Here is a 559,050-nt window from a genome sequence, read left to right as displayed (position 1 = left end):
ATAAGCTCGATAAAATGTACCTCGGCGGGGCAGGACAGAGAGAAAAACACGAGAAACGTTGCCACGACATTCGAGTTAACGGCATCGCAAGCGAGGAGCACGATACGATTTACCGTACATCTCCCACGTATGATCGGCGCGGGAGAACTCGCGCACAGAACGACGCGCCAGAAAAACACGATTGAAACTTTCGCTCGTGTGGTCACGATCAAAATTCTCCAAACTCATAATAACGTCGCGAGTTTGCCGGATCATTGCCGAGTTTATAGCGGGGCATTCTTGGGTTTTCAAGCGGACGACGAGCGCGCGGCCATCCTTACTCTGTACGCTAACAGCTCGCAGTCTGAATAGGAAACTTTTACCGTAGGAAATCCTGCGATCGACTTTCGACGGGCACCTATTTTTTTACTTTCTTTTTCTTCCCTTTCTTTCCTCTGAAGCGACACGGTGGGCGGATAGAATTGACGTGCTTCATAAAGTTTTTATGACCTATCCGGAGGAAGTTCCTTCCTTTCGTTCTCTCTTTCCTTCCTTCCTTCCCCCCGTTCCCTCTTTCTTTCCTCCCTTCCTTCTTTCCTCCCTCGTATGCTGTTTATACGTAGGTGGCTTTTTACGAAAATTATTTTGGCAAAAGACTCTCGCGTCTGATATGTAAACGTTGTAAATTCATGTTCGTCATTCGTTGTCGTTTGTTAGCAGCCTTACCGCACCCCGTTTCCCCATGCGAGCGCGCGAGCACAGATCGCGGGGATTTCGAATTTTCATTGCATATCATGAAGAAAGAAGAAATTAATTCTCAAGATAAAGCTCTCGCATATTTGATAACACGTTAATACGATCGAACACGTTGTTCTTTTTTACCAATACGTTCGCGGAACACACGATTTATTTGCACGAAGCTCGAGCGACATTCCTACAAACGACATCGTCGGAAATCTGATAACTCGCGGCTGAATGTTCACATCTAAAATTACAGGCACGCTCGCTGCAGACATTCCGCTCGTCGATACGCTCGACCTAACCGACTCATCTTTTTGGGGGTGTTCCACGAGAGGGAGGATGCGATATAAAAAGAATCACTGGCCCGTGACAAAAGTAACCGGCATCTAAGAGCTCTGATTGTGTCCATCAGAGCCCCCACGAATCATACGTTCGTTTCTTCTCCCTCGTCAACCCCCGAGAAAGTCATGAAACCATGGAAGGCTTTTCAAACGAGTACTTTGGAAGCAAAAATGCGCTCCAGCATGAGTAAAAATCATGCATATTCTTTCTATTATTTCTCTGCTAAAGGGAAATTTAACAAACTCTGACATATCGATAATGTAAAAAATCAAATTTGTTACATTCTTCATTTGTTGTCTGCGGTGAAATCGTAAAATCCACGAAATATTTTATTCTTGACAAGAAAGAGATAGAGAGAGAGAGAGAGAGAAAGAGAGAGAGAGAGAAAGAGAGAGAGAGAGAGAGAGAGAGAGAGAGAATTATCATTGTTATATTAATAAACTTTATATATATCACAAATGCATTTCCCGTTCATTCATTAATTACGTTAGAATTATTGTTTTTCCACGAAACTACCTCAGCTCTTTCAATTTAATCAAGAGGCACGGTAGTGCCTCGCGCCAAGTTCAAGCGCAACGAAGTTGTGTCCGAACGACGCGAGGCATACCGTATACATACCTATATTACGCGAAACTACGAGTTGGAACGAGGTGAGATATTCATATCTTAACAATGGCTAAACCGATCAAGGTTTTTTAATGCCAATCGATTCGGCCTTAAAAAATAGGAAAAAAGCCTTAAAAAATAAGATAAAAAGTGTCCTTGTGTTTTTTGTGTACGTTGTCTCTAAATGTAGATATTTTAAAATAAAGTCCAAATCGCGAAAAATTTCGATTCAGTAAGAAAGTAAAAAACGTTAGACCGCAGAGGAGAAGGGATTTGTGCATCTCACTTTTCCGATACCAGAGGCGTTATAAGCGCGCCGAAGAAGCAGCGAATGCGAGTGAGCAAGCGATAGAGAGTAAGAGAGAGAAGAATATTGCTAGAATACAGGAGTAGAAATGTGCGAGAAAGAGAAAGAGAGCGAGAGAGAGTTGTGCCCAAGAGAGAGACACACACAGAGAGAGAGAGAGAGAGAGAGAGAGAAGCCAAGACTTTTTGCATTAAATATTTTTTATTGCATTGTTATCATAACTAATTTATTATAATAACAAATAAAATAACCATAAAACTCAGTGTTCTAGTAAATAATGAAGACACCGTTTTTGAAGTACCGGAAGTACTGTGTATCCTCGGGAGTTTTCGATACATTTATCTTCAGATTGCAAATCGCTCTCATTTGCAGAGTTGATGTTGAGTAGAGTTTTTCAGTTGATGCTATTGTTTGGTTATAACATTTTTTTGTAGAACAGTTTTGCAGAGTTTTGTTTATAGTATTCAATAGAAGAATTTATTGTTAGACATATAAGTTTTACTTGTACAAACTTATTACTTGTATAACGAAAATAATAAATTACATTGCCCAAAGATACACGCTCAGGTGCGGTACAATGCACAGTACTAAAAGCGTAAACATTGCCGTTTATATCATTTCTTTCGTAAAGTAGTGTTGTAGAGTTTTATTATGGTTATAAATTTTACTTGTAAAATTTTATGATACATATATAATTTGAAAAAAAAATAATTTGAAATTTCTAAAAATAACAATACATGTTGCGCGTGTACTTGGCGCCTCTTTTTACCTGTTTGTTTAAAAGATAAGTTTTACACAACGTTACGGGCTCTCTGAGACGCGTCCCGGCGGGACAAGGTCGCGCGACTTTGAAAACAACATGATCATAAGTACGCAATTGCCGCGACCGTTTCCATTCTTGTTTACGCCGCGGCGGCGGACGGATCGGCGGATCGCCGCGCGTAATAATTTCCGAATTTTCACGCTCGATCACAGTGTACGCGCGCGTGTAACGTGTAATATTCGTGCGTGTGTGTGTGTGTGTGTGCATGACGATCCGGAGCATCTTGAGCAATAGCAATGTTTCATGGTCTTTAAAGGTAAACTTTTTTATTGGTCAACTTGGTTAAGTTGAAGAAGTTAATTTGTAGTCTCGAGTCTTCGTACTCTTGATGCGGGCCGCATTTGTTGCTGTAATACTAATGAGGAAACTCGTCTTTTGTCACAGATCTGCTGGAGTTTGCAGCCACGCGATAGCGGTTATCGGGACGCAGTTTCGACGAACGCCGATGCCGCACCGGAGGATCCGGTTCGGGCCGAGCAGAGTCGGCTTGAAGGTGAGGTTCATCGATCGTTTGTACATTTCTTCTTGATTTATTGCGATCGAAAACCGAGCCGATTGGAATAAAAGCCGTTGAATTACAATGGCAAAGGGTCAACGTTTGTATCTGCGCGCGCGCGCTTCCGCGAATTGAACTCAACCTAATCTAACTTTTAACCTAACGGTTTAACTAACGAAATTATATTTCTTGTTACAGATCGGCAGCAGAACGCGGCTGACTCTGGCTGCTGTGTATCGGTGAGTCAGAGAAAAAAGACATTTTTATGGTGATGGGTGTTTGCGATATCTCGAGAAAATCAATGCGATTTAATTATACTTTTCTCACACACGTTGCTTGAAATAATCAGGAGATCGTGTCTTTCAATGACCGTATTATACAACAGAATCTTTAAGATATAATATATATTTTTCTCTTTTATATTTATTCTGAATCATTAGAATATACAAATATAAATGCTTTAGTTTGTTATTATATTGAAATCAAGATATGGAATTATTTGCTGCGATTCAATCAATATAACTCCTGCTTCAAGTAGTGGGTAATGTTAAAATTTGATCAGAATTACGCCATCGTACGTGAAATTCACCATTATTTATCTTATTTGGCTTGATAAATTTTATGTCTGTCGAGTTTATTAATTTTCCACATTTTTCACACGTGTCAGAAGCGATAATATTTCATCTGAAATTACCGATAAATTCGGTACGCGCGTTTATTTACATTACAACTTGGTCCTTACGAAACAAGATGTGCGTTTCTTTCGAGTTACCGTTCGCGGAACAAAACATTTTCGTTTTTTCTCTCTTGTCTAAACGTCGTAATTTTCATTCGCGATTGATTCCACGTGAATCCTCGTGCTCACGTGAATCGCGTCTCACGTATATGTTCTCGGAGCGTTGCAATTTATCGTGTTTACTTCTTTTTGGAATAAAAATCTCATCTCTTGAACGCGACCATATACGCGCTTCTTTGTCTCGCCTTCCTTTTTCTTTCTTTTCCTTAAATCCCTTCGGAATTAATGAAAGAGAAAAGATAAACAAAGAGAAAGAAAAAGCTTCACAAAATATTGTGAAGAAAGAAACTTGTCCTGAATGCTGAGGAGACTAAACATTGGACGGATGTAGAGTCACAGGAATCAACGAAAGTCGGTGAGTGTGCAGATCAAACGCTCAGAAAGCGTCATGTTTTATAATGCATGCTCATATATAAATCGCATTGGTTTTCGGCCAGAGATAATAAGAAATAGTGCGCGATAATATTTGCGCGTTCATATCTATCTATAGTTTAATGAAAATATGAATTGCGAGAAGCACTGTTTGCTTCCTCTCTAATCATTGCGGAAATATTTATTCTGCGAAAAATTATACGCGGAACCTTGAGAGTGATAATCGATAAGATATATATTTGACGAATGAAAAACCATACTGATTACACTGAAGCTGGCTTTCTTTTGCAACACTTTATACGAGTATTAATCTGATATTTTGTGCATAATATTTATGCGCAGTGTCAATTGAAAAAAATTTAACGAATCACTGCTGCGGCAGTCTCTTCCTCGATATACACCGACATACTTTTTCTCTTGCCAAATTTTATATGAATCAAGAGACACGACAGTCTCGTGCCAAATATATTATAATAACAGCAGCTTTACGAGAGATGCTACCGTATATCCGTTACAACATTGAGAACGCTCTTCTAGATAAAAATTAATGTAATTTTTAAACAAGTTGATTTTGTTCGGAAATGTGGATAGCAGCAAAACAGTATGAATTTTTCTGATTAATTTATAGTGTGTACCTGTATAAAAATTTAAGTAAATATTAATATTAGTGACCGATTGTCTTGCCGATTGCAATATCCTTGACAATATATATTGTATCAGGGTTATTAAAATCGGATAAGTAAAATATATTAATTATTCATAATTTAACGTAATAAATAATTATATGATATGTGGATATATATTCAATTTGCTACAACTAATATACTCATAAATTTATAAAAAGATGCTAAACCATTATCAGATATATTTTTACGTCATTTGCTAAATATTGCATTATATTAAAATACTTTATCGAAGATCTTTCATTTGCTCTTCGTAAAATTTAATTACGGATGCCAGAACAAACTGAGAAGTATATTAACGCGAGAAATGAAAAATAATAAAATACCGTCACGGCTTCGCATAAATTACGTCTTGCCGGTAAAACACGACGCAGCATACGTCGCGGCGCGGGCGGTACCGTTGCAAAACAACACTCACGAATAATTGCAATTTGATTTAGAAATAACGACGATTCGGCCATATTTGCCTAATTATCGGGTTAAAGTGCACGCCACCGCGTATTATTATTAAATCAATCGGACGTGCGCACGTCGAAATAAGCGCGCAGTGATACCTTGTCATTTGTGATTTACTCTGCGAGCCATCTGGAATTTCATTAATACGAATGCAGCGGCAAATACGCCGCGCGCGCGATGCGGATGCCGGACGACGGGGTGACAAATATTTTTCAGCGCGGCGGAGCGAATGAGTGGGCGGATGATCGCGAAACGATGATCGAAAAATATGTCGACGACAGCGGTGGCAGCGGCGGCGCGTTTCACGCGAGACGTGTTCATTTACGTCGCGATAATAAGGGTGAAACTCGGTGGTCTAGCTGTGACAGTTCCAGCAGATAGCGGAATATGTTTGTGGATACAACTGATATACAGTGTGTGTGTACACGCTTCGGCCGTTGTCGCTATACACATCGACCACGGACTTCTTTACAGGAAGGAAGGCAGGAAGGAGGGCAATAGGGTTGCCACAGAGTCGCCTTATCAGCGGTTTATGTGGTACGACGTGGCATGGACTACCTCGGGGCGATTTCTATATGAACGGTCCTTGTATGAGCATATACGTGGCATATACTATCGTATATAGATACGTGTATATATATGTAAGCTCTCCGCCCATTTAACTCCCGATATATAAAGTTCCCGATATCGTCGAATAAATCAGCGCTCTGATAAAGCGCAGATCGACCGGCATTTCTTTTCGTCCCGACGTCGGAGCACGTCGCGAGTACGTTACATTATTTATTTAATTAGCCGATACATCGCCGCCGGACATCTCGAATCCACGGCGCGTTTTATGCTTGTTCTATGATTCTAAAGCAAAGAAGGGTAAAGGATACGCGTCCTATGTTTGCGCGCGCACGTCTCTGGAACGGATAAGATTAATTGAATAAATTCCCAAGCTTGTTCAAGAGAAATCGATAGCGCGACGTGCGAAATTTTCCAAAATCACGACCTATTACTGATTGTCCGATGACGAGACATTTACTGCAGGATTTCTAGCTGCAAAAGTGACAAAAGATTTCTAGCTGAAATGCGACATTTCTGCTAGATTACGCAACGAATTGTGCTCGAAACACAGTCGCGCTCTGCACACAATGTTCGTCTACGCTTTGAAATGCATCGACTTTTATGCATTAACCATAAACTGAGATAGCGTCAGTTATTGTTATCGTGACCTGCTCGGGATGAACAGAAATAAGTCCCGATGGGGTAATCAGTTTAATATGCTCCCGATGAGACGTGCGAATTTTATTTCTTGGGCGACGTGACTTGAGACCTCGTTGCATGCGCGTTCTCTCTTTTCTTCCGATAAATATTATTCGGGTGAGAATGAAACATTTCCGGTCGTAAACAGGCAAACTAAAAACATACGACCACTGTGTCGTACGCCAAACGTGTAGCAAGGAACAGTGTCGTGGAAACCATCGGTCTGACAGGCTCGGTGTCGAATTATACGCGCACGATGCTCACAGCACTTAGCAGAGCACGGTTTATCCTCTCGTCCGCGTCCGTATCACCGATCGGCGAAACCGATCCCCGTAATTTCCGACTCACGGCGTCATAACGTCACCGCAAACGTGCGTTCAATTTGTCCGCCGGCGCGCCAGCGGGGCGAGTATACGGGGCGCAATATCGGACGGCTTCTCTCTCTCTCTCTCTCTCTCTCTCTCTCTCTCTCTCTCTCCCCTCCGCACCCCCCCTCTCTCTCTCTCTCTCTCTCACCTCTCTCGTCACCGACGCGCGCTACCGATTTCATCCCGCACGAGGTATTACCATTTCCGATGTTTCCGTTGTGACGAGACGGGTTCTCGTTATTATCGTCGCTTAACGGGGTGCCGGCGTTATTTTAGCCGCCCCTCCCGACTTCGAGCCAAGCCGCGGCGTTGGGTCATGTCTATCGAACTGAGTCACGTGTCCCCTCCGATTCCCTTCTCCTTTTGGCTGCTCTCGCCCTCCCCCCCCCCGTCCCCGAACATTTCGGCACAAAGGGCTAAACGCCGATGAATACCTTTTCTCATCGTTGGACCATAAGGGAGCATACAGTCCGAGACCGATATGGTCGCCGAGGCATCGAACGGGCAGTATATTATTAACGGCTCGAATGGCTCCGCAACGATGGCCCCGGGGGGATTGGCGCTCGGATGAGAAAGCAATCGAACCGGTGGCGGCGGCGGCGGCGGCGGCGGCGGCGGCGGCGGCGGCGGCGGCGGCGGCGGCGGCGGCGGCGCAACGTCCACCGGCGTCGCGGCGCTTCTCCCACATATCGGGGGAAGTAGGCCGTAAATTTCGCGACCTTATTCAAGCCGACGGTGGAACAGAGCGAGACCGGCGAGACGTGGAATGGCAGGACGATGCGCGTTCTTTCACGAGACGCTGACTCTTCCTCCTCGGCTCCTACGTACCGTGGAGAGACATCGACGGCCACCGATGCGAAAGGGAACACACGGCCAGATCGATCGGTAGCGCCGGTATAACGATTCGTTCTTAACGCTATCCGCGATCTTGGGCGCCGTTACGATAGGTTACGACGGAGTCGAGAGGCCAGAAGGCCGCGATGTGTATCGCGAGGAGGTGTATAGGAAATCGATTTCTCTCCTAAAGTTTCAAGTCGGTACGAGGAATAGAATAAAAGATGCAACGACGACTGATCGTTTGATATTGTCGTACGATTTAGAGAAATTATATCCATCGGGCGGATTAATAACGCTTAAGTGACGAGGAAACGACTCGGGCGAAGTTCTTCTCGCTTCGCAAGATTCGTGACGAGTGACATACTCTCAGGATCGATCATCGTTGCCGAAACAACAATTCGTTCGTTCGTGATGCTACCCACGATTTCTAGCTACGACACGCTTCGACGAGGCGAACTCCGCGACGCGTATCGCGAGGGAGGGACATGGAAAATCGATTTCTCTTCTAAAATTCCGACCCGAGGAAAATGCGGTGATTGCTACGATGAATGATTGATTAATATTTGTTATCGCGTAATTTACAAGAATGAAGAAACGTGGATCGAGCGGATTAATGATGCAAATCACGAGTGAGCAATTGGCGAACGAATCCTTCCGGTTCTACCGAGAAAATCGCGACGAAACCGGATCGCTCGCCGCTGTTTCGCGGCTAGCGACCCGAATAAGTGGTCGCGCGGCCGATTCGATCTAATCGAAATTATTTTCGCCGACACGGCGGGCTACCTGAATCGAAGTGTAGAATAGGATTTAATCGCGCGAGTATCTTAATCGGTGCAGTCGGCAAGCAGACAAATAGTGGCCACAGGCTATTGGCTGGCGGGCTTGCGGCAAAGCTCCGATATAACTCAGGCCACCTGATAGTTTCATTACTACAGTAAATTTGCCGGCCGTGGTGAGCCCCTTATACGTTCTGCATCGTATATGTATGAGTGTGTGCTAAACGGCGAATACGAGAGAGAGAGAGAGAGAGAGAGAGAGAGAGAGAGAGAGAGAAAGAGATAGAGAGAAAAATAGGAACACACAGGTGGAAAGAAAAGTGCTAAAGGATAGTTTGCACTGTTCGACGAGTCGCGGTGGTGGAGGGTCGAGATGTATCAGGATCGGCTACGATCAGTAGAAAGTTTGGTTGGGAGAGCCATTCCATTTGTTCTGGAAAAGGCGAGCACACGAGAAACGCGAGTTTGCGGCAGCCAAGCGCGCACTACGAGAGAGGTAGCCAGTTAGATGATAATCTTACGACTCGCGAATTGACTGACGCGTATTCCGATCGATGCGGGGGGGATGGACATGTCTCGAGATTCATTGCGGTAATGCCACAGCTTGGGTATCGAGTAAAACTATCGGGTTGAACTATCGGTTGATTATCTGTCGCGACATGTATTTCCACAATTTTGTCACATGTGTCCTCGAAAGATCAAATTTGCACTATCGCGCGATAGACGAGGAGAGAGAAGCTCGCCGCTTTATCTCACGTTTCACGCTCGCAAGAACTTTCGCAGGGTGAGAACGTGCGCCCGCGTACTCCGAGCCGGGGAGAGCGCCGGCTCTCGCCTCGAAAACGCAGAAAGTGTTAATTCGCAGAGCGCGCGCGTGCGTTTGATGTGCCCTTTGAAGCGCTCAGAGCGTAGGGACCACTCATTTTCCAATTTATCCCGGAGATCCCTCCGATGTGCGCGAGCGCACCTCTCTCACGCACTTCTCGCCCGTGATATAACCGCGATATATAGATATAATACCCGTTGGACCGTCCGTTTGATGTGGCTCGGCCCGGCTCAGCCGGCTTCTCCGCCGGCACTCCACGTCGCTGGGAAATGCTAAAAAACTTTGAGCCCGGCTCCGAAACTCGAGATAACGCTTTACTTAGGGACGAGTCCGCGAGAAAGCGCGCGCGCGGACCCGCTTTTAGCGCGCCTATTCGTGCCGCGCCGACGCGCGGTACGAGGATAAGGCTAAGCGCGCGCGCGCGCGGAAAGTTTATGAAAATATGAATGCCCAGGGTTTATTTTTATTAGAGAACTCCCCGCCCACCTCCCTCCCTCCTCGCCTCGCCCCCGTCCCTGCCGCATGCGTCCTCGCTCATTCGCTCGCACGCATGGGGGGATCCCCTTGCAAGTCATCCTCGCGAGCGGAAGGGTGCGCTTTTCCATCAGAAAATACTCCACCTTTTGATGTTCGAAGCCACTTCGCCTCGGCGAATGACATTACGCGAATAGGGGTAATACGCCGCATTCCAACCGGCATTTCAACATCCTCGTTCACCACCTTCGGCCTCATACGTCGAAGTGCCTCGTGTATGCGCGACCTCTCTCATTCCACCAACGCCGTCGGCGCCGCCGCCGCCGCCGCCGCCACCGCCGCCGCCGGTGCACCCTCGCGTCAAAAAGTCGCGAGCACCGACAACCCTCGACGTTCGCGAGCTAACGCGTTCTCACGTCGCAACTCTCTCTCTCTCTCTCTCTCTCTCTCTCTCTCTCTCTTTCTCTCGCACACACACACACACACACACACTATATTCCCCGTTTACCCGCCACGTACGTGGCCGATTAAGTAACAAGCGCGTACGATGTTTCCTCTTGCGGCATGTTTTCGCACTCGTACTCGCGCGCATCCTCTTGACCCGAATACTCGCTGTTACGTCTCGATGTGTGGAGAACGTTATCACGCGATGAGCTCTTCCACGGGTTGCTTACTTTACGGGTTGTATCTCGCTTTATGCAGCCCGCTGTATTATGCATATCTGCATCTTCCACGCCGACTGCAAAAGTTGCATTTTTGCAAGATCACTCGTATGAATCGTGGCCGCAAAAGGTAGGGAGATGGGACAAAAAGAGAGACCCTGTTGTTACTTTTATTTGGCAACACTTAGTCCCTCCCCTCACGACGAGATGAAGGCACTTTCATACGCAGCTGAGATTACGCACGCACATCGAAAACGCGAAAATACGGACGATCGTAGGAACGCGAGCGAGAGCAGCGGGGAGGTAACATATGTCCTTAAATTCACCGATCCCGCAGCCGTCGCGAGAAAAGTTGACCGCGCCGCGCTAGTTTTCTCCATTAAAAGCGCGCGGTGCTGTATTTCATAAAGATTTTAATGAAAGCACGTAATAAACGCCTGTGAAACGCTCCGGCGCGGCGCGCCGCGGCGCGCCGCGCCGACGAGAGAGATTTATTTTATGGCTCTACTTTTCGACAACGACGCTAAATTCATTACCGCGAGCACTTGAACACACGACCGCGGCCAATCGTCGGAATTATTAACGAAATTTCGTGTAATTCACGAGACCGCGAGGGCCGACTTAATCAGGATCCATTGATCGGCGGTGCGTGCGCGCGCGCGCGTGCGCATGCCGTGATCGATGCATTGTTCGCGGAAATAATAATACTATATATCACACCGCGGTAATAATATTAACCTATTAATATTACCGCACTTGACCTGATACGGCCTAAAATGGGGGACAATATTGTCGGGTAAAATTAACGATCCGCTTATTCATTAGCACCGATCGGATTGTGTCGCCGTTGGGGCGTTGTTAAAACAACGTTATTTGGCAATTTTGTAATCTTCGTATATAACGCGGGCGCGAACGGGGATCGGGGGACAGGGCCGGCAGGGTTTTAATAACTAACGATACCGATGAAAATCCGACACCGGTGAGTGTGTCAGTTGGCGCGTTTTAGCGGGAATCTCAATATTAATCGAAACTAATTATGCGACTTAATCAAAGTTCGAATAAACTTACGTGGCAGCTGTGACGTCGTGCGTAACTCCGTCTGAAGTTACACCGTCTCGTCTACGCGAAGAGTACAAGTTAGAATAATCCGCGTAACGGTGTAAGGCAAGACGTGGCGCAATTGGACGTATGTCAGTTGCAAACGATGTTTCCGAGGAGGAAGGAAAACGGATAGAACGGATAAGAGAAATTCCTACGGATAAGAACTGAGAAATCCCTCAAATTAATGTCTCCGTATGAATGAGAGGCGACAAACGCGCAACTTGCACCGGCACGCTTGGTTTGCGTGAACAAAATCTGATATTATCCATTGCTTGTGTCTGAACGCAACAATACACCCGTGCATTTGTCCTCGTTCGTTTACAGGGGATTTAAAATTGTGAAATTTTTCGTATCGCACGAGATCGGTACACGGAAAACGATACGCTTCTCTCTCCCCCTTCCATATCTATCTTTCTCTTTCATTTAATTTAATTTAGCAGTTCAATCTTAGAAGGAAATCAATGAGCGAAATGGTTCTCGCGAAATCCAAACATGCGCGTGCATGTGAAATTAAACAAAGCGTATGAAATTAAACAAAGCATCTCTCGGCCCGCTTTCGTTCCGCCGTTCGCCGCATTTCATTGATTCCCCGTTATATTTCGCTGCGTGTGCGTAAACATCACTCTCGTGCCGATAACAAAAATACCAAAACACATTTGCAATCTTGATTAATCGCTCAAACAGCACGTCGACAAGCTGTGTGTTACGGCATTTGCGGTTTACTTTCTGCCGATAAAACGATTACGAATGTTGGCAAATTAACGGAAATTGTGGCGACTCGGTATACCGTGTAAAAAGAGCAGTGTCGAAGAGCGAAAGAACTTCTAATACGTTCGGTCATTCATGCTCCGCTGGTTCTCCAACTTTTTACTTAGACTCTCACGAAGACAGCGTAAAAGCGAGTCGTAAAAAAGTTGAAGCAATCATGTTTATACGACATAAATGCAAATTTAACTTGGCCCCTTCCCTCCCTCCCTCCCTCCCCCCTCGCCGGCCTCACATAAAAGCTATATCACGCGATGTGTGTGCGACGGGATGATGATATTTCAAAACGGAGGCTCGAAACAATCCTCCGATAATCCGACACGGCGACTAACGCATGGCATTGCGCGAGCGAGATCATTTCTAAGTGGAATAACGTACGTGCGAACGATTGTACTGACCGATTAAGCAATAACGTAATTAGAAATTTACAGCACATTACTTACAGTCGCTACTCAGTGATATGATGATGAGATAGTGATTGATAATTATCGACAAGCGCGATTAATTCCCATTTGGAAACTGCTCGTCTCGTGGCATTACAGTGTGAAATAAATCAATTAACGTATATATATATATATGTAAATCTCTCTCTCTCTCTCTCTCTCTCTCTCGGTCCTGAGATAATTCATACGAAACAGCTTATACTGAACGGCTCGCGAAATGAGGTTGAAAATTGTGTCTTCTACGGCTCGGCATGCATTATCAACTTCATTAACGTAAGAATATTATAACGGCTTCATTTGTGTACAAAGTACTCTCTTGCGCGTATTATCAGTATGTAAAGTATAAAAACTGAAGATGTCAAAACTCTCACAAATGTAGGTAAACTTTAGCATCCATGTCATCTATCTCTTTCTCTCATCTTTCGTGGAGTGTCACATCATTATAAATGCCGCTCCGCTCTTGCCGTTCCAGCTGATACCGCTTAGCATAACGTCACGAAACATGAAATTGGAAATGTAAAACGAATTACACCTGCCGATGTAATATACACCGACATCGATCGCGTGTCGCGCCAACGAACCACTGATTGTGAGACAGCCAAACGAAACCGCAGACGATCGCACTCGGCGCGCGTACCGTGCGCGTTTTCCCGATACGCGTACTGTTTTCCACCTAAGAACAGCGTTTAAAATCCCCGAGCGCTCCCCTCGACGACGTCGTTTCAATGAGTGGCCGGTGAGGCCGACGCGGCAGCCGAGCTCATCAGTTCCTCGAGACGCGCAGACCGCGTCTACGGCCGTTAAAAAGAATAGTCGAAATGAAAGGAATCTGCGTCGTCTACGGGAAGACATTCAGCCTGCCTTAATGACGTCCGCGGAAAAGGTGCTCTTAGCCGGAGCGGCGATGTACTACCGGTCTGTGAAACGTCAAAGGAAATTTCACACTCCGCGATATTCCCGTGTCCCTCGTAAAGATACACACGAGAAACCGCGTCGCGCGCGCTCGCGTCGATTCGCTCCACGCGCGCAATAAGAACATTCTTACGGTTTCCTCCGTTGTTTCGCCAGTTCGAAGAGTGTCCCCCGTCTCGTCAGCGTTCCCTCATGCCGATCGATCACCGACGGCGCGGGCGGCGCGTCCGTCTCGGGGACATGATGAAGCGGCCGGTGCGAGTTTCCGCGATGAGTCGCGTCGCGTTAATGAGCGAGACGATTTTAATTTGAGCAAACAGTACCGCGGATTATGTCACATTTGTCGGCCGTTATCGAACAACACGCCACTTCCGTGAACTCCATGGAGGCGGACGCAGTAAAATATTCATGTACACGGCAACAATGTTACGTATGTATCATTGATAACAAGCGTGTTCTGTTTCTCTGTTCCTATTAGACGTGTGTCATACTGTGCAATATGTAGAATATCGTTATACTCGTGATATATATGCGAAACACAACGGTCGCCGCCCCGCTCGCTGTCTCTCTCTCTCTCTCTCTCTCTCTCTCTCTCTCTCTCTCTCGGCTGCCAAACATTATACATCGCGCGCTAACACGTAATATTACGGTGCCCGTAGCGAGCGGGCAAAGTAAGAATTATCTATTTGCGAATTATTCGCACGCGTGCAATGAAATTAAACGTGCATCGCGCGCCGCGATTCAATGGGGAGGATTGTGTTAAGCGCGACAAAAGCGCGGTCGGCGCCGTAAACAACGTAAATTTTGCTCGTGACAACGCGATTACGCGCGACGTCACGTCGCGTTTATCCCTACGAAGGGATACGATTAAATCGCGCGGGAGAGTGGAGGCAGGGAAAAAAAACGAGTTGGCGCGCGCGCGCGCGCGCGCGCGAGCTATTTTGTACTCGCTATCGCTACATCAGATAGGTCGGAACTTTTTGGGAAAACGTATGGCCACTGGAACACATATCTGACGATATTCGAAAAAGCAGTGCACGCGTCACGCGGCGCGTGGTATCACGTGGAGTTCAACATAGATAGCAGCGTAGCAGAAGTAGAGTGCTTAGAGATGGGCACGTCTCCTCTCGCGCGAACCCCGACGCTTGTTCGAGATATTTGGACTTTATCCGAAGGCGCGAGCACCTTTCCCCGGTTGTCGTGATCTTGCATGTACAGTGCGCGAGTGCGAGCCAAAGTCTCGAGCTTTCTCGCCGCAGCTCGCCCCGTATCATCCTTCGTCCTTCGCGACACCGCTCCCCCCTTTACCCACATACGAGTTTGCTCACGTATCTCGGTAGTCCTATTACCCCGATTTCTTTGCTTTTCGACGCGATACATCATCGAAGTGGCTTTTCACCCCGTCTACCCGCCCCCGTTCGGATCGTCTTTGGCACGTACGCGCTCCTTCTGCGCCGTCACTCGCCTCACCGCCCTTGCCCATTATAAACGTTCGTTTCACCTTCGTCGGCTTCCTTCGGACACGGCTACACACACACACACTTCTAATCGCGCACAAGAGCGCACGATCCGTGTGTGTGTGTGTGTGTGTGTACGGACGCGATGTAAGCGCGCTTGTGGGTGTTCCTTTGACGTTGGACGCGAAATTAAGGTCCGTGTACTTCCGTGTACTTCCGAGACGTGTAAGATCGAGTCGTAAGAATGGAAGCGCTATACGGCAGTTTAATGACCGTGATTGTTTACGTCTCACATAGCGGAGAGGAACAGTACAGCCCAAGTATATTTTACTCGTGACGTTACTCGTGCGATCGCGAATGAAAAAGAAGAAAAAAGGGAAATTCATCGCACATGTGACGATACGTTGAACGACGGAATTGTATTAGATTTCTTCCCGGTCTATCAAAGAATTATTATTGATCTAAGAGATCTGACAGATGGTTCGCACGGGGATTTTTATCATCGATCACGATAATTTATCTGGGCTGCATCTGGGCATCACGCTCGGGATTTGTTCCGTTTGAACGAAATATCTCGGCCTCGATAACGAATTCGTCTTTCCCCCAACAGCGTGTTCCGCCGGTCGGCGTTAATCGCTATACTTCGCATTCACGTGGAATTCTCAGCACACAGTATCTTGCGGTAGATTCTCCCCGGAGATTGTGGTTCAGCTCACAGATGGAGCGGGGAGTTGCGGTGCTCTCTCCCGGCGCGGACCTGCCATTAGAGAAACATCGTGGCCTGGCATTATTAGTATGCATATTGGGTTTTTCTATCGGTCTCCGCCAATGGTCTCATGATTTTTTGATGCAACGGATCACGTAACCGTAACCCTCGGCGCGCAGGCATCGCGTCGTTAATTTAATAACGGCCGACCTTCAAAGTTCCCGGGTAAAGATCCGATTATAGATCCATCGCGTTCGGAACTTCTAAATTGCAACCGCCCGTAAGCGTAAGATTGTTCGGAGTCTCGGCAATGTTAAATAGACGCATATACGAAGCGCAGATTACTAAACTTTTAATAACACTACCAATAGGAAAATAACGAGGGGAATTTCTCGCGCATAAATCCATTGTCCGGCGCAAGTCAATTATTACACCTCGCCTGTATTCCGCAACGTTGACGGACAATGAACGAAAGGATCGGAGTCGACCTGTTCGACGCGCCGCTGATTCACGCTGATGAAAAAGAAAAACAAAAAACAATTACGTTCGCTATTTCTTGAATAGTCGGCGGGAGATTTCAGGCAACCCTTGCAGCGCGCAAGTTGCAAGTTCCAACGGCCTTCCAACAGGAAGGTCAAGGGTTGAAGGGGCGATGAATGGGGTGCGATTAAACTCGGTCGCTCGTCACGTAATCAGTTAGCGGAATCCTTCGCCACATGAAGCGACTTCAATATATTTATGGAGATTACAATCGATCGGATGTTAACAGCGACGAAAACCGAAATTAACGATTATCCTGGTGGCTGGAAAATTGGCTCGTCTGACGAAAAGTTAGCGTGGCACATGAAAGGCTGGGTATGTTCGGCAGTAACCTTTGATCCGTGAACTATGCGGCTATGTCATACCGCTTCAGCGGTTACGCGGAAAGTAATTTAGTTAAACCATCCCATATGCGCAATAAAACGACTCTCCCGTGCATGTACAGTATGCGTCATATCACAGGGGGCGTAAGGTCCTAAAATTCTATAAGCGTGCAACGGTGCGTAGCCCAACAATTTTTGCTCAACTACGTGCATAAGCTCACGCGGAATTTTATCGTATTTTACGGTTAACCTATTTCATATTGTGCCACCAGGAGCAATCTGTAATAATGCAAATTAAATTACTACGGTCGTAGTCGTAGGCGGGCTTGAAACGGATCCGAGTAATTACTCAAACGAGAATGTATAGCAAAACGTCCGAGAACAACGATGCGTGCAACCGGAGCATTAGATCTTGCAAGTTACTCGATAACAGATTCCAGGTATTAGAGATCGCAGTGAAGAACGATGTCTCATGCAAAGCACTACCGATAGAACTTCTTTCAATGCGTCTTGCAAATGATTTGATCAGAAAGATTTTCGACGGGAACAAAATCCCCGAACTATGAATCATTGATGGTTATATAAGTAATTGATGTTGAATGCCAAGAGATCGAATACATTACGAATTCGCTCAAGACAGTCTGTCTCCGCGTGTATCGTTTATTATATTACCAAGAACGTACACGCGTTTCCCGCTGTGTGCTCTAGAAAGCAGAAGGAGCGAGGAAGGGGGATAAAATTGTCCTTCGCTCGACACGCGCTACAAGCATTAAGTTCCACGGGTGCATAATTCATTGTACGCGATAGGACACTGACAGGTTTCAAGTTTCCGATACACACACGAAATTTATGTGTGCATTTGTTGGACACTTTGGGAACACGCGTTGGGACCGGAGGATCCTGTGTGAAGCGCGAAGGACGCTGTTATGTGACACGCCGCGAGAAAATTGGCCGTAGTCTCTTTCGCTCTCTCACCCACGTATAAAAGTTTCTTTATGCAAATATCGCGGGTCGCCGCAAGATTGACGACAACTTACATCGCCACGCCGAAACTTCGCGCTGTTCTTGCCGAAGGGACAAAGACGCGAGCGCGCGTCCGTGATATCACGAAGGCAGGTATTTCACCGCCACGTGGAACTTGAGCTATTCGAGTTATTTATCCTAAAGATTGCAAAGTATGCTTAAGGAGGAAACGCATCGCTTACTAATCGATACTACGAATTCGAGTCAAAGCAGCATCCGAAACGCGGAGCAGGACGCAATTCGGAATTTTAAACGGTGATTATTTACACGTGTATGGCGAATAAAATCATAAACGTATTTTCATGATTTATTGTAAGAAATTTCAATAAATGTGCAAAATTCATTTATTTCGTATCGTTTATCAAAAATCTGATGGAGTAAAATTTCGTGAATATTTCGTTTCAAAGTTGCAAAATTGACCATATCAGAGAGAGAGAGAGAGAGAGAGAGAGAGAGAGAGAGAGAGAGAGAAAGAGAAAGCGATATATGTAGAATTAATATCGCATTACACTAAAGAGAATGAAATAAAGTACGCGATAAGATTGATACGTCATTAAAAAGCAACCGCAATATAGTTAGTATAATTAAATTATAAGTTAGTATAATTGCGCGATGCAATATTCGCGACTCTACTCGAGTCGTTTCTCGTTGCAGGGAGAATTTCGATATAGCACGAAATATCGTCACTGTTTTACGAGTCCGGGGCAGAGGGGCAGGGCGTGTTTTCTCAAATTTTCATCCTACCGGTTGGACGGTATTACATTGTATAAGCGGGATGCAGGTATCGCTTGCGTTTAAGTGCGCAATTGTAGCTTTTCGATTTCATTTACGAAGAAATGCCTTAGTGGGTAAGCCGGATGATGGTAACAGTAGGTATGGCAATTTCGAGCCCTGCCTTCCCCGCCGCGGCATCGGTGGACGTAAAGAAGTGTTAGCCCCGCAACCAATGTTGTTCACGGTTCAATACATCTTATCGACTTTACCTCGTATCCCATCTACGTGGAAAAACTCTCATTCTTTCTCTCCGTCATGCCTCACCTCGTTCTTCCTTACCTCCGTCCGCGTCCATCCGTCCGTCTGTCTGCTCCCTTCCCGGCTTCCCCCGCACCCTCGCTGCCGCGCCGCCGTCCTTTTTCCACCTTCTCGAGATTATTTTTGTCTACGGCTTTAAATCTTCGCTCGGTACTTTCAAATAAAGTTTACGGTAGCGCCGGAGTTGATTTATATCGAGGAAAAGGAGGAGACGGAGAGAGGAGAGTATAGGAGAGTATAGCCGCGTTTTCGCGCGACCACGCGGTCGGACGCGAGAGAGCGCAATGCGCTCGTATTGCGCGCGCCTTTGAATTGTAGTCGCACTCTGCACACACACGCACACACACACACACCCTGAACACCCCAGGGTGATTTCATAGACTCCGTTGTGCGCGCGATATTAGTCGCGACGTCGCATTTACACTCGTTCCTGGACCGCGGAATCCTCGCGCAAGATTACGCTGGCGGTGGCTTGCGCCGCCGTCGCCACCGCCGCTTCTTCTTCTTTCCGGAAAACCGCGCATTTATCCAGCTTAGATCGCGGCCACGTCGGAGAAAACGTTCGACAATTCGCAATTGTCCCACAGGTCGTTTCTTTCTACCACGCGACGCGGCGCGTGATAAGATATACAAGCGGCCGCCGGTGGCGGTTCAAGCGACGGTAACAGGATTTTCAAGATCTCCGCTGTTTGACGAACACATGAGCGTCCGAGCAGCATGCACGTCGTCTTGGCAAATATTGACGAGTAATTGCCGTGGACACTCTTCATGTACGTGCGGTAATGCCGCAGAGTGCTTTGAGCCGTCATTAGCGGCATGTAGTCTGAAAAGAGCGATATTCTATCGAACAACACGAATATTGAGCCAATCGGAAAGTTCCGTTCAATTCTTGATAGGTGACGTCAGATATATGTATAATACAAATAATAATGCTAATAACAATCTGCTACCCGAGTAGAAACTTATCCCATGGTTCTGATCAGCTTAACCTCATTTGGACATCAGGTCCCAATAAGGTAATACTATCGAGTCCTAGTGAGTCATATAACGTAGCGTGGATATCAGGACCTTAGTAAGGATTCATAGTCAAGTCCTTATTGAGTTACCTTATGGAATCCTTATTACGTTTCTTTTTCCAGTTATGGCTCCTGATTACTCGCCACGGCTATATTTGGATGATGACATTAGAAATAAGAAATGACACGCTGAGAATTCTTTCATGTTATTTCCAAATAAAAGGATATTTGTATGAAATAATATTTTAGATCGCTCGCATGCTTGTAAAATGTTTCGGAAAAGAAACATCAAATGAATATCATAAGATCATAAAGTATCACAAGGTGACAAGACATAGAGTAGTGTTAAAGAGAAAAGTTGCATGTCACGTTAATTATTTATTGACTGCTAAAAAAAGGATAGTTTCTATAGCATTTTACAAATATATTCAAGTGATCTGAAGTGTTTTTTCAATGCAAACATCTCTATATTTGGAAATGACACACAAAAGTTGTTTTGTTAAAACTTGATAATGCGAATCATATTAGATACAATGAATAAGATCCCGACAAGGACCTGATTCACTGAACCATATTATATCATACATTAGGTTGATACATTAAGTGGACCTAATGTGGACCTAATCATTATAACCTTATAAAGATCTTCCTTACTCGTTTTGTCGTTAGGATATTATAAGAACTGACTTACTTAGGATTACCTTTCATTCACTCTATTAGGTCCTTGTCAATGTTAGGTGAACCTGATCAAAATTTCTAATCGGGTACCGAAACGATCGTCGTAACGATGGCGCGTGCTTGTTGGACGAATGATTCTACCGAATGAGTGCAATAAAATCAAATTAACCCTCTTGACTTGTAACATTGCAATCGAGTAGAAGAAATTCATCACAGTTCTTCTGTATTCTACTTATTCACTCGGCCGCGACAACTCGCGATCCCTCGTATCGAACCGCGAATCACACATCGGATAATGTCGAACGGTTAATCGTCGCGCCGGGATGAAGAAAGGATTCTGAAAGAAAATTCGCCGGTTTTTGCTAAAAGCCGCTACTGCCATTTGCCGAGGTTGTGCGGCACGCCTCGCGATGAATCGCGCCCCGATGCACCTGACTGCTCTCGTCAGTGAAATTGGCCTGCATTTAGGTGCGCGCCGCGCTCGACCTCCGTCTCCGAAGTAAACTGCGAATCTGGCTCCGCCGTGCGCCGGCGAGACCTGGCTGCGAAGTCTTATCGTAAGGTGTACACCCCATGAAACAAACGGGAGAGATACACCGACTAGTCTACCGTAAACTATTACGCGGTGACTGCACCCTCGTTACTGTCACCGCGGTTACAGATAGAGGAAGAACTATCTTGATTTATTGATTCTCCGCTTAATTCCTGTTTCCTTCTCATTGCCTCCCCGAGATCGCCTCCATTTCACGCGCGAGAAAGCGTTAATTGCTCGCGAGCGTGCGCCTCCATAAAAAAGTGAGCTCCCACGCGTAATTAGTCGCGCTTAAAGCGTTTCGTGCACGAGAGCTTGTGAGCGAGAGAGGCAAATTCACTTTCTCCCTCTCCCTCCCTCTCTCTCTCTCTCTCTCTCTCTCTCTCTCTCTCTCTCATTCTCTCAATACCGAGTATATTGCCGAGCTAATTGTCGCGCTTTCCGAGGCGAGATTACAGATTGACGTTTCCGCATTGTACGAAACTGTGACTTTTATCCGCATTTCGAGCAAGAGAGAAAGGGAAGAGAGGCGCGGGGGGGAAGACAGGAGGGACAAATTGAGCGATCAACGACGCGTTCGCGCGCACTCGCGCACGCCACGTTACATACGCGTGTTTGATAATATAAATCGTTTGTTTATCGGCGGTATACTCGCGACGGCGCGCGGCGTGCGATTAAAGTTCCGTTTGAAAGCCAACGTCCGTCATCCGTAATTTATTCGTTGCGTTGCATCGGGGCGCGATTGATGTAACGGCTCAGGCGTGCAACAATGTTGTTTGGACAACCGCGATGTCATTCCGATCGTACGTACGTCTCGCTAATACCTCTGAATCTCTGTAATGTGGGATTTTACAACGCGTATCCAGGTGCGAGCCAACGACGCGGTGCGCATCTGGCGGCGGACCACGTGTTCACCTGCACACGCTTAATGCTCGAATGGCGTGCCTGCGAAACTGCGAGAGCGAGAACGAGGGGGAGGGGGAGAGAGAGAGAGAGAGAGAGAGAGAGCACAGCGAGATCTCCGACGTGGGTGCGAACTTACACGCCGGTTAGGCGAACGCGCGATGGATCCTGCACATGATTCCGACACGAGCACCGGGCGATTTATACGCGATCGGAAAGGAGAGCCCCCAACTTTCCCGTGGGCCAATTAATCTTGCTATATAACACGCGCGCGCACCGAACAAATCTAATTTGCTGCAACGTACTCGAACTGCGCGCGTGCCTAAACCGGCCGTTCGTGCTGCGAAATTACATCTCGCGTCGCTGCGACGCGGCCGGGGCCGGGCTACACGCTGAAAATGTGGAAAAGTCGATTTTCGTCGCTTCATGCATATTCCAAAAGCCGTGCTTGTCCGACGCCAGATGTACAGGACGCGGCGACATATGGCTCGGAAGTAAGCTAAACTTGATAAGCGATGATAAAATGCACTCGTCCCTAATGAAAATCCGAAGCGGCCGCCGCATGGAGAGCGCGTTTCCGTGCGCAGGCAAAAGATAATAAGAGCAAGCTGCGAGGGAGAAGGCGAAATCCACGCAAATACTAACGCGATTCCCTCTTTACGGCGCATCGAAATAAGGAGAGAGCGATTCTCGAAATTCCGCGAGAGAGATCTGTCGTCCCTCTCGCTTCCTTTCTCGCGCGCATTTGATCACGCGACAATTCCGTCGGGTATCATATAGGTCGCTATCGAACACGCGCCGCTCGTGCGAGAAGTCATATAAAGACAAATAAAAAGACATCCCCCGCCGTGATTATCGACGCCCGCGAGCGAAATCTGCGGGCGGAATGCTAAGAGGACTCGCGCCCTTTGCGGAAAGCGTGTAACGCGACTGGATTCCGAAATCTTCGGGGTGAAGGGATCGTTTCGTATTCCACATAGCGAAGATGTAAATTTCCTCGCGGCGCGGTGCCTTCGCGCGCGCCGATCGGGCGAAAGACAAGCCCGACGACGACGACGTCCGTCCCTCCCCGCCCTCTGACGTTTCTTATTCCCATCCCCCGCGCACGCCCGGCAGTAACTTCCTTAAGGTATTTCGCTCGTGTTTTCAATATGTAGGCATTGCAGTATTTTCCCAAGTTACGGGCAAACTTTTCACTTAAGTTCCTTCATTTAGTCGGCCGCGGCAGTATATTGGTTCGGCAAGTTGTGCTGGTCGAACTTCCGGGTTCCACCATGCCCCCTCCCCCCTCCTTCCTGTTCGTCCTTCCTTCTTTCCCTCTTTTCTTCCTGCCTTCCATCCTTCCTTCCGTCCGACCGACCGACCGACCGTCCGTCCGTCCGTTCATCCGTTCGTTCGTTTGCTACCGGAGTTTGTATTTACTTACGCGCGAGCGGAGAAAATGTTTTACCTCGACGGCATAAACACTCGCGAAATTTACGTCTCTTGCGTTTCTTAGCCGTCCGTTGCGTGCAATTGAGGAAAATAACCGCGGCACGAGACATGCGCGCGCTGGGATATCCGGGAAACTTCGGTTCTCGAGTCGAGCAGCGCCGAAGAGCGGAACTGCGCGGAAAGAGCGAATTCTTTGTGCGCCGCGACGTGAGCACGGCTATTCCACGAGCGCGCATACTCGCGCCACTTCGAATTAATTACGAAACTTCCATAATTATAAGTTGTAATTTATATTATTTCCGCGAGAGAAGTGTAGCTTAGCTGCTGTAATTGTATCATGTCCGCGGACTGAATTCTTTGGAATCGCGCTCGTGCGATGTATATATATAATTTTAATCTCGCACATTAATTATAATCTCGCACATTAATTGTAATCCCGCACATTAATTATAATCTCGCACATGATCTATTTGTCGACACTCGCTCTATCCGTTCGATCGTGACTGACGGTCTAAGTAAATTTCTCGATTGAAATGTCTGTTCGAATCCGTACAAGCTCATATCGAGAAACGACGCGATTAATTAGGGGAAGTTATTGCCTCCCTCTAGAGCATGTTTGTCTTTCATGGCGATTCTCCAACGATTGTTCCTCAACGTGAAAATCAGGCGTTTTAAAACACGAAGAGACAATCCCCAGCGGATATGAAACGCGTGATCCTTAGCATCCAATTACAAAGCGGGTCACGGGGACACACAAGATACAACTTTAATGCACAATTCAAGTAGATCTCGCCCCGAGATCTCACGGTCAGCGCTTCATTTTTGTGGCGCGTCCTTTGAAAGGCCTCGCAGAGTGTGCGATACGCGCGTCTCGTAATGCGTGTACATTGGCATTTACATGAATATGACTCGCGTATGAATATGCACGCGCTCTAGTGCGTTTTAGTTTACGTTATCCATCTATGATACCGATGCACATCACACAGCAGACGCGCACACGTTGCGGTATTGCCATATGACCGAGCATCGAATCAGTCCAATGTTCGTAACGCATTTTGCGCGAATAACGATGCGGCCGCGGCAGAAACCGAGTCGAAATCTCGCTCCTGCATAAATATCGCTAATTTGGCCGGTCTCGAGTTAAAACACCACTCGGGCTCTTGTTTTTTTCACGTTGAAGCTTCAACAGGGACCTTTTTAATTAACACGCTACATTTTCGAGAAACGAATATTTCAAATTATTTATATAACATTCTTGTTTACATATTACAGGGTGCTAAATTTCAAACGTAACAGGTAAAGAATCTCGAAAACTATGGAAGATATTAAAAAAAGATATTAAAACACGTGTTCCATGATTTCGAAGGGGAAAGAGAATGGCGCATTATCAGTTTTTTTATTTGGAGGCTATTCTCAAGGTCGGTTGAAGGTCAACTTAATTTTTTTAAATGGAAAGCCCAATTTTTTATTATATCTTCCTTTTCTAGCAATTCATTTTAACAACTTTTGTCTGAAACATTTTTTTATTTGCCTAAATATTTAATATTTTTTGAAATATTTAAGGAAAACTTGGTAGCTTTTTCAACATTTAACTTACGATACCTCGCTGACTATTCGAAAGAAAAAATAGTAATGAGACTATCTTACTTTATTCACTATTAAGAATATGTTACTTTAATAATTCCCAAACTCTTGTTAACCTATCGACCCTTGGAAATTTCAAAATTATTAAATTAATACCCTTTCCCTTTCGAAATCATGAAACACGTGTTTTACCTTTTCTTAATATCTTTCATAGTTTCCGAGATTTTTTACCTGTTCTATCTTTGAAATTTAGCACCCTGTGTATATCAACATTCCATTTTCCCTTAATCCTTAGTTTGAATCTCAATAAGCAACATGCCAATTACGTCACTTACTCACGCGCAGATTCATTATACGCGCGATAAGGAAACACAAAATAATTATTGTAAACAAATAATAGAATTAACGTGGATAACAATCAAAATTCTGCTTCCTGAACCTCGAGGTTTTAATGAATAAAACAAGCCTAGCGGGATCCGATGTACAGGACGCGATAGCCCCGTTGCAGCGGGGTGACACAGCGGAAACCACGGATTCTTCGGCCGTCCCACCCTCTCGCGCGCTCATCTCTACTTCCTCGACTTCACTGCCCACGACATTTCGCGCGGCACACCGTCAGCTTCCTGCCGACCTACTTCCGACCGACGCTTGCGTGTACATGTGTACGCACGTGTACGCGCGTCTGTGCGTGTGTGTCGCATTGCGATCCTGACGCTTGCACGGGAAACGCGTGAAATACCTGGCGGTGGCCACTGACGTGCTTCGAACACCGCAGAATCTCGGGGCGAGGAGACACGGGCGATTCACGAAAGCGACGGCCGAAGCGGGACCGAAGCGGCGCAGCGCGTTTACGGCGCGCAGGGCTCTCTCTCTCTCTCTCTCTCTCTCAGGGCGATATTCCGCGGACAAGTATGCGCGCCCATAAACGTCGCAACTTTCCTTATTTACGGCCGGGCCGAGCGGCGTAACTTAGCCGCAGCTACTTTTCGCCGATGTATTTATTTGTTATTTCGCGGCACCGCGCGGCTAACTGGGACGGTCGCGCATGTAACTACCTACACTCGCGCGACTTGTATCGTACGCTCTCGCACGTACGCTGCGGCTCAAAGACGGTTATTTACCGAGGCCCACGGGCTGCGACGGGCCGCGACGTTAGCCGGCCGTTTCGCGAGCGAGCCGGCAATAAATACGCGTAATGATATGAAACGGGACGTTCTCCTTCCGGTCATGCGAGCAGCGCCGCCGCCGCCACCGCCACCGCCTGTCTTACCCCCGTCTGCGCGGGGACGGTGTCTTCCGAGGAGACGGTCTTTTCCCCGTTGTCGTAGGAAGGAGAGACAGCGCGCGCTCCGGATGCGGGCTCGTTCGCGGTGCGAACGTGGCGTGCAAAATTCCAATTTTCCTGGTACCCGGCTCTTGATATTCAGCGCGGCTCCATTGAGCAGTGAGGAAAACTTTCTCCAGAAAGGAGTGAAGGAAGGCTGCGGGTCCAACCGCGCTAACCATACGAAAGGGGGATAAAGACAGCACGCGCGATATTATGCAGCTTCTCGTGCAGCCGAATTCTCTGATGACGGAGGAATTAGCGTTTCGATTTCGTGCGAGTATACACGCGATTAGACGCTGGGAAATGTAATAATAAACAGATTGTGAGGGGTGGTAGAAGTTTGTTGTCTCATTTGCCTGTGAATCTTCGCGGGGTTGTTTGATATTTGCTCATTGCACGTTTCTCAGCAGTATGTAACATATTTATAGTGAATAGTTTGTCGACGAATTGGGAACAATCGAACAGCCTTGTGAATAATGTTCAACAAAATTTTGATGCTAATGTAAAATTCAAATTTTTCGGCTCGGTTTACGTTAACACAGATGCATTTAAATTGACGACAAGTTATCAAAATGTAAGTGTAGAATTTGCATGTTCTTTCTTTTGCTCGTTATTTATAGAGATCTTTCGACTGTTAAGCGGAACAAGTTGAGACCTGAAAAGTGACTTTATGATTCATACGAGCCTTAATTGTGCCGTAAATTTGCGATATGAAACGTAAACACAAGTAATGAACCGGGTCCTGTTCGCCATTAAATGAGCATTTGCGAATATTGCGTGCGATACTCCGTTATACGAGAAAGGAGGTCGCTGTCCGTTACAATGCAACAATATATCTAAATTCAAAATACACCTGAGATATATACAGAGTGTTTCAAAATTATAGATAAAGTTTAAACTGGATTGATAAAAATCCCGGAAAATAAACAAGAAAATCTTAATAAGCACAACATCGCAAACTAGTAATTTCCGAGAGATTTTCGGGCATGCCTTGGATTAATAATCTCCAAGAATGCTCAGAGTATTAATGATATATTAACAATATGTGCGAAATTCAATATATACAACATACACATCTAATATTATTTTCTACTTTCTGAAAATGTCCACAAAAACGGATTAAAGATAAATATCCAAAAATATTGAAGTTAAACGAAAGTTCTTCTCCTCATCAGTATTATTCTCCTTTATAACTTTACTTTACACTAATCAGGAACAGAACACTGAAGCTTCAAAAAATTACCAAAGCGAGCCGAGTTTCTCAAATTTCTATTACGGAGATTAGTGTCCGCATCAACCCGAAGACTATTGATCTTCCCCGTCACGAGAATCCAATCGCACCAATCGATCCTCACTTTAAAGTAAGACGATTTTCCCGCCACACCAGCGCGAGTCTTAGCTTTACAACGGTCTTCACTTGAAGTCGCTACGACGTCTACAAGTGAAGGTATCGACAATTGTATCGAGCCGCGTTCTCGATCGAGTCTCGGCGCTCCTGAATGAGGTCGGCGGCATGTTATCGAGTATCGATACGCATGAGTGGATGCGTTGTCGCATTCCGCTGCCGCATTTCCAGACGCGTTTCTAGGAAAGCTGTCTGAGAGATGCGCCTTGCGGCCTTGCCCCCACCACCGTACTCTAAATGTCAACACACACGTTCGACCACGTGGTACACATCACCCACTACAGAATGCGCTAGCGTATACTACTAGCATAGTATACACAGTAACGACACTCTCCAAATTTTGCGTCTCCAAATACGAACTGTACATGCGCAGTTGTGTTACCTAACCAATAGCGTTACAGACATTTTTTTCTGTCTCACTTTCTTGCAGAAAAAATATACCATGTCTCACTCTAACTTATTGCTCTTGTAGTTCAGCAGTGCAGCTAAAAAGTGCAGACCATCTTCCCGTCACAATTGTTAATTTCGATTTCTGCTTTCTCTTTCTATCTTTTCCTCTCTCTCTCTCTTTCTATATATATATATATATATATATATTAAATGATATAGAGTACGATTCATTAAATGTTGCAGATGCTTTGAACACCGTTCAACATAGCCTACCTTTTAGCGTTCAAAGCGTTTGTAGTCTCAAGTAGACCCTGCTCGCTATTGGTTAGGTAACAAGGTTGCGCATGTGCAATTCATTTTTGAAGACGCTAATATCAAAGGTGCCGACAGAGAGTGTCGCTACTGAGTGTGTACTGTGCTACTAACGTGTATGCCGAAATTAAAGGACTTTGCATGTAAAAAAGCGTTAACCATAATTTTAGTAGTTTCCAATGTATACAATTAAATAGAGTAACGCAAGTGAAATTCCGTCTTAAAGTTACGGTTACGGAATTTCACTTGCGTTACTCTATTTAATTGTATGTGTTGGAAACTACTAAAATTACGGTTACGGTTAACGCTTTTTTACGTGCAAAGAACTGTTACTCGCGAACAAAAGGTCGTAGAAACGTAGAAAAAACAAATCTTCTCTTAGTGCACGGTCTCGCACGTGCTTGTGCCACATTTTTATCGCTTCTATCAAGAAAACTATTGTAATCGTGAAAGATTTCGGTGAAAAATTCTTCGCGCGACGGAACAGCCTGGATACCTCAATCGGACAATCTTCTATCTATTTCCTGTAAGGTAATTCGTTATCACAATTTTCTCTCGTACGATCGCGCTTACTGACAAGAACTTGTTTTAACGTTTCCTAAATGCCGCTGTTAGTTGAAAATACCATCAAATGCGCGGAGAACTTTTCACAGCGAAATGAAAAGCTACTAAATGTTCCGAATATGATTAGCTCATGAATGTACGTTTATTAGGACTTTTCATTTATCTTTGCATATTCAGTTAGCTAATTAAACTCGCAATACTAAAGTACGCTGTGTAAACAGACTTTATAACAGAAATTGCAATTAATTGCGGGCTCTGTCACTGTACCAGCAGAGTATATAAAGTAAATAGTGCAATAACTAGTTCGGCGGGGAAGCATATGTTATAAATACAGCAGTAGATATATATATACATTGTCTTCACAAACCGATATTAAATAATTAGGGATATTTACGTATTTAAATTAATTATTATAATATAGCCGAGTCGGTCACAATCAATCAATTACAATTACCCTGTCGCTGTGTGCAAACAAGCAGAACTGCTGATTTGATATGCAAAGTGGAAGACCTATAAATAGAGGAGAAGCGATACGATGACAAAATTATGCTATTTCGTTTAAATAATAAATAATGCGAAATGTACATGCGCCGACGGAAAACATACGTGCAGTCGCATAAATTAATGTATTCTCAACGACAGTGTCATCCAGAATCTTCCAGGGGACTTTCCGAAATCGAAAATCTTTCTCAACGTGTGTGCGGCACGTCTTCGAAATAGAAAAGTTTCGATTCTCGCTCGTGAAAAATCTTTTAGAAATCCCGCAAGAAACTTTCACCTCCGTTCTCAACTACTCGCTGAATATTTTTCAAACGTTCCGAATATGCTCTCCTAATGCAAGCAGCTATTCCTATCTAAAGTTTAACTCTCGTCCATAATTACATTCGTAATTATATCGATCTAACATCTGTGTATCAATGTCTAATGAATTAGATCTAAAATCAACGTGTGTCAGCCAAACGCAACCGGATGTCAGAGCTCATAGACTTCCGGCACTGGCCGCTTCACGCAGACGGGCTGCTTACAGCCCGAAAGAACGGGCCGTATCAAGTTTCTTTACGAGCCGCGCATCCTCCTATATACGCGAGCAATGAATATTCTATTACTTCCCTACGGAAATCTCGGGCTATAATCCGGCGCTTCCGCGTAGACGCTTGATTCCAATTTGATGAATTATTCGTACGGACGACTAAGACTCACCGTGGTGAAATCCTATTCGATGAATAATATCGGTAATGCGGACGGCCGGCACGGAAAGTGGATCGTCGGGGCGCGCGAGCGCCCGCCGCTTATCGCCATTAAACTTCGCGGCGCGAATTCTTGAGTATGAGAAAGGCGAGAAGTTAAGGGTGTAATCGCTGTTTAGTCAGCTCACCGCGGGAGATTATCCGCTCGTTATCGCGTTATCCGCCGCGCCGTCGCGCCATCACGTTCCTATGGCGCGCTTCCCGCGGACGAGATGAGCCGAAAGGAAAACCGGCGTTTACGTTGACGAACCTTTTCGCGAGATAACATTGTGTCTGTTTCGCGCAGCGGCGCGGCGGGGGGGGGGGGGGCCGAAAGAGAAAAAAGGTCGTCATTTATTATATCCGGTCTACGTCGAGAATATTCTCATTGCGCGGATATTGTATCAGCCTTCGGCCGGTGATACATATTTCCTCTTATGCTATCTTTCCATTCGATCCCGCTAGCGTGTTCCGCGAAACACGAACGCGACGTTCTAATATCTCAAATAATTGGAGACGCGACGTAAATAAACAAATCGGGTGTATCAATTATGACGTACCGTGAATGTGATATTTCGAATGAGTACATGTCGTAGTCGATGTCGTAATATTACGATATATTGTGTATCACCGTTGATTAATATTATTATTGTCTAATGATATCAAATATACGATATTTATTTGATAGACGGATTGATAGACGTTTAATTGGACGCAGAAGGAACGACAGGTAGATTTATAATGTAGAAATTCAGCGCTCTCCGACGGTAAAGTTCGGTGAAATGTAAAATTAGTAAAACGGTCGTCTTATCAATCGAAGAGACGTTTCTCGATCGCGCGCGCGTTCGTTTCATGAATCTGTAACAATAGAAGAGTCTACCGTTCGTCATTATCGCCTCATTAGCGCTTCTCCGGGATCCCGACTGAGTTTCAAAGTAGATCAGAGCAATTAAAATTTAATATCTCTTTCCTTTTTTTCTCTCGTACGCACGTAACGTCGCGTCGAGGGAGAGAGAAAAAGAGAGCGCAAGAGATCTCTCTTATTCCCCTAATTTCGAAGAAGCTGCGATGTGAAAACGAATACGTCCGTACACACCGCGCCTCATTACTCCGCTGGCTTATTCTCGTGTGAGAGAGAGAGAGAGAGAGAGAGAGAGAGAGAGAGAAAGAAGCATTCCCCGTGAATAAGAACTGAGCGTTTTCGCGACGCAATGCGACGCGACGCGGTTTCTGCTTCATTAAAAATATCCCGCGTTAAAGCAATATCGGTATAACGAAAGAGACTTCAAGTACGAGTCTCGCGGGCGTCCAGGATTATCTCTCGCCGGGAACAAGAATGAAACACGCGTGACTCGTGATGGGAAACTCGTTAATAAAGTACAAAGGGGAGGAACGCGACGCGCGGAAGCTTTAGTCGCGCGAGGAGGGAAACGGTCGTCACTGGCGTGGCTTAATGAGGGTCACTGTCTACGATCGATTCGTCCGTGACGGACTGAAATCGGCAGGACACGACGAAGCAGCGGTGACGGCGGACGGATTAGCATACACACAGCGGTAGCTCACGGCACCGGGACGTCCGAAACGTCATCTCGACGAGATGCACAGCCGCCGTCAATTTGCGCGCTGCCACACGAGTACACACAGAGTGCACTTCCACGCGGGCTCTCCTACGGCGCTCTACGTCCGCTCTTCCAATAATAACATGTTTATCGAACGATGATGCGACTATTAAGCCGAACGTAGGGTTCAGGTAATTATGCGGCGGCCTATCAGGAGGGAAGCACGGCTCGCTTAACATCATAGATATCGATGAGGTGTGCCTCTATCTTCCTCCTCCTCCTCCTCCTTCTCCTCCTTCTCCTCCTTCTCCTCCTCCCCCGGCTCACCTCCACCTAACCGACTTCTACGCTGTCGCTGTGTGTACGCGGATCTGGGCCACCCAATTACACGCTCATCTATGATCCGGGATCCAGGAGACGTACAAATTGATCTGTCCAGGAAGCAGGATCGCGAGTCTCCCACTCAGCGGCGCAGGGCTACGGTACGGTGCCGGCGATATCGGCCGCGAATTGAGAAAAGAGGGAGAGGGCATCTGTGTACATGTGCGCGCGAGAGAGAGAGAGAGAGAGAGAGAGAGAGACTCTCTGTGCCATGCAGCACCGACCGGTGCAGCGACCGCGCGACCTCTTGAAAGCGGAAATTACGGATACTGCGGATATCCCCCAATTTAACAGCCATCGTATAATGCGATACGTCTTCCCGGCAATTGCCGAGATATACCGCGACAGTGGGGTGTAATCGGTCGTTTTCGGAGCCTGAAGCGTTGGACCGCAGGCCGTTCTATTTCCCTTTCTAATCAAGGAGGAGAACGCAACGCGCACACTCGAATGTGTCCCTTTTCGCTCGGCGAAGTGTTCTTTTCAGCTCTTCGGAATTTGCATGAGATCTTCTCGCGATGTATCATGTGAAAGAGAGCTATGCATCTCTCTGTCGTGCTGCTAAGCATAACGCTGTAGTGGGAGCGTAGTTAGCCTCGGTTTGCTCTTGGTGTCGATACCGCGGCCGCGGACAAACGACGATCTCCATTAGAGCGAATGACAAACAGCTCGACCGCGATCGTAAATAAGCGTCGAGATCGCGACTTGTCTTGATCTATACAATACGATCTTTATGACGAATCCGAGACCCTTCGAATTATTACAAGCGAACGTGAAAGCGAGTGAAAAGGGAGGAGAGCGGGCGGGGGAGGGGGGGAGGCTCTTCGATTACCTCGCTAATCGGTCTGCCGTAATTTCCGAGGATCAATCATCCTCGTTCGTTTGTCGCTGTGCCCAGACTGTGTTAGGTGCTTCAACCCCGATTAAATGGTGTTTGTCGCGCGTCAATCATCGCTACAGTTCTCAGACGCAAACGATCAAGACAAGTCGCGATCTCGACGCTTATTTACGATCGCGGTCGAGCTGTTTGTCATTCGCTCTAATGGAAATCGTCGTTTGTCCGCGGCCGCGGTATCGACACCAAGAGCAAACCGAGGCTAACTACGTCCCCACTACAGCGTTATGCTTAGCAGCACGGCAGAGATGCATAGCTCTCCGTCAAGTTTGCACTTACATAGTTGATTAACTTATACGCCCCCGCGTCCAGTTTGTGATCTTGGCCCGTCGTCAACAAAGCCGGGCTTCTGTTTTCAGGTTCGAGCTGGTCGGTCAGCCGTTGATTCAGAAACAGTTTGTTTGTCGACTGCAGCTTCGAATCGGCGGGATACGAGGGAGGAGGGGGTAGGGGTAAGAGGGGAAAAGGTTCGATTCGAGGTATTTGCCATGGATAGTTTCCCAAAGAGCGGCTTTCGCGGCATCGGGGCGAGAGTTGGCTGCTTCCCACGCCTCGCAACGCTTTCGCAATCGTCGATCGCGCCCAAACGAGATGCTGCTCGCGTAAGCGCCCGAAAGTTTTTAACCCCCCTCGTCGCTAACCCGACTGTCGCTTCGTGTTTCGTTCTGATTTATGACGGCTGAATGCGTCTACGTCGTCACCGTGATTGTTCCGGTGCCTGCAGCGAGGACACTCGCAATGATCGGCCGAGTACAAACGGATACGTCGATGAAAAACGGGATGTGTCGGGAAATCGGTAGGAAGATGGAATTTTCCGGGTTTCTCGTCCAACACGTCAAACACTACGCTGTGAAATATTTGCATTGAGTCCTACTGAGCGAAAGGTTCGGAAACTCGCGTGTTCGTAATGACGAAAATTTCATCGATGACAGATACCAGAGGTGCTTATGGCTGATACCTATGGCTAATTCCAAGCATTAATGAACACGCGCGCTGTTATTCTCGATTTGAGAAACCGACGCCGCTCGCGTGACCAAGCAGCGAACATGGAAAGATCTTATCGTAATTTCGCTGCCGTTAATGCCATTGTATATCTTTGGTAATATTGATGCAAGGACAGATAACTGATGTTCTCTAATAAAAATAAAAGTTACAACGCGCATTAGCATGTTACAACGCTTCTACTTTCCTTTTCCATATGTTTATTCGCATATCGAATGCCATAAAAACTACACGCAACGGTCGGAATGAAATCTAAATCCTTTCCAAGTCATTTCTCGCACTGTCAAGATATACAAACTTTGCGCAGTGATTTCTTTCACCGGCAATTAATGCGATTTATATGTAAGTGTGCACTATGAGTATCAACAAACCAAATAAATCGCATTTATTTTGCATGAAAATGTACGTCACACCACAGAAAGCCACCATCGTAAAATTTATTTTTGACTCACCGAAATACCGGCCACTCAAGATCGACCACGTTCTGAGACAAAAAATATTATGTCGCCGATTAGATAGGAAATACTAACGTGCCAAAAAAAAAAAAGAATACGCGTGTGTGTATACGATCATGAATTAACGATTTTTACGCACTTGGACAATTATGTCTCAGTTTTGAATTACAAAAGGATCAACAGCAGAGAAATTTAAAATAAAACTACCTCCGAGCCGATCCTGCTCGGCTTGGACCAAATCCTCCGAGACGGCATCCATTAAAACTGCATCTTCAGCAACCGCAACGGGCATGCGACTGCAAGCTCCATTAAACCTGAAACAGAAATCAAATTTTCGAATTCGTTGCATGAAGAAACATAAATTTCAAGAACAGAGAGGCTCGAGACTGTATATTTCTTTTTTAAAAATAATATAGATTAAAACTAAAAACTATGTGATTTTCAGTCGGTGAGGTCTGCTCGAAAGCATCGTTACGTTATTTTCTCATTGTATGTAGACATTTCTTCTATCGTATATCATATTAATATTATATATTATTTAACAATACTTTTAACTTGTCTTTGACATTCAATTAAGGTGAAACAAGCGTAAAAAGATTTATATTTCTATTTTCTCAATTTTCGTCTTGAAAAAAAATTTAGGTAGAGAATTTTTACTAAGAAGTATTCCATAACATTTGCTCCATTGTTATTCTACTTATGTATAAATGTATATATATATATATATATATGTTATTTTACTTATATTATCACACAATTGTTCATTGATACTAGTGCTGCGTACATCATTATGTACGCAGCACTAGTATCGTAATTTCTCTCGATTTGTCGAAGTATAAAGTAAATTTGAATGCAAAGCACACCACTCGGAAAAGCTCTTGAATAGTGTCTGACTTGCATATCAAACAAGCCGATAATTTAATTATTTTTAAGTACTTAATGGAAGCTTGAAATGCTACCATTACCAAATGGACTCGCCTGTTATATTTTGCATATCAAAGGAAAACTTTGGTCGTTTCGTAAAGTTGCTACCATATTTATCGGCGAAATTTCTTCTGAAATTTTATTAAAGTCTCTCTCTCTCTCTCTCTCTCTCTCTCTCTCTCTCTCTCTCTCTCTCTCTCTCTCTCTCTCTCTCTCTCTCTCTCTCTCTCTCTCTCTCTCTCTCTCTCTCTCTCTCTCTCCCCCTTTCTCTCTCAACATTACTAATGTACCGATCAATTTATGACTTTCAGATTACTATCAATCTCTATATTTGTATAACGAATTATTCCGCATTTATGAGGACCAACATCGTCGAGTCCGCGACCGATCAAAGTGACGCGCACATGTGGAATAATTTCTCACTCCAGCTCGGAACAACATTTCGCTTCGACTGCACGGCATTATTAACTAAAAGAGTAAATATTTTCAATGTTGTCGACGAGATCCGGTTCTACACGCGCTGACCGTGTCTCGCATTCGCGACTCGAGCCACTCAAGCGTCGTGTCGCGCGTCGTTTAGAAAACATGCTATCGCTCGCTTCCTGACTTTCGGTATTAATAAGAAGCAAGAAGCTAATGAATTAATAAGGTCTCAAGTTTGCCGGAGCACAGGAGTCGAGTCTCCTTCTCGACACCTACCTACCTACCTACCTACCGCGGCAACGTACACGTACCGCTCGACCGACTTCGTAGCCGGCGTATACCGGCGGAAACACGACCGCAGTATGACATGCAGCACCGTGCTTGCGCGAGTCTAGGGTAGGTGGGAAGCGCACCTACCGCGTGCGAAACGACGAGACTTGGCTGCTGCCGTAGCAGAGGTCTCGGCAAGTTTCCCATTATAGTCTCCCTTAACTGGTACTAGCTCTCCTTCTCTCCGCCAACGATGGTCGACTCACCCCGCCTCACCTCGGTTGCCTCTCCACGGCTCCGCGCCTGGGCTCCTCGCCCTCATCGCCCCAACCTCTCGCCTAAAGTACCGCACACCTTCGGTGGTAAGCTATGAGCTCGAACTATTCCATCGTTACCGCTATAGTTTAGTTAAACGTGCCCTTTCGCCCTGGCTGGCTCGCCCGTGGCTCGCTATCCCTCTCGTTCCGCGTCACGGTCTCACCTCGCTTCCTTCCTCCATCGTTCACCCCTTCTGCCCTCTCCCTTCATTCTCTCTTTCTCTCTCTCTCTCTCTCTCCCCCCTCCTCTCTCTCTCTCTCTCTCTCTCTCTCTCTCTCTCTCTCTCTCTCTCTCTCCCTCTCTCTCTCTCTCTCTCTTTCTGCGCGTCTCTCGGACCTAAGTCCACAACATGCAAATTTGACCCTCGCCGAATTTGCTCAAACCAGCCAATCTTCGTTGTTCGGCAAACTGCGGCAACGGGCCGAACGACAGACGGAGAGACGGCTGCCTCCGTTGCAGTCGGCTTCGTCAGGATCGACTTGGAATTTCGAGGACGCGCCGCCGAATTAGGCGAATTCGATTAAATCGGATTCGTGTAAACAGCCACACCGTACGGTGGAAAGTTTGGCGCGAGCTTGATGTAGCTGCACGCGACGCGCGTAGAGCCACCGCGGGCGGTTTCCCGTGGAGGAGCGGGAGGGGACTTCGAAGCAGGTGCATGTGGCTTTGGCGACGTTTCCGGTTGGATCTTGCCTTAGCGCGAACTTAATTAAGATTTTGCTATAACGCGTAAGTAAATGTTGCTCAAACGTAACTATTAATTGGAGGGAGCTTTGTGTACCGTCCGTGATAGTCGTTGGTTGGCTGAATTTGGGTGCTCGTTGCTAAAACGAGAGACGTCAGAGCTGTCGCGAGAGGTCGCGAATGATAGTGTATTTAGAATTGACCCTTATCGCGGTGTTGCAGTACAATACGAAGAACTCGATGACTGAAAATTATCTTATATTCCAGTCCCGCCAATCTAATCAAGACGCATTATCATTCAATGATATATATATTCTCTCTCTCTCTCTCTCTCTCTCTCTCTCTCGCGCGCGCGCGCGGTACATACCTCTATTATCCTTAATATAGAGGATGTAGAATTACAATTTCAACGAGAGTATTGAAATACCTCGTATCTACTGTAATAATAATGTAATAATAGACGACTTGTATTACACGAAGAAATTAGATTATCTCTTATACTGTCTAAATAAATGATATTAGCCAACTTTAGGAGCTGATGAAACCTGTCTCCGGATAAAATTATTAAACGAGATTGCTGAATTCCCAGCCGGAAATTAGGGTCAGATTTTCCGCGGGAGAAAGGAGACAAAATCGGGCAATCTACGCGCAACGCCAATCCAACACGGAGATTACGCGCGGATGAGGTAACGTCGGCAGACTGACAAAATAGATTCGGGATAGACAGGGAGAGATACGAGGATTAAACATTACCCTTGCCGCTTCCTCCTCCTTCCTCCTCCTTCGCACAATGCTCGGAAAGAATAAAAATGGCGAGACGTAACGAATGCAAGACCGTCTCAAAGAGAGACGTAATTCGTCAGCACGATGTGTAATGGGGAGCGCGAGATACAATCTCCCCGTTATCTTCTTAATTAGTTTCATTTCGTAACCTCCGCGGAACTCCTCTGCAACGTTTGACAAATGACGTGGGGGGCTTCTTCTTACCGGAGGGATCTTACGTCTTGCCTATCCGATCGCGCCGGATAACATTTTTAATTAAGCAACGTTCTCGCGCAACGAGCACGCTCGGCGGCAGGGGATTTATCTCACCATATGATATCGGTAGGGGGAAGGAAGCTTGATAACGATAAGATTTCACCGGATAATAATTCCGCGTTGGAGGCGCGCCAAGTGAATTAATGCCAGCTCATAGGCGTGGCGATAGAATCCACCGTGAAAACCGGAGAGTCAAGCCAATAGCAAAGCCGCGAACGTTCTTCACGCGACGAAATCCATGGCGTCGAGAAATGTCGAGAAGCGAGAACGTCAAAGGGATTGACGTTCGTTCGTTCGTCCGAACTCGCGACGACGACGTTGCAAGCTCGCCGACACGCGGCCATTAAACATCGCTATTGTCGAAAGGGTAGTCCGAGCAACGGCAAATATCGTGGACACACGCACCATCGTGGTTTAAACAACACATGTCGCAACACGATTATATTCTCCGGGGCATAAAGCGGCCTGATCATTATTCAAATCCACATTGCCCTTGCGCGAAAGCAACGCTAGGCGGGTACAGTCCGCGGCTGTCTCTCTCGTTCCCGCGTGACATATACACACACACGCACACACACTTCTCATATCGCAGACAGATCAAAATCGTCCCGGACGGACTGACGGCTACGAGGCGAACAGCTGTAAATAGGTCGGGAAAGTTCCGAGCCGCTTCGCGCAACACTCTCCGTGGAGGATCCGTGGCGGGGACCGGAGGCGCCGATCTTCAAATATACATGGATAGACTTCGTATTGGATTTCCCCAGCGAGCGAAAGAAGCGGCCGCCGTCGACGACGCTCCTTCTTGCGCGCGCGAATAAGAAGGACTCCCCTTTGCTGGTACGCGCCGCTCCGCGCTTGTCCCTCGCGGAGAGAGACGCGAGGCTAGGCAAAAGGCAGCCCGGTAGCTGCTTACCCGGTACGCTTCTCGCGTACGTGATACGGATCTCCAGCGAGCCCTCGAAAATTCGCACCGGATATAGAAATATCCTGAATTGCAAAATATAGACGCTCGCGCGCGATCGCGCGCGGCGTCGCGAGCGAGGCGCGTGACTGTCGAGCGCGTCCTCCCGTACTCGCGGGGGAAGCGGCGAGCGGGATCCCGGGATCCCGGGCGATTGAATGATTTAACCCCTTCGATTCGGCGCGCGCGACGGATCACCTGGATTATGTAGCGTTCGCGATAGTCGCGCTCACAGTCTCCCTGACGGGGGGGGGGAGGAAATCCGAGGCGACGAGCGGATCGCGTCCCTCGAGGGAGGGCCGGTCTCTCCTTTCGTTCGGCTTCCTGCAAAATTCCGTGACTCGGCTTACTTACGTCGACGGTGAAGACTACGAAGGGCCGACGACGTGTAGCGCTTCTTGCAGGAGTGCTACTCAAACGGATCTTCTTCGCGGCGCGTATGAGAGTCGCTAATTCGCGTTGAACAAGAAAGAAGAGTGATTCGAATAGGAATTTCTCGAGTGGAATTCACAGCTATCGGCTAGCCAAATGAACTCCCGCGAGACGCGAGCGTATGCGACTTTGTGCGTAGATATTTTTCACGCTTCGAACAGCATACGATTATTTAGATAACGAGAACGAACATTTTTTATCTCCGTGGCAAAAAATGGAAAATAACAACTGCGAAGCGGCAACTCCGCTGCCTCGCTGATATTTCTCCGCCGCTTCGCGCGTCGTGTGCTGCGTCGCGAAAGAAAATCATCGCTTATACTTATCGCTCCTCTCCGATTCTAGAAAAATGAATGCTGCTGGCGCGCGCGAGACGTTCTTAAATCATTAACTTTACAGGACTGTACAGGGATAAAGCGGGGCGCTTAGCGGTCGTCGATAATGCCGGCGCTGAGACGCGTATCCCTTAGCCTGTGGAAACGGTTTGCCATCTTCTCGTCGACCTTCTTCTTCTGCTCCGCACCCTGTGATTCTCATACCCTCTCGCCATTTCTTTCCCTTCCTCGCGCTCGGCCTGTCCCTGTCTAGCTGGCCGGGTTCTTACGAAGCTACGGGAACCTCGCCGTTCGCAAATCCCTTTCCTTGCCCCGGCGGAGCAAGAAATGCAACTCTCCTTGGGGAATTAATTGCGCCGTAAAACGTAGATTCAAATCCGCGCTTCAAAGGAGAGGAGAAACGAGAGTGTGAGAGACAGAGACAGAGAGAGGGAGAGAAAGAGAAAGGGGAGGGGGAGAGAGCGAAAGAGAGGCAGATAGCGGCGCCGTTTCCTTTTCTTCCATCGTCCGAAAGGTTTTCCCAAGATGGTTCTCATCTCGGCTGCAATCAGTGTCGTAAATTGCTTGCAATCGGCCCTGCAATTAATTCCGGCTCATCCTCGGGGATTTATTATTCTCAATAATACTATAATATTCTTAGGTGGTGGTACAAGTCTCTCTCGTTTTCGCTCTGCGTCATTCTTTATACCGTTTAGACGGAGACAGAGTATTGTTGCGTGCGATTTCACGTCACACGTCGCTCTCGCGCTTCACGCGAGAAATTTACACATAACACTTATTCTTTAATTATATTATCCTGTACGGATCACGAACAGGAAACAATCTCGATTCAGCTAGCGCTTTAAATTTACGTGTACACATACACACACACACACACACATATACATATATAATTGTATATTCAAACGATTGATAATTACTTGGCGCAAGAGCCGACATTTTGTAACAAAGTCGAAAAAAAAAGCAACAACTGATTTTTTTTCGAAAAAACACATTAACGAGGCTAAGGAAGTACTTGCAATATCAGAATCTTCAAACTTGCAAGATATTCCGTCAACTTCTGGAAAAGTGATGATTAAAAAGATGTATTATATCTGAGGAGAAATGTATGGTTTGTAAGAAAAGTGGCAATCTCGTACACACGTTTCATACCATTATGTTTCCTTTTCTCACAAAATCTACATTAAGAATGAATCGACCAACAAGAAGTTCAAAAGCACGTTTTTTACGTACTTACCGCATCCTTTACAATGATAAATGACTGAGATCGACAGTTATTTAGTCAGATTTATAAACATCAGAAAAAGAATTACAATTAATAAAACTGATTTGTATCTTGTTACTACTGCTCTATCATGCTGAAGTGTTAATTCTATTTATCTTTTGTGAAAATCACATCTTGAGATATCATGTCCATAGCGTATGAATTGATGATGCAGAAATGCTTTTTTGTATATTATATACCACGCCTATAAAGATTTCGGAACAGAAAAGCTACTTTTGATTTCCAGAAACATAAAAAAAGTACGCGAAAACCATGTTACTGGTCTTATTCAAACGAGGATATTTTCAAGGTCAGTCTAAAGCGCTAGGTTAACTTTTACATATATTCCACATCATACGTATGCATAATTTTTGAAAAAGTTTCATAGCCGAAATTGATTAATAACTCAGAGAAATATGACGAGTTCTGAATCAAAATGTAACAAATCGAGAATCTTCAAACTGCTCTATCTTCGATTCTGATTGACCGATCGAAAAATAGATTTCAAAGGGTTGTGAGATACGTTAATAAGTAATAATTTCTCACAGTATCAAGCCAATCGAAGAGCCCGAAAAGCAGCCGTATTGACACCCATCTTTTTTTCCTGAATGTCATCCGTTGAACTAAACAGAAAGTTGTAACTATCAAATACCTTCTTCTTTTAAGTTTTGTAGCCGATTATTGTAACTACTTTGAAGATATGTGTCTGCGTTATATATGTGTGTGTGTGTGTGTGTGTGTGTGTGTGTGTGTGTGTGTACGTGTGATATACGTGTGGTGTAAAGGCCATCTATCTTACCGAGGTGTACCGCTAAAATTGTAATCTTATCCCGGAAATAATGTTTTTATCCTTTCGCCCTGCGTAATAAACCGCGCGTAACTGAATTCACGGCTATTACGTTGTATTCCATACTGTCGACCGCTTTGGCGCAGATTTTAATCTCGCCTTAGATTCCCTTGTTACAAGAAGCAAGTGCCGCGGCGAAAACGATATATTATAATACAATACGGTGAAATATATATAACATTCATGACGGATCAAACAGCCAGTCCTCGCCTAGTTCTCTGTGGAAAAACACGCAATCTATTTACGACAATCTGCTGCCGTTTATAAGGCGAACAGAATACATTTTCAACAACGTGCATGACGTGCGACGATCGAGTGAAGCGAGTTCTTCTCGGCTTACGACAATATATACGTGACCTGTGACTCGCATATAAAATAACTCGCTATAACGAACAACATCGTAAGAAGGATAAAATGTCCCGCGAGCGCGTGACTTTTAAACGATTCGCGATCGGACTACACGTATGCGTCTTTTTGTAGCGGTATAAAAAGGACACTTAACACTTTCATAACCATGCTTATCGCGGGCGAATTTTCGCTCGCTGTCGGCAGATTTCGAGAGCTCACTTGGACCGTGCCTAAAAAGTCGAACGTTTCCCTTTGTCGTACTTAAGTTCGTAAATTTATTTCTTTATACTCTTCATGATGTTATGTTAGTGTTTATAGACTGTTATTATGAATAAATATTTTGCTATAATCGCTGGCAGAATGAAAAGTCACGCATGTATTAATGCGGCCGCGAAACGTTAAGAGCAAAAGATAATAAAATGATTTATCGTTTTCTTTTAAATCATATTTTTTTTAAATCGTATTTCGAGAAAACATAATATCATTATGCCCTCGTAGAACGATTAATGTATGTGCTAAATCATAGAAAATCACAATAAATAAGTAATTTTCTTCAGCTTTTTAAATTATCATTTATTCCTCTTGCATGTTTTACTTTTTATTGACTAGTATTCATAAGTAATGTCTTTTAAAACACTCATACGGCTCTGTTGTGATTAGTTTACGACATCTTAAAATTGTACTTAAGACAATCTTAAATAATAAGAATCAACTATGAACAATACCGGGATTTGACCTTCTTCCGTGTTATATTGCTTAAATAATGAAAAGTTAATAAAATAAGTACTGCCTTTATTTCTTACGTAATAAACGAATAAAAAGTTGTCTGATTGCACAATATTATATAAAAATAAAAACAAATGTAAATAATAATATGCTTTGCGAGTTGTGAAATCCCGGTTTCATTGTTTACAATTGATATTATTTAAGATTGTCCTAAGTACAGTCTTAAGATGTCGTAAACTAATCACAACAAAGCCGTGAGCGTCTTAAAAGACATTATAAATACTAGTCACTAAGTACAGGCGAGTGAGGCGCACGCGCCGACCTTGAGCGTTATATAACCAAAAGCGCTTATTCATTAACTTTAACACGCTCTTGTGCAAAAACTACTTCCCAGACGTAATTTTGCCAAAGGAAAAAATTGTTTAGCATAAAATATCATGTCCTGTACTCCGAATGTGAGAATTTCGGATCACCTAGTATAAATCGTATATTTTTACTGTCAAAGTGATAAAAATGAAAGTATGTTAACCCGATATGTTAGTATACTCAAACTCTATAACTCTATAAAAATAATAATTATATACATAATTGTAAATATTTATTATTATTTAAGTATATTTAATCTAAAACTTGCGCACATAAAAATAATCATGAAATATTAAGTGTTAAACACAAATAAGTAACATAAATAAATTTAAATAACAAAATTTTATATTACATACATACGCAAAGCATACAAAATATGTCTGCATAGGTAATACTTGTTTCTCCGGTCTTTTATTCAATAGAAGCTATTATGTGACCACGATATTCATATATCTAGATTTATAATTTCTTTAACATTTTTCAACATACAAAGAGAACAAAATTCCTTGACCGGAGTTCTATGATAATTTAATCTATTGCTGATAAACTTTTTGTCCTTTATTGGTACGCTTAACCGATATCTTTCGGTACAGTTAAGCTAAACGAAATCTTCTAACACTGTATATACAGCTCTGCCGTTGCACGAACGTACCGAAAAATAACAATATAATTGACTTAATTAGTGAAACTGGTATTCGAGATATTAAAATAAGTCAACAAACTGCTACCTAGTGACGACCATCGATCGGCTGATTCTTCAATGTAACCTAAAAAAGAATGATTCTAGTGACATTTTTTACCATAAACGACTGTTTAACGAAAAACAATTATAATAACATCTCGTCTAAAATGTTGGTAAATAGGAAACTTATTATACCAGCAAGACATAGAAAAAGATTTAATGATATTCACTAGATGACACGAGATGTATACCAATGTTCAAGCGAAGCATGACAAAGCCTATATAGCAAGACAGGCCTAATAAATAAATTCATTCATTCGCGCACAGTTCATTTGAACACAATGTTATTCCACGTACTCAGTATATTCGGTATATTGGTGTTTGAATTTTGTGCAGCAGAAAAACTCCATCTTCGTAAATATCCTATCTAGCAATTTTCAGTGTTTTAATAAGTTTTAATTCAGTGTAATAATTTATTTGTAGCCGTATTATATTAGCTATATTATCTTCCATATTATATGCTGCATTATTTTCCTATTCAACTTATTTTATTTCACTTTTACTTTCACGCAGCTGTGTCCACATGTGAACGTAATACAACCGACTACTCTTCCTGCTTAAAACATGCGATTCAAGAAGCTTGGCCACTTTTTGTAAAAGGTATGCCTCGAAAACATTATAATTGTATCTTAATTTTTATTAAACAGTTTACCCTGCACTTTACATATACTGTTGCATATGTAGTTCTGATAACGACACATACAATTACTTGTTTGTATTATATTTGTATATGTGTGTGCATATAGTTTAGATTATATTTATGAAATATTTATTTTGATAGGTCTTCCGTCTGAATTCGAATTCCCTCCTTTGGACCCACTTCTTTTTGAATATCAAGATGCTGAATTTGATAATGATTATATACAAGGAAAAATAAGTGTGTTTAATATCACTATCAAGGGCATGTCAGCAGCACGTTTCGTAGCGGTGAGACCACATTTCTACGATAAGACCGACTTTCGTTTAAAGATTATGTTACGTATACCAACTATTACTCTATATGGTAAATACAAAGCACATGGTACTTTGGGAGGCTTTCTTATGACCGAAGAAGGTATGAAAATGATTACAAATAAATTAAATTTAGACATGGGCTATTATTTGTATGATATATTCTTGTTTAAGATTAATAAGGATTATTTATATTAATTAAGGCTTTCATATAAATATATTGCAACATATAGTTAAACATCGATTTACAATATAAGATTATTATATACAAGTATTAATATTCCATAATCTTGTTATAGCAAATAATTCACATTTCATTAATTATTTTGTGTTTACTTTTCTTTTCTATCATTGATCTTATCGTTAAGAGATATTAAGATTTTATATTTATATCGTTATTATAATTACGGCAGGAAAGTTGAACATTTCCCTAGAAAATCTCAAAATAACATGGGATATATCAGGACCCGTAAAAGATGATACGTGGATTATAAACCAATTTTTCTTAAATACATTACTTCAAAAGCTTAAGATAAAATTGGATGACGGAAACAACCGAGAAATGAGTGAGTAATTGTTCATGTACTTATTCTAGTATAATGAATTAATCGATATTATTTTTAATAGATTTATTTTGATATCGAATGAAAAGCTTATTCATTTAAGTTCATATTTTTGTCACGGAGATAAATTGAAGAGAGAAAGAGAGAGAGAAAGAGAGAGAGAGAGAGAGAGAGAGAGAGAGAGAGAGAGAGAGAGAGAGAGAGAGAGAGAGAGAGAGAGAGAGGGAGAGAGGGAGAGAGAGAGAGAGAGAGAGAGAGAGAGAGAGAGAGAGAGAGAGAGAGAGAGAGAGAGACAGACAGACAAACGTAATTTATTGCAAAATTAATCTTTGATCTTAAGAGACTGATTTTGAAAATTAAAAATTCACGTTTGCAAAATAAGCTTCCATTGATTCTTCTTTGAAGAACCTTCTTCAAAGATTCTTTCTTTTAAATATTTTTCCTAAGTTTTCATGGATTCCGATTTGTTTCTTCTTTTATTTGGAAACATTATAACACGATTGTGAATTTCCTATTATACAGATGATTTAATCACGCTGTTCATAAATGAATTCTGGCCGCTGTTATACCGCAGAGTGATAATACCAATTGCGGGACCGTATTGGAACTCTTATTGTAGCAACTTGTCCAACCGCCTTTTTTCAAAGCTTTCCTTCTCGGAAATATTTCCATAGAATTCAATCATTCGATTAAATATTGAGTAACGGAATCCTGTATACAAAACAAAAAGCGCAGTTAATGTTAATGTAAGCACAAGAGATACAAGGTTAAAGGGAATTTATATTACATATAACCGAAATCTTGTAAGTACTTTGCATGTCACGTCTACATTTTCTACACTCAAAGCGTCGCTACGTGCACGTCTTAAATAAAAATGTAAAAAAATTACAATAAAAGTTTATGAGAAGAGTTAAGCAAAATTTTTATTGTTATAGGCATAGCTTTGTCATTGTACAAACATACTTAACAATAATAACGCGATTAATGTGTGTTATTTCATATTGTGTAATTGATCTCACCTATGCTAGTGTGTATAAAAAATAGCACTTAATAAATAATGAATTTGATATTTAACATATTAAATACTGAATAATATACTAAATTTAATATACTAAAACAAACGTACTGTTCAGGTAATAACCATAAACTCAGCGGCTTTTCAATCATGATTGTTGACTTCAAAAGATAGCAACTAGTAGTGCATGTAGCAATAAAAATCTTTAATGTAATGAGGGCTTTAGTTTTATGCTTTGCATCTATCACACATTTTTCTTCTCTTACTATAGAAATATAATGAAGTAAAAGAGTAAATACGAATGTAAGTATATTTAATAAGTACAATGTTCCAAACGCAATAAAAATATTGAGATATACGTAATTTTATGTTTGTAATCTTATGTTAACTGTGCGCTAAGTAAAGATAATCGAAACGAAATAGTGCATTATTATATTATTACACTATAAAAGAACTGTGTTTAATTAACAAACTAATACCTACGTGTGCTTAATATGACCATGACATATCAGCGTTGGACGCGCTTCGTTCACCGTCTTATACGTCTTATAAAGAACTGAGACTAGAAAAAACTGCATATACGTTTTACAAGGCGACGAGCGAGGCGCGTTCACGCAATATGTCACAATCACAGTCAGTATCAATACTGGTTTGTCAGTCAGACACAATTTTTTATCCGATTGTCTGTTGAATTTCAGTTTAGGATTAGTTCATAATGTCGTTTCTAAGATATAGGCCTAAATATTTCGTAATTATTTCATAATTATTCTCGAGATACTTTGTATGTATGTCGCATGTGTATTTTTTAAATTCGAAACGTTGCTACGTGCACGTCTAAAAAAAATATATAAAAAATTGCAACGAAAGTTTATGAGAATAACTGAGGAAAACCTTTAATGCTGAAGACACAGCTCTGTCGTTGCACAAACGTATTTAACGATAATAGCGCGATTAACATGTGTTATTTCATGTTGTGTAACTATATTAGTGTGTATGAAAAACAGCATTTAATAAATTAATGAATTTGATATTTAACACTCTGAAACAAACGTACGGATCACGTAATAACCAGAAACTCATCAGCTTTTCAATCCTAATTATTGATTTCAAAAAATAATAACCTGCAAGTAATAACTAGTAGTGCATGTAGCAATAAAAATCTTTAATGTAAAACGGGCTTTAGTTTTATGCTTTGCATCTCTCATACATTCTTCTTCTCTTACTGTAGGAATATAGTGAAGTGATAGAGTAAATATGTATGTAAATATATTTAATAAGTACAATGTAAGTATATTGTGTTCCAAACACAATAAAAATATTGAGATATACATGGTTTTATGTTAGCTGCGCTCTATGTAAAAATAGTCGAAACGAAACCAAACAGCTATTACACTAAAGAAACTGTGTTTAATTAACAAACTAATACTGATGCTTACTGTGACCATGACATACTAGCGTTGGACGTGTCTCGTTCACCGTTTTATAAACCGTCTTATAAAAAACTGAGGCTAGAAGAAAATGCGCTCACGCAATGTGGTACGATCACAGTCAGTATGAATGAACTTGTTAATTTTTAGAAATTTCAAAATCATCAAATTAACAAAAATCAGGGCACTATTGTAACAATATATTCTTGAGAATAAATAGAGCAAAAAAGTCTAGTGTCACTTTTCCTTCTGACAAATAATTAGCGAGATATCGTGAGTTAAATATTGAAAAAGTTATCAAGTTTTCCTTAAATATCTCAAAAAATATTAAGTAAATAAAAAGATATTTCAGACAAAAGTTGTTCAAATTAATTGCTAGAAAAAGATGATGTAATAAAAAATTGGGGTGTCCATTTAAGATTTTTATAATATGTTGATCTTGACTGGACTTTCCAAGGTTATCTCAAGATCAAATTCATAGCGTCAGTAAATAGATCCTTTGAAGCCCTACAACTTTGTCTGAAACATTTTTCTCTAAAATGTCGCGTTAACGAAAAAATCGGATGATCCGGGTGGTTTGAAACACCCGGTATATTAGACATAGAATATATCTAGAATCATGTTTTTAAGTTGCTAATACTATTTATTAGCATTTAAAGTAGTTACCTTTGATCAAGGATAACAACAATTAAATTACAACGTATGTTGAAGGACTGGTTTTATGCTATATACACTTCATATAGTTTTTTATCCAGAATTCAAACGACCACAGTGCAAAGATAACGCAATAAAATAAGTCCGACTTAATCCAAAGATTGACATCGTCTATTGGAATTTGAAATAAATTTGCGAACTTTATATATTATTTACGGATATATACCTAAATGTCGATATTGTCTTGAAAAAGATAAATATATTTTGACGCCAAGTAAAAAAAATTTATATTTCTTTTCTTTGTTACTTTGTTGCTGTTCTTTTTTGCATATAAGTAAATATAAATGCATGAATAATATTTTCCTTTTAGCTCTTTACATTGCCATTTAATGTATCAATTTATCTATACCGGAAAATACGTCATATAACAGAAAACTTTTGATAAATGAATTAGTCATAATTCGCGGATAATAAATATACTTCGTTATATCGAGCGATTTTATCAATAATGCGTAGCGAATGATAGTAACACGCATCTTAGCATATTGCTCACTCACTTAATCTCGAAGTTTTCCTTTCGAAAAATATTCTCACAACTTTCGATCGTTTAATGAAACATTAAGAAACATGATGAGTAACTAAATATCTAATCGCATCCCGTGATTCAAAATATCTTTCGTCACATTATACTAATCCTTAGTGATAAAATTGCCAGTAAAATTTTGTCGCAAATTATAAATCATATTAAATAAGTTTTAGCAATATAAACTACATCATTGGATTTTTATCTGTGTGCCAATTGTACGTATATATAATATATTTTTTAAATTAATGAATATATATTGAGATTATAAAAAATATAATTAATATAAATGTATACACAATTGCAAATATAATTAACTAGACGCGTTCAATTTCAATCTTTTATGATATAAAAATTGTTATGACATTATTATTTAATTATGATTTACAATTTCCCCGGAATTTTGTGCGTCCAATATATTTATCTACCGCAATAAAATTATCATTTTTATTAATATCACGGAATTGTGATACGTCATTATTTTTATATAATATTGTTAATATTTCATTATTTTTTTTTATTTTTTCTTTTATCTGCTACCGCATTTAAATCAGATATTGTCATTATCAGATTAAACAAGTTTTCAAGAATTTAATAACTACATCGCCAGAAGTTATATAAAGCCAGGCTAGATCTATAATCGATCAGACTACTAGAAAGTTTCCTCGAGTGACAAGATGGTGTTGCGTGCGCTTAGTGTATTCAGCATCGTAGTGTTTGCATTATGTGTGGCAGAAAAACTCAATCTTCGTAAGTCTTTTTTGACTATTTTCCGTGTTTTAATGATAACCTTATCGTAATGTTTGAGAATAAACGAAGAGATAAATTCTTACTTTCAACACCGAAGCTACATTATATTTATTTGAAAATAACTCATTTTATTCTGCCTTCATCTCTACGCAGCTGTGCCCATTTGCAAACGCGAAGAAACTAACTACACTACTTGCTTACTACGTGCGATCAAAAAAAGCTGGCCGCTTTTTATAAAAGGTATACTTTAAAATAGATCTTATCCTTTTTGTAGTCATAATTTTTATCGACTCTATGTGTTAGCGTTATAACATACAAATGTATATGTAATTCTGAGAACGAAATGTGTAATTATTATTCAGTGTAACAATTTGATATAAACTTCAATAAATATGCAAATCAATGAAATTTTCTCTAAGCCGAACGAAAAGTTCAAAGTTTTGCAATCAAGCCAATAAAATTTTGAGATTAACATGTATGGCAATGTTACTCGACTTATCATAACAGGTCTTCCTGCTGAATTTGACTTTCCTCCTTTGGATCCATACTTTCACGAATATCAAAAAGGTGTATTTGATAGTGGTATAATATATGGAGAAGTAATCGTGTCAAATATGACTGCAACGGGTTTAAGAAAGACACGTTTCTTGGCTATAAGACCACAGTTCAGCGATGACGCTTTTCGTTTGGAGGCCGACTTGTACATGCCAGAATTATTCTGTGAAGGTACTTGCGAAGCACAAGGTAATATAGGTGGATTTCGGATGGGTGGCAAAGGTATGAAAATAAATTTTTATTTTATCCTTACATTTAAACTAGATTTGTACGTTGACAATTGCTTTGTCGAGTATATCACTGTATAAAGTGGAAAATGATTATTTTCCGCTGTACAATTTGAATATGAAATATGTTAATTGAGACAGTTGAATAATATTATAATATTGTAATATGTCACAAAATCACCCATAAAATATAAAAATTATTGTGTATGCATGGTTTTATTAGAACATAATTTACAAATGGATTGTTACCGTAGTATCTTTAATTTTTAATCTTTAATTTCAATTATTAATGTAGTATCTTTAATTTTATAACTGTTACTCTTTTATCATTGATTTCATCATTGGAAAATATTACAATGTTATACTTATATTATTGGTTATATTTATATTATCATTATACTGATATTATCGTTATTTATACGAAATATCGTTATTTATAGGAAATTTTAACTTAACCATAGGAGGTATCGAATCATTATGGGTTATATCAGGACCCGTAGAGAATGATACATGGATAATAAATCATTTTAATATATTTCCGAAACCTAAAAGCATGAAGATATACATAAATAACTTATTTGAAGGCAATCGAGAATTGAGTAAGTAATTATTTAAATATAGCATCACCTTTCTAATAACTTTTATACAGCGACAATATAATGGTTTGAATGAAAGCATTTGATTTAATATAATTATTGATGAAGATTTATCTAGATTGCGAAAATAACATCGATTTTTTATAAATTGCACCTAGTTAATTAAATTCTTTTCTACTTATTTTTATAATTTCTATTTCTCCATTTTTATTTTTTATATTTTCATTTAAAACAATGCTGGGAGATAAGTGCCCAGTTCGGTTAGATTTCGGAAATGATGTCTACTTTCCCCTTACTATTCGGCTTGACGGCCGAACCGCCGATCATGTGCGACAACTGTGTTCAGGAGCGTTCGCGTATGAAAAATACGCTGGGATCGTATTTTCTGATTGAACTGTCATTAGAATAAAGCCATATGTTTCATCTTTATCAATTTTTAGTGGAGTAAGCTTACTGGGGAAACTACTTAAAAAGAAACGCATCAACAATAGTACCTCACGAGTGATGTAGAAATCTATTCTCAAAATTTTAATAACGTTTTGGTGGAAAGTACAATTCCAGCGTATTTTTCATATGCAAACGCTCCTGAAAACAAAGTTGTCGCGCTTGCTCTGCGGCTCGGCCGTCAAACCGAGAGCAGTAGGGAAAGGAAAGTAAGCGTCTCCGAAATCTAGCCGAACTGGGCACTTATCCTCCAGCACTGATATAAAATAACACAGAAAAAAAATAAATTGTCCGCAAAATTATTAATATTAATGCATTAAAAAATATAATTTATTCTCATCTTATTAAGATGATTACTAAATATTTTATACTTAAAACGTATTTCTATGTCGCTGTATTTACTGTATGTAGGATAGCTACTGGATAAAAAGCTTCAAGTTACTCGTTTTATTGCCACTGATTAGCATTCGTAGTGACTTTTTTCAAGGCTAGTGACATCAGACTGATGACATATGCCAGGAATGGTTGATTCATGTTACATATGTATATTCTTCATACATTATTCATTCGAAATATATACAGGATACATATAGAAGTACATAACAAATACAGATATACAATGCAGTAGCTTAATTAATAAAAAAAATTAATTAGTTGCTTATTAGAATTTAAGATAGAGAAGAAATTGCAAAATCTAATACACTATCTACGAATATGCACACGAGATGCGGAAATCATCCTTAACAAAATAAATAAACAAATACGCAGATGAATTAAATTCAGGAAAAAATTTTGCAATGTGCATTAACTTTTTAAAGTCACTTATATTAACTTTAGAAAAACTCCTGTTTAGTGGACCCACCTCTGTGATGACCTTGTCTGTTAGATATATCATCAAGGAGACCCTCCTGAGTCACAATCAAAAGGTTTCAGCCATCGCTCATTATTTATTAAAAAGTTATTAGCAAAAAAAGTTGCACGAATGTAACGTAATTTTTCGAAAGTGTACATATAGAAATGTAGGAACCAGTACATATAAGCGGGAGAGAGGCTTCGCCCCTCCCCCGCACCCACTCCTGGAATAAATTTTAACCTAACTTAACTTATTGCATCTTTATGTGAAAAGATTTCCTTAAAACCTACAACACCAAATTGTATGCAGATATAATATGTTAAATTGGGTCAGATGATAAATCTTAAGAGAACTTGTTCAACAATGTCCAAAAATATATAAAAATGCAATAAGTTAGGTTAAGTTAGGATTTATTCGGGGAGGGGGTGCGGGGGAGGGGCGAAACCCCTCTCCCGCTTATATGTACTGTTTCCTACATTTCTATATATACACTGTGTTTGGATTAACTGTATGGAAAAATTTATGAAGCTTCATTTGTTCATAACTTTGTTATAAACAATGAGCGCGGGTTAAAACTTTCAGAACATTACTCATTACAAAACAAAATATTACAGAACCTTGATAACATATGTGAAAATTATTGACATCGGGAGGTGGTCCCTATTTCTGCATAATTACCAAACAAAATTTTTGCTACTACAAAGAACAAAGATGAAGTTGTAGGTCGGTAGTACGATGAATATATCCATGTATAGGACATGTATAGGAGCATGTTCTCATTCCTTAAGTATGTACACAGTGTCGAAAAATTACATTTTATTTATGAGACTTTTTTTGTTAATTATTTTTTAATAAACAATGAGCGACGGCTAAAACCTTTTGATTGTGACTCAGGATAGTCTCCTTGATAATATATCTAACAGACAAGGTCATCGGAGGTGGGTCCCCTAAACAGGAGTTTTATCTTAACTTTTTTAAGAGTAGTTATATGGACCGACGTTGTGTGGATTTCTTTCATGATACTAACTTTACTTAAGAATTGCCGAAATGCCCAAGGTAGAATGAACAATCCCTGTTTTTAATAAATTTATATAATAACATTATGTATAATTATATAATTATATACATATATTTATTTAATAATATATATTTATATAATATCATTTTTAAATTAAGTAAGCAACATATTCTTTTTTAAGTCCCTGTTTCCTGCATGATAATAGATATGTAGAGAGTGAAAAAAACTTCAACTATGGCGAAGCCAATCACTTCGAAAGTTATAATATTAAACATTTTATAAAGTTACAAAACAAATTTCTATTAATTGTTTCTCTTTCATATATTTTTCCTCAATCGTTATTACTGAGATTTTATGTATCGATTTATGTATCGATTTGTTTTTCTCCTTATGGAATATATCATGATAAAAAAATTTCTATTTGCAGATGAAATTGCCACAGATTTCGTGAATGAATACTGGCCGGCGCTATATCGTATAATGTTGCCAATAGTGGCAGAGGGATGGGATGAATATTTTAAAGATTTAGTCGGAGGCTTGTTAGCAAAACTATCATTCTCGCAAATATTTCCGTAGAATATGAACATTCAATAAAACATTAAAAAAAGGAAATTGAATTTACGCACAAAATTAGAGGCATATTTAATGTTGTATGCAGAAAAGCTATAACAAGAATTAAAAGATAGCAAGAAATTTATATTAAATGCAACTGATAATTCTCTGACACTTTATGCACATAAAGTTGCGTGCAATTCTTTGTGATATGCAGTATTAGCATCCTCAATTCCTAAAAAAAAAAAGAGGAAAACAGAGATTTGTGTAAAACCATGTTATAAAAAATTGCCCGCATTTTTTCATTCTAGAGACTTCTGGTTCTACTAACTGTTTGTATTTTTTATTTAACATTGACGGTGGGATGAATAAAAATTTTACATTGTGTCGTCACCTTTAAAAAATGTGTGCGTAAATTCGATCGAATTTATTTATTTAATAGTTAGAAATATATCATAGAAATATATTTCAATATGCCACCCTTTATTCGTGAAAAGCGCAAAGTGCCTTGCTGTTAAAATGATTGTAAATACAAATATATGTCTCTATATATATGACATAACCTATTTTAGATCGCATTTTGTACATGCGTCTCGCGAATTCCTTCTCTATATTATATATATTTTGTAAGCATTTGGTAGTAGCAAAAATAACAATACAAGCTTGGCACGTTTCATTCGTTAATCTGTAACATTAATTTCGTAAATGGCTTCTTTCACAATTCTCCTGTATTCTCCTTGGAAGGTCTTTGATTTACAACTTCAACAGGACACGGACTTCAATTACGTAAATTCGCTTTGCCAACTCTTTCCTTTAATTTCGCGAAATGGAGTCACCTCGAAGATAAGGATTAAGATTATTGATCCTGCAACTTCACTGTCTGCGGAAGAGTGTCACGTCCGAGATGTCGTGTTTGTCGTACCTACCTACACGCGCCCGCGTTACTTACTTTTTCCTCGTAAGGATTAATTGGTCGCAAACACGGAGATCACGCTGGAACTTTGTTCGTTCAATTTACGCTCGAAATCCGACGATGTGTACAGACGCGGACGGTCCTGCAATTTTCAACCGCGACAGGAAATCAAGATCTCTGTCGGGTGCAGCTCCTCGTTCCGTACACGCGTGGACACGCCGGCCCGCGTATCTTCCTTGGAAGCGAACCCGGAAGAATGAGGATCGAAAGAACGTGGAGCGAGAGAGAGAGAGAGAGAGAGAGAGGGAGAGGGAGAGGGAGAGGGAGAGAGAGAGAGAGAGAGAGAGAGAGAGAGAGAGAGAGAGAGAGAGAGAGAACGAAACGATGAGCGTGGCGAAGACTGAGGGAGAAATGAAGAGGCGCGGAATTTGTTGCGGACGGAAGTCAGCAGAAGGAGAAAGTTGAAATACGCGCCGAGAGCGCGAGAAGTTGTCAAACTTTTGCATCAGGGAATTCTTTCCGGGGCTCCCCCGGAATATCCGTAATAAAGTTATAAACTTTTAGGAAGGGCCAACGCCACCTTCGTTATATAACTGCTGCTCGCCCTCAGTTTCCTCTCGCGGAGCACAACGACCGAACTAAATTTCGTCCCGTTCGAGTACTGGTGACTGAATCTATGACCCGGTACGCAACTTTCCGCGCGCGGCTCTCCCTCCCTCCCTTCCTTCCCGTTTTCCCTCGTTTTCCTCTTTTTCGGAAGAAGGGGAGGGGGAGTGGTTATTTTTGCGCGAACTAGTGCGTGTCCGGTTAAATCACGCGATGAATTCGCCGGTACCGTGGTAAATAACCTACCTACCAATTCGCGGGAGCGATGTACGCACGCACGTACGTAAGCGGCAGATCGGCGCGATAATGGGATAGGTCTGAATTAGCGTCACATGGCCTGTTTTTTAGCGCGCAGCAGTTTTACCGTTTTTACCGTTTTTCCGACCGAATCCAATTGGACAACATCGCCGACATCCCCACTCGAGCGGGTTATTTCAATCAACAAATTGAATTCTGTCTATGCCGATTAGAACGAGCTAGAGACTCACCGACGATAAACAACGTGTACTCTTGCTAATTACTGCGCGTGCAAGAACACACGTTCCTCCGTGAAAATACACGCTGATGCGGCGACAAAGGCAACGGCACGACCGAGTCATTTACATAAGTCATCGATTCCGCGGCAATTTGTGCGTGCGGCGTTCCTTCGAATAACGCGTGTTTCTCACAGTGTTTGTCTATCCCGCTTGATCGGAAATGTCACAAGAGCACTCATTAGACCGTTGATTAATCTAATAATCATAACCCAAATTCACATTTCGCAAGCACAGCGCCTACGATCAACACGAGTGATCAGACGAGAGATTGCGAGAATCTCAACGGCGTACGTAAGACAGCCTTCTTATTAGACAGAACTATCGTACTGAACTTTCGACTGCCTGTCGATTTCGCGCGATAAATACCGAGATTATAACATTTCTCGACTAATGAAGATGTTTCGTGTGCAGCCGTTGAGGCGGTGGCGCATGATAATCACCTTTCTGAGCGCGATTTAGGTACCTGGTAATTATTCAATTTTGCAACACGCCGCACTTTTGAAGGCCGCACTTCCGAAAATCTACGCCGTGATTTTATCGTCCCTATCTTCACTAAATTGCCACATCAGCGCGGTGATGCTTATGTGACTTGTGTAAAGGCTATTGCACAACTCACGCGCGCGCGATCTTCATTTGAATAACACGTCTCTGAAGAGACAAATTCTTCATATTCAAACGTCTGGCAGTGTTGTAACAATTTTTAAATGAGCAAGTTGCTCGAAGCTGCACGTTTGTGAGAAAATTTCAGGCGAATACGCACGAGTTCTTTTTTAGGTTTATAAAATCCGCCTATACGCGTAAGTTTACATATGAATGTGTGTATATGCGCGCGTGTGTTTAATGTGTATTTGTGCGGAGATATAAATTTTCCGTTGGAAGTTAGCGTGTTATCATAAACTTTTACGCGCAACCTCGTGACTTGGCGCTTTATAGGCCTGGAATGCTCGAAAAGAGCGGCAGTTTTAGTGGAAATCACACAGCGGCTCCCAGCCATGTGCAGAAACCGGTATGTACACTATATATATATGTATATATATATGTATATATATATATATATATATATACGCACAAAGTTACAAATTTCCGCGCGAACGGCAACCCACTGCCATCAATTTTCACGGGCGACTGGGCGACTTCAAATTTTAAGGTTCTCCGAAAGTGACTGGTCGTCAGCAAAAACCCGCGCAACTTGACTCGTCGGTCCAGAGGTGTACAGCTCCGCGAAATTACGATGCTAGCTCATCGATTATCGCATCGCGGGAGTTGGACTTCTCCGACGAGAGAGCGACTTGGCGGAGGAACCACAAATCGATTCACAGCAAGTCTATTCGACGTATACGCGTTTTCACATGTACAAACATATCTAAGTGAAATACTCGTTTAAATCCGTACAAACCAGCTGTGATTTGTCCTTCAGGAAATTAAAAGTCAATGTTACAAGCGGAGCGCAGTGCTCGACAAGAGCTAACGAAAACCATCAAATTCCGCCACACAACTGAATGAATCACGAATGCGGGACTACTCGTAGAGAGAAAGGGAAACAGAAAGAGTGAGGGGTGGGGGGAGAAGGGCTCATATTAATACTCGCTACGCGTGACGAGACGCAATTAATTCGCAATACGAGCAATTAATTTAGAGTGATTTTCTCCGCACGGCAAGGGCTCCGTATTACATGATCCATCACCTAGTGCGAGGCAAAATAAGGCAGGAACGCGTAGCAGGGAAATATGAAAAAGACGAGAGAGAGAGAGAGAGAGAGAGAGAGAGAGAGAGAGAAGAAGAAGGGAAGGGAAGAATACAGGCAGAAGACTCCATATTTTCCTTCATCGGACACAGCGAGCCGAAACGCAGAGGTGTGCACGCCGACGAGAACATCGATCGCGTGTGTCTTCGCCCGGCGAAGTCGGTAGACGCGTGAATCTCAATTTGCCGGCTAGTCCCCGCGGACACACGGACGCCGCCTCCACGTGTTCGCCGACATTTACATAAGGCACAGACGAGACGATGCGCGGTTCCATCCGTAGCGACTCGATGGTTACCTATCCACTCTTCGAAGGATTAACCTGATAGCACAGATAGCGAGAGCAATCGAAATCCACGCGTATGTGTGTCCGCTCTCTAAGAGCGCTTATAACCGTCGATCTTATACGTTCGACGCGGCATTACGTTTTATCTCAGGATGCGGATTTCCAACTGGCATACGCGTGTTTCACTCGATGTTTGTTTCATTTCGATGACGCGGCTTTCGCTTGGCGAAATTTGTAAGAATAAAACAATGGAAATCGGAGCGAATCGTATAGAACAAATTTGGGAGATCCTCAAGATCCAGCGAAGCGATCAGTTGAGGCAAAGAAGCGGCGGATTTAATTGATTGCAAAGATATTCCGATGATAAGCGTCGCGAGGATTGCGCGGTCACTGGTAATCCTTAGCGAAACTTTCGATAGAAGTACATCGATATCACTATTACTGCGAAAAATTTCAAATCGAGAAGAGTAGTAGCCCGCGGGGGCGTATATGCTACATGTAACATCTGTTCGTTCTTCGCTTCCGCGTCGTCGAATGACATCAACTGCTCACGCTCTAAAGTAGCCAACTGATCACTGACCTAATCTTCTTCGATCTCACCGCGATCGGGCCGTCGTCGTGTTCACGATGATCTCGACTTCTCTTCGTTTCCTCGCGCTTTTATTTGCTTGGGACGGCAGTTAAAGAGCTACACGGAGAGAGGGATACCGACGACGCGTTCGCTCGTAACGGTTGGGCGTGGTAACGTCACGAAAGCTTCGTCGACACGGCATGGCTAATTAATCAAGCTTTTATGGTCGTCGTCCAGTTGAATTCTCAACCGCCGTCCTGTTTGCCGCTGTTCCTTCTCTCTTTCTCTCCCCCTTTCTCTTTCATTCCTTCTCTGTCTTTTTCTCTCCCTCTTTCTCTCCCTCTCTCCCTATCCCTCTTTCGCCCCCCCCTCTCTCTCTCTCTCTCTCTCTCTCTCTCTCTCATTCTCCGTTTCACTCCTTTGACGCTCCACCGATTCATCTCGCTCTCAGACGCACGCTTGACCTCTCACGAACCATCGGCTGAAGAAGGACGGAGAACATGGCCGTTTACCTTTGTACCATTCGTCGGGCCGCTCGTGCGTGATCCGGTAACCGCATAAATTATTCATGCCGCGATTAATGCGGTTAAATGTTTAGGTACTCCGTTATTCTTTCACTTTAGCACGTCGCGCCTCCGTGGGCGCGAAGCGAGGATTACCACGGGCCGCCGCCTCGCGCAAACAAATTTTCGCGAGGAACCGTCCCGACGCGGCGCACCCGCCGACGCAGCGACGTCCCTAATTGGTGCTAATTAGGCGGTTGTACGTTAAACGTACGGGCGTCGGGGTCGCGCTTTCTACGGCGCCGCACGCCAGGAGGAAAGCGCCGATGCGCTCGCTTCGCGTACTACGTTTTCAATGTACGCGCAAATGGCACCAAGAGATCTGCGTTAATTAGTCGGATAGATTTTCGCAGGACGATGAGTAGGATGCGTGGCCTATGAACTTAGTGTATTTTTACTCGGCATCAATGTCAGTGCGATATCAATTCTTTTCCCCTCCCGACGACCAAGCGTCGCAGAGGTTTTAAATTAGCTACATGAGAGACGTTAATATCACATTCCTATCGGTCGTGGTTTCCTTTCCCTTTTTCATAGGTCGATCGCGTTCGTCTAGATACGTGATTCTCAGTTGACGAAGAATGACCGATTTTACATGGGACGCGCGGTATACACACACACACACACACACATATATCAATCCCTCGCTATTACAAATCATCGTACAGCCTCGATGTTCCACGAGGTATCTCGGAAGACGCGGATGATATACATAAGCGCAAACAGCTATGTGAGCGCGGGATAGATGGGCTGCACGTTGTGGCAGGGATATTCTCAGGAAATTCACCATTTTTAAGCTTATCCGCGGTACTTATTTCTCGGGAGATACGGGAGGCCCAGGATTTCATCCTGGCAGCAGCGAGCGGAAGGATACAAAACGAGCGCGAGGCCGCTGGTGTAAAGGATGGACGTGTTTTCTAGCCGCAAGAACGAGATACGTTCCTGGAAAATCAGTGACCGCTTTAGTACGATGCAAACGCGATTATCCCGCCGCCCTTTGCCACGATAAAATGATGCCACGAGCAAATCAACTATCGATTCCGTTGTTACGCGACTTTTATCGCGATTTGGCTCCTCGTTTTGTTGTCGCAGAGGAGCAGCTTCGATCGGCGAATGAATATCCAGTTTATGCTTGACATAATTTCCCATTCTTTATAAGCGACAATGTTAACGCAGTTACACTTCACTTGAAAATATGCTCAGATATGCGTGTAAAAATTTAACCGATATTTCGATATACATTAATCTCATTTCATCTCAATCATTATGCGCTTAAAGTCCGTGACGTATTACCCGAACGTCGAATGTTCGACGCACAAATGATATTGCGTCTAATGATATCTGTATTGATTTCGTAATTTAGAAATGCGAAATTAATGAGGAAATTTGGCGAATATGGCATATACATACATCCTCGTCCCTGCACACTTTCTAATAAAAAGATTTATGGAGACGATCTTTTTATCTCGAATAAGTATCGTGCATATATAACAACAGAGAAAGGTGTCTCATAACTCCTTTGTGTTTTACTGCAATCCGTCCATAAATTAGTCAAGGGTGAAGGAGTGCCACTTAACCAGCGACAATAATTCTTCGCTGCGCGAGCCGGGTGGAACAGGCGATATACGCCCCTCCCCCCCTCCCCCGTGAGGGATGACGGCGCAATTTTCTGACGAAGGAGATTTCGATGATTTGTCCCAGGATAGCTTGTTGCGGATATTTCAGCAGGGGCCAAACGTAAGTGTAGCATAATAAGAGGAAAACGGCAATTGCGATATCAACTGCAACGCTACGGTTTATTCGCTAAGCACGTTAATTACCGCTGCGATACGTCGTCATTTTATTTCGCATTTCGTTTCAGCGTCATTGCACGAAAACGCGCATAACAGCATTTTTGCACATAACCGTGTCGGGCAAAATGCGTCCGTTGCTGCCGCTTCCGAGGGCTTCCGTGTGCCGCACTATCGAAATTGTCCGTACGTGCAAAATTGCGATCTTGGGCGACTCGAAGGTCGTAAAAATCTGCCATTGTAAAAATTAGGATCGCCCAAGGGCGTGCTGCGAAGGCGTTGGTGCGTTTATGTGGATTCCGGAGACGCCAACGGTTGTAAACGGCTTACGGTTTCGAAGAGTGGACAGCGGTTCTTTGGGGAATCGCGTACGCCCGGTGATAAATCGGACTTGCAGGGGCTCGTTGGTTGCGACCGCAATGACTAATTTATCGGAATTTCGAGTCGCCGCTTTTTCCAGCGCAATTATTATCATACTCGACTCGCAATTGCGAGGCGAGCCAAGAAATTACGCGCGTCCACATGTGCGCGTCGTTCTTAATGCGAGGATTGTGTACCGCGCTACGTCGTATGTACGTTATTAACATTGCAAAACAGTACAACGGCTAAACGGAGGAGGGACAATTAGTATAATGAATAAGAAAGCATGCGATGAAAGCGGCGTCTTTCACGTTTGATATGTCTGTCTACACGGAGCCTAGATTAAATTTCTCGCGCATTGACATTGCGACAAAGCGGATATATCATTGTGCAAGGTATAACGTTGCTCTGAATGGCGCGTACTCGCAAAGAACATTCCGCAAGAGACGTCTGAATATTCACATATCATCCTCTTTTCGCTATCGTAGCTTTTATTTGCGCTCCACATTTTCCTTTATACCGTTACGAGCAGTTCCGGGAAGAACACAGCACTAAATCATAGAACAGCGAAACTGATGAAACGCACTTCGAAATGTGACCCCGGGGAGAAGCGAGACGACCCGGGACTCGGCTCGAATCGATATTCCCGATATAATGCGCAACGTGCAACGGGAAGATCGCTCGATATTTATATAAGAATTTTCCATTTGCAAGCATTCATTATGTCAATCTTTTTGCGTGTGTGTGTGTGTGTGTGTGTGTGTGTGTGCTGCAGCCGCGACGCACACAGGCGCTTTTACTAAATAATAATGCTGTAATAACCAGCGCATGCGGTGCATTTACCCTCGTAACGCGGTCATTACCGTCACTCTATTCTATTAATCTATGTAATTACAATTTAAAAAAATATATGGGCTTTAATGCCACGCCTAATACGAGTGGGCCCAACCGAGCGCAAATTTTAATAAATTGAATTGTCACTGAGGTAGAAATTATGTGGTAAATTGCGGCGCGGTAGATGCATTTAGTAATGGCTGAAAAATCTATTTAAAGCCAATATCGAGAGAGAGAGAGAGAGAGAGAGAGAAAGAGATGAACCGACTAAAATTTATACCGACTAATTTTTATAAAGTGTGTAAAAATAATTTTAAATCAAATCACAGGCTATAAGGAGGATTAAGGAGGATTAAGATTAAAAAGCACACTACAGAAAAGTCAAAATTCATCGGCGAGAATAAATATTTTCCGGCAAGTAAGAGATAATAGAGCAAGTTTAAATGAGCGAATTAGAGAGCGCGTCGTCAATAAAGAACTCGACTCACCGGCCAATTTAACGAACCCACGGTTACTCTTCGCCTCAACAGAAATATCTTGCGCCCTGGCAAGGTGCAACCGATTATAAAGTAGGAATAAAATCAAAGGATGAAGCGCTTTCGTGAGTACCGCACGCGAACCGGTTACCCAGCTCCGAATTATCTTTAGACTAATTAGAAGACGTCAGTAACACTAGCCGCTAATCGAGTAAGTCTCTAATCTCATTCAACCCGCTCCCGAACGGTTTGACCTTCATGGACACGAGGACGAGGAGAGTGGCTCGATCGAGGACCGGGACACAATCAAGTCCCGAAGTGTCCCGAATGAAGAAACATTTCGAAACAATACGAAATCATCGTCGTTGTTACGTCGGCTACGATGACTATGAGCGTCCGAGTATTCTGCGGACGTAATCTGCACGTCGTCATCGTCGTCGTCGTTCTTGGTTTTACGTTCTCTATCGATTCGCCAGAACAAACGCATTAACCGCGAACCGCGAACTGTCTGGTCTCAAAGGAGCAATGTGGCTACCGCACTCTACTAATGCAAAGCCCTCCGCTGTCCCGACTCTCTCCCTCTCTCTCTCTCTCTCTCTCTCTCTCTCTCTCTCTCTCTCTCTCTCTCTCTCTTTCTCCCTCTTTCTTCGTCTGTCGCGCGTACGCGCAACTCCTCCGTGTTCCCTTTTCCGGGCCCTTTCTCCCCGCCGGCCGCGCACGGTCCCTTGCACTTCATCGAGGGCTCGCGGCTCCTAAATTTCCTACCCTTTAGTAATAATATATCTGTCCCTTGGGTGTCGCTGAGGAGTCCACCTCATCCTCCCCGAGACCCCACGTGCGACCATTATCTTATATATAACCAAGCCCGGGCGAGTTTCCTTCCGAGCAATCCTCGGCCCGGCATCGCGCTGGCGTATCTTCGGACACCGCGGGCGTATCTTTAAGATTGCATACCCCCGGAAACGAGCTCGTGCCGGCGTGCCTTTATGCCTATCGTACACAACCACGACGGTCCTCTCTGAAAGATTTATCAGCCGATGCGCGAACAGAGTCGGGAGGCACGCTAGAAGCAGGCGAGGTGAAGCGTGAGAGAGAGAGAGAGAGAGAGAGAGAGAGAGAGAGAGAGAGAGAGAAAGAGACACGGACGAACGGCAAAAGAGGCAGAGGGGGTGAGTCAACAATGAAGGAACGAGGAGAAATCTCTAAATTGATTGAACGCTTTGCGACAGGACGTTAAGGGTGTTCGGCTTCTTGGAACTCGCGCTTGGGCTACTCGAGCTTCATTGTATCTTATCGTTTACAGAATGGGACACTCGGTACTCTTCAAGCTATTAACCGGCTCTGCCGGCGGGAACGATCTCGGCCGAGGATTCAGGAATTGGTTTATCGCTTTATTCGCGTATTGTGTATGTGTGCGTCGATATAATAGCGCTATAAGGATTCGAGAACCGCGGGGAGTTCAATGTTTATTACTACGAATAAACAGCGTGCGAATATCACTTGTCGAATTTACGAGTGTTATGCGAATTCGCTCAAGGCCGTTCTCGCGAGGTCAGGTAAAGTGTTCGTAAGAATCGCGTTGTGAGATGCCAGTTTAAAGCTGAATAGTTTCATAGAGATAAGCTGATCTCGCAAGATTCTATCGATTTCCTATTTGCGACAGGTGCGACGAAAGTCTCTCGTTGCATCGAAAACAATCGGCGTCCCTTTTTCTTTTTCTCTTTTTTTCTTTTTTTTTCTAGAAATAACCGCCGGCTGTTTGCACGTTAGTGATGTTGACAAAAGGAATATGTGTGACAATTCGCAACGCCCGCAGTGCAAGCACAACCGCTGGATCTTTCTGCGTCTCGCCGCGACCCGAGGATCCCCCCTGGGAAAGATCGGGAGTTAGAAAGTGTTCTTGAATTCATCCCTGACACGTCAGGTTGGAGACATGAAGGGTTGGCTAAGTGAGAAATGTAGCGACTTTGCGGAACATGCGATCGAAAGAGACTCTTTCTCACGTCCCGAAGACCCGGCGGCGCGGCAGAATGCACAAAAGCCGCGGACGTCTGATGTGTGCGCCCTTTTCTCTTTTGTTAACTATCCTCTCGGAGAAGACACCGCCGTTGGTGTGGTCTCGCTGGAAATTCTCTTGAGTTCCAAAGAGAATAAAAGGACGCGCGTCGCAAATGGAAAAGTCATTCCCCGCCACGCGCGGCGCAGCTCAGTACATATTCTCCGCTCTATAATTTAATACTCTATTAATAATAGAACTCGAACAGTGTTGGGGAGAGGGGGAGGGATGATATCGGCGACATGGAATAAACATGAAATTTATTTATCGTTTGCCGGCACACGATGGGGTATGCACATATTTTAATGCGTCATTTAAAAGCACTTGTTGACGCGGACATTCTACTCGCATTCCCCGCTTTTTGTTCGGACGAGTTTTAATTACACGGCGAGCTTTGGCGTTGGCCAATTTTCATTAAGCGAAGTTACTTACTAACCTGAACTTACATGCGTTCCTGCAAAAAAGTTAAGCACCTTCCCCGAGCTCCAAGTAGATTCACACTTTTTCTGAGCCGCTGCATTTTTCTGGGCAAGGATACAACCTTCGCCCGCGGTTACGTTAGCAGCGAGGACTTTGTTTAGTGCACGTTTGCGGTTTTATCTTCCATAAATTAAATTAAAACACTCCCGGCTTGGCGTCATCTTTTTTCACCAGCGTAGGAGAGGTGGAGGAGGGAAGGACGATGCTTTCCGTAAACATTTCCGCTTGTTATCGTAGAATTACGTAACCTTACGCGTTGCTACTACGATAAAATACGCATGAAAATAGCGTTGGATATGCGTGCTATTTTTTTCTCAATATGTAATTCAATGAGTTGTTCATGAGTTGTTGTTTGTTTGCGAATTTTCGAGAAATATTTTTACAAGATACACGTCGCAATATCGTTCGCAAATTGCAATCGTCGAAACAAAAACTCCGACGATCGTCGCATTCGATTAATGTATTTACAATTATTACTTGTAATTAGTGATCTTGTTATCCGTGAAACTAATTGGAATGCGCCGTGCCCAAATTATTCAGCAGTTAATGACACGTATATCGATTTTCCTGTTAATTACTCTCGCTACTATTCATTTTCCTCGGGATCCTTTTTCTCTCTCTGTATTACACACGCGCATTGATTTAGTTATAACATCAGGATAAAAATTTCTAATCTAATTGTATTACTTCTCTATGTATGGAGCTTCTCCCGCTGCTGGAGGCTGCTATTATGTGACCAAATATGCGGTGTAATGCGGTTGGTCCCGCCATAGAGTACGAAACTATGCGACTGTCGGCGGATACTGCAAATTGTGCGGATTACTTTCACAAATTATGCGGAATTCGCAGACTTCCGCGTTTCACAGGTTCGATCGCGCACGGATACCTGCTTGCACTTTCGACCGCTCTTTCGAAACGAGTTTATTCGAGGCTCGCCTTATTCTTTCCCAACTTCATCTCTAAGGTCATGTTGCATCGTTAGTCATCGTTAGCCAATGTGATACAGAGAGGATTGCGTACGTCTTTCAATTGTCGAGAAGTTTAGATCCAGCGGTAATGATTTGTAAGCCATTAGTTTTCGTTATAAAATGAAAGAGAAATAGATCGACTTTCTGCGAGTGTGTGTGTGTTATCTCTTAAATCCCGATGTACCTCTGAATGATTACCGAAAATTCACACCACCAAGCGCGCGTAACGAATATATTTGAAAGATAAAAAGTGAAGATATTTGTCATAGAGGCGGCATGAAATCGATACTGAATGTGAACTGTGTAAAGGGAGAAACGATGGTATATTACACTTATCGAGAGAGGAAGCTTAAGATTGAAATTGCTATTTAAGTACTGTCATATGGGCTTACTTTATCTTCTAGCAGGGGTAACTTTGCACGATAGTAGAGCGGAAACTTCTACGATTAGTTTACGCCACTCTCTTTCTCTCTCTCTCTCTCTCTTTCTCAGAAAGTAATTTATAAACTATAATTTCAACATCCACACAGGAAACTTAGTTATTCATTACCTTGTTAAACATTAAATGATTCTAAAATAATTTTTTATTATAGTGCAAAATTGCCTTCGCAGTGAGTGAGTAAAGTAATCGCGTATAAAGATAATCTTTTACCAGCGCGAAACGCGCACCACGATAAAGTGAGAGCGCGAAAATTACTTTCTCATTACGGATTTCCAGATCAATCGTTTCTCTCACAGTCCCAAGCATTTCAAGATTTATGAATTAACGTTTAATCGGTCTCAAGCGATATCATCGATATCCTCGCGGTAGGATACGAGGTAAAAGTTGCCTCGATTTATCAAGCCCCATTACGCACATCTACAAAGAAAAAAAACACACTGCTCTACGGTTCATTCAGTATTCCGACTGTAGATATATTTATTGGCTACGTCTGCCGTGTGTGAATCCACTAGATCCCACGGTATTAATAAATTAGCGATGCGGCTTGACATGAAACGCTCGGGGTTCGTTCGCAGTCTCAACGAACCTTCCCAATAAACATGAAATGCCGCATCGCTTCGCATGTAGTTAAAAAAGATATTAATGGGTAAACTCTGTATAATTAATCTCTCCCGCGGCCTCCAAACGAGTTCGGAGCCCGCCTGTGAGACCGTAAACAAGTGCTTCGTAGATGTTGAAACGGCGCTCTTCCGGCGCATTAATGATCGAGAATTAGCTCTGAGCACGTTAACGATCGACAAATGGTGGAAGCAGTTCTCGTGATTTAGTTGTTATAGCGCGAACGGCATTATTCCCGACAGTTAATGTAAGAGTACATTCATGCCACGTAGTAAGGCAAACCAGTCTGTTCCTGCTGGTAATTGTACGTCATAGAACGCGTAATAGATCGATGAGGAAAGGAGGTGAGGCAGAATGGTATCATCCGGAGTGTTAAATGGAATTCAAGTTAGTGTTGTCTGAGACTCCGGAGGAGCATAGGAGGTATATAGCACTCTCTGCATAATCTTATATATTTCGTCTCCTGAAGATTTCGAGCTGCGCTCGAAGTGAGATCGAGGGAGAGGGGGGAGAGAGAGAGAGAGAGAGAGAGAGAGAGAGAGAGAGAGAGAGAGAAGGGAAAAGGAAGAGAGCAAAGGAGCAGAGAAACCAATGTTATTAGTAACAAAACGGTTGAATCGTTCAATTGTAATTACGACGAGCCAGCGCGAATCAAAGGACTTAATTATGATTAATTATTTCCAGTCGAAACGGTAAATCTATAAAAGTAGGCACATTCTGAAAGGATGTTAGCTTTTCGGAAGAACACGCATCTTATGTAGCGCGAGGTGAGGCGGACGCGTCTCGACGATCTGACGACGATTTCATTCGGCGTCGCATCGAAGCGTGCAGACAATCAAGACGAGGCGAGTGGCGCGATTTGATGCGCGCGTCACCTGTCGGGTAAGTATACACGCCGGAACATTCGTAAAGAGACTCGTGATACTAGCGACAGCCGCTCGACGTCACCAGACGAGGACGAGGGGGAAAAAGGGGCGTTTCCGACGAAAAGTTTGGCAAGGCCCCAATTTTCTTTTGACCTAACGGTACAGCGCTCCTGAGGGTAGCACGCGGTAATTAGCGGGAAATGTAATTACAGGCATTTAATTAAAACGAGTCGCCGTCGTCGTCGTCGTCGTCGTCGTCGTCGTCGTAGTCGCGCGCGAGACGCACTCTTCCCTGGCTGTTGCAAGCCCTTAGAGTCAATAGCCCAAATTTCACTATTTTTCCGGGCTTCCTTTTTCTCAGGAGGGTAAGCGATATCCTCAGACTCGACGTCGAGTCTTTAATTATGCGTCTACGGACCGTTCCTTTTACTCTTGTTTAAGCGGGTTTGAGGGTTACGCCGAGGGTTGCGCGGGAAAAAGAAAAGCGCGCTCTGCCTGCGCCGTCGGTGCCAATTCGAATTTATGTCGCTGCTGTGCGAAAAGTAGCGATCGTTACTTTCATCTCGACGCTTCTGCTCAATCTAAACGAAAGCTAGGAGCAAGGGGGCGAGTGATCGTTACGGCTGCCTCTTTCTAGTAGTTTCGCGCGAAAATCCGTAAGAATCTAGATATATATTTCAGAGCGCGGCCGATACGAATGGAGAGAGCTACTTTTTGGACTAAACGAATATTTCATATTCGCTCTTGTGTAAAAAGTACGCATCGGTTTTACGAGAAATATTTCTCGAAAATTTTTTACATCGAAATCAATCTCTCGTTGTTAAGACAGAAGAGAGATCGCTGAATTTCCGCGCTTAATTGTCAAAGTTAAATGTACCATTCGTTTAGAATTGGTTTCTCTATCACGTGTTACATAAGACGCAATTACCCGCCAATCATAAGATCTTTTCAGCTGCAGTATAACTGAAAACATCAATATATCTCGATTTTTAGCTATTTAATTCTGTTTAAGGTTCCATTTGCAATAAGTCATCATTGGGCGAGCAATATTGCGAACGTTTTTACGAATGCTCTCGAATGGCAGGATACTAGGCAGGATAATCACGACATTGTACTGAAAATGTGGAGAATTCTCTTTGTTTTCGAGAGAGTTTGTAAAAATTCTTGATTAATTGCTTAACGAAAATGCGATATCCGCAATCGCGATAAACACACGGTGACACAACAGCGTTACGTTGAAACGTGCGGCGCATTGCGCTTCTCTCGTGCTACCTGATAACGAAGCGAAATAATTGTGTCATGAAGAAATGCAGAAGGCAACGCTACACGTCAGACGCTTACGCGTATAACGCATCTCAGCAAGATCATCTCGTCATGCAGCAGCAAGATCGCAAGAAATGCTTCTTGAAACATTTGTCAAGCTGGCGTCCCAGATAATGAGACGCGAGCGTCGCGAGGTAGAAGTTAAACGTTTATACAATTATTCCAGATCCAGCAGGTAGCAACACCTCGTCGAATTTGTGACAAGTTCGGAGACGGGCGCTGGCACGCGGCTCGCGCTCGTAGCAAAGAGCAAGGAGAAACGGCCGGGGGGGGGAGAAAACGGAGTATGTAACACTCCAATTAAGCTGAGGCATCAGTCCACGATGTCTAGAGTACGAAGCTTGACAATGAAGCTCTCATGATGCTGGATGCCGTAACAAGTTGTAACGGTATAATGCCGGTGAGCGAATGCGGGTTCGCCGAAAGTTTCTCGAATTTTCCCACGAGCTTCTCTACTTGCTCGCGTAGCATCGGGGCTGGTGTTAACGCGTATTAATGTGAAACATACACACAACTAGTTACAGAGTAGCAACAATGTGTTAAAGATTTCATAACGTGTTATTTATGAGCGCGAATTAATATCGCTTTCTCCTTTCAGACAGTTCCAGACGAAAAGTACGAACTTGCATTTGTTTGCAGGAGAGGAGCACTTTGCAACTCTCGTCCCTTGCTTTTGAGGCAAACTGAATATATTATAGTACTTTAGATTGCGGTAGTTTAATGAAAGCGATTAGTTATGCCGCGTATTCAACAGGAATCAATAGTGACGTTCAGAAACAGAAAAATACTGTTGAAAATACCGAAAAGTTCAAAAACGTTGTGCCGATTCTGGTATGACTTGTATTAATTGATTGATTGATTGATTGATTGATTGACGTATGATATTAAAAGACGACAATAAATAATTAATAATTATGCGGTTTCGATGTTAAACTGACAAATATTTCAAGGAACCTTTTCCCAAAGAAGCAACAGTACTGTGAAAACAATTTGTAATATATAATAATAATAATAATAATAGCGAAGAGAAGAGGGGAACGATTCCAATATTTGAAGTAGATTATCGAAGATATCAGTCCCTTTCGAAATTAACGACGAGAAATCTACTGCTGCTTTAAACATGATATTCCCAAGAAAAGCGTAATCATGGTTAAACTCAATCAACAAATCATCTCACGTTGCGCTGAAATAAATTGCGCACCCGAATACCTTTATCTTATCAAACGTGCGCATTGCTGAAAAAAGGGATATTACGGAAATATTATTTCAGAAGGAATATTTCTCCGGCACCGGTTTAAACGATTGAAGAATCAATATCCGGTCCTCCTTTTATTGGGTGTCAGCGTAGTCTTCCGTCTGAAAGAATATCGACGGGCTCTCCGTACCACGTAAAATAAACTGTTTTTTAGTGATTCGTTTCGAGGATTAACGCTCCGTTAGTCACGACGGATAAAACGACGAGCGGCTCCGCCGCGACGAAATTCCTGAAAGAAGTCCTCAGGACGGACTCTCAAAGCGAAGCGAGTCCGTCGCTCTCTCTCTCTCTCTCTCTCTCTCTCTCTCTCGGTTGAGGCTCTCTCCTCCATTATTTTCTCCCCTCTGTCTCTTCCCCTCTGCCGTCCCTCTTTTACCGCCTGCCTCGTTCCCTCTTGTTCCCCCTTATCCCTCCCTCCCGCCGCCGTTCTCCATCTACCCCCGTTTTCTCTTTACGCGTTACCTCGCTTGCGAAAGTTTCGATCTTGGGTGCTTCACCCCTTTTAATACGATTACCAGCCGATGCGAGGCCGCTCGCGTTGCGCTCCAAGAGCCCGAGTTCGCAGAGACCGTAGCAGCATCCGCCTCAAACACGGCGCAACGCGCCGCCCTGGAATTCATTTCGGTTATAGGGCAATTCCGCGAGTCGTTGGCAATTTACGAAAACTCGCCGCTTCCCGCGCTCGACGCGTCATGGCGCCCGCGCCGCGCCGCGCCGCGCCGCACCGCACCGCGCCGACCGACCGATCCGCACCTGACGCAGATCTGACAAAAAGTTGCGTGGGGAAGCTCGCGAGCGCTATTGCTCGTCGGATTATTCGACGGCGCCTTATTTATGCTCGCGTGCTTATATATAGGTGAGTTTCCGTACATATGAAATGATCCTCTCTGTGCGACTTTGGGTTACCTCGAGATCCCGAAGAATGTCGTGTCCTCTTTCTTTTCTGAATCGGTTTGCGAAAAAGAGGAGAGGGACTTCTAGACGACGCGATCTTTTCCCAAGTACCTACGTACTTAGCATTCCAAGTTCGAGAGTGAGTGGGAGGAGGGCCAAGCACCGGATCTCTTGCTCGCAAATAAATGTATAATTCAAATGATGGACCTGCGAGCGGATTAATAATTGAAGGATTTGACAAGCGAGCGTAATAATATATATGCAGCGTAATAACGTATAGTGTCTAATGACGCCGCGAGAGGCCGCGCACCTGGTCGATCTTTCGTTAATCCGATCGATGCTCGCGGAAACGGCCAACGCGGAAAAGGCGGTCTCGTGGCGGTCTCATATCCGCATACTGGAAACCAATAACTTTTGTTTACCTCCGCGAAGTATTACTTTATTACACCTCGGCAGCCCGATTTTACTATCCGCCGCGACTTTTATTGCCGCGGAAGGTCGCGTTCGATTCCGGAGTCAAAGTTATACGTGGGTATCTCGAGAACAAGCAATCGCGGATCGCACAAACTACCTTCGGATCGCGGGGAGAGCGGGGCTCCGCGGTCTCTTAAAAATGCAGATCCCCCCGATCGGGGTTGCAACGGAGGCAGTGCGTCGCGCGCGCAAACGACACACGATTACGCAGCCGCCCGCGTTTTAGGTGTCTCAGCGACGGCGGGCAAGTTTGATTGCCGGCGGCTGCAATTTGCGCGGGACGTCAAGATCGCGAAGACTGCCGTCGCGAGAACGGCTCGATACGGTGCGGGGAACGCGCTCGAGATCCCGAGATGCGTCGCGCGCTCCGCGAAAAACTCGGCGAGAAAAGTTTTTATTTCGGCGGCCGCGAAATCGACTTTCTCCCCGTCGTCGCGTTCTCGCGTCAGCGCCGGCTCGACGACGCCCGTCGTTTTCCATCCCGTCGTAGCCGACGTCGTCTTTACCATCCCGCACGCCGTAAAACAATGTCGACGTACGAATCCGCGAAAGAGGTTTACGAACTTCCGAGCGCTCACGAAAGTACGTTATTCCCGACGAATGGAAACGTGTCAGGCGCCACCACCGCGACGCGTCGCGCAATATTTCGTCGTGTGTAATCGCCCCCTGATTTATAGAACACATCTGTGGGAGATGCGTTTCATAAGCATCCTGATTTACCGGCGATCTGACCTGATTTATCGACTTCCTCTCCGTGTCTCCTCTGGGTGATCTTAAGTTACGTTTGCGCTCGCAAGTGAAACACTCGTATAAGCATCCCCTCTTTGAATGTCGACAACCAAACCGCGGCTCACAGCAATAAATACCCACTTTTTACATGTACGTCTTGTTAAAGCTCGAGGAATATGCTCCTGCAATCGGCTCGATCTATTCTGCCTCTGCCTGATACATCACTAAAGCTTATATGTATAATATAGTCTCCCGTGTGTTATATTATGCATGTTGCTGTGTATATTATACACATCCGCTTGTATCCCTTTTCTTTCGTATGCGTTTAAATATAAAAACATCGGATATTTTTACAAGCGAAATCGTGTTTACATTACGAGTTGCGTCGAATCTCGTGAACGTGGTGAACCGGCTTAATATAATCTGTCCATGTGGGCCCATCGTATCAATTAGCGAGATGCATTAATTATTCATGTGTGTACCCGTGCCGTGCCGGGCCCGTGATCGGGCTTCGGTGGCGAGGAGTTTACAGATGCATATTTTTTAATTCTTCCAAGACTGGTTTAGTGAAAGTAGAGAAAGAAAGAACACGAAAGTCGACGATATATTTACGAGGTGTTCATAATATGTGTCCTGGGTTCCATCTGCAGTGAAAAGAATTAATCTAATTAAACGAATACATTAAACGAATCTGAAGTTTTTATTGCTCGAAATAAGCTGCGCGAGCAGAGCGGTCTCCTGTCGCTAATACTGATATGGCGAAATCTTCTCGAAATTCCGCAGGAAAACGTGCTCGTGCTGCCGGAAGAAAAAGCTTTTCTTGTATCTTCTTGCATCGCATGCCGCTGCATACACTAACTTCTGGGTAGTAACGGTAAATGCAAGAAGGAACTAGTCCGTGGCGAGGGTAACAAGGACCGTATAGCCACAGAATTTTCCATAAAGCTGTCGGCGTGCGTTTCTCTCGTGGTCGCGCTTCCGAAGCTCACGCTCGTAGAGCGGTAGCGAGGTAAAAAAGAAACGAGAGAAACAAAGAGAGAGAGAGAGAGAGAGAGAGAGAGAGAGAGAGAGAAGGGGGAGAGAGGGGAGAGGGAGAAAAGAAAAAAAGGAACAACAAAAATGCAGTATTTATAAAGAATCCTAACGACTCCGTAATTAGTGTAATTACCGCCGGTGCCGTGTCTTGCGCGGTCTTAATGCTCGCGTCACTCGAAATACTCTCCGTAATTCCTTCTAATGTATCTGCCGGCGAAAAAGGGACGGAAGCAGGGAGCCCCTCGGCCCAGCAGTCGCGCGAAGTAAGGAGAGAGGACCTACGGCGCTGCGACATTGCCTGCAGTATCTAGATCGAAGCTGTGCCGGTTGCGAACGAAGTAGGATCCTCCTCAACGATTGCCAGCGAGAACGGATTACCTCTAATCTCTGACATTAGCTCCCGCTCTGCATCGACCGTACTTCGCGAACGTGAGCGCGCGCGCGCGCGCTCTTACGAGAATATGTCTCCATTTACTTTCTGCTCTTTTTCTCGGCAGCTCGCTCGCGAATACCCGAATAAAAAGGATGACGCGGATAAATCTTGACGTTGCTTGCCAGCGGGCTGCCAGTGGAAATCTTTGGGAAACTGCTAATTATGAGAGGGGACTTGGCCAGCGGCTAAATACACACGTCTGGTTAATCGGATGTGACAGCCGTTGGGTCCACGAGGTTAAGGGAAAATACATTCGTCCGTGTTTATTTTCGTTCGAGCACAAATCGATATAAACGTATCGATCGTACGTAGTAGATTTTCAGTATTCGACGACTAGACGTTGCTACGAAATTAGAAATTAAAGAACTCGTCAACGCGTCCTAATTTTCTTATTCATTCGATTTATAAATCAACGAGAGCCGCGCTGAATATTTTAATGATTTCAGCAGAAAGCTGTTCGCACACGGAATTATACGGTTTCTCTCCTCCGGTGACATCTCTATTTTCTACTTCCATAAAAGTGAATTGAGAGCGGCGAACAATACGTCATCGGCTGAGTTAATACCCGCCTGCGCTTTGAACTATGCACGCTCAGCGGGAATATTGGATCCCTCAGTGCGGTAAGTCCAATTAATTCTCAAGTAAGGAAATTAGGACTACGACTGTGAAATGGCGCCCGGTTCTCACAACGCGCTCAACGAGACGTTGCTAATTGTCGCCGTATGGTTACCGATTTATCGCCCCGGACGAACGCGCTGCCGACATCTAAACTGTAAGTAAAAGGGCAATTACCGGTTGACCGCGGCAAATAAAGCAACTAGAAAGGAGTTAAACGCAGGTGGTTGTTATGGTGTTAGGTAACGCGCGTCGCCGCGGATTCAAGTGTGTATCGCCGCACGAGTGTATTGTTGCTTTCCGCCGGAATAATCGCACGGAGATTACGAAGCAATTTCTGAAAGAAAATCTTGCTTTCGTCGTTTTGTACATTTATAAAGAACTTGACGACGGATGTTCTTTGACGGAGTTACATCGCGCGTTCAATGACTCGAAATCAATCAAATGGCTTGAATATAAGATCTTACTTACGAAAGTAAATGCGTTATTACGTACAGAGATATACACGTAATTCGTTAATTTCTAGAACCGTCGCTACAACGAAAAAAGATTCTTCATCGAAGGATCAAAATGATCGTAATTTTGTATCCTTTTATTTCTTTATCGCAAGCGCAGTGTCCGATAAGATTGTACGATCTGAGGCATGTCCGTGAAACAGTCTCGCGCTCTATATGTGCATCGGACCGTTGTATGCTGGACGTTGACAATAATCGTGATACGTGGAAGTGACATTTCCAGATATCCAGTAAAAATATCATTGATGATAACAACGCTACAAGTGCAGTTCAATTAACAGAACTTGCTATCAAGACCGACAATGAAACGCGCTAACAAACGCGCGGACAGGAACGTTATTTTAACTTGAGCTCGCGCCGACGAATATACATTCGTTATAAATCTCATTTTATTTTTACAAGTCCACACGTTCCTGACTTATATCACATACTAGTATGTATAATTGCACGTATAAATCACCGAATTACTTTCGCGCAAGTATTAAGAAATCCGGAGCCGTGTTAATTATACAAATTTTAGACATGATCTGTGTTAAAAAGTGGATGCTATCCGAGTTGCTTATGCATATTCCGCGCAACGGATTCGCCCGGTCAAACTCAACTTTCCAGCGACTTCCAGCGCTGAATGTGGTCAGTTACGTCAGAATTTTGGGAATTTAGAAGGGGATCTGTGTAGTCCAGATCAGAGGGCGTGTTACAGCGACTATCCAGTGAAAGTAGTTTCATGAGTATAAAAACCGTGAAATCGATGACACCGAGCACACTCAGGCTTACATCTTCTCATACTACGTTCGCTATGAAGACGTTTCTAGTGAGTAGTGAAGTTTCTCGACGCGAATCCCCTGATAAACGGCGCAAAGCCACGAGTGCCGTGTGAAATTTGAGCGCGAGATCGTCGCGACGACCGAGTCGCGATACTAGATTGAAAAGCGCAGTTGTGTACAACCGTTCAACTCGGACAGTTGAACTATTCCATTATATCGCATCTGTTCCTTCTTCTCTCTTCATCGGCAGATAAAGCCGATCGTAACGCGCTTGAGCGGTTGCTCCATTTTGACTGCAACACGTACATTTTTATTTAATCTTTCTACCTTGTTTGCACATTGATTTTTTAGTTAATCCTTTAACGGTTTCAAATATTTGCACCAAGTACACATATCGGTGTACACTTGCTCGGGCAAGCGCTTGTTACAGGTCACGGGGCGGCGCGATTGTCCCGGATTAAACTTCAACACAACTGTGCGAAGCGGTCGCGGCTATTTTTGCGACAACACGCGCATTATCCACACACTTTCTTCCTCCGTCGATAAACGACTAACGACGCGTCTGTTCATCTCTAGGTTTTGCTGCTGGCCGTCTCCGTGCTCGCCGGAGATGCACCAGCAACGGAGAAGAAACACGCTAAACGCGGCCTCCTGCACGGCGCGGGATCGATATACGCGGGTGGATACGCGTCGGGCATCATCGGCCATGGATACGGATACGGTCACGGGATCGGCCACGGGATCGGAGGCGGCGGACTCTTACACCATGGTGGTATCGGCGACATCCATCTGGGCTACGGACACGGTTACGGCCACGGGTACGGCCACGGGTACGGCCACGGGTACGGCCACGGGTACGGCCATAACTACGGCCACGGCTACGGCCACGGCTACGGCCACGGCTACGGCCACGGCTACGGCCACGGCTACGGCCACGACTACGGCCATGGCTATTACCACCACCCGCATACGCACGTGGTGAATCGCGTGGTGCCGGTGCCGGTGCCGGTGCCCCATCCCGTCCCGGTAACGCGCAAGGTGCCCGTGCCAGTGCCGCATCCAGTGCCCGTGGAGGTAAAACGCCCCGTGCCCGTTCCGGTGCCTCATCCGGTGCCGGTGATCGTCACCAAGGCTATACCCGTGAGTGTGCCGCGTCCGGTCCCGGTGCCGGTACCCCACCCTGTCCACGTGCCCCATCCAGTCCCGCAACCGATTCCGGTCCCGCAACCAATTCCGGTGCCAATCCACGCGCACGCGCCCATCCACGTGCCGGCCCCCTTGCCTCTGCATCTGCCGCCGGTAGCTGGTCACGGACTATCGATCCACGACTCGTACCCCGGTCCGTTGGGTCATGAAGCCATCGCACCGATCGATGCCGGCATCCACGGCGGCCACGAGATCGGCGCTATCGCGCACGGCGAGCATGCCCACGCTTTCGCCGGTTCAGACATCCACCTGAACGCTCACGCCGAGTCTGAGGGATACTCGTATCCAGTACCAGCGAAGAAATTCCTTTAAGTCGCGTCGAGAGATTTGCCGTTTTGCGAGCGACGTCTTGATTCGCACGCCGACGCGATACATCTGCCGTTTTCGAATTTTCCCGGATATAACGCGGCTGGCTCATAGCCGCTCATGCCGCATATATTTGTCCCGCGTTTCACTTGATATTTATATGGATTCTCGCACGCAGCGGCGCGGGCGACGGCGACGACTGCTGCTGCTGTTGCAACGGCAGCGGAATGTCCGCGAGGTCTCGAGGCCTCGATTAAAATTCCACCTAAAACCGCAACGAAACGAAAGGGATAATGCGCGCGCGCGCGCGCATACACACATCTACACGCATACACACGAACACACGAACACACACACACACACACACACACACATGCGCGCGCGCATATATATATGTATATGTTTACTTTCGCGCGCTCAACGGTGACGAAGGAAAGAAAGAGTGATGCGTTTCGAGGGCGTGAAAGTAACGCGATACGAAGTCCAGGGAGATGAATAATCTCTTGCGGGACGTGTGATGCGGGGGGGAGATGCGAAATACGAGAATCTATTGAATACTTCCTGTTATGGTAATACAGCGTATAAGCGGGAGAGAACCGCTAACAATTTTCTCAAGATGTATCGCTTGCACGTTTACAGCTGAATTGCGTTCCCGGCGCGGCGGAATGATACGATCATACGCGCGAAATTGTTTGTAACTGTATTTATTCGTCTATTGAGGCGCGTAAAGATGTACAAAAGAGAGAGCCTATTCGCACCGCTCATTAGAGAAATTCTACAATTCGTGAAAGTGAAAATAAAGCCCGGATTTTGTCCGATTTTGTTAATTTAAGATTGCCCATTGATTTAATCGACCCACACTCGTGCCTCCGACACAATATATCCCTTTCGAGTCGAATCTTCTCATAAAGAGGTAATAAAGAGGTTCACGCGATGCGAACCTGCGAGTTCGAGATACGCGAGTAGATTTACCCCGATTCGAAAGTGATTAAAGTTGCTGCCTCCTTACCCGCATCGCATCCCAAATTGCCGAAACTTTGACCTTGTGCTTTAGCACACAACCACATAACCGTTTCGCACCGCCCTCGGCTGTGATCTCGGCTCTACGCTGGGCTGGGATGCCCGATTCTGCCCGATGCCGTCCCTAACTCGCATTACGCACTCAGACGAGTCGTACGGAAAAAAGGGGGATGAAAAAATCGCGAAGCAATTGAATAACCGAGGAACGAAGAAGTAAGCGCGAAATGCAATACAGCATGGGAAAGAAATTATTTCAAACTGGATATATATATATATCGTTTACTATTTGTGCAAAGTACAGAATATGCTTGCGTTTCGTACTTTCATCGTTTGGAATAAACGCACCCATTTCTGTTTTCCGCTAAAATTGTTTCAACTCCAACTTCACTCATATAATCCCCTATCATATCGCTTGTTTTACTTTCCCCTTTTATCGAGCCACGCCACGCCACGCCACGCGAGTCGAAATTAATTCAGATTACCTCGATTCAACCGCACGCACGCGGCGCTTGCGGACGCTAGCGTTCTATCGACAGTGTCTTCATGTTTAGCAAACCTCTCCTGCGTCTCGCATAGAAAAACCTGGCAGGTTGTATACTTTTTCAGTTGCCTACCGTCATCTTCGTAATGGTATCTCTCTAGTCGTAGAAGACGTACGTGCCTCGCTCACGGCGCAGAATCCTACCCTCCGAATCCGAGGTAAGCTATTAGACCGGCCTGACGTATATAGGGTCTCTCAAAATCACTGTATCTTAATAACAAAGTGTAAACAGCTGTTCCAGATACGTGCCAATAATTTTGCTTTCCGAGGCCGAGACAACATAGGTCAGTCTGTGATCATCGAAGATCTTTTCACAGAGCAAGATTGCGCGAGACGTGGCGCGTCATCAAGAAATGAAAAATAACTTAAATTAAAGGAAAATTGTCGAGATACCTGACAATGGAATTAGATACAGTTGAGAGATTAATTATAATTCATGGTGAAATTTCTAGGAGAACAGTCCCCTCGCAAGCGTGAGAGCTCAACAAGGATAATGTAATTGAAACACGCAATTTTGATACATCCTGTACACTTGGCTACGTACAAGCACGCCGCACGTGTGCACGCAGGTTTCCCTAGAAAGCTCCACATGCTCTGCAAACACACCCGCATGTACTTATGTACGTATGTATGCGCTTTCCTCTTCCCTTCCTAGCGGAAAACCGGCAGTCACGCACTATTTTACGACTTTCGTCGGGCCTCTGAATTAACCCGAGCTTTTCCGGGTACAAGGACGGTCCTTTATGCATCCCGTCCAGAAATGAAGTGCATCCCTCCTACCTACAGCCAGGGTTACGGTGTCGTTAAACCCCCGTTCCTGATATCACCTCGAAGTCCGTTTCTTACGATTTCCAGTAAAGTAGCTCAGTTACGGAAATATGAAGATACCGCGAACTCACCACACGGAGCTGCATCGACGAAGTTAACCAACGCGACGTCCCAATTAAGTCTTTCCCATCTTTAAGTAATTTCAAAACAAACCCCACGTAGTTTTATGTCGAATAATGAATAACGCGGCAACCGCTTTCCGTCGGTTTTGTAATTATTGCAGAAGTCCGCCATCTCATTCTCTTCCCTCCAGCTGGTAGACGTTCCGTTGCACGATAGTACACGAGAAATTTATACACGAAACCGCTTGAATATTGAGCGACCTACTTCGCGATGGAACTTGTTGAACACTACACACAGATTTATAATTAACGCCCGTATACGTATGCTCATTTAAGTAATAATTAATAGAAGCAAAAGTAAAACGCGCTAACAATAAAAGAATATCATCCTCGCGTGCAACTGTAACGACTGCAACATTATTTAATTACCGGAGCGACAGCCTCGGTGAATCCAAAACGCGTGGAGCGCAGCGGGAATGGAAGCTAATTGTGAGCATTTATCTAATGTGAAGGATTTACCGACGATGTAAATTTATTCGCGAGACCCTCGCTTAATTACGCAGATTCCAAGGCATCGCTCGCCAGCGCCCTTTGCTGCGTAAGGCGCAGCCGGGAAAAACAGAAATTAGTCTCGTGTTACGAACTGTCGGGATATTCGCAGCAAGTAACGTTTTCATAGAACGGGCCTCTCGCTATCATTATCATTTATTGCTCGCTCTTTACGATCCGTTATTAAACGTATCCTAGAGCGCGGAATTCTTTTCATGGGCCACGCTTTATAGTACGCTCTTAGATACATGCCGAATAGGGCCACCGTACTTGCTGTTTACGCAAGTTTACGAGCGCCTTGAACGATAAATGTCACGAAATTATTCGAGAGTGGGCGAAGGAAAAACGCGCTAGCGCTTTCCTCTCTCTCTCTCTCTCTCTCTCTCTCTCTCTCTCTCTCTCTCTCTCTCTCTCTTCTTTTCTTTTGGGATGAAATATTGGGGCGGAGCGATAAATCGCGCATTCGCATTCGCGGAGCGCGAGTCGCGTAATGTAGCAGAACGGAGCCGAAAAATTGTCGTCGCGACAATACCGCGCCGTTGCAATCTGGACCCGGCAAGTCGCGGCACCGTAAAGCGTTAATGACACGAGATGGGAACGACTCGTCTAGCGACGGTGAATCACCGTGAAATACGGCGAGCGTCGTCTATTTAATTACAATATCGTAACCTACCTACCTATCCACCTACCAACCCAACGTCCACCTGGCAGCGCGAACGAGCGAACACGAGATCGGACTGCGACACGAAGCGAAGCGCGTGTCAGAATCTTTTCCCTTGGATTTTATATCGGCAGTTAACGCGGCTGATATATGCGCATAACGCTTATAAAGCTATGCGCACTGCTGTTTTTTTTTCGAAACGGCTGTCCGCCTTAAGCTCGACCGGCTCGTTCGGGTTTTATGTTTGGGGCGCGAACCCGCTATTTACGATGGCTATTTCGCAGCATCAGGTCGCGGCGTTTTCTTCCTCGGTTGCAGTCAAACGAATCGGCAGTTAACGTCGATATTTTTGAGCACTTTGGCTACTCGACCTCGGCTAGCGGAAATTTACTCTCTCTCTCTCTCTCTCTCTCTCTCCCCCCCCTCTCTCTCTCTCTCTCTCTTCTCCTCTCTCTCCCTCTTTGTCTCTCTCTCTCTCTCTCTCTCTCTCTTTTTTTCCTCCTTTTTTTTTATACCGCGACGTCGACCTCTCAGAAGCGGCGGATCACCGCTACTCGCAGCAACAACGACAGCGCGAAGCCGCAGTTCTGGTTGCAGCATCGCAGGCTGTGTTCGGCCGTCGATACGGCTCGCCGCGAACAGGAAGCGCTGTTTTATTGGTTGTTTTGAAACGGTAAAACACGCCGTAAACACGCCGTCACTGTACTCGTAAACAATGAAACGGCGTCCGTATGAAAGTTACAGGATTAAATGCCAGACGGAGTATCGATTAGAATTTATATCGTTATACCGGTACGGAATATTGTGCCGGCGACGTGAAGATGATATATCGTCCTCCGTCCTCTCTGCAAAAACAATGAAGCGGAGGACGAATGGCAAGGGCGTTTCGCGAGTTATTTTCTATCCAATTTTGGAGCTACGCTAAAAAATCGTATATACGTCGCGACTTGTGCCGGAGGACGATGACATATAATAATGTTCCAAGTTGTTTCGGTATTCATCCTCCTTTCTTGCCTCCTTCTCTCAGTTAATAACGGCAATAATGTCGCAACTTATGGTAAATGATACCAACTATTATAATTTTGCAAACACGGATGTATAATACTAAAGTACCTCAGTATCTATTAGTTACTTCGCTACATTCAAGTCGAAAAGTTTCGCAAAGATTCACAAGCGTCTTGCATAATAAATGATTCGACATACCTAAGAATCACGTATGCGCTGCTGACCGTGTCCTCTGCTGCATCTTCTGTCCCGATGAGGGTTAAGTTAGGTTAGGTTAGGTCCTGCTCCCGCGACTTCTCCGAATATTCCACCGCGATACTGACACTGACACTGACGCTAAACCTCACACTCGCGTAGATACGACGATTCGATAAAAAGATGCAAATGCTAATTAGCGCGATATCAACGAGAGTTTGATTAGATATAATGAGTCTATGGGAGTGATATCTAACCGCACCGCATACTTGTGTTACGCGTCGCGATATGTGTCTGATTCATCGGTTCAATATGTAATAAGGTATTCGGTACTCATTCGGGAACATAACTCGTATACGCGCGACGTTAGAGAATACCAGATCAATCGACAAAACGAGCCAAGTCTTAGATTAATCGGTAACATCGTTACTTACTACCCTGAGTGGCCGCCAAACCAAAACTACGAACACTTTTGAAAATATTCGGTTCTGACCATCAGGGCCGTTACACATGTGGTACTTATCAGGGGCGTAACACGCGTGGTGCTTAAAAAAGTGCCCGAGTGAAAATTTAAAATCTATCACTCTTGTCCTCTACAAGACTCCTTCCTCTTTATTCCCTCCAAATTGTCACAAGTCCTATTCAGAGATTTTCTACACCACTAAAAAGTAAAAAAAAAATTATGGAAAAAGAAGTAATGTTATATCGTATTATTTATCTACATTAATTTTTTTAATATCGGCTTATAGTATACATAATCTCTTCGTATTTAAATAAGCTACATAAATAATAAATTGCGGTTAAGAAATTGAGAATAAAGATCAAACGTGGATGAAATATTGTGATATTAAACAATTTCAAAACAGGTCTTTTTTACACTCCTCCCCTCTCAACATGGAGAAAACAATGTGATTTGTGATATCAAAGAACAACAGTTTACATACAATATTATATCTCGAAATTCTTCACTCAGATATGGTAGAAATTGCAATGTTAATGCAAAACCAAATTTTCGTATACTTTCTCTCATTTGAGGATTCGTGTCGTATTTAACGCAAGATCCTTTACCGATATATAGGTGCAAATTACAAATTCATGGTGGCGTCATGTCTTGTCAACGCACCGATTATAGATAAGGCAAGTACCTAACCAGCGTCCGACAAGACCCTACGTTTATCCTACTCTGTATGCGGTAACCGTTCTCGCTCGGAGGTCATGCTTTATCATACTCAGCGGACAGTCGTCGGAATGCTAATCTTCCATACCCTTATTCATAGAATTAATGACTCGTTAATGACTAATGTTGCAATTTGATTTATGCTATTATTCGCGCCGGCGCGGACGCGGGCGCGGGCGCGGGGGTAAATTCTTTCATAAATAACGGAAACGACATTTACAGCCGCGGAACGAACGTAAAATATTATTGCAACGCGACATATAACAACTCCAATCTCTTTTTTGTCCCGACAACACTCTCTCACATGTGCTGATTACATTCGACAACCGTTATTAAAATATTTGTGGGTCATGATAATGCATCTGACTGCATGTCCGGCGGCTACGCGAAATTTTCGTTGTGCGAGTAAAATATTTTAATAGGATCCATCATTTGTGCCAATTGACATTAACAACGAATTGAAAGAGACTGTTAAAATTCGCCATAATTTTCTTCGGCCGTTATAATCAGGAATATCCGAATATATCTCTGAGAATTTTATTATACGGTTATAAATATTTCGGTCGCGTAAAAGAGCTGACGAATGATGAAAATATCTCGCGGCTCCATAATAATTCGCGGAGTATCGCGGAAACGAGTTAATATATTGACAGGTGACTCGTCTTCCGATCTCATCCCTCTGCTTCGAAAGCAAATTACTCGACCAAAGCGAGGAAATAGCGAGGGTTGCATTGAAAGGGTCCTTCCTGTCCACGACACGCGATGTCATATCACGTTATTGAGAGCTACTTGTCACTCCCTGCTTTGCCGTCACGGCAGGACGGGTACGTCCATGCCGATCATTCAATTAATTCGGACCTCACGCACATATCGGTGATCATATCGTTCGTAAGCTTCTAGCGCGACTAGCATTGTCATTTAACGGAGATTTTACGAAATAGTGCTCGCCATCGGTTTTCCTGTGTTCATGCCGTTTTAAAAACCGCATCGCAATATATATTTTATGCAAATCGTTGGAAACTTAACGCAATATATATTTGTTAATTCCTTATTCATTTCTATAATTGGTATTTACGGGAGGTATCATATATACGTATTACGTTACTAGTACGACAGCGTGAGAGACTAAAAGTTTCACCGGACGAAATCTTTATAAGCGTGATGATTTGATGTAACATAATACAATAATATTATAACATAATATAAAAGAGCGTCGCGCAAAAATATCTCAACGAAACGTTTCCATTTTTCTCACCACTAGGCACCGTCACTCGAAAAACGCGCTCTACCGCGCACTGTTGATTTCTAAGTCTCTTTTGTTCTGGAGAATCATGCGACCGGCCCTTTGATCATGAATGAACAATTATCTTAGATAGTGCTCCGGCCTTTTATGTTATTCAATATGCGAGTGTGTTCCCATCGTCGCCTTACATATCGATGCTTTCAAGGGAAGCTGCCCTCCGAGGATACTCGACGACTGCCTAGAAAAGGGGAAGAAGTGACCATCCACATGTGGGTCCTCGAACTATCGTCGCTTCTATCGCATTGCACAGTCCGACGCGGTCCAATTTTGTTCGAGCGTAATATAATAGCACGGAGCTAACGTGCCGGCCATTTGAGTGGCAGCGTGTTGCAGATTATTGGCCTCGTGGGTCACGGGCTTCACGCCATTGCCGTTAGGTGTTCATTTATAAATGCCACAATCTCTGACAAAGGCACTGATTACGATCCTCACGGGTAGTCATCGAATACTGACTCTTCTTCAACAACCGTAGTGCTTTCCTAGTGCGATCACGAGAGTGTTCGCAGTGACAGAGAGTCAACGCGAGTTCTCCTGCGAGTTCTTCTTTTCGCGCGCTGTTATAACAAAAATTAACGCCGTGTTAAATAGTGTTACGAGCATTCGTCAAACTCTGCAGCCGGACAATGTTATTCTCTCTGTTTTGGTTTAAATTGCGCACCGTCCCTAACGGTTGTTTACCAATGTACACATGTTCACGCTCGCGGTCTTCCTTCGAATTAATTATTCTTAATTAATTAATCTGGGTCTAAACGTCGAGCAATTTATTTGAACGACTCGTTTACATTCTGTGTGTTACTTTCATTGTATCATATCGCAAAGAGATAGTAATCCATGAGACATATATTAATTTCGTGATGACGCGCATTGAAAGTACAAACGCGCACGCGTGAAGATACGCGGTATAATTATTTTCGAAGTTAAATGGACAAGAGTTATCGCAAAATTAAGCAACTCCCTCGTCGCTGTTCGTTATCGCTTATTCTATTAATCACGCGCGAAGGTTTATTGCTCTCTGTGAATCCTCGTATCTATTCTCTCGCGAGTTTGATCTATTCCCGAGTCTTTTCTCTCATTTTCACGTATTATCATTCATAAATTACATTGGCAAACATTTTTATACTTTTATCGCCCAGATGCGCTCATCGCTTGCTCTACTTTACACAGCGTACTGACTTATTCATTTTTTCATTCTCGGCTGCTCATTCCGAGGAATTATTATCTCCACACATCACATTGTGAAAGTTTATATATTATAATTGTGTATAATTCCCCGAATGTTATTACACTCGTTTTATGCATTTTCATTATGCTTATGCGCGTGATGCAAATATTATTACACGAGTTATTTAAGCTGCATTTTTGTGTAGTATTTATGTACGTATTACGATATAATTAAATATACTAAAGATTAATTATCCTTATCGCGCGTCTTATTATTCTGAATATACACATATGTATATATATATATATATATATATATATATATACAATAACAATGAACAAAAATACATACGAGATATATCTAATATGCTAATTTCATTCTGTTAAATTGCCATCAACTTAGTCTCAAACGTTCCTCGGTCGTCATTCGCGATCCTACAGAGTTAGGAGAAATTTGCATCAGAAGGACGACATTAAAACGCTTCTCTCCGTTAAAACATCTCTTCCGAACGTCAACAAGAGCCCGGGGGCGCCCGGCATTGTTATCTGAACGTAAAAGTATATCAGACGAGGGAAATAGAATCTCCAGGATGAGACAAGCGCTGACGCGAGTCTTCCCATTCGGAATTGAGATAAAGTGCCCTCTGTGAGTTCCACCATCTCAAATTTCGCGGAGAAAGATCCGACGTAACGGGTGCAGGTCAGGTTTTCCGAGTCCCGATATGCGCCGCATCGCTCCATCCGAGAGACCGGTCCATCCTAACGACTGTTGCATTCTGATGCAGCGGCGCGTCGTCCGCCGCCGGTACTGTCGCCCGCTAGCCGACGACATCGCACGTTGCGCGAGTAGTGGGTGATCTCGGGAATGTGGCGATGGTGGGGGAAAGACTAGACTAGCTGCGGCGCGGCGGCGGTGGCGGCGCGGCGGTGGCAGCGGCAGCGGCGGTGGGGGAAGCTCGTGAAAAGCAGACGAGTGGGGTTCCCTCTGGTGAGTGTCTCGTGTCAGTTGAGCCGTGTGCCGCGTCGTGGTAGGTCGTGTGGTAGTGTTGCGTCTCGCGTTGTCTCGCCGTATACATCGACGATGACGTCTTCCTTGTGACTATGAGCGATTCGCGCTCCTGACGAGGACCATCGGGCACGTCGTACACCCGTCGTCGCCATCGTCGTGTCGTCGGCGTCGTCGGCGCCGTTTTTCCCTCGACCGGGGGGAACGCCGGTCGCGTTGTACGTGTGCCGCGGTGGTGCGTGTACGACGGTGCGTGGACTTTACTCGCTCGTCATCAGCCTTTTCTTCACTCGGACGCACACCGGCCGGTCGTGGTGCGCCGGTGAATCGTGTGAGACGCAAACTTCCGCGACGCTCGCCGTCGCTGTTGTCTCGATCGAACGCGAACGGAGACCGGTGCAAGTCGAGACGTGCAAGTCGGAGCAAGTTTTCGTATACGACGTGAACTTTGCCGATTGTCGTGTCACTGTCTCGATAAGAAGCGCGTGCGCGCGCGCGCGCGCGCGCGTGTGTGTGTGTGTGTGTGATTGGTTAGAGAGACGCGCACCGTTGGTACGTGTTTACGACGTGACTCGTTGTTCTGTGTGAAAACTGATTATCAGCAATTCGAAAGTGATCGCAAAGCGAAGCGTCTTCCTGTTGCGGAACCGCCGTATTTTTCGACCAGTGTTCCGATCGATTTGTACATCTCGGGCGTCCTTGCGCAAGGGGAAACTTCAACGCGTGGAATAGCCGGTGGTGTGGCGTCGCGCGAGTGACTGTACAAGATTCTGCGTGCAGTAGGTCAGGCTGCGTTTCTCGGAATCGGACGCCATTTCCGAGAAGTCGGCCGAGTTACGTTCCTGGAATCGGCTCGCCGTGCTGCGTTTCGGGAGCGAATAGTCGCGCTTCAGCCGGTGAGTTACACTTCACCTAATCGTCGCGACCTGTTCTCGGTGCAATATTTGTCAGAGACGAGAATAACTAAAATCGCGCTCTCGTCAATCCGTCGTCATGGATATCAAGTTGATGTGATAGTGAACACGAACACGTCGTCGCGAGTTTCAAGGTCCCCCCCGAAGGTGACGATCGGTCGTGGGATCGCGCTCGCCGCCCGACTACATAACCGAGTTTTGTGCTGCCCGACGACGCTGCTCGAGGTACACCCTCGCGGAGATTTCGGTGTCGATTTCGATCTGGCGTTAACCTTGCCACAACCGTCTTCCATCTGACGCGCTCTACAGCCGCTGAAGAAAAAAGCCCGTCGTTCGCGAAGTCGAGCGCGCGCGCGCATCATTCTTAAACCTGCAACGTGGACCGCCACGAGATCTGCCCTCCGCCGGATCTCTCGAGTTTCTCGAAACGGACAAGACTGGCAGGTCATCTCCGTAGCTCGTCGTCACCGCGTAGTGCGCGCAACGACACGTCTTGCGGAAATTGCGCCCCGTTTTCTCATCGATCATCGATCTCTCGCGACCCTGTCGCCGTCGACGACGACGACGCCGACGACGACGACGCCGACGACGCCGACATTGCTCGCAACGACTGACGATCTCTCGCGAACGTGCGGTAAAACGAGGTCGTTCTGTCCTTTTCTCTCCTTCAAGTACATTTCGTCAAGATCGTCGCCAGTTCGCGTGTCAATCTCGGAGCTTCATTTCTCTTCGCGTAAATAGACACTGTAAAGCCGGAATAAGTGATGCAGATCTGAGTGGCAGCGTGCCGGATTCGGTCCTACGAGGTACATCCGAAGGGTGCAGCGCACAAAGGACCCGGAGCGCGTCCGGATTTATCGAGATACGCTCGAGGCGGCTGCTGTCGTGTGGCGCGTTTGCTGGGAAGAGCCGAGTGGTCGTTCTAAATTTTTCCCCCAGATCTTCCGTCGCATATCCGTATTTCTTTCTCTCTCTCTTTCTCTCTCTCTCTCTCTCTCTCTCTCGCGCTCTCGCTCTCTCTCTCTCTCTCTCTCGCTCTCTCTCTCTCTCTCTCTCTCTCTCTCTCTCTCTTTCTCTCTCTCTCTGTGTCTCTCTCTTTCTTCCTCCCGCTCTCGCACCGCGTGAAATAGAACAAGATTCGACCGGTCGTTTGCCCTGCAGCTCGTCACGGCTGCTGCTCCGCCTTCGCATTTACCCGAGGATCTGTACGCTCGGAAACGGACGAGAGAGAAGCGCTATAAAAACTGAGACATCGACCGGACGATCGTATCAGCGGCGACAAGCGTCGGTTCTCCGACTCGAATCGTCCCCTCCCGTACTCGTACATCTCGTAATGAGCCGAAGAGCGGTACATGTCAAACGGCGAACGTGACCGCCGCAAATCGCCGCTCTCGCCGCGCCGCCGCCGCGTGTCCCAGGGTCGTCGGTCCCGAGGCGACGCTCGTTAAAGACCGCAGTCGATTGTGCGCGCCAAGAGCCGAGAATGTCGCGCTAAAGAAGCATAGGTCCGATTTATTCGAAACGGCGAAACGCTCCAGCCTGGATCGGACTTTGGACGATTCGCGCGCGCGCGCGCGCGCCTCGATGGATGTTGTTACGTCGTGTGGAAGGTGGCCTCGCGGGATGGTAGGTGGAAGGTAGCTGCCAGGAACGGCGGATAAAGGAACGCACGCGGAATCGTCGAACGCGAGGAGCTGTGGGGAGAGAGAGAGAGAGAGAGAGAGAGAGAGAGAGAGAGAGGGAGAGAGAGAGGGAGAGAGAGAGAGAGCGAGAGAGAAACGAGAGGTGAAAAAAGGCAGCGCAGAATAACGAGGTGGGAGAAGGGAAGGAAGGACGGGCGCGTGTGTGCGAGCGAAGAAAAGAAAGAGTCGAAGAAGCGCGGGCGGGGGCGTAGCCGGGCCTACGCGAGCGCAACGAGATAGAAGAAGAAAGAAAGAGAGAGAGAGAGCGAGCCGAGATGACCATGGCGAGCAACATCGTGGTCGAGTGGCTGCGGTCGCTCCCCCTCGGCCAGTACTCGGAGTCATTCATCGACAACGGCTACGACGACCTTGAGATCTGCAAACAGATCGGCGATCCGGATCTCGACGCGATCGGCGTCTTCAATCAGACGCACCGCGCCCGCTTATTGCAATCGGTAAAGACCCTGCGCGAAGAGGGTGCCGCGAGTGTATATTTCACGCTGGAGGAGACGACCGACTGCATCAATTGCGACAATGTCAGCTCCAAGTCGTCGAGAACGTCGTCCGAGAGACCACCCAGCGATAAGGAAGTGCAACGCGCGTCGCCCACGGCCAGCTCTTCCAGCGGCGGTCAGGAACTGACGAAGTTCGCGGACGAGTACGAGGAGGGCAAGGCCGAGCTGGTGAGAATTCCCAGGATGCAGCTGAGGATGTTGCTGCAAGAGAAGCTACGACACGACGGCATCAGGCTGGCCTGTCAGCCGTACACCACATCGGTGAGTCGATTTACTTTAGTGAGAAATTCCGTTGTGACGTTGTGGAATATCTCGAAGATAGGAGATCTCTAGCCACTGCTGAATATTGTGTAGCACAATTCAACCGCGAACTGCGATTCGAATTTTAGTTTCGCGTTAACTAAGGGAAAATTGATTCAGTAGAGAATAATTACGATTGCAATGGGAGAAAAAAAATATTACAATTTCAAACACGAGAATTTAAAGCAGCAATCCAATTCGTGGAAAATTATTAATTTAATTTCATGATTCAGAAATTTATAGTTCGCGTAATGAAAACACAATACGAAATTGCTGCCAGAGTTTGGAAATGTATATTGATAAAGCATGAAGTATTTATTAATAAATTGAAAAGTCTTTATTAATAAATTTAATAATAAATTATATAATAAATAATAAATATAATCAATTCGTCATCACTAGTATTTTATCGAAAGCATTTTCAAAAATACTTTATTGACAGTTTATAGCGTTAACTAGATATTATTTAATTGAACCTATTCTAATTTTCATAAATTATTTTAATTATGAGCAAAACATAGTACGTCCCCTTCCCCCGAGAGCCCCTTTAAGAGTTAACATATTTAAATGTATTAAACATGCGTGCACATTAAGTTTATAATATGATCTAAAGCAAACAATATAAATTATATAAATTAAATTACATATATTACGCCACGTTAATAACGAGAATAATATGCAAGTTTTATCGCGAACATGTCAAAATTAATATCGTACAAACGATACGTTTTCTCGTATAAAATGTACTTTTTGCGGTGCTCAAGCGCTGATTATACATCTTTTTCTATTGTTATCTCCCTTTTTTCAAACGATAAGATTACGCACTGCGTAATCACATACCAAGTTTTCGACCGGATAACATTGTCCGCTCTTACCTGACACCGACGTCGGTGATATGTTGTCAACATTATACGCTCCCATTTTCCTCACGTCATTCCCGTCGGCATGCACGCATCACCTTTAATACATTACGATACGTGACGCGATTAGCCACGACAATACTACTCGAATTATCGGGCCATCGAGCAGGCACTCAGGTGTGCCAGCCGCGCGAGGGGGGTACCTGAGACGGAGATAATGCTGAAAACTCACAGCCCTCACGTGGCACACGCCCTACGAGCGTAGATAATCCCCTGATTCATTATTTCGTTGCATTAGCCACCAGCTCGAGATAAGAACAAGCGCGCGGTGTTTTACCATACACGTTCTTATCCTCTTTGGTCTCACCGGTAACGCTACCGGTCATACGTTATGTCTTCACTTTTCCTACGCGCTTGAAATAATTTTCTTGAGAATCTTAACACCCCCCCCCCCCTCCCGCCGTACGGTGTTCTGATTTACGTAAGAAAAGAATTTAGCCGGCATCGCCTTGTAAATATATACGTGAAATTATGAATATCGGCGCACATTTTACGCCATTTATATCATCTCACTTATTACTGCACGCGCGAGAACAGGTATTGTTTGCCGTGACTAAATTTACTTGTGGCTGGTATCCGCAACACTGGTGCCGACACTGTTTTTCCGCTCATTGGCCGTTATATCCACAACGTGTTTATACACATGCATTTCGGTCGATGGGTGAATTCGGTTATCGTTGATTTATTTGCGTAGTGTGCAGCAATAAGCACGCGGCGATATTCCTTATTCAAAGTACAAGCGAGTTTTCTTGACTTGTTCTTGAGTTGTCGAAATGCGAAATAACTTTTAAACTAAGAAACTGCTGAAGAAAGATGCAGCATTTTGATTTGAGACGTGATTTTAATTAATATAAAAGATGCTTTGTGCTGCAATCTTGCAACTTCGCGAAAACATGACATTACTAATTTTACTTTTGACGGGAGAAATATTGGTTTAGAAAGTTTTCATCATTACTACAACTTGTCATTTCAACAGGCTTTTTTAAGGTTCTTTAAGTTACGCCGGGATGCAATTAACTTTATAACTGAAAATTACAACTGATTGCAAGAGGAGGTGTTTTTTAGGAAATCGCACTTTGAAGATGTGAAATATCTTGTCTCGAGGCGTAATTTAATTACTATGAAATATGCTACATGTATAATATCGCGGTCTTGAAACAGCATGATTTACTCACGGACGGAGGAAAATCCAGTTTGAAAAATTCTTTTCCCTTCACCGTTATCACAACTTGTTGTTTCTTTTCAACTTACGCTTAGCTACGACGTCTCGTTTTCGCTTCGTTCCTTACTTACGTGTCAGCGATATAGCGTAAATTTACACAAACGCGCCTTTGCTTTTTTGATCTCCGACCCGGTTAGATCTGCGGTCTCAAAAGGGAAATTTCCGCGAAAGTCGGCCTAATTGAGATACGCGAATGCCTAAGATTGAGTTCCCTATGAGACGTTTCGCAGGTTGGAAGACGTTTTCTCCGGGAAACTTTCGCGTACGTTGTCGCGAGCGAGAGAGGTAAGGTCCGGGATAAGTACCGCACGGAGGAAAGTACTCGACTCGCGGCGCGCTTAACAAGTACGTACGTTCTTAACACGACTCAGTCGTCCGACGGAGTTTTCGATTTCCCGGCAACTTCGTCGACGGAGTTTAATATATCCGCAAGTAGAATGCCGAGTTCTGTGTGCCGAGTGTGTGCGTGTTCGTTCGTTCGTTCGTTCGTTCGTTCGTTCGTTCGTTCGTTCGTTCGTTCGTTCGTTCGTTCGTTCGTTCGTTCGTAAGCAAGCAAGCGTGTGCTTTTAAAACGCGCGACGACTTGCGAGCGAACCGGATCGCGACCGGATCGATCCGTCGATCGCTGAATCGACGAGAGAGATGCGTCGAAAGGAATATTCCTGTTGAAGCCGAAGTCTGATACACACGCAGAATTAGTGGTGGGTTTAGTCAGGACTGAGTGTGACGTTGAGTTCGGAATAGACTCCTTGAATTTATCGCAAAAGAAAGAGAGAAAGTAAGAGAGAGGGAGAGAGAGAGAGAGAGAGAGAGAGAGAGAGAGAGAGCCAGCTGCACACACGTTGGAGCATCTTGCCTTCGTTGTATTTTCGTTTACGATGCAAGAACCAGATCGAGATGGAGAATTTAACGATTCGCGGGCATACAGCTCTTTCTCTCGCGCAAGCTCACCTGCCTCAAAGTTATTTCATTTTTTATGTCCCCCCCTCCCCTCCGTCTTTTCACGGCAGGGAGAGAGCGATGTACGCGTCGAAGCGGTGCGTATGAAAGCTTCGTTTAATGCCTATAACTTTTGGAACGCGTTTTCGTACATAAAGAATAATATGAGACGCGTGTCGGCTGGAACTTACATAAATTGAGGATTTTTAGTGCGAAATTTTGCGTCGTTATATATCCTGGCGGGGTGTGTATATGCACACACATGTGTGTTTCTCCTTACACTGGGGATTAAAATTTCAATAAATTTTTCCGTACAAATTCGCGAATACGACATGAATCATTCATGTTTGCTGCAGCATAGGACATGCATACTTCGCATTTTTGCCGCTAAACTTGGTTCGATCCGCGTGGAATCCTTTATCCGCAACGTACTTCGTTATTCGACGCGCAGCGAGTCGCGTCCGTGTGCGATTAATTGGACATTGGGAATGAAACAAGCCGAGTGACAAGTTCGAGAATGATTAGTCATCCGCTCGTTATCAGAGTTATAAAGCCGCCACGCTTAATCGTTCTGGAAACAAGTTTCAAGCTCCGCTTTATCGATGATAAGTCGAGGTACACGTTCGTAGCGGTTCTCTCTCTCTCTCTCTCTCTTCCCCTCTTCCTGTGCATTTCGTTAATTAACCGCACAACGACGCGAATGCAGACGAAAAGATAAATAATCGGTGTTCGGATGTGTAGATTGTTTTTATCGCATAGATAAGTTTGACGTTTCTTACACTCGAGCCGCAATGTTATAAAACGACGTTTATCGACAACGTTCATCATCGTCCTCGCTAAGACTAATTCTTATTTCTCGTGCTTGTTTTTTCTACGATTCAGTATCAGGCATGTCGCTAAAGAGACGATCGATTTTTCGCGACGATGAAATGCTTTGTAATGAAAATACCAAGAGAATAACGTAGAAGCAGATTGAACGTATTCACTAAGCGGGACATCCGTCATTTTATGTGAAAAAACCATGCAAATAAAAGACAACGATGCTGCAAATGAAAATCGAGCCATTTGCCATTGGTCGCGTATCCGAAGAATACGAGCGGGAACTATTCAGGAATGAACACAACGATTTATCGTAGCTGACCAATGCAAATTGTCGTGGCACAGCCGAGAAAACGATAACAGAATTCGCAAAGTCATCTCGTTTAGTGATGCGGTATTAACGTGCTCGGAAGTTTCATCTTTGCGTGCACTTATTGCGAACGCGTCGCTCTTACGCGAAACTTGGCTGTGAGAAAAATGCAGACACATATCGTAATCGCGCAAAAGGCATATGTATGCGCCGCGTATATCTCTACAACATTCGGAACTATTAACCTCCTTAATATCAACGATGTTTCCCGCGCGAATCGTTTCGGCAAACAACATAGTATGGGACTAACAAGTGTTCCGTTAAAACAATTCTACAAAATAATTTTGTTTACAAAAGTTTCTCATACTGACTGCAAATTGACGCGTAACCGGAGCCGGCCATTTGGAATGCATCGTTCGAATTCGCGGGCACACGTCGTGGTTTTTATTTTCACGTATCGTCGATGTCCATTCAAATTAGTTGGCGAACTTTAATTTATTCCCCACGCGGTGGAACGAACGGAACGGCATGATCTCGCAGAAATACCGACTGTAAACGGTAAACGATCTATCAACATTTGACGACGAAAGTTGTATCGCAGAACAGACATCCTCGTTTGACGACTTTGCGCAAAGTTGTTACAGCCTTGTTGTAGATTATGAAAAAATTACGCATACATCTAAATCGCTCGATTTTTACTTGCTTACGTTTATAGCGAAATTGTTGCACTTTCCCCGACACGTATCAGTAATTGAATTAAAAATTGTTAAAAGTTGTACCTCAAGAATCGGATTTTACGAATTTTACTTGGCGTTATAATTGAGTTGTAAAAAGCTCTACGGTGCATTGAATGTTCATACGTACGCTAGCAGATAATTTTGGATTTTTCTGAGTAAATACCGAGCGAGAAGTTGCCAAAATTAATTCACTCAAAACAACTGACAACTCAATTACTACGGGTTTCCGTTAGCTGTTACACGCGGGAAACGATTGTCGCGACATTTTTAGTTCCACGCCTCGTAAATAGGAGAAAACGCTTGTACATGTACATATTATAGAAAATTTGTCCATTCCAAGCTGGTCTTTGACGGCTTAATAGAAATTTAATATTGAGGCTTAATTGTGTGAGGATATTGAATGTTATGTGCTTTTTATCGGGAAGAGATTATAATGAGTGTTGAGAACTAGATAAAATTTTAGCCAAGAATAAAATTCATTTCGCACTTGTCGTATAATATGTAGCGAGAAAATGTGATAATACACTGTTATATTTTTGTAACTTTAAACGATTTATCAGACAGTTCCAATGCAATTTATATCAATACAAATTTTCCTCTTCCCACGAATGCACGAATCGCGTTCTCGTGGACGTAAAAAAAAAAAAAGAACGGTACATGCGTTATTACTCTGAAACACAGGTTGTAGTATGTATTTTGCTTGATATCGCGGCTGATCGATCGAGCAACTACACGAAAACTGCAAATTGAGGTGGAGAGAAGTTTCCACGAGTTACAAGGAGGGTCACATCGGGCACACGATTATTCATGCGTACCGATTCATTTATGAACTTTCGGGTGGACCCGAAATGATGCTCGCTTTCATTTACGGTCCCGTGTACCAATAAGCGCGAGTGCACTTTCCATCCTGTTTGTGAAATTTTAATGCGGTTGATTCAGCGGTACAGGTCAAACGTCGAAATTTCCCGTCCCCCAACTTCACTCCCCGGGATACAACTCGCACCTGATGCGATTCCGCCGGAAAGCCATGTTGAAGAAAGTAAGAGGAAAAATAATACGTAATTGTCAACTCTTAATAAGCATTCCTTTCCGAGAGGAATGTTGATGTCTATTAATTCAAAGGAGATATTGAAAACAGATTTTACAATCCATGCGGTATGTTTAATGGAAAGATAACACGCGCGGAAAGATAACGCGAGCGAGTGTGAGGGAGAGAAAGAGAGAAAGGGGAGGGGAAGAGAAAAGCACAGATTCTAAAATTTTTCGATTTGAAATTTTAAATATTCTCAACATAAAAATTCTGAATTACATTATGCAAACTTATCTTGTAATCGTAACTCTGCTCGTCAGAGATCAGCAGCGGCAGCTGGACCGAGTCGCAGCGCGAACAGGGTTTTTTACAATTTTCCATCTCGCGTTTCGTAAATTCCCCTAGTTTTCGACCGCGTACGGCTTGCAAACGCCCAAAGGCGATTTATTTTATAACCAGCGGTGAATATAAATTTCAGAAAGCCCCGCGAATAATCGCTGCAAACCAAAACCGCGCGCTCGTGTTTTCGACGAGACGACCGTACGGACCGGCGGACGCGATTCGTCCTGTCCGGATCCGAAACTATCGTGCGTCGTCGCTCTATCGTCTCTCTCTCTCTCTCTCTCTCTCTCTCTCTCTCTCTCTCTCTCTCTCTCTCGCCTCTGGCACGATCAACATATATGAATAACACGATTACACAACTGACGACCGTCTCCGCGGTCGGGCACATTGCGAACTTTATGCGCCCATATGTTACCCTCTTTTCTCGCAGAGAGCACGTACGCATGCCAGCAAATGACCGAAAAATAAAAAAATAATCTCCTGATTCTCTCAGAGCACGGTGGTCCGGTCGTCACCTGCGCCTTTCAGCCCCTCGGCCTCGACAGCGAGAGCTCATTCGCTCTGTCTCTCTCTCTCTCTCTCCCTCTCTCTCTCCCCCTCTCTCCCTCTCTCTCTCTCTCCCTCTCTCTCTCTCTCTCTCTCTCTCTCTCTCTCTCTCTCTCTCTCTCTCTCTCTCTCTCTCTCTCACTCTCTTTCTCTCACTTTCATTCTCACTCTCTCCCTCTCTCTCTCTCTCTCTCTCTCGCCCGGATACTCTTTCTCGCGGACACACACGTGTGCACGCGAGATTCGCGCGTTCGAGTATGTCGACCGTTGTCGAAAATGATATTTCCTATCACGGGACTGGACGTGCACTTTTGTATTTATTGACACAATACCGATTCGCGGTCACGCATTCGCTCGTTCGCTCGCGCGCACACGCGGAAGGTCCGATTTGTTCGGCGCCTCGGCCGGTACGTATCTCGCCAATCAACATTCCAAGCATAGAGACTACGTAGCCAATTACGGTACCCGCGATACAATCGCCGCTACTATGCGCGCCTATTTATCCGTATGGCCCGTTGGAACGCGGCCCGCGACAGTGCAAGCAACACCTCGCGAAAATTGCACGCGCGCTGCATCACGCGTGCTACGCCCGTTTGTCGAGTTCCATGAAAAACGCATCGTTCTCTCTCTCTCTCTCTCTCTCTCTCTCTCTCTCTCTCTGTCTCTCTCTGTCTGTCTGTCTGTCTGTCTGTTTCTTTCTTTCGCGCACGATCGGCGTTTCATCCTGCAACTTTTCGTTCTTTTTTCCCTTTCGTCCCTCCCCTTTACTGCTGTCTTTTTAAGCCTACCGCTCATTACTCGCCGAACTTTCACGTAATCGTTCGCGGAACAGCTGACTACTACTGGCGATAGCTCTCAATTTGAAAGATATAATCTACATTAAACAAACTCTTATGGAAAACACGAGCCTGTTTTGCGATTTTATTAGGCTAATTGGGTAAAGCGGCTAAGAGAGGAACTCTTTGACGTGTGGAGCTTGTATGCAATATTCTCTCGTATATTAAATCACGCGTTTCTCTCGGCAATGTATTTCGCAACTAAATAAATTAGTAGCAAAATACGCTGTTATATTTTAAAGTTCTCTTTGCGGCAAAATCGGATTAATTCTTAAACGCAGCTCTTGTCGCTAATTTGAAAAGAGAACGTTAATCTCTTTATTTTCAACGTGCTTATTTTTAACACGATGTTCCTACACGCAGTTACTCTCAATGGTTTACTTTCCGCGGTTTTATTCGTCAGTTGTGTGATACACGATTAATTTGGCGAAATAAAATTGCGTCATCTTTTTCCTCGATATCGAGATTCGTATTTAACTGGTAGCTAATAAAAAAAAATGAAGATGCGACAAACGCGTGTATTTCTGATCGATATGAAGAACTGCGTCTGAAGATATCCACGTATCTATATAATTTTCATTGCGCACTCTGTACGCGACATATAAATCGCTGTATAAAAGCAACTGACCCAGATCAAACGTTCCGTAACGAAGTGAACAAGACGTACGTTCGTAAATTTACAATTTTTATATCCACACGTTTGCACCGGTGAATGTGTTATCTCGTTATCAAATTGTCATCGCTTGGATGATTTGAACGATCGAATATTACGCGTGTGTGAAGTTGGCACATTTTTAAAATTTTAAAGAAACAACGATAGTTTTAATAGTTTTTTATGGTTCTAGAATTCCTGATAGAAAATAAAAAGAGTTCCGCATTTCTAATAGCAAAAAATAGCAAATGAAAAGTGCTGATCATTTCTAGCGCATTTTTCAATATATACCGACAGAGTTCTACGTAAGTTCTAATAACTATGATCGTATTTAGGCGGAGTTCCAGTGGCTATTCTTTAAATAATTTTTTAATTTTCGGACTTAGCACGACACTATATACATCATAATTAACCAAAACAGAGGCGGATATAAGCATACAATTTTGAAAATTTTCGATATATCAAGGTTGATGATTTCCTACAATATAAACTCGTGTAGAACTGTCGATATATATCGAAAAATGCGCTAGAAATGATCAGCACGACACTTTCTCTCCGTAATCGATGCTAGGTACAATATACATTGTTTATGTAAATAACGTGATTATTGAAATTTTGTTTATTTTAATGACATACAGAAATGGAACTCGATCAGAACTAACGGGAACACTTGCCGAAAAGCAGTGATATTTATTGATTTCTTATAGATTAGAGGAGCAAGTGTCGTGCTAGATTCGCGAAGTTGGCACGACAATTTTTCATTTGCTATTTCATTTGGTATTAGAAACGCGGAACTCTTTTTATTCTCTATCAGGAACTCTAGAATTATAAAAAGTGCTATTAGAACTATCATTGTTTCTTTAAAATTAAAAGAATGTCGTGCTGAACTTCGCAGACACTATTACGCCGATACTTTGAGTGAAATATCTCTGACATCTGGTACAATTGACAAGCGCCATGCTAACAGGTTCTTATTAAAGATCTCAAAGAAACATTATCTCGGTGGAAATATGCTAACCGACTCTCGCTCTTGCGTTGATCTTAATGTTTAACAGGATCTCCCTTCATTTCTATTCTGAATCGTAGTCTATCGATTTGAATCTCAAGTCGCCGGTGAGTGTCGATTGACGTCTGATTTCCATTCCGAACTCGAGGGGAAAAAGGCATCGAGTTTGAGAGATTGGAAAAAAGAGGAGAATATGGAGCGGCACATTTTTGCGCTCAGACCGACAGCGTCGCTCTCTCGTTTTCCAAATCGTTAGAGAGGAGGGGGGCATTATGCGGTGAAGAAACACGTGCCGGTGGAATGTGACCGGGTTAAATATCCAGCGCTCTCGTATGACGCGTCGCATTTCCGCGTGTTTCCAGCTCGACCTTGCCGCGCGCGCCCGATAGTTTCGAAGAGTTTCGTAAGCGCGTCATAAAGCGATCGAACAGCGCCTCTTCATCCTCGTGGTGTCTCTGACTCGTCTGGCGAATTTCCCTTATTCACGTCCACGGGAATGGTCGTTATTCCGCCGGCAGCCGCGCGTGCTACTCTTTTACGTCGATGAGAGTTGAATTGCGCCAACTTCGATCGTAACCCGCTTTCATCCGCGTCGCATTCTCTCTGTTCCTCGTGATAACGGACGGACGGGATCGGGCAATGTACACGCGCTGGGAAACGATCTCGCGATCTCGCGGAACTTCTCGCTGCATAAATATTTACCTCGTCCGACCGATCGCGAGCGAGGAGTCCCGAAGGCCGCGCGAATCGTCGAATTATCTATCTGCGCGCGCGCGCGCGCGCGCTGCGCTTTTTCAAAGTCGTTAATTATTCAGACGCAATTTGAGCCCCGGGTTTCCGTTTCTTACAGGCTGCGGGCACGAGAAGGTACCATCTTATATTTCCATAAACGCAAACACGAAGACGGGCGTTAGCTAAATAGCGGTGCTTCTTCTCGCTGTTGAAACGATACGTTTGGGAAATTAGGGAAAAGATTGCTCTCCTCACCAAAAATCCACGCTCCATTATACCCCTCTTTATGATTCTTTCCAAGTCCCGTTGCCGTTATTCACTTAACAGATGGCTCCTGATTACAGACCTACGTAAAACACACACAAAGTTTAACTCTTCGGATTCGAGACGGTAGCATCGGTAGTATCAACTGTTCGGAGACAAAAGCTCAAATCAATTAAATTCAATTAAATCGTCCGCGTCGCTGAAAAACGATCGGGTGGACTTTGATCGGTTTGCTAATAGAATAATTAATTTCCCTTCGATTAACGCGATCCCCCCCCCCCCCCCTCGGAACGTTAGTCCAGCGGCGGCTCCACTTCGGCACTCGGATGTACGGTACGTACTCGCTCGCGTCTCTGCGCCTCCGTGTTTCTCATTTTCGCTCAAACTTGTCGTCGGGCGCACGACGTACAAGCGAGGTTACATGCTGCGCGTCTAAGTCGATGTTTGATATTTCGAGACAGACACTGGACGTAGTGAGCGAGCGAGCGAGCGAGCGACCTTCCCACTCTCGCGGTATACTAACTATAGCGTATCGGTGGTAATAGCCTTTAAATATTTGAACGAATGTTCAATCGATATACCTGTCCTGTCCCTTGGCCGAGCGCGTCGCCGCTCTTTCCCGAGCCTTGTGCGTTCACTGTGTTCCATTCCCTTCTAACCCATTCCTTTCCACCTAGCGGTCGGGCCTCCCGAGCACGTTTTCATGAAATATCGAACACGTGGAATGAGATTCTCTTATTCCGTAAGGGGAATAGAGCCGCGGAGAAAAAGTGACGAAGCGAGAGAGAGAGAGAGAGAGGGAGAGGGGGGGAGAGAGAGAGAGAGCGCGGTGTAGTCGGGTTAGAACCTGCGGACAAGTGAGGGTGCAGTGGCGCACGGTGGCGGCAGGGAGGGAGAGATGTGGAGGGGAAGAAACGAGAGTGCAGGTCGAAGCGGCAGATATTACATGTCGCTCGCGACGACGCGGTCGTATGATTGATACAAGACGGTTACGCCGGCGCGCGGGTGCGTAGCGCGTAGCCGTGCTGCTCTACGTCGTAGCGGTGTGTGTACATAGCGTGCGATTATTATTTAAATTTTCACGATAGCGCACGCCTGGCGGACTTTCAACAGCCGGCGCCGCGATCGCCCATCGAGATTGCCTCCTAGTGAATATTTATTAAACGCGTCTATTTGTTAATCGTTATTTCGCGCCGCTTCCAACGCGCGGCAGTGAGACAGAGCGAGGAGCAGCTTATCGTCGCGAGGGGCTTTTTCTCGCCACCATCTCGCCGCCCCGTGGCGGCGGATCTCATCGTTCCCTCGCAAACAGAACGTCAGGTCTGAAGATGTAATCAAGGAGAGTCTGAGACGAACGTCGCGGCCCGAGCATCGAGTGTATGAACACGGAATTTATGGTTCTCGCGGCAACCATCATTAATAATCCCACCTTTGTCTCTCTGTCTTCAGCTTCTTCCTTTTCCTATTCGTCGTCGACGCGATCCATCTCTACCTCTCTTTCTCTCGAGCTCTTACCCTCTTTCTCTTCCTCTTAGCGCGTATTGACGTGACGCCAAGATTCCGTCTCTCGATATTAGCGCGTTCATACATTTCGCTGCTTCTCCCGACCCCTTCGGAACTCGACGAAAACGATACGTGCACGCGCGAGTGAACGAACGAACGAACGAACGAACGAACGAACGAACGAACGAACGAGCGAGCGAGCGAACGCTGCCCTTGCAGAGAGGAGGCGAGTTTGGAGTGGCATTAATGAAGAGACATCGTCGCGACTCGTTGTGATAAAGCGAGGAGCCGTTAGCGTCGCTTTTAATTAAGCTCCCGCTTTAACGCGCCAATTATGAGAGCGAAGAATTTATACGCGTTTAACCTGAAATTACCGAGTAGCTGTGACATCGATTACGCTAGGATGCATCTACTAGGTGCCAGGCGCAGTCTTCCTCAGCGGAACGCTGCAACGCGCTTCGTATTCGCATCAAGAAAGTCGCGTCTGGCTCGAGAGTGTACAACTGTACGCGTGCACGTTTCAATCATTCGTCTCTCTGAGTCGCTCGTCGCCATGCAATCGTCGTCTTGCCGACGAGCAAGACGGTAGATGAATTACTAGTTAATCAACACGCTCTGTCGATCGTGGATTGAGATATATATCTTACCGGATGCCGCTATGATGAATGATACCGCCGAATTTCGTGTTAATTATCGTGAATAAAATGTGCTCGTGAAGTTTTAAATAAAAAAAGATATATATACAGAGTGTCCCATTTTAAGGGACCCACTCAAATATCCCAGAAACACTGCGTTAAATCGAAAAATGCAAAAGTCGTTTAGCTTGAAGGGGGAACATTGGACAGCGATAGCATTTTGTTCATTATAAATGGCGCCACTTTCGAGATACTCACTGATTGTCAATTTTCTTAAGTGGAAATCCCAGTTTTTTATTACATCATCTTTCTCTACCAATTAATTTGAACAACTTTTGTCTGAAACATTTTTTTATTTGCTTAATGTATTTTGAGATATTTAAGGAAAACTTGGTAGCTTTTCCAACATTTACCTTACGATATTTCACTAACTATTCGTCGAAACGATTCGTCGAAAGAAAAAATAGTATTGGGCTTTTTTACTTTATTTACTATCAAGAATATATTACTATAATAATAGTGCCCTAACTTTTTTTATTAACTTACCGATCTTTGGAAATTTCAAAATTATTAAATTAATAAAAGTTAGGGCAGTATTATAGTAGTATATTCTTGATTTCTATTTAAGAAAATTGATAATCAGTGAATATCACGAAAATGGCGCCATCTATAAACAAAATGCTATCGCTGTCCTATGTCCCCTTCAAGCTAAACAACTTTTGCATTTTTCGATTTAACGCAGTCTTTCTGGGATATTTGAGTGGGTCCTTTAAAATGGGACACCCTGCATACGTATAAAGTCTTACAGTTGAAACACGCACGTAAAATATTGGCTTTCACTCGCTTCGGAAATCTTCTTCGAAGGATCGCTTTTTCCTACTTTTCCAAATTCCAAAAACATTTCCGACGTTTTGTAAAAGCAGTTGCAGTTTTTAACAAAAACAAATGTCCTTTTGTTAAAATGGATGGCGGTCGCAATAGGTGGGAATTCTTTCCGCTGTCCGCGTTTATACATACCTTCCGTCTTCGTATTTCGTAGCGAGATATCGTGTACTTGTAATATTGCATTAGCTATGATGTCATATGTATATCCCGTAGAGAAAGAAAAGGGAATGAAATGTGTGTCCGTGACGAGTATGGAATTACAGACAGGACGGGGCCGTGCGTCGTATATATATATATATATATTTATCAAGCGCACAATCGCGACATAGCAGCAACAGCGAAATATCCACCGCGGGTGTTCACATATCGAACACGATCTGTGACGGTCGTGCACCGTCACTTCCGTCTCCGTTTCTCGGTCTCGATTTCGCCTGGTCGTGCATCGCGCTTGTCACTTGACTCCGCTGTCTATTTGTTTCGATTCAATTTGTCCTTACGCCTCCTTCGCTACCCACACGCGCTCCGTCGCGAAGCGGATTAAGCAAGCAAACAGATTCAGTATCCGACTCGAAACTTCGCGTCTACGTGCGCAATTCCGTGGACAATCGAGTCAATGAGATATTTATCGTCTTCGTAACACACGTAGCGATATACCGCGTCAACTCTGGATATTCAATAGGAACGCACGAAAAAGAATTACTCTCGGTTGTCAAGTTCGATTTTAGTGTCGATTACATTCACGACGTGCGTTAAATCCAGCTCGGGCGCGGAGCGCGATTTCCTAGTACGAGCGCTCGCCGGCTACGTAGTGGTGGTTTGTTGCGCAACGTAAAATGAGACATAAATCATTTGAAAATCCTAGATAAAATACTATCGGCTTATTGACGCACTTGTACGTCGATCGAGCCTTTAAGATTAGCCGGCGCGCGCACCGCGTTCCGCAAAAACTCATAAATCATATCCGCGATATATCGCGGCAAGCGAAAAAAAGAGCTCGGCCGAAAAGCAGCGCTTTGTAAACTCTCTCGTTATAAACGCGCGTGCGTTGCGCTGGCAGTTCTCCTAATTTTCCGGACGGCTGGTTCCATCGATAACAGTCGCTATTAATTAGCTTACTGCATTTTCACGCGCCGTAATTTGCAGCAATCGAGCGACGCACTTTGTATCTCGTCTCTCTCTCGCGCGCGCGCGCGCGCCAGCGCGTGTATCCCGCTGACATTAATAACGGTGCAGTTCATTCGAGGAGGCCATTAGTCGCTGTCTCTTGGAGCACTAAGCCACTGCGCCAAACCGAGGGATAGTTGGCGGCGGCGGCGGCGGAGTCTGTCCCAAAGTCGCGAGAGCCTGCTTCGTTACGAGCGGATACACGCGGGATGGGATTTTCCTTTCTCGAGGATTTCACCGACTCCTTCCTCCCCCTCCTCCGTCGTTCCTCCCTGCCGTTCTCATCCCCTCGACGTTGTCTTGTTCACCACTGCCCTCTCCTCCCTCCTTCGCGACTCTGTGTACAAGCCGCGTCGTGCTAGCTGCCGCTCCCGAACTTTTCGAAGACGAGGGGTTCGAGTCTCGATTAAGGCTGACTATATAGGTATACACGTTAGGCTCGGCGTTTCTGAGCAGTAAGTAATCCCCCCCACCCCCCCACCCGCCATTCTCCCTGCCTGGCCGGGATTTTGAAGATACAGGAAATGTCCCGCAATGTTGGATTGACCTCCTATGCTCTCTCTCTCTCTCTCTCTCTCTCTCCCCCTGTGGGAACGTCATTTCCAGCGCGAAGGAATCGCGACAGGCTGTGAGAGCCGTCGAGAGAACGCAGCCGATGGCGAATGAACTGTGAATGCGTGCGATATTACGTGTTAGTCACGTTTAAACGTTTCCTTCCCCGTGTCTAACGCTCGCATTTGATTATTAGACGGGGACTTGATGATCGAAGCGTGAAACATTGCCCGAGAAGGATAAAAGTGATAGAGCACGAGATGCAAAGAGGACGACTCGAGGCGGGAAGACACCAGCGTAGGCTCCGCTTGGAAACCGGCGAACGCTTCGGGCGGGTTTAGGCAGAGAGCTCACGTTAATTCCGCGACGCGTCGTTATTACTTATACTTTGGCCCCCGCCTACCTCCGACAGACGAGCTTCATGCTCGATTACTCGGCGCATCGTTGCTTAAGCCGGGTCGATGCATCGGCGGAGGCCCCGCACGCGCGCGCGCCACTAGCAAAATCCACCCCGCTATCTATCTTTCCGCCGCGTACGTGCCAACAATTTGCACGCTCCGCAAATTGGGCAGACTGCTTACAGAGTTGTAGTTTATTACGCAGGGCCCACTTGAGAACTTCGCTTACCTCTTCGGGAGAACAGCGGTGTAAGCGAGCGCGGGGCGGGAGGGCGCGGGAAGGTAAGCGAGTTGCAGCGGCAGAGAGAAAGAGAGGAGAAGAGGAGAGGTTGCCGCGGCGCGCCGTCGACGGGGCGTTTATTTACCGGGCCCGGTGTTTTGCCGATGTGCACTCGAGGCGCATTACGTAGCGTTACGCATTTTCCATCGACGGCAAGAAAGAAGAGCCTCGAATGACCAATGAGAGAGAGAGAGAGAGAGAGAGAGAGAGAGAGAGAGAGAGAGAGACAGAGTGCGCGCTCGTTCTCGCTCGTTTGTTCCCCGCGCCCGTTCCGTTCCCTCCGTATCTCGTAACTCGACCGCGTTCTCTCCGGCCGGCTCCGGCATCGCTCACCCTTCTGGTCTCCTCCTGCACACACACGCTGCACCCACTGCACCCCCTGGTCTCTCTGCACACCGGTGCAATCAACGTGCGCACGTCTTGTCTCGTACCTACCCCCGTACACATACACATACACGTGTGTACACGTGTACATGCACGCGTGTACACACGAGTATGCAGTCGCGCTCGGACTCGCGCTGGCGGAGCCAGCAGTTAAGTAGACGCATTACCGCGCGCGCAGTATTCCCTCGCCGGGCCTCCAACGGGCTGGCATGGCACGCAACGCATGCCGCGCGCGCGCGCTATCTGGCCAGCATTAAGGACTCGCTGGGCTGTATTACGACCGCCGGGTAATAAACATGTTTAATTGCAACGCTAATGGCGGAGTAGGGGTCGCGGCAGCGAAGGGGGCAGGGGTGGCATAGCGAGGCGAAAGTGCCCGAGCGCGCAGGAACAACCCTTAGCACCACGGTCTAAAGCCATTCCGGCGCTCTAGCTTGCTGTGGCGCGCACAATACCACCGTTGATGTCGGCGCAACTCCCGAAAGGAATGGAAGAAAGGAGCGGAGAGGAGAGACGAGACGAAGCGAGGCGAGGCGAGGCGAGGTGGTGAGGTGAGCGAGCCACCGATAATCGATTACGCCGATGATTGGCCGGGGTAGAAAATGCGAAGCGCGATCGATTCGAGCGCGCGGTGCGCCTAAGAGCGCCGCGCCGCTTTGCATACCAGCTCAGTTTCTGTTATCGACGTTTATTACTCACCGGAGGCGTCCGCTGATACGGTATTGTGGCCGGCTGGCTGACTAGCTGACTGCTTGTGCCTGGCTGACTGGCTTGTTGTCGATCGGCAGTCTACGGTATTTTGCGTACTACTCGCGCGTTAGATATCGCCCGTCTTCCTCATTTCGTCTCGTCCGTGTCTCTCTCTCTCTCTCTCTCGCGCGCGCGCGCGCGCGCGCGGAGCATTGCCGAATAGATTACTACGCTTGTCTATCCGTGATAGACTCATCGATCGATTAAGCACTCGGTGGTAATATTCGCCGCGAAGCACCTCCGAATGCGGGAAATCGAATGGTTATCGTCGCGTCAAATATTGTGACAAGCAACGAACGTATTTACGAAAACGTTCGTCCTTTGATTCCATTGTACGGGCTGATTGTCGCGCAGTTCTTTTGATTTTTCTTTGCCTTCCTTTGTAAGCGCACACTCTCGTCCGGTATTTTAATCATTTGGTAAAGGGAGACGCGTGCGTGCGTGCGTGTCGAATTTAAGCGAGATCGAGCGGAAGCGGCGGAAACTTTTCCCTTGGCATCGCGTCGATTCCCGCCGTTAATTAATATAGCCGGCGCGCGGAGGATTGAAAATTCGATTAATCCGCCGCCACCGCCACCTGACGTTGATATATAACGGCCGGGTATCAACACGCGATAATTTATGTCGCGTTACAAGTATCGTAACATCTACTCGCGCCGGGGCGACGCATTATGCGACTCATTTTGATCGGCGGCGATAACGCACCGGGCTCTCCGGTCACGCCGCAGCACAAATTCGTCTTTTCTTCGGGCTCGAAAGAAACGCGACTTCAAGTGATTCCGCGTCATAGTGTTATCGCGTCCGGTATATCGGTGGCGTCGCGCACCCCAGGGCGATAAAATCGTCGGCAGGTCTGTCGCTCTTATCAGCCCCGACCGATCGATCGTTGGAGGGTGGCGCGCGCGCGCGCGCGCGCGGGTCACCGCTACGAGTCTCGGACTACGACGGCACGAAACAAAGGCATAGTCTCGTTACCGGGGATTTAGCAACGCCGACGGAAGCAAAAAGCTTGGCGGCTTGATGCCGGCTAGCTGGCTGGCTGGCTGGCTGGCTGGCTGGTCGGCTGGTCGAAATTCTTCGGGGCCGAGCGAGAAATTGCGAATTAGGGTGCGATCGCACGCCGAGGGCTGCTCTCTCGGTGCCGGGAACGCGCCACGCGCTCGGAAACACGTTACGCGGGAGATATCGTTTGATAATTTTGTCGTTACTTCCAATATCTCGTGTAATGCGCATCGCGGCGGTGCTCGTTAATTTCGATACGTTCAAAAAGTTTTCATGCTTAACAGGCGAAAAAAAGAGAGCAAGGCGAGAAGAAATCCAGCGGCTCGGTCGTGTTCTCTCTCTCTCTCTCTCTCTCTCTCTCTCGCAGAATTTTACTCGGAGCAATGCTTATTCGCCAGCAATTGAGAGCAGCGACAGATTTGCTGGCCGTTTTAACGGCACTGCTCAAAGGCCGTGCTCGCGAAATGGATCTTCAAATGAATTTTCGGATATCGGAGTGGCCGACCTAATCGAGTAGCGTCGGCAACCGAAAATCTAGGTATCGGATATTCAACTCGGGCGTTAATTCAGCAAGCGGCCCGAATATTCGAGCGGACGCATTCGCATCGAGAATTCGCGTATCCCATCTCGGCGCGTGAATCCGACAAAATTAGATAATTCACATGCCAAGCATGGGTCTGAAACGTAATGGTCCGTAATGACATAGTCTAACCGCGTGTGTTAATGTTTGAGATGTTCCAGCATATTATAATGCGTTGATTCAACCGATATATAATTTTCGTCCGTCGTTCTCTCTCGTGTGCCACACGAGATAAAATATTTGCCACTGGCGATTAATAAACGGCACACAATACCTCACCTCGTCTGATTCTCATTTCGCGATTAAGAGCGACGTTCTCATCGCAGCAATCGGATAACATAATTCGTAGAGCTCTCTCTCTCTCTCTCTCTCTCTCTCTCTCTCTCTCTCTCTCTCTCTCTCTCTCATTAGAAGAAAAGAACATTTCTCCCACAAAATGTACGTTGCAACTGACGAGCCCGTTGTGTGTCGCATTTGCTCAATTAGCGTAGTAGCATCGTAGCAAATCCTCCAGCTCGCTCATTACGATCTCGACTCTGTTTGCGCATCTCGATACGTCGTTTGAGGAAGCACAGTTTGAGGGACAACGTGGGGAACGAGCGCGAACATATCTAACGCGACTCGAATCATACACGCGATGTATGTCGAGTTAATAGAATCGTCGGTACCGCCGACGTTGCAGCGTGCGGGCGCAATCTTGACGTATGTCCTCCGCGCGACTCGAGCGGAACAAACATCGTCGTGTGGACACGAGACATATCGCAACTCCGAGCACCGCTGCTTGAGCAAAGTGTCACGAAATTTCGACCGGTGCTGCGGGCCGTTCCACGCCGCGAAAGGCATAACGGCCGTATTATACGCGGGGCGGGTTGGCAGGTAGCAGCGTATAAGGACCGCCGTAAGTCAGGAATCTTTAATGCTGTCCCGTTAGCCGCACGACCGGCATGAGTTATTACCGTTTCCGGGTGTGCCGGGCGCGAGGCATGCGATATATCAGCCGCCTCGAACTCCGCTTTGCCACCGTGCGGAAAGAGTCACCGAAAAAGAGTCTCGAGACTCCGTTCAGCCGCTCCGCTCTCCCTCCCCCCTTGCCGTCGCCGGCAAGACAGAGACACCCCCTTCGAGGCCGCCAACCCTCGAGCCGAGAACGGAAGCCGTCAACCCGCGCGAAGTGCCCGCGCGCCGTGGTACACCTGGGCGTAGCCAGATCTCCCCCGATTTGCGAACGAGGCAGATTTACTTCCGGCCGCCAGCTAGAAAAATGGTGCGGCTTTACCGCGCCGCGCCGCGCCGCGTCGCGCTGCGCCGCGTCGTCTTTATCGCCCGCGACGACGAACTCGGGGAGACGAAGCGAGGCTATTACCTGACTTCCGGCGCGCGAGAGCCTCGAGGTGTCTGATTACTTCCGAGAGCTCCCCGTTCTCCGTTGAATCTCGTCGTCATCGTTGTCGTCGTCGTCGCCGCCGCCGCCGCCGTCGCCGCTAGCTCTCTCGCGCGACGTTTATCGTCGTGTTCTCTTTCTTCCTCTTTTTTCTTTTTTCTTTTTTTTTTTTCTTTTTCTTTCTCTTCTTTCTTCCTCCCATTTTCTTTTATTATTAGCGAGCGCGTCGGCGAGAAGGCGTTAGATAGAAGGCGATATTACTTTGTAATAGCGGTAGCGGCGACTTAGTAACAATGGCACCGGCAATGATCGTAAGATCTCGTTTCGATCGATTCCGTTAACGTACGGCGCGCAGCTACGGGTTCTCTCTGTCTCCTCTCTGCAGGCAACCGGTGGCTCGATTATATTCACAGCGCTCGCTATATCGCGCTCGCCGTTCTCCACGCTCTTTTTACTCCCGCGGACGGTTGACAAAAAATGGTCGATCCGTTTCGCAGTCGCACCACGCCGACAAACATTGTATATCTCGCGCGAGAAGTAACGCACCGTAAACACCGGCGCACCCTTTGTGACGCGAAAAAGGGGGCTTTCACGAGACGAATCGCGTCACGTCGTATTAATTATCGCCGACGGATAAATTTAATGATCGCGTTTCTGCAGCGACGATTGAAACTCTCTCGTGGTGTTTCTTCAACAATTTTCGCGTCATTCCAGATTATTCCACGATAGCGTGTCGCGCTCGGGCCGATTACTCTTGACTCGTCCTGTCAAATCTCTCCCGATCTTTCTTCACTCGCGGCCTGTTCATACAGGTGAATTCTCTAAACAACCAACGCCTACAAATTATTTTTCACGAATGTATCGCTCGACTGTTAATTGCGACATGACAATTGAGAGAGAGAGAGAGAGAGAGAGAGAGAGAGAGAGAGAGAGAATACACAAACCGTCGGCGCAGGAACACGGCATGTATCTCGCACAGCCGGGCGGTACTACATAAATTAATATGAAGTCTGCGAGGTCACTCTTAAATTTCTGGTCAAGAGAGCTTTCGTGGAGCAACATGAAATTTTAATGACGCGGCAGATGGTATAATGGCGGAGTGGAGCATTAAATTTCTTCAACGTCCAGTCGAGACCATATATTTCTTTGAAGCAGCATCAGTACTGTAGAATCATATAATGCAGCATGCTGAGCAGAACGACCGGTGCTCGTGACGCGTCGCTATATCACAAGACTCACACGCGGTTGGTTGATGTTCATTGTGCGTATAAAGAAGACGCATGGTCCATTTGAAACTGCAAAGTTCGCACGCGTTGGATATCAAAGAAGTTAGGAATTACTCGCCGTCTGTCTAACGGCACACGCTTTCCCCTCGGTCTTCTTCCTCTCCCACCCCCCACCCCCCCCCCACCGCGCACCCACGTAGAGCCGCGGTGTAACCGCGTCGTCCCAAGTTGCGAGCATGACTCCGCTTTATCTATCATAAGCCACCACGTAGTTTTAGAACTATGCAGTGAAATCGATTGTCTGCCGGTCTCTAATAAATTCCGGTCATTTCGCCCGCGTCGAACAGTCGGCAGCAGTTCGTGTGTCCAAAATATCCGTCTTCTTCCGGATCCTTGCAAAATTTCCGCGGCCAAAGTGCAACCTCGCGAATACCCGGAGTGTTCCTCCTCGCACGCGAGAAAAAAGCAAGGGAGAAAGAGATCTCTCTCCTCTCTAATGAATATGGACGCGCTACGCGGCGCGGCGCGGCGCGTTGTTGCGCGTTAGACTTTTCGGACTTCGGTGTTACCGACTTCGGTGTTACGGGTATCGGCAAATCGTCGGGATAAATTCTCCCGATGTTACCCTCCTCGATCGACAGGGCCGCATTATCCGCTGCTTTCCTCCGACAGTGGCTCCGAAAAATCCTAACCCGGATTTACGCCGGGAGGTTTCCCAGACTACAAAGCTGCCCCGTCGGGAGCGGCGTGCACACACAGCAGCCGGGCGTTCTGCGCGCCCTATTCTTTGCCTTAGAAAGCACGCGCGCGCCGGTATACCCAAAGGCACGATTATTTCTCGTGAAACGCTTTCACATTTCCTGGAGCGAATTGGCGACGGCGCGGTTAGCACGGGCGATACGACGTAACGGGAATAACCAATTAACGACGCAGGGGTCGATGGGATCATTCTGCGAAAACGAGGGAAGGACTGCGTCGCGTCGCGTCGCGTCGCGTCGAGCTGTGCTCGCTACGGGCGACAATCGGACGAAAGCACACCCTTTTCACGCCGCTTTTCGACCAATAGATTTTGCACAACGAGTGTCAGCGTACGGGGGGGACACGTATCGTCGGGTCGCTGATATTTTGCTAGATCTGTTTATAATTTTTTACGATTTCTTGAATCTCGTCTGAACGTCCAAATTTTTCAGCTTATTAACGTCGACGTTAATAATCGGGATTATTAATAATTTCGATTTCATTCGAATATTAGAGATGGATTTCGCTCTCGACTGTATTCTTTTTCTCTCTCTCTCTCTCTCTCTCTCTCTCTCTCTCTCTCTCTGCTTATAAATTAAAACGGAGAGCACCAAGAAGAACGAATCCAACTCTAATATTCAAGAGAGCTCGGATAATTAAGCTTAAAACATCAGCGTTCGTACAGAGGCGAAACCAAAAGCTTAAAAGCTAAATAGAGAACGAGGGCCGTCTCGCATCATCCATTTAGAGTTCCAAGGCTTTTAATCGGCCGGAATCCCTTTTGCTTCTGAATCGACGATTCCCCGGGCTCTATTAACGCCTCGTCGCTCGAACAAACGGCATTCTTCTTAGTCCAGCCTCCGCTGTATCTGCAGTCGGGAGAAAGTACCCGCTATGCCCGGGGCGCGATCCGTATGAACGCGTACAGGTGGGGCGCGTCCGTTCCGCGGCAGGTGTTGATTGCGCTTACGGCAACAGAAGGGAGAAAGCCGGAGGAGGCCGGTTTCGCGCGGGTATTGTGCCCGCGCGAGGAGACGGTAATGGCCCTTTAACCTGTAACCCCAAGTAATTACGGAGTTAACCGATGCAAATTACAATAATTTGCGCCAAGGAAGTGGCCGCCCTTACCCGCCCGCCTTAACCCCATCCTGCGCCTCACTTTCCAACCCCGCGCGTGGCCGGTCGTTCGTTTCGGCGCTAGTCGTTAAGCAAGTCGCTTCCGACGCGGTTGAACCCGTTATCTGTATTTTTTACGTCGCTTAAAGCTTCAGCCGTCGTTGGCGCGCGCGCGCGCGCGCGCGCGGATGCAAGTGCGCGAGTAAAGCGTGAGCACGAGCGATCGCCGCGAATGTACTCGCCGTATTTTTATCGTATTTTATCGTACGCCATAGAGAACCGTCGTCGTCGTCGTCGTCGTCGCCGCCGCGGCGTTTGACGTCGCTATTATCGACGTGCGAGTGCGATATCACGCCGATGATACAGTAAAACGTTTATCGACTGCCGACACTTGTCGTTCGTCGTTCGATGGCATGAGTGGCGAAATACCTTACTTAAGAGTGCACGGAATTTATGTTTAGAACGCGAGAGTACCGCGAAACTTTCGTCGAGACGTGTCGCTCTCTCGGTCGTCTCGCCTTCGGGAGAGAGCCTGACGACACGGACGGCGTCGCCGCGACTCTCGCTGGATTTATTTTTATCCGCTGTATCGAATGAAGACGTAAAGTGGATAATGTAATCGTACATATTTCAACGCGTACTCCATATATTGCACCCCCCCCTCGCCTCGTGCATATAGCGTGTCGATGTAATAATTATGTACATGCGAGAGAGCCGGGGTCGAGATACGATACACGGCCCACGATTTCTCGATGCCTATCGCGGCAAAAATGGCCGGGATAACACGAACGTTAATCGTAAAGTACTATACGATAGTAACCGTCGCGACTGGAAGAAAGAGAGAGAGAGAGAGAGAGAGAGAGAGGAAGAGGGAGAGAAAGGGGAGGGGAGAACACTCGCGGAAATAATTTATCGGGGCGATAAGGATGCATTTAATGACCGGTATCTCTCAGCATGCGGCGCGCGCAGTGTGTATGTTTTATAGAAATTTAATACCACGTACGCGCGAATGCGCGTTTTCGTGCTTGCGATACGCTCGAGCGACGCAATTGATATCGTTTGTACGTATTCTACGCCCAATTATTTCTACCTCCGACAATCGGCCGTTTGGTTGCGTCACGCACGCTCGTGGATACCGGTATGGCGAGCGAGCGAGCGAGCGAGCGCTCGGCGATTCCATCCCGATAACGCGTCTTTAAAGGCGATAATTCGCGGGGCTGTCTCCTCGCGAATGGCGCATTCGCGTGGATGCGATACGCGCCCTCTGAAACAATGGCCCAATACATCTGCCCCGTTTGCGGAGATACTTTTCTGCCGTTTCCCGCCGGTTACTTAGCATGCGCGATATCACGCATACGTACCGTAATAAATCGCCTTTTATAGCCCCGGCGTGTATGTAGCGCCGCGCGATACAGCTTCCAGCGACGCGCCGATATGCGAAAAATGTTTGCTAAATAGTTTGTTAGATCGATCGTAATGTCGGTGAGAACGAACGAGCGAGCGAGCGAGCGAGCGAGCGAGCGCGATATTGCCGGACTGCGGAGCGCGCGCGGCAAGAATTTATATATTTTTCTATTCGGATTCCGCCGCGTATATCGGCCGGACGCTGTTGTGTGTGTGGCATTGATAATTCCACAATGGCCGCGATCGGGGAACTCGTCCTTCTCTCTCGATGCTCTCCTGCGGCCCGCGAGAGTGCACGGTCAATGGAGAGAGTCGGGGCTGAGTCGTGACGCACGGGGATGCTCTTGGAAGCTTCGGCAAAGTGTGCTTACCGGCACCTTTCGGGAGAACGCGATTCTGAGCATCGTCTTTGTTAGCGCGAACGATCGGTAACGTTGTTGAAAATTGCGATGCCTTATTAGACAAGTAAACCTCTCGGAGAAGGTGGGTGGATTCGAGGCGGGGACGAGAACGCGGGACGACGTTGGGGATTACCCGCAATCTCAGCGGCGTTCGATCGCGTCGAGGTGGGATACAATTTGAGAGACGGCAAGACCGCCGCCGATCGTTTCTGCGATCGGCCGCGTCGCGACGATTCCTACGTCAGTGCCTTTCGCGCGCGTCTCTCGACCTCGAGGAGCTGCGCGGCAGAAAATGACATCACGTTTGATATGCGGCACGTACCGCGCGCGGTGCGACGCGACGCGACGCGACGCGACGCGACGACGCGCCTGCTGGAAGCAAAGTTTTCCAATGGCATGTGTCGAGAGGCAGGTTCCCGTCCCGATGGTTATGCAAAGGGTCTCGTCCTCGTGGGCGAAGGGGAGGACCCCGATCGCGCGCTATGACAAATGACAAACCCGTCAAGAATAGGGGCTCGGCGCGGTGCTGACGAGGGATGAAACGAGGCAAAGGGAGGGGAAGGTCCCGGTCGGTGTAAAGGTCGCGTCCCGAATTTCGCGCGGGGTGTCGGGACCCGAACGCGTATCGGATGTTGTTTAAACTTTGCGGTTTACCTGCCCGTTGAACTTTACGCTCGCTGCTGCAACGCGGCGGTGGACCGAAAGCGGCAGCGGCGGCGGCGGCGACGGCGGAGAGAAGGGCGCGGTAAAAGGGGATGCGCCGGGTCAACGGAGGTAATTAGCGTACACGCTGGAATATAAATCATGCCGGAAGGGGGCCGCGAGGCACCGGCAGACCGTTTATTAATTTGTAATTGCGAGCCCTCGACGTATAGCTTTCCGAAAATTGCAGGTCTTGCCGCCGCGCGGCTGCTCATTGCTACTACGGAGATTTAGCGCTAACTAGATACTTTCTTCCGGTCCACCGTCCTTGTCTTCATGCTTCTGTATGTGTGTGTGTGTGTAATATCGAAGCAACTATCGGTTGCTCCTATGTTGCTGCTTTCGCACGGTTCCGTGAGGGCCTTTGTGGTTACCCGTCGATCTCGTTCCCATGTCGTGAGTGCGCGCTGCGCTCCATCATCGACGACGTTTAACCGAGTCGTTCGAACGTGACGACTTTCATGCTTCCTGATTGTTACATTGGACATGCCGCGGTGCCCAATGATGAGACAAAGGGAAAGATTGCGGATGAAGCCGCAACAATCCGGCGCACGACTCCCTTAACTCCTTTTCCGTTAATTGCGCGGAGCTGGAGACGCGCGTGTTGCTCAACAAAGGAGACATACGCTATACCGACGGCATATTGTAATACGCACAACGCACAATTCGAGGGGGGAAGGTTAGGTTGAGGTTTGGCGTAATGAATACTCGATAAATATTCGAAATTAATGCCGCTTTGTCCGCCTTTAGCTGTAATTGCTCTCTTCGAGATCGATCACATCCGTTACTCGATCTAAGACGCCTCTCTACGTGTCTCGTCTCGTCACGACTCTTTGTCCGCCGTTATTTTATCCTCGCGTCGCGTCAACAGCTCCGTGTCCCGACACTTTTGCCACGCGTTAAATCGCCCGTTAATCACGCGTCATCCGCGTCTCTCGCCGGTGAGACTTTCGCTCAGGCGAACAGCCCCATTAATACGCCTGCAATGACATTCGCACGTCAATACGAGCGTCCCCCATAACAGTAGAACCCCTCTACACAATGTAGGTTCGCGCTTAGCTCGAAACGCGCGACTCAATAACGCCAATTAGCCGCCGACGTCACGTAATTAATTGCGTCCCGTGTATGCAGCGCGTATCTAAGACACGCCGCCGTGTACGTTCGAGAAGGGGGGGGGGAGGGTGACGTTGAAAAGGTAGAGGTAAAGCTGGTATTAATTTCCACGTGAGAGAGTTGAACGGTCGAAACCAAGCTCGCGAACGAACGCGCGGAGAGTCCCCTTATCGTCCCCTTATCGTGCCCGGCCATTCGAGCAAACGAGGGTCCGCGATGAGTTTTGGAAACGAGGTCGCGCTAGGAGAACGCTATTAGCCCATCTGTCTTCCTTGCTAATGATTGCACGACCACGTGACGCTGCGCAGTTTCGACACCGGGCCAACCTTGCACGATCTACTCATCGTTTATTTCCGGAATTGACGGACTCTCCTTTATCCCGCCCTCCTCCTCCTCTCTGACCTTCTCTCTCTCTCTCTCTCTCTCTCCCTCTCTCTCTCTCTCTCTCTCGCCGTGGATGTCGATCCATCTGATAGAATTAATAGACATTGGAATCGGGCAAACTTTGCCACTTACCGGCCGAGGGCTTCGCGATCGGTTCCCCGTGTTTCTTCCCGTGGCTTCTTCGCCCGTTATATAATCTATCAGCTTTCCACACGACAGTTCTGACCTGCCTCAAGTCCCCTACGTGGAAGCCTCACCCCTTCTGCGCGAAGACGACCTACCATAATTTATCGGTCCACGTGATGGAACCTAGACTAGACGGAGGAGTTTCCATCTATCATTATCGTGAAACGAAGCCGTCTCTTTCGTGCCTTCGTTCATCTTCCTCGTCCAGTCTCTCTCTCTCTCTCTCTCTCCCCCCCCTCTCCCTCTCTCTCGCGCGGACGCGCAAGAAAGCGCCTCTCGTCGCTGGTCTCTCGGCATCGATCTCGCGGGCTTCGCTCTCTCGATGTGCTCTCGCGCTCGCGTCTGCGACCGTTCGTCGACTGTTCTTGTTGGGTATCTTTGGCAAGAGAGAGAGAGGGAGAGAGGGAGAGAGAGAGAGAGAGAGAGAGAGAGAGAGAGAGAGAGAGAGAGAATATGTCCCGCGTTTGTTCGCGGTCACTTTCAGCGAAGCGCGTAGAACAGAAAACTTTGGCGAACGCCGGCGGTATAGTTCCTATTTGCCTTCCGCGATGAGCGCCACGATGCAGGTTTGATGATACGCGCAAATAAAGCGGCATGACTGCACGTGGGTAGAACACACGGTGCAAACATACGTTCGCGAAAATTGAAGCTCCGCTCGTTCTGTGCACGCATGCAGAAAGCACGTTTGCGTTGCTGCTACGAGCGCCGAGAGATTAGAGAATCTCCCCGATTAAATGTGAGGAACTTGCGTTCCCGCAGGGCGTAGAAGGCGTGGATGCGAAAATAGTGCAGCCTTCCGTAAGGGATTGAACCTTTACCGTGAATTTACCGTCTCGACTTCTTCATTGCTATTGTAACCGATGCCGAAATGGAGATTCGTATCGCTCCTCACCGCGAGTATCAATATTGACATTGTTATCGGACCGGCAAACTGTGCATTACATCGCCGGCAGCGCAGCAATACGCGCGATATACGCCACGCTATCACCATTGCGTTATTACCGCGACGACATATAAACACATCTCTATCAAGGTCTCTATTGAGAAATTAGGAAACGTGCGAGTGAATGGATAACGAGCCGGTGGTTGCGCATAGGTATAGAGAGCGCCGTGAAAGGTCCTTCCACCGGCGCGGCGCACCGTACGCCGTAATTATCGAGGGTTCGCACTAAGATGGTAAACGATGTCGATTGCTACCCGGGCCCTGACCAACAGTTATGTCGATAACGACAGTTTGAGCGTCGTTCCGCGTCGCCCGCCGAGACCGCGCCGCGTCGCGTCGCGTCGCGTCGCGCCGCGTCGCGTACGATAACGCGTACGAAATGGGATCGAGAAATTTAATTAAGGACCAGCATAATTTCTCACCGGCTCTCATACCGCCGTTAACGACCACCACCTCCACCTCTTTCGCCCGGCACTCTCGCCCCTTTTTATTATTTGTCGGCGTATCAGCGCAAACGACTCTCTGCGAAAGTGTCGCCAGCAGCAGCAGCAGCAGCAGCGGCAAAGTCGACGACGTCTCTTCTTCTTCTTCTTCTTCTTCTTCTTCCTCTTCTTTTCCTCCTTCTCTTTCTCTTCCTCCTCCTCCTCCTCCTCCTCCTCCTCTTCTTCTTCCCTCTTCTTTTACTCCGTCCAGACTTCATCGAGCCGCGTCTACCCGGCTTTAAAATCGCTCACGCCCTTAATTTCGTTAGCAGCGCTCGCTCGTCACGTTATGTCGCGATAACCGCGGGTCAGCTGGTTTAATGACTCGCCGCGGGAAGACGCCGGTTATCGTTAAAGCGTCATCGTCTCGTGATACTCCGGTTACCGCTCCCCACCACCCATGGTGCATCTCTTTCTGTCTCACCGGAGGAGGTCAGAGATATATCCTCGGCCATGAGATATCGTGCCTGCTGGTTCTCGTTGTTCTCGGTAATGACCCGAGCGCGCGACGACGAACCGTCGTCGTCGTGTCGAACGGCTCGTGGCTGCTGCAGAAGCGTTCTTTAACGCTGACGCTTTATTTAGAATGCGCGCGCGCGTGGTGAGGGTAGCATAGCGCAGCGTGACCGAGACTCACGAGAAAGTGGGATGGAAAGCGACAAAGGGAAAGAAATAAAGGGACAATCGGGCCGAGGAGAGAGTAGTTTTGTTTGCACGAAAGTACTCTTGTAACGCCGTGTGCGCCTTGGATGATAACGTTCGCCACGCGAAATCGTAACGAATAAAGGGCACTTGGCGCACACAATGGCGGCGCGTGTATCGCCAGCATGATGCGGGGAGTTTACGGTATGTTGCTATTGTTAGAGAGAGAGAGAGAGAGAGAGAGAGAGAGAACCCGGCTGGAAAATATCCCGCTTATGGAGACGCGCATCGTTCATCTCAATCGTCGGCTTACCGTATGTTAAGTAGCCGCTTCCACTCAGGCGAGTGCGCTTTGCATCCAAATGCACTTCCCATTTCTTCGTTTAGTGTCACTTAGCGCTCCTGCTCCGCGTATGACTCATCACGAAGCCGCGCTATCGCGCGCGCGCCGCCGCCGCCGCCATCGCTCTTCGTTTTCTCCGCGCTGCCGCGCACTTTCTCTCGAATCTTTGCATTACCGTGGCCCGCACCGACACGGATACATTAATCGCCGCTGACACCGCGCGCGCAACATGCCTTTACATAATTTTAGCAGCGTGGTAATTGCGATCGCGCGGACATACATCGCGGCGCGCTACTGAAACGGCGTCCGCGCCATGACACATGTGCATTAAGTTACATCGCAATTTCTCGCTAATGCAGCCGCGGCCGATAGTCGCCGGCTGCATTATTTTTCGCGTTATCGTCGCCACTCGTTCGGATTTCCCGCACACGGCACACGGCAAGCGGCTCCGCGCGCTTAGATCACTCGTCCGAGATAACTCGCTATCGATCAGACGCCCGAGTATTTTCGCCTTCAACATCTGTGCGACATGACGTGGCTGAGATAGATAGCGTTTGTCTTGGCATTAGGCTAATTGTGAAATCGATTGCTGTTTTACACACAGCGTGCGACCGCACGCACGCCATTTCGCTGATCAAATTTTTCCAGCGGCCGTATAAGGGCAAGGCGACGCGCGCCGCAGCAGCTCACACTCGAGACTCCAGGCTCATCGTTGTGAATCTTGTAGCTATAAAACGCCGCGCATTATCCTTAATAGATTTCTCAGAAACGACGACGCGTATAAAAAGTCGAGTTTCTTATCCGATTGTTTATGCTCGCGCTCTGCGCGCATCATTTTTGCTTCGATCGGCGTGCTTTCTCAACTGAGATAATCGCCCGGGATAATATCGAAGAAGAGGAGAGTATCCTTACATAACACAAAGGGATTAGCAAACGTCTCTGCTTCCCCAGAGGTATAATTCAGAGCCGAAAGATCATCACCCGAAAGATTACCGTTACGTTTCCTCCGTGGCTCGTTTGATGCCGATAACTTTAATAACCGTGCGATATATTTAGTGGACGCGGGTACCCCTTACGTTTGGATAGGTCATCGAAATTAATGTCGGCTTTCCATTATGCTCCTTGAGATTAGTCTCTCCAGTTCAATCTAAACGTGACGTAAGCACGGGCAGCGCATTACGAAAGGTTATTCGCGGTTAAGCCTCGCTTATCAACGGGGTAGAAGGGATGATGCGCGCAGGCGTTGATTTACGATCACGCGTACGACCTTTCAGGCGTGACTCGGGGCAAGAGAGAGAGAGAGAGAGAGAGAGAGAGAAGGGAGGGGGAGGGAGAGGAAGAAAGTTGTTGCATTCTATGATCAAGTGCCTAGGGGTCGCGCGTACAGCGACGCAGGTGCAGGGTAACAGCTTGCTCGCTTCTTAGGTACACTGGACAGATGCTACAGGTATGCAGCCGGCTGCCTCATCAAAGACCACCACTTGCATTATGACTGCATCATACTCGGGAATTACTTTCCCAAACTAGCGCTTACTCGTCCTTTTGCTCGCCGCGAACGACAGAACTTTTTTTCTCGGCAACATTTCGTCCGTTCCGAGCTAATCAATATCTCTGAATGCAGGCCGCTCGCAACTCGTCGAAACCTTTCAGTTTTTTATATCGACTATTCTTATCCTCTTTTTTTTTTTTTTTTTTTCTTATTGGTCCTTCCGCTACAAATCTGACGCGGTAAAAATCGTTACCTGCTATCGTTTTGCTGGGGATGTGGAAAAATAATTTCTTAAGAATTATCTTTTTTTAATTCTTAATTTCAATAAGCACGCATTATTTACATCATCCAACCGCTAATAAATTATCTAAGTGGTCAGCGTATTGGGTAATTTAATAAAGATTAGTAGGAATAAATGGGGGCAGAGAAAATTACGCACTTTCTTCTTTCATCAATCTCCATTATTATGTTCTATTAGTATTAGAAATTTTGTTAAGATTTAAATAAAAATTTAAAATTTAAAAAGGTGAAACAAGATATCAAGTCTCATTGTGTCGAGTGCCGCCAATATTCTTGCGTCTTGCAATCCATGTTGGAGTCAGCCTCTCCTGGTCGCCATTGTAGTACGGGACTCACGTCAATGACACCACTCGAAAGTACGAATCGACGATCGTGTAATCGCGCGTGTAACCTAATAATTTCGCATCTCGTACAGTCCACGTTGTTTCGTACGTCGATACGGAATGTTTTTAAGAAATTCTGACTTTTCGGCTACCGTATGTGCGCGCGATATTGTTGACGGACGACGCCGGCTAATGTTTCGCCCGACGAGAGGTGACTTTGTCCTTCCCGAGTGTGGCTCGAGCCAACGAACGGTACACATCTCGCGACGTTGAATCCGTGTATTGTTGTTGTCTCGCGTATGTACAATTTCCGTTGGAAATTTTGACTTTTCGCCTGCCGTATATGCGCGACATTGTTGACGGGCGACGTCGGTTAATGTTTGGCCCGACGAGGTGACTTTGTCCTTCTCCAGTGTGGCTCGAGCCAACGAACGATACACATCTCGCGACGTTGATCCGTGTATCGGTGTGTCTCGCGTCTCTACACAATTTCCGTTGGATGACCAAAATATTTCGCCGGCTCTCTCGAACTATTGGATTGGCAACTAAGTGATTGCGGATTTTGTCGACAGATGGATTTTACACTTTTTTTTGTTTCGTTAACGTGTTCAAAGTACCTAACCTATATTTTTTTCTTATTGTTTGGACTTCTACCTTTCATTTAGTACAAAAATTATATCGATTAGTTGTTTAGTTTGTTGTTTTTATCCCAATTTAAAAATGGAAGAGCAAGACGTGCACTTGAGACATATTTTATTGTATTATTTCCGAAAAGGCAAGAACGCGTCGCAAGCACACAAGAAGTTATGTGCCGTATATGGGAATGAAGCCTTGAAAGAAAGGCAGTGTCAAAATTGGTTTGCCAGATTTCGTTCTGGTGATTTTTCACAGAAAAATGCTCAACGATCTGGCCGTCCGGTTGAAGTCGATGAGACCCGTATCAAGGCCATTATCGATTCAGATCGTCATGGCACAACACGTGATATTGCAGAGAAGCTCAACGCATGTATCGCATACATGCATTGAAAAAAATTTAAAAGAGCAAATTTTGAATTTTGAATTTTCATTCTTATTTAAAATCCGCAATCACTTAGTTGCCAACCCAATATTTAATTGGCGGAGATTCTCGTCACTATCGCGTTTGTTAACACGCGTTTCTCCGTGATCGTGTCGTAACCGTGCGAGTGTCAGTGGAGTGTCCAGTGGATGTCTGAAAGCACGGATCAGAGCAGCCAGGAGCAGGACACTGGGTGGATCGGCCAGGACGCAGGATGCGGCCGGCGATATATCTCCAGGTGTGTAAAATTATTTATTATACGAGACCGTCTCCGGTTTCAACGGATGCGTCGAAATCTAGAATCTTCGCTCGAAAGCTTTCTTTCTTTTAAATATCCAGATCTTATTGGAATTTCCAACATCGTGATAATTAGGATATAAATCATCAATCATACGAGTTGCAATAACCGTTTGCAGCGTCTAGATAGAACAATAGCCTACATAGCAAAATATATTTCGAAACTTTTCGTTAGTCCTCCGAAAGGTCTGACGGTATTTGACGGATTAACGTATGAAGCAGAATTTCGACTCCGGCTGTCACTCCACAGCTGACTCGCCGAGCGAGTCGAGCGATACGGATGAATAATCCGCCTCTCTATCTTATCCGCGCACAAAGTCACGAGCGACGTCATTTCGTTCCATACCGCATGGTGGTCGATAGCTTCTTCTTTGAAGCGTGTGCGTGTCAAGACCTCGTTTCCGAAGCGTGTCGATTCTCCGCGGAGCCGTTCAAGGTCGCGCGAAAAGAGAGACCAGGGACGAGATCGTGTCGCCCACCAAGGCTGCGCCGAGGCGATACAAATGGTCGTTCTTCTTTCAATATCCGAGTCACTTAATCGGAACAGATCGACAAAGTGCAATCAGCCGTTTGACGTTCGTGACCAATGGTGTTCTTTCGTCGACCGTACAAGGCGTGGAGTTTCCATATGAAAGCAAAAAACAAGAAAAGAGACGAGCGCGCGCGCGCGCTCGTCTGCAGACGCGACACGGTGTTCGCTTTATCTGCTCTTTCGCGCGCGCATCAACCTTCGCGCATCGTCATAAATCCGTGAACGTGAAATTGAAAGTATCGAAAAGTATCGCGGGTGAAGGACGATCGTTTATCGTTAATATTTCAAACATTCCTCTCGCATTTTTATCGCGATATTTAAGCACCGGCAGCACAGCAACAGGCGCAAAATTCCAAATATAGATTTAATCTCTGTTTAGTCCCACCAGCTGTGGACATGAATCTTTCTTAACAGCGCGCAACGTGTAAGATTTATTACATCGAGCCGCACAATTTTTATTCAGCCCGTACATTAAAACCGCACATTATATTCGCGCTCAGCGCGAGGCAATTCTATCCTTCTTTAAATCGCGCCTATTGGTACATGTTTCATCATTCCACATCTCCGCGGAACGGTACTCTCTTTCCCGCTCTCTTTCTCACTCTCCACAAGGCAATTTTGCCTCCCACGAAAATATTCATGGCGCCAAACGTTATGTCATTCCATCTCACTACACGCATCGTTTTATGTTGTAATTTCCATAATTGAATTAACTTCCGCGAGAGATAAGCGAAGCCGCTTGTCCGTTCTTCTTTTCCATTTATATCGTCGCAGCGGACCATCTTCTGTAATATCGCATATCCATGTTCTATCACTATGCTCGGTTAAATTGTACTCTCAACGGTCCTTACAATTTAATAACTTTTAACCGTTCGCTTTAACGTACGTCTGTCCTCTCTCGGGATTTTTAATCCCTTAACTCCTCTTTGAGCCGCGAATTTTTCCTTTTAACCGATTTCTATAAAACTTTGTATCCAGGGGTTTTCTGGGTCGCTGATCACGAATCCGTTAGAATCTGTTGCCAGATTTTCGAAATTCAAAATGGCGAATCCAATATGGCGGATGTAAAATTCAAAATTCAACCAATTTCCGTGAAACTGGCGTTTGAGAAATTTGGATTTTTTTTTAATTCTCGTTGCGCTGCATGGAATCTCAGCCATCGTGAATTTTGAAAATCTGACGATGGATTCGTATAATCAGCGACCCAAGAAAACCCTGGATACACCTAGTTTCACGGAAATTGGTTGAATTTTTAATTTTATGTTCGCTCGCGCCATATTTTGGCTTCGCCATTTTGAATTTCTAAAATCCGACAACGGATTCGTAATCAGCGCGCCCCAAAATATTCCTGCGTATCATTTCCCAGATAAAAATAGTGAATTCTTCGCCTTGCCACACATTTATTCTTAAAAACATTTTGTGTTTACTTATTTATTATTAGCAATAATAAATTTAAAGAATTTATAAATAATCACAATTATTTTACCAGTTAGGGTCTTGAGAAGCTAGAAAATATAATTGCTAAGAAATCGATCGTTAAAACTGCTCATAAAATATACAAAACTGACGGGGTACAGGGTGGGAGTATCTGGGTGTCGGCCTGCGCCACAAAGGATTAAAAGGAGAAATGTAGTGAGAGAAGAAAGCAGAAAGAATTCGAAAGTACGAAATATTAAGGCCACCGCGCGTAAAAATCCCGATCGCGCCGGAGCGAACGTTACACTTAATCTCAATTGGCTGCATCATCATCATCATCATCATCATCATCATCATTATCGTCATCATCTTCATTCTTATTGCAATCTCATTAATAGCCGCCAGGTGTCGAACGATAAAAACGTCATAAGAGTCTTACGTCAGGCAGGTGAGAACGAAACACCGGAAGAGACCCTTTCGAGGGGCCCGCACGTGCGTAAGTGTTCGGGATGAACCGCGTCTCATTGCGGTTCTCGAAAACACCTGAGTCGCGAAACTGTCAGTCAGGTGCATTAGTCACGTCTAGAAGGAATGCCGCAAGCAGTGACCGAGTAATCTCGGAACTGCCTTTGTCCAGGCATGCTCTTTGTTCAGGATAAACTGAATACAGTCCGTCTCTCCGATGTCTCGCTCCACCGGGCAGCGTGACGACATTATTATTTTTCCGATATTTCATTGATATCGAAAGATATATGACAATGACAGTGCGGTCTCTTCTTCGGAAGATTCAAGTCGCGGAATAAACGACGCCCGATGCGACGTGAAGATTAAGTATCCTTATCTCATATATAAATTGCTCTGATAATACGCGGGAACTCGCGCGTCAGTCGAGGATAATTCAATATGCGGAGCAAACTTTCTTCCTTCTTAATTAATGTCGCTTCTTTCTCGGAGCGCTTGAGGCAAAAACGTCGCAGTGAACATAAAAAATTTCGCGTCGGAATACGCTCGGCGAGTTAATCCAACGGGAAGAGGAACCGTTGCGGGAAATGCACGGGCGGCGCATTAGTTTATAACGCGGCGCGGTGATTTGTGCCGTTTCGCGAACGAAATTTCTTTCCTTCGAAGGCTGCAAACGATGTGCCGGGCGATGGTAAAAAAAAAAAACGCAGGCGCGCAATTGTAAATGTCGGGAAGAATTGTCGGAGGTGAGAAAATTTCAACTGCAAAATACAACTTCTAACGACGTATTTGGGACCCGGAGACCGGCGCTCTCTTACTCTTTCCCCTCCTTTTCCTCCTCCTCCTCCTCCTCCTCCTCCTCCTCCTCCTCCCCCCCCCTTTTCTCGCGTGTACAGACTGACCCGTTTCCCTACGGCTGAAACTTCACTTCGCCGAGCGCGCGATGCAAAGTTCCCGTCTTACAATAGCACGTTGCTTCCCGGCATTTGAATAAAGACCAGGATTAAAGTCCGACCTTAATTCCAAACTGCAGCCAGGACGAAGTCACGGACGACGACCGCGCTCGCGCTCGCTCGCTCGCTCGTCCTCCGCAATAAGAGGCCTCGGCGCGCGCTCGTGCGATTCGCTGCGCTTCGGGCTCGTACGAGCGCACGAGCCCCCGCGCATGTAATAATTAAAATTCGCGAATTATACTTATTAAAATTAATGCCGGTGCATTTGCAACAAAGTATACAACCTCGTTCAGTCCGGCGGTGTGCGTTACTTTACGTTACTTCACGACTCGCACCCACCGTATAATTTTTCCCTTCCGTTCTTGTTCTCTTTTTTATCAACGCGATACCCCGCGTTGATGCAGAGGCGGATTGCGTGTCGCGCGAGGATAGTTGGAGGGTTAAGAGGCTTTACTCGCCGGTACGAGAGACCGACGAAGGGAGCGAGGGAGCGAGGGCGCGAAAGCACCGGCTCCAAAGACACGTGCATAAGGAGTACAGTACGAGTGGCGGCGAGTAGGAGGCGGGAGAAAGAGAGAAAAAGAAAGAAAGAAGGTAAAAGAAAGCTCTCGCGTGCGAGAGCCTCGGGGACCACGTCGGATCACACTAATTAAATCATACCCGGTGCCACCCAGCTAACGCTAAGCCCTTCCGTGTATGTTCGCGCGCGCGCGCGCGTTTCTATCCGTTCCGTGTCTCATCGGCGACACGAATTTGTGCAAACACAACTCGCCGCGCGACAGATGGAAGTGTCCGGGCCGGGCCAAGCAACGTCCCATGGGAAATTGTCCGGCTATCATTACAGCCGCAGTAAGACAAGCGAGTTTATTGAGTAGCCTTCGAAGGCCTGAAATTACCATCGTCATCGACGAGAGAGAAGCGCGGCGCTGCAGTCAAAAAGGAAAAAGGGTGGAAGGTTAGCGGGGGGGGGGGCAGGGCAAGGGGAAGGAGTATATACTTTATTCGTCGCCGCGCTTCTCCATGCGTTCGCGTCGTTCTGACTTTTTTAATTAAAACGTCGCTGCAGGTAGCGCGGTTGAACGACCCGTGCATCCGCTCTCGCCTTTTCCTCCGGGCGTTGCAGTTGGCTAAAATCGAGTAACCCAAATTAATTAGTTTTAATAATTCATGAATCACATTTGACTCGCACTCGCGCTCGCTCGCTCGCTCGCTCGCCTGAGCGAGCGAGCGAGCGCGCGAACGAACGACAGCAGCCGGTTTGCTTCGTTTCTACGAGTAAATAACACGCGGACCGTGGACCACTCCGGAACATTTTTCTCTTGATTAAGCATTCATATCGCAAAGCGAGTGATGCTCACCTTCCTCTGTCTCGTCTCGTCCTTTCTCTCTCCCTCTCTTTCCCTCCCCCCTCCCCCCCCTCCCTCTCTCTCTCTCTCTCTCTCTCTCTCTCTGCACCTTCGCGTCCACTGTCGTCTCATCTCGCCTCGCGCCGCTTCCCTCGCTCTATAAGCACGTTTAACATTTGGTACTCTTCTGGCGTGGAGTTTTAATGGGATCGGAGTCGCGGACGACCTCGAGCGGCAAGGTAACATGAGAAAAACTAATCCCTTGAAAATCCTACTGCAGTGTAGTCCGAGAATTACGCGGTCAACGAAGCGTGCCGGACGCGCACTCCACTCGTATTTCCATTCAACGGCGGAGCGCCGGTTCCAATTACGGACGCAATTGCACGCGCCAATTCGTGTTAAAAGGACTCTCGTCTCTCGCCAAATCGACGATGTAATCAAGATGTGTATCCGTTCCTGGACACTTCTCCTCTCAGGAGAGGACAAACGAGACGAGGCGTATTATCGGTGCTCTAATATCGAACGTCGTTTTACACGACGTCGCAATGCGAAGATTAATCGGGATCCCGAATACATGATATTAGCGCGTATCTCGCGCTCCGTTGTGGAAAGAAGGAAGCCGAAGAAATCTCTGCGACCCTCGTTAGCGGGGTAGTAATATGAATATTTATCTTAATACTTACTTGTGTAAGTTCAAGATAGCATCGGCGCACGCGTAAAAATGCGCATGAGAAATATACGCGGATATTTATCAGGCGCTGAGCTATCGCCGCCGGGACATTTAATTTTCTCTCGCGGAGAGGAAAAAGGAGCGTGATATATTCGCATGTTCTTACAGATACATTCTTACGATATGCACGAACAGTGCTTCCTCGCGCGAATACGTGTATGTACTCCGCGTAAAAAGACACGCGCGCGCGTTCTGCGACCTTATCCCGAAATATCAACGTCACGAGGCGCAACTCGCTAGGCACGCGCGGTTGATGCCGAAAGACTCGAGGCAGTCGCGATATATATCGTTTAGCACAGCCCGGCGGTCTGTCCGCGCGGATGTGTACGTGCGTATACGTACAGCTGAGAATGTCAAGACGCGCGGCGGTATTACGCGCGAGGCATCGGGGGATTCGGTGACCTGGCGTGAAATGTCTACCGTCAGCGACGTGCGCGAGGAACGCGCAAGAAAGCGCGTGCGGGGGGTGAACGGCGGCGAGTGCGCAGAAAGCTGAAGATATAAAACGCGCAACAACGATGCAGAACGAAGGTGATACGCTGGACAGATAGGGGGACGATAGAAAGCAAATGGAAGGAAAATGAAGGATCGAGAAAGGGAGTGAACTTGAGACACGCGTCGAATAAGCGTCGTGATATAAGAGTAAGATGTACGCAGGAAGCGCGTGTATTCGGAGATTTCCGATGCCATTTGGTGCGATTGGATAAAAGTGAAGCCTTGGGCAAAATTACAACTATTTCAAGCCACTCGAGGGAAATCAGATCGAGTCGTACAGCCGAGCACAACATTCTCCCGCTTTGTGTCGCGAATGCTCGCAAAATACGATGCGCGTTTCTAATCACGGAATTCCACGACGCAGCCATCGGCCGATATGTACCGTCGCGGTGCTATCAACTTTTATGCTCCGCGACGTGAACTTAATTGCCACGAGGACACGCTTTCCACGCATCGCCGCCGAAAGACGATCGATCCTGCGGCGATGCCTCGTCTCGTCTCGTCTCGTCTCGTCTCGTCTCGTCTCTCCGGGCTCGCCTCGCTGGAATGCCCCGTGCGGGAACGTCCAAGGCGCAATATTGTTTCTTTCGACGTTTTAATTGCCTTCCAGCAGATCCCTGCAGCCAATCTGCGGTGGAATCCACGGGCCCGTCCAGCGTCGTGCCATCGGCGGTAACGTCCAGGCCAGGCCACGGTATCCGGCCGCGCTAAATTCCACCTGCAAACTCGCCTGCCCCCGGCGTCTCTCTCACTCGCGATACACGTGGCCCGACCGCGTTCGCCCCGCTTATCCCTAAGCGGCTCTTTAATTGGTCGAGGGACTCCTTTGTAATCCGCTGCGCGTACTTCCTCGTGGAACTTGCCGCGGCCGTTTCGACACGGGCGTTCCCCCTTCGCTCCGGTTTCTTTTCTACCTAACATCCTCCTCCTTCTTCTTCTCCTCCTCCTCCTCATCTTCCTCGTCATCGTGCACCAGGTCCCTTTCGGGCCTCCGCGAGGCTGTGTGCTCGTCTCTCGGACGCGCGCACGGTATGCGAGGAGCGGGAGAGACCGCGTGAGAAAGAGCGGCGCGCGATCCCGTGACGCCGCGTTAGCGCTGCAAACTTTGAGTACCGTACCGTGTAGGGGCTCCTATTACGGCTGATGCGATTCCGTTATATTTCTTAACCCTCTCACGGTGAGGACGAGGGAAAAGTTTAGATGGAAAGCCGTTGGCGTCGACTCCGCTAACGGGTTGCCCCGTTGAAAGCCGACCGGGGTAATTAGCGTAAGCTGCAAAAGTCGTACCGTAAAGAAGCCAAGCGCGCGCCCGCGTGCAGGTTTTTGGCCGACGAATCTTGCGGCTCAGTTTTTCAGCGGCGTCCCAACTCGATCGAATCTGCATAATTTTATTACTTGGACTTTTTCGCGCCGGGACTCGCGGGAGCCGGGCGGGTTCCTGTTGTTTATGAATACAATATATAATCTAATGGTGCGTATTTTCCGAGCGGAGCACAGCGACGTGTTGTGCTAAATAGAGGACGGTCTGAAAGTTTCCCGCGTTACTCCGCGCGCGTACAAGTATGGCGCTGATCGTTTGAGCTCGTGAGTCCAAAGCCGTAGAGAGACATTCCGTGGGAATTCATTAAAGAAAACGCGCAGAGCGCCCCGCGATCGCTGAGATTGACACGCGGAATAAGCACTCCGCCTTGCGCGCGCCTTGCACCGCCTCTCGCAATACATCAAACCGAAGGAGAACCCGATCGAGAAATCCGTGCCGCTCTCCTCGGCTTGAGCAATGTTTCCTTATCTTATTGGATAAGCCAGCGCGTCACGGGCAACTTATTCGCTGATTCATTTCGCTCGATAGCAGCGACTGCGAGTTTCTCCCCAGAAACCGGCACGTCGCACGTGACGATACGCACGCTGCATTTCGCGAAAGCGCCGGTCACGCGCACCGTCCTTTCGCCCTGAGTGTCACGCTAACGTCTCACGTGCCCTTAGCTCCTGATTTCCTCTTTCTGCCGAGGATGAGTAGTCGCCGCCGCCATCGTCGTTTTCGCCTCCGTCGTCGCAATTCCTCCTCACGTTCGCGATCGGGTCCAGCCGCAAACCTTTCCAGCCTCGAAGCCTCTCGGGGTCCCCCTTGGTCGTTGCACGCGGCGCTCGACTTGCTCGCGAATAAATCACGAGGCCTAAGGAATCTCGCTCGCGATCTCGCCTTAATGCAAACCGTCCCTCGCCTACCCTCTCTGCCTCCTTGGTACTCTTTCTCCCCCTCCACCTCGCCGTCTACCGTCCGTCGTCCTCTCGCTTCTCTCAGCGATTCTCTCTCTCTCTCTCTCTCTTCTCTTCTCTTCTCTTCTCTTCTCTTCTCTTCTCTTCTCTTCTCTTCTCTCGCGACGCCCGGACGCGCCGTCTATATTTCAGCAGTCGGCTGGGAAAGAAAGATAAGGTGCTAATGTCAGATACTATTTCAATATAACTGCGTATTCGTCGTCGCGTGGTTAGGAAGCCGAGGAGCGGGACGGGCCGCGGGGAAAAACGAGACACCCAGCGACGGAAAGCTCTATATCGTGGTCTCGGAGTTCGCCACCGGCGAATGCGCGCGTTTCTTCGCTACCGTAAATGGGGACGCTATGCCGAGGTGGGCGAGCGGAGACGACGATATCAGGTTTTGCGCGTGTACGCATCGCCGTTGTCCCCGTCGCCCGCGTTCCTCTCCTTCTCTCTTGTCCTCGTCCTCCATCTTTTTTTCTTCTTCTTCTTCTTCTTCTTCTTCTGCTGTTACTTCTTCTTCGTCGTTGTCGTCTTCTACTTCTTCACATGTTCTTTCTCTTCTCTCTCTCTCTCTCTCTCTCTCTCTCTCTTCTCTTCTTCTTCCCCTTCACTTCTTCTTTCACCTTCGTCTTCTCTTCTTTTTCCTTTTTTCCTCGTTCGCTGCCCTCCCGAGTGTGTTCCCTTCGACTCGTTTCTCACGCTCGCCGTGAGTAGGCCGATCGGAACATCGGCCGATTCGCGGCCCTCCTTCGTATACCTACTCGTATTCCCGATCTACTTCGCCACGCGAAGGGTGGGGATGGGGGCGGGTGGGAGAAGAGCCGGACTTAAGCCCGTTAAATGGAATTAATAAGCTTTACTATGCATGCACCAGCCCGTGAAATACGATACCGGCTGGCGGGCTCGTTAGGACAACGGGGGAAGGCTTTGTGCCTTCAAGGCTAAACCCCCTTACCCTCTGCATCGCTCCCCATCCCTTCCCGTCTATTCTATCCTCACGCATGCCCACCTTTCTCAATGCGCACGGATGACCGTAATTTCACCTGCATCGCCTATTAACTTTGATGATTACTCGTCTTACCCGCGTATTATTAATATAATTTCTTCCTCATGCTCGAATGGTGGCGCGCAGTGAGGGTGAGTGTTAGCCAGAGAGGGAGAAGACGAAACTCGTAGCCAACTAGTTTTAGCGCAGAGGGTGCGAGAGAGAGAGAGAGAGAGAGAAATGTTTTGTGGGACCGATGGATAGCGCTTAATCAGAATTCGAATGTGAAATAATTCACGAATGGTTCGGGACGAGAGGCTTTGTTTGCGTCTCGAAGGCTGCGTCTTCAAGGCTGCGCCCTGTAAAAAGTCCTCCCTTGTCGGTTCCTACCTCCTCGTCGTTTTCCGAGCTCACGCATGCCATTTTAACACGCGCGCGCGCGCACACACACAGTTGACCGTAATTTCACTCGTATTGCTTATTAAAGTTAACGATCGCTTTCCTTATCCGCGTAATTTCTTACGTTATATTCGGATGGCTGTGAGAAATCAAATTTATGTCGACTAATTTTATGCGGCGCGCAGAATGGAATATCTCGCAGCGGACGATAATAATCAAGCAACACGCGAATGTGAAATAATTCGCCGGGTATGCCAGTTGGGATGTTTGTGGAAAGGCTTTGTATCTCCGAGGGAGAGGAGGAGAGAGAGAGAGAGAGAGAGAGAGAGAGAGAGAGAGAGAGAGAGAGAAAAGTTGAATCCTCCTCCGCCCTTGTCTCGGTGTATTTCCCTCTCTCTCTTTCTCTCCTCCGCTCCCTTCTCGTACCTTCCCTTCTCAATGCGTACAGATGGCCATAATTTCACCCGCATAGCCTATTAACGTTGATAACTACTCTCTCCTTACCTACATTAATTACTTTTCTTATTCTCGTGTAGTCGCGAGGAACGAAATTTACGTCGACTGGTTTTATGTGGCGTGGGAAGGGAGAATATTCCACGGTAGACTATAACAATCAATCACCCGGCGAGCGTCAAATAATCCGTGAAATATCTCTGACGCTATTGGAATTCTGTTAAAAATGAAAGAAAGACAAAGGACGAACACACTCACACTCGCACGCACGATGTCAGAAAATTTCGCCGTTTCCCGAAGCCCAACTAGTGCTCACGACGTGTATTTCGCACCTTCGTGACTGTTTCGTCGTGACAGTTCTTCGACAGCATCGATCGTCTCGGTCGTCAATGAAAACTGCACGCGCTCACCCAACACACACATAAAATGGAGAGAATCGCGTTCCACTCGTCGTAAAATTCCGCGCGCACGGAATCACAGAACGCGCGCGCTTCCTCTCTTATCCCGTTCTGTTAAGCCGAACGGGGGATTCTCCTTTAACGGAGTCGAATCGATTTCAGAAAGAAGCCGCGGGAGCACGAGTCAAGTACGAGGCAGGCACGCCAGTGATTCGCATTACCGCGAGATTACAGTCCGAACAAATGTCTTTTGAGTCTAAACCAGCTTAGAAAGTTTTCTCATTCCATAGCGCGCACCGCGCGAACTTCCTCCGGCTTCCCAGCCCGTCCGAGTTTCATTCGCTATGCAGTCGGCGTATTTCAGTTATCCGCGTGACTTCGAGACGGTACCGACCGACATCAGGCCGACGTCCGTCGATTGGTAGGGCAGGGGAGGGAGGGGGTCGAGCCCCCGCGAATTTTCGTGCCGTCCTTCCTTCGGAAAAGCCAGAAACCCGAGCGAACTTCAGCCGCGAATTCACGCAACCCCGTCGAAACGCCGGCGGCGCCGCCGACGACGACGACGACGACGACGACGACGACGACGACGACGACGGTGGCGGTGACGGTGGCGACGACGGCGGCGGCGGCGGCGGCTTCGGAAGTTCGCTCGCGCCCACGATTCAAAGTCACGTCGCGATCCCATCTCGCCCGAGAGAGACGAATCGTTTTCTGAGCTTTTTGCGCTCCCGCCTCACCTCGTCTCGCCTCGCCTTGATCTCTCGTTCTCCCCAGTCCCCGTTACCCTGCCCCTCCGTCCCGGCTTTTTATCGTTCCCCCGCGCATTTCTGCGCTCTTCGCTGTTCCCCCGATCGCTCTGCTCCCCGTCAGACTCCGCCGGCAAACCCGTAGACCCCGCAAAGTTTTTCTGCGGTCTCCCGTTCGCTCGCGTTTGCGATTCGTGCCGCGATTTGGCGCGCCGTCGCGGAAATAAAAAAAGGGGGGAGGGAACGAGGCGTATGAAAATATACCGGGCGAAAATAAGGCGATTCCTAGCGGCGGATGCGAAGTGGAGTCACCGCCGCGATAAGACGGATCGATAAACGCGCGAGGATATCGGTGTTTTCGCATGTACCAGCGCGAGCGAGCGAGCGTCCGAGTTTACGCGACTTTTCCGCTCGAAAAATCGTTCCGCAGCTGCGAAAAGATACGGGCGGATATCAAGACGCCGGCGACAGCGGGGAACGGTAAGGCATAATATTTCGGCGTTCCTAGTTCGTGTTTTTGTTGTTTCAGGTCGCAACGGTGGAACACGCGCGTCATTTTGGAGCGAGCACTCACTGCTGTTTGCTGCTCGACTTCAATGGCGGACTTTTTTCATTTACCCCTTTCCTTCGCGATGCGTATCTGCAACTTTGCAGCGTGAGCGAGAACGTACCAGCGAGATAGCCCCTGGCTATCTGATATGGTTTCTTCGTCGAACTCTCTTCTTCTTCTTCTTCTTCGAACATCTGAGATCGCGACGTTGCTTTCCAAATATTCAAGCGACAGGGATAAAAGATATCCCCCCCGCCCTCTCTCTCTCTCTCGCTGCTTCTGGCGTTTCATTCTTTTCATCTCGCGTGTATAATTCCATCCGGCCGTCTGTCTGCACGCTCGTCGGTGCAACGAACTTTGCTCCGATAATGACAGAACGCGCGACGCTTGCAACGCGCAGCGATATGGAATTGTGTAAGGGATACCTTGTCACGTTGAAATACGCTGCGATGCAGCTCGTAAATCCGCGTCACATCGGCAATATTTTGTTTTCCAATGGCTATGATTTAAACAGAAGGAATCTGAATCTACACGATTTTTTTCGGTAAACTCTGTAAATTTTTGAACTGGCTCTCGCGCGCATGCATAAATCCTCGTCGTTTATACAGGTGCGGGCGCGCACGCGCTCGTAGAAGCAGCGGCGCTTCGTCTATTTCGTCTGTTTCCAACGCGCAAAAACATTTAACCCGATAGATTACAAGCTTCTCCTGCGTAAAAATACATGGAAGGAGCGCGCGATAAAGATAAGCGCGGGGAAGGATGGTAACATCGCAAAAATACGGCTGCTGATTCCCGCTCGCCGCTACCTCGCTCGATACTATCGGCCGCCGCGGCCCGCTCGCGCGATTATATCATTTGCATTTCCAGCACCAAGCTGTGTCTTAAGCCGCAGCCGTGAGATTATTTTTAGTATATCTGGGTATATCGACCGAATAATATCGGGATTACCGGGCGGCGAAGTTTTATGCGGGTATGGAGAGTTATTGCTTCTCGTAGTTGGAAAGTCAATTTAACAAAAACGAGAACGCATACGGCGAAATGCAATACAAAATAAAATCGCTCGCTATATTTTTAGGATCGGAAATATACCGTTTAATTCGCCACGGTTTCGCCGAAGGTTAATTGGTCGACCGTAATTGTAATTTAACTCGCTATTAGAAGTCAAAATCGCTCGTGGCGACGAAACTATTTTCAACGTTGACTTTTCGACTCTGTGGACCCGCCATGTGGAAAATCATTGACACTTGATTTACGCTTTTTCAACAAACGAACCGCGGCGAGGTGGTGGTAACAGGGGGATGATGACGAGAGGAGAGAAGGAGCTGCACATACACTTTAGATAGCTATTATCTAGCGTGTTCCACGCTTTCGCGCGCCACCGTGCGAATACCGTCGTCCTCGCGCATGGCGATACGCATCACCGTCGCGATTTAATCCCGACTGCGAGAGATGCGGCCCCGCGTGTGTAATCGGATCTTTCGTGCATCTTCCATGTGTTTCCACCGCGGCTAAGAGGAGGAGGGGTATATCGTGCCGGTGGACCGTTTGCCGAACCCGATAACCCTTTCAACGAATCGAAAGACTTAATCAGTTGTCCGTGCAGGTGCGGACCAGATACGGGCGCTTCGTTTACGATACCGAATCCGACTTAAAACTCGCTTTAAGCCTTTAATGCGAGACAATGCAAGGCGCGCGCGCGCGCGCGCGAGAGCGAGCGAGCGAGCGAGCGAGCGGCTCGTGCGGATGGGAGAGAAGGAGGGAAGGAGCAAAAGAAGAAGAAGAAGAAAGAAAGAAAGAAGCGGCCCCCGCTACGTGGCCACCAATAACAAATAACTCGGATTCTGGTTATTTTGCATACTCGAATAATCAGGTATCCCTCCTTTCGTCCTCCTCTCGTCGCCGGTCTCCCGGTTGTAGCGCTGCCGCGACGCCGGCTGGCTCTCGAAGCCGACTCTCGCTCGCACGCTCCTCCCTGGAGCCGGCGCATCTCGCTTCGCTTGGCAAGTTACCAGAAATTTATTTGCTTGCCAACGAACTCGTCTAAGTCCATTGATTCCTCCTCCGAAGCTTCTTCGAGCCTCGAGAAGAGATTTACCTACCCGCGGCTTACTCGAAGTTGCTTTTGATGTTGCTGCTATCGATCGCTGCCTCGCCGCCGGATGACCTCCAAAGCGAATCCAGCGCTCTCGCGATAGTAATCCTACCTTTATCGTGAATATCACCAGCTTCAATAGCTTCATAGCCCGAGAACGTCCAACGTCGGTCTATGGCCTACGGATTGTAAATAGACGGTAAATAGAAAACACGTTAGCTTTACAGGCTACTTACTACGTGCTCTCGGCCTTTTGCCATGTGTGGAATGAAGATACATAGAGAGCGGCCGGTGCTCCAATTACATAAATTATCGCATCTTGCACAGTTGGGGAGACAGTTGGGAGACGCAGGATCGGATTTTTGCGAAGAATATACCGGAGTGGTTCGCGATCGCGTTACGCGGATTATTAACTCGATTGATTTCCGAGGATTTTAAACTGAAATACTTCGCCAGTAAATTACATGCAATTCGGTGTCAATTTGATTCATTTTATTACTGCATAATGTCGACAAGAAATTGATAATTGCGTACAACTGCGGTAACCCGTTGCTACAAATTTAGTAGCAACAACGTAAAGCCGAGTTCTCGAACGATTTGTAATTTCTCTTTCGACTCCGCTTTTGTGTATGTGTGCGTAGCTGTACATGACGTGAAATAATTTAATTAGCGGATAGCTGAAGCGCGAAGATTGATCTCGCGCACCTCTTTGGCGCTTAATAAAGCGTAGAAATAAAAGCTCGTAAAGTCATTTATCGGCGAAATAAATCTCTATTTCTGATAACTCGAGACGTTTTTTGTTATATGTACGAGCGAGACGCTCTCTCTCTCTCTCTCTCTCTCTCTCTCTCTCTCTCTCTCTCTCTCTCTCTCTCTCTCTCTACAGCGGTATCGATCGATGTCACAAGACTGAGGTGATTCTTTCTTCGCGTGTGCCGCGAGTAACGAGACGGACTGTAATCGGACGAGGCTATGACGATAGTGTCATAAAGTTATCATCGGACGCGAGCTGGGATATCTTTGCGAGAACTTTAAAATGAAATAATTTCAACTTCTCAATGCTCCTCGTCCTGACGTGTTCCCCAACGTTGTCATCAAATATAGAAGCACATTGAGATTATGAAAACACTGTACTACGTGTCACTGTACTCAGAGACTCGCAAGAGTCTCTCCGTCGCGCTTAATCTAATTAATTAATTCTTTCCCGCCACTATTGGGACAAGTTCGAGTGACTTGGCAGCGAACAGCGACTGCGCGTCGCGAAATTTTACAGTTCATTCCCAATAAGATCATTAATTATTCGCAGCTCTCTGTCGTTTTCATAATGCGCGCGAGAGTCACGAACATAATCGATCGCTTGATCGATGAAGTAACGGCGACGAATTCTCGCGAACGATCTCGTCTCGCACTAGGCGTTTCTGCCGTTAAGAATTTTATTTTATTATCTCCTCTCTCTCTCTCTCTCTCCGGAATTTCCAACGAACGCGAGACTAGACCGTGTTCTCATCACGATACGTTGCCCCCCGTGTTTCCCCCGAATAGAATAAAAGCGCCCGGCTCTCTGACGATCCACATTTTCGAAGCAGGCGCGCGCGGTCGAAAACACGAACACGGTGCACATTCCCGTTCCCACGCGATTACTCGTGCCGCGCGACTAAGCGTCCGCTGCTAATTACGTTGACAACACACGCACCGGCGCTCGCGAATTTATACGAATTGTAATTAAAATTTCGTTTCGAAGCGAAGCGACGCGTAATAGCCGCGGATCCGGTATCGCCGCGCGGCGCGCTTTCGCGGCCCTTTTTTAACCCGACGTGGAGCCGTCGTGCCGACGCGGCGGCAGCTGCCGACGCGAACTAATTAAGCTCTCGTTTAGCCGCAAACACGAGCGGCGCTTCGAGCGATTACTCGGCCCGTTCTGACATTTCGCTCCGTGGAATTTCTCGAATTATCGTTCGGTCTCCCTTCGCTCGATTGTACGCTCTCGCGCTGCGACTTCCGCCGTTACTTCTCGCCGAGCCGCACGCTACCACCTCCTGCTCGGCGATGATCAAAACGATTGGAGAGCTGGAATTGTGTATCTGTTGTCTCGATGCGCTCGTGCGTTATCGCGATGGTTTCGCGTAAAAATTGCAGTCTCGAACATGGAATATCGTAACGTGTTTATAAATTGCGCGTACTCGGAGAGAGAGAGAGGGAGAGAGAGAGAGAGAGAGAGAGAGGGAGAGAGAGAGCTCGGTCGAACGATATTTAACCGTCGCAACATTACGGGATAGAATAGTAAATGGGAATGCGCGGGGTGGCCGTTAATGATCTATTACGATAAACCGCTTATTACGGCTCTCCGAATGGGAATCGATATCCTTCTTTGTCGAGCTTGCAAACTCTCTCCCGATTCCAAATGTGCGCGGTGCGTCTCTCGTACAAATTGCTGAGGCGGAAGAGACCCTTCATGGCGTAGACACACGCCTACACGGCGTGTGTGTGTGTTTGATCGGCCGGCGTCGATACATCGATACGTTTCGCTTGCGCAGACGTAAGCGAACGACACATCGGCATTTTGCAGCGAACAGGTGTGGGTGGGTACGTTTGCTTTTCTGATATTACGAGCCGATGTACCGACAAAACGCGCGCGACACGGGGCTTTGATATTACCGTTTTAAGACGCGGGCGTGCGCGCGGTGCGTCTCTCGCTACCGTCGCATGGAATAATAATGGAATTGGCTCTCTCTTAAACGCGCGACGTTCTCGAGAGATAAACAAAAGAGAGAAGATACGTGTATGTCGAGAACGTCGCTTTATTAACATCAGCGTCTTCCCTCAGGAGCACGACGACGGCAACACCTCGGCATCGGGACGATTTAACTCGTGCGAGGACATCATGTCCATCTCCTTTCCTCTTCTCTCCTGCGACGCGTCAACGCGCGTCGTCCCGAGAATCGTGTCATCGCGAGCGAAAAGGAATGCCAAATCCGCGCTAGTAGCCTCTCTCTCTCTATCTCTCTCTCGTGCGCTCAAAAGGGAGTTTACATCGTCGGGAGCTTATTATGCCGCGCGCCTTTCTTAAAGTGTCAAAACACAAACTGCCGAGTCCCAATGGAACGACGAGTCGTAATGAGATTAACGTTTCCGCGCGCAGCTAGGGCCGGGCAAGGGGGCGAGGGGGAAGGAAAAGGGAGTCCTGGGAGGCTGCGGGTTGTGCGGGACTGCTCCGAGGAGGAGATCGTGCGGGTCCCGGGGCTTTTTGACAACGATAAATAATCGGATCAGGAGCGCGATCGGGGACTTTGTGAGTCATTCTCGCCGACGGCCGCCGTCGCGGCCGGGGACAATCGGCCGCGCCCGGGCCATTGTGCGCCCCAGAGTCGCTCTTCCTTCTCGTAGTATTCTCGCCCCGATTGCGATCCCGCTGCCTACTGCGCTCGGGGAAATAATAATGAAGCCGCACGTGTCCCGATCTATCTGTGACTTGGGCGAACTTGGTCAGGGGGAGCTCTCTCTCTCTCTCTCTCTCTCTCTCTCTCTCTCTCTCTCTCTCTCTCTCTCTCTCTCTCTCTCTCTCTCTCGATCGAGAATGATCGCGCCGCGCGCGCGCGCGCGCTTTCGGTCTAATTGCGCGCGTCTATTTATCGCGTGCCAATTAGACGCTGTTGGCGTCATATCTCGTTTTCCTGTCGAGTGCGCGCACGCTGCGATTATATCGACGTCGAGCGACGAACGTTCGGCTCATTAAGACGCGAAGAGTCCCTCGTAATCCGCCGTGTGGCGGTGCCTGAGAGAAGACTCAAGACTGGCCGGGCCGAGCGCGAAACTCGAGGCGAGCGGCCGCGAGGAAATATTAACTGGATGGAGTGAATTAAATAGCGCAGTCGCAGCGCTATTAATTGCCCACGATCTGATTGCGGCGTAATTAATCGCGCGCGGCTCAACCGCGAGATACCATCTACCGAGCATGCGTGCATACGCACGCGTGTGCTTCTTATCGTTTAACGCGCGCGCGCGCGCAACGGAAACTCGCTCGAAAGCGCCGCCGAGCCGCGCACGGGAGTGTTATTTTTTCTCGGGAAAGAGAGAGAGAGAGAGCGCGAAGACATAAAATTTTACTCGATAATCAAGCGAGGGAACTCGTTTTTCCTCCCGTCGCGTCGCTTATAACTTTGGCACAAGTAGCGGCATTTCTCTGATTATAAATCCGGGGGTCTCGAATAAAAGAGAAAAGTCCGCAGACGAGACCAAAGACGAGTGCCCTGTGTGTAGCTCGTAAGCTAAATAAATTCGCACTTCCAAGTTCATCGATTCCGCGGAGGAGGAGAGTTTGTTTTTAGTACAAATGTAAAAAGTCAAGCTCGCGACGAGCAAGAGAGAGACCGTGTGACGAGGAGGGGAGGGGGAGTATCGTCGCGGCGCGGCCGGGGCCTCCTCGACGGAATCTCGTGACTCTAGCCGGTTAAATTTCGCCCAAGACATTTCGCCCGCGAAGAGAGAAGTTCACGGCTACTTCATCGCGGCGGCCGAAGAGAGTCGCACACGCGGCATTACCTCGTGTAATCGCGAATAAGTCCCGCGCGTTCTCCGAGGGAGAAAACGGGGCTTATCTCCGTAGATAAATCGGGCGTTAAGAGCCGAGCTGAGCGAGCGCGCTTACGTTAATGCATTTATTATCTCTTTTCACGTGGTCGAGTCGCCGTTGTCGCGATCAGCCCCGATTAATCGGCGCGATCGCATATCGCGCGTGTATCCGCTTTATCGTCGGGAGCGTCGCCCCGCGTGCTCTCTCTCTCTCTCTCTCTCTCTCTCTCTCTCGGCACTTGTGGAAGCAAGTGCTGCTGATGTCGCCGCACGCGCTTGATGCTCACGCCGGATTGTTATGTCTCCGTAGACAATAGACCGCGCGCGGGTCGAGTGCGAATTATCTATTTGGGTCGTTGTCGCTGGTGCACGCGTGCGCACCCGAGACTGTGCCGACATCGCGCGCGCTTTCAGCGGATATCGCTGTGTGTTGCGATGGATTCCATTAAATAGAAAGCGCTTCGCTTCAATCAACCGACCGACCGATCGGCTGATACGCGCGTCCTGGGAACGTTTATACAAAACGTCTGAATTGATTATTAATGCGAGTAAAAATCCACTCCATCTCCCGCATCGACGACAGAGAGGGAGAGAGAGAGAGAGAGAGAGAGAGAGAGAGAGAGAGAGAGAGAGAGAGAATCTTTCTCGTGGAGAACGGCTCTCCTCTCGGCGCCCGACGCGAGCGCAATTGCGTGTTTTTTTATATATATAAATATTTCTCCGACGCGCGCGTGCCGTTGATTGAAAGCAAAGGGCACTTGAGCGAGTTTAACGCGATTGCTGCTTTGTTTCAGCCGACACCGCTCCTACTAGCGCGCGCGGTGCTGACGTACATTCCGTTAGTATGAGTCGCGGATTACACGGGCTTTCGTTTTCTCTCATTCCTACGGAATTGAATGTTTTTCCACTGAAAACGAGTTCCCCCTCCGAATTACACGCGCGTATTAATATGCGCGTTTACTCTTTCATTCGCGCGCGCGCGCGCGCGCGTGCGTTGTTTTCTTACGCGGGCTCGCGCGCGGCTCGCTGTGTATTTACATATTAATTTGAATTTATTAACATTTTCGCGGCCACCGACGTATTTTTACATATTACATATTTGTTTTGCTGACAGCTAGGAATCATACAGGTGTTTCAACGTGTTTGCGTTGTTACGCGCCGGTCGCTTATTCGTGCGCTCCGCCGGCGCGCGCGCGCGTTTGCACCTATAAGAGCCGGCAAATGCTCACTGATTATCGTGCATTTGCATTTTAATTGAATTGCATTTATGCAAAGCAAGTCGATACTTACGCACGGACGAAAGCCAAGTGATTATAAAATTGTTAAGCCAAGTACAAAGCACGACAAGCTCGCTCCACAAATATTTGATCGGGAATAATTGCACACTCGCTCGCGAATAGTTTAGACGCATTCCCGGGTAGAATTCACTGGCGAAGAATTTCCTTGCTGTGAGTCTCGCAGGAATGTTCTCATCTCTCTCTCTCTCTCCGAGAGCTGAACGTTAAAAAAATTTAATAACAATGCGCAACAATATGGACGCGTTTAAGAGCGACGAGACGCGATAAAGTTATCGCGGCCGAGGCGTCGAACGACAAGTCCCTCTTCCTTTCATCTTTTTTATCTCTCTGTCTCTTTCCGTCTCCTTCTATCGTTTCTATCTCTCTATTTTGCGTTCTTTCTTACTATCTTCTTATCCGTCAATCTTTTCCTCCCTCTTCTCCTGCTTCCTTTCTCTTTCTCTTTCCATCCTTCCTGTGGCGTAGACTCTCTGCGGGACTATTATTTACCTAACTGCCGATGATATTTGTATCGAACTTTGTTCTTCGGCAAAGATCGGGCTTCTTTGCGAAGTACGATAATTCGAGGAAAGCGCACGAGTTATTATATCTCGGCTGCTTTTCCCCACGCGCACGACGAACAGCGACGCGTGTCGGCGTCGACGAGATAACCGAGGGCTCGCATGCTACATGCCGTCGTTATCGTCGTCATCATCATCATCATCACCACCACCACCACCACCACCACCACCACCACCACCACCACCACCACCACCGTCATCATCCCGCGATCCTTATCAAGTCGCGACCATTGGCGGAACGATTTATCTTCGACCCTCGCCGTTACTCGCGCGTCACGTGCTACATAAATGTCAGCGCTGTAACGGCGTCGTCGTATCACCACTGATATCTCGTAAAATGTACCGTGGCTTTCGCCCGTGCTTCAAAAAGAGCTATATGTCCGTCGTATTGTGCGGGATATTCGCGGCGTGCGGGACGCGAACCGATCCCCGCTATCGCGGATCGGCCTGCTCGACGCACTCGCGGTATAGCGCCGAGGGAAGCGCGCGCGGGGGAGGTGGAGATAGAGGAAACTGGCTGCGTGCGTGCGTGCGTGCGTGCGTGCGTGCATTCGTGCGTACGTACGCGCGAGGACCGAGGGGTTGGCAGACGCACAGCAGCAGCAGCAGCAGCAGCAGCAGCAGCAGCGTCGACGACGAGAAGGAAGGTAGGAGGGGAAGGGAACGCGATGCGAGGTTATATGGGGTGTCGTCGAATCGTCGCGTCAGTGCTGCGTGTTTTAATTTGACGTCACTCAGCGCGTCAGTTCCATCTGGTGTTGCGAGGACTCTCCTCGCCTCTCGTCTCGTCCACGACACGCCAGTCACCGGGATTTAATATCAAACCACCCCGCACGCGTTCTCTCTCGCTGGTGCGAGCTCTTTCTGCTCTCCCTCCCTCCCTCCCCCCTACCCTCCTATCCCCCGGTCCTCCGCCCTCCGCAACCGTGTGTGCTCCCTTCGAGGAACCCGTCGGTGGATTTTCCACTCGTGCGAACTGATGACGCGCGTTAGTCGCCGCCGTCCGGTAAGTCGGAGCGCATAATCGCCTATCCCGAAGGGTCGAATGTCCCGGAGAAGGTACGATTGTCTCCTTTGTGTCGTATTGTCCTGGGTAAAATCAAGCGCCCTTGTTTGGGAATTGGTCGGTCCGAATTGCTCGCTAAACGACGACCGGTGTCGTCGAGACACACGGAGGGGGCGGGGGGGGTGTCTCGACGAGAATAATGCAAAGCGCGGCGAGCGCGCGTGCTTCGTCCTTCGCCTTCGTCAGACAGACAGAGAGAGAGAGAGAGAGAGGGGGGGGCAGCGGGGGAGGGGAGAGTTACATCGGAAAGCACGCGGGTCGAAAATTGTATCTGGTAATTTCGGTGCACGTTGCAAAACGGACAACCGGCTCCAACGCTGGGACGCAATTAACCCACTCTCATAATTACTTCGTCACGTTCGGCGCTCGGTCTCGCTCGGGTTTGCTGCGAAAAATTGCTGCGTGCGCGGCGATGGCAGAGTAATTTGCCGCGTGGCCGCCTGCCGAAAAATTCGTTGGCGGCCTCTGTAAGTGCGCAAACGTGTGCGAGAGCGTTTGCACAGCTGGGCGACGAGGAATTCGACTGATTAATTAATCGCGAAACATAATGTAAACATAAAGCCTGCCGCGCGTCAGGCAAAATCTGGACTCTAATAGAATGCCGCTGTTTTCCCCGTCGCGTCGGCGGATTGTTGGATCCAGCAAGAACTCGTGAGACCATTACGGAGACACGAAGCGCGGCTCGGCTGTGTGCCCCTTTTTTCTCGTCCACCCGAACGATAGTGTATTAAGTACCGATAAACCGACTCGTGACGCGCGCGCGCGCGCGATAGTTTGAATTTCGGGGAAAAAAGGGCAGTTGACGCCGGGCGATAGCGGTGACGTGGCAGTTGTACATTTCGATGGAATCGCGCGCGTCGAATGCTCCTCTCTCTCTCTCTCTCTCTCTCTCTCTCTCGCGCGCGCGCGCGCGATCCCCTCGGACTCGCGTAGTCCACAGTCGAATTGGCTCAAATGCCTCGCAGTTTTCGCTCCTCGCACTCGTGTTTGCCCACGTGCGGATCGAACGGGAGCTGCGAATGACGAACGTGTAGAACGCATCGTGATCGGGAACGTATCGTTGATACGCGCGCGCGCTGTTACGGACGCGAGTCCGTGAATGCGCGATGTGATATTAAATGTACGGAGTGAAGCGGATTTCTATTCAGAATTCTGCAATGCTTCAGTCGCGGTGGGTGGTACACCCCTTAGGAAACGCCTAAAAACCGTATCACACTAGCGACTCGCGCGGTTGCGACTGCGACTGCGATTTCTTGCTTTCCAATCACACTTGCGATTGGATTGAAGTCGCGGCTGCTGCTAAATACCGTTAACATACAATCCCGGAGAAGGGGTTTACATTCTACGAAATCTACTAAATAATAGTCTATCTCCTTATTAAATTGTTTTGACGTTTAAACAAAAATATGTAACACATAAAACAACACTAGATATAATCTTATTCTCAATGATCACCGACTTCTACATACTATTAAATAAATGTGATTATGACGAGCGCGTCACGTGATTATACGGAGCTCTGTGATTGGCTAGTGTGACACACACACACCTAATGCGACTAACGAACTTACGACTGGTTAAAGTATACTGGTGAGGCGTATGGATCCCTTTTTATTTTCCATGGCAAGTTGGATGATTCTTCTTAACAGAATGTAAAAGAGTGTAATTTTCAGAGTCCAGAGAAGCTAAGGTTCTCATTTAGAATGTTTACACCGCTTACCGCTAGATGTTTATATAATATATACCCGAATACGAATGCGAGTCTTGACTCTCGGAGCAGAGAGGGGAGGTTATCAAAAGACGAACAAATTGCGCGATAAAGGTTTCAAGACCTTGGGTTGCGGTACGTAAGGCGGTCGTGCTCTTATTCAGAGGCGCTTCTATTTTCGCTTGCACGGCATTTTTCACCTTGTCGTCACCAGACCAGACCAGACACGAGCAAAAATGCCTCGCGTTCTCACGCGTGGCAACCGCCGCTCCGTTTTATCCCCGGAGAGACGCGGCATGCGAGCGGAGAAGAGGGAAAGAGAAAGAGAGAGAGAGAGAGGACAGAGAAAGACAGGAAGCGAGGGAGAAAAGGAGAGAACGAGCGCACGAGGAAGGGGGATTATTATTTATATCGGGGTTAAGCCGAATTCGCGCGCGCGCGGGTTCTAAGCTCTTAAGGTAACCAAACCCCAGGATGTCCGAGTCGTCGCACCGCCGCGCGTACTACGTCCTCGTCGTCTTTTCTTCCACTTGAAGCGCCGTCGCCTCTTTTGCTCGAGCGATTCGCGTGGAGACGCGTAATGCGAGGCTTCTGAGAAAGTAAAGTCGCTAGCAGAGAGAGTAGCTTCTCTCTTCTCCTCCTTTCTGGAGAATATAAAGATGCGCCGCGGTCTATTCGCGAACACGGCCTCGAGTGTCTTCCCGCAAAAGACGTGCGCACGCGCGCGTATGTGTCATCGTACCGCGACGTCGGAGCAAAGCGCGCCACGCGTTCGCAGCATCGTCTAGCCGTCGTCTAGCCGTCGTCTCGCTAAGCTCCTCTTGAAAAGCAAAAAGCGTCGCGCAGCGATCGCTGAGCCGTCTGCGTCGGCGTACACTCTCGGCCGCGTCACTTAATTAGTCGCTTCGAGGACTTGACGATCGCTCCTCATTAAGTCATGTGTGTCTGTGTGTGAGTGTGTGTGTGTGTGTGTGTGTGTGTGTATATATACACTGTGGCACCCAATATATATATTGTGGCATATATATACATATATATATATGCCACAAATAGAGGAGAGAAATGAAAGAAGAGGGAGGTGGAGAAAGGGAGGAGAAATATATCGTGTCGTTAATTACACGTCCCCGCGACCTCGACCACGGTAGCTTTAAAAGCGACGAAACTCGCGTATAGACGGATTTAATTTGCGCGAAAACGATTCGCCTCATTTATCGCATTGCCGCGATACCGCGCGAAATAACGCTACCGCCCGACTATACGACAATCTCGCGCCGTAACGTAGCGGTCGTGATGCGAGAGAGAGAGAGAGAGAGAGAGAGAGAGAGAGAGGAGAGCGAAGGAAAAAAGAGGAGGAGAACTCGCGCGTACAGATCCGACTCGTAAAAATCTTCCGAATCCAGACGCTCCAACCGGACGCGCGCCGCGCTTCCTTTCTTCCTCTTCGTCTTCTTCGCCCGGAGTGCGTGCCACCCACATTAATATACGTACATACGAACCAGCACATACGTACGTACGTGTGTGTGTATACATGTCGAAGCCGAAGCGTGCTCGAAGTCGAAGTCGAGCGATGCAACGGGATACCGCTGGATGCACTCTTATGCAACGACATACGTGGACCGGCTCGGTGCAGGGCGTCCATAAAACGTGGGTGGCAAACGAGCAGCGGGTGGGTCAGGGTTGAGGGACGGGAGGCCGGACGGCCGTAACGAATGAAGTGCGCCGCTGTAAAAATGTGGTTTTATAGAAGCAGCTTCGCATAAGGTAGGTCCAAGTAACCGAGACGACGGACCGCGCGCGCGCGCGCGCGCGGCGTCGTCCGAGGGAGCAGGCCGAGCGTGGTGAGCTGCGCGCGTGCAGCTAGAGAGGCACTCGCAGGCCGAGCTGCACCGGTGCGATCCCGGAGGAAAGAGGGCGGCAGGAAACTACAGCGCGACGGGGAGGGCCGGGAGAGACACCCGTTGTGGGTGCGCCCGTAAAAAGGAACATCATGCACGCGCCTGCACGTCGTAATATCTGGGCTCTCGTGCTCTCTCGTCCATACACTCGGCCGCAGCAGCTCTTTTTATTCCGTCAGCCTTATCCTCGACGCGCCGCGCAGCGCAACGCCGTCGTCGTCGTCGTCGTCGTCGTCTCGCCGTCAGTACCTTCGTCTCCTCCTTCTCCCCCTCCTCCTCCTCCTCCTCCTGCTCCTCCTTCTCCTCTCCTTTGCGGCCTTTTTGCCACGTCTTGACTCTGTAAACCCGCCATAAAGCCCTGACGACAGGCTGGAATCCCCGGCGTCACGATTTCGCCGGGCGATATCGATCACGATCCTCGGGAGCGGAGAGCAAGTGGCTGATCGCCACGTCGCGATTATACACTACCGCTATTTTTGACGCTCCCGACACGGACGTGTCCGCCGCCGCGGCAGCCGTCGTCGCGGGATCGCCGCTGTTCCGCTCGATTCCCCTCGACGACCACGGGGGAACGCACTCCGGGCCTCCGACGCGCGTTTAAATACGGCGGCGTCTTATCGGCAAACACGAGCGCAAATAAATTCATCGCCGGCGCGGGCGGGCGGGCTTGGAAATAGCGCGCAGCTCCGGACGCCTCTGCACCGCATCTTCTTCTTCTTCTTCTTCGCCTTCACCGACCGAGCCGACGTCCGCTGAGAAAACATGCATCCACTGTTACCGTAGCGCTCCGCCGCGCCGCGCGCGTCCACCGTGCTATTGTTAATTCCGCGATATCGGGCGGAACTGATTCGCAGCGCGGCTGAAAGAGGCGCGTACGAAGAGCGCGCGGGCAAGAGCGACTTTTCCATCGCGCGAGATCTCTCCGTTTCAGTGACGCGAATGACGCGTCACTGAAGGCAAACGCGGAGATAACGCGGGCAAGTTTCGATTGTGGCGGCTAATTCAGGTAGTTTCGTTATTAGTCTCATACGCTTCTGTATCGGTATTCTTGCAACGTATTTGCGAGTCAGTTACACTGAGAGAAAAGTATATGACATTTGGAACTGTAATGACAGTTCAGTAACTTATTTTTAAAAAATTAAAAAATTAAAAAATTAAATTAAAAAATTATAGTCCGAAATATCATATTTACTATATTTTATTTATTATATGTATAGTAAGTATTAGCATAATATCGGTAACAATTACGATATAGGCATAGTATAACCAACCATATAATATTTTTAATAAAAATTATAGTAAGTTAAACGAAAATTCTTGTATGGATACAAATATAAAATGGTAGGTAAAGTAACTCTTTTATATAGTCAATATTACCTGAACATTTGCTAAATGATGACTGAGATGTAACTATATGAATATCAAATCACACTATATTTGTGAACGAGAAATTACCGTATATGTGGTAAAAGTAACTAAACAATTATTTAAGACAATCATCAAGACAATATATATATTTGTGTTTGTTCTACCATATTTTGCAGGTTCCACGAACTATAAAAATATGGTTGACGCCAAAATGAAGTATAAAATATAGCGAGATTATAGTTAATTCAACTATATTTTCAGTGTGCTAAATTATTCGTGGCTCTCGGTCCGACTCTTACACGACTGTATTTTCGATGGTATTCGTCGATCGGGGTTGGTTGGCTTCATCAATATATTATCTCGTATTATCGACTTTCCGAGCCATGAACGCAACTGTGCGCTATTTTCCAAGAGGTCGGCAACGAGGACCGTGCCGCATTTGCCTCTCGTTTATGCACACGGAGCCCGATATGCCTCCGACAGCTGCCGTATATCCACTCTTTGCACTGTTCCAATCGCGCCTTGTTCGGCAATTGACACGCGAGTCGATGCTACGCGCGGATAGACGCGGGCCCCGTGAATAATTCAAACGCGACTTCGCGAGAGCGTTTCGTCGCGGTTTCTCGAGTCTCGTCCGCGCGAATCGGAGCCCGCTTTTGCCAACAACAACAACAACAACGCAGCAAAGCGGCGGCAGAGGGGGGGCCCGTTGTTTGCGATCGCGATGGCCGCTCGTCTACATTGTTGAAATAATCGCGCGCGCCCGCCCGGCGGCAATTCGCGTCTCGGGCTTTGTACCGGCACGGTAAGTCAATTAACAAAGTTTTGTTGCCAGTCGCGCTAACAATAACGTGATCGATTATCGTTCTGACGGAAGCGCGGCGGAATCGCGCCGCGTCGTAATGCGCCAGAAAAATTACCCGCGAGATCGTGTAACTGAATCGTGCGCGCGTTCATCGCGAGTGTTTACGGTAAATCGAGGGGATCGAGGCGGTCGCGCAATACGCGCGCTCGTTTTACGAATACATGAACGCGCGCAGCGGACTCTCCCCCCCCCCTCTTTCTCTCTCTCTCTCTCTCTCTCTCTGTGCATGGATGTGTGAAAAATGTATGAACGCGTTTCCTAGACGAGAGAACGCGCGCATTGTAAACGGAAACTAGGATGGAAAATGTTATATATTTATAGGATGATTACCGACGGCACAAAACGCGACTAATTCCCCGTCATCGCGACAGCGTGTGTCGTTATCAAAAGTTGCGCGCAATTTCCATTATTATCGTAATTTCTGCGGCGAATTTCGCGGCGCAAACGCGTGGCATGGCGTGCGATTTAATGCATGCTTCCTCGCGCTTTCACGCTTTACCGCTAATAATACAGAATTTATCCGTGGTTCAATGATGTATGGTTTCTGAAATGGGCGACTTGTTGCTATGAATAACCGTCGCTTGGACTTGCTTGTATGGATATTACATCCGCATTAGCGGATATATTTAATAGAAGCGCGACGTGATGAGAGAGAGAGAGAGAGAGAGAGAGAGAGAGAGAGAGAGAATGCAGAGAGATACCAAGCGGCAAGAAACACATATTTCCATGATCCTCGAGGAGCGCGCCGCGCCGATCGGCGAACCGGCTTGGCTCGGGACGAAAACGCGCCGCTGAATTTGGACGCGCGCACGCGTGTCCACACGAAACAATGGCTGCGGTGGCGTTCAGCGGAACAAAGTGATCAGTGAGCGCTTAGTGATTATTGTCTGCGACTGGAGCGCATTCGTTCAGATTCTTCATAGACCCACAAGTATTTACCAATCAGGAGCAACGAATCGCTAAGCGCTCACTGATCATTTTGTTCTTCTGCGCGCAGCCAATGTCGCTCGAGTCTCACAATTTCGCTCGCTCGTCGTAAGCCGCATGATTCAACGGTAGCGAGCCGCGCCGTTGAAAACGGCGTCTGCGCGGCGGCGCTTTGTCTCGGACGGACTCTGCGGCGAAACTTAATTTCGCGCTACAATGGATTCATTATGGCGCGCCGCTGTATCTGCCGCGCGGCTCTCTCTCTCTCTCTCGTGCGCGGATATATTCGCACGTTACGCGCGCGATAAGACGCGCGTACACGCGCAAATGCACATTCGCCAAAGGAGGGCCGAGGTGCGCGACTTCCGTGTGTTTCGCGCGCGGCCCGCAATATCGGATGACCTACCACCTATTATATTGGTGGCAAATCAATTGCGATCGCCCGGCGCGCGAGCGACTGTGAGAGATACGCTCGGCCCGGCCACTTTGCGCGTTACGCGAGGCACGTTTGTTACGACACGTGTTACTCGCAGGTTCTAGGCGTCGGTCGTACGTACATACGTACGTACGTATGTACGTACGTACGTAAACCGCTCGTGCGGCAAACGTGCGTATAATTACGCGTTCAGGGGGAATTTGAATAACCCGCACTTACCTGGCCGCACACAGCCACGAATTTCCACACACGTAATGAGACGTGTGTAACGCACACAAAGCGCGCGCGGCCACAGAGTAAACGGGATGGCGCCGTGCAATTAATCGCGGTACCTATTAATGCAGACTCGCCGCATTTATTGACACGTCCGTTCTAAAACGTGGCGCTCATGACGCCGCGCGACGCGTCTCTCTCCTCATCGGCTCGCTGTCGCGTTATCGCGTTTTCGCGACGTGCGCGGGTGTTTCAGTTTCGCACTATTGTTGCGAGCGCAATATCGTTGTTATACGTATATCTCGCCGATCGCGGAAGATTGAAGAAAGCCGCGGTAAAAAGGAAAACAGGTGACGTTTGGTTGTTTGTGCGCTTCTTTCGTCGAGTGGTTTTGCGGTCTTCGATGTCTAACAATCGTGGCTACCGCGTGTAAGAATAATGAACGTCTGGGAACTTGGCGGAAATTAGTGTATTCGTAATCGTCGGGTCTCGTTAGGGCTCTTAGATGGCACTAGTTTTCAAGTAACATTGTCATCGGGGAAACAGATCGCCGAAGTTTCAGCAGTTGTTCGGTAAATAAATTATCAACTCCGAATGTACGGAAGTTGGCTGACGTTTGCAGCAAACATACGCTTTTGATATCATGTTTGTACATATACTTGAATTCTTCCCTTTCTCTCCTTCTTTTCCTGTTTTGTCCGAAGTTTCCGACCTGCCCGCGTCGTCACTACTTACATCGACAATATATTTTTGTCCGACGCGCGCTCTCCGTGTCGTTCGGTGAAAAAATTGTTGAGAATGTTTTCACGGACAATGACATTCATGCGATGGCCGACAGCGCGACGCGCGATATTCGCTTTATGCCAGCGCAAATAAAAGATCAATCGCGACGGGAATATTTTTTATTATGACCGTCAGGTATGTATATTGTCGACGATCAGACGGCCGGTATTTTAATTTACTCGCTGCTCTAGTATACGCGACGAGTCGATTAACGTCAATAAAACTACCGCGCTCTCATTGTCTTTCCCCTATTTTTCGCTCGATGAAATGCGAATCGAGCTTTATCACTTTGACCGGAATGCGTGGATAAGTGCTTAGGAAATGCATAATTAACCGTATATAATTTAAGCGTGAAAGCCGCTGTGAAATATCATATATCCTTTGTGTGTGACCAAAGCGTTATTATAAAATTATTCGCCAAATTATACAATTTAATAAACCAGCCCCAAACGCTTCCAAATTTCATATATTAATACGGTAATCCATTTTTTGTTGCAGGTGAGTACTACCAGTTTGTACCCCTTGACTTTGGTTGCTCCGCTTTTGACTTGTGCAGGCGAACGCTGTTCGTCGGTGAGTGATGTAGAAAAAATATTTTAAATATTTCAGACTATCTGTCCCTTTTCGCGAAAATTAAACTTTGACCGTGATATCAGAGAGAAAGATATGCCGCATACTTTTGTACTCTTGACAAGTGCGAGTAATGATGGATCCCGCGTAAATCGTGAAAACGAAGAGGAAGACATCGAGATGAAAAGAGATCATAGACGTCTTATTTTTTTTCTCGCCGAAACAGATCACAGCCTCCTTCTCATAGCGATTTTAGCCGAGAATTAAACAATGAAGTCGTTAAGCGCTAGCGGGCTAGAATTATCGAATAGGATAGCAGATTCATGACAACATTTGCCGTGTTCGATCTTCTCGCGAGGCTTACGAGAAATTCGCGTGTCTAGCTTATCGAGTTTCTGTCTAATTATCATTTCTCTTTTTTCTCTTTCCCCTCCCCCCTCTCTCTCTCTCTCTCTCCCTCCTCGTTCTCTTTCCCCGTTCCCCCACCCCCCACCGAATTTCTCTCGACGCACGAGAGATTTTATAGTCGCTGTTTTTCAAGGGAATAACCGTGAACGTGAAATACGTAGAAGTAGGGTCGCGATAGAGGGCTTCATATTTTACGGTTTGTCGGTATACGTGCGGTATCACTCACGCGCGCGAGCCCGTCGTCATTCTACTTGCCCAACGAGCGAAGCCTTATCGGCCACGGATCAGTCTCGCAAGGTTTAATTAATATTCATGACTCACTCGCAAAGGACACTGCATTTAATGTACGTTTGATTGGAAACGGTCTGTACGACCAGAGACGAGCTTGCGCCGTGTCAAACGTCAAACATCCGTGCGGAACGTTCCGTGGATTATCATCCTGCGTGAATTATGCATCTCGCCTTGCGAATAGCGGCGAGATCGCGACAAATACTCCGGCGAGTTTGTTATAATCCTTTATTTCAGTAATTCGCTGACTCGCGCGATGGAATCGATTGAGCCCGTCTATTTTTAACGCCGGTCCACTATTACTTCCCGTTGAATCTATTTGCAGATTTTTCTTACTCGTCGCTGTACGAAACTGTTGTTGGCGTTATCAAGAGTGAAAAAATACCCGGACACCGCGCGAGGAAACATTCCAATCTTTTAATGTGTATTTGTTTGTTCGAGTCGACACGGCAGCATTTGGTTGCGCTCGTCATTCTCCACGATAATTCTAAACAGTTCCTCGGAGCTGCATCTCGCGGAACGCGAGTTTTGGTTTCTGCGGAAGCTCGCTAGACTTCTACGCGATATTTCGCAAGGGAAATTACCATCGTACGTATTTGCGAGATTCCTGAATTTTGCAGTAGCCCGTGATACGCGCTCCGCGCAATGATGCGCGTATCAAGATCTCGGGAGTGTTTTAGTTCCCGGCCATCACAAAGGGTGCATTTCTGATGGGATCGCGCGGTACGATGCGTGTCGGTGGAACTCGCCGACTCGTAAAAATTATGTTCGCCGTGAAGAAAGGAAAAGGTCGAGAAGTCGAAGGAAGATATATCCGAGTGTCTCTCTCGTTCGAGAGAATGACGAAGCGTCTGAGAAATACAACAGAATTATTTATCTTGATAGAGACAGCTATTTCCTCTTGATATTTCTTCGATCTAAACATTTTGTCGATATCACGTTGTAACTCGAAAGCTCGCCGGAGACACGAGAATCCCTCTCTTCCTTCCCACCTTGAACTGTCACTTTCATTTTGGCGCACGATTGTCGAATTTTCGGTCAGTGGAGCTTCACTGCGGGATATCCGCGCTTCGATCGGGCAGCCGGCGTTTTCCTCCGAAATGCACATACGTGGGAAAACCATATCGCTTCGAGGTTGGCTTATATCGAGTCACATATCGCGGCACATGTGACCGCACACCGCGGATCAAAGAGTTTTTATCGCGCGTTCGAGGGAAGAGGGAAAAGCGAGAAAGTATAGTAGAGTAGAGGCACGACATCCACTTGATGGGATATTTTAGGACGACCGCTTTTACTAAATATTCCAGTGCAGAGAGCTGTAAAAGCCAGCACACAATGGATGGCTTTCTGTATCCTAAGATATACGTCTCTCGCAAGGTATACGTGTCTCTCTAATAGTTCAGCTTGCTTAAAAATTACTCAGTAATTTCAACGTTAAACGACCACGTTCCGCCCACTTTCAATCGATAAGAAATTTTGGGTTTAGGTAAAATGTGCCTCCGCAAACGCACGATTATAAAATACACAATCGAATTGGAGCAAATTCGCGATCCGTGTTTGAACAAGATCCAGCGTGAAATTTAATACGTTAATTGTTTATGAATAAATTACAAATGTAAATAGTAATTCTCATGTGTGCGTGATGCGCTAGTACGATGGCACATGTGTGGGAGATAAATAAATAGAACGTATCTCTCCCGAGTATTAAAATTCGATGGTCGTTCGACATTCCGCCGGACTCGAAGAGGGCATACCGTACGGTTCATTGTTTCGATGCTTCTTTTTCTTCATCGGTCACGTTAATCTCGACGGAAATCGTGAGGTTGACGCAGAGGCAAAATTTCAAGTCGACAGGGATGACAGGCGTAAAATTCGCGCGAGGGGGTCAACAACGCGTTTCCGTGGCGTTGGCCAAAGCGCCGGGGAGCGGTCGTTTGCGTGGAGTCAATCGAGCGAAATCTATTACACGACGTCATTCGACACGCTTGACTTCGATAGAAGAATCGCGGCCGCTATGTAACCCCTCGTAACGTGCAACGATTGCCGCGGTTAAGAGGCGGAGTGCATTCGTGAGGAGGTCGTCGTCGAGGATACTCCGATTGCCTCTTCTTAATATACCCCGATAGACCGCTGCTACGGTCTCTCTCAGAAGCGGGAGATCGCGCAAAGACTTCGTAGCCGCGATATCCTTCATGCACAGAGCTCGATCTCCATTTAACGGGACGGCAATTTAAACAGGAATCTCTTGAATTCATAATAACGCGATCTCTTTCGTTATGCAGATGCGCGGAGGATATCGTCATACCCTTTACCTGCGCAAATTTCTCGGCGAACTTGGTCCCTTCTCGTTAAGAAATCAAGAAGCCATGTCGGCTGCGCCTATTTTTACACCCGTTTACAGTCCGCGGTTTAATATCGGATATCTGGGTGAACTTGTACATCAGTATTTGAACTTTTGAGGTCGGTATTCGAACTCTTTCTTTTCGTCTCGAGTTAACGAAAATCGAAAAGCGAGCTGCTACATATTCGTATTTATGCTTAGCTGGTATTTAAAGACTCGGGTCTCGAGAAGAGAGACCAACTGTGTTTTCAGTGTCGTGTTGTATTTTGGGAAATTTATCGGAGCGGGATAATTAATTATCGTTATTATATCGCGCGCACAAGTAATTAAAAAGAGGAGACAGAGGGAGAGCTCCTGTAAATCCGAACGTAGTTACGCAGGGGTGCGCATGTGGGGGGGATCGTACGAAGTGAATTTTTTTAGATTTAACTCGATATTCGCGCGGTTGAAAAATTAGCCGAGCGCGATCCGCGCTCTACGAATAATATAAATTTCTTGCTTAGCTGAGGCGTTAAACCAGTTTTCACGCCTGAAACGAGCTTTAATTAAAGAGCGCTCGCCGTATAAATGCAGCTACATCATATTTTTTGAATGTGCCTTCGGGTATTAGGTATTACGTAACTCGCAATCCAGTTTATTTCGTTCGCGCGAGAACTGCCGCAGACGCGGACGCTATGTGTGTGTGTGTGTGTGTGTGTGTGTGTGTGTGTATTACTTTTTTATTTATTTGCTCTGCCCCTCCCCTCTAACTCACTCAGTGCCGGGCACGAGAAACGGGTAGTTGGCGACGGTAGTTTATCGAGAAGGCTTCGCTGAGAGAGAAAGAGAGCGAGCCTAGAACCGCGGCTAGAGCTTAAGGGGTTCTCGAAAAACGATGAGCTGTCGAAAAAGCGTGACCGGTTCGTTACGCGGATTATTACGCCGCTGCATCTCCCACTCGGACTAGCTGACTTCTCTCTCTCTCTCTCTCTCTCTCTCTCTCTCTCTCTCTCTCTCTCTCTCTCTCTCTCTCTCTCTCTCTCTCTCTCTCTCTCTCTCTTCTCGGTTTCGCTTTATTGTCGGCAGCAACGCGTTTCTATGTTGCTCACCGAGTCGAGTGCACGAAGCATCGGTCGATTCGCTGTACTTGGGTTGCGCGCCGCCGCCGCCGCAGCCCGTCGTATTCTTTTAATTTGTACGTCATGCATCAACGTCAGCCCACTCGGCCATCCGGCCCAGCTGCTGCTGCTGATTCTGCCGTTGTCGCTGCTTCTTGCCGATGGAGGCTGCTGCCCTCCTCGGCTCCTCGTCGTGTTCGCCTACTCGTCGTGCGCGTCTCTTCGCGCCGGATGGACCGGCCGGCCGGTTAGCCCGCATGCCATCCTAATAACGGGACCGGCCAGGGCTAACGACACGATTCTGGATCCATCGCGCCGGGCGACGTATCGCGAACCGATCCAGAACGTCGTTCACGAAAGACCGGAATTTTCGCCCGGCTCGAGGATCGAGGACGAGTGGTCTCGTTGCTGCACGCGCGTGCCGCTCGCGTAATCTAGAATTTAAGCGCGTCACGACGTAGTAACGCTGCCGCTTGCTGGGAATATGTAACGTGCTACTGCGAATATCAAATGTGTCGTTGAGTCCTCCTCGACTGTTTCTCAGCATTCGCGCTTTCTTTCCCTTTTGTTCTCTTTTTCTTTTTTTTTTCTTTTTTTTTTTTTTTCTCAATTATGGACAAGCGGCACGCGCCACCTCGGCTCGGAAAATGTAGCGCGGATTTGGATTTGGGTCGGCTAATATAATCCGTGACGGAGTCGCTGAAATACCGAATGCGCGAGAATGTTTGAAATATTTGTGTGTATATTTGTGAGAGAGCAGCTCTGGTGGAAGCTACAAGAGAGAGAGAGAGAGAGAGAGAGAGAGAGAGTGGGAGAGATCCACCGGAATAGATACGTACTCATCTAAGATTGAAAGATGAAACGGGTAGAATCTCCTGACTTATGAGCATCGAGAATGATTTCGACCGTTCAGTTCGAGAAGCTTCTCTCTCGCTTCTCGTGTTACAAAGCGGAGCAGACAGCGGCGATCCCGCCGAATCGCCACGTTGACGGGAAATCCTGTCAATGGGGAATAAAACGGATAAGCTGCGGGGGGTTAATTACGTTGGCGGATACGAATAACCGGGGGCATGAGGCATATGTTGGGATTATTCAATCAATGATACAGCACTAGCGAGCGCTAGCTGTAATTAGCAAGCGCTTCTAATCGGGCCGTTCTATCCCGATACGCGTTATTACACGTCATCGTGGTGTGAACAGGTTGTTGTAACGATCGGGTAATTAGTGAATTGGCTATGAACGTGCAATCGGTCAAAAGGCTTACGCGGCTTACGAAAGGGTCGCGTCAAGGGGAGATGTTTTATTACGGGAATGGGATAATACGTGAGAGAATACGCGCGAGATGTTTTATCAGGAAAGAGAAGGGTGTGAACACACCCTTTGTATTTAATCAAAGGTAACGCTGTCGTTGCTCGCCGACCGCTCGACAAGGTCGAGAAGCGCTCGAATGACAATATGACGTTCTTCATTTCAAGCATTTTTTTTTTTATTTCTTCGGAGAAGTGGAATATTCAGTCGTTTCTGAAAAATAAGAAACTGTACGATCGTGTTCAGCGAGTGTTGGAAAGTTTCGTTAGTTTCATTTCGTGCAATCGTGCGTAACATAGAATCACGATCGATGGATGAAGGATCAAGCGCGTTGCGATGAATGCGTTTCGCAACGAGGCTACACATTTGCCAAATTAATTTTCGACGTTGTTTAACGGACGAATTATCGTTCAGCTGGAAGAGTCGAGCAGAGGGGGAGAGAGAGAGAGAGAGAGAGAGAGAGAGAGAGAGAGAGAGAGAGAGAGAGAGAGAGAGAGAGAGAGAGAGAGAGAGGGGTGAGAAAAGAAGAGAGAGCGGAGCGGGCGAAGAAAATTTCAAGCAATTTCTTCGGGGGAACGAGGTAATCGCGTTATTGGCTGTTGAAAGGGACGTCGGCGCGGCGACGACGAAAACGACGGAGTCGGCGAAGATGACGGCACGGCTCGACGGACCGCCGAGAAACTCATTAGACGCATCATGCTTCGCGGACGCCGGGAATAATGCGGTGGCACCGCGACTGGTTTTTGTTAACCTGCCTTGGCACTTAAATAATGGGAAATAAAACGACAATGTGGCCTGAGAGAACCCATAAAATATGCCGTACTCCTCTTGCTTCGAAGAGAGTCCTCCATCCCATCTTCTCTGTCTCTCTTCTTGCTGTTTCTCTCTTACAAACACACACACACACACACGCACACTTTCTCTCTCTCTCTCTCTCGCACTCTTTGTCTCTCGTTCTTTCTCTACCGCAGCCACTCTACCCATACCTTTGTCCTCTTCATATCTCTCCCTCTCTTTCTCTCTCTCTCTCTCTCTCTCTCTCTCTCTCTCTCGCTCGGTCTCCGAAGAAGCCTACTCTGGCCAGCGCTGACCGACCACGCGGGTGGCACTCTGCGGTCCTCTCGATAGTTCTCGACCGCAAACCGATACGAAATCGACGGCTACTTTCCGTTTTCGCAGGATTGTATCGATATTGCAAATCGAATATGAAATGCAGCGGATCGACGTAACGGTAACTCGCTTTATCCGTCGCGAACTTATGACTATCGATCAACAATCCGCGTTTAATTCGTACGATGTCCACGGTGCTGTCGATACGAATTCGCGCGCAATTTCTTCGCCGTAGTCGGGAAACGTTGTGTATTTCATAGATATCCTCGAGCGATTTACCTGCGGTAAATCAGTTTCAGGTCATTGCAAAATTAGACGTTATCGTATGAAATTTTCACGAGCATCGACGCCACTCAACTCATCGAAACGCAAAAACCAAAGTTCATCGGATGACGCGACGTCATCCGTTTCCTCGTCGGACTGCCGTTATTGTTTTCCCAATGCTTTTTTGTTCAGCGGATTCGCGAACGCCGGCGAGATCGAATACTCCGTGGCGTATTGCGCCGCTAGATTCTCTCACCGATGCGAAATTTAACTTCGACGACACAATGCTCTGTGATCTTCAGTATCTTTCATTTTTATACGATATAGAATATCCGTTTCTACAATAGTAGCCCACGGTACGGGCTCGCCGCTGCGTGAAATACGAACGTAAACGACCGTTACGCGAGCCCGTGCGTCTCGTCGTTTCCTGAATTTCCCCGGATGTCCGCCGGTTCTCCACCGTCCATCCATCTTTTCAGTACCATCAAGATAATCGATTGGTTCGTTTTCCGCGAAGCTCAGGACTCCTCGCCCTTTTGTATCCCCTTCGCTGCATTAAAACGACTTTACCGTAGGATACCCTTGAACCGAAGCCGCACCGCGTTACCGTTGCCACGTACATTTTCTTTTCGGATATTTTACTTATAAATTCATTTATTTAAATATACTATTTAAGTGTAGTATTTAAGTAATGTATTGTGTTGTTTTGTTTGACGCGCCGGAGATTTTTCAAAAGTTGTGTCTCATGTAGAAGTAAATTTCACACGAGACGAGAAAATGGTAGAATAAATGATAAAGTGACATTTTCAAGAGAGCAGAACGAAGATAATTGGATGGCTGTACGAACTGTACGCTACGCTGTTAGAGATGGCCCTGTGACATAAAACGTGCGACACAAATTGATTCTGCGTCGAATGGTGACAGAAAATCGAATTCTCGAAAAAGTGGAGGTATGGCCTTTTCCATACAACTGATTCAATTCTTCCGCTACGGTAGGTAGATAGGTAGAGCCGAATTTGACACCGGCGCCGATATTTTGCGAAGTAAATGTCGGAATCGATACGCGACTGTACGGTAAACACTTTCCCATTTGTAGATTTACAACTTTACAATTTTATAGATTATTGGCGCGCTGTAAAATACCAGAAAGCAGGGAGGTGATATCCCTTCTTTCTTGTCACTTCTAACTCGTCAGCATTAACTGCAATCTCTTTGCTCGTCGACGTTGAACTACTATAACAAGTAGTAATTAGCACAATCAGATCGCAGTGATTGAATATTAAGGGGATGCCAGAGTGAATGACGAACTCCGATGGAAACCTAGACTCAAAAACACGCCACACAGCCCGCTAACATTGAGATATAACTTACAAAAAATACATATTACTTTGAACAACAACTTCAATTAATATCTTATAGCCAAATATGAAAATCTTAATGCACTTTTTTCTTAATACATGGAAAGATATATTTGAAAATATTTTTAACAATTGATATTTCCACTGTTATTAATTATAGTGACGTTTCACTTTTGCATTCCGTTTTATTAATTAATCCTCAATGGCAAAAGAAAGTCTACGCGTTATATAGATGTGTAAGAACATCCTCTTCGAAGCCTCCACGATTACAGAAACGAAGACGCGGTGCTTCTAAGAAACAAGGTTTGCTCGGTGAATTCCTTATCGCTAAGTTGAGCGAGGTCAGTGCCACGCGCTCGCTTCCACTACATCGTAACCGAAGCGAGAAAGCAGAATACATTCTCATCTGAACCACATGGTCACATACATTTGCTTTTCGTGACATTTGTCGCTCGAATCGTTATTCAAATCCCGATTATACGTAAAGCTATATTGATGCCACAGTTTAAGGAAATTCAATCATATCGTCATTAAATTAAATCCCTAATATTTCCATCACATATATTTGATGTCTCGTTAATTGCACGTACCTAGATCGCTCTTAACTTTTCAGAATTCATAGTTCCGTAATGCGTAATATTAGGTCGATACGGTTTGCAAAAATCTTAATTGTTTTGTGTCTGGATTAATATCTTATCACGCGTATTTCGTTAATTATTACTTTGACTTGTCAGTTCTACATCTGTCGTATGTCAACCTTTCTGAGCCTATAACTCCATAATACGTTAGATTAATACAATTGGATAGATTTTAATTATTTCGAGTTTAGATTAACATCTTATTATTCATACTTGGTTGATTTATATTTGATAGCGCGTCATTTTTGCGTCGATCAATTTTAACGTTTTGTAGCTCATAGCGTTTACAACGCGTAACATTACGTCGACGAATGTTGCACGGATCTTGGTTTCATTTTGATTCTCTGTTCACAGAATGGAAATTCATTTTTCATCCTTATACGTATTTAAACGTATTTAACATGTTATAATTATACGCAATGTGTCGGTAGATTTGCAAAAATTAATAATTACTCCATCGCGAAAGATTTCAGCTAATGCATCCTCTTGGATGGTGTAAATACTTTTCCTTTTTCAGAATCTTGTCTTTTCGTACTCGTCCTTACGGTCATGCCGCAACATGATGCAACTCGTCTTCCCGTTTTATTGTTTCACATTCTTGATTCCATCTAGATATTTTGTGACGTTCGCGCCGTTCGCGCCGCGCATTAGCAGCCGGCTGGTATCCGAGGTCTCGTTCAAATGCCCGAAAAATATAAACGAAGGCGGGACGTGTACGCATTTGAATTCCGTAGGATGCTGGTGTGTGATGAATAACGCACACGTTTCTTAAACCCCGCGGGATTCTAGCGGATCCCTAATTCCAAGAGTACACACGCACGACTCTCCAGAGATCTCGAGTTTCTACCAAGAGTGGAATTTATGGCGCGACGCCGCACTTGGTTTTTTACCTTAATTGATCGCCGCTTCCTCGTTCTCAATCGATCGCTGGCGCGTGGCTGATGATCTTTCCACCGCATTCCGCGGCAGTCTGGTCCGCTCCCGCCTCGCTCACGCTATTTACGGACCAGCGCGTATAACAGCGCGTCAACGTCGCTCTTTCAAAGGCGCGACGTATAAAGCGACGTTGTTTAATTCGACAAGATTTGCAAATGGAAAAATAATAGAGCAAAGCCCGCGATATTCGCGAGGGGCTAATTCGATTTGGTTCTTTATCTGTTATCTCTCAGCGTGACGTAAAATATACACGCGTGCACTTTAAAATTCCGTAATACTGACAGGCGGCAGCGAGGATTAAGTTAACGTTATTATCCCGGCGGGCTCGCGTTCGGTGCTCTTTGAGCGGCGCTCACATGTACGCTCGCATCTTCACGAGCGTAGCTGTCACTCAGCTTCGTTATTTTTCGCGAAAAGAATGTCAGGCGCCGCGCCGAGGCTCTCTGTGGGCACCCAGGAGGGTTCGGGAAACGCGCGGCAGGTATTAAACATTTCCCCGCCAATATTTGAATTGTCGTTTGCGGAAGCAATCCAACGAGTTAATCGCCCGGCAGTATTTGCACTCGCGGATCAAACGTGGCTGCTTCCGCCCGCGCCTAAAAATAAACGTGCGACTTGCCGCGCGCCGCGCGCTGTCTCCGCGCCGTAATATTTGCACGCCGCGGACGATATACGATATACCTGAAAGGTGGTCTGAAAAGTTCTCGACCCGACACATACATGGCATTAGAAACTGTCAAACTATTATCGTATCGGAAAGTGGCTGATCCCTGATACAAACCCATGTAAAATTTTATTCGATCTGTCAGATCATTCGAGTAGTAGCACCAGTTGAAAGAAACTTTGTGCAAGATGGGTGCCGCATTTGCTAACAATTGACTAAAAACGTGTTCGAATGCGCATTTCTCAAGCGTGTTCGGATCGTTTCAAGCAAAATGCAAATAATGGATTTCAAGCGTCGTTTCTGTTGATGAAACTTTTGGATCCATCACTATACACCGGAGCGAAAGGAACCTTCCGGAATCGCACTTTAATCATCAATGATGATTATTGAATTACTGGAAAAACGTTGGAATAAATGTATTGAAGTTTCAGAAGATTACATTGAAAAATAAAACATACTTCACGGCAAAAGAAATTTTCTTTCACTGTTAGGCCGAGAACTTTTCAGACCGCCCTCGTATTTATCGCGCGTACTCGCGGCACGGTTATCTCAAACCGCAATTACGGCGCGACACTGCGTAATTCGCGCATGGTCATTCTTCTTGTCTCTTCTCCCTCCCTCTCTGTCTCTGTTTCTCTCTCTCTCTCTCTCTCTCTCTCTCTCTCTCTCTCTCTCTGTCCCGCTCTGTGCGCCGCTGCCTTTGTCTTGTTCTCGCTCTCTTTCTCGCTGTCCATCTCTTTCTCTGTTTCGCGCGCGCGTCTTGTTCCAGCCACTTTTTTTTCTTGTATGCGTAATAGCCTTTACGCTCCTATAATTGCGCTGGCAAGCCGATAGAGCGGAGGTACCCGTAATCACAATGGCGCTGTCGCGGAGAGCTAGCGACCAGACGAAGACCCTTTCATTAAGGTACAAGCGGGTCTTCTCTTTGACCCGCCGTACCGACCGCGCAAGAAGAGTCCCGCGTCTCTATTCTCCTCCTTTCTCTACAAAAGGAATTAAGGAGTTTATCCCGAGGACCGGGAATAACGGCGGCGGCGGCGGTGTCGGGAGGGTCAGTCGCACTGCGACAATACGGCCGAGAGCGAGAATCGAGAGCGCGACGCGGCGCGGCGCGACGGAAAGAGCAACCGCGGCCAGTCGCATTGTGGTTGACAAAAAAAAAGTGATTTCAATTTTCCAACGAATACTTTCGCCGCTCTGGTGCCGGCGGGCGCCGGCTGGTTGCGCCGCACGTGCGATGTGCATCGTGGAGAACAGGTCGCGCGCGCCGCGCCGTCAGCGTTGGCCTGTGTCGGGGAAACGTCAGGTTCGATATTAACGATCGGGAAAGGATAGACGAGCGGTGTTACTTGGTGGAATCACTATGTCGAATGTTCTTCATTCGGCTTGACGAATGCCCGCCAGTGCCGGAGGCACTGATATATATATATATATATATCCGCTGCCAGAGTATTATCGTACGCAAGAAGCGATCGAGTGGTAAGGGATATCTTTCGCGAGCTCTCAAATGTCGTGTCGATGAAGCTTCCGCACAATTTTATTTCGCTTTTCATTTCGTGTTCGAGCCGATAGCCTTACTTTGCTTCTCGCGCGTTTACGCCGCCTCAGTGGGCGGCGATATTTCATGGTTCTCATGGTTAGTGACGTATCGGATGACTCTTCCGAACGCATGGAATATTGGTTTCCCGAGAAGCAGCCGCGTTACTGATGCTCCCACGAGAACCGCGAGAAAATGTAGATGCTCCTCTAAAATAGTCTCTCTCAGCCGGCGCGCCGCGACACTCCCGTTTCGAAACACGAGTATTGTCCTGAGAATAAGTTACGTTACGCTTCGTATGTTTTTAAAAATAGAGGAACGCGTATCTGAGCGAGTGCTGTATATCCTATACTTTGCCGGCTGATGGCGTAGAGAATTGAATACCCGGACTTTCACTGGATCAGTAATTCATGAAATTATTCATGAGAGAACTTTGTTTATTCCGCGCCAAGAACCAGGAAGAACTTTCGGCATCGTCGCCTCTTAACCGACGCGTAATAAGCAAAGCACGATAATCTTCGTCTATTGAAATAGTCATTTTTCTGCTTTTAACGGGAAATCATACAATTGCATTATACAACTGCGAGCTTATATTTACTACGATCAAGTTGACAACATCGTGATTGAATCAGTCTACCAATTGTATCACAAAGAGCCTTGCTTATTTTTTTTCCTTTCTTTTTCATTATCAAGTATTAGCTGCCACGCGGCGCGTCACCCAAACAGAATGAATGCGGAAAATTGCGCCTGTCCCTGTACACTTTTAATCTGGCTTGATAAACTCGTTTCGTAACCAGGCGAGATATAAAAAGCATCCGTTTCTCCATTCCGCTGTGGCGTGGTTCGATGGCTCGCGATTTCGTTGGGGAAAAAAAAAAAAATACAAAAAAAAGGATAAAAAGCATTAAAAGGTCCCTTCACGTACAGACCCTCTTGATGAACCGAAATCAAAAACGGATTAAAGCCCGTTGAATTAACCGAACGATACCAGCGACTGACGCGAATTTTCTACAGGAAAAATCAATCCGTGCCGGCAAACCCGTAAAAGACTCCCTCCCTCCCTCCCTCTCTCTCTCTCTCTCTCCCTTCACCCTATTCCTCTTTCTCTCTCGCGTGCTCCCAGAGTTTTTATTTAAAACGGGATTCCACGAGCGATCCATAATGGCGGAGTTCTGCTCGTTTATCTAAATCCTCTCACGATGGATAGACGGTTGCTAGCCCCTCGCGAGCGACCGCCACGAATGACCACCACAAATGACCACTGTGACTGGGTCGCGTGGATCAAGCTCGGGGATGGATGGCGTGGATGGCGAGGATCCGCCAAGACCCCACCAAGTTCACCTATTCCCTTCGAAGTACCGGGATTCTCCTCCCTAAATGGCTTTCTGTACACGAGACCGTGCCGAATAACCTCGTCCTTTCGCCTCGTACCTTCGTAACCCTCCGCCGGTATATTATTGTCCTGTATAACGTCCGCGCGCCTGTCCACATGCACGCGTCCGTAACGCGAATGTATGCATAGTTGCAACATTGCTGCGCGGCGTGCTGCGGCTTCGTGTTATCGATGCGCGAACTCGCGCGAAAGTGTACGCCGAGCCAGCCGTCGCGCACCGAGACACCACGTGACTCCCGTTGTACGTATAAAGACAGCCCGGAACATAAACCCCTTTAGCGAGTGTGCATCATTCGCGCATAGACAGACGTTCCATTGCACGAACGTGTATGTGCGGTATACATACGACGATACCCCATTCGACCCATATCCCCCCGCGCGCGCGCGCGCGCGCTGGCTCCTCCGCGGAGAGGAGGTGTGCCGCCGTAAAGTTAACGGTGTACGCGAGTAAATTTATAAACGGCGCACACGTGGCCGTATATGTGTGCGTGAGAATATATGTGCGCGTAGAAACCGTGCGAAGTTGCGCCGTTGCGTTATTCTCTCTCTCTCTCGCTCTCTCTCTCTCCCCCCCTCTCTTTCTCTTGAACAAGGTAGTTTGCGCGCCGAAGGAGCTGGCGAGAGTCAGCCAGCTTCGGAGACCAAACGTCATTTCGGAAGACCCTGACTCTCCATTATGTATAATAGAGCATATCTCGGCTCCCCGCTCAGACGTTGTTTGTTCTCTGATGTGTTTCGGCCAACGGAATGCCGTCGCTTACCGTTCCGCATTTCGCGTTTCGCGAGCGCACTTCGTTTCGCCTCGCGGTGTTTATACGACGTCGCCGACGGTGGAGCGGTCGAGCGATCGTCATGGTCCTGGTTGTCATCTACCTGCTGGAACGTGATCGAGAAGAGAGCGGGAGAGAGAGAGAGAGAGAGAGAGAGAGAGAGAGAGAGAGAGAGAGAGAGAGAGAGGGAAAGAAAGAGAAAGAATAGTTTCATCTTCGTCGCTTAAAACGCTGCTATTCCACGTTCTTGGCCGCCTCCCCGGCAATGCAATCCGATTCATTTTTTAGCGGAACAATCCGTAAAGGCGGCCGGAGCTTTTAGTGCGCTTTCCGCTCCACCTTCGGGCATTACCTTATTAGTTTTTTCAAGTTTCCGCGAGACTTTTGGTCCGCTCTTTGTGCGCGGTATAAAGCCGGCTGGCCGGTTCGGCAGTAGCGGAAGCCACGAGGCGCGCGGGAACGTTTGTGTGCTTTTTGGATAATTGACAAGCGCGAAAGAGCGCGAATTAAGCTAAGGAGATTGTATAATTCTCGAAAGTAGCGCGCCGCGCGCACGTCTAGTTGCTCGGCTTTATCGCGTTCTCTCACCTTCAATAGGTCAAACGCACGAGCCGGGAATTTCGTAGTGACTTTTTTCCACGCGAATCCCGGGAGTCCCGGATTTTGCTTCCCGGATTAGACCGGCGAATTCTGTAGCATTTGAAGAACCGAGGGAGAGTCTCGAGGCACGACACTGCCGAACTTTTGACAGTGTTGACGCGGAATTAATGCAGAACCGAACTATCGCGAGTCGGGAGAACTCCACACAGCACGCCTCGCCGGTCTCTCAATATTTGATGCCGAATATTTTCCGATAATTAAGCGCGCAATGAAACTTGCGATGAAACAAAGATTATCCGAAATTAATCGAGGAACAATATTTCGCCGGCTGTCGTCCGCAATCCGAAGGCGAAGGTCACCACGTAAACCCCGCGATTTCCGATCGAACGACTAAAAGTCCCTCGTAAAATTTCTCACCCGTGTCGGCTTTACTCGCTCTCTCGGTTCTCTCGCGCCGCGACTATCTGTAACGTACTTCAAACACGACGGTGCGTTCATGAATTTTTCCAAGCGGAATGCATTTTATTTGTCACTATCGCCACCGCGGGGGTCTATTTATTATCGGAGATACTCGCACTGCGACGGTCGTATCGGGAATGTTAATAGAACAACGTTCCTCCTATCAGAAGAGCAATTTTCCGGTCGATCGACTTTTCTCGCCGCCACCGCATTCGTCGCCCCCGATGAAAGACGCGTCGTCGTCTTTTCACGCGTATCGCAATTATAGCGACACGCTTATCGAGTCAATTAGAGCGGGGCGCGCGCGACTCCCCTTTGTTCGAGACGGCTGATTCGTCCGGCTCGATTTTTGCCGTGAAATTCCGATCGGTCGCCTCGCCCCCCCCCCCCTTCTTCTCTACCGATGTGTCGTATCTGCTGGCAGGATGTAACGGTACGGCAGCACGATGGCGGCAGTTTCTTTCCAGCCGATGACACGTCTACCCCCTCGAAACAAAATGATTCGCGCCAGTGGAGAAGGCCCGGACGTTTCGCAGAAATCAATAGTTACGGCAAGGACCGACGAGCGCACGAGGGATCGCGCGCGCAGCCCTTTTGCCTTGGCGTTCTATCCGGGTTCCGGAAAAGTTAGTCCGAACAATTGCGGCGTGTGAAAAGCGCTAAAATGTGGGAAACATTTAGTTCGCCCGATGGGCGGGGAGCGGCGATATCGAGCAGCACGTTGACAAATTTACAATAGTACGTGGAATTTCGAATTCCGGCGCCCTATCGACTTTGCCCGCCCACACGTAGGTACGTCTCTCGTAAAAGGAAATGCCTGCATTGAAAAAGCTTTGCGGTCACGCCGGTATGCGAGGCGCTGTGCGTGCAACGTATAAAAGTGAAAGCACCGGAACTCTCGATAATTAAAAGCGAATGACCCCTCGCCCGGTCGTTTACGAACTCTGACAAAAAAAAAAAAGGGGGAAAAAGAGAAACGAGAAAAACGGGAAGGGAAGACAAAAAGCACAAATGAACGTTTGCGCGATATATTAAATACCTCGCGTACGCACCGAGCGTTCTCCGGCGTGTGCGATTATATTTTATAATCGCCTTAAAAACCGATTGTCGTTGGGGGCTGATTTTCCGCCGATTTTCGACCATGTGCCAGCGCGTGTCGTGTTCTTATTTATGACAAAACGATCCTCAACGAATGACATTGTGAAATTTTCATTGTTTTGTAACGCACATGGACTTGTGTATGTGTGCGAGTAGCGTGTGTATCCGCGTGCGTTTTTCTACAAGTCGTAATAGAAAATTCTTATAACTAGAAAACGCGTTCTTTCTCCGCTAAGCTCACGTTTCGTCTCGAGTAGTTTCTCCGAGCATGCAAGAAACCCGCGAGAGATTTACTTCATTAAAAGATTAGTATAGTTTCTCACTCTCATTTTTATGCCCCTTCAGTGAGACACAATTGATGATGTTTAAACTTTCCCAACCGCCGTCCGAACTTTATGCACGAAGAAAAACTGGACGGATCTTTAATTAAACTTGCTCAAACGACGAGAAATGCCACGAGCATTAAAATGCGATACAGCGCGTAAAAACCCTTAAGTCAGCCATACGTCCCATACGTGCAAATCTGTGTCGAAGAATAAAAAATCCAAAAGCGCGCGCGTCATCGCGGATTATCCGATGGAAACTTTATACGTGCGGCTTATCTGCATATTTTAGTCACATTTCGTCACCTTCCTTTCTCGCTAAATACGGACCATGCCGAGTCCCATTTGCCCGATTTACATACAAAATGGCTGCTCCGCCACGAGGAATCGGATAGTTCGTTAATAATACTTGAAGCGCAACCGACACAAGTCACGATCTTCGTGTGAAAAACTCGTATTCGTAGTCGTACGCGTTCTAAAACGCGACAGGCGGCATCCACTGTACACTGCACTGCCGGAGCATTCCTCCAATTACCCTCTTGCACTCCCTTGCACCCCCGCGCGCGCCGTTCGTTTCCTTGCTCGATCAAGTTCCGCGCGGTTAATAGTTCACATAACGCTCGCTAATGAATGCATCAGCCGGTCAAATTCACGCACTCGCGATCGTTTGTCCCGGCAGTGTGTGTGTGTGAGTGTGTATGTGTGTGTGTAGTGGCCATAGAGTCGTGGCAGTTCTCAGCAAGCGACATCACAATGGCGAAAGGCGTAGGTACGGACGTGTTCGCGTATCGTCGCCGTGAGGACCACACCGGCTGGATCCTATCCGCGTTTAGTTTCTCTTATTGAAAGCGACGCGACGGAAGGTAAGCCACGGAACATGTGTTTCTCTCGGGTCGCCGGACATCTGAATACAATGTCGACGGGACATAAATTTTTCAGCATAAATTAAAAGCCTGGAGGGAGCCCGGGCGGACTCGAGCGCCCACCTCGCTCGCTCGCCGTGGCTCCAACGTGTACTCAAGAAATAATTGTCATCCGAGTAGAGAGTCGACCCACCTCTATCCGCCTCTTCCTCTGTAGACATGTCGTCTGTTGCCGCTGTCTGTCTCCGTCCGCCCCACCGTGGCGGTGGGGAGCCTCTTTTCCCCTCTCGCCGCTCCGACGGAGGATGCGAGCGATGCGCGGTAAAAGCGCCCTTTTCGTCTCCGTCCAACTCCTCTACCCGGCCGGGCCGCCCTTGCCGCACTTGGAGCCCTTCCTCCTCTTCTCCCTTTCGTCGTAGGTGCGCGTCGCCGAGGCGAACAGCCGGCGCGCACCTACTACGTGGTGGTCTTCGAGGTGTGACTGCGCCTTAATTTATGCCGCGCGTCTACTTAGGCGCCACTAATTAATGCTACCGGCTTTCCAGCCGCTGCGCTGTTGAAGCAGCGGCTAGATAGGCTCCCTCGAGGGGGTGTCGCGTGCGCCAACGTGCGCGCTCCCGTCGTTATTCTCGAGTGTTTGGTCGACGCGTCTCGCCCTCCGATCTCGTCGGCGGACGTCGCGGACGTCGCGACGAGATATCTGCCGCTTCTCAGTTCACTGCAGCGGAACTTCGCTCGGTCGAGGCTTTCGCTTCGCCTGCCCGCCGTCGTCGTGGAGCCTGCGAGTAATCGAGAGATGACGCACCTGGCGCACCTTGCACATCGAGACGCACCTACACCCACGTCGCCGCTTGCGCGAAATCGAGCAGGTAGCGAGCGAGGTAGCGCGCCGCGCGCGCTCGCTTTCATTACGAACGACATCTGGCATTTGCACCTGTTGCCGTAATGCGATTCAGGCCATCGCCCTTGCCACCTCTTCCTTCGCCCTCCAAGATGATTATTACGTTAAGGTTGAAAATTCAAAGGACATCCCGATCGCGCTGTTCCGCGTCGCGTCGGGGCGCGTTCACGCCGCGTCAACGCCGGCTTTTTTCGCCGCCGCGTGTATCGACGTTCACCGAGATTCGGCGAAATTGCATAATTGCGCGACGCGGGCCGCGCTGGCTGGGGTCTGGGAGAGCGAGAGGGAGAATGGCGCGGCGCCGAGCGGGCGTGGAGAGGGGGGATGATTTTTAAGCGCGGACTAGACGCGACGGCCGCGGACAAATATGCTTATCGATAAATACGAACGGCGGATAGCGGCCGGAATTTCGATGCACCCCCGCGCATCGGCGCGGAATAAAATTCTTCTCTCTGGCGCGCGATCTGCATTTTCGCGGATCCGCGACATAAACGCGGCGCGGCGGGCGGGCGGACGAGTCCGCTATTTCCCACCGCTTTTCGACACGCCGCGCTGAAATTCTGGCCGGAAAAATCGGATTTTTTTCCTCGGCTCTTTCCGCTTCTGTTATTTGATTCGCGCCGCGCGCGCGCGCGCGCGACGTGGCCGTTTTCGGCGGGCGTGAGAAGGCAACGGTGTGGCTGACGGCAGGCAAGGCCAAATCCGTGCGCGCGTACTATGCTTTATTACAATAACTTTCTCCGGAAATGGATATATATGGAGACTGGCAGGCGAGCTAAATCCACGAGGAGAAATTCTACGCAACTCCCTGCGCCAACTCTCTTTCCCTCTCTCCCTCTTTCTTTCTCTCTTGGGATACGCACGGCGTATACGCACCCTCGCGCATTATACCGTGCTGAGAGAGGGTGGAACAAAATTCTTCTTCGTCCGTGACGGAAGATTTCGGATGATGCTTTCTGGCACGGAGGCACGGAGGCGGCGGGCGTGCGCGTGTAGCGCCAGCGAGAGTATTACCGCGTTTTAATATTTACCAACGTTACGATATGTTAGGAGCTCCGTAAATATCGTTGCGTCTAAGAGAGACGATATCTCACAGCGACCATCTTTTGCCTCGGAGAGCGCAGCACGATGCAAAAGGGATATGGATGCTTTACCGCCTGGCTTCTTACGTGTAAATTATTAGTGATTGATATCGCCAAATTTCATACGCGAGAAAAAAATGCTTGACACCTTCCCAAAGTGTGATTTCTTATGTTTCTTCTCGTTGTTGCGCTCGCGCGCATATTCCGACGTGTTTCGCTAAAATTTACCATTACACCGCAGCGTATTATCCTCCCTGCGCTTCGTCGCTCTTCGTTCTCGCAGAGAACTCAACTCAGCGGAACAAGCAAGTCACGAGACTGCGTCTCGCGCAGGATACGCCGTCGCAAAAACGTAAAATCAACGCTCTCGCTCTCTCGCCGAGGGCAGAACGCGCGATTAGATAAATCTACGGTGTGACGCGGTGCGCGTATTCCGAAGTGGAATATTCGTCCGTGGAGTCGAGGGGAGGATTCCGGCCGACCACCAGGCGCGCGTCCTCGAATCTCTCTCCCTGGGAAAATCTTTTAGCTGCTCATCGGGAGTTTCGTGTTATTCCTTCCAAGAAAAACAACGAGAGCGCGGAGGCGGCGGCGGCGGCGGCGGCGGCGGCGGCGGCGGCGGCGGTGGCGGCGAGGTGGTCGTTTCCCGCGATGGCAAGTCGCGCGTACGAACATGTTTTGCGAATGCTAGCCCCGTCCGTAGGATTTCAATAACCATTCCATAAATAGCTCGCGGGATTTCGCGGCCCCTTCGCTCGAAAACTCTCGGTTCTTTCTCGCCCCCGTCGCCCCCCGCCTGCGTCTTTCACGTGCGTCCCCTTCCCGCCGCGGGCTTTCGCGTCTCCCTTCTTCCTCCACGTCGACGTCCTCTGCCATTCTGGCAGTGCGCCCATGTAAATGAAAACAAATACTTTCCCCGCGCGCGAGCGCCGCTTTTATTGCCTCCTTGATGCATGCCTTTATAAGCGGAACGAATGGTTATTACTCGGCCAACTAGGTCTATACATATATGCGCGCGACGCGCGCGTTTATACGGCGGGAGTTCGCATGCCGCGACGACTTCATCACGTGGCGCGTCCGCGTTTTCGCGGCTCCGCGCGGCGAATTTGCCGTCCCGGAGCTGCTTTCTCACGATAAGCTCCACCGCTGCTGCCACTGCGAAAGTACGATATCGATCGAGATAGTTGGCGACGCTATCAACGAGCGGTCGAGCGCAAGTAAATTTTCTATCGCGATAAACGGTGCAGAAGTCCATCGATAATGTCATTCTTCGTTTAAAAGCGCGTTTATTTATAACTGCATAATTGTTTCACAATCGCCTGCTGTCGGAAGCTGTACACGGGCAGTAGATAAATTTTCTACACCGCGACGAATCTACTTCCTCTGTCCGCTGATAAATTAATTCTTCACTCGGGATTCACTCGCGGATTTATAACTGCACGATCATTTTACAATCGTCTGTTGTTGAGAATGTTGTGTATAGAACATATCGCTGTGTACACCAGGAGAAAAAGTTTTGTGTCTCTAACAAAAAAACTGTTGAAGTTGAAGCATTTTTTAATAGCAACCAAATATCTTGTTTTATATAACAAAATATATTTAGTTGTCTCAACTAAACTTTGTTCTCCGAACCCAAATGATTTTGTTCTTAGACTTTGTATATAAAAATGAAGCGTTTTAGTAATTTCATTCATAAAAATTACATAATAACGAAATATTATTTTACATAAACTAAAATAATACCCAATGGATACTCTTTTGTCTTTCCGTGCGCTAAAATTTAGATTTTATATATTAAGAAAAAATTGTAGTGTTTTTAACAAAATTCATTTAAAGTTAAAGCTTTTTGGTTGCTATAACAAAAGTATTACGTTATACGAACAAACCGTATATCAAACAAGATATTTGTTTGCAGGAACTAAACAGTTTTGTTGAGTATATTTTAACCAAATATTTTGTTGTTACAACAAAATTTTGGTTCACGCAACAATGCATTTTTCCTACCGTGAGCTATATTTTTTATATATCACCCGTTTCTCTCGGCAGGGTTTGTATCTTCAATATATATTATACATAATATATCAAGTTTGCTCTATAATATATTTGTATTATATAGACGCAGATTTTTAACGCAGGCACCGGTACCGAGATACCGCGCTTGCACTTGATACAATAAGCCATTAGCCTTCTCGTACGAGGTAGAGTAGTCGGGTCGAGTTAATGTCGAAGCGCCGAATAAAATTTTATTGGAAAGTGTGCGGAACAGAATGTGAGATATATATGGACCAGGGCTGCGGAGGCATGCCCTTCTCTCTCTCTCTCTCTCTCTCTCTCTCTCTCTCTCTCTCTCTCTCTCTCTCTCTCTCTCTCTCTCTCTCTCTCTCTCTCTCTCTCTCTCTCTCTCTCTCTCTCTCTCTCTCTCTCTCTCTCTCTCTCTCTCTCTCTCTCTCTCTCTTTCTCCCCCCCAATTTTCCTGTAGTTTTATGTACGTCTCGGTACATTAGACTAGAATGGCCCTCCTCGATCGAAAATTTCAAGTTACAAACGGGACGTCCGAGAGAAGCCGACGGGCGAGAGAAGGAGCGTATTTACGAATACGAAATCGTGATGTCGCGGCCCCGCGTAAGGTCGCGCGTCCCTTACTCCGATTGTTCCCTTCGTCTCGCAACTGATTATGCCACTCTGTTTATTATCTGATTTGTTGGGTAGCGATTATGCCGGTCTGACCTCAGACGTCAAAGCCTTTAACCGCGAACAATCCTCTCTCAGTCGCTGTACTGTTTGATGTTTGATCCTTTGCAGTTGGCTGCCTCAACGCATATGCTTTGAGGGTCCCTGCTTCTAAATTCCAATTAACGACGCAGGCTCGGGTGCAGGATAATTTGTTACACAGCACAGGGACTCCTAAATTACTCGTTGCGACGATGTTCGGGAAATCGCCGCGACTTGGAAAATCCCCACTTGGGGAAAATCTCGGCGACTCGCCGTGGTTTTTCGCGATCCTCTGTCCTCTGTAAGTCGTGGAATATTTTCGAAAAATCGGAACCCTTGATAATGCAGCTTCTCTTGGAAAATAAAACGGATGGCGGTACAAAGCTTCACAAATACCGCGATATTACTGCATTAACCTTAGATCGTATTTCTTTTGGTACAACAATACCGCCCGCGCCGCCGTGCCTTCGAATGCATTCGATCGCGCGGTAGATGGTTTCTCCATTATTCAATGTATCATCGAGCGCGAATAATAAAATATTATGATATTATATTGATATTTCGCTAATCTGTTTTTGCTCTCGGTATTTTCAGGTTTCCCTCGCCCTCCCCCATCTCTTCATGTATTATTCTTTGCTCGAGTCAGGATTAACGGGCTTCCTTTTTCTCACTAAAAAACCGATCAGACGTTACTTTATCAGAACTTGTTTGCATCCTGTTTCAAAGGACTTTAGAATATTTTTAAAGCTGCTTCCACTCTTCCGCTATGAATGAAAATTTCATTATAAACTCTCAACGTCAGCTAAAAATCAATTAAAGCGCAAGTCTCCCGACTCTCTATTCTTCGTCCCTCCGCCCAGTGATTCATAAAAGTGTCAAGACGCTTAATCGCTCATAATTCGCGAGCTGCCGGTACCGCGATATCTCGCGTCGGGCAGAATCAATTCCATCTCGATCGGCGGGCCCGCAGGCGAAAGAACCGGCCGGGACAACCGCATACATCACACGATTGTGTAATACGCGGGCAACAATAACCGTCGGAAGAAGCGGGCAACCACTTCTATAAGTGGATTCCACCTCCCGCACACCCCGAAGTAAACCTGGGGGTAGCTCGCTCGTTTCGAATCGTTCGAGCCGAACTGTATCCGCGAGTATCCCGCATAAACAGAGAAGAGAGAGAGAGAGAGAGTGTGGAGTGGGTAGGAGCGGGGGGGAGGGGGAGAGAGAGGGGAAGAAGAAGAGCTCGGAAGAAGTAAAGCGCGGAAGAAACACGGCGCGACCCGACATTTTGTATGCCGCGCGACAGCGGCGCGGAGGAGGTGGCGGGCGAGCATATTTAGTGCATTGTCCCATTTCGCAAAGCCTCCTCCCTCGTAAAGTAATGTTACGCGGACGCTTGTCGAGACGAGGCGCGGTGCGCGCTCGTGGTCGAATAGGGTCGGCAAGGGGGCTAAATTACGACGACGTACGTTATATCTCCGACGGTTGCGAACGCGTCGGGGAGAGCAGCTCGCGCGGCGCCTCTGGACTTCAAAATTGTTGCGCGCTATCGCCGCTACCATTTACCGCGTCGTTGTCGCGGTTAAGAAATAACGCGAGCCTGCGGGCTGTGCGCGCTGCCGAGCGCACTCACCTCCTTATCTCCTCCCTATCTCTCTCTTTGCACTTTGCAATTGCGGCCGATGCGTCGCGTCGGCACGCACGAAGCCGCACATCCGACAGCCTTTCGCCGATGGTCCATCATACCTCTCGCGGAGGTCATCAAATCATCTCGGCAGCCGCGTCGAGACGCTCTTGTCGAGGGCGTACATGAAGATAGAGAGAATTGCAGCGTAAGCTTTTGTTTTGCTCCACTTTCCCGGATTTGTGAGCGCGCGCGCGCGCGCGCATGGTATGTTGCAAAAAATGGACGAGATCGACCACGAGAAGCGCGAGTGAAAGAAAAGAGAAGAGCCACCGCGCTTCTTCTCAGACCACATCGCGCGCACACTTGCAATCGGGCACCGCGATCGAGAGCCCGTGAATAAGCGCGCGAAGAATAATGGGACACGATAGGCGATGTGTAGCGCGATAACAATTTATTACGGGACAGAAGGAGACCACATTTTGTCGGAGTTTTACGGTAAATTTCTGTCACGCGTCTCTCCTTTGTTTCACACCGGTTCATAGTTACGGGCTTTTGTTCCGCGGATCAACCGCAGATGTTTTTGCCCTGAAAAAAGAAAAATGAAAAAAAAATAAAAAATAAAAAAAAACAGTGATGTTTAATGCTTTTGTTTTTGATGAATTTTTATTTGACAGAGTGATAGCGCTGACCCGCTCCCCCCGCGCGGGTATTATTTTCCTCGCTCGCAGTCTATTCAGCGCGAGCTCCCACCTTCGGTCGATCCAATTTTTACTATCTACTCGCGTGATGTTTGATCAACAACAATAGACGCGCATTTTTTCCGGGGTAATCATCTATTAGTGACGTAGTCTATGCGAATCCACGTGTGGAACCGATAGAATCAACGAAGATCTCGATGTTTTTACAACAGCACTTGCGATGCCCGGCGAATCGTGATCGCCGCCTGAGCTGAGCTGACTCTACAATTACAGAGGCAGAGGAATATTCCGATTGATTTTATCGATGAATAATCAGTGATTAAAACTCGACGCGATATCGACGTTATTTCATACTCGCGGATGCTTTTATTCGTATATACTAGATCGTATTTTCTTTTCTTTTCTATATCTTTTTTGTTGTTAACTCTGCACATGCATAAAAAACACTGCGAACGCAGTTACCGTTCTCCTCGTGTCCTTGTTATATTACGTTACCATACATTACGTCACTATTTATGCCGAGTGACATCAACGAGATACATATACCCTCTGCGACACACACACACACACACACACACACACACACATACTCCTGGACGCCGAAACTCAATACCACGAGCGGGCGCGTAACCCTTCATATACTTTATATTTGCTTCTTGTTAGCGACTGGATTGGAACAGGAGTATATCTGTCAACCTCTCAAAAATTCCCACCGCGTTGTACGTTACTCCGACCGGTGCTCTGTTACCTCGGTGGCGGTTCTCTTTTTCACGAAGACACCGAAAATACAGGCGAGCAGATAAACGCAAATCGGAAATGAAGGTCGATCGCCAGAGATTTCGACATTCTATCTCATGCGCGACATTTGGAGCATTTATCCGGGTCCACAACGCGTCTCTAACATGTTTTTCCTGATCCGCGTACTTTCGTTCTTCGACATATTGACGAACGTCGACCGTATGATGTACAGCGGGGGAGTGTTGTTTTTACGGTAATATGTCCGAAAGCTCTCCCGCCCTCATCCCCTGCTTATTAAATGAACCGGCCGACGCTTCGACTGATTTCTACCGTCTCGCTGCGGAGCGAGCCTCATCGTCGCGCTATGTACGTCGCGAGCCGAACGAATACGAATTAATCGATTAAATAAACTGCGAAAAATGAGGAGAATCTAATTTGACCTAAGCACTATCGTGGATCCGACGTGTTCGCGGAACTTTCATTGGATTTTCCCGCATGTCCGCCTTTCTGCCGTTCCTCATCTCGCCTTCTGTGTTCTCTCCTCTCTCTCTCTCTCTCGCTTTTTTATTTTCCTTGAACTCAATTTTTAATATCGCTCCACCCTGAGCTGGTTTATACATATGTATGAAGAGATTTTAATGTTCTTCCGACGTGCGGCCCGTCGACGCGGCACACCAACATTATTGCACCTAACGCGCTTCGGTCCGATGCACGTGGCGCATCTGTCCTCTCTTTCTTTCTCTCTTCTGAAGATCCCACGAGTACTTCTATATATCGTGTGCCCCTCGATCCCCTCTGCCGCCCACACTTGACTATCGTGGTCTCCCCTCGACTTTATTATACCGTAGCTAGCGTAGATTGAAAACTGATCTCCTGATGGAACCGGCGACGAAGCTGCCACTTTCTGAATAATTAATGAACGATATCTCTCCGGTATTTCGAAAGAAAGGAGCACGTCACGGGCGTGCGGGGCGAGCCTTGAAAAGTTCCGAGAGATGACGATAAGTAACAATCTCAGCAGGGCACGAGAATGCGATGCCCTGCTTCTCGCTTCTTCTCTCACAGCACTCACTCGGAATGGTTCCTTTCGCTGGCTAAGAAACGCGCGGGCTGTAAAGAACATAGCGTGGGGCGATTGCTCTTGAGTCATCGGTTTTTACAACGTACCTTTTAATCTTAATTTATCTCCAGGCTGACCGTCGCTCTGTGCATCGCACAGATATTCTCCTTGGCGTGCGCACGCAACACGTTCACAAGTCCGTCTGAAAACTCGCGGAAGTTTATTCGCGCGATCCTCCAACTCGGTAAATAGGACAAGAAAGGTAGAAAGAGAAAGGGAAAAGGAAAACGACAGTGTATGAGCGAAAGCAAAACGACCGAAGCCCCGTGTCGGAATTTGCGCGCGAACGCGCGCTGTCGACTTAAAAATCGCGTGACTTCTCAGCGACTCCTTCGCAGTTTAGATCGCACTTGATTCTTCGTTCGATCATCGATATCTCTCTCGCGAATCGATTGATCTCGCGTACGGATCAGTCTCTAAAAACGACCAAGTGTTTATTCTAACCAGTTCGCAACAAAGCGTGAGTAGTATTCTTGCGCTCCATTTATATCACGCACTCGTGAAGAATGCAGCGAAATGGAGAAACGCAAAATATTTTTTACATTACTTATCTCGTGCAGCGTGTTTCGCCTGTAGCAGCATTCAACCAAGTTAAACCAACTGTGGCATGTGTCACTCGGGCTGATATAGTTATAAATCATAGCAGCGCAGTAACTTTATGAGATGTAGCGGTATGCGAGAGATATACACGTGTACTGACCATGTTCTATAATATTGCATACCTAACGATATGTAGTTTCGTATGCAAATTTTCATGCGTACGTGGCGGCGCGGAGATGAAAATTCCGAGTTTGGAATTTATACATTACGAGCGCTCAACAGCTGGGAAAATTACTTCCTGCGGGAGAGAGGCCAACAGCTATTTTGAATTGATTAATTTAAAAATTCAGTTCGCGAGACGAATAATCAAATCGCGATTAAGCTGCTGCTATCCACGATAGATTTGCTCTCTTCCCTGCTCTTCATCGTTCGTATCCGTTATTTCTTTGTTTTCTTCACGGAAAACAGCCGGAACACAGCCGGTGCTAAAATGCTAACGAAATAAAAGTAGCCCTATATTCCTCCCCGTCGCTTCGTCGCAACGTCCTAACGCGACGTGAACGGAAATCTATCGCGGCCAGACTGTGTGTAAGTTACCGCATCTCCACCTTCATCGGCTCGTTGAAGTATAATCTATCGTAGAGGGATGAAACAGAGAGAGAGAGAGAGAGAGAGAGAGAGAGAGAGAGAGAGACAGAAGACGCGGCGAGTATAGAGAAGTGCATTCTCGGACGAAGTATCTGCCGCGGGAAAAGCGCGGCAGCGACGGCAACGTGAAAAAGCGACTGCGTTGAAGGTACGGAATTTGCGGGACGGTTAAGCGGTGTCACGCGACGCGTAATTTACGCGGCGACATAAGTCGTCGGCTATTATGTAATTAGCGGTGAATCTGGTAATGCGCCGCGCGTCGTCCCATGGTCAGTCCAATTCCTGAGCCGCGAACCAATCGCATTAATGCCGCGCGCTGCGGCGGTGCCGTGTACTCCATCCGCATGGCGGGGTTTCAGCTCGTCCTAGCTGAAGATATTTAAATGGTTAACCAGCTACCTGGCGAGCTAGCCGGTTCTCGAGCTCTGCGCGCCGCCGCGCAGTCGTCCTCCCTTCGACGTGCCCCGACGTGGATCGATGTCGGATCCTGGCGGCGATCCTCTCGCGTCGCTGAATTCGCCGGATTCGTTAATATTTCATTCCTTCGCTTCTGGTCAACGATAAAGAATCACAAATTCACTCCACGATCCTTCCTATCCTCCTATCCGGCTCGCCGCCGCCGCCGCCGTCGCTACGCATCCGCGCGCCATCCTCTCGCACATCGCTCTATCTCCTCTTCTCGTCTTTCCTCTCAGGAAGCTTCCTTCACGGCAGCTAACACTTCTTCCCTCCTTCTCCGTTTCTCCTCCGCTTTCCGATCGTACAACGCCGCGGCATCCCTCTGTACATCCCCTCCGGTTTTCTCGCGCGCAGACGATTTATTGGATTCTCATTGGCCGAGCATGCCTCCGCGAGAGCGCCGTCTAATTCGAATCGCTTCCGACGCACGAACGGGCGCCAGGATTAATCGCTTTCATGAACAGGTGGATGCGGTTGCCGCCGAAGCTACCTCAAACTCGACCGCGCTCCTTTCTCTCTCTCTCTCTCTCTCTCTCTCTCTTCTTCCAGCGTGACCACCGCGTCGTGTCGCTTCGTTTCACCTCGCGTCGCCTCGTCTCATCGTCCTCGGTCGTTTCGATGGAATTGTCGACACGTTTATTGGCCAAGTCGCGACAGCTCGTATTGTATCAGGAAAAAACCGATCACCCTGATGCACCGGAAAAACGCATCTGCAGCAAAACTGCGCGCTGTACAATTGAAAAGCGTCGGGTGATTTGTTGCGCTCGATGGCGCGCGGTGGTGTAGTCTCGGGGGGAATAATCTTTTTTTATTATAACGTAATCGCCGGGGTATTCGTCGCGGGATTGTTTCTCTCTCTCTCTCTCGACGCGCGATCTGAATCGATCTCCGGGATATCAGCCTGTTGTTTGTGCCACCTCGGCAGAGATATAATGGGTTTTTTTCTTCCTTCTTTTAATGATTCTTAATATTCCGCGACTCTTAATGAAGGACCGGTGAATTGACACGATTCGCCAGCGACGTTTTGTTGGCAGCCGCGTTTCGGCGATTCTCAAGCGCGTGAGAGCGCTCGTCGTCGTCGTCGTCGCCGTCGCCGCCGCCGCCGCCGCATTATCCGCGATTCTGAATTCTGTCAAACGCACTTAGCGGCACGCATTTAACGGATCTATTATCTCTTGTCTTGAGGAAATAACTCCGTTTATTATAGTTCCCATTAGAGCCGTTTCCGTGCGTGTTAGCGCGATGTGCCGCACAATGGATGTTCTTCGCCAGGCGCGGCGCGCGCGATAGCGCTCGGAACACAAAGGATCCTTCAACTCTTTTCCGCTCCCGAGCGCGCGGTAGCTCACCGTGTTCTTATGCAACGCCAGGAATTACAAAGGATAGCTGATGAACTTGAATACGGTCTGCCGTCTTCCCTCTCCGGGTCTCCCTTCCGTCCGCCCTCTCCCACCCTCCCACCTGCCCGCCCGCCCGCCTTCGTCGCGCGTAGTAGAAATAGTGACGCAGAGGCGCGCGCGTCACCCCTTATCTCCTCTTAATGACGTAGAACTTAATTGGTGCAGCACTCAACACTCTCGAATTTATAGAGATCCCCGTTGGTGTCGTCATTAATATGATGCATTACCCGTTCCGTCCCGTCTCAGACTTCTCCACTTCAACTTGGCGCAACTCCACTTCATTCCACTCTGCTCCGCGGCGTATATACGGGGTGTCGTCGGACTATTTGTCGTCGCGCCTTTTTGCGCGAAATTATATACGATCGATTCTGAATCCGTCACCGTCGTTGTCGTGTGACGAATCGCGAGTACGGACGTCGCGAACGAAAGATTCCTAGCGAATTATACCCTCGAAGCGAAATTAACGAGAGCTTCTTCAAGCTCTCGTTAATTTCGCTCCAACAGGAAAATCGAAAGGAAACGATCAACGCGTTACAAGGTCTGATATTTTGGAATATTTTAGAATATTTTACAAGTAACGAAGAAAGTAACAATTCTTTCTTTTTTCTTTTAATGTTTTAATGTTAATTCCGAGTTTGTCGGAAAATCTGTATAGGATGAAAATCATGTTCGGGAGGAAGTTCGCCGGTAATTCTGGGACACCGGGTATAGCCATTGGTGTCTACTCGCGACCCTCGTTTACAATGAGAACACGATCTCTCTGGAAGGTTGTCTCACTACCAATCGTGTCACCCTGTTCGTATGACCCCTTGTCAAAGGGTTTATTCCTCGGTGTCGGCAGGTATATAGTATGTAGTATGACACAGGTCAATTCAAGTCACGTCTGGCTCCATCCAGAATAAAGTGTGTGGACATTAATACAATAATAGGGGTGACAGAGAGAGAGAGAGAGAGAGAGAGAGAGAGAGAGAGAGAGGGAGATTTGAAAATTGTGTATACACAGATACTTGGCGGAGAACATTAGAGGTGCGAAAAAATGAAATTGGAAACATACTCGACGAGATTAGGTGTCGTGAGTATTATAATAGCAAAATTACAGCGTCAAATTATGCACGGTGAAAATTGCGCGCCACAGCCAAGTATCCTTACACTTTACAGAAACAAACGTGCTACGTGGAATTGCGAAACACTATCTCATGATAGTAAAATCTCTCTCTCTCTCTCTCTCTCTCTCTCTCACAATGTGTCTGCGAAATAAGGGAAGAACAGAAAGTCGGGCGAGATAAGTCGCAAGGAAATGAGATCGGTGTGTGAATTAAGTTTTTCGACTTGTCGTAATTCCTAAACTTTTAAATCTACGCCTCGATAAATCCTCGAAACTTTAGCGAGGATGTACTGTCGCGAGGACGGTGCTGGAAAAAGTCGAAACTTTCCTACGCTCTCGGGAATTATGAGGAATTAAGAATTTAGACTCGAGAATTTCGGCACTAACCTGTTTACGTTCAACGAGAACGGAATACGCAGGATCAGAAGCCGCGGCAAGAACAGACACGGCGATTTTTACAGCAGCGACAAAACGATCGCGCATCGCTAGACGACGCGCGGGAGTGACAGCCTTGAGAGCGCGACGTTAAAAATGGCTTGAAGCATTTGAAAATATTTAACCGATGCACGCGCTATATTTTCTCCCTGAGCTACATTGTTTATTAATTCGGAGAATTTACGTTATCTCCCACGGCCGGGAATATTTGATAAACATTTCATATCCTCGAAATTCGTGTCGGGATAAATAGGTCGCTTAATGGGAATTCGCTTCAGTCGATAATATGCATTAATATGTCGACCGTTATTTGAGTTGATTCACACTCGCGATTGCATCATATCGTTCAAACCCGTTCTCTATCGATTTGGCAAAAGCCGTCTAGATGCGCGCACTGTAGCCAGATTTGCGGTCTACCACGAAGACCGCAGTCCCATCACGATTTTTACGGTGACAATAGCCACACTTCGCGGTGCTTAATTATCCTTTAAAGCGAACCGCCGCGCCGCGCGCAATACGCGAATATGCGGCCGTTATTTGACGTGCAACGCTACCTCCGTGTATTCTATTTCCTCCGTATTTTGATATAACGGACAATTGCGTCGATCAAAGTTCACCTCGTATTTACATTTTCGCTGCAGGCATAGGCGAAATTTTCAATTATCCGATATCTCTCCGATCGATTGTCGTCGTCCCCATTAAGGACACTCAATAAAGATTATAAAATCAATAAAAATCGCCCGGCGTCGCGCGATTAATGTCGTGCGCGTTCGCGGCACGCTCTTAATTGAGAATGCAATCTCTTAAAAAATGCAATAAATCGCCCGTGATTAAATTTGCCGATGCCGATGCAAATTACCTCTCGCAACAGCCGCGCGATCAATTATCGCGTATAGTTTGCAAGTAAATCATAACGATTGATCTGCATCGGCGAAAAGACTAATTGCTCCGCGAACTAATTAGAGCCGGTAGTGCTTGTCCGCGCAACTTCGCCTTTTCACGAAGGCTGCCGTCGACGATCCGACGCCGAGATTTCCCGCCGCGCTCGTCCTCAGGCTCCGCTGACCCTCGTGACGTCAATGAGGCCCGTCCTCGTCAGGACGAACTCAACCTCGGAATGTCCGATGAATTTATACGACGAGTGCTCGTCGAACCTCCTTCTCGCCCTTAACCGATCCGCCGATCTCGCTTTCTCTTTCTCCCTTCCTTTTTCGCACTCGCTCCTGCGTAATCTGAAGGATCGACCTGTCTTTCGGAATTCCTCCTTCGCCTCGACAGCGGCGTACTTGTTTGCTTGTCCGCTTGTCACAAGAAATGGACAGAGCATGTCGGTAGCTACTCGATTATGCCTATGGAATTTGCACTGGTGCTCAATTTTAGACAATAGAGCGCTGTCGCATGGTGAACTCTGTTGTTTCCTCTCCTCTCTCTCTCTCTCTCTCTCTCTCTACGGCACCTCGCAAGCGGCCGCAAGCTTTACAAAATGTAGATGCGCGCGAGTCACGTGCGACGGATGTTGCTTTATGACATACATTATTCCGCGAGGAGTGAATTAAACAGCGCAGCGAGACACTTTCCACTCCTAAAACGGCACAGTCGGCAAATATTTGTCTCGACTTCCTAAATGCGCTGGATGTCCGGTAAATTTTTGCAACGCGCATTGTTCTGACAACGGTCAGGCATCGCGTCGCAAGGTTTAATTCGCATATATATTTTAGCCCTGCAAACGGTGCGCATTCGTATGCATCGAACGAATAATTATCTGCGCATTCTTTTCTTTTTTTCACAGGTGTGAGTGAAATAAAACCTCGTACTTTGCGCAAACATACAATTGTAATATTATTTCGGCAGTTAGACTACAGTTCTGCAATTCTAGAAAACTCCCTCTTTCTCTCGTAATAAAAGTGATATCGTGTTTTCTAGTACGAAAAAAATTCCAAGTATTGAAATGAGCCTCCCCACTATTGTTTTACGATGTGCGACTACTCTTGGAAAGCCTTAGTCCTCGGTACGTCGATGCACCGTAGAAAGGAATATAAAGCGGTACCCGGTTGATGCGGGTCCACGGGTACTGCTTTATATTCTTTCTCACGGCGCGCAGCGTGTACACAGCGACGAAAAGCGTTCATCGTTGTTCATGTCGAAGACGTGTGCTGAAACCGCGCTGAATTCCGCGCCGATGTGACGTGTGCAACGTAGGTGTAGATGTCGCTCCCGTAGATAGAATTCGGATAAAAGTTCCCGACGCGTTTAAATGGAACTCGAACTCGCGCTCTTTTCGAGCTGCAGAGAGAGAGAGAGAGAGAGAGAGAGAGAGAGAGAGAGAGAGAGAGAGTTACGCGTGCCTCGAAGCCAACGTGTGTGTACGTCCGGTTGGATATCAGATCGAAAGTTCGTGTCTCTCCTATTTTCCGCGAGAATTTTCGGCGCCGGGCCGCGCGCGAAATCCTCCGGAGATTTCTAGGTGAGCTTCGCTATATACGAGACGCGCCGGCTACCCCGAGCGGAAAATTCGACACGGTTGCTCGATCAAGCGAGTCGGCCGTAGACGATTAGGGGGAAGCTCCCAGAGGTGAACTCCAAGGGCAATCAAGCTCTCCGCGATATGCCCTCTATTATGCGTTTCGATCCGCGCGCGTCGCGCGCGCGCGTGTGGCTCGTCTGAACGGGATTTTCCCGAAAGTGATCCCGTCGAAATGCCCCGGCATTAGCAGCACGGGCGTGCTCGAAACTTGTAGGTCAACGAGCGCGGAAGTGACCTATCCTATATACATCGCCATCGTTGCGCGCGTTGCGCTCGGGAATACGCGCTCCATCGGCTCGCTGTAAAACTCAATTATGGATTACTCTCGGCGCGCGGCTGAGTCGCGCGATAACGTCGATCGATCGAGTTGTAAACGGCGAATTAACGATCCCTCCTCTCGCGCGCGCGAGGCGTAACGAACGTAACAACGCCGGAAGCACGCCTAAGAGTGCGCCCTGCGTGCAATGTTATGCCCGCATTGTGTCATTAGAAATATTTTATTTAACGAGCGCACACACGTCTGAAGGATGCGCAACGTTGGAGTCCTCTCGATCGCGAACCTCGCGATGCTGTTCGCCAGCTTCGTCGAGAACGCGCTCGCACGTTCTCGGTGTTCTTCGGTCTTTGTTGCGTGTGCGGGGACGTAAATTGAACTCGCTTCCTCTTAGAATTTCACCAGCTGGAAACTTGACTTGAAGAAGTCAACAATTTTGGACCTCGCTCGTGTCACGAATATTGTTTTCAGAGGGCCTCTATTTTTCCGTTATTGAGGTCAATAATACACAAATTAATACGCTCCTTTTATCTCCTCGGGTCTCCTCGGACGGCGCAGTCGAAGAGAACGCGCGCAATTTGACGCGCGCACGCGAAAGAGAGAGAGAGAGAGAGAGAGAGAGAGAGAGAAAGAGGAAGTTTTCTCTCGCCCGACAATCGCAGCCGCGCGAAAGAGAACAAATTGTTCCGCGGACGCGCGTTGACAGGTCCGCGCCCGGCAACTCGCCGGGAGATAACGGAGCGAGAATCAACGAAGTAAGAAATGACCGTGCCAAGTCACTCGACTCGACGACGTTGCGGTCGAGAAAATTAGGCGAGTTTATTACCGGGAAGAGAACTTGCCGCGAGATAACGGCGAGAGAGAGAGAGAGAGAGAGAGAGAGAGAGAGAGTGGGTTTCGTTATCGCGGATTTGTGCAACGAGGTGACACACGTTTCGCCCGGTACCATCCACTTCTTCGTCGTCCTTTTCTTCTCGCTCTCTCGGTTTACGATCGTCCGGCCATTACCAATTTAACGAAGCTAATTCCTACTGCGATACATTGTAGAGGTGCATCGTAACCGACTCTCCTCGGTATCTTGTTCGCTCTGGTCTTTGATGGTATAAAAGTAGTTTTTTTTTTTTTTTTATAACAATACATCTCCGCTACACTTTGTGTGTAAGAGAGGAAAAAAGAATCGGAATTCGCGTCGAATTAATTTCGAGTAAATTTCCGACGCGGATTACGTCCGGACGATTGATTAATTTGAAACGTCGATCTATGATAAACCGTTGAAAAGAGGCCGAGATATAATTACAATGCAAATGCTATAATTACATCGAAATGCGAGCGGCGATACTGAATCGCCCATGTTTTCGCTTAACGTCTCTCCGGAGAGACGACGGGGCAAAGCGAACGAGGGAGAAGGAAGCTTTCGCCGGGAGAGGAGAGGACGCAAAGAGGGATCGCGAACTACCGAAGGGTAAGAACGAGCCGAGTATAACATTACGAGCGACACGGACCGTAAAACTATTCAAGAATCATCGCCGTCGCGACGACGGTGTCCTCGAACTCCGAAATTACTTGCCGTTCACGGTCGAAGGAAATACTTATGCACGCAATTCGCGGCTGCAATTCCTCGTTGGCAATGACTCGCGGAAATCATTCTCGGCTACGATTCGCGAAGCGGGTTTCCGCAACGCGACGTCACTGCGGGCGTCAATTCAGAGAACGAGAGGGAAAGCGATACGCATACATGAAGTGAACTTCCGCGCGTCTTCCTATAACTCCGCCAACGTCTCTACATGTACCGGAGGAGACGAAAGTTTCTATCGTGAATATTGACGATTCTGTAGCGCGGTCGGCTGGTGGATTGCTTATTACTTTCATGTTAACTTTACAACTGCTGATGATTAATACGGCTCGTGTCTATCGAAGCGACCTATCAAAGTAAGAGGCGTTTGCGAAAGTAAGTTGTGCGAGGGCAAACGTGTTTATTCAATCGTTTTCATTTTATTCAACGTCCGTTGAAAATATAAGATGTATCATTCGAGTGTAAAAGGAATTCGAATATTTTTCGTAGAAAATTACGAACCAGTTAGTTTTGGTCGCTTGGTATTTCTGGTGTTAATGGAATTTCATGAAATGTGTAAATCTCTCTCTCTCTCTCTCTCTCTCTCTCTCTCACACACACTGATAGAAAAATATAGTTGAATTAACTATAATCTCACTATATTTTATAGTTAATTTTGGCATCAACCACATTTTTATAGTTTGTGGAAACCTGCAAAATATAGTAGAATAAACACAAATATATAGTCTATATATATATATATATATATATTATATATATATATATATATATATATATATATAGTCAATGATTGTCTTAAACAATTGTTTAGTTACTTTTACCACATATATGGTAATTTCTCATTCACAAATATAGTGAGATTTAATATTCATATAGTTACTACATCTGTCATCATTTAGCAAATATTCTTGTAATATTGACTATATAAAAGAGTTACTTTTACCTACCATTTTATATTTGCATCCATACAATAATTTTACTTTAACTTATTATAATTCTTAGTAAAAATATTATATGGTTATACTATGTCTATATCTTATTACCGTAATTATTACCGAAATTATGGTAATACTTACTATAAATATGATATTTCGGACCATAATTTAGTTACTATATTATTATGGCTCCAAATATCATATATTTTTCTCTCAGTGCACGTATTTTCGTCTACAAAATTCGTCGATCAATTTGCCTATGAATTAATCATCTGCTTGTACATTATAGTTACATATTTTCTATACACTACTATACAGCTCCACTCGCGACGATGACTAATGGTGTGCTTTGTATCTTTTCTCTGTTTCAGGTAAGTACATTGTTCAGTTTTCGTCGTGGGAACATCTCACAGCCCGCCAAGCGGGCGCGAGAGATCGTCGAATTCCAATCGCCCTCGGCGAATGTCGGAATGAAAAAAACGGATCCTCGCGAGACCACGCGACTGGTCGAGCAGCGGCGCACTTCCGAAATGGACGCTCAGCTAGCGTCCACATCGCTCATCGTCGGCTACGCGTCCCATCGTAACGAGGTAACGATCGTTAACGCCGAAAATTCGCGTGGCACGACTGCGAGATGCGCGTGCCGTGAAAAAAGCGCGTAATCCGGTAATCAATTCGTAGCGATTGAACTTAGGCGCGTGATGCGCAGGACAATCTTATCCTTTCGAGAGAGAAATCAAAATAGAGGTTCAAGGAATATCTCAGAATAGAGCAATCAGAATAGAGAAATCAAGAAAAGATTGCCGGTCGATGAAAGAGGAGAGGAAATTAGAGAACAGACAGTAACAGATAGAAATCGGGAAACGGAGTAACGAGGCCAAATTGGCGAGAGTGGCGAAATATAAAAATTCACGGTCAATCGGAGCACGATTTCTGATAGGATAGGCCGTCTTCCGCGTAAAGTCGTTCGCTCGCGAATAAAACGGAATTAAAACGAAATCGCTGCTCTCGACGCTGCAGGTCGAATTTTCTTTCTTTCTTCTCTCTCTCTCTCTCTCTCTCTCTCTCTCTCTCTCTCTCTCTCTCTCCCCCTCTTACGACGATAGATTCCCGTGATAGATGATGCACGCGCTCGGCCTCGGCGACACGCCATTATTAACGAAATTGCGCCAAGTACAAATATCATCTTTCAGTTCCCGGAGCGGCGCGTTGCGCGTTAATTGGCAACGTCCGACGTTGCCGGGGATGAATGTGCAGCAGCACCCTTCGTGCCTCCCCTCGGGGTCAGTGACGCGAGGGGCTCGCTGGACGATGATCGAGAGACGGGCAAACTATACCGGACAGCGCGGACGTTGGTGTGCGAGCCACGGTGCGCGCGTTCGTACGCGTGTGCGTGTCGGTCACATATTTCCCATGTGACTCGAGCACATTCCCTTAGTGACGTTCGCCGCCGACATGTCGCGGAGTCTCTCGTGCGCGAAATTTCAAGGCGAGCCTCGGCTTGTGGCGGAGCCGGCAACCCACCGCCACGCGCGTGCGCGCGTTGTATGACGCGGACGAGTAAAAACGCGTGCGAGACTATCGATAGGCAGCGATAAGCGAAGCGTCAATGCGAGATTCGCCGTGAATATCGCTTAATTAACGTTGTTTCTCGGATACCTTTATTCGTACACTTTTCCAGAAGATTTTTCTGTAAAAGACGTAACGTACACTGATAGAAAAATATAGTTGAATTCAACTATAACCTCACTTTATTTTATAGTCCATTTCGGCGTCAACCATATTTTTATAGTTCGTGGAAACCCGCAAAATATAGTAGAATAAACACAAATATGTAGTCAATGATTGTCTTAAACAATTGTTTAGTTACTTTTACCGCATATACGGTAATTTCTCGTTCACAAATATAGTGAGATTTAATATTCATATAGTTACATCTGTCATCATTTAGCAAATATTCTGGTAATACTGACTATATATAAAAGAGTCACTTTACCTACCATTTTATATTCGTATCCATACAATAATTTTACTTTAACTTATTATAATTCTTAGTAAAAATATTATATGGTTATACTATGTCTATATCTTATTACCGTAATTATTACCGATATTATGGTAATACTTACTACGAACATAATATTTCGGACTATAATTTCGTTACTATATCATTATAATTCCAAATATCATATACTTTTCTCTCAGTGTACAAGTTAGTTGGCCGTACAGCGAGACCGGAACATGACTTTTACCCGGCCACGCTTCCGGAGCAACTGAGAGCCGGCCGCCGTCCGTTCGCCGCGCTGCGGCTCCGAACGAGGAAATAGATCCTCTTTTCCACTTAAACGCGGCCGGCAACCCGCGGCTTGCTGTTATTTCAGGGCCCGGTTGAACGCCGAACCGTGGCCCCATCATCATCTCTGGCCAGCGACGATCGCGCAAACATTTGCGCTCGAAACTTTCCTTCCGCGCGCCGCCCCGCGGTAACCTGGAAAATAGCGGCGGCGATAGCGCCAAGACTCGGGCGCGGGCTGACGATAATTACGACGGAGATTAGCTCTCGCGGTAATGAATATTCTGGCAGATTGGCACCGCGAGACCGTGGAGACCTCCGTGCTCCCGCAGGCGGCGTAATTCGTGATCGATAATAATTATGCCAGGCACCATCGCCTCTCGCCGCGTCACCTCGCGCAACACCCACCTATACATGCTGCGACGTCTCCCCCCTCTCTCTCTCTCTCTCTGTCTCTCTCTCTCGTGCGCGCGCGCTCTCGCCTGTTCCGGCCGTTATTTCGAGGCCCAGCGTATATACCCGCCAGCGTATAACGATTCGGGGGCGACCGGAAAAGCGAATTTCCAGCGCGCGCGCGTCCTCGTTTTGCTCCCTCCCCCGAAATAAAGTGGGTTAACTCGGCGCGCGCGCGTGCGGATCTCGTCATCGGGGCTGCACGAGCAAAAGTAATTGGAACATCGGAAACGCGTTGCCGTTTCGTTTTCACGATTTCTGCCTCCCGTGGCCTCTCACGCGTCCTTCTCGTCCACTCACACCGGCTAATTTCTTTCGCGTTTTTCCCCTCTCCCCACCCCCCACCCCCCCTCCCCGTGTCGCGTCGGCGAGAGCCACCGGATTTTCGTGCTTGGACCGACGCGACTCGTTGAACACGCGACGATTGAATCGGAATCGCAACAACGCTCTACGCAGGGGGGGGAGGGAGGCTCGCGAAGAAGCTCGCGCGGAATTGCAGGCTTCATCGCGATTTTGCTTTCCTTCGTGCGACGATTCTCGCGCGGCCGCACGGAGACGTCTCTCGGCGCTCTTCGAGGACTGCGAATTTCAGGCCGGGCGGTCTCAGGAGCGCCGTTCGCGTGTGAGTAAAGCCGCAGATACGAGATTCGCGGTCGTAGGAATTCTCAATACGCTCACGCGCTGCGCTTTGTCTCGTCGATCGTTGAATTGCCGCGATTCGGATAGTCTCTCTTAATGATTAGAGGTCTCGATAGCACTATGATGAGATCGAATGAGATAATTGTCGATAAGTACTTCGAGCTCAGCGGTTTCGCATTGTATTCGAGTTAAGCCATTATCGATGTTGCTTTATGGGTATCCGAACGCAGGCTTCTCCGTGTACAGTGGCGGTATAATTGCTTGTGTTTAATATAATTCTCATCATTATACGCTACTTCATTATTAACGGCACGAGATCATACGAATTTAATGACAATTATCTGCTTGTGTCGATGATACAGCTGTGCGCGCGTTTCACGGATGCTGTGTGTGAATCTTGTTTTATAACAATTGACGGGCTGTAATATCGTTAGCGCAGTCAGCGCGATAATAGTGAAGTCGCCTGACACGGCATCCGTGAATGTTATATAATAACTAAAGAAAAGTGGAATTGAGTAAAATTGATGCTGTTTTTTTTTTTCTTTTTCCATTTCACTTTGGATAATGTTTCTCTCTCTCTCTCTCTCTCTCTCTCTCCTATAATGGAGTTGAGAGTATCGTGCGCTTTTATGATAATATCACCTAGTTCATATTCCTCTAAATAGGCAGATTACATCGCGCCGGAAAGTACAATGTGTAATTAATTTTCCAAAGTTTTCATTTACGCTCTGCCTTTTAGTCGGACCGAGCTAAATGATTTTCCTCATTATCGATGTTGCGGTCGCTAGCCTTTAGCGCTTCATAGCCGTGTTATAGCTGCAGCTTTATGGACGCGAGCAGCGTGATATGACGCCCGAACTGCTGACTAAACTTTTTATTTGACGACATGTTAATGCTCGCGACGAAACGAAATATTTTTTTAACAACCTGAAGGATAGATCTCGCGAGATAGCACATTCGTAGAGACGTAATACACGCAAAGATTGTTTTAATGTTTAGCTTGTTGCGCATACGACATAATGTCTTGCGAAAACAAACAAACGAATAAAACCAAGACGAGAGAAATATCGCGTGCTAATAAGCTACTTGTATAAATTACACGCGTGCGTCTGTATGCGAAAGAGAGAAAGCGATACGTGAATTTACGTAATCCATAGTAATCGCGTCGCGCTCTACGAGGGATGAAAGGAAGAAAGGAAGAAGGAACGAAAAAAAAAAAAGAGAAACAATAGTATAATTGAAATAAATGCAGCATGTCCGAGTTTTGAAGCACTTTATCCAGCGTATTTGCGTGCAAATACCGGCGCGCATTAATCTCGACGGGCTCGGGAGCATCGCGCGCTCTCTCTCTTCCTCTCTCTCTCTCTCTCTCTCTCTCTCTCTCTCTCTCTCTCGCTCTCTCTCTCTCGCATAAAGTCAATATCAGACCGTGTTTTCGGCGCGGTGGAATAAGAGTCGAGCACGAGAATATAATCTCGTTGGCTGATTCCCATCCGGCGCGGCGCTGACAAATGACTCCTCGACTTGATTACTGTTGGGATTTTAACGCGAGCTTAATTAGACGGTGTAGCTCCCCATGACTGATCGACCGAGCCACGAAATGATCCTCGTCTCTTCTTCCTCCCGCCCACCCCCGCGCGCCGGTGTCGATGTATCAACATTAGTTCGTAACGAGCAAGAACCTCTTTCGAAGGATCACCCAAGGAGCGGTTCCTTTTGCCGATTTAAATCACCGGCTATCGCGCGAGCGCGTGCTAATTAGAGGCATGCCGTTACTCTTCGCCGGCGGATCTCGGTCGTCTCGGCTCTTTCTCTTCTTCCCTCCCCCTCCCCTCCCCTCCCCTCCCCCCCCGCCTCGCCCCGTCACGACGTGCAGACCGATGTTAATATTTCTGTATACGCGATAGGTGGTAAATTTAACGAGCGCCGCGCGATTCGACCGTAAACCTGCGGTAAAGAGGAATTTCGAACGTCTTATGCACTTCTGCGAAAAGAGAGAGAGAGAGAGAGAGAGAGAGAGAGAGAGAGAGAGAGAGAGGCATGTTTTGTACCATCTTCTCCTGATCTCTCGGACGCGATCATTCGTGCCGCAATCGCAAATTGACCGTGCACGGAACGATATAAATTTTCACAGAGGGGCGGAAGAATTTTCAGCTGCTCCCTGCGACGAAACGAGACACGACACGACGCCGTGGGAAGCTCGAGCGCACTTTGAACGTCCGGCTAAATGACGCTTTTGATTTCGCGCCGACGGATCAGCCCGCAACGATTCCCCGCCGACGATAATCGGCCGCGATACGCGAGTACGCGCTCTGCGTGTTTACGTAATGAATAAAAATTCCGCGCGAGGGGCGCATCTGCAAGCGTACCGAATACCCGTTCATTTGAACACCGATTATCCAAAACGATGATCACACGAGGCGGCAATTAATATATGCGCGAATTAATCGTGATATTTAGCAAGGTACACACGCACGTGCGTGCGCGTGCGCGCGCACGTGATATATCTCCGCGCTTGTAAATAAATAACGCGAAAATCGTATTCCACCGTATTTCACAAACGGACACACACGGCTGACGATTGTCGAGCGAGGGAGGGAGGGAGAGAGGGAGGGGATAGATTGTAGGCTGAGGGGGAGAAGGGCGCAACAGCAGCGCGGTTGATGAAAATTAGGCGACGAAACAGGGCGATTTAAGTTCACCGTTAATTAACAATTAACAGCGCGCGGCCTCTAATAATCTTATAGTCACTCGGAAAGTAAATTCCTATTAATTACCGCGAAGTAATTTAAAGTTTAATTGGACGTTTAAGGAACTTTTAAAATTATTATCGGCGCGTTCTTGCCCGGTTAGCGAACGGTTCCGAAGTTTCGTTCGGGAATTAGCAGTTACTCTTATCGAGTTTCCATAAGGCCCCTGAGAAACATGCGGCCGCGACGCGCGCCGCCGGCTTTCGTTACATCGCGGGGGAAACGAACGAACTGTCAACGCGCAGTCACGACGCGTGAAAAGCTGCGAACGCTCTCTCGCTGGCTGCTTCGTTCCGTCCGCCGCGCCGCGCCGCGCCGTTGATCCATTTGTTCGTTTGTTTGTTCGTTACTTCGCGAACTCACTCGCGCACTCGGTAACAGGTGTTCTGGCACGTATTATATATTTAGATTTAATTCGACAAATTGTACATTCAGATTCGAGGAGAGATCCCGCGCGAGCTCGGTCGTCACCGACGACCCACCCACCACTCGTTCGACGCGCACTCCCGCGAGTTAATTACGATCCTTGAAATTAATCAAGGGAGCCGCGTTATAAAAGAGATACTTCACCCTCGACTGTAATACGACTCTTCCTCCACGGCCGGTTATTTGTTCTTGTCTCGCAAGAGCGCGCTCACCGGATAGATACGTTCGGCCAAACAAGAATCTTCATTATTCTCCCGAAAGTTTTTAAACAAGTTTCGTTTACCCGTAAGAAAGTTAATTTGCGCTGCGCCGTTGGCACGAGTGATTTAATTACTTAATAAACCGTGGCGCTCTCTCTTTCTCTCTCTCTCTCCCTCTCCCTCTCTCTCCCTCTCCCTCTCCCTCTCTCTCTCTCTCTCTCTCTCTCTCTGCGAGTCGGAGTGCTGCGGAATGCCGCGGCGACAGCGACGGCGGCTGCGAAGATGCGAGTGTGAGAGTGAGAGAGAAGGGGGGAAGAGGGGAAGAGAGAGAGAGAGAGAGAGAGAGAGAGAGAAACGCGGCAAAGAAGCTTTTTCATTTCCACGAAGCGGCCCGAACTCCGGCGGTGACGTGGTAATCGATCAAGAGTAAACTGCGAGCTCTCGTCGATACAGGCGCGACATATTTTTCACGTCGTTTCCGGCGAAACCGTTCGATCGTCTTAATCGGCTGCTAACTCTTCGGTGTTGCAGAAAGAGGAAGAAGGAGGAGAAGGAGAAGAGAAAGCAACGAGACTTTAATCGGAGCGTCCCGCGAGTCCGGAAAAGCGACAACTCGATCGGAAGCGACCTCCGGAGCTCTTCTCTCGTATTAAACGCGTGTAAAAAAGAGACGCATCGCGCGAACCGCCCCGACGTGAAGGGCAAACGCCCTTTTTCGCTCCATCGCATCGATCGGTCGCCGGGGGTCGCGCGCGCGGCGCGCACATCAGCCGGAAAGTTAACCGAAAGTTCTCGCCTCGCGCGGAACGAGACTCTCGGAGTGGGAAAGGACGAGTCGTTAATTTCGTCATTCGTTGCGTCCCGCGGGCTCCCCGTCGTTGTTCCTTAAGGTTTACAGGCCCTAACTTTTCGTCCTTAACTCGTTAATTAAGGACGAAAGCGTGACGGCAGCGGGACGGAGCGCGGGACGCAACGTAACGTGGCGCTGCGGCGGCGGCGGCGACGACGACGACGACGGCGGCGGGGACGAAGAAGCGAAGTTTTAATAACATTACCGTAATAATACCGTCGGTCCCGCTCCTGCTCTCTCTCTCTCTCTCTCCCCCCCTTCCCCTTCTCTCTCTCTCTCTCTCCCTCTCTCTCTCTCGCAGCGTGCCCTAAATTATCAAAGGATCTTCCGCCTCTCGTTTCCCCCTTCGCCGCTCCCGTTCGCTCGGCATTCTCCATCGCGACGAACTTCCCGATGCTTTACAGCCCGCACGGATGGAGTTTAATGTACCTTCGATTTCACGAAACACTAGCTCCGAAGACAGTCGGCGTCGCGAATGGCACACGAGAATCGAAAACGAGAAACAGAAACGGAAACCGAGAGGTGGAAGCTGAGATAGATCGAGGAAAAGGGGGAGGAAGAGGAGGAGGAGAGAGAGAGCCGCGTCATTTATCCGGCGCGTCGGAACGGCTTCCCTCGAGCGTCACAAAACGCGCAGATTATGTAGATTTCTTAGTGAATACGAAGATACAACACAACGAGAGAGCAGAAGGGGAGAAGCAGGTGAAGAGGACAACTATACAAAACTAAAATCGAAAGATGTAATAAGTCGGTATTGCGATCGCGTTGTCGAGCTAATAACGAGGAGCTCGCAAAAGTTCGTCGGATTTTTAGCCGGATGTTTTCTTTTTTTTTTTTTTTTTTTCATCATCATTTTTCAATTGCTGCAATTGCTCGATTTCGCGTCTGCGAAATGAGTCGTGTGTTGAGCCAGCGAAATCGCGCGATCCAACGAACTTTTGCAAACTCCCCTCCCCCTCCTCCCCGGATAAAAGTAACGCGCACTGTGCGAGACGATAGAGCGCGGTCACATCACGGCGCATACTATGTTTTCATATAAGAATTCTTCGAACAATATGAAGTTTCTTTCTCCCCTCGGCGAAAATGTTATTAAACGCCTCCTTTTATATATGCGAGCTGCTAATAATCGATATTAAATACTTCCGTAAGCAAGACTGAAGGTCCTGAGACTGGTGCAGCAAAGAGTCACCCCTTTGAAATCGCGCGAGGAACAAAGTTACAGCTGAAAGGTCCTTTTTTTATACTCGTCGACGATTTCGTCGACGGGGAGAGAAAGATCCGTCTCGATTTCATCGAAGTACGTCTAAATTACGTAAGTAAAGTAAGGGACGCATCTCGCGACATTAAAATCAAATTAGCACGATATAACGGAAGATCGAAACGAGCCCGGCGACAGAATGCAGAGACCCGAGGAGTCGCGTCAATAAATCATCGCTCTCGCTGCGCATTACAGCAGCTGTAAAAGTACCACGCCGCATTGCAGCGCGAACGCGGAAAGGGGGAGCTGGACGAAGACGGAGAGAGTATCGCTTCTCGTTCTGCTCGCTCACGGACAGAAATTACTCGATCGTAGGGCGAGCGGGGGTGTCGAGAGAGGCAGAGCCCGGCATTATCTCGCAATTGCGCGAATTCCATCGAACGCGAAATTCCCGACGAACGTCATCGAGTTTCCGCCCGGAACCCTTCGTGCGCACGACTCGTAGCTCCGAAAGGGCCAGGATAAAAGGGGGATAGCGCGGCGCTTCTGCCGAGTGGCGAGGGCGTCCGAAGGACTCACGGGACCGGGGAGCCGAGAAAAGAATCGGATCGAGCCCGAGAGAGCGAGCGAAAGAAAGAGATGGAGGGAGGGAGGGAGGGAGCGAGCGAGAGAGAGAGAGAGAGAGAGAGAGCGAAGGATACAGAAAAGCGCGGGAGGGATGCGAAGGGAGGGGCTTTTTACGTCGCTGAGATCCCACGGAGATGTCGTTCGCTATCCGAGGAGCACAGTAATAATCGTAAACGCCATTCCGAGATTGTCGTTTCGCAGCTGTAACGCGCTCGCGCGCGCCTATGTCGCTCCTTGTCGCGCAGCTGCAGCTGCGCCGAGGCAGCCTGCATCCGGCCCAGGTGATGTCGCGCGAGAGCCGCTCTCGTAATTTCAGCCTTATTGTCCCACTTTCGCAATTAGCAACGGCTACGGGACCGTCGTTCGCTATCAACAGGTTACGCGTCTCGTCGCTCTTTCTCGCCGGGTCCTTAATAAAAACGGACTCGTACACTCTGCTCTTTCTTTCCTCCTGTCTCTTCCTGTGCACCACCCCCTTCGTTCCCCGTCTTTACGTTCCTCTCTCTCTCTCTCTCTCTCTCTCTCTCTCTCTCTCTCTCCCTCTCTCTCCCTCTCTTCTTCTTTCGTTCCTGCACCGCGCTTGGTCTTTTTAATGCTGCTTTGCGCGCGCGACTACACTATTCGAGCTGTCTCTCTACCTCTTTCGACTCGATTCGGCAACGCGTTGTCGTAATTACATCGTTCAGCCGAAACAGCAGGCCTTTCGCTTTGTAATTCGATCCTGCCGCGCGACTTCGTGTCGCTGCACCACGCTAATTAAAAACGGTAGACTCGCGAAATTCGATACAAACATCTTTCATGATCTAGCCAACGGGGTGCATGTTTGTTCTGTGCGGCGGACTTTATTGTTAACGCGCAGGAACGACCGGTCGTTACAGTTACAGAGAGCCCGAAAAAGCCAAAGCGTCGTCGCGTCAAATTGCTCCGATTCTCTTTTCTCTTTTCCTCGCGCATGGGTCTAATAAGATTTAAGAGGTGGATTTTCGCGAGCGAATATATTCGGTAGCGGAAATGCCTCGACACGAGTAATATCGATATCCGAGTCGAAATTCACACAGACAAATTATAGAATGAATGATTAAAACGACAGGCTTTTCCTCTTTATATCCGTTTGCTATCAGTTTTATTGGCGTCGGGTATTCCGATAGGATTTCGAGTTCCGAAGGAAGAGGTTAAAGGATGAAAGTAACAGTCGCGTATGCACAGCAATAATGCGGTGCACCGATCAGGATTTAAATTTGGATTCGCAGCAGTCGAAATGATTATTTCAACAGAAGCGCTTGAAGGATAACACACGAAACTCGCGGAATGTTTTGATTCGGCTGTTAATCGTTATGACCTTCTGGACAACATCGATCGACGATTGCCGCGACGTGATTTGGCTGTTTTTGCCGATTGTTTTGATACTCTCGTGCCTCGTGTACTTCTTCGTGACCGAGTCATTACGTGTCGAGCCGGCGAGTGACACAAATCGCGACGCGGCGAGTGAAACAATTTTCCGTTGCTTTTAACATTATTTAACCGGGCGATATATATTCGCGAGTGCCAGTGCCATAAGTGCCACGAGGAATATTCGGAGTGCTATAACGCAGCAGGCAATCGGGAAACAGTGGAGGAAGCAGGACGGCATCGGGAACACGGTCAACGATACATCATATAGTTCCAGGTGTGCCAAATTATTGGTTATATTGGGATGTTTCCGATTTCGAGCGACGTTTGATGACTTGCCGAGAATATAGGAGATACCCGAGTCGAAATTTAGATTAGACCGGCATTCACAGTCTCTCTGCCTGCCATCAGTCGACAAATAATTATAGCTTCTTGAATTTCCGCTTATTTGTCGAGCTGCACTTATTTTATACGCCGAAAAGCATCGATCCAGATAGCCGAGTAACGTTCCTCTTGAATGTGAACTTGTGCAATTGATTGTATACTTAATCAAAAATTGCGCATAATTTACGACTATGAATACCGGTTTTGGTAAAAATCTGTTGATTTTTACGTCTAATAGTGCTCGGGACGTGAGCTTTTTCGATCTTGTCTATATTTGCCAGCGTCTTTTTTTATTTCTGTTTACCTTGGTATTGTATAGAATCCAAATTTAAATGTCTTATTGGTAAACTACGTTATTGGGCACACAATTGTTATTTTTGTCTTTACAGCTTCTTATCAGCTCTTTTATTAAAAGTTTCAAATCTCGTTGAGACTTGCAACGTCAAGAAAAAAGAATTAAGATAACAAACCTTTTGTTCTTTTTTCCTTTTACCCATTAAAGTGTGTTAGATTATTTAATACTCGCTTATCACACGCATTCTATCGGCAGTCGAGTAAAATAGCGTAACTAATACATCGGTCGAAATTCCCGATAAAAATTACATGCAGAATATTTTTGCGATAATCAGGTATCAAATAATTCTGCAACGACTTTCTTCGAACTTCCTCAACATGAAGACAATGGCAATATAAAGTAGTCTTTTATCCTATCAAAGTAGAAGGCTTTGTATAATGTCTCTCGAGATTTTCTTCATTGATTCTTCAAGTTTGACGGAAGTTGCAGGATCAATATGGAAGCAAGATTTCGACTCGGATAGCGCGGGACAAGAGATATCATTGACGCGCATAATGATTACTGCTAATGACTTCTCTTTCAGTTCTTCGCGCTCTTTCAAACATTGCATTGAGTATTTCCAATCTAGATTCTAATCTAAATGACTACTTACAGAAAATGTGACAATGAAATCAGACTCGGCCAATATTCCATACCATTTGACTCGATTGAACCTACTCGATGGAATCAATCTTCCATCTACTTATCAATCTATTTTTGAATATTGTAATTTTGAATATTGTAATCGGGACTTTATGGTCGAGCGTTTTTATTCCGATCGGGACCTTTGTTTACGAGTAAATTGAACTTGGGCTAAATTGAAACACCGTGTCGAGAAATAGCCGAACGACTCGGGGAGCATGTAAGTGCACTCACTGCTCCGCGCGTTAATTATATTAATTACGTTACCCTGTACGTCGTTTACATTACTCCTCCCTGCAGCTGCGAAACGCCGCCCGGCTTTACGACGAAATGCGTTCATTGCGTTCGTAAATTTTAAAATCCGCATTCGGTCGGAAAAGTGCAACAAGCTACAAATGTAACGTTAATCTCAACTAAAAGATACTCGACGCGCAAAAGCGCTCGGCGCGCGCGCGCGCGTTAACGCTAACTAACGTTAACGCGAGCGTTCACCGCCTCGTCATTGTCGCGTGCGTTGTCCGCGCGCGAGTCCTCGCCAAGCCGAGCGGGGCGAGCAGCGGCAGCGCGGCGGCAACACTTTTACGGGCAAACGTAATACTCCATGACAAGCATAAAATTTTATTTTCGCCATTTTCGCCCGCCCCGATGGAGAACGTGTTCTCATATCGAGAGCGGGCGCGCACGTACGCGTTAACACACGGCCGCCCGTCGAAATTTACTGCCGCGCGCGCGTATCCGTCCGGCGAAGATGCACGATTCGCGACGATACGCGCTAATACTTCGCTGCCGCCGACATTTCGCGACATAGCCGATGACATCGCGCCGCCGCGCGCGTGCGCGCGCGCGCGCGGCCGTGGCTGAATTGAATGCTGCGCGCCTCTCGAACAGAAGAAGCGCCCGTCGCACGAGGGAGCGCGATTGATACACCCGCAACTTTGCACATCCTGAAATCTCATTGTTGTAACGTCGGCCCTTCCGCCGCAACGCGAGAGCGCTCGTGCGCCAACAATATTAATTACCGCGTCGCCGAACTTTCCGTGCCCGTGGCTCTCCATCCGTCCCTCGCTCCGCCTTGCCTCTCCCGCCCACCCTCGGACCCTCTGCCAGCCGCGCTTTGGCTGCTTTTGCGCAGCATCGATACCGTTTGCATTTGATATTTTATGCGCCGGCAATGCCGCGCCCGTAACGTTTGGCACGTATCTCGAGAGGAGGATATACGCGTGCCGCGCGCGGCATGCAGCGCCGCGCGCGCGCGCGCGTCGGCGTTTTGATCAGCGAAAAGCAGTTACGCCCTTTCGCATGGATAAATGGCAATCGCCAGGCGCGCCCGTCACGGACAGATTTTGCTCGTAGCCTTTGCGGCTTAATCCACGGAAGTCACGTGCGGCATCCCGTCCGCTCGCCCGCCCTTCTTGCCGCCCTCCCCGCTCGCTGGGATCCCTTTGAGCGCGACGCAGCGATACCTCCGCTACGGAATTGTAGCTTTTGTGTTTCGCGTCCTCACCGGCGGCTCGCTCCACTCTTCCGGGCTGCTCTTTTGCTCTCCTTCCCCTCTTCTCTCTCTCTCTCTCTCTCTCTCTCTCTCTCTCTCTCTCTCTCTCTCTCTCTCTCTCTTTCTTCACGATCGAGCTGAAGCTAAAAGGCTGACTATCATTAATTGCCTTTGACATCCAACGAGAAATTTCGCCGATCCGTCTTTTGGCGCGAGTTCGTCGCGTATCGTCCATCGTGCGCAGTCTTGTCGATTTGAATGCGTTTGATACGTTTTTCGCGCCGTTATTTCGCACGTAAATTGCGCGACATTTGACACGTTCGTTGTCCTACACTCTTGTGCGACACGCCAATTCTCACAAGAGAGAGAGAGAGAGAGAGAGAGAGAGAGAGAGAGAGAAAGGAGGGTGAGACCGATGTCGCATATATACGACAGCGATAATTTGTCATTCTATATAAATAAATTGAATTTCATGAATTTCATGAATGAAATGAAATTTTTTCATTGCACACAAGTTAAGACAGTTTTCCACTGTTATAAGGGTTCTGTGACGACAACGAACGTGAATTAAACCGTTGGCGGCGTTGTTGCGTGCTTCGCGAGTTCTTTCCCTCGGGTGTCTCACTCACGGGTGACTCGGAGGATACTTCGGCCTGGGAGGAAATAAGACACTCCATTCGAATTGCTCGCGCGTTTGACTCTCTGAATAATGAAGATTTCCTGTGATTCTCACGCGACGCGGAAGTGTGTGAACGGTCGGTCTCGTCTCGTCGACGTCGTCACCCGGAGAGCGCCCGCTTCTCTAAAATGACGACGAGGGGCGGAGGGGGGGTGGAATTGAATTCAGATTCGCGAGTCGCGACTGGTGACTCGTGTTTGCAGGATAAACACCGCGCAGGCGGTGTAATAGACGCGGCGCCGCGCCGCGCGTTCCTAAATCGCGCGAGTGTGCGAGTTTCGCCGGCAACCTCCGCGCCAAGCCGGGGCTTGACAATCATTGCCGAAGCTACGAGCCGTGCACCACCCTCTCGTATGCCGAAGACGTGCCTGCCGGCGGCGGTCTAAGTAATAAAGACAAACAGGATCGCGCGCGAGGGAGTAATGCTCTGCAAGCACCGCGACGACGGGAGGGTGGCGCAGAGACGTTGGCAAACGAGAAAGAGACGCGGGGTTTCTCTCGTCAAGGTCGTCGAGAAGGGGCCTACGAGAGAGAGAGAGAGAGAGAGAGAGAGAGAGAGAGAGAGAGAGAGAGAGAGAGAGAGAGAGAGAGAGAGAGAAAGGAAAGAGAGAGACAACCGTTGCTAAACGATGGAAACTGCGCGAGAAGCTGAAGATAGAAAAGGACAAGCTGAAGGAAAACGAGCGAGAGAGCGAATATCGTGGGAAAGAAGGGCAAAGAGGAGAAGGAAAGGATGATGCGGGAGACTCTTGGGAACATCACGACCGCTTTATCGCCTTGCTCCAATCGAGGATATCGACTTCGTCGCCTGGCGATACTCGCTCGATAGTCCGCCGCATTAACTGAGAGATTCGCCGTTGCAGCCTTTCGTTCGCACGACCGACCTGTTTGGTCTCGACGAGCTCTCTCTCTCTCTCTCTCTCTCTCTCTCTCTCTCTCTCTCTCTCTCTCTGTCCTTTTCTCCCTTCCTCTTTCATTCTTCCTCTCTTCGGACCAACTTGTTATCCGCTCGACCGACGTCTAATTGCCGAATTATTAGCCGGGGTTTATCTCGCCGGACCGAGGCCGGACGCGCGTTGTCTTTCATCGTTCGCCGCACGACTGCTCTCCGAGGCCGTTTGCGAGGGTCGTCGAAAAAGAGGAAAAACGAAAAAGGAGTTCGCGTTCCGGAGCGGCGTTGCGGAGACACTTTCCGCGCGAACGGCGGAATTAACTGGACCGGAGCGTGATTTTATTTATCGACAAATTCGGCCGCAACGGGATAAGCTGTATTTATACCGCGCGTAAATATTTATACAACAAACTCGCCGGCGCGTAGTGTCGTATTCCGGCTCGCGTATGCGCGGTCACGTATCGCGAAAGATTATGTATATTCCGCGTTTCTACATTGCATAATTGGATAAAATGTACGCGCATCTAGGAAATTTAATCCTCCCGCCTCCTCTGAAATTACCTGCGCGACTCATCAAAATGTAGAAGCGCCGGTCATTAATCAGCATACGGCCGGCCAATAACGGCCGGTCGGTGACGGGTCGTCGTATTTAACAATTCACAAGTTCCACGTGGACACGCGGCGGCTATTTTGCTAAAAATAAGAGAGTGAGAACGGCGCGCTTTGGCGCGCGCGCGCGCGCGCGCGCGAATGTAGATAACGCGCGTTGAAAAATCCGTTGAAAAATCCTTGGCTAAATCACTCGCCGGCGGACACCGTCCTGGAATTTTATCATACGCGCCGCGCATCGTTTGACAAATCGGAGAACGCCGTTCGCTCGTTTATAATTTATGCATAGCGCACGTCGATAATTCGTTAATCTTTAGCCGTCCTCGGCGCGAATACACGCGCGAGCGGACACGCGAAATGCCGGAGAAGATATTCCCTAAATTGGGAAAATGGAGCAATGTACGAAATCGATTATTCCGAAATGTCATCATTCCGCGGATATCGTTTCCGTATGTAACAGGAGGATATGGAAACTCGTGGAAAATCAGAGCGCGCTGTGGAAGCGAAGTGAATGCGGCGCTGCTCTCAATTCCGGTGCATTATGCAGCGAAGTTATCATTTAAAATTGACGTATGCCGTTCCCCGATATCGATCCGCGTTGATGCTCGGCACGTCGTGACACTTTCCTACTTCCTACCTTGCCGTCTTTCTCCCTTATTTCTTTATTACGTTACTACATCCGATTTCTTGTCTATGAATTATTCTACTCGCTCTCTTGAGATTCACCGCGCCTGCAGCGACGCTCTCACTCGTGCGATAATTCGCACGTGATTCCCTGAAATCGCCGCAACGAGTGCTCCCTACTTTTGAGAAACAGCGCGGAAACAGCAACTTCGTCCGAAACGATTAGCAATCGAATACCCCGGAGACCCCGAGACTTCGACGAGCGCCCAGCGCGACTATATTTGCACCGCTCTAAGAATAAACCATTTATATATCGCGATGACACTCTCGTCGAGGGTTTATTTTCGGCACGTCGTCGTCGTCGTCGTCGTCGTCGTCGTCGTCGTTGCTCGTTCGCTCGCTCCCTTCTAATTTCGGGATTATAATTTTTCCGTCGTCCGGGGACGCGCCCACCCACTCACCCGTGGAGGACCGAATTCGCGCCTATTCTTGGCGATGACCGCAGCGCGGGCCGCCGGCGACCCGACCCGACCCACCGTGATTTATCGTGAAAAGCAACGGCGCGCGGACGGAAGGAAGCGTCAGTTTGGTTTATCTTCACTGATAAAATTGATTAACGTCGACGCGACGTTAAATTTAACTCGATACACGTTTTGCCATTATTAGTGATAAATTGCCTGTGAACCCCGTTTACGAGAAGGGTAGTGGAGGCGCGCGCGCGCGAGAGAGAGAGAGAGAGGGGGGGGGAGGAAGGACGAAAGGGAGAACGTCGACTTCCCAAGTGGCGACGGTGTTGTTGCGGCGAGACGCCGCGGAAGACGTAAATGACATCGCCGTTGCAGCTCTCGCTGTTTATCTCTCCCCCTCCCCTCTCTCTCTGTCTCTCTCGTTTTCGCTGTCTCGTTTGCTCGTTTTCCTCGGTGCAGCGCGCGCGACGTGTCCCCATGTCTTTTTTTCACCATCGGTCCTCGAAGGAGGAATAAATGAGGCGGAGCTCGCGACAAGACAAGGTGCATGCCGCTTTGAGGTTATAAAACACTTTGCCGTATGTTAACACCTAACCCCTGCGCCATTAATCGTCCACTCGCCGGCATTCGGCCGTGTAAAAGCCTCTTGGCCTGCCTTCCTTTCCGTATATAATAGCGGACGTGTTATATGGAAGTGCCGCGGCCGCGGCCGCGGCGCGATGTACCTTTCGTTACTGTTTGCCGCGCGCGCACGATATCGATACCGATTACCGCGAACCGACGAAGGAATTTGATTTACTCAGTCTGCTGGATAATTCTCCGTCTTGGAAACACGGGAGATGGCAAGTGTGAGATTCTGCATGAGGAGCCGAGCGAAGTGATATACATCTCGCCGCCGATGCTTGTGTGTGACCGTAATCGTTGTAAATTCTTAACGCGACCGAGCTCGGGCCACACTTGACGGATCATTAAGTTGATGAGGTCATTCGACACAGCTGCGTATATTTCTAACGAGGCAGAGACCGTTCTGCCCACATCGAATATCGCGATTATTAAAACGTCATGTCTCTAGTGTGTGTGTGTGTGTGTGTGTGTGTGTTCTACATAATTTATCTTTATGAGCGGAGAGAATATCTCTCCGTGTTTTCTCTATCCGTAATGAGCGATCTGAAGGATTTAATGATCAACAATTTTCCGGATAAAATTAACGGAGACGTGAAAAGCCGAAATACGGTGCCGCCGTAAATCGGGATCAGATGCGATAGGATCGACAAATACGTAATAGCATTCATCAAGCGTGGGTGTTCAAACTTAACCAGAGGCACAGGGAGGAAGATTGCCTGCAAAATTCAATTCGAATTCACGATTCGCTGCTTTATACGGCGATTTCCCTTTTAAAGTCCGCCGAAATTCGGGTGAAGTAATCTCACCGAGGCTGGTTAAGCTTTATCGCGAAATACTTCGCAGGACATTCCGCGTACGCCGCGACTCTTTATTATACGGGCATAGCGGAAACTTATAATTTCTTGGGAACTTTGAACGAGATACTTAGATATAAAATGTTAATAAAATTCGCTCAAAAAGAACCAGCCGCGCTTTAGACTACGTCGTAGATGAACCATCTGGCGAACGTGACTTCCCCAAGTAAGCCATTATCTCAAGAAGGATATCTCTCTACAAGGACATGAGATCTTAATAGCGCTGAAAATATTCAGAGATTCGGCTTGCCCGACGAACCCGTTTGCTGTAAAAAAAAAAAAAAAAAAAAAAAAGAACAAGGAAAAGAACATACCTACCACAGATGTTCGAGACGCTGCGCTTATATCGATTGAAACAAATCGCACAAATTCCCGAATTCAATATACACGTCGCGCAGTTTGTGCGATCGTACCTCTTTATACGGTTCATCGTCGCCCGTCATCGCGGCGTTATTACCGGGGGAGGGGGAGGGGGCTATGCGTCGGCGCCGCAGAATACGACACAACTTGCGCCTCCTCGCGCCTCCGGAGCGATTTCTCACCCGGCCCGCGTGACATGCCCAACGTCACATTCTCCAATATTTATCGTATCCTGGGCATATGCGTGCGGGGGGGAGCGCGCGAAAGAACGAAAGCGGTAACGATCGAAACAAATCAGAGGCGTTTCTCGCGGAACGGGGCGATAAACGATTTCTACGGCGTGATGCATTTGCCGGTGCTCGATCGGAAATTTACGAGGCCACTCCAGCAACGCGCGAGATCCCCGAGAAAGGGTTTCACTCCCGCCGCGCCGGTGCCGATGACCGTGCCGGCGGAAACGGCGCCTTTTATGGGAATTATAATATTCTAATTTTACGACGGGGCTTTTTCCTTTACGGCGAATTCGCCCTCCGCACGTTTACGCCAAAAGTAAGCTTTTATTTTCCATAAACCTTAGGCGCCGCTCACTCGCGCGCGCCAAGTAGTAGACGCCGGATCGTAAAAGTGCGCGGTGGGTATACCGGAGCGCGTTAAACTTCTCCCCCTCCACGTGCATGCTCCGATAAGACCTCACTGAGTCCGAAGTAAATTTCTGCGTGAGATGTTCTTTTCTTTCTTTCCTCTTTTTTTTTTTTCTTTTCTTCCTCCCTTCCTGTTTTTTTTTTTTTTTTTCTTCTCTTTTTCTCTGCCTTCTTTTTCCTCGTCGCGCGCCGGACATTTCGCGTTCAGCTTAACGGGACGTTAACAGGGCTTAACCTTCGTACATGCGCGGCGGAAAACTATACAAAATTTGATCTCGATGCTCCGGGACGTTTCACATTTTTCAGCATGCTCTCCGTCTAACCGGCGCTTTATGCATTTAATCTAATTTCACACGAATTTAATAAAGCGTAACCTCTGCCTCGTACCTTTTTTTACATTTTTTTCCGCTTATCTCTCGTCGATTATCACGTGCGCTGTAATTCGCCTCTCGTTGGTTGATTTTATTAGACGATTCTTGCGAGCTGCTTGATTCTTCTTTCGTTGAGAAACGAGTGAAAATTGCGTATATCTTTTCCTCACTTTCTCCCTCTGCGTTTCTCGCTTTCGCGATCTAATGAAAACTTTTGAAAGTCTCCGATTGCGAATTATTTGATAATATCCGGTATTATTACAACTTTCTCAATCGCTTTATTCACGGTAGCTAAATATAAACTGTTATCCCCGTGTTTGCGGATTGAACGAATGACGAATTTAATTCCGCGACGCGTAAGCGAGAATTTTATCGTATTACCTTTTCAAATTACAGTAAAACTCACTCGACACGCGGTAAGTTATACATCCCGGAGAGTATAAAATTCTATGTTTCGCTGCGTGTTTTCTGCGTTTTCCACGCTCGTTCGCACCGATAATGGCGAGCAATATCGCCGCACAGAGATCGGCACACGTCTCACTTTCTCTACGCGTCCCCTCCCACGAAACACTAAATAATTCCAAAACTGAAAACTCCCGATCCCTCCGGAGTGAGTCACGCTGGACAGTAATTCCCCCCCGCTACTTATCGCCCGATAATTGATTGAGCGGGAACGCGAGAGAGTAGGTATCTCCATCCGCTGATGCGAAAGCGCGCCGCGTAATGCACTGCGCGGCACGGGCAGTCGGTCGCAAAAAATAATCGAAGATCTTAATGCAGGATGCGTTTGCTCGCAGGCTTTCGTCGCGCATAAAAGAGAGCGAGGGTTACGAGCACGCATGCACGCATACGTACACGCGAGCGAGCGCGGATTATCGGTCGGCCGTGGTAGAGAGAGCATGCGGCGGGCGGCGGAGGCTCTCTCGCTCGCGACGCGCGGCGGCCGATTATGCGCATAAATTAACGGCCGCTCTTACAGATAGGGTGGCGAGCGCGACGGGTTATCGGGCGGAGACATGCGGTGTAATCCGGCATCAGAAACGCATTAACAAATGTCAAGTCGCACGATGGCGGCGGAGGTGCGCTCTCTCTCTCTCTCTCTCTCTCTTTCTCGCCGCGCGTAATCCACGTGGTAGCGCGAGACGCGCGCGCGGCGCTCTCCCGGTGCCACAAATCAAGTTTCGGACCTCCTATCAGACCGTCAGCGATCTCTCCTTCCGCGATTTCGTTCCTTCTGGCCCGCTCGTCCTTTCGCGTCCCCCATGCCGTCCGCGCGCGGCCGTTTGTTCCTGCAGCGGCGTTAGATGCACTTTTCTCGTAAGAGCGAGCGAACGCGGCCTCCATTACGCTCCGAGAGCCAAGAGAAAGCGAGAGAGAGAGAGAGAGAGGGAGAGAGGGAGAGAGAGAGAGAGAGAGGCGTTCGGTCTGCATTTCACTTTTCAGAGAGTCGCGGCCGCGACGTGCATACACATACCTGCATATCCGCGGCCGCGACTCCGCAGACGCGCGCAGCGGTTCTCAATCTCGTTTGCGAGCAATCTCGTTTGCGAAGCAATCTCCTTTCCTGCGGAACGCCCGCCTGCCTGCTCGCCGCCTGCCTGTCTTATTCAATAATTACGCGCCGTTGCAAAGTGCCGAGGGCTCACTCCGCGATGTTGAGCCATACTAATACTTTGTAGTGGTATTATATTCGAGCGAGTTTTAATCGCGCTTTGGTTACGCGGAGCATAGGACAGACAGACAACAGACAGAAGAAGAACGAAAGAGAGAGGGCGAGCGAGATTTCTGCGCTCACTTTGTGGATAAATATCTCTTTGTTGTTTCCGCTATAAATAGGAATCGAGACACCCCGCAGTTGCGTTTGCCCCCGCGATGCGAGTCGCAGTCCTCGCGGAAAATACGATGCGACCGTCGCTTACTTCCCGTAGCATACCGGAGTTAAACACACACACACACATATGCGTGCATCCGATATTCCCAATGAGCAGTTTATTCATGAACGATACGAATGCGCGCGGGCGGAGAACAAAATAGACTCCCCGTATACTTTTAGCACATGCAACCGCGAGAGCTAACGATAAGCAACGATAATAACAGCCGCGCGTCGCGATAATTTTTTTTTTCTTTTTTCCGAGACAGGAAGAGAGAGAGAGAGAGACAAGGAGATATCTATCGCCAACTCGAGCGTATAATCTACCGTGTTTGCCTTGTATTTCGAGAGGGAGAGGGAGAGAGGGAGAGAGAGAGAGAGAGAGATTGTGTGTACCACAGAGGAATTGGAAATGCCAGTTGAGCCCGGAGCTGTCGACGCGAGGTTTAAGGAATCCCCGCGGATACATGCGCGCGCGCAGCTGTATGTGTGTATTTCGCTGATATTTCGCGAATACTCAGGCGAAAATACTACATCTAACATGCGGATATATACTTTGTTAATATGCGATGTAATGGTATTGATAGATCGGATACTCGATATGATACGCGGTTTGCACTTTAATTATCACATATTTCGAGCGAGCGCGCACGCGCGTCTGCTCCGCGATCGTATTGATATTTAATCCAGGTGCGCCCCGATGTGTGGATCGAATTTAATTATATCGATTGCATGCCTCCCAACGACACCGCTGATTACGACGGCTCTCTCTCTCTCTCTCTCTCTCTTGCGCGCGCGCGCGCGCCCGTTCAGATATTTCTCACTCCGGCTTTGTGCGGGCGCCATCGATCGCATGGCCGCACGACTACGACAGCAATTTCATTTCAAATTTAGTAGTCTAAGCTTAACTCGTAGCCCGTAACAGACTGTAACGACGTGTTGCCGTTGCAATATTCATGAATACGCGTACGTGAATGCAGACGCGGCGAAGACTCACGAACGACTGTTGCCACGGCCGCAGCGACCCGCCGGGTATCTGTGAAAGTCGCATTAATAATGCATCGATTAATTATCTGCTCACGTGAAAGTAGTAGATACACGCGCCGCGACGCAACTCGATGCGTAAGCCAGCCAGCGATCAATTTCGTTTAGCCGCGCGATAACTTACACCCGGAGTCTGCGTGTGACATTCGTCACTGATAATTTCGCGCGTCGTCGCTATCGATGAACTGTTCCGCCGCTATCACACGCTATCGAACGGCGAATATTGGCTGTAACGACCGACACCCTAATTGCGTCTGTATCTGTATGAAAAGCATATCGTGCGAATCGGAATTTCAATAATACAAAAATACAGAGAGATACTCGTCCCCCCTCTCTCTCTCTCTCTCTCTCTCCCTCTTTCTAGAATTTCAATTCGATCGATAATAAAACACCGACTCGGCAGTCTGGAGATTCGGCGGACATTAAACATAATCAATCGCGCCGCGGCGCGGCGATCGATCCTCCGTACAATTACGCGCGGATCATTCCCGAGAGAGGGAGTCCATATTTTCCGGATGTACGGATTTCCTACGGGGGGGAGGGGCATCGGCAACGAGACGTGTCGCTCGTAGATCGTCGTGCGTAGACAGACTGAATTGCGTGTTGCGCACGGCATGCGAGCAAATATAAACGATCACACCGGGCCGGAGGAGGAAGATGTTCGCGAAAGCAAGCGTGTTGACATTGACACGCGCAGAGGACATCGCAGCGAGGTCGCTGTGGAGCGCAGGAGGATCCGCGGGCGAGCCGATCATCCGCGCTCGCTCATCCGCACGCACACGCACACGCACGCGTGCCGCGCCGCGCCGCACGGAGATGACGCTCCAGCGAACGAACCGACCGACGTCCCTGTAATTCGCACGCGGTGAACGGAATCACCAAGTATCCTCGCTCCGGAGATCACCGTAATAACCAAATTGGTAATTACTGCGGAACCTCGAGCCTCTGCGCGCTCCTCCCCCTCCCGCCCCGTCAGCCGCCGATCCTCCTGTTGCCGCTCCGCCGCGTCCTTCGTCCCCTTCGTGTGCCGCTGCGAGGTTACTTCGTCCCCTCCTCCTCCTCCTCCTCCTCCTCCTCCTCCTGAGAGATAGCGGGACGCGAAGTTGCGTTTACGAGATGAATGCGGTTCCCGCGATGCGCAAGTCTTCCCTCCCCACGCTCGCTCGTGCTCCGACGGCGACGGTTACCTACCGTTACTCGCTTGAGTGTCCGCGCACAAATCGCCGATCGTATTAGAGCACGAAGTCGCGGAATGCGCTTCGCCGTTACGCGCAGCATGCTACACGCGAGTCACAATCTCGGCGCGCGTTTCCCCGTGAAATTCCGCGGGTCTTCCAGCCGGAGTGTCGCGTGGCGCGCGCGCGCACCCTGGTGATTCACGATGCTATGATCGTGGCCGCTCGCGATTATCGGAGATGACGCTGCCGAGTTTACTGCCGTGTCCGTTCGGACTACGGCGTTTCCAGCCCGTCGGCTCATTGCCGCCAGCGCGGCGCGGCGAAGCGAGAGGATTTACGCCTCGCGCCTCGTGTGTATTTCCGGAATTGGTCGCGCGCGCGCGCGCGCGCCGAGTCGGGCTCGACTTACGTCGACCTGCCCGGTTCAACCGTTGCTCCAACTGTTTCGAACGCAATTGTCTATGCAAAATGGCTCGCTACTTATCAGTTATTTACGCTCGAGCTGTCGGCGGCTTCTCTCTTGTCGACGCCGAGAAAAGCGAGCGTCTCTCTCTCTCTCTCTCTCTCTCTCGGGGAAATTATTAATTCGGCTACACGACGGTAAAAGTGGCAAACGTTGTCTCGGATTAAAACGGACAGTCGGGTGTCCTTGTGTTGCAGTGTTTATAAGTCGTATAAGACGAGGAGCATAAAATTACGATTGAGCGGGACGAAAGTATCGAGGTCTGTCTTATTTTTGCCATCGTGGACAGGTGGATCGATCTGATCGCATTTGCGAAGCTTTGCTTATTTGCAGGCATTTACGCGACGCTCTCGCAATGCATGAAGAAACCGCTCCGACGAGGCGGTTTAAGCGGCGCAATTAACGTGAGTAAACGCAGGCGGCGCTTACTTTGATCGCGCCTCGTGCACTCGCACGTCGTGCTCTTTTTCCCTCCCGACCGATGCTCTCGTCCCGATAAGCCATCGATCCGAATGGAGCGCGCGTCGATTGTGCGTCGCGCGCGCGCGCTTGACTAATTCGCTCGACTCGATCCTCCGTCGCGCGCGACCGCGCGCTCGGCAAATTCGCCGCAACGTTTAATCCGAACATTCACGATAAAAATCACACGGCGCGGGCGGACTCGAAATCCACTCTAAGCCTCGCGGGCTAACCCCTTGCCGCATCTCGCGGCATTTCTCACGAGGCTCCGCGCATATACCTCATACATATGTACATAATGCGCCCCCCGATCTCTGCCCCCTCGTTCTTCTCACTCACCGCCTGGAGTTTCAATCTGTCGGACGAGATCAAGGTCGCCCTCGCCTTAACGTGCTCCCCGATCAATCCGAGAGTCTCACGCGCGTGCGTTGCTTTCACTCGCAGTGGGGAAGAGAGAGAGAGAGAGAGAGAGAGAGAGAGAGAGAGAGAGAGAGAGAGAGAGAGAGAGAGAGAAAGAATCGCGAGAAAACAAACGGAGACAGTCGACAATGCTTTTTATCTTGCATCCACGACGAGTGGTTAGCCCCGTAAAGGGCCTAATGGAAACAAATCGTCCCTGGTCGAGGAAGAACTAGAATAGTCTGTCTCTTTCTCTCTCTCTCTCTCTTTTTCTCTCTCCTCTCTGTGGTATCTTCCTTCCGCGGCTCTACCGCAGCCCCGCTGCCATTCTCTTACGCCGTATTTGATCTCGGCCGAATTGACGAAACAAGGGATACAGTCGGCGGCCTCCCGGCACCGTCAGCATTCGAGCCGCGAAACGCGGCTTTAAGAAGAGAAAGAGGGCGGAGGACAAGATGAAGGGTGAGACCGAGTGAGAGAGAGAGAGAGAGAGAGAGAGAGAGAGAAAGAGGAAGCGGATACGACGTGCCACGGAAAGCGAGATGGAGGACGCACGAAAGCCGCGGAGGGATCGACGTCGTCGCTTCGCGATGTCGAAATTTATGAAGGACCGTCGCCGCCTGTGCCGGCGAGGACTTCTCGGCGCCGGAAGCGCCGGAGGGCGAAGAAACAACAACCGTAGGCCCGTCGGTCCTCGCGTGCGCCGCTTGCTTCCCCTCGAGTATGCACCCTCGCGTTTCGCGAAGCTCCGTCCTTCCGAGCGGACACGGCGCACGAGTTTACGTTGATAGTCGAGGCGAACCGCTCTATTAGCGAGTGTTACGGACACTTTGTGCTCGAGGTAGTTACTTTTTTTCAAGTAGCGGGCAGAAGAGTGCTCGTTACAGCTGACGGAGTAGCTCGGTGCAGCTTGCAGCTCGCGGTCGTTATTTTCGTCGGAAGATGCCCTCTAATTGAAATCCGAAATCGGACGGAATCTCCCTGCGTCGAACGAGGCAGAGTCTTCGTGCGCGATGAGGTGTACGTAATTCCACGAGGCTCTTCGCAGGCAGATCTTGCAGTCTCTCCGCCGCGTCTTCGTCCTTTTTTACACTTGACGGAGACGCGCGCTAACGGCCGATCTATCAGCCCGGTGCATCGTCGGAGGCCTGATCGATGCAAATTGCAGGTCGCGTTTCGTCACGAAGCGCTACGGCCGCGAGGTTCGAGGCATTGCCGGCGCGTTGCGTTTCGCACGCACCGCTCGCACGCGGAAATTTTCATCAAGTGCGCGCGACGGTACGAGCCGTTGTAGAAACGGGTTTGCACACTTGGCGCGTTACGCGCGCCGAGCGAAAATCTAATTTCATGATCATATTTTGCAAAGGGAGAGTGAAACGATCGCGGCGCTGTACTTCGCGGCGTGTTTGTTATCGCAGCTTGGAAAGTTGCAGTGAGAGAGAGAGAGAGAGAGAGAGAGAGAGAGAGAGAGAGAGAGAGAGAGAGAGAAGCCTTATAGACGGAGTATATTTTCCGAAGCCGCGCGCGTGCATCACATCGGGTTTATCGGGGAAGGAAAAGCGGCGGCGGCGGCGAGTCGCGAATAAAAATGAGCGCGCTAAAATCGCGTTTTATTTTCCCACGCTCGTCGCGGTTTTCTTTACGACTCACGCTAATGCGATATATTCGCCCTTTCTTTTCTGCGCACCGTCGACTCTCGTCGCCCGACCGCACGAATTTCAAATCACACGATCCGCTGGAAACGTCGTAGGGCTAAAGGAGATATAGCGATATCCCGCGAGAGGAAGGGACGGGACAATGTCTCGAGGTGGGAAAAAAGCTCTCAAGAATCCCGAAGGATTTTATTACCGTTATATGACGCCCGGCGAACTCCGAAACGCCGGAGGTCCGCAGGAACTGCCGCAGTGAATCTTCGACTTGTCATCGAGAGGCGCTGAAATTCGCCGACCGGCTGACTCGGAGGCGGCGGCTATCGACGCGACGACGCTTCGCTCTCGTCCTCGAGGAGCAAAGTGTACAATTCCACGGACGGAGAATACCTCGTAGAGAGGCCGCAATGAAGGCTATAAACCTCCCTCTCCCCCTCTCACCCACTGTTTCTCGCCGCTCTGATAGAATGAAGCGACATCGTCCTCGTCCTCGCTTCTGATGTGTTATGAGACCGTTTATCCTCTTAGAGGACTATCGGCGTGACGGATCGTTTCAAATCGGATCAAACAAATCAGAGAGACGACAGCCCGCGATATACGAGACATCGTGATTGATACCTCTAATTCCGGCTCAGCGATGTGTGTGTAATCTGTTCACCACGGAAGAATTATAATCAGTAAAATTTAAGGGCGGGATGATATATGCGAGGGAACAAAAGGAAAAAGAAAAATGAAGCACCTCGGTGGAGACAATAAAAATTTTATCATCAGAGATATGGGATTAATAGTCGGCTGCGTTGCACGATATCTTTCTCCTCGTCCTTTTTCTCGCGTTGAGAAAGGGGGGAGGAAAGTACACGTGTTGCAGTCGCAATTGTGTCGCGAAACACCTTGACGGCGCGGCGCGCGCAAGCGACAAAAGACGCGACCCCGCGAGTGAGCGCACGTGGAATAATCGTTTATTCAGATGCCGCGCGATGCAGTTCCAATTACCATTAAAACCGTAACGCCGGGGCTCGCTCTCGCTCTCGCTCTCGCTCTCGCTCTCGCTCCCGCTCTCGCTCTCGCTCGCCTGCTCGCGCGTGTACAATATGCATTGTATTAGCGCCTTCGAACGCGCAACTCACACATGTGCTCGTTCTCATTCGCTCGCTCGCTCGCGAGCAAGCGTACGCACGCACGCACGCACGCACAATCGGGAGCTGACTGTAGGGAAGAGAAACGTACGCGCGTTCGCGCCCTGATGCGTTCCTGACGCATGTCGGCGAGAATTCCCCGGGGTCTCGCGCGCGCGCTGCACGGGCAAGGACGGAAACGTCAATCCCAGGATTTCGCTCTCGGGCATTCTGGCCGGCTATTTATGGAAACTTAACCCGCCCTCATACTGCTCCTCGGGGAGGCGACGAGCGGCGCCGGACGACCGGGCCCGGCCTTCCGACATCCTCGGCATTTCGTCGAGTATCTGCCGGCCTATCCTGATGATCGCCGTTTATCAAGTGTCCTCTTTCCGCGCTGTTACCGGAGAGAACTCACCGCGCGCTATTTTGCAACCCCTCGCGGTTTTTCCGCCTCGTTTTCCCGATCCATCCTCGCTCCCGCACCGTCCCGGACGTATCCTCTTTCTTACGAATTCCGTCTTAACGAATCCCCCGAGGAGGTCTCATCGATTCCCGTCCGTAATGTGTTCAGCGTCTGATGCCCGGATATAACGCGAACGTCTTTCCCTCCTCCCCTCTCCGTCCCCCCCAGGTCTTCCCGGGCTTCGTTGCGTCGAGTGGAGTCGAGAGAATTTATCGGCCGTACTCGCGACAATTCGCGCTTATTATACGACGACTAGACAGAAGATGTTTCGTTAATTTGCACCTTCGTCGCCGGTGCTCCGTCGTCCGACGAGGTAACGAAGTTAATTTCACACCGCGACAAGGCGGATCGTATTATGTATACGTGTACATATGTGTGTGTGTGTACCACGGTCGTCTCACCTCGTTCTTTATTAAGACGACGAAGTCTTTCAATTTGCACTCCGCACCTGAAGCCATCCGGTAAAGTCGCGTCGATAAGAGACACGCCAGAAGTTCCCCGATAACGTTCCCCGGCTCGCGACGGCCAAAGTTTGCCGACTTCGGCCGAGTTTTGCCGCAGTTGGAGTTTGCGAAAATGTTTGTCGAAGAGAGAACGACGCTCGTGCCTCTCGTGCAGCTTTCCGTGGCGGGAAAAATAATTATTTATCTGATATCTATACATATGTATGTATGTGTGTGTGTGTGTGTGTGTCCGCATAAGCATAGAAATAAGTAGAACTAGCGATAAATAACGCGGCGCGCACGCTGGGATTAACTGAGCTTACCGGCGCGGCGATTACTCTTCGCTCTGCAAGCCGCAACGACGCGTTCTCGCGAGTCGTGGAATATCGACGTGATGTTTTGCGCGAGAGCGATCCGGTCCGGTAAATCGGATCTTTACACCTCGCGGGAAACGGCCGGATTTTCACTCGACGCTGAGCATTTCTCCTCGGTCACGCGCGACGATTATATCCGTGCATTTTCGCGCGATTGCGCCGTCCTCTGTGCTCTTGAACGATCAATAAAGTTACCGCTTTGATAAATAAAGACGCGCTTCCGTTCGTGTCGAAATCGCACGCTCTCGAGCTGGCGTTGTTTGCGGGACAACAATGGACACGGGAAACGCTTTCCCTTCTCCATCGCTAAATTCTAACGGTCAAGGAAATGCCGCGCTGCAATCGGCGGCAAGACGAGCCCGTCCGATAATGCGAATTCGCACAGTTTGCACGCAGCCGGAAGTGGATACGTGCCCGGCGTTGGTGCGTACCTGACGAAGAGAAATGACCAGCTAGGCCAAACCATAAATCTAAGTGCGGCGGATTAATCGTGGCAGTGTCGGCGGCGGCGACGGCGTTGTCGGGCGAAACTCGTTGCGAACTAAACTAAACTAATCTAAACTCATCTAGAACTGCAACCAAGACCGTCGGGAAGCCTAAGACGGTGCGTATTTCGACGCTGTGCGACCTGCGCAACGTACGTATTTCCGGCGCGCCATCATCTGTCGGGCTTCTCTTTTCGTTCCTCTCCTCTCCTCTCCTCTCCCCTCTCTCTCTCTCTCTCTCTCTCTCTCTCTCTCTCTCTCTCTCTCTCTCTCTCTCGTGCGAGAAAAACCCGTGTGACGTTTCCAATTTTTAGTTTATTTACTTATCTTTGTCAGTGCATTTTCTAGTTGATTATTTTTTTGTTTAGCAGTAGTAAAAATCCATCCGTGAAGCGAACGACGTCAAAACGCGTCAGAGACCCGACTAGAAATTTATCCCATGCTCCTGATCAGGTTAACCTCATTTGCACCTCATTTGGACATTCCAATAAGGTAATACTATCGAGTCCTAGCGTGGATATCAGGACCTTAGTAAGGATTCGTCCATAGTCAAGTCCTTATTGAGTACCTTATGGAATCCTTATTACGTATTTTTCTTTTTCTTTTTCAAATTATGACTCCTGATTACTCGCCACGGCTATATTGGATGATGACATTAGAAATAAGAAATGACACGCTGAAAATTCATTCATGTCATTTCCAAGTGAAAAGATATTTGCATGAAATAATATTTCAGATCGCTTGAGCATACTTGTAAAATGTTTCGGAAAAGAAACATCAAATGAATATCATAAGATCACAAAGTATCACAAGGTGACAAGACATAAAGTAGTGTTAAAGAGAAAAGTTGCATGGCACGTTAATTTTACAACTATTTATTGACTGCTAAAACAAGGATAGTTTCTATAGCATTTTACAAATATATTCAAGTGATCTGAAGTGTTTCTTCAATGCAAACATCTTTATACTTGGAAATGATACCCAAAAATTGTTTTGTTAAAACTTGATAATGCAAATCATATTAGGTGCAATGAATAAGATCCCGACAAGGACCTGATCAACTGAACCATATTATATCATACACTAGGTTGGTACATGAAGGTCCTAATGTGCACTCAATCATTATAACCTTATAAAGGTCTTCCTTACTCGTTTGTCGTTAGGACATTATAAGGACTGACTCACTTAGGATTACCTTTCATTCACCCCATTAGGTCCTTATCAATGTTAGGTGAACCTGATCAAAATTTCTAGCCGGGAAAGTGCGCGTTTCATTCGCGCTTGTTGTAGAAATCTCTCTCTAGTATCAAGCTGTTGCGTTGGCAAGACATTTTAATTCAATTCTGAAGGTCTAAACGCACGCACGCACGCACGCAAATCGCGCGTGGTTATACATACGAGCCGATACGCCTGTCGAAATCACTCGTTCTCGCTCGAGGAAAAAGCCAACAAATTTACGGCTTTACGGCTTTCGCTCGGTTTGACGATGAATTAAAATATTCAACGCCGCCGGACGTTCTGCTAACAAGGCTATCCGAAATATATTTTCCGCCAAAGTTCTCGGCAGCATGACGAAGAGCAGAAGCGAGAGGGGGGACGACGGCGGCGGTGGTGGCGAGGTATTTCCAAGCTCGCTGGTAGGAGGGCGAGACACGCGAAGGGCAGATAATACGCGGCGTGAAGATGCGCGATAACTCAATGGCGCGCGCGAAGGAATCATCTCTGGACTATTGTAACACGGGAAATACGCGAGCGCGCACGCACACGTCGTCCTCCCGCCGCGCCGTTCTCCCGCGGGACTTTATTACGTCTCTTATGTGGAGAATACATTTTCCATGGTAATGCGACGGGGGACGGTCGTAGTGCGGGTTTAGAGAACCCTCATGAGCGCCACTCGTGCGCGCGCGCGGGCGAATTTGACGAAGCGCGATCACGACTCGCAAAGCGGTGAAAATCGATCGAGCCTCGTGCGCCAGGCGCCATTTGTTATTTCTACAGATATCAGATATTAGCGGAACAGAATGGAACTCCCATGCACACGTATCCCCCGAAATTGAAATGCGCAACGATCGTTTTTCTATAAAAGCTCCGGTCGGCCTGGCGGGCGGGCGTGTACGCGCGTGTGCGTGCGTGCGTGCGTGTGTGTGTGTGTGTGTGTGTGCACGTGCGCGCGTGCGTGTGCTTTTTTTTCTCACTTCACTTTTGTTTCTGTGTCCCTCTCACTTGCGGATAGTTTCGCTAAATTGAGTTACGATATTAATCCCTTTCTCCATTTGTGCCCCTCCGCCTTTGTGTGCGCGTCGATTCACGAGACTGATCTACGAGATTATCTTACGCGCGCCGCTTCATCTAGCCGGTAGAACGCTCGCGTTCGCGAGAGCGCACACGAGCCCGCTCCCGCGCTCGCGCGCGCTATCGTTCCACTTTTGTGGAATATTTTTTTGCGGCATGATATGTCCGTTCTTCTTTTGAAGCGGCTAAATGGATACCCGCGAATATAGCAATCGTTTATCGGAGGATACTCTGCGCACGCGCGCTCGCTGCTTCGCGAAAAGCTTTTAGCCATTACAAACCAGACCTCGCGTCGATAAAAGGGTGAGAGAGACGCCCGCCTAGCCTCGGGCTCCAGAGGATCGGAAACAACACAGTTAGGGCAAAAAATACATTCATTGTTCAAATGACGACACGGACGGTAACGCGTCCGGTGAAGTTCCACGCGAGCCTTGACGCGGCCAACATTACAGGGAGGTGGCGAGCAAAAAGAAAAAGAAAAAAAAAAAACACAGAAATGAGAGAAGAAACGCGCGTTTGTTTTAAGCATTTCGCGGCGGCTCTCCGCGATTTCCGCCTGTTGTTATTGCTAACGTTCCGATTTGCGCGAAGACACCTGGAATTTTTTTATTACGATCGTTTGCAGAGAACGCTCGCACAGCGAGAGCGACGGCTGAGCCCGGGGGGAGGGGGAGTCGTATTTTTCTTTCTGTCGATCCGCGCGGTGATTCAATAGATAAAACCTTTTTGTAGATGCTGGCGCGAAGGTATGCGCCAACTTTGAGCGTGGCAAGCAAAGTTTCGAGTGTTTTGCTCAAAAGGATTTAGCCGGATCAAGCAGCCACCCCTTTTAATTTAGCGGGCTTCGACGCTCGGTTGAAAGCCGAGGGATAGAAAGCTCGTTTCACGCTCGTTTTGCAAACGTCTCGACTCTATTTCTCCGCCGGCGATTTCGCCACGCGGGAGAGCTTAGATGTGTTCCGTTCGTATCTTTGTCACGCGCGGCTCTCTCCCGGCAAAAAGTCAGGAGGCAATCGCCCCGGCGTATTTCTCGCGGAGGGAATTTCGCGAGATTGCTGAATTAAATACGGTACACGTGAAAGGACACATTCGAAACGAGCGCTTGTCACAGCTGCGAAACGCCGCTCCCGTGAATAATCCCGTGGGCGCTATTGTTTCCACTTGTCGCGCTGCAAGGTGTATCAGTCGCGTCATCTATTTGATCTCGCCGCTATCCTTTTTGCATCTCTCTCTCTCTCTCTCTCTCTCTCTCTCTCTCTCTCTTTTTCTCTCGATTGCGCGCGAATCCGCGCGAATTGATCTCTTCCGTCGGAAAGTGTCTACACAGGTGCGCATTTCGAGGGGACCTCGCCTAGGCCGAATAATATAAAGAGACCGACAATCTCTTTGTACGACACACACAAGTCCGCAGAGTTTATCCCCGTATTATGACAATTGTAGGATATTATCGATAGAAAAAGAATGTTTTTTACGAGGCGATAAGCACCGGCGGATTGAAGCGTAATCGCGATCGTTCCGGAGGGCCGTTGGATTCCTATCGAGGATAAACCGACATAACTGCGTCGGGCCAGACGGCGCGAGCCGGCGGATTAAAAAGTTCGTAATCGCAGGACTCGCGATCGCGCGCCCTCCGGCACGACGACGTCGTTTCTTAGCCGAGTTCTCTCTGCTTCCTTCTTCTTTCTTTTTTCACCACACGGGTACCCGTCGGTCGGTCGGTCGGTCGGTCGGTCGGTCGGTCGGTCGGTCGGTCGCTCGGTCACGGTAGCTATCACCTAGGGCAGCGGCCCGCTTGTGGGTGGCCGCCGCCACCGCCGTCGTCGTCGTCATTGGGGACGGGGCGAGATCGGATAGCCCGGTGAAAATGGCACGGTTGAGCCTCCGCGCGGAGTAAACGGGACCCGGCCGCTAACTTTATTCCCAACACGTGAGATTAACTCGACTCCGGGGCCGGTACCTTGCAGTTACGGTTCCTCCGCCCTCGCTCCCTCCCGCCCCTCTCGCCTCTTAACCTTATTAAGCCCCGAGCCGGGTGAGTATCCTTTCGAGACCGTTCGAGAAATTGGGACGGCGGTGAGTCCGCTTCCGGGGGTTCGTTAAGCCGAAACCACGTACGAGCGTCCACCGCGAGGTGTAATCCTTCCCTTCCTCTTTTCAATCTCTCCCTCGTCCCGTTCCCTGCTCGTTCATCGATACTTCATCGACACTCTCCTCCCCCCTCTCTCTCTCTCTCTCTTTCTCTCCCTCTCTCTCTCTCTCTCTCTCTCTCTCTCTCTCTCTCTCTCTCTCTCGTCTCACCAACGTCGTGTCCGTGCATGCCCCCGCGCATCTCCAAATAAAGGAATAAAAGCAAAACGTCGTGTCTCGCGAGCAACTCCTGCCGGCGCAATGCATACGGAAGGACGATGCAAAGAAAGCGCGCGAGCCGTTTCACGCTATCTCTCGCGTTACTTCTAACGTCAACTTCGACTCGAGACCGGAGAGAAAAACAGAAAAGAGCGGCGGGAGAAAAGGAACGGAAGCGGACATGGAGGTAAGCGAGGAGGAAACAGGCGTGGGAGAAAGAAGAGAGAGAGAGAGAGAGATTTTTCCCGATATGAACACGCGCAGAGAGTTGCTTGGCGTGATCGATACCGTAACGCGGGTACACAAGCGGATGTTCGACAACGACTTCGAAACCTGATTCTTGAACCGGACCGCCGGCAACAAAGAGAACGGAGACGCGAGGAAGACAAGTTGCGCTACGTTATATACTATATATATATATATATATATATAACATATATACCATATATAATATATATATGTACGTGTGTGTAATATTGCACATAGCCGATTCCGCCGGCAAACTCGCAAAGAAGAAGAAGAAGAAAGTCGAAGGGAACGACGGCAAGAAAAATGTTTGAATTGTCTTGCGCTATTTCCGACGACGACGATGACGACGACGACGACGACGACGACAGCGGTATACGCGACTATAATACCGTAGTGCACTCTATACGCCGCGGCGACAGATTAAAGCGTCATATGAAAGAAACATGAACACACACATCTCGCGATGCGCTTGGGCGCAGAGTAGATGGCGAGGGGGCGGGAGAGGGAGGAAGAGGGGTGAAGTCTATACTTCAGAGCTCTCGTTTCTTGCGGCGGAGCCGCCAGCAATTTGCCAACGCGGTCGATGCAGCCGATATCCGATGTCCGATCGCTGCGATTAAAGATTCGCGATAACGCAATTAAGTGCGCCGCGCGGCCAAAGACGCCTTTCTCTCGCTCACGCGCGCGCGCGCGCGCGTACTTGGGATTTAAATAAAATCAATTTGCGCGAGCGTAGGCAAATGTTGACTCAAGGCATTTCAATGTGGCTGACTGCACGAGAGAGGGCGAGTGCTCTCCTGCCGCAAAACGGAGGGAAATTGTAGGTAGGAACGGTTCTGCCTGGCGTTTCGAGCCATTTGCAAACCAAATTGCCATTATTGATGGTAATAACCATACAGTCGAGACCATCTCCCCTCCCCTTCGCTTTCTACCCCCTTCGTCGACCATCTCGATCCTCCTCCCCGCCGTATCACCGCCGCGTCGTCCTCGTTCGTCGTCACCGATCTCTTCTCTCTCTTCTCTCTCTCTCTCTCTCTCTCTCTCCCTCTCTCTCTCTCTCTCTCTCTCGCCTTCTTCTGTGCCCCGTGTGCAAATCTATAATAGACACGATCCATAGTGACGCACCTCCGACACTCGTCTCGCCGATGTATCGATGGCCGAAATGGTAATTTCAGCCTTCCAGTGTCCGTCTCGTGCCGGTAACTTCACTGGCGCACACGCGTGTGTCCGCTTTTTCGGCGCTCGCCGGCTTCCGTCGGGGTCGATGCGGGGGACGGAGGCCTTTGTCCGTCTATCTCTTCTCGTTTGTACAGCAGATTTTCGACTCCCTACTTTTGCATGGACGGGTCGGCGCGCACTAAAATCCGAAAATCCGCCGATTGCATTAATCATCGGCGGCGCTAATCGTCACATGACGGCGCCAACGTTCCACGTTATCGCGCGCTTCCATAAAACAGTGCATCGCTCGGAATATGCCCTCTCTCTCTCTCTCTCTCTCTCCCCTCCCCCTCCCCACCCCCACCTCCATCGGACGTGAATTGTTAATGGTTAATGTATCATTAACGGTCGATTCACTTGTCGACTATGCATTAAGCTTGATAATCCGTAATTGATTGAACCGTGCATGCAAATCGGTTACAATATGCGCTCGCGTTGCGCCCACGAACGAACGAACGAACGAACGAACGAACGAACGAACGAACGAACGAACGCACGCACGCACGCATCGTACGCGACCGTACTCGTTAAGCACGGACGACATAATGGAATAACGGCCGTAAGAAGGGAGGAGAGAACGCCCCGCGCGGACACACGGCGAGCCACCCGATGCGGAACGAACGCGCGAGTTTCCAGTGCGGACTCTCGGCGGATCCTTGATTCGCCGACGATGCGTGACGTCTTGACGAGGAGTTCCGGAGGGAGCCACACTGCTGCGCACCGCTCCTCGTGCGTACGCGGAACTTGCCGCGATAAATCACCGCGCGTGTTTCTTGATAACGAGAGAATAAGAGTCGGAGGAAGAGGCGCGAGAGAGGGAAGGATCTACCGCGCGCGGTCGGTTTCTCGAGCCGAGCGAGGGGAACGAAGAACCGCAGTTCGAGGTAATGAGCAAACGGCGAATTTAACGGTACGATATTTATCGATATCAATTACGGTGCAAGGTAGCCGGCGAAAAATATCGAGGTTGTTGGCGCGCGCGCGAGTGAGGCGAATTGGATAATCAGAGGTCGAATCCTCGTCTCCGGTCGATATGTTGATGGTGAGTTAATGGACGCCTCGTGGAGAAGTGTTTAATGAGTCCATTTCAATTAGAGAGAACAAGTGAAAGAAAGTGAGGGAGAGGGGGTGTCGAGAGGAGGGGAGAGCTGGGGAAGTTGGATAACGGCTGATTCATCTGAAAAGCGGCGGGCGCGATTTCCTCGTCCGGGGAGATCTCCGGTTCCTCTTCGCGCTCAACTTCTGAGGCTCGGGTGCAGCGGGCAAGAAAACGAAAGGAATACGTATCAGTCGAGCAAATTGGACGATTATTTATATTCCCGCCGTCGCGCTACCTGCGCGTCCCCCATCCCCACCACCACCACCACCGCCGCCGCCGCCACCACCACGGAGACGAAGTCCGTAGATCGAGCCACGCTCTCGTTTCCTTCCGCTCGGTCTCTCCTCAACTTCCTCTCGCTTTAGCTCGATCCCCGACAAATCGATAGGGATATCTCTCTAATGGCGACGATTTCGCGAAATGGCATAATAAAACGTATTTCATTGGATCCGTCGGGCTCGTTCCGAACTCGCCATCGGGCGTCGCGCCCTGCTCAAAAAATCATCCTATCGCGTTCGGATCGTTGCACATCGGGATGAGGGATAAAAATATCGATACCCGGGATTCTCGCGAGCTCGGCACGATGGTAGGTGGGTGGTGGGGGCGGGGGGAAATAAAACGCGCGAAATTTGCATTAACGACGACAGGGACGACTTTGATGCAATCCGTGCATCGGGAGGGCGACAACGCGGCGGTTCTCGTTTATCGATTGCTTCCTCTAATTTCTTTCCTCCCTTTTCACCCTCTTCTTTTTTTTACACTTCTTTTTTTTTTGCTCGCTGGAGATACAAAGAGCGTCGATAGTGTGTCGCTTCCTTGGAGAATTTCCCGCTCCCGCGGGAGTCCCGGCCAACTCTACGACCACGTATTAACTTAGATTGCCGGCTGGCCGATTAAGCACGCGGAGAGAACAAAAAATAGCGACGGAGAGCAGGTGACAATGTGTTTCGTCGGCTGTGTCGCAACAAATTTCTGTCTCTCGATCGTATGTCGAGTGCAGCGTATCGAGAAGCAATTAACGCGCGTGGGGCTGTGTACGGAACGATGCACTCTGGCTTCCGGAACGAATAAAAAGCTCCGACGATTGACGCGATCGATAAGGGCGCCTTTAACGCGTCCCGCTCTCCTTTTTTTTTTTTTTTTTTTTTTTTGCGCATTTCTATCGGCGACTGTATCAGCTTTCGTTCCTTTTTCTTTTTTTCTTTTCTTCTTTTTCTCCCTTTTCTCTCTCTCCCTTTCTCCTCTCCTCTCTTCCCCCCGAATCGCCCCGTTGGAAATTTGCAATAACGCGACTGCGATAGAATTATTTAGGGAAAGTGTTTCGCGGAGAACACTTCAGGAACACGAGTGTTCGCGTTCTCTCCGCGGAAAAGTGACTTTTTTAAACATCGCGTCGAATTGGATTTTGCAGCACCGTCGGTCGCGCGAATGCGCAGAGGAGAGGAGGGAAAGAATGCAAATAAGGAGAGAAAGAGAGAGAGAGCGAACTCGTCATGTCCGTGGAAGCCGCATGCGACGACTCGCGTGGTGTAATAAGACCCGCCGCGCACGCTCTTCGCTCTCGTCCGCTTGAACGTCTCGCATTCTCAACGATATCCCCGTGCCGTGCGTGTAGCAAATGCGTACGTACGCGCGGCGGATACGCGTTTGCGGCAGCTCGCAACACGAAATTACAGTGAGCGCCGCGAATCCGCGCATTGTGTAATTCAAGTAACGATCGAGCGCGCCTGTCGGTTAGATTGCGTGGCGGACTATCGCGAGCAGATGAGCAGCGCGAAAACCAACAGTCGGAATGCAAAACTACCTGCGCTCGCCGCTAATCCCGATCCGGAACGCTAAATTGGTGGCCGCCGATATCCTGCGCTCCGCAGTCATGAATACGGAGACCGGTAATAGTGGCCGGGCCGGCGGCCGAGAGTGGTGAGCGCGCGAAGGGCGGAAGGGGTGGGGGGAGGGGGGAGGGAGGGGCAGTAGGCTGGGGTATTGCCGCGTCCTGAGCCACCTAAACGCAATCTAAACCCCTGCATTCGAGAATTCGCCGTTAAATCCGCGGTAATCAAACGCGCGTCCGTCCGAGCGGCCGGCCGAGGCGAAGCGAGTCCAGCGGTGTTGTTGGACCCTCGGCACAGCGATATCATCGTCGTCGTCGTCGTCGTCGTCGACGTCATTAGATCGAGAACCGTGACTCGCTGAGATGCGGAATCGGCCGTGCGACTGAAACAAGAGTAACGGGCCTCGCAAAAGGGTGAGATAAGATCAGGCGCGGCGGAAAAAACGAAAACCGTGTCCGGACCGTCCGACGGATTGACTCGAACGCGGCGCTCGTCTCCGAGACACCGCGGCGCGGCCGAACACCGCGAAGAAGACGTGCGTCGTCGAGCTGACGTTTGTACGGCCCTCGCTGTCGCTCGCGTCTCTAAAAATCGCTCGATCCCGACGATTCCTATCGGAACGATCGCGCGCGCGCGCGCGTTGGAGCTCGACGTCGCCGAAGGATACCCGTGAATAATCTGCACTTCGTAAGGCGAAGGAGAGAAAGAGAGAGAAAGATCTCGCGCACTCTCTCTCTCTCTCTCTCGCTCTCTCTCTCTCTCTCCTCTCTCTCGCTCGCTCTGGCGCGCGCGTGCGTTCCTTCTCGATCCATCTGGAGCTTTCGTTTGAACTCGGGGGGAATCAAGCGAGTGACACTGAAGAACTGTTTCATTCTCGAGTGCTCCCCGACTGACACGGCTCGACGATTGCCCGGAAAATTACCTACCGGCTTTCTCCACCTCCCCCCTCCCCGCCTGATCGCCCTTGCCCCGCCACGCCGGCGTCGGCTTTCCTGCGCGTAAATCTCGGAAAAAGTGGCCGGGCTGACTGCGCGAAGGATCCCGCGTGCGTAACGTAATCGTGGAATCAAGGACGAGCGCTGATGCGATCGCTCGGGGGTAAGTTATGGGATGTATCTTGCAGTCCCCAAACGGCTCGAATTGGCGGCGGCAGCGGGTGGCCGTCTGCCGTCTGCGCTCCTATAAAGCGGAGCATCCCCGGCGCCGTAGCGCGCACGATTCGGCTGTCTGATTGCAAAATCCGCATCGATCGGTCGGATTCCCTCCGATTGACCCATTCGTTGTAACGTCCGATGGAAATCGCTCCTGCCGTGCCGGAATCGCAGCTTGCCAATCTTCGTCGTTCCGCGGGCGATGCGGCGGCGGCAGCGCAGCAGGCAGAGAGAGAGAGAGAGAGAGAGAGAGAGAGAGAGAGGGCCGAGATTTAGAGAGAGAGAGAGAGAGAGAGGGTCGAGATTTAGAGAGAGATCCGATGCGCGTTCGCGCTGACAAATGGCCGATGGCCTTTGGGAAATGAGTGGTGACTCTCCGTTGCATGATCGCAATTATGCTCGCCGGCTTATCTCGCGCGACACGCTGTTTGCCTCTAACCGGCCTCGCCAGTTCTGACGCGAATTATTTTCGCCGCACCGCGTACGACGGTGTTTCGCCTGGCGACAGTTTGGGGACATTTCCGTTCGGCCCGGATCAATTCGCTGCCTCTCGGCCTGCACTCGCGTATGCCGGATGCGCTGATATTTCCCTGACGACGCTCGTGTCAACGTCTTGACACCCGGAAGGTGTCGTTTGATGAAATCGGAGCAGGGCGCGAGACACGGGGAAAAACGTGTGCGCGGTGCTCGATACACACAATCCTTATCTTCGTCACCGAGATCGATTTCCTTCACACACATTTCATCGACTCCAATTCCTTATTTATCAGCGTACATCGTACATTTTCATGCTCGCGCGCGCGCGCGCGCATCTATGTCTACCACGCGGAAGAGCGGATCTTATTACATAAACATCGCGCACACTTTCCTCGTGTTCTCTCGCGGCTATCTTCCGGGGCTCTTCCGGGCCGCATCTCCCGCGCGGGCCGCGATCCCATTGCATATTTCATCGCAACGGAATATCAAGCAGCCGCGTGCTCCTTTATTCGCGCAACATCGCTGATTCATCTCCGCTAATCGCACGAGCCAGATGCGACGACGGCTTATCCCGCGCTACGTGAACAATAAATGCGACTCCCTTCTCTCCCCGCCGCGCGGCGCTGCGACGAGATTCGGCGAGGGCATCGAGCGGCGGGAAACGCGAATGAAAGAAACTCCCTCCCGGAGATATGCCGGCGGTTTACGTTCAGACAGACGTTCATATCAGGGACAGTGGGACAAACTGGATCGACGCCCCGCACCTTACGTGTTCCTTCGTCACGCGACACGTCGTTCGCGCGTCGCGAATTTCCCTCGTCCTCTCGGCACCCTCGAGCCTCGACTCGCGATCGAAATGCTAAGACGCTGCCGAACTCGGTGGGATTTCTGCGCGCACGCGCGCGAGATGTGCGTGCACGTCTCGTGGATTGTTCCGGTCGAAGAACGACCGCGCGTAAAATGTCAAGTGTGGCGTTTATGGCTGAATTCTCCTCGCTTCTTTCTTCCGGCCGAGAGGCAGAAAAATCTGCCGGCGGATATATAGCGTCTCTCTCTCTCTCTCTCTCTCTCTCTCTCTCTCTCTCTCTCTGTCTCTCTCGTTCGCTCGCTCGACGTAATATTGTGCCGGAGAGAGAAAAGGAAAAACTAGGTTAGCCGTGCCGGAATCTTCCGTCGTTTCATTTCTCGCTCGCTATTATTGTTAACGGGATCGCATCAAAGGGACTAGAACACCGAAGCCGCCGACTCTTTGCTGACTTTTCCGCCGCGCGATTAGCGGTTATTAGCGCGAACGGAGCGTATTTTAAGCGCTCTTAAGCTGCCGGATTATTATTAACATTTATACTGCCAGACAAGACTTTATCCGAGAGGGAAATTACGCGCGTATCGGCTTACCGCAGTGTGCGCATTTCCACGTTTGAAGACCCGCGATTATTCTCATCGATTCATCTCTCGGCTACTTCGGCGATTTTTGCCATCGAGCGAGAGAGAGAGAGAGAGAGAGAGAGAGAGAGAGAAAGAGAGAGAGACATTGCGTCGCTTCATTGTACCTCGTTGCCGCGGCAAACTCTTTCTCCTCACTATAGCGAGAGGGGGGGAGGAGTAACGGCTTATCCCAGCCCTGAGAGCGCAAACGTATGACTCAGGTGCGACTGGCCGGCTATTAAATCGCAATCTAAGCAGCTGCACTATACGCCAAGCGCGATAGCCGGGCGCGCTATCGAGCCGACATTAATGCGGCCATTGACAAAACGGCAGCAAAACTTGGTGACAATCGGATACTCGCAGGAGGACTCGCACACACGCTCGCTCAATCTCTCTCTCTCTCTCTCTCTCTCTCTCTCTCTCTCTCTCTCTCTCTCCTTCTTCCCTGTTCTCCGCCCAATCTAGCCGCGCTTACGCTCGCCGCGCACGCTTGTTTCGCGCACCATTACCGTATATTCCGCACGGTATCGAACTTCCCCCGTAACCGACCATACACGACGGTCACCGATATCTACGGTGGATGATACTAACGAAGCGGCATCGCACTCATAAAACGCTTCCCCCGCGTGGCGAGGTTCTTTTTAACGACGAAAATACGCGCGTTGTCGTCGTGTCGGTTCGATACCGACGAAACACGCCGAAAGGGAACAAAAAATGAGGAAGAACACATTCACGCCACGCATACAAAGCAATCGTCGAGCACACACAAGCCCGAGCGTGTACGCGCGCGCTCCAGATTTTTTGTTGCAAATGAAACGATATAAACGTGATAAATATGAATCGAATTTCATTTGCGCGAGCGCGCGCGCGCGTGTTTTTTCTCCTTGTGACAAATGAAACGCGAAATTTACAGTGATGTGATAAATGTTAAGCGTTTTCGTGATGTTTGCGCTCGTCTGGTACATGTGTTCGTATGGAACATAATTTACATTCTATTTGTCCTCACTTGAACTTTTTTACAATGAATTGTCGAAACGGCGCTACTGCGATAATGTGGAAAAATGCCGCCGAGAGCCGTCGACGCATAAAAGTTTTTAATTTCTCAGATTTATTCGCGTCCCATTTTCCGCGCGCGCGCGCGCGCGTCGTCATGGTCAGGAAAATAAAGAAAACACGATGTTAAACGTTGAAGCGAATAAGGTTCTGTTTAGATAAATAAATAATTAATTAATTGCACCGTTACGTGTCTCCTGCCGCGCAACAAAGTGCCGTTTGTAGCGACACGCTGGTTCCGCTTTAATTGCTTTTTCGTTCGTACGCGTCGCATAATTTCGAACGCACGACGATGACAAATTTATCGCGTGCGATATCATCGCGTTACACACACACACACACACACACACACACACACACGCGCGCGCGCGATGTAAGTCGGGATAATTCTTTCGCGGGTAATTTATTACTGACGGAACATCGCGCGGGCCATTTTTACGGGCGGCTTCAGGTGGTTAGCGGAAATATCGAAGGAGAGGTCGGGAAACCCGCGGGAAACTTTTCATTCCGATTCCTACTGGAACACGGCGCGTGTACCGCTTTTCCGGTCTCATAAATCCCGCCAACTTTTGCCTCGCAACATCGCCCGCCGCTGTTACACACGCTACTGAAAATACCCACCTTTAACCCCCTTCCCGCCCACCCCTCCATTCCTCCTATAACCGTAGGAACGCCGCTGACGTGTGTACACGTCCACGTCCGCGACCTTATTTACTCGCGCGCTCTGCTTGCAGCACTTGAACTTTAATCGGCTGAATTTCTCAAGGTGACGCTTGACCCGGTGACGTCGTTGGACTTGATCGAGAAATATTCTCCTTGAACTTTGAACACGGCTTTAAGCACGCTGGGAAAATGCGCTCGGGCCACTCGCAGAACTTCGCGGTGTCACTCTTCGTTTACATCGATCCCCTGAACGGCTTCCTCTAACCTCGACTTCTTCGCGATTAGAAACGCACGTCTGCGCCGTCTCATGGAACTAGCAACGAGCGATCGTTGATAGCGATAAATCGCAATCGTATCTTCGACTCGGGACACTGAGGGCGTCTCTCTCGTTGCGATATGACGCGAAGTTCAGTCGAAGCACACTCGCTGTAATAACGGTAGTAGTAGATTCACTCAATCTTCCTGGACACCCCGTGAAGAAGTCAATCTCTCTTCTCGAGACTGCCCCACTACTGCTTGGTCTATTTAAAGAGGAAACACAATATCTCTCTCTCTCTCTCTCTCTCTCTCTCTAGTTATCTGTTTATCTCTCACCCGCCTCTCTCTCTCTCTCTCTCTTTCTATCTATCAAGCGCCTTCTTAGCTCTCTCTGAGAAATCATTCCCCGCGTCGACTGCGAGGTCATATTTTTATATTTGCTGCACTTCAATGTAACGTTTCCCGGCACGACCATGCGCGCGTGCAGTGTAAATCTTTATTCAGCGGAGCTTCCGGGCGAATCTCCGTGCGGAGCTGTTGCCGCAGTGGCAGGCTCTCTCTCTCTCTCTCTCTCTCTCTCTCTCTCTCTCTCTCTCTCTCTCTCTCTCTCTCTTCGCCGGACGACGTGCGGCATCATTGTGTACTGTTCCGACACGTATCCCCCCGTCCGTGCAAGAACGCTTTCAAGACGCGTGTACACTTCGGACTGAGATGTACGTATCTCCCATGCCGACTACGTCCATAGTCCGAGCTCGGGGGATCGGGACGAGTCTTAAACGACTGTCGAGCAGAAACCGACGGAGCCAGCGGAAACGACGTAGTGAAACAGAAGTCTATCGCTCGACGTCGCGATTCCGCCACGTTTGCCTGTGCATAGACGCATATGCGTCTATATATATATATATATATATAAGATATATATATATATATATATCTCTTCCTCTCTCTCTTGCTCACTCGCTCTATAAGTACACACATGACCGCCGTACATTCGCGTAAGAGCGCCGGCGTATCTCGCGGACGGTCTCGTGTTATCGTAGCTGCACAGCTTGCTCTATTCCACGGCTACGAAATACCTAGTATCTGCTATGCAAATTTATCGCCGGGGCCGCATAAGTTTAGCATACATTTCTTGTTTTCGGCTGCGGCACGGTCGACCACGAATACAAGTGGGTCGGAGGGCGGGCGGGAGGTAGGGAGAAAGAATGGCAGGTAAACGCGGGAAGAAAAGAGGTGGAGGTAGAGAGAGCGAGAGAGAGAGAGAGAGAGAGAGAGGGAGGGAGGGGGAAGGAATCCCGGCGACGGGACAGAGGAGTATTAAAGGGCGAACGATGGGGACAGAAGCGTGTTACTTCAAGTGGATACGTATTCCTGCGCTTCTCTTTTTTCTCTTCCTCCCTGCTTCCGTCTCTGCGAGCACGAGTCGCGCTCGTGCCCGAACTAGCGACCGGGAAGAGCATACATGACAGGAGGGAGGAGAGGCTGAGTCGGGAGTATCGCTCCTAGTTTTGTTTATAGTCCGCACGCGAGGGTGGCTCTTGTAACGGCCAGCGATGCGTTGAAACGGATGGTCGTGGACCGTGGCGGACTTTGCAAATGGGGATGCAAACTGGCCTCTCTCCTACCTCTTCCCTCTCTCCCTCTCTCTCTCTCCCTCCCTCCCTCCCTCCCTCCCTCCCTCCCTCCCTCCCTCCCTCCCTCCCTCCCTCCCTCCTTTTCTCTGTTCACGGATCTTTGTGCGCAAATAAATCCGCCACACAGGGTTGGCCGGTCATTCGGAGAGGGTGCCGTCGTTTGTGGCCGCTATTGTTATCGCCTTTTCTCCGCCGGACATGCCGTAAGTCACGTTGATATAAGTTCCCATAATCGAGAAGGACAAAGGAGGTGAAATTAGCCGCGAGACGTTCGATTGTGCTCGGATTGTGCGTTATTCTTCGTACACGTGTACGGTTTGGCCGAATTATTCGAGTTCTAATTGCATTGGAAGCGGCGTTGATGGGACAAACCACAACGGACATTCACGTCACAATGGTGACTGCGACGGGGACGGCGAATAAGAAGAAGCGCACAAACCGCGCCTCGAGTCGGCCGTTTCGCGTGCGGAGAATTTTCCCCCTTCATAGGCGCGCGATCCGCGCGGCGTTACTCGAGTCGCGAGGAAGATCGAGGAATCGCGCGTGCAGGGGAGCAGTTGCGCGACTTGATTCATTATTAGATAATCCCGCGCGTCTTCCTTCTCCCTCTGCATTTTTTTTTCTTCTCTTCCTGCGGGAGATTAAGAAGGAACGGTGTCGGCCGACGTTGTAGACTTCATTGAAAAATGAAACGCCGCGGGATATACGCGCATGAGACACGCGCGCGTTCGATCGCCTCGCATGATCGCGGGCCGTAAATCAGACAGGTGATTAAGGCGCGCTTGTACATACACACCTACTGACAATCCGAGCGATCGAGAGAGGGAAGGGGGAGTGCATGGTTGGAATTTTGCACCGGGTTGAAGGAAGACGACGCGCGAGCACGGCTGGGGATAGTTTAATCCCGATACCGAGTGCTCTCATGGCATCGATGCTTTTATATATAAAGTTGGGTGTCGGTACTCGCGGGGGCATGTTATATAAAATAGGAAAAAGCGCGCGCGAAAGGATGCTGCTGATGCAGGTGCCGACCAATGTCTTATACTTTTGATGTAACAATTAAATTATCATTTTTAGTGATAATTAAACGCGATACGTCGAATGCCGCGATTATCGGTTATTTTTATTTTTTACATGATTCTTTAATTATTTTATGTCATTCTAGACTGTCGTGAAGATGGAGTTCAGTGAGTTTATCTCTGCAAGATAAAGTTTAGCGTTCAAGATATCTCGAGGCAGAGAACAATCATCAATGATATGATATATATGTAAGTAGTATTTATGTATGCGTAACGCTTTATATGCTAATTTTCAATGTTTCGAGAAAACTCAATGTGTGCGTATGTTCCAGAAGTGTTAAACACGTCCTAAGCAGCCTTCTCATTCCCGACCATAGCGTGCTCACACCTCTTTGAAGCTAGCAGAACCGACTCGGTAAAATCAAACCACATCTATTGGATTATTTAGTTTCCTTTATACTATATTATTAAAAAAAGTTTATCAAAATATATAAAATGTGTATTATTTGTAAATTTGTATAATTTATATTACTAATAGAATTATTAATAAAAGTTTTGTACCGTGCGGCACTTTACGTTGTGTATGTGTATATATGTGCGCGCGCGCATTGTATTATATATATAATTAATATTATATATTATACATTATATTTTTTTATATTCTATCAATGCAATGTATTTATAATATTGTATATTGTATTAGAATTACAAAACTGTTGTATATTTATATAAAGAAATAAATATCTTATATTGATATTCTTATTTTATTATTTATACCTAATATTCTTTTATTGAATCCTCCATAGACTATTTTCCTAAAGATATACTACTTCCTTATTCATTATATTCTCCTAATACAAATCTGCGAAAAATCTGAAACCTAGCAGAACTTTCAGTTTTCGAAAATTCTGTACTTTGGTATGAGGAGAATATAAAGTGCGAAGAGGTATTCGAAGTTCTGGCGGGAAATTAAAAAATTTGCGTACCACTTCCTTGGTTATTATATTATCCTGTTACAAAGTCATAAAATTGGAAAACTCAAATTTTCTTAATTTTCGCATTTTCGTATCAGGAGAATATAATGTGCGAAGAGGTATACGAAGTTTTGGCGGGAAATTAAAAAATTTGCGTGTCACTTTCTCGATTATTATATTATCCTGTTACAAAGTCATAAAATTGGAAAAATCAAATTTTCTCGATTTTCGCATTTTGATATCAGGAGAATATAAAGTGCGAAGCGGTATTCGAAGTTCTGGCGGGAAATTAAAAAATTTGCTCGCCACTTCCTTGGTTATTATATTATCCTATTACAAAGTCATAAAATTGGAAATTTTCTTGATTTTCGAATTTTGGTATCAGGAGAATATAAGGTGCGAAGAGGTATTCGAAGTTCTGGCGGGAAATTAAAAAATTTGCGTGCCACTTCCTTAGTTATTATATTATCCTGTTACAAAGTCATAAAATTGGAAAAATCAAATTTTCTCAATTTTCGCATTTTGGCATCAGGAGAATATAATGTGCGAAGAGGTATTCGAAGTTCTGGCGGGAAATTAAAAAATTTGCGTGCCACTTCCTTGGTTATTATATTATCCTGTTACAAAGTCATAAAATTGGAAAAATCAAATTTTCTCGATTTTCGCATTTTGATATCAGGAGAATATAAGGTGCGAAGAGGTATTTGAAGTTCTGGCGGGAAATTAAAAAATTTGCGTGCCACTTCCTTGGTTATTATATTATCCTGTTACAAAGTCATAAAACTGAAAAAATCAAATTTTCTCGATTTTCGCATTTTGGTATCAGGAGAATATAATGTGCGAAGCGGTATTCGAAGTTTTGGCGGGAAATTAAAAAATTTGCTCGCCACTTCCTTGGTTATTATATTATCCTGTTACAAAGTCATAAAATTGGAAAAATCAAATTTTCTCAATTTTCGCATTTTAGTATCAGGAGAATATAATGTGCGAAGAGGTATACGAAGATTTGGAGGGAAATTAAAAAATTTGCGTGCCACTTTCTCGATTATTATATTATCCTGTTACAAAGTCATAAAATTGGAAAAATCAAATTTTCTCGATTTTCGAATTTTGGTATCAGGAGAATATAAGGTGCGAAGAGGTATTTGAAGTTTTGGCGGGAAATTTAAAAATGACAATTTTTCTCAGATTCCGGATTTTTGAATTAGGAGAATATAATGAATAAAGAAGTAGCGCGATATTCTGATGGGAAATTTGGAGGACTTTGGATTTTCTCGAAATTTGGATATGAGAATTTGAGGAATATATAAGTGAAGGAGAAATAAGAAAATATTTAGTTCATATTTAAATTTTATTTATAAGTATTTTTTAATACAAAATATTGTATATAAATTTAATACAAAATATTAATGCTATATGATATATATGTGTGTGTGTGTGTGTGTGTGTGTGTATTTTACAATACAATATCACAATGTAACATAATATGAAACAATACAACGTATAATATAATATATTATATATAAAGATCAAAATTTCTAACACAAAAATTGATGGATGAAATTAGAGATTTATATATTTATACATGGATATTTTATAGAATTTCTACGAATATCACTTAAAGCTCTTATCAAGAGCTTTATTATACACTGAGAGAAATATCCGAAATATCCGATTGTTAATTTCGTTATTCGGTCAAATATCCAATGTATTTAATAATAATAATAATATATATGTTGAAATTTCCATAAATAATAAAACAGACATCAGTTAAAAATGCTACGAGTCAATATATATACCTCTAATTAATTCCTTATGTTTCTAATTGACGTCTCTGTTTAATCTCCGTAAGAGATTATACAGATTATACATTCATAATGGATTCGTATTGGACATTCATGATAGATTTTACGTGGATATCCATCATAGTTGTGATATGGACATCCATTAAATGTTCATTTCATCTATTACAGAGATAGATACCCTTTCGAAATATTAGCAGGACCAAATCAGCAAAATCAAACCGCACACCTATTGGATTATTTAAAACGTGTTTTGTACTAATATATCACCATTAATCAAAATTTGATACCCTATACCTTCCGTTTTGAGAAAAAATCGTAGCGCTGCTGACTTTACTTGAAATTATCAAGACGACGAAAAAAAAAAACAAAATCGAAACGGAAATACAAAGAAGAGAATTTGCGCTAATTTGTATCATCCGATTGAACTTAATATTTGCATTGAATTGCGTGAAACAAGTAAATCTATTGAACTTGCACGATTTTTCTTTTTAAACGACACAAGATAGACAATTTTGATTAATGGTACAAATTAATACAAAATGAATATTCAATAACCCAATAGGTCTATTTTGCTTTTGCCGATTTGGACCTGCTAGCTTGACGCGCTCACCGCTTTCTCTTTCTCTCCTACGTCGCAGAGGATGGCGGAACAGGAGGCCGCCAAAGTCACGCGCGAGCGTTCGTCAAAATTTTTGCGACATTCAATTTTAAACTCGCGCTCCGCTCCTCTCTGCTAATTATCGTCTCGCACGGAACGTGCTAAAGAGCGCGTTACCGACGCTCTATCAGACTGCAGCGTCGTTTCACGTCGTTTATAAGAGGGAGACACGGCGGTGTCCGCAAAGATGGCAAGGGAGGATAGGCCGCGACGCTCGTGCCAGTCGCGACTTTGAGATTACACGAATTTTCCGCGAGGCATTCGTCTCTTGTACCTTGTCCTCTCGATTACACGAACGGCGTCCCCTCTTCTTTCACTCACCATTGAAGACGCTGCATTGTGCGCGTCGCGTCGCTCTTCATCGTCCCCCGTCTTCTTCTCGTCTTTCTCACGTTATCTCGTATTTCAATAAGCCGGCATTAGCGTGCTGTTGATTACACGCGCTCTTTGTACCATTGGACGTACCTTGGACAGAAAAGTAACATGTGAGAAATTTAATATAGAGCTACATGTATTTAATACGGAGCATCGAATATCATCGAAATGTTTGTTTAAAGCGACTTTTCTCCATTTACGCGATTCCGAAAATATTCGGAATCCTTTACCGAATTTCTTCCTAAGGACTAATTCAACTCCTAAATGTACGAGAGAACATAAAAAAATACGTATCTCTTAGTTTTAATTGTTCTACAACATACCTAAAGTCTCTGCGAGAGAGAGAGAGAGAGAGAGAGAGGGAGAGAGAGAGAGAGAGAGAGAGGAGAGAGAGAGAGAGAGAGAGAGAGAGAAAGGGGGGAAAGGAGTGTGGAGAAAAAGAGAACGCAAGTTACGTCACGACTTCTATTACAAACTTTGCACCCTTGCACTTTCATACCTTCGGAGTAATTTAATTGGCCGTAGCGATGTTCAATTTACCCGACCGATTACGGCGAGTTAAATTGGGTCTGATTGAACTTCGAGGTCGAAACGTAGCGAGGGATAATAAATTTAGACTTCCATTAATTTTTGTGAACAACGAGATCGAACGACAAACGCGGGGCATTGGCTGTCTCGAATTTTGCGCGAACGATTCGACGGTATCACGATAATTACGAGATGCATAATAAATCGGTTCTGTGGGGCAAATTCATAGCGCGCGCGTAGACATCATAGAAAGCCGACGTTCGTGTTACCGTCCGTTTGCGCACCGACGCGCATTGCACGTAATTCTGATTCGAAACGCGCTGCACACGCGGCTTTAACTTACTTGCTTTAACGGAGAAATATTTGAAGTTTTATTCGCGTTGTTTATCTCCAGATAAAAGCGCAGCTGTACAGAGGCGAGTGTAAAAAATATACCGGCGCTAATCGAACAGCGTAAACGCTTTGGGTATATTCAAATTTACGTACGTACAAACAGAGAAGGAGAGGAGAGAGATACGGCTCGGTTGCGAGATTGAAATAGCAGCGGATTCCGAAATTAAGAATAACTGCATTTATCGCAAGTGCAACACGGTGAGGATTTACGGTATTGGGTAAATAATAATTGTTCATTTAATATTTCGTCGAATTTTCATAATCATGAATATTTATCTTTGCACTCGGCTCGTCTCGGAAAATTACGGCCCGATGACACATACATACGCGATACGCACACACATGTATCTATTCATAATTTCGTTATATTGAAATATCAACCTCTCGGGGAGTTCACGTGCAAGCTTTCCCCTAAATAAATAAATGACGCAATTGCGAAGCTATTGAAAATAGCGGAAATAACGAAGCGTTTCGGTGCTTGAAATTTCAAGAGGACAAATAAGCGACGACGTTTATATCCGCGGCGGATTCCGCGCAAGCGAGCGAGCGAGCGAGCGAGCTTTTAACATGGCAGATTTTGCAGCGTGCAATTTAATATTCTGCCTTCGCTTCTTATCTCACGCGCCACGAGCCGATAATGTCGTGCAGCAAGCGTGCAATTAGTTCGCGCGCAGGGAGAAAGCCGTTCTCGGCACTCGCCAACGAGTGTAACCGCGCGACAGAGCCGCGCTCGACACACAATGCGTACGTTCCGCGCCGACGATATGCACACAATCGCGCGCGCGCGCGCGATATCGCTTAAAACCCGCGCGGACTTTTGTCCGACCACGCGCAAGTGCGACGTCTCGGTGCAAAAGCGTACGTGCGGGCAAAAGGCAAATGCGCGCGCGCGCGCGCTAACCCTCCGCCGTAGACGCGCGACAAAGAGAGATCGGCCACGCGAAGATCACGCGCGCGTCACGTCCATATGGTCGCGTCGCGCTGTGTGATGCGTCCTATGTGCGCGCGTCGCGCGCGCGATTGCGCGGAGAGAGATCGGCGAGATTTTAATTTGCGTGCGGCGAGCTACGGGTCCGACAGATCGCGCGCGCCGATAACGGCTCGCGTTCGCGCTTAAACAAACGTCGACGCGGCCGCGCGAAACGACGATGAAAAGCGACGAGCGACGACGACGATGGCGGAGGAGGAGGAGGAGGAGGAGGAGGAGGTATCACTGCGATGAATTGCAGACGGATATAGAGAGGCGCCGCGTAACGAGATGTGTAGGTGGAATCTCGTAGCCATCCTCCGATATGTACGTATGTATGCACACATACGCCCGGCCGATATTTCATTCGATAAGCACGCGGGCTAGCGACCCAGTTGACGGTGGCAAAGAGGGCGGTCGGAACACACCACCGACGGAGGGGCCAGGCTGGAAAGCAGATCGGATTCACCCGTTATTGCTCCTTTGAATCGGAATACCGCGGCGATTCGTTCTCATCCTCCTTTTCCCTCGCCCGCCCGCTCCCCCCCCTCTCTCTCTCTCTCTCTCTGTCTGTCTGTCTGTCTGTCTGTCTTTCTTTCTTTCTTTCTCTCACCGGCTGCTCCTTTCGTTCTTTATCGGACAGCGAGAGAGCCTCTTTCTCGCTCGCTCATTCTCTCCCCCCCCCCCTCTCTCTCTCTCTCTGTGTGTGTGTGTGTGTATTTCCCTCTACCTTTCCCTGCCTCGGTCCCTCTCTTTCTCGTACGCCGCCTGGAACGTATGCCGTCTGTAAATCTAGACGCGAATGCGTCTCTGTCCGGATTACAAATCGAAAGCGGTTTAGCTACTTGCCTTTCATAAAGAGGAACGAACACGTACGCATAGACATACGTCCAATCTCGGTTCTACCTTGGCTTCTGCGTTCTCCCGTTGCCGCCGCAGCCGCGGTGGGCGCGCGAGCGCGCCTCTCCTCTCCTCTTCTCTCCGCTCCTCCGACACCGCGCGCTGCTCGTCTCTTCTTTTACATGCGCGCAGCAACCGCGACTCGATTACACGGGAGAAATAAATCGAGTTCTACGTGGACGGACTTGACAATTCCGGAAAAACTCCGCCGGTAACCGCGGCTCGTAAAACAGACTTGTGGAATGTTAAGAAGAAAAGCGCGCGCTTCCTGAGCTGAGAAGAAAGAGAGAGAGAGAGAGAGGAAGAGGGGAAGAAGATACTCTCATCATGTACATATTCAAGGAATTCGCGACGTTCAGAAATTCCCAACTGTGCAGGCATGTCGCTAGCGTGACCTTATTACGAGATAACAGATACGCGTCGCGCAAAATTGCTAACGATCGGTGGGGGGGGGAGGGGGATAGTGTTGTTATAAATGCGGTTAACCGCGTCGCATTGCCGGCCAATAAATGCGCATTATATGTCCGTGTGATATTTAATTTGCGTCTGTCGGCAGATGATCCTCGCGCGCTGCGAAGAGCAGCGCGCGAGGATCTCCGATATCGAGCGATAACCTCCGCGCGAATACCTCCGATATCGAGAGATAAATTATCGAGCCGTAGTCAAAATCTATTATCCGTTCGCGAAGCCCACCGAGCTACTACTCTCGGTGTCTGTCGAACGAGCCTCGATGATGCCTTCTTCTTCGTAAAATCCAGCCCGAGGTAAAATCGCCTATTTTTGCCAAATAGACGATGTTCCTCCCGCATTTGCATATCTCTTACAGCGTTCAAAGGTAACTGAAAATCTCATTTAATCGGAATCACCGTGGACTCTAGTCGCGGCATGTTAATTTCACGATTCACCGACCTATATCCTTTTCCCCGGTGAATTTGCGTTTCATCAGCGAGAACACACCAGTCACGTTCCCGAGGCGCGCGGAGGAGCGAACCGCATTTCCTTTCTCTCTCTCTCTCTCTCTCTCTCTCTCTCTCTCTCTCTCTCTCTCTCTCTCTCTCTCTCTCTCTCTCTCTCTCTCTTTCTCTCTTCGCCGTGCTGATTCGCTATAATATAATATTCGCTATAATATAAACGAGCCCAGGCTAACTGCGGCGACGAATATACGCGGCCGGTCATCTCGCGGCACGAATAAAGTCAAGCTGTACGGGAAAGCGTGAGAGAGAGAGAGAGAGAGAGAGAGAGAGAGAGAGAGAGAGAGAGAGAGAGAGAGAGAGAGAGAGGAGCGAAAAAAGAGAAGCCGAACAAGAAGAAAATAAACGAGCGATAAGAAGACGGCGGGGATGGGTGAGGAAAGAATTACCGAGGAAAAAAGAAGGAAGAAGAGCGGAGGAAGAGGGGGAGGAATATCTTTCGCAGGCAGCGAAAGGAAGAAACGGATCAGCGAGATAAGCCCTGCAAGGCGCGCGCGATCCGAGCGCAGCCGTGAAACAAAGCACCCCGCGGTTCCGGAAGCAGCTGGTAACGTGACTCGAGTGATTCAGCGTAACCACAATGTTACCCCGCTAACTCTTCTTCGTCTCGTAGATAATCGCGTCTATAATCGCGCAACCGCGCGAGGCGATAATCCGCGAGTACTGCGTGCTGCGCGCGACTCGCATACACGGCATGACGATGTATAAGAGAGCATCGAGAGCGCGACAGAGAGAGGGAGAGAGAGAGAGAGAGAGAGAAATATTGCACGTTGATCCGACACCGGAAGAGTGCTCTCGACCGGTATCAGCGAGAGATACACGATGAATCGTCGAAGTGGCAACACCCGGGGAGACTCGTGGACGTCGATAAGGTTCCGTCGTTGTCGGAATCTTCCTTTTATTCAACCGCGGAACGGACCACCAACAAAGAGGGGGGAGGGGCGCGATACGCTGGGTTATCTCGCGACTTCAGCAGTGACCGATCGCCTTCGATATTTTTTAAGAAACTATCCAACGGATCTGCTCTTCTGTCACACTCGTTTGGTTGTCCAAACGCAGATAAAATTCGGACACTTCTACTTTAACTTGGTTTATGCGCGGAAACCTCTCCCACAGTTTCACAGCGCTTGTATCGTTCCTTTCTCCCTCTCTCTCTCTCTCTCTCTCTCTCTCTCCGTTCCGCCCCCACGCGCTGTAATCAAAACAACGCAATCGTCACCTCTTCCTTAATCTTTCGCAATCCGATAATTGCAAAAGAGAATCACACTCGGCTCTGGATTTACGGGCGAAACAAGATACATATTTCACGCCGTGCGCGCGCACGTGCACGTGAGTTATCACAGTGAACAAGTGTCTTTACTACGCGATAGAATGTTTCTATTGCCGTTCTCTCTCTTTCTTTATTTCTATTTCAAGCCATTCCTGAGAGAGAGGGAGAGGAAGAGAGAGAGAGAGAGAGAGAGAGAGAGAGAGAGAAAGAGGGGAGAGGAAAAGAAGAGGGGGGAAAAAAAAGAGACGGAAGAAATTCGAGTGCATCGCGCGAGTGAACGCGGCGCGTGTGCGAGGCGGTAACCGTGCCAGGCGGGATATATCCTCGCGGAGGAGTTGGAATCGGATCCCCCGGATAAATCCTTGAGGGCGCAATCTGGCCGAGTGGCGGAACAAAACGCGGCGCACCTGCGGACTAGGAAGCGCGCGGCGTGTAACGTGACTCGAGTGCCTCGATGAAACCATAATATTATCCGACGCTCTTCATCTCCCGCGCAACCGCGCGAAGACGACGAGAGGCATTCCTCCCCGGCCGGGCGAAATCGGATCGCGGAAAGAGAAAGCGTTTCTGCGATCGCCCAGACAGGAAGCGCGCGGCGCGATGCCACCCCAACCAGGCAGCCAAGTTCGCCCGCTGCCGCTGGAGAGGGGCAATGTTGAGCGATGGGCGGCGCGGGGCGAGGGAGAGCGCGCTCTCGTCCCGTCGCGGGCGAAGCGGATTACTCGCGAATCCTCGTCGGCGCGTACCAATCGGCCGCGCGAACCTCGCATTTATCGCCGATAAATCGGGCGCGTCCGCTTAATTCCGTTAAAAATATACATGTCGGGGGAGGGGGAGGGGAAAGAGAGGAAAAGGGAGGGGACCATGTGTCACGTCGCAGGCGCGAATAATGAATATGCGCGATGACACCGGCCAGAGACTGAGGGGGAAAGAGAGAAGGGGGGGGAGAGGGGCAGAGAGCTAATGGCGAGATCGCTCGAGCGAACTCTCCCCGTCCGGAATACTTGTCGCTTAATGCGCGGACCCGTGCACTACGTCCACCTTCCCCCTCCCCCGCATCGTCGGCACGTTCCGTTTCGCGCGGGCGCGCGAAAAATTCAAGCGGCTCGCACTGGCGCGCGTGTTCCCTTGCGCACGCTTGCGAAATTCATTATGTCCCTCCGCGCGCATCGGTCCGTTTTGATTGATATCGCGCGCGACTCGGTTGAGTCACGGCGGCGAAATACGATCGTCGGTTAATCAGGCCTGTTAATCCGCCCGGGACGAATCGCGCACCTCATCGTGAAATGCATCCACGCGATTTCGCGTAACTCGCGTCGCGAGTCCGTTCCGGGGCGAAGCGAGGCCCGGGGAAAGCCGCGGGGAAACTTTACGTCGGCGAACGAGTTACCGGGAAAAATGTCGGGAACCGTCGGAGAGAGAGAGAGAGAGAGAGAGAGAGAGAGAGAGAGAGAGAGAGAGAGAGAGAGAGAGAGCGAGCGAGAGGGGGAGAGGGTGGGAGAGATTTAAACGCGCCTCCGCGCGTTAACTTTTGCAATTTCGCTCTTTAATGAAGATATTAGTTCCGAGGAGGAGGCGAACTTCTTATTTGGAGATGGTATCTGCAAAGGCGGAATGTTAGCTAAAGACCTCGTACGATCCGGCGTGACTCTCTTTTTCTCGCGCCGCGCCGCGTCGCCCCGAGCTCTTTGAGCGCGCCGATAAAGCCGCGCTGAATTGTCGCGGCGCGCGCGCCGCGGCGTTTCGCGCGTTCCTTCGTGTATCGTCGGCGATTCCGCTTGCCAATGTTATATGATCGCGAATAAATTCTGCGGGATGCAATCTGGCCGAGCCGTGACAGCGGGGCACGTATCTCGAACACGCATTTATCAAGGAGATGTAACATCTCTAGCGCCATTTAATCCGCACAGTTGAAACGTCACGTCTTTGATAAATGCGAGCTCTAGATGCTGGATACGCGGATGCATCGCACGCACGCACGCACGCACGCACGCACGCACATACGCGATCTCTGCGATCTTGAAAGCGCACGCTGCGATAATTACGGCGTCGATGAAGACTGCTGTTTCGCTCGCGGCGAAAGCGCGCGCTCGGCGTTTTCCACGGCGAGTCCGACACTCGAGGGGCTCGAGACATCGCGGAAGAAATGCGACGCGCATCTCGAGACACACACGTCGCTCGTATTACGCGCGCGCACAAATATTAAAAAAGCACACGCCCGCTTGATAATCGAGCGCGATATTATCGCGCGCTCGCTGCGATAATAGGGAGACGCCGTTCTCGCAAGCGCGGCTTTATTACTCCCGTTGTTTATCTCCGACGCCCGCGGAGAATTTATCTTCATTGCGAACGAATAGGGCAGGGATTGCTCACGCTGATGAACGCGCATGTATATATACATGCGGCCGATCGTGCATCGCTGCGCGTCGTTAGAGAATCTGCAAGAGCAGTCGATCGCGCCGATTTTATCGCGCGCGCGCGCGCGGGGCCGAAGCGCGCTTCGCGACGACGGCGATAATAGCGAGCTCGCGCACCGGCGCGTTTCTCATCGCGGCTGCTCGCTCGCGAACGCGCCTCTCTTTCGATTCACCATGGCCGCTGTGAAAAATCGCGGAATCCCCCCCCCCTCCACTCTCTCCACCTACCGTCCCCGCGGGTATTCATACATCGCGCTCGCACAGTAGACGTCCGCCCGGGGAGCTCGCTCGGCGAGCAAACGCGCGTCACCGTCGGGCGAAACATCGCGCGCAACGTCGGCCGCGGCGCCGGCCCGGGGGTCTCAAGCGGCGAATAAATCTGGAATAAAGATCCTCGGGAGTGCAAACCAGACAAATTGGCGGAACAAAGCAGACGTGCGCGCCGGAGCGGTGGCGGTGGCGGTGGCGGTGGCGCGGTTCTATCGCGACTCAGGTGCACCAATGAAACCATAATATTATCCCACGCTCTTCATCTTCGCCGCCGCCTCCTCCTCCTCCTCCTCCTCCTCTTCTCTTCCTCCCCTCTGGCCTCTCCTTCCCGCGTGGTAGGTCTACGTTTCATCTGGATCAGCCGTGAGCGCTGGTGAGCAAAAGAGGAGGGGAGGAGGGAGCGAGTGAGAGAGCGAAGCGGAGAACGCGCGCGGCGTCGCTGCTACACGACGGCGTGCGCGCCGCGGATAAAGAGGTGTAGCGACGCGTTAAACGCTGCGAAAGCGCGCCCAAGAAGAAAGGGAAAAAGAGAAAGAGACGAAGCGAAGGGAGGAAGAGAGAGAGAGAGAGAGAGAGAGAGGAGGGCCGCGCAGGGAGAGAAAGAGAGTTCAGCGCACTCTTGCCTTGTCCTGGCGGGGTTTTAAAGCGCGAAGCGCGCAGAGGCGACGAAGCGTGTGGGTGGCGGCTTGCCTCGCAATATTGCCACTGACTTAAGCCTTGGAAAATTGGCTCGTTTATCTCGCTCACGGAGACACTCGCCGATGCGGTATCACGCTTGGAAAAGCATTTCCAGAAAAAAGACGTCCGCGAACGCTCGCACGATTTTCCTCTCTTACCAGACAAGAAGGGGGGGAGAGAGAGAGAGAGAGAGAGAGAGAGAAAAAAGTGTCGGCGAAGCCGTCTGCCGCGGAGCGCGACGTCGCGAGTATATCGTCCGCGGCGATTTGAATCTGAGGAGGAGAACGCGAGGATTCGCGAGAAATCAGTCGGCTCTCTCTCTCTCTCTCTCTCTCTGTGTGTGTGTGTGTGTGTCTGTCTGTCTGTCTCGAGTGTCGCATCTGTCGATTGCGGAAATTAAAATTTTCCACCGGCAACGTGCGGAACGCACGAGTAGAGGAGAGCCTCTCCGTTGAGACACACTTTGAGTGAGGCGTCGAGTGCGCGCGAGACGGCTTGACGAATTAATCTTGCGGTACTACATCATACATTGTGTCGCGAGCCAGCGCCGCCGTTGCAGGCGCGGCGCGGAATAACGAATGCACTTAGGAGCGACATGCGCGATCGTAATATCAATGTTCACCCGCCGCACGGGTGAATTATTAGCTCGCGTTATACATCCCTCGCGACGCGAGATGCGAGAGAGACCGCGGCGACGCCGCGGGTCCACGTCGGGAACTTCACCGGCGCAGAAACGAGTGACGAAATAATTCCCGGCGAACTTTCTCTGCGGCGCCGATGGCTTTTCCCCAGTCGGAGGACTCCCAAAGTGGATAATCGCATGAAGCGTGAGGGGGGAAGAAGCGGCGGCATTTTTCCGCGACGCCGGCGAGGAGAGCGTCAGTCAAGTGCGTAACGCGACGAAATACCCGATCTGAGAGTTCGCGGGCTCATTCTCGAGTTCGAGAGCGAGCGAACGGCGGCGGCGGCGGCGGCGGCGCCGAGTTCGACGAGGCGTAAGGGATGCTTAAGGACAGGCAGAGGGCGGTTGGGGCAGACGGGGAAAGGTGAAACGGGATGAGTTACCCTCGGCTGCGAGGGCTTTCAGCCTTGCGAGCGAGCGACGAGTAGACGTTGCCGGCGCGCAATTTTCCCGTTCTGCGATGTAAAAGTTTTTACAAGGTTTGCGCGTCTCCCGAGCCTTTTCTCCGAGTTAGACACCGAGCGGATTTCCCCATTCCTACCGTCAGTCAGCGCGGCTCGCTGCGAGCGCTCGCGAACGAGTGCCTCTTCGAGGTCCGCAGCGAAACGAAGCGACGCGACGCGACGCGACGCGCCGAAATCCAAATTAAAGAGCTAGAGCCTCTCTCTCCTCTTACTGTTGAAAATCATCGCGACTTCGGCTGCCGAGTGAATTCTGTCCCCCGCGGAGTTGTCGTCATTCAAATGTCCGTCATCCGCGAGCGGAGAGAAGACAATGGCCGCGCCGCGTTCAGCAGAAAAAGCTGCTTACTAAGCGCTTGGTGATTATCGTTTCTGATTGGTTCATTATTCCCCTGGATTTGTTAAAGATCTAAAAGAATACTCCAATCATAGATAACAATCACTAAGCGCTTAGCGAGCAGCTTTCTCAGCTTTTTCTGAACGCGGCCATTGCTGTTGAATTAACGCACGGTGATGCGCGCTCCAAGGGAACAGAATTTCCAGAATTTGCGAGCCGAATTTCGAAAGTCCGGACCGAGCGGGGATTTCGTCTCTTTTATACTGAAACGCAACTTGTTTCGCTCGCTCATCGTGGTCGCGTTAAATTCAGCCGATCTCTTTCCCACCGCGTCTGTATACGCGACCGGCTTCGTGATTCGCGTTTCACTTTGTCATGCGTGGATTGTGCGCGCATTGTCAGCGGATCTTCGCCGAATCGCAGGTATTGTAAGAGAAACCGATAGACTAATAATATCTGTTTCAACGCACTGCCGCCGATCGTTCCGTTCCTCTCGATTGATTTGCGTTGCGCTCGCGGCGCGATCGATAATATCTCTATCTCTTTCTCTCTCTCTCTCTCTCTCTCTCTCTCTCTCTCTCTCTCTCGCGCCGGAGAAGCGGCTAGAATTCTATTATGGCTGTTCCCCGTTTAAACGAAAGAGACGAGCGCCTAAGCCAGCGGATATACGCCACGCGATATATCGTCTATTCTCATTCGATTCGCTCCGCGAGCCTTCGCTCGGCCAATCTCTACGGGCAAACGGTCCATTTTAATTGAATTTTCAGGAAAAAGGGATGGTCCGAATTGACGTCTACGAGGGAATTCGATGGCGGCGGCGGCGGCGGCGGGTTAGCTCTTGCGTACGTTCCTACTTTCGTTCGTTCGCTCGTTCGTCCGCTCGTTCGTTCACGATTGTAGCTCGCGGCTGGGACCACCAATAAAGTAATTCCCGGTTAAAGGCAATCGGGCCAAAGGTACTTCACTTGCTCGTCCTCTCTCGAAATGCCATTAAACGCCGAGAGGCTCGGTGGTGCTGCAAACCTTTCCGCGAAAAATTATATTAACACTTCTCGGCGACGCGTTTCGCCGCGCCGCGCCGCGAGAGTGAGCCTCTCGTTTCCTCGTTTAATTCACAGAGCGACAATGCTGGTCTCTCCCCGAGAGACACGAGACGCCTTCTCGCGTTGTCGCGTTGTCTGTTCGCGATCAGTCAGCGTCCAACGAGAGGCGAGATTGCATCGCGAGATAGCCAGCGTTACGATTCTCCATTGGAAGTCTCCAGGCGTTTCTTCACGATGGGCTCACAATATCTCGCGACTTAGCGGCTCGTAATTGTCGCCAAACGCCATTTCCGGGAGTTAGTTATCTCTCGGCCGACCAGGTAGATACGAGGGAAGCTCGCGCTCGCGCGCATCAACGAGCTGATTATTTCGAACAACGGGGGTTCATATCGGGATCCGCCGTGAGAGAGATAAGAGAAGGCAGCGCGCGCCGCTCTGTCGCGCGCAACGAGTCGCAATTCTTGGTTCCTTTCTTTTCGCAGATAACGTAATTTGAGCGGCGGAGAGAAGAGAGAAAGAGGGGGGAGCGTGTTACTCGCAAACGACGATCGCTCGTTACGGCGCGACCGTACAATTACAAAGAGCGACTGGAGAGCGGAGCGCGGAGTGGTGGCTCGCGTAAAAAGATGCGCGTTGCAAATTCAAAAGGGGAAACGAGCGGCATTGTCGTTTCGACGAGGCGGTTATCAGCGAGCCATTAAACATCGTCGCGGGTCATTTCGTTACCGATACCTTCGTCCACCTGTTCCGCGAGGACGAGCGGGGATACCTTCCTTCCTCCCTATCTACCTATCTGCCGCCGCGTCATCGTGGGCGTGAAAATTTAATTAACAGAAATGTGCTAATTAGCGCGTAAGGCCGGTGATAAGATCGTTGCGACGCGACGGGGCGGCGGCTGTAACAAGACGACGTTGTCGCGCGCGCACGCGCGTGCTGAGTCACTTTTCACGTTGCGTACGTTTCGCGCATCGAGATAAAGCGAGAGAACAACAAAGTCGTCGAGCGAATCGTCCCCTGAAACGCATGTTTCTAAATTTTTCGACGGGAACCGGATCGCTATTTAGAAGGCACACACCTCCGTTTAACCACGGAATGTCCGTAACGAACGGACAGAGGTAGCACAAAGCGCGATCCGATGAAATCAGTTCCCCTACGAAATTTCCAATAATCAGTCGTAGCGACAACGACAGCGACGACGACGACGGCGACGGCGACGACAACCCTCCAAGGTTGACAAAGTAATCGTTAGATCAGCCATTAAATCGAATTAAAACGAAGGGAGGCGGCTTAATGCGATTAGCAGGCAAGACTGGCTCACATGGCTAGAATGCTAAAGAGGAGAGAAGGAGGGAAAATGCGAGACGGAGGGACGCGGCGTAGAGAAGACGCGTTGTCTGCTTCGAGCGAAGGAGGAAACACCGTCCGTTGTTAATGACTATTAACGTCGATTGCGATCAATCATAAATATACGGTATTAATAAACGCACCTTGCAGCCGTTGGACTCGGGGCACGGCACACGGAATATCCATGGAACTATGCATCATCATCGGTGGACATTATTCGTTATCTCCGTTCGCCCTCCCTCCCTCCCTCCCCTACTCTGTTCCCCTTCCGTCTCTCCGATTCGCTCGAGAGTGCGAGAGAGAATTTATTTCGCGACTTTCGTTCTGCGGAGGCGCAAGACGCTGTGTCGCGTTTCGTAAACTGCCGGGACCAACCTTATTTCTTTCTTATCCTCTCCGCGCTTACTCTTGGAGATTCGCGATAAAAACTTTCTTCAGATCTACTCTCGCAAATGCACGCACACGCTTTATCAAACTCCATTATAAACTCGGACGCTTTCCGGTTATCCGGTTAGTTCGTTTTCTTTCTCTTTTTTTTTAGCTTCTCTCTTCTTTTTTTTCTTTTTCAAGGAGGAGGATTATTTATTTTCAGCGAAAGTTTCGAGATCTTTTTTCTTTTTCTTTCCTTTTTTGTCTTATTAATATCGCCGTCGATATCGCTTCCGGCTTGTACTTTCGTCGCATTTGCAACTCGATATTCTGCCATTAGCGTTCTTTTTATCTTTTTTAGTGACGTGCGTTGTCGACAACTTCGAATATTGATGAGCGCATTTTTCCCCCTCCCGACCTTCTTCCCTTTTCCCGCTCGACGAGAGCGGCGCATTAAATAGAAAAATTGGTCAAACACCCTCCGTGTCGCGCGTGCCGGCCGAGAAGTTATTACCGGCAAAAATTGCATTTTCAAATCTGATTAAATCGAGATCCTTGTTATACCGCATGTTCCGCCATTCATTTTTTTGACTTGACATATTTTCATTTGCGAACGTGCCAAACCCGAAATTGACACGCGGCTTTGAGGCAACTGCGAAATAATATTCATTGTGCGAAATAAAGGGACGTGAGAGAAGCGATTAATATCACTGCATTTTTCATGTCTCGTTTCGACAGTCTCACTCCTCCCTCCGTCTGAACGAAAAGTGCAATTTTGTAAATAACGCAACAAAGCTGCGTTCAACAAAATTTCATACATCGAGCCGTCCTCCGTGAAACCGGCGAAAACACACGACAGCTGAATGTCGCAGGAAAGTGCGTGTTATTTAAAGTTGTAATTTCCGTCAAGTGTTGAACGACGAAAAAAAAAAGTCTCACATGTGCGAATTAATGTTTTAATCGTAATATAAAAGTCACGCTGTAGAAAAGTTCACAACATTCGCAACGTTGACCGCGCGAAGATGAAATTTACTCTGTAGAATGCACATGAGTTGTTGTCGTCCTAAAATTCGCGCTCAACCAGTCTGTCTCTTATCCCACGACTATACGTCATTTTGCCATATTTAACGAGAGAGAGAGAGAGAGAGAGAGAGAGAGAGAGAGAGAGAGAGAGGGAGAGAGAGAGAGCAAGAGCGAGAGCGAGATCCGATCGAACGAAATCACCAGCGACGTCGACGAGACGAGCCGCGCAGTTACGCTAAATGGATGCGATGCTACTTAAATCGTCATCGCGTCAAGCAATTTCCTTGAGAGGAGGAAGAGTCCTCCGCCCGCCTGCCCGCCCGCTCGTCCCTTCCTTCACTTTCTGACGATTTCTACAGGGGATTCCATAAAGCATGGTAGGATGAGATATCGATGTACCGACGACAAAGTCGGGGGAGGAAGGGGGCAGACAGGGGAGGGAGGAGAGAGATGAGATCCGGACTCACCTTCTCTGACGTCTCGCATTGTAGCCGAAATTGATTTGGGAATAGTCGTCGCCTGCATTTGGCCGAGCGATACCATGCGACGGGGGGCTCTCCTACGTGAATGAATCGTTCGCTCGCTCCTGCGCGCGCGCGCGTAGTTCAAGATGTCACGCGAAGTTTATTCAAATATATCTAACACGGTACCCACGTCGATATCGGTGACTCATCAAGCGGCTATTCTGTTACGCAATTTCGACGAGAGTTTTTCGCGATCAAATATCTATCCATCGAGAGAGGATATATGTATAGCGCGCTGTGGCGCGCGGCGAGCGCATCTCGCTGAATTTACTCGTTGTATAAATTAAGCCGAAAGAGCGACAGCCGAAACCAATTGCGCGTAATTTAGCAGTAAACAAAATTCACGTAACGACTATTGACAATTTGTCGATGCGGGGCGCGCAAATGCGTCATTACACGACGACGCGCGACGCGCAAGGTCGTCAATCACGTGAAATTCCATCGGGCGGAAAAGTAGCAGCCTGATTACTCAATTATTCGCGACAATTGCACATTGCTGGGATTGCGGGGAATATATATTTATCCAAATCTCTTACAACTGCCGCGCGATATTCCGAAATGGTCGGATCTTTCCCTTTTTCCCAGCGTGCGAGAGCGTGGTCTCGGTTTTTTAATAGCTCGTTTCAACCGGCTCTCGCCGTAGATCTGCTACTTGAATCGTCAGCGACACGGTCTTAAGAATTAAGTTTTAATATGTCAGATATTACAAAATACTCTTCATATATACTTCGAGTAGTTTGCAAATTAGTCGCGATGACATACCACGCAGTCTCTGGATTCTAAAATCATCACTTCCCGACTAGAAATTTATCCCATGGTCCTGATCAGGTTAACCTCATTTGGACATTCAGGTCCCAATAAGGTAATATTATCGGGTCTCAGCGTGGATATCAGGACCTTAGTAAGGATTCGTCCATAGTCAAGTCCTTATTGAGTACCTTATGGAATCCTTATTACGTATTTTTTCTTTTTCTTTTTCAAATTATGACTCCTGATTACTCGCCACGGCTATATTGGATGATGACATTAGAAATAAGAAATGACACGCTGAAAATTCTTTCATGTCATTTCCAAGTGAAAAGATATTTGCATGAAATAATATTTCAGATCGCTTGAGCATACTTGTAAAATGTTTCGGAAAAGAAACATCGAATGAATATCATAAGATCACAAAGTATCACAAGGTGACAAGACATAAAGTAGTGTTAAAGAGAAAAGTTGCATGGCACGTTAATTTTACAATTGTTTATTGACTGCTAAAAAGAGGATAATTTCTATAGCATTTTACAAATATATTCAAGTGATCTGAAGTGTTGTTTTCAATGCAAACATCTTTATACTTGGAAATGACACCCAAAATTGTTTTGTTAAAGCTTGATAATGCAAACCATATTAGGTACAATGAATAAGATCCCGACAAGGACCTGATCAACTGAACCATATTATATCATACACTAGGTTGGTACATGAAGGTCCTAATGTGGGCCCAATCATTATAATCTTATAAAGGTCTTCCTTACTCATTTGTCGTTAGGACATTATAAGAACTGACTTACTTCGGATTACCTTTCATTCTCGCCCCATTAGGTCCTTATCAATGTTAGGTGAGCCTGATTAAAATTTCTAGTCGGGTTTACCTGGCGTACGAGCGCTCGTTGCGTAATCAAAGAGGAGGAGCGAAGTGAACGCGAGTTCACGCGAGAAGGAGATTCGGTCCGGTGGCAATCGATCGCGCGAGCGCACGCGCGACGTTTATCGTTACGTTACACACGCGTTACGCAATGATAATCTCAGCCATTAATTCGCTCGTTATCGCTCGCGTTTTCTTTTCTCGCTTCCTCCTCCGCGACTCGTACGATGCGTTGAATACAAAACGTTTGGCGCTCAAACCCGCCTCGCCGCCGCCAGCCGGTTTGTCGGACGGACGGACGGACGGACAAACGAGGAAGTCCGCGCAAAAGCTGTGCGTGCTGCGGGGCCGTTAGTGCGCGGCGGGCCACTGCTTTCGCTTCCGTACACATCAATACACAGACAAGCCGCGATCAGAGACCGGGGGAGCGATGGTAATTCTAGGATAATTCCAATTTCGAGTGGTAATTTTGTTGCGCAATTCGTGTCGAGGAAGGAATACGATATCACGAGAACCGGCCATATCGTCGCGACGCAGACAGCTCCGCGCGATTCGGCCGATGGTCGATCGACATGCGAGGATGCGAGACGGTCGCTTGTCCTGCTAATAACAGGAGACAAGATACCCGGCATCCTGCGCTCCGCGTTGTTATCTTCCGGCAAACCAGATCTCGCGGAGTCGCTCGATAGGGCCGCTCCGAGTGTCACGCCTCACGGCGCTGCGTTTCTCGCACGTGCGCGTGTCGCGCGCGACTGCAGCCGAGATATCACTGCGGGACATGGAAGGGGGGGGGGGCGAGTACGACGAGAAGTGGAACTTGTATTATCTTTGCGGGAAATAAGAGAGAGAGAGAGAGAGAGAGAGAGAGAGAGAGAGAGAGAGAAAGAGAGAGAGAGCGAAGAGCGACTCCCGTTATTAATTAACGGGAGCGCGCAAGCAGGAGCGCAAAGATACCGTTCCGCGGAATCGTCGTTTAGCGCGATATACCGTATTTAAAATGCACGATAATTATCGTGCTCGCGCGATGACGCGCGACGACGCAAATTTCTCCGATATCTCAGCTCGCGATACACGCGAATCGCGCTCTCGGGGCCGGGCCGGGGGGGGGGGGCGAATTGGACTTGAAGCGTTTCCTGTCCAACGCGAAGAGACCTGTTCCCTATTCTGAGATATCCCTGGCAGTTTTATAGCCGGCACTTGCCACGTACGAAATAACGTTTTGTACGAAGAACGTGCCCGGAACTCGACATTGCGATATCAAACTGCACAATTCAGTGTCCGACAGAGCATCGTGCGCGTCGCGGTGCCCTCTTACGATTGTAACCTATTTCAACTGGGCAACGCGCAGAGAGATTCACCGACGACCCTCCCCCGCTGTCTGCTTCTCTCTCTCTCTCTCTCTCTCTCTCTCTCTCTCTCTCACCCTCTTTATATATATATCGCAACCCGATCTGTACACGTAATCGTTCGCGATTTGTAGCAGCCACGCTACAAATGACTTCTCTTTTGTCACGTATCGCGGTTATATGTAGGCATATAGAAAGCGGGGCGGGTCTTTGAAGCGCGTTTTTAATAGATTGTCTATGCGAGACGCGTATCACTATTCCCGCGCGTGATAGTTTTTCCCGTCAGCAGGGAAGAAAGTAAAAACGAACCGTCCGTTTATTCTCCTCGTGTACCGCGCGCCGCGTGCGCATTGATGTTTGTATGATCGTTTCTTCCCAAAGCCACGGAGATTCGCCACGTGGAGCCACGTGGAATCTGTGTCTCCACCGGTAAAGCATTCCAGAGCGAGATGCAGCTCCGAAAGATCGCTTAAAAATTTCTGTCCTGCGCTGTGGTGTTTGCAATAATATTTACTAATTTATTAAAGAGAGAGAGAGAGAGAGAGAGAGAGACTGGCGAATGGAGTGTGACGAAGGGATGAAGTCTCGGCTACGATTGAAACGAGCGAGCGATGAGAACGCTCGGGGTTGGGACGCGAAACGGAGCGTGGAAATTTTCGTGCGCGAATCGCACGAAGCGTCATGATGAAATTAAGCGCTTGCCGGCGGCGAATGCAACAGCAGCAGTCGCCGCGTCACGGCGGTAAATACGATCGTATTATTGGAGCTCGCCGCTGAACTATGCATGATCCATAAATAATAACAACGAGCGCAAGTGCGCAAAAATCGCGCCGACACTCGCGCGCGCCACAATGCGCCGAAATTATATCGCACATTATATAACTATTACAAACGCGCGTACCGCGCGGGGTATGTTTAGCCGTGTAGCGCGCGCAACGACTTCGCGCGCGGTTATTATTGAAACACGCGTAATTTTGCGGCGTATTATGCATGAACTTCGTAAGCTTTTGCGCGAAGCCGCGCGCGCGCGCGCGCGTTCATGAATTACGAAGCAGCTTGTGCGCGTTCACAACGCGCTACCAATCGTCGATACACCGTGTTGTGTCTACCGGAGAATATATCCCTGCATCCCTTTCCCATCCCCCTCCCCCTTCCGACCATCGGTCGGGCCGGTCTCGATATTAGGCCATATTTCGTCGATCCAGGTGCTGCTCGGCCTGAGTCAATTTAATCGAGGCGTCGCGCGTTGCTGCAACGCGCTAATAGTCGATCTCTTGAGCAAACGCCCGCGTTTCGCCAATTTTCCCATTACGCGAGCAATGTCGGAACGGAAAGGCCAAAAGTCGGTCACGAGAGCGTGAAAGATGAGCTGGACCGTCGAGCGTGCTTGCGCGTTTCGCGCAGAGACTTGTACACCACATCGACTGCGCCTTCTTATGAAGAAACGAGACTCAAAGGACAGCTGTGTGCACTCTCCGGCGTTCACAGGCGTGTGACAGCTTCGTGTTTAGCTTTCTCCGATAGCCGGGCAAAGATCGAACGCCTCTGTGAGGACGGGCCATCCTTTTCACACATGTAGTGTCTCCTTCGCGGGGGGGGCGCAGGGTGCCGCCTCTCGTGGGACGCTCGGTCTCTGTATGTAAGTGTGTAATTTCGTGGCAGAGTTCGTCGGTTACTCCGCCATTCTGTTTCTCACCTCGCGGCCCGACACGTTCGCAACTCGGCTATTTTCGGCAACAAAGGACAGAGATAATACTCGCGGAAATTTGTTCCCGCGTGCAGCAAAGTGCCTTTTCTCCCCGTTGCCGTTGCCGTCGTCCTCCTCCCTTCGGATTTGCCCGAGAGGAAACGGCGACTTGAAAATTACAATGAGATCATCTCTGAAAGACGCGCGACGATCATTTGGGCCTCGAGTGGAGCACTCGACGTACGTGCGAGTGCTTAAGACGCCGTTACGGCGCCGGGAGATCGCGATTCGATTAATCGAACGTCAGCCGCGCGGAAGGGATTCTCGCGAAAAGGGTTTGAGCCGAATTTAAGCGATTTGTGATTGTCGTTCGTTACCTTCGATCCCGCTACGTCATCCGCCGGGAGAAAAAGCTCGCGATGAAGAAAGATCGCCCCGGACTTTGGCAACTTCTTCTAAGACTTTCTTAATTACGAGCGAGACGCGATAAAGGTCGACGAGGTAGAAGAAAAGAGAGCTTGAGCGCAAGACTTTCATCTAAACGAGCAAAGTATCGATCCCTACCCCTGCGCGAGAGGGAATCTGAAAACTTTTATCTTAATTGTCATAATGCCCGCTAAAGTCTATTGTTCTATCATTTCCGCGTCCCTTCTCCCCCCCTCCCCCCCCTCTCTCTCTCTCTCTCTCTCTCTCTCTCTCTTCGGCTCACCGTCGCTCGATTAATCTGCGATTCTTCGCCAAAGCTTTCGGGATGATGCGTCGCATCCTGTTAAAATGTCTTTCGCCTCCTCAAACTTCATTTTTCGCGCACAGTATAATCCCCGAATAAATCTCCCTCCTTCCCTTCCTCCCTCTCTCTTTCTCTCATTTTACACCTTGCCGCAAACCGGCGCCCAATCGTTTTACGATTATTATAACTATGACTGTAAGTGGAGGACAACGCACAATGCCTACAGCTGCACGAGCACTTGATCGCACGCGTGCAGCTAATAAGAAGCGCAACATTTGGCCGCAACAGTAATTAAGATACGCGCGGCTTTTGTCGCACCGAGGTGCAAACGCATTCGCGCGCGAGGGGGAGGGGGAGTCTCGCCTATTCTCGCCTTCGTCGCTTCGTCATCGGCGAGACGAGGCACGAGTCGACGAGCGCGCGAGGCCATCTATGTTTCAACGGCCGCTCTGCGCATTTAACGCGTCATCATCGTCCTCATAGCGCGGGCGCAGAGGCGAGACGAGGCCTCTATCATAGATAGTGTTGGTTGGCTGCGATACGTCGCTCGTCCGTTCTAGATAATCGCGGCTCATTAAACCGGGTATTGGCTCATTAAGCAATAAACCTACCTAGCCGGCTAATTGGCGACAGCTCCCCAGCCCCTCTCTGCGCAGCCCTGCCCCTCCCTTCTTCCGGTTGGACCTAAGCAGCGATCGGAGAGATTCGTGCTGACGGGGGAGCCGAGAGCCGAACGACCGCGCTGATCCCCGAACCGTATCGGCCGCCGCGAAACGGGTTCCTCATTAACTTCTCCTCGGCACGTCGTCTTTTTTCTCCGTCGTCGCGTCTCGTTTCGTCTGCCCAGCTTCCTTGCCCCCGACCCTCCCGCGCCTTCCGAGAGACGCCACCCGGCATATGGCGGAGGGTGCTGGTCGTGTCGGACGGAACGGATGCGACTTCCTCGAAGCGCATCCGAGGAGGGATCGCCGCTGTTGGCGGAACCGTCCTTGTGCCGTCGTCGTCGTCGTCGTCGTCGTCGTCGTCGTCGTCGTGGTCGGTGGATGCAAATTAGACAGGCCGTCGTCGGCCGGGCACACGACGCTTATCTAGGCCGCCATTGGTAATCCTTTGTTCACGTGGCTGGTTACAAGGGATTTGGTTTCATCCGATATCCCTCCCAGACGCGATACGCGAGCCGCAGTCGCCGCCGGCCTCCTCCCCCTCTTCCTTCGCCGCCGCCGCCGCCGCCGCGCGCGACGCGACTTTTCGAGACGCGCGACACGACGCGTCTTTTTGCGCGATCCGATACGTCTCTGCGCGACTGTCGTCGTCGCCCTTCCGACGCTTTGAGAGCCCTCGTCCGGGTCAACAGGTTGGAAGAAGGTATCTCTTTACCTTCTTCCAACCTTCGGAGGAAGAGACGTGCTTATTGGACCGTGCACGCACCTCGGCAGACGGCGGCTCGCGGGCCTCCCCCTACCCTCCCTCTCAGCCGAGACAGCAAACGGTGCGCATAATTATGAAATTGTCAATTTGTGCGCGAGTCGCCATCTTACATCTCGCTCTGCCGTGCGACGTGCTGACTAATGACGTGCCGACGGCGTAGATCGCGTAGTCCGTTTGCGACGCGACCTTGCGGGCGGCAGCGGAGAATTGTGAACGTGGTCGAACGACAAAATCGACTGTTCCGATTTACGTACATGCGAATGCGTGCGCGAATAGAATAGATAGAGTTTCATGATATAATTTTACCAGCCATCTTACGGCTGCCTAGAAGTAAATTTCCATTTAACCGTCATACACGCTCGACACGCCGACACGCAAAATCGGCGGGACGAGATGATAAAAACGCGTCGCCGCGCCGTTCAAGGCTACTACTATCCATTGTAATCAAGTTCACGTGCGCAGAGGAGGAGAGCAGCACAGCTCGCGCGCACACCCCGGCAAGGAGTGCAATAAAAGAGAAATATAACGTCGGACGCGAGCGACGTGGCGGCGAAGGTTAAAACTGAAAGGGATAAATTTCCATCTGTCGCGTCCCCGACGCGCACGTAGGGCGCGCGAGCGGATCTATTCCGCGGGAGAATTTCTATCCGGCGCGAGCCCCGCGCGCGCGCTCGCCCGTTGTGTTTATCTCCCACTTTTCGCTCGCTGCGACTGCGGTAAGAGCCGACTCGGGCGGAAAATGGCAAGTCAAACAGGCGCGAGCAGGCGGAGAACGCGATTCTCTTGTACACATCTGAGGACAGACGAACTTCCGGCTCTCGGCCGCACTAAACGCCGGCTCTCGCGCGAGCACTCTTGCGGATAATGCAGATTACTTCGGATTCGTCGTTATCCGGCTGGGGATCTCGCGGCCTAGAGAGCCTCGTAGGAAGAGAGTGGCTGGAAACTGATCACGTGACCAGGTGACTCAGGTTGATTCGATGGAGGCACAAAGCCTTCTTGACCAATTAAAATATCGCGATATATGTTATTTACATAATTTTGTGTCTTGTGCGTACACTGATAGAAAAATATAGTTGAATTACTAACTATAATCTCGCTATATTTTATAGTACATTTTGGCGTCAACCATATTTTTATAGTTCGTGGAACCTGCGAAATATAGTAGAATAAACACGAATATACAGTCAATGATTGTCTTAAATAATTGTTTAGTTACTCTTACCACATATATGGTAATTTCTCATTCACAAATATAGTGAGATTTAATATCCATTTAGTTAGCAAATATTCTGGTAATATTGACTATATAAAAGAGTTATTTTATCTACCTACATTTTATATTTGTATCCATACAATAACTTTATATTTAACTTACTATAATTCTTAGTAAAAATATTATATGGTTGGTACCTACTATGCCTATATCGTAATTATTACCGATATTATGGTAATGGTACTTACTATAAATATGATATTTCGGACTATAATTTAGTTACTATATCATTACAGTTCCAAATATCATATACTTTTCTCTCAGTGTAGTATAAAATGCCTAGACTGCTTTTAAAACTCACTGTAAAACCAACCTGTCGTCTTGCTACATCGATATTCTAATTGATCAGGGAGACTTTATGCCTCCGTCGAATCAGCAGAAACCTGGTCACGTGATCAGTTTGTCACTCTCTTCCTATGAAGCTCTCTATCGCGACACGACGCGACGCGACGGAGGAAAGGTCAGACTTCACGCACCCTCAGACCCGCGCGTTTTCCTTTGGCGACAAGGAGCGAGAGAGCACCTGCGATTAAGAAGCACACATTGACTCTGCGGGACTGCGATTACTTAAGAGCATTGCGTCGCGCATCGGGAACGGCGGCGGCGGCGGCTTCCACGAAAAACTTGCGTGCATCCTAACCTCTCGCGGTGGCACGGTTGCAGGTGCACGCCGCATCGCAGCTGTCTCTAGCCCCGCGTCGTCTTTTATTTATATACCCTCCGCGATACACCTCCGTCCTCATTATTTTTTGCTCCTCGAAAGTTGCTCCCGCGCTGAAGATATATCGCTTTTGTCACGACAACGCTCGGGCATTTTTAACGATCGGGGCGTCTCGCTCGTGACAAGGTGGGGGAGAGAATCGGAGAGAGAATCGGAGAGAGAGAGAGAGAGAGAGAGAGAGAGAGAGAGAGAGAGAGAGAGAGAGAGAGAGAGAAAAGTGCGCGCGTGAATTATTCCTCTCTGTCGTATATAAATTATCTTCGGATATACGCGATACGAACGAATGTAACGCGATCAATAACGTAATAATAACGGCCAAACCCGGGCGAGTAAAGGGAGAGAGGCAGACGGGACAAATGTATTATCGGGTACGAAAGTTTTCGTGTACTTCATATTTGCCCTCCTTGGAAGTTTGCTGGTCTTTGCAGACGATACTTTATCGAGGAGGACTGTTTGCACGGCGAGAGGCCATGTTTTGTGATGAGAAGTAGCAAGTAGTTCAAATTCAAGGGAACAAAGATTCAGAGCCGCGTTACTCCCTCCATCGCCGTTGTCATTCGATTCGCGCCAAAAGAGAGAGAGAGAGAGAGAGAGAGAGAGAGAGAGAGAGAGAGACGCACGACCAAAGTACTTAAGATGCGCGATAAAGCACGCTGTCTACGTCGCAGGCGAACCGCCTCGTCATCGAAATCGAACGCACCGCCGAATCGCGGAATATTCGTCGACTTTCCACTTCTTGCGAAAATTCACTCGCGAGAGGCGAGAAGCGCGCAACACGGGTTGCAGATGGGAGAGCAACGTCGAGTTCTCTCGCGCTGAGTTACCGGGGCTAAACGAGAGAGCACCGTCAGAAAACGCGCCGAGTCCGGCCGAATGTAAAAAGTGGATTAATTAGCCCGGCAAGCCGCCACCTTGTTTCTTCCTCCGCTTATCAAGCGAGACCCTCATTTCGCCCCTTGTCGGCTCTCCCTACTCTCTCGCTCGTATAGCCGACAGTCTCTTTTTTGCCTCTACTTTATTCTTTTCCTTGTCTTTCCCTCTTTCCCCCTTCTCTCTCTCTCTCTCTCTCTCTCTTTCTTTCTTTCTCCCTCCCTCCCTCCCTCCTCCCTCCCTCCCTCCCTCCCTCTCTTTCTCTCTTCCTCCTTTCGCAAGTCCATTTCTGCTCTCACGAATCATCAAGGTCGAACATGCTTCTAGGAAAGAGGCGAGCGTTTAGCGCGATGTACATATATACGTAAAGTTAGTATTGAGCTTTCAATTGTTCGCTCAAAACGGCCAAACTTGAACGTTTCACTTTGCTCAAGTTCTCTACCTTCTTGCGAACGAAAGTATTCTTCACGGGAAAGAGGGAGAGAGGGTTTGCGAGTGCAAAATTTATCGCGATATGTCCGATGAAGAGAGAGAGAGAGTGAGAGGGGGGAGGGAGAGGTGAGGGGGGAAGAGAGTACCGAGCGACTTAAAAATAGCAACGCGCAACGGGCGTGTGTGATACTTTTCGTATAAAATTCTCACGTATAACCGGCTTTTTCGTCGCTAAATAAAAATTCTTGAATAATGCTTAAAACGTCCCGCTCGCGGCTGGAATTTCGCCGTTTTATTTCTGTATCACCGGAATCCCGTTCTTGGCTCGCACAGTGACGGACGGACGTGCGCGCAATGCCGCAGTTTAAAATTCGGTTTTAGAGAGGCGCCTCAAATTGCCGCGCGCACGGCGCGGCGTGGCGCATCGTCCTTAATTTACGTCGTATTATAAAATTACCGTTGTCTGCAAACTGTCGGAAAACGTCTGGATGCTTGATTAAACTTTGTCTTTAATCAAACGCGCGATTTAGCGCGCGAACGAAAACTTGGAACGCCCGGAACGCGCGCGCAAGCTATACAGGGAGATGTTAAACAATTCGCTTATAACTCCACCGTAGACTGCGCTGCAATTTGCTGCTGGCGATGTATTTAATGCATCGTAAATTTTAAATCAAGAAAACGCCGCGCACCGTGAGGTTTAATCTCGCGAGGCCGATTCGCGTGTTTTCGAAACATCCGGAGGAGATTCTGAGAAAAGGAGAGAAAGAGAGGCTTCGTCCCGAAATGGAAATTTCCCTCCGAACGGTAATTCCTTATTTTGAACACGGAACAGATCAGTAATGGCGAGAGTTCGTCGTCGAACAAATTGCACGAATCAAGCAATCGCGGTGCAAGACGAGACCGACAAGTTTGCCGGTTCTTCCTTTCGATTGCATATGTATGCCTCCGCGCTCACGGTGGTGGTATAAAAATACCTCCGCGCAGCGAGAAAGAGAGAGAGGGGGGGGAGGCAGAGACGAAGGGAGGGGAGGAAAAGGGAGACGCGCGCGCTTCGTTGGCGCAGCGACTGGCAGGACCTTTGCGAAGTCGGTACGGCCGGTGATGACGCGACCGGTATTTTTCTTTGCTCCTTGCTATTATTACCTTCGCTGGCAGCGCGCGCTCCCGTTTGCCGCCGCTCTTTCACGCGCGTATACATATTTACGCGAGTGTTTGAAAGTTTCACCAGCTGCGCGCGATGTTCGACGACAATCGAGAGAGAGAGAGAGAGAGAGAGAGAGAGAGGGGGGGGGAGCGAAAGAGAGACGTGCGCTCGCGCTATCAGCGAGTGCACGAGTGAATATTATATCAATCGTTCACTCGGGAAAGGGCGAGCGCTCGCACGCTCGTTCCGTTCGGGAAATGGACCTTTGTCATTTGCCGCGGCATAGAATATAAGCGGGTCGATTTCTGCAGGGATGACGGCCGAGCTTTGATCTTTAGCGGAATATGAAATATACGCGAGCTCTGTGTTAGCCTCCACAGGCGGCATGACATTTCGGAGCTCGGGTGACTGACCCCCGGCAAGATATTTAATCCAAACGCGGTTTTACGGCTCGCACACAGCCGCGCGCGCGCGTTATCCAGCGTGAATGAAAAATTACGGACGACGAGCGCAGCGGTACGCGAGCGCGTAAATAAGACTCCGCGTATCGTTTTCCTCCTCCCCCCTGTACGACCTAACCCACCTCCCAGCGGGGAACACGGGGGGAGGGGGGGATCCGGGAGTCGGATATCGGAGCTGGTCGAAACGAATAAGAGCGATTCTGAAACATATCTTGTGTGTGTGTGTGTGTGTGCGTGTGTGTGCGTGTGTGTGATGCGTAACGTTTTAATTCGCGAGCGCGCTGCGCGCGATTGAATTTACACGCAGCTCGTCCGATCTTTACTTCTTACTGAAGTTTCTATACCGAGACACAAAGAGAGAGAGAGAGAGAGAGAGAGAGAGAGAGAGATTATGTCATGGAAACGCTTGTATCGCCTCGCCCGGGTATATACGACCGGTTAGCCTAAATACGTCGCTGATATAAAGACGTTCGCGGCATTGTTACTTCCGCGTTATGAATGAAGCATTCGCGGCGACGTACGGCGACGTCGGCCTTTACTTCACTCCGAAGCGAACTTCGCTTCAAACGGAGTACAACTCGCGCGCGCGGTCGGGAATACACGTTTCTACTTCGCTCTTCTAATTTCCCTCGGAATTCTCTGGTGATGTCAAACGACAACGGCAACGACGACGACGACGAAAGAAGAAGCGAACTGTGCTACACATAATCGCGTATCGACCAACGCGGCTGAGTCGCGGCAAGTTACGCCAAGCGGATTCGAACTCGCGGGTAGAACCGCGGAACCAATTATGTCTATAACCAGGGTATCTCTTGTATTCCGGGTCCTCGTATTCTATTCCGTTCTATTCTGTCCGTTAGCGGCGTTGTAACATTGGTGACTAACTCTCCGCGGCTCCCTTCGGCTAACGATTGCTTTGGCCAGGAGCTCGGTCGGGACCGCTAATTAAGCGCATTCTCTGTCACGATCAGACGCGACGATGCGTTATAAAACAAACATTCGCGCCAATGAACGGCGGACATTGGCCGCGTTCTGAAATTCATTCGACGATACACACTCGGCGTGACCGCGCGCTCCCTTCGTTTAACGACTAACCGCCGTCACCGTCACCGCTGATGGTCGACGAGTGCGGGCGGAATTAAATTTTACTACGTGAAAAGGGGGGAGAGGGCGAGCGAGCGAGAGAGAGAGAGAGAGAGAGAGAGAGAGAAAGAGAGGAAGAAGCGACGACACGACGAGCTGACGACACCAGCGAGAGACGCGCCTCGTTTCGATACGGCGCACGCGTCGCGACGCGAACGCGAGCGGCGAACGAGCTCGTTCGAACAAAATGCTCAAATGGCGTTTTCACCGTTTAATTAAGAGTTTCGGCCGATAATTCACGGCGAGCGACGATACGCGCACGATGAAAATAAACCGCATTTACGCGGGCCGCATTCGCCATCGCCATCGCCGCCGCCGGTATCGCGAGGGAACGCCGATGATTATCATATCGATTATTTATAGATGTAAAGGGCGCTGTAATTCGGCCGACTCGCGGCCGAATACGAAGCCGGACGATTGTGCCGATACATTTTCATCAGCGCCGGCCGTTAATTACCGCGTGCCTCATTAAGGCATTACTTAAGCTCATTTAACGACATAAATTTTAATTCGCCGAAAAGTTGATTTAATCCAGCGTCCTTAATTACCCGCCGCGGCGCGGCGCTCGTTCTTCGCTACCGCCGCCACTTGCGTGGGCTGTATTTTACGTACGTCAATCATTGTTATATTATAATTTTCGTATATAGAATGTAACATACAGCAAGAGATAAAGGGTGGGGATGGACGCATGTCGAGTGAATTGGTAAGGAAGACGCAAATGTGATTAATGGAACATCGATTAGCAAGTCGCTCACTACAAAGCTGATTGCGAAAAATTTTTTCACGGGCGTGTTCGATCGCGGATAGCGAATGAAAAAGGGGAGGGGGAGAGAGAGAGAGAGAGAGAGAGAGAGAGCGAGAAAGAGATAGAGGGGGCAGGGAAAGAGCGGCAGGGAGGGAGAGCAGAGGGATGAAAATTTCATCTGTATCGTTATCCGTATATAGTACGGCAGGATTAACAAGGGATTTAATGGAAATAACGTGTAACTATTCCTCAGCATATTTCCGCACATTTCATATGCGTCGCCCGGAATCACACGCATGTGCACATGTGTGCGTGTGTGTGCGCTCAGCGCGCGAGATCTCCGATATATCGGCCGCAAAATTCGTCAACGGCGCCGCTGCCGTTCGTGCGCTATCGCTCTTAATTCGTACGCCTGCGCTAACAATTCTTTGCGTTTCTCGTGCACGCAAAAATTATCGCGCTGGAAAATTATCGCGCGGTTCTCCCGCTCACCGTACATTCGAGAACGTGCGCAGCCGGAGAGTATCAACAACAGTGCGCGCACGCGGTTTCAGGCGGAAATGTCTCCTCCGGTGGAACGACTTTATTGCACATAAACGCGTGCGCGACGCATATTAATTGCGTCTCTGGAAATGTTCGCTATGCTCGCCCCGGCCGCGGCGCGAATTTTCGATATGATATTATCTCCGCGCATACACGCGCATTTCCCGGGCGAGTCGTATCTTTCAATTGTGAAACGCCGAGAGAGAGAGAGAGAGAGAGAGAGAGAGAGAGAGAGAGAGAGAGAGAGAGAGAGAGAGAGAGAGAGAGAGAGAGCCGTCACACCGAGGTCGCGTCCCGAGGATTGTATCGATAATTGTATCCACGCTCGAGCGGCAGCTCGTTTTTATCTCTCGCTGTGCACCGATATATAGATTTCATCGAATTTAATTGATAAGACCTCGATACGAACCGGATCTTGTGTACACTCCAATTGAACATGCCGTCAGTCGCGAGAGATCGGCGGAAAAGGGGAATATCTTTCTCTTAATTAAACTTCACGGAAAGACGGAAAGAAAAGGGCAAGAGAGCGGCGGGGTGGGGGGGGGGGGAAGAGAAGACGGGCAAAGGAGAGAGGAAGGCAAAGAAAGGGAAGAGTAATTATTGCGGAATGAATGATAAATCGTTCTGAGGGGAGATGCGAGGGAAGAATTCGCTCAAAGAGTATCGCAAATCCGCGCGAGGGGGAAATGAAATTCGTCCGTCCGTCCGCTCGTAGCGCGGACTAATAAACTGATCGCGCGACGCTCCTCTTTGTCGGCCTTGTCGGGCGAATTAGGAAAGCGAAAGAGGAGAAAAAAGAGGAAGACAGCAGCCACGCGACAGCTCGATCGCGATTTATTCCTCGGCCGGATGATTTGCAAGTGCGCCGCCGATGACCACTTGCCCGGCGTCCCCTTGTTTTTCATTTTCGGCCGCCGCGGTGCACGCATATACGCGCGCGCGCGCGCGCGAAATTCCATCAATTTTTAGCCTATCGCAATTTTCCGCCCCAGCAGGCGGTTTACATAAATCCTTTTGCAGTCGACGCATTCGGCGCGGCGCGGCGCGACGCGACGCGGGGTGGAATCGAGGAAGCGCGGCGGCGGCGGCGGCGGCGGTGACGACTGGGAGGTCGCGGAGCTGCGGCAAGGCGAGAAAAAAAGTATCCCGCCCGATACCTCCGCAATTTTCTCGTAACGTCATGAATATTCCTCCCCGCGATTTAACAGGGCGTTAAACAAACCTCGACGCGTGCTCGTAAATTAATAACAAACTGTGCGCGGCGGACCTTCGCCTCTCCACCCTCTCTCGGAGCCGAGAGCGTCGGCTGCGACCGCTGTCGACCCTTCTCGTTATGTACAAACTCGGCCGGATCAAATAGCGAATGTGCAAAAGCGGTACGCCGCGTACACGCGCGCGTGTATCAGTCGCTATCTAATCGAAAGCACGATCGCACGTTGCGAAGCACGTAGACCATTTCTCGATTAGCAAACACCGGGCTCTCGCGAGTCGCTCGTAGTCGCCGTTAGTCGCCGACGGTCCTCGAACTATAACGCTGACCCGCAATTTTCAGGCGGAAACCGATCGCCGAAAGTTTTCACCCGCACGGGTGAACTGTCGATGTCACCTCGACTCGTCGCAACTTTTCGCGATCTACTTGCTCGTTTAGTCCATTCGCGGTCGTTGCTTCAAACACCTCACAGACACTCAACTTTCAGACAAGTTTGAATCTAGCGGTTAATGTGGCCCTTTCAGTTTCGAGTCTTACGACACGCATTATGTTCCAGAATCACGAATTCAACTGGAAGACTCGCGTGTGTGATTCTAAGTTCAAATCTGACCATCTCGCCTGAGATATTCAGATCTTCAAGTAACGATTGTTTGTTTCAATCTTGCTTTGGCGAGACAAAATGTTGAATTTTGCCGGATGACAAAATCATCGAGTCTTCCCTTTCTCTCTCTCTCTCTCTCTCTCTCTCTCTCTCTCTCTCTCTCTCTCTCTCTGCCGCAATCAGCATTTTGCCGCAAATGCGCCAGCGAAATTGCCCGAACCAGCTCGATAATGTGACATTTATTTTTCGTTGGTCGATTTACCTCTTTTTCTCTCGCAGTTGCTCTCACTCTCGAACGCGAAACATAGACAACAATACGCGTCGCGTTTAAGATACATCAAAGCGACCTGGCGGACAAAGGGCGCATCGTGAAATAGAACGGAGCGGCGGTGGTGGAAATAAAGCTGGTGCGGACAGGTTAAACAGGAGTTTCGAGCTCTTTCTTTGCAGGACAAATGTTACCGGCGCAAACACTACTGATTTATAGGTCAATCGAACGCGAAGAGGAATGGAGAGGTGCGCGCGGATAAAGAAGGGAGGACGCGCGGAACAAAGTCATAGGGCAAGATAAGAGAGGGAGGGGGGGGCGGATTGAGTGAGAGAGGATTGATTAATCGCAACCGAGCTGAAAAATGCACCCTCTTGATCGTTATAGGCCGACGCGCCTCCCTATTTTCTCGCGTCTCTCATGTCTCATGTCATCTATACCCTCCATTTTGCTCATAATATTCATTTAATCAACAAGATGCAAACTGCTGAAACGCACGAAACGGTGAAATATGTAAGAAGCGCTGCATTGGCGGTGCGTTAAAAGTGACTCGATTCCTTGTAAAGCTTACGAGCGAGTAAATTAATTTCCTTCCCCGCCTGTGTGTTTTCCTTTCGGCAGGATCTCGGTGAAAAGGATTTCCTTCGTTTACGTAGTTGGCCATCAGAGACGTTTCGCACACGTTTGTGTGTCTCCGCGTGGTCGCGGGAGAATAGATTCCGCGACTCCGGAGCTGATTTGCACGACGAATAAGGAAATAACGGGCCGCGACATCGCGCGCTCTGGGTTTTCGCTCCCATCTTTACTCCGGGAATTGTTTTTAAGAGGCGATCATTTTCTCCGCGGGACAGCCGCATTTTCGTAAATTACGACCCCCCTCCCCCTCCCCCCGCTCCGGTCGCTTAAATATCGTTTCTCCAATTTGGGCGGAAGGCGTCGTAAATTCCGCGCGAATACCGCGCGAGTGATAGCGAATAACGGGAGCGCTGACGCGAATTCACGCGAGCCGCTACTTCTCGCTCGCTCGCTCGCTCTCTAAAAATGCTCAGCTGTAAAGACAAACTTATCGCTTCCGATATGGCCGCGTCGCGGCGTCGTCGTCGGTTCGTGCGCGCTCGCCCTCGCCGCGATCTATTTGTGAATTCACTTCTCAAACAGCGAAATACGACTCGCCGCGCTCGTTCGACAGCCCCGTCGCCTGCGCATACGGGAGAGCTCCCGTTAATGCGACGTAATGTTTATTCAACGACGTTATAAAGTGTCGCTCCAAACGCGCGAGAACGCGCGTAGCCCAGAGTAATGATCGGCCGTTTCGGCATAATATCGCCGCTTCGTTATTTTGACTACCGTACGCGGCGGAGCACGGGACCCGGTAACGTGATAATTACACGAGGAGACCGCGAGAGAAGAGGAGAAAGAGAGAGAGAGAGAGAGAGGAGGTCGAACCGATAGCGCGCACTCTCGCAGGTCCGACGAAAGCGGCCGTTCGTTCGTTCGCTCGCTCGCTCGCATGCATGCATCAAGCCTCCGAAGTTGTTGCGCTATCGCGTGAGGCTCATTTGCATTGCACCCTGGCAGTATCTATCATCTGAAATTAACACTGTCAGCCACGCTTTCCCGGATCGGCCCGCTTTCATGCACACCGCGCGTATGGAGCTGCCGACCGGCGAGTCGCGATTAAGTCGCCATTGCGCCGCCGTGATGTACACATCTGACCGCCTTAAGTATGTACAAAGTACCGTAAGCACGCTCGCGTGAAAGGACTGGGCGAGAGAGAGAGAGAGAGGGGGGGAGGGGGGGAGGAAAGAGCGTGCTTCTTTATTGCCGTTGTAATTAAGATTAACAAAGTAGTTCGGGTATTAGGTCGATAATATCGCCGAGCGGCCAGCACGCCGCTTGATCCTGCATTATTCCTGCGTATCTGATCTCGGCTCGGTCCTGCGCTGTGTTAAAGATCGCTTAGCCGAGCTATAACGATCGCTTAGACGAGCTTGAGCGACGTTGAGCGCGAGTTGCCTCGCGCGCTCTCTCTCTCTCTCTCTCTCTCTCTCTCTCTCTCTCTCTCTCTCTCTCCCCCTTTCTCTCTTTCTCTTCCTTACACTTACTTTCTCTGTGTGTGTGTGTGTGTGTGTGTGTGTGTGTGTGAGCTATAAATATTAACTCGGCGAGTTTTCAACGCCTCGTCGGGTAATTACCGTGCAGGTAAGTCCCTGCAGGAACGTGACCTTAGCCGTAGGTCGCGCCGAGTGACTCGCAAACGTCGGCGAGCGATCTGTAACCACGACGACGAGTCGCGGTCTTTCTGACAGAGTCCGCGCGTAATCGGCGGATCGGCACGCGCGACCGAACTGAGGATTCCGCTGGCGGAAAGAAATTCGCGTCGAAATCGTGAAAAAGCGTCTCTTTGCCGTTCGGCGGCCACGCGGAAAATCGATCCGCCGCCGTCGCCGGGGCGTCGAACGCGCCGAGGCGACGTGGTTGAAACAATCTCCCGCAAGGAACCCCGCGAGCTCTCGCCGGCGAATACTTAAGGCTAAGTGTAATCGGGGTTGACGCGCACCTTCGGCGCGCTCGCGGCGGAAAATAAGATTTCGCCCGCGCAATCGTAAATTCGCGAGAGGACTGGACTTTCTCTTGCTCTCTCTCTCTCTCTCTCTCTCTCTCTCTCTCTCTCTCTCTCTCTCTCTCTCTCTCTCTCTCTCTCTCTCTCTCTCTTTTCTCACACATACACACGCGCGCATACACGCCTCTTTCTCTCTTGCACTTTCCGTTCCTCTTCGCCACGTACCGTCGGAGCGCCTTCACCGCTTCTACCCTCACGCCATCCGGGCGTTTCGACCTTCCACCCGCAAAATGAACCCGTAACGAGTTACGCCGTTACTGCCTCACCGTCCGGTATTAACATGGGGCACGTAGCTCGCGGGGATTTGATTCCGCGAGGTAATAACCCCGGGAAAGCACGTTCGCCCCGCGAAAGCTCACGACTTACTTCTTGCACCTTCATATATGGTGCGGGGCAAGGGCGGGAAGGAGGCTACGTACAAGTATCCAGCGACGAGCGTCACTTCGGAGCAACGAAGGCGCAGACGACGACGACGACGACGACGATGACGATGCTGCTGCCCGTCGCGATCGTAAACCGAGTTAACGTCACTAGGCCCGCTTCCTAAGTGAATGAAGGGGTCTCGGTGTCTCAAAGGTCCAACCGACAGCGCGTAAACTTTCCGCGCAAACTTCCTTTTTTATATTAATCCGCGATGACGAAGTTATCCGGGACGATGCAGCTCGCGCGCGCGCGCGCGCGCGGAGGCGACTCGGCTTTAGCGATGACGTTTTATGTGTCGCGCAATGCGCTCACGACGCGTATAAAAATAATAGCGGCGCGTTAACTGCTATGATTAAATTCTGACGATTGTACTACGTCGTCGTCGTCGTCGCCGTCGTTCTTAAAACTCGGCGAGCGTATTTCTCGCGCGCGCACTCGCTCGCGCGGGCAGAGAGAAAGAAAGAGAAAAGGAGAGAGAGAAAGAGAGAGAGAGAGAGAGAGAGAGAGAGAGAGAGAGAGAGAGAGAGAGAGAGAGAGAGAGAGAGAGAAGCAATCTCGTCGCGGCTATGCGGAAAATATGAGTGCGCCGTCGACAATAATTAAATTGTTACGGAAAATGCCACTATCTATATTCAAGCACAAGTTCGCCACCGGTCTCTCCCACGGGCGCCGTACTGTTCAGAAATCGATATACTTTTCCAGCGCCGTAATCGCGCCAGACAATTCCCACTGCGAGATATTCGTTCGGGAAATTGGTGCCGGCTTTTTTGCAGCTAGTCCGTAGTCGCCATTAAAGGTCCTACCACGTCCACGAAAATTGGTCCAAGTAGTTTCACGGTGGCCCATTGGAAAAATCCCGAGCGAATGTTTATACCGATGAAAGGACCGTCAAAGCGATTTCCATTCTGGGTTGGACGCGAGAAAACGGCTTACTTTAATCACCTTAATCACATTTTGTTAATACTTTTTTCAGCTCTCTTTCTCGCTCTCTCCGTCCTCCCTCCGTCTCTCTTTGTCCTTGCCTTCCTTTGTTCTCTCCGAAAATATTTTCGAGACGGCGCGCGCGCGACTGCCGCTGTTTTGTCTTCTCTCCGACTCGCTCCGGACTATTAAAACGATCGATCGAATCGTTTATCGGTGCAGCCTGTGATTGAGAGTGTGTAGTGACAAATAGGGCCGAATTTCAAAGAAACTTATTCGCAACATATCTCGCGATGCGCACAAACGCCGAATTGTCAGAATTGGTCAGATTTTTATCGCGATTGGATTTCGCCGCGGAATATTTGCCAAGATATCCGTATCGCGCGCGTGCGAGAGCTCTGTCTCCCCCCATGGAAACGCGTTGCTTTGAAGTGCCGTATCGCATAATGCCGACAGATTTATCAGATACGCGGGCCGACGGGGAAAGGTGGTAGTGAGGAAGGAGGGAGGGAGGGAGGGAAGGATAAACCGTGTGTTAATTACGCGCGTCGGCGCACGAGCGGGACGGAAATGCGAATTCACGAAATTAAGAACAACGCAGCATTAACGCCGGCTAAGTAAATATCGCTAAACAGATAACGCTTCATACGTTATAACTAAAGTTTCAGCAGCGCGCGCGCGGGGTATTCCCATCCAATTATGGCGCCGTGGAATCTCAGTAATTGTATTTGCTTTAACGAACGAAATTCCGTGTAATGCGCCGCTGCAAATTGTTCAACTGCGACATTAAATTACGCTATAAAGCCTATAATCCGGTGCAGTAAAACGCGCTCGCGCAGCTGGGTGCTTCGTGCGAATGACTTTCGACGGATAACGCATTACGCTGTTCCGAAAAACTTTTGCGCGCGCGCGCGCGTTACTTTCATCGCTGCTGTTACCGATTGTCGGCGCGAATTCATGCGACAATATGCGAGCGACACGACGACTGTAACCGTGAAATCGTCACGCCGCCTGGGAAAACGTAATAAAGATCGGGAGCTCGCATCGACTTTTCATACGATTGATCCGGCCCGTTCTCGTTCGATCAACGAAAATATTGAGAACGCTGTCGGGAGACTCCACTATAGATAGAAAAATATAGTTGAATTAACTATAATCTCACTATATTTTACAGTTCATTTTGGCGTCAACCATATTTTTATAGTTCGTGGAACCTGCAAAATATAGTAGAATGAACACAAATAGTCAACGATTGTCTTGAACAATTGTTTAGTTATTTTTACCACATATATATGGTAATTTCTCATTCACAAATATAGTGAGATTTAATATTCATATAGTTACTACATCTGTCATCATTTAGCAAATATTCAGGTAATATTGACTATATAAAAGAGAGTTACTTTACCTACCATTTTATATTTGTCCATCCATACAATAATTTTAGTTTAACTTACTATAATTCTTAGTAAAAATATTATATAGTTAGTTATACTGTGCCTATATCGTAATTATTACCGATATTATGATAATACTTACTATAAATATGATATTTCGGACTATAATTTAGTTACTATATCATTATAATTTCAAATATCATATACTTTTCTCTCGGTGTCGTAACGACCACACCGGACCGTCTCACGCAGTCACGGCTGATATCGCGAAATTAACACGCAGTGTTTGCTTGCCGCACATTCGTGTGAGAGGAAGAAGCGATTCTTCCTCCGTCAAATTGCAATTTTTACAATCGTACCCGTATTCTCGATCGAAGTATATTTCGATATCTGACGACTCGTTGACATCGTGAAAACGCGAGGAGAGAGATTCTTAGCGTTGCGAATGGTCGATCTGAAGAGGTTGCACATTAATCCCGCAAAGTTCGATGAAATCTACAGAAACGTGAAATTTAACTCTTTCGAGAGCGAATTTACTAAATTTAGAAGAAGATGCTCCAAATTTTCGAACGACATGAATATCTCTGCTGATCGCATGCGACGAGATTTGTCCGTCTGCGGTGAATGTTTATCCACACTGTTTTATTCCACTGTTTTATTCCGAGAAAATCTCACGTCCGTGTCCAAACAACGCTCTGCACATACGCGTTACTATCGCTAAAATGCGGGACCGGAATTTCCAACTCGGCTGCACTTAAGAAAACGACACACAACAAGACGCGCGCGTTCAACGCATTTCACGGTCCCCCCCCCCCGTCTTTTGTTTTTCTTTCGTTCATTTTGTCACTTCGCGTATACACGAATACCCCCGCTCGAAACTCGTTAAAGTTTCTCCGCCGCGCGATAAAGCGCGCCATTATCGCGATTACGTTCTATTCATAGCACGCTCTCGACACGCCGCATTCTTGATTTCCGCGTTACTTCAATGAATACGTAGAGGCGCTCGTAAATAGCGAGGAGGGTGGGAGAATCTGGCCGTTCCCCCTCAGGAGCTTTAAGAAGCTTTCGGGACTCTCGAGGGGTTTTGCCGCGCGATCGTTTTATCGGATATCGAGACTCGAGATTTCCACCAAAGTACACAGCCCGTTTGGAAAGTCGTGTACTCAACGCAAACCGATCTTCCGGATCGCAGTTCGATACTCGTAAACTTCGCGTCCGGAACGCCGCGCCGTTTATCTAAGCGACATGATGAAGATAAAGTCCGGTTCGCTCGCTCGCGCGAGCACGCGACTGCCTTCCTGCGCGTTTAATAGAGTATCATGTCGAATCGGGCCGGATCCTTTTATCCCGACTTGTCCAGGTCACGAGTATTCCGCTTTAGCGGACGCAAGCATGCGCGCGCGGACGATATAAGACACAGGAGCACGTCTAATGCCGATCGGGCCCCGTCGTATCGGGTCCCGAGGAGGAGGGGATCCATCGGTACATCGCAGCGCCTTCCGCCGTGGGATGGAGGGACACTCTGTGGATCCATAGATTGGAACCTAAGCTCGTAATCGTATCAATTTTACGGATATTTGCTCGCCCGACTTTTGAAATCGGGAACCAGCGGAAACGACAAGTATTTATGGTCCCAACGTCTGCGAGTGTGCGCTCTCAATGCGACAACTGGACGGAGGTCAGAAAGATGATGGATGTGACACCGACTATATTCCTCGGTTTACTTTTATACGACGGGGAAAATCGCGCCTCTCGAGAGAAAGAGACACGCTGATCCCCCACGGGGACGTTTTTCTCGTGTTTTAACGTGATAAAAGCGCGGTCGGCGGCAGGGTGAGTCGGGTGGGTGTGCGCGATTAAGCGGATACAATTCGCGGGGAACATCGTGCTTCAGAGACAGCTTTCAGCATCACGTCGTGAGTCGAATTTCCGTGAAACGTGACTCTCTCATCTCGTTCGTCGAACGCGCGCTCTTGTATTAACGAAGTATCGGGCGTACTAACGGTTCCCGCCGCGCGGCTAAATCGCATTTTTGTGGCCGTTGCCTCGGCCAGAAGTAGAGTGTAATTGAAGCAATTTCATGGGTGCCCCTCGTAGGCCCGGGCTCTCTCTCTCTCTCTCTCTCTCTCTCTCTCTCTCTTGCCCGGAGATAATGGCTAAGCCTAGACCGGGCAATCGATCTCCGTCAGTCTGTCTGTGCCGTACCGTCGCTCAACAGTCTACCTCAAACCGCTTTGCCAAATACATAAAAGCACTGCGGCCGGTTTATCTCTTTCCAGATCGATAATGGCAAAACGTTCGTCCGGAACGTTCGAGTCCTCTTTTTCTCGCCGCGGACTCGCCCGTCGTAACATTATCGAGCCTGCCGTGTAACGTGTAACGAGATCGATCAGAATTGCGGGATTTATTGTAAGACGATCAACAGAATAATAATACTGCCGTTGCAAAAGAGAGAGAGAGAGAAAGATTGCACTCGCTAAGTGGATTTTGGCGGCATATCGAAGTTTCCGCTTAAAGCTGCCTTCAAAAGACATCAATCTTGTCTATCAATAATGACTCGAGCAGAAATCGCGCATGATCGATGCTGTTGCGTGCGAAAAAAATGATGAATCGCCACACGTTTTTTCTTTTTCCTTTCTTTCTTGTTTTTTTTCCCGAAACATATCGAAGCGACATTTCTCCCGGTGCACTTGACGGTGCCCCGTTTTACCGAATAATTCCTCGCAGCAAGTCGCGTGTTCCGGTGAGAAGCTTTTTGCATATTTGCCGAGTGCATTTCTGAAGGCGCATAAACGAGCCCTATCCACGACACTCGATACACTCGAGGACTCTTGGAGAAGGTTATCACGTTATCGTTATTAATCTTCCAGACGAAACGGGCTTTGTCGTCGTTGAGCCCGTTGATGAATCGCACCGGCCGATTTACACGACTCTGCACTTTGACTGCAACTTCGCTCGTTTGCGGAAACCGGCCCTCGCGATGCACAAGCATACTTGCGAAGGCGCGAAGGAACGCGCGTGATCCTCGAACCCGCTCTCGTTGAGCCGCGCTTTATCGGGAGTCGCGCTGCCATTATCATCCATCGTAATCAGTGCCACGTTTCTTCCCGAAGCTTTCCACGTATTTTAAGGAGTCCCGTCGCTCGCGGAAGAACGACGATAAAATATCATTTTCTCGCTCGTACGTGATCCACCGGATGAATCCTGCGTAACGTGAGACTCGTTGCCCTTGCCGTTCCAATATTTCACTAATATTGCACATTAGTGCATTTATATATGCAAAATATTTCAAAATTATAGGTAAAGCCGCCAGAGCTCTCGTAAAAGAGCTGCCAATAAATGTCAAATCTCAGTAATACGCCCATAAAAGCTATTCGCTTCCGAGCTCTTTCCTTTCCCGCGAGCTACGTTCGCCGCATTATATGCAACTGTATGTACCTCCAGCATCGCTTGAAAACATGAATGCATCCAAATACAGAAATGAAAGCGACATATATATTTTATACGCTTGGTGGACGTGCGGAGACACTTCTGTCGCGAAGAACGCGAGAAAGAGAACGTACGTCGTATAGCGACTTTCCGACTCAAATCTATCGCGTCGTTTGGCCACGATCGTCCTCTGCATCGCCAATAAAAATAGGCAGTGCAGCCGCACACGGGATTGCGCGCCAACGAGATTGGGTTTCGTCTCGTGTCTCTACGCCGACTCGTTCGCGAGTTATAGCTCTTTAAAAAGTCGCGGATATCAGCGAACGCGCGCTGCACGCCGCTTGCACCGCGCGATTTAATGTCGCACCGCGCAGGCGCGAGTGACCGCATGGTCGAGCGAGCACGTGGCCGAACGCTCAGCTGACCAGCGCGGTGTAGTGGGGGCAAGGCCCCCACGCTCGCGATTGTGGAATCGCGACTGTAAAATTTCACGAGTTATCCGGCAACGCTCGTGTTTCGGCGACGCTCGACTGACCGAAAATCGACGGCTTTCGATGACCGGTGGAATCTTCTCGCTTCTAACGGTCCTGGCAAGTCGGAGTAATATCCGCAGGAAAGCTGAGACCACTCCGTTGCTGATCCGTTTTCCTTCGAGACAAGAATTGATCGGTAAACTTAGACGATCGCGCGATGGAAAGCGTCCGTTCTCTCTCTCTCTCTCTCTCTCTCGACCGCAGCGAAGCTCGAATCGCTAATACGGCGTAGTAAAGCGCTGGTAATTTCCCGATGGATATAAAGCGCGCGATTAAATATACGAATAATAATTCACGAGCGCGCCACTCTTGTAATATCGCGAGGAGTGCGCGATAACATGCGCGAATTAAACATTTCATGTTACATATCCACGTTCTCTCTGCGTTCTCTCATATACTCATGAAGATAAATATTTTCTGTTTCAGGTAAGTCTACCCCGCCAGTGACGGTGAAAGCTTCCGACTGATACACCTCGATCCATCTTCCTCGGCACACGTGAGCGATTACGATATTTCTTTATGATGCGTATTAACCCGCGGTAAGGAGTTGCGCCTCATGGCGGAAAAGTATGAGCGACGAGGCTTTGTATCGTGTTTTATCGGGGCCTCCCCCGGCTCCCTGCCGACGCGATCCTCTCTGCGCATAGATCGACCACGTCAAAACGCGCTTGTCCTTATGCCAATATCTCGATATTAAAAAGAAACAACGCCGGCGGTCGATCCTTCTGCCAGGATTCACCGCGATCGACATTGTTTCTTCTCCGTGAGACAGCAGTCGAGCACGTTCTCTCCCTCTCTCTCTCTCTTTCTCTCTCTCTCTCTCTCTCTCTCTCTCTCTCTCTCTCTCTCTACTCTCGTCACTGCCAAGACGAAGGGAAGAGGGGAATAAAGCCATACTCTCTGAGCCAAGGAGATCGCCTGCTCCTTGATGCGCAGAATACACGCTCGCTCGCAGGATATCCGCGTCATCCTATAAAGACGCGGTGTCTCCTGTACTCGCTGCGCTATCGGGAAGAAACTATTAATCCGCTCGCGTCGGTATCAGCGCTGCGCCGGCTGTTTCTAAGCGCGCAAGTAATCCTGCCGGTATTACCGTTGTCGTCGTCGACGACGACGACGACGACGACAACGACGACGACGACGACAACGACGACGACGACATCGACGACATCGACGTCGTTGTCGCCATCATCATCGTTGTCGAGCCCGTTATCGTTGCCTTCTCGGCCATTCGGTGCTGATGTTAATAAAAATGCTAAAAACGATCGAACCAGAGGGCGTGGATGGAAAGGGTGCATCCTCCCCCTCCCTCCTTCGCGAAGGTTTGGAAAACGCGACGCTCGCTACGAAATATTAAATCGAACGCTCAAACGAGTCTCGGGGTCCAGGATGATCCGCGATAAGAAAACGTTCACGTTCGAAGGGAAATTGTAACGATGCCAGAAATACCGGCATTTATTCCGATAACGACGTCTCCGCGCGGCCCAACTTCTCATAACCGTCTTCCGATCGATAGGTGCGCACACAGCCGAGCGGCTTCTATCGTATTAATATCGCCGGCAACATTACGCGCGTCCACGTAAATTCCTTCGGGACACACACGTATACGTACATGTATTTCGGCCATAGTTTTCCAAGTTGTGCAAGTTTGACTTTGGCGATTGTCGAGCGCGCAAGGCTCCGCATTCCGGAGAGAGAATATCTCCAAGGATGTGGTGATTATTTTCGCGTTATATACTCACGCGGAGCTTTTATCTCCGCGAGTCGGGCATTTTACGTCTCGCAATAAATACGCATATATGGCGTCTCAGCGGGATTGAGGAGGGAGAGGAGCGAGTGAAATATCAGTCCGCAGTTTTTCAAATACGTTTATTAATGCAACAGTGGAAGAGCCTCACGGCTTTTCAGCGCTCAATAATAATCATGAGCCGCTTGTCGACGAAATGTCGCCGGTAATCTTGCGGATAAATTGGTGCGAATGATCACGACCGGGGAGAGAATAGGGGATGAATTAATTATTGGGATATTAACGAGTGTGAAAATCGCCCGCGCTCGTACATGCGACTCGGTAGTGGGTGGCCATCACGCGTAATTTTCTTGGATTTAAACGATATATTTTGTGCATCAGGATTATGAGCGCGGAGCGCTAACGTAATATAATATCGCGGCCGCCGTTGCGACAATAACAATCTGTTTATCGCATCCAGTTATATCGGCCGCCCAAATTATTTCGTGGGATCAGCATTTCCAGCTCCGCGACTACAAATTACTTTTCATAAATATTCCCATAATTTTTACATGCAACCAGAATGTTCCATTAATAGCAGGCTGTTAATATATATATATATATATATATATATTTTGTTTTTTTTTCTTTTTTACTTTCGCATGTCTCTCCGACAATTTTATTTTGCCATTTTAATATATTCATTTTTGTTTTTAAATAACATATCGAGAGAATCGATCTCCGATCGATCGAAGAATTCATGTTTGGAGAAAAACGAATCATCTCTGGTGTGAAAATATACTCTACGCGTAATGCGTATTTATTTGCAAGTGTTTCGCTAAATTTTCCACTAAGTTATCAAGATCGTGTTCCTTCGTCCAGAAACATTGGAAAGTATCGCGAGTTTAGAGCGACGTGTGTGAATTTCGGCGAACATTGAAATTCAAAAACAGAACCGCATGTTTTTCTAAATTATTAAACACAGAGGGGTCCCTCAGAGTACACATATAGTATTATATACATATATGTATATACATGTATATGTATATGTACATGTATATATACACATCAGTCTGGGCTATCTGTCTCAAGCAGCCACTCCGCCTCTTTCTCTTTTCTCACGAGCGGCAGCAACACAGCCAGTGAGACGGCATCGTCGGCGGCATCTCTCGAGGAAGGGCATTGTTTTATTCCGACCGCGTAGCAGACACTCCTCATCCACCCCCGCCTAGCCTGCCTTCCTTCCTTCCCTGCTGACTGCCACTCTCGACAATTTAGCCCCATCTCTGGCCTCCCCCACTCCCCCCCCCTCCCCTGGCCGCCCTCCCGGCACCCTCGCTCGCCGCTTTTCCACTCATCCCCGTCGAAGCCCCTCCTGCACCTCCCGATAACGCCACGGCTTAATGACTCGTGGCAGCCTCAATATCGCATTGCCCGTACGTATATCCCAAAACGTATCGGCGAAACGGCGCTCCCGATGGCGATTCTTGTCCGTCTCGCTCTCATCGTCAGATATCGCCGCGCGGGCGCGCGCACCCCCTACCTATTCGCCGACGCGCCGCTCTCGCCAGATATTTCGGCGAGACTCGAGTTTAATATGTGGAAAAGCTCGCGCGGATACAGACCGGCTTATTGCCAGTTGTTATTTTCCGCCCACGGGGAAGCCGGAAAACCATTGCTGCGCAATGGACAGTGACCGAGGGCGGCGGGAAGGGAGCGGAGACCGACGAGAGGGAGGGGGGGCTGCGGGGACCGTAGGGCGGGAGGGAGAAAGGTACCGAGCGTGCTGACACTATTAGTCGTGGCCGCAAGCGGGATCCGTCATTGCAGCCATGGTGAAAGCTTCTTCCCGGCGATTTCCCGGCAAAAAACAAAGGAGGCAAGGTAAAAGGAAAAAGAAGAAAAATACGTCGAGCCCCATCATCACCCGTCCCGCCAATCTGCGCCGCATCCGTTCGAGTCCGCCCGACTGGCGTGTTCTGTGTCCTCCTCTCCCCGCGCTGTATCGCCATCAACGCCACGTGCTCACCTGGGAATAACCGTTTTACTGGCGTATCCGCGCGGAACTCGTGCTACACGCGTCGGCTAGCTGCGCCGAAAAAAGAGGAGTTGGGGGGCGGGGGGCGGGGGAAAAAAAAAAGAAAATAGCGATAAACCGCTTTCGGCGCTTGCGGATTGAAATGTCGTGTACGCCTCGCGACTGCCTCGCCGCCGTCGACGACAAGCGACACCGCCGTCGGGATCGACACACTAACGCGAATTAGCGTGCCGGGCTCGCCTTTTCCGCCACCTTTTTTCTCTCTCTCTCTCTCTCTCTCTCGCCTCGCCCCTTGACTCCCGTCCTTCTCGCTCGCGGAGGTGCCCGTCGGAAGAAGGGAAATTTATCGCGCCCGCCAAATGAACGATCGAAGTCGGCGCGCGCGGAATGGAAGCCGCACGACGGGTGGCGGCTGCGAAGTGGTCGCGCCGACGATCGCGTACAAATGCGCGAACAACGCGTGCTTCGACGACAAATCGACTTCTGACCGTCCGAGAGCCCGGCGTTCATTAACGGATTGCCCACCGACGACCTCGTTCTTTCTCCCGCCAGGGCGCTATTGATATTTTATACCCTGTTTTCCCGCTTCTTTTTCCTCTCTCTCTTTCTCTCTCTCTCTCTCTCTCTCGCCTCTCTTTCTTTCGCTCTGCCTTTCCGAGAGCGACTGTATTAGTATTTTACATCTTGAAAAAAATGCGCAGGAACGCGTTAACAAAGCAGACCACCGAGTAATATATAAGCGGGATACTCGCGCGTGTAATATATATGTGTGTGTATTACACTCGCGTTTTACGCGAGTCCGCGTACTGTGCAAGCGCATCGCGGAAATAATTACACGCATACATTCGAGATATTTCATCTGTCACGAGTGTGAGTGTCTCCGCTCTGCGGTAAGAGGAAGGATAAAAAACGGGAGAAATCCACACGCTGAAGATAGCCCGAAGATAATTTGTCGATAGTTCGTTGTTTTTCCATGGTGCACGAGGAAGCGCGCGAACCCGCCGCCGCGCCGCGCCGCGGCCGTGACAACCGAAAAACGGAGCTAAAGCTGACGTTCTGCAGCGAGGGAATGAAAACGTCGACGTACATTTGTTTTGCCCGAGCTATGCACACGCCGTAAATCCTCCCCTGCGAAGACTCGCGAACCTCGCACGCGCGCGCGGAACGAAATAACAGGTACGATTGCATCGGCGGGCGAGCCGACCCTCTCGCAAATTAAGCACGACCGAGAAACGAGGGGGGTTGGAAAAGCTGGTTGCGCCCGTTAGCAAAAACTTAAAGGGCGGACAACCCCGCCGTGCCATATTTTATCACCGCTACTTTGATACATTCGCATCCCCTTCGAGCGACGCAGAGCAATTCGAGCATAAGCCGTTTTAATTATTTCTTCTTCTTTCTCTTCTTCTTCTTTTTCTACTACTACTACTACTACTACTACTATTACTTCTTCTGTTTCTTCTTTCGTCGACGAGGCTTTGAATAATTCTATGTGTTCGTGAATTTCGATCATGTTTGAATTTTTTCGCGAGACGCTTCGACGGTCGTCTCTTCCGCGATTTAACCGCGTGAACCGCGTTTTAAAATCAATATGCGCATTACGGCGCATCGACAGCTTTCGCGAAAAGCGAGACCCCGACGAACTTAGGTGAAAAAATCATTACGGACCGCGATTCGCGCAACAGGGATCGTACGTACGTCGCTGAAACCGTTCGCGGAAACATAAATACGATCGAGCGGCGGGCTGATCCGAGTATTCCGAGTGCTGCACGCGTGAGTGCACTTGGGAAAAGCAAAATGTGATCGAGTGGGCTGTCCGGGCGAATGACGATGATGTCGCCGTCGTATCGACGGCTCTCCTCGAGCCCCCTCAACAGCCACCGGCGGTCCGCACGTACCCGCTCTGCGTAACCGATAATGTCGCGGGCATCTCTTTCTCGACGAGCGTCGAGAGAACCTCCAATAAAACCCGGAGCTCGGCGTGTAACCTCCCCTCTTCGCTGGAAATTGGCTCGAAATAACAAATATCGCTCGGCACGCGATCGTTAACGTTTCCTGCGACAATAACGCGCTAGCGAAGGTACGAAGTGAGAGAGAGAGAGAGAGAAGGAGGGAGGGAGGGAGGGAGGGAGGAAGGGAGGGAGAAAGAGAGAGAAAGACAAGGGGGAGAAAAAGAGGAAAATGTAATTAGTGGAGTTCCTCGTTTTGCTCGAATAACGGCGACTTGTTTTTCAACGGTACGATCGGACGTAGACGAGAGAGGAGAGCGAGATGAGGACGACGACGACAACAACGACGACAACGACGACGACGACAACGACGACGACGACGACGACGACGACAACGACGACGAGAACAACGGCCGCGGTGAGACGGAACAAACGGAACAATCGCGTTTAGGGCGTGCGCTATTAAACATCCTCGCGTCTGACGTTTCTGCTATAATTAATCTCCTAATTAGAGGGGAGTAGCCGCGGAAATTGGCAAGAGCGACGGAATCGAGAAAGCCCTGAGCGCGGTAGCCCCGGGACTATACCCGGGGATTCGCCCGATAACCTTCACTTCCACGGCCAACGAGCAGAGGGAGTTTCGCCCGAGAGAGCGCGGGCTTTATTAATTATTATAGCCGGAAATTATGCTCGCGGGTTCGCCCCGCCGGGGGCAAACGCGATGCAATCGTAATGTGCGCCGACTTGTAATACTTTCATAAACCGCGGTGACCAGACGCGCGCGCCACCCGCGCTCAGCCGCCCGAAGATCCTCCCTCGACATCGAGGAGGGAACGTAACGACGGACGAAGTAGTGTCCGTCGCATTCTGCTACGCGAATGCCGAATTTTTATCCCGCCGCCGCCGCCGCCGCTGTCGGATTTAAATCGTCGCGCCCGACACTCGACGATGGCTCTTATCACAGCCTGTCCTCTCTTACTCGTCCTTCGCCCTCGGAGCCCTCCCAACATCTCTCGAGGAGCGCGCAGTTTCTACTCGGCAAAGTACGCGTTTCGACCGACCGCCGCGACCGTTTCTGCCCTCAATCACATGAGAGGGCGCGTTCAATTGGAAAATGAGAGAGTATTCGCGGGAAAGGAAGAAACAAAAGGAGAGCTCAGCGAGTCTCTCCGAAGGACGTTTGTAAGGGTGAAATCGCGCGTGTCGCGTTTAAATATTTTATCTCGATCATTGCGCGCGTTTTACAGCAAGACGCCGCTCTTCCTCCCTCTCTCTCTCTCTCTCTCTCGGCTGCTTCGCGATACGTTCGGCGTAACGTCGGGTCACGTCGACCATCATCCCCCACACCCCTCACCCCCGAAGCGGTGTACACACTCGGTCCAAGTGATGGACTGAGATGAGACTCATTCGAAAGCTCGGCCAGACAGTTAAGAAAGTACACACAGCGCCGGGCTGCTCGTTGCTTTACGAGCTTCCTCCATCGCGCGGCTCGTCTCACCTCCCCCCCTCCCTTCCGCGACCCCTCGACTTTCCCAAGCTATTATAGTTTAGCTGCACGACTGTACACCACATCGTGTCGCGCCGTCGTGTCCGATGTTACCTTACAATCATTGCCAATGACACTGTCATCCCTCGCGCGTCATTGGGAACGTGTTCTGCTGGCGACGCTTAGCGCAGTGAGAAAGAGAGAAGAGAGAGGAGGAGGAGGAGGAGGAGGAGGAGGTGCAGTTGACGCGTCGGGAGACTGGTAGGAAAAGCACGTTAGCAGGGCCACGTTTTCACGCACAAGCAAGCAATCTATTCTCTATTCGTAGACGACGCGTGTTGCGGGACGCAGCTGCCACGGGCGGTGCCGGGGCCGTAGCGCAAAGTTAGCTGGCTTTCGCTATTTTTCCATGCCATTAACGAGCGGCTCGAACGACCTCTATCAATGGCTTTATGGCGGTTAGCTTTTATTCCCTCTTCCAGCGGTAGTCTCTTACCCCTCGCCGCGCACCCCGTCGCGTCTTCCCATTACGACCGACCTGCCGACGTCGCGGCGTGTAGCTTCAATGCCGTCACCTCTCTCTTCCCCTCCGTCTCTCTCTCTCTCTCTCTCTCTCACACACATACACACACATACCGCCCTCACACCGTCATCCCTTCTGGCGTTCTTCGTTGCGTCCTACTGTCTAGATTGCACGTTTGTCTCCTATTGTTCGCCGCGCCACGCACGGTACGCGTAACAATGCTCGCGGTCGGATCGATCGATGAAAACGTTGATACGGCGAGATTCGTCGCGCGCGCGAGAGACCTTAGGGACCGGTTAATTAAATAAAGATGCGCCTGCGACAAGAGCGAGAGCGAGAGCGAGAGCGAGAGTGGGAGGATGGAAGAGGACGGCGCGAGGAGAGTTTGATGCAATTTAGCACGCGAACACGGCCACCGTGTGCCTGCGCTCTTAATAGTTAATCACCGAAGCGTGATGAAATGGACGGTTGAGTAAGAGCGCTCCTCTCCAAACATAAGACTCGATTTCTTACTTTTTCGTCTCCCTTGCACTCTTCCCTTGTTAGACGAATGTGTAGGAATTTTGCAAGTGAAAACAATTCGCGCCAAGTTCAAGTAGCAGCTCTCCTCCTTCTCTCTCTCTCTCTCTCTCTCTCGCACGCGCGCGCGCGCTCCCTCTCCCTCTGCGTAGATGAATCAGCCCCATTCATTCGCAAAGTGCTCGGCTGAACTTGAAGAACACAGAAGCTTTATTCATATCTGAATGATTCGTCGAATATGTATGCACCGGTATTGCGACGAGTACGCGCAAGTCTATGTGTCATCATCGGAGATCGCGCGGAGCGAGCCGGTTTGCACCGAAGACAATAAGGTGATTCATGTCTGTTGCGAGTCGCCTGGCGGGTATCGATAACGGCAGGATCTCCGCGTTGCCGCGAGAAGATAAATTAGTCGGAATTAAAAAGTCGCTCGCTCACGCCGATTTGCCGCGACTTCACTCTCATTCGCTGCAACTCCCCGGCGAGTAATTTCTATGACGCCGCGGGACACAACACGCGCGCTGCGCGTCTTGCGCGGAATAAAACAAGCAACGTGGAATTGCAGAAACGTTAACTCCGTCCGTTAACTCCCCGCGGCAGCGGTATCGCCCGACGCGACGTAAGGATCTAGTTCTCGTGGATTTGTACAAAGGGCGACCGTGTCGGCACACCAAAGTGTCTGAAGTATTCGAGTACCTGAAGCTGAACACGCGCGCGCGCGCGCGCGCACACACACACACACACACACACACACACAAGCGTACACCGCCGCGCCTCCAACATTTGCACATCATTGAATACGAATGGAGAAACGAGGCATTCTGCATAGCACTTATATCGATGCAAAAACGCGCGTCGAGGGGTGGCGAGTAACGGGGAAGCGGACGACGTGCAGCCTTTCAAGTACCGCCCTTCTTCGGATTTACGGTCACGCGTGTTCCGACGACGATGACAACCCCGTATTACACACAGGGCCCGCTCTGCGCGCCCCGCTCGTAACGGGGTTAAATTGTGAAATTCATCGCGGCGTCACGAATAGCGGAAATGATTTTTGCAACGGGGCCGGCCCGCGCGAGGACGTCGGAACGTTAATTTCGCGTCATTAAGGCTAACCCCGCGTCGTAAATAATATCGGAACGGAGCGTAGAGCTCTCGCGGGCGCGAGCTCGAGGCGCGAGATTGGAAGGAGCGAAAATTACGCGCGGAACTCGTTATAAAATATACCGTTGGAAAGTCGAGCGTCAGCCGCGGCAGAAAAGGGCGATGGTATTAATGTAACTACCTACTTGGGAGCACTTTCATGGATTTCCAAGCGGCTGTAAGACGGGAGGGGGGGGGGGGAGCGAAAATTCAGGGCGACGCGAATAATTGGTCTTCTTTTAAACACGTTGGAAAAAAAATTTGTGTAATTTTTCGCAGCACGGGAATAACCACGGCGCGAGAGCAAAAGGGCGAGGGGGGGGGCCGGAGGTGAGGGAGCTATATGCAGGATTCGTTCGCGTTTGAAACTTAAGAGCTCTGTTAAAGCTTCGCCTTATCGTGTACTTTATCGCTGCAAGACGATCATCTTGATTCGCCCTCTCTGCCGACCTATTTCCTCCCCCGTCCCGCCGCCGCCGCCGCCGTTCCGCCGCCGTAATAATAGTCAACGGGTTCGTGCGCAAAGGTCTTCCACGTGCACTATCGGTTTTACTAATAGCACGGACATATTGTGGTATCGCGTTCATTATGTATCGCAACGTTACTGTTGCAGCAGCAACTCTCGGTGATATCGCAGTCTCCCTATTGCATTTTCCACGAGTATAATCCGAGGCTCGCTCGCGCGCGCGCGCGCGAGCGCGCTGTCTTACGAGCTATAAAGCCGCGCGCCGATTGCGCCTCGCTCTCGCAGTCCCTATATTTGCACGTCGTTGCGCGAAGAAAGGAATGTACTTGCCGCGCATTACTTTCGCGGCAACGGACGACGACGTAGTTACCGGGACGGGCGTGAGTGGCGAGGAAACGAGTTACCGAACAGCCATTTAACTACAGTTCTTCTTCCGATTTACGAGCGTACGTGTTCCAGTCACGACACCTGCGTGCGCCGCGAGCGGGACGAATCGAAAAAAGGAGGGAAGAGAGTGCGAGAGAAGCGATGAGAGAGAGAGAGAGAGAGAGAGAGAGAGAGAGAGAGAGAGAGAGAGAGAGAGAGCGAGCGAGGGACAGAGAAAGAAGGAGAGAGACGAGTAAGGCGGCCGGCCACGGCACGGAGACGGGGGAAAACCGCGCGAGGTGTAGCTCGCGGCACGAGTCATAACGATTATTCCCGCGGTGAAGTTTTTCAAGCCGCGAAATGATCGTGTCGTGCCGGCGGCATGATCGCCATGCGGCCGGCCGCAGCTGCCGTTGTGCCGCGCGGCATCGCGCCGCGCCGCGCGCGTTGTCCAAGAGACGTTCCACACTTTTGCTCTTCTCTCCTCCTCATCGCCTCCGCCCTCTCTCTCTCTCTCTCTCTCTTTCTCTTTCTCGCTCTCTCGTCGATATATAGCGGTATACGAAACACGAGTACGAAACAACGCGAGCGCGAGCAGTAGCGAGAAATTGCACGCACGCACGTCCCGCCGCCGCCGCCGCCGCCGCCGCCGCCGTTGCACCGCTCGAAGCGGCGCGATAAAATGCATATAATTTGCGACCGGGCGCATGGCGGTGCTGAATTACCGGAAACCATTCGGGGCGGCCGAGGGAGAGCGTGTCGGCGGTCATATCGGTATCGATGGCCGCGGGGAAAGCCGCGGATCGGTTCTCGTTAATGCCGGACGGCAGAGTCAAGCGCTGATTATGGGTTAACCGTGCAAAGTTCACTTTGATTCTCCAGTTTCGCGCTTCGCGAGAGGGCTCTCTCTTGGTCTCTGTCTCTCTCTCTCTCTCTCTCTCTCTCTCTCTCTCTCTCTCTCTCCCCCCCTGTGTGCGTGTGTGTGTGTCCGCGGGATCGCCGCACGATTGAACTGGACGAGCGATAAAGGGCTCGGACACATAGGGGCGCGATAGCGAGTCTCTCGATGGAAAATGTAGCCGCGCGAGATCGCGTGAAACGGCAACGTGGTGGTGGCGACGACGACGCTCGGACAATATGGCGTGTTTAACGATAACGCGCTTTCCGCAAGGAGTGCAAGTCCTTTTTGTATCGACAATCGGGATAAGATAGCGCGCTCTCTTTTACACAAATATTACCTCTAATCGCGCGCTCGAGTAAATATCGCGCCGAGCGCGCCGCGCACAGAGTGTTTGCGCAGAGTGCGAGAGAGAGAGAGAGAGGGGGGCGGCTTTATCGAGGCTGGTTGCTTTTTTATATTGGTCGCGACGGTTCGCGCTAGCGGCAGTTTTATTAAATAGTTCCGAGCGCTCTCGTGCGTGTGTCGGCCGCGTTGCGGCATCGCGAAAATTCCATTCTACACCGGCGTGCGTTACTCTCCGCTCTCCTACTTTTGTATAATTGCGATCATAAATTCCCAATGGGACAGACCGCGCGCGCGCGGGGCGGCTCGGAGCGGCTCTCGCGCGCAAAAACATTAAGTATCGCGCTAACATTAATTCGTAAAGACTCCCCGACATAATTATGGTAATTGCGGCACGTTGAATTTCGCGCGAAACGCCCGCTGCCTCCTCCTCGTATTCGTCCGAACACAACGCGCGCACGATTCTGAAGAGGAAGATTAATTAAAAGGGAATTACCGCGCGAAGAGATTAATTATGGGCGCCGCGCACTGACCCGTCCCCGCCTCCCCTCCCCCGCGCTCCCTCCACAAGGCGCTTCCGTTTTAACGTCTACTTTTAACGTAACACGTTCTCGTACGAGATAATCCGGCGTTTCTCTCTCTCTCTCTCTCTCTCTCTCTCGCTCTCTCTCTCTCCGAGACCGTCGACGTCTCGGCGTCGTCGCTCGCGCGCGCGCTCGTTGCAGCTGATTGACGAACTGACGGAGCGAGATGTATGCGCGGCACCGATCACGTGCCGTATACACGTAGGAACGAGTAAGTAAGCCGCGGATGGCCGCTGGATGATTTCGAGTCAACAGGAGAGAAACAGTCGGATAGCTCTCGGTTAACCGTAGGGACACCTATGTCACGCCCGACGAAATTCTACGAGCTTGCACCTGCGTTCTCTCGGAGAGCCGTGACCGCCAATGCAAACCGGGTTGGGGGATACGTGAAAGCGCTACTAACCGCTGTACCCTCGCAAACGAATCTCGTGGTTTACATAAATTATTCCGCTGCCAGTGAAAGCGGTGTAACGCGTACTCGATCGGGAAAGAGAGCGCGCCGCACGCGAGTCGCTATCGACGGGGGAATATCGTGGGGAAACGTCTCTATTTATCGAGTTTCCCGAAGTGATCCTTTTGAAAAAAGAGTCAGGGCTAGAGAGAGAGAGAGGGGGGGGGAGGGAAGGGGGAAGAGATGAACGAAACCGACTCGGCACGAGAAGAATTACAATAACGAGTTCTACCTCGTGCGTACCGTGTGTGTCTCCGTGTAACGAGCGCGATCAATCTCGTTCGTTTGGAGCGTTCGATGAGCGATATCGCACGCGACCGTTCGCAAGCTCCGAGCTGCACAATGACGCAGTGATTGACCTAGCTGCGAGAGAGTTGCTGAAACGGTAGACCGCTCTTGTCTAATTCTGCGCCATTGAGTGGCGCGCGCGCGCGCGTCAAGCGAACTGCCGCGAACACATCGTGGGAGACGTTGAAAACAAGCGTTCACGCGCGGCCCTGGCTCATTGCGCGAGCGAAACAATACGAGATATATTCTTTAGAGACCGGCACACAGGCCGGCGGTGGAACACCTCGGAAGATCGAGACGCAGCTCTGTTCTCTCCTCAGCTGGCCGCTCGCTCGCTCCCTCTCTCTCTCTCTCTCTCTCTCTCTCTCTCTCACTCACGACCGTGGCCTTTCCAAAGGTCGAAGTTTCTAATCCCGACAGGACCGGGCGCAAAACTGTATGCGTAATGCCGGTGCACGACTCGAGTCGGAGTCGCCGGCGAGAAACTCGTCTCGGGTCCCGATCGTACATTCCCTTTACGATTCTCTCCACGATGGGGGCGCCCCGCTCCGACGGGAGTCGTATCGAGACAGTCCCTCCTCGTTTCTCGTATTCTCGCGAATTCCAGCGAGCGCCGGCTCGCTCCGCCAGCCGTTTCTGGGTCCCTAATCCCACCTGGTCGTCGAATCACACGACCGTCGGCTTACGAGTTCATCCGCGGCAGTAACTGGCTCTCCTATTCACCGTCTGATCACGAACACGACGCGGCAGAATGGAGCGGCTGCGAGGGCTCAGGACCCCGGGGGCCGGCGCAATAACATCGCGACTAAAGGTGTAAACGCGCGGCAAAATATTGATCAAGCGGATCATTCGTATGAGGGCGGTGCGCGCGGCCGCGTGTTTGCCCGCTCCTCGTGGCCGCCTAATTTGAAAGTCACCGGGAGAAAGAGCTCTCGAGGCCGAAGACACGCGCCTGTGCGTGCGTACCAACGGATGAGCTATGACTTACGGAGGAAGGAAAACGCGCAAATATATCTTACGATGTTTGTCCAATCGGACATTCAGAGAATACGCGCGCGCCGATAAGAACGCCGCTCATCGTAGAGGCGAGACGAACATTATGGACTTTCCGAGGAAAGGAAATAATCTGCAAATACCGCGATCTCAGAAAATTATTCTCCTCGTCTCGCTCGCGCGCGCGCGCGCGCCAAAAGAGTCGTGAGGATTTTTCTCACGAGGAATATTCAATGAACGTGAGGAGGATATTATTCTCTCTCTGCGTTTCTTCTTCTGCGAAATAAACGGTATTACGGTATCGGACAATTATTCTCTCGCTCGCGTATCGGGTTTTTAATTCTTTTTCACTGCGAGTTCCTTAATATTCCTCGCTTACGCGGTGTCTAATATCGCTCTCAAAATTGTGTATGTGTGTGTGTATCAAGCGCGTACCGTACGGGACTGACATTTTCGCGTACGTACATTATTCCGTCAAGTTGTCACGCCAGCGCGATTTTCGGCACGGCGTCTGTTCGCCCGATGCTCGCTCGCTCTTGAATTTATTACGTCGCATTTTCCTACCGCGGCCATCGGGAAAAGCAATATCATAAAACTCATCCAGCGAGGAGGCAGCCGCGCGGCACGATGAAGTATAAGAAGATTCGCCGGGGCGAATACGCGGATACTTGTGATCTTAATCCGACCGGAGTTTAACTCGCACACTCTTGCCGATGTCTCGTGGCGAACGACCGCATAATCGTTTTTCTCGGAGAAAAAGATACAACACGAGCGGCTTCCGACGGAAAGGCTCGATACGTCGCCGAGGCAGAAAAATATTTCCCCGAGCGATATCCAATCGAGCGCGCAATAATAACTCTATGGAAACCGGCATGATGATCGCCTTACCGCCGATTTATAAAGCGTGCGATATATCCGCGAGCTTCGCCGAACGCTCGTTATCGTCGAATTAAAGAGGCAACGCGAGACGCACTTTCCTTCTCGCATCGTCGTACGCAATTTTCCCGCATATCGCATATCGCATGATCGCGCCGCGATTTTTCGCAGTCGTGCATCCCGATCGCACCCAGATCGATGTCGCGCGTCAGGCCGTCCACAAGATCGGGAGACGGGGAGGGTAGGGGAGGGGAGGAGAAGGAAAAAGAGAGAAAGAGAAAAGACACATCGGCGGAGGCGATCGCTAAATCACGCCGATCCGCGCGATGCGATAGTACTCCCCCCCCTTCGTGCCGCGACGCGGCGGCTGTCGCGTTTGAGCGCGCGCGCGACGGAGCCTAGAATTACATTCTCGCTGGAGCATAAATCGGATTATCGCCATTTTATGTCGCGCAATATCGCCGATGATTATCTCCTCGGCTGCGAGGGTGAGAGGAACGTAATGACGCGCGGCGCCGCGCGGAACGACGCGAAATCCCGCGCGCTCGCTCGCTCGCTCGCTCTCTCTAATAGCCCGACGCGCCACCGTCGTGCGCGCGCTGACGAACTAATTTCTCGTCCTGCTATCTCGGCTCGCTGCTTTCCCCGGCGCACCACCGCGCTCTCACCTCCTTGTCGCCGATCACGAAGCACGTTTGCCCCGATAATCACCGAGCTATCTGCCGGGGGGCGCGCATACGCCCGATGCAACGCGCGCGGTAACAGATGTAGTAATTCAGCGGGCTGTGTGTGTCCGCCGTCGCTGCCGCTGCCGCTGCCGCCTCCACCTCCACCTCCACCTCCACCTCCGCCTCTGCCGCCGCATGCACGGCTCATTAAAGGGGAACTCGCGCGTCGTCGCGGCTTTCTCCGGCTTGTATCTCCTTCCTATGTGCGTCTCTCTCTCTCTCTCTCTCTCTCTTTCTCTCTCTCTCTCTCTCTTCCTCTTTCTTACACTTTGTTGTTGCCACCTCCTCATTCTAACACACCCTCCGCGACCACGTCGATCTCGCGTTATCCGAGACGTAGTTCGGTTTGATTTATTCGAGCTTTTTCTCGCCGGCGTTGGATGGTAAAATTTTGACGGCTCTCGCCCAAAGGAGGAGCGTCTTTTCCTTCGCCCTCCGTCTCCTTCCTCCTTTTCCTCTCGTGTTCTCCAGTATCGTTTCTTTCTTATCTCTCTTGCTCTCATCTCTCTCTCTCTCTCTCTCTCTCTCTCTCTCTCTCTCTTTCTATATATACATATTCTTTTTTCATCGCGAAGCCGCCGTCGCTGTGCCTGGTAATATTTCACAATTACGCGGCTTTATGGGCCACCATAAAGATACGCAGTGCGTGTCGGTCGCATGATGGCCGACCCGCGTGAATTTTTATTACGGTCGCAAGCGACCGATCCGCGGGCTTGTGCACGCGGTGCGAGAGACTTATCCCTCGAGTTGAGGGCACGGAGTTTCGCCTCTTCGACGTCGCGCTTACGTTTGCGGAGGAGGAGATAGACCGACAGAGAGAGAGAGAGAGAGAGAGAGAGAGAAGGGGGCGAGGGAGAGAGATAGAGAGCGTCGGTGCGACGCTCCGCGTCGCCGAGCTACACGTCCTCGACATGAGAAATTTAGATTACCGGCCCGGCCCACTCCATTACCTTCATTCAGAGGCGGCCGCAAGCTTAACGAACTGCCGCTACACTCGCAGCGGACCGGCCGGCTACCAGAAGGGTCTACTCTCCCTTTTGGCGTCAAAGGACCGCGCAGCGCAGCGCAGCGCGCCGTCGCGTTTCCATCGAAAAATTCGGGTCGGGGCGTCCCGCTGAGGCTGAATTTACGTCATGCACAACGTCGGCCGCGCGTTAAAATTTACTATCCAGTTTCACCCCGTCCTGGGATTGCACGTGCGAACGCGCGCGCGCGCGCGCGCGCGAATGTTTTTCCACTCTAATTAAATTCGTATTTAGAGCGCGTTGATTTTCACACTAATTTAGCCCGATAAAAAGCGCGCGCGACGGCCGACGATAATTATTTCGCGCGCGACGCGGTTATCAATTCACGGGGGCTTATCGCGTACACGCTCGTGTTTCTGGGTGTTTGTTCCCCCACTCTCTCTCTCTCTCTCGGTTTTTTGTTCGTCCATGCGAGGCGAGCGAGATCCGCGAGATTCCGCGATCGCGTAATACGTGCGGTCGTCAAGGTATCTTCGCTTCGCTTTGGTCGATACATTTGCCGTTCGATTACGCGACTCCGCTCGGCCCATCCGCGACGACCGGCGAGCGAACATAATCACGCGGCATTACGTGACTGTCTTATCAATCAACGTGATTGACATATGCGCCGCCGTAGTCGATCTTACTCCTTGATTATAATGGGAATCCGATATATTACGCGAGCGTGGTCGTTAACATTGATCCTCTGGCAGATCATATTAGCAACCAATCGAGGAGCGACAACAGTTTCACACACACGATGTATCGTCGCTCGTAGAACGTCATGAATGCTAACTATCTCTCATCAAACATCCGCCGTTGACGCCGGGCGGTTCTCTAATCCAAAGGTACAGCGCGCAATATCCGCTCGTCGCGCGCTTATTCGATGCGAAAGCTTTTCGGCGAGTGACAATCGAAATTTCCACTTTGTCCGCGGGGATTCTCCGAGAGCCGCGGATTACTCGGGAGATCAGTTTTTCTCCCCTTTTAAAGGGTAATTGGCAGACGCGCCAAAAAAAAAAAACATCTCAGTCGCAGTCGTAATTATCATAACGAGATAACACGGATCAGTATAAAACGAAGAGCAGAAAGAGATACGACTCGCCTGCTACACGTGAGGCGACTGAAATTTTATTGAAAAAAAGAAAAAAAAAGAAGGAGGGGGGACACTCGCGAAATTTCGACAGAAATTTTTTCCGCGCGGCTCGCTCTGGCCGCGAGCGCCGCGCTTCTTCGGCTACGAAGACACTCGGTTTCTCGCGGAATGGCGTGCGCGCGCTCAAAAGACGATCTTACGGTGTAATAAGCGATCCGGGGACTCCTGCGTAGTTTACGCGAAACTTGAAACAGGTGTGCGCATTTCGACGATACTGCTACGGGCGTCGTATTTCCTGATCATTATTGCACGCCGCGCGGCGCTGCCTCTGCCGCGTTTATCGCTTAAATATTGCTTTTGCGATAGCGGTCGCCGACGAAACGCAGCAACGGCAGCGGCGGTATTCGCGCCTTGAATTGCGGAGCACCCCCCACCGTTCTGTATTTATAAAGCAATACCCGTTAAAAATGCACCGGCATGTAAAGAGAGCGCCCGGTAGCGGGACTGCGAATAAAATATGAGGAACGCTTCCGACTGTTTGGCTACCGGCGATCCCGCTCGCCTGGAAGCCGGCGATTTAACGCTTAAATCACTCGGAAGAAAAAAAAACGTTGCATCTTTTCGCCCGCTCTCTCTCTCTCTCTCTCTCTCTCTCTCTCTCTCTCTCTCTCTCTCTCTCTCTCTCTCTCCTATCCTCTTTCGCAGCGCTCGCTCTTTTCATTGTGTCCTTATTACATCACGGTCTGTTTTTCAGCCGGTCTTTCACGACGATTGACGCGCCTGCACACGTCGGTTGTATTGTACGCGCACAGACGCGCTCGGAATCGAGGAAATAGCGTCGTTATTCACGTCGTACGTGAATCCATCGGCGCGCGCGGGCGAAGCTTCATTAAAATCGCGTCGTTGCAACGCGGCGTGCTCCGCCGCCGAGAGAAAGAAAGCCAAACAAATTGCCGCGATAAACCGCGAACGCTCATTAAATATATCCCTCGTCCCCCGTCCATTTCTCCCTCCCTCCCTCCACCTGTCCCTCCGGGGGGATGTATCAAGCGCTCTCCAAATTTCTCGCAGTGAAATTTCACTGCAGACGCACGGCGGCGCGGGCGGGCCGCCGCCGAGTCGCACGAATTCGGGACGATTTCTCACACATACAAAGCAAATTCCGACTCCGCTGCACGACACGTTCGACGAGTGGATATTTTTTCCTCGCTCGAACCCGAAGAGTGGATCCCTCGATGTGTACGCGCACGCCCCACCATCGCAGCGCGACGATCGTTCACCCTAATCGATCGAGACACTCACTCGACACGGAATCGGACTGCACTGCCGGCCGAGGTGAAACATTCACTCTTACACGCGAGAGCCCGAAAGCGCATTCGTACTTTCTCCGTCGCTTCCAACGCTCAATTCTTCTGTAATCCTGTTTCTCGCTGAGATTCCGCCCCGCCAAATTCCGACCGAGAACACCATCGCCGCGAGGAAATCCTCACCGTGAAACACCTCGCGCGCAATCCTCGAGTTCTCGTCGTCGAGCCACGACGCGTACGAGATTGCTCGTACTTTTGTTCCCGGTAGCCTCCTCCCCCCCCCTCCCCTGCCCCTCCTCCATCGGCTGGTAATACAAAAACGCGACTTTTCACGGCTACCCCACGCGCGCGCCGCGCTAATACACGCAAAGGAGGCCTCGGCAGGTGTAATTGGGTTTGCAGTTAATTTTCGACGAACCTTCCTGCTCTTCCACTTTAATGCTCGTGCGCGTCCCAGCGCTTTCGCATCGCGCTGACCTCGTCGGTGTGTCGCACCCGACCCTTTATCTCGCCTCCCGCCTCTTTCGCCGTCTGCTGGAACATCCAGTCAGTCGCGGCGTGACACGATACGCGCGATGCCGCCGCGCCGGGTCTTGATTACGTCATTATCGAATGAAAATTTCGTCGCGCGCTCATTAAGCGGCCCTGCGCGCGCGCGCGTGTTTACGCGAGCGATTTTATTCCCAAGCGCTTTCACGGAATTCTCACCAAATAGGGATACTCGTCACTGGCATATGCGCGTTTTGGCAAGCGTAATAACGCGGTCGTGCGCGATCCTACAAAGAAACGAAAGCAGGAGGGAAGTAAACGGAATAGCGAAAGCATCTCCCGCAAACAACGAGCGAGTCTTTAGACTCGGAAGTTGTACTTTTGATTCTCGAAGTTGCTAGAATCAGCGAAGCGCTCGGAAATGATCGCTTGGTGCAATTTCCCGCAAAATTACTCACACAGTGCGACGGTGCGTTTTATATTCTTCATACATTAACTGAATGCGAATTAATTGAATGCGAAAATATTTCATAAAGTACTTAATAATGAAAAATAAATTAATAAAAATATAACTAAGAACCAATAACTAATAATAGAAAAATAATTAAAACATCGCGTTTTTCTTTTTTCTTTTTTTCATGGACCTGTCATTCGACCGCTCTCGTAGAAATTAGTCGTCATACGCCGACAATTTTTAAGAGCGACCCCCGTCCTGATTCTCACGTCCGCAACGGCCGATGTTTGAACCTTTCATCTCGCGATGAAGATGCGCCGATGGGCGCTCGCCCATTAGACTTCATTAATCTGTCAGGTTTACGCGCGTTCGTGCCAGCCGTACACGTGGGCGCGCACAGTCGGAGCCGAGTAAAGTTCGCAATCAATGCAGTAGCGAAGTCAATTCGCATTAAATAGCGCTTTAGATCAGAAAATAGCCGCAAATCCTGCGCTATAATATGCGCTGCTCTCATAATACGCCGGATTATACGAACTCAAAGCAACACGTTTACCGATGGTATTTCCCACGCGCGGAACTCATCGTCGTAATATCAATAATGTGCAGCGCGCCGCATTATCAGGATTATTCGTATTCACGGCTTAATTCATTACGCTATTCATTGCGCAACGCTAAGGATATTGACCATCGACATGGTGCGCCACCATGGCGCGAAGCGCTCGTTGATAATCGATCCGCCCGCGCTTTATCGGCTTGGCGAGATGGATGAAGAATCGCGCGATTATCACGCGCGCGCGCGCACGAGCACGTCGTGAGTGAATTTCTTTTTCCAAAGCCCTCGAGAGAGAGAGAGAGAGAGAGAGAGGAGAGAGAGCAGAGGAGCCCTCAGAGAGGACTTGAAGCGTGCGGGGAATTTGAGTTCCTCGAGATGAAAGCGAAGAGCTCGCCGATTGTTCCGCTGCACTTCGCGCTTCGTATCCGAACTCTGCGAACTCGCCGAGTCCGCTTGGCTTCGAGGTAATCATGACGACAGAGATTAAAGGAGCGCTTTTTGAGCCCTTTTACAAGTACGCGTAGCGCGTACAATTGTGGAACGAAGAGACGGGGGGGGGGGATATATCGACGACGACGATCGCCGTGCGAGTGCTCGCGTTTACTTGCACGCTCGAGGCCGGCGCGCGGCGGCGCGCAGAAAACGCCGGGCGTAATCAAGAATAGTTGAGAAACTGCCACCGCCTTTAAACCTCTCGCTGGGAAAACGCCATTTTTCGAGATGATTGAAATTGTTGAAAAATCGCAGTCGCCGCGTTGCATCGCGCGCGCTTGGGATAGTTTCAGCATAATAATTCCGCCAAGTATGATTTCGCTCCGGCTGACGCACGGCCTTAGGGTTTGTATCCCCGTCTGCGCGTTGCGCGCACCGACTCGCCCCGCCGTCCTTATCAGAAATTCCATTTAGAAATTTTCCCGAATTCCTTCACTTATCGTCTTTCTCTTCTCTCCCTACCCCACCCCCCACTCTTTCTTACCCTCCTCTCGGGCTTATCGTCAAGCTGGTATTCCGTTCCTCGGTCGTGCCGCGGAATCAACTAACGAGACGCGCACGCGCGAAGGGGAGGAGAGAGAGAGAGAGAGAGAGAGAGAGAGAGAGAGAAAGAGAGAGAGAGAGATAGCCGAACGAAACCGAACGATTCGAACGTGTAATTGAATTTCTGCAATTTACGAACGATGCTACAAGTCCGGACGGCTTTACTTTTAAGCGACACGGCACAGCGAGGACACGCAGAGCACGAGAGAGAGAGAGAGTGAGGGAGGGGGGAGGGGAGAGGCGCGAAACGGGCTTCGCGCGATACGAAATCAATTCGGGTCATCTGCCGTGTCCGCGCGCGCGCGCGCTGTGTTCCAGCAGGCTGCTCTATTCCTCGAAAGTCCGCGTCTATCTCGCGTGCGAGATCGCCAGGAACAGACTCGCGGAAGAGAATATTTATTGCGCTGTCTTATCGTCGCATGGGAAAAGCGAGCAGCGGCGCGCGAGAGAGGGAATTCTTCACTCCACCGGACATTCCCCGGCCGATGGAGAGAGTTCCTCTCTTTTTCGACTTCCTTCGGCATTTCCCACTCCTCTCGCCCTCCTCTTTTCTCTCTTTATCTCGGCTACTCTCTTGCTCGCTCGTCGTTTTTTTTTTCCCCGCTCGTCCTGTCTCTGCCTCCGCCGCTTACGCGGAGGGAACCCGAACGCTATGAGGCTATGAGGGTTACACGCTTCGGCAAGGGCCGCGAAGGGCCGATGGGCTACGTGTATTCGAATAGAGTACGCGCTCGGTCAGCTGAGATCCTCGTCTGACGACGACGACGACGACGATCGAAGCTAAGTCGTCTAAGCTAAGAGAAAGTTGTACGAACGACAGAACGGGGGTGGCACGAAAGGATTAGAAAGAAGGTCGCCGGCCGGCTGACAGAGAACGAGAAGGAGAGAAAGAGGGAGAGAAAAAGGCGAGGTTAAGCTAATAGCGCAATAAAAAGTTTCCGCGAAGCAATTTCACATTCCGCCAGCTAAATTACACACTCCGCAAGATTGCGCGAGTGCTCGTTCTTCCCAACCGTGTAAACCCGCCCCCGTCGCCGCGTGACGCTTCATCCTCCCTTGCGCTCTTCTCTCTTCTCTCGCCCACTCCTCTCCGCCCCTCTGCTCTCCTCGTTCTCCGATGCTCGCTCTACGGTCGCGCGTCGTGCGACGAACGGAAGTCGTATTCCGCGCGGACGTCCGTCCCCGCCGTCCAGCGTGGTCCGAAACGGCGTGAATTATAACCGCGAGCTAACCTCCTGGCTTTCAGAAAATCCACGGGAATGTGGGAAAGGGAGAGAGAGAGAGAGAGAGAGAGAGAGAGGGGAGAGGGGAGAACGAGGAGGAAGGATAGGTGGTGGACAAACGCCGGGGGTTGAAATCGTTGATCCATGATGTCACCGTCCACCGCCGCGCTTCTCTTTCTCTCCCCCTTCCTCCCGCCGGCCCTTCTTTCGCGCGTGAAAAATTCTCCCGACAGACTTATTCGAGGAAATCATGATATGTGGCCGAGAGAGTTCGCGCAGCGTCGACGGATTACGCCGAATATTTACGAGCAGCGATATAAACTTCAATGGCGGTTTGAATTTGCTCGGATTACGGGCAAATTTTTAATCTCGCTCGTGTTCGCGCCATCATTCGCCGCGTCTTGCGCACGGCGGAATAAAGGTCGTGCGCGTCGCGTCCTCGTTCCTCATTTGCTCATCGCGTGGCGATGCAATATCCGATACACGAGAGCCACAGAGAAAGAGAGAGAAGGGCAGAACGCGCCAAATGATAGGTTTCATCGCGCGCGCATCTCGCATACAATATTCGAATCGCCACGATGCGGAATCTCCGTAATCGCAATTAAACTCGAGCGATCTCGCTCGGTCGGCCCAGCCGGTCGGTCGACGAATCAACGCTCATGAAACTTGCACGCGTGCTATTTATCTCGTTCGATACAACACGCGCGGCATTATTACCGATCGCAATACGGCAAATACCGCTCTCCGCTGGCGGAACTCCTCTCTCTCTCTCTCTCTCTCTCTCTCTTTCTCTCTTGCCCGCTCGCGCGCGCCGTACTAAGAATGCAATTTCGGCTCCTATTACAGCGCGCGGCGCACCTGGGAAATGTTTGTCAGCGTCGCGCCGTAATACCGCGTCGTCGCGATACGGCACGCTTTATTCCCCCACCGCACATACAACGTCAACGCGCTCGCGAGAGCTCCGGCTCGCGAACGCTCTCGCGCGGCGAGGAAACCCCCCTCTCTCTCTCTCTCTCTCTCGCGGCCCTCTGAAAGCGTAGCCGTCGACATAACCCGCGTTAGACTGCGCCGCGATAAAATCGGCCGGGGATTCGCCGATCCGACGTATCGGCAAATCCGCGGAATCGTAAAACCGCCAGGACGATTCGCGTCGCGCGGATCCAAGGGAGCGGCGCGCGCGCGCGATAAGTTCCAAGGGCGTGCGAAGTGAGAAGCAGGCGAAGAAGCCCTGTCTACCCCTCTCTCTTTTTCTCTCTCTCTCTCTCTCTCTCTCTCTCTCTCCTGGCGAAGACCACGAGAGCTTTACGTCTCGAGAGCTTCGAATCGACGTCAATAGAGGGAAGTAAGGCGAGAGGAAAAGAGAGAGAGAAAGAGAGAAATCCCTCAATGGCTTATCCGCTTGGCCAACCGCTAGATTCCCTTTTCCGCCCTCCGTCTTGTCTCTCGTTTCTCTCCCAGACGCCTCTCTCTCCTCCTTCTCCCCGTATTCGTTTTCTCTTATCCGTTCTCTCGTTGTCATCTATATATATATATATATATATATATCTTCTTTCTCTGTCCGCCGCGCCGGTCGGTACATCGTTATCTCGCTTTCGTCGTGTCTCTCGATGGACGCTCGCGAGACCGGCCACTCGTAAACCTAATAATCTCGGCCACTCCTGACAAACGACGCCGTCAAAATGTAATTCCGGCGCGTTCTCGCTCGCCCACCCTCGTCTCGAATTCCAAGTGGTGGCCCCGTCGGTTGCCGCGCGATCCGCGCACCCTACCACCACCACCACCACCACCACCACCACACATCACAGGGCGCGCACCCTCTTCCTTTCTACCGCGTGACGCCGTCGACGCGTCCTCCTTATTCGGATTTTCTCCCCGTTCGCAGTTTTCGAGGCACGCCGCCCTTTCGAAGTAGACGCCCTTTAGCGAGGTTGCACGCCCGCACGGTGAGATTTGACAAGCGAACGTGACTTTCGCCGTTGCCTACCACCCACCCCAGCCTCCGCCGCCCCCGTTACATCCGCCGACCCGACCTCACGAGCAGTTCGCGCTTCGTATATCTCGCCGGCGACGAAATCAATGGCAATTTTCTCGTCCGTCACGCCCGCTTCGCGGTCTGACGTCGCGATCTTTATCCTCGGACGACGGTAAACTTCGGCCATTAGATTGAGACGAACGGGGGAGAGAGAGAGAGAGAGAGAGAGAGAGAGAGAGAGAGAGAGAGAAGAGAGAGAGAAGAGAGAAATTCGGATCGATGAATGCTGCTCGACAGCGAGTCGTCGGCGCTCCAAACGATAGATTTACGGTCCGTTCTTTTCCGAAGACACCTAACGCACATTTGCGGAATTTATAAAGAAACGGGGATAAGAAGAAAGAGAAGAGGAGAACTAGTATGGTAGTTGAGAGGAAGAGAACAGACTGAGCGCGCTCCACAAGAGACTGCGAAGACAACGTCTCTCTGGAAAAGGATGTGCCACGGGGCACATTCGATCTTTGTCCAGCTTTGCTGCTATTGGGGAAAGTCAGACGAAGATGGCACGCCCCCGGACAGTGCAAGAGGGATATAACTGTCCTTTATGTCGTGTCTTCAAATCTCTCACAAGAAGCGACGAGAAAGTAGTCGTTTCTTACAAGCGAGTAACGTCGCTTGAAATACAATTAGCTCAGCGTGAAAAAAAAAAAGAAAAAGTTTCACGAGCAGAGGATCCGCCGGAGAAATCTGCTCGTATGAAAGTCCACGCTCGAAATACACACAGTCGTTAATGCAACGACTGAAAGTCGCAAGTGGTCGTCGTCGCTACGAACAACGATCCGTCGCTCGCGAACTCTGACGACTGAAAGTCGCCGAAAGGAGGGCTACCGAGACAAACGGATGTGCCAACTTGCAAGCGACCGGCCCGTTTAAACCGCCCAAATATTTCACCAGTTCGTTAGCTGCGCGATCGCGCATTGGCGATCGTACACACGCCAGGGATGCCGATTTTAAATCGATTTAATCGAAGGTCGATTAGTCGGAGCCTAAAAAGATCGATTTCAAATCGATTTTCTGGAACTGAATCGATTCAAGGATCGATCTGTAAATTCTGAAAATCGCCAACACGATTTTTTCAATTTCTACTAGTAATATAGTTTTCTCTTTTTTTTTTTTTTTCTTTATTATTCCTTTTAGTTGTGATATTTGAACTCACTTAATTGCTGCACGATGCACATTACGTTGCCTTTGTCAGGCCGATGTCCAATGGGCGAAAATTTTCAGCGGAACGGAACGCGCGAACCAAACACAGCCACTCCATACAATAGTATACATTATATACGTATGTATACGCGTATAATAGTAAACGTGACTTCTTATTTAATAACGTTTAAAAACCCTTGATTGACCCTTGATTTAATCAAACTAATTAAATCCTTAGCATAAAGATTTAAACATCTTTTTCTATCTTGTTGTGGCCAATACACACAACACAACCAAAAGAGTACCATCTGTTTAATTTCTTTAATTCGTATTAAACTTCATATGAATTACACGAGGTCTACTTTAGAGTGTGGAAATTCGACAGATAGTATACTTTAACGAGTGGTTCGCTTTACTACACGTATATCGATTCAGATCGATCCTCTGAAATCGATTCTTTACAAACCGAGTTTTTAAAGATCGATTTTTTTCTTCGTGATTCGAATCGACCTTTAAATCGATCTGTTTGAAAAAAAAAACAAATCGGCATCCCTAACACACGCGGCAGTAAATTGTGTCAGCCTGTCGAGTTTTTGCCGGGAGTGAACGGGACAAATGAATCGCGCGCATACAAACGGGTATCGACAGCGGAGGAGGGGGAGGAGGCGTGCATGCGCGCGAACCAACCGACAGAAAGCACGTAAATGTTGAATAGCCATTAATTAGCGCGACTTACTTTCTCGCGCTACGCGATAAGCATCGTGGTAACGCGCGCGCGCGCGCACCGAGAAATGCAATTTCGCGGAGGTATGCGTGTGGTGTGGCCGGTCGCAATAAATATAATTGTAGCCGGACACACCGTCGGGCAAACGCGTCGCGGTCATAAGGCCCCGGCGGAACAGCGGGCTAATTTGTAACTGTTGGCGCAAAGCCGGCCGCGCTTAAGGCGATATTTGCATTTGAATCCCACGCCATCTCCAAACATATTAAACGCCGTTATTTGTACACAAATTTATACATTTCGTCTCTCTGTAGGTCGTTCGCTCGCGCGCGCGCGTTGCCGGCTGCCGTGTATTGGGTCCTTTGAATAATACACCCGCCGGAACGACCGGTGTTAAGCGCCACGCTTAGCGTGCGCGCGCGCGCGCGCGCGCGCGGATCGTTTGAAGTCGAGAGCCGTCGCGCGGCAGCGGGGAGGGGGGGGTGCAAAGAGGGAGTACGACGAGTCGAGTCGAAAGAACACGTCGAGAGAGGATGCGCCGGGGGATGCGCCGCAACCTCCCGAAATTATAATGACCCCGTGCGAGCGTCTGGGTATCCGAGAGTCGGCCTGAATAATGCAGAGTCGCGCTCTTTATGAATTTTTATGCGTGCCACGGAACGGAATATATACTCGAGTCTGTCCCAATCCACGTAGACGCGACAGATGCATCCGCAATCGCCGTCACGGGGTGGTTACGGTATGGCGCGCGCGACATCAGCTCATCGCACGAATAACTCTATCTCTCTTCCTCTTCCACCCCACCCCCCCCCTCTCTCTCTCTCTCTCTCTCTCTCTCTATCTATCTATCTCTCCGTTTCTCTCGTCCGTTTATTTGCCGGCTATAAATCGGAAAGATGCCCGCGCGCGCGATCGACAAGGGTCAACGCTGACAAATTTACGTTCGCTTCAAGTTAACCCGCAGTGCGACGCGTTCGCATTGCCAAATCGGAATCAATCGCGCGGCGATACGTATCTCGCGTTTGAACGGAAGTAAAGCACGGCGGCTTTACCGCACGTACCGGTGAATTTAGCGTTAAAATTGAAGACAAGCGCGTCCCCCGGCCACCCCGCGCGTGTGCATGCGCGTGCACGGTCCGCGTGAAAAAAATGGATCGTTGCTCTTTTTCGATACATGAGAGATACGCCGGCTGAAATATAATTAATTCTGTGTTAACACGATAACACGGCAAATGTCAATAGTGCGTTATTATTAAACTTTGTGAATACGATTTATGAGGGGAACATACATTTTCCGCCTATATTCCACAATTCGTTCAAACAACTGCGCTACGTTTCACGGATTCACTCGCATATATATATATATATATATGTGTATATTTTTTTTCTTTTGTTTTTCTGTTTTTTTTCTTTTTAATATTTCGCTCGTCCCCTTTTCGCTTTTTAATAAACCTTCATGACTTTCTCGTTGTTGGCCGGACGCAAAGCGGAAAATTAAAGCGCGGACGAGAATATATATCACGACGAAAGCAAGAAAAAGAATCAGGCGGGCTTTTAATTAACGTTGGCGATAATTAGATAAGATAACTCTCAATGGCCGATCGCGCTAATTAAACAGCCCTCTTTCTCTTATCGCGCGTCTTAATACGTCCGGATATGATTCGAGGAAACACGCGCTGCGCGCAATAGCGTGCGGCGTTTCCACATTAATTACGAGCGCAATTCGCGGCGTTCGCTCGCTCGCGCGATTAACGCTCCGCGGCTTAAGGATCATGAGTGTTGAACCTTCGTGTGCAATCGCCGTTTTGTGATGAAAGATACGTTGTGACGACGGCCAAACGCGACACAGTCTTTCTGCGAGGCCCGACACACGAGCGCGTTAACAAGCCCGGAATGAATGAGCTGTGTGTCGCAAAATATGCAATTTCCCTGATTTGATAATTTTTCTCGCGTCCGCGGCAGTGTGGATTCTCACAGATAAACCTCGGGAAACGTCAGACGCCGATTTGTTTCCAATTTTTTATAGTTATTTTTTATGTCGAAATATGAAGAAATCTGTTATATCATTTATAACTTAATTTGATATTAATTTTTTCAATTTTCTCGAAATTTTTCAAGTTTTGCACAAGTACACTATTTTATACATATTTAAAACAATATTTCTTAAAAAAATATATATATATATCTGATTTGTTGAAACTTGCACACACCGTCGCAATGTCGCCGATTATGAATCAGAACCATTTTGTCAAATTCAAAATGGCGGATCTAATATGGCTGACGTCATTGTTGAAAAAGTGTTCAGTTTTACGCTACATTCGATACGTTGGGTAACGACAGTTTACTCTTCTGCAAAATTCTTTTTTCTTCTTTTGTTCACTTCTTGTTCATTTTTTATCAGATTTTGACGTTAAAATGTGCTTGTTTTTGCTGGATAGTGAGCCGCCGAAAGATTACTTGTGCAAATTACTTGTTGAAAAATCTCGAAAAAATTGAAAAAATTAATATTAAATTAATTTAAAAATGATAACAGATTTCTTCATATTTCGACATAAAAAATAACTATAAAAAATTGGAAGCAAATCGCGGCGTCTGACGTTTGCCGAGGTTTACTTGTCAGCGGCGCCGGCGTCACCGCCGCGTGTTCACCGGCCGTGCGTTCACGTTTAGAAAATTAAACACTTGGCAACTCAACAGTCGTCAGTTCTGGCGTCTTCGCGTTTTACATCCTACGTACACGCGGAAGCGAATGTATCTCCCGTAAAGCGAGACACGTCGGCGTAGGCACGGGCAATTTTACACGTCCGCTCTCTTCTCGCCCTTTTCCATTTCAAGCCGGTCGGCGAGAGCTTTCGGCGCGGAAGATGTGCGAATAATGTTAATTGAAATGGTCACTCGTTTGGCCAAACTGCAAATAATTGCTCTTCCAACACCCGGTAATCCCGATCGAACGCCAAAGGTCGGAGTGCGGGACTGCGTTCGCGTCAAATTGCATCGGCGCGTTTGAGAAAAAAGGCAACGCACGCACGCTCTATCGCCTTTTATTTGTAGAAAATATACTCGCTCGATGAAAATGCGCGAGGAAAACGCTGTGTTATCGGCCATTACCACAGTATAGACTTTATTTAATCGCAGATACGCAGCCAATTAGTTTGCTCGACGTTTGGTCGCGCGTTGCGGCCGCGCCAGCGTTCCGCATTCGGCGGAATCCGATTTTGCAGCAACATTTCGTCGCGCACGTGCGTATCGAAAATGCGTACCCGCGCGCGCGCGCGCGCGCGCAGCATCCGCGTGGTTAATTACATATTGGACACGAGCAATTTGGACGACATTAACATATTGTGCTTTACATTAAGTCGCGCGTATTGCGCTCTCGTATTTTTATCCGTCGCGCGCGAGCCGGAGCGGTAGGAATCACACGCGCGTAATTACGCCCGCACGCGTGCGTGCGCGCGTGATTATTTTCCCGAGTGCGATGATGATACGTAAAAAGCATCACAGGAATTTGAAATTATCAGTATCGATCGAAATGGTTGAAACTCCCCCGGAAATTTTATCGAATCGAATTCCTAGCGAATTCCCTGCGGAAAAAGATAATAAAATTCTTCCTCTAATATCGAGTACACATTTTTCCGATCTTTCTTTTCTCCAACCAACAATCGAGTCGTTCAGAAATTCGGACGATTTATAATCGGCCGAGTGCGAGCTCTCTCGGGGAGCGAATCGCTCAACGCGTTTTATTTCAGATTAAGAAGAAACGAAAAAAAATTTCAGACGCATATTACGCGATGATAGTCTCTTTCTCCTCCTCCTCCTCCTCCTCCCCCCCCCCCCGCCGCCGCCGCCGCAAATCACGATTCGCATTTTGCCGGTCGGTATCTCGCCGCGCGTTTCTGGGACCGCGCGTATGCGCTCGTCTTCGTTCTCGTATGGATTTCAGCGTTCGAAATTTAAGATATGCCAGATCGTTTCTCGAGATCTCGTCACGTCGCGATGTGGACCGTCCGTCGGCCGTCGCGAGAGATGCGAATCTCTTCGTGACAGCCGTTGTTTCGGCTCCGCTGCTATTGCCGTGGCCAATAAAGTCTAACTGCACCCTTTACACGGAGTTTGCGATAGCGCTAGCCGTACTTCTCCACCACGACAGGCGGACGACTTGGAAAAGCTCGACGGAGGACTCTTATCTACCCGGCCATCCCTGTTTTGTCTCTCTCTCTCCCTCCCTCCCTCCCTCCCTCCCTCCCTCCCTTTCCCTCGCTCTATCGCTCGCTTCGCAACCGAGCCGTTCCTTTCCCTCAGTCTTTGCTCCTTCTGCTCTCGTTTTGCAGCTATTGTGATAACCATTTACATAAGGAATCCCGGAACTACGGGCGGCAGTTACCGCAGACGCTACAGCCGGATCTAACCGGCGCGGCGCGGCGCGGCGGGCTTGAGATGAGCGGGGTCAGTGAGTAAGAGAAGACTGTGTACTACGCCCGTAGTCGGAGCTATTTATGCACGATTGCGCGTTCATATTAGAGTAAGCGGTGGGATTTGCGACGCCGCAATCGCGGTGTCTCCGCGGGAACAAGCGTGAACTATGCGCGTGGGTGAGCGCTCACACACACACATACACACACACACACACACACACACACACACACACACACACGGAGCGACTCCATTCCCGTCGTAGCTTTTTGCCGGGATCTTCGCGGGCAAATGTCGCTGTGCGAACATGGTTCGCGTCGCAGCCGCGAGAGGAAACAGCTGATCGTCGAAATGTGTCGGGAATGTGGAAATACCGATACACGCGCGGCGAGAATTTTCCAGTAAAAGTGTAGAATTTTCTAACATGTCGACTTGCTGTCTTAATTCATCATCCTTCCGTTTCACTCGTATTATTTATATTTTACGAACTGGAGTACAGTGTTCAAAAATTTACTATGTTCCACAGAGAGAGAGAGAGAGAGAGAGAGAGAGAGAGAGAGCTCTGAACTCTGTTGAAAATGTCTAGTCCCGTATTTTACCGGCACATAAACACGATAAAAAATTGCAAAGATGATTTTTGACGAAAACAGGAACTGTAATATTCCTTGCCGTGTAGGTATGAGGTATCTCGAGGTCAACTTCAGCTTTAGATTGTAATCGATTGGCGAAATATTGCTTCTCAATCAGTTTTAAATGATGTACAGTCTCATCGAAAGTTTCATCGAGAGTTTAATTATCGAGGTATTTAACGTCAAATATTGAAACGTTCGCGAAGCCTGCCGCTAAGTTTCCCCGAGTCGAAATTTTGGTTCTACACATTAGCCCTGCAAATTACGTAGAACTTGAAGAGCCAATGGAGAATCTCGAGATATAATACTTTACAGACTATTGATCTACCTTGATGCTGCGGCTCGTTGCTCAGCGTCGTTTTCTTCATGTAGAGACGAAGACTCGTGACGAAATTATTTAATATTCAATTATCTTGATACTCTGTCTGCATTCGATCTTTCTTTTTGATTTTAATGCGGACAATGCATTAATTGTGTAACCTTTACTTGACTGTAGACAGAGCGCATACGAGAGAAGCAAATATTAAATAATCTAGGAAGGATTAGCAGGGAAGTGGATAAAAGAAATAATGCATTCTTTAATCTCATCTCTTCCTAATTCTCTTTTTTTTTTTTTTTTTTTTCTTTCTTTTCTTTTCTCTTTTTCTTTTCCTCATTTTTTTGGAAGTTTGATGAGATTTGTAGCTCTTAAAAGAGCTGAATAAGCTGTCAAGATAAAGACAATTAAAGACAATTATACATTACCCAATAATGCTATGTATTTACTAATAGATATTTAAATTGGAATTTCATACAACAACGTTATACGGAAATTAAATGAAGATATAAACAGGGCGGATATAAGCAAGATCGAACTCGCGGCCCAAGCAGCATTATTGGACGTGAAAATCAGCACTTGCAAGATTCAAATTAAATTCTAAGGCCGGCATGCATAGTATTGTAAATAATTCACAATCTGTCATTGAAATGTAACGAGTATGTAATTAATTAGAATTAGCATTCATAAACCGTTCATACGACACGATCAATATTTACTGTTGCACGGAGTGCGACACAAGTACGCAGTAAACATAGCGTTGACGGATAATTATAAACGACCTATTGGAGCTCTAATTGTCAAGTTAATAGTTAATCAAATTAGCTATGAATTCCGGCCTGAATTTCGACTCGGGTATCTCCTTAGTCGCGATAAATTCGTTAAACGCCTGTTGCGACCGAAAATCTCTTGTAATCATAAATTTTCGCACATACTTGAAAATATATGACGATGTCGTTGCCCACGGCTTCCTCGACGTCCTCCGTCTTGGCTTCTGATCTTTGGCATCCAGCATGCAGCCTCCTGCTCCCGGTTATTCCAGATACTGCGTCGTAGCACTGACACTGACACTAATCCAACTCGCGCGGATACAAACCGGAGAAAAGTCCATTAACGAACGCGATGGCGACGACGAAAGTGCGATTAAACGTACTTCACAAATCGACGGGAATGCCAATCAAGTCAGTGATAAACGCGCTTCGCATCGCGGCATGTCCATCGTTCGTCGGCTCGAGGTGTACTGACGCGGTCGCGCGGAGAAGGGCGAACAACACGCGAGAATCTCGATAGCTTTAATCGCCGTGAAGGTCGGCAATATTTCGAAAGCGTCGATTGTTATGATCCGGCGCTTTACTACCGAATGTTTACGTCCTTCGCCGGCAGCCGCCGATGTTTGGCGACTGGAGCACGGTGATTTGGCACTCCCAAGGGCGCCCGGCTGCTTTGTTGACAAGCAAGACTTCGCACGAGAAACATTATCCTCTCTCTCCCCCTCTCTCTCTCTCTCTCTCTCTCTCTCGTGGGAAGAACAAACACTTTTCCGCCCATTCTGTCTGCTTTCAAACACACAGCCATCTCTCGAAGATGCAGATTCTCATTAACGGCACAAAAGAAAGGAGAGAGAGAGAGAGAGAGAGAGAAAGACGGAGAAATCACTTCTCAGCGGAGGAGCAAAGTACCTCGTCGTCTCTCTCGCCGTGAAAATGTCGAAAACAAATTCGCCCATTGTTACGTTAGGTTTGCACTCGCGTTGCGTGGCGGCGCGCTGGCTGGCTGGCGGTGGTACCGCTCGAGAAGCATGCCGCTTGGGGGATGTAAGGAAACGCTCGTTCTTCAATAATTCATCAAGACGTTACCGTACGCAACCCATTCTTGACCCTCCGCTCTGCCGGCGCGCTGCCTGTTCTCCTGGAAACAGAGGAATGAATGGGAGGATGTAGTGTCTTCGTGGGACTCAATGCCGGCGGTTTTGCACAGTGTGCCTCGAATCCCGTTGGCAGATACCATGGCCGAGGAGGCTCTCTTGGGTCACGAGCGAGCGCGCGTGTGTGGCGGTGCTGGCACCCAGCACTCGCGCGCGCCCTCTCGGGTACTTTCGGGCTGAACTGCTTTCGTAGCAACCTACTTCACGAGGAAATCCTCTTAGCCCGGTCTTAATGAGGCCACTCGTGGTCGCTACCGGGATTTTAAGCTAATTGAATAATTTCAGTTTGGAGCCGGCCTCGGGGTCGTCGGGCGTGTTTTGTGTCCCAAATAAGTTGAACGGCGCCCGAGCAGCGAGCAGGACCGCGGCGCGGATGCAAATGTAATGACCGTCGCTGCGATAAGGGGGCTTCGTGCGCGGAAGCGACGACTTACCTGGAGTCACCCGCGGTTCCGCCGTAAGAATTAATCCGGAGAAATTCAAGAAATCCCCCCTCGACAGCGCGGGAGAGACGGAGAGAGAGAGAGAGAGAGAGAGAGAGAGAGAGACGAGCGCGCGTTCCCCGACCCCGCTCTCGCTTTAATAACATTGTGCTCGCCGTGACCCGCTGTACGCGCCCTCCTTCGCCTCCTCCACCGTCCTTCTTCGCCCTCCGGATGCGGAGAGAGAGCGCCTTGTAATTGTATTTAAATGGCCGTCATGTCGATCGGCAATGCGCAACAGCGTCGCCGTGTACTCTCGATTCTCGCTAACGACTGAACTGAATGTGTTCATTACACCACGCTCCGCGCGGCGCAGCGCGCACCGGTCGCATTTGCCAACGGATTCATTTGGGTAATTGTTGAGGATATACCCTCGCGGTTTTGAAGCCACGCTCTCTCGATGTCATTGTATCGATCGCGAGATCTTCGATGAAGTCAGGCGCAAGACTGTCCCCCTTCACGGAGGCTCCCGCTGTTTCCACGCGGCGCTCATAAAAGTGAACGATAATGCCGGTTACACCGGAGGGTGTAAAGTTTGTTCGCCTCACCGGTATAAGAGCTCGAGAGCCACAGATTTCTCTATCAAGCGTATACCACCACGTTTCCTCACGACTTCGTCGTCACGGTAATCGTCTTATTAATGTTCTGATTATTAATCAGGAATTCTCTCTCGGAGGTATTCGCGGAGAGTTGCGAGACGGGACAAATTGAAGATCCCAATTTATAGATTTAGGTGGGCCGGAATTTCCGATCTCCGGCGCCGCCGGGCCGAGATTTTGATGAAAAAGCAGGGGAAAAGTCGTTCTCTCGCGCGCGCGCGCGCGCGTTCACACGATTGCTGCTGATTACGATTTGTTTCGCGAGATATTCGGAGACGCGCGCACTCTCCGGAAGAGGAGCGCGACCGGCTGACGATGAAAGTGCGCGCGTTCGCGCGACGTGATGATTTACTACAGCGGTGGCGCAGACCGCAGTCCTGATTGGACTGCACAGGATAAACTTTCTTCCTTCGAACCGAATCTGGCTGCTGTGATTGCACTCGCCCCACGCCTCCGCGCGCTTCTTCGCCTCCTTCTCCGAACCTGTCAGTTCAGTCAATGTTTATTTAGCCTCCCCTGTTTGCGGGTCGAAGGGTACAAATTAGAAGCAACGCCGCTGATGATTCGGAGGGGACCTCGCCTACGTTCGATTATCCTCGTCTCGACGGGCCTTATTCGCTATTTACGGTCTCCCTCGTCGTGTCCTTTCCCACACCCGTCGCCTCTCTATCTATACATGAGCCCCGCCATTTCGAATCGTGTCATTCCGATTGCTTCGCGCTGCTGATCGTACGACAAACTGCGGCAAGAGAACTTGCACGTGTCTTTGGCGTATCGTGAGAGAGAGAGAGAGAGAGAGAGAGAGAGAGAGAGCTCTGTCACATTCGGACATTGTCCGAAATGTTTCCTCCATTTTTCGCACACGCGCCGACAGCGAACGCTACAGCCGGGGGGCCCAACGAAGCAAACAATTCGTCTCATATGTCTGATAATTCTCTATCATCATCTTATAACTTTTCATTTCACCTACCGACGCGCCGTGACTGTCGTCGGTCTCGAACTCGAACACCAGCGATTCCCCCTCCCCCCTCCCCCATCCTTCTTTCTCTTCAAGGCAAATATGTAGAAAAGGGTACACCTCACCGATCTTTTTCATTTTGAAATATGTTACAAACGATGAAATTCTGAGTGACTTTTCCGAATAGAATTATACGGCGGTCGCTTATAGTTTCTGAGATATTTGACTTTAAAGTTTTATACTTAATTGTACGTGGAAGTATATTTGAAGTAGACAAAAGCAGTTTTCATTCACTTAAAATACAGGAAACAGTACATATAAGCGGAAGCGGGGCTCCGCCCCCCCCCCCCCCGCACCCTCTCCCCAAACAAATTCTAACCTAACCTACAACTTATTGCATCTTTATATATTTTTGGACATTGTTGAAAAAAGATAGATCTCTTAAGATCTATCACCTGGCTCAACTTAACTTATTATAATATCTGCATATAATTAGGTGTGGCTTTTAAGGAGATCTTTTCAACATCACCCAACAATATATAAAGATGCAACAAGTTAGGTTAGGTTAGGATTTTTTTGGCGAGGGGGTGCGGGGGAGGGGCGGAGCCCCTCTTATATGTACTGTTATGTACCTTATATCTACTGTTTCCTATATTTCTATGTATACAATATGTATTTGGATTATACTGTAAATAACGTCAGCTTATGACATCTGAAATTTAATTCCAGGATAATCAAAATTTCAAAACTTAAGGATTAAATATCTCGGAAACTATAAGCGACCCTCGATATAGTCGTATCAGGAAGTCACTCAGAATTTCACCCTTTACAACATTTATAACATTTCAAAGTGAACAGAATCGGTGAGGTGTACCCCTTTCTATATATTTACCCTCTTCAAATCGAAGCAAGAGAAAAGCGAAGATAAATTCCCGAAATATTACTCTCGCGCGAGATTTATCGCGCTCTCGGCTCATTAAATCGTCGCGTCGTCGATCACGCCGGCGAAAATTGAAAGAGGAATAATCGAATCTTTCGTCTCTCGCGCTCGCTAATATCGTTGTACGTCAACCTCCCCGCCGTCGTCCCTCACCCTCGTTGGCCGTGAGCAAACGACCATCATAATCGGCACACGCTCAAAGTACAACGCCGATATAACAGAGAGAGAGAGAGAGAGAGAGAGAGAGAGAGAGAGAGAGAGAGAGAGAGAGAGAGAGAGAGAGAGAGAGAGAGAGAGAGAACGCCGGTAGCGATTCGGTCTACATCGCGCAAATACCGATCGTCCGCGACGCGTAGACGATCGCGGGAACAAGCGAAGCGTGTCGACCGCGCGTCTAGATCCGGCTCGCTTGTTCTCCAGTAGCTGTCCGAACGATCGGCCGCACTTAACGGCCAAGTACGCATCCGTGCATTACAGGGATCTCGCGTAGACGATCGTGTTCCGTGGCAGAGATACTTCCTACGATCTCTCCACGCTACTCGGACTCGCGCTCGAGAACGCCGGGCTTCGACCAAAAAATCTCAGCTGCGCGAAGAGGTCCGTCATCACGCACGCTGAGCGCGCAGCCCAGCAAAGTCATGCCGCCGACGTCTTAGCGTGAAAAAAATTGACCGGCTCGCGGGTTCCTGGAAAAATCAATCGGATTTCCGGACAGCAGTGCATTTTATACTCTTCACGAACGTGGAACGAAAGGCAGGGAGAGATGAACGTGTGTTTACCCTCGTGTAACGTAACGTATGTCTTCGGGAACCTGTCCTCTCGACCGCTCTCGGGCGGAAACAGCTCGCGTTAGTCGCCGGTAGTTTCAGCGTTAACAGAGGAAGAGACAACGACGTATCTCCTCTCTCTCTCTCTCTCTCTCTCTCTCTGTGATACGATAGCGAAATGGGCCGAACGTGCGCTCGTTAATTCGTCCACCATCGCGCACCGTTGTCTTCGACGAGGGGCGCGCACCTACAAAGTCGGCCGACCATAATTTCGATAGCGCGGCGACCGGTGTCAGGTTTCGCTGACGGACGACGAGCACGAGGACGCCCATAATTCGTCGGCGGCGGAGCGTCGTCGTCGTCGTATCCGTTCGGGCCGGCCTGCGTGCGGGAGTGTGTTAGCACGCACCGACGGTGGTCCCGGTGGCCGCGTGTATATGGGTGGTCCACGGGTCACGATGAAGTTTCCGCTTTCTGTATAAACAGGCTGCGGTACGGTTCCAGCGGGCGTGATGGCTCCGAGGCCCCGAGACACGGTGGAGGGGAGGGGGGAGCATGGCGCGCAGGCGTTAAAGCGGTATCAGTAATTACCACCGTGTTGGCAAACAGAGAGCCCGGCTGCCGGGTGGTGGTTTCAAGTGCTCCTAGGCTCTTCTAGCGCGGAGCGCGCTTCTGGAGAGAGAGAGAGAGAGAGAGAGAGAGAGAGAGAGAGAGAGAGAGAGAGAGAGAGAGAGAGAGAGAGAGAGAGAGAAGCGCACGGACACTCAGAACGTGGTGGCAGACTAAGCCGCCGACGGCGATGATGCCAATCGCCGTTGTTCGTCAATATTTGGGTCGAAACGCGATAAACAGTTTTAAGCCTGTTATCTAAATTGAATAATCGGTCGGAGGACGCGAGCTGCGCCCGGCGCAAACGAGCGTGAGCTCGTTCGCGCTCGCGCTCGCGCCCGCAGATTCACGTGACTCGATTCTCTCGACATGGCGACGACGCCGGGAGAAAGAGAGAAAGGGCGCGACTATCGCGTCTGTCCCTGTGAACGATCGTCGGCTAAAAAGTAACGATTTGTTGTTCTAACGTCTATTACATCGTTTAGATAACGTGCAATTTAGATAACCGCGCGATTACCCTCCTCGGCCTGAGATACGTCCGCGTGCGCGCGAGCGCACGCTCCACTGGAGACGCGAGAGTGTGCCGCTTTAGAAATAAGCTGTTAATCAAGCCGCGATCTCCGCGCGGCGTTTATCTCTCATAAAACCGCCGGTAATTGTGGGTTGGCGCGCGGTTTAAGGATACGCGCTCTGGTCATGCGGAGCGAAAGCGCGCGACGGCTTTCCATCCGGGTGAAAAACGAGAGGGCCCGGTTATCGCGAGAGCGCCGAGAGTCCGAGCGATTCACGTCAAACGCATCTATCACGTTCCTCGCGAGCGCGCGGAGGTTTTCACGCTCGTGAAACGCTCGCTTCTACGTCCCGACGGCGGAAACGCATGACGCTGGAAAACCTCGACCGTGCCGCGCGCGCCATCGACGAATTTAATGATACTGGCCACTCGGATTCCCTCTTGCCCTCCCCCCCTCTGTCTGTTTTCTTTTTATCGCTTTGCTATCGCCCGCAGCGGAGAGAAGCGTCTTTGAAACAACTTCAAAGGCCGTCGCTTTCACGGGCGGACGATATCCGGACGGTATCCGCTGTGTAAAAAGCTGCTCTCGCTGAACCCTAGGAAGACCGAAGAATGACCAATGTTGACGATAAGTGTGCTATTTCTCTCGAGTTAGACCCACCCTTCCCTTACGTCGAAGACGCGGAAGCAGTCTCGCGTGCAGTGTCCAATTTACCGTGAACGTTTACGGCACGGCGTACAGATCTCGCTGTATGTGTGTGTGTGTGTGTGTGCGCGCGCGCGCAATAGATCCCCGTTAAACTTCCCGCCGCGCTAATCGGCTACTAATCTCCGCCGGTCGGTGTGTTTTATTCAGCGATCGAGCGAAATAAAAAAGGTGTACCGTCGCTAGTTGCGCCGTTATACGACGGGCGTATATATATTATCGACGTTATTCGGTCGGATCGGCCGTAATTAGCGGACTCTCGCGCGTCGATATTAAATTCGCAACTGCAATTCGCGCGCGCTCCCATTGTCGCTTTATCAACAGGTAAATTTATCACCACCCATTGAAATCCCGCGCGCCATTTGGACGGCAAGCGCGCGTTAAATAGCCGCGGCGCCGCGCACCGTCGATTGGACGGAAGCAGCGCTTTCACAGCGTGTTCGTTATCGTAGGATTTTTCCTCGCCCCTCCCTTTTTTTATTCTTCCATCATTTAATCTTCGTAAAGCCCAGGGGGCGTACGATCGACCGCGCGCGCGGGAGGAAGTCATCTATTTCGCCGCGCCGTTCAATCCGCCGGGCGCGGGAACACACTCGGACGGGAGAAACCGCGGAAGGATTTGCCGGATTAAAAGCTGTCTCGTATCGAGCTTTTATTAGCGCCGGTTTCTGTGCACGTACACACACACACACACACACACACACACATATATATATATATACGTATGTATATCGGTTACGATCGTGCGCGAGCACGTACGACACGTTTCGTACAAAAAGAACGCAGACGTGTGCACGCCATATGGGAGTGGCGGCTCGACACGATCGAGCTCGCCCGTACCGATCGTGTCGAGCTCATTGACTCGAAATCGAATCCGTTTATGCATTAATACGCGGGACAAAGTCGTCAGTGCGACGATCGCGACAACGACGAAGACCGCGCGGCGGCGGGACAACAGGCAAGTGGAAACAAGCCGCGCGGCGTCAGGCACGCTGCCAGACGACCGAACGACCGACCGACCGACCGACGGACCAACCAGCCATCCAGCAGACCCAATCTTTTTTAAACGGCCCGCTCATTCATCGTGGCCAGACAGTCTCACGATTATAAAGCGCAAATCCTTTTATTCCGCCGTTTCGTTCCGCCTCCGCTCTTATTTTTTGCCACTCGCTCCCACCTCCCCTCCCTCCCTTTTCCTCTTTTTTCTTTCCCTCTTCGCTCTTTCTCTTTCCCCGTTGCACTTTCGCACCTTATCTCTCTCTCTCTCTCTCTCTCTCTCTCTCTCGTCATCGCTTCACCCTTTCTACCCATCGGCTCTTCGTCGCCCTCGCGCTCCGATATTGTTCCCGGCGCGCTCTCTGCAGGTTATTTTATTATCCAATTACTCTCATTTGCTTGGCAAAAGGCGCCATTGCCGACTACGTACCGGACGAGCGAGCGACGAGAGGAGGACGAAGGCGAGGGGCATCGGAGAGGCACAGGATGGGAAGAGTTACCCACTTAATTAGCAGTCTGCCTACAAAATCTGGTACCGCGCGCCTCCCGTTGTTGTCGGTTTTCGACACGGCTGAAGACGCGAGAGGAGAGAAGGACGGGAAGGACGAGAGAGAGAGAGAGAGAGAGAGAGAGAGAGAGAGAGAGAGAGAGAGAGAGAGAAAATACGACGAGGCGAGCTCGAGAGCCCGAGAAACGACGTCGACGACGACGACGAGCGAAAGAAAGCACGGGCGAAGAAAACGGGCGACGAGCGACGCTCTCGTTCGCGGGAGGAAGTCAGTCGCCGTCGCTAATTCGCTCGACCCGAGTCGAGCTACCCTCGGAGGGAGGGAGCCTCTCACCCTTTTTAACGCGCTTCTTCCGAACCGCGCCTGTGAATCGCGCGTCGCGCGAAAGCGCATTTAACGCGAGCACAAAAGAACATGCAGGGAAAGAGAAACGGCGGCTGGGGGGAGGGGCGGGGAATAATCAAATGATTACGTGCCAATGCGTGTCGCAACTCGACTAATTGGCCGGTCGATTTTGCGTGTTAAACGCGCGCGCGCGCGCGCCCGCCGTGCCGTGCCGTGCCGTGAAACACGCCTACGCATCATCGCTCTGCCTTTCATGGAGGCATTGAATCAAGAGGCGCGATGTATATATCGCACGAAACTTCCCGCGTTTTATAGACCCGTGCGGTATTCTAGAGTTCTCCGTGAGAGAACGGGCAATGTCTCGCGCTCGTAAGGATAACACATCTCCTCCCGCGTGCGCGGAACTTTTCTCGCTATCACCGCGCAGCTATTACGTGCTCGCGATTCTTTTAATATTCCCAGCCGCGAGAGCGTCGACCGTGCGCGGCGGTTTGAAATTCGCCTCGCGCGTTCGGTTCGGTTCTCAGATTTGTCGCGGGAGTCAACGGGAGCGCCGGCGCGCTTTGCTGAAACGCCCGATATCCTCGTCGGGTCGCGCGTTCCCGTCGATCGCTCCTGCGGAGGATCGCTCGGAAATCAAGAAGAATGAAAGCGAACTCGGTTTCCCAGCGGGAGTGTCTACCTGAGCGATCGTCCTTCTGCGTGCGCGAAATGTAAATACGCCAGCCGCGAAGTATGCTTAAGCACGAAACGGGAGAAATACATATATGTTACAACGAAGGAGGAGGAGGAGGAGAAGGGCTCTCAACCGCGAGCGTGCGTAAAGCACGCCAACTGCCAAGTTCCTGATAATATTTACATATAACGAAATACATTTGGGTTCTCTAATTATACATTATTAAGGTAAGTAGCCCACCGGCCGTAATTCTCAGCTACGCTCTGCGCGCGGTAATATCTATCGCGCATAAACGCCGCGCGTACGCGCCGTGCGATAATTCAGTTTCCTCTGCGAGTTACCGCCGCGGCGGCGGCAACGGCAACGGCAGCGGCGGCGGCGGCGCATACGCACATATTATATTTACCGCGCGGATATATAGAAGCGCGCACGAACTGACGTTACGAAGCACGCTGGATGAGATTTCACACCCGACGTTTACTTTTTACGACTCAGAGGGTTGAAAGGAGTAGCTTCACCGCGGCAACATGTTGTTCTTTATCTTTTATTTCCCCTTACACCCCTCCCTCCCCCCCTCTCTCTCCCTTTCTCTCTCTCTCTCTCTTTCTCTCTCTCTCTCTCTCTCTCTCTCTCTCTCGTATACGCGCGCGGGTAGAGCAGGGGCGGAAGGATCCAGACGGAAAGCGCGCTCTATATATACTCGGAGGTTCAGCATATTTCGTCTATCCATTATTCATTGTGGGCAGCCTTCCCTTGTTCTTTTGTTATGTGCTTCCTGCACCAGAGCTGCTCGCGGCGCACCGACTGCCTTTCCCGCTTCTCCTCCTCTCTTTTCTCCCCTCCCTCTCTCTCTCTCTCTCTCTCTCTCTCTCTCTCTCTCTCTCTGCCGTTTCTTTTTTCCTTCGCCCGTCGCCGAGGCCTACATAATGCATACCGGGTATGTATACACGCCGCTACGTCGAGGAGTACGTGTAGTTAATCGAATTAAGATTGTACTTAAGTTCGCAGCTTCTTCCTGACCGCGCGACGAGACCGCCGCTGATGCGGAGGCGCGTCGGGAAGAATTCATCGGGCCGATTTTACGGCCGTTTCAAGCACGCCGCAGTGTCGTAAAAGCGTTTTCGTCCCGTCCTCGAGACGAATGCTTATTCCGTCGTTGTTGTCGTCATCGTCGTCGTCGTCGTCGTCGTCGACGGCGGTGGCGGCGGCGGCGACGATGACGATGACGTCGTGATGGCCCTCGAGAGCGTGGCGCAGAAAGGAAGGATAAAGCGAGAGCGATTGACCGTTCTTTTTCCACGATTGTCACACGGCTATCTAAGAAGTGCGTTTGAATTATTCATGCCCGGCGAGCTTTCTCAACAGAGAGAGAGAGAGAGAGAGAGATCTTTTTATCTCGCTGTCTCTCCTTCTTTTTCTCTCTCTTTCTGTCTCTCTTCCCCTGCGTGTACAGCGTCGCGCGTTGCGCGGGTGCCTTGTAAAGGCACGATGATGGAGGGGAAATTGTTATGCTGATCTCCACTCGCTAAGACAGCGAATAAGGTCGCGTTATTTGTCTGCAATCCTGAGCGTGCACATCGCCAGCCCTCTGTCTCCCTCTCTCGCGCTCTCTGTCCCACCGAGGGGAGCGAGAAATTCCGATCGCTTTCCGTCAATTACGTGCCACGCGCGTTCTCGAACGGTGAGAGCCTTTCCGTTATCACGCCGATATTTCTCAGGAGAATCGCTACGCAATTTCTCCCGACGCGATCACGCCGAACGGGTGATCTCTCTCTCTCTCCCTCCCTCCCTAATCCAGTCGAGAACACCTCTCCTTTGTCCGAGTGATATTTTCCGTCGGATTTGATATCGCGCTCCGCCTCGCGATGTTCGCCTCGGCCGACTTCCCTCTCTCTCTCTCTCTCCCCCCCCTCTCTCGTCTCGCCTTCGAGCAGCTTTTCTAAGCTCGATTCTGATCGTTACCGAATGCGCACGTCGACAGTTCAGTGTCTCGCCGATAGGAATTACGGAAATTCGATACGACCGCATGTAGACACACCCCGTGCGGTATAAAGCGGCTGTACGCGCTGAGATAGTTTCGCGAGCAAATTACGGGGTATTCTATTAAGTTACACACACACACACACACACACACACACACACACACGTACGAGCGTGATAACTCGACGAGAACGCCGGAGAGAGCGGAGCTCGCCTGTGAAACGCCATACGAGTTTGTCCGTTCGTCCGACCGACCGACCGACTGTCTGCCCGTCCGTCCGTCCGTCCGTCTGTCCGTCCGTCCGTCCGTCGCGACGTAAAGGGAAATTGTTTAAAAGCATAAACAGGTGGAGAGAGCGCAGCGCGAACTCACGAATATGTGCCTTTCCGTGGCACAGATCGGTCATTCGTCGACGGGAATTTCCTCGGTCGTTCGCTCGGCTGCCGCTGCTCGAAATTTCTTGTATGTTTCACACGCGCCGTGTCGCGTTAGATGCAAAAGTGCAAAAGCGCACCCTGTGGAGATCTTAAAATATAGAGGAGCCGAGACTCCCCGCGTTCACGCTCGCTCGCAACGACCTCCTTCCCGCGGCGACGTTTCGCAGATTGCATCGAAAATTTAAAGTCGGGCACTCAAAGAGGATTCGAAGAGCATTTTCCTCTGCCATTGAAATTGGCTTGAATCAGATTCGACCCGGAATCGGGCCGGGCCGAGCCGAGCCGAGCCGAGCCGAGCCGAGCACAGAGATACGCGCGCATGCACCGTCGCCTGCGACGCCGCGGGAAAGCGTCGACGAGACGGGGGTGGGAGGAGAGAGAATGAAATGGGTTTGCAGCACGCGAAAAGATTTTCGCCTGGCGAGCGGTGCTGCTGGCGGTTGGTTAGCAGCCCGCGAGTTCTCTTACGGGGCCACCATACTTCACATCGATCAAACTTTAACGAGGGGGTCGGCCGCTACAGCGCGCTGCGCGCGGAGAATCAGCCGAGCCGGGAGATGAAAATCTTAGCGCGGAAACAACACGACGATGTTTGCTTCCCGAGCTTGAATATCCGGCTTCGCAAGGGACGTCGATTGACTCTCGCTGAGAGAAAAACTCGCTCCTCACACGGTTGCAACAGTCCCCGCGGATCTCCGCGAGAGCCTGCCGAATTGATTCCGGGACGGATATTCGGGGCGTTTCGCGCGAAGCGATACGAGATCGTATCTACTTTAATGGCGTGTAATTCGCCACTGCATATCTGGCATACATAAAATATTAAGTACAGTGTGACCGGTACGCACGTACTAAATTAGCCGATGTCGATGTTAATGGCATGCTTTCGCGCATTAGCATCAATAGCGACATTAGCATAAACATCATGCCGGCGAAACGAATCCGGGTGCAAGTATGCATATTTATACAGGAACGCGTTCATATGCATCGGGAATAAATCACGTCGGGATATTCCCACGTTCGAATCGAAGAAAATACAAGAGACATATTTCTCGCAGAGAGAGCGTACGCGAAGAAACATATCCGATTTAATCGACGAATCGGATACACTGGATACACACGGCGCTGTTGTAATTTCGAGCATTTCTGTACGAAATATTCATATCAACGACGATAATAATGATACAACGGTGACGATAAGAATGACAAGAGCTCCGTCGAGAGTTTTCACCCGCGCCTCCCTGAAATTCCGAGATATTCATCCCGAGAATTTGGCAGCCGCTGATTGCGAGACGCGGCGAGAGCGCGAAACTTTTCAAATTTCACGCGAGGCGAGTTTGCCCGCTTCCAGGCGCGAGTGCGAGTTCATCGGCTCGCGAACGCGCGCGCGCGCGCGCGCATTCGCGCATCGTTACATGAAAGCGCCAAGATTTCCGCTCGCGAGGGCAACTTTGACGGCGGTTGAATTCGCGTTCCGTTGCGAAGCTCGGTTCCGCCGTGGGAGAGCCGGTTCTTCCGTCGCGGATCAAATGGCGCCGCCGAGCCGGAGAGCACGCTTCGCTCACGGCATTATCGTGCTTCCAACTGCAACTGCAACCACCGCCACCGCCACCACCGCCACCGCCACCGCCACCATCAGCACAGTAGCAGGAGCACGAGAGCACCAGGCACCAACACCACCCCGGCCCGCCGCTCTCATGGATCATGGTTACGCGCTGGACGTGGCCCATTTGTTATTTACCGCGAGCGCGGATTCGCACGATACGCAACGGCGGCGGCGGCGGCGGCGGCGGCGACGGCGCCGCGGCGCTGGGCGCTGCATCAGCCCGGCCGAACAATGGGATTCGCCCCGAGACTACGGGGGAGAAACAATCGCTGAATACACACAGCCGTATAATCGCAATCGCGTTTCCCTCGATCGCGGACGCCGCCGTCGCCCGTCGTGCGGCTCGATTGGCCGGGACGTCGCAGATTCAAAAGCCACAAATCATTTTTACGTGGCCGTTCGATCCGCGTAGACGTTACATTAGCCGCGCGATTATTCTTGTTATTACCGCTCGCGAATCGGTCTCGGTCGCGGCGACCCTCGGCAAACGACCAAGCCGCTCCGAGGGAAATCACGGGCAAAAATAACGGGCGAATTAGCTCCCGCCACGGCGGGATTGCCTTTTTTCTCGCAAGCAGCAATGTGTCGCGTAACACGACGCCGAGAGACCCGAGCTGTTACGCGCGTGTGAGTATCAAACAAGAATGCGCATGAATGATCGAGGGTGAGAGAAAATTCAATGTTAACCTGCCGACGATGTTTTGTAAATAAATTTATATATATATATATATATTTTTTTTTTTATGATTTATACGTTATATACAACACGTACAGTAATACATTTGTGTGCCTCCCCTCTAATCGCCGTGGTGGGAAATCCGCCTGTGCCTCCCAATTAATATTAATTTTCCGTCCATCGCCAGCTAATTCGGGCCGGCGAGCCGCGCGTTTGGACGACCCCTCGAGTCAGAGTTTTACCCCGCCAAAGATACCGCAGCGCGAGCCATCGGACTAATACGAGAACCCGCAAAGGCAATCGCGCGACGCGACGCGACGATAAATCTACAGGGCCAATATAACGAGGAGAAATCCGTGCTGGCGAACGAGGGTGGGGTGGCGCGTAGGGGCGCTAAGATTACCACTCGGCTCATCGAGTATTAATTACGTCGGGTCAACGCACCCCCGCCGTGCGCGGGGACGCGGCGGCCCTCTGTCTTGTCGCGAGGCGATCCCGAAAATCACGCTACAGCCGGATGCCCATTTGCACCCCCGCTCCCGCCGCGCGCCTCTTCGTGGCTCGTCGCCACGACGAGAGACGCCGGAATGGACGGGGATGTAAAGGAGTCGACGACGCTGGAGGAGGGCTTGCGAGAGAGAAAGTCTCAGCGCCTGCGGTGGTTATGGCGTTAATGACTGCCTGGCTCAAAGGGAATTCGCGGATAAATTCAGGCAGGCGTAACGAGAGAGAGCCTCGCGAACGTCACGACGACGACGACGACGACGACGACGACGACGACGACGACGACGACGACGACGACAGCGACAGCGACAGCGACTGCGCGCTCTATGTATATTAATGTATCCGTCTCGGTGGTTTTTTTTCTTTTTTTCTTTTTCTTTTTCTTTTTCTTTTTTTCTTCTTCAGCCACACCAGTGCCGCTTGACTTCGATTCGTCCTGTGCGCTCCTTTTCCGCTATCTCTCCCTCCATCTCTCCCTCCTCCCCTCCTCTCTCTCTTTCTCTCTCTCTCCTCTCTTCTCAACCTCCGATACGGAGTCTGCGGGTAATCCACGGATAAAATCCGTAACGCGTCGCGCGCGTGACGCGATGAACTGCCGGCCGGCTTATCCGGCGCCGCTAGATCCGCGAGTTACGGCTAACGAACCTGTATCGGTACCGCTGCGGAAATCGGAAGCGGCGGCCACTTGACGGTGGCGGCTGGTAACGACCGGCCAAAAGGAAACTCACTTCGGCCGGTTAATGACGGAAAACGAGCGGATCGTTTTGCCGGAAGCTGTCGATCGGAAGCGTTGGTCTACGAGGGAACTCTCTCGTTGAGCATCTTCTCCGCCGCGGCAGGAGACGAAGAAGAGGGGGGAGGGGAGAAAGAGAAGAAGACTGGAGGAAGATCCTTTTGTTCGAAGCTCGTCTGGAGCGAAAGACGAGCATTTCCGTATCGCGAACAGCGAGAGAATATCGCCGCATATTCCATGATCGCCTGATCGGACTTAGCGACTTGTAAAATGGCACTTTGGATATTTCAACGGCAGGAACATCGCCGGGCAGCTCGGTCGATCGCTTCTTCGCATTGTATATGTATGTATGTGCGCGCGCGCATCGTGCGTGTGTATGTGTGTGTAGAATGCACGTTCGCATTTTCCGCGTCACCAAGCCAGCTTCGTTGGCTCGATGCTTTACGACGGCAATGCAGGCAATAAACCGTGGCCGATAAAAACGTCGGCGGGCGTGGTAGCCGCGACGGCAGCGCGCCGAAACGGCCCGTAGGTGGTGGAGGGAGCGAATAAAAAGCCCTGGTAATTGTCGCGACGACCGCGCCGATGCTTTTCGGTGCGAGCACGGCGCGATAAGTACTCGCAATCGTAATAAAACGCAACGCTCACGCTGGTGAGAGCGAGAGGGAGTGCGAGAGAGATCGAGATCGAGATCGAGAGAGAGATCGAGAGAGAGAGAGAGAGAGAGAGAGAGAGAGAGAGAGAGAGAGAGAGAGAGAGAGAGAGAGAGAGAGAGAGAGAGAGAGAGAGAGAGAGAGAGAGAGAGAGAGAGAAGATCGTTAACACGCTCCAACATTTTATTAGCACTTCGTGTCGGACACTCGCATCGAGTCAGTTTACAGCCGGTTATCGATTCGGTCGGTCTCCAGCGACGATCGGCCGGAACCGGCCCATCGCGAGCCGAGTGCTAAACTACGGCCGATTAAGCGAGCACGATATAATTATTTCACGTCGAGTACGATCGTTCCCGGAATCCGAGGCGAGAGTGCTTCCTTCTTCTGCCCAGCTCGTCCGCCGGAGCTTTACGATCTTACGTGCATCCGTCGGGCTATTTAAGGTTTCGATACGCGATTTCCGTTCTTACGGGCGTACGAACCCCGCCGCGCCGTGATGCGGGTTCGCAAACAAATAAATTGAAAGAGCGGAGGAGAGTTAAAATCGCACCGGAAGTCGAACTCGTCTCCCACGCGCGCGGATTTATGCACGAACACTACGCGCCGACGCACGGATCGATGAAACGTCCGGTGTAACTTTCGCAACACTCTACGACAATGGATAATGTGTGCCGACGTGTTTCGGGACTGTTGTTCGGGACGAGCTGAATGTAAAAATAAACGTGGCATTCCGCCGTGGCAGATTGATTCAGCGAAGGAAAGTCGCGTCTCCGCGCGCGACTTCTCCGCTCACGAGAAATGATATTTTGAATTTCAGCGTGTTGGGACTTTTCAATTTAAATGTGTCAATTTGATCCGTCCCGTTCCCACGGGACGCCTGCGCGAACCGATGAATTTTTAATTACACACGCACGCGACCGTCCGCTGCAATTTTGAGGGATGACCGTCGTCCGCTGTCGTTAAAGCAGAGCGTTATGAAAAATGTCTTGTTTCCCCGAAAAGATAGTCTGTACGATAGGATGCGCCGCGTCCCATCTCAAAACTTGTACCTCATGGAAGTTTTCCATACCGTAACCGTCGGCATACGGGTGATTAATCTTCACTGTTCACGAGTTTCTAAAACGTCATCTAGTTAGACAAGATTAATCGTGCGTGGCCGGCATAACAACTTGTAAATTTATTATTAAGCCGTAAAAACCATTATGCTATTCGCGAGATGCCGCGCGACACGAAGATGGATGCGCCCAGCGTCAACTATAGACTGCAGAATTCAACAAACTTGCATTCATTCACTCTACTAGTCAGAGTCGAGATTTGAAGAGATATCGCAGTCGTAAAATATTCGCTCGTATTCGGTGCGATTAATAAGCACTAAATCACGACCTGTGACGTAACAGATAGAGAGACAAAGAGGAAGAGCGAGAGAGAGAGAGAGAGAGAGAGAGAGAGAGAGAGAGAGAGAGAGAGAGAGAGAGAGAGAGAGAGAGAGAGAGAGAGAGAGAGAGAGTACCCCGCACTGCTAATCGACCGTTGCGCAAGAGAGCCAGCCGCAAGGCCGTCCGTGAGTCCGTGAGGCCGTAAGAAAACGTCGCGGGGGGCTGAAGACGCGAGTAAATTTCAATTAACGAGCTCTCAATGAAGCCTCGCTTCAATCCCGCGATGAAAAGTGCCGCCGGAGGAGGAGATGGCCGAAATTAGCTAAATGTAACACGCGCAAATTACCAGCGCCTCGCGCGCGTGCACCACGCACACTCACGTCACGAGAGATTAGGGAGAGGAATGACGAGGGTCGCAGGCACTGTATCAATTTAATTTACAACACACTCGGAACGGAACGTACTTGGTGTCGCGATGCAACCCTTAAGCTTTCGGGGCTTCGAACGTATACCATTAACAAGTGACCGCCATTCGGTGCCCTCATCATTCACCGTTGGCGCTATACATCCTCTCTTCTTCCCTTGCCCCCCCTTCCCCCTCCCCTCCCAATTCCCCACAGCTTCTCTCAGCTGCCTTCGGCCACCCTAGCGTCGCCGGCCGTCGTGTCGTACCAGTCGCGCACCCCCCAGTCGCCGCGACTCGCATTAAACTGTCTCGGAGTCGCGCAGCCTGGTCGGCCGTGTAATGGGGCCTGCGCGAGTTTCCGAGCGTGGCGGCGGCATTTTCGGTCTGGCGTCCGTAAGTAACTCGGGTTATTTACGAGCGTGCGTAAGCACAATGCGCCTGATGATTTCTAACGCTTTATCAGCGCGCGACAGTCCGCCGAGGTCGTCCCCGAGAGAGGCGTGGCGGGGAGAGTCGAGGAGGAGAGGCGTCCCCGAATTTCAGGAACCCTCCTTTCCCGTCGCGCACCGACGCGCCGCTCTTTCCGCGAGAGATTTAATGTTACCATCTCTCTGCGACGAGACCGCGCCGCACTAAATGGGGCCGACGCGGGACGAGCTCCCTTTTGCTCAATTAGAGCGTCGGCTACATTAAGCCGTCTCTTGCGGGGTCACTACAGTGCGAATTTCGGCCGTCCGAACGCGCGAGCGTTGGGCCAAGGTTCGACGGGATTTAACGCGCTCGACTGCGTACTTGCTATTCCATTTGATTGTAACGAGTAATTGAGCCTGATTGCGCGCAGATTTATAATCGCCCTGCGTTGTAAAACTAGGCGTCGGAAAGCATGTGTGGTTAAAATTGAGCGTCAGTGTGTTATTTTGACACATTGGCTGGCGTGAAGCGCGTCAAAATCATTCGTTTTCTGTGACGTTTTCTGTGACGTTTTCTGTGACAAAAGTGTGTTTTAATAACAGACTTTTGTCTGCAACACACTCTACAGAAACGTGTTACTTTTCCTCAACAATCCCGTGACACACGTACAGTTTGTTATTTAGACACAGAATGATAATCGAAATACACTGAGAACACACTTGGATGATACGGATATATCGGATAACACACCGAGTCACCGGACACACCGGAACACACTAATTTTGTTAACACACACGCTTAAATAAACACACATATGTGTATTAAAAAAAGATACATGTGAGAGAAGCACAATTCGACAAAATCGGCGATTACTCGCCTTCAAAAAAGTATCGTATCTATCGAACAAATTAATGTGATAATAACTTGCTTTCATATTATTACAGACTAAATTACATTAATTACATGTTATTCATCATTATATGTATTTAAACGTAATATGTTAAATAACGCGTGACTTGAAACGGAAGAAATGCGTGAAAAAAAATTCATTCATTTACACGCTTGTGCGCTTCAAAATGACACACTTGGATCTGTTACTCAATTCACCTTCGTAACAAACTCGAGGTGCGTTATTTTGATACACCTTCATAACATATTTGAGATATGTTATTTTACGTAATATACTTTCATAACACACTGAAAGTGCGTTATTTTAATATTACATACTAACCATTAACACACATACAAACGATTATATTTAACACACACATAAATATGTTCCTTTAACATACATATAGGTGTTAATTTAATTTGCTGATTTTGCATGTCCAAAGTGGAGACATACTTTAACGCGCTTCAAGCATGTCATTGCAACACGCTTCAGCTTACAGTGCGCTTTTGGAATTTTCTTTCCTTTATTTATCCCCTTATTTATACATTCTTTATATGTAAAAAATGATTCTCCTTATTGCAAGAAATATTTTTAATTAATCGGCGCGGTGAGGTTGATTACCAACGCATCAGAAAAAGTATATAGAGAAACTTTGGAAGGAAGAGGACGTTCGGGAAAACGAGAGTGACGGGTCGCACAGACGGAAGACGGAGAGGGATTTTTCGAACGAAATACGCGCGCGATACTCCGTAGAATTATGTCTTCAAAATCTCTGACACACCGCGGCTTTGTGCTCAAAAAACGCATGCTGACGTCCCCACACGATCCGGTATCCGGCCATACCGCACGTGTCATGACAAGAGCGCGCGAGCGCGCATCGTGAAATCCCGAGGAGACTGGCGCTTGGTTCACGTTCGTACGTCAATTTTTCGCCGAGTTACGGCCGCTCGAAGGTTGTCGGAAGCTTCAGAGTTGCGCGCGGGCGCGCGTAGCGACATTGTATGGCGCGTCGCGCCTCTCGGACTTTGTGACACCTCTCGCTGCGAGAGCGGCGGCGCGCAACAATGTCGGCGAGCCCCGAGCCGATCAAACGCCGGCTCTCGCCGGCCGTCGGTTTCTCCGCGCAGAAGAATCGTAGCGACGCGCGGCAAATTGCATTCGTAAGCTCAAAGCTTGTCCTGCTTCCGACACGACTGTGAGATCGCCCCTCGGAAACTGTCGATTAATACAGCGCGTTATACAGTAGTCTTTCTCTCCGAGTTGCGGATAAATCTGAACAATGTGAAGGCCGAGGACTTGGCTCAAGTGAGATCGTTCGACCGGTGCGAGCGAGGATCGGCCTTGTTAGACGAGTAGAATTAATTACCTCGCGCTGCGATTTGAAATAATCGCGGATACGTGCGAGGAGGAGGGAGAAGGAGAAGCCCGTCCCGTGCACGGCCAGATCTAAAATAGATTGCCAAATCCGTGCGCAGCAGCACGGCGCGGCGCAGCGAAGTCGCGTGAATAAAGATAAGCCGGGGACCAAGTTCGCATGGCCACCTAAGCCCGAGGTCCACAATTCTACATTAAGATAATCAAATGAATTAAGAGGCGCGGCTTGCACTGTCGGCTCTCCCGGATGCTATTCATACCGGCTGTGGTGTGCTTATGCCAAATCCGGCATGTACGTAACGCGCGCGTTTATGCAGAACAACGATTCTCGCGGTGAAAATCCAATTGGATGATTGCAATCGTGAGTCCGCCTGACGTCATCCCGCTAATTGTATCCTCCGTAATTATGAAATCGCGTACGCCGGTTTTAATTATACCGAATGTTACTCCCGGATTAAGCTGGGAATCAGCATTCCGCTAAATATCACGCGCTTCAGAGAGAGAGAGAGAGAGGAGACGGCAAAGCTGAAGGAGAAACGAAAGATAATATTCCGTCGCTCGTTGGCGCGATGGAACCTGACAAGCTCGATTCGCTCCAATGGAGCTCGCGATTTGCAAACCCTCAGGAATTAATCTCCAAACTCGTCGGAGGATCCGCGGAGGATCCGCGGAGGAATATAAGCGCGCACGCGCTACGCCCGATACACCCTATATACTTTCACATTCGGCGCCATACGGCGGAAAAATCAATATCTCCTGCTCTCCGTGCTTTCCGTGCTTTCCTTGATAAGTACCGTAAACAGCTTTTTTATCTCGAGGATGACGGAAGGTTCTCGCAACAATGTGCTACTCTTTCCGTTACACCGACTCGTACCCGCGCGCGCACGCGCACACATTCATCCACCCATTTACCCACACGCGTACGTTCATACGCGCACGTGTGCATCACACGACGCTACGGGATGACAAAAACGACCGATCCATCCTTGCGCGTACACGTGTGTATCGCGCATGATTATGCACCCCTCCGGAATACGCGCGCGATGTCACAACACGGGGCGGGCGGGCGCGTGTTCACCACGTTGGTCCATCGTGTCCGGCAGATCGTTTCCGATATATAAAACAGCTTCGAGCAATTTGTACTGTCATTACGACATCGATATTCCGCGTTATTTTATCATAAAGCCCGACCTCTCGTGCCTCGCCGCACGAACATTGCTATTTTTCCCCGATCGACGAAAGCTTACAATCCGCGAGCCTGTCGACATCGTCGTGAGCGCGAAAATTAAATCCCGAGCCGCGATGGCTCGATACGCGCCGGCCGAGAGCTAACTAATTTCCGTTTACCGGTGAAATAGGGCGGCTAGAAAGTTAACGTGACGCGCGTGGCATAGAATGGACGCGCGCGACGCCGGTGGCTCGTTTCGGGAGAAAGCGCAGTGCTATATCGCAGGGCCGCGCGTCCGACGGACGCGACACGAATTGAATAATAAAAATTACGAGAGAAAAGCGTCGCCCACGTCCCGTCCCCGTCTCGTCCCACCGCGGGCGCGGCGGAGCTGCAAAATTGCGAGGACGGGACAAGCCGGGGGAATAATTGAAGGTAAATTCGGTTTGCATTATTAAAATCGCCGTAATTTTCACCGGCCGACGCGCTAATGGCTCAGCAATTATTTCGACGAATTACCTAAATAGCGCATCGCGCCGAGACGCGCGACCGGCTTCGACGCGGGAGATGCGAGGCGGCGGCGGTGCCGCTCTCCTCGGGGCTCCGACGAATTCGCGCGAGAAAGAGGAAAAGAGAGAGGAAAGAGAGCCGCGTTCTCCGGGTGGTGCTCATTGATTCGTCACATTTCCCGTGACGGCTGCGTGCGAAGGCGCCGTTCATCATGCGAGATTAATCGGGCTGACGCACCGCGCCGCGCGCAGTTTGCTCCGCAAACAAGAGGCCGCGTGCGCGTTGCGGAGACTGGCGTAAACGGGCAAACCGAACAAACATTATTCATTGCTCATTGGCCGCGTCTCTACGCCCCCGACCGCCTGACCGTGAATACGCCCCGAACTTCCTTACGACCGACGCGAGACGCTACTGAAGCGGCAGTTTCAAATAAGCCGGCCGACCACCGATGAGACGCTGCACTAGGAAAAATGTATTGCTGCGTGAACGAAAATTTTGTTGTAACCACAAAATAATTTGGTTAAAATATGCCCGACAAAACTGTTTGGTTCCTGTAAACAAATATCTCGTTTGATCACGGTTTGTTCGTGTAACGCAATACTTTTGTTATAGCAACCAAAAAGCTTGAACCATATGAATTTTGTTAAAAATACCATAATTTTTTCGTGATATATAAAATCTAAATTTTAGTGCGCAGAAAGACAAAATAGCACCCGCTGGGCATTGTTTTAGTTTATGTAAAATAATATTTCGTTATTATGTAACTTTTATGGACGAAATAACTAAAATGCTTGATTTTTATATATCAAGTCTAAGAACAAAATCATTTGGTCCGGAGAACGAAGCAGAAAAATATATTTAGTTGGGACAACTAAATATCTTGTTATATAAAACAAGATATTAAAAAATGCCTCAACTAAACCAGTTTTAGTGTTAGAGATACTAAATTTTTCTTCCTAGTGTACAACGCAATTCTTGTTGTTCCGTCTCGCAACAGCGGAGTGTCGGCGGCGAGCGTGGCAATCTCTCACGTGTGATACCTCGCCGGTTGATTCGTTTTATTCACCGGCGACCAGCGTTATTAATCTCACGGAATATTTCCAACTGCTCTCTCTCTCTCTCTCTCTCCCCCCCCTCTCTCTCTGAGGGAACACACGTAGCGGAAGCCACGTGCCGACTTGCTCTCTTGCCACTCGCGAACGAAATAATCGCGAGGATAACAAGGTCGGCGGCTGTTCCACGAAGCCACCGCGGCCGAAAGTGAAGCGAAATCGCACACCGACGTAAAATCGCGACTGGAAACTCCGTCGCTTGTACGGCTCGCATACACGCGCGCGCGTGGAAATGCGATCGAGTCGAGTAGATACACACACACTGTCTCTCTCTCTCTGTCGACGCATGCGAATCGCACACACGCGCGAGCACGGTTCATAGGCTCGGGTGATATACGATTATATTCCGCGGGAAACACAGCCGGTTTGTTCGGATTCTAATGGAGATATCACGGCATCTAGCCGGCGCGACGCGATCGTCGAAAACGGAAAATACCTGCAGGCGCGCGCGCTGTGACCAGGGCAGAGGAGCGTGGAATTTAATGTTACCGGCGCGACGACGATAGAACGAAACGCTGAACCGTTAACCCAGATTCCACGCTGCATATCCGGTGACGTCGCGCACCGCGCGTCGTTCGCGCGACGCTGTAATGCTTCCGCTATTAACGTCGGCCGAAGAGCCACCGCCGCTTGCCGCCCGCCAAACCGCTTCCATTTCTCTTTTCTTCTGAGCCGCGGCGCAGAATGCCACCGCGGGAGCGTGATTTCAATTGGCCGAGCAGTGGTCGCCTGCTTATTGCACGTGGACTCTCCTCCGCCCGAGAGAGAGAGAGAGAGAGAGAGAGAGAGAGAGAGAGAGAGAGAGAGAGAGAGAGAGAGAGCTCTTTATATCGTCGCGAATGGCCGTCGCTTGCCAAATTGACAGAGCGTGGCGCGCGCGTTTCCTCTCCGCCTGCCTTTCTCCGCGACCCCGCGGCGGCTGGCTGCGGAAACGCCGCTTCAGAAACCGAGAATTGAGATTACTCGCGTAATAAGTAACGGGCCGCGACCGCGGCAGACAATGCGCTCACTCGCACTCGCAGGCGTGTCGTCACGTTTTCTTTGCGAATGACGCCGGCAGCTGATTCGCGGCTTCGCGTGATTACGGAAACGAACGACTCCCGCCAGATGCGAGTCGTTGAAGACGGGGGGCCTGAGATTCACGTTGTAACACGCGAAGAATTCTCGCTCGGGATTGTGGTTTCATACGCGACGCTCGGCGAAAGTTCCCTTAGATACCAGACACAATATCGCCGCTTACAAATTTCCGCGCGATCCTGCCGGCAGCAGCGAATTTCCGCTGTTTTCGACAACTGCTCTCGGAGCAAGTTTCCGGGGGGAAACTTGTCGCGAGATGATCTGTAGAGCGCGCGCGCGCGCGCTCCTCCGCGTCCGCTGCCTCCGGAACTTTCCGGGCGGAAATAAAAAATAGCACGCCGCGCGCGAGGAAACTTACAGCGCGCTCCTCGCTCGCTAACTCTCTGTTTGACTTACGTCGTAAAAGCCGGGATTATCCACTTTTCATGCATGTGTACACGCAGCGAATCCGTCTGGCTGTCGAGGAATACGCGCGACGACGTCGCGAGTCGCCGCGGCCGAGTTGCCTCACCACGGAGCTTCCGAGCTTCCGAGCTTCTGAGAGACACCGAAGACGCGCGCTCTGTCCGTGCCGCGGCGGAAGAACGGTGCGTCGCGTCGCGTCGCGTCCCGCTGTATCTACTTAATGCAGCCGCCCCTTTCATCAGGCTCACGAGCGTCGAAAGGGTTGCGGCGAGAGAACGCGCGTTACCCGCGGGAAGGACCAGACGCGGCATCATCCGCAGGCGGCGATGCGGAAGAGGGATTCACTCCGGGCTGGGCGAGTGTTGTAGGGCCGTTGCCGAATTACTAGAGTTATTTTTGCCGGTGACGAGGCGATTTGCATTTAAACAAGCCGGCCGGATCCCCCGGGGGCGGCGGCGGCGGCGGCGGCGGCGGCGGCGGCGGCAGCGGCGGCGATGGTCCGTCTGTCGTCACCTCTAAACGAAAGGCAGGATCAATTTGCCAGGTATATCGAGCTTACTGTAGTTTTATTATCCTGTTTACCCCGTTGCCTATCCTCTCTCTCCCTCTCTCTGTCCTTTCTCTCTCATTCACGACTCCGTCGTCTATTTTATAACGCCGACGCTCGTTGTCCGCTTAATCTACGTAGCTGCACGCGCGCGCAGGCTCTTCGCCTCGTATTTTTATCGAGCCGTCGTTCTTTCCATAATCCGAATCCATTAAACGGGGAATCGCGACGCTAACGTTAGACATAGACGCCGGATAAATAACGCACGGAGTGTACACTGTGTGCAAAATAAAACGCCAATGCTATACTAACACCAAAAGTCGATCCGAGGAGGAGATCCGCGAGAACGCGACTTGTTATTGCTCTTTTTCTTTGAATCGCGCGAGCACCGTTAGAAAATTGCGGCGTGGAGCGTACGCGCGCGCGCGCCACGAATATTACTCACATGTTACGCGAAAAAGAGGAGGGAGAAAGAGAGCGTTCTCCGTGGCGAGCCGCTCTAGTGGCGTAATTCGATAACGGCAAATGTATCCTGAAATTGCGTATTACCGCAAAGACGAGGGAAAAAGTTAATCACAGCCGGTGCATAATTAAGCGCCGGGAGTGGCGCCAACGCGCGCGCACCTGTCGTGAACGCGAGAACGTCGCGTCGCGACTCTGTGCTGTAGCCTCATGTGTGTGTGTGTGTGTGTGTGTGTGTGTGTGTGTGTGTGTGTGTGTGTGATGCACATATTATCCGCGGAAATGCAAAGGCGGAGTAACGTGTCGCAGACAGCTTTTATTCCCGGGTTTACACGCGCCTTCGTCCAGCCGACGCGCGCATCCCTCCCGCGCGCTCCTCGCTTATTTCTTTATTCGCCGACCGTAACAAATAGCGAGTCGTCGGCCGAAACGCCATGTTGTGTGCGCATCTATTGGAACGCAGTCGACCGCTGCCGGCACTCGAGTCCCGTTTTTTCGGCGGACGTTTCAGCGATACACTAATTCGTCGTCGCATGATGCGTCGTCTCAGGCGTCGCGGCGCCGAGCAGAAATAAAAAGCGAAATTCCGCGAGAGTTTTCTCCCTTTCGAATGACTCAATAATGCAACGCCGCTTGGAAATTTCGCCCTTTCGGTCTCGTTGGATGAGAGAGAAAGAGAGAGAGAGATATTTATATGTATGTGTTCCATATTAAGTTGAAAAATTCATTTCGCGGCAGGTCGAGAGGAGAAATTCTGCATGGATCGACGTGACCATAAACGTGACGATAACGGACCAAGCGCATTTCGATCCGTCCATCGTCGCGTTATTATAATTCGACCGAATCTAATTCGCCGCCGCGTGCATGTTCGCTGAATCAAGAGTGACCATTTTTACAAATTCGTGGCTATATATCACATCTTAAGCATCGACACACGTAACGCGCGGTAAGTCGCGCGGCTGAACGGAAGAAACGAAACGTCGCGGGTGAGATTGCGTTTTAATCGTTTAGTCGGAGGAAATCGCGTGCTCCGACGGGCGAAATACTGTGCGACGCGCTTTCGATTCGCCGCGCGGCTCGCGCGCGATTATGTATTCTGAACTGAGAGCGATATATGATTAACGGTAATCCGTAATGCCGGAAACGGGAATGCGGGTGGTGGCGGACGGTGCTTAAAATGCCTATTTTGCAAATTAATAGACAGCCGGCGGGGAATTAGTATCGGTCGCGACCGCTTCTACCCCGTTTTAATGCATGCATCTGTAATTTCTGAGGTGGTTATGCAAATCCGGATGGAGAAGTTTCCGGGCGTAAAGCTAGAGTCGCCTCAGAGCTCCGGCGAACGGCGGCAGCGGCGGCCACGTCTCCCCTTGCTCCGGTTAATTATTATAACGACGCGTCGTATACAATTTGTGTCCACAATACGTCGCCGGAATAAACCAACGGCGGGCTACTATTCTAGCCAACGCGCGCCCATGATCTCTCCGCGTGCCGTCGTCGTCGTCGTCGTCGTCGACGGCGGACCCATTCGGCCTCGTTATCCCCTCTCGTCGTTAATTCATTCCACCGGTAATACGGAATTATTAAACGTTTAAAAAGTCCTTGCGCGAGACACACAGCGCGACACAGCGTATAATTAGCGACAGTTCTGGTGCCGACGATCGCCGCGACGCGATTCCAAATTCTGCGTCGGAGAAACTCCGCTCGAACACGTCAATTATTGTATTTGCGCATGAGTTTGCGCGGTGTGTCATCGCGAATGGTACACATGCCTCTCTCGTTTCCCGACCAACGAGAGAGACGAGGGAGAAGGAACAGGAAAGAGGCCTATTTACACGAACGGTTGAGCGAACGCAAATTTTCTCGCCACCACGACGACGCTGGTGCGATTGTCCGCGTCCCCGAGAGCGCACGGTGACCAGTCTGGCCATGACGGCGGTAACTCGCGCGAAACGTGACAATTCTCGGCAAATGTAAATATTTTATTTACTCCTGCACGTACATACGACGAGAACCAGCGACCGAGAGAGAGAGAGAGAGAGAGAGAGAGAGAGAGAGAGAGAGAGAGAGAGAGAGAGAGAGAGAGAGAGAGAGAGAGAACACGGCAGCGGCAGAGGCGACGAAGTCGGCAGCAACGGCGGCGAAGGACATCCGCGTAAATTCTTGGCTATTCTTCTCGCGCGAATTAGTAATTAAGAGCTTTATCACCGACCGCTTGCCCATTAAACTTCGGCCACCGTCGTCTGAATATATAAAGGACGCTTTAATGAATAATCTAACGACTCCGTGATGTTCGCGCAGTGCGCACGCGTTCGTTCTCTCGCACGACCCTATCGTCGTCGTCGTCGTCGTCGTCGTCGTCGTCGTCGTCGTCGTCGTCGTCGGTGTCCCCGCGCGCCCGGCTCGACCGCCGCCGCCGCCACCTAGATAATCTGTTTTGCATATTTCGTCCCGCGTAACGCGGCGCGGCGATATAAATGCGTCGCGGTGCTCCGCCAAACGTTACACGCTGGCCGGACCCCTACAGCCCGAAATTCGCCCGCTAATTAAGTCGAAATATCTCTCCGTCCGTCCGTCCGTCTGTCTGTCTGTCCGTACGGATGTGTAGCTGGAGCCGACGAGCGACCGGGGTCAACTTAGCGACGACGTCGCCCGCGTAAATGCATCCTCGTACGCCGCAGAATATCGCCGCGCAACACGAGTACACAAATTGCCCTTGACGGAGTGACCGGGCGAGTTTAGTCGGCTGGTCCTCCCCCTCCCCCCGCCCCGGCTTCCAATTCCGCATCGCCAGCCCCTTACCGAAGGGCAGGAAACTTACACAGGCAATATAAATTACGACGTTTACGGTTTAGAATGAACCGCTGCGTAAATGCGGTTATAGGGACGCACGTTGGAGAGTTACGAGAGACGTGAACTTTACGCTCGGCGCGTAGTCTGACGCGCGGCGAAAGTGTAAATCATAGCGCTCGTAACTTCGTACTCGAGCTTCGACCGCTGGCGCGGCGAAATCGTATTACAGAGATTAGGGCTCGGTGTATTATCGATAAAAACCGTTCGTTCTCTTTTTTCTCTCTTCTTCTTCTTTTTACTCGCGCGCGGCAAATTTCCAGCGACGGCGAAATTGAGCGATCGCGAGTCCGGACGCGGCGCCGCCGTTCGGGCTCTTTTTTTTTTTTTGTGATTTTTCACATGCGATACGCGCACTTTAAGAGAGGCAGCGCGGGCGGCTCGAGTTGCTTTCAAGTAACGTGCTCTCTATTGCAAGGATCATCTCCGGCTCCTTTACATGCTAATGGCGTAATCGGAGGGCCCGGGGCAACAGTATGGCGAGCTGCGCATATTTTACAGCGGTTATAAATCATTAATGAGATTTAATATCTCCCAGATACACAGATACGGCGAGTCTCTCGCTCTCGCTCTCGCTCTCGCTCTTTCTCGGAGAAAGAAAGAAAGAGGAATTACATCGAGAAAGGGAGGCGCTCTCTCTCTCTCTCTCTCTCTCTCTCTCTCTCTCTCTCTCTCTCTCTCGCGCGATATTTCTCTTTTTACTCTCGGCTAAATTGTAGGTTCATTCTCCCGATTTCGCCGAGTCCGCGAAACTCGTCATCGCGGGCGTCGGGACGCGCTGAAAAATTCATCGTCCCTTGCCCGCTCTATCTTCTCCTTCTTCTTTTTAACGTCTCGCGCGTGCGACACTGTCCGCAGACGCGAGAGCGCGCCGCGTCTCAAAGAGCGGCGACGAGTCTCCCGCGGAGAATGCCGCTCGAGATATGCCGAAATCGATCGGTCCGAGACGGAGACGGCAGAATATGACGGAGCGAGTCGAGCTTTTAGCCGCGACCGCGATCCCTCCCGCCCTTCGTGTCTCCTCCGCTCCTCCTCCTCCGCCTTCCTCCATCGCACTCTCGACGCCGAGCCGTCACCGTCGACGTCGGGCGTCGCCGAGGGCCGCCCGCGGCCCCGTGGCTTTCATCTCTGCCAGATATATACGAAAGTCAAGATCCGCGAACTACTTAGTAAGTAGCAGCCACCTCAAAGGACGGGATAAATTGCCCCGTCCGACAAGAGAATTTGCATCTTGATAGTGAATTAAAAACTTTCAACTCTCCACGCGCGGGCGCGTCTATTTAACGTTCGTGCGCCCGAGGTGAAGACTCTGCGCGGCGGCGGCGGCCATCCTTGGAAGAAAATCCTTCTAGAGCCTGCGCGCCCCGTCATCGTCGTCGACGTCGCGTTCATCAACCGGCGCGCGCGGGATATCGCGACGCGGAGGAGGATGCACTCTCAGTTTTCTCTCAGGTCGTCGTCATCGTCATCGTCATCGTCGTCGTCGTCGTCATCGTCATCGTCGCGCGAACATCTCAAACTCTCAAACGTCGTAACTCGATCGCTCCGCGTCGTGCTTCTTCCTGGTTTCGAGCATCGAGCAGCCAGGGCGAGAAGCGACTCCGCGCGGACTTTCCGTCCGAGTGGAGGAGAAGCTGTTAACTCCGCTTTACGACCGGGCGAATCATCGGAGAAGCCGCGAGTTCGCGCCTCCGTAGCTTTCCGCCTTCGCGCTTTCGTGAGCTTTCATTCCCGCAGCAACGAGCGCCGATGCTAAGCGGCGTAATTAAAGAGATGGAAATGAGACTCGGAAGAAGCGTCGGGAGGAAGCGCGAATTATGAAAGGTTAAATACAGGCGCCAATGATCCTCGATCAACAAGTTGCTAAAAAATGGCAATCTGGAGGAGGACTGGAGTGCGAATAACAGCGTGCGGAAGCGGCAGGATTATGGATTTCTTCCGATTCGATCGAGGTCAGCTCTGCGCCCCAAATCGCCCGACGTGTTTTATGAATCGAATTTTGCGCGTTGCGGTAATGACTTGTTTGCGGCTTGTTTGTCAAAAGAACGCGCAATCGCAAGTGGGAAGACGCGCGCGCGCAGATGTTCGCGCCGCACAATCCGTCGATGCAAGCCCAGCGTGTTTCATCGAGATACGGTATTGGATCTCTCATCACGGGAACGGGAACGAAAACTGGCGGATACGACTGTTTGTAAGCCGTCGGATCCTTCATTAAAGCTTCGTTACGACACGTTGCCGCCGCCGTCATCGTCGTCGTCGTCGTCGTCGAGCGCGTTATCGCGCGGAAGACTCCCAGACGGTCGGGAGAATCGCAAAGAAAACATTTCGGGACGCGCGATAAAAGATACAACTATTATTCCACACAGCCGATCTGCCTTTGATCGTAATTTCCCCTGGAAGCGATCGCACACCTATCGCCTGAATATCGGATTTCCCTTTTTGCGCCGCGCCGCCTCCGACGCGGCCGCCGCGCCGCCGCCGGGGAAAGAAGTTTCGCTCTCGTACTAGCATCGATGAAACGGCTGTTTCCACTTCTTCGGGTGGATTTCGTTGAAAAGTATCGATGACGAGGTTACCCGTCCCTTTGTGAGCGCGCCTTTCCACGGCGAACGAGGCGGGGGCTGCTTGGGCGACGGCGAGAAGGGAAAAAAGGGAGACAGATGGATGGATGGATAGATAGAGAGAGAGAGAGAGAGATAGAGAAAGAGAGAGAGAGAGAGAGAGAGAGAGAGAGAGAGAGAGAAGGAGGGAGAGAAACAGCCGTTCGTTTCATGCGAATGCAAAGAAGACGAATCCGCATCGGCAGTTGCGGATATCTCGTCGCAATCCGGCGCGATAACCCCGTGGAAATATCTCGGCTCGCCCGGCGAATAATTTGAATATTATCGAGAATTCGCACACGCGTGCGCGCGCGCGCGCGCGCCGACAATGCGAGACGAGCTCGCAGGCAATCCGGCTTTAACGGAAAATCAATGTCGCGAGCCTCCCCGGAGGCATCCCCGAGGGTTAACTGCAACAAACATGAAAACTTCTTGATACATCCCATCCCTCCCGCCATGAAACACGTGTTTTACTTCTTAGCAGGGTAGCTAGGTAGGTCGGCGGACGGGTGAGGGGCGTCCGCTCGATTTACCGTTCTTTTTTCGCCGCGAGCGGATTCGCGTGAGCGGAAGGAAATTATTGGGCGTCTCGCGAGACTCAGATATCTTCCTCGCGCGCCCTAAAGTAAACGCTTCGGCCGCGTTTAGTCGAGATCAACCGCAGTCCTCCCCTTCACTTTTCCGCCGGCCTCTACGCTCGCCGCGCGCGGCCCTACATACATATACATGGCGTTTACTTTTATCGCTACATTATTCCGAGAAGCGAGACGGCGCGGCGCGGCGCGGGCGGGAGGCTTCCCCCGTGCGTGTTACTCCGTGGTATTCCTCCGAAGCGAGGAAAATCAACTTCGAGATCAATTACGTTAATCGAAAACGCCCGCACGCGCCTTCACGCGTACTTACGCAACCCTGTCGTCGAACTGCCGAACGCGACGCGTCGGATGTCGTGCGACGGGCGACTTTGGATTTCTCATAACGCGCTGGGACGCCTCGGCCCTCCGCGCTCTCCCCCTGCGCCCCCTGCCGTCTCCCGGAGAGACGGCGGAAGCAGATTTTATTTCAGCCGAATCGCTGGGACTGACACTTCGGCGACGTCCCGGAGGAATCGACATAGTTACATACAACTACGTCCGCGCAATTCACCGGGGAAATTCAGGCGTCTATTCGAGCAGTGTCGGGCGCGTAAACTTTCGCGAAGGATCCCCATTCGCCGATCCGAGGGCCAAAAGAGAGAGAGAGAGAGCGAGAGAGAGAGAGAGAGAGAGAGAGAAGGAGATAGCGGGTGAGGGAGCGAGAGGCGGCAGGGGTGGCAGAGGCGAGCGACTAGTCTCGGGGGCTCCGCGTGCGGGGGTTGAACGAGATACCTACCGATGGCCGATAGAGGTTGAAAAAGCAGCCGGGAGCTGGATTTGCAGCCGACAAATATATTTCGTGCGCGCGCTCGCGCGAATTTACCGGCGCTCAGCAATAGACGGCGCGCAGGCGACTTTTATCGAGCCGTCAATCCCTCCAATGCTGTTTCTCTCGCGACAAAATGAGACGCGTGCGCGCGCGATAATTCGACAGGAATTAATATGGAATAACTGAAACTTCCGACCGGGAGGGCTCGGAGTCGAGGAGGAGAGCGGTGGTTAATTCGGTCAAACCTGTTCACCCTGTTCGTTTCGTTATCCTCGATCGAGTCGTCACTCGCGCACGGACACAGTGTACTCGTGACTCATTTCATGGCGCTTTCGCGTGAATTTCGGAATGTCTCCGTACATTCGAACGGAAGGATCTGTTTTCTTATAGGAAAAAAGATTTAGTATCTCTAATAAAACTGTTTACTCAGAGGCATTTTTAATAGCAACCAAATATCTTGTCTTATGCAACAAAATATTTAGTTGTCTCAACTAAACATATTTTTCTGCTTTGTTCTCCGGACCAAATGACTTTGTTCTTAGACTTTATATATAAAAATTAAGCATTTCATCCATAAAAATTACATAATAAATATTATTTTACATAAACTAAAATAATGCCCAGTGGGTACTAATTTTTTCTTTCTGCGCACTAAAATTTAGATTTTATATATCAAGAAAAAATTATAGTATTTTTAACAAAATTCATATGGTTCAAGCTTTTTGGTTGCTATAACAAAAGTATTACGTTATACGAATAAACTGTAATCAAACAAGATAAGATTTATTTACAGGAACTAAACAGTTTTGTCGGGCATATTTTAACCAAATTATTTTCTGGTTACAACAAAATTTTCGTTCACGCAACAATACATTTTTCCTAGTGTAACGGGAGAATTTGGCCCAACGGAAACTGAAACTCGCGCTAAATCACGGAAACGAGGGAAGAATGACGGACAAATTGCCTCCTCCCCCCCCCTCTCTCTCTCTCTCTCTCTCTCTCTCTCTCTCTCCCTGTCGCGGACTTCGCACGTCCGTTCGCACGGAGATACCTCGAGGAGATCAATGAAGCACGTCGATGAGTCGCGCGACATGGGAGAAACCGTCCTCCGAATGCAGCGTGGAATCTCGTCCGCGTGAAATAAATAGGTACGATCACTCGACGACACTGCGTCGGCTCTGCTCGCGCGTCGTTACATGCGCGGGCAAAAGTCAATTTACGAAGCGCGGTATGCGCGACGGGTGCAGCTCGCGCAGCCTGAGTAAGTTTTCGCCGGTAACACGACGCTCTCTCGCTCTCGGTTTGCGCGCTTGCGAGAACAGCAGTTCCGGCCTTTTTCCGCCGACGTTCTTTGACTGTATTACATTTCCCGCGCGCGCAGTCTCTCGCTGTTCATGCCGAAACTGCTCCTCGCAATCTGCAACGCTGCATAACATTAGCATATGCTTCTACCTATCCGTACTTTTCGCCCGTTGATGTCCTCTTTTTATCCCCATTTCGCTCCCCCTCCTCCTTTCCTCTTTCCACAGGCGGCGGCGGGTGCTTTGCTCGTGAGCTGCAACAGCGGTGCTCTTAAATCCCGCGCAGTTAATTTTTATACGACGTGTAAAACGCCGCGTGTGTGTGTGTGTGTGTGTGTGTGTGTGTGTGTGTTTCCTCACGCCGCACACGGTGTGAGAATGTTCCGCGCCGCGCCGCGCCGTCGCATGCGGCCAAGTTGCTTGACAATTAACGCTTTGCTTTGCAGGGCTCGTTTGCTTTGAATCATCTGGACTTTATATTCGATTGCAAGCACGATGGTGTCGCGTACGGCACGGCTCGTCCGCCGGAGGATAACGTCACTCATTGTCCGAGGAACCGGAAACCCACAATGCTCTGCGAATATTTATTACATATATATATATATATATATATATATAAAGAACTATAGATGCGGTATGTAATAAATCTGTTTCGCGTCGGTGGAGAGGAAAGTACACTCGTCTTTCGAGCGCAACGAACGAACGCGCACAATGTAATATTGATTGATCCGCGTTTTCGTAAGGGCCATCGGAAAAGTGGTTAACAAAATATAAAACTAATCGTATGCATCACGAATATCATAATAGATTGAGAACGGATGATTCGTTCATTAACAGTAATTTGTTTCGGGCGAATTACAGCGCTTTTCGCACCGATTCGATAACGAGGAACGAATCGAAGAATTTTAGTTACAGGTAAAAATTCGCAATCCCGGAGGAGATGCAGCCATAAAATTAACCGTTCGTTACGCTTGTTAGCGGAGATGAAATACAGCGGATTAAATTTGTAACGTGCATAATACAACATACAATAATTAATTAAACATACCATATATACACCATAATAATATAACATACATACATACATACATACATACAATAATAATATACATAATAATTAAACAATAGATTAAATGCGCATCTCCTCTAGGGGAGAAGCGAGCAAACGCGCGAGTGAAGAAATTTAGAATTCCGAAATCGCTGACGACGGAGGGAGATTGATTATTTCATCAAATCCCTTCACACAGCAATCATTCGACAAATCGACTCGTCAATTACAAATTAAATCGCTTCACGAACGTTCCCGCGCAAATGCAACTTGACACTTCCGCGAAACATCCCGCTCTTCTCGTAATCCGGAGAGGGTCGATCGTCGCGAGCTAAGTCGACATTTTCGGCCAACACAGCACGCCACGTGACGCAAGTATCACCTTATGCGCGTCACGGCTACTCGAGCCGTACATTACACGTCTCACGCGACACACACAGGAAGGGATCATATCCGGATTGATAGCCCCGAGACAACGACACATTACGACACTGCGATCCTGCGCGCGCGTCAGGCCACGGAGAAGACGCGACGCGCAGATAACGTGAGCGCGCGCTCCCGCTCGGTGTGCTCTCTCGCAAGTCCGAGTGATTTCGGATATGGTGCTCGAACGTGTCCCCGAGCCGTATTTGCTCGGGCAAACTCCCCGGGTAGTGCTTGACGCGACGATTTCACCGGAGATCCTGTCATGAAGTGTATACTGTATCCGCAAAATCCACTTCCCTCCCCTATCCTTGCCGCCCGACCCCGCGCCACGAGCGACTTGTCTTCATCCGTCGAGGGAGTCTTCATCCCCCGCGTCGTTCGACGACGAAACCCTTGTTTGGAATACGTCCCTCCGATTTACGACGAATCGGCCGCCGCTCATCAATACGATGAGAAAGTTAACTTTCCTTCGCGCCTCTTGCTCTTTACTCCTCTCTCTCTCTCTCTCTCTCGCTCTCGCTCTCTCTCTCTCTATCTCTATCTCTATCTCTATCTACTCACTCCTATATCTCATTCTCTTTCCGCTTTTCCGGCTGTCGCGGATTATTCGCCGTAATCTCGTTAATTCATCGGCTGATGGCTCGGAGGGAGCCGAGTTACGCGTCGGCTGTAATGCACATTCGTGGATTTTGCAAGTCTGTTCTTGGCGCCGGGGAGTAAGAGATTAAGAAAATATCGATTATACCGATTGCGAATCTCGCGTAATGAAACGGCGCGGCGTAACGCGCGGTGGAACTACGTGGAAAAAGGAAGAGTGCAAAGACAAGGGAGACTTTCCGAGTTTTGTATCTTCATTGATCTTATCCGACCGTAAGGCGCGCACGGTGTGTTGCCGGACCGGTATAATTTAACTGATTACACACAGCGAGAGCTTGTTACTTTTTAATCTTCTTTAAGAGAAAATTCTAAAAACTACACACCGCTACGAGAGCTACGAGAGTTGCGCGCGCGCGCGCGCATGTAGCCTGGCGAGCGAAGAGCGGCTACGATTAATCGAATGCAATTGCGTTAATTGCTGCTGCCGGTCTCGCGTTGTTCACGGGGAGCCGCTGAAGCGGCTGCGCGCGCGCGCGCGCGCCGAGGCGGTGCACTTAAAAAATCGCACCGACTATTCGACCGTTAGTGGCAGCCTCGCTCACGAGCCAGCCAGAAAACGATAAATATCGATGAGGAAGTTCGGCCGCGCGCGCTGCTGTAAGTACAGGCGTCTCCCGTTATTGCGGATTCTTGTTCGCCCGAGTCGGGATTAGCGGACGGAAAAACGAGCAAACTTCTTTCTTTGTCGCCGGGAAAGCGGCTCCGTTCGAGAGCTATTAATCGAGCCGTGCGGCCTTCGCGGCGCTTTAAAGTCGTCGCAACTTCTTTCGCAGCCGCGCAAATCGAGAGTATCGGTCGTACTGTGGGCTTGCGTTAATCGTACTTAATTACTTGCGCGAAAGAACGCACTCGGGGCCGGACGAAACGAGCCGCAGACGACCGACAACAACACCGACGACGACGACGACGACGACGACGACGACGACGACGACGACGACGACGACGACGACGACGACGACGACGACAATGAGGACGGCGACGGCGAGACCGTGCCGAGTCGAAATTTCACCGCGGCGAAACGTGGAAGGCGCGGGGAAAGGGGCGACAAGAAGGGACTCGCGAGGACATACAGATAGGCTGATTATATTTTTTTGCGCCCAACACTAGGATAATGGCGGCGGAAAAAGCTGAGGCATTTGCAAGTTTTAAAGCGAAAGAACGAAACTAGAGAAAACTGTGCGACCCCCTCCCCCCCCCCTCTCGTCGTTGTTTTTCGCACGAGATATAGCACATGAATATGTAGATGACAGAGCAAGAGTAAAAAACCCGAGTAAGCAGTCATTAGGAGGGAAAAGGAGACAACGAGATAACGTAACGTAGAAAAAGCATCAGTCTCACCGACGTTCGCGCGAGTGTCGTCGATGCGCTCGTGCGGCTCGCAGACGCGAATCTTCACCGAGTGGCATACCTCCGAGGCAGCTCTTAAATCTTGAATCACGAGTCACGTAAATATCAAATCGGAAGAGAACTCTCGAAGAAGAAGTCAGCAAGTCGTTCGAGGACGAGGGGAAGGGGAAGGGGAGAGAAAAGGACAAAGAATGCGAGAGAGAGTTCTTTCGCGAATACGAGGGAACGTCCGGTCACACCCTGTCAGCAGATAACGCGACCAACGGAGCACGAGGGGAGGGGGTAGCTTAGGGGGTGCGAAACGCGAACTTATTGGGGATGATTAAATAGCGCGATAACTCTTGCCGTGGTAGCTGCGGGGTGATATTTTAAGATTGTTGCCTCCGGTGGCAACCGCTGCCGAGTCGCGCGGCAGGATCGGACGACGACCGATGAAAGAAACCGAGGCACGAAACGGTAGATACCGCCGCCGCCGCCGCCGCCGCCGTCGCGATGGGAGCGGGATACGCGGGGGTGACACGAGATAGAAGACGACGGGAGAGAAACGGATGACGCCGCTCGGGCGAGGGGAAGAGAAAAAAGGCGAGGCGAGCGGACGGGGGGGGAGGGGTGGCAAGCCCTTACTCGGCAAGCCAAATCTCCGAGGAGCTCAAAATGCCGAGGCTATTCTACGCACGTATCATCGCTCCCGCCTACGACCGCCCTCGCCCTCGCCCTCACCCTCTTGTCGTCCGCCGCCCGGACTTTCGACCCCTACCTTCAGGCAGGAGAGAGAGAGAGAGAGAGAGAGAGAGAGAGGAGAGAGGAGAAGCGACGAAGGGAGACGGAAGGACCGAAGGGTTCCGAGCGCGTCTCGCCGGTGTACACTTCGCTTCTCCTCCGATATTCCCTCGCCGCCCTCTCTCATCCCTCCTCGGACACGGCCTCCCCAACCCTCTCCGTATCCATCTCTCCCAGCTGCATCTCAGACATGAAAACGGTCGGTCGGCGCGGCGCGGCGCGGCGCGGCGCATCTCGAAACGGCCGGCGGCCTTCTAAAAAATGTACTCGCGCCCTCCGCTCCCTCCCTCCCTCCCTGCGACCCCTCGCCACCCGTGCGTCTCTCTCCGAGGGGAAAGTGTTTCAGACCTTGAAAATGCACGGTATATCCCGGCAGTGCTTCGGGGCGAGGCTCGTCGGAATCGATATCCGCGCATACATCGCGCGCTTGCAGCATCCACGTGTGCATGCGTTATGGGTAGTGCGTGTGTGAGTGTGTGTATGTGTGTATGTGCGTGCGGATGCCACGCTGTTGTTGCGCGTATCGGGGTCGGTGAGCGATGGGAATTTTTCTCTATGAAAGACGTGAGCGGATAAAAGCAACGGCAGGATGATACGTGCGTGAACAGTGTCGTCGCTTTTTCATTAAATGTTTGCTCGCTCGGCAAGCTCTTGGCAGCCTTTAATGGATGTTGTTCCGCTGCTGCCATTGTGACTAACGTAAAAGTCATTACCCGATTAGTGAAAACACACATCTTCCCGGGGGCAAGGGGGGGGTGCATGGGGCGCGAGTTCACGCAGTTTGCCGTCGTGCTGCAAACAGTGCTGCAAACACTTGGCGATTTTATACGAATGGACGGAAAGAGGGAAGGAAATTATTTTCGTTTCTCGTTTCTTGTTTCGAGCGTGTGAGATGGACGCAAGGGACGGTCGAACGCGACCTCTTCGGATTATTAATCAACGGCTCGGCGAGGGCGAATCGTAACAGCGTGCGGAAAGAAAAGAGTGCGCTCGCGATAATCGCGTTTTTACCGCTGCCGCAATGAAAACGTTTGCTAAAACGTGTCTGTGAAGTGTTGGCACGACATTCTTTAAATTTTAATAAAGCAATGATAGTTTTAGCAGCACTTTTCATAGTTCTACAGTTCCTGGTAGAAAATAAAGGGAGTTTCGCATTTTTAATACCAAAAAATAGCGAATCAAGAATTGTCGTGTTAACTTCGCGAATCTGCTAAAACGTCGTTATAAAGGCCAGACATTTTCTTACGTGACGGCCTCCCGTGAGAAGATATGTCGGTGCAAACCTGCATATCACGCTTATATTTCGGACTACATATTGTTAAAATTGTGAATAGAACGCGAGGCTGTATACACACACACACACACACACACGCATGCATCCGGAACGGTACGGTCTACGTGCAGCACGTTGTTGCGCACGTGACAGGTGGGTGAGCGATGGGAACTTCTCTATGAGAAACGTGCGGGTAAAAGTAACGAGAGAGATAAATGAAAGAAATAGACGAGCCTGCTTATCGAAATTGAAATTCGGCCGATACTCCCCGGAAGAGAATCTTCACCGCGACGAGAGCGGATTTCGCGATTAGCGCGAGAGAACAGATAATTTATTTCGCTTGACTAATTAAGATTGTACGAAAACGCAGAACTGTGCAATACTGTGAGGCAGATGTGGGATGCGTGGGATTGTAGCATGAAATACTAATTGACGAACGGATGTTACACGGGGCTAGAGCGCCCGGGAGAATTTCGAATTCTACAAAAATTAAGGGAGAAGAAGGGAGAGATTAAAGCCGCAAGTGGCGCGCGAAATAAAATAACGTGAGCGGGACTGTTTCTCCCTCGTTCCAAGAAATAATCCGAAAAATGTCCCGCAAACTTCGTTCATCACCATCGAATCCCCGACAAAATAACTTCCACGCTGAAACGTCGCAGGGGTACAGTCGGAGATTTGCGACTCCGCCGTTATTTTCCAAAACCATCGCGAACAATACGAAAATACGAAAAAGCCCGCGCTGGCTGCTGGTCGCGCAGATCCATGAAAGAGGAGGGAAAAATGTGGCCACAGTTCATGGTAGTTCGATACCTAGGCTTTTATCGACTTTCAGACGAATAGGATTACTTTGGGCGAATTGTGATTTGGTTTACGGTACACGCCGCTCTTTTTTACGACAGCGACGTGCTTCATTCGCTCCGGCGGATATCAGACTTTAAAGCCCCGATAGTCGTTACCGCGTCTAGGTTCGTACTTGAATTCATGAAACGCAATATCTTCTACGTCAGTACTACAAACGATGATTTATCCGACTGTACAATCTCCCCCTTCGGCCCCTCCCCCATCCCCATCCCCATCAGCGTGTTGCTTTATTTAGACAAATACGAGTTTATCAAACGAAGCCGCGCGAGGCTGAACGGCACCGCTACAAATGAAGAGAGAGAGAGAGAGAGAGAGAGAGAGAGAGAGAGAGAGAGAGAGAGAGAGAGAGAGAGGGAGGAATAACGTTTGTTGTTACCAAAAACGAGAAAGACGCACAAAGTGTAACTTCGAGATTACTCGTTAGAAGCACTCGTTGTCGGACGTGTAAAATCGGAGACGTTCACAGTCGCACAATATCTTATACCCGTGACACACAGTCGGCGACGTAATCGGCTTAATTAGTATTAATTACGCGACATAGGTGGAGGTTTGTCGTTAGGAAAGTCCCGATAGATAATGGGGAGGAATTGCGTCCTCGGTGCCAAGCCCGCGCCATAAATCGCGTATTAGATGCGTATATATACACGCGAGAGGGAGGTGGGGGGAGGGGGGGGGCTGTCGGGAACGTATTATCTGCCGTAGCTCTTCGACAGTCCTTCCCCGTGGATCCCGTCGTCGTGAATAAAGATAAATGGCGACGTCGCGCGAGGTGGCGGGGAGCGTCGCGGCAAAACATTATTCGCGGCCGACACCTCAACTGGGTTAATTTGTAATTATCCATCTCGTCTCGGTATTGTGTGGATAAGTTCTTCCGCTACGGCGGCGCGGCAAAGAGCAATGCAATTAAGGAGGATAACTGTATAAGTGGGATAGATCTTACCCCGGGAGAATACAGAAGAGAAAAACGCGACGCTGCTGTTAATTCGGTCGGCTGCATTTTCCTTCGACTCCATTCGCTCTCGGAATTGTGGAACTTAAAGGTGTTCTTTCGAAGCTCTCCCGGAGAAAAGGCTTTTTTCGTCCTCGTCCCGAGACACCCGACGACTTTAGATTACAGAGGACGTTTGATTAATTCGAGAGCGAGGCCGTCGCTCGCTTCCTCTAACCGGATAAAACGCGTATAAACTCGATTACTTTATTTTGTCCTGCTCATTCGACATTTAACGTTGCCTCTCGGCCTCGCGCGGCGCGGCGCGGCGCGGCGTTTCGATTCCGCAACGCGTCTTACTCTCTTCGCCGTGCACTTTAGTATCGTTAAACGCGTTAATTATGAGAAAAAGCCGGGAGATACGTCGAAATTGCGCGGCGGGGCGCGTGCATTTTACACGCGCGAGCTTGGAACCGAATACACCGAGAGAAGCGCGTCTTCAGGCGTTTCTCCGCGTGAAATCGGTGATCGGGAGGCAAGAGGCGCAAAGGGGGTGGGGAATCGCCGCGCCATGTCTCGCCCATGCGCGAGTTATTGTTAACTAAAACAAGACACAGCGAAACAGTTACATTGCCCACGAGGGGCAGATCGCAAACCTCACCGCAGCGGAGCGACCGCGAGCCGTGCGATTTACACCGCGTTACATTTCTTCCGAGAGACGCGAGAGTCCGTCCAGCGGAAAATTAACCATCCCGTGGCGGTGCCTCGAGATCCGAGGCGCGCCGTGCGAGCGGTCGCTATTATTCTTTGCCCTTTAATATCTGCGCGCGCGAATTACCGCGTCGAGCAAGTTCGCCAAAAGGAGGCCGCTAAATCATGAAAGAACGGCGGGCCAAGAACGGCAGGCGGACTAGGAGAAAGAAATCCTGTCCGAGCAGTAGCGGCTCTAATTGCCGGAACTAACTTTCCAAAATCTTTATATTTCGCAACGGGAAGAAGCGTTGAACAACCGCGACGAGGGTTGCGGTCTTGGGGGCGGAAAGCCCGGAGCGGGCGGGGGGGAGGGAAGAGAGAGAGAGAGCGGGATGACTTTGGAGATTTGGACTTTCTCTGGCGGCTGTTGGACGAGTTGGAGCGGAAGTTGAACGGCCGCGCGGCGCCTTGTGCGGGCGAGCAAAGTTGGGCGAAAAATTAGCGTCGCGTAATTAACTCGGAGGAATAAATCCGCGTTAAAGCGGCGTCGGAGCTCGAGGACGACGCTGGCCTACGCGGGCCAGCAGCAGCACCTCGAAGTCGTGCTATCCGGAGCCGACTACGCGAGCGGAACTAGAGAATCGTGCGGCCGTAAAAATTAAGCGTTCTGCGGCGGCCCCACGTTGCGTAACGAATGTACCTTCAGGAGCACGCGTTACATCCTCCCTCTCTCTCTCTCTCTCTCTCTCTCTCTCTCTCTCTCTCTCTCTCTCTCTCTCTTCCCTCCCTCTTTCTTTCTCCGAGAAAATAGCGCGAAGTAGCGCTAGATCGCTGCGTTCTCTTTTCCTCGCTCTCTCCGTCTCTCTCTCTCTCTCTCTCTCTCTCTCTCTCTCTCTCTCTCTCTCTCTCTCTCTCGCGAAGCACGCATTTCCACCCTCGTTGCCACCAGCTGCGCTTCATTTCCCGCGTTTCCTCCCGCTCGATAGCGAGCCGCGGTGCGCGAGTGCGAAGTGCGTTTCGCGAACGAAATTACTGAACAGCTTCTCCCCCCGCTCTGAATAGCGCCGTGTTCATCCGCGCGCTGTTGCGTGTATCTGTGCCCGCCGCCGACACGGCGAAATATCACGCGGTGTTGTTATACGCGCTCATACCGTTCGGCTGGGAAATTCCCCTCGAACGGCTAAAGAGAGAACGCTGGAATTAATGCTTCAGTAATTCGTATCGCTCGTGTCATCTCCGTCTCGAGCGTCGAGCGCGCAAACGATCCTATGTATTTAACGAAAACGCGACGAGCCGAGTCCCAGACGACGACGGGGGAAAAAACATAACGTACGGTTCGTACGATTCGTGAGATAGAAATGTTTAAAAAAAGAGGGAAAATAAAAATGCACTTTGCGTGTGTTGATGCAATATATCTCAGTATTAAAATAATGATAACTTTAATTCACATATATATATGTACACATAAATTTTATGCGTTTCTCGAGCTAATCGAACCATCGTCGATCTTTATCGACGACTTTTTTTATCACACAACAGGCCTCTCAATGGAACACAAATTTCATTCAAACGTACGAGGATACGTTATTGATCAAAAGTCGGTTTTTTGAAAATCGATGCAAGCTCGAGAAATAGCTGTATATGCTCATTCGTCTGTGTAAAATATAACCGAGTCGAAATTTTGATTCCACATTGAACCTGCGAGTTCCGTCGAACTTGAAGAACCAATGAAGAATCTCGAGATATGTCATCATATTGCAATTGTCTTACCTTGATGATATAAATGTAAGATAAGTAAATATTAAATAATCTAACAAGGATCAATAGGGAAACGGATAAAAAATAACGCACTTTATTCTCATCTCTTCCTGATTCTTATTTTCACATTTTTTCAATTTGCATTGGAAGTTTTGATGAGAATTATAGTTCTTAAAAGAACTGATAAAAAGCTGTAGAGACAAAAGTAATAATTATGTGTCCAATAATGCTATGTTTACCAATAGATATTTATACTTGGATTTCATACAGTACCAAAATCTTGCAGAAGTAAAAGGAAGCATTGACCGATGTATTAGTGTAATCAAACAAGACAACACACTCGCGGCTCGAGAAACATTATTGGACGCAAAAATCAGCAGTCGCGAAATTTACGTTAGATTTTAAGGCCGGTATTCATAGCTGCGAGTTCTCCAATATATTTATTAACAACATAATTAATTATAAATTTGTATCTACAACTCGTTAGTCGATCAACATTTCTTGTACAAGATATTGTAATAAATACATGTATGGATATTGAGAATATTCGGAAATTAATAAAGCTATAATTATTGTGAAAACGGATTGTATGAATGCTGGCCTAAATTTCGACTCGGGTCTTTCTCTTTGCTGCTTTCGTGCAATAAATAATTCCACACACCTTGAAGATATGTGATGTATCGCTGCCTGCTTCCATCCTGGCTTCTCGATCCACATCCTGGCTGTTTCATCGTGCTGTTGACACAGGCAACAACACTGACACTGACACCCGCGTAGATAAAATTAACCGATCAAAGAGATGCACGTGTCAAATAACGTGATTCCGGCGATAGCCCGATTAAATCGACGGGAGCTACAATAGTCGCGTGCGCCGGCTCGGATCGTACTGATAACATCCGGAGAAACATGCGACGTGCGAAAGTGAGTTTGACCGCCTTGAAGGTCGCGCGGTTCGAATCCCCATCGATTGTTGTCGCCGTTCTTTCCGGTCGCGGGACGCGACTGACTTAAGCCTGCGGGATGACGTAGCCTTTTTTGCCCATTGTTTTGATATTGTCGCACGATGCGTACTTTCCCAGCACCGAGCGTTACACTTTCATAGATTGTCCTCCGTCGATTCTCGAAATATTTAATCTCGGATCTTTGGCAATATCGCGCTAATTAACACGCGTTTTTTCGATTAAATCATATCTACACGAGCGCTACGAGTGTCACGAATTATCGTTTATTACATCGGCAATAAAATGCTGCAACGGAAAACAGGAAAATGAAGACGCAAGACGCTCTGAGACGCGTACAGCGATACATTATATATCTTTACAAGTGTATAAATTTATATTTGATATACACATCAATTGTCAACTTATGAAAATAGGTATTACAAAGAGATTTTGATATTAAAAGTTAAAATTTATTATTATTGTATTGATGTAATAATAATTTAAAGCAAATATAGGCAAGAGATTATGAAGAAACATTTGCGTTATTTTACTTCTTTTTATAAACGTATCATATATATACATATATATGTATAATACAATATTAATAACAATTCTAAAATCTTTTTCGAGGAATTAATTTAAAGAGCAATCTAGCCGGGAGAAAATGCCATCAAATAACCACTTCAGAATATGGACCGAATTTTTAAAATGAATATGGAAAGAAAATTTCGATTCGGGAATGCGTGAAGATTTCGGCCCGATTTCTCTCTCTCTCTCTCTCTCTCTCTCTCTCTCTCTCTCTCTCTCTCTCTCTCTCTCACCTACCTCCCTCACCTTACTCCCCGAAATCAATTGGAAAACATACGTGTAAATCTTCAGAAACAGTCATTACTCGAAAATCCGAGACCCGCACCTTGATCAACGAAGTTCGTTGATCACACACGTGCTCGTACTAATGAAGTGTGCACGTATGCATGTGTGCACTTACGCGTAGCATGTGGCTAGTCCATTCAGATATTCCACACGTCATTCCCCGCGCCTCTCCTCCCCCCCTCTTTCTCTGTCATCCGTCCAGCCGTTCTGCTTCTCTCTTTCTTACAAGTCCATTCATTTAGTTCATCAAACAAGCGTTGAATTGCGTTTGCTACGCCAAACATCGTACGTCGTTCGGAGCGAAGGCGCAGGCTAATTCGCATACCTGTGTCTTCTCAGACACGCGCCACTAGTTCGTCACGTTCCTCCGTGGTGCCGCTCGTTATATACCGCCGACGAGTTCTTCTGGCGAAAGGCGTCGTAAAGATAAGATAACTTTACGAGCCAAGATCGGGCGAATATACCGCGTTCGCCGGCGTGCGAGCGAAAGGAAAAAGATACAGGAACGGAGAGGGATCGCGTTACAGCGCTTCCGGATGTAACAGGACCTGATCGGAGATATAAAGTGTATAATGGTCTCGTAACGATCGTCCGTGGTTTGTTAATTATCCGGGATGTTCCGTCATTAAGGATACACGAAGCGCGCTCCCTTCAACACGGTAGATTAAAGTTTGCAATCTCATGAAATCTGCACTCGCAGCTGTCCGAGTCTTCTTTTTTCTTTTTTTTTTTTTTTTTTCCGAGGGAGACGACCTTTTCTAAAGCCACGAAAAATATTCAGATCCTCTTTTCTTCAATGGGCGATTGTTCAGCTGGAGAAATGCACTCGACGATCTCGCGCGATTGATCGCCAAATCTTCAGCGCGGCGGTATGAATAATCGTGCGCAATCGAGTCTACGAGTGGAGTTGGGGTTTAGCGCTTGGTGCAACGATCGCGATATCGGGCGCACCTGCGAGTACCGTATCGATCACCTTTTACGGAACACGTGTACCGTACAGCGCGTAAGAAGGTACAGTTCGTCGCGCTTATAAGAACTTCAGCGGCTCATATACCGCGCCGATCACGATCCCTTAACTACCCGTTTCCTCGTCGTTAATGGCAAAGACAAAAACTTCACTACCACCACTACCACTACCATCATCGCCGTCGCCGTCGCCGTCGCCGTCGCCGTCGCCGTCGTCGTCATTCCGTCTTTTCGAATCACGCCCCGTGGGCGGAGGAGACGCAAATCCACGCGGCCGTAAATACACCAGAGCGCCTCGAAGCGGCGAGCTGCACGACCAACGGGTCGGAGGATTCTGCACGAAGGAGACGGCCGTGGTAATGGCATTAAGGTGCACAATCAACAGGGTCGACCTGCAAATTGAATAACGGTGCGCTGTCGGTTGATATGTATCGCGTACTCGGTCAAAGCCGAACACGCTCTCGCTTATGCTTGCACGGCTGCCTCCCTCGCTCTCTCTCTCTCTCTCTCTCTCATATTCGTACATACGCGTGTACAAACAAACATACACACATACACAAGCACGCACATTCATACACCCTTTTTCTCCGTCGGTTCACGCCGACCCAAGACGCCCCCGCTCACGATCCTGCCGCCCGCACCTTATTCTCCTTGTACGGGGATCCCGAGACGTGGTACGGAATACCTACGTGACACCGAAACTGATTCGCTACAACTTTACTGGCCGCCTCCGCTCCTCCATCTCTCCCTCCCCGTTCCGACCAGGCTGTCGGACTGCCAGCCAGGCTGCCTTGCTTACCTATCTTTCCTGCCTGCCTGCCTGCCTGCCTGCCTGCCTGCCTTAGCTGCCAACCAGTCAGCAGTCCGACTCTCGTAATCGGATTCCCAAGATTTTCCCAACTTTTCCTTAAATCGCTCGCCACCCTCTCTCTCTCTCTCTCTCTCTCTCTCTCTCTCTACCCAGTTGTCTCGCTCCTTTCCTCCCTCTTTCTCTTTCTCTCTCCCTTGTTCTCGCTCGCTTGCGGGGTGCTTTTGACCGCGTGCGCGGGCAACGCGTTGCTTCGAGCACTGCGATGGGTGAGCGGGCTGCTCCTCCGGTTGAGGAACAATCGGTCGACGAACGAGAGACTTTGCCCCGTTGATTCTCTATCTCCTTCTCTCCCCTGGTCGCTTCTCCTGGCCACTTCTATCGCGTTATTTCGTTGCAAAGGATCGCCCAAGAAACTTAAGAAGCTCAATTGCGCTTTTATCGTAGACTATCGAGGATCGTGCTTGAACGTGAGTCGCGAACGTGAGCTCCGAACAAAACAGCCGGTCCAACTTGCCGAGTTCTCAGTTCGGTAATACGGTGCTTTAAGATCTCCAAGTAATGCGATATAATTGAACGAAATAAAATGTTTCTCCCTTCCTCAGGAGAGAGAGAGAGAGAGGGAGAGAGAGAGAGAGAGAGAGGAGCGCGCGTGCTTTCTTTATACGCATACAACGAAGATTCTTCTTGGTCGTTGACAGATCAGGAAACATGCGCAGCGAGTTAATCGTAATAACAACTTCTTCCTCTTACCTCGCCACTCCCGTTCCCCCTCTCGTCGGCTATGCTACATTCAAAAACACATCCGGACTGTACGAACCATTTCCACGTGCGCGATCCGTTATCTCTACACACGTTATTCATTAATATTCACGTTACGTGACGCTTCCATTTCTCGCCGGCTATAGACACTAATTAACGCGCCATTGTACTGACGAATATAATCTCTCTCTTCTATATACAATAAAACATTCTTTATTACTTGTATTCATTACGTTTGCTTTCAGCGGCGCAAACAATGACGGTGGCATAAATTGCTATAAACTTGATTCCGCTAATAATCACGTACAATTAAAATAATCTCGATCATGTAACAGTTAAATTACGTAATTAACAACGGCATTCGTGTGAATTGCCGCTAATTGAACGGTCGACAGAGTGGGCGCGCGAAATCCCACCGACGGGACAAAATGTTCCGAGTCGCGCGAGACGTGTTCCTTGAGAGCGAGAGAGAGAGAGAGAGAGAGAGAGAGAGAGAGAGAGAGAGAGAGAGAGAGAGAGAGAGAGAGAAACCGAGCCGTTAATCGCGCCTTCTTTTTCAATTATCGCGTCGTAATCTGTTTCATTGTTAGACGAGCTCTGAGCACGATTCGGGCCGGTTATAAATTAAGTGCTGCACTCATTAAAACGTGCCGGGGATTGCTCAGGGATTAATAATGCTCGGGCGGGACTGGCCAAAGCGTGCTGACGATTATGCAAGCTTTTCCTCTCATCACCTTGAGGCTGAATTTGCTTTGTTTTACGACACGAACGGGCGCTTACGTGGCCGGGAACAATCTGCTTTTCGCTTTCCATAAACGTTATTATTATTTCATAAACGGCCGTAACTGTTATGCTTCTGTTACGGCTTAGCGTGGAACACAGCGCGCGCACAACAGTCAACGTTGACGCGCGCAGAGAGCTTGGTGTAACAAATACTTATTTCATGAACGCGGCTGAAAGCGAGGAAAGCTTCGCTCAATCAACCCCGTAAATTGTTCTCGATGTTATATGCGAGCAAATGAAACACAAATATCTCTCGCGTGCAGCGTGTGTCTCTCTGCTCGATATCTACGTCGTACGGACCCCGCCGCGTGTCAATTACGGGGAAGGTACCCTGCAGCAATTCGTCGGAGCGCGCAAATTTTCCCCTCTGTTTTTTCACCTTATAATTCTAAGACCGCGAGAAACTCAGTACAGGGAAATTGAAAATGATGAATTTCTTTTTCTTCTCTCTCTCTTTTTTTTTTTTTTTTTTTTTTCTTCTCGGAGAGATGCGAACGCGACGCTGCGGCAATTCTTAAGTACCCGTGAGTTTTTGTAGCCGTAAAGTCGCAAAGTGCTATCAGAGCTCGGGCAAAAAAGGAGCGCGACCGAGAGCGAAAGGTCTGCGCGATCCTGCGGCCGCATTAATTGAAACGTTCGAGGCTTTTGAGCAGCCGGCTCTCGTCGCCACGCCGCATCGGGCGAAGAGCGGGGGCGCGAAAGAAAAAGGGCAAGAAAGAGAGAGCGCCGACGAGAGCGAAGAGGAGAAAGAGATGGAATAGGCAGGGATGGGTGAGCTGGCTGGCTGGCTGGCTGGCTGGCTGGCTGGCTGGTTGGTTGGTTACGCGCGGGACGGAATTGGATTGGTTTTTTACTAATTAAAATTTCAAACTTGACACCTGAATGTGCCGTCTTTAATGAGACGGCGTCTGGAGCGTGGGTTTCTCTCATTATTCTCGTGGCTGCCGGACCTACAAAGCAAAAGTAAGAGGCGAGGAGTGGCCGATTCGCGGGGGGGGGGAGTGCGGCGAAAGAAAGAAAAAGAGACACATACTGAGAAAGAGAGGGAAAGAGAGAGGAGGCACGACTGGGGGATAAAGCGGTGGGCGGGCGGAGGGGGGGGGGAGTGAACGCATGTAGAAACGTAAGCGAGAGAAGAACTAACTACCCCCAATCTCTCGTTCACTCGCCACGTTAGATTTTATTACCAGCAGGCATTTGAGGAAATAAAAGGGTCGGTGAATTATGCCGATGACCTTCGCGATGACCAAGTTAGTATTCCTCTCTCTCCTGCCCCCCTCCCCCCTTCGACGCACACGTACTCGGGGCCGTGTGTGTCGGCATTATCGAGCGTGAAGGAAACAGCGGATATGCGAGTATATATGCGTGCGTGCGCCGTGCGTTGCTCGTTCAGCTGGGCGTAATGCGCGTGTATCACCGCGCCAACACCACCCCTCTTTGCCTTTATTGTGTATGTTAATTAATGTTTGCATTACGCGCCGTCTACAGGTAATTAACTACTCGGCGCTCGTCATTAGGTTTTCCATCTTATTAGCTCGATACCGACGAACGGTGGCTGGCTCCGCGCGCGACGTCTCCCGCCCCCCCCCTCTCTCTCTCTCTCTCTCTCTCTCACTTGCTCTCTACTTTCCTCTCGCGAGTGTCCCCTAATGACTCTCCGTTTCTTTACGACGTAGTTAAGCTCGCGTTCTCAAGCGTGAGCGCGTCGTTATGCGATGCCGCGGAGTCACCGAACAGCCGCCATGCGCTAATGGTTATTGAACTTCTCCCCCCTCGCGAAGCGAAAGATCGGAGTCACACACATACACAGAGAGGGGGGGCGAGAGAGAGAGAGAGAGAGAGAGAGAGAGAGAGAGAGAGAGAGAGATCGTAACGCGATTCACCATGTGCGATATAATCGACGCCCGTTTCTCGCGACGCCCTCTTGATGAACCGTACCGGAAATTCGCGGTATAAACTCGAACGCGGCTTTTCCTTCCCTTCATTTTTTACGAATCAGGCGGGAGGTTCGTCGATATCACACCGTGCAGATTCGTACTCGCAGACGTGCGTATGTACGCGTAAGTGTGAACGCACGCGGCATTCTCTTTTAGCGGTCGGCGAGAAGCGTCCCGAGCGTCGCAAACGCGCGAAAAAAATGCAGAGAATGCGAAGACGGGTTTCTCTAAGAAGGATTTATTCGACACACACCCTGAGGATCGGTTAGCTCGCGAAGCAGCAGACACTGCCTGTTCTTCTCGCGACACAATTTACTTCGCTCTCGCTCGACTAAACGCGATTATCCTTCAGACATGTTTTTCGGATATCTCGCGCACACGTCGGGAACAACGCGCGCGGATCAAGTGACCGAGGTATTGACACGGTCGGATTTCAGCAGCGAAGCTTAGCCGTACGGGCAGCATGCAACAAATGCACAATAGAGAAAAGCACGCGAGAGCCGAGCACTGGCTGTCGAGCATTGTGCTTGCGTTATCGGCCTTTGACGGTGTCGGTGTCACTGATCATCGTGAATTGCCCGTGCCGGTGTTATGCCTACAGTTATTCAGTCCGTGCCATTAATTCCCGCTTTACAATGGGTATGATTGTTGTTTTAAAAACCACGGCAATTCTCTCTCTCTCTCTCTCTCTCTCTCTCCGCCGTTTCCAATCCGCGGCAACGTGCAACAAATCAATGCCGCCGCGAGAGCGACCGCGCGGCGCTCATGAGAACGAAATGGAACGAAACGAAACGAAACGAAACGCCGCAAAGTCGAAGAAATCCACGGGAGAAACGACGAGGCCGCGTTGATGAATTTTCACAGGCCGGTCGTCGCGCCGGTCATTTTCATGAGGCACCCGCGAATCAGCAACAAGTCTCGCGACTCGACGCGGCGATCGCACGCGCGGTGCCGCCAGCGCGCGCGTCTTCTTTCTTCCGTCCGTTTAAAAATCGGTAGAAGGATCGTGGTATATCAGGCAGAAAAGCTATTTTAGCAATTCAAATCTTGTCCCTTTGCTCTTTGCGCCGCCTCTGTACCGCTCGTAATTCAAGCATACACCGACAGTCGAGTGAAAACCAACCGTAGTGGATGAGACGATCCAGTAGCCGCAAGCCACAGAGATTGCTCAAAGGGTCGGCCTTTGAAAATAAATGAAATATACCCACTTCTCTCCCGCCCTCCCTCCCTCTCCTCTCCTCTCTCTCCTCTCCACTGCCTCCTGCTTCTGCCCCTCCTGCTCCTTCGCCTCTTCCTTCCTCCGTGTCCTCCTTCGCAGATGTGACGAGGGTCTAGCGTTACTTCGGTGATTACGGCCGGAAATGAGCGGACTTGTGTGTATCTAATACTCAAAATGCCTCCAGGCTCATTTCCGCACAACTCGCGGCCGCAACAACGAAAAGGTTTCATGCTTGCCATCTAGCCCCGCTCGGGGCCCAAATCTAAATTAAAATCGATTTTTCCTTCCCCCCCCCCCCGCGCACTTCCCCTCCCCGAGACGCGCACGAAATTGCATAATTTAGGTAATTATATATCGCGGTATGCGTACGTCGAAATATAACGTTTTGTAACGAGGAGAAAAAGGAGGAGGAGGAGGAGGAGAGAAGGAGGTGGGTCAAGAGGAGAGATGTATTTACGAAACTCGTCGTTCTCTTGGTCCGCGTGACGATGCGATTGTACCGAGCGAAAATAAACATACGAAATGCAGGATAGTAAGAATTGTCCGAGCTTTCAATTTTTCAACATTTCCCCTCATTGATTCGATGTATGAACGGACGAGGGGATGGGGATGGGGATGGGGATGGGGATGGGGAAAAGTGACTTGTGTAGTGCTTTTTGCGATTGCTTGTCGGTACGTCAAATAATATTGGTATAATCGCAGTTAACTCTTCTCGCATTAAACATGGCAACGACCAATTTCGCATTTCACGATGGAATTACACCGGAACGAATGAGAGAATAGAAAAATGAATGCAGAAATGACGTGAATTTTACATTTCCAAGCGTAGCGCTTTGTTGTCCGCGGATCGGCGCAACAATAGAAGTATCATCATGGATATTCAATTTTGCCGCAGATATCAACAATTGTGTATTAATATAAAGCACCGCGTATGAATTTCATGAAAGAGAGAGAGAGAGAGAGAGAGAGAGAGAGAGAGAGAGAGAGAGAGAGAGAGAGAGAGAGAGAGAAGATTAAAAACTTGACAAGCGAGCGTAACGTTTAATACAAATAAATAATATTCTCGTTTGTTATTTGGTAATTTAATAAAGCGTCAACTTGCGTATATACTCACACGGTACAAAGGATCAATTTACATAAGATGTATACACACCACCACAAAAAATATCCTCGCGCCGAACTTGTATTTTTGTTTCCCAAAAATGGCACGGTTCGAGCAGTGTGAAAGAAAAATGCAAATGTACATCACGATTCTCTACATATATGTGCTTTACTGTTGCTCGCCTCAAGATGGAAACCAATTGAAAAAAGGATGTCGTATATCTTGTAAAGAAATCTTCTAAGTCCCGACGTGGAGAAAACGATGGCAGCGAGAGCCACCGTCTGCAGTATCAAAGAATAACAGTTTGCACAATATTGTACCTCGAGCTTTTCCACTGAGACTCCCCCTCTCGAATTCCATGCAATTTGCAAGGTCAACATGGAACCGAAATTTTGACTCGAGCCAGCTCGCTCGTTATCATCACGAAGAGAAACGCGAATGTACTGAGCGCCGGCCGAGAGCGATGTCGCCGATGTCTCTCGCGGGAAACGCTTGTCGCCGAGGAACTCACAATGCCGGAAGTCTCGCGTGTCGGACAGGAAAGAGAGAGGCGGGTCCGCCGCCGCCGGGCTCTGTTGGCGCGCGAAGACCGTGAAAAGAGGCGACGAAGAGAGGATTTTTCCAGCGGACGCGGCGCGGCGCGTCGCGTCGCGTCGCCTCGCGCGCGAAATCCGCGAGACGGGGGAGCGAGAAACGAGCGAGAGAGAATGAGTAAAAAAGAGAGAGAGAGAGAGAGAGAGAGAGAGAGAGAGGACGAGAGCGGCGACGAGCGCTAAACTGACAATAGCGCTTTTTTTCAGGGCCGCGTTCGCGCACTTAACAATGCTACAATCCACTCTTGCATACACCGCCGTTCGCCGTCTCTCCGTTTCTCGCCCTTCGCCGTTCTTCTTCTCGCCGTTGCGCCTCCGTCCCCGTCAGCCCCGGCAAGGCCCCCGCTTCGCTCGTCGGCGCTTCTCTCCTCTCCTCCTCTCCTCCTCTCCTCGTTGTCGTCGCGCGTTTCCTCGCGTCGTCTCCGTTCCTCCCGATCTTTCAGTCGCTTCCACTCGAACCAGTCGGCTCCCTCCACCCTTTCGCACCACCCTTCGCTTTTTCACCCCCCGCGACACATCCATCCGCCGACAACAAGCATCGTCCACCCTCCCTCTCTCGGCTCCTGCTCTTCTTTCACCCGCGCCTCCCGTCGTTCGTTCTCCCCGAACCACCGACAGTCGGCACAATGCGCAATGCATTTTTCTGATTAAAATTTAGTGACGCCGAGCTCTGTTTCGAGGTGTGCAAACTGCCGTGCGGAGAACGAGCCGTGCGCTGGTGTGCACTTCGTGTGTGTGTGTGTGTGTGTGTGGGTGTAGGGGTGGTGTACGCGTTGCTGGAGGATTCCCGCAGGATCGGAGAGCGTCGAGACTTTCGGCGAACATCCTGTCTGAATGTGCCGGGGACCTCGAGCGACGCGATGCTACGCGGCGCGTCGGTGAGAGGTTCGAGAGTAATTTGTCGCGTAACGATTTCGACGCGTGGACTTGTGCACACAGCCGAATATATACACATCCGGAGTCGCGCCGCTCGCGTCTGCCGTCGTTCATGGTTTCCCCGAGAAAATAGGAGTCGCCTGTTCCCCTGCTGTCTTCTCGCTTTTCCGCGAAACACGAGATTTCCCGAAAGATCCGAGCAAGCCTCGCGCTAATCCTCTTTCATCACACGCCGACTTCTCTTGCACGAAGAGAGAAATTAAGTTTCTCGATTTTCTTCCCATCGCAGAGAGATATCTCCTCGTCTCAAAATTGCCCTTAAAGTACGTCGCGTTTATCAGACGCGAAAGAATCCGACGAGCAAGCGTACGTGCTTCTGTCGTGCTCGTCGACTCGTCGAGCGGAAAATTCGCCTCGAAGATCCGCGTGTAATTTACAACATTCCGATTTTTATAATTCCGGTGGAAAAGAGGACCGCGATTTTACGAGAGCTCGTGGACGCGCGATCTGGATGGATACAACACGCGGTACGCGCGACGAGACAACTTGTGCTCACGCCGATACCTTCGCCGCGAGCTGGACGCGCGCGATCAATGCCGACAATGGCGAAAACACAGCCCCGCGGGCTTCGCGGACTCGCCGGAATGAGCGTTTTCGAGCACGACTCACACGCGCCACTTCCCACAATCCTCCCTCCCTCCCTCCCTCGTAAGAGGAATCCTCCTTCCGCGCTCAGCCGGAGCCGTCCACCCTGCATCGGCCTTTGCTCTTAGCCGCCGTTAACTTTCGGCTTCCGTAAACATTGCACGGTGCCCTACGGTGGAAATAAAAGTCGGGGTGGAGAGGAGGGAGAAACCAGTGCGCGGAGCTTTCGCTGCCGCGCGACGTGCTTTGCCGCCGCGCGGCAAAGACAGGCCGCGGCGAAGTTGACGGCGACCGCCGCAAGAAGGATGAGAGCTTGAAAAGGAGGTAAGACGCGCGCGGCGCGGCGCGGCCCGAGACGACGGGAGAAGATGGGGTGAGATCGTGGAGTATAGAAGACTGGTTGGGCAAGCGGAGATTAAGGCGGCAGCTCTTAAGCCTGACGCCGAAATCCTGACGTCGAGGCTTTCGTCGAGTCTGAAAAGGGACGAAGCACCGACCGACCGACCGACCGACCAACCAACCAGCCAACCAACCAACCAACCAACCAACCACCCACTACGCCACGCCACTCGTAGACCAGTCTGCTGCGCATTACTCGCCGACCTTTGCCTCTTAGCGTTCTATCCTCTCCGTCATTCCGTTCCTCCTCTTCGCCTCTTCGCCTCGGCACCGAAACAACATGGAGCGCTTGCCCTATCGAGCCCACCTCGTCCTGACAGACTTCCGCCTCGTGTTTGCTCTGAGATTTATCTCTTTCGGTTTGCTCTTGTTTTCTTATCTCGCGCGCGCGCTTCATCCTGAAATATGAAAAATTTGCTCCTCGGATTTCTCTCCTCCCCTCCCCCCCCCCCCCGCCCCTGGACCGACGTCGATTATTTACTCCTACTCTACGCTCTCTTCTTTCTCACGTGTGTGAACTGCGTGCCGATACACGGTAAGCGGGAAATTAAATTACGTCGCGCACTTTTCGATCCTTCTCAAGTGATTTCACAGCGTGGGGGGGGGGGGGGGGGCCACTTGAATGAGCACGTCGTTGCACGCGACGTCGCTCGTCGTGAATTCGTAAAGTTCTGAATTATTAGAAGCGGACGCGAAGCAACGCGCGAAGAACCGACAAACGTGCATCGGCGATGCGCGACGAGGTAATTGTCTTCGGGACGAGCCGGTGAGCGCGTGCGAGACGCGCTTTTAATGAGCAAATCCGTCCTGCGCGACGCGCTTTTAGCTCGCGCCATCGATCGGGAACAACAAGTACGTGATTTCGCTCTTTGCCGTCAACGACGGAGGAGAGGCAGGTGCGAGAGAGGGGGTGAGAGCCCTCGATCAAGCGTGAATTCGGAGAAAGTCTGGCACGAGAAGATTGCCGGTCCGCTCGCCCGGCACTTTTCGCGGATTACATCTCGCCGATGACGCACAGCGGCGGCGCGGAGAAAGCGCGAAAGCGAGTAAATGAAGTATATGTAAATAATGAGGATGGGGAAATGAATACGTCGTCGGGAGAGCCCGCGCGCTAATGGCGGGTGCAACGGCCGTTGAAGAAGGGACCACCCGAAAATAATTCCGTCCTCTGTCGCGCTAGGAGAAGGCAGTGGAGAGCCCCCCACGGACCGCCCAATTATCGTAAAACGTCCTCCACTTCGCGGCTCGGATTTTAAGCGGGCGCAAGAGCCCGTCGCGCCGTTGGTACGCGAGCGAAATCGATATGCGGCTCTGCGAAAGAGAGGCAGAGGAAGTGGCGGCACAAGAGGGAAAGGGGGAGACAGACAGAGAGAGGGAGAGAGAGAGAGAGAGAGAGAGAGAGAGAAAGAGAGGAACGGTTTACTCAGCGTGAATACTTACGGACGCCATTTCGCCGCGAAAACAGCGCGATCGAACGGTTACAGCACGATAGTGCATATTTTATACGGCGCGTACTTTGTACTCGGAGAGTACGCGTCTCTTGTTTAATTCGCGACGGATATCGAAGTCGTTGTATAATATCGTGCCGCGTGCATACGACGGGAACGCGCAAAATAAATAAAATGGGATAGGATAGGGTACGGACACATTCCCGACTAGAACTGATCAGGTTAAGCTCATTTGGATATCAGGTCTCAATAAGGTAATACCGTCGGGTCCTAGTAAGTCATGTCCACGCGGCGTGGATATCAGGATCTTAGTAAGGATTCATAGTCGGGTCTTTATTGAGTTACCTTATGGAATCCTTATTATGTCTTTTTTTTTTTTTTTTTTTTTTTCAAATTTTGGCTCCTGATTACTCGCCACGGCTATATTGGATGATGACATTAGAAATAAGAAATGACACGCTGAAAATTCATTCGTGTCATTTCCAAGGTAAAAGATATCTGCATGAAATAATATTTTAGATCGCTCGAGCATACTTGTAAAATGTTTCGGAAAAGAAACATCAAATGAGTATCACAAGGTGACGAGACATAAGGTAATGTTAAAGAAAAAAGTCACATGTCACGTTAATTTTACAACTATTTATAGACTGCTAAAAAACGGATAGTTCCTACAGCATTTTACAGATATATTCAAGTGATCTGAAGTGTTGTTTTCACAATGCAAACATCTTTATATTTGGAAATGACACCCAAAAATTGTTTTGTTAAAACTTGATAATGCGAATCATATTAGGTACAATGAATAAGATCCCGACAAGGACCTGATTGATTAACTCAACTCATATTATATCATACACTAAGTTGGTACATTAAGGTCCTAATGTGGACCCAATCGTTATAACCTTGTAAAGGTCTTCCTTACTCATTTGCCGTTAGGACATTATAAGGACTGACTTACTTGGGATTACCTTTCATTCTCACCCTATTAGGTCCTTATCAATGTTAGGCGAACCTGATCACAATTTCTAGTCGGGTTGTTTCTTCGCGTTGCGCGCTTTCGGAATCTGAGCCGCTCGGAATCGCGGCTGTCGCGATTGCTGTTTCCTCCTGCTCCAGCCGCGAGTGAAAACACGTGCAGTCGATGTTAACGAATAAAAACGACTCGTTGGGTCGTAGATAGAGGAGAATCGAGCAGACTCGCAGCATTTTGCCCGAAACGAAATTGCGTTTCGCGTACACTGTGCGCGACAATGAGGTAATCGTGGTACATGGAGAAAAGGCCGTCGAGTCACGGACAAGATAGATCGAGGAAGAACGAGAGCACTGCTTTGATCATCAACGACACCACGGGGTCGCGCGGGGTCCGGGTGATGAGGTGTCTTCCGACCAGCGGAAGTTCATCGGGAACAGCGTTACGCGACGCTTGGTTCGCAATCACGTCGGCGAGCAGCCGTCAGTGAACTTTTCCGTGCGATGAACGGGCGAAGAAATGTGCTGCCGACAATGCGGCGCACGGTCGCGAGATGAGATGTAAAGGGATAAAGAGAGTTAGCGCCGCGAGAGAAGAAACGAAGAACCCATCGAGAGGAAGGGAAAAAGAGTCGGGAGAGGGAGAGGGGAAGACAGAGGAAGAGAGAAAATGGCAGTACCGAGCCGAAGGTATAGGTGGATAAGTAGACCGATATAAAAAGAAAGAGAGGTAAAGGAAAGAGTAAAGCTCGTCTTGCAGTACGCGGTTAAACTCCACGAGCACGTCGCGGGAGGGGAAGCTTCCTGACTTTTCAATTTTCTTCCGCTCTTCTATCTCGGCCCGACCGCTTTCCCCCCCTCCCCGCCCCCCTACCACCCTTACCTCCACCTTCTCGCGGTCTCTTCATCTCCCCCTCGCTCCTTCTCATGCCGCAACCTCGTCGAAGCGATCGCAGCGAGTCAATAGGAATTGCCTTTGCCCCGAGTAAAATAATTTTCCGGAAAGTTGTGCCGCTCGGCAATGTTAACACTCCGAAAGTAGGTTTGCCTACTTCAAAGGAAATATAAGAACCGAGCCGACCGGCCGACCGACCCCCGACAAGGACGCGCCTGATTTTTCGATCCGCTTCCTTACTTTTCATCCGCTAACGATTTTCCCGGACCCTTTATCTCCTCGAGCGGGGTGGACCGCGCATCGTTGACCACTTTGAATTCCGGCGGCGCGCGTGCGACGGAGGAAGCGCAAAGGGCGAGAAAGAGAAAAAGAGAAACAGAACGACGGGAAAAGGGCGAAGGAAAGAGAGCGATAGGAAAGTTAGACGAAAGAATCGCAAAGTTGCCGCGAGCGAGGTGAACGATGGATAAAAATTGTCGGACGGAGTTATTCCATTTTTCTCGCGTCGCTCGTTTTTCAAGGGTGTCCGAAAATTCACGGAAGAAGTAATTTTGATAGAAAGCACAGGTTTATAATTAAAAATTGTAAATTTTTTATTGATTCATAAAGTATAGGGTTATGTATGGAATAGCATATCGGGTAAACGAAGCAGCGAAGCGAAGAGAGTTCGTTGAATGGATCATGGAACAACAACAAGTGGATGCTGATTTTTCGAACAAAATCATCTTCAGCGATGAGGCTCATTTTCATCTTGATGGCTTGGTTAATCGACAAAATTGTCGCAATTGAACTTGAGCAATTGAAATTGAGCGCTGTATCAACGAAATTCAGCCACATTTATGCAAAACGGTCATGGAAAATTTCAACAAAAGAGTGCATATGTGCCAGCAAAGCCGTGGAGGCCGTTTACCCGATATGCTATTCCATACATAATATATATTCCATCCTATACTGTATTTTATGAATCAATAAAAAATTTACAATTTTTAATTATAAACCTGTGTTTTCCATCAAAATTACTTCTTGCGTGAATTTTCGGACACCCTTTATATGCACCGCCGTTGAACGCGGCGATTGGCGATCTTACGGAAAGACGCAAAATTATCATCGACTCGCCGAATTCTCGCGCTCGCGCGAACAATTCGTCTCTGCGCCGGGACGCGCGCGCATTTTCCGACTCGCGTGCATTTCGGGGGTGTAATACACAGCGGACGGTGTTCCGTGCAAAATTCCAGCTCCCAGGAATCCCCGCAGTAGCGGTCGCGTCGCGCTTTATGGAGAGAGCATTGCACAAATGCTCGTTCGGGATGCATTTAGCATTCATTTATTCCTCCTCTTTTTACACGCGATTTTTTCATCCCGCTTTGCCCGGATCCCGATTAATGAAGTTTTGTTTTCGTCGAAAAAAATCGACCTGATGGTCCACAAGCACGTATGCATATACATACGTTCAATAATCACACAATATCGAGGAATCGCCATTGCACCACTTGCGGGCGGAATGAAGTTTTACGCTCGAACAATTACGACGGGAAGTCGTAATATTCACCTTACATTCGCAGGCGTATTAAAAGTTCCTTCCGCTGGAAACTGCACTTGTCGACCTCGGAAGTAACACATCAACCCCGAAGCAGAGGCAACACTCGTGGAACGAATCTCTCGGCGTGTCGCACATCTCGCGTATTCTGCCGACCGTTGCAAATCGGCTCGTTGACTTCTTCTACCTCGCCGAGCGTCGTCGATTTCATCCGCCGCATGGCATTACTTTTCCAAATGATTTTGACGCGCCGTTTACGGTCGCGTGCGCTACTTGTTGTGTGTGTGTGTGTGTGTGTGTGTGACAGCGCTCGCAGCGCGCGCGGGAATAAGTAACAAGCGCCGTCGTTTGTCATATGCCGTATCTCCGTGCATTATCCGTGAAATTTTCTGGGTCGGAGGAAGTAGCGTTTCAAACAACACCGTGTGTGGCGTATAGTTACGCGGAAAATCCACGACCGAGGGCGAAAGATAATTACGGTGCGCGCCTTGTCATCGAGCCGTTGCTGCTGCTGCTGCTGCTGCTGCTGCTACTGTTGCTGCTATTGCTGTTGCTGTTGCTGTTGCTGCTGCTGTCGCTGCCGTCGTCGAGGAGGAGGAGGAAGAGGAGACGAGGTGGGCGGTCGTCAGTTCGACGGATGTCCGTGCGGCGTCGACTCGGGTCACCTCTCGAGCAACGTTGTTGTACCGTCGCGGCTCGTTAGAATGAAACCGTTCTCAGGACGAGGAATGAGTGAGTGAGATAGATAAAGAGAGAGAGAGAGAGAGAGAGAGAGAGAGGAAGAGAGAACGCTAGTACGCAGAAAATTAACTTTCACCTCGATACGGGCACTTAGCTCACTCGCCGGTGTGCGCGCGTGCAAAAAAGTCGCACGCCAACTGTTTCTGCACTGTTCGGCAGAAATGTTATTGTCCGCTTGGAAATAAAAGCCGGTTAATCGCTGAAGCCGGTTGCTCGTTAAAAATAGTACGGCCCACGGGCGCAATTATGCGCCCGTGCGGTAATTCCACGTTTCTCTAATTACATGATGTAACGCGCCGGGAACAAATTCTTCTTCGGACCTCGGGAGAATGGAATGCATTACAAGAGGACGTGAGACGGTAAGAGGGACGTCTCCTCGTTGTACGCCTATGCGCTTCGTAGTCTATTTATGACTCTTGGATCTTGCCGGGGACCTCTTTCGGCGGCGAATTCGCCGGGAGATTGTTGCGAGCGCTCTCGTACATATTTCAAGGTACGATCGGGGCCAGCGTACGGCTAAGAGGCGCGGCTCCACGGCTCGCGGGATAAATAAATCGAGCGGTGCTTGACTGCGGAGGCGCTTGATTTCGCTTCCGTCGAATTTTCTCGACGTTCACGTGCGCGCTTCATCGACTACTCGTCGCTCGTCACGTCACGCAGAGGAAAAAATGCGCAGCCCGGTTCGGCTGCTCTTCTCTCATTGTCGTACGTATCGTGTGCGCAATCGTTTGCCGATCGTTAAACTGCTCGCGATGAGGAACGGCTGTTCCGGCTATCCGTTCCCCGAGCAAAAGGATACACAGCCGCGGAACTTTCTGATGGGCCATCGAAACGAGAGAGAGAGAGAGAGAGACAGAGAGAGAGAGAGAGAGAGAGAGAGAGAGAGAGAGAGAGAGAGTCTTGCTGTTGGCCGTGAGGACATTTCTGCGGGCTGTCGGCAGGCCGCGCGGTTTGATAAAATGAACACTTTAATCACTCCTCGATTATCCGCTCATGGATGAAATTTTAATTTACGACGCAATAAAGTTCCAAAGAGTCGCGGCCGCGCGTGCAAAATTCGTCCGCTTTATGCGCTCTCAATTTGAAAGTTTCAGTTTGACCGTTAAGCCCCGGAGGGAAATGATGAGGGCGGAGGGCAAGAGAACCCGCGTGAGACGTGGGAGGGGTTGGGACGCCGCGCCGGGGGGGGTTGGGAAGAAGAAGCTTGGAGCAAGAACCGGAGGAAAGTACGGGACGGCGGGGAACATCGTATTAAATCGGAAGATTGGAATTCTAATTAATACTCGCGGATTATCGATAAAGGGGCGAGAAGGGAGCGGGCGGGGTGAGGAGGTAAGAAGGGGGCGAGGGAGATAGCGGAACGATGACTCGTTCCGTTCGTTTCATCCTTCGCGCGTCTTCGACGCTCGCCTTAATGTCTTTCGCCCTAAGCGAACCCTCCTCGCCGAGCTCTCTCGCTCGCCGTCGGAATAGATTATATCGTAATGAAAATCTTGACGTTTGACGCTCTGCAATTGATGACTCCATTCTCCCGTCGATTCATTGAATATCTGGCGTACCGATGCATATTACGTGCCACGCGTCCCTCCCGCTTCCGGGTCGCACCGGGAGAAAATGGATTCTAAGTGCCTTGCCGGAGCCGCGCGTAAAGGCGGCCGCACCAGGCACAAAGTTGATCGCCCGCGCGTTCGGAGCGCGCGTCAAAGGAGCGCCGAGCGACAACCGCTACGACGAAAGATAGCGGGAAAATGTATTCACTCGAACGCGACTGCCACTTTGTCACCCACCAGTCATTCCGTGTAATAGCGCGTTGTACTTTCTGTTTAAACACGCGTCGTTTTGTTTTTCTCTCCTGCACGCGACCCTCTCTCTCTCTCTCTCTCTCTCTCTTTCTCTCCCTGCCACTCTTTACACCCTCCATTACGTGCGACGAAGACAAGCCCGGCGTTATTACGCCAAGTGCAATTGCGCTCGATTGGCGCGATTCGCCAGTGCGCAAATCGTAACACGTGTACATTCACTCGTCGATCGATCGAGAGCTCTTCTGGCCGTCCGTCCCGCTTCTCGAAAGCGTATTTGATATTTTATATAGATTGCGCTGCACAAGAGATGGATATATTCCTCCTTATTTCTCAGCGTCATCTCCGAGGAGAGTTAAACGCATCGCACCACACGAGGGCCGTCGTCGTCGTCGTCGTCGTCGTCGTCAGCGCCCCTCTCGCGAAATTGGAGAGTGGGCGTGCGCGGAAGATGAACCGCTTCTTCGCGCCGGGCATAATTCCCGCGTAATTCACTCACAGCCGCGAAGGGAATATTTACAAATGGGATTTAAATCCGGCAGACGACCGCGGTAGCCGCGGAATATCGTTTTCCTGCATCCAGCGGAGTCTCTACGGTAACATTGGCGGCGGCGGCGGAGGCGGCGGCGGCGGCGGCGGCGGCAGCGACGGTGGCGGAAGCGGATGCGGATGGATGGAGGCGCTTAAAGTGTAAATAGGAAGCGACTCGCGCCAGACAAAGCGCTCCCATTCCAAACGGCCTCCATTCCCCGGCATCCCCCCCCCTTCCCCCTTCTCCTCATAGCGATAAAAGGGAAGGACATAGCCCTTCCACTACGAGCCCGGCAGTCGAATCGAGAGTCGGCGGAAGTGGAATCCTGAAATATTAATGTGACACCAAGCTTCGTCGTATTCGCCGATCCTTACCTCCGTCTTCCTCCTGCTCTTCCGCTGTCTCCTCCCTTGCCCCACCGCCCCGTGTCCCGCGCGCCCTTTTGGCGGACCGTACGTCCGAGACGTTTGACTTTCTTTTCCCCCTCACGTCCGCCCTCGCGCGCTCCGCCTTGTTGAATCATACACCACCGCGTCGGCACGTTGACCTGACCTCCGTTCGGCAAGAAGGAAAGAGAGGAAAGAGAGAGAAGAGAAAGAGACGCTCGTATTGTGCATGTGCGTCCAAGCACGCGCGTTTACGTAAGAAAGGACGACTCGCCGGGGATATTCGGTGACGTGCTGAGACGTAGCGCGGTGCAATTTAATGTAATTACTTACGGGGCGTTCTCCCCTCTTCTCCCCCAACCCTTCCACCCCCCTCTCTCTCTCTCTCTTTCTTTACGACGTCTTGAACTTTCGACATGAACGACGAGAGTCGTCTGACTCTGACGTATGGAAATCTACGAGAAACATATTCTCCGTCTTGCATTTTGATTCTCTGCCTCCTCAAAACACGAATATCCGTTTGTTTCGTTTCGAGCACACGAAACTTGCGCGATACGACACTCGTAGAGAGACTCAAAGGGAGAGGGAGAGGGAGAGGGAGAGAGAGAGAGAGAGAGAGAGAGAGAGAGAGAGAGAGAGAGAGAGAGAGAGAGAGAGAGAGAGAGAGAGAGAGAATCCGCAAAGAGAATCTACGGATCTAATATATCGTCGTGTGATATTGTTAAGCTGGAAAAGCCCTGGAAAAATTCCCCGGCGCTCGGAATACGAGACTGCCCCCGCGCGCATTACGGTTTAACGTTTAAGCGCATTACGATTGTAATAACGTGTATATCCAACTATTTCAGAAAGTTATATCTCAATTTAATATGATTACTGTATTTATTCGGATAATATGCTCGTCGTTCATTATTACATGCGTTATTATCGCGAAATCTCGCGCGCTTTGGCGAACACTCATTAATAAATGACCGATTAATTCGTCTAAATGTATCCCGCGCACCGTCGACGATAAAAGTGGCCTCGCAGCGGCCGATTAAAGTCGCGCGTCCCCCGTTAATTCGCCGACGACAATAAGGGAGAACTTGCGCGCATCGGGAATGTTGCTCGATCGCGCGCCTCGATAACTCACCACCACTGATATCTTAACTCAATATGATTGCGCCAATGCTCGGGATTTGCAGCTACAAATCTCAATGCGATAATCGATACACGTACACACACACACACACACAGCAGCGTAATTGCGCGCCACAGCGCGCGGCCAACTGGCTGATAATGAATATTTCCGTATTTTATCGCGTAAATAATGCAAAACACAATTAATTACGTTGTGCGGAAATTATGTAAAATTAATTAACTGTGACACAACACAATGCGCGGCGGCATACCTCGCCGCGCAAACGAGCGCGAGCCGCGCGCGCTCCGTCGCGGTCGCGGCGGAAATCCGCACACGAGGGCGCCGGCGCGGCGGTGGCTATTGCGTTTGCTCTCGACGATCCTTAACGTTTCGCTCGTCGCGTGTTGCAGGAGGGCGAGAGGGGGTACTTGGAGGGACTCGCTTCGAGGTATGCAGACCTCTTCAGAACACATTACGGAGACGTCCTGGAGCCGCTTGAGGAGCTACGCCGGCGAGAAACAAATGCTTCCTCCAGAATGCCCAACACTCAGCTCACCACCAGTCATTCGCAGCCCATTTACGTGCCCGGCAAATACTCGGTGAGCAAATCCCTCATATTCGCTTTTCTCGGCCGCTGCGCGCGCGCGCGCAAGCTCTCTACCCTCCGTTGCCGCTCGACGATTCCGCTCCTTTTATTGCTTTCGCGCGCGCGCGTGCACGCGGCATAATGCGGTTATGGGGTGTCGTGGCAGTAGCTTGTCTATCGCCGCGATTTCGTCTTATTACTCCTCTCCCCTGACACTCGGCCAAATTGCCTTCGAAGGGACCGCGAGCGAAACACGTCCCCGATCGATCTAGCGCGCGCGAGCGCTCGCTCGTCTCCTCCCGCGACGGAAGGAATTTCGTTACGAGGGGAGACGGCCGATCCGCCGCTCCGCGTGCGTCGGCGACGATCGACCTTCGCGGCGCGCGATCATCACCAACCGGGGAACTTTCTCTCCAACGCGCGACGCTCTTTCCTCTCCACGACACGAGAGATGTTGTTGCCCCGCGTTGTAATCCTCCGACGCGTACTCGCTAGCCCTCGGTAGAAATCGAATTTCGACGAGAAATTGTCTCGGAAAGGGACCTAGGCGCCGCGGCGGCCGCCTCTCTCGGTCGGCGAGAAACCGTGAGAAACTGGATCTCCGACGATTTCGCGGTCCAGCTTTATCTCTATCCGCGCGCGTGTTCTGTCTTGAGAGTGAAGGGAGAAAATCGTTCGTTCGAGCGGGCAAATTGCTCTCGCTTATTTCGCGATAAGAAAACACACCGAGGCGGTTGAATACCGGACGGTAAAGGATGCCTTTTAATATCTTTTGGATTTGGGAGGGGGGGGAGGGGGGGGAGGAAGGATTGTTGAGACGAATAAAAGCGACGGGAAACGCGGCTCGGGCCCAAAGAATTTTTTAAATATTAGAGCAGCGTCCTCTTTCCTGCATTGTACGTATATACATACATACCGAAGGGCGCACCCAACAAAGGGGAGAGATTTGACGGAGAATGCTTCGCGGAAGTTCAAACACTTTGCATTTGTGGGTTCGCGGCTCCTTCGTGAGTAACTTGCCAAAGTGCTTTAAGGCGATTAACCGTGTAGACCCTATCGATCCCGGCTTAAATCGGTTATTGTTCGTTACCCGGACTTTCCCCGCGGCTAATCGAGTTTTCAATCGCGAGCCATCGATTGACGATTAAGGTCAAGCTTCTTCGCAAGATAGATGGCGTGTCGATTTGAAAAATTAATAAAGGTCACTCGTCCTCGCTCTCCGGAATATCACGCCCTTGATTAAACGAGAAAGCGATTGCACGTCTCTCCTGCTTAATTCAATCGATTGCATTGTCGTTTCATGCTCTCCTTCTCAATCCCCGCGCGTTATTAAAGCCCTCTCCGACGTAACGAACGCGTTCGCGAGTACGTTCGATGTGAAGGGAACGATCCCCACTCGACATCTGGGGAAATTAGATGAAACCGTTCGGATTTCAAAAGTAGAGGTGTGCGCGACTATAGTTATACGGGATGTGCTCTCGGGAAGCTCTCAATGTAACGATAATAAGACGCTGTTCCCTTGATTGAATTTCGAATGGAGCTCTCAAAAATCCGATCGAGTCAGCTCTTCGAGAACGTCTCCGAAACTTTCCAAGTGCTATTCATAGTTTATCGATTAAGATCCAAATGAAGCTGCTTCGCTGACGCTTCATCGTTGTGTGAGTTTCGGTCGCGCGGAATATCTCGTACCGACCGAGAGAGAGAGAGAGAGAGAGAGAGAAGGGGGGAGAGAGAGAGAGAGAGAGAGAGAGAAAGAGAGAGATTTCCGTCGGGTTCCCGTCGGGTTCCCGTCGTGTCCCCGAAGAGAAGCGAGTGGATGGGAAGAGGGTGACCCTAACATACGACTGGTACGGTCTCTCCCTTTTCCTCGCAAAATTTCGCGGTGCAACAACACCGTCTCCGTGTAACGAGTTCTTAATACGACCCCCGAAGCTCCACCCACTTGCGACGTAAGTGGTGGTAGCCCGTGCTGCTTCGCAAGCAAAACCCGCCGTTCAGTATAAGGCAGAGGAAAAAGAGCGAACGCTCTCCATTTTTGCGCAGCCCTCGAGCTGCCTCAGCGACAAGGAGGAGGACGAAATCTATGGCTTCGGATATGGGGTCTTCAGCAGACAGATGCTCCAACATCGACAGCAGAAGCTCGCACTCGCCACGCAAAACACGACCGCCGTGACGCCGGCTGGGCCTCAGGCAGCCTACCAAAGGTAAGAGGAAACGCACGCTTCTCGTTTTTAAGCACACGCCTCGCGCATCGCGCCGACTCGCTCGAGCGCCAAGTCGAACTTTGAACGTTGCGTAAATCGACGAAATCGGAGAAACTGCTCACCGATGTGCGAGCAAGAGCGAGGTGTGCGCGAAGAAGAGACATCGTCGATGTCTCAACGACGGATCATTAGAACCTGAGCAGAGTCGCGACGCGGCGCGAGCAACACCTCGATCGAACGTAAACGGTCGCCATCCGACCGCTCCACCAGTGGAATGTTTGGCCTGAAAAGCTGGCCAATAGTCAATGTTCTTAAAATCATTCCTGCTCAACATGAATGACTGTCTTAGACAATTGAATGTCTGTGGAATAATGGGCCGCTATGCTTTTGTTCGGTCGCGATAACAAGAAGCGTTAGTCGTTAGTTTGGTTAGTCGGGATTTGGACATTATTCTATATTGCACGCGTCAATTCCCAGCGCCTTATAATATTATAATAATAAGCTTCTTAGAAGTGGCAGCGCGAAATTGTTCGTTATGGATTGTTTCGAGAAAGGTATGAAGAAACGTTTTAGACTATAGATTTATTACAATTGAATTGTTATTCACGCAGATATACGATTTTGAACAAAGCATTCAGTAATGTATCCTTTCGCCTCCTCGATGTCAAACTCGAAAGATTTAATTATACTTCAGGGTGTATCCCTGTTATGTTTCTTGGATGAAATGAAAGAGTAATCTCTCAGGATAAAATATCAGAAAGAATTAGCCGCGGAGAACCGCGGATGTAGTTTTAGTAATTACCTTTGTTTCCCTAAACATACATTAGGTTCCGTCCAAAGGACGAATTTAGACATGAAGTTTCTCTTTGTTTCTTTGCGATATGAGCATAATCAACAGACTCCTACTCAGTTCTAGACCCGTTACTAACAAATATAAGATCCGTATCAAGAAAGAAGTCTGAACCATTTTTAAAGGAAACATCGGATATGCTTCTTTTCACTGACTCCACACCAAGAAGAGGAGATATTTCAATAGATGAAAATGACGTTCGATTCTGAGGATGAAATACACTCGTTAGACGAAGAAGTTTGGAGTTTGTCTAATTGAATACTTATTGATGCGCAATATTATGCTTTTTTAATTATTAAAATACTTTTACATATATATATTTGCACGTTGTTGTGCATGAAAACTTATACGAAATCTGTTTAATCATCATATATATAATTGGTAGCACGCTCTAAACCGAAATTCGTCAAAAGATAATTTTGGCCAAACTTTTTGGTACAAACATCCCACTGTGCGCGCTCGAAGGATATCGATCGGATAGATAAAGTAATCTGAAAGTCTATCTGGAAAGTTGATTTTGCATGTTGCATCTCGATCTAATTGAACGAACCGTCCTTGCGAATTTATATATTTGAAATTTCCGCCCCCGTCCTCCGAAAAATAATAAAACTACTTTATTCGGCGCTAAAATAACTCCGGTATTAAAATGCAAACGGTACGAGAGAACCGTCTCTCGTTTGCTCGAATGCAGGAAAGAGAGAAAGAGAACAACACTAACAGCGGCGCGATCGATCGTTCACTGCTCGTTACGGCGCGTCGACGAGCGCGCGTATCCGACAAGCAGCAACGTTTTCGTTGAATTCTATGGACCCGGGAAAACTCGAATCGGGCAGATTTTCGCGTTTCACCATTTAGACGGATAACGCGCGTGCGGATAATGAAATATTAATACTGACAGTTTACCCAGCTGCTCCGATATGTTGGTCGTGCTGCTTAATTAATGTTTCTCTCTCTCTCTCTCTCTCTCTCGCTCTCTCGCTCTATCTCTCGAAACGAACGCGCGAGCGTACCCTCGACGGAGAAATATGGCGTGTCGCCGCGAACGAGCGACACGAGCGCGGCTCACACCGGCCGCGATTTCGACACATCAAGCCGTTTTGCGGTCGGCTATCGTCCCGCTGACCGCCTCGTTTCATGATATCATCATCCCGACCTCGCCCTCTGCCGTGGGAAACGACATTTATCGTTGATCCCGCAGAATTAAAGCGACTCGTACTCGGATTGAGTCGGCGCTCGTATATCTTAGAATAAAAGTCCACTGACGTGTGCCTGGCGTTCGCGGGCACGAGCATTACTGCCGGCAAAAGTTAGCCACGCGGACTCGTTCTCGTTACGATTCGAGCACGATTTACTACCGCTCTCGGTACGTATCTCGGTACGTAACTCGGGAAACCATCGACCACCGAAGCAATAATATCTCGCGCTCGCTTGAGCCCTTTTTTCCCTCCCGTTCCTCTTCCGTTTCTTCTCCCTTCAAATCGCTCTAATGTAATTTCAAGCGCATCGTTCAAACTGAAAATCCTCAATCGTGGAGAGCCTCTTTGACTTATTTTCTGCTCCTCGGCACGGTAGGAAGAACGCGCGAACGACAGATCTTACTTTTCCATTTCGCTGCACTCTCGTACGCGACGAGACGATCATTCGCTTCCGTTGTGTATCGATATTCGGTAAGTATGACACACTCGTGCAACTTTCCTCTTCGTTGCCTCATGCGTTTACAAACTCGGCTCTCACAATTGTAAATTCTAATTACTCGATCGCACAATTTTTAGCTCTTCCACTCCCGCGTATCCGCGTATCCGCGTGACGAAAAATCCGCTTCGCGCCACAGAAGGTAGTCACGATTAGCGTTAGGGGTTCGCTGAACCGTCAGCAAAGGAGACCCGAAGCTCCCGGCACCGGATATCCTTATATTTCACGGTGTCCGATCTTCATGCGCTTCTGCATCGCGCAAACGTCGCTCGGCTTTCCGAGCCGTTCACTCTCGCGCAACACGCGGCCACGCGCGCCGCTCGCGCTGCCGCAGTCGCGCAGTCTGTTTATTATCCGTAATTGCCCATTGCTAACTGCTCTAACTGATCCGAAATACCATCTGCGTGCAGTCTCGTGCCGGCTGCTTGATATTTAATGGCTAATTAACCGACGAGCCGAGCCAGTGAGCGCGCTTGGGCCCGGCATGCCACCGTGTACTCGCTCGACGCTCGCCACCGTCGCGACCTGGAGAAACCAGGAGACGACGACTCCTGGTTTGAGAGAGAAAGAGAGAGAGGGGGGGGGGAGTGGAGGGAGATAGAAGAGGCGACACGCGGCGACGAAGCGGCCCGGGGTAAGAGAGGAAAGGGGCATATCGCGTTATTAAATTCCATTATCGCGCCGTGGCCATCGACTGTTTTCGTGCACGCGCGAATAACCACGGCGCCGAACCCATGAAAGTGTACCCCCTCCTGCCGTCGTTGCGATAAGCATGCTCGTTTTTGCGAATGAGCACGCCGCCACGAGCCGTAGCCGCGTTCTCGGCTAACACACACACACACACACACACACACACACCGCGGCTCTGCTTCTTAATGATGCCAGAGTCTGCGCCGAATTCGCCCTCGTGGACATTCCCGCGGAGAACCGCGCGAGCCGGCAAGCCGGTGATAACGACGGAAAGAGCGGCGCTTGAAAACAGACGGGTGATTCTTCCCGCAACTAGCTGGGTCTTTCGTTTTTTCTTGCCTCGAGCGAGGCTCAATGGCAAAATGATGGAAGAGACCGCGCGGTCTCGGAAACAGGTAAATAATTATGCGACTCAGTCGACGTGCTGCTGCGGATTTGTATCGCGCGACACAGCGCTAATTCGCGACGACCGTTAAGTCAATCGGCTGGAAGTAACGTTCGACTGGACGAAGCTTAGCGTTGATTTTATCTGGCATTCCGCCCTTGCGAATAACGTCAATTGCAAGCAGCGTTCTCTCTCTCTCTCTCTCTCTCTCTCTCTCTCCTCTCTCTCTCCTGTCTCTCCTCTCTCTCTCTCTCTCTGTACCCGTCCCGCCGAGCAACGAAAAACAAGAGGACTCGACAGATGGATGCAGATACTTGCGTGAAACAGAAAATCGCGGCTACGATGGCGCTGCACCGGCGAGAAGAAGAGTCGAATTGTCCGCAGAAGGATTAAGTCGACGAGCGTGAAGGAGTTCCCAATGCGATTGTCCGCATTCCCCGCATTTATCGGCATCCCCATATACGGGCGACGGGCGAAGCAACAGTGCGAAGCAACCCGATCGTATGCTCAATTAATTACTCCCCCCTGCTCCTCCTCCTCCTTTCCCCGTACGCCAGCACTCTGTCGCAAAACAACATTCGATCGAGTCGCGCTTATCGGTTATCGCGATGCTCGCGCGCGCGGCGCTGATCGGCCGAAGCAGTGTATTAACATCGGCCGAAGCACGAATTCAATATTATATCTTTATTGCGCATCATCGGCCGCTTATTTGCTTACAGAAATGTCCGTAAGCGCGTTCCCGAAGGACGGATTTAGGCGGGGATTTTTAATAGGCCCATAAATTCCGTCGCGACGCTCGGCGCGTTAGCGCGCAATGAGCCGAGCGTAGTCTCCGTTGGCCGCATACGCCGAAATAATTACCGACTTCATGGTAATTTATCGCGGTGCCGTGAAACGTGTGTATACGTGTGTGTGTGTGTGTGTGTGTGTGTGTGCACGTGCGGTGCGCGGATCGTCGTTGCGCGGAGAGCGTTGAAAAAGAAGCGACAGGAGTAACGCGTCGTCTTTCGTGCTGGACGTGTTCTGGTCGGACACGCCGCGATGAACGCGACAATTTCTAATAGATTAATCGTGGCCGATAACGATCATTCTTACCGGAATGACGAGCCAGCCCGCTTTTTGCGCGACTTCTCTTTCCCTCGAGCGTGCGATGCAGACTCGGATCCATGGATGCGCGTCTGTCCTCACGATGTCGACTCGACGGAGTGAAATCCTCGGAGAAAGCCTGAAATCAGAACTTCCAAGTTGACAAATGTGTTCGATGCTAAAGAAATATATTTAAACGGGCTATTTATTTAAACGGGCACTGCACTTTTGCGCGCGGAGCGTGAATTGAATCGAAAAAAGGCGTCTTTGTCGCGGCAGCGAGCGGAGAAAATATCAAGATACTTCAGCGAGTGCTTTCTGATGAAAAGTCGCGTCATTTCTGTAAGATGGTCATAACAATGATCAAAATTCGCTTGATTAGAGAATTAAAAAATAAATCTAGAAATATAATAGTAACAGTGCAAAAGTGAAGAAACAGAAACGGACAAGGTGGTAAAGAGCAAAAACGATCGTATTTATAGTAAGTATTACCATAATATCGGTAATAATTACGATACAGGCATAGTGTAACCAACCAACCATATAATATTTTTACTAAGAATTATAGTAAATTAAACTAAAATTATTGTATGGATACAAATCCATAAAATGGTAGGTGAAGTAACTCTTTTACATAGTCAATATTAGCCAGAATATTTGCTAAATGATGACAGATGTAATTATATGACTATTAAATCTCACTATATTTGTGAATGAGAAATTACCATATATGTGTAAAATGTAAAAGTAACTAAACTAAATTATCTAAGACAATCATTGACTATATATTTGTGTTTGTTCTACTATATTTTGCAGGTTCCGCGAACTATAACAGTATGGTTGACGCCAAAATGAACTATAAAATATAGTGAGATTATAGTTAATTCAACTATATTTTTCCATCAGTGGGGTACATGTGTAACTGCTCGTTATCGGGACGAATCTCGACAATTTTCCAGGCCGGTGAAAATTTCGGGAAAGGATGTGGAAACGACGACGATAGCTTCGAACCGCCGACCCTGGCGCGCATGCAAGCGCTTTTATTATCCGTCAGCGGAGCGCGAGAGCCCCGTGTCGTCGGGACGCGCGTCGGAGCGGCTAGACGATGATCGCGGAATTCATTAGCAACGCGGAGATGAATATCGCGTCCGATTGACGAATGGATCGCGTGCATTAATTATACGCGGTTGCGCACACGGCCGACGAGCGTTGGCCGTTTGTCACACGGTCGATGATGCGTTTAACGATTACCCGTCGATGATGCAACCGGCCGCGGCCGGTCTGGCTGGCTGGCTAGCTGGCTGGCTGGTCGACCGGCCGTCATGTCTTTCTGCCGAGGATATTCGCGCGCGAGCACGAATGCAACGTCATTATCATAATGCAGCGGACGCGCGTGTAACGTCCGGTTTTTCGGACGCGCGAACGTGCGCGCGCGCCACCGTCGTCGCCGCTGCCGCCGCCGCCGCCGCCGTTTTATTTTATTTCGTGGAATTCATTACACGATGCGCCGTTTCGTATACACAAATCACGCGCTGGGAAGAAGGTACATACATTACATCCCCTTTTTATCCGGGAACCTTTTTGGTACACGGTGTATTAAGAACCGCGCGCGCTTTCTCATTTTCAACTGCTTATAACTCGAGCCCCTACCGCGGCCCTCCCGATAATTTAGTCCAGGACCGGAGAAGGCCGAAGACCAGGTTGATTTAAGCGAGAGGAGGAGGAGGAGAAGGAGGAGGAGGGAAATAAAAACCAAACATTCGCAACCGCTGTTACTCCCTAGTATTAAAAGCTTGCAAAAGTCCGTCAGATCATGATCCCCATGATTTCGATCGAGGATACATCGTTCCACGCTCGCATGAGACTAGACAATTATCTGAAAAGCGGCAGGAAACGTCGGGTGCAACAATAAAAATGTTAAGATACTTTGGTGTCGAACGTGTATTGTTTCGCTGCTATCGACGAGAAATAGGCAATCGGCAAAAAATATCGGCGGAAATTTCGACAGGCCAGCGATATTTTAAGCGCGAGTTGCAGGTGCAAAGCGCAGTAAACAAGAAGTGCGGCGCTACATCCGCCTGTTTAAGTTACGATCGCGCGGAGAAGCATCAAGCATTGATGCTTCCGTCGATACTATCTCAGTTTCCATTAACCGTCGTAAGCCGAGCCGCGACATACGCCGCCGCATCTCTTTAACGAGAGAGAGAGAGAGAGAGAGAGATGCAACGCTTTGAATAATTTATAATAGAATTAATCGGTTGAAGGAAGCACTCGGAAGAGAGGGAAAAGGGGAGGGCGAAAGAGAGAGAGAGAGAGAGAGAGAGAGAGAGAGAGAGAGAGAGAGAGAGAGAGAGAGAGAGAGAGAGAGAGAGAGAGCGGCTTAACGTCGCAGAATTCTCTCGTCCGACGGCGTGGGCTCTCGCGTGGGCGTCGGAACATTCGCGTTATAAACAATCGCACGAGGCCCCGGTCATAAATTAATAAATGGACAATAACGGGGCGAAGTAAAGCCTGACTGACGTGTTGACAGCCACGGCCGATAGTCGGTTTTGTCGTGTCGACGGCCAGGTAATCCTATCGACTCGTCGGCGCGGCGCGTCGCGTCGCCGCGCGCGCGTTCGATTATCCGCGTCGTGAAACTCTCGATCTCGCGCGCGCCCGTCATTCCGCGTATAATCGCAGTTTAGTCCCTTCCATATTTCGGCGCTCTCATCCGCCCGCCTATACAATCGTCGCGCCGTCCGTTTCATGCGCGTTTCGATCGATCTGTGTTCGGGGGCCCGCATGCAGGATAAGGCAGATTTTTCGATCGCAACCGACGAAGCTGTCGAATCGCTCGCTCATCCCAAGTCAGCCCAAGTCGAGTCGAGTACTCGAATGCGCGCGAGCGCGCACCTCGCGAGCACGTGCGTTTGCTGCATCACGACTTCGCCGCGGCTGAAATTCTATCGCTCCGCGCTCATTATCTCGGACACGGCGCTTTATTATTGTCGCACAATGCGACGGAACAAATTTTTGGCCGGAAGCCCATCTTGTGTCGGTCTGGCAATGACGGGAAAGCCCGTTCGCACGTTGAAATAGTTAGATGTTGCACAGAGGAATTTAATAGTTTGATATTGCACCAAATATTCCTGCACGCGTGATCGCACGATATTAAATTATGAAATTTAGAACGTGTTGGTTCTCGCGCTGGAAATATTGCGATGCTTAAAAATCGGTCGCTTTTATGCTTTCGTCCATAAATTCGCTGCTTTCCGCTCCACTGTGCGCCGCCGCGCGGATATTTGTTATCGATGACATATGTCGCGTATCCACAGGCGGGCGGAGGGGACAATTGATATTATCGAAATTGTTTTACGTTCCAAATTGTATTTCACGCGGGCATTATTCGCTAATGCTAAAACAACCCGTGTTAATGCGTGTTATCACTCTTGTCGTTGTGTGAAAAAAAAAAGTTCCAACGCATTCTTTGGAAGGGTCGGCTCTACACGGGATTTCGTGTCTCTTTCGTGAGCGTTATAATAATAAGCACAAGAAATGTTCGGATGAAGGATACGCGGAACCTCATCGTCCGCGTGTCGCGTTAATATTTCTCTCGACGAGGAGGTGTTTTTTGCGTCGTGACCGTATTCCAGCGGGCGATTTAAAGCTGCATTTGAAATTATTTTATATCACCATAAATCTGACTTGTTTCTGTCAAAATTACCAAGTGTCGAGTGTTAGCCCCCCCGTTGTGATCGCGGTATTGCGTTATACTTGCGCACTTGGTTATTTATCGCCACTCGCGCGTGAACAAAATATGAGTATTAAACGCGTAATGTAATCTCATAATGTTAAATGTGGATCTCGCGGTGGCGTATATTTTATGCGGGACGCGCGATTATTTTTGTCAAACAAAAGTATAACGGGACTTTGTCGAAATTTCAGCGAGGAGCGTGCGCTTATATGAATAACGACGGAAACTGCTATTCTCTCGCAAATTTATTCATTATTACAAATGTATCGCGCGTGATTATACCGGAATCACGTTAATGCAGCATGCCGGATACGTGCCGTTTCTATGTCCTCACCTCGTCAACTGCGAGTCGCGTATTCAGCGTCAACCCCCCCCCCCCCGCAGACGTGTCTTTATTCGTAAAAAGTGGAGGGAAAAAGAGAAGCACGCATCATCCAGTTTGCAATTCGGTCAGTTGCCATTAGTCGTGTTTTGCGTATATAAAGTTAAGCCTCTAGTGTCTATCTTTTCCCAAGCGTGAAATCATTATTAACGAACTTTCCCGCCTGCGCGTAAAAATGCGCGCACGCGTGCGCGAGTCTCGTTTGAAAGTCCCCGTTTGAGCTAGCTGGCTGCTTCGAGCCGAGCGTAAATAAATTAACGGGAGGCAACGGGAATAATCACGAGAGTCGCCGATAAATTCCGACGCAAATTATTCGCGCAACATTACAATTCCGGCCATCCGCAGGATACATTTACGCGATATCGGTTTTTATCGAGTCCACCGAATTAGACGATCGCCGCCGCCGATGGCGTCGCGCTCAAGTCGCGAGGCGCCGAGAAGAACGCGAAAATACCGGAGGATCGCGAGGAGCGTAAGAAACGTCAGCGAGAGCGTAATAAGACTTCGCAAACATCCAGAGAGGATATTCCGAAGTTCGGCGCTGTTTTCGTTGCAACGTTATCTCGTTAATCTCCCCGAAACGCCACAGCGGTCCAAACGTCCTAGGAAAAGTTACTTCCCTTTTCCTTCTTTTTCCTTTTGCCTTTCAACAAAGTCCATCCTCCGCGCCTCTGAAGAAGCGAGCGAAGGAGAGATTGCTCGCGCGCGAGAAACGCGCAGAACAACGGGAACAACGCTCGAGTGTGTATATATATATATATATATATATATATATATATACTCGCGCTGACTTCGTCAGGAAGGAATTTGCATGCCCGAGTATTCTCGAGCTCTCGGCGCGACGGACAACTTAAAGATGAATGGAGCAGCGCGCTTTTCTTCAGTTTTCAATCACGTAAGGAGGGGGCAGCCGCGAGATAGAGCGAGAGCAGCCCTCGCGACAGCCTCATCGAAATTCTTGGCGCGCGAGCGCGCCGCGAGCGGAAACCATTTTCGCCATTCGTTTGCGTCGGCCGCCGCGCGCCGCACGACTCGCGCGCGCTGCCGATTCTTTCCGCTCGCCGCGGTAATCATGACTCTCTTAGCGACTCTCTGAAGCGATTGCCGCTATCCACGGAAGAAGCAATCAGTCCCGCCGACAAGTCGGGCGCTGCTTCGCGCGAGCTTCGCGAGAAAAGGAAAAGCCCGATGCGCGATCGATTTTGACGGCCGACTAAAGGAGATATTGGGTTTTCTCTCGCGGAAATATCTCTCTTGTAGTTACCATGCTCTCTGAATTTCTTGAAGCACGGTCTCGTGCTTGGAAATCGGTGGGAAAAAAGTGGCGGTATTTTCGCTCTGAGCGACACGGTGAAAATCCCACTCGGGCAACCGGAAGAGCGAACGCTTCGCTCGAACTCTCAGCGGGGTCCTGACTCGATATGATCGAATGTGCCAATCGATTATAGCGAATGTGTTCCTGTGACGTTGGAATGCGTCAGATTCGCTCTTGGGTTCTGAGCGAAGCTATTCACTCGACGATTCAGAATCGAGGATTCGCTCAGTACGAGCGAAGAATTCGAGTGACTCGGTACGACGAGTACCTTCCGCAGACCGACAAACATTTGTCACGACGATGCGCCGCGCCGACTAATGAAAGGATTGAGAGTTTCAATTAAAAATTTCGCCTCAACTCCCGTGTCGTCAGCAATCCCAAGACAGCCGTATTAAAAGTCCAAAAAGTCGCGACAGCCGAGAAGCCTCGTTAAAAAGAACTTTCTCAAGCTTCGTCGGAATTAACAACGTCGATCGTTAACGGAAAATACATGAGACACGTTTGAGGCAGCCGCGCGTGCTGGCGTCGTACCGTAGCTTCCTCTGTCGCGAAATTAGCGTCGCCTATAACAAGCGACCGCTCCCTCTTTGAGCGCTCTGAGCGGCGCTGATCCTGGCCGGCGGCGGCGGCTTTTGGCCGCGGCGACGAAACGCTATTCGTTTGCGCCGCGTTGTGAACGGTCTCCATTACGAATCCATTGAGGGGGCAAAGGCCACTCAAGGCAATCGACTCCACACAGTGGACCGTGAGCGGAGACAGAGGCAGAGAGAGGACCATCACCGCGCCGCCTCCGCGCCGAGGCGAAGCGAGACGAGACGAGACGAGACGAGACGCGACGCGACGCGACGCGACGAGGCGGCCCGGAATGTCCCAAGCGGAATTGCAACGCGGTTTGCTCGCGCGCCGAGATGTTAGCTTTTCGTCAAAGGATCCTATTAGTATGCGGTTAGTATTACGGCGCGGTGTATCAGGATATACGTTGAGGCGGAACGACGCTATCTATTACCGATTCTCTGGCACGTCAACACTACCGACCTCTTCGCCGTTCTCCACCCCGCGGACCATTCTACCCCCCGAGCCCACCCCGCTCGCCCTCTCTCGCTCTTCTGACACGTACACATACATAATACGGAGGCAGAGCACTCCGAGCACGTGTGTATGTGTGCGTGCACTTCTCTCGACTTCCTACGGCGCGGATCGCCTTTGTAGGTACGTTCGATAGAATCGAGAGAACGCCGGGGGATCAGTCAATAAGACGATTAGCCCGCGCTCCTGGCACGACCCTTAACGTTAGCTGGGAATCGCAGTGCGCGCATTCCGCCGTGATCTACCGTAAGAGATCGGCCGCGTGTCTGCTGCCACGGCAGGATACCTGAAATACCTTGGCCAGGTAGAACACCGTTCACTGCGCGTCGGCGTTCACGACGACACCACGAGCAGGCCTCGCGTGCTCTCCGAGAGCCGCGTATCGGACTTTAGCGTATCTCTCTCTCTCTCTCCGCGGCGCTTCGTCCGCCGGAAAGCGGCCTCGTCACTAATCAGATCGCCGACTCGAATAAAATGAGCCGTTTTTGTCCGTGCGCGTCTCGCTTGTTCGTCACGCGTGATGCTCTATCGAACGTGGCGCGTTGGCCGGCGAGAGAGCTCCTCATTTTTCCGGCTCTTCCTGCGAGACTACGAGCGACCATTGTCTCGTACCGTTACGTTATCTATTATATTCGATCGTTTCTCATTAATAATTGTACAAGCTAACGCCGCGTTGATTTTTCGCTCGGACGACGTGTCGAATTTCGAAGCCAGAACATACCTTGTCTGCTCACGTCGCGCTGCGTCATTGATATTTTAATTATCGATTATTGACTATCGAAATAAATAAAGAACAATATCGTTTTACGTTGTTATGTCTCGTTATACGTTATTAACGTGACAATTATTTCTTATTAATTGCACAGACGCACGCCATTGGCTTTTCGATCGAACAGCGCGTCGAGCGACAATTATTTTCCCATCTCTTTCTTTGAGAGCAGAAAGCACCGCCTATTCTTGTTTCGTTGCATCATTGATGTTTTAATTATTCGTCATAAATTATACAGACGAGTGTCATCGATTTTTATCCCGCTGCTATTTATTACCAATTGTCCGTGCTTCTATTTGCGCGGAGACGCGCAATACCGCAAACACGGCGAATCAATTAAAGCGTTAACGAGAGGACTAAACGCGCCGCGCTCTGTCATCCTCTCTTTATCTCTCCCGTCTCATTTGTCTCTTTGTATTGCCCGCGAGGGTACCTTCGCGTGATTTCGAGCGTGCATGCGCGCATTCCGGAAGCGGTGCCGTCACGTCTACGAATGGACTGTCCGACGGCCGTAATTGTTGGTCAATTAAACGCCTGTAAAACACACTTTGATCTCTTCCGTTCCGTTCATGACAAGTCGCGCGATGAAAAAAGAAGAATTGGGGAAAAATTGTGCTGCGGCCATTCGGGACAAGAGCGGACAACAACGAGCGCTCGTGGGACTGCGCTGCAGAAACTCGTCCCAATAACGACATAATAATTCCGCAATTTTGCAACACAGAATCCTGTTGCCCCGTTAAACCGCGCACGCGCGCGCGCGCGCGCGCTGTAATGTTGCCTTTGACAATCGGTACATAATTCGGCACGCCGTCGCCCGTGGGGAAATCATATTTTGGCCGCGTAAAACGAAGTAATCTTTGCTTGTTTGTCACCATGTAGCATAGATACCGCCCGAAAAAGCCCAAAAAATATAAAAATGTCGAATCCTGCCGCTCTCGACGCCAACTGTTTTGCGGACGCCGTTGCATAATTACTCGAGATGTGCGCGTTACCTGCGAATGAGAGAGTAAAGAGAGAGAGAGGGGGGGGAGAGGGAAGGCATCGGCAATTGACGAACTTGGCGATGTTCCTTGTCGCGTTTTCGCTCAAAATTTTACTATGTATCGCGAAATATATATAAAACAAATTCCCCCGTAAAACTAGAACGCCGCTCGAACGGACGACGGCTCGATATATCCGCGTAAATGCTATTTTACACGTTACACAAATGACCGCGCTAAACTCTCGAGCGAGCGAGAAGCCAAATACATATTACATAGCAATTAAATGGAAATTAACTCTTCAAACACCAGTAAATTCATTATCGGCGCGTAATCGAAGCATCGAAATGCGCTCGCAGGATGATACTCCATTTCAGCTCGTCAAAGGAAGTATTAAATCCCGACAACCGGTCACTCTATTACGCTTAACATCGATACTCGTCACTTTGACACGCGACCAGCCGTCAAGTATATCGACCGGCTGTTTGTCCGGAAATTTCGCCGCGAACTATGTCGCCGCGGGCGAGAACGTACGACAAACGACGGGGGAAACGAGGGCGGGAAAAGCGCGTAGACACCTCCATCTCTCTGCCTCCACCGCCGCCGCCGCCGCCGCCGCCGCCGCTTTTGGCGGTCGCCAAAAGCGGCGCGCCGCTTCCTTTAATTGTTAGCATATTTTAACCGTAATTTTCCTCTGTTCCAGTTGTCTGAGCCCGAGATCCGCGTTCTTCTACGAGTTCCCGCCTAACGGTAAGTCGCCACGGCTGTGCATGACCTTCGCAGGTTCATTTGTCTCTCCCCGCTTGAGATTTAAGAGGCGCGCGGCCTCGGAAAATCCGAGCCTTCAGTTCCCGGCTTTGCCGGCATTCGCCGGGCCGAGGCTGCCGCGAGAGTTCACGAGTTGTCGATCCGCGGGCACGGTCGCGCTGACTGACACGCATCGGTGACGAGATAACGCGCTTTTCATCCCCTGCTCGTCGGACTCGCGTCTCCCGGACGTTCCACCGGTCTTTCACCAAGCAAAATCGTCCGGTCGCCTCAGGCACACGACAGGCTCCCCGTTCCTTTTATAATAGCTGAAACCAGCGCTGCACTTTGGAGCTTTGTCCCTTTCCTCCCTTCAACGCTAAGTTATACACTCGTCTCGTTCTAAAGACAAAGAGCGCAGACCACTTGTGCGGGAAAGAACGGGCCTGATGTAACGAATGCGCTTGTTCTCTCCGAGCTTGTTCTCTCTCTCTCTCTCTCTCTCTCTCTCTCTCTCTCTCTCTCTCTCTCTCTCTCTCTCTCTCTCTCTCTCTCTCTCTCTCTCTCTCTCTCTCTCTCTCTCTCTCTCTCTCTCTCAGTTTAGATAGACACGCACGTGTGCCATGCGAGCGCGAATTAAACGTCAACAGTTCAAGCAAGCAAGGATTTAACGCATCGCATCAAACGCGTGTTTCTACACTCACTAGACGATTAACGCAGGCGACTCGAACGTATTCTATTGCGTAACACGCGTAACGCGAATGGAACGTTGCGCTCTCCGAGGAGACATTCCTGCGACGCATCGGACGCGCGAATCTCGGATTTTCCACGGCGATGCGACGCGAATGACGGACGAATCGTGACAGGCAGCGACCTGCTCGGTGACAGCCCTGGTAAATATATAGAAAAGGGTACACCTCACCGATTTTTTTCATTTTGAAATATGTTATAAAGGATGAAATTCTGAGTGACTTTTCCTAACACAATTATACGGGGGTCGCTTATAGTTTCTGAGATAGTTGACTTTAAAGTTTTATACTTAATTGTACGTGGAAGTGTATTTGAAGTAGACAAAAGCAGTTTTCATTCACTTTAAATATAGGAAAAACAGTACATATAAGCGGGAGAAGGGCTCTGCCCCTCCCCCGCACCCCCTCCCCAAACAGATCCTAACCTAACCTATAACTTATTGCATCTTTATATATTTTTGGATGTTGTTGAAAAAAGTTCTCTTAAGATCTATCAGCTGGCTCAACTTAACTTATTATAATATCTGCATATAATTAGGTGTTGTGGCTTTTAAGGAGATCTTTTCAACATCGCCCAACAATATATAAAGATGCAACAAGTTAGTAGTCAGGCTAGGATTTTTTTGGCGAGGGGGTGCGGGGGAGAGGCGAAGCCCTTATATGTACTGTTTCACTATATTTGTATATGTATACACTAATGTTTGGATTAACTGTTTGGATTGTACTGTAAATAACGTCAGCTTATGATATCTGAAATTTAATTCCAGGATAATCAAAATTCCAAAACTTAAAAATCAAATATCTCGGAAACTATAAGCGACCCCCCCCCCCCCATGTAGTTGTATCAGGAAGTCACTCAGAATTTTATCCTTTATAACATATTTCAAAATGAAAAAAATCGGTGAGGTGTACCCTTTTCTATATATTTATCACAGCCCTCTCGCTGCTTGATACTCGTCGATACTCGCGGCGTACGAGGTTTGATCAAAAGTAACGAGAATTTTTAATTTTCTCGGAAAGTATTTATTTATTTAATCTTCAATGTTTATCCCATCTCCTTCAAAGTAGTCTGCCTGTGATGTTATATACACTTATGCCAACGTAGTTCCCAGTTTGAGGAAAACTGATGGAACTTTTGAGTTTGGGAAATAGGAAAAAGTCAACAAGAGGCCATGTCTGGAGAATAAGGTGGTCTTGCGATGGTTACGCGATGCTGTTTTTGTTGAAAATTCAGCAGTTTCGGAACAAATTTTACCGCCACTCGTTTTATGTTCCAAACAGTAAAAATCGCTTCGCATGAGCCGTATGAAATTCCTATTTCTTCAGCAACCTCTCTAATGGTGATTCCTCTATTAGCAAGCGCAATCTCCTTAACTTTTTCCACTGGTTCTCATCACTGGTGGACGTGCTAGGTGGACGCCCAGACCTCGCGTCATCTTCGATGTCTTCTCGGCCTTCCTGAAAGCGTTTGTACCGTTCACAAACTCGTGGTTGTGACATAGAATCGTCGCCAAAGGCCTTCCTTAACATTTTGAACGTTTCGCTGCACTTAATTCCGTTTTTAACACAAAATTTCAGACAAACTCTCTGATCCGACATTTCGCCACGTACAAAAATCGCCACACACACACACACACACACACAGACACACACGCACACACTAAAGTACGTCTTGCTCATTCGCTCGCCAAACACAAACTAAGCGTCGCAGAGCTGCCTGAAAATTTACACGTACGTCACTGCTAGTGCTACCAACACACCAAAAAAAGAACCAACTGAATAAACAAGATACAGCGCGCGCAATTTCAAAATTCTCCTTACTTTTTGATCAAACCTCGTACAAGTCGCGGGTCGAGCAAACTCCGGCGCGCGGACCGGTGCTGGGTCGCACCAAAAGGAGCGCGAGCGGCCATCAGATTCGAATCCAGCGGCGGATCATTTAATACATCGAGGGTTTTGCATGATGCATAACATTCCGCGCGGTATGCGAGCGAGAGAGCGTGCATGCATACGCGGCGCGGGCGCGGGCGCGCGATTTCCAAGAGAGGCTCGCGCGCCGTTCCTTCGTGCGCGCAGCGCGGCCGATGAAATATATCTAAATGGTCTAACAATGGGACGACCACGAACGACTGCCTCCTTCCCCCCCTTGCCTTGCCTTGCCTTGCCTGCCGACGGCGCTGCAATGCGCATCGTTATGTGGGAATGCGGCGCGAGGAGCGGAATCACGCCACGCGTCTTCGCGTTCCGCCAGCGCGAGCAGCGCGCGGCAGCTGCAGCTGCGGAGATCGTGGCCGCGCCGAGCAACATTGTTGTCTCGCGTCTCATCTGTTATACAAAACGCGGATAATGCCGATCGGAGAGCGAGCGCGCGCCGCTTGTAATCTCATATTCAAGCTCGGCCGGCAGAAGAAGGGACGGAGGTCTCGGCGATAGCTTGACTCTGTACTACTTGGCCGTAGCTGTTAAGCCTCTTAGCATCGCCGTGAATGATAAAGTTATTTACGGATCTACTTACAGCGACGAAAAAGGACGAGGGAGGGGGGGAGAGAGAGAGAGATTTGCGTGTGCAGAAATGGGATATTTGCGCGAAGCGATGGAAACTCCGTGTCGATGGGGAACGACGCGAAGGCGCGTCTCGACGACGCTGTATATTTCTTTAATCAAACCGCGTCCCTCCCTCCCTCCCTCCCACTCTCCAGCGTGCTGCAGGGTGCTCGCAGGTCTCTACGATTTCCAGTCGAAGTACGATCTTTCGCGATGTTCGAACTGTAATCAAAGATGTTAAATCGTAGTCTCGAGTCGCAGAATTGCAAGTATATCGTATACGTAAGAAATAGATCCGCTTTTGTTAAGGGTTTTGTTTTTTTAGATATTCCAAGCTCAACCATGATATCGTGTCTCCGTCAGGTCGATCAGCAAAAAATACTCGCGCGGTTTCGTTCGTTTCACGAACCACGTGACATCATTCCAACGTGTTCACGTCGCGTTGCGTTGCGACGCGCGTTACCCCATGTTACGTCGCGAGCAAGTTGCGCAGGATCGCGTGTGTGTGTGTGTGTCTGTTACGCGATCGCAGGTCCTTGATACAGATATTTATTGCCACACTGATAGAAAGATATAGTTGAATTAACTATAATCTCACTATATTTTATAGTTCATTTTGGCGTCAACCATATTTCTATAGTTCGTCGAACCTGCAAAATATAGTAGAATAAACACAAACATATAGTCAATGATTGTCTTAAATAATTGTTTAGTTACTTTTACCACATATATATATGATAATTTCTCATTCACAGATATAGCGAGATTTAATATTCATATAATTACATCTGTCATCATTTGGCAAATATTCTGGTAATATTGAGACTATATAAAAGAGTTACTTTACCTACCATTTTATATTTGTATCCATACATTAATTTTATTTTAACTTACTATAATTCTTGGTAAAAGTATTATATGGTTGATTATACTATGCCTGTATCGTAATTATTACCGATAGATTACGGTAATACTTACTATAAATATGATGATGATTTCGAACTATAATTTAGTTACTATATCATTAGAGTTCCAAATATCATAGACTTTTCTCTCAGTGCATCTGGCAGCAGCGTGACCCGCAATCGCATACCCGTGGTATCGCGTGTAAGGAATACGCGAGGCTACGACGATTGCGTTCTATCGTCCGCGCGCGCGCGCGTTCGGCGGCGGGTCCACCGGGCGATTTCCGCCCCTCGCAAGAGACGCGCTCGAGAGGGTAGTTGTATCACCGGTGCGCATGCGATCGGCCCGCGAGGCGAAATAAAAGCGAGGCGAAGGGGCGCCGCCGCCCGCGGCGCGGTGGTATTTTTCGAGATATCGAAAAACACTTTAGATCTCCCGCATTGGAGAGGCGGTCCGGCCGGTGAAGAGGGGAGGAGGCGCGACCGACGGGGGGCCTAAGAGTTGATATTTCATTTCTATTGACTTCCACCGCCACTCTCGCATGCGCACGCGCCCTTTCCAGCTATGAATATATAATTGAGATCGAACTCCCCTCTCTCTCTCTCTCTCTCTCTCTCTCTCGTATGTACATGTGCATATATATGTATGCATCTTCAGCACCGAGTTGTCGTCTCCCTCCATCTTCTTTCCACGGGAAACGCTCGAATTCTCCGATGGTCTACTTGGCTGAAACCGCGTTCGTACATTCGGCGGACAGACTCGTGTTGGTTCCGTCTGATGAATTCGTCTTACAGCGCGATCGAGTTTAAGCATCGCGGCTCGTACACGTTTCTGTCTAATCTGAAAATCCCATCAGAGACGGTTAGGATGAAATATCGAGGGGGCTTACGGCGGTTCGTCGAATCGTCAATGATTTCGTCTGCTCGAAAGATGAGTCACGACCAGTGACACGAGAACTGAACGATTGTCTGACAGGGTGACGGGAAATGCTGACTAACGATGGTGTGTTTTGATCGAACACGACATGTCGTATATTATTGTTCCGTTATCATCGATGAGAAATACAGCCGGAAAACTGATCAAGTTTCTATCTTCGTGAGGCTGCAGCAGCCTGTGCCTTCCGTCTCAATCCGTCAAGATCTCGATCGAGTCGTAGCCGCTGTGTGATTCTCGCGGTATCGCGAGATTTTACGCGTACGTACGCGCAATCTCTCGTGGAAACTCGGCCGCGCTGAGCGAGAAATCACGTCCGCAAAAAGCTCTCGCTTCTCCATGTTTCTATTTCCTTACCGCGCGCGCGCGCGCGCGACATATATTCTTTGTGTGTACTCGCTTCTTGTGTGTCATCTCACCGCGAGTACATCCGCGCGCGCGTATCCTTTATTTTACTCGCCAGAAGAGTGCTCGCGCGGTGTGCGCTCGCTCGCCGCACCCTAGACAAGAATATTCGCGAGAAACGTCGATACCGCTCAACCATCTCTCAACGGCACTCTCTCACGCTGTAAAATGTTCCGAGTCATAAAAATACTCCGCATTCGCACGACGACGACGACGACGACGACGGCGACGGCGGCGGGAGGTGGCGCGAGAGGGTTAGTAGTAGATGAGAGTGGGCGGCGAGTAAAAGGAAAGAATCGCGCAACGTATCGGGCTGGGGGAAAGGGGATCTCTCGGTCTTGGTGTTTTTCGACGTAATGCTGCTACGGTCTTCCCTTCGTCGCTCGACCGAATTCCAAGATTCCCTCCGGTCGATGTACTCGCTCTCGCGTCGTTGACACCTCTCGACCATCTCCCGATGTTCCCGGCCGGGAGAGGAGGACGAGGTCCGGGGGGACTCCCAGCGGGCTCGTGAAATTCTCGATTCCGTCCGTCCCATGCCCTTCACCGCGCGTTAGCGTATCCGCACGTCGCCGTGCCGTGCCGTAGCGTAACGTAACGTAGCGTGGCGTGGCGCCGCACACGAGAGAGAGAGAGAGAGAGAGAGAGAGAGAGAGAGACAGAGGGATACTCTGCTGAATCGTGGCGACTAATCAGTTTAGGGCGGAAACGCGCGAAGCGGCGCGCGCTTAACAGTAATTCCGTGTAAGAGGCGTCGATGCCGGATTGCTGCAGCACTTAGCAGTTGTCGCGTACTACACAACTGTACGGTATATACGGCTGGGGGACCGACCGAGAGAGCCAGCCCAAACCCCGAGTGTGTAGGGGTTGCCGGGATACGCAAACACCCTCGCTCGCTCGCTCGCTCGCGCGGCTTGTGCTTGCTTGGCGAAACGCACGGACTGTGAGAGAGCAAGCCTGTTTGTCTGGACTGGAATCCAAGTAAGAGGTGGGCGGCCAGCAGGCGGCGGCGGCGGCGGCGGCGGCGGCGGCGGCGATGGCGGTGGCGATGGCGGTGGCAGTGGCGGTGGCGGCGGTAGCGGCGGTGGCGAGGCGGGAGAGAAGTTGAGCAAGTGCGCTTATCCTTGCTGCATAGCGTGCGCGCAACTGCATCCTGCCGACCGCCTCCGGTAGTAAAGCGCACGCTATACACCGTGCAGCCCGGTATTCGCCGTGCTGCCGGGCTGTGAATGGTAATGAATGCATCGTACGTTTGCGCACCGTACGATGAATTCGTCGAGATGTCACGCGTCCGGCTTCGGCCGCTCCTGCCGGTAGGCGCGGTTAATAGCTCGTCTACCCGAAGAATTTCCGCCGTCGGATATCTCCCTCCGACGACGTTTCGCGACGATCGGGACGCGCGCTAACGTTACGGACAGTCGCGCGCGGGCTTTTCGGCTATGTGCGTGTCTTCGTCTTTCTCATCACCTTATTATCAGCTGATTTTTCACGGAGACTAGCAAGAGGAGGCAGACGAAAGAGTTAAGACTAGAGGAGGAAGACTAGACCCGAGTAGAAATTTATCCCATGATCCTGATCAGGTTAACCTCATTTGGACATCAGGTCCCAATAAGGTAATACTATCGGGTCCTAGTAAGTCATGTCCACGCAGCGTGGAGGATCTTAGTAAGGACTCTTGGTCAGGTCCTTATTGAGTTACCTTATGGAATCCTTATTACGTTTCTTTTTCCAATTATGGCTCCTGATTACTCGCCACGGCTATATTGGATGATGGCATTAGAAATAAGAAGTGACACGCTGAGAATTCTTTCATGTCATTTCCGAACAAAAAGATATTTGCATGAAATAATATTTTAGATCGCTCGAGCATACTTGTAAAATGTTTCGGAAAAGAAACATCAGATGAATATCACAAGGTGACAAGACGTAAAGTAATGTTAAAGAGAAAAGTTGCATGTCACGTTAATTTTACAACTATTTATAGACTGCTAAGAAAAGGATAGTTTCTGCAGCATTTTACAAATATATCCAAGTGATCTGTGAAGTGTTTTTTCAATGCAAACATCTTTATATTTGGAAGTGACACCCAAAAATTTTTTGTTAAAACTTGATGATGCAAATCATATTAGGTACAATCAATAAGATCTCGACAAGGACCTGATTAACTGAACCATATTATATCATACACTAGGTTGCTACATCAAGGTCCTAATATGGACCCAATCATTATAACCTTATAAAGGTCTTCCTTACTCATTTGTCGTTAGGACATTATAAAAACTGACTTAGGATTACCTTTTATTCACCCTATCAGGTCCTTATCCCAATGTTAGGTAAACCTGATCAAAATTTCTAGTCGGGGAGGGGGTAGCCGCTCACCACCTGATTGATTCGGCCGTGAGGTATTTACGGATTACCGTAACGAGATCAGACGTGCGAGTACATTGAATGCCCGGCGTGACGGAATGCGTGGACTCAATGGAAGCTAGCTAGAATGCGTTTATCTTCCGTGCGAGCGCATTTCGCCGACGTCACGTTCCGCTTACGGTGACGGTCGCGTCGGAGCCGATGATTGTGTGTGCCGTTGTACCGCGCTCGCGCCTCCGAGCCGTTGTGAAGTTCCGCGTGCGACGAGCAGCGAACGCCGGCTGTTCAAATAAGACGTAGCGATGAGAGCCGGAGATACGCGTGTCCTCTCTCTCTCTCTCGTGTGTACCCTCTTCCTTTTCACTCCTCTCCTCCGTTCTTCTCTTCTTTCTCCCTCCTTCCTCTCTGTCTTTTTCTCACGGAGGACGCGCGGTAGGCACCGTAGGACAATTTTGAGCAAACGGCTGTGCCTCGACGCGTTAAGTCGGCAAGTGGCACGAAACGTTGCGGAAAATGTGTCGCGTTGCCCCGTCGACGACAGCGAAAGGTATTTCGCTTTCGCTGCGATTACGTTCTTCACGAAAAAAAAAAAAAAAAAAAGAGTCGATCGTTTCCAATCTCTCGCTTGTAACGTACGTGAGAAAAAGAAATTCAGATTCAGATAAAGCGTCACCTGCGGCGACAACTGGCTAACGCGAATTCCTCGTTAATAGTCAAACTTGAAGCGTGAGATCTGCGAGGAAAACGCTGCGAGAATCTGCGCCGAAGGGAGGAAAAACACGGGACGCAGCGGCGTTTCGCTCGCCAGGATCCTGCGCCACGTTCTCGTTTTTCTCTTGTTACCTCGGAAGGAGCGGGAAACGCCTCGCGCAAATCGCGTCATTAATAAGTACAAGCGCCGGTGATGTTGCACGCTCACCGTTACACCGGGCTCGAACAATAATCCGATATGGCCGACGTGTTACGGATTATCGTGGATTACCGTGCGTGGAATGATAGTCGTTGCGAATTTAATTGCTGGAATGCTTACTCGCTGAACTGATTCCTTGGCCACTGCTGATTGCTAAATACGCAACTGTGGGAAAGCAGATCCGCTCTGTCTGGGGGGCAGAATCCGATGAGGAAACACGCTCTCGCGCGCGCGCGCGTACAATGTGCAATCGCGAATCGCGCGCCATTGTGCCGGTGTTTTCGTCTGAAATCCATCGACGGTGATTGCGTTTGTACTCCGTGACATACGATCGCGGATTCGCCGCGTCGCGAGCGAAGTTTCGAAAGTCCCGCGAGAGACTCGGAAGTGAGCCGCGAAGAATAAGGATCAGCGAGTTTCGGGCGTAGATCAAAGGGAGGATATGGAAGGCAGGACGACCGACTTTTCGCGCGGAACTCTCCGAAATCTGCATTTGCCCGTATGACGCGCTGCGCGGCCTGAACAGAGATGGAAACGGACGTTTCCTCTTTTCCTCTCCTCGTCTCTCTCTCTCTCTCTCTCTCTCTCTCTCTCTCTCTCTCTCTCTCTCTCTCTCTCTCTCTCGCCGGCTTTCCTCTTCGCGATCGAACTGACCTCGATCCCCACAGGATACGTTAGTTTTACTTCTTACGGGAACATTTCGTCACACGTCGCGTCACGAGCAAAAGTGTGCTGATCCCACGCGATCTGCGCGCTCGCGCGCGATTATTATCGTTCGTGACTGTCAGATTTCGACGTTCCTAAGAAGCGACGATTCCAGCGGGATGACACGTACGTCGTATGTCCGAGCGTACAGCAACGACGACGACGACGACGACGACGACGACGACGACGACGATTAATTACGCCGAGATAATTATCACGTGTATTCCCGAAGGATTACACACATATTCCGCTGTGTTACACGTCACGTCGGCGTGTACGTGAAATCCCCGCCGTGGAGTTCACCGTAATCCAACTTCCTTCCGCGTCGGTCTGCTGACAGCGCGACGGCGCGGCAGCGGCGGCGACGGCGGCAGCCCTAACGGCAATATATTTTCGCGCACACGGGCCTGCCCGCGAGCTGCTTTTCGATTATTCCTCTCTCTCTCTCTCTCTCTCGTTTTGCCGTTTCGCCCGCGAAAGATGTGTGTGATCAGCCCTCGAGCTGGCGGATAACGACGAACGGCGAATTGCGGGCCCATTGGCCGTTTTCCGCACGGATCGGGCAAAGTCCGATCGAAAATACATTCGACGGGAACGTCGAAGAGAGAGAGAGAGAGAGAGAGAGAGAGGGGGGGGGAAAGGAGAAAAAGAAAGAAACGGAAACAGCGGAACACGTTTTCTCGAACGACAAACCCGACGGGGCGAGGCTTTTTAACGCGATTGCTCTCTGACGGCGCGCGTCCTGGCTGTGTTTCCGTACGAGCAATTGAATCACTGCCGGCAATCAAGAGGAACTTTCGCGCAAAGAGGAAAAAGCGAGTCTGAAACGTGGCGCTCCGAAGCGATTGCCGTAACGCGATTTGTCCGTCGCAATTCGCGGCCCAGTTATTGTGCTTTCAGCAGCGCTGCCTTCACGCGACGCGACGCGATTGGTTTTCCATGTAGGGATGACGCGCGCGCGCGCGCGATTGCGGGATATAATAAAGTGAAAATGCGACGAAAAATCGCGCAGCCTTGACAGTAGAACCCGATTACGCTGTCGTCGCCGGCCAGCGACGGATAAATACGATTGCGAGCGTCGAGTCACTACGCGATTCCGCGCCACGAGCGTCACCGCGCCGAAGAGCGTCTGATTGCGTTTTAAGCAGCATTCCCACCATGTGTGACAGCTTCGATCGGCCGGTATTTTATGCCGGCGTTACGCAGTCTCGAGACTCGGAGGAGAGCTGCTAGCCAGAGTTATTCTTCGCGGAGGTGCTTTCACGCCGGCGAGAATTAAGCTCCGCTGTATTAAGGCTGAGTCGAGTCCCTTAGCCCGATATAGGTGATAAAGCGGCATAAGCTTAACTTTCTTAGTGCCACATCAATTGAGCGATGAAGGTAATAAAAAGATACGAGTATATGCTTTTAACGTCGTCGTGCTACTTTACGGCTTATAGCGCTTCACCTTCGCACCGGCCTCGTAAAACAAAGCACCGCAAATAAGGAAACTTGGATAAATAGAGGAGGCGGCGCGCGTGCGCGCGAGTCCTCTCAGCGTGTCTCAATATCCCAGCAGCGTGCGTAGTCCGCGTTGATCACGCTGATCAGAGTTTTACCTGCGCGAATTTCATAGCTCGCACGAAGGAAATTGCACAGCAACGCGCTTCTCGCGCTTTCGTTTCGTTGGCCCTTCGCGTTTTTCACGCTCTTTCCTTCTCTCTTTGCTCTCTTGCTAACACGGCGCTCGATCACGAGGAAAGAGAAACACAATGGCGCGGAATAAATAAACGGAAGGCGGATAATACAGTCGTGTCCGTTCGTACGAGAAAGAGAGTGAGAGAGAGAGAGAGAGAGAGAGAGAGAGGAAGGGGGCACAGGCCGAGAGCAGGAAGAGCCAGGCGCGGCGGCGCTGCTTATTATACGCGCGTAAATGCACGTCATATTTATTCATTGGAATATGTCTGACTGTGGAATCAATCGCGCAATGACCGAGCGGTTTGCGGCCGACGGCCAGCCGTGTGGCCGTAGCTGAAAATATCCTATTCAATCCCGACTTTTCTCGTCCTTCGCCGAGTCACGCAGGCACGAGGCCTGCGTCGTCGCCGCCGCCGACATCGCCGTCGTCGTCTTCGACTTTGTTTTCGTCGTCTTCGACTTTGTTTTCGTCATCTTCGTCGTCTTCGTCTTCGTCGTCATCTTCGTCGTCTACGTCGTCTTCGTTTTCATCTTCGGCATCTACGTCGTCGTCGTCGTCGTCTTCTCGTCATCTTCGTCTTCGTCTACGTCGTCTTCGTCGTCTTCGACTTCATCATCATCATCATCTTCGTCCCCGTCGTTTTCATCGTCTTCCTTTTCGTCTTCGTCGTCTCCGACTTCATCATCATCATCATCTTCGTCCCCGTCGTTCTCATCGTCTTCCTTTTCGTCTTCGTCGTCGTCGCCGTTTCATGACGACACGATGACGGTGGTCCGCGTCTGACATGCGCACGTACAACACGACGGAAATTAATAACTTCGATACGTTAGTAATGGCCGCTTCCACCGACAGCTACTCGAGGTCGCGCTTTTCACTCGTCGGCGCCGCCGTGCCGTGTGTCGCGCGCGAACACCCCCGCGCACGGACGTTTCCATTGAAACGTCTCCATTTCAAATGCCGCGAAGGGGGAAGTAGAGCGTCATAAATCATCGGCCCGCTCAGCCGGGTATGGCGGTGGGCCCGCTAGGGGACGCGTTAATCTAAGAAGAATTGACGTCCGGTTCGCCTACAAACAGGATGTGTAAAGCGCCACGTGGTCCCCCCCCCGGACGTCTCCACCGGCGATCGTCCCCCGTGTTATGCGCGCTTCGTGGCGCGTTAATCTTTCTCCGCGACTGCGGATACTTCCTTCCGCGTATGATTGATAAACGAACGACGCGTCCCTCGCCGCCACGCCGCTCTCTCGCGCGTCTTGAGCGCAATAAATCGTGACTCCCGGCGAGTGGGTGTTCTCTCTCTTTTCCACGTGAAACTGCAATTCTTTCCAGCTCGAATCGGCGCGCGAGAAACGTCGTTAGGGCCACCCACGGCCGCCGCCGAGTCTCGCGCGGTAACGTGTATTTTTCATCGTTGCGTCGCGCCGCGCTGCGCCGCGCTCGCGAGATCTCGCGGTCGATCATCGGGAGCATGTCCGACGCTCCGACCGAAGGCAGACGAGAGAGATCGGACGTAGATCGTCGAGAGAATATCGAGATCGTCGGCCTCGCCGATCCCGGCGAAGAAATTCCGCCGCGTCCGGCCGGCCGGCCGTTTCTCGTTGTTCATCGCGGCGCGCCACGGCAACGATGCGATTGCACCGGCAGTTAACGGCTAATTCGACGACCCACCACTCGTTGCCGATAACTGCCTTGCCGTCGAACATCGAGCGTCATCCAGCGCACAGACAACGGAATGCAATCGAATTACCGTGAGCTCATCACCGGCATTTCTCTGTCGACCGGCGCGCTCCGTCCCTTGTCTCTCTCTCTCTCTCTCTCTCTCTCTCTCTCTCTCTCTCTCTCTCTCTCTCTCTCTCTCTCTCTCTCTCTCTCTCGCCTACTCGGCTGTTCTCCCCCATTAAACAATACCTTTATGCAAATCATGCCGGCTTAATTGCGACTGCTTTGCATGCGCGGCTTATCCGCGTGACAATCGTGCTATCGCGATCGCCAATGCTATCGTTTCGCGGCCACCGGGACGACTCTACCAGCCGCGCCGCCGCGCGTTGTTCGCGCTACCGAATACAATGGACTCCATAGCGAGGGCCACATACACGCGCAGGCTGCTGGTGTGCAGAAGGAATCCCGACGCGGCTTCGCCAGCGCGACACGCATCGCCGAGAGACGTTCTTATTATCCACTTATCCGTATTCTTCGCTCCGTGTTCGGAAACACGCGTCCTCCGCCGTGTTATTATTGCCATTATGCGTCTTCAGGAATTAGTCACGCGCATTGTGTGCGATTTAATTTCACGTTGGACGAGAGAGAGAGAGAGAGAGAGAGAAGGGGGAGGGCCTAATGGAATTTATTCCTCGAAGCGGCCGTCTTTCGCGAGAGCGCGGCGCGCAATTCGAGGCGAAAAGAGAGAAAAGGGATAATAACTTCCTCCTTAAAGCGTATACAATTAAGATATGATCGTGGATCGTAATCTTCTCCTGACTGGCGTCACGCATGGACAATGTTCTCGCATGGGAAGCAGACGGAAATAATGGAACGTTGGGCGGGGGGCGTGGGGAGGGGGGAGGTATGAGCGTAAGGGAATGTGCCAAGCGAGATAAGCTAAACACATGCCGCGGCCGAGCGGAGTATCGCGCGCCATGACACCGTTCTCGTCGATTTTTATTGTAAGAAAGGAACCGACTGACGAAATTCCAGCGATCGGACATTGTTGTCACGGCCACATTACTGCATTTCGTCGACCAGCGAGTAGCGAAACTCGCGCGCGTTAAGTGGAGTATCACGCGGCACGATACTATCGGTCGATTTTTATTCCAAAATCCGAAACGACTGACAGGACGTTGTCGCTTAATTCCTGCAATATTCAAGCGGTCGGGCCGGCGATGCTTGTCCAAGCACCGGTAAGCAACACGCGGTTGAGCGTAATAGCACACGCCATGTTACTATTTGTCAATGTTTACTATAAAAGGCAAACCAGCCAAAACGTCATTCTACACCGATGCTTGGGAAACACCGAACGACCGGGCTCGCTGCGAATATTTTTCACGAGCGCTCTCGTCGCGGCCACCGATGACGACGACGACCCGACGTCGTCGACTATTCCTCGCAGCAACGCAAATGTTTCGCCCCGCCGCCGCGCCGCCACGAAGACAATAGACACAAGAGCGCGTGTCGCGAGGAAAGGGTTCAGCGACGATGAGAAGTAATCGTTTCGGCGACGCGCAAAACGTGACGTCGCACCTCCGCATCATCGTCGTCATCGTCGTCATCGTCGCCGTCGGAACCCTTTCGTAACGCGCGGCAAGTGTCTCACATCGAACTCCCTCGGCTCACCATCACCCTCTCCTCTCTCAATGGAGAGGGGCATCGCACCTCGCCTCGCTAGTAGTGCAGAAAGAAGCGCGCGCGCGCGCGAGAGAGAGAGAGAGAGAGAGAGGGAGAGGGAGGGAGGGAGGGAGGGAGGGAGAGAGAGCGCGGTCTGATACTTTTGTGCATACGCCACCCCCGTCACGATGTAGTCATGGTAACGACGCAGACAGTGCGCTCCGGCGGCGCGGCAAAAGCGTGACGAAATAGGGAAGAATAGACAATGACGATGTCGCCCGACGCACACCGGCGCGTCGGACGGTCGGACGCGCGCCCGCGCCTCTCGACGTGACTCTCGACGCAGCGCGAACCGCAAGTGAGATCGCCCGTACACGCGACACCACTTTGCCCCGGCATATGCCTTGGAGCGCATCCAGCTTTCGCACCCTCCGACCTCGGCGTGCTTTCCCATCTGTTTCCGTATCTCCGCCCGAGCTGGCTCGAGCTGCGCTTACCCCCGCGCGCCGCCCCGCCGCGCTCGAGTCCCCCCCCCCCGGTGTATTCTTTAGCGTTGACGCGCGTCTTCTTGCTTATCTCGCCGTGCTGCGCCGTCATTTCCGGCCCGATGGGAAACTAGCGTCGCGTATGGACGAGGATGGTCTCTCCCTTCTCCTCCTCCTCCTCCCCCCCCCCCCTCTGCCCCCGCGACGACGTTGACGCGCGGGATAATTGGGGTAACTGGGTTACGCTAATACGCGCGAGAGGAAGATCGCTTGGACGGAGGCAATGCGACGGACGAGAATGCCATTCGGGAAAGGTGTATCGTCGAATCGCGTTAACGATGATAAAGGCGTAGTCGTTGCAACGGGAGGTCTTGTTCGCTCGTCGTGCTTTTTCGTCAGCTCGGGAGCGAGAAGCTTCTCGCCGAGCGCGACATTCGCTCGCGCCTCGTACACGCCTTGGCACGCGTCCAGCCTTTCGTGGCCTTCACGTTTCTTCAGCACGCTACCGCGTGCCGCCCCTAACGCTGCTCGCGCATCGCTGCAGATCATGTGCGCCCTCATGACTCCGCTTCGCGAGACTTCGCGAACTTCAGTAGATGACGCAGAAGCTTTAATACACGTTCATCCCGGGGAAGAGCAAAGAACCGTCACGAAAGTACATTAAGCTCGCCGTGAAGGTACATATATCGAACTCTCAGGATATATGATCAAAATTGCGCGCATCCATGAAACTGAGAAAAATTGTTACTACGTGGCCGAGGAAGTTTTTCGTTGTTGGTCAACCATTGACGAAAGATCGAGGCTTGGGAAAATTTGCAGAATTATCGTTCACCTCGAGTTGATAAGATTGTACGATCTTCCGGTATCGCGGAGGAATTCGGGACGCGAATTTCGACGCGAAGGGGAGAACAACGGAAAAAGCGACTCGGCAATTTTTTCTCGCCGACGTAACGGCTCGCTGAGCGAATTACCGTTGAATCGCTGCAGGAAATGATAAAAGAGGATACAAATCTTTTCAAAGCAGATGCAAATGTTAATTGGACATCCGCGCAATTGCTGTTTATTCCCGCGCATCAAGCTTTATACGATCACATAATCGCTCGTTAGAACACAATGAATCCGCTTTTAGCGCGCGCGCGCGTGATTTTGTCGCTGCACGCCCAGCAAGTGTATAATGAATGTATCACCGAGGCGAGAAGTTCTGGATTTAAATCGGGTTTGCTATTCGGCCTAACGATATCGATCAAATATTTCTGCTGATTACAGTGGCATAATTAATTATTCGTTTCTCGGGCTGGCCCCCACCGCCGGCGCCGTCGCTGCGTTCGAACGATATCGCCCGAGTGAAAAATGGATCTCGCCCGATAATATCGGCATGCTCTCGTCATTTATCTCGGCCGGTTCATTTACTTGACGCCGCTAAAAAATAGCGAACTTCAAGCCGATATTGACCCAAGCGCCCGCCTGCGCCGTCGCTCGCCCGACCGTAGAGACCGAGCCGCGCGAAAAGGACACACCATAAACCGTGAAGATTACTCCTTCAATATTCATGCACTGCCGTCATTACCATAGAACCACCTCTAAAACCAGTCGCCGACTCCCTCGGGACGGCGGTAGGCTCCGAATAATTTATTCCAACATCGGCACTCGCGAAAATAAATCGTAAACTCGGCGAAGTCACGACGACATGAAACGAACGAACGAACGAACGAACGAACGAACGAACCGACTCGATGAATGTTCGCCGAACGAGCGTGTTCAATCGTCGAGCAAATCTCGTGGGATAATTTCCCGCGGAGACGCTCGTCGACTTTTAACGTTATTAATACGCGCACACGGCGCGGTGCGCTCGTTTTAACGTCATCTCGGCTTCTCCGCGGTTCGTTTCTTCCCCGCAGTTCTGCCGGCGAACAATCAGATTCCGCGAGATCGACGTTCGGCCGCTGCCATGGCCGAGTGATGTCCAAATTATATTTCCGCGCAATCGACGACCGAGCGATCATTCCTCTCGACCGTCTTCGCAGATCTCGTTGTAGACGAGCTCGGCTCGGCTCGGCTCGGCTCCGCTCCGCTCCACTCTGTTCCGCTCACCGAAAGATCTCGCGCTGAGTCGCGTTTATCAAGGAACCGGCAGAGACAGAGAACAGCTCCGGGCTTAGATAGAGAAGCGCTCTCCGAAACGAAGTAAATTGTTAAGGAGGGAGAAGAGAAAGGAGAAGAGGAATGCCATTACTCCGCCCGCGAACCCCCGAGTTCGGACTCGGCGCCTACACTGAGAGGGAAGAACAAGGCGTCGGACGGGACAAGGACAGCTGCAGGGAAAGAGGGACTAAGAGAAGAAGAGCGAGAGAGGGAGAGAAAAAGAGAGGAGGGAGCGAGGGCACAGAGAGAAGAAAGTGGATTTTAATACCGCTTATTTTATTCATGCTTATAACCCCGCTTTCGCCTGCTGAGGATTTTCATAATAACGTGCTTGTCTTCCCCCTCCCCTCCCCTCCTCCTCCTCCTCCTCACTCTCCCTGCGTCCTCACTCTCACTTTCTTTCTTTCACTCTCCACTTACGAGAGAAGGTCCACGGACGTGTCATAGGCGAAGGATAGCCCATGTCGGGCTTACGAAAGCTCACTTCCGAAAGTATGACGGCTATCACGACATGCGATCGTGTCCTTTCGCGCGGAACGTGCGCGCGACGCGATCAACGGTATCGCGCGGATTACGTATTCTCGGCGAACAGCGCGCATTACCTCGTGGACGAAGTTGACGTCATCATCAGAGTCCTCGCGAAAGGACCGTCCGCGGAAAAGACGACGAGCGCGGCGTCACGTACGTCTTATAGAATTGCGCTACTTCAAAGTAGTTTGGGCTCGCGAGCTTTTACGACTGCCCCCCCGGGGGTCCGGGGGCCATTGTCTCTCCGCTATGTAGATATACTTTGGCCGGGATTGTGCCGGAACCCCCAACCCTCGCCCCCCCCCCCCTCGCCCGCTCCCGCCTGAAAATCGAATTTGGCACGACCGCGGTGGCACTTCTTCCCCGACATTTCACTTCCGGCACCCAACAAACGTTTCCCCAAGTTGCGGCTGCAACCCTCCCCTTCGGCCGCGTCTTTATTATGCGCGTCACACGCGAGGCACTCGGCAGCCACTTTCCGGCCGCGAACTTCCGATTTTTCTGGCCATAACTCGGGCGTGTAAACCTGAGCTTGCAGAATACGTAAGACGCTTCTTGACCCCGACGTCTCCTTTTTACGCGATCGAGCCGGAGCAACTGAGAGAAAAAGGGGGAGAGAGAGGGGGGGGGAAAGCGAACGTCGTTAACTTCCTCCCCTCTCCCCGTGAAAAGTTTTTCGTGCTCACCCCTCTCTTTTTCTTACCCCGCTTTCTTCCTCAGCGACCGTTTCGGTTCTCTCTCTCTCTCTCTCTCTCTCTCTCTCTCTCGCCCCCCTCTCTCTCTCTCTCTTCCTCCGCTTCGCATTGCTCTAAAACAATTCATGAAGGAGAAGCGAAGAAGTTTCGGCCGGGCGCATACCAGACAGCGAGAGCGAGAAAAGGCGCAGAGGAGTGTGGGCGAGAAAAAGCAGAAGGAGGAGGAAGAGGAGGAGAGGAGGTATGAAGGAAGATGGGGTAGGAAATCGCAGACTTTAATAACGCGTTTCCGCGCCGGTACGTGAAATTCTTCTCGCGTTGAGGTACAATGCGGAAAATCGAGAACACCCCGCCGCGGAAAAGGGCGCACGAAACTCTCCTCGTAATTTACGGGGAAACGTGCCGGGAGTCGAAAACCGGGCAAATATCATTGCCCGCTTCTTTTTCCCCAGTGGTCCAGTTATAATCAAGGGTACCCTCACGAGGAACCAATTGAATTTGTCGGCAGCCACCCGCACTATTCTCCCGCCGCCGTCCCTCTCCCTGGCGAAGAACTAATTATTAGACCGCGGAGTTTCAGTTACACGTGCGCTCTGTTTGAACTTTTATCACCGAGCAACGGAAAACTAATTGGAACTGGCCGAACGATATGTTTATCTTAATTAACCAAGCGGCGTGCGCTTCCTGTTTGTCGGCTGTTCGCCTTCTATTTGTTCCCGTCATGCAGAAGGCCACCGTGTACGCTGTCCAAATTCTCACAAGTTTCTGACCGCAGCTCTTCCGTTATACTACTAAGTGCGCAACTAAGTTTCCGGGTTTCACAGATGGATGACGCTAACGACACATGTAGTCGACATACATGTCTGAAATTATGTTTTTTTTTTATAGCTTGGACATCTGTTAACAATAACCAGTCGTAAAATACCAACACATATCGCGACGCAAAAATATTTTATCCAACAACGAAGATGTCGAGTTTTGCGCCAAATAAACAGCATTTGCGGGAAGCTTTGCTTTTATGCTTTAACTTGAAAGAAAGTACAGCTGAAGCACGTCGTTTGCTTGAGGAGGCCTACGGCGAACATGCACCATCGAAAACTACCTGTGAAGATTGGTTTAAACGCTTCAGAAGTGGCGATTTCGACACTGAGAACAAGGAGCGCTCCGGAAGACCAAAAACAAGCCGGAGGACGCCGATCTGCAAGCGTTATTGGATGAAGATGATACGCAAACACAAGATCAACTTGCACTGAGGCATTAAACATGACTCGCCAAGGTATTTCCAAACGTTTACATGCCGTGGGAAAAATTCAAAAGGAAGAAAAATGGATGCCGCATGAGTTGACTGAGAGACAGATGGAAAATCGAAGAGCCACTTCCGAAATGTTGCTTTTGCGGCATGAAAGAAAGAGTTTCCTGCATCGAATTGTTACTGGCGATGAGAAGTGGATATATTTCGAGAATCCCAAACGCAAAAAATCGTGGCTTTCACCTGGCGAAGCATCAACATCGACGGCACGGCCAAATCGCTTCGGAAAGAAGACAATGCTCTGCGTTTGGTGGGACCAGAAAGGAATCGTGTACTATGAGCTGCTGAAAAGAAGCCGGGCGAAACTGTCAATGGGCATCGCTACCGACAACAACTGGTCAATTTGAACCATACATTGCTCGAAAAACGGCCAGAATGGGACACGAGACACGAACGAGTGATATTGCAGCGCGACAACGCTCCGTGCCATCGCACTTCCATCGTCCAGGACACCATGAAAACGCTGAAATGGGATCTGCTACCGCACCCGCCGTATTCGCCAGACCTGGCCCCTTCCGATTATCACTTGTTCCGGTCGATGGCGCATGGCTTGGCTGGGCAACACTTGGCCAATTTCGAGCAAGTGCAAAATTGGTTGGATGAATGGTTTCGGTCCAAAGACGCGTCGTTTTATCGTCGCGGTATTCATGTATTGCCAGAGAGATGGCAAAAATGTGTAGCTAGCGGGGGACGATACTTTGAATAAACCATTTTTTGTATTTCTCTTGAAATTTTCCATTTTTCATTGATCAAAAAAACCTGGAAACTTGGTTGCGCACCTAGTAGATCGCTGAGAGAGAGAGAGAGAGAGAGAGAGAGAGAGAGAGAGAGAGACTTCTCTCTCCTTCGCGCAACTTCATCGAGAAACTCACTGCCGCCGCGTGTACGGAACGCTGGGAGAAATTATATCAGGGAAAAGGGAAAGAGGAAATTATCCGCGTTGACATTTAAATCCGCGCTCGGCGAGTACACGAATACGTGCTCGGCTGGCACGCCGAACGCGGGGAACGAAAGACGTTCCGGGGCGAAATCTCGAGAATTGGATAATTTTTCGTGTCCACCTTCGCGTAAACTCGGGAATACGTACTTACAATCTAAAGTACATGAACGGGACGAAGACGGAGAGACAATAGCGGGCACAAATGCGGGCGAGAGAGAGAGAAAGAGGGACATGGAGAGACACGGGGGGCGTGGAGAGGGTGTCGCGCGCTGATGCAGCCGGCTGTAACGTAACCGAGTCTGGCGCCGTATTTGTCTTTCGGTGCAGCTATTTTCCCCGTGTCTCACTTTGCTCTGCCTCTCTCTCTCTACATCTTCCGCCTTTCTCTTCCTTTCTGTCTTCCGACCGCCGCCACCTCCGGAACGGTATGCGGAAGAGCGTTTCTGTTTTTATGCGCGGATACCGCGAGCAATTCTCCGGGTGTCATCGCGATCACCGTCAATCATCCGACTGAAAATCGAGCGGTAATATAGTGTATGATGACGCGAGAACACATTTTTCGAAACAAATTGAATTTAATTACTCGAGTCGCACAATTTGCCTCTACCAGCCGTGAGACGGATGCGATCTGATTAATATCTAAATAAGGTTTGTAATAATAACGATGTGAGATAGAACGATTTCTTTAATTTATCGAGATTATCATATTCTTTTAATATTCTTTAATATTTTTAATGTTCTCTCTGATTCCTTTGTGTGTAAAATGAGAAATTATGCTCTTCGAAATAGCGACTCAGAGATACCGCCGAAGTGTCATCAATAATTAGATATTTTCGTACCACACCAACGAGCTCAAAGTTAACACACGCGACCGAATTAATATTTTAGGAATTTTATTGTACATAACCTCTAAATTTATTAATATTCGTAATGTATATATATATCAGGACCCTTTACGAAGAGGCTCATTACGAAAGTCACGTCGACGCGCCGACCGCTACAGGACTACGTACTTGTCCTCCGCCGGCGTAAACTCGAACAGCTAACTACGGGTGGCGCCCGTGAGATTGCGGAAAAAGCTAATTACAAGCGCGTCCCGGTAATTGAAAGCAGTCCTTGGCAGGAACTATACGGCAACGTGTTCGCGGCAAAAATTCGCCGTCGGCCGGCGCGCCGCGACTTGCCGCGCGTATCCCCTATTCTTTTCGGATTACCTCCCCACGTTTTCTTCACGTCTCAATCTCCGGCGTAGCCTGTGTCAGCTGTTACCCTCGCCGGCGAACTTCCTCCTCGACGTCGCTCGGGAACACTCGACTATCGACGTCGGCAAGACGGATGCGCGCGCGAGAACGTCGACGTTGATCGCTTAACCGGAGACGTCGCGGACGATTACTCGCCGGCGCCGGTAACGCAAGAAAACAGGCGCTTTCTCACCGTTCGCAGTCATTTTAATTTGACGATGCTAAAGACAGAGGGAGGGCGAGGTTTCATCATCACAGGGAGAGCGATCCATCGAGAGCTTTTTGTACACGTCCCCCGTGCTCGCGAGAGTTTAAATGCCTTTCGAACTTGGTTCCGAGGTGGGTGTTGGCGCCATCGACGACGACGACAACGACGACGACGACGACGACGACGACGACGACGACGATGAAGAGGGCGAACTCGACTCGGCCGTTTTATCGCGGCTCGCCGCTGAGCAAGCAGGGACTCCATCTCTCACGCAACTTCAGGATTTGATGCATGTGCCGCCGGAACATTTGTTCGATCCCCCTCGAGTTCCCCGTTCCACTCGTTCTCTCTCTCTCTCTCTCTCTCTCTCTCTCTCTCTCTCTCTCTCTCTCTCTCTCTCTCTCTCTCTCTCTCTCTCTCTCTCTGCCCTCCCCCCCTCTCTTTCTCTCTCTGACTTTCTCTCTCTTCTCGCTCAGCCAGGCTCTCGCGGACGGTTCCCCGCTGGCGATCCGAGTCCTCTCCCCCCCCTCTCTCCCCCTCTCACTCGCTCCTCTCTCCTCGGTGTCTTCCTTTTCGTCGAATTTCTTCCTACACCGTGCGCCCTCCGCGCTCGCCGCGCGTACCCCTTGCCACGCTCCTCGCCGAGGGTATTGGACCTTCCGTCTCCACGGTAGGCAGGTTTATTTTTATTCCATACGATTCATTCGATTGAACATGACTTGTGGTTACAGCCCCGGCGATATATTTCCGATATTACGGGACGACATTCCAACTCTCGTGGTCCCGCGAGTCTCTTGTATTCTTTGCCCATATCGCTCGTTCTCCCCGCGCCTCGCTCTCTCGCTCGCTCTCACGCCGCCGCGCCGACCGCGGTAAAATACGTACGATCCTCTCTAGAATAATAGTGGCTTCCGGGGGATTCATGGGTGTAGCACCCCCGCTTTCTCGCGAGCGCGCGCGGCCGCTTGCAGCTAGTTCGATTTCAGAAATTAGCCCCCGGTATTTCCCGCGACTCCTGAAAATCCTTTGTCGGGAGAAGTAGAAGGATCGAGGAGGGGGAAGAGGAGGAGGAAGAGCAAGGGTAAGCAAGGGTCGTCTTAGGCGAGAAGACGAATGCTAGCGCAGGGTGATTCGTTTAACCCACATACGGAGATGCGCGCGAGCGCAGGCTGGAAGCGGCCTTGTAACTTGTCTTAATTGCGACCGTGAGTAATTACGGTCGCGTCGGAGCTGAGAACTCATTCTCGCGGAACTAGCAGCCGATTGATTCTTAACGCGCGGCTCCGCGCATCAGAGACGAGTGGTGTTGTGCGCGCTTGTGTGTGTGTGTGTGTGTGTGTGTGTGTGTGTATTAAAGAATTATTCTGTTCTCGCGTTTAGTCGTCGTCGGTTTATCGCGCTATACTACTGTGATCAAAAAGTATCCGAACTTAATTTTTAAAAATTAAAATTACAATTCAATCGTGAAAATGCTTATAGTCTCCTTCAAAGTAGTTTTCCATTGCTCGCAACGCATAAATGCCAGCGTTTGACATCGCTCATATCGCGCACGGCAAACGGTATGGCCTTCAATTCACGCAGCGATTTTTCTTCAATGTCCTCAATCGATTCGAAACGCTGTCCGTGAAGTGGTTTTTTCAATAGGAGGAGCAGGAAAAAGTCGCAGGGGGCTATGTCTGTTGAATACGGTGTTTGCGGAGCGACATTCGTTGAGTTTTTGGAGAAAATTTTGGAGAAAATTCAGGTTTTTCGGAATCAAGCGCGATGCGACCCGTTTCATGTCCAGTACATTGGACAAAATGTGCTGGCACGATCCAAATGATATTCCAACTTCATCTGCTATCTCTCGCACAGTCAATCGACGATTTTGGAGCATCAGTTCTTTCACTTTCTCAATGTGAGCCTCCCTCATCCGTTGACGTTGATGGTCTTCCAGAGCGTGGGTCGTCTTCAACGGATCCTCTCGTCCTTCTTGAAACTTCTTAAACTACTCAACGTACTTGTTTTCGACAAACAATCATCGCCATAAACTTTTTGCAACATTTCGAATGCGTTTGTGAACGAAATTTCGTTCGCAACACGAAATTTCAAACAAATTCTCTGCTCCATATTTTTCGACGTCGTAAAAATCGCACAACATATGCGAACAAATATGAACGACATGTGTACCAACTTAAGAAAGCAAACGGATTTGACTTACGGTTTACTCGCGATTTTTCAAAAATAATGTTCCGATACTTTTTGATCACAGTAGTAGCTGAATGGCCAAACTATCGTCGATTTGTCTCAGGAAAAAATTCCTGGCACTCCCTTGACGACCTTTGACGACCGCACTTGTCGCGAAGAAACTTTCACCGCCGCCTTACGTCATTTCAAGGTGTAATGAAGATCTATCGGTCATTTATAATCATCAGAATGAGAGACCGTGTCAACTGCCGGCTGGCATACTTCTCGATCGGACGAGAACGCGCACACGTGACAGCGGCCGTCAAGGGGTTGAATGCCGGCAAGTTGTTTGCGAACTCGCGCACGGAGCCCGCGATTTTTGTTAATTCCACGGTCGAACGCGCGCGCCAAAGTTACACCGAGTGCTCCCGTCGGACGCGTCACAGACAACTCGCGCGAGGAAAGGTCACCGCGAGTATCTCTGCGCAACATGTTACGCAGAACAAAGTGTTACGATTAACACCGCGCGCGCGATGCGTCCGCGAGAAATGTCCGACTTAACAAGTTTCCCCCGGCAGTCACGATGGCCAATTTGAAGAAGTTAAAGTCTCGTTTAGTGTTTGTCACGGCGCGGCCAGTTTCCGCGGCTGTTGAGCGCTCGTCGGCGACGTCATTATTGCTGAAACAGCGACGCGACGCGACGCGACGCGGCGCAGCGTTTGCTGCAAAACGCGGCTCGTAATAATTGCGCGGCGACGTTAATTCGTTTCCCTCCTCGCGCGAATAATTTTCTACGTAAATACGCGCATGCATAATAGCGCTTCTCCCCCCTCCCCTCTCTCCCTCGTCGTCTCCATTGCTCTCCACCCTCTGTCTCTCTATCTTTCTCTCTCTCTCTCTCTCTCTCTCTCTCTCTCTCTGCCTTGTCCGCTCACGCGAACAACGCGCTGTAACGCGTCCCCTAATTAACACGTCACACTGTCCTAACGCGTCGCTACGCCCGAAATCGATACAGCGCGGCATTAATTATTGCTTTACGATGGTCCTTGATTAAATCACGATATCGCCGGTTGCCATCGACTTGGATGTCGTAACCAATAGTACTGACTCACCCTCCGTCGGCAGCGACGGCTGACGCGCGCGCGGTAAACACTTTGCCGCCTCGGCGTGGAAAATTCAGTTCGCCGGCTCGGGCATTAGCTCCATTTTGTAATGATATCGTTATCGGGACATTGCGCGGCTAACGACACTGCCATAATAATTGCGCGCTGCGCGACATAACCGGGTACTCGGTAACGATCTCAACGACGTTAATATCTTTTATCGGTTTCTCCCGCAAAATGTTTCTCGCGAATACGCGCGCGCGCGCGCGCAACGTTTATCTTCGATTCAAATGAGGCGACGCCCGCGGGAAAACATCGCGAGCGCGAAATTTATCAGACGTACGCTCTGGTGGGAAAGGCGGAAAAATTGGAAAACGCGGCGGAACGCGGTGAGAGTCGCGTGAGAGCGGAAAATAATCAAGATAATAAAATCGCAGCAATAATCTATCTTTTATCTTTCCCTCTCGCGCGCGCGCGCGAGTATCAGGGAAGTTTACACACTGTTTATAACTGACGGGGGGAGGGGGGGGGGGCGAAAGCGAAACGTCTGAAATTTCCATTAATACCCGCTCCCGTGTTCATATCGAGCGAGACTGGTTGAATTTTCCACGAGACCCTGACGAGCGATGACTGCCGCGCGCGCGTCCGCTCGAAAGCTCGAAAGCTCGATAATTCGTTTCAGCTAACGCCCATGTCGTAAAGGCGGCTAATTAGGTAGCGCTGTGTCAGTGCTAATAAACGGATGCGTTGACACTAATACAATATACCGTCGTTGTGTGTCAGGGGCTCGGTCGGATAACTAACGGCGTACCTGAATTATCCGTTAATGAATAGCGATGTTGCGGGCAACCCCGATTCATTCGATTATTTGCGAGACTGGTAGTAGTCGCCGGCATCGCTGCTCAAATTGAGGATTTCGGAAAGGATTTCGCACGCACCGGCCGTTAAATGGCGTAACTAAAACCCGCCGCTGATCCGATTTCATTCGCGAGTGTCGGAGCGTGTTAAAGAACTGTGGAAGCACTCACACGCGCGCGCGTGACGACCCGCCGAACGACGACGATAATCGTCTTGGAAACTTCAACGCTTGCGAGAATGCGAGTTTACGGCGAGTCGCGCGCTCGTATCGATTCATCCCCTCATCGTCACGCCGTTTATTAATAAACGGTTTGCGCGCCCGGCTATTCGGCCAGCGGAAATACAAATTATGCGGGGCTTAAAATCTCTCGCGCTCGCTGTTCACAGGGGATCAAATCGGAGCCTTCGCTTGTGCTTCCTCCCTCCTCCTCCTCCTCCTCCTCCTCCTCCTCTATTCCGTTCTTGCAGAATTTATACCGATGAAGCGCTTGCGGAATAACCGATGCGTGGATTTGAGTCGTTTCGGAACAACCGAGGAGGAAGCGCGGGTGAATAAAGTCAACAGATTGCCGATGTAAAATCACCACGAAAATCAGTAAAACAATGTACGAAAATCAATCATCGCGCTTCTGTCGCGATAACGAGATTTTCTATCGCGCATTGTGTCCACATGATGCTCCAATATCGCGGCAATGCAATGATAAAATTACTGATCGCTTTTTTATTTCTATGTTATAGAGCAAGGACAAAATACCAGCAAGAAAAAGACAACGTTTTCGAGGCTGCTACGAGGATTGAAAACCCACAGAAAAGAGAAACAAGGCCAGACCCAAGGCTCTCCCAGGCACGCTCGCGCAAGGGTGGGCGTACCTCAAAGGGTGAGCGTGCACTTATTGCACATCATTTTTAGTATCGAAAATTCTACGGACCGAAAAGGATAACAAGGATTTTCCGTCGAACCAATTGTCAAAATCTCAGAAAAACCTCTACGCCACGAGACCACGTCTCTCTTCCATCCTCTCTCTCTCTCTCTCTCTCTCTCTCTCTCTCTCTCTCTCTCTCTCCTTTTTCTGTTTCTATTTCTTTTTTTTTTCAATTTATTTGCTGTTTGCATAAATTCAACAGTTCCGTGCATTATTAATTTGTCCGCCATGATTTCTGTTGCGCTCCACTTGTATCCCGTAAACGTAAATCCAATCTCCAACTGCTGCGCGCGCTCTCACATGCGCGCTCGTGGTAATTCCAACTTATACGAAATTAAAGCGCGATTTTCAAAATTTCCCAGAGAGCGTGGGCCTCGATTCCTTTTCCCTCGTTTTTAACCGCTCTCTCTCTCTCTCTCTCTCTCTCCCTCTCTCTCTCTCTCTCTCTCTCTCTCTCTCTCTCTCTTTCGCCAGCGCATTTGTCATACTATGTACGCACTCCGGGGAACGCGGTAAACGAGATGAAATTGCGTTTTGTATCAGCGTCGCGTCAATTTTGATCACCGTGTGCGCGATGACGGGCGGACGCGAGCGAGCATGTACCGTTTCAAAGGGTATTCGCAAAGAAGCTTTTCAGGAACGAGTTCTCGCGCGCGCGCGCGCGCGCGCGTGCGAGTCGGAAGCGCCGGGTATTTAATTCCTCTTTGCAGGCCCTTACTTACATTTCCGCGGACGTGAAACGCTTCTCGCGTAAATCTATGCCGCGTAATTGCATTTTCGTGCACTGTGCATTATTATCGCCCGTCTGCGCGCACGCGCGCTCGCACGTTTCCGACGAGCAAATATTAAACTTCGCACACACTTCGGCGGGAACGCGGGCTAATTTCCAGGACCCCGTTCGCGCTTTTATTAACCACGTCCAGCAGCCGGTAGCACGGAACTATCACGCGAGACCGACGGAATTCGAAAGTTTCCCTCCCTCTCCGTTATGCGGGTGTTTTTCGGACAGAGCGGGCCCCTCCACTCGTGGTCGTTTTGAAAAGTCATCGCGTGACGCGACGCGTCGCTCGTTTTTCACGTGAATTGCGTCGCACCGTAGACAGGATGACGACGACGATGAAACGCGGGACCAGCTCGGCTGTATTATCCGCGTTTAATGGCGATGTTTCCCTCCGTTAAGCCGCTCTCGCCGAACTAACACGCGATGCGTAAATCGAAACGAAATGAATTCTAGCTCACAAGTAACACTACCCAACTGTCACTCACCGATTCCGATGAAATGTGGCATGCACGTAGAAAAATATTGAACACGTGTCTTTTTATATCGGCTGACAACGCATTTTAAGGGTAGAAATCACCCCCTTGATCCCTGGACATGAAAGCATTATTTCAACTCTTTGCACATATTACATGTGATTTCCATCTTCCACTTGTCTTCCATTGAACTAGTCAGGGAGAGGTTTTTAAGGTCGCTGATTCGACGAATCTGGAGATTAGATTACAAAATTCGAGATGACGGAGCGAAATTGTAAAAAGATGGCTGATTCAAACCAATTTTGGTATCTGGAGGTTTTTGAGGCCTCTAATTACGAATCTGAAGTTGGAAGTCAAAACATAATTCGTTTCTCGCACTTTATTATTACTATTATTATTATTGTAATGTGTTTTATTTGTAAGATTTTTAAGAAGGTTTATTGTAAACTTTCAAGGATATTAATTATATAAATTTTCTGGACGTTAAGATTAACGTTTTGAACATCAGTAGATTTTTTGCTGTTCAAGTCCAGAATTTAAATAAATAATATGAATGAATAATATGAATAAATATATAAATAAATAGAATAAATATAAATAAATGAATAAATATAAGGCATAAGAGATCAAAATATCTTTATCTATATCTTATCAACACATACCATATGTCAGAATATCTTTACATATTCCGCTCGGATACTGACGGATAATAATCTTTTGGTAGACCAACTTCCTAATCTGAAAAAAACTGACGCGACAGGTCAGTTTTGAATACCGATTCATTGTTAAAATCAGTAAATGTAATTGCCTGAGGCAATATCCCTCCTTCACTGGTACAATTCCGATCAGGTCATATTGCGTCATATTCCGCCATCTTGAATTTTGTAATTTTATCTCCAGATTCGTAAGCAGCGAGCCCAAAAACCCCTTACTGACTAGTTCTCAATGGAAGATACCCTTAAAATGCATTGTCGAGCGATATAAAAAAACACGTGTTCAATATTTTTCAATGTTCTACGTGCATGCCAAATTTCATTGGAATCGGTGAGTGACAGTTGGGTTGGGTGTCACTTGTCAGAGCCAATCTCAGAAGAGTTCGAGACGTGTCCTATCACTCGACAGACTAGAGTTTGCACAATGACGTGTTCTTGGGACTTTGAAAATTATTCTAAAGTTCATCGCGACCGTAAAACGAGAGATCAAACTTTGACCTAAACTATTTCCTCATACACCTCTCTTTTGATAAAAAGTGCGCGCCGAAAATTAAACTTTCTTCTTACCTTGGGGAGGAACTATTTCGACCCTTAAACCGTCAGCTAAAATAAAAAAGATACACGGCTACGTAATCAAAATTCTCTGTCGCTTTACGATACTCAAAGTCCGTGAAAATCAATGAGGAGCAAAGAATTTCTCTAAACCCTTTTCTTGCACGTCGTCTCATTACGCGAAGGATGTTTGCGCTCGCGGGAGATTAACCGACGACTTTTTGACACACGAAATTAACGCGATCGGGCACGAAGGGGGCACGGAGGAAGGGAGGAACGTTCGTTTGGTGGTTTCATTCTTATGGAAATATACATACATTGATACCGGAAGCACAATGCTCGCAGATACGCGCATACGAGCGTGTGCGTGTGTGCATACGTTGCGGAGAGATTGCGATAAATAATCCGACAGCGATTAAAACAACTTGCACAAATTTATTAACCGGCATATCCGCTGATTTATAAATCTCCGTGATTGCAACACCTCCACAGTCATCGTGTACTAATTTGTAACCGCGTATTCCACCAACACACACGCGCTTCATTTGCGCTTTTATTTGCCGAGGAGCACGCGCGCGCGCGCGCGCGCGCGCTGCATTAATGTGAACGATGAAGATCGCGGGTATGAGGGCCGCGCGCGGTTCGTTTATTTCCCCGGCGCACACTCTCGTGTTCCAAACGGTCCGACGAAATGTTTTCCATCGAATTCCGCGGAAATGCGTCCAATTAAAAAACTGCCGTTAATCGTTTTGCGGCGCGCGCGATTCTACACGATGTAACGATTATCGATTCACCGTTCACCGTGATACGGCGCGCGACTGCCCCTCGTCCCTCGTTAGTCCCTTTCCGCTTTCCCCCTCCCCTCCCTCCCTCCCTCCCCCCGCCACTGTCCAACAATCGATCTCGGTAAACCCCAAAAGCGGCACGCTACAACAAATCGCAATTAACAAGTATCGACGAAAATCAATAATATTCCCTTCCACGGAAACAAGTCCATTATTCGAGCGCGGAGTTCGAGGCCTTCCTCGTCCGTAAAATCCCCCCAAAATCCCTCACTCGCGTGGAGGAGGAAGCGCGCGTGGCAACATCGACGACACTCCCGGCAAAAATAAGCCACGTAATAAGCCGCGGTGGGAGTAGCCGCTCTCTGCGAGCCTCGCGGCTCGTACAGCTTCAAATGGCAAGTGTCGCGCGAGCCCCGCGTGACCGATTGTCGCGTCCGCGCTATTATATAACAAACGATGAGACAAACTCGCGCGCGCCTCGAGAGCGCGAGGGAAACGCACGCCGCGCTACGTGGGGAAATTCCTCGAGTATAGCTGGCATGGCTGGCGAGAAGAAAGAGAAGAGAGACCTCCATGCATCCGTAAGTGCTGGAGGGCCGTGCTGAAGAAATAAAGATACCTAAGATTTCCCATGTGTCGCCAATTTGTTAACTTCCTTCGCCGAGTGCGCGGTCCCGCGTGGCTCACCCGTCGCGTCTAATTTCATCCGTGGATTAGTCGTCGTTATATATGTGTGTGTGTGTGTGTACATGTACGTATATATCCCGAGATATCGCGAAATAAGCTCGGGGAGTGCGACTCGTATCCGAGAGGGGAGAAGCGGGCCCGCCCGAGTCGGGGATAAATTCTAATGAAATTTTAGCGACGATCATTTACGCTGGATTAGGCGCGCTCTCTGGTTACTTCTAATACCGGTCGCTCCGACCGCGATTAAATGATGCCCACTCGTTATCGGGGTATCGCGCGTGAGCGCGAGGGCGATGCAACGCAACGCGAATGGCGGCAGAGCGGGCCTTCGCGAGTCGCGGCAAGTCGCGCGAATTTTTGCCCAATTTTTGCCGCGTTAATCTCGCGCTACTTCCGTGGAATTCCCGCGGTTTCCGCTGCGCTGCTCTCGGCTAGCGTGCGTTCTTTCTGGGACGCGTGATTCCTGTAAGTAAATTTCAGAGAGGCGAACAGAGCTTAAAATTATAAACCCGAGATGAGTATCGGATGAAAAGTTTTCTGTAAATGAACGCTCGCACCGCGCGCGCGCGCGCTGCGGCGCTCCGCATACCGACACGCTGCCGCGGTGGTATCCGCCGGTTTGTATGTGTGTCGTCTGTGTATCAACAGCAACAAACCGAGGGCTTTCCCCCCGAATGATATCTGTATGCATATTCCGGCCGCGTATACGATGGCCCACGTCACTGTGTATGTGTGTATGCACGCGCCTGCACCCGTGCATAATGCGGGCTACCGGCGAGCCTGCAAGTGCCAGCGTGCGATGTGATTCCCACGCTTGGTTGAAAATATACGTTGCGTTTCCCCGCGCGACCCTTCCCTCTCACGTGGTCATCCCAAAAATTAGAGCACGAGACGTATCTTCGAGCGCGGAGAGAGCGCGCGCGGCGTGTTAGCGCATTGACCCGTGTGACAAGTCGGCGCGCGTGCGCCTGCGAATCGCGAAAAATGCACGTTTGCGCTCAGCGATAAAATGAACGACGTATCTCCGGTACTTTTATACCAGAAATGAAGGGAGCGCGCGAGTACGAAGAGATAAAGTTTACGTGTTTCTTTTTTTTTTTCTTCTTCTTTATACACGCGCTGACGAGAAAAGTCGTCGGAAATTTGCGAAACTTTCGCGGTATCATATGAGAACGTTCTCATGTTTATTTGAGAGCGAATGTTAACGGTATATATTTTTTCACAACTTTATTAAAAATTTAAGATTTCTATATATATTTTTCCTCTCGTTCACGTGCCGACAAGAAAACGTGCAAACGAGATGCTCATTTCGAGGTTAAACCTCCGACGGTTACGCGATACCGCGATTGCGTTTAGCGCAACTTTCCGAAACTTCCCATCGCCAGGAAGATTTTCGCAACTCGTCTAGATATTTTCCTAGCAAAGTTGACAAGTAGATGGACACTCGACAAGTGAAAGCTCTCTCGCGTTCTCCCGACTGAGCGCGTAAGTTATTGCGTGACAAATTAACCGCTGCCCAGCTCGAGCGATACTAGGCTCTTCGTATAACGCCAGCGTCTTGGCAAGAGTCTTGTGAACGCGCGACTTCCGAGAGTAAAAATCCTCGCTGACTGAGGGGAGGAGAATGATCGAAAAGTGGTCAGCTCGAACGAGTTCATTCGCAGCTTAAGAATTCGGTTCGCGGTTAACGATCATTGCCGGTCATTCGTTTCTGTCGCGAGCCCTACGCAGGGAGTCAGCCGACCCATAAGCCCTTTCTACGGTCTCCTTCGTACGGCACGGATATTCACACAGCACGGGAAGGACCGACGGCCTTCGCGCAGCGAGGCCCACGGCCGCGCGGCCTCGACGCACAGCCTCGCGGACACGCGACGCCATGAAAATATAAGCGCGGTATTTATAAAGGTCAATAGGCCCTTATTCACGCTGGCGAGCTCAAGAAGAGCAATATTCCGTCGCGGCGCCCTCTTTACTACCGCGGCCGAGTACAACAGGTACGTCTCGCGCGCGCGGATGTATGCAACGGGCGCGCCTGCGGACCCGCCTCTGAAAAAGCCGGAACGTCGATAGCACTTGGAATGAAATTTCCTCGAGAGCTCTCGGCGGAGCAGTCGCTGAGCCGCGCGCTCTCGAGAAGCAGCGATCTACCCGGAGTCACATCTCGCTCTCTTCGCGGCCACCGACGAGCCAGGAAGCCCGCGGAAAACTAGCAGACTCGTCCGCTCTCGCTCGCTCTCTCTTTCTCCCTCCGCCTCTATCCCCTCCCCCTTCACCCTCTCTTTCTGTCTTTCTTTCATCACGAGCGCGAGTCGATGCACTCGCGACGACGTGGCCGAGGAAAACGCGCGGCCAGATGAACCGCGGCAGCGGCGACGGCGATGCCGGCGGCATCATCATCCACCGTGACGAAAATTGAATTACGCCGGCGGCGAAGGAAGCGAAGCGATACACGCCGCACACGGGGATCGGCCGCAAGGAGACTGTGGCTTTCGCATTGCCACAGCGATTCGAGAGATGACGGAGGTGACGAAGGAGACCAGGCGGGAGAAACGGGGAGAGCGAGAGAGAGAGAGAGAGAAAGAGAGAGGCAGAAAGCGAAGGGTTTCGGCGCGGTAGCGGGGGATCATCTGACTTGGTCAGCCATCGCTGCAACGGAGAGGTCAGCCTCTCCATTTGACATGCGGACAGGGCTTTGATCATCTCTCACTTACCGCGGCTCTCTCTTCTTCGTCCCCTGTTCCTCTCCTCTTCCCGACACGAAGCACCGCCGTAGCCGATGGTTCTGCCGCAACGACGAGGGAAGGAGAAAGCGAGCGAGCGAGCGAGAGAGAGAGAGAGAGAGAGAAATAGCGAGAAACCACGTCGCCATCGGCCGTAGCCGAGTATCGCTAGCAGCAACTATCACGCGCTCTCTGATGGGGGGGGGGGAGGAGTCAACTCCACGTCCGGCGAGTTCCCGGGGCATCCCGAGGATGCGAGTCCGCCAGGTGGAATATCGCGGCCTGTCAACGACCGTGCGGAGCGCTCGCACCCGCGCGCCGATCCGCGCGTCGTCCTACGTGCCTCCGTGCCCGCGACTGCAACGTCGACGCGACCGACCGCACCGCGTCATTCGTCTTGTTTGAGCCTGACTGCTGTCAGTAGCGCGTCCCCAGATGGGAATCTAATGGTATATTCACCGCGACCGTGCTCGGACAACTCGCGCGCGCGCGCGACCGCATGCCGCGTCGTCTCGTTCGTGCCGCCGTTGCAGTCGCGTCGGGGTTGATAGGTCGTTCCGCGAGCGACGGCGATCCGGAAACTTGGAGCATCCATTGCGCGCGCGCGATGTTTGCTCAGGGTCGCGCAGCGGGACGGGCTTTCAATCTCCTCTCGATCGAGTCGCTCATAATTAAAACAGAGAACGACCCTCATTGCGCCGCGGCGCGGCGCGGCGCGGCGTCACGGTGGGAAATTTCCGTTTATTCTGCGCTCCGCGTTGCTTTCAAACGAGCAACCGTTCGATATTAAAATGCTATGTTCTTTGCTCGGCCGGAAAATTTCGCGTCGTTTTCAAATCGCCGGTCGTGATTGTCGAGATCCGAGAGAGGTTGACAGGTTCGATGAGGTTTACACGAGAGCCCCTCGCACTTTATGGGCTTTATGGAGAAATAACGCGGCCTTTGAGCGAAATCACAATTAAAGCGCACGAGACTTGCGCGATATCTCCCGCGGTATCCGCTATCGTGCACAATTTGTTTCGATAAGAACGTTCAGTTCATAAGAGAGACGAGAAGATCGATACGCGTGATCCTTCCGACAGGCGCGGCCGCGAGAAGAAGTTGAAACGAGACAGCGACAAACCGACAGCGTGGAAAGAAGTTTGACGAGAGCCCGTCAAAAGTTTCAGGAACCGTTTATTAAAGACTCGCGTTCTCGTGAGAGTATCTCCCTCCCGGTCGGGAAGAAACCAGCTACGTTAGATCTGGCAAGAATTAATATGCGCTTCGCGATTGACGTGAACGTAAATCCAACCTGGTAGTCCGGTCACGTTTCAGGAGATTGCATTTCAAGCCTATGTGAACGTAAAAAACTGATACGTAAAAGTTGCCGCGTCCCGCTCGATCGAACAATATTCTTGAAAAAAAAAAAGGAACGTAGAGGGAAGAAAGATCGAATGAAACAAGACGCGTGGACGAGGGCGTAACGGAAATAACGTTGCGCTCTCTCTCTCTCTCTCTCTCTCTCTCTCTCTTCGATCTCGCGGGATAAACGCGCGTTAAAATACGCCCGCGATAAAAGCTAAATCAGCGGAATTGCGTTCACCAGCAGCATCGCTGCCGACACACATCGCGTTCTTACTTTGGCAACGAACATTCGCGTGCAAGCGAGCGCGCCTTTCTCGCTGCACGAGCAGCATCCACCTCGAGTATCTTTCGAGGATTCGTCCCATCCGCGCAGGACGGTATCTCGCACGCGCTGATACGACGACGACGACGACTACGGCGCGTATTGCGAATACGCGTGTGCTATCGCGCGTCGCGGTTCACATTTCCGAGTATACTCAGGGCTCGCGTTCTCTCTCTCTCTCTCTCTCTCTCTCTCTCTCTCTCTCTCTCTCTCTCTCTCTCTCTGTCGCTCGCTATTAACCCAGTTGGCGATGTCATCATATCCGCGACGCTGAAAATCGCGCCATCAAAATACGCCCGCGGGCCATTACCGCGGCTGCGGGCAGCATTAACGAAAATACCTTCTGTGTGCATCGTGAATCTGTAAAATAGCGGTCGGAACTGAAAGGCGAACGGTGCGCTCGCTTCTGCTCCTCCTCCTCCGAGCGCATCTCGGAATACGGAATATTATCGAGACTTGCTGCTATCGCCGTGAAAGAGAGAGAGAGAGAGAGAGAGAGAGAGAGAGAGAGAGAGCAAGAAACGCCGGCGAGGAAAGCGATGCGCTTTTTTATCAGAGCGAATAACGCTGTCCGTGAACATGCCGCGGCGTACAAAGGCCGCGAGCAAAGGTATGTAAATTTAAAGTGGTTTAAAGGAAATCAAGAAAAAGAGAGGGAGAGAGAGAGAGAGAGAGAAAGAGAGAGTGAAGGGGAAAGAGGGAGAGAGAGAGAGAGAGAGAGAGTGAAGGGGAAAGAGAAAGAGAGAGGCCATGCTTGCTTGAACTACCTCCAGTAGGGGAGGAGACCCGAATATCGTCCCCTCTTTCGTAAAAGCCTAATACATAGAGTGATTCACGGTCCGGGTCGGAAAACTTTCAAGCACGTACTGTTTTATACACGGAGCGGCGTAACAGTAACGTATGCTACCGGTTTCAATCACCTCGCTTCGTTTATTTTGTGGTTCAGCCTGACGTCGCAGCGCCGGCGTCGCTACGATACGGCTGAGAAATTGTCATCGGCCTTATAAGATCGCAATAACGACGAGAAGGAGGAGGAGGAGGAGATAGTAAAAAAAAAAATCCTAAAGATTCGAAGACCGATGGGAGAGTCTGGAAATTAATTTAATAACCGCGTGGTCGCGATCGAAAGATAACGCGCGAAGGGGAGGCGCCTTATTCGTCTCGGCTACTTACATTTACAACGTGGATGATTCTGCGTTTTCCAAATCTTTACGACGCACGTGCCGAAATAAACGAGAAACGACGGGGCAGTTTTGCCGGCTTAACCGGCGGACGCGCTGAAAGTCTCCTCTAAGAATACGAGCGGGGATCAAAGCGAGAGAGAGAGAGAGAGAGAGAGAGAGAACGAGAGAGAGAGAGAGCGGATTCGTAAATGGGATAATTATTCGGCGGCGAGGCCTGTAAACATTCGACGGAAGAAGGCTCCCAAACGTAAATAAGACGAACCACCTCGCTTTATATGCTAATACTAAGGCCGGCAGGGGCGTGAAATACAGTCAGCTGTTAACCTCGTGACCCTAGCTATTGCGTAAAGGCAGGTATTTCCTTCTCGACGACGGCGCACCGTCGCCGTCGCCCCGTTGTCGTTGAAATATAAAGATAGAATTAAACAAAACTTTAAAGAAGAATCGCTGCTCCAGGAAGGAAACGGAGAAGGAGGGAAGGAGGACAACAACGTCTGTACGTCCGTCCACAGTGTGGTCAGAGAAGCAACGCTCGCAGCAGATCAAAGCCGAGGACTCTTCCTCCTTCTTCCTCCTTCCTTCCCTCGCATGACAAAACAGCTGGCGTACGCTCGCCGCCGATGCACTCACGCGCTCCGGCGCGCTCTCGACGATGCGCATCTTCGAGCGTGTAATGAAGACCTTCGGCAAAGTAGCGGTTATAACGCAACGCGCGCGTGTCGATAAACTTAGCGAACTCGCAGCCACGTACAAGAGATATACTTCCGCGCTCGCCTGCAGCGAACCAATCCACTCTCACCTCGGCTCTGCGGCGCCGGCGGTGGCCAGACATCCTAATTTAATTTCGGGCATGCATCGTCGCTCACGGCGGTGGCTGCCGTGAGCGACGATGCATGCCGAAAGTCGCGTCACGGCGCGCCACGCTCGCGGCGGCGGCGGCGGCGGAGGAGGAAGCCTCTCTCGTTCCTCGGGCATGCGACGAATTCCTCGATGAGTTCTTTTAAGAAAGCGAGTCGTCGCACTCACGACGACGACGACGACGACGACGACGACGACGAGGATGAGGATGACGAGGACGGAGACGTCCGTTGCTCTCCTGCGGGATGACGGGCGAGATTTTTTTCGGAGCAGCGCGAGACCGACCACGAGACGCGGAGAATACTCGGTATATATTCGCGCCGGCGTCAACGTTCCATTTCTTCCTGAGCGTGAAACTGTGTAGCGCCATTAAGATAAAAAATATATCCGAACCCCGCCGTCGTCGTCCCCACGTTGCTTCAACAATGGCTCTCCACCCCGAGCTCCGTGACCGAGTCCCTTTTTCTTCGGCCGGCTCTATCCGAGGGTCGTCCCTCGGTAAAGGCTACTTTGCGCGACAGCGCGTATTACTTACACCAACGGTATCGTCAGCCGTCTGACTCGGCTGAGTGCATTATGCCGTCATTTACATCGTCGGCCAGGTCGCACCTCGCGCGCGCGCGCGCGCGCCTTTCTACTACCATCACCTAACTTGCCTGCCGGCCACTTACGACGCGTTAGCCCGAGCTGCTACCTGCTTGAGCTACGAGCTACGTCGGGGCTACCGGCCGGAATTATATTAGCCGGCCGGAATCTCGTTAGGGCTGATTTTCCGCGAATACAAAGTGTCCGACGCGACGTGCGAGCGATGGTGATGGCCAGATGGAGGTCGCGAGAATAAAATCGTCGCTCGGGGCGAAAAGTTCACTTTCTCCGTGTGCTATGCGCGCGATTATGCAAGCGCCTGAGCGCGCTGTTTTCGACTCGGGGCCGGCTCCGTTCTTTGTGCCAAGACGATACCAAGGCGATACCGCGCAGCCACCCGCCGCCGCCGTGGAAGAACGCCGTTCGACCCACATAGATAGCTGCCAGGGAAGTTCGTATCGACCCCCGGAAGTCGAAGCTCTTTATAGCACAGCGGACATTGCATTGCGCGCGCGGCGGAGCAACGAGAGGCAGTTCGAAAAACTTACGGGCGCAGTTAAGTAGATCTACGACAACCCGGGGTTAACCGGTAATGCATCTCGAGCACCACCACCACCACCGCCACCGCCCCATCGCTCCCCCTCCCCCTCCCCCTGCCCCGTCTGAATTAGCCTCGGGGATAAAAGCGAGGTTGAAGGGCGAAACGGAAGCGCGATCGACCCGCGGGCTCGCGCCGCGCGTTTCCATAAGCAAATCCTCGGGAAATTTGAAAGTCCGAAGCTGTGCGATGGAGAGTTTGCGTCGCCCCGTTGGCGCACAGTTGGGAAAGAGTAGCTGCAGCCCGGGAGGTTGCCTAATGAATTAACCCGTGAATCGCTCCGAAGCCAGATTTCGTATTCTCCGGCTCTTAAATGATTCCACAGTCGACCGAGATGCGCTCTCTCTCTCTCTCTCTCTCTCTCTCTCTCTCTCTCTCTCTCTCTCTCTCTCTCTCTCTCTCTCTCTCTCTCTCTCACTCTCTTCTCTTCTTGCTCGCGTATCGTGCGTGCGCCTCGTATGCGCTCATACGATACGCGAATGAGCAACACGCAGCTCAAGACCGGAGAGAGAGGAGGAGCAACGTGAGAGAAGACGAGATGAGAGAGACGAGTCTTATGCGTGAGTCTGTCAGAAGTCAAACTATGATCACACCTCAGTGTCCCGCGGATCTTTTCAATTTTAACGAGTCACGCGCGCACCGGTCACACTCCACCATGCACGCGCTGGTTAAGAAATCGAGCAAACGCATTCGAGCGACTGACAAAGCTGAGGTTGCCGACACACGCGATATTAATATCTCTTCGTGACCGCGGAGGATACCGCGCGATAATCCTCCAGCAGCCGCAAAGAGTCGCTCGTGAGCAGCACGAATCCCGGCGCCTTATCATCCCTGTCTCTCCTCCCCGGGCGATGCTTCATAATCGTTCCACGTCGGAGCTGAGGGGGGGGGAGGGGGCTCTGCCGTTTGCGCGTTCCCTCAACAGATTAGCGCTATCGACACACCTCACGATCCGCGCACAATCGGCCCGATTTACTTCGTCCAACGGCGCGCTCACGACGCGACCAGCCGGCCAGCGGCACGTTCCTCGTTTCGGGAATCGATCACTCAGCCCCCAAGGCGACGTTTTTCGATCGTAAAGCGAAATTGTTTAACCGGCAGGTGGTACGTGCCGCCGCCGCCACCACCGCCGCCGCCGCCGTCGCCGCCGCCGCCGCCACCGCCGCCGCCGCCGCACCCGTAGTCCGCCCATCCACGAAGCCAGCGCCTCGCTCAGCATCCGACCGCCCTGGGGAGCGCGTCGCGCCATCCGAGCGATAGTGCTTTACGCGGATACGTCGGCGAGATGCCGCGACTTTATGGTCGTAATGCAATCTTGCGTTATCGGCAGCCCGCAACCGGCCAATAAAGCCGACAAACGCGCGGACGCCGCGTCGATCTTATCGCCGCGGCTGGCTGAGCGCGCCGTCGCCGTCGCCACACGCGTTCCCATTTCGAGGACGATCGTATTCCTGGGATAGGTGGCTGCCGGAAGCGCGGCCCATACGGCCCGCACTACCCCCGTCCACGGCCTGCAGCCAATGCATTTCAATGCGCCTACCTCGCCGTCCGATGCCTCTCTCCCTCTCTCTCTCTCTTTCTCTCTCTCTCTCTCTCTCTCTCTCTCTCTCTCTCTCCTCTCTGTCTCTCTCGCTCTCTCTCTCTCCGGTTTGGCCTGGTCTGGCCTGGCAACGCGCGTACCTAAGTGATTCCGGATTGGCGCGCTAATGACTGTTTCATATTCATTGGCCGCGGTAGTAGTGGGCGACCCGGGGCACCCCGGTTACATCGTCTAATTCACTTCCCCGCATTGCTGCCGCCGCGATATAGTTTCTTCATCTTCGCGCGTCCTTCTCTTTGCCCGACGTGTTGCCTCGTTTCCAGCGGTGAATGTCGAATGGCCGAGAGCCGACCGCAGCGCGACCGCGTCTCGTTATTTCTGTCTTGCAACATCATATTCCCGACTAGAAATTTTGATCAGGTTCACCTAACATTGATAAGGATCTAATAGGGGGAATGAAAGATAATTCTAAGTAAGTCAGTCCTTACAATGTCCTAACGACAAATGAGTAAGGAAGACCTTTATAAGGTTATATAATGATTGGGTCCGCATTAGGACCTTAATGTATCAACTTAGTGTATGATATAAGATGGTTCAGTTAATCAGGTCCTTGTCGGGATCTTATTGATTGTACCTAATATGATTTGCATTATCAAGTTTTAATAAAACAATTTTTGGGTGTCATCTCCAAATATAAAGATGTTTGCATCGAAAAAACACTTCAGATCACTTGAATATTTTTATAAAATGCTGTAGAAACTATCCTTTTTTAGCAGTCAATAAATAGTTGTGAAATTAACGTGACATGCAACTTTTCTCTTTAACACTACTTTATGTCTTGTCACCTTGTGATACTTTGTGATCTTATGATATTCATTTGATGTTTCTTTTCCGAAACATTTTACAAGTATGCTCAAGCGATCTGAAATATTATTTCATGCAAATATCTTTTTACTTGGAAATGACATGAAAGAATTTTCAGCGTGTCATTTCTTATTTCTAATGTCATCATCCAATAGTCGTGGCGAGTAATCAGGAGCCATAATTTGAAAAAAGAAAACGTAATAAGGATTCCCACAAGGTAACTCAATAAGGACCTGACTATGAATCCTTACTGAGATTCCTGATATGATCCACGCTGCGTTATATGACTTATTAGGACCCGATAGTATTACCTTATTGGGACCTGATGTCCAAATGAGGTTAACCTGATCAGGACCAAATGGTATAAATTTCTAGTCGGGTTATTCTCGGTATTGTCAAAATTTGTTACACGTCGTTCTCACCCTATTCGGCTATTCGGCTATTCGGCTTGTCAATCTTTCGGTCGATTTCAGAAATTCGCGGATGATCGTCTACTTGCTACCCGCTGTCTGTGTAATGATATGCAATGCGCATTGTAATCCCCGTGGAAGCCGACGTTGTTAGTGAGAAAGAAGAGCTCATCACACGAGCGACTGCCTCGAGCGGCGGACCACCGAAAAAGAGAAAAGGGGTACGGGAGGGGGGGGAGTGGAGGAGAGAGAGACAGAGAGCGAAAGAACGAGAAGAGAGAGAAGGAGCGACTTGGCGAGAAATTAATTAGACTCGATGGGGCTTTTTAGCCGGCGTTAAAGTTGCTGTCTGACTTATTCATTCGGTAATTCCCGGGACAATCGGATGTCGTCGGGCCGGTGTAAAAGGCCGTCGCGCAGAATACACGCACTCATACGCGCGCGCGCGCGCGCGCGCGACGGAAAGCGCGTGTAAAGTGCACCACGCCACCGTTCACTACCAGCGCACGCGGCCGAAGGGCACGGGAAGAAGAAGAAAAAAGGGTGCGTTAAGAGGATCCCGGTGCCTTTCGTACGTCCCTCCCCTTGTACGTGTACACGTGCGTGCGTGCGTGCGTGCGTGCGTGCGTGCGTGCGTGCGTGCGTGCGCGTGCGTGCGCGTGTGTATGCACATTGCAACGAGAACTACGGCACGGGCGAACGAGCAAGCGAAGGGACACGGGTGCGAAGGGTACACAGAAAAGAAAAGGGGGACGACGGCTAGACCGCGACAACGAAAGGTGGGTGTTTCAGGTGCGATCGATGTAGCGCGCCACCCTCGGCGTCCCTTGAACTTTCGCTCGCTCGTCACCCTTTCGAGCTTCGCGCAAAAAAGCCTCTCTTCATCCTGCCTCCCTCACCACCGTGTCGCCCTCGCCGCCGCCGCCGCCGCCGTCGCCGCCACCCCCTCTGTCCTCTCTGTTCTCTCGCGCCGACGAAAGCCTCAATGTCACGGCTTCCGCAATTTTCTTGTCTGAGCACCGACGCACGGCGGCGAGACGCGACGCGACGCGACGCGACGCGACGCGACGCGGCTCGACGATGCTCAGACAGGCTCGTTCCAATTAATAAATGTATCCAGCTTGCGAGATAATAATTACAACGAAAGGGGAATATCGCGCAGGGGGATACTCGCGCGCCGTGCTCCCTTTCTCCGTTTGTTCCGGTATCAGTGAGGCACCTTGAAGCGCGCTTCAGACTTCTCCGGCGGTGTGCATTGTGTGCAGTCACAGTCGCGGTTTGTCCAACGCACGGTGTGGCACATGCACAGATCTCTGCCACCGACACGCGCGTGCACGCGCACCCGCCACCGAGAATATCTCTTCCGATGTGAGCGCGATCGATTCGCTTCAGCCAGTCGTCTAGACGACCGGCGTTTTCGCGCCGTTCACGCCGCCTCTTCACGTTTCCCGCGCGCGTTAATTAGCCCCGCTGAGATTGCCCGCGCCGTTCGGCGCGGCGCGCCGTGGCGCGGCGGTGTCGGCTCGTTAAGCGCACAGCAGACTTATCTGCGAAAATTGCAGCTACGGTGCATTCCACGACGCGTTATCGCGTCATGAGCGTCCCGATCAACGGAGGATAAACGAAGGTCGTTCGATTGTCGAAGCGTCGCAGATCGCGCATCGGACCGACCGGAAGCGTCGCGGCTGGGATTTTCGCCCCGCTTGAGACCCTGTGATTGCCGTTAATCGCGCGCGCTCGCGACGCGACAATCGACGTGTCGATGCTGCTTACGAGATACGTCGATACCTTTTTGCAACTCGGTATCGGCGCGCGAACGCGACGGCTAACAATCGATACGCCCCGCAAGAACACGCGAACAAGCGCGAGTTCGTGAGCTCGTTTCCTCCTCCTCCTCCTCCTCCTCCTCCTCCTCCTCCTCCTCCTCCTCCTCCTCCTCCTCCGCTACCGCTGCGGCCGCGGCCGCCACCGCCGCTGGAAGAAGCAGCTGCGCCTCCACCGTCCTCTCTCCCACGTTCGGACTTTTCAGAGCGTAATCGACGTTTCCCTCGTCCCACCTACGTACATGGAACACCCACGGATCCTCGACCGAGCCGCTTCGAGTCGTTAACGTCCTCGCCTTTCGTTAACCGTACGTACGTGGCACCCCGCAGTGCCGCTGCCGTGGCGGCAACGGCAACAACCATGCAGCCAGTGGCGGCACGTAATTAGGACGGAACACGTCGCGCCTCTCCCGCACTCCCGCCCCTCTCAGCCCCCCTGACGAGTGCTTTTTTCGTACTTTATTTTTGGTCCTCTCCGCCACTCTCTCTCTCTCTCTCTCTTTCTCTTTCTCTTCCTCCCTCGCCCCTTCGCGTCGTACCGTATCCGTGCGTACGAATACATACATCCGTTCCTCTCTTTCTCTCTCGCTCTCTCTCTCTCTCTCTCTCTCTCTCTCTCTCTCTCTCTCTCTCTCTCTTTTTCTCTTTCGCTGAGCTTCGAGCTGACACCGGTCATGTAAAATCAGAGAGAGATATATATATATATATATATATGCACACGTACACTTGCGGATTCATGGCTGGTGTTCGTTAGCGCGAAGTCGAAGGACCACGAGGCCAAGAGAGGAATTGGAGGTGGAGAAAAGCCGAAAAGAGAAAAGAGAGAGAAGGAGCGAGAGTCTCTTCCTCTTCTCTCGACTCGCCCGGTGGCGAGTAACGGCCGCTGCAGGCTTTGAAGCCTCACAATGGGTCGGCTTCTTACCACGACAAGACGCCGCGCGCTTTAGAGTTCGCTTAATTAAACAAGATATCAGTGCGCACCCCGAGGTCCCTGACCGGGTCCTTTTCAGTCCTTTCCCACCGTCTTCCCCCTCCTTTATCCACCTCCTTTGCCTCCTCCTCACCGCCAGGTTCGTCGCCCGTTCGCATCTTTCGCCGCCGCGTCGTTCTGTCGCCTTTACTACCTCAGACCGGACCTCTTCAGGCGATCCCGGGCTCTTAGGCACAGACTTTTCACGTGCACACCTCCTTAACAACGTCTCTCTCTCTCTCTCTCTTTTTCTCTCTTTCTCTCTTGTCTCCTCTCGGTTTCTTTTCCGCCGGTTTATCCGGCTCTTTTTCGTCTTACGTCTCTCGCGATTTCACTTTTCTTCCCGCCACGTGAAACACGTCGTATCACGCGACTCCGCCGACGTACCTTCTCTTTTAATAACGTGCGCGCTTGTATTAACGATCCAGTCTTTTTCACGAGTTTTGACTTCTCTTTGCGGCGAGAAGAGAGAGGAGATTAGTTTCACACTCGGTCGCGTCCGCGTCGGAGGGTGGCCCGAGGCGTTCCCTCGATATTGCTCGATATATTCGGGCGATAATGCATGCATTGCGGTTACGAGATATGCTCCGGAGTTAACTTGTCTCGCAAGTTATTCCGCACAGCGCACTCGGCCTGAACATTATGTCGCCTTGTAGCGTGGAGATACCGGAGATGAAAGTTTGCTTGTTAAAAAATGCGCGAGCTCGGCCGATCAAGCGTGTGATATGTAACTGTTGATACCCTGACGTACGCAGCCTGCGCCAAGAGAGTCCTTTGCCTCCTCTTGCACCGTTAGTTGTCGCGCGAGGAGTGCCGAAACATTCGTAACTTTGGGGTTAATGGATGCCGCACGTTAAAAGAGTTTTAACGATCGAAATTTGTGATAAAGACGAATGGGAAGGTCGCGCTTAGCCATCGGTAATTGGATGGCTGGCTTGCCTCTCGGTGAAGTATAATTTTAAGTGAATCTTATATTTCCAGAGGGGGGTTTGACCAGCGCTTTAAAGCGTTCGACATTGCCGAAAGTGGGGGAAATTGCGCGGTTTCGACGACAACGACGTCCCGTCCGAGAAAATACGTGTATCTCCCGCTGAAATATCGAGTGCAAACTCGCGCCGCCGGCGAATCTAGCGATCTCGCTTAACAGAATCATTCCGCGTTATAATACATTCCCTAAATTTATAATAGTCACGTACGCTTTTAGTGGCGTCGGCCTTACCGATCGGGATACCACTTTGTCCGAGGAGGAGAGTATAGGGGGAGAGAGAAGAGATGCGGAGGATTGAACGGATATGGAAGATACAATGAAGGTTTAATACAGGACATTTATCGTGAAAGCGCGGGATTTTACGCTGGCTTTGTTTCGCTCGGAAAGAGCGCTCAATTTCACAATGCCATTCCTTATAAAATATTTTATACATCGCATTGTAAAAAATATACCATCAGTCAATGGTAACATATAAAAGTGTCCCCCTCGTAAACCTACAATTGTTCTGCGTCCTCTACAATATGTCTCTCTCTCTCTCTCTCTCTCTCTCTCTCTCTCTCTCTCTCTCTCTCTCTCTCTCTCTCTCTCTCTCTCTCTCTCTCTCTCTCTCTCTCTCTCTGTCAAGTTATCAATATTAACTGTCGATATTATTTGTCCGCTACTACAAAGTCGAATCTTCCATCTCCAAAAATTCCTCGCGTTCCCAGTTGCAGCGGCAAGCGTCGACGCGCAATATCACGCGCGTTAACAGGGCCGTTCGCTCTCTTTCTGATGAGGAAGTTATTTAATTAAACGACACTTGACTCTCCTAAACCGTCACACGCAACTGTTAAGCCCGCGGCGGATGATACGCGCAGAGAACGCCGGCGAATATTCCCAACCACGCATCGGTTTTATCGCCGCGTCAGGCTTTATCCCGCATCTCGCATTCTATCGCGCAAACTTCCGCAAAGTTGCACCATCTTGCGACACTAATTGGAGATAAGAAACATCGACGGTTCGTCGAATGGCTTTTGAAACGGCGAAAGGGATTCTCTCGTTATGTCATGTGTCGTCGACCAACTTTTGTTTCCGTTTGAATCTCGAGCTGAAATCGTTCGCGCTTCCGAATTTACTCCCTATTAACGTTCGTTGGCAGAATTTTCCTCGTGAACGCGAGAGCTGCACTCGTTGGTGACATAACCGAGAATAGAAAGCAGAGGGCCAAAACATGTGTGGCAATATTAATCGCTTTTATTTTTATCAAAGGGAGATATATTCCACCGGTTCATCAAGGAATTTGCGTTTGAAAGAGAACCAACTAAATTATCCGGTTCCGCGGGGGGAAGTGGGAGAGAGGATTATTCCGATAACGCGAAATTCCACGGAAATATTTTTGTTTAAATTGGAACGATGAGTTCCCTCTTTATGAGAGCTATATCGCGTTACGCACAATGGAAAGCGTGAAATTCGTCGTTGCGCGTCGTGAACTATATTTTAATGGAAAGTACCTCCGCCGCGCTCTTTATATGCCGTTGAATTTTAATCCTTCGGAAGTTACAAGCAGAAGTTATAAGCGGCACGGTTGAAAAGAGTTTCAAGCCCCGGAAGCACTCCTCGTTTTACGCGCGATGCCATTTCGGAGCGGATATTTACGTCGCGAGGGATGATTACCATGATGGCTTTTCAGACTTGTCAAGTCGTAAAAGCGGCGGCGCGCGCGCGTATCAATTGCACGCGCGCCGTCATCCGAACGCTTAGGCACGACTTTTATGGACTTTTGCATGGGGCATTATTCCGAAACAACGACCCAATTCAGACACGACGTAAACGCTGCTTTTTATAGGCACTGACGAAATTTCATACGGCGCTCTCTCTCTCTCTCTCTCTCTCTCTCTCTCTCTCTCTCTGTGCGCGCACGATCGCGCGCACCCGCACGCTCGTCAAGCCCGTCCGCGGCACGAACGCTCGTGCCACACGCGAGGATTAAGATCGCGTATGATAAATACTCGTCGCCGTTGACGATCTCGACTTTTAGACCCGTGTCGAGTTGCCTGAATCGTGCCTCATGTGAGATGCCGGGAGTCTAATTCAGAGTTAGCTGCGAGTTTCATTAATTTAATTTAATCGTCATTACATAACGTCTCAGGTATGATTGGATTGAAAAAAGTTCAGAGCCGACTTCGAATTCAAATCTGATATTATAGACATGGATCTCGACCTCCTCGATGAGAAATATAAAGAAAAGCAAAACTCCCCGAGCGGAGTTCGCTCGTTGCGAGCGAAAATGTCGTGGGGGAATTTTTCGACACGACTTCCCAGCCGGAGTTCCCGCGAGTCGTCGCGACGGGAGGAGAATCAGCCGTGTCGTTTTCGCGGAGACGAAGCGCCGTCGTCACGTGGGAACTGTGTTTCAACGGCGTTCAATACGATAATTCATTAGCGAATCGCGTGCGACCGGAACACCGCTCCGTGTCGATCACGCGCACGCACAGACAGCGGCACGACGACGACGACGACGACGACGACGACGACGATGACGAAAACGATATCGATTCCCCGGGCGATCGCCGCCGCAGGCCGTTCACGTGTAAATGTATACTAATGTAAAACCAGATGGTACGGAATAAGATAAGAACTGTCAGGCACTTCTCTTTATTGGGATACCATCTAGCCCGGTTAATCAAATGTGCCTTCGCGGAAAGAAATGAACATGTTGAAAATTATGGGACGTAAACACCGAGCACGAGATCACGCCTGCCGAGGTGTAAACATCGCCGAGGTCACATTGACGAGGAACGCGGTCGCTAGAATTTTTGCTATTTTCAAAGCCGAAGCACGAGCATGAGAAAAAATATGTCGGTGTATATCGAGGAAGAGACTGCCGTAGCAGTGATTCGTTAAATTTTTTCAAACTGACACTGCGCATAAATATTATGCACAAAATATCAGATTAATATTCGTATAAAGTGTTGCAAAAGAAAGCCAGCTTCAGTGCAATCAATATGGTTTTTCATTCGTCAAATATATATCTTATCGATTATCGCTCTCAAGGTTCCGCGGAATATAATTTTTCGCAGAATAAATATTTCCGCAATAATTAGAGAGGAAGCAAACAGTGCTTCTCGCAATTCATACTTTTATTAAACTAGATATGAACGCATATTATCGCGCACTATTTTTTATTATCTCTGGCCGAAAACCAATGCGATTTATTTATGAGCATGCGTCATAAAACATGACGCTTTCTGAGCGTTTGATCTGCACACTCACCGACTTTCGTTGATTCCTGTGACTCTGCATCCGTCCAATGCGTCTCCTCAGCATTCAGGACAAGTTTTTTTTTTTTTCACAATATTTTGTCGCTTTTTCTTTCTCTTTGTTTATCTCTTCTCTTTCATTAATTTCGATGGGATTTAACGAAAAGAAAGAAAAAGAAAGGCGAGACAAAGAAGCGCGTATATAGTCGCATTTAAGACACGAGATTTTTATCCCAAAAAGAAATAAACACGATAAATTGCAATGTTCCGAAAATGTATACGTGAGACGCGATTCGCGTAGAATCAATCGCGAATGAAAATTACGACGTTTAGACGAGAGAGAAAAAACGAAAATGTTTTGTTTCGCGAACGATAATTCGAAAGAAACGCACGTCTTGTTTCGTAAGGACTAATTTGTAATGTAAATGAACGGGCGTACCAAATTTATCGGTAATTTCAAATGAAATATTATCGCTTCTGACACGCGTGAAAAATGTAGAAAATTGATAAACTCGACAGACATAAAATTTATCAAGCCAAATAAGATAAATAATGGTGAATTTCACGTGCGATGGCGCAATTCTGAACAAATTTTACACACATTACACACTACTCGAAGCAGGAGTTATATTGATTGAATCGCAGCAAATAATTTTCCATATCTTGATCTCAATATAATAACAAACTAAAGCAAACTATTTATATCTGTATCTTCTAATGATTCAGAGTAAATATAAAAGAGAGAAATATATATTATATCTTAAAGATTCTGTTGTATAATACGGTCATTGAAAGACACGATCTCCTGATTATTTCGAGCAACGTGTGAAAAAAGTATAATTAAATCGCATTGATTTTCTCGAGATATCGCAAACACCCATCACCATAAAAATGTCTTTTTTTCTCTGACTCACCGATACACAGCAGCCAGAGTCAGCCGCGTTCTGCTGCGGATCTGTAACAAAAAATATAGTTTCGTTGGTTAAACCGTCAGGTTAAAAGTTAGATTAGGTTGAGTTCAATTCGCGGAAGCGCGCGCGCGCGCAGATACAAACGTTGATCCTTTGCCATTGTAATTCAACGGCTTTTATTCCAATCGCTCGGTTTTCGATCGCAATAAATCAAGGAAAAATGTACAAACGATCGGTGAACCTCACCTTCAAGCCGACTCTGCTCGGCCCGAACCGGAACCTCCGGTGCGGCATCGGCGTCCGTCGAAACTGCGTCCCGATAACCGCAGCTACCGCGTGGCTGCAAACTCCAGCAGATCTGTAACAAAAAACGAGTTTCCTCATTAGTATTACAGCGACAAATACGCCCCGCATCAAGAATACGAAGACTCGAGACTACAAATTAGCTACTTCAACTTAACCAAATTAACCAATGAAAGTTTACCTTTAAAGACCATGAAACACTGCTATTGCTCAAGATGCTCCGGATCGTCACACGCACACACACACACACACACGCACGAATATTACACGTTACACGCGCGCGTACACTATGATCGAGCGTGAAAATTCGGAAATTATTACGCGCGGCGATCCGCCGATCCGTCCGCCGCCGCGACGTAAACAATAATGGAAACGGTCGCGGCAGTTGCGTACTTATGAACATGTTGTTTTCAAAGTCGCGCGACCTTGTCCCGCCGGGACGCGTCTCAGAGAGCCCGTAACGTTGTATAAAACTGACCTTCTTAAACAAACAGGTAAAAAGAGACGCCAAGTACACGCGAAACACGTATTGTGTTATTTTTAGAAATTTAAAATTATCTTTTTTCTCGAGTTATATATGTAACATAAAATTTTACAAGTAAAATTTATAACCATAATAAAACTCTACAACACTACTTTACAAAAGAAATGATATAAACGGCAATGTTTACGCTTTTAGTACTGTGCTTTGTACCTGAGCGTGTATCTTTGAGCAATGCAATTTATTATTTTCGTTATACAAGTAACAAGTTTGTACAAGTAAAACTTATATCTCTGACAATAAATTCTTCTATTGAATACTATAATAAAAATAAAACTCTACAAAACTGTTGTACAAAAAAATGATGTAACAAAACAATAGCATCAACTGAAAAACTCTACTCAACATCAAACTCTGCAAATGAGAGCGATTTGCAATCTGAAGATACGGTGCACAACGTGTGCACACGAGAGAGAGAGAGAGAGAGAGAGAAAGAGAGAGAGAGAGAGAGAGAGAGAGAGAGAGAGAGAGAGAGAGAGAGAGAACGAGAGAGAGAAAGGGGGTGGCGACGATGCAAAAAGATATTTCGAAAAAGCCGCTTATCGAAGGTTTCCGCCCGGATTAAAGCTGTTTGCCCGCAATTCATAAACATAGCTGAGCTCACGAGGAACGACTTCACTCGGATGGCGCGCGCCATCGCGCCGGATATTGCCCCAACTCGCGTCGGATTTGCATTTTTTTCATCGAAATGAGCTTAACTCTTATTTAACACAGCGAGAAATATCGGCGCCGACATGGCGGCCCATGCGCCACCTCCTCCTTCGCACCGGCCACGCGTTGCGATATTCTCGCTCCTGCAGCGCCCTCCCCCACGTGCGATTACCGTAGCCGTAAAGTGAGTTTAAACACAAACGGCTGTTACATTCCGTCGCGTTTTACGTCGAGCTCCAGCGAAATTAACGCGCGGCCGTGAAAAATGCTTGCGCGTAATCTCCAGCGATCTCGTGTATCGCGCACCCGGATGGGAAGGGATTCTTACACGATCGTTACGCGACTCGCTTTCTCGGGAAAAGCAATCAGAAAGAGAGACGGGGGAGACCTACGAATATGATTAAAAAATGATGATCTCGCGATTATTTCGCACGAAAGCACGCCTTCCAGATTCTCTCGTCGTTCCGATGATAAAGTAATACGCTCACATCTACGCACTCCCCTCTCCCCCCCCTCTCTCTCTCTCTCTCTCTCTCTCTCTCTCTCTCTCTCTCTCTCTCTCTCCTCTCTTTTCTTCTCTGACGTTTCGTCGTATTATCAGCGCTACGGAAGAACTCCGTAGAAAAGACGGGTGCTGCGCGCGCGAGAGCCCGCCTAAACGGCCCAAGTTTAATTAAACTGATTGCAAGCAATTACGCGTGTCATTACGCGAGGCGAGAATATGCTCGCGCGACGTCGAAGAGATTTTACAAGCGGTGCAAGTACCGGCGCCGCCGATGAGTTCCCATCGGAGAACGCGTCGTAACGACAGAGGCACCAGCCAGCACACGCTATAGCAGGAGGAATGACCGCATTTCGCACGCAATGAAATCGAAATAAACCACAGCGCTTTCTCTCTCCCTCTCTCTCTCTCTCTCTCATTATCATTAAATTAGATCGCGGTCGGCGAAGAGCAATAGGAAGAAGGGCGGGCGGGCGGGCGGGCGGGCAAATACAACGGTGGAAATTGCGTTTTCTCTTATGCAGCGAGAAGATTTCCGTGTTTCGTGCGTCGACGGTGTACGCCGGAAGAAATAACCTCGCTCCCCCCTGGCCGTCCCTGTTCATAATTAGTCGGGGTGAGTCTCGAGCTTTTCTGGCACTAACGAAAAATCCTCGCGTTAGCCGAGCGGAATGACTGCGAGCTGCACGGCTTCAGGGCGGCGGCGGTGCGCGCCTTCGACCGCGTTCTCTCTTCCGCGCCGCGAAGCTACTTGCCCGATGAGAGAACGCGAGGGTGTGGAATTTGCATGAAATATGATCGGCATGCGGCACACATCCGTGACGTGCGCCTTCCGCGTCGCGTAAAACATTTTCACGAGGGCCATGGCTCTTTTCACGACCTCACCGTTTCATTTGCATCGAACGATGCATATACCCTTCCCTCAGCGCATCCTATTCTTGCCCATTCCTCCCCCCTCCCTGGAGGAGGGAGGAGGACGCGTTCGATCATGTTCGCGATGTGAGCGCGTGGCGAAATGCGCGTTTACGCGAAAACGGCGTTTTCGCAGGTCGATATAAATTGCGCGCAGGCGAGTCGATTCGGTGAGAGAATCGATTCAATTCATTTTCCCTTTTTTGATTTTGTGACTCTGGCGTCTACCTCGGTGTCATCGATGTGTGAGTTAGACTGCCGCTGGCAGTTGTACCTTGTGACGTGGTTTATACAGCAAAATATACACAGTCGACTGCTCGTAGCTTCTCCTTGTCATTCACGCGTTATCGTTGCGTCGGAAGTTCGCTCAAGCTGCTTCAAGCGCGGATCTGGATCGCATCGGGCGACCCCCGCTCGATGCCGAGGAACTTTTGTGAGCAACTTTTGTGCTGCGAAAAAGTGTTTCACGGGATATATTCCGCGGGATACTTTGCGGAAAGGGTAATTTGCGCAAGGCGGAATTCACTCATGAATGCCTTCGTTATCGCGTAGAGAAATATCCAATACTTGAACGAGCTTCCGAAGCTTCCATCGCGTTCGCATGCTCCCCCCTCCCCCCCGCCCCCAGTTCACTAAATCAGCGAACTTTCCGCGAGCACTGTCATTCCGGCGAGCCGCGTATTACAGTCGCAAACATCTCTCAACGATGCGACGCGCGCGTCAAAACGACATCGAACTGTAATCCGCGCATCGATGAGACCCGGCTGGGACGCGAAAGGCGAGAGGGCGGAGGGCGGGGAAAGTTGGCAAGCGCTGTGTTCCCGATATACGACAGTTAGCATACGCGTATCTCCCCGCTCGCACGGTACGTGTCCATTTACCGCCTTTACTTTCGTCCGTATGCACTTGTCTCTCCGGCTTCTCCACCGCAGGTGTCGTCGTTTTCAACGCACCCCATAACGCCCGGGACATAACCGAGACTCGTTTCCGCCGTCGTTAGATGCCAACGACGTAACGCCCTATCTCGTTAGCTAAATTTTAGACGAGGCAGTCGGTTTGATGCACGGAGCTGCCACTTGCCGTTTCCACGAGCGCTATCTCCTTCCCGGGTTAATGACAGTCAGCCGGCGACTTTTCCAGAGGCAGGCGCACTGCTTTCGAAAAATCAACATCGCGAGGACTGAAGCTCTTTTTCTCTTCTCTTTTGCGCGCGCGCGCGTTCTCGTCTCTGCTCCCGTTTCCGTCCACGCGTTCCAGCGTTTCGCTTCAGCTAAAGACCGGTAAATTAATCACGGAAAAATGCGAACTTGGCGAGCGCGACGACTCGGAGGAACACTTTCGAGAGAGAGAGAGAGAGAGAGAGAGAGAGAGAGAGAGAGAGAGAGAGCACTTGCACCGACTTGGGAAGTCGGACAGAGCGAGTATCTCGGTCGCTTGTTGCTCGTGCTGCCCACTTCTTCTCTCATTTCTCGCTGTCGAACGAGCGCTATTTGTCGTATCGCGGTGAATTTATCGACATATGTTTCTCGAGGACGCGCGCTGCGTACGTTCTCATTGGCTCGCGCCTCTCGTAAACTTTTGCGTATCCTTCGCGCGTCGACGAGAATTCTCGATCGCCTTCGGCGCGGCGTGTCTCCCGCAACGCGCGTTCGTCCCGGATAGGGTGACCATATGTACTCTTTTTCAAGGTGGTAAAAAGAGTACTCTCTACTTTTTACGTATCGTACTCTCGCATGTACTCTTTTTTCGTAACGTTAATTTATACTTTGTCGATAATGAGCAGAGAGCAGACTTTGGTGACGTTTTCATCACTCGCAGCATTTGAGCGCCGCGCGAGCGCCAATACCGATTATGCGTAGAGGTTCTACACTAGTTACTATAAATCCTGCAGCACAATCGACACTGGCGCGCAGCGCTCTGCGGCGTTGCGAGTGCGGAAAACGGCGCTGATGTTCGCTCTTTGGTAGACGACAACAGTGAAAATCGAAATTGTCAAGCGATATACGGAATAGCGCAAAATATAATTATAAAATATTCTAATAATACAATAAAATATATGTGTTCGACTAATACTTCTCGGTTTATTCAGTACCCACTATGTTTCGTATGTTTAAATATTACATATATCTAGTAATCCATTGATCATTGTCCCAGATAAAACACAAAATCATTTTGACGTCAAAATGACATAATTTTTATATTATTTGACATCACCTTGACTTTTATATGATTTTGTGTTCTACTTACTGTACTCTCTTGGGACCGTAATTAATACTCTTTTGTGCACTTTTTTTTACCTGTTTTTACTCTTTTTTTATGACTGGGATATATTGGTCACCCTAGTCCCGGACGAGGAATTCTTCGCTACCGCGAGCGAACGAGCGAGCGCGACTCCGAGTCGTTGTTATTTACAACCAACGCGCGCGCGCGACTACAATATCTCGCGGCATTTGTTAAGTCGAGTTGCTGCCTCGTCGAGTCGCCGAGGATACTTTGTCAAGGCGCGCACGGCCGCGCATTCTCTCGGGCAAATATTCGACATTAAGATTCAAATGAGCGAATAATCGGGCGAATCCCGCAGGACCCGTTTCCGCGCTTAAACGCCGCCACGGTCGAGAAGCACGTGAGCGCATCGACCTATCGCTCGCCTGTCTGTCCGTTATAAGGTATGCCTTTATAAGGGGCACAATCCGCTGACTGTGCACATATACTCGCTGCAAGATGCCTGCGCCAACACACGCGCGCGCTCCCCTTATTTCGCCTCTCGTGAGGCGCCAACGGGAAACCTCACGCGATCGCGTTGGAAATCCGACTTTCGTTCGGTTAGTTAATTAAGTTCGCGATTACTGCGCATCGCCGCGGCAAAGCCCGCAACGGAAAATTCGCTGCGAACCACGCGGGATGTGAAAAAAGTTAATTGCAGAGTTTCGAGGGAAGGAAGGGCGGGAATTTCAGAGAATTCCGCCGCTGATTGGCGTGTCTCGTTTGACTGACGAATTCGCTGAAGCTCGTCGCAAATCGGATCGCTCGGACGCGCTCAAGTCTCGTTTTCTTACCGCCTTGAGCGGCAAACCGGGCATCTTTTGCAATAAAAGTGCACACGAACCTCGCGCAAATTTCGTTACCGATGAGCCGTAGACGATATAACGACTTGGTTTATTGGCCGGTTGAATGAATAATTTACTTCCATCGGACACGATGGAGCGAGAGAGACTCGACGGAAAAATCGAATGGAACTTTTCGACTGCGCCGATAACAATTAGCATTTAAATAGAAAAACTTGTCCGAGCACTTGCGCGAGCCCGCGCCAACGATTTAGGTAATGCCGCGGAAATTCTCTCCGTCGCGCCAAGCGTTTGCTCCTTCCCCGCTTCTTCATAGCCTGCTTGATATTAACGTTATCAAAAATCGCGGCTCCTCCGAGGTATCACCTCGCGGCCCGCGAGTTCGCCAAGTTGCGCCAAGTTGCGCGAGCCGGCCAAGTTTCCGCCAAGTCGACTAGCTCGTAAATAGCAACTTCCGCGGCGGCCGCGTCGCGAGGGGGAAGATCCGGTCGCTTCGCACTCTCGGGCTCCTTCGCTGTGCGCGCAATGATATTATTGCGGCCCCGATGCCACTTTTCGAGATAACCGCAGCTTATAATCGCGCGCGCACGCCGCCGCCGCGAGAAGTAATCTCGCGCGCGAGAGCGCCGCCAAAAACGACGCCGCGTCGCGTCGGATTAAGCGCGGATACACGTCTTCCGGATCCGCAGCTGTCAGCGCGCGCGCGATGTATTTGCGCGGCCCAGGATTGAATTTTGTCGAATAGTTACAGATTTATACGCGGTGCACCGTGGATCTCGCGATGCGCCAGATAATCTCGTGCCGCCGCCGCTCCGCCCTCAAACTTCGCTCAAGATTCACTGCCGCGCGGTTCCCGCAAGCTCCATTTATCTTGTAGCGCGTGATATGTGCGATATTGCACGCAGTTTCCAATACTTGTCGAGGGGGCGAGTCGATCCCTTTCCCCGGGACATCTCATCCGCGAGCCGAACGGAACGTATACGACCGCGCCCGCCGCGCCGGAGGGGTTTTGCTGTCGCCGTTCGCGCGACTAATCGACGTAAGTCGATTTCAACGGCGCGAATGCACTGCGAGCTTAATTAAAAACAGCCCACGAGGCGCTCCCCCTCTCCCATCAAGAACTGTGAGGGAAGCGCGAATGTTGTCTCCCGTTGAGGCCGCGTCCTTTCCCCGGCTCTGCCATTTACACGCCAACGGTGACTCCGGTCAATTTTCTCGCGGCCGCCAGAAGCTCGATACAATCCCATTCCGCTTAACTGGCGCCATCATTTCCGTGACTGGAATGTATACCGTTCTCGATGGCCGCGCGCGCGGGGCCATCGAGAGGCGGCTCCTTGGTGATCCGACATTTATCCGCCGCTCGGCTCCGGAGCCTCGCTACGGTAACGTCACGTTCAAGCCGAACACGTCGATGCGCGGAGATACATTTCGACGCGGAATGTGCGGCCGCGCGTTCGCGGTTGAGCTCGCGAGGAGAGCGAGAGGGAGGGAATTCGGCGATGCGCGGGCGCATTTTACGTTTCAATTACTCCGATAATAGTCGCCCCGTCTCTACTACGATGGCCGGCGAAACCGCGGCTCCGCCGCGGTTTCGACGTGTCCGAAGTCACTTGGTCTCGTCGATAAACAGCGACCACCGGCGCACACCGCAACGTATCCCGCACGCGTTCCTCACCTCTCCCACTTGGCTTATGTAGGTGCGCGCTCGTCGATACCGAGCCAGGTTGAGACCGTCTCTCTTTCGCTCTCTCCGTCCTTCTCTCTCCCTCGTCGCGCGCCGGTACCGCGCGCGCGTTACGCCCGCTATTCGCTCTTACCTAAGTGCCGTGATTACACCCGTGACCGGAATCGAGACTCTCGCCGGGCTCCGGCACTTATCTCGTATCGCCGAGTATCGCCCGGGTCGGGGCTATTGCCAACGACGCTGCCTCGGCGGAATTCCAAACAGAGAGTCGGGCATCTCTTTTCGCGATGTATGCTCGTTCAACCGCGGCTGCTTAGGGACGGTGAGAACTGCCGGGCGAATGATCGCGCGCGCGGCTAGGCGGCGTCATTCCCAAAAGCGGAATCCATGATCGCGAGAGATCAATGTCAACCGTGTGTGTCTCCTTCAATTCCGCAACCGCGCGGACTGGTTTCGCGAGGGTAAATCCTGGCCGGTCCTCGAGGTCGCGTTAACCTTTAGAGGAACGGGGTGGCTCCTATAGGAGCCACTGACAAACTCGAAAACTCTACGCGACTTGATGGTTACATATACCGGGTGTTTCAGACAAAAGTTGTAGGGTATTCAAAGGATCTATTTGACTGACGCTATGAATTTGACCTTGGGATAACCTTGAAAAGTCCAGTCAAGATTAACATAAAAATCTTAAATGGTTACCCCAATTCTTTATTACATCATCTTTTTCTAGCAATGAATTTGAATAACTTTTGTCTGAAACAGTTTTTTATTTACCTAATATTTCTTGAGATATCTAAGGAAAACTTGATAACTTTTTCAGTATTTAACTCACAATATCTCGCTATTTGTCAGAAGAAAAAGTGGTGCTAGACTTTTTTGCTCTATTTAGCCTCAAGAATATGTTGTTCCAATAGCGCCCTGAATTTGGTTAATTTGATGATTTTGAAATTTCCGAAAATCAGCAAGTTAACAAAAGTCAGGGCGCTATTGGAACAATATATTCTTGAGGCTAAATAGAGCAAAAAAGTCTAGCATCACTTTTTCTTCTAACAAATAGTTAGCGAGATATCGTGAGTTAAATATTGAAAAAGTTGTCAAGTTTTCCTTAAATATCTCAAAAAATATTAAGTAAATAAAAAAATGTTTCAGACAAAAGCTGTTCAAATTAATTTCTAGAAAAAGATGATGTAATAAAAAATTGGCGTATCCATTTAAGATTTTTATGTTGACCTTGACTGGACTTTTCAAGGTTATCTCAGGGTCAAATTCATTGCGTCAATAAATAGATCCTTCGAAGCCCTACAACTATTGTCTGAAATATTTTTCTCTAAAATGTCGCGTTAACGAAAAAATCGGGTGACCCGGGTGGTCCGAAACACCCGGTATATATAAATTTTCCGCGAAAAAAATTGCAAATTTTGAAGGAAAAATGCCGGTTCTCTAAAGGTTAACGCGCGCGGTCATACGTGTACCCGGTTGGTCCCGTATCTACAATAATCAGCGGGATATTGAAAAATAGAGCGATTTGCCCCCGGCTCATTTGGTCGCTGAGAGCAAGGAGATAATCCCGCGAGTGGACCAACCAAGGCGGATCACCACAGGCGCCGCGTATTACCGGATTCGCGAGATCGCAAGACACATAATCGCGCCCAGCGCGCGCTATGACGCTATTAACAGATCTCCGCGCCGTATCTGCCCTGTACGTAGAGCCGCGCGATAAGAAGTTTCGGCAGCGGAGTCAATTTCCTTTGACACAGTTTCCTCCTCAGCTCTCTCGCCGACTAACGCCCGAGCCGACGCGACGTCGGAAAGCGAGCGGCGAGAAGCGAGAGAGAGAGAGAGAGAGAGAGAGAGGGAGAACGCGTTTTCGAGAACGGAATTTCAATCGCGCGCGCGCCCGTCTCTTTGTAGCCGAGGCGGCAGCGGGTGTGAATTCGCCGCGGATTTCCGCGGGCTCTCTCGCGTCTCGGCGAGTCTCTCTCGCGACTATCGCGTTTCCCCACGATCTCGGCGTTATTACCGGGAAACAAATCGCGGTAGTTTAACACCGCCGGCGCGAGCCGTTAGTCGACCCGCCGCCACCTTCGTAAATCAGTTCGGCCTCCGATAAGGGTCGAACACAGGGGAGACGCGCACCATCATCCCGAACGGAGCCCGCTGCCTTCGAGAGAGGGAGAGAGAGAGAGAGAGAGAGAGAGAGAGAGAGAGAGAGAGAGAGAAAGAGAGAGACGACACGATGAAGGTCTCTCGAAGTCGCATTCCGCGGCCCGCCGGCGTGCCCATTACGGCGATCCCGTGCCGCGGGGCGTTCCGGGAGAAGTCCTCCCCCCTGTCCCCCCCTCTCTCTCTCTCTCTCTCTCTCTACCCTTCCCGAAGAGAGTCAGCTAGATGAGCAGATTACAGGTTTCCCGGTGCAGGAAGTCGTGAGATGCTTAATTGCGTTTGTCACGACGCCACGTAGCGGCGTATCTATCTCGGCCCGAGCGAACGAGCGAGCGCGCGCGCGCGCGCACATTGCGCCTCTCGCCGGCCGCGCCGGAGCAATAACAATGCCGGGATAAATTAACCAGTAGGCGGCACACACGGCGCACGGCTGACTGAGAGCGGCTATAAACCGATCCTGTAAGGAGAGCCCGCCCCAGGTGGCCAGTTAACCGCTTAACCTTAAAAAATATATACGTCGCTCTCTCTCTCTCTCTCTCTCCTTCATCTCGCTCTCCGCTTTTTCCACCCTCCTCCACCCCCCGACGCAGACCCTCGAGACGACCGACCGACGGACACGACGGAGGTTCACCTCCTCCTCGTTCGCCAACCGCTCGTCCACCTTCGATCACACACACGACACCGGTCTCCATCCCCTCGCGGACCCACCCTTCTGCGCTGCTGACCGAACCAACGCCTGAAACCACCACCACCACCCCTTTCCTCTTCGCCCATACGTGATACGCGCGCACCGCGCTGTGCACCGTCATTTATTCCGGAGCGCGCGGCGTAGCGAGGTACGGCGGCTTTATTTGTGACTTACGTAACGGCGAAGGAGAACGCGATCGCTTAATCTCTCTTTCGCGCGCCGGACGGAAACGAACGCGTCATCTCGCAAGACGCGCGGGGCCCAGGGGGGTGCATGCAGCACGCGCTCGCACGGCTCTCGCCGTGGCTAACCGATGGAAATCGTTGCGTACGCGAACCCTCTCGCGATTGCGACATTTATTTCACGCAGACGAGACGCGTCGATATATCGCGCCTGATAAACGAGCGGGATTGTTTCTCGCAGCGACCGCTATTTGTATCTGTATATACGCGGCGCGGCGGAGCTCTCTCCGGCGCTCTCTCTCTCGCGCGAGGCAGGGGGAGAGCGAACGGCGCGCGTGGATCGCGGATCTCTGCTCAGACTCATCGCGCGGAACCGATTTCTCGCGCATACGGACTTGTACGTGATTAGCTTGGGAATCCGCCGCACTTGAACTCGAACATTGCATTAGCAATAGCGAGCGACTAGGAGGAGGGCGAAGCGTAGCGGCGAAGGAGAGCGCGAGAGGCGAGGCGGAGGAATCTTGTCAGGCCGCGAGTAGTGACGTAGCATCTCGCGGCGCACAGATAACCGCGCAGATAAAGAGATAACGCGCTTCCATGTCGCGCCAGTTGGGAACAATAATACGCGATAACGTCGTCGCATCTGAAGATTACATAGAGCGGCCGCTGGATTCGCGGATAAAGGATACGAGTTTGAGGATGCAGGATCTCTCTCGGTCGCTCTCGCTCTCTATCTCTCTCTCTCTCTCTCTCTCTCTCTCTCTCTCTCTCTCTCTCTCTCTCTCTCTCTCTCTCTCTCTCTCTCTCTCTCTCTCTCTCTCTCTCTCTCCCTCTCCCGCGGCCTACAAGCGTTCGGGGATTTCTTCGGTTATTCTCGCTGTCTCACCCGTCCGCCGCCCGTAGGACCAACGGAGAAAAAGTCAACATCGCGCGCCCGGTAAACAGAGAACGACGTAAATTCTCAGCCTTGTCTCTAGGTATTATTCAGGCTTAGTGGATGCCTACGGTCGCGAGCTACCGTGGAGAGAGGAAGCTCAGTCTTTGCGAGCGCAAACAAACGGTTCTAATCCGTTTAACATAAATACCACGTGGTTTAATTAAATCGCGCACCGCAAGGTAATCGTCCCGTAGCGCTGTTTGCAGAAGCGCCACTTTTTTCTTCCTTAGGCATCGAGATTACCGCGCGCGCGACGGATCGATATTTGTTCGCAAACAAGCTCCGAGCAAGCACCACCGGGGGCATAAGTTTCGGAGAGCGCGTGCGCGCAAAATGATACCTGGCAGGTTCCGTGACATTCGAGACGCGAGATTTTCGAAACGAGTTTCTCGAAAGCTGGGAAAGCGTCGGCGAGAGCGCGTTTGGTCGCGTTTCGATTACGTGCCGAAGCATCGTCCCCGACGTGACGTACGCGAGTTTGCGGCTTTACTGTGTTAATAAGTCGAGAAAAATTGCCGCTGCTGTTTCAAACGGAAACCGCAGAAGTGGTTTAATAAATTTGCGCAGGCAACAAACGCGGAAAGTATTCTCTGACAGAACCGTACATTCGGTTTTATTGCAGATGATCTGGTTCTGCGTAACACACAATGCTTCGTTTGTCACTCTCTCGTATTATTTACGGCGCCACAACCGACGCGACTTTATTAGACATTATCTGTAAAGATCGATAATAACTCGTTAATTGCCAGCGAGACGCGCGGAGCGCTCTCACTAGTTTATGCGCGTTCTCGCCTATATTTATTAGCATATTAATGTCTCTTTACGAGACTTATTTTCTTCGATAAATTGAGGAATTTTATGGAAGCAGTTTTGCACGTATCGTTTTGCAAGCTCGAGGCCAGGGCGGCGCGAAACGATCGAGAAGATTGCGGATCCCCGTCGGCAAATAATTCGACCGGCGAATAAAGTGAGAACCCATTGTTATTGCATGCAATTTACGGACGGCACTTCGTCACGATTTACAAGCTCGGAGCGCACTTAATTATCGGAAATGTAACACCGCCCCGTCATCTTCGGCGCGCCGACACAATCGATATCCCGCGGCCGAATTTTCCCCGTCATCTCTCCGGAACACTTGGACGCGCGACGATGTCTCGGAAAAAGAGAGAGAGAGAGAGAGAGAGAGAGAGAGAGAGAGAGATAATGCAATAATCTCTGCGAGCCGCATTCACGGGATATCAACGTGATAATTTTCGCCGTGAACTATTCCCCGCGTCAGTTTGCCGTAAGACGACGACGACAACGACGGCGGAAACAAGGAAAAGAACGAGGACGAAGACGAAGACGACGACGCGCTTAAAATGGTGAGCCAAGGGAGATGAATTTCTCTACTCAGGCTAATCTCGTAGAAGAGGCGCTCCTTTGTAAATACTTCGGAGGCTTTGTCTGAAGTTACCGCGGGAACGAAACTCTGAGGCTTCCATCTTAATCATTCGACTAACGCGGCGCTCGCAACGCCGCGGCGCCGCCCGCGTCTCGCCCGCCGCGATTAGAATCGCACGCTGTGTATATTTCTTCTTTTTTTCCCCTCACTCAAAATACACGACGGCGTGTATCCCCCTCCTGCTCTTTCTCTCGTACTCCCTTCTCCCCGCGGTAGCGAAGAACGAGAAAATTGACGATCTCCATGGCGACCCTTGCCGCGTCCTGAATATCTTATGCACGAGCCCCATTAGCGGTAGGAACGTCGCGAGGATAAATGGCGGCTGCTTTAAAGGAGCTCGACATTCTATAGAATGGGAGATGCTCTATGAAAGGGGAGCGCTACACCTTCATACAAAAATGTATGCGCGCGCGCGCGCAAGCGGATTTCCACGACGATCGTAATAAATTATTACGGAGATCTCTGTAACGATACACGTGTAATCAATGTACCGAGCATCCCGACAACGAACCCTATTACTTAGCGAGATTCGCGCATAAATTGAATTCCGGGGGAATTAATAGCGTGACGTTCCATCGCGAAACGGGAGAGACGTGAAACCGAGCGAAAAGTTTTCACGAAGAAAGACAGTTGGCGCGAAGTGCGATTTTGATATTTCTCGAGCAGAGATGTCTAGCCGGAAGGACTCGGGAATTTTGCACAACTGAAATATGCACGCTTAATCCCTACGCGTCTCGTCTATTTTTATCAAACTAAAGCAGGACATGTTCAATAGCGTCTACGCTTCCCTTGAAAATAATACGGCGAGGGAACTTCTTCACGCCGTGTAACTTTCATATTTTTGCAGTCGATTTCCAATCTGTCGCTCACAATAATAATTAGACTCACGCTCTCTCTCTCTCTCTCTCTCTGTTGCTTGCAGGTGGACACACCTGACAGTGTTTTGCAAAGCGGTTTGGGTCTTGGGCCCGACATGGGACACACGATACTTCGTTCGATGGTGGATCCCCGAGATTACGACCGATTGCGATACCTACAGATGAACGGCGGCCAAGCAAACAGTTTCGAGGAAACAATACAGAGGGTAAATTGCGTTTTTCTTATATATTTCTTTTTTGTGTATTTTCTGCGATATCGTTCAATCTCGTATTAATAAGAACGATATTGCGCTGCAGCGTAACGACGTTTAAAATCACTCTGTGTACGTTTATATAATTGAAAAGAAATAATCTCTCTCTCTCTCTCTCTCTCTCTCGCATAATAAAGATTGATAGCGAACAGAGAAAACAATTTGCGTCAGTAGCCGCGCGTGTAAAAGCCACTCTCCGGGCCTCGCGCAATCCATCGTGATCTACGAATTCAGTCAGAACGTACTCGCGAGAATCGCTCGCGAGAAAAAGTCGCTTCACCGCCGATAAAACCTTTTCAAACGAAACTTAAGAACGCTCCCATCGCCTTGCATTTTTCAGCTGAAAGTTCAAGAGGCGCTGCGCAAGAAGGAGCGAATCCACAAGGAGCACGAAGAGGTGAGTAGTGCCGCCTTAAGACACATCCTTCCCCCGATTCTGTAACGAGATCTTCGTCTTCGCTTTTTTTTGCTAATGAACTTACTCTCACGGCGGGGAAGGGAGGGACGAGATCTCCCGCGCGGGTTAACCGCCAGGGGGTCGCCGGCTGCTTCTTCCGGAGCGTTCCGTGCGGCCTCGTGGCGCGATTAAATCCGCTCGATCTCCCGGCGAACGGGCGCTTTATCCTTCTCTTTGCCCTCCTCCTCCTCCTCCTTCTCTCCCCCTCCCCCCCACATGGAGAATCGTCTAATGGCGCTTCCGCGAGAATATATCTCCCCGCGTTTTCGCGCAAACACTCACGTCTCGCGCGAACGACAATTTTCGTTATCGTGCGTGCCGATCGTGATAAGGATGGCGCGTCGTATCGCGATTAAACCAACCAACCAAACCACCCACCCGCCTGCCACGCCTCGCCTCGCCTCGCCTGGGCTCGTTTATTTTCTTCCCGCGATTCCCCCGTGCATTGCCCGGATCATCGGCAACCCTCTTCTCGTCGCTCCGACTGATATTGGCCCTGGGAGCCGGTGTCCTTATCCGATACAATCCTGCCTCCCACATCGGAATTCTCGCAGGACGAAATTTGCATGTATGCGCTATCACCAAGGCCGCCGCCGCCACCTCCTCGCGCCTCCTCCCGCACCCACCGGCACCCCCTTCCCCGCGATCCCCCTTACCGCCGTCGGTCTCCCCGTTTCACGTATCCACCCCGTCGCCGTTCACGTCCCGTCCTTTCGCGTCCTGCTCTTCGGGCTGTCTTTCTCGCCAACTCGATATCTCTTATTATGCAAAGCAGCCAGACCAGCGTGATATCATCATAATCGTCAATGCGTACCGCGACGTGCTGCGTCGTGAATTTCTTATGCGTGATCGCGGCGCGATACACTCGCGTCTCGCCGCGCCCGCGCCCGCGCCGGTGCGCTTTTCGTGCTTTTCTTATTTCCCCCGCAATGTGGCTTCGCAACGCGCCCGGTTCGCCCGGCTTTCCGCCTCGCGCTCTTTTTCTTTTTCTCATTTCTTTTTCTCCTTTTTTTTTTTTCTTTTTGGCTCTTGTCTCGTGCGTGCGATCGCGAGTCGCGCGGCAATCCGGATATCGCGTAGGTGTTTTCAGTATCGTGCGCGACGCGGAATCACCCCGCGTCTATCTTCCTCCCCACGTCGACATTTTATCGCGAGAAGAGCAAAAAAGTAACACGGTGCTGCAGTAACAACGCGAAGCAGTATATTTTTGCAGATTATGAATGAGGGACAAGTATATTCTCGTAATTAAGAGAGTTCGACACAAAGCAAGGGAGCTGGATTCTGACGTCAGATACACTACTCCATGTTTTTTCTCCGACCTTCCTGGCTGGTAATATTCGTGATCTATAGCAGGCGGTTGCCCGATTGAAATAAAACGAGGATGGCGAAAGAAAGGGATCGTGTATTTACAAAAGATCTTTAATTAGGGCAGTGCGGCATTAAGAGCGATAAAATTCGACGAACACGGGGCTTGAAAATTTTATGAAAAAAGCAAAGTTGAAAAAAAAAAGAATACCAGAAAGAACGTCGAATACGCAAGGTACGGGAATTATCAGAGCGGGATAACTTCGCGATAAAGTCCATTAGCAAACTCTTCGTCGAAGGGCTGTATGAGGATTTTAATAAACAACCCTTTCACCCGATCTGAACTCCTCCGAGATTAACTTCGCCAAACAATACCTCTTCCCCGTCGATTTTTGATGATAATCCCAGATAACTCGGTAAAAAGTTTATCGCCGTTAATTTATCCGCGGTATAAGGGAATAAAGGAGAGAGGCCGGGACAGACTAAATTAACTATAACTCTGGAGAGACATCCGGGTAACGGGGGGTAACGTCGTGCGCGCGCACGCGCGCGCGGAGCGGCTTTATTAAAAAATTAACTCCGTTAAAAAGTTAACCGAATGAGCCGTATGAAAGCCGTCGAAGTCCTCCTTACTCGATTACCTGTGCTCGTCCGTGCCCGTTATTTGCTCGGCGGAAGTTCGCTCATCGCAATTTCGTGATTACCTCATGAAGAAAAAATGAAGGAAAGAGACAGAGAAATTAAATATACAGAAACCACAACTGACCCAGAAGAAGATTTTCGACCACCTCGGGTGTGCGACATCGCACACCGCACAGTCGCGCATTGATCGTTCTGCATGAAAGAATCACGCGCGAAGAGGGAGCAGCGCCGGGAGAGACGGATTTCCGTTAACAGGAGGGAGGGAGGGAGGGCGTGCAGGCGCGAAACAGGTAACCCGAAATATCGAGCGTGTATGTGGAGTCCGGCGTGTGTAGAAAATAACACGGCAGACATACGCGAGAGGGAGCATCCTGTAAATTTTAAGGATACCCGGTAATGAGGGAAAAGTGGCGGTTTCGACACGTAAAACGGAACCGTTTCAACGCAATCACGTATACCGCGCGCGGTTCATGCATAAGTGGGCGCAATGCGTGCTATAACGCGCCGCTTCACGCGAGCGAGAACACTCGAGCGGGCCGCATTATACACGCTTCGCACGTAACAACATCAGGTCTTACCCCCGCCGCGCGGCGCAGCCGGCGAGCGACGGCCGAGTAGCGGCACTGCTTGGCTCGTTACGTGTATGTCGCGTATCCTCGCGAAAATTTCTCCGCTCGCGAGCGTTTGCCAAAAACTGCCCATTAGGAAAGAAGTGTGCGCGCGCGTAAAAGTGAAGTATCCCGCCGTAGTAGTAGGCAGCAGCGGTGGGGCGGACGTCGTTAGTTAGAGTAGCGCGGGCACGAGCCGAGAGTTTTAATTACGCAGACGTAAGCCCGCGGAATTCTACGGAGTTTAAAAGGGGGCGGGCGGGCGGGAGGGAGGGAGGCGTCGAGCCGAAATTGCCGAAAACTGGCAGCGGCGTTGCGGACCGCGCAAGAGCCCGACGAGCATCGACGAGGAGGAAGGAGGAAGGAGCAGCACTGGGAGGGAAAATTGGGGCGAGAATGAGAAAAGAGCGGAGGGCTGGCCGAAGGGAGACATAGGAAAGAAATAAAGCGGGCATGTTCCTTTTTGAGGCTGCGAGCAATATGGAAATAAAGGTCGGTATCCGTGTAAAAGTTTTAGTGTCATCTCTCGGTGGGTTTATTGCTCCCCGGAGAAGCTCTTCTCTCTGCTATCCTTCTTCCTTCCTTCCTTCCTTCCTTTCTTCTTTCCTTCCTTCCTTCCTTCCTTCCTTCCTTCCTTCCTTCCTTCCCTCCTTCTTTCCTTTTTCTCTTTCTCTTTTTGGAGAACTCTCTGCAACCTCTCGTGCCCTTTCTATTCTCCTCTTGCTCAAACTCCCCTCGCGCTCTCCACTTTCTCTCTCTCTCTCTCTCTCTCTCTCTCGCTTTGGCTTCTACTTTGGTTCGGTAGTGACCGACACAACCGCAGACGACCATCTCGACAACCTTCTCTCTTCCTCTTCTTCTTTGTCTTCATTTTCGCCATTCTCCTCCTCCTCCTCTTCCTCTCATCTTCTTCCGCCTCGACCGCTGTCTCAGTCTTTTTTTCCTCCCGGAAAACAACCGTCGGCCGGGCTCTTCCTCATCAGGACATTATTTTCGCAACATCCTGACCGATAATCGCTTTTCATTTTGTTCCGCCAATCGGCGCAAAAACCGCGATATATGTACACAGCTCACTTCTCCCTTTGTACCGCGCGCCGCCTCCTTCTCCTCCTCGTCTTTCTCACCGTACGATCGCGAGGTCTCAAAAACGTCGACGGCGGTGGTCCAGCGTGGCCGGATAACGACGATTATCCCCCGTAAAAGAAACAGCGCGCGCGCGCATGTAAGTTCCCGGTAATACCATTTAGATTACACGCGATTACGGCTACCGGTGGCAGGGGGGCATCCCTGGACATGAAATTCAGTCCTTAGGCGCGCCATTACTTCAATTAGCTACTTACGTTAGAAACGCAATTTGCGTAGAAGCGATACAAGCAGAAGTAGCTACAAAGTTTAATGAGATTCTGACATACGCTTGAGCAACATTTTATAGACTTAATAGTTACACGGCCCTCGCGGCGGGATTGAAGTTAACCGTTGCGCGTTTGAAATTTCGAAAAATTCACCGGACCAGAAGACGCGGGAGCGGTTAAGCCGTACAAGTGCTCGCGTGCAGAGCAGGCGCGTCGCGCTCTCGGGTAACAAGTTCTCCTCTTGCTCGCGCGGCGATTATGCAAAGCATCGTCTTGTAATATCGTGTACGTCCATTTAATATAACTCTCTCCGGGATATGTAAGTTTTACATTTAAAGATGCGCGGTCTCCTCGTGTTTTGTATAAATTTCCCGTCACGACTACACACAAAAGTCGCATCCCCCGAACAGCCAAACTATCGCTGGCGTTTTGTCTCCGCTGGACGGTTGGACGAATTTACTCATCGCGAGATTTCTTCGCCTAACGCGACGATATTGGCCCTCTCTCTCTCTCTCTCTCTCTCTCTCTCTCTCTCTCTCTCTCTCTCTCTCTCTCTCTCTCTCTCTCTCTCTCTCTCTCTCTCTCTCTCCAGGCTCCAGCACCTTGTACATATATACATATACACATAGATAGGTTTTACACGTTTCGAGATAGCGCGATAAATTCGACGCCGCGCACCGCCGAAACACTCGTGGCACTTTTGTTGCCGCGCAGGAGACTCCCTTCCGCCCGCATCTCACTTGAGAAAATCGCCCTCCTCTTCGCTCCTCCCTCTCGTTCTCTGTCGTCCGTTGCGCGGTAATTCGCGAGGGAAACAAAACTCGACGGCCGAGATAGACTCGACACGGGGCGTTATTACGCCCCGAAATGAACGATTCGACGCTGCAGCAACGCAAACACAATCATCCGTATCCCGCGATCAATCTTCCCGGACGTCCACTTCCAACAGCGACGCCAACGATTCTGCGGCGACTCTCGCGCGACATCCGAGGATATATCGGGGTCGCGGAGAGCGCTCTAAAATAGCACTTTTAATCGCGATGCCGGACGAACATTCACCCAAGACGTCGTCATTGTGCTGTTTCAGATACTGAGGGATATCCGGCAAGGTTTAATGCAGCTAGGACGAGACGGACGGGGTCAGCTCCCTGGGGGTAAGTACATCAAGGACTAACCTCCAGCTAGTTGTCGCCTCGTCTCCACCACGACCTATAACCCCCGCCCTGCTCTCGCGACCCAGCCGGCCTTTACTTGTAGGTGCGCGTACGTGCGCACGTAGCAAACGACGCGCGCGCCCGTGTTCGTGCACGTTGAACAAAACGCGCGCACGTGCCGGCGCCGGTATGAGAATCGACTCCCAAATGCCTGACACCTCGTACGTAGCCGCTCACTCTCGCGAGACTCATTTTGAGCATTCGTTTTCTGATGGCTCCCCTCGTAGTCTTTTTCAAGAAATCTCGTTCCCCATAGTCTCAGCAGCTTTCCGCGATAAAGTGGAAGCGCGCCGGAATGACACCTACGTCTCTCGCAAAAAAGGCGCTTGCGACGGAAAAGAGAGAGAGAGAGAGAGAGAGAGAGAGAGAGAGAGAGAGAGAGAGAGAGAGAGAGAGAGAGAAGAGAGAGAGAGAGAGAGAGAGAGAGAGAGAGAGAGAGAGAGAGAGAGAGAGAGAAGCTTTCGCTGTAAGCTTTGTCCGCAGCGCGCACCGAACGGGCGCGCGCGCGCGACAAAAGAGCCGGAATCCGAACGGTGTGATGTCGATGCAAGTGTTTGCGCGATAAAAGAAGTCGCGTGAGGAAAACTGAATCATCGAGAAAACGGGCGCGCGCGCGAGAGATCGACCGTATTTTTATTCTTTTTACATGTATATTATTTTCCGTTTTGTAATGTATCGTTATAATATATATTATAAATATCTTTCATAGTATTTTTTTTATAATATATTTCTTCTCCGTTTTAATTACGCGTTAAATGTCACTGCAACGGTAATCCGTTACTCATTTCCTATCATTATTATCACTTCCGAGTTCGCGATATAAGTTTGTCATCGAGCAATTTTACGTGCTTCGGTAAAGAAAATCCTATTGGCTATTTTGTTCTCAAAGCACGAATTTTTCCTGCCAATTCTGCTTCAATAGAGAGAAGAGAGAAATGTGTATTTTAAAAAGGAGCTGGGGAGAGATAAAAGCGTAAGAATTTACGCAACGACAATAATCGAAGACGAGGTGTGATGAATGCAGTGCGGCTAATGTGTGTGTGTGTGTGTGTGTGTGTGTGTGTGTGTGTGAGATTTCGCACGTTTCAGCGTGCGACGGAACATCCTACCGCGAGCTTCTGTGCTCTTTATTGTCGATTTATCACCGGCGCGGTGCTTTTATTTCCTATTCACAAAGGCCGCTGTGGCGTGGCTGCGTCGCGAAGCCCCTCGTATATGCGCGAACTAATCTTGTTATTGTTAGTACCCGCCACCTTCGTTTCCCAAACCCTCTTTGCCACTCCTATCTTCCTTCATACGAGCACGCGCGCGCACATACGCACGCTTGCGCGTAATTCCTACGACGTTTCTACAGCGAAAGCGGATCTCGGAATTCTTCAAGCCCGCCTCGCGCGTACGGGCGATTTAATTCGACGCGCGTCGTAATGTCGTCGATATGTACACTCGTCGATTTTAGCGCATCATCACGTTAAGGGGCGTGACAAAAAAAGGCAGTTTCTCCCCTGCTTTCGCTCCGCGAGAATCGCACCCATGTGCGAGATTCGTCCTTCGCGACCGTCGCGACAGCCGCAAGTTGCAAGAGAGACAGAACGAAACGTTGATTTTCGCAGATGATACGTACATGTACGACGAAGACGCGCGATGCGGAGGCGCTGGTGGTTTAGGCCCCGGACCAGGCGGTCAACACTGGTACGACGAACCACCTTACGAGTCGGATCCCGAGGACTTCCTCATGGGGGCTAGCGGTGGCCCGATGCCGACCGCCACGATCCAAAACGGAAGGTAATGTCTCCGCGATTTCAGAACACGCGCTTTCGCACTAGACTAGACTCGACTCGACTCGACTCGACTCGAGCTCGAATTCTCTCTCGACCTAACTGCCGTCGTACAAGCGCGAAGATGAGCGTTTCTCGATGCAATTAGATGCACGAATCTCTCTGTCTCTGACTTGCTGAGAATTTGCAAGATCGAGAACGCGGGTGTTCATTATTGCGCTTGAGACTGGCTCGAACGAGAATTGAGAGAGAGAGAGAGAGAGAGAGAGTCGCGTGCGTCGGATCAGTCGTCGCGTCAGCATTAAAGGGGAAAACGCGATCGAACCGCAGGGTATGCTTCACGCTGAACCTGAGGCCGGAGAACCGGGGCGAGGGTGTGATCTCTCTTCGAACAGCCGGCGACATCAGCTTGCCGCGCGACCGTTCGAGGAAAGGTGCAACATCGACGATGCGAGGTCTCATCGTTCCTCAGGGTCACAATAATCCACCGACGATTATACCCCTGACACACTCGAGGGCTTCTCGTGAGAGCGGAGATTATGCGAGTAGCGACGTGCAGGTAAGTCCATCGCGTCGCCGAGCAACGATCCGGACAGCCATCATGCGCGGCACTTTGTCGTTCTCGGGCGAAAGTCTCGCCGGGATTGCGCTGCCTGACGTTGTCGACAGCTGTATCGTCTCTCATAGGGGGAGAGAGAGAGAGAGAGAGAGAGAGAGAGAGAGAGAGAGAGAGAGAGCGCAGTTCACAGATTAGCCGGTGCCGTAAACGCGAGCGGCGGAACGTTTATACGTATTTGACGGCGGCTTCGCGAGCTCGCCGGCGCGGAGGTCTCGCTCTCGTGCAACCGTCGATAATCGGTGATCTCGATTGAGATTGATGATAATCGAGCTCACGAAGATCTCGCCGAGTGTACTTTCGCAATTCCTCGAGCGGTTCAGCCTCGGTCGCGCGCTCTCTCGGAGGAACGCAGTCACGTGCCGTTCCGTCTCGCGCGAGAGTTCCGCCGCTCGAGATTAACGAATTACCGTATACACCTCCCCCCCCTCCCCCCCCCCCCCCGCGGAGTAAGTGAGTCACGAAGCTCGTTAAGCGCCGCGCGGCGCTCTAATATTATCGCGCTCTCAGGCGCAATATCAAGCCGTCGAATCCAGTCTAGATAAATCCCGTTAGATCGCAGCCCGTCACTCCGCAGCGGAATTACATTAGTCACTGCGTTGCGATAAGTACCACGTGGAGAAAATGGCAGAAAGAGAGAGAGAGAGAGAGAGAGAGAGAGAGAGAGAAAGAGAGCGGGAGTGGGAGAAAGGGAGAATTCTGTCGGGTTACACCTCGACCCTCAGCCCTCCGCCGAGCAAGTTTGATCTCCCTCGCGCGAGAAGTACCACCACCTGGCATCGTTCGGGCCGCTTGGCTCCCATGGGCGTTCGTTCACCGGGGAACGACGCCCACCTTCTCTCGCGGGCGCACGTCACGGCGTGATTTATTTAATTTTGGGGCTGCAGAGTGTGAGCTCGAGACTGTCGACTGTGTCGGTGGACACGAGTAGGAGCGACCAGCCACCTCCGGTGGCGGGCGGTCGCCATCCAGCCGACCGGTCGGAGCACCATCACGAGCACCGTCACAACCATCGCCACCATCATCACGAACATCACCACTCGGTCTCACCCCGACCCAATCAACGTCACCCCGCCACCACTAGCACGACCGTTACCACCAACACCGCCGACGCAACGTCACCGCAAAGCAACGCGCAACGTCGCCCGGTTCCCAGATATGTTCGTATCTATACGAATCTATGGATTACGTAGGTCCCCCCCCCTCTCATCTTGTCATCTCCATTCCCTTCCACCCCCGTCGCTGAGAGAACACTGCCAAGTCCATCTCCATACTACTAACCCATTTGTACGCTTCTCCACGCGTGACGCGCGCGCTCAGTCCATTACGTATGTATATCGGTCGTGCAAACATCGCGGGCGTCTTCGGACCAGGAAACGGCAGATCTCGGCAGATTAGATGCATACGCGAGCGCTCGTATTACGCCGGGTGTACGTATGTATGTATGTATGTGTGTGTGTTTTTGTGCTGTCGGCGCACTCGTGAATATGCATTTTTCGTCCCGCTTACGGAAGAGAACGCGCGCGCGCGCGCGACTTCCGAGGCTCTCTCTTTCTCATGGAGGAGCCGCGTTGCGGTAACGCGTTTGCCGGACTTGCGCGAATCTGCTGGCTGCGGCTGACGCGTTTGAGGGAGAGAGAAAAACGGCCGTTCTCCTCGATCCGTTTCCGGTGTGTTGAGCATAGTGAATCGAGGCGCGAGAGCCACTCTCGATCCCCCATCCGTCGGCCGGACAATAGGATCCCACGATTTGCGGATTGTTCGCGAGAAAATCGCGGACGCGCGACGAGATCGCGACGGATTTACGCCAGTCGGTCGCGCCTCCTCTTCGTTTTCACCGAGCAAACCGGAGTTATTCTCCGCCGACTTAATAACGACCGAGCCGTTGTGCCGTGATCTCCGACGATCGGACGCGCCGCCCAAGTCTTCGAGTCTCCGAGTCTCGTCGGTGGCTGTAAACGTCGCGCGAAACGTTTCGCGTCTCTGTCTCTGGATGTCGAAAGTTACACGAGGCGCGCACGAGGCCGGGCACGTAGACGGGGACGATGGTTGAGATTTTCCAAAAATACCGTGCGCGGGATCTCGCGTGCTAACCGGCCGTGCTTTGCACAATTCTGGAAATCATCGTGAGGAAAGTAGCGGAGAGAAAGTTTCGCGGAGGTGTTGGGAAAGAGATCGATCGATACTTGAGGAATTCGCACGGCGGCACGGCCTCGTTTCGCGCGCTTTAATGCGTGGTCGTTTTATCTTTCAACCGCGCAGTTCAATCGTGATAGCGTGGAGCGTACGGCATTATAATAATCGGGCTTGACGTTCGAGCGAAAAGCCGAGAGAACCTCATAATCTGATCATAGCGCCAGAATAAGGTGCCTCATTTCCTGCTCTGACGCCCACACAGCACTGACAGCCTCTATATGTATAAATATAATATACTCACACACTGACACGCCAATATTAAGTATATCACTAACTCATCTAGACCGGCGCGGCGTAGCCTGCATACGCTATTTATTTCTCATGTAACACGCAACTCCCCCCCTTTTTCTACTAATATACATATACATGTGTATGTATCGAGTGTAACGTGGCTAACGTGGTGTAACACCTGTACATTTAACCCCCCGAGTCGCGTACAACATTTGCTGCTGCTACTTTTGGGCTTCTTACCGCGCGAGGGTTATCCCGAGAAAATTCCTCGGGCGCGCTGCGTCGCAAACGATATTCCGACGAGCCCACAATCAACGATCAAAATGGGTATCTTGTAAAGGGAAACTTTTGATATATCACAGAGTGAACAGAAAAGAGCAAAGTAGTAAATACGTCATAATTCATTCGATTTTTCCATCATGGTGTGAACGTACGAGAGCGCGGCGCGCTGAAAGCAACGGGTGACAAGTGACGAGCGTGTGTGAATTCTGAATACGGGATTACGGGAATATTCGATAAAATGGTTATCGCGGGACACAATTTCAGGCAACAAAAAGGAATATAAGATCTTACATGTTTCCAGGGGATGCGCGCGTCTACTCGCGTGTGATCGTGAGATCGTTAGAAATCCCGAGGAATCACCACCGCGGTAGCCCTCGCGCGTTTACACGTACGGTGTAATATCTTGGAGATTGGGTACTGTGTCGTCATATTTCTGTGCCTCCCACCCGCTGTCTTTACCATCGGTGACACAGAGTCGCATATATATATATATATATATATATATATATATATATATATATATTCGGGGTATTGCCTGGCAATACCTCCCCCCGTAACCGTCACTCTCATCATCTAAAAGCATCCGCGCGCGCTTACTTAGACCCATCACAGTGTCCGCTTCTCCCTTTACCGCGCCACCAGAATCGTCTCTGCGAGTATCAACGTTTTAGAGCCGGAGTAGCGGCGAGGAGGGACTGTCGCCGAGCCAGAGCAGCGACTACGAGGATCAAGAAGAACTCGAGAATCAACACTCGGCCGCCGTGCACACAGTACGTGACACACGAGAACGTTGCTCCGTCGGGAGGACGTTCCGTTTCTATTTTACCTGTCGCCGCTGCGTTCCTCTCTCGGTCGTTTCCGCGCGCATGCACTCGCACGCACGGCGGCGATCTCTCGATCATTATTACGCGAAGGGCGCGAGCAAACAATGTGATAACCGAGAAAAATGCAGCCGTGCGCGCGCGATTGATGGAAATACCGCGAGAGATCTCGTTCTCCCTCTTCCTCTCGTCCCTGCACGCTTCGTCGCGCCAAGGTAAGTCCCGAGTGTAAACTTTGCGCGTTAAGCGGTATCGCGGAATATTTGCCGCTTATTTATCAAATTAGTCGAGACTTTCCGAGAGTATTCCCTCTTTCTCCCGTCGCTGTCCTGCAGAACACCGAGCACAGTTCAGTTCGTGATCGCGGTATAACGTCGATCCGCGCGATAAATCAATCGGATCCGCACGGTTACGCTGTCAATTTTTCGTCGCATCTATGAACTTTGATCGTAAGTCTTGATGAACGTGTTCGTTACCGAACTAACGCGCCGTTGCATCGTTCGCTGAGCGTAACGCGAATGTAACATCGGCCGGCCGCTATCACGTATGCAAGTGGAACGTATGAATGTTATATGGAGAGTCGCGCGGCTCTCCATATAACGGATCGGAGGGCAATCGATGCGCGCGAAATTGCCGAGCTCGACTCTGATTCTAATCCCGAGCGCGTATCGGTTTAACGCTCCTTCTCGCACCATTTGTCCGTTTCGTTCCGTTAAACGCAGCGTGTGCGTGTGCGTGTGCGCGCGCGTGCATGCGTGGTGTTTCAGCGTCGCGAAAAATATATGAGCTAACATGGGAGGCGAAAGACATCTTGCCTCCAAACACGCTTACGAAATTACACGGTCGCAACACGTTGGTCTCTATTCGCGCAAACTCGGGGACGAGAGAGAGAGAGAGAGAGAGAGAGAGGGGGGGGGGAATCATGCGTCTCTATCAAAGTGCCTCACTCCACCGACGATTGCATGCATCGGAAATCAGAAACGGAGATGCCATTCGCGTGAGGATCAATTCAACGTTGACACTCGCTGTCGTCGTCTTTTAATTCTTCCGGGAGCTTGAAGAGTTGTGTGAAAAAATATTTAAATTCTGTTTTCTTGCAAATACATTCCGCGAAAAGTAGAAATAGAGGAATATATATATATATATAGAGAGAGAGAGAGAGATATGCACACGAACCAGCCGCGCTCGATCTCACCATCATTCGTCCGAGCGGCCATGTTGTATTTGAACGTTAATAATCAAACTTTGCAAGACCGACCACGAGAAGGACGTGTAGCGCTTCTCTTAGCGAGAGCTGGGCACTCTTCGCGTCACGTGGATCGCTCCGTCCACCGTACGACATTCCAGGACGTCATAAATGCATTATTGAAAATGACTCGGTCAACGAAGGAGAGATCCTTATTTCATATAGCTCCTCGATTTAATTAACGCGATCCCCGGCGCGCGAGAGTCGCTCGCTCTTTTCTCACCCGCCGGTGCATTCGACGGGGAGAGCACGTATTCCCGGCACGGTGCGCGCCGCTGCCGCCAGCTCCCCCCTCCCCTTCCTCCCACCGATGTTCTCCAAAACTCAATTAAAATTTCCAGTCAGAGGCCAGCGCGCTGCTGGAAGGCGACGCCAGAGCGGGAATCGCCGGTCGAGCGAGGAATTTGAGGCACGACGTGCAACGAAAGATCTCGAGGCTGCGCCAGGATCGCGCGTCCTCGGAGGCCTTCCCGTGCAGCGCGAGCAGCGTCGAGAGCCTACCGAGCGGAAGCGGCTCCAGCACGCAGGCATTGGTCCGCGCAGGAAGCAATCATAGCTCGATATCCTGCGAGGACCGGGACGCCATCAGCCCGACGTCCATCGGCCCTGTCCTCTGCAGGGCGAGGGCGCTGGTGGACTATACCCCCAGTCCGTACGACAAGGACGCGTTAAAGTTCAAGGTTCGCCTGCCCTACCCCCTCACGTCTCTCCACGATAATTGATTTACGAGCGAAATTTCGCGGCAACGAGATCCCCCGCGCGTCAAACGACGACGTAGGCGGTGGGCGGCGCCCACGTGGCGATTTATCACGGGTGTAAATTGTGTATACGGCCGGATTTCGTGGAACGGTGTGCGTGCGCGCGTGCGTGTGCGCTCGGTTATTCACTGTCGGAATTCTTAATCAACGACTCAGATCGAAATTCTCAAGTCGAAATCCACGATATCTCGTTTCTCTCTCGCTCTCGCGTGTTCCACGGGTCGTTTCTTTCTTCTCTTGCTCTTTGTGTCTGTTTATTTTTCTATTCATTGGAGGGATCTCGATAACGATCGGCGATCGCGGCGATTTAACGACGCGCGCAGGCCGCGCGACAAGCACACGAGGTCTTCCCGCGCGAATGATCGCGCGCGCGCGGTCGCGCAACGCTGTTTCCAGAAAGGGGAAGTAATCGATGTGGTGCAGATGAACAAGAGCGGCCTATGGAAGGGCGTCGTGCACAACAGGATAGGCCACTTCAAGTTCATAAACGTCGAGATACTGAACGACAGGGTGCCCAGGCGGGGAGAGCCGGAGCGGGGCAAGTGGGGTCAGAGATACAGGCAGAAGCCGGGTTCCGTTCAAGAGCTCTTGCAGAGAATGAATCTTCAGGTAGAGAGCAATATCTCGCCGCGGCTCGAACAAACTGATTCGCATTTGCATGGCGTCGAATGCAAAGTAGAGAACCTGCTTTTATACGTTTCTTTATTCGGTGTCCCTGTCGCGCCGCCTTCCACCGTCTCTCTTTATCCCTTCGCCCGCCCCCCCCTCCCTCCCCTCCACTGCGCCCTTCCACTCCTCACACCCTCCACCCCCTCGCTCCCTACGACCATTCTCGCATCGGCTTTCCAACTTATACCTTATACAACTCGCAGGTTCCGCAGACCATGACGAGTCCTTTTTGTTCGATCGCCCCCTCCCCTCCCCCTTCCTATTCGTCTCTTTCTCTCCCTCCGTTTATCGCTCCTTGCCTCCGCCTTGCTCATTTTTATCCTCACCTGCACCTATATATTCCCTGCTCCTTCCTTTGCTCTCTCTCTCTCTCTCTCCCCCCCTCTCTTTCTCTCTCTCTCTCTCTCTCCCCCGATCGTTCCCCTTCCCATTCTCCCCTCCCGATTTACCGTCGACATTAGATTTACACCGAGAGGTCATTGAACATGGATTTTAAAGATTAAAATAATAAGGTTTGTAACTGAGGCTATTAACAACCGAGATATCAAGTATTTAGGAGATTAATTAAGTTTCTCCAGGACATGAATGATGTTATCTTTCGGTGAATTTTTATTTCACTCGTCGTGATACGAAAATTTTGCTCACCGCTCACAAATTCACTGCATTTTGTGTCGAATGCTGAATGAAAAAGGTTTGTGATTTTCATCGCCTTCGATTCCTTTTCGCCCGCGAAAAGGAAAAGAGAAACCAATGCGCGGTGGGATCCACACGGTTGAAAGCGTATCCCGTAATTGTCGACGTAATTGTGGGACGTCCCGTATAGTATTGCGATTCGGCAAGAGATTAGGCTCGATCGTGATTCATTGTCGAACGTTCAAGAGGCGCGTCTCGCCCGCGCAGTATCGAGCGAGGAGACGGGGCGAAATGATGGGGAGAGAGGAGGAGGAGGAGGAGGAGCCGCTGTCCCGGAAACGTCGGTTCCGATTCGAAAAGCCGTGCCACTTAATTAAGCCACTATGATCGATCGTTTAATGAGCGCCGTAGATTCGCGCGTCGGTACGCGCCTTTTCGACGTTCCGCTGTACACTTAATTGAGGCCCGGAACGACTCTCCGCGCGACTTACATATCGGACGATCGAGGACTCAAAGTATCTCTCTCTCCGCCGGTTAATCACTCGCGGGATCTCCGCTCAAGTTTCACACGACAGCGCACGGTCTTTGCGAGATCATCATCAAGTGTTCCATCGCGCTGACCATGTGAAAGAAAAAAAAAAAAAACGAATCACGGCATTTTAGGTCCTTCAAATTAACTCGCGTCGTGATTGTCGCGTTGAAAAAATCAAGCCTACCGAGATTTCCCGCCGAGCAAACATTTGAGCACGCTTTCATCATGCCGAGTTGCGCATTTCGCGATAAAAAAAAAAAAAAGAAAAAAAAGAAAAAAAAACAGGGGAAAATGTTGCCGACGCGCGGATTAAAGGTCTCCGACAAGCCAGATTGATTTTGTTTGTCGTCGTGTGTCTCGCACACAGGTGTATATTTTATGAAACAATATTTACAATGAAGTATTAAACGTTGGTTGTAACGAATCCACTTAAATCGCTCGGTCCCGAACTTTTTAGCCGGTAAACTCGCGCTAGTTGTTAACTTGGATAATATACAATGTGGAAAAAAAAAGCATCCAACAGCGAAAACAAAATTCCGCCCGCATGCTGCTGAAAATTTGTTTTCCACGGTGGAAAATTACGTCATTTTCGGTGCGCGCTTTTGCATTTAACGTTTGCCGATCGAAGCGCGGCGGACGCTGCTAACGAAAATCCGCACGAGCGGCGGACTATTCAAGGCCCCGTTAAGGCAGAAGTAGTATCTCAAAGATGAATGTTACGCTCGCGCAGGAACATATTCCAGTTTTTGTGCTGAACGGATACGAGGATCTGGAGCTCTTCAGGGAGTTAGAGGCGGCGGATCTGGACTATTTGCGTATACATCAACCCGAGCATCGTGCCAAGATACTCACCGCCGTGCAGCTACTGCACGATCTACAGTGTGAGTATATGCCGAGCATATACCGGCTACATATGTATGTATTATTCGCGTTTCACACAAGCGCCCTTTTCATCGTCGTCGCTATTCGTCTCGCCGCGTGTGTCGGGTTATTACAATTAGCACACGGAGCGGGGCCGCGTATCTTCGGAAAAGTACGCCGCAATTTCCCTCCGAAACGGAACGAAAGTAAATAGCCCACTTCCCTCCGTTATGGCGCGAAGAACAATTAAGAGCGTAATAATCTCTCCGAGGCGCAGCCGGAGCCGTCCTTGAGAGCCGCGGAAATAGAAATAAGAAGTTGCGAAACTTCATTTTTAGACGGCGCGCAGCCGTTTTTACTCGCCCGCCGGGGGATAAAAATTTATGGCGTGTTCTTTTTTTCTTCCCCCCTCCCCTCCCCCCCGTGGAGAAAAGCGTCGCGTGCAGATAATGCGATGCAATTATATAATAATAATAATGCACGTGCGCGCAAAATACCGACGTACACAACACGTGCGCCGTCGTGGAAAAGTTCCTTGTGAGCACTGCTAATTGTTGTTTGTTACCGACCAGGGTACGCGCGCTTTTATCATATCGAGCAATTTCACTTCGACATTAATTAAAGCAAAGCACAAAATTCTCCCATCGCTCATTACGACGTGTGCGCAAGTATGCGCGATCAGCGCTGATCAGAGATTATTTATGTATTATACGATGAGAAGCGGCCACAAGCGGGATCTCTCACGCACGCACGCACACACACGCGTCCTTTTTCCTTCTGTCCTTACAGCGGGCAGCGAGGGTGACCTAGCCTCGAGTTCAGAGGGCGACGAGGTCAGCCGTCTGGTATTAACCTCTGGCCAGACGTCCGGCCACTGTTCTCCCTTTAACCGTCGCCAGTTCCCGCGGGACTCGGGCTGCTACGACGCGCACAAGAATACGACCAGTCGGCGGGCCATCAGCCCGGAATCAACGACCACGTCGACGAAGCTGTCGAGGGAGAACAATCTGGACGGCGCGACGTCGGCGGCCGCGAAGAACGCCGCCGGCGGCGCAGCCGCCGCTGAGACCGGCCTCGCGGACGCCAAGGACGACTTCCATCCGAACATACCGATCACCAGCGGCGCGAGCGCGAGCCAGAAGGAGGGGGGCCAATTCGAGAAGTCGCCGTTGCTGCGCAGCGGCAACGTGCGCTTCATCGCCAAGAGAGGCAACTTCGGCGAGACGGTGGTGATCGAGGACGCTTGCGAGAGCGGCCAAAAACTCGGCGGCATGGTCAAGTACGTGGTGGGCGGTAGCAGTGACCTGGGTCTCGAGGCCACCGGCAACGTCACCGGCCTCAGCCAACGGGGCTGCCTCAGCGAGAAATCCAGCGACTCCGGCGTCAGCTCGTCCAGCATCAGCTCGGCGCCGCCGCCGCGCGACAAGGTGCTCGCCTCCGCCAGCACCGCGTCCGACTCACCTACCAAGACTTTCGGCAGCTTCACCAGAGCGTCGCCGACCTCCCAAGGCGGCAGCAAGGGCGGCAGCCAGGCCAACGACGGGGGCTACCAATGAGAGGGACCGCGGCAGACCGCCGATTCGACGAGTCGCGGCAGCCGCGATTCTGAGCACGAGATCGAGGCGGACGGAGGTAAGGGAGTCGAGTGTGTGTAATTAACGCGGGAGCGGCCAACGGAGCAACCTTGCTTCGAGCCTGATTGCTACACGCGGTCTCGCGTTTTGTCCTGTCCTGGGGAATTTCATGGCGCGGATTTTTCAAGACCCAGCGGCGTGACTGTCGAACGGCGCCGGCGGGTGTGCAGCGGCGGTTTCTTCCATCGCGAAAACGTAGTCGGTAATTATCGATAATTCTCCGCTCGTATCGCGCGCGCGCGAACGTCACATTTCAGCTCGGCGCGAGCAGAGCGCGCAGAAGCAATATCTCATTTCCCGTTATTGTTGTCGAAGGGGTGCCGAGGATTTCGCTTCGTTTGATCATTCTCGTCACGAGCGCGAGAGAAAGACGGCGCGGCGGCGCACGCGCGCTCGCAACGACGCGAACGGAAATTCTAATATCTCTCGACGCGGCCCGATATTAATGTCGGGGGAACATTTTGTTATTCCGCATCTCGCATATTTGGACGCGGCGGCGGGAAGAACTGAGGCAAGAATCGCGCGAAACGAGCGAAATTCCAACAGTTGTAACGAGGGCTCCCCGGGGAAAGAAAGACGGAGACAGACGGTCAGAGGAGAGCGAGGCGAAGTTTCTTCTTCGCGTTTACTCGTGTTCGGCTCGCAACGAGAGAGACGCATTCGACGAGTTTGGAGTGAGGTCGGACAGCAAAATCACGTCACTGCCGATCATCCTCGCGATGTTACGACACTTGGCCGATCGCTCTCGAGCGACTCGAAACGGCGAGATCTCATCGCGCGCGCCTACGTAGTCGTGTAATTAATAATAAGCGAATACTGTATGTGATATGGTAGCAATATACGATCGATTAAAACGAATAGGTAGAAAGAAAGAAAGAAGAAAAGAACGCGACGCGACGCGACGCGCGACGATTCGCGCATTTTATCTGTCTCGCGATACCTGTCGCGAGATTAAAAAGGAAAAAATCAATGAGCAGACGAAGAAGGAAGAACACAGATAATTGAAGACGCGCGCCTGTTAGTTTTGATTTCGCGTTCGATTTAATCTGTCTGTCGGTTTCATCTTTGTCAGCGCGACGACCCCCCGCCATTAATCAATCACTGCGAAGTATCGTGTATAGTCCGTTCCGACGAGCGATAGCGGCTCGTCAAAAACTGCCAACGCTATCGAGTCCTCGTCCGTCTCTCTCGCGTGTGGGGGGACGGCGATCCTTGTATATCCCGTGTATCTTTAAACTCTTTGCACGTTCGATCGATCTTATCGCCAGAGGAACGTGCGCGAACGAATCGCCGGGGACAGTCATGAATTGTCTCTCACGACGACACCCGGCACGATTTTCCGCTTAGTAGCGCGAATACGCGAAAATCCACCTTATATCCGGTGATACAGACGGATTACATTCGGATCACAGGATGCCTTACGAGCGTTTTTTACTTACTTAGCTTATTTACGCGATTCCGATCCATGCAGTCCACACGAGAACGCCGACGAGAATCGACCGGGAGCAGAGTATCGCCGCCTTTTTCCTTACTTTTTCCGCCGTTCGCATAATTTCCTACGTGGTTAACAGCGAGAGGAGGCGCGTAATCCCTGCGGGGAGAGAAACTCCCCGCAGCCGATTAAAGAGGAGAGGAAAAGAGGGAAACGGAAATTAAGGAACGTCACACATCGTCACTCGTACTTTGCTTTTACTACTACTACTACTATTACTACTACTACTACTGCTACTACTACTGCTACTACTACTACTACTACTACTACTACTACTACTACTACTACTACTACTACTACTACTACTACTATTACGATCGACAATCCCCATCGTCGGATGTGACTTTGTCAACTTTTCGACACGATGGTAAAACCTGTACATGTGTATATTGACCACGCCGCGCGGAAGAGGAACGTGTTGAAAGTTATAGAGATTTTGTATGTATATAGAAATTATACGCGTAGGACTTAAAGATGTTTTGTATTGATCTTGCCCGTTTGCCAAAACTTAAGATTAGATTATACATATGCACGATATATATATATATATGTATGTATGTATGTATGATGTATGTATGTATGTATGTATGTATGTACGTGTGTGTGTATATATATATATATATATATATATATATATATGTATGTATGTATGTATGTATGTATGTATATGTATATATAAAAGGTACCGTTGGATCTTATGTACATCTCTTGTATAGTGTAAATTTACGTAGGTGAATTTACGAGACGCGGGGGCGCAATCGGGAAGGAAAAGGGTTGCGGGAACAGACATGGGCAAAGTCGAGGAGAGAGCCCGATGGATAATAATAAACCGTAGATGATAAGTTTTCATTGTTACGAGAGACAATTCCCAACGCGAAGCGAGGTGCGTTGTTATGGTTAATTATAAGAGACACGTGGAGGAGCGTGCGAACAGCCCAACGAATAATCGAGAGCGAATCGGCGGGTAGCCGCGCGGAAGCGGTTAATAATATTCAAGACTCTCCGCGGTGTCGTATCACCGGGTACGGTAAACGCTAAAGTCACGTGCCGATTACGATCGTCCGCAATCTCGCCCGGCAAAGTCCCTTCGGACCTGCGGCTGACGCGAATAAAAGAAAGACGAGCGATACGATGGAACGCGGACGACGGAGCTCGCCGAGACTCTGGAGACGCACTTTCGCCGTCTCCGAGATGCGTTCATCGCGACGTCATCGCCCATCGAAAGCGACAAGCGTATCACGCGTACCATACATACATGTACACCTTTTACACCACGTCGTCATCTACGTAAGGTAAGATCGCGCGAGCGCGCGCGCTTATAATCGCGCATCACGGAGGAGGAAGACGGAGAGGGACGCCGAGGAGCCGATCGGTCCGCAGGTCGGCTACGGTTAGTTCGAGACAAGTTCGAGAGTCGCGAGTTGCTTCCATCGACGTGGAGGTCGATCAACGCGACACGCTCGAACGCGGAAACCCGCGCTGCGTGATTTCGCGCCGGGATCGAGAGCTTTCTCGCGAGCTTCGAGACAGCGAGAAATTCGTCGAGTCGCGTGCCGCCCCACGCATACGGTCCCACACGCCACAGTGGACCGCTTTTTCTTTTCTCTTTTTCTTTACTTTTGTTTCTCTTCTGATCGACGACGATTCGCGACGATCCTGAGAAGGATGCCGGGAGAAGACGTACGCGCTAAATGATTACGTCGATCTCGATGACGTCTGCTACTTTATCCGTTCCATCGAGAATAATTAATACTTGTAGTGGACGAATGAAGCGATTATTACGAAAGAGAAAGGGCGACACGGCGCGTGGGGGAGAATGCGAGATGTCGAGATTGAAGCTCGGGTATGCGTGTGTGCGTATGCGTGTGAGAGAAAGAAAGAGAGAGAGAGAGAGAGAGAGAGAGAGAGTGCGAGCGTGAGGACGCAATGTTGAAAAATTAGTGAACGAGTTTATGAGAGTATGGATATAGACACGATAGTGATTTTATTAGCTCGGGAAAAAATTACGCAGCATTCGGTGTAAAGTAAATTCATTCTAATCGTAGACCCAAGGCGCAGTAATCGCAATAGATAATTTAAGCGAACCTTTCGAGAGAGCGAAGAGAGAGAGAGAGAGAGAGAGAGAGAGAGAGAGAGAGAGAGAGAGAGAGAGAGAGAGAGGAGAGAGGAGAGAGTGAGAGAGCAGGAGGAAAAGGAAAAGGAGGAAGAGGAGGAGAAATAGGAGCCGAGTCGTTTGTCGGAGGAAGAAGGCCTATTGCCGTCGTCAGAGAGCTCTTGCGCGCTTTTCGAGACGGCGGCGAAGCGATCGGTAAATAAATTGACTCGAGTCGATCGAGGGAGCCCGTGGAAGCGCGGCAGCGCTCACATGGGTCGCCGAGTCGCTAGCGAAGGAAATCCAGCGTTTACGTAGCGGTCTAGTCCATTTTTCTCGCGTGGTTAACAAACGACAGGATATATAATGTACATAAAGTAACGAGGGAAAAAGAGGAAAGGAATAAAACGAAGCGACAATGCAGATTCTAGAAGAGAGCACGGCGATCGCGGGCGCGATTAGCGCGCGTCGCCGAACCTTTTTATAAGCTGATTTTGTATTTATTAGTTAATTGCGGGGTTTATAGATGATCATCGACATACACAGCCCCCTCCCCCCCTCTCCATACACACACATACACGTTCACACACACACACACACACACACACACACACACACACACACACACGAATCAACACACATAATTCTTATCGTCTCTCGGTTCTCGTATGGTTTCCAGCGATAAGTGTTAATTTATTGACTGTGAATAGAAATAAACGATGGAAGATTCAAACGAGACGCGTCCACGTGTCGCGTGTAATTCATTTTCCCGGCGAAATTGCGCACGCCTCGGTAAACTTCCGATTCCGTGGCCCGATCATCCCTCCGAGCAGGCGAAGAAGCAGCTGCGCCGAACGGCGAACGGTAAGTGCTTAATTAAGGTAAACGCGTACTCCGTAATCTTTCGATCGAAACGACGCGCATGCATGCGCGTGCACGTTACGTGCTGGAATTTTAATTAAAGATGCAGCGAAGTGAGAAAAATCAATTCGTTAACGCGCAATTAACGCGTGAGCGATTAATGAAATCATCGTATCTTTAGCGTGCAGCCGAAATCTCCTCGATTGCGCGTCGGGCGTCGATACTTTCGATTCATTGAAGAAACAACATTGAGACGACACACGGTTTTACTTCCAGTCTTATTTATCTTCGGAGGACGGATTGCTCAACAATTAACACATTGTGCCGGGATGAACCTTAGATCGTCGTCGAATGGATTTCTACGGAAAAATCCGAGCAAGCGAGATCTTCGTTCTCGTCTTTGACGTCTTTCACATCTTCAAACATGGCAATTCCGTCTCCGAGAGATTTGCCGCCGCACTCCGTTCGACACGTCGGGGATATTTCAGTCTATCGATTCGCAAGCGAGCGAGCGTGTTTTTCCGCTCGCTTCTCGCGCTCTACGGTGCGATGGTGCGACGGTAACGGTATATATTGCAAAAGTCCCGCGGCTACGTGCCTCGCGTGCGCGACTACCGTCCTACACGCGCGGCACCGTACACATCCAAATTAATTAGAGAAACAAATCGCGCCGGTCGGACGAGCGGCCCAACAATGCCGAGCAATTGCTCTAAACAATGCAATTGCTCCAAACAATGCAAAACGAATCGCGCAAGACGAAGACGCCGACAGCGCGCCCCGTTCGTTCTTGCGGCCGCGCACTGTTCCGCGCAAATGGAATAATTAGACGCTTCTTGCTCGATTAACGAGCTCCGCTCGACGCTAAGCGTTACGATGTCATTTCATAAGTACGCGAGACCAAACCCCCTCCCCTCCCCTTCCCCGTGACACCACCCCCTCGCACGCGGGGCCATTAGCGGGAGGAAGTTCCGAGTGACGGACGACTTCGCGTCCGCTGCTAGTAACTCCGCGAAGCTCGCAAACTTTGTGCTTTGGTTATCTGCCGTTACTCGGGAAGATCCTCTTATTTAACTATCTTCCTACTCGCCGTTGCTCGTAATTGTGGAAACTCCGGAAAACGCGCGCGTGTAACCATCTCTCGGCGGGAGAGCGGCGCGGCCAGTACGACGCGGCGTGACGATCGTTAATCCCTCGACACTTCCCGCCGACGTTGAGCGTCGTCGGACGCATCGTCGTGTCACACAGCGCGTCCTCACGCATCGTCGATCGATCGATCGATCGATCGATCGATCGATCGATCGGTCCGACGCGAATCCGCGGCAGTCACATTATTAGCGAGGCACCGCGCCGCGCCGGCAGCGTTGTCGATGTTTTTCACATTACCCGAGACGAAAGGGATAATCCCTGAGGAGGAGGAGAGCTCCCAACGACGCGGCGAAAATAATGACGAAACTTGCAAGAGCGAGAGAAGACGACGACAGCAACGATGGCGCGCCGAAAATCAAGCTCTCGCTTGAATAATTCGCAAAGTCATTAGATGTCAACGGCCGAACGATACGGGGAGGGATACCTTAACGATCGCGGTCATTATGCGACTTGTTAAATTAAGCTAAATTGCAAGTGGACATTTTACGCGCCGGTCGCGCCGGGCGAAGAATACGCTCATTGTGTCTCTCCTCTGTGCAATTAACGATCGTAGCCTGGCTCGCTACGCCGTGCCGTTAATTGGAGATAATGAAAGGTCTCGCGCGCGATTTTATTATCTAGCGCGTTAATTGACCGTCGTCGGATCGTCTCGCTCGCGCGTTCACAGCCCCGTCTCGTCGCCGGTCGGGCTCTTCTGCTTTCTTCGACGCTTTCGTAGCTGGGGAAACTGCACCCCCGCCAGGTGGTGCACGGCGGCGGTCGCTCGGCCGAGTGCGCGTGTCGTAAAGGACGATCGCGACCGACGATCACCGGCGGATTCACCGGCGGAGGAAATACGATAAAAAGCATTTAGTATGGTATGTAAATGCACCCTCCGAGAATCCCGTTCGGACCGTTGCGGCATGTACGTGGCCATTCGTAAGGCTTTATTTCGTACCTCGAGGGACAGCGGGAACTTTTAGTGCGCTAGATTATGACGGTAATAACTCGACGAGTTTCTTTGCCCGTCGCTCGCGTCGTCCACGCGAACAAATTCTTCATCCCCCCGAGGGTGAGATCTAATTTAACTTTTAGGGTCGCGTCTCCCGCGCAATCACGCCGGGTTTCTACTAATCCCCGGCCCCGGCCTCGTGCTCGCGCACGTTCTCGTGTTCATGTAGTACGCGCGCGCGGATTCAGTCACGTCTGTATCGTATTCGCCTCGTTACATCTCGTTTGCTACGAAAAGCGCGCCATTCATCGGCTAAGAATGAGCCGAATTTCCGAGCGTCTCGTTTTATCGACTTTTGCAAACACGTGGCGCGCGCGACGCATTATCGTTTTCCTCGCGCAGGTAACGTGCTGCCTTTAACGCTCCTCGCGGATCGCTTCAATGCCCCGTTCCTTTTTTCACGGAGCATTTCGATTTATGAATACAGCGAAATACAGCGACGTTTCACGTCTCTCGTCTCTCGAGGAATCGTCAACCTCGAGACCTCGGCAATGCGACGTGTTTCGCTGAACGAACATTTACCCGCGGCGCTGTTATTAACGTGCATACACACACAGTGATGTCGCGCGCGCGACCTGCGCATATTATTTCGTCCACACGCACGAATATTCACAAATTACAAGGGGCTATGAATTCCGGGCCGATATCAAGTCGTCGATGTGAGAGGAGGCGCGCTTATCTCGCGTGTACCGTTATATTCCGTGTCGATCTAATCGCGCGCGCGCGCGCGATTCATCGGCATAATTTTAATAATGTAATCGAGTCACATTTTCACTGTATTTCTCAAGCGGGATTTATTACAGAGAGGGCGCCGCGGTGCCGCTATAAATCGCAATCGACATCGCCGGCAACCGGTCCCGGCGTTATCGAACGCGATCGGCCAAAGCGATCGCTTATACTTGACACGGAGACTCTTTCGCGCCTCTCGCACGCCCATAACAACCTTAATTACTGTCCACGCTAATGAATCAACGGAGATATCGCTATTGGCACTGCGTGCATAGCTGCGTGCTCCGTGAGATTATTGCTTCGCACCCAAGGCGAGAGAGATCAAACCGGCGTCTCCCCCTTTCTTTCTTCTCTCCGCTTGCGCTCCCCCTTACCGCGAGGCAGAGAGCCGCGCGCGCAATCGGTTCATCTATTTCTATATTAGAGTCCACTGGTAGAGAGACGGTTCTCGTAAATCACGAGTCTTCTGCGTAAGCTCGCCGCGTAGTACGTACCACCCTAAATAACTACATTCTCCGCGGCGCGGCGCAACAAAAGCATCCCGATCGTTACGGTTACGGGCTGCCATGGCAGCTAATATCTGATAATTGCGTGTATCGCCTTCTGCGATGATGATAACAGTCGGGCTGTTCAACACGATCTCGCGATACAGTGAACGCGAGGAAGGGAAAGAGAATCCAGGCTCCGCTCGTTTGAGACGCTAAATGCTCTCTCTTCGTGGCAAATTTACATTTCATTTAAAAAGGTACAAGTTTGGAAACTTTATAAAGATCGATAAGATAGTGAACTTTTGTTTAAAACCAAAAGCGAAAAGTGGCAGATTGGTCTCGAGAAAAATTGCATCGTCGCTTCGAGCTCTGTCGACAACTCAAACACGGCCATGCGTTACGTTCGAAGTGTACGAGTGTAGCATTAAATAAAACCGGACACCACTTGGCTCGCGTCTAATTCGTTGTAATCGGACTTGGAGCTACACCCGCGCGGTAGGTAAGTACCTGAAATTTGCATAGTTTGCCGACTAATTGGACCCTCAAAGGCGGAATCCTAGTAAACTTTGATAACTAGCCGCACCTTGTTGAGCAACTATTGTTCCGCTCAGTTTGCGAGCAACAAGTTGGGCACCGATAATTAGACAAGTTAAGACAACTATGACCGTCCACAATCGTTAGCCGATAATAGGATTAAACGTACTTACAGGAAGTGCCAGTATAGGCGACAAACTACCTTCCAGCATCCTGCGTATTGCGGCTAATGATTCTAATCTTTCCTGGCCACTTTGGAGGTCCCGTTAGGCGACGTCGCGGGAGATTATCAAGGATACCGGAGTAAACGAGTTATCGCGAAGCCATTGGAACGTCGCGTATCCGACAGGACGTACGCACAGGACGAAAAATGTATCGTTTCACGGCGCATAGCTCGGTGACTTGTACGGACAAAACTCGAGGCGAAACTAATTACTCGTTGATTTGCTGAATCTTCGAATGCGAATGCATCCTCCATACAGACTCACTGAGAGAAGAGTCTATGATATTTGGAACTATAATGATGTAGTAACTAAATTATAGTCCGAAATATAATCAATTTATAGTAAGTATTACCATAATCTATCGGTAATAATTGCGATATAGGCGTAGTATATAACCAACTATATAATATTTTTACTAAGAATTATAGTAAGTTAAACTAAAATTATTGTATGGATACAAATATAAAATGGTAGGTAAAGTAACTCTTTTATATAGTCAATATTAGCCAGAATATTTGCTAAATGATAACTGAGATGTAACTATATGAATATTAAATCTCACTACATTTGTGAACGAGAAATTACCACATGTGTGGTGAAAGTAACTAAACAATTATTTAAGACAATCATTGACTACATATTTGTGTTTATTCTACTATATTTTGCAGGTTCCACGAACTATATATTTCTCTATCGGTGCACTGTTCTTTCATTTTCGCAAATCGGCTATCGGATTAACCCGCCGCAGGCTTCTCGACCGGTTATTGTTACTTCCGTTTTTTATCACTCGCCTCTCGTGACACACTTTCGTCAAGCTCTCTTTGCTTTATTTGACTTGCTTCACAGAGCTATTAAAACTATTACAGTCGGCGCTTTATCATTCTTGGGGATTATTAATGGATCTCGCTTCTCGCGTTTCGCGTTTTACAACGAGAGCAACGGGCTTATTACTTCGGCGCGCTCGCGCCAGCCCGGAATGGATATAAGCCCTAAACGTGCACACACCGCCGGAGGAGAGAATCCGTATGTAGCAAACTTGACACTTGAAATATCAGTCGCACACGCGTCTCCGGAATGTACATATGTAACTCTCTCCTCATCGCGCATCCGAAACGAAAGCCCGCTTGCGTGCCTGCGCCGTGTGAGTCACAAGCGAGAATTATGTTTACTTACGGCGTCCTGTCTCATAGTTTCTCGTTACCGGCAGAAACAACATCCCATTAATATTGCGATAGGAACGCGCAAAGTCGTCGCGCTATGGATAACGGGAAACTCGGCGGTGCGCCTCGCGCATCACCGTCGTCGTTAGGTAAACCGCGCGCTCTCGCAAGTCTGAATTGATAGAACGCCGGATGACGGAGTCGCCGGGCGCGGCGACGACGACTTCTCGGCGAAGTAATCAGCACGCGGACTGTGTATGCCATTACGTTCGAGCGAAAAGTTACATGAGAAAGCGGACGAGTTGCAGCAGCCGAAGGCCCGGCACGGAAAAGTCGAGCGGTGAAAGAACAAGTCGGACGTGCCGGAAAAACGAATGAATCTCTCACGACTTCGCCAACAGATCGCGCCTTTTGACATTTTGAGAACTCGTATTTTACACACGTACACGCGCGGCAAATACTCTTCCACTGTACTGCGGTCTTTCGAATAGCTTCATGCATGCATGCATGCATGCATGCATGCATGTGTGTGTGTGTGTGCGTGCGTGTGTGAATGTACGCGCGCGCATGCTTTTATTTTCTGCCTCGTATTCAACACCGCGTACATCTATACGTAATGTATATGCTAACTTCTTGTATCGCTACTTCCCGCGCTGGAGCTTAGCCGCGGGATATCCATGCGAGAAGCATTGTATTTTATTCTATTTTATTCGTCCTATCAGATTCTCTTTCCGATGTATCACGTGACGAGACTGCCGCTGCGAGATACGACAAAATGCAAAGTAATGGCACGCCGGTTTCGCGGGGATGGAATATTCGATATCTCGGCGACAGAGAGAAAGAGCGCGCGCGCGCGCGAGAGAGAGAGAGAGAGAGAGAGAGAGAGAGAGAAATTCTCACGCAACCGCGCATATACAACTTTATCCCGCCGAGATATCTTCTATCAACAGTTTAACGTTTCTATCCTCTGGAGCTATCTCGTATCAACCTTTTTCTAACGTACGCCTCTCGTACGCCGCGCGTCTCTATACCGCGAGAAGCGCAAGACCGCCGCTGCCCGAGGCGTGCGCCAAGTGGATAGTCGAGAATCGCACACGTACAAAAGGAGACAGAGAGGGAGGGGGGGGGCAAGAGAGAAGAGGGGGAGAGAGAGAGAGAGAGAGAGAGCGTGTATGTATGCATGCGGATACGAGTCCGCGGATTCCCGCCGCGCCATTCTCGCGAAACACTCGAGACGCGAAGCGCCAAGAATGATACTCGGCTTCGGCATCGGTAATTACATCCGATCTACGTTAATTAGTACGCCGCGGATTTTAATTCCGGCCGGAACGCCGATATCCATGGCGCGTCTGGCGTGGCAGCACGTGAGTGCTTTGTTCATGCTCGAGGATTCGCGATTCTAATTAGGATGTCGGGGCGACTGTTTCATTCCGGACGAATCGTCGGCGTTGCGTTTAATGGCGAGACGGGATGTCTGGCTGGAGAGGACGGCGAGTGCCTTCGCCAGGATACGCGACGCTCCGGATAGATTTTACGGCGACGTCTTGATACCGTGATTGACTTCGTTAATTGAGCGTCGTCTGCTTTGAAAGCGGTGGGCGAGCTTTCGGGAAAAGCGAGCTTTGGAAAAGGGAGGATATACGCGTCTTGTTAAAATTACAAATTAATGTTACAGATTTCAGATTGTGATTTCAGTCACTTGCAAGCGTGGAGATTGCTTCGCTTCGTGGAGATTAGAAACAGCCAATTATTAGTACATTCCGCGATACGTTCGATAAAAATCACGTAAAATTTTTTGCAACACTGTTGTCCATAAATGACTCGTCGATCGAATCTTTTCGTTCTGCGAGTCTGAGAGTCTGGTGAAAAAAAAATCCGCGTTCTGCCAACGCAGAAGCTATACCAATGCTCGCGAGAGAGAGAGAGAGAGAGAGAGAGAGAGAGAGAGAGAGAGATCAATGGCCGACCAATAGTATTTTCATCTTTTATCGGCACGGTCGCGCGCTATAAAGAGTACGTGCAGGAGCGCGATCGGCGCGCATTAAACACAAACCAGTCATTAATAACGTAGAACGTGGCACCTTTAAGAGGCTCGCGGCTATAAATTCCGTCGCCCGGACACCGCGCGGCGGCAGTTTATCCGCGGTACTCGAAATCTAATTTATTTCACGACGCGAGCATATAACGCGGTTAATAGACGCCTATTGATGTGTGCAGCGTATGAGAAATAAGAAGACACCGCACATAACATTTACCGAGTATAACGTCCAGTCTGGGCGTCAAGGTGAAATCGCATCTTGCCCTTGAAAGGGAGAGAGAGAGAGAGAGAGAGAGAGAGAGAGGGAGACACTTCGTTACCATCTCGGCGAATCACGACGACGCGATCGAGAAGCAAGAACGGAACATTTTCAATTCGCTCCCGCGCGCGCGCGTGCACGTCGGCTCTTAAAAGCCATCGTAAATTACAGTAACTGCCACTAGATAGACGCGATGAACGCGATGTTCCATCAACGTGAATAATTATCTTGGCACCGATATCATAACGTTCCGCGAAACTTGCTGATGCGATGTATATCAACCGCAGTTTCGCACATGCAGCGATAGATTCGCGACGGCGCGAGCGAGAGAGCGCGTGCTTACTAATTAATTATTAGATTTTAAGGACGTTACTCTCTCTCCGGGACGATATTTCCTCGAATAGCTGCTATACAGTCGGCCCTCGCATTCGTCCGACTAGTCACGCTAACGACGTGCACGCGGTGCGTCAAGCTGTGCGCGCATAATACACAACAGCGTTATCCAATATGCGAAAGCTGGCGCGCCGGTATAAAGCGCCGGTTGCAGCAACAACGGTGAGGGACGTAAAACCGACCGGTGAAAACGAAATTTCTTCAACGGTGCGTTTTGCGTATCGGGAAACACGGAGGAGGAGAGGTGGTGCTCGCTCGCTCGTCGTTTCCTCGCCGCCCCCTTCTGACAATTTTCGTTTATTCGCGCAGCCGACGGATACCCGCATGTGCTTGGGGAACATCAAAGGAATCGTTAGGAGGTACGAGTAGATACGTAGGGTAGAGTCGTCCTGCAAAGGACGTCCGAGTACGTTCCTTGTGTCATTTTATGGGACAAAATTGTTCCGGGAGAGAGGAACGATTTAGGAAGAAGAGGAAGAGAAAGAGAGGGATATGCGATATTTCGTCATCTACGAATAGAGAATCCGATAGCCGTTTGTGGACGGTCATTTTGTGCATGACGGAGCGATCGATACGAAAGCAAGATCGATGATTGTCATTATGGAGTTCTAAGCACGTTCTAAAACGAGAGAAATGTCTACGCGCGAACTGTCATCCTATATATCTTTTCTGCACGGCTAATTGTCAATTAGAACTTTCGCGCTGCGCGAAGCTTAAAATAACGGGGTTTAAATTTAATTTGCATCTGGAACTTTTTTCCCAATCTCTCTCTCTCTCTCTCTCTCTCTCTCTCTCTCTCCCTCTCTCTGTGTCACACATTCGCATTCACTCTTTTACCCTCCCTCTCTCAAAGTTCGCGCACCGCGGAAATTAACGGGCAAGCATCAATGTCAAAGCTAACCCGTATAATCAGCAAATTAGTCAAATTATCGATCTCGTGATGACGGTCCTCGGATACGAGTACACATAAGCATTAATTAGCAGCAGCGAGAGTTACCGGAAGTGAGGATGAGCCTGTCAATGAACAAGCAGTCTAATTCGGCGGCGCCGGTGAGCTATCTCGGGTGTGTACGCGCGACACATTTGTGCGAATTTCCCATGTGAGTGTACACACAGAGCGCGAGTGTACACACGGCACGTGAATGATGCACAGCGTGAAAACGGGCGCATTCGCGAAAGGACAAATTTGTACTCGCTGCAAACTTCCTGTTTCGCGCGCGCCCCGTGAAAGAGGAATTACAATTTCGCACGGGAACGAGGAGGGGCCAATGCTATAACGGCGCGTTGCTGTAACGGACGAAATGTAATAGAAGCGCAGACCGAGCCAATTGAAACGACCGCCGTCGTAATCATCCGATATGCGAGATTCCTCTTTCTCTTTCTCGATCGCCGCGAGTTTCGTCGTTTCGTCGTTTAACATTCATTCCGTTGTGTGCGACCGCCGCGCCGTCCCGACGAGATCACGATGATTAACCGACAGCCGACGGATCCAAGACGTCGAACGATCGAAGTGATTCGGGACGAGAGGGAGGGAGAGGGAGAGAGAGAGAGAGCTCGCGTCGCTGACAAGATGACGTCGCACGGCGCAATGGAGAGACGACATCGTCGGAATGAAATCTGCTCGTCTCATCGCACTCACACACATGCACGAGTAATAAGTAACCCCATGAAACTCGCGTTAACTCGCGTTATAAATAATTTCCACCCGGCGACCGCGGTACGTTCATCAAGCGACTGCGACGGCGCGACGAAGAATATCGACACGTCGCGCCGAGACCTGCATGGCAAGCGATTTATATATCTCATGATAAGACGGAGATGATTTTTTTCATCGAGAAAATTCACCGCTGGGATCGACAAGCACCTATCTTTCGTACCTCGCCGGGCACCGAGGTGATCCCGGGTAGGAGAGCTCGAGGAGCTCGAGGAGCTCGGTGGAGGGACGGAGGGTGGTGGCGCCTCTGAAACTGCCAATACTGAGACGAGTTAAATCCTTGGGAAATTGCTTCATTTATCGCGCGCCATCGCGCCTATTACGCGTTATCAATCATCGAATGCGACCGAAGCGGCGTCGGAAACAACGAGGCTTATCCGATCGACACGCCGTGCGATTGTGCGCACTCGTGCGATCTCGCCAGCATTAAGTAACACTTGGCTAAACTCCACCGTTCTCCACCGTTCCCTGTTCGCCTTCTAGATCCCCCCTCGTGATCGTGTCCCTCCTTCTTTCTTTCTTTCTTTCTATCCTTTCTTAGACGGACAACGCTACAGACGCACAACGCGAAACTTAATACGGATTCGGAGAGAGAGCGCATTTAATTTACAACGCTTCTTTTGTGAGTAACGCGAGATTACTTCGCCATCGTCGTAGCCGTCCCTGATAAATATCCCGTATCTTTTCGGCGACGTTTTATTAACTGGATCCGGAGTGGCTCGGTGGACGAGCACGACAAAGCGATCCCGTAATATCGTCAATTGAATCCTCGTGGATGAAGTGCACCGATTTGTAACGGGATTTTGAAGCGGCTGTCTTGCTCGGGCCGGATAACGGCGCGCGGATTTTTCAGACTGACTGAAGCCGGGCAGTATTAAAAGGAGATTTTGAAAAGAGATCGAGCAATGGGGAATCGCGAGGGGAATTGCGGGAATTATTATCAGCGAGATCATGAGAGATAAACCGATTGATATTTCGTATGCGCGAACATTTCATTCAGCGCACATCTCGCGGAAGGAGAAAAAAAGTCCACATCTAATTTGTTAGATAGGAATATTGTAGAACAAAAAAGCCAAAGTCGCGCGAATGGCGCTTACGAGCGAAGAACTCACTCAGAAGTACGACTTCCGGCTCGCAATCCTCTCGGCTAATTTTAATGAAGGCACCGCGATAATTAGCGACGGAAATAATAATAACAATACCGACACGACAACGTCTCCAAACTGATTAGCACAAGACACGCCTGCCCGGGAAGAGTACTCGCCGAGAGACTCTGTGACTCAAAATTGTAACCGCGAGAGAGCCCGATGAGGGTGATCGACGTACGAGAAGCATCCTCCGCGTGGCCACGAGAGCTTTTTAATTAAAGCGCGATTCCGCCAGCCCCGAATCTCCACGAATTTCGGCTTACGCGGCCGTGGAAAGGCCGTGAGAAAGACTCACGAATGGAAAACAATGGAGAACAAAATATTTTCACTAGGAGTTATCGCGGCCGTCGATGCGTCGCGGTCACGAGAAGCATCCTTATACGCGAGAGTCTCGCCTTCAAGTACGTCTGAGGACCCGAATCCGCTGTATCATTCAGCCGCCTAAGTATATTACGTCTTTCCGTTGTGCTAACGACAAAACTCCGCGCGACCGTCTGCCTGTCGTCCGTTCGTTTGTTTGTTCGTTTCTTCGTTCGTCTTCGGCTAAAGAAGTTCGATCGACGAGAGAATCGCGAACGAACCCCCTCGTACAAAAGTTTCTTTTCAAGGCGAAATCACTCTCAGCCAGTGTTGGATTAATTCCAACGGCATCGAAACAAGGCAGAGAGAAAAATACTCTCGCAGCACGGAAACACGCAAAGTTAAAAATCAGGGATTTCAACTAAACATTTAGATAGACTCGGTTATCAATATGCAATATGTTGTTTACGACGCGCGTCGAATATATTCACACCCGCGGAATATTTCGAGAGCGCGTATACGCGAGAGAGTTTTTGTATATTTCATTAAAAACATTTTAGAGAGAGAGAGAGAGAGAGAGAAAGAGAGAGGCGGGTATTATACAGGAATAACATGATATAAAATCGTTCGAGGTGAAGGTGCGATCGAACGCGGTTACGCAGCAGCGTGCTGTTCGCATTGGAAGATGATCGTCGTAAATAACCTTGGGCGTCGCAACATTCAGACATTTAATTTTTGCAAATGGGAAGCTAATTAAAGGGAAGGGAAGGGAGGGGGCAGATGGTATTACCACGCGGTGTCAGTGCCACGCGCGCGTATAAATCACCGCGCATTCGCGCTCGTCCCTGTTTCCCGGCGGTTCTCCGTGACGAATAAAAACGTATTTTACGTCAAGAACTGCGCCGCGCTTGTTTGTATGTGACAACTAGTACGATTCCGTTGCGGCGGTCGCATGATCACGGCGCGTCGCGTAGCGCAACACATGCGACGACATTTCGTCGGGTCTCCGCAAAAATGAAACCCAGAATCGCGTGACTCGCGATAGTCACTAACCCCGCCCTTCGGCCCCCGCCTCTTAACCCCAAGCCAATTTGCCTTTCGAACAATGCCCGTTAATCACGTGTAACTTTCTTAAGTAGTTGCAAATTGTTGCTGCATCAAAGATAATTTGTACGTCGCATATAAATTAACCACGCGCACACGAGAATCTCGTAGCGGAGCTTTAGCCTCCTTAATATTATTAAATCTATTCGATGACGATACGAACGTCCAAGTGTCGAGTTGAAAATATTATAGAATGAACAGCTTGAAAATGAGAATGAAATTTTGAATGCGGGCTATCTAGGAGAAACGGCAAAAGTTGAAAGTTTGAATTTGCCGAGCGGGAAATTGAGTGGTCGTCTCTTCATTCAAATAAATGGTGATGATTTTTTCGTGAAAACGTTTTATATCACGTATGAAATATTGTGTTTCCGGCTATTCTCAAATATCCCTTGCGTATCGTGTGCGCATATGTCTAAAAAAAGAACACTAGAGAATCTAGTTGTACCAAACACCAATGTGATAAACTAGTTAAACAAGAATATGTTCCTCGCACGTTGGGCATTTTAGTCCGATTGTTATAGGCATCGTGACGCTTAATATCCGTTGGAGAGTTTTCTTATTTTCGACACGAGGTCGACACGATGGCCCGATGATTTTCGTGCTGTTCTGTTGTGTTTCAGCTAATGTGTGATCAACTTCTCCCGCGGCCTACAATACGCAGCCCGTGCTCTAATAATAAATGCTAATCGGCCGATTACAACTGCGACATGGTTGTCGGCGATAATTTTACGCGGAGTCTAAATTATGCAGCTTTTTCCGTCGCGAGTCGCCGCCGACGAATATTAATTACCCCACGGCTTCTGGACCGCTTCGGGACGGCTTAAACGTCGTCGCGGCTTTAACGCGAGTTGTTGCGAGTTTCTCGGCCGTACGAACGAGCGAAGCTCTGCCGTTGCTGGCCCGAGCGAAGCATTCGCGGAAAATCGGAGGGAAAGAACAAATCCGGCCGAGCTGTCAAGGACGAGCGCGGTCAGCTCCGCTCTCCTTTCTTCATTCTCCTCCTTGCTACTCCTTCACCGGCCAAAGAAGCAATTAATGCAACTCGGTAACCCGGTTGTTCGAATAGCTTGTCCAAGATGCTTAGCCCGAGGTTGCGCGCGTTAATAGGTTTCAACGTATAAACCAGAGGCAGGCAGTTGCGCGCGTTCAGGGTGCCAGGACCGTCGCTGGCTAAATCGCGATAGCCTTCCGACCTCGCGTCCCTGCCAGCCCCACCCAGCCACTCACCTCGTCGTCCTCTTTAACTCTGGAGAATCTCTCGCGCAGTCGACTACCCAAATTCCGCGAGCGCTACGGAATTGCACTCGGCCGAAGTTATCGAGTTAATCGTCCGCAAAGACAATGACGACGTGAAAATAGTTAAGGAATCACGTACGGCTCGACGAGAGCTTTCCTTCCGCGAGTGTACATCGTTCATCGTCCTTCATGGAGGACCTCCGACGGAGATGGAAAAGGACACCGCGATTTCGCTGGTATTTTCCGCGATAATGACATTTCACAGCTGAGGAGAGCTTCTCGGAGCAACGTCGCGAGAAGACCTGCTTTATCCGAAGGCTGGCGAAAATTGGGTCGCTAATATAGTCGTCGCATTAATTAATTGTTGCAGCAAGAATGAATCTCTCTCTCTCGCGTCGACGCTTCTCCGGCGTTCCAACTTGCGTCGACTTTCGGATTCGCAATTCGGAAACTTTCCTCCATCAGTTACGAGAACTTTAATCGATTACTTTGGGAACGGGAATATCAACTCGATCGAGATTAATCAACAGTGTCAGGCTCGAATAGCACAGTTCGTCCCGAAAACGCCGGCATAATTGGCTGATGCCGCGAATTAAAGGAAGAGAGCGCCGAGAAAGTCGGCAAATTCGCGCACGCGATTTTCCGACGCAAGTTGCCGCGAGTGCGCGCGGCCGGCCGTACAACACGCGCAGAAGGAGCAAAGGTCGAACGAGAAGCCGCTCGCGGCTGCCTCTCCTTCTTCCTTTCTGATCCTCGAGATTTCTTTCCCCTCGTCGTCTTAAATTCGCTGACCTTAAGCTACGCCGAGGGGAAGCAGCGGGCTCTTTAGACAACAATGTTTTCCAGAAGCGGAAAAAGCGGATTGGGCAGGAAGATAGAGGAGAAAGCCGAGGAGGACGCCGCGAGGAAGAAGAACGAGAAGGAGGAAGCGGGCGAAATCTATTCAGGTGAAGTCGACTCAGTCTCGGGGGCGGCGGATTTCTCAGCAATTGCCTTTGATTTCTTCGGCTAATACGAGGAATCTGAATGCCCATGGGCCCGGCGGCGACGCCTCCATTCACGTCCGAGAGCGCGAGAGGATAAAGGAAAAAGTTCGCCCGCGATCGAGAAGTGCCCGCACGTGATTTCGACGGAAAGCCGGTTACTTCGCTCTCCTCGCTTTGCCCACCTCCGTCCTCCGCTTCGCCTTTCCAGCTTGTTTTATGCGCTAAGCTAGCCGATGAAAAAGAAGAAGTCAATCGCGAAGCGACCGCCGTAACGTCGACCGAGGGACGAGTTCGTGGAAGGACAACGGGAACGGTCCCGAGGACCGCGCGACGTCGCCGTCGCCGTCGCCGTCGCCGTCGCCGTCGCCGTCGCCGTCGCGTCGCTCGACGCCGCCGCCGAGCGATATCTAAATCCCATCGATCGGCCCCGGGAAATGTTTATTGCATCGTCTTCGGCGGAACGTATTTCTTCCCATCAGCGCTGGCCTGGCTTTTCGTCCCTTCTCCTTTTTTCTTTTGCACCTTTTCTTTTTCACCGGCGGGGGATCGGTCCGCGGGGGCGGGAGATCTCGGTGGAGGGGCACGCGCGCGAAGTCGCAAGAGTCCGGTGTCCTTTGTAATTTGGAAAAGTGGGCGAGCTAAATGGATTGGCGAGAGGACGTCTCGCGCGGGGACCCGCGCGGGTCGCTTAAAATGAATGAATCCGTCAGATGGATTTATGTGATCCTTTGGAACTCGTTGCCTCTAAAAGATTTGTACCGCGGCGCGTTAAGAAGCTCCCGCCGGAACATAATTTCGAGAAAATGCCTGGGGAACTTCCGCGATAGCGTCGGGGATATCACCGCCCCGAGCAACATTGACGTTTTCTGCGCGAGGACCGATAATCGAATCTCGCTCGATACCGGTCGAATAACGCCGCATTCTCTCTCTCTCTCTCTCTCTCTCTCTCTCTGTGTGTGTATGTGTGTCTCTTTCTCCTATCCGGCACTCGCGTAATTGTATACTCGCGGTGGGAAAGCTTTCAGTACCGCCAATCGGGGGTCTTTCCGACGCGGCGAAATAATCAATAAACAATGAGGAATGCTGTAGACGCTGTAACTAAAGCTGATAAACTACTTTCCCGGACGTTTAATGGTCTTTGAGCTTTCTTCGCGGCGGTGCAAAGTTACATCTGCTAACGCGCCTTCATCCGATTTTACGGCACTTGAGATTACTCAACGGCAGGGAAAATTCCTGGGATCGCCCGACTCGCGCTGAAAGCGAAAAACAATGCCGACGTTGCGGGTAATTAAACTGCCGCTAAATAGTTTCAGCACGCCTTGTATTCCCCTCGCCCTTTCTTTTCCTCTTCTCGAGGGGGCGAGTAATCCGCGCGAATTCGTTCCGACGACGTCGCGTCGCGAACAGTCGGAAGGCGAGGAACAAGCGCGACAATAAACGCTACGAATCGAGAGCGCGACGTCGTTTCTCGCGTCTATCGCGATTCTAATGAATTACGGCGGGGCGCCGTAACATAATCTACGCGATAATCCGCGCGTCGAAAGAGAGAAAAAACTCATCGTTCAATCTACGTCCGGGCGGATAATCGTCACGGTACTTTAATGCTCGCTTAACAAATGGAGCTCGCGATAGAGAACGAAAGCGCGCTAAGTTCTCTTTGCCGGGCGAACAACTTCCGTCGAATTAGTACGTACAATACGTCTTTCGGGATGATGGAAGAGCCGGAAGACGGCCGAGAGAGAGAGAGAGAGAGAGAGAGAGAGAGAGAGAGAGAAAGAAAAAGAGAGAGGAAGAGAGAGGTGATGAGAGAGGAGGAGAGAGGAAGCAGAAAGAGGTCGAGGTACGAATTCTCATCCGCCGTGTATTGTACGTTTCATTTCTTTCGGCTTGACTTACATCCTGCGAACGAGATTCGTCGACGCGCTACACGCGCGTCTTTTCCGAAACTCTTAACGAGCAAGTGTACTCGCGGGGATTCGCACGTGAGACTTTAAGAATTTACGTCGTCTTTGGAACTGAACAAAGCACGAGTACGCCCGGGAAGCGATGAAATTTCGAAACTACTGCAGTATCGAGTGAAGACGTTAACGACCCAACGCGCGAACGATAATTCTTGAATATATGCACTCTCGTGTAATGCACATTAATTCTTCGCATTACCGAGAGCATCGTTAAGTTATTATTATGGCAACCCATATCCGGTAGCACGTGGCTACCGATATTGCAACGTATCGATATTCTCCGGAGAAATATCGCTTGGCTATTATCGATATTTGTAGTGTATACAGTGTATACGCCTTGTACACGACTTGTGGTGCACGCGGCGAACGAGGAAAAGCATCGATTTCCTATCAAGTTTAAGCATCCCCGTGCTTTGGGGAAGAGAGAGGAGGGAGGAGGGGGGGGGGAGGGGAAGATGCGAGACCGATATGGAACACGCGTACGCATGGCTCGCGAATTCCACGGAGAATTAAGAGGAACCCCTTTTCCTTACCGGGCGCGGCCTCCCGTCTCGTCCCACCGAGAGAAAGAGAGAGAGAGAGAGAGAGAGAGAGAGAGAGAGAGAGAGAGAGAGAGGGAGAGAGACAGAGAGAGGGGGGAGAGAGAGAGGGAGAGAGAGAGAGAGAGAGAGAGAGAGAGGAGAGAGAGAGGGGGAGAGAGAGAGAGAGAGAGAGAGAGAGAGAGAGAGTCCGCGACCTTACTCTTCCGGTAGATGAAAAATTGCCGGCGGTCGCACTGTGCGAAATTAGCGACAGCAGAATGGAGGTGGCGAATGTGATTAATGGAACCGTAAATTAGCAGAAGCCATCAGCCGGCTGTTTCTTTTTCCGGGTTCCTGCAACGCGTCCCACGAGGGCCTCGAGATGAGGGTGGACTGCCAAAAGCAGCCTGCGGAAATGCGAACTCCCGCGAGCTGATGACGATAACGACTCTACGACGGCACGGCGCACGGTCGGTCAATAATCTCGAGCTGTCTCTCCGAAAGCGTTTTCAAATCGCTTCGAGCGTGTAGCGCGCGTTTGATACGGTTGCAACCGTATAAATTACGAAAGTCGATGACGATATTTCGTATATCCGGCGATCGTCGTCGCCGAATCGCCGGCGTAATTATCGTATCAACGTAACTGCGACGTAATCGTGCGATCTTGTATTCGCGAAACGAAGGAGATTGCGTGTGCACGTGCATTCACGTACATTCGCGTACTAACGCTCGCCTAACACGCCCCACCCCCTCCTCCTCCGCTCCTCTCCTCGCTCTTGCTCTCTGCGGCGAAATGCGTATCTTCAGTTCGTAAAGCGATTCGCAACATAGCTGCTACCGTGTAAGTCTGCGGACCATGTGTGCGTGCCATGATTGGTGCTCTCCGGTGCATAAAACGACATACAAACAGCAAGACGAGCGTAGATGAACGCGCGTATCGCCGCTTATACGGGCTACGATGCATTCTGATTGGATTATGTACAATGCAGGAGCGCATGTTCCGATGCACCGAGTCAATTTATTACCGTGTTACTCAGCTCGGTCTCGCCCGGGTTATAGGGTGCTCTATTATGCGCATAATATTTAGATCGGGATCGAGCGGGCCCGGCGAGCGCACGGTGGTGGGGGAGGAGGGGGAGAGGAGAAAGGAGGGAGAGCAAATTCATTTATGTCTGCCAAAACGCTATAAAAATGGTGATGCAGTCCCGCTGCGCGCGCGTGCAATTCCGCTGCTAGAGAGATGACCTCGCGCATCGTCGTCGTCGTCGTCGTCGTCGTCGTCGCGCGCAAAACCCGTTCGAAATTTTCTTTCTTGTCTCCCCGATAAATCCTTCAATATGTTGCCGGGCAAACACACGGATAATCCTACCGTCCGCGAGACGAATAATGAATAATTTTATAGTCGCGAGCGAGGGCGAAATGCCGCGAGCCGAGAGAGGAGACGAAAGGGACGAGCGCGACGGCGCGACACGCGATCTGTTCGGATTGTGTAAGATTGATAAAATGTCACTGGGGAGTATCTCTCTTCGCGTGAGCGACGGATTAAGTATCCGTTAGAGCTCGTTAGATACGTGAATTAATACGGAAGCCGGTAATTGAGAAAATCATTTCGTAATTACAGGTTTCATTGGAGAACATTTTTCATAACGAGCGGCTCCCCTCATCGGACGTTCGTTAAATATCTTTTACCATAAATTTCTTCATATCGCGCTCAAGTTGTGTGCTTAAATTGTGAAATTGTGGAGCAGAGATACTTTCGATACATGGCGATAGTAAGAATCGTAGCGACGAATTTGTCGATCTTTTAATGCAACGAACGAGTGGCTTTCCGCGCTTTTAAGATGAGTCTGATAAGAATGTAGCAACAATAGAAAACGAACGATGTAATTTGACGTAACAGACCGAGAGTGCTAGATATGTAGTACGTCATTTCTCCCGTACTATAATCGCGCGCTAGTTGCCATGAATTATTCATGCTGTGTAGCTGTATTTACCCCCAAGTTATAAGGCTGCCTTATTTGTCGTCAGCGTAATTAACTTCTCAATCGCTGCCTCGCTGGCTGTTGTACGCTCGCAAACAAGAACATAATTACTTGTCGAGCTTACGAGAATTACTAATTCGACGGGTTACGGGAAGAAGTGACGAAGTGAGAGGCATTCGCGAGTATTTCGGAAGTAGCAGGTAGTAGCAGGTAGTAGCAGGTTGATAGTCTTACGTCGCGTTATTTTCAAATCGTTCATTGGCATTTCTACACGCGGCGATACGATCGTGAGACCGAAAAATATTTATTTCTTTTTTCCCGAGAGCTTCACGAGAACGTAAAAATGGCATTGTTTTGTCCGTCGCGAGACAATCACGAAAGAATCGCATCGAAAATTCTGTTCCCGATGCGACAGCCGATATTTTCAATTCGGTATCTTGGAAACTTGTCTCGACTGAATGAAGAAGTCGCGTCTAATTCTATCCGGAGTAGAGAGCAAAGTCCGCGCAGGCAGCTTCACGATGTACTTTTAGCGGAGAAATCGATGCGAGATGTTTGAAGACCGCGCGTATATACGCGTACGCTTCCTTGCCTACACGCGAGATCGAATTATGCATGCATCCAGCGTCGTTCATCCAAAATTCATCACAATTCTCAGGAACGGAACGCGCGAGCCGCACTCAAATTCCACGCACACCACGCACACCACCATTTGTGCCTCGTACCATTTCTTTCCATTTGGCGGAGCGCCGCTCGGCGTGTATTACGGAATAATGAGAAGACTCTAAAGCCACGCGCGCTTGATTCCGAGCTGCTTTTGTACCCGGGAGGAAATTAAATATCAATCGGAAAAGAACGCATGAGAAAAAGAACCACGGCGTGTTTTCCCGATAAATGCATCTCCATGTAGGCCGAGTCGAGATCAACTTGAAATCCCAACAATTCGTATTTACTACATTGTTATCTTTTATTATCGACCTTCTTTTCGCGTATACTTTCTCGCGGTGAGTGAGAAAGGAATGAATATAGTGGACATGATGAAAGTTCACGATGGCAACTCCTGATAGCGACCTCATAGTGACGCTGAGCGTGAAAAATGCATTGCTAATTAAACCGCGTTTCAACTGTCAAGATTTCCGATCGCTAGCGACTGAGCTAGCTCTGGCTCGCCTCGCGCGATCGTTTATACATGGATTGTTCAACCAGCTGCCGCTCTTGACGGAAATATTTTCCTTCCACCCGTGCATCTGGCTGATGTTTTCCCAGGAGCGCCGAGGAATCGAGAATTTTGCGCGAACACCGAGCAAGAGAACCGCTATAAAATTTGGTATTGAAATATCGCCGAGGAATATTTCTGATAATCAAATTTCTTTAAACGCCAGATAGCGATAATGTACTCTGAATTTTAAACTACACCCAACGCGCGCGTATCCGATATTCTAGGTTCGTCGAAACCAATTATTCAGCTTGCCTGCAATATATATCGCGATAGAGAAGGCAGCAACTTAAAGAGAATATATATATAGTACTGTCGACGCGGTCGACATTTATTTTGGAATAGCGCGATTGTATCATGCAAGTTATTTGACGAGATCATTACCGCGAGTATTCTTAGACTTTCATTTATAACAAAGAGAGACACTTGATATAATAAATTCGAGATGACTTCGCGTAACTTCGAATCGACCAACGAGAGAACCATTCTCGTTGGTCGAAAACATTCGCAAGTTAAATTATACTTTGGTATTGCACGGAATTGTTTTCGATTCCATCGACTTTGGCGGATTTCCACGGTCTCTCCCGTGAAACGTACTACTCTACGAGCGAACGTATGATTAGAAGATTTAATTTTCCACTTAAACATTTATTTCAAAGAAAGATCAATCTCGTTTAAATCGCGCTTTTCCGCCGACGGCGCTTTTAATCCTTTCCAACTTGCCGGTGAATTAATAAACAGCTGTAATTTTTAATCAACCGTCAAGAACATTCCTGTGCTGGAAAAGTCAGCAAATTGCATTACACTCTGTCCGGCATTTCGCGACTGTTTTCGATTATGCCGAATTTACCGCCGGCTTTTTACGATCCATATCCCTTCCGGACCGCATTGCTCTGCACGTCACTCCAGAGCGCTTAATTTTCCGCGTGCATTCATCCCCTGAAGAGAACTCGATCTTGTTTAAATCACGTTCCGACTGCCGACAACGCGCTGGGAGTTCGCTCGGATATCCGACATGGAGCTCGCGGTTAAAGGGTCAAAGGTACACTTCGGTTAGCGAACTCGTGCATCACGCTCGGTCCGGCCGGATCATCGTCGTTCGCGATTCAACGACAGCGAACAGTCGCAACGGAGAGCGCGTCTCGTCGCGGCAATTATTCTGGAATCGGTCGTCGAGAACAGGACGCTACGCTGACACAAGCAGCCCGAGCGCGCCCCAACAAGAATGGCCCTTCGTCCCGACGCGCTTTCCCAACCACTCTTGCGCTTACCGACGCCATTCACCAACACCGCCGCTCGAGCCCGCCCGACGTACCGCTCGACTGCCTCGCCGAGACACATGCACGTACACATATTACACACTTACACGAAGGTGAGAGTTTACACGAGTTGCAACGCCTCGCAACCGACGTCACCGACGCCGTCGATGTCGTCGTCGTCGTCGTCGTCGTCGTCGTCGTCGTCGTCGTCGTCGTCGTCGTCGTCGTCGTCGTCGTCGTCGCCGCCGTCGTCGTCGTCGTCGTCGTCGTCGTCGTCGTCGTCGTCGTCGTCGTCGTCGTCGTCGTCGTCGTCGTCGTCGTCGTCGTAGCCACGTTAGCCGGGTACGTGTACGTGCCTACGTATGCAGCAGCGGCGCGCCGCAGTCCTGGCTCAGCCACTTTCAGACACCTCGGAATTAACGCGGTGATTTCGAGTGCCCGAGGGAATTCTTCGGTCGATGCTTTCCGGCGCGTTTCCTACGGAGTAAACGGCCGCACTAAAGCTTTATCGCCCTGTTGTTGCTCGCGCTCCTTGCTTGTGGATCGAAAAGCCTGATTCAGGAATCGCGCGTACCGGCTTGCGCCGCGCGTCGCGCGCGATTTCCCCGCCGTTCACGCGCAAATTGATTGACAAACTGCGGACAACGTCGCGGCTGCTCTCAAATTTCCATCGATCTTACGTTCGCCGATTCATTCCGGCCGATCTTCGCGCGAGAGCGCGACTCGGCAACGGCGACGGCATCGTTAAAGCCGAGTTGTACGGGAACTTGGCGTACGCGCTCGAAATTGACGGCGAGTGGCGCTTCAATGCCACGCTAATTAATCATTCCCGATACTGAGCGATTTTCTTACCACCCCGGTGACGTGCGTGTTTGCAGAGATAATGAAAAATGCACCCGTCGAGAATGTTTACCACGAACGTTATAGTTTTGCGCGAACGTTATAGTGTTCCCCTTGCGATTGTCACGCGCTAGTATATGTCTGTGTTGTGCGCCTTTATTTTTCAAACACACTTTTGGTAATTAAGCTTCCGTTTGCAGAAGAAAATGCTCGCTCCGCGGAATATTAACGTTAAACTTATTAATACCGTTCCATTCTTACAGTTAGATTGTTTAATTAGTATCGTCGCACTGTGAGCATTCGCTCTTGTTCTTCGCTCAATGAAATGCGTGATATCGCCGGCGGCATTCTGTAACGTGCACCGGACGCTTTATGCCGATGTTATTAACTTTACCAACACTAGGACGCGCGCGTATATATGACGTACTATATACATATCTGAATATGCACGAGAGAGGATGAATTGAAGACGACCAATTAGAGGGAGCCACGGGACATTAAACGAAGTACGTATGAAAGTGATTATTCCGTCCTGCGCGACCGCGGCGAAGGTGTAAAATTTATCATGAGAAGGGAGTTTACCGCAAGAAACGTCGGGAAAAACGGCGGCGCCGGATTCCGTCGCCCGAATAGAACTCTCGCGCACTCGCTCGCGATGAATAATGTAAAATACCACGGAAGGGCCCATCCATAAAATCCCGCTCGGACATCGCGCCGTTACAATTGCCGGGCGCGCGCGCATTCGCCGGAGCAACGTGGTTGAGGCCGAGATAGCGCGCGCGACTCGTCGGGTTATACAATCAACAATGAAGTTATTAAGTTTTTCAGGGGAATTGCCGTCATCCCTCGGAGCGTAATGCCGCCATTTATACACATTATCGCACGTCGATCAACAAGTCATATTTCATGAATTCGCATTATTATTGCATAACATTATTACACGATTTATATGCAAATTAGGCGAGTGCCGGTACGATTCGTACTACATGCTAAACGCACAGCGGAGACTGCAAACACGTTAATCCCGCGCGCGCGCGCGCACACGAGACGCATATACGTACATACATATATATATATATATATATACACACATATTTGAAATATAATTTCCTACATTTACATCGCGAGTACCCCGCGTGCGGCTTCCGTATTAAATTCAGGAAACGTATGTAGGAAATTTTCTCCCGTCGTTTTCCACGGAGGTAACGTAGGCGAAATGTTAATTGGAACTCCATAAAATTACTCGAGAATGTAGAGAACGCGCGATATTGCCCTACGTAAAATTAACGTTCCACTGGTTTATTTTTAATGTTTGAGTCTAAGCACACGGAGCGCCTCAATTAACGAATGACGACTCGGTATGGAGCTTTCCTTGTCCTTGTCTATACGTCGAGCCTTAGTAGCGCGCAATCAAATTTCGAATGTCTACAGTCAATCGATTTCTGTCAATCTCTTCTCCCATTTAAACTATACCGAGTCGTTGAGAATTACTTCAATAATACGGTATATTCCCCCCATCATAAAGTATTATATGGCGGAGAGTATATAGCAATGTTTGTCAAATTAATCAATTTGTAGTACAAATCTCATAGAAACATGGCAGAATTATGGAATGTAGAAATATGACATATAGAAATAGGAGGTACAAATACATGGCATATAGAAATATATAAGATGTATGAAAATAATATGTAGCAAACAATACATTGTAAATATATATCAGCTTTGTTCGCTGTTATTTATTATATGAAAATGTCTGAAAATCATCCCGAGTCCAATCAAGGTCAAACGGAAGTAGGAAACACGCATCGGCGAATACGATTGAAAATAAGATTTGCAACTCGGTAGATTCTAAAAATTTCGACTCGAAATTGTACAGAATATTTTAATAGCATGCACTGGAGCTGAATTGGAGAATTGAACGTCTTAATAGAAAAATATCTTAATATGGAAATCTCAATATGAAAATCTCACTCATAAAAATTTTGATGCAAAAGTATCCAGAGAAAATGCTATTAAAATATCACGCAGCGATATACGTATAACTGCCTCAACATGTTTCGTTGGATCACTGCGATTTATCAGGCATGCATTATATAATATAATTACGCTCTCGAAGCGTTTTAAATTGTACATTACCGAAATTTGAGATCCACCGATGCCCAACGTGGTCCATCGATGAAAGCCAACCACTACGTTCTGAACCGCGTCGCTCTGCAACTACGAAACTCCACAGTGTCCTGCGTCGTTCCACGTTGATTGCATTTCGCTTCAGCACTTCACTCACGACGCGATTGATGTTCACATTTTCACGATGTTCAACGAATATCTCGACAAATGTCTCACGACTAAAATATTTACCTTACCACGACACGGACTCTTAACGGGTCCGCTTAACAAACGACAAGAACGAAATTTGCAAACTCGCGCGATGAATGTCACGATACGCGGACAAATTTTCTCGTACTTCAGGAATACACTCGCGAATCGCCTGTGAAAAGAAATCACGAGCTGAAGAATGGCTGTACGTGCTATCAGCAGTGTGCAGAACAAAGCAATTGTGAGTGGCGTGACATTTTCACGATGGCTTCGCGATGTTTCTGCAAAGACTGTCTCGTAATATTTCTGTTCCACGAAGCTTACTCTTTCGGCTTAATTGCTCCGGCTTGCTTAATTTAACAAGAAATCCTCGTTATATCGCGACGCGAGCGTAGGTATTAAAATTGTAATCTGGAAATCGGCGACAATGGCGAAATCTATGAGCACGATATCTATGAATATACGAGATCTAAATAACGAAATCTAATAACGAACTAAATAAATGCCGCGCGCTAGACTTTAAATGGCAGTAACTATATTAAACTGCTTTGCGACGCTTTACTGACGCTTATCTCCGTCATATTGAATTTATTCTAATGAACGTCATTGTCGACGTTCGTTAGAATAAAAGATAATCACGATGCAAATATTGAAATTGTACACTAGAAGTCGCGGCAGTCGCGAAATATATACGAGCAAAATAATGCTTTATCAAAGCTCACCATCGCGATATTGAATTTAATTTGAATGGAAGTCTAAATGAATAGAGAGCACAAAGGCGCGCGCGCGCGCGCGCACATACACACACCCCGATTGCATCTCGTTTTTCATCTCGATTCGCAAAAATCACGCCGATGAATACCGTTTAAATGTCACACAGTGTCCACCGCTTACGATGGTCCTTCCGTCGCAGCGCGAATAAATTCGCCTTCTCATTAGCGTTATAATTTGGCACGATAAAGCGTGGCGAAATCGCGGATCACGACTGACGTGTCGTCTAACGTGTTGAACTCATTCGTGTCCAAAATATGACTGCGGTGGTTTCATACGCTATCGACTACGAGAGGTCAAGGGCGTGGCGCGCGGAAGGTCGCGCGACCTCCGGCAGGACAACACAGCTATTTCGTGTGTATTTGTGTTGACTGCTATACATCGCTCTACAGTGTATGACCGAAAAATACAATCGCGTGATAATTTTAACATATACCACGCGCGTGTGCCGTGAAGCTTAATCGAAGATTTTATTGCCACGTCAGTTCGCTGAAATCACTGATCTCGCCGTCGGACGGAGATGTCGAGAGAGAGAGAGAGAGAGAGAGAGAGAGAGAGAGAGAGAGAGAGAGAGAGAGAGAGAGAGAGAGAAGTCCGACTGACACACACACACACACACACACACACACACACACACACACACACGTTACCCACGCGTGATTCTCTCCGGCAGTTAATTCGCAGCGTCGGGGAAGCGCCTCTTAAGCGTTTACGCCGGTTTGTCTGACGCGCGAGCACATAAAGGAAGAGTTAAATTCCAGACGTATGTAGCACGGCGGGCAAGAGACGAGGGAGACGCGACGGTGGCGGGCAACGGCGCGTGTTAACGTCGACCCGAGCACGTAAGGAAGCATCATAATCTCCCGGATTTTTATACGCCAGCCCGTGCGACTCTTTATATGTGCACGCGCGGTAGTACTTTTAACTTGAATATCCGAGAGAGAGAAGAGCGCGCGTCGTCGCTTGAAAATAAGCCCGGATAAATGCGACGCTCGTTCATGAGACGAGAACACCACGATGCAACACGACGCGACGCGACGCGACGCGACGCGAGACTCGACGCCTCGTGAAACGTTATGCCGTTGGTTAAAGTGCGGAGAAGAATATTTAACAAGGCCGTTTCGAGACCGCGGCGGAGGGAAGAGGTTTAGGATTGGGTATGGTATGGCGGTGATGAGGCAAAGACGACAACAATAACAGCGACGACGACGAGTCTGATATTGGGCGAAAACCAATATCCGTTCCAATCATCCGATGCATCCTTGAGGATACAGGGCGTGCGCAGCCCTTCGTCGTTCTTAACTAGGACGGCACAGCAGCTTTGTGTCCCAATTTGCAAGCAACGTAGAAGATGCGCTAATGCGCGCAAGTTACCGTCCAAAGTGGAAAATGATGAAATTACGCGCGATATATCGGGAATGTTAGAACGGACATGGTGATGAGAGAAATCTAATTTGCGCGGAAAGTTGTACATTTGGCGAGCTAATTTTGCACGCGAAATACGACACAACTTTGCGTCGCGTCGGGTCCGATTCCCCGTCCGTCGAATTTTCGGGAATTATCGCGCGAGTTTCAGCGTGACACGCTGAAGTGCAGAAATCGCTAAACGACGTAAATGTTTAACCCGTGGCAGTCTTGTCTCGCTGCGATCGCTGCGATCGCTGATTCGCGCGAGTGATGAGATTTAAATCTAAAAATAATAGTCCATTCTATTATAATAGCCGACAGCTGATTCTTGCTCGGCGTATCTCGCTACGATAAATCGCCCGCCCGCCCGCCCGCCCGCCATTCGTTTCGACGCGCAAGGGTGCAAGTGCAAAAGCGATCGCTCTTCGCTTTCCACTAATCTTGCTTTTGTCTGCCCACTCCCCGGATCTTTAAAAAATGTAAGATCCAGCCGGTAGCCGCCGGTCGGCGTTTTATCAGTCCACAGCAGAAGCGGTGTACCAAATAGACACTGACCGCGTCTTTTATTCCGGATTGACCCATTTCGAAACAGTGCGGCCAATTCCCCCGTTTCGCCGTTATCACGACCACCAAGAGGGATTTGTTTGCCGGCCGGCAACTTTTACGGACGAGACTCCATTTGGACCGCGACTAACTTTCCAATCGGTGTTTACCTTGATACGTGTATCCGTCTCCTCCCCCAACTCCGGCGGCTAACTCGGCCGCCGGGCCGGCCAACTTTCGGATTTCCGCGAACGCGGGAAGTTCCTCGCAATTTTGAAGTTGTCGTTGACAATTGAGGGAGCGATTTCTATGGCGGATAAGTCGCGGGGACACGCTGGCGTCCGACCCGGCGCAAACTACGAGGCGAATCGAGAATATAAAGTACGCCCGAGAATAGATAATGTAAAGGGTGCTGCACAGGGAAAATGGAGAGCACTGGAGAGCTGCGCTTGATATTTATGCTGCTTTTTACCGAGAAAGAGAGAGAGAGAGAGAGAGAGAGAGAGAATCGATGTAATACTTAATTTATGAGATATCATGAAATCACGGCCCTTGAGCAAATTCTTCATAAATCTATTGATCGCTTATAATCTCTCGATATTGACGAATAATGGATGCTCTGCTTATTTTTGAAGCTTTAATTTAATTTGATACAGTCGATGTGGACACCAAACGACGATTCTTTGATGCGTGTACTTTTTTCATCCAATTTGCAGAAAATATAACGTAAAAGCGGTTCCCAAATAACTCTTCTTTTCTACATATTGAAAATTACTTTTTTGCAAGAGAAATTTTTTACTATTACTTTCGTCGCTTAATTATCCATGAAGACCTGCAACCTCGCAACTTTCCAACTGCAACTGTCCAAACAACGAGTTAGCAAAATTTCCAGTTAATTAAAACTTCGGACTACGTAATGGACTGTCAATTAAAGCGTGACGTTAATCCATTCGCGGTCGCGTATTTCTTTTTTTCTCTCTTTCTTCTCTCTCTCTCTCTCTCTCTCTCTCTCTCTCTCTCTCTCTCTCTTGTTTTTTAGTTATAGCGCAGCAAGAGTTCTCCCTCGTAGAACGGAAAAGTTCCAAAAAGCATAAATTACTTCGCGAATATTTGCTTGCAATTACGCGATCCCTGTGCCATTCATCAAGCATTAATCACGGTAAACTCAAAGTTACGCGTATGCCAAAACTTAAGAACAGCAAGATAGGAAAATAACGCGAAGAGATGCTTACCCACGTCACGTAATTGGAATTTGCGAGAAGAAACGAGTTACAGTCAGAGTCGCTCAACGCTAACATCCCTAATATATAATAAACTTCCTTTCCCTGATTAAATCATTGGTACGGCCATAATCTCGAAAGCGGCCGCGGATTGTTGCGTTAAATCAAGTCTAACTGACTCGAGCAGCCGGCGCGATCGCTGTCAACGTATTTCTGTGTAATACCGTGAAATAGAGAAACCGCCACCCGCATCAGTACCAACATTAACCAACGGTAACATTACATCAACGTTATAATTCGCCACTCGGCGATGTAACTGTTACGTACAACGCGTATTATGCCGCACTTACGCCACGGAGCGGAAAATTATAACATTGATGTAACATCGCCGCTAGTCGGTGTTTACTGCATTATAATGTCATCTGGCTCATCCCCGTTCGTCTCACGACGCAAACACAGCGAAGCATGTCCTGTAATATCTCGAGACGAGAGCCAAGGGTCACACTTGAGTGTCGCTTTTCAGGTTCGCTCAAGCCGCGCGACGGCGGGCTCTCAGCCGGTCATTGTCCGCCCCCGCAGCGGGCGTTAATCCATTCACGAGCTGCCATACGCGAGCGAGCGAGCGAGCGAGTGCGAACGACGACACGCAGGCTCAATATTGCAAAACGCTGCTGGATAACGCTCGAAGTGATATTGACCGGTCCTTGGGCGGTCAACACAGCGAGAACACGGCTGTTTGGCAGCAGCCGGAATGAAAATTTCAGAAGCAGATGCACACGGCGCGGCGCACAACGGACCAAGGCAGTGAAAGAGAAAAAGACAGAGATGCGCAGGGCTGCCTCAGCCGGCTGGCTCGGCGGCCGGTGTGCGCATTCGCGCGCCAGTCAACCCCACGGGAGAGGGCAGAGAGAAGAGTGTCGGAAAATGGGAAGCGAGGGGAAACGCGAGCTCGACGAAAAGGGACAACGCGCCAGCACCAGCCGGTAGCTGGATGCGCGCCATTCGCGAGATCCGCCGTGAATGTCCGTCGACGGCGGCGCGGCGGCGTATGCGTCGGACGCGTGTCTCTTCTGCTCTGCAAAGGAAAAAGAGAAAAAGAAAAAGAAGATACCGATAGCCGCCAGTCACGAGCGTTGCCGTCACGGTGATTCGCGCGCAAGCATTAGGACTGAGCGCACCGGACTGAAATTAATCTCTCGATTATGTTTTATTGATGTTCGACCACGCGCGCGCGCGACGTCACGACGTCGCGTCGGTTCGTTCCCCTTAAAGCGGCAGCCGCCGCTGCCGGGTCACGTGTCCCCCATCTTTCAGGCTTACAGTGTCGGAATGTGCGAATATCCATTTGTTAAAATGTATGAAGAGACATTCGCGCGATTACCGGCGACGGGAGAGGCTCGAGGAAAAAGTCCGCGGTTATTTTGCGCTTGACATTCGTCCGCGTCGCGGATTAAAAGCCAACGATATTTTCCGGTGGCGGTCCGCGAGTGTAACGAATTGCGCCCGTCTCCTCCCGCCTGTCAATCGAAGGCTAACCGCAGATGGTAACCGCGCGATGGTTACGTAAACTCTCTGACCCGCGCGCGAACACTCGACTATAATTAATCAGAGTGATGAACGGTAGGGAAAAATAACGCAACGCAACGCAACGCAACGCAACGCGTGCACGCGCTCGCGTATGCCATGTACACAATGCGAAACAATAACGATATAATTGAAATCGCTCTCGGCGCATCGATTACTCTGCGCGCGAGCATAACTCTTCATTCCGCCGGATATCCGCCGCAGGCGTAAACAAACTCCGCATGGAAAATCCGCCGTGTTATTCCGGCTCGGGAAATTCGCGGGGCGCATCGGGGATGAAAAAACGCGAGCGGCGTTTTCTCGCTCCCCACGATGAGAGGCTCTCGACGCAGTTTAGAGTTTAATGAATAATAAACGACGGAGTGATAGCGCCTCGGAAGATCTTATCGGCGCCACTGTCAACATCCAACTAATATCGCGTACAACGTGGCGGGTTAATTGGAACGGAGCCGAGCTCTAAGGAGCATTTTGTAGGACCTAAATCGCGTTCTCACAGTGGCCGGGCGACTTCCGGTCTCCCCTCGACAGAAGGGCACCATGCCGCCCGGCCTTCCTTTTTCCTCCTGTTTTACGAGAGCGCATCGTATATAACCGCTGCCTCTCACAAAAGGAAGGAAGAAAACGCGCCGCATGACTTGAGGGAATAGGACGGCGGGGCATTTAGATTTTGTTTTCGTCGTGTGATTTATGCCGCTCGCGTGCGACTTCTTTTACGGCGCGGCGTTGCATATCGGTTTTTCCTCTGTCTCTCTCTCTCTCTCTCTCTCTCTCTCTCTCTCTCTCTCTCTCTCTCTCTCTCTCTCTCTCTCCGCTTCGGATAGCGGCGATGCATCATCGCTATGCGTTGAACGTAAGTAGACATTTGGTGGAAAGCGAGAGATCTTGTTTATCCCGCATAGTCATCGCCATTTCAGCGTGCGAGCGCGTAGACCGCACATTATCATGATGCATGACGTCGTATCTGTCATACTCGAGACGCTTCCGGGCTTCCGCTAAGTCATGTAACTTCGAGACGTCGCCACGTGAGGCACGATGACGATTACGTAATGAGGAAACTTGCCGGCATACACGGCGTGTAATGTGCATAATAAATACGTATATCTCGGCCCTAATATGCTCGCGTCCGCCTTCGCATCTAGCAACTCTCTGGTCGCCTTATATATAATTTAACTTTGTGCTAATACATGTGCATTTTCCTTTCCAAAAACGTTCTTTTCAGAAGCTCGAATGCGCGGACGCTTCGTCGGTCTAACCAACAACTGACATATCATATGTACACATATTTCTTGTTACATCTGTCTTCTCTCTTCGAACTTCACGCTAACGACAGAATCCCCTTCTCTTTCTCTCTCTCTCTCTCTCTCTCTCTCATCCTCTCTCTATCTCTCTCTTCGCCGGGCAACAAGCGGAATTAACGTTTTTCCCGAAGAGAGAATAACGACGTCCGCGAACGGTTAATGCGATCCATGAGAGAACATAAAATAAAACATCCTTCTTTTTTTTACCGCGTAATACCAAACCGAAAGCGATTAATCTCTCGCGCGGCTTAATGCGAAAAGGGTCATTAAGATCGATATAAAGCCCCCGAGTCAATCACCCGAGGAAGTTATTCACGCGCGGAATGCAGATAACGTAGCATCCGCGCGCTCCGCTATTGGCTGAATCGCGCGAGTTTCGGTCATAGCCGTAAATATTAAGGTGCAGTCAGGGTCTAGTAAATTGGCAGATAGTTCCCAAATTGATAGATTATGATTAATCGCGTATCGATCCAAATCTCTAACTAAGCGCGCGCGGCGGCTTTTTCAAGGTATTCGTCGCGCGTCGGCGCGCGCTAGACGCGACGTGGTGAAGCAAGCGGGAATGCGTTATTGAGAATGATGAACGATGTTTGCCACGAGCAAAGCGTTTTTGCAACACACAGACCCGCTGTGCATGCATATATATACATGTCTAATAACGCATACCGCCAATCGTTCCAGCAACGCGAGCCGGCGCGGCGAACGCACGCATGTCTGATATGATCGTCGTCTTGTTCCACTTGGCCGCTCGCCGATATGCCGGATCGCATATGCACAGATTACGAAGGAGGTACGCGCGATACAGTTACAAACGACTCATTCTAATCCAGCAACGCCGTTTCATTAGACGACGATATCTCTCGGGTGACGTCGCAAATAAATTAGCGCGAATATGCGACCCGTGTCTTCCGCGTCTCTGTCGCGTAAAACGCGGCAGATTCGACGAGAAAGTGGAAACCCGTGTTTCGGCGCGGCCGCGCAACGCCGGCGCGGTCGCCGGCCTTTCAAGATGAAGCGCTAATAAAAACGAGAATGATGGCGGGCCGGTGTAATAATCACGCGAGATTAAAACTTTTACACCGCGGCGGGGAATAATTATGAAAGATGAAACGCGCTCTTGTGCGGAAGATTACCGAGAGCGATAGGAGCGTTCATTTGTTTATAATCCACTTTGAGACGCCAATTTAGCCGAGCGCCAAGCTTTTCTTTCTTAACGATCCGTGGGGAAGGCGCGTATCCTCCCGATAGGAAGCGATTGCGCAATGCTGGCGCTTTCTACACGCCTCGGAAGGCGTTAAATCTCTCTCCTCGCCGCGAGGTTGCTCCACCGCGAATAAATACGCGCGATATACATATACATGTCGTGTGTAAAGTCTTTTGCAGCGCTAATGGCTTTAACGCAATCTATGTAAATCATAATATAAACTAGTTACGTTTTATCGCGTCGTAACTTTCTTCATCGCAGATACGCAGCTGACAAGAAACGTAATTTATTACGCAAGATCGTAAATGTTAATGCGCACTTCTTCGTTACCGACCTCTCCTCCTTCCCCCCCCCCATCCCCCGGCTGATGTTTGCAGCGGCGCGAAGAATGTTGCGCTGGCTCGCGTGTATTGTCAAATGAGCGAAAAAATGCAGTGACACGTCGCGCATGCGTAACGTCGCCGAGAAATTGTATTAATTACTAATTGTAATTAATTAATTCCATAAGCTCGAGATGAATCTACTAATGTAATAGAACGCTTCGCGTCTCTATCAGAATCCGTCGATTAACACCGAAGCAATTTCGACTCGCGAAATTATGTTTATTCACGAGGAAGAACGTGCGACGTTAAAGGGGTGCGCCCTGTACCGTGCTTTATTAATATTCCAAGAGTGCAATCCCTAATCTCGCGAAAATATTGGAAGGAAGCCATCGGATCATTAAGTAAGTACCAATCGTGCACTGTCGAGTGATTGGACGCTTGGCGGGAAATAGAAGACGACGAGATCCACTGTTCGCTATCGATCGGCCAGGTACACCGGCTAATGGCGAGAAAGTGGAAATCGTCGAATGCCTTCGCCGCCGCCGCCGCCGCCGCCGCCGCCTCTGGGCCCTCGGACTTAATTTCATAATGCAAGCTGCTGCGCGCACCCAGAGAGAAGGAGAGGAAGGCGACGACGAAGAGAGAGAGAGAGAGAGAGAGAGAGAGTGAGAAGGAGAGCCAAGGGGTAAAGGAAGAAAGAGAATGCCGGTGTAAGAATCGTGAATAGCGCAAAGACGGCGGGGATGAAGCGATGCGGTAACGAGACGCCATGCTACGAGAATATTTCGTCGGATCGTTGTACCTCGTCGAAGAGAGACGTTCCTCGCCTTGCTACGTGCTTAACGACCGTCAAAGAGCTTCCACCGCACGCAAGTACATACGAAGTATGTGCGGAGACTGTCATGCTTGGCATGGAACTTGGACAATCAGAGGGACAACGCTCGCTCGCATAATCGGAACGTCGCGCATAAAACGAAATGTGCGCACAACTCGCGGTTGACGGTCCTCTCAGATAGACGATCCGAAACAGGTTCTGCGAAACAGTTGGTACACAGCGGGGACTAAGGAAGAATCTTTCTTCTCTCCACACATTTCGGAGGATACGATTATTATAAAAAAACAAATAAAGAAAAATTCCACAATAAAATTAGATTAAACTAGCAGATGACACGTCGCGTCATTTAAAAGCGTAACAAGCAGAAAAGTGGTCTTGAGAAGATGCCACGTGTCAAATCTTTCTCGTTGGACGTGAGTTAAGGAGAAACAGGGGACTTCCTCTTCCTCTTCGAGGCAATGACGGCCTCGCGCATCGGCAAAGTTGCGAGAGCACGCGGAAGTGGTGTCTAATCTTAGAGAGACGTCCGCTCGCGCGCAATCAACCGCGCTGTCTTAAATAATATAACCGGCTGCGTATTTCCTGCTGGTAACGCGATTAAGAAGTTTACGCGCCATTCTAGCGCGGGGACTTCTGGCCACCGTAACATTACTTTTTAACTTTTCCCTGCGTAATTGCTCTCTCGCGCCGCGGATGAAATTTTAATGCCGGCTCCGCGCGGATTCCCGAGATTGGAGGTGACGGGCGAGAACGGGGCGCGCGCGTTCTTGAGTTTCGCGCCGATAAATAAAGCCGCGCCCGCCGCGCGCACGCGATTCGCGTAAATAAAATTACAGTCTGTTATTGCTGCGCGTCGAGCCGCCGGTAAACTGCAACGTTGCAACGTCGCGCACTTGACATTTCGCGAACGCGAACCGACCGTGCGATCGCGAGGGGAAAGGGGAGGAGACGGAATCTCTTGAAAATGTTACTACTTCCGGTGCATTCGCACATAATACGAACGTACTTATCAAAAAAAAAAAGTCGCGCCGAAGGACGCGGCGAACGAAGGGATCAGCGGCGTGTATTAACCGACTTTGGAAACTGCATTGTCGATTCCATCGCGATAGAAATACGCTGCTCTTTTGTGTGCCGGGATAATATAAATTTCACGAGATAGAAACCCGCTTCCCAATTAATCGATCTCCCGTTTTTGTACCTTCAAACATACATTCATCGATGTAATTTAGGTGTGGCAGCTGAAATGGAGTTATCCATTATTCACAACGTTCACTTATTCAAAGCGAATTACGGAGCTCCGATTTCAATTGACGAAGACTTTATTGGGCAATAAACGACACACGTCGAGTATCACGACGAGATAATCGATTGCTAGTAATTGCATGTCGATCGAGAGAGAGAGAGAGAGAGAGAGAGAGAGAGACACCTCATCGGGTTTGACAAAACTCGTCTGAGCAAATATTGAGTTCATCGCCTGGATCACATAATTAATCAATTATACAAATCGACTCGTTAAACACGAATATTGACGCAACTGCAATAGTATCCGCTACTTGCTTAACCTCGCAATTTATTTAACAAATTAGATATCTACATTAAAAAGAAGAAAGAAACGGATACGAATGTTCGTCTTTCCATACGCTTTTCCCTCTTTTTCTATGCGCGCGCGCACGAGAGAGAGAGGGAGGGAGGAGGAGGAGAGAGAGAGAGAGAGAGAGAGAGAGAGAGAATGTGTGTGAGAAATCAGGAGCGAGAGGAGAGGCATCATCTCCCTCGGCCGCTGCTCGAAGGAGCGGAGGTCGAGACACGTAACCGAAGCTATACGTGCCCTTTGATACTCGTCCAAGTTACCGTAGTTTCTCCGTTGTACTTCGAGATGGGTCGACCGAGGGGGTAAACGGCGAAAGCCACGAAAGCCGTCGGTCGAGGGTGAGCTTTCGTTTCTCATGCTTGCAGTGGCCTTTCGCTCCTTTCAGCCCGTCGTTCGTGGGGTGCGCGCGGTGTATACCGACCGGCCGGCCGGCCGGCCGTATACCGGACGTATCCTGTTGTTCCAGCAGGACGCTTTCGGCGCTGTTATTTTTCACATGGTCCGAGGGAAAAAGTTTGATCGTTCCGACCGGCCAAATAAATTGTCTGCGGAAGTGCTCGCGGCCATCGTCCGAGCTTCTTGCCCAGCCGCTCGCGCGCGCGCGCGCGCGAACCCTCCTCGCGGTTTTTTCTCCTACTTCCCTGGTAACTCCGTCGTCTCCGCCGTCCTGGCTACAGGGACAAATTAATACAAGCGTCGCACCCCTAACAGACTCGGAGACCTGTTAAAGGTTTCCGATAACGGGCGTTACGATGACGCGACACCGCACCCGTGGAAACGCCGTCGACGAAGACGACGGGAAAGTTTCTTCCCTTGTCACCTCGGTCCCGTTCCCTCGCGACTTCTCGCAGGTCGTCGCCGATCGCGAGCTTTTTACGCGCGGAAGTTCCCGCGTTCTCGACTAAGTGATAGTCGAAAGTTCCAATAACGACGACATGCATCTTTTTTAACGTCGCCCTGTCGAGGTCACGGCACGAAGTCGAGCGCACACGGAGCATCGCGCGGCTACTCTGCGCGTCATCACCGGCGGCATTAAAAGCCTGTTAATGTCGGAATTTTCCCGGAATGTTCCCGTAGATAGCCAAGTTGTGAATCAATTCTCGTCTGTTAATGAAGTTGAGCCACGACGGAGGAGGAGTTGCTTACGACGAAGGGAGACGAGATTTTCAAAAATCCGTCGTTCTACGCCAGTCTTCTCATCCCGCGACCTTCCCTAGCCCCGATAGATACAAGTTAACTTTGAAACGTAATTATAAAGTTTGAAAAAGAACGAATAAGAACGAAGTAAATAAGGGACGAGTAAAATGGTTGATGGGCTTGCGGGCAAAAAGGAAAGTCCCGATCCTTTTACCAACATATATGATATAAAAAATGAATGAAATATAAAACACCAACCTGAAAAATGTTAAATTAAATTTTAATTAAAGGTTAAAATAAACGATCCCTCGCTTTCCAGACTTAATACAATGAGAACCGTATAATTTCGCATTTCGAAACACGAGCGCGGACACTGATCTCAGAGAAGAAAATTTCCAACGGAATTTTTATCTTTCGCGACTACGACGAGGTGTGACGTTCGAGCGAGCGTAAGAGAAATAGCGATGACGAATATCTCAAGAGAGCGACGATCCCTGCAGTTTCAACGTTTCACGTCGCGCATTTTACACTGGCGAATACGTTGCATCGTATGTATTAATCGTGGGGCGAAACGGTGGGAAAGCGTCGACGTGCCCATAAGCCCAAGTCCATGGGAAAAAAATGTAAAATTCCGTCGATGCGGCGAATGTCACGGCGCGGAGGACCGCCGTCGACGTCGGCGCTGCGCGCACGTGGAAACGGGCCACGACGAATATTTGAATAAATAAATATTAAATAGTAGAGAGGAGGAGTGTGAGGGGAGAGAGGTGGGTTACGGGAGTGGAGGGCGCGCACAGAGGGTTGCGGGAGAGACGTCTATCGATCCTCACAATTTGTCGCGGTGAAAAGTACGCACAGCGCCGTCGGTGTATGAAATACGACACGTAACAAGATGAAAACTTGGAGAAGTAAAAACACGCAGTTTCATCCGGTACATTTAATAGCGCGAAACACGTGAAATTAATCGCGCATTTTCGGTGAACAGAAAGGTGAATGTGTTAAAACATTTGAATATGCGTACATTTTGGATAAAATTATGACATTAATAATCGCGATTTGCAATTCATTGCTAATTACGTGTCAGTTGATAACAACTTGCGATGGAAGCTTGAAAATAATAGATAAGAATCGAATATTCCGATCCGTTTTGAGTTTCAGCGGATTTACCATGGTAATAGATAGCGTGATTTCATTTTTCACTCCCGTTTCCCGGAGTGAATTGATTCCCATAGATATTTCATTCTGATGCCTAATTGGCAAGATATTTAATTGAAAAAGTTGCAACGTACGCAAGTACGCTTTTGCGCTAAATTTTCACTGAGAAGCTGTCGAACGAGCTCGTCGAAGTTACGTATCACTAGCACGATCAACACCGTAACACCTGTAGATAACTCCGCTATGCTATTACGCAGGCGGTTTACGAGAATTTACAGCAACAATTTCGGGGCAACATTCGCGCAACAAATCACCGTCATCAGCCTCTCGAGATGTCCGGGGAGTTTTTACCCGCCAATATGTATCTTGCATATTTCCACATATAGACGCTTCCATTTTTATTACCGTAATCTCTAACGACGTTTGTCTCCTGGCAAAAGTGCATATCCCGTATATACGCCTGTATTCCCAAATTCAAATTGGGACAGCTGCTATTTCACTTCCAGTGCATTAACCGTACGCTGTTCGGAGACGAGCTGACGGTGAAGCTTTTATGCCCGACATTTTGCATGATTTTACGTGTCAGCGAATTCCCCGCATAATAACCGCAAGCTCGCGCAAATTTTAATTACACGTTCGCAGCGGGATTAAACTACCCTAAAAAAAAGGAGAATAAAAAAAAATAATGTCGACGGAAGAAGCGACGGGAGCGAATCGCGAAGGGAGCTTTTTGCTCTGCCACGAGCGAAAAGTATATTGGTACACGCGTCACGTATTTGTGCCGACCAATCAAGCCATCGACCATTTCACGTTATTAATTACTTATAAATGTTTATAATGTTTATAATTTCACGCCGCACTTTGCCGCCGGTCTTTTCCCGATGATTTCATCGAGTCGCGAATCGAAATATCGCGTTTTGCATTAATTGTTGGGAATAGCGCATATTTGTAATAGAAAAGCAGAAATCATTTTATAAATTGCTAAAACAGTAGCAAACATGTGGCGCAGAAATAGGTAACCTAGATCTCTTTTATATCAAAATTGAATCAGTACTGTATAAATTTCCAGAGTCACACACACACACACACACACACACACACACACACACAAAATATAATTTGGAAAACTTGTGCAAAATCTCTAGGAATAACATTATATGATATACATAAGAAATAAACTATTATTCTACTTCGATATCACAAATGATTGTTTATTACAGTTGAGTCTTAAAGAAAAACTTATTAAAGAAGTTAATATTAGAAGAGAGAAGACTTATTATTTTCTTTCCTTTATTAGTGTTGGAGATATTGGTAAAACAAAAAATCAAAGGAAATGGTAAAAAATAAATCGAGAAAGCAAAGACAAGTAAGAAAATATTATATGCAATAATGTTGTGTATCAATAAAGATTTATATTCAAATTGGATAAGAAGATTAAGAAGAAATAAGAAGATTGAATATTCAACATGAGACATCCTGAGGACCATTATTAAATGTAAAGATTTTGTGAAATTTACATTAGATTTACTTTAGATTTACATGGAGCCGGTTTATAGAATTATAAATAATTTGCGATTTTGCGATTAAAAGCACAAATAAGTACAGACTTATATGGTATGGATCAGATTGTTAAACAATTATGTGGATCAATATATCTTGTCATAATGAAATATATACAGGAATAAATTGAATAACCAGAAATTCATAAAAACTATAATTACTTGTCAAATCTTGATAAACTACAAATGTCAATCTATATCTCAACTTGGGTATCTCCTTATTCTCAATAAGTTCATCAAATGTTGATTAATACGTTGATTGTCGTATTAATTAATCTATTAATTGAACAAAAGCTTCACTGACACATCAATTGCAAAACAAAACTGGCAAATGAATATAATCCTTAATATATGTCTTTTACATTTCTTCACTACCTCTCTATTGATTGCACAACTAATTTCTCAAATATGCAATTATATTGAATTAATTATAAAGATATTAATTAATAATACATACATATTATATTGAATATTATTTTATACATAATTTAATCAGATGTGGAGTAGTATCCTAGTGTCAGTCACCGCTAACAAATCACGACATTCAACGTGTTCAAATCGGAAATCTTCGTATAATAAATGATTTGATATACCTGAAAATGTATGATGTATCGTTGGCGGCGTTCCGGCGTCGTGTTTTCTCTGTCCTTGTTTTCCGATACAGCATTCTGGCTGCTGGCTGCTGCATCGCGTGGCACTGATACTAATACCGATACTGCCACCAGTACTCACGTAGATACGATCCGATCTGAAAAACGTGTATTAAATAATGCGATGCCGGCGAGAACCCGACTCAATATCTCAAGCGTGCCATTTTAATATCTCGCTCCAAGGCGTAAAAGGTTAAGTGACGCGCGGGCACACGTTTATTCCGTCATATCGTATATCTCACCGGGTCGAAACGTGAAATCAGTCAAAAGAATGCGCAATGCAAGAGAATGCGAGAGAGCATGTTTGGACTTACCTTGAAGTTTTGTAATAATTCGAGAATCTTTATTGCAGTCGTCTCTCTATCGCGGCCGTTCAACCGGCAGCCGGCATTGATTTACAATTGACGAGACACGAGATTTTTTACGTACTATCTTTTCGTACTCGCTCGCATCACATACTTGTGACCTGAACCAAGTGGTGAAACCGTGTGTGACGTTAAGTAGCGGCGAGGGTCGCGCCCCCTGCTGTGTGGATCGATGCGTTCGTTACGATTACCGTCGGGCGATCGAAATATTCTCGTCGGCGCTTGAAATATTGAATCGAGATCTATTTCGTGCCGACGTCGCGTTTTTCCGAACGAATCGTGTCTACGCGAGAATCAGTGCCACGACGGAGCAGTCAGGAGCCAGGATGCTGAAATGGGAGATCGACGGACGAACGCGGGGCGCTCTGGGACGCGGCGATACATCGAATATTTGCAGGTATACGTCGAATCATTAACAGAAAATTCCGATCTTTTTCGTAGACGTTTGACGAACTTAGCGAAAAGAAGGAAATACTCGAGTGAAATTCAAGACTGGCATCACTTTGTCAATAATTATGGTTTCGCAAATCTTCGATTATTTAACACAGCCTAACCTTCGTTTGTTTAACATAACCTCTAACTTGTAACTGTACTTGGTTTAGTACAACAAGAAATATCAATTCCAAAGTGAATATGAACTTAGAGGTTAGTTTTACCCGCTCAACGTGAAAGATTGCAAATAAAGTTTGCAACTGTGAGGAATCGCAATCGGATTATTCGACATTCGAGACGATGTTGACGTTAACCGGTTAAGAAAACTTCTTCTCACTTCCACTTCTCCCGGCTTTTCAGCAGATTTGCATTTCTGATTTACGTGTCGCGTCTTGATGTGCATATACCACAGCTCTGTTGCATATCGCGTGCGTATTTCTGCTAGAACTTGAATAGTGGCGTACCCGCGAGGTGATTGATCGTGTTACAATGCTTTCGCAGAAGTGCCACGCAAAAATATGTAATCCGGGGCGGTTTTCTTCGACGTTATCGAATTCGCATTACTGCACTTGGCGCAAAAACACGCCGGCAGGTAATACCGGATAGTCCGCGAGCAAGAGCACGATAGGATATCGATTATGGCTTCGAGTGACTCGACGGCGCGTTGCATCCAGTATTGATCACTCGGGAATAAACAGTATGCGCGTCGGCACCGGAAAATAGCATATTCATAAGTACGGCTTTACCGTTGCAACTTCTTGAACGTACGAGAGACGGAAAAGTACGGCGAGCTGAGCCGCGTAAATTGCGCCGATAACAATGCCGCGTAATCTCGCGAAACGCGTGAAAATGCAAATACGCGAAGAAACACCTCCGTCTTCTCTTTCCATTTCGTAAGACACGAAGAAAATTATTTTCTTCTTAACGCGCTGTTGGAGCGAGAAGAAATTAACTTACACAGCGTTGTGTCATTATTCCGCCTCTTCTCCTTTCTCTTCCTTTGTTCCTTACATTCCCGTCGCGGTTGCAATGCGGACGACACGCGTACCGTACGGAAAAGCGCGCGTCTCTGCGGGCAGCGCCGATGTCCGTTCAGAATATATAGCCGTCCTTACTTACCGGAAGCAGCGTCGGTCGGAAGGTACGCGGTTCATTAAAAGTTCCGGAGCCGGGTCGGAAAAAATCTCATCTATTAAAATTTCACTCGCCTCCGAGCGTTTAAACGAAGGACAGTTCGGAAGCTCGGAGATCCCGCGCCGTTCTCTCTCTCTCTCTCTCTCTCTCTCTGTCTCTCTCTCTCTCTGTCTCTCTCTCTCTCTCTCTCCCCCTCTCTTTCTCCTTTTCTCCTCTACGGCTGCCTTGCTTCGGCGTGACCGCGCCGTCGTTCGCTGAAACATTTATCGCCAGCCGGCGAACGCGGCGCTTTTTCTTAAATACGACTATTTACAGCGAGAGCTTCGCGGTTTCGCTGGAACCAATTTCTCCGTCCGCTCGTCCCTTGGACGCCGTCCAAGAAGCGTACGCTCCGGGCGCTTTTTGAGCGCGGCCGTCGGTCGCGCAGCGCGGCGCGGCGCGGCGCGACGCAAAAAACAGGGTGAGGCGGCCGTATAGCGGGGTAGCGCGATGAAACGCTTCGCGTTACAACATATGTACGATACCTCTCGTGCGGTCGGAATAAAGGACGCCACAGGTTGCAAACTGCAAAAGTTTATTTCTTGCACGGCGCGCGGCGATAAACGGCCGTGGACGCCGCCGCGCCGATGCGGTTATGGTCGCGCCGAAAAAATTGCATGGCCAACTGCGAGAACTCCAAGACTCCTATTACTTACTCTTTAAGCTACCGGCCGGAAGCGATTACCGTGAGAAGAGAGAGAGTTTCTCTCTAGTTCTTTTCCCCCATCCGATACACCCGAAACTGTGTGAGAACGACGAGGAAAAAGCTCGACGCGCCGGTTGCCATTCGATGTTCGGACATCGGAATCGCTTCTGTGATTTCAGGGATTAAGTGAATTCGGGATCTGTCGGTACAGTTGCGACAATTTACTAGGTTACGTGTGCGTGTATGTGTGCGTACTCGTTAAATCGCTATGACTTCGATGTAAAATATATATATCCTTCCCTATCGAGTTACACGCTGAAACCCTCGTCATTGTAACATCGTTCGCGTGTCCAATGGTTCAGGAATTTAACACCTACACACACACACACACAAAACACACTTTATATGTATCTACCCGAGCAACGATCTATATACCTTCCAACTCTCTTCCAACTGATATCTTTAATTAAAAGAAACATGCACAAGACGCGCGTCTGCGAGCGAGACGCCATAAATGTTCTCTCTTTCGCAAAAGTCAATTTGAACTGGCTTAGGGGCTCCATCAGCGTTCGCCTGCGTTCATAGGCGCGCGCGCGCGCGCATCTGTATATCGGTAAATAGCTGCATAGATACGCGCGTATCTCGCACCGCATGATGTACAAGCGCAGGCACGTAACGCGCGATACGACCCGACTACGGGCGGAGATATACGGTGGAAGAAGGCATCGACCCGCGGCTTTTATGAAGATAACATCTCTGCTTATGAAGCATAGCTTATCTACCGACCTCGCCATAGATCTTTCAGCGCGTACGGAAGCCCTCCTTGCTGCCTGTATAACCAGCCGCACCACCATCATCGCCGGGACCAGACCGCCTTCCATAATCCATTATAGTTTCTAAAACGGCCCGCAGCCACCGGGAAATGCGAGCCCGCGTTGCAGCAAGAAGCTGTTTACGAGGCGCGCGCGACGCGACGCGACGCGACGCGAAAACTCGCGAAACACGTGCGTCCGCGTGCACGCGAGTGCACTACGTGACTCGCTACGCGATGATTTACTCACGTGTGGGCCGCTGCTTATCCTCGATTGTTTTTCAACCGCCGCTACGGTATCGTCGATTGGAGCCAGAAATCGTGGACCGCGAGGGCTATACCATACACTTCGTCGAGACGCGATGAAAACTCCTCCTTGGACGTTGGACTTCGAATCGAACTTGCAAAAGTCTCACGTCTCGTGTGTTTGAAAGAGGAAGATACAACAGCAGAAGAATAATCAGATCTCTCGTTAGTCAATTAATGCGGCAGATTTTCCAACGTACCAACGTTGCTCTGCATTAATTTCTTATGATTTCTCAAATGAAAATTTAAGTATGTTTGTTAGCTTAAATTCCAAACGATGAAAAATGCTAAGTGATGATGCGAAAAGATATTTATCGACATATGTCAGATATAAGTCAAACATTTCGAATCGAGTCGGCCATTACTGGAAGTTCCGGAAATACTGACTCCTTAAAGATTAAAAGAAGGATCTTTGTAACATAAGCATTTCGGAATTTTCGTAACGTATCGATGACGCTGAAATCTTGAGATATCTTGGGAGTAGTCAAACTCTCAAAAGAATCTGAGGGAATTTACGGATACACAAGAGTACGTACATTCGAGAGAATCTCGCATGAACAAAAGGAACAGCTGTCGCAAATATCGATGACTTCGCGCGTAAAGGAAACGTTTAGAAACATCGGAGATACCTACGAAGAAATATTGCGAATATTGTTAATTCAGCACGATTATAAAGATGCATTTCTCTCTTCTATTAATTCTTTAGCATAGTTTACAACGGCCCGTCGCGTCGGGGACAGATTTTTCAGAAAGACGCGCCCTTCCCAAGAGAGCAATCCGTTAGTTTATCGGCACTCTATCTCCATTCTTACACGACGCAGGACACGACACTCTTAAGGGCAGCATGAAATATCCTAAAGGACATTTATGAGTCTCAATATCTGCATTTATCGTCAGAAACGCATGAGCACTTTCAGCGTTGCCGTTACTTTCGCCGCTGGTTCTCAAACTGCAGAGTACGAGGAAATTCCAAGAGACGCGGGTGTCCAACTGAGGGAGAAGAGCCAAGACTATAATTAAAAAAAAAAAGTTGCAAAAAGAGCGCCGTTCGATCAAATCCTCATCAGACATGTAAATTGCATCTTCGTTGTGTGCGGAGCGCACACGTCTTTGTTTTCTTTTTTAACGGCAGATAAAACAGATAAGAAGAGTCTCCTCGCCGTGCCCGGACTGATTATCATTCCGCGGCGAATTTTTGCGAGAACGGTCGCCGATGTCGAGAGTACCGACGAGGCGAGATTGAAGGGATCAGGAGCCTCCGTGCACCACGGGCGCGCCTCGTCTCGCCTCCAATTTCCCGAAGGATCCCTCGGACACGTTGCAACTCAGTGTGTAATGCGTACGTAAGCAGCGCGGCTTCAACATTAAACGGTCACTTCTTTCTCTTTTCGCAGCGCTACACCCATCAAACCGCATTCCTCGCGAAAGTTGCGGCGCGCATCGTACGCACGGCGGCCACGGCGGCGAGTAGCAGCGCACCGGGATTATCTGCGAGAGAGAGCATGTTAATGAAAAGACGTCCGTTCGCGCAGATGCACGAGCCGCCGCGCCGGCGGGGAGGATGACGGTTCCGAGAGGCGTAGAGAAAGGCGCGTTGACTTCCGATGATTAATGTGACGTTATATTGTCCGTTACATACGCATATACCACGGACACGCTTGTACCGCGCGCTTTACAGAATGTAATAAAGAATAAACTTTAATGAGCGCTCGCGCGTGACGGGCGAGCAGGTGCGTCAGGTGCACAGAGACGCGCAGCGCGCGTCGTGAGCGTATCTTACACGTGCGCTGTCTGTCGGGGAAAGATGCGATATCGGCGAGCGGAAAGGACGGAAAGCGCGTAAATTTTTAACACATCGGACACCGGGAGAAAAATCTTCCGGCGCGAGCGTTTCGTTTCGGGGAACATACGATCGCTCTCGGCCGCGCATAATGGATGTATGACGGCTCGTTAATGAGAATTTGTCGCAATTCTCTCGTCGCGAGGCTCTCTTCGTAACAAATTAATTTTAACAAGATCAAGAGAGAGAGAGAGAGAAACGATACGATGTACTTCTCTGCGGTGAGGAAAGAACATCTCCTCTCTTCTCTTCTCTCTCTTGTGGTTTCCAGGTAAGGAGCGACCTTTTTTCTCATCGAAGAGAGAGAGAGAGAGAGAGAGAGAGAGAGAGAGAGAGAGAGAGAGAGAGAGAGAGAGAGAGAGAGAGAGAGTACACGCCGGTCTCGATTATATTCTTCCGAGGCTTCGCTTGCAACGGGATTAACCGTATGGAATGAGTATGAAGAAATCACGATGAAGACCTCGCCTCGTCCCACCTCACTACGCCTCGCTCGACCTCGCCTCGTCAGCTTCGCCGCGGCAACTCCGCGGCACAACTTCGCGGGTATCTTCTTCTCCCGCCGAGAGTTTACCGGACGTTTCGCGTCCGTGTGTATGCGATTCCATCGCGCCGCTCGCTTCATCCCCGTTTTCCGCAGTTCGCGGCAGGGAGCGTGATAAATGCTCCGACACTGACATCAGAAAAATACACTCTCGTTTCTTTAACACATCGGTGCCCCGGCAACCCCTTATCTCCCGGCTCAAGCCACTCTCCTTCTGAGAAATGGCTTGTTAAAAAAAAAAAGAACAGGAGAGAGGAGGAAAAAGAGGAGAAAGGAAAAACCGACCAGTCGGATTTTTACGCCGGCTATTTACGTCTATTACGGCCTAACGATCCCCGAGACCGACCGCACGCGATATAACTCGAGGAACAGGAGGAACAGGCGGAGTAACGAGAGGGGGAGGGGAGCAGAATTAATATGCACGGTGAATACTGCAGGATGCAGGATGAGCAAACACCTCCTGTGCTGACGGCGTAGCGTCTTTAATATACATCCTTTATACATTGTGTACAAATGTACATTAGTAAGTACAGAACAGAGAAACAATCGTATCGTTCGTGTATCGCTGTTTCAGCGTGAATATTAACGTGTGCAATCTGTCCGTTCTCTCGCGACGCGAGTCATTTATCGTTCAATCACGACTTATGTCTTATGATTCAAGTGAAAGATTTTGTATGTACATTTACTTTTGCAGTCATGTCAATATTATAAAGTAAAAAATGGCGAATGAATTAAGCTTATATATATATATATATATAGGTATTTGCCGTGATCACAGTAGTTACAGTTAATCATTATTGATTCTCATTGCACATTTCGCTTCCTCTTCTTTCTTTCTTTTGCTTCCAACATATTGAACACTCGTAATTGGGACATGGACATATATTGCACTAATTATCAAAATTAAAATGTTACTACATTCTGTATAGTGAAGATGTGATATTAAGGATGTCATATCTGCACTATACACGATACATAAAAAATGTCATTTGTGAGAGAAACAATGGAAATAACGTATCGACTTGGTAAGCATTCGTGTCATGCGTACGCTTGGTTTCAATACGGCTTGGACACTATTTCCTCAATGTGGCTCGGCACACAGTCCCAGAATTTAACTTCTGGGGGTTGATCGAACATCAGATTTCTCTCATTGGAAATCGTTCAGACCATTTTGAAACCGAGTATACATAACAAGTATACCGCGCTCTTCGAGTACATATGTCTGTAATCACGAGGTAACAGGGTACGAAAAGCACGGTTGTGAAAGTAAGGACAAATTGACGGAAAATATCGTATTATTCTCAGGGCAAGAATAACGATCTCGCTTTGATAATTCGTCCTCGTGAATGCATAACTTAACAATATAAGTAATATTATTTGCGTGTAGTTTGATCGTTGCTAACAACTACGTTACAAACTAAAATATACATATTAGATCTTTTAACGTATAATAAACACTTATAACGAACGAAAACAATTGTATGTACGCAAGGATTATATTCCATGATGTTTAAAGTTTTCTAAGTATTTGATGTCGATTTTTACAGAACGGGCATTTTTTACATTTATTTATTGTAAGATTGCACTTTCAAAATGAAAATTTTTGTAAGATCCACCCTTCTGGTATATTTTACTAAAATTTGAATCGTAAAAAAGAACTCGTCTCGAAAAAGTTAAATAATAATCTTTAAATAATAATCTTGGTAATATAATTTTAAATTAAAATTTTCTGTTGCGAAATGCCATCATAAATTTTACGCTTTTTTGGTTCATTACAATATTATTCTTACTTAATACACCGGATTATTTTAATTTTTATTATCTTTCTGTCTCAGTATTAAGCCAACGATATTATTTTTAATGTCTTATGCGTGCGATTGTACGAATGAAGTATTAAAAAACTATTAAGAACTATTTAAAAATTATAAAAAATTATAAAAAAAGAGCTATTTAAAATCATGTCATATCTGAGAAGTCATTTTACTTGAAAAATAATCCGGTTGCTTCTCGCAACAAATGGCAGTCGGGTTTACTGAAAAAGTGAAAAATATGCAAATACGGAATATTACAGGGAACGATGTCGTACATTACGAAGCTGAGAGCATAGTTCCTTCTTATTCCACTTTGGGCCGCGACGTTATTCTGCGAATGTTCACGTATGTTTCACAACGTCCGCATTAAGTAAAATTCGCAGTTTGCGAGTAAATAACATTTTCATGCCGAACATAACTTTTTGTAAAAGTAATAAAAGTAGTCTGATCGTCGTTGTGTACGTGATTATCACAGAGCGGGTGGTAGGTTGCGTGCAACCAATTTATGACAACGGAGAGAAGAGGCAGTCGCTGATTAACTTAAAAATGGAACTTATTATCACCTCCAGTAACGTGATCGCTTGGACAACTGCCAATCCGTGTAATATCAAAATGAGCGTCTCTATTTTATACGTGTTCCAAAACTTGTCCATCAGCGCAAAGTAAATACGTCGTGATGCCCGAATACTGAATCCGCTCAGTCTTTCCATCGTGTGATGTAGCTTGGCGTGTTCACTGCAGAGCCGTTCTGTAAAGATAAGTCGATAAAAGTTATCGTAAAATAAAATGTAACGTCTCCGACTAATTGAGAACGATAATTCGATTGCATAATTGCTCCGGCATCAAAATCAATCGTGAATCACATTTTGACCTCTTAACTCGTGGTCTACAAGACGAATCCAAATAATTGCGATCTTTCTGTGTCGAGTTCGACGAATCTGGCAAGTTTCTCTCAGAAAAAGACACATTCCGTTCACATTCCTTTTTCGCATTTTTTTCAGATTCTTGACATATCGAGTGAAGAGGAGATGTGGACGCTTGATATTACAACAAAGCGAAAAGGCTACATTACCTGTGTCATGATGAGGTTCTTCCAACGGTGGCGGTAAGTACTTGTCCAACATGATTTCAGCGAAATCGGTGGTGTTGTCCACAGTCTTTAGAATATTGATACCTGTCTCGGTCGACATGACTCTATCCGCTTGCTGCCAACTGTAGACTCTTAAGTAATGTACCTTGTAATATGTAAGTAAAGTCATGATCCTCACTCGCTGCTTGGTCTCATATGTCAGATCGGTAAAAGTTTTCACTGCTGGACGAAGACGTTCAGATACTATGGACCTGGTACGATTTAATATCTATAACGAGACAAGAATGTATCAGTCGTACAATATAAGATCAAACATCGAGCTAAGTACGCAGACAGAGAATTGCGTTACCTGTTTAGGCTCCTCTTTGATAATAGGCAGCTTCACCTCGACGAAATCAATGCCTTGGCACAGTGTTTTGTCCAGGGTGTATATCGGTTTCTCGATCAATCTGGCAACTGGCAAAGATTTTTCTATCATCACGTTCACCATGCTCTCAACAGTGTCGAACGCCCAATTCACAAATGTGTTAGCCCCTTTCACACGTCCGTACACCTCTGTGGATTTGTCCCACAAGTAATTGACGCTGGGTATCTTACGAGCACGATGAACAGCTTGAATGCGATAAAACTGCTCTGAGAGTTCTGTATCCATAGCTATGATCAAGCTGAGATCTCCTTCTCATGGATAGAGCGATAGTAGCTCCTCGAATCCTCGTGACAGTGAAATCTGCAAAGGGAAAAATGGAATTCAAAGTGAAATAAGAATTATCGCATATCGAACTACGAATAATAAACGCCTCTGTCTGGTCTCCTCTCACATATCACTTATGTATACTCCTCCGATAAAATTTCCCGATTTATATATTTGTTTATATATTATTTCCAACGAAGATCATAAAAGTAATCAAGTTTCTTTCGTTCGCGCGAAGCATTCCTTCGAACACCGGCCATTGCATCATAAATCTTATTATAGTCTATTGCTCCGCAAGCAGCACACAATTCAACAATTCAACAATGAAAATAAATTACACAACTCAAACTACTCTTTATGACACACCGTTCCCTCAGCGACTTATGTGACTCGTAGCTCAAGCGAGACGCACGTACAGCATTTGCAAGAAAATAAAAAAGGAAATAGGACACTAGAAAGCACTGGCCACAAACGAAAGTAATATCACGTTACGTTCGGAGCGGTTACAAAGTACCAGTTGTAGAATTGCTGCACGCGGCTTACTACGTCTCATTGTTGCGCGCGATCGATCGCGCACTGTAACATGCGGGTCGACGTGCGAGCGGTTATAGAGTATGCACCCCTCAAGATCAATGTCACGGACGCACGGAATTGACAGGTGACCCGGCCGACGTGACACAACAGAGGAAACCTCGACGACACTTACGACCGACGCGATCGTCGCGGCACGACGTGCGAGCTCCTCTCTAGTATCTCTCTCTCTCTCTCTCTCTCTCCCCCCCCTCTCTCTGTGTGTGTGTGTGTGTATGTGTATGGCTTTGTTTCGTCTGTCTCTCCCTGTCTCTCAAGCGCTACCACGCATGCTGCACTTTGAGCTCTGACTCATTTTACTGCGAAATTTGTTGACTCGGCCAGCGGGCCGCGATCGCGAGTTCAAATTATTTATACACTTCCAACCAAGTCCGTTTGCCCTCTGTCATTTTTCACTGTGCGATATCGACGAAACAGATGCCGACGGCTACCTCGAGAACGCGCTGCAAACGCTACGAAATGGCGTCCCGCTCCGCTTTTCCGAGCAAACTCCAATTGAATGGTCGGTAACGGACTCGTGCGAAACGATTTATGGTGAAGGAAGGAGTGAATTTCTTTCTTATTTTTTTTCTTTAATTTTCGCGAAATTTAGAAATATCGTTCGCGGCTCAACACTATTTGAATTCGATATACCAATTTTCCAGTCACGTTTGTGAATATATCCCAAAATTGATTATTCCGAATTTTATTTAAAAGTATCATTCGATGATGTAAATTTAGCGATATAATCTTACTGTGTAGATCGATATATGAAAAATGACACGTAATAAATTACAAATGCTTAATCTCGGCCTCTTTTGAGAGATAACAAGTGTTTAAATTTTACTCAATTCGCACACAAGAAATTGAATGAGTCATCATGACTCATAAGTGCTCCGAATTAAGATTTCTATTTTGAATTTTCATTATATAGGGTGTCTATATATATAAGGACTGTCTCTCCCTGCCACTTCCCTGCCAAAAATCATCATAATTTTTCACAGTTGATTCCTATATTTCTTAATTTTCAAATTGACCACAGTTAAGTATAGATACAAACAATGTTTTCATCAGAGCTGTAAGCTTGTAAAGTGTATATAGTGTTACATCTCATACTTTAAAAAAAATATATATATATGTATTTACATTTATATACATATATATCTTTTACATTCGTAGCAGTCCTTCGAAATAACATGCTTTGTGATGCTTAAAAATATTTGTACATTATACAATTAACGACTAAATTTATCATTAAGAAGAAATTTCACTCGTTTTCCATAGGCATAGAGACATGGTGAAATTTTGCAACTTATTTCAATATAAATCTTCAAGTGCACGAGAAATATCGCTAAAATACACATGTGCAATTTTATCTTAGTACATATCACACAATTCATTTTGTGATTGTGGATTTTATCCTGATTGTGGATTAGGATAAAAGAAAAGGAAAAAGAAAAGTCATACATATCATAAGTATATCATAAGTAAAACATAAAACTTACACGAGTATCCGAAAATAGGTACATTAATTCACTCGTTACGTTCGTCCGTAAAGATCTAATATTTTAGCATTCTATAAAGATTTGCCCGTTATTAACGAATTTTACATTTATAATAGCATTTTCTTATTGAAAGAAATATTAATAAATTTTTCAATAAATATGTGAAACTTGCATGAATAAAGTATACTGTAGAATTTTACCTCTTACATCGCTTATGTTTCTGCAAACATTCGAAAATCTTAAAAATTAGAGACGAATGAATTAATTAAATTGTACATCAAATGATGAGATAGATATACGAGGTATTTTCAAATTTCAAGCTTATTTTTCCTGCACCTCCTTATTATTCGATTAACTGCTTGACTGTGTCTCCTTTGTCTCATCGCTTAGTTTCTGCCCATTGTTCAAGAAGTGCGTAAGATGGAGAATAGATACGACGCTAGATATGTATGCTCCTACATCTTCCTTCTTTACTGTCCTCAATTGCGCAGCAACCGAATGATAGACGCGATTAGCGGTTTTTTTCGACAGATGGCCAATAGTCTGCACCGCATGAAGCACCTTGTTTTCATCTGCCGAGACTGGATCTGAAATAACATCATTCGTTAAATAACGATTCTGACCTTAGATAGACTAGATAGATTAGATAACATAAAATCACTTATTTATTCAATTGTATTGTAATTCTTTATTTATTCAAATTTACCTCTTTGATTTTACGTCAATTTTATTTTATATTATATTTATAGGTGGCATCTTTGTGTAAACAGACCGAATAAATAATTCAGCGAAAAATTTATAAGCTTAAATAATAAATTTGTAACAAACGAAAATTTATCGACATAAATAGATACAATCGTATTTTTTTCGCGAAGGTTATCAAATGATTTACCGGTTATCAAACGATTTATTTTTAAACGTGAAAATAAAATCTTTCTTATCAACAGATCGATGTCACGTAAACACGAGCAGCTCTATGTTTGGATTATATAAGACTGCGTATGGTTGCACACCATTAAACACGAAGCCAACGATAACAACTACTTTTCCGAAAATGAATAAAATTAGTTATAGTCAATATTTATATGACGGCATGTTGACATGAATATCAACATTCTGTATTAATCGTGCGATAATCTTATTACATTGCACGAGATAGTAAATAGCATTATAGACTTTTATCTCCTATATGATATACTTGGTTCATCTTTCTCTTCCTCCACAGCAGGGAAATAACGATCCAATAAACGATTGACGAGCACTTTGGTGTTGTCAACACCTTCCACAGCCTTATTGCCGCACGGTGTGTTCAGGAGGTCATTCGCTTTAACTATAGCGACCTCTTTCAGAGCATCTAGTTGTTGCGAGACTGATTGCTTGCTCGCGTTGAGTTTGTCGATGGTTGGCTGCAAGGAACTGCTCATAACCGCTTTAGCAGCGTCGTATATCTGCGAACAAATAATTTCATGATAAAATAGATTTCTCGAATGACATAACGCATGAATTAGACGGCTTCGTGCAAATCAAACGATTGCACGTTAATGTCCGTACGCATACTGATATGTACAAGTAAACGTTATTTCTTTAAACAACGCTGAAATACGTCCCCTCTGCTTCTGGACGTGGCTCATTCCTCTAAACTCACAGAATATGTGACGATAGATATTTCCGTGTACCTAGATGTTGCAAATATTATATGATCGATCAATGACTGCGCATTTAAATATAGTTGCTCCTGTTTTAGCCATCCGAAATTTAGCTCGTCAGCGAGCACTCGAGGCATTAAGAAGGCATTAAGAAATGACGGTGAGCGCTATTTAATCTTACGCGGCGTAATTCTTGTGCAAATATGACTCATCATTTTTTACACGATTCTAAACTCGTTCGTATTCACCGCTGAGATGTATTTCTCGAAAAATTTTTACACGATTCTAAACTCATTCGTATTTACCGCCGAGATGTATTTCTCGAGAAATTCTGCGTAAATATTTGAAGATCTCCGAGAAACGCGGTCTTCGCAAACACATTGCGCGCTCACTCTCGACAAAAGGTCGCTCAGTCTCTCTTAGTCTTCCTTTACCTGCTGCGGCGGTTGCTTCACCATCGGGACCTTTTGTTCGACGATGTCTAGCCCTTGGCACAGCTTTTGGTCAACGGCGTTAATCTGTCCCTCGAATTTCTTCGCCAAGGGAGCTGCGATTGGCGTCGCAGTGGCGGTCGCATAATGCAGCCCTGCTTCGGCGTAGCTCAGCGCCCAGTTGATCAAATGATGGGAATCTTTAACGTAGGAATACGTGGAACCCGTCTTCTCGATAGCCGAGTGAACCACCGGGATATTTTTTACTCGATCGATCACCTCGAGACGAGGAGAGCTCTCGGAGTTAGATGCGGGTTTGTTCGCATCCGCCATTCTTTCTGTAAATGCAATAACGCGTTAAAGAATACACAACAGTTGGCATATTGGTTATATCCGAAGAATAGCGTAGTCAAGTTGTGAAATTTGCCTTCAAGAAACGTATATATTGAATCGTACAAATGTCAGACGTTTGTATGTGCGGAAACAAATTTATGAGACTACGCACTTTGCTCAATCTTTCTTTTGAATTTCATCGTGCTTCAAGATTTGAACTACGTCATTCTAGGTTAGGTATGTATGTGTTATGTGTAATTTATACATACAAAAAGGTGATATAAAATGAAAAACACTAACGAGCAAGGACATGCCATGCGTCATCTTGTATGCGCATCTCAATCAGATTCGCGATTAATTAAATAGTGCGAGATTAAAAAAAAATGTGTGAAGCAAATTACGGCAATAACGATTATGCTCGTCACTTCATGAGTAACGTTTGCAATATTTGCATTCCAAAGAGCGAATGGGTACAACGGTGAGTCAAATATTTTTTTTCCGGAGATCTTTGTACCTTCAGCAGTTTGCCAGTAGTTCCTCGTTATCTAAGCTCGTTAGCTCGATTTATCTTTATCTCTGACAGTGAGTCAAGCCAACCGTGTACTTTGATACTAATATATCGATACTAAATTTGACGGTTAAATGTGCTCCGTTTCCCCTCGAAACGCATCTGCACGTGCGATCGGCAACTTAATAAAAAAAGAAAATGAAAATGCACAACCGGTGCGTAAAATTGCCAATGACAATTTCTATTATAAATATTTATTAATAGACATATATTTTACATATATATATATTTATGGACGTGCATGTGCGAAGAATTGTGCCCAAACACATATAATCAAATGCAAAGAGAATTTCTTTGAGTGCCACGAGCTCGATTATACGAATCGATGTACTCAACTTGTCATAAGATAATGCGCATAATACATGATTCATCCGCTAGAACAGACGGAAGAATAATAATGGATTATTATTCTATTTTCCATTCTCTTTTTCATGCTTACATACTTGAAAATGTATCGGAAATAATTTAAAATTGTTGAAAAATCTCTCTCTGAAAAATTTGCGTCGCTTGACTTAAATAAAATGCTAATTTTACGTTCGACGACAATTTATATCGTGAGCTCTTGCCCTGTTCAAGATTATTGATGTTTGTTATAAAATATTCACTGTAGCTATGGATCAAGTTACGACGTACGATCAATCGTGTTCGAAAGGAACTGCTCAGCACTGCTCCATTGCCAATAAATGACATATAACATTACACAAGAACAAATTATCGCATAATAATGCAATGGTCAGTGTGTTCATCGCTTATCTTTTGTAACAAAAACTTTTTGTTTCACGCGATTACAAGTATTGTTATTCATTGAGTTAAACTATTGTTGTAAAATGCTTGTCTGTTAGAAATGACACAGCATTAAAATATGATACATGGGAAAATAAAACGAGAATGCGACAGAAACAGTAAACCAATAACGGTATGGTATTTTTTACAAATATTTTGCTGCTCTGAAAATAATTATCTCCTTTGCGGTACTTGTATATTTTATGATAAATATGACGACTGATCGAGATTCTATAACTTCCTTTACTTCTTTTATGCCATACTCACATTCTTGAAATACTCGTTGAAGAAAATTCTTCGACAATACTAACGAAATACCGGTCGCACAGCCGCTGTATTTCACACAAGACACCGGACAGAACTGACGTTATATCTGTGAGGGAACTCATAAGTGGTGAACATGGTCGGCAGGTGGGGTGAGTGAAACAGGGACGTTGAAATCACAGGTTCGCTTCAGGGAAAAGATAAAAGTAGAGATAGAAATTAATTCAGATTTGAAATTATGATTTTGAACAATCTCGTAAAACACAACCTCATGTGGAGTGAATTATAAAATGTCGAAAAATTCTTTCAACATCTCGTGAAATAAAATTCATCAACATGATCATGAAGTAAAACTTTTCGATTTTAAAGTAAATCTTGGAATATATATTTCGAACACAATCTAACACTATTTCTTTCATCAGTGAATCAACACTCATTACATCGTATTATCTATCTATTCGGCTGCATTATCAACATACTTCGCTCTATAATTTGCAACCGTAAGATCGTTTCAACGTAGTCGTTATTATGTACGCAGCTGCATTTATACATGATTTTACTTTTCTCTGCTGTGTCTCAATCTTATCGATAACTTGACTATGATGCTTGACACACTTTTGCAGCTGGGTTCTTCGTGATACGTGTACGTTCATGATTTTGTCTGCGCTTCTGCGCAGTAGAAAGAAACGTCCCGCTCTGTGATTCCGCCAGCGTGACGTGGAGGTCACGCACTCTTACTTGTTGCCTATAAATATGCATTCAAAACCCGGTGAACACACAGTCCACCAAGATGACCCTACGAAGAAAAATGATTGGAAGTCACGATGACTTCCATTTAATCAATCTGATGCAAGTTCTCTGTTTAGTGTCTCGTCTTGAAATATCTGTCTATTGTGCATATACGTTTCTCCTCGTCTGTCACTGTTAATGTCTTCGATTAATTAGTCGAAGTAGACGTGAATACTTTATTACGCACGATAATGTCCAAAACGTCAAGCTTTTAATATAATAATATGTTGCTAATGAGAGACACAATGAGAGTAATCATCTCGTAATTAACGTAGACGCGTCTAGATAAGTTCTACTGTTCATTCACATTCTTGCCCTAGCAAGATCCAAGTTGCAGAGATAAGGCTTCATGTTATGGCTGCGGTGTATAAAAAGGTTAAAGGATTAAAGAAAACAATAGTAAATTATTCTACGGAGGACGTCGGAATATTACCGTTTCCATACTCGACTTACTTGAACTTCGTTTACGACGTGAATACGCGATATATCATACTATTATATTAGATATTTGTAAAAGTCCGTACAATATTAAAGCCATCCTTATTTATTAGTAACAATGAAATAACAATGAAAACAACATATAATATTTTACTCAAAATATTGGCTGTTGTGTCAACAATCTTTTGCCATCTTACAAGTAATAGTTTGTGCCGATAGAATGACTGATTTTTCGACGCAAGCCATTTATCAACCCATTTGCGCACTTCTCAGCATTTCGGGACCTTTATATTGGATAGATTGTACTGCATTGACCTGAATAGATGAAAATCAGACGGAGCGATTTTTAGAGAGTACGCTGGCTCGATTCAAACGCCATGATTGTTAGTTGTAACGATATCCTATAATTGTCTGTACGATAATAAATTCATAAAAAAGTAGTTTCTTTAACCCCAGATATACTAGAAGACTTTATGACCGTAGATGTAGTTTTGTTGTGGATATTGGTGTGATTTTTTGAATCTAGAATTTAGAATGTCAGAATAGATCCACGTTTCATCATAAAGTGAAACTATTTGCTACAAAATAGTTTTTTTTGCATTTGACAAGCAATTAAATAGATATGGTAAACCAATTCGTTGTTCTCTATCTCGTTTGGATGATCAGAACGTGGTTTATCGTTGATATCGTTATCACTATTTCCAAATCTTTTTAACCATTTTTCACAAGCAACAGTGGACACAATATTCTTTCCATAGGTCTTACAATCAGTCTTTTAGTCGCTGCAGCAGTTTCACCGATTAAGATGGTAAAGTTTACAGTAGCAAAAATGAACTTTATCTAGTCTCATGTTCATATTCAATCGCTTCAATCGCAATAAATACGACATTTTATTCGGCACTTTAAATTGTTAACCATCAATTCTGATCAAGTATGATGAGCATTTAAAATGTTTTTAAAAAGCAACTTAAAAGAAAACAATTATTAAGTCACTACTATAATAATCTATTTGTGATCTTATGAACTTTTGCGAGCGCTAATACATCGTAATCTAATAATAATAAAAATCGTAATAAGAAAAAGAGAGCACACACAGACATTATTACAACTTTGTATTTATTAAGTTTATACACTCGAGTACAAAATGAAAAACACATAAACGTTTACCAAATACAATAGGTTTGTTGTATTCGCATAATATATCTATTTATTATGTTCGCATAATATATTTATATTTAGATAAAAACATAAAATGTAATATAAATGTATAAATGTACATTTGTAGTTACGAAAGAAAACATATTCTCACACTATATCATTATTGCATTTGATTATAGTGGATATGTATTTGCGGAGAAAATTGGTTATGCAATAATTAGAGCACAAACTCACACAGTGACCCAAAGTGCATTTTCAAACGGCAAACCTCTACATAATGATTCGAATATTTATGTACAATTCTTATGTTCTAAAATTCCGCTGAAATACGTATATTACGACTAATTGACGTAAGACAAAAAAAGATATATATATGTATTATTGTCGAATATTATATTGAAAATTATAATTTCGACCAAATTTTATGACGCCCAAGTTTCGTTTCTGTACTCGGCTGTATATCTTGAAAAAAACGAAGGAAATTTTTCTTTCGCTGATCCAAGCTTTATTTAACTGCAGTTCGTAATCTCATATCGTAATCTGTGTTAATATCCCTCAATACGTTTTAACTTATGTTGCTGCATTGCCTGATCGTAAAATATGAAGCATGTAAGACTTATTTGAAATCTCATGCCTTATAGTTTACGATTAAACGACTAAATTGTCACGTAGTAATGAATACTGAATAACACAGAGGATAATGTGACTTAAAGTGAAGCTATGAAACTAACGTGCAAAATATTTTGGGATGAAATTTTATTGTAGCGCAACATTCAAAAGGGATCGCCAATTTTCAAGAATACAAAATCAAATTCCGTCCAATGTCGTACGTTCCAACATGTATCAACTTACATATTTTTAACGTGTGATAATTTTAACATTTTTCATTTCTGTAAATTTTGTTATTAGAGGAGCGACTCCCTTCGCACACGACGCCCATGTGCGGTGTTCAATTAGTACATCATTTTGCGGTAGCCGTGATTCCAATAATGTCAATGTCGCATTGCTATTAATAACGTGAAATTTTAAACGTTGCGCGTGCTTTTCACAGCTCGATTTCCTTCGCAGCCGCGAAGAATCTGTAAGTATCGCGCGATGTCGCGTTAATTTCATTTCTAATAATAAACGGCGTAATCGTTATGGAAAAATGATTAACACATGAACATTAAAAATAAATAAACACTACACATCGGGGAAATTTAGAAGAAAAAATCTGTACTCGGTGGGCCTTTTCAGTTCGTCTTTTTCTCTCCATTTCTCAGATCATTTTCTTCTTCGGACTTACGTTTCTCGATACATTTCTCATTAGCTTCGTGTAAACTCCGCGTAAGACAAAGAAATTCGATTAATCGATTGATGTAAGGCACCAAGTAATCCTTCTTGACGACGCTGAAGTGATGTACCACGTATGAATATATGCGTTTACTAGCTTTAGTGGTCAGGCAGCCGATCGTTTGCAAAACACATAACAGCTTATCCTCCTCGGCTGTTTTTATATCTGCAATAGTCATACTTGCGATTAACAACGGGGCAACATTTGCGAATGATCGCATAAGTTTATCTATCTTTAAATATAAATTTATGCGATTATTCTCAATAATATGAAAAATATTCTCAACAACTAAAAATAGATTATATAAATAAGACGAAAGAAAAAGAAAGGTTTACAGCGATTTAACCAATAACTTCACGAAATAATTATGAATTCTCATGTCATATTGTTTGCTTTCACTTTCTCGCTGACGCGCGCTGTTGTCGGCTTTTTTTATATCGTAACTTAAATATCTTAAATATCGTAACTTAAATATCTCAGTTTGACGTAGCGAAACGTCAAGAATCCAATTAATTTATCCATTTGCGATGCGTTAATTTACGTAAATTCGAACATTTCGAAAAATGAAAAGAAAATATATATATTTATGTTTATATTTGTGAACACACATAATCTAAAAAATTGCATATATGTGTGTGTGTGTGTGTGTGTGTGTGTGTGTATATATATAGGTATATATATGTTACCCGTCGTTTCTTCTTCGTCTATTGGAGGGAAATACTCGTCAAGGAGATTATCAATGAGAATACTCGTACTGACTATGCCCTTCACCGCCGTGTTGCCATAGTATGTGTCGAGTATTTGATTCGTTTTCTTCCAGGTGACATCCTGTAAAATCTCTGTTTGTTCGACAATTATGTGATTGATGTGTAAAACACCCATTATCGCCGGTGTAACGGTTTTAACTATAAGCATAGATGTGTCCTGAACAATCTGAAAGATATTACGTTCGATATTATTACATTCCTGTTTCGCTCGCGCGGTTCTAGTCTTCTTTAACCATTTCAAAAATCTGCTCGGTACAGAGCGAATATACGCATGTTCAACGAGATCAATATGCGTCGCGATTACGGTGTAAGGATTCACCTCGTACCTGCTCAGGCTTTTCCTTCACCAGCGGCACTTTCTCCTCAATTTTATCGAGACCTCGGCACAGCTTGTCGTCGACGAAATGTATCTGGTTTTCAAGTCTCGTCACGATCGGCATGGCGATGGGCATCGCCAGCTTCGTTGCGGTATTCAAAGACATTTCGACGGTCGTGAACGCTCCATACATCAATCGATGGAAATTCTTCACTCTGGAGTAAGTCTCCGCAGATTTTGTGAGCGCCAATTCGATTACGGGTAATCCCATCACGCGATCCAGGGACACCAAGTGAGGAAGTTGCGTCGCCGCCGCCGCCATGCTTTATCTCAAAGTTATCTCACGGTGCACTGAAGATTTGTTTCTGGAAGATTTCAGTGGGTTTTCAGTGCTAATCACCGAACGTTCTTAAAGCTGAGAAAGTCTATTTGTACGTTTGTTAGTGAAACTTAACGTTTCCACGGTTGAAAATCTTATTTTCATCGATGCAATCTCCTCCGAATAGAAAGGAACGGGATTTCTAAATCGATGCGTATGTGTAGCTATGTATATGAATGTAGAGTCCAATCAACGAACTCGACTCTCGTGCGTTCAGCTTTCTCAGACAAGTCTTTACAAATGAATTTCCCTTCGTTTCTACTTCCGCCTTTCACCGCACAATTATTGAATATCTATCTTCTCTTACACGTCAAATTCGAAAGATGATGTATCGTGTTATAACTAATTACTGAATTAGATTGTTAAAATAGAGCGTAACATCAAACGATACAATATGAATATAAACGGTATACGTTACGAATCTCTAAGAGACGCTGGTTAATCCACAGAAAAACGACCTTTTATATATATAGTCCAGACGAAGATATGTATTGTAAACATGAAAATATTTTGAAGCAGCGATAGTCTACAACATCGTCGAGAGACATCGATACAATCCAAACACTCATTCTCTCCGGGCGAAGCACAAGAGAGACTGATTTCCGCAAATGATTCTGGCCAGAAATATCCGCAAAACTTCACCGTTTATCCGAATTAATATAATTACCAAAGTATCCGAAATCCAGATCACACAAATCAAGATCGCTGAAGAAACTGACGAGAAGTAAGATGAGATACGTATGATGAGATCGAAAAATTTTCCATGTCTCTCTTATTTTAACTATCTAATATTATTTTAACAATGAACCAATATCTCTTTATCGTCTATCGTTTCTATTTTATTTTTTCGTTTTTATTTCATTAAACCTTTATTTTATTTCGTCAAGAAGCATCCATACGGTCACTCTTACACACAGAATTCGCACAAGGAGTGCGATGTCGCACCGGAGAATTTCGGAAATGAACTTCACTTTGTCGAAGGAAACGGACGCGTCGGAAAGATGCGTTGAAAGAAGATGCTAATTAGCATAATTCGCGCGTCGATCGATCGGATTTGAAAATCACCGTCGCCGAAAACGATACTCACAGAGGCTCGAGTGGTCGCTGCGTCGCCAATTAGCCGTTGCTGACGACGGCTCTTCAGCGTGTCTGGTACGTCCGCACGAATGCTGCCTCCAGTCACGCTCGGTGAACAACTTATAACGCGACGAATCGCCTGCGCAGTGAACGTGGTTCAAACGAGCCAATGACGATTGAGCGAAGTGCGACGTCCGTGATTGTGGTTTCAGCTGTATACTACATGATCAGAATCACGAACACGATCGTTTTCATGGTCAAAGTCTTGGATAGGGTGTGACCATAAAAATTGTTATTTCAGAGGTTGCCAGGACGACTTATATTGCGTGCGCAGTCTACCCTCCGAGTGCTTGTTTGAAAATTTCTTGGTAAACAGTTGTCTTCCTCGTGATATCCAATTTTGTTCCTTTTCATACTGCAGTTCTTGCATATTAACGTGACGTTACGATACGGTAACGTTTACTCTTAGCATCAACTTGTGATTTGTGCATTTTGTTACGATTGCATCGTCCGACTGTAATAGGATAATGTCATCCTTTTTAGAAAAGCGAAATGCGTAACGCACGTGACGGTCGGTTTGAACGGAATAATGCACGAAAACGGCGTTGAAAACGGCGTGCACCGAAAGCTTTATTTTGCGATTCATTGCACTACGCATTGTACAACGCTTTCATCGATTAAATTAAAGTAACCCCCAATATTTGGGTTCGCAAATATTTCTGGAAAGAATATATTCTAGTTGCAATTCGCACACAAATCACAAGTGACTAAACGCGACGCGAGAGGTACGCGTTAAAATTGCAAAATAAAAATAATTTTTTAGGTAATACTGCGCGAGTTTTTATGTCTCCCACTCTCCGCTTGTTGTCCGCACGTCGAAGCTATCGTTAAAATTTTCGCACGCTACTGTGCAATAAGGAGGGGACGGAGTTTCCCGTTTCCCCTCTCCGTGGTCGTCCATGTGCTCCTGCTGTTCAAAGTCCGTTTCGTTCACACTATCATGTCGTGTCCATTATCATTGCTAGTCGCATAGGCGTACAAAAGTCATTACTGAAAAATTACCGAGGGAAATTGGAATTTCTCTTTATCTTCTCTGCAGTGCAGTGATTTTCCTTCAGAAGATTAAATCGTATTTAAATTTTTTAATTTGACGTTCCATCTTCAGGGAATTAGTGCTCTGTTCCTATTGCCTGTACAATTTTACCTGCACGATTTCGATCGCATAGTAACTGTAAGGATAAAAGTTTCACTAACGCAAGTAAATGCGATTAGTCAGAGTATTGAAATAGAATCATCAACACATTGAGATATCAGACGTAAAAGAGTTATTCCGATTATCGATTAAAACGTGCTCGATATTTCACAATTCGAAATGTGTGCTAAGCGAAAAATTATAAGAACGGCAGAAAAACACGTTGCACACGGATCTGTTTTCACAATAATGTTTGCATAATGACAAATAATTTGGACAAGTCATCATATTTATGTCTTCGCTTGCCGAGACACAAATATCATGTTAAATTCCAGAGTCCATGGCACGTCTAACTGGCTCGATTCACAGATATGGCTTTATCTCGTAATCGCGTAATGTCCCTCTTGAGTATCATGTTCCACACACTTCACTCGTCTGACCAGTGAACTTCCTTCTAATCAGGGTAAAGTTCATTGCGTATGCTTCGGGTATTTGTGCTACATTTTTTTTTTCTCGGAAATCCCGTAGCTCTCAAGAATATAAAAAGAATTTTATGAAAAGAATGTTGAACAGAACGACCATTGAAGACACTAGGTGCAAAAGTAGTAAAGCTGTAGTTAAATGTTTCTTGGCGATGGAATCTAAGGATCATTACTATTTTGATATATTTATCAAAAATTGAAGTAAATGTTTGAAATAAATGTGCATGTATCTATCGCACAATCACATAACTTCGTCGTCTCGGCGACGAGTCTTTTTAATGACTGTTAAGAGACTATTAATTTGAAGCGCTATCATTAATGACACTCGCTCGATAAGGTCGCAAATACATTGGTTGTTTCATCGAGTTTCATCTGAAATTAGCGTGTTATACACCGGCGATATTGTTATTATATTAATGTAACATTATTACATTAGTCTATTAAAGTATTAAATGCCATGCCGCAGCATTGAAAGTCAAGCACGTTTTAAGACAATTAACGCGTTGCATCTGTTACCGCGTGAACACGTGTACGACTGGCTCGAGAAACAGGAAGTCCCGGTTAAAGGTTTTGCAATTGCTTAAGATTTCTCCGCTTTCACCACGGGAAGAAATCTGTAGAGAACGCGGCAAGCGCTCGCGACGTCTCGCGATCTTCTCGGAGATCTGACGTCCAAGTTCATCGTGCGACGCTCCGAGCGACGTGCGGAAGATAATCTTGTTGTCGTCGATACATCGCGCACTCTAAAAGACGCGACACAAATGTTTGAAGGGACGAATGGAAGAGGCGGTTGAATGAGCTCGTATCGCTGTTATTATTAATGAAAAAAAACTGCCCTTTATTTTCTTCTTCCTCACTTACACACTTAGCTACCGTAGAAGCAATAAGTTGACCAACATTGAGAAGAATGAGCGCGGCACGGGTATACTGTGCCGGTGATAAAATATATCCTGTCCTTGTATTATCAATGTATCGTATCAACGAGTACGAAATTGTAAACTTTGTATGTTGCATTAATCGACCAGCGGCGGTGGTGACAGCGGCGGCGGCGGCGGCGGCGGCTTCACGCGGCTTCTTCCCTGCTTCTGAAAGTGTCTTTGACCTTGTAATCGAAAACCATACCGGAAGGGAAGAAACCCGCGCGTAGCAGTTTCCAAGTGCAACTCGCGCCGGTTACTCGATACCGTTTGCCGGCGGATAGGACGACACCGACGTGTGGTTGTTGTGGTTCTGCACGCGCGGTACCTTCTCAGAGCTCGGACGGCCAGCCAAGAACGCAGCGAGTCGTTCCTGCGGAAAGTAGTCGAGCATTTTATTATCTCGCGCTTACATACGAGAGGGGTGGAAATTTCCGAAGTGATATTAGAAAGTGGATGATCTTAGAAAGTTACCCACGCACATTGCAATCTATTCTTGGCACAGAATGTGTGATTTGCGTCGATATTAGAATAGCCGGATTTTACGAAACCACAGGTGTGTATGTGTGTGCACTTACCAATAATAGATTCGTGGTCGAATTCAGCCTCTCGATCGCGGAGCGTATGACGGATATTTGTTCGTTCGTGACAGCTTTGCTCTTACTTATAAGCGGTGTTATCTGGAAAACAATGTACACAGTGTGTAAAATATTTTACAGTCTTTATTCTCTCGGACGCGTTAAAACGTGTGTTTCTTTTCGTTTCCTTTTAATAAGACCGACACCGCGTTCTTCAAGCCGGAAAAGTGAGACGATCGCGATTTTCATTTTCATGCCTGAGCAACAAGACACGCGAGACATCGTTTATTTCTTCTCAATCGATAAACAGCGTTCTTCTCGGTGGAACGGTCGCTAAGAGAGTCGAGAGAAAGTGCGCGCGGCTTTCGCCGCAACGAGTCGAGAGGCTACCGCGCTCCACCTTTGGATCAATCGAGTCACACACGAACGGGTGAAATGGACGCGTAACCTTCAACGTGGCATCCGCGACGGCAAGTAATTGATGAGAGAGCCTGACGAACAGATGATTTAAACGTCGCGGGGTCTTAGCCGCCAGTGCCGACGCGCCGTTCACCAGGTGCACCACGCGCCGTGCCGATTCGCGCGTCAACAGCACCAGCAATTGCTCCAATGTGGCTGGACGCGTTTGATTTTCAGGTTCGGGTAAGCTCAACGTGGCCCACAGCTCTTTGGCCTTCTGCAGCGCCAGTTTTGGGTTTGTAGCTAGCTGCGTACAGGTAAACATACAACGTAAGTGGAACGTCGACGTCAGCAGATGAGCAGAGGACAGGGTTTCCAATCCCGGGATCCCGGCCAAATTTTTGGTCCCGAAAATACTCGGGATTCAACATCACAAATCCCGGGATTTCGGGATTTCAAAATTTAATGCTTAGTGTCTATATAATACTTACGTTTTACAAAAATTTTACTTTAATAATTATTATTTATCACTGATATTTTAGAGCATTTGCTAGAGAGAAGTGTATATTTATATTTCAAATTTAATTTAATTCCATGTATTATTTTTATTTTCATTTTTTCTTTTCACTTTTATTTTGGATTCTTCTTATTTAAATATTTTTAACAATCGCTCTTGTTTCAGATATTTTTTTAACAAAATTTATGTTTTATTATTTTTAAAGTCGCTTTTTCAAATATGGAAAAGAAGAAATCATTATTTTTATTTTTATACAAAAATTTTAATTTTTCAATTATAAATGCGGTTTTTGTGCAATCGTTAATGTAAGTTGCTTTCATTTTCACTGAAATTTTATTTTTTGTTTGTCATAATGTTCATAAAAGTCTATGAATAGTCTATTCCATAAATAAAATAATTCTATTATTTGTAAGTATTCCTTGTTTCTTTCTTTACATATGTATATAATCCCGGGATCCCGGGATAGAATCCAAAAAATCCCGAAATCCTGGGATCCTAAATTGTATCCGGGATTGGAAACTCTAAGCGCGGAAACTCATGCGTGCACGTCGTTGTGACGTCGAGGTGAAAGTGATCGGCTCCTCGGGTAAAATCGCATGTGATTCTCTGTAAAAACTGCACAATTGTATTCTGTAGCGAAGATGATTCTGCGAAAGTACATATGTCGCCGAGGATTTTGCGAAATCGACAGTTCACCAAGCTATCCGGTTTGGCTCAATTTGGCAAATTAAGCGAAAGTAATCAATTCTTTTCTTGCTTACACTATAATAAACGATAGATACACAAGAGCGAGGTTACGAGGTCATCGAGCGAGCGTTGCGCAATAGCTGTTTTGCACGAATAGAGCAGAATCGGCTTTTCATTTGAACTCGGCGCTAATCCCGACACTTCGCGCGAAATTGCGAGTGTGGCTTACATCAAAAAATGATAATTTTTCACCGCTGTGGAAAAATTTGCTCATCGTGCATTTATACATCCGTCTTCTGGTCAACGTAAATTTCACACCATGCTCTTGGTTCGAATGTTCATTGTTACTATGTTATCGAACATAGTTCACACACAGCAGTGAGCACAAGCTATTTATACGAGTTATTTAACCGGCATTTTGCGCAATGATATTTCTCTAGTCAGCGATCAGATTTTTCGCGAATCATGCTCTCTCGTCTAGTCTCATATCTGCACAATTGTGGATGTATAATGAAGTAATCAGCGAAAATATCGACACAGCGAAAATATCGTACGGGATATAACGGTACCTGCGTTAAGAAATTAATCAATCTCACTGCAATAATACATAACATGCCAATGGCGCAGTCTTGTTTGTTACTCGCGTCTGATACTCGCGCAAATTTGAGAAAATCCTGCGGAATGAATAAAAAGAAAAGTTTCAATCGTAATCGGTCGATCGGTCTTACCAGCTCTATCGCGTACAGAAGAACGTGGATGCACTCTGTTCCTTGCTCCTTGAGCGCGCGAGCCTCGGCCAAAGTGCGTCGTGTCAATCTCTTCTGCAGTTTCCGTGAGAATCTCGCGCCATGTTTGATCGTTCGCGTTGTTTTGCTCGTGGGTTCAGCGGGGCTGACCTCTGAAAAGTGCATCTTCCACCATTCGATCACACCGCGAGAGAGAGAAAGAGAGAGAGAGAGACGCAACGAACGCGCACGTTCTATAATACATCTATTATAATACATCGCTCGTTGACGTTGCTAGAACGTCGCACATTACTTGACTCTTGTGCAACACAGCAGAACGATTCGCAACGTATCGTAAACTCATTTTAAACTAGCTTATTAACATGAATATTAAATTGAAATCCAAGATCGTACAAGATAAGACCAAGAGCACGTAGCGTTATCGCTTTACCGCGAAATTCCACGGTAATCTCGTGCGATTTAGATTTCGGAGACCGAAGTGGAGCGCGCGTTATCATTCGATGATCTTACCGTCCACTTTGTCAGCTGGATCCTCCGGCAAATACTGATCCACGTACTTGTCCGCGATCGTCAGTGCGCCGTCCAATCTATCAGCGGCGGCGGCAGCGGCTTGGCTGCCGATTTGCTTAACACTTCCGGCACGCATCAGCACCGGCCGCACAATCTTCTTATTTACGTACTCTCGCGTGTTCAGATACATCTTGAAGCATAAAATTACACCGTATTAATTTGCACGCGATAAGGACGTAGGAAAGATTAGTGGTCGTTTCTTTTACGGGCCGGCATACGGCGTCTCACGCCGACTTCAGCCTTCCGCTACGCAATGTGATTAAACAACCGTCTCTATAATTACCCCCTTTATAATACTTTTCGTTCGAATTGCAGCCGCTCGAATTTTTACGCACTGCGAATATTCGGACGATTCTGAGTTGAGTATTTTGAATTCAGCCCCGCTTTCTTCCGTGGCCGAAGACTTTCACGGCGTCGAGTGCGGTTAACGATAATACCGTGCATGCACGATTAAGAACAAGCCGGAATATTGTCCGGCGGAGGAGAAGACTCGTGAACTTACGACATGCGGAGGAAGATGCACCGCTGGCACTCTCTCCTCGACAATGTCGATACCTTTGCACAGCAGCTGGTCGATCGTCGTAATTGGCCCGTTGAGTGCGAAAAAAGCCGGTTTCGCCGTTGCCGTTGCAATCGCTAACGACTGCTCCGCCGTATCCAGGCTCCAGTTCATTAGCGAATTCGAGCGCTGGGCAGGAAAACACGATCAGGTAATCAAGCGTAATTGCTCAGAGACGTTGTATATTTTATATTATATTTAAGGAGAGATTAAAAGGGATTAAAAGACGACTAATGGAGAGGAAGTACGAGAGAAATAAAAAATAATAATTAAAAATTTGAAGAAGAATATATAAGAAAAAGAAGGAAAATGATGTATATAACGGACAAAAATATATAGGAAAAAGTATAGTAGATAAGTAAGATGTAATTAAGGAATTTATCTAAAATTAGGTAAAAATTAGGTATAGGATAGGATAACAGTAAATTAGGTTGATTAAAGGTAGGCTGATTAAGGAAAATAAAGAAATAATGGTATACTGGGTACTGTTAAGGTGAAATATAAAAATTTTTCCTTGGTCATACATGTAAAACATATGTGGAATAGGATAATGTGTAAAGGAAAGAATAGATGGATGAATGAGGTTAAGATCATATTGTAAACCAAATCCTTTCTTGGCTATGAATTAGCTGAAGAATAAATATACATATATACACGCGTTATATTATTTATATTATTTATACATATCATTCGCGTGCGATCATAACCCACAGAATCGTCCGATTCTAGTCGTTCTCCAAAGAAATTCTACAATTATCATCTACATTTATACAACTCAGGTTATCAGGTGTGAAATTTCCAGGTTATCTAATAACACGACAAGCGATACGAGCATACCTTTATTTTTTCATACACATTCCCAGCGATGTGTATGCCGCTCTCGACGATGGGGAAGCTCGAGATCCTGGCGACGGACTCGAAATGCGGCAGATCCGAGTGTCGTCTTTTCACGTTTGATCGCGCCATTTCGGGAATACTCGCTGCGATTGACGATTAATGGCTGAATTAATGGCTGGCTCGCTAAAATAACGTTGCGTACCGCGCGCCACCGAGCGCCGATAAAAATATTATCGCTAAATTTAGCCTCATCCGACACTCCGATATAACAAGCGTCACGCACGTACGCCGGAGCCGAAGGAATGTATCTGAGCGGTGTTGAGGAATTATCCCTCGCAATGAATGCACGCAATGGATGTACGATTATGTCCCTACGATGTCGCTACGCCGCGTTTCATTCTCCGCTCGTTCATTTTATCATCGCTCGCGCGTTTTAAAATCGCCCGCCGTAAAATTACACGATATATTAACCGCTCGATGTGTGTGTTCCTCCTCACGTTATCTCTGTGCATTATCCGAAATAATTTGCGCATTTATTTCGACGCGATCAGTCATCTCGAGCTCAATTGTCAGCCCCATTTTTCTCGTTCATCCCGCTCAGATAAATGCAACGCTTGTATCTACGGACTGGTGACTATCGCATAGTCAGCAGAAATTAGATCATCGCCGTGACAGGCTGTTGAAAAACACGTGCTTCTTTCGACAAACGTAAACGGAGCCATATGTCAATGAAAAGAAACGACACGACCGACATCGGCGAACCCCCCGATAAGGGAGGTCATGCTGCGAGGATGACGGTGAGTTTGCTTCGTAGTTAGTGTCGAGGCTAGGTGCTTCTATTCCGAGCGATCGCTCTGTCGCCAGATCGAATACATCGCGGATAGGACAAAGGTGACGATTAATCGCGACAATCGGCCAATTCGACCGAACATCCGCTTTTCGTTCGCGCTTCCGCCGCGACCTTCACCGACGCGTCTCGTTACTACGGCCATCTTCGCGAACGGCGACACCGAACGACCAATGATGAATCCTACCCTCTCGATCGTATTCACGAAGATGAAGAACTTTCGCGTATTCGCAGCTGCTTCGGCGAAGAATCGACGATACTGCATCGGCGTATCAAACTTCTTTTATGTACACACCCAACGGCATCTTGTCGTCCGCAGGGCTCTATTCGATTCTGTCCGGCCCGGCTTTATGTGACTCCCGATATTCGTCGTTTATCGTCGTTTATGCCAAAAACTTAATCAATCGACGCGACAAATTCGACCGCGGGCCGCTCCCACTCATTACCATTCGAGCTTTCTCTCTCCTTCCCCCCTCTCTCTCTCTCTCTCTCTCTCTCTCTCTCTCTCTCCGTCTCTCCCTTTCTTTCTATTTTGTCAATCGTTGCTAAACATTTGTTTTCGTTGCTAAATTATTACTTCGCATGCACAGATCGCACTGTCCTTCCCTAATTTTCTGCTCCGTTCTCGATTCGGCTCTGCAATCAGCTGTGCAATCATGTCCAGGAGGACACGTGCGCATATGCCCGTGCAAATAAATAAGTACGTCCGCACGCGCGTCCGCAGGGACCCACACACACACACACACACACACACACACACATACACACACGCGCGCGCGCGCGTTTTCACGCAAGTACCGCTGTCAGCGGAGAGCCTTACCTGAGGACAGCTCAGAAACGGCCGTCGGAAATTGACCTGGCGATTTTCCGTAGGATTCCGTGTGTGGCAGAGCGAGTCCGTTCGCCAATCCGACGAGAGCAGCGGCAGCAAACTCGGCGTTTCGACCGAAGAACGCGCCGTTGACTGCACGCCGGGGACCACAAACTGGTATCTCATCGGCTTGACCTATGACACATACGATTATATATGGACGCGACGGACGTAATGGCGCATGAATAAAACTCGTCCTAGCTTCTCCGTCATTCGCGCGCTCGCACTTCGGAATCGTCCGAGAGACATTTGGATGTCGGACCGACCCCGCTGCGCCGCGCACGTGTCTCGGAACCCGGCAGAGCGTCGGTACACGTTTAATCGATCACGACGATCAATCGTTGTACGTGGGCTGCAACGTCATCGGGATTGAGCAACGAGTGACGTATTTCTCTCGAAAATGAATGTTACGCGCGTGAGTTGGACCTGCTCGAAAAAAAAAGTAACACGCATCAGCTCTTCAAGCGCGGCCGCTTCTTCCCCGAAACGTTCGCCTTGGCGACGAAAGAAGCAAAGAGAAGAAATTACGAATCTAACAACGAAAATGTGCCGCGAGAAAGCGCGAGAAATCGCACTTTTATCAAATCACTCGTGGTCATTTTATTGGTCCTCGGTCCTTCCGAGCTGTCTTGCAATTATTATTGTCCACCTTATCAATCAAGTGTTGCGGCATACATCGGCCCGACAACGATATTTCAGACGTGCGCAACGTGGGACAACGGCTGCTATCTTCAGTTTGACGTTTTAAGTAAAACTATACTCATGCATTCTCCAAACCGCGTGATGGAGCGATTTGTGTGGATTGCGGGGAGTGCGTGAGTGCAGATTGATTGACCCTGAGAGAGAGAGAGAAAGACGAGAGACGCTGAAAACGCGTCGGGGAAAAAGAAGCGTCGTGGAAAACTCGAAATTATCGCTGTTAATTGCCGTCGCAAAGTCCACTTCGCTATTCGCGTCCAGACTGAGACGAGGCTTCGTGTTTTAACGCGGCTGGATCTTCACCAGAGCCTCTCGTTCATCAACTATCGATGTTCATGTATATTTTACAAACGAGTCACTCGATGACTACATCAATCGAAAGATACGACTATAAAGTATTCATTCTTAATTTCACCCAAAAGAGGCGCTCCTTCGAGCAACTTCTCAGAAAATTCCGCTGATCCAAATCGGTAGAAAGCAGAGTTTAATCGCGGATTTGCTTAAGCGTCCTTTCATCGAACCAACGATGGACATACAGGGTGTCTTAAAAATACCGGAACCCCCGGATAACTTTGCAGGATCAAGTTTTCGTGAAAAACTTTAAATACAAATGTTGAAGAAAATCGAGTAACGGACTTGATGGTGACCTCGGCCATGACTTTGAATATCATTTGTTAACTTACTGGACTTTTGGAAATTTCAAAATCATCAAATTAACAAAAATCAGGGCGCTATTGTAACAATATATTCTTGAGACTAAATAAATCAAGAAAGTCTAGTACCATTTTTCCTTCCGACAAATAGCGAGATATTGTAAGTTAAATATTGAAAAAGTTATCAAGTTTTCCTCAAATATCTCAAAAAATATTAGGCAAATAAAAAAATATTTCAGACAAAAGTTGTTCAAATTAATTGGTAGAAAAAAAAACAGTGTAATAAAAAATAAGGGTTCCCGTTTAAAAACGCAAGTTGACTTCCAAATGACCTTCAAAGTCATGGCCGAGGTCAAATTCGAGGCCACCATCAAGTCCGTTACTCGATTTTCTGCAACATTTGTATTTAAAGTTTCTCACGAAAACTTGATCCTGCAAGTTATCCAGGGGTTCCGATATTTTTAAGACACCCTATGTATGTACATGGAAAATGCGCCAGGGGCTTGTGCGACTCCAAGTTCCAGCGGCCGTGATTTTTATTATATTTTTCATTATCATTCACCCCTTGGGCTTCGAGAAAGCCGACAGCTGAAACGTCGCAAAATAGAAAACTACCCTGATCCTGCGGTACGCTCGATTCGACGATGTCTTTCCCGATACTTCTGTCCGTCGTCTGCCGCTTCCACGATGAAAAGCTGTCAGCGTGCAAAAACACGAGGAGAGCAGACATCCTGCGCCCCCGTAAGATGCACGGTGGATAGTATCGTGCGACGTTAAGTGCAATGTCACATCCTGTAGTGTGACGTCAACCATCAGCGATTTTTGTCGATCAACGAGACGCGCGAGAATCTACAAGTTACGTATGTCATTTTTAAAGGCTCTCTTGAGAGACACTACTTCTCTCGAAAGATATTTTCCGTCAATCCGAGATTTCAGCACCGTATTTCTTTCGTTCTTTGCTGTACATAATAATGTTATCTTATCACTGGCGCTCCCTAAGCTTCAGTACTTGCATTTATCCTAAAACTACTATTGTCGTGTCCTTTCCCTATGAGATGTTTTGCAACACACATATATTGGGTCCAATTAAATAATCGACATATAATTATAAATATATAAGTCTCTCTTCGAAAATATTTTCGATAGCATATTTACGCACATATTTTCGAAGCATATTTACCGAACAAAAACAACGGTGACTTAACAAGCACGCAATCTGATGTATTTTTAGGTGTCTCAGATCGTTGACAAAAAACTTATTTTGCTCGTTTCATCAAGAAACTATGCAAATGTAATAACTAAAGAGAACGCGTCATCGGGAATGCTATAAAGGTCAAATTAATAATATGTTTCTTCTGCCTGCCGCTCGTTGAGAATAAAGTGCGTCGCTAGATTCAACTAATACTTTAACCGACAGGACTAACGTCGATTAGATTTCCGGTATTCATCTTCAGAAACAGTCAAGACAGTTTTCCAATCAGCCGTAATTGCGTGTGGTCATCGCGACGTTTCGAATATTCTGTTATATTATAACGAGTAGTCGAATTTTCACAATTAATTAATTTCCCCGTTCGGTTCGCTAGCGCACCGACGATATTAAAAACGATAAAAATAGCGACGAATAATCCCCTCCTCACTCCCCAACTTGAAAGCTGCACCGAAGCGGTTGCGAAGTTCAATTTCACATGCTTGCTCCGTTTGAGGCACCCCATTCAAAGATCGCTAAAGTATATAAGTGAGGTTGTTGGTTCGTCACGTGTGGCACGTGAGTGCTCTTTTCTTAGAACGCGCGTCCAAATGCAAGATCTAGTGATAGCGAACGTATTTATTTAATAGGCTGAACACGGTCCCATTTTACAAAATATTCTCTTTCATGGGCGTACGCAAAAGAGCATCTTTGATATGACGGATCGACGTGCTTCTGCTGTCTGATAGTTTGTACTCCCGCGAGACGACAACCGTGGAACTATCGCGAAAGGCATACTTTTATGGTGAAGTTTGGAATTTGTCGTCCGACAATTCATGCTTGAATGCCTCGAATCGAGTCTCCCCGTCGTCAACATAATACGAGGGCAGTCTGAAAAGTTCTCGGCCTAGCAATGAAAGAAAATTTTGTTTGCCGTGAAATATATCTTAGTTTTCAATATAATCTCCTGAAACTTCAATACATTTATGCCAACGTCTTTCCAGTAATTCAATACCATCATTAAAGTGTAATTCCGGAAGGTTCTCTTCGCTCCGGTGTGTAGTGGTGGATTCAAGTTTCATCAACAGTTATGAAACGACGCTTGAAATCCATCATTTTATTTTGCTTAAAGCAATTAAAATGTGCCAAACACGCTTGAGAAATACGCATTCGAATGCGTTTTTCGTCCATTGTTAGCGGCACTCATCTTGCTCACAGAGCTTTTTCAACTGGTGCTACTACTCGAATGACTTGACAGATCGAATAAAATTTTACATAGGTTTATATCAGAGATATAAGCCACTTTCCAATATACAATTATACCGTTTGACCGTTTCTGATGCCATGTATGTGTCAGGTCGAGAACTTTTCAGACTGCCCACATATTTAAAAACTCGACTCATTCGCGCGCGAATACAAACGCGAATGCGTCCGTATGAGCGGGATAAGGGACGAGATCTCTTCTTCTCGGCGCGATACGGGCGCGCCTTTGTCCGCTCACGAAACTCCACGACGTGTGCGTGTACACACATGCGGTTATCGATCCACACCAGGAGGGTCAATAAGAAGTCATCAGTTCCATTCGCATGCATTCGTTGTGCAGAGCTCGCATAGCATATCTAATAATAGCAGCAATCAGCGCCAATAAAGAAGAAAATAAGCTCGCGGCGAGTACACGCGACCCTTTATCTCGCACGTGACGGTTCTATCTGTGAACGCGGGAGTATAAAGGTACCTTAATCCTAGATTGAAGCGACACGCCGCGCGCAAACGTTGTCCGGTGCACGAACACATCCTGCTGTGTTCGTACGGCAGCGTCGCGCTACGCTTTGTGACTTGCCGTCGTAAATCTGCAAAGCGCGAGCGTGTTCCTTCTTTTCTCTCCTTTGCAACGACGCTTCTGTTTGTTTCCCCTCGAAAGAGATTTCCGCCGCGCCGCAAAGGACGACCGCAGAACCGAGTCAGCTTCGCGTGGTCGCGGCAACGGCAGCGTCCGGAGCCCGAGAGAAGCACAAGTACCTGCATTTCGATTGCATCGGACTTGTCAGCCAAATTGAGGCATTGATACCTCCTTCTACCTCCTTCAGCGAGAATACCACCGAATCCATCCACCGTTCATTCGCACACTGTACGATGCTCGAGACCAAAGCGCAGAAGGTCCTGCAGGACGAGCAGTGCTTCGAGATCATACGCAAGAAACTGCGGCAAGACGCGATGGACGACTTCTCGCTGGTCGGCTACGAGATCGTGCCGATAGACAAGGTGAACGGTTTCCTCGGCCAATACTTCACGCTGAAGGCCACCGTCGCCTGTCCGAAGTCGCCGTTAGAGACGAGAAGCATCAACTTCTTCACGAAGATCCCGCCGCCGATCAGCAGCCCGCAGTACCACTTCATCCAGGCGTACGGTACGTTCAAGAAGGAGGTCGCCCTCTACACTACGGTGTTCCCGGAGATGTTGGACGGCCTCGACAAGCGATGCATCCCCGAGTGCTTCCTCGGGATCGAAAACGACGTGATCGTCCTCGAGGACATGGCCCACAGCGGCTACACGATGACAGACAAGTACATTCCCTTCGACTTGCAGCACTGCGCGATCCTCATGAAGACGCTCGCCAAGTTCCACGCCAAGTCCTTCGTCTTTGAGCGGCAGTACAAGAAGAGCCTGCACGACGAATTCTCGCACTGCATGCATGAGACCCTTTGGCCGCGCGCCGACGACAGAGCGAAGGCGATGATCGACGCAGCCGTGAAGGGCGTCGTCTCGATGATCGACCTGCTGCCCGGCCTGAGCAACGATCAACGTGGTAACTTCAAGGAGAGGGTCGTGCAGTTCTGCGCGGACCACACGGACAAACTGTCGCCGTCGGTGAAGCACAAGAACGTGCTGTGCCACGGTGATCTGTGGGCGAACAACGTGTTGTTCAAGTACGATGCCGACGGACGGCCCGTCGAATGCTGCCTCATCGACTTCCAGTTGGCGAGGTGATCGTACACGCTAATTTTCTAAAGCGCGTAATCCTGTTGCACGATAACGTAGCACTTGGTACTCACAGTAGCACAGTAGTGAGCCAGTCAAAAAATTCGCTTCGATTTTATTGGCCGATTGGTATTTATGTGTAAAACGGGCCCCCTCCGCGATTTAATTTATTTTTAATTTTAATTTATTTTTAAATATGTTGTTGGGGGAGTCTTTCTGAGTCGTTTTATATACATATATAAGGGTCGGACACAAATAGCTTCGGAGATACAGGTTGAGAAAAGATAGAAATTCGTGTAGTTTCATTATTCTTCACGTTCCGAAAACTGTACGATAAGACGGTCTCTAAGTGAATGCTGAATGTTCTTCGTCGAAAATATATGAAGAAATTCAAACATAAACAAACCAATAGAGTCATTTTGAAAACATAAACAAACAGACCCCTCCTCCCCACCTGCACCCTCCTTGACGGATGAAACTCGCTTCATACGGAAAGTCGTATTGTTCTGTGTCACACGAGCTTGCGATTTTCCACTTGACGCAAGTTCGACCAGACGAGGGCCGAAGGTCCCCTCGCACCCCCCTTCGGTGTGTGTGTGTGTGTGTGTGTGTGTGTGTGTGCTTCGGTGATTCATTACTTTAAATAAATTTTCATATTTACTACTTTCATCGTTTCTCAGCTTGTATCACCGAAGCTATTTGCGACCGACCCTTATTATATGTATATGAAACGACTCAGAAAGGCTCCCCCAACAACATATTTAAAAATAAATTAAATCGGGGAGGGGGCCCCTTTTGTGCATAAATACCGGCTGATTTTCTCGCGCATTCAATAAGAATATTAATTACTGGTCGGTCGAGTAATCGCGGTCGTCGACGCGGCGGGCCACCGCCGACGTTTCGGCAACACGTTCGTATATCCTTGCCGTAGAAGTCCACCGATCTCCCGTCGTGAAAAAGGCAGAAAATCGAACGGAATTTTTGGACTGATTCAGCAGTTCGACCATTGCAATTCTCACGTGCGGTACTTTCCACGCAGATACAACCCACCGGCGCACGATATACTGTGCTTCCTCCAGTTCACGACAACGCGGAAATTACGGGACGAGCACAGCGAGACGCTCTTCAAGGCCTATCATGACTCCATGGCGAGCGTCCTGAAGGAAGCTGATCTGGATATATCGGAGGTCCTTCCTTGGAAAGAGTTCGTCGAGTCTATTCAAGATCTGCGCACGATGTGCGTGGCCCATGGTGTCCTCAACACGCCGATCATGCTGCTGAAACCTAACGCGGCCAGCAAGTACTTCTGCGAGCAGCCGGAGCTCCTCGAGAGCATTTTGTTCGTTGACAGAACACCGCTCGTTTGCGATCAATTCAAAGAGGTGCCGGAGTATCGTGCTCGGATGATCGACGGCTTGCTGGAGTTGCACGACCATATATAGCCGACTAAAATTGCCGCGCTCGCGGCGAGTGTTGTGTCTCTCCGCGAGACGCAAAGTCCGGAAGAAGAGTACACTGGGAAGAGAAATTTAGTATCTCTAACAAAACTGTTTAGTTGAGGCATTTTTTAATAGCAACTAAATATCTTGTTTTATATAATAAAATATTTAGTTGTCTTAACTAAATATATGTTTATACTTTGTTCTCTGGACCAAATGATGTTGTTCTTAGACTTCATATATAAAAATTAAGCATTTTAGTTATTTTATCCATAAAAATTACATAATAACGAAATATTATTTCACATAAACTAGAATAATGCCCAATGGATACTATTTTGTCTTTCTGTGCGTTAAAATTTGAATTTTATATATTAAGAAAAAATTATAGTATTTTTAACAAAATTCATATAGTTATAGCTTTTTGGTTGCTATAACAAAAGTATTATGTTATACGAACAAACCGTAATCAAACAAGATATTTGTTTAGAGGAACTAAACAGTTTTGTTGTTGAAACATATTTTAACCAAATTATTTTGTTGTTACAACAAAATTTTGGTTCACGCAACAATACATTTTTCCTAGTGTACGGAATTCGCGCAATTCAAGATCAATTCATCAGCAATAGTACATGTAATATATATTGACGGAGGTAATAATA

General features: G+C 48.9%; 9 protein-coding genes across 21 annotated transcripts; 5 read left to right on the top strand and 4 right to left on the bottom strand.

Annotated features, from left to right (window-relative positions):
• Nucleotides 1–44,672: 44,672 nt before the first annotated feature.
• On the top strand, nt 44,673–46,877 carry LOC105181691 (uncharacterized). The gene is made up of 5 exons (XM_011138644.3): nt 44,673–44,783; nt 44,943–45,029; nt 45,211–45,483; nt 45,794–45,946; nt 46,466–46,877. Exons 1-5 carry the CDS (start codon nt 44,711–44,713, stop codon nt 46,615–46,617), a joined length of 738 nt encoding a protein of 245 aa, XP_011136946.1. The 5' UTR covers nt 44,673–44,710; the 3' UTR covers nt 46,618–46,877.
• A 3,382-nt stretch (nt 46,878–50,259) lies between these two features.
• LOC105181692 (uncharacterized) lies at nt 50,260–55,301 on the top strand. The gene is made up of 5 exons (XM_011138645.3): nt 50,260–50,372; nt 50,526–50,612; nt 50,880–51,149; nt 51,595–51,753; nt 54,493–55,301. The coding sequence occupies exons 1-5, from the start codon at nt 50,300–50,302 to the stop codon at nt 54,639–54,641; spliced, it is 738 nt and encodes a 245-aa protein (XP_011136947.1). The 5' UTR covers nt 50,260–50,299; the 3' UTR covers nt 54,642–55,301.
• A 21,412-nt stretch (nt 55,302–76,713) lies between these two features.
• On the top strand, nt 76,714–79,540 carry LOC105181712 (uncharacterized). The gene is made up of 2 exons (XM_011138671.3): nt 76,714–76,804; nt 77,334–79,540. The coding sequence occupies exons 1-2, from the start codon at nt 76,718–76,720 to the stop codon at nt 78,273–78,275; spliced, it is 1,029 nt and encodes a 342-aa protein (XP_011136973.3). The 5' UTR covers nt 76,714–76,717; the 3' UTR covers nt 78,276–79,540.
• Nucleotides 79,541–87,767: 8,227 nt separating this feature from the next.
• On the top strand, nt 87,768–476,703 carry LOC105181690 (SAM and SH3 domain-containing protein 1). Of its 5 annotated transcripts, none has more exons than XM_025306536.1 (17): nt 87,768–88,673; nt 89,853–91,149; nt 378,305–378,493; nt 380,524–380,684; nt 394,359–394,405; nt 421,333–421,472; nt 457,859–458,020; nt 458,406–458,462; nt 463,517–463,583; nt 465,254–465,425; nt 465,749–465,977; nt 466,922–467,194; nt 469,415–469,513; nt 471,152–471,490; nt 471,965–472,177; nt 474,133–474,283; nt 475,053–476,703. In XM_025306536.1, the coding sequence occupies exons 2-17, from the start codon at nt 90,649–90,651 to the stop codon at nt 475,817–475,819; spliced, it is 3,567 nt and encodes a 1,188-aa protein (XP_025162321.1). In that variant the 5' UTR covers nt 87,768–88,673; nt 89,853–90,648; the 3' UTR covers nt 475,820–476,703. The 5 variants fall into 5 exon arrangements, with proteins under 5 accessions (XP_025162321.1, XP_025162320.1, XP_011136943.2 ...); XM_025306535.1 differs by having other exon boundaries at nt 87,768–89,607; XM_011138641.2 differs by lacking the exon at nt 87,768–88,673 and having other exon boundaries at nt 89,751–91,149.
• Nucleotides 476,704–527,986: 51,283 nt separating this feature from the next.
• LOC105181687 (lipid storage droplets surface-binding protein 2) lies at nt 527,987–530,637 on the bottom strand. Of its 6 annotated transcripts, none has more exons than XM_011138635.3 (4): nt 530,580–530,637; nt 529,532–529,909; nt 529,165–529,450; nt 527,987–528,840 (listed from the first exon to the last, which is right to left on the bottom strand). In XM_011138635.3, exons 2-4 carry the CDS (start codon nt 529,832–529,834, stop codon nt 528,596–528,598), a joined length of 834 nt encoding a protein of 277 aa, XP_011136937.1. In that variant the 5' UTR covers nt 529,835–529,909; nt 530,580–530,637; the 3' UTR covers nt 527,987–528,595. The 6 variants fall into 6 exon arrangements, with proteins under 6 accessions (XP_011136937.1, XP_011136936.1, XP_011136940.1 ...); XM_011138634.3 differs by having other exon boundaries at nt 530,417–530,592; XM_011138638.3 differs by lacking the exon at nt 530,580–530,637 and adding an exon at nt 530,217–530,573.
• An 885-nt stretch (nt 530,638–531,522) lies between these two features.
• On the bottom strand, nt 531,523–536,092 carry LOC105181686 (lipid storage droplets surface-binding protein 2). Of its 4 annotated transcripts, none has more exons than XM_019840694.2 (5): nt 535,977–536,083; nt 535,263–535,300; nt 534,029–534,363; nt 533,147–533,396; nt 531,523–532,535 (listed from the first exon to the last, which is right to left on the bottom strand). In XM_019840694.2, the coding sequence occupies exons 2-5, from the start codon at nt 535,288–535,290 to the stop codon at nt 532,300–532,302; spliced, it is 849 nt and encodes a 282-aa protein (XP_019696253.1). In that variant the 5' UTR covers nt 535,291–535,300; nt 535,977–536,083; the 3' UTR covers nt 531,523–532,299. The 4 variants fall into 4 exon arrangements, with proteins under 4 accessions (XP_019696253.1, XP_019696254.1, XP_025162323.1 ...); XM_019840695.2 differs by lacking the exon at nt 535,263–535,300 and adding an exon at nt 534,873–535,047 and having other exon boundaries at nt 535,977–536,082; XM_025306538.1 differs by lacking the exons at nt 535,263–535,300; nt 535,977–536,083 and adding exons at nt 534,873–535,047; nt 535,144–535,256.
• Nucleotides 536,093–539,097: 3,005 nt separating this feature from the next.
• On the bottom strand, nt 539,098–542,445 carry LOC105181685 (lipid storage droplets surface-binding protein 2). Its single transcript, XM_011138630.3, has 4 exons — nt 542,241–542,445; nt 540,785–541,139; nt 540,378–540,624; nt 539,098–539,856 (listed from the first exon to the last, which is right to left on the bottom strand). Exons 2-4 carry the CDS (start codon nt 541,094–541,096, stop codon nt 539,591–539,593), a joined length of 825 nt encoding a protein of 274 aa, XP_011136932.1. The 5' UTR covers nt 541,097–541,139; nt 542,241–542,445; the 3' UTR covers nt 539,098–539,590.
• Nucleotides 542,446–544,721: 2,276 nt separating this feature from the next.
• On the bottom strand, nt 544,722–551,569 carry Lsd-1 (lipid storage droplet-1). The gene is made up of 8 exons (XM_011138629.3): nt 551,382–551,569; nt 549,715–549,857; nt 548,821–549,006; nt 548,259–548,448; nt 547,731–547,900; nt 545,848–546,105; nt 545,400–545,501; nt 544,722–545,194 (listed from the first exon to the last, which is right to left on the bottom strand). The coding sequence occupies exons 2-8, from the start codon at nt 549,841–549,843 to the stop codon at nt 545,078–545,080; spliced, it is 1,152 nt and encodes a 383-aa protein (XP_011136931.1). The 5' UTR covers nt 549,844–549,857; nt 551,382–551,569; the 3' UTR covers nt 544,722–545,077.
• Nucleotides 551,570–555,712: 4,143 nt separating this feature from the next.
• On the top strand, nt 555,713–558,524 carry LOC105181683 (uncharacterized). Its single transcript, XM_011138628.2, has 2 exons — nt 555,713–556,954; nt 557,989–558,524. Exons 1-2 carry the CDS (start codon nt 556,104–556,106, stop codon nt 558,389–558,391), a joined length of 1,254 nt encoding a protein of 417 aa, XP_011136930.1. The 5' UTR covers nt 555,713–556,103; the 3' UTR covers nt 558,392–558,524.
• The last annotated feature ends 526 nt before the right edge of the window (nt 558,525–559,050 follow it).

The sequence above is a fragment of the Harpegnathos saltator genome, unplaced genomic scaffold (genome assembly GCF_003227715.2).
Source record: "Harpegnathos saltator strain DR-91 unplaced genomic scaffold, Hsal_v8.6 scaffold789, whole genome shotgun sequence".
Classification (NCBI taxonomy): Eukaryota; Metazoa; Arthropoda; class Insecta; order Hymenoptera; family Formicidae; genus Harpegnathos; species Harpegnathos saltator.
This window is presented reverse-complemented; position numbering and strand designations above follow the sequence as displayed.

Excerpts from the sequence above, each read along its gene's own strand:
- LOC105181685 (XM_011138630.3), bottom strand. The coding sequence starts at position 541,096 with ATGGCGGCGGCGGCGACGCAACTTCCTCACTTGGTGTCCCTGGATCGC. Across the intron at positions 540,625-540,784 it reads TGAAGGAAAAGCCTGAGCAG|ATTGTTCAGGACACATCTAT; the intron begins GTACGAGGTGAA and ends AATATCTTTCAG. Across the intron at positions 539,857-540,377 it reads AGACGAAGAAGAAACGACGG|ATATAAAAACAGCCGAGGAG; the intron begins GTAACATATATA and ends TGACTATTGCAG.
- LOC105181686 (XM_019840694.2), bottom strand. The coding sequence starts at position 535,290 with ATGTATTATGCGCATTATCTTATGACAA. Across the intron at positions 533,397-534,028 it reads TGAAGCAACCGCCGCAGCAG|ATATACGACGCTGCTAAAGC; the intron begins GTAAAGGAAGAC and ends ATTTGTTCGCAG. Across the intron at positions 532,536-533,146 it reads GGAAGAGAAAGATGAACCAA|ATCCAGTCTCGGCAGATGAA; the intron begins GTATATCATATA and ends ATGTTATTTCAG.
- LOC105181691 (XM_011138644.3), top strand. The coding sequence starts at position 44,711 with ATGTTATTCCACGTACTCAGTATATTCGGTATATTGGTGTTTGAATTT. Across the intron at positions 45,030-45,210 it reads TTGGCCACTTTTTGTAAAAG|GTCTTCCGTCTGAATTCGAA; the intron begins GTATGCCTCGAA and ends TTATTTTGATAG. Across the intron at positions 45,947-46,465 it reads CGGAAACAACCGAGAAATGA|ATGATTTAATCACGCTGTTC; the intron begins GTGAGTAATTGT and ends CCTATTATACAG.
- LOC105181690 (XM_025306536.1), top strand. The coding sequence starts at position 90,649 with ATGACCATGGCGAGCAACATCGTGGTCGAGTGGCTGCGGTCGCTCCCC. Across the intron at positions 380,685-394,358 it reads CCTCAGGCAGCCTACCAAAG|TTGTCTGAGCCCGAGATCCG; the intron begins GTAAGAGGAAAC and ends CCTCTGTTCCAG. Across the intron at positions 467,195-469,414 it reads GTCGCCCGGTTCCCAGATAT|AGCCGGAGTAGCGGCGAGGA; the intron begins GTTCGTATCTAT and ends TCAACGTTTTAG.
- Lsd-1 (XM_011138629.3), bottom strand. The coding sequence starts at position 549,843 with ATGGCGCGATCAAACGTGAAAAGACGACACTCGGATCTGCCGCATTTC. Across the intron at positions 545,502-545,847 it reads TCGCGGATGCCACGTTGAAG|ATAACACCGCTTATAAGTAA; the intron begins GTTACGCGTCCA and ends ATTGTTTTCCAG. Across the intron at positions 545,195-545,399 it reads CGACCACGAATCTATTATTG|GAACGACTCGCTGCGTTCTT; the intron begins GTAAGTGCACAC and ends TACTTTCCGCAG.
- LOC105181712 (XM_011138671.3), top strand. The coding sequence starts at position 76,718 with ATGAGTATAAAAACCGTGAAATCGATGACACCGAGCACACTCAGGCTT. Across the intron at positions 76,805-77,333 it reads TCGCTATGAAGACGTTTCTA|GTTTTGCTGCTGGCCGTCTC; the intron begins GTGAGTAGTGAA and ends GTTCATCTCTAG.
- LOC105181692 (XM_011138645.3), top strand. The coding sequence starts at position 50,300 with ATGGTGTTGCGTGCGCTTAGTGTATTCAGCATCGTAGTGTTTGCATTA. Across the intron at positions 50,373-50,525 it reads GGCAGAAAAACTCAATCTTC|CTGTGCCCATTTGCAAACGC; the intron begins GTAAGTCTTTTT and ends ATCTCTACGCAG. Across the intron at positions 50,613-50,879 it reads CTGGCCGCTTTTTATAAAAG|GTCTTCCTGCTGAATTTGAC; the intron begins GTATACTTTAAA and ends TTATCATAACAG.
- LOC105181683 (XM_011138628.2), top strand. The coding sequence starts at position 556,104 with ATGCTCGAGACCAAAGCGCAGAAGGTCCTGCAGGACGAGCAGTGCTTC. Across the intron at positions 556,955-557,988 it reads ATCGACTTCCAGTTGGCGAG|ATACAACCCACCGGCGCACG; the intron begins GTGATCGTACAC and ends CTTTCCACGCAG.
- LOC105181687 (XM_011138635.3), bottom strand. The coding sequence starts at position 529,834 with ATGGATACAGAACTCTCAGAGCAGTTTTATCGCATTCAAGCTGTTCAT. Across the intron at positions 529,451-529,531 it reads TCAAAGAGGAGCCTAAACAG|ATATTAAATCGTACCAGGTC; the intron begins GTAACGCAATTC and ends GTCTCGTTATAG. Across the intron at positions 528,841-529,164 it reads AGAACCTCATCATGACACAG|AACGGCTCTGCAGTGAACAC; the intron begins GTAATGTAGCCT and ends TTATCTTTACAG.